This window comes from Diabrotica virgifera, chromosome 2 (assembly GCF_917563875.1).
Source record: "Diabrotica virgifera virgifera chromosome 2, PGI_DIABVI_V3a".
Classification (NCBI taxonomy): domain Eukaryota; kingdom Metazoa; phylum Arthropoda; class Insecta; order Coleoptera; family Chrysomelidae; genus Diabrotica; species Diabrotica virgifera.
The window spans coordinates 86,431,124-86,918,710 of record NC_065444.1 but is presented as its reverse complement, the minus strand read 5'-3'; the positions used below and the strand labels follow the sequence as shown (position 1 = coordinate 86,918,710).

The 487,587-nt window shown below is 32.8% G+C and overlaps 1 protein-coding gene and 3 long non-coding RNA genes across 10 annotated transcripts; 3 read left to right on the top strand and 1 right to left on the bottom strand.

Moving 5' to 3' along the window:
- The first annotated feature begins 6,144 nt into the window (after nt 1–6,144).
- Nucleotides 6,145–323,260, top strand: LOC114331819 (protein croquemort). Of its 7 annotated transcripts, none has more exons than XM_028281487.2 (7): nt 6,145–6,230; nt 253,759–254,185; nt 260,781–260,981; nt 282,621–282,912; nt 286,093–286,295; nt 300,499–300,572; nt 322,920–323,260. In XM_028281487.2, the coding sequence occupies exons 2-7, from the start codon at nt 253,769–253,771 to the stop codon at nt 323,215–323,217; spliced, it is 1,485 nt and encodes a 494-aa protein (XP_028137288.1). In that variant the 5' UTR covers nt 6,145–6,230; nt 253,759–253,768; the 3' UTR covers nt 323,218–323,260. The 7 variants fall into 7 exon arrangements, with proteins under 7 accessions (XP_028137288.1, XP_050499798.1, XP_050499797.1 ...); XM_050643841.1 differs by lacking the exon at nt 6,145–6,230 and adding an exon at nt 39,623–39,641; XM_050643840.1 differs by lacking the exon at nt 6,145–6,230 and adding an exon at nt 66,838–66,856.
- Nucleotides 262,608–263,434, top strand: LOC126880131 (uncharacterized). The gene is made up of 2 exons (XR_007696432.1): nt 262,608–263,069; nt 263,195–263,434. It is a non-coding gene; the product is annotated as an uncharacterized LOC126880131 (long non-coding RNA).
- A 4,857-nt stretch (nt 323,261–328,117) lies between the features above and the next one.
- LOC126880130 (uncharacterized) lies at nt 328,118–332,493 on the bottom strand. The gene is made up of 2 exons (XR_007696431.1): nt 330,365–332,493; nt 328,118–328,292 (listed from the first exon to the last, which is right to left on the bottom strand). It is a non-coding gene; the product is annotated as an uncharacterized LOC126880130 (long non-coding RNA).
- Nucleotides 332,494–359,352: 26,859 nt separating this feature from the next.
- LOC126880129 (uncharacterized) lies at nt 359,353–360,994 on the top strand. The gene is made up of 3 exons (XR_007696430.1): nt 359,353–359,639; nt 359,727–360,125; nt 360,837–360,994. It is a non-coding gene; the product is annotated as an uncharacterized LOC126880129 (long non-coding RNA).
- Nucleotides 360,995–487,587: the final 126,593 nt, after the last annotated feature.

Here is a 487,587-nt window from a genome sequence, read left to right as displayed (position 1 = left end):
TGTTAGTTAATTAACTTATAGTAGTCGTTTGAATCAAAATTTTTATAGGAGAAAGTTTGAAGACCCTCACGTTTTTTGATTTGGTCACTGGCAAACTTCTTTTGATGTTCAAGGGGTAGATCATTTGAATGTCGCAGACATACAAACCACTAAAGCGGTTTTTTAAGATGTTCTTCTAACAGCCGTATTACATTACCCTTAACGCCAGTATTTACGACTGTTTCGTCACATGCAATAGCTGTATTTGATACTTTCTGATGTACCAGACAGCGGATACCCATATCCGAAATATTTGCAGCCTGGCTCATGCACAAATGTTATGTGTTCTTCCACAATCGATTGACCATAAAACTTGGTACTTAACTGTTTTTTACTTGAGCTAAAGTTTTGTCTTTGCGTCGGTAACTTTCTTCTTGTACAGTTGTTCTCTCTGATTATATTTGTTTTTGTTTTCCTTATCAATCGAGCTTATCACCATTTTTCTGGGACCTCTTTGATTTAATAAAAATTCGCGCTCATCCAGAGGCACTTTTTGAGATTTGCTACAAAGACAATTAATCAGAGTGTCACATTTGCATGCTGCAAGATCGAAACGTGTAGTTTTACTTTTGTTCTTACAGCATTGAAATTTAATTTTGTAAAATTCACTGTTTTGTCTGTTCCTGAATGGTTTCATAAGTTTTATATATTTGTCATGATAGGCTTTTAAAAGCTGAATACTTCTATGTTAAATTATTGGAATTAAAGCCTTTTTCCATATTTCCTCCAATTTAATTGCAACCTGTTCGGTAATACCAGAAAATTCTGGCTTTTTCTTGCTGAGTTTTTTATCGTCTTGCAACCACAAAACTTCATCGCTTGTTTGTATTTCGGTAAAACATGGTGGTTGCCCAAAGATGGGGCGGTCCATAGCACATCTTGATTTTATTCCCCATGATCCTGGTTTATCTATTTTAAAAATCTTTAATTTACAAACAACAATAATAACAAAGTAAGGCATCGCACCAAACATAAGTGAAAATTACACTCACGGACTCACGAAGCGGGACATTTCAAAGGGGTTGGGGAGACTGAAAAGAACTAATAAAACTTTAAATTTCGTTTAAATTTGTAACTGACAACATTTTAAGTTTTCTTTAATTGATCTTAGATCGAGTTAGCACATATTTTATTCCAAATAATATAAATTGAAATTTTCATAAAAATCAGATGTTTAATAAAATTCAAGGTCGTTGGGGGGCAGAAAGTTCGCTTAGAAAAAAAATTAAAAATCCTAATATGCTGAAAAATAACACTAGCAACTTTTTCACGCTATCAGTTATAACATTTCCAACTTTTATTTTTTCGATGCACCCTAATGTACACGACAACACCGACATATCCCCGTATAGTTTGTTCATATTCCCTATAACGAGTATAAACCGCCTCCAGCTCTTGGACTATTAATTAATAGTCCAAGAATATAATTAATGTTAAAGATATTAGCAAAACTAAGTCGCAAATGAGAAAATTGAACAATTCCTTAGAATGTTATTGTGTCTAATTTTTAATATACACGAAAACTATAAATCTTTAAACTTGCTATTTACAGTTTAATTTGGTAATAATAATTTGTTTTAAAAACATTCTCTACGCAAATGAACATGGTAGGTATAACGCCATTTCAACCTTGAAATTAAAGTATTTTCTGAACAATAATATTTTTTATTGTCTACTGAACTCTTTGTATCACGGCACTTTGTATGACACTAATATGTGAACATTATTTAATAAATCATTGTTAATTTTTGTATTAATTTTTTTTAATTGTATCGGTAATGTCGGACGTCCTATTTTTTATTCCATTTTGTTTGCTTATTAAGCGCAATTTTATTATTAATACTTATCAATGAAATCATTCTTCATGTTCCAAAGGGATATAATTTATTTAATTATTATTTATAATCCAGATTTAGCCATACGGCTTACACTCCCTCTAAGGGAAAATATGACTCATCCCAGATACCTACGGCATCAAAAGGATTGAGCTCTGGTGGGATTCTTTCCGTGTTATCGAGCCCTCTAGGTGACTTGGTATGCAGGTGTAGCTCCCAAAAATTTTCGTACACATCTGGCCGTTGCGAGTAGTACAGCTTTCTGCATGGTCTTATAAAGATGTTCATTTAGACCCTGCTTTTTTTTGCTTTCGATGAGGTTCCTTATAATAATTGATATAACTATTATTTATAAAACTTTTAAAATTAAACAGGGAACAATAATTATTAATAAACTGTGAAGAGGTGTTCTGGATATTAAGACAAATTGACCGGTGGTATAGGAAGATACCATTGTAGCTGTAAAGAACTTAAAATCGGATCACAAGAAGACTCCAAATATATTAACTGAATTGTAAGAATAGTACACACAATTGAAGAGATCTACAAGCCAAGAAAACTATTTTTTTGCTGTGTTAATGGCAGTGGCATAGCCAAAAGGTCAGTCATGTTTACTGATAGATTTATTAACCAATGTTTACATTTATATGCGTGGTACATTGAGAAGAACTAAATGTGCTCAAAGAAGAAAGCTTTTATACCAAATACAGAAGTAGATTATTCAGAACGAAACCAAGTACCTAGAGCTGATAACAAAAAAAAATTAATAGTTTGACAATACTAAACTCAATACAAAATTCTAAAACTAGACAAAGCTAATAGCCAGATTAATACGAAGAAGTAAACTCTCAGGTTCACAACAAAAATTCGACAAGTCTACAGCATTTTCTGCAGTAGGGGGTAGACACATTTCTACGATCCCACTAGATAATCCCGGCAAACTTCAGCCTCTCAGCTTCTCAGCATCAAGCTTTGCTATCAATTCTTTACTGGAAGAAACCATGTACCATCCCTTTATACTTCCAAAATCTAGTTACCTATTTCTTACCACTCAAACCACAATCCACAATTTTCGGTATTAAAGTTACTGGAGAGATACACGTCATTTTTAAACAACTGCTGTTTGTAATGGGTAGTTTTTTTGACAACAGACTCAGTAACACACAGGTTCAAAATAATAAGTAACTATATTCTTGTTCTTTAGATATATATATATATATATATATATATATATATATATATATATATATATATATATATATATAGGGGAGGAAAGTATGCTAAATTTGCAGTTACAGTTTGCGTTATGGGGACCTATTGGGTTGTGAAGAGTAGGTCATCAAAACAAAAAAGTTAAGTTTTCCATAGAATGGGGGACATTCCATTTTCTAATTTAATTTTCCATTTCCAACAATCGTTTTTTCTGATTATAGCGCCATCTATCCATAATTCGAAAAAATGTCTCGAATAAAAGTTAGGTACTTATTTTACGTAAGGAATCAAAACCTGCATTAAAAAATGGGGGCTCATATTTAAGATTTTAAAGTACCCCACATCTGATAGATTTTTGAAAAATATTGAATACGTGTATTTTTCAGTTTTTCGATCTGATGTTAATTTTGCGAAATATCGCGGGGTTCGAATTTAAAATTTTAAATTTACCCTCCACCTCTCTCCGTGGGAGTCGTGTTTGGTATTATTCTATATATTTTTTAAAAATATTGAACACGCATTTTGTAATTTTTCGATAATGATGTTCATTTCGCGAAATATTCGCTTTTTTCTTACGCCCCACTCAAATCGTCAGATTTTTGGAATATACACTGTTTTGCATGTACTTCACTTACCTTATTATCTTAATCTGACGATTTCGGGTTTTTCTAAGGATATATTTTTTCTTTCGGGCCCCTTTAACGTACTCCCCTGTATTAAGAGCCAATATATGGTAAATGTACATTTAAAGCGTACAAGGTAACCTGACGCGCTAGATACCTGCAAAAATCTACCTTAATATTTGCTAAATTTGAAGTAAAACGCGCTTGATATAGATAACATTTTGAAGATCTTTTGTGGTGCGTTTTACTTCAAATTGAGCAAATATGGAAAAATATTTCAAAATTAAACTAGAATTTTATTTGCCATCAAAATGACAATACATTTTTATGCGACGTAATATTCATATCAGCTCTTTTGTAGCTGAAATATTGTGTGCGCCGCCACTCATTTTTGCGACGTTTAACGGTTTTTTATTATCGTGTCAGGAGTTTTTAAATTTTTTTCATAAATGAAATCCATGAACTTGAATGTAATGTTTGTCGATTATACTTTAAGCATTATAAATGGTCGCCTTTGTCGCATTATCGCCCAAATGATCTCGTGGTTACGAGACTAAATTTAGGATATGACAATCCGAGTCATCACAATACTTTTTTTTTTCATTCTGTGTTCGTCGTTCGTAACTAGATTTTTTCTCTTCGGAATAGATTTAAAAAATATATTGGGAGGGCTGGCAAATGAATCCGGATTGATCGACCAAATTTAGCGTCGTAACCACTAAAACTACATAGACTATAGACCATTTCTGCGATAATGGTTAAATGGATTATACATTTGAAGCTCGATAACTTCTAAACAGCCTAACCGATTTTGTCCACTAAACATGAGTTTGAAAGGTATGAACAAGTAGTATCTGACGCATACAGGGTCAGATAATATAACTGAAGATATTATAGGATTTAGTGAGCTTGCAAAAACGTTTTTTCCAATAGGAAATAGATTTGTCATACTTATGAGCCCTATAACTTAAAAATTTAAATTTTTTCAGGTAAGAGGTATTCAACGTTAGATGCGTCTAGAGTCCTTCTACAAACGCTCAGTTATTGGCGCAATTCGTAGGTTGAAGTTTTGGGTAACTGCCGAAAAACCAAAATTTTCAAAGTAAAATTTTTCCAGTTTTTCTGCTATACTGAGACGTGTGTATGTCTGATCCTGACCACTTAGGCAGCATTTGAAAGATAAACTTAACGCTATTGATTTGGTTTATTTGTGGTGTTCTTATCTCTCGTTGAACATATGATACATGCCCCCAAAAATAGGCCGTGTTGTACCTACGCAGTCCTATAAGCTGGCTTATGAGTGGTCAGAAGTCACAAACTATACCGGTTCTGAATCGGCCCTGACCCTCTTTTGCAACACTGAAAAAAAATTTAAATCGATGTAACTTTTCCACACACGTCGGCCTAAATTTTTAGAAATTTTTGGGAGTTTGGGGACGAGAACGAAAAACAGACCCAAAATGGGGATGTCCGTAAAACCCCTTAGACCCACACCCTTAGACCAAAATGGATGGTTGACATATCGATTGGCTGGTCTTTTCCTAAGACGTTAGAATGTGATTTGGACCATTTTTAAATTAAGCCAGGTTGACAGTATCGAAAATTTCGTGTATATATATAGTGTCGCAGGTAGGGGGATGTGCGCCATAACGAGACTTCAGCAGAAAATCTATGGTCTTCCAACTTTCCTAGATAATTTACTGTCTTGCTCTTTGATGTAAAAGATATAGTCGCTAAAGAGAAATAAATTCCAAGGCAATGCCACAATATCAGTAGAAATGCTGTAGTCACTTAGTGACAAAGGATTGCATAATACCATCCATTCTATATGTGTTGCTGTTTGGAGTTCGCAAAAAAGGAACCACTACCAGATGTGAAAATTACCGTACGTTGTCATCAAGAACACAAACCAGTAAAATATTGTTGCAAATAATCAACAACACTTACATTATCAAATACCACAGAAAGAAGCGGCGTTAAGAAAATTCTTTGTAAAACGAATTCTAAATGTCAAAAGACCGAAAAAAATATTTGTAATATTTCTCCTTTATTCTCAGAAAAAATATTTGACAAAAAGAGTATTACACAATAAAAAATCGATTTAAGAAACCCAAATTTGTGGAAAAGAGAAGTCATTAAATTTACCACATTCCTGATATAATATTATGGTGAGAAGTAGAAAAAACTTATAATATACGTTATTGTAACTTATTTGTATAAAAATATTTATGTCTAAAAATACAAAATATCCAATTACTTATTATATTTTTTAATTGCAGTTTTAAATTCATTTAATTTCCTCCATTCTTCGAGATCTGCGTCCTTTAAAAACCGGTAAGTGTTCATAAAAATGCAAATTTTGTTTATCTTGTGCGAATACACACCATCAATTAATAAGGTGGCCCGCTGGAGCTGGATGGCAGTCGCAAAAGGCGTTTCTTATTCATAACTCGTCAAGTGTTTTCCGGGATTAATTATTGTGATAGTGCTTCAAAAGGTTTATTACGTGTAATTTTCAAAAGTAAGTTTATATTATTTTATATCTCTTTGATTTATAAGATCTCGTATTAACTAAATTTCATGTAGATTTCATTGCAATTTGTCTACTTATTTTACAACTGTCCAAGATTCTGCAAGGAAAGGGTATTTAAAATGAATTATTATCAAAAAGAGTTGCTATCAAGAATTAAGTATATAATTTTTCAATCGCACCCGTAGGGTTGTTAGCAACATATTTATATTATTTTCACCCTTTTTACAACATTAAAATGTGAAAACGCTGATTTATCTAAATCTCTATTTGGTCTGGATCCCGCGTACCAAAAAAAGTTTATTAATACCAAGATGAAAATTTGTTAATACCTTAACGGTGTCTAGTTGGACAAACTTTGATGTATGGGAAAACTGAAACAGGGTAAGTTTTAACTGTGGAACGTTTCATCCTAACAAGGTTATGATTGTAAAAACTAGCAGGTTGTGTTAAAGTTTATTCGATATCAGACTTTATATTGTAAAAAAATGTTTGCCCGACAAATAAGTTGGGCATTTTAATTAGTCCGACAAGTAGAATATGTCAAATGACAGGAATTATGTTGGTGATAAATAGCAGTCTGATTTTTGCATGAGAGTTTAATGAAAGGGTAACAAATCAATTGGAAGTTCTGTCTGACAGAATACAGGGGGACGTTTTCGTAGTCTAACGTTCGAAACCTGTAACCTGTTCCACAACTAAAACTTCCCCTGTTTCAGTGTTCCCGTATATCAAAGCTTGTCCGACTAGACACCGTTAAGCTATTAAAGAATTTTCAGCTTGCTAATACTAAACTTTTTTTGGTACGCGGGATCCAGGCCTATATGTTCGTCGGTAAACACAACTCCTCCGTTATTAGGACAGACATTATAATGACAAATCAGTTGTCAAATGGGAGCTTATAACCCAAAGATGATATAATATTAAAAGTGAAGAATTTGACTTCAAGCTTCCGCTTTCAGAGTTGTAACGAAAGTAATGTTTTGAATACACCAAAATAATATACACGATATTTTATTTGACGCGCTTTAGCAAAAGAAAAACAAATAAAAATATACTTCCGGTTTTTATATCACTTCCGGTTTAAAAGTTGTACATGGAAGTGCCACATTATAGTCGTAGAAACAGTACATATTATTACCAATTGACGCGTATTGAAAAGTTGAGGTCGAATATTTAGTCCCGGTTTTGATGTCATTTCCGGTTAACAAGTTATGACCGGAAGTTTGACTCAAAAATGATTCAAAATTAGTGAGATCAATCGACGCAAAGTTACTTCTTCTTCTTCTTTTTGTATAGACATGACTCTGTCTGTTTTTTCAATGTGCCTCTAGTAAGTTGTCGTTCCATCGTTTTTGTGGTCTTCCCACTGATCGTCTTCCTATTGGGGAACCGACTCTCGCTGTCCTGACTACCCTATTTGTTGTCATTCGGCTTATGTGGTCATTCCCTTCTATTCTTCTATTTCTTACGCAGTGATTAATGTTATCCACCTTGCATCTCCGTCGTATATCTGTACTTCTAGCTCTGTCCCATATTACCTTCGATTTTTCGAATGGTTTTCATCTCCGCTGTTTCGAGCAATCTTTTTGTCCTCTCTGTGTTGGGTCGTGTTTCTGTCGCGTATGTCATTATTGGTCTGATGACTGTTTTGTAAATTCTGCCTTTCATTTCTTTTCTGATACTTTTATTTCTTCATATGGTGTAATTCAGGCAACCTGCGGCTCTGTTTGCTCTATTCACTTAATCTTCCACTTCTGTTTCGAGTCTTCCGTAGCTAGATAGTGTGATGCCTAGGTATTTAAACTCCATCACTTGTTCTATTATCTGACCTTCCAGCTCTAATTTACATCTTATGGGATCTGCTGTTATAACCATGCATTTTGTCTTTTTTGAGGAAATGTTAAATGTTAAATTTTCTGGCGATTATGTTGAATTGGTGCAGCATACGTTGTAAATCATCTTCACTTTGAGAGATTAGTATTGCATCGTCCGCATAGCAGATTATTTTAAGTTGTTTTTCTCCCATTTGGTATCCTTTTTTAGTTCTTACTTTTTTTATTATTTCGTCCATGATCAGTTTGAACAATAAAGGACTCAAGAAATCCCCCTGTCTTATCCCATTGCCGGCTTCAATTGGGTCAGTTAGTTCATCTTCCACTTTTACTTTTATTGTGTTTTTCTGGTAGATATTTTCTATCGTTTTAATTATTCCCAGAGGTACCTCTCTCGAGTATAACAAGTGAATAACGTCCTTTAATGTGACCCTTTCAAATTCTTTCTTAAGGTCCACGAAACATAAATATGCCGGTTTGTTGTATTCCCACGATTTCTCTTGAACTTGCCGCATTATAAATATAGCGTCAGTGTATGACCTTCCCGACCTAAAACCTTGTTAGTTGTTCTTCTGCTAATGTTATCATTCCATTCAATTTGTTTGTTATCACTTTTGTTGTTAATTTTAATGTTGTGTTTAATAAGTTAATCCCTCTGTGTAATTCTCCGGGTCTGATTTGTCTCTTTTTTTGAAGAGAGGTATCAGGATGCTTGATCTCCATTCTTGTGGTATTCTGTTTTGTTCCATTATTTTTTGTATTAGTTTTAATAGTTGTTTAGTTAGATCTTATCCTCCGTACTTTAGGACTTCGTTCGATATTCTGTCCTCTCCTGGAGATTTTCTATCTGGAGATTCAAAATTTGTGAGGTCAATTAACACAAAGTTATTTGAAGAGTTAAAATATCGACTTGCGGTTCTGTTTTCAGTCGTTGGGGTGAAAACCTAGGACATCAAAACGAAGTCCAGTTGTTTGTTGTAATAATAATTTATATTTATTTGGGGTGTCCCAAAAGTAGCGGAACGGTAGAATATTTCGCGAAATGAACATCGGATCGAAAAACTGAAAAATACGTGTTCAATAACTTTCAATATTCTATCGAAAGACACCAAATACGACCCACCCACTCCGACCCACTCCACCCCCTGGAGATGGGGTGAGTAGGTGGGTGTTTAGAGTTTAGAGTTTAGAGTTACCCTCCACCCCACCTCCAGGATGTGGACTGCGGGGATCGTATTTGGTGATATTCGAGACGTTTTTGAAAAGTATTAAACATGTGTTTTTTAGTTTTTCATTTGGAATTGTATTTCTTGAGATATTAGACCGCTTCTCTAATAAATTTAGCTATGGTATCAAGATCTTTTTTCCGATTATATCGCCATCTATCCACAATTCGAAAAAATGTCTCAAACAAAAGTTGCTTACTTTTACGAAGGAATCCAAATCTGTAATAAAAACTGGAGGTTTCCATTTAAGATTTTAAATTCACAAACCCTCACATCCAAGGAGCACATCCGACAAGGCACTGGCTTAGAGCGCCAAATTTGTTTGGGCGCGGAACGGGCGGATTTTGTTCGCATTGCCTAGCTCCGAGTACATACTGGCACAGATAACCCCACATTAAAAATGTAAAGAATATAATAGCGATGAGTTAACATACCACTTTTAAACATAACCGTGAGAATATGTACAGTGTGTCAATTTGAAAAGTTGCCAACCCCTATAATTTGGTCCCTATAGAAAATCTAAAAATATGCAAAAACACGTCAAATTCATTTGTGAGGGGGACATTTTGTAGACCAGTTTTCAACTAAATTACATCAACCCTATAGCGGGGGCGGACACAACCCCCAAAATCTTTAATGGAAAAGGGGGTTGTGATACCCCATTTTGAAGGTCATTAAATTACCTTTTCAAAAATACCACATGCCTTATATTTCTTTCAGTACTTTTGGAAAAATCTTGGACTCAATACTCTAAAAAATTTTGGAGTTCTGAACTCTATACTTATATCTTTACGGTTTTACTTGATTTTTCCAAAAATACTTCAAAAAAACACTCTAAATACTTCAACGCCCCAAAAAAAAATTCAATTTAGAGTTCAATACTCCAAAAAAATTTTTGGAGTTCTGAACTCGTTATTTAATTATTAAAATTAATTAAAAAAAAAATTAAAATTACTGAAAAGAAATATAATGTATGTGGTATTTTTGAAAAGGTAATCGAACGACCTTTAAAATGAGGTATCACTCAACCCCCCTTTCCATTAAAGATTTTGGAGGTTGTGTCCGCCCCCGCTAGAGGGTTAGTGTAATTTAGTTGAAAACTGGTCTATAAAATGTCCCCCTCACAAATAAATTTGACGTGTTTCTGTATATTTTTTGATTTTCTATAGAGACCAAATTATAGGGATGGCAACTTTTTAAATTGACACCCTATATATTATTTACTAATTCTATTACTTTCTTTACGTTGTACCTATAGACAGAGTCACAGCGCAGGTAAGATGAATCCCGATCGCTTTGCTATTTTTCGCCTATTATCTGTCCCATTATTCATCGCCCCCGCCAACCGCCCATCCAATCCCTCATTATTTTTTTGGTCTACTTCAAGAACTGTACAATTGTTTCGCAAGTTCAACACATCGATGGGAGCTTCATTTGAACCACAAATGCTCTGTGGTGCTTCAAAGCCTATCTAAAACACGTTGATCAGCGAGAAACGATGTTTGTAGAGCTCTGAATGAAAATTGACCGGCAATTACAGAAACTTTGAAACTAATAGAGAATGACAGGAAGGAAAAACCTTCATGACGAAGTGATGCATCTGCTCTAAGATTAAGCCTTGAATCACTAGAGACAGCATTTTTGTCCATATTTTGGTGTTCCGTTTGAGAACGATTCCAAAATCTCAGTACTAAGCTCCAGTATGAAACTACAACTTTAAGTAAAGTAAAAGGATATTACCAGTCGTTGGCTGGTTTTTTGTTAGAGCTAAGGAATGATTTTTGGCGATTAGAAACCTTGGCAAAAGAAAAGTCTGGTTTAAGGTAGCAATATATTTTATGTGTTTTTTAAGAAAACTGTAAGCACTCTATGTGTATTATTTTAAGTTATGTGATCACTATTAACTATTATTATTAAAACTTGGAAAAAATTTATTACTGTAATTTTGTATTTATTAATTTCAATTATTATCCTTCTCTTTTATAACCATAAAATATTGTTAATAGTGCAAAAGGAGTTTTTATAAGAAGTGCGGTATAAGTTTTTATTAAAATAATCAGCAGCGAAAGCCAAAAGTTGGTTGGTTATGAGGGGGTTGGGGGGGGAGAGAGATTAAGGCGTGAGGCGCCAGAAATATAAATGTCTAGTCGGGTTCAACATGTAAATCCGCCCCTGGTCATTCGATAGATTTTTGAAATTGATTGAAGACGTATTTTTCAATTTTTCGATCCGATGTTTATTTCGCGAAATATTTTATCGTTCCGCCACTTTCGAGACACCATGTACAAAAGTCAAGGTTTCTGTTCCTCTTTATTTCAGGGATTAAGGAAAAAATTTGTGGGTGAGTTAAAAATTTTCAATTGGTAGTATCGGTATGAGATACTAAAATGGAATCAGGAATTTGATTTGTAGGTACAGACATGTAGACAAGTCGGCAAAACTAAAAAAATGTTGACTCCTAATGGTGGTTACTTCTTCTTATTTTCCTATCTTCTTAATAAATAATTCTGTCTGTTTCTGTTTTCGTGAATTGTTTGTGCCTTTAAGTTATATCGTCATTACATTTCAGTGGTTGCTCACACTTCTTCCAACCAACAGCGATTTGTCTCTTGATATCTGGACTGTCCTATCATCTGTCTTCTTCTTAAAGTGCTCTCTTCACAATGGAGGTTTGCTACTACAACTGCAAATTATTTTCTGTCTTTAGCTGTTCTTATTAGCTGTTCAAAATTTATCCCTGTCTATTGTAAGATGTTGCTTAGCTACGATAGTCATTTCCTCCCTAGTCCTCTCTTTCCGTCGATTCCTATCAATATTAGTTAAGCATTTTGCCTGTCCGGAACAAGAATGACGTAACTGCAAATTTTGTCAATTCCTATTTTTTTTATGTAATTAAATTTTAAAATACTGTGTACAGATGATACAAAAGCGACAGAATTGTCACTATGTACTGAGCCACTACAGAGTAGTTGCGTCGTTATTGAAATACGCACCATTTTAGACCTTGTTTCATAAGAATAATGACGCAACTGTCAATAGGGTTGAAGATGGGGGGACTAAATTAAGGTAATGAGATTCGGACCAATAGAGATGAAAATAAAAGCGATCGCTGTAAGAATAAACGTCACACTTGTAACGGGTAGTTCTTTTAAGGACGACAGACTCAGTAAAACACAAGTTAAAAATAAAGCAAATATATTAAAGATAATTATATACAGTTTAAAACAAATAAAATAAAATATAATTCCATCCTCTGCAAAGGAAAAACAATATTAAACTTTATTACAGCCATCCGATGATATCAGAAACATTAAAATAATACGATAAACCACATATACAATAACAATATTGCTACGTTAAATCAACATAGCCTGGAGACCGCATTTCACTACAATGCAGTCACTCGCTCCTCGCTACTACCACCTACTGCGATAACGATCGTGGCAAGACTCCACGTCACTACGGTGGCGTCTACCTAGGCATAGTTCCACCTCACAAACGGTGCATCTTTGCCAAGCCAGCCAAAGCTCGCTCAATACGCGAGCATCAGCTGTTGAGCCATAGTTAGTTCAATACACTACCCATGACCACAGCACACCCCCACATAGCAATGCAAGTTCCGTGTTAACGAGTGAAACGACGATTGTCGCATAAGCCAGTGGTAGGGCGCGTAAGTATACGCCATATGGCGGTAAATTCAAAAGGGCTGTAAAATTAACTTGGATTTAGAACTCATTTTAATGTAAAGGAAAATCAATATAACCTTAAAATAACAAAATAAAACAAAATCCTTATCCTATACGATAATACTTATTATATCGTTGATTGATAAAAGTATATCTGTATGTATTTATCAATCAAAATTCGTATACTATTTGGATTTTCTTGTGTTATTTTGAGGTTGTATTTATTTTCCATTACATTAAAATGTCAAAGAGGTTAAAAAATTAAAGAATAAAACATAAAATACAATCTTTATTTATAAAAATGTTTATATGTATGTTTATAAAATATGTTTGATATCAATAATTATCAATGTAAAAACTTAAACACAACTACCTTATTACACATATAACCTATTTACACAATATTATTATTTATTCATCAGTTTAAACCACACCAAAATTGTATTCATTTGGAATAAAACACAACTGCTGTAATTCACTTTACACTTTTTGTTGCTGGATGCACTATTTTGTACTATTTATGAAAAAATAAAACAAATAAATATGACGTCGTATTTTTCTCAAGGAAATGAAAACTGACAAAGAAAGTGACATAATACAAAACGAACGACGTGCAGAAACCTGCAGAAATGAGACTAGTGGTGCCATCCCGTGCAAGGGCGCAAACTAGCAAACGTGCGTTGACCTTGAATATACCTGTTGCATTGCTATGTGGGGTCTGCTGTGCCCATGACTGATTTTCGTTTTCCTATTCTCCTAGCTCGCCTTAAATATGCTCTCGATGCCCTCTCCTTCGGTTTTCCCCAGCGGTGCTATGAAGAGGAATGCGCAAACACGGACACTCCATCGGTCGTCTCTGGTAATAGCAGCTCATCGCTTGCCGAGGTATCATATCGTTACACACTAAATATTTAAAAATCGTTTTTTGTACAGAAAAATTTGTACATAAAAATGAAGACTGACGCAACTGTAGACAGGGTTGAAAATAGGGGGATTAAATTAAGATAATGAAATTCGAACCAATAGGGATAAAACTAAAAACCATTATTGTAAGAATAAATGCCATATCGATGCTCCTGAACGGTTGCACTTTATTTAATCACCATTTTAAATATTTAAAAATTTTTAGATGAATAATGACGCAACTGTAGATAGGGTTGAAAATAAGGCGATTCAATTAAGATAATGAAATTCTGAACCAATAGGGATAAAAATACAAGCCATCATTGTAAGGACAAACGCCATACTGATGCTCTTGGACGATTACTCCTCAGTTTTAATCCCTATTTTAAATATTTAAAAATCGTTATTTTTTTGTTCTCCTGAGAAATTTGGCGTTTTTCAGTTACGTCATTCTTGTTCCGGACCGGCGAGATTAGTAATTATTTATTCTCAGTATAATGTGGCATAGGCATGATATTTTTCTAACCTTCACTGTGTTGAAAAGTTCTCGTTCCTTGTCTATTCTATGCAGCACTTCTTTGTTTGAGGTCCATGATATTTTGAGGATTCTCCGGAATCTGCTATTTTACTTATATGGTTGTTACATTCTCTCTTACTATTCAATATGTACTCGTGTATCTTTTTCACCTGGTGCGTATCTGCAGACTGCAGATGGTAATTTATTTATTTCCCATCTTATAATTTATACCCCTCTTCAAGGATTTCATTATTTTATCTATTAGGATAATAAAGAGTAGAGAGCGTAAGGAGTGTACCTGGCTTATACCTGTGCTGTAGAGATGTTAAAAAAGTATCTATTCTTTACAAAGTACTCGTTACTTTCGAATACCGAAAGTAACGATTAATATACTGTTATATTCCTATTTGACATAAGAAATAAAAGTCTATAGTTATGTTTAAAATTCAAATAAAAATAAAGGTTTTCGTTTTTCTCGACCGCGGGCATGTAAATTTGGAACACCCTCTATAAAACAAATTATGTATAGGTAGTTTTTAAGAAAGTGTTTCGGAGAAGTGTTTACGAACCCTAGGAACAATACGACTCAAGTAAACAATTAGAGTGATGTTTAAAAAGAAAGTGTTCGTGGAAAGGTGTGAATAACCACCGATAATTCATATTCTAGCAAATAAGATAATAAGTTATTAAATTTGTAAAGAGGGTTAATGTGGAAAGTAAAATTGAAATGGGGAATATTATTTTTTCTTGAAATCCATTAAGATATTTAGAAAAAGAAAAGTTTGTGTTGGTAAATACGGATAATTGAAAGTTGCTTTGGATTGTTTGATTTTTGAATGCTGGAAGGGGTATTTGGAAGGAGGAGAATGAATGAGCAATAAGGAGACAGTATGCTTTGAGCGATCGAGAGGCGAAGTCCAGAGTTTTCGAGAAGAATGTACAAAAAAGTGAAACGCCGGGTTGGTTAGTTTTGTCTTTAAAAAAATAAAAAGTAAGATATCGTGGAGCAAGTGATAGACCGAGTCGAGATAGTATATAACTCCTTGAGTCTAGAGTATCCCGGTTTTTGTTGAAGTATTTGAAAAAGGTAGAACACGGCATCAGGAGAAGGTAGGAACGAGGGCTGTACGAGGCTTAGTTTTCAAAGCACCAGAGGCATTACTGGGACTTGGACGAGTCTTTGGATCGCAACCCAAGCCAATAGGAAACGTTTTGTGTGAAGACATTGTCAAATCATCAGTAAAGGTCAGTCTATTTTGTTATGACATGAATGTATGGTTTGTGCATTAAATAACACATTGAAAATTGAGCTACACAATCACTATTAAAAAAAATTTTCATCAAACCCTAAATCAATTTGTTACTGATAAATCATAATAGTTCATTATAAATAAAATAAATTTCGAGACAAAAAGAAATAAGATTCCCATTTTTGTAACTGTTGTATTAAATAAAGATAGAAAGATAAGATATAAGAAATATTAAGCAGTTATTGCCATTTAGATAAAATAAACGATTTTTATAATTTCTAATTGAAATCCGTATATGTGTATTATTTTACTCTCTTTTATCTATCCCGATTAGTAATCCACTGCGAAATACTTTGAAGCCACGAAAGTAAGTAATTGATATTATAATTAAGCCCTGAGATTGACACTATATTGGTATTTGATCTGTTTGATTAATGAGATAATTATTGATTAATTAATTAAGATAAATTACATCTGAGAACATCATTAGATTTCAAAAATAAGATCACAACAATACAGAGAGGCAAATCGTTACTTTGATTACTCTGATTACTTCGTTACTTCGTACCAATCGTATCAGAGCGAGTAACGACTATTGTATCTACAACCAGTACACTTGATTACTTTCTACCAATCGTATCCCAGCGAGTAACGGACGGAACCAGTATTTTACGAGTGCTATCGAATATCGTTATTGGTATGAAGCGTTTTAAGGATGTGAGGGTGAGGAGAAGATAGAAGATGAAACAGGGAAAAAGGGAGGTATAATGGTATACGTAAAATATGTAATGTATCTCTTAACAAAGATCGAACGCGAGATCCCTATATTTTTATCTAGATCTATACCTATACAAATTACCTACCTACTGAGAAATACGATTCTCGATATAATTACCAGTACTCAAATACAAAAGTGACAAAAGTAATCATAGTAATCAAATCATTTTTATACCTTAAACAGATCGGTACTGACCCAATTGAAGCCGGCAATGGGATAAGACTGGGGGATTCCTTGAGTCCTTTATTGTTCAACCTGATCATGGACGAAATAATAAGAAAAGTAAAAAACTAAAAAAGGATACCAAATGGAAGAAAAACAACTTAAAATAATCTGCTATGCGGACGATGCAATACTAATCTCACAAAGTGAAGATGATTTACAACGTATGCTGCACCAGTTCAACATAATCACCAGAAAATTTAAAATGTCAATTTCCTCAAAAAAGACAAAATGCATGGTTATAACAGCAGATCCAATAAGATGTAAATAGAACAGGATGGAGTTTAAATACCTAGGAATCACACTATCTAGCTACGGAAGGCTCGAAACAGAAGTGGAAGATCAAGCGAATAGAGCAAACAGAGCCGCAGGTTGCCTGAATGACACAATATGGGGAAATAGAAATATCGGAAAAGAAATGAAAGGTAGAATTTACAAAACAGTCATCCGACCAATAATGACATACGCGGCAGAAACACGACCCGACACAGAGAGGAAAAAATGTGGCTCAAAACAGCGGAGATGAAAACCCTTCAAAAAATCGTTGGTAAGACTCTATGGGACAGAGCTAGAAGTACAGATATACGACGGAGATGCAAGGTGGATAACATTAAAAACTGGGTAAGAAACAGAAGAATAGAATGGAATGACCACCTAAGCCGAATGACAACAAATAGGGTAGTCAGGACAGCGAGAGACGGTTCCCCAATAGGAAGACGATCAGTGGGAAGACAACGAAAACGATGGAACGACAACTTACTAAAGGCACATTGAAAAAACATTCAGAGTCATGTCTATACAAAAAGAAGAAGAACAAGAAACAGATCGGTGAAAGTCGTTGTTATATCGGAATACCTATAAAAAAATACATATCTACTGAGAAATACGATTTTCGATATGATTACTGGTACTAAAATACAAAAATAACAAAAGTAATCATAGTAATCAAAGTATCGAATACTGTAAATGATTACTTTATACAGAAGTAACGATTTGTAACGAATACTCGAAAGTAACTATAATCAACATCGCTACTGTGCTGGTGTCTATTTCCTTTGTCAGCTATCCAGCTATTGTTGCCGGTATTTTTTTCCTCGTATATAGGGTGAGGCAGATAATTGGCCTATTAGAAATATTTAGAGAACTAAAGACAACAGAATCATGAAAATTGGAATGAAGGGGTTTTGAAGGGTGATCTATTTAATGAAAATATTTTCATCAATTTGCCACTTCCGGTTATACCGGAAGTTGCTTAAAACTTCGTTTTTGTAAATGGGACACCCTGTATATTTTTACATTTTTAGATTCTACTCGATGTCTTTTTTCTTAAAATATGCGGTTTTGTAATGTTATACAGGGTAGTTTAAAATCTGATTACGTTTATTTATTAATTTCGTAGCAACTTTCACACCCTGTAGAATTGTAGTAGTTGGATATCAAAAACCCTATTTATGTCAAAATGATTTTTAATGTAGTCTACTATTGTTAAAAATTATTAGTATAGCTAAATGTTAAATTTTAGTATACAGGGTTGGTCGAAACTCGGAATGAGGATTTTCTGAATGTTCTTAAACGGAACACCCTGTATTTTAGTATTGCAATGGAAAGACATTTTATGGTACTTTTTTATTTCTTAAGCATTCCCTATACCTAAATGCTTTAATTTGTGCTTAATTGTTAATCGCGCCAAGAATGTTAACTACGTAGGTATTTTGATAGCTCAACCACCATTGACAATTTTAAAGATCAGTCTAGATTAATAATTATTTATTTCCGAAAAATTATTTGCGATTGAATATTTTCACGGCCAACCTAATAAAATTTCACGTCCCTTTTGTTGAAATTAATGTTTGGTTTTAATCACCAATAACTCACAAATTAAAGCAGTCAGGTATAGGGAATGCTTAAGAAATAAAAAAGTAGCATAATAATAAAATATAGAGTGTTCCATTTAAGAAAACTCAGAAAATACTCTTTCCGAGTTTCGACCAACCCTGTATAGTACAATTCAACATTTAGCTATACTCACAATTTTTAACAATAGTAGACTATATTAAAAATCATTTAAACATAAATAGAGTTTTTGATGTCAAACTACTATAATTCTACAGGGTGTGAATTTTGCTAGGAAATTAAGAAAAAAACGTAATTATCTTTTAAACTACCCTGTATAACATTACAAAACCTCATATTTTAAGAAAGAAGACATCCAGGAGAATCCAAAAATGTAAAAATATACAGGATGTTCCATTTAAAAAAACGAAGTTATAAGCCACTTCCGATATAACCGGAAGTAGCAAATCGATGAAAATATTTTCACTAAAGAGATCACTCTTCAAAACCCCTTCGATCCAATTTTCATAATTCTGTTTCCTTTAGTTCTCGAGGTATTTATAGGACTTTTATCTGCCTCACCCTGTATACCTTTGTTGCTTTTAATGTTAATGATATATTTATGTTTGGAAAAGGTGAATAACATCCTGTCTTACTCTGTTAGCGCTATTTTAAGTAATGCCGGTGAAATAGTCTAAAAACCGGTAAGTGTTTATATAAAAATGTAAATTTTGTTTATCTTGTGAGAATACACACCATCAATTATTAATAAGTTGGCCCGCTGGAGTTGGATGGCAGTCGCTAAAGACGTTCCTGATTCATGAGCCGTCAAGTGTTTTCCGGGATTAGTTTATTGTGATAGTGCTTCAAAAGACATAGCTCATTATTAAGTTTAATTATTTTCAAAAGCAAGTTTATATTTTATCTTTTTTGATCTGTAAGATCTCGTATTAACCAAATGTCATGTAAATTTCATTGCAATTTGTACTTATTTTACAACTGGCCAACATTCTGTAGGAAAAGGATACCTATTTAAAATGAGTTATATAAAACAAGTTGCTATTAAAAATTCGTCTTCTTCTTCTTCTTCTTTATGTATAGACATGACTTTGCCTGTTTTTTTAATGTGCCTTTAGATTGTCGTTCCATCTTTTCGTGGTCTTCCCACTGATCGTCTTCCTATTGGGGAACCGTCTCTCGCTGTCCTTACTACTCTATTTGGTGTGATTCGGCTTATGTGGTCATTCCATTCTATTCTTCTGTTTCTTACTCAGTTAATGATAGAATCCTACCATCTTCCCATAGAATCTTACCATCGATTTTTCGAAGGGTTTTCATCTCCGCTATCAAGAATTAAGAATATATTTTGTTCAATTGAACCTCTAGGATTATCAGAATCATGTTGTTTTCGGCCATTTTACAACATTAAAATGTGAAAATATTGATTTATCCATATATCCATATATGTGTGTCCGTTCGTAAACATAAATCATTCGTTATTAGAATAAACATTATAATGACAAATGAGGTGTCAAATAAATAGGTGCTTATAACCCAAAGATAATATTAAAAGTGAAAAATTTGACCTCAGATTTTCGCTTTCAGAGTTGCAATCAAAACTAATGTTTTAAAGTCGCCAAAATAATACAAGCGATATTTTATTCGACGCGCCTTAGAAAGACGAGAAAAAATCTATACTTCCGGTTTTTATATCACTTCCGGTTAAAAAGGTGTAACTGGAAGTGCCACACTTGTAGAATTAGTATGTACATAGGTAGTGCAGGTTTAACCTAACTTCGGGCCCTGGGCGCCAGAGGTTTTTAGGGGCCCCCTTCATTGCTATTCGTTGATAGTTTTTTAACAGAAAACACATGCATTAACTATAAAGATCTATTGTAAAATCCATGAAATATTTTTTTAAATAAGCAAGAAGAATAGCAAACGTAAAAAATATTCACTAGTAATACCACTAGAGGTCAAATTATTTCCGGAAATTTTTTTGAGATCATGAATATTTTGAAAATTTCCCGAGTCGCAGACGAGGGAAATTTTCTAAAAATATTCATGATAAAAAAAAATTTCCGGATATTAATTTGACTTCGCGTGGTATTCGGTAAGAAAATTCCACACCAAATTTGCATTTGAAAATCCAAAGCTGCATGAACAGATTAATAGCGCGCCATAGCTTTGTCAGCAATTATTTAGGCTTTCAAATTCGTAATTTCTACTCATTGTAGTTGCATGGGAATACCATTTCAAGATAGAAAATAGTATATTCTTCAATTTTACATAAGTTTTGAGTAACTACAAGTGATAGAAAATTATTTTTTGGCGTTTTATTTTAAATTATGTAAACAAATAAAAACCAGTCTGTCAAAAATGTTCTGTTATTGTAAACGTCAAAAAATTTCCACTATAATTCGCTGTTGGGTACCCCACGAGCAAAAAATTTCCGATAAAATACCTCCGTTGCCATGATGATCTGTCAAAATAACGTATTTTGATTGGTTCAAAATTACAGGTGTGGAATTTTCCAAATAATACATTTAAAAACATAAATAATATAAAACAGAAAGTTCCACAAAACAACACATGACAAACAAAAAAACATATTCTAAAAAATACATAAAGCCAAAAATTAGATCACTTTTTTTTGACTTGGCATTCGCAAACTGCCATATAATATTATCACAATTCAGTTTCTCCAGCTCTTTATTCTCTATATACAATACTGCCCTACTAACCGCAAAGGGGGTAACTACATTAGACCTCAAACTGAGAAAACGACGTTTAAACTTCAAACCTCATTTATTTTGGTTTTTAATTAGATAACTCCTTCAAACTTTTTTTATTGTGTTTCTTATTTTTTCTTTAGCTGAATGTATTGTTTTAATAGTAAAATTTATTATTTTACATTAATTATACCAGATACTGCCAAAAGACATCGCACACATCTTATGGAAAATATAATGTCACTCAAATTCAATAAAATTTATATAAATATATTCGTTTCAATTTAACGATCAATTCTTATCATTGCGCCAACTCTTAATTTTCAATAATAAGAGCAGAAATTGATATAAATCAATCTGAAATCAAATGGGTAGGTACATAAGTTAGGGAGAGAAAAAATATTTTAAAATACCCAAATTATAGTTAGTTCATAGATCTTCTCGAGCTCTTAAGCATCTTATTATAATAGTTTCACTAATCCGCTTAGGCCCAGCGGGGTTTAAGCTGTTTTGAATAGCACCCACAGCAATAGTGATTATAACTGACACGTTTATAGACTCCAAAAATGTGATTTCGATAAACTTTAATTGCAATTTGCGCCGTAATTAATCATAATTAAGAGTTGGCGCAATGATAAGAATTGACAGTTAATTTAAAACGAATCTATTCGTATAAATTTTATTGAATTTAAGTGACATTATATTTTCCATAAGATGTGTGCGATGTCCTTTACAACGAAAAATACTAACAATGCTAAGTAAAGATGTTTTAGTTGTAACTGCAATGTACTACGCCAAATAAGTGGTATCTGCGTAGTTACGTCCAAAGTTCTTAAGTAAAAGCAGATACCACCAATAAAACTTAGTGTTTACACTGGATCAGAGGCGTGCGGTCCATGGAATCGGGGGAAGCGCCGCTTCCCTATTTATTCGTCGATATAAGAAAATATATTATTAATTAATATTTATTAATAAAATTTTTTCCCTAATCCAAATAATCTACACATTACCTAGCCAATAGGCATTGAAAAATATTAAAAATTAATCGCGTACGAACGAACTCAATATGCAAACAATTCAACTATTTGGTCCACTCCTGGCAGAAGCGCATCTCAACATCGCCGCTTGTGATGCAGTTGTCCCTTTTAAAATTGGTCAGGGTTCAATGACCGCACCCACTAGTCGCGCGAATTTTGGTATGCCATGGAAGCGCTCGTCGTATCGCCTTCCCGAAAGTGAGATGCTCCGACTGTTACTGCTGCTAAGGGGTGCTTAGGTATTACATACATTCGCTTAAAGAATATTTCGATTTAAATTTTTTGCAGAGATATTTCCTTTTACTGATCTTTTATTTGACATTTTACAGAAATCAAATGGTATTGCATTTTGTATAAGACAAATTGATGACTTTATTAATACGATAATTAAAAAAACGAGAGCAGTTTAAAAATATTTGGGATAAAACTGAACATATGGGGTTTGAACATGAAAGAAAAATAATGAAGATTGATAATTTCGAAGACAGAGAGACAGAGAAAACAGAGGAAACAAAAAGACCTTTTGATAATATTCTACAACAAATGAATTCTAGCTTTCAAAATTTTAACGGTTTAAAATTTGTAGAATTATATATAATCTTAATATTTCTAATTATAATTCATAAAAATTTCCCACAGAGGAATTTATGTCATTACGATTAAATAATGAAAATTTTTTGATATCCCAGCTTTGCATTCTCAGTTAAGTATCATTTATGAAACAACTGACATGAATGATAAAGAAATACCCAGAAATCTGGGATTTCTTTATAACTACTGGTTTAAACAAGTCGCTGTGTGAAGTGGTCAAGTTGTGTGAATTAGTACTACTAACTATCCCAGCCACAAGTGCATCAGTTGAACGAAGTTTTGCATTATTAAGATGCATTAAAAGTTTCAAATTAAGAGTTTAAAAGAAATTCAACAAGCGAAGACAGACTTTGAAAGTTAGCCCTATTATCCATTAAAAAAGACTGCATTCAACAATTATCAGAAGTTGATAGGAGAATAGACCTCGAGTATAAATAAGTATCATTTTAGTGAAAGTTGTGTGTTGTGGAAAATGCCTCGGAGTATATATATATATATATATATATATATATATATATTTAATATGATTCTTCTTTAGAAAATATATATAAATATATATATATATATATATATATATATATATATATATATATATATATATATATATATATATATATATATTTAATATGATTCTTCTTTAGAAAACCAAGCCCGGCGCGAGGACTTAAGGCCCGAGCTAGCAATACAGATCAATGATAGGTCACTAGTCACTAAAAATAGCGGGAATAGAGTGCCTCACGCATTCACGCGTCACGGATTTAGTGTGTGAGTCCTTGTACGCAGGACGTCTCACATAATTAAGTACTTTGCTGATAGAGAGCCCCTGCGCATCAGAGTGTTATCAGGTGGAAAGTTGCTCGACCCTCGACCCTTAAGAAAATATTTTTATATCCTTATTGAATCGCTTCCCCTTTCGAAAAAGTCACCGCACGCCACTGCACTGGATACTACCAATGATAAAATAATATAGGTAAATTAGAGATTACTAGGATATAAATTTATTAACTGAAACTTCCAATGATTAATAAAAGGTATTTTAAGTAGTTATGCTCAAATGAACAAGTAAAAGATACTTCTAAGACCATTAACACTTAGTAATCTATCTAATAATAGATATTTAAATTTGATCAGTTCAAAGTTCTGATGATTTTTTTTAATTTGGTTTATGTATTCCCAATATTGTTCTGAAGCTATTTCTGTGTGGCATTTATGTAATTTATTATTCTAAATGGGAACTAAGCCATAATTTATACTGAAAAAACTGATTCTATTGACGTTTCGAAGGCCACATCGGATGTCGTTTTCAAAACACAAAATATTACTAAATTAAACAAAAATGTTGTTGCTTAGTAAAAAAATTCTTTTAATAATTTAATTTAATCTGACTCATTCATATCGATAATTCAGGCATATAATATATAATATTATTATACATTTTAAAGTAGAAGACGTTAAAATGATATTACAAACATTTATGCGACGCGTTCCTGGGACGACTATATTGAAAGATAGTTCATTCGATTACATGAAATCAACTTTAACTCAAGAATATTCGTCACAAAAAATTCATAGCATGCGATTTGTCTTTAAAAAGACAACCACAGGCAATGGTGACAGTAAAATTCTCACGTTAGTGATTCCATAGTAGATCACGAGGAAAAACTGGGAAAAAACCTCATGATACTCTCCCGACATTGTAGTATTTGGTCTTACTTTCAGTTTACTCTCAAAACTAACACCAAAATTTTGATTTTGTATGTACCTATGTTATTTTAAATTACAAATATTATTAATAATACTAAAATATAAAATATGTACTATCCTCGATATGTTATTGACTTATAATGGTGGTATTTTCTTTCTATTGACTTCCTCTTTTATTATAGGTAACCTCATCCTACTGCATTCTATTGAGGAATTTGCGACACAGGTGGTTTCATTTAGCAAAATTAGAGTCGCTTCTTTGATTTTTCTCTTTTTACTATCTGATTCTTTCAGGACTATACTTAAATCTTTCCACTGAACTCTATGTTCACTGTCCCATGCGTGTTGACATATTTGAGATCTATCAATTCTCTATTTTTAATATAAGACTGATGTTCGCTTATTCTAACGTTTAAAGATCTTGATGTTTCACCTAAGTAAAATTTTTCGCATTCACAAGGTATTTTATAGATACAATTCGTTGTTCTTTCTTGTTCATAATTAGGTTAGTTTTGGTTTTTTTGGTTTTTGGAAAGCCAGGTTTTTTCCTTAAAAAACCAGTTGATTTAAACCATGGTTTAAACCAATGTTTTAAGCATGTTGGTTTAAACCTGCCAACCCTGGTTTTAGATAAAATAGATCTCAATGTGTTTGTTGTCTTGAATGTTTCTGACACTCCTCAAGAACAAAAATTGGAACAAAAAATAGGTAACATCTATTTACAATTTGTAGTTCCTACCAACGTACTAGAGGCAAAAGGTGGTAAACAGTACTTACCCTCCGGGCCCGAGCCCCTGGGCGCCCGCCCCAAGCACCCAGTGGATAAACCGGCACTGTACATAGGTATGATATATCAATTGACGCGTATTGAAAAGTTGAGCTTGAACATTTAGTTCCGGTTTTGATGTCATTTCCTGTTAAAAAGTTATGACCTGAAGTTTGACTCAAATTGAAAAAATTGAATCAAATTTGTAAAATTAATTGAAAAAAATTTACTTGGAGAGTTTAATGCCTGGTTGTACCAACAGATTTTAAGCTTAAGACGTGCCTTAAGCTCAGTTTACGAAACATACGCATTGCACCTTTGGGTCTTAGATCAATTTTCAGCTTGTCACAATGGATTTCCACGTGGATTGCATAGATAAGAATCGAAAAGTATGTTGCAACGTAAGTGAGACTTAAAGCGGCCTTATTAATAAGCTGACCTGGGCTAAGCTGGAGCTTAAGATTTGTTGGTGCAATCAGGTATGAATATAGACTTGTGGTTTGACAGTCACGTTGGATGAAAACCTAGGACAAACGAAGTCCAGTTGCCTGTCTGTTCCTATTTATTTAAGTAATTAAGAAAAAAGTTTGTGGGTGAGTTAAAAATTTTTAATTGATAGTATGGGTGTGACATACTACAATGGAATCAGGAATTTTATTTGCAGGTGCAGATATATGGAGAAGTCAGCAAAACTAAAAACATGTTGGTTCCTAATGATGGTCCCTTCTTCTTTTTCTATCTTCTTATTAAATAAATCTGCCTGTTTCTGTTTTCTTGGATTGTGCCTTCAAGTTATATTGTCATTCAATCTCGGAGATTGCTCACACTTCTTCTGTCGGGACGGACGGTTATTAGTCCGTTTGGTGAGGTCGTTCCCGTATGAAACATTTACTGAATCGGTTTCTTTGCGGATTCCTCTTCAAAAATGTCTGCTTTATACACACACGAAGGGTGCTGGGCCAAATTTTTGGGCAGAAATTGTTTTTTAAACAAATTCAAAAGATTACCCTTTTTGCCCCGGAAAATATTCCTTTGGTCATTATAAACAAAAAAGGTGTATTTTTATTTTTCTCAAATATTGATAGTTTTCGAGTTATAAGCGATTTAAAATCAAAAAATGTGAAAATACGCATTTTTGGGACTTGAAAACGCATATGTAAGTTATTATTTTTGAGGTGCCAAGTATACAAATTGACGTTAAAACATTTAATTTCTTCTTCTTCTTCTTTCTCATAATCCTCAGTGCCCTTCAGGGCGTCGGATGTCGGGTTCCGCCTTTTATCCATTTCTTCCAATCACTTCTATTGGTGGCCAGGTTCTTCATATCCGTCATACTCATGTGTCTCCTTTCACCTATATCCTGAATCTGGTCCATCCATGTCTTCCTCGGCCTTCCCTTTTTTCTTTTGTTTCCCATTTTGGCTTCATGTACCTTCTTTGTAAGTATTTTTTGCTCCATTCGTTGTATGTGTCCAAACCAGCTTAATTGTTTGTTTTCGATCTTGTTCATTATCGTGTCTTGTTCCAGCTCTCTTCTGATATCTTCATTTCTGAATCGATCAAACTTCGTAACTCCGGCTATTCTTCTCATGTATTTCATCTCGGTCGCGTTTATCATTGATTGCACAATCCAGGTTTCCGCCCCATATGTTATTATCGGATTTACTATGCTGTTATATACCCTGAGTTTAGTTTTGTTGTTTATTTCTGACTTTCCAAAAATTGTATCATTTAAAGAGTAATACACGTTACAACAAGAGTAATACAACATTTAATTTCAAAATTCTAAAGAGTAATTGGGGCTTATTTCAATTAAGACCGTTGTTTTTAAATTATTGTGAATTATGCGCGTACATTCTACTCTTAAGCCGCCACGCCGCGTAGCACTATATGTTGCGTCTATGTCGCACTATATGATTGGCGTATTTAATTAGTACACTGGCAATAAATAAATGAATAAATAAATAAATTATTAGAAAAATTATGTTAATAAATAATTATAAAATTTTCATCAATGTCAAGTATTTGTTGGGAATTTTCGCATAAGTATTTATAATAATATGTAAGTGAGACAGAGACCCACCAAATAGTGCGACATGCGCTTTAAATATAAGAAGCAACACTTTCTATTTTAATTCGTATCCGTAAGTTTTATTTCCATTTCAATCAGGTTTATATACCTATATATTTTCAAGGCCCTGATACCTGGTATGTAAGCATGTAAGGTTATCCATATTGAACACTTTCTTTTATAATTTTTTACTGAATACAGCATAATACTCGTATTATTTGGTCCAAATACGTTTTTTATCATCTTTAAGATTTCAGAAAGCTGTCATCTCGTCCTGTATTTTTTACATTATTCCCTTTGTGTCATACCTTTCGTACAAACAAGTTTTATATTTTTCTTATAACTTTCTATTTTGTCGCGTAAAATAGGTTAAAAACGTCTTCAGGGAAGTGCAGTTACCCACACACGTTTCTTCAAAAGTAAAACGTTAATATTTATATCTCAACAATTGCCTTGATTCCTTAATAGACTGAAGGTAGTCCTATTAAGAACTTCCTCAATTTATTAATTCGGCTTGCGACAGTATTTTTCGTTGGTATTTATGCAATTGCGAAACATTTTGATAAATTGTACTCTCATTACGTTTTATATGAAAGAAAGACGTAATGTTACAATTTAAGGAAGAATTATTTGTGATTTTTCTTTAAAAATGTATTTAAAAAAATGTTTGCAGAATATTTTCTTTATTTTATAGTATTTAAATAATACAATTTTTGGAAAGTCAGGAATAGACAACAAAACTAAAAAGGATTCGAAAAAAATTAATGCATTTAAGGCACATTGGCGTGAAATTTTGCGTCTATCTCTTAAAAAAGAAGACTAAGGAGATCAAACGTCGAACAAAATTTGCATGAACAGGCATTTAAAATGTTTAGTATACAACAGCATAGTGAATCTGATAATGACATATGGGGCGGAAACATGGATCGTGCAAAAGAAACATGAATCAATGATAAATGTTAACGAGATAAAATACATGAGAAGAATAAAATTTTATGTAATTGAATGAACTATCTTTTAGTAAAGTCGTCCCAGGAACGCAACTCATAAATACTGGCGATATCATTTTAAAGTCTTCTACTTTAAAATGTATAATATACGTCTAAATTGCCAATATAAATGAGTCAGATTAAATAAATTATTAGAAGAATTTTTTTACTTAGCAACAACATTTTTGTTTATTTTAGTAGTATTTTGTATTTTGACAACGAAACCCGATTTGGGCTTCGAAACGTTAATAAAATCATTTTTTTTGGTAAAATTGTGGCTTATTTCCTATTGAAAATAGTTGATTATAAAAATCTTCTTCTTCTTCTTCCTCTTTATAAGCAATTCTGCTTGTTCATTGGCGGATTGATACCTCTATGGAAGGTTGTCGCTCCATCTTTTGCGCGGTCGGCCGATACTTCTTCTGCCGATTGGTGATTTATCTCGTGCTATTTTGACCACACGTGTCTCCCCCATTCTGGTTATATGGTTGTTCCATTCTTTTTTTCTATTTAGTGTCCATTCGTTTATACACTGTACGTTACATTGTCTTCTAATATCTTCGTTCCTCTTTCGATCTCTCAGTGTATTTCCTGTAATTCTTCTCAGTACTCTCATCTCTGCCGTTTCCAGTAGTCTTTGTGTTGTGGCTGTATCGGGTCTTGTTTCTGATGCATATGTCATTATTGGTCTTACACTGGCTTTATAAATTCTTGACTTCATCTCAGGGTTAATATGTCGGTTTCGCCATATAGTGTTATTAAGGCATCCTGCCAATCTATTTGCTTTTTGTACTTGATTTCTCACTTCTTTGTCTAGGTCTCCGTAACTTGACAATGTAATTCCAAGGTATTTTACTTCCATTACTTGTTCAATACTGATACCATCAATTTCTATTTTGCATCTGATTGGTTCTTTACTGATTACTAAAGTTTTAGTTTTTTGAGATGAAATTGTCATATTGAATTCTTTTGCTCTTATGTTAAATCTGTGGACTAATCTTTGCAGACTATCTTCATCTTGGGCTATCAATATTGCGTCGTCTGCGTAGCAGAGTATTTTTACTTCTTTGTTTCCCATTCTATATCCTCTTCCTTTGTTGACGTTTTTGATGATTTCATCCATGATTAAATTGAAAAGCAGAGGACTCAATGAGTCTCCCTGTCTTATTCCGCTGCCTATATCTACAGGTTCTGTAAGTTGTCCATCTATTCTGACTTCCATCTTGTTATTTTGGTAGATGTTCTCAATAGTTTTTATGATATCTAGAGGGATTTCTCTATTATACAGAAGGTGGATTACATCCCTGAGTCTTACTCTGTCAAATGCTTTCTTTAAGTCAATCAGACATAGAAATGCTGGTCTATTATACTCTAGTGATTTCTCAGTAATTTGCTTTATTACGAATATTGCATCTGTACACGATCTTCCAGTACGAAAACCCTGTTGTTCATCTGCTAAACTTATCCTCTGATTCATTACGTCTTGTAAGATTTTAGTTGTAAGTTTTAGGGTAGTATTTAACAAGTTGATACCTCTGTAGTTCTCTGGCTGCTTTTTATCTCCTTTTTTGAATAGTAGGATTAGTTCGCTCGTTCTCCATTCTTCCGGTATTTTACCGTGTTTTATGATTTTGTTAATTAATGTTGTTAATTGTTCTGTCATTGCTGCTCCACAATATTTCACTAGTTCGTTTGGTATTCCATCCTTACCTGCAGCTTTTCTGTTCTTCAGCTTTTCGAGTGTTTTTCGTACTTCCTGTGCACTTATATTAACATCTTCATCTGTAGTAATTTCTGGTGTTTCCGGTTCTAGCATTATTTGTTCTTCTGCATAAAGCTTTTTTAGATAGTCAATCCATGTATCCTTTTCTATGTGTTTTGGTTCTATTAGTTCCTTTACCTCCATTCTTTGACCTCTTATAAAGCGCCATATTTCCTTTTGGAGACCATAGAAATCATGTTCCATTTCTTTCGAAAAACGTTCCCAGTGATCGTTTTTTATTCTTCTTACTACTGAATGTGTTTCGTTTCTTATGTTCTTATAATTATCGTATGCCTCTTGTGTTTTAGTTGACATGTATTTTAGGTAGGCTTTTTTCTTCTCTTTACATTTTTCCTTCACTTCTGTACAAAACCATGGAGTTCTTCGTCTTGGAAGCGATTTATTTTTATTAATGTTTCTTTCACCAAGAACTTCCTTGGCTGAGGCTAAGATATTAGACTTAATTTTTGCCCAGCTTTCTTCGACTCCGTCACTTTCTGTGATATACATGTTATAAAAATGCCACAAGGAAATAGCTTCAGAACAACAATGAGAATAATAGCTGGAGTTACGAAGTTTGATAGATTCGGAAATGAAGATATAAGGAGAGAGCTGGAACAAGAACCGATAATGGGGAAGATCGGAAACAAACTTCAGAAATAACATACCTTAGCAGTGGCCTTGGGTACCAGGTGGTCCGGAGATGGGTTTTGGTGGCGTATTTATATTCAGTTATCCCAAAAACTGCCTAGTAATCGATTTGAATGCATGCAAAGCCGAATTTAAAACTTCAGAAGATTACGTGCCTCAGCAGGACTGTGGGCATTAAGTGGTCCTGGGGTCAGTTCTGATGGCATATTTGTGTTCAGTGCCCCTAAAAAGTCTTCGTGTAATCTGCTTGTATCAAATTAGTGTAGAAATCCCTGGAAACTCCAGAAGATGACGTGACCCTAGACACCGGGTACTCCAGGTGTCTTATGGCGTATTCGTTTTCAGCAAACCCAAAAACCGCCCGAGATTGGCTATAATAATCTATTTGCAATCCCTGATTAATAATCTTGAAGCGCCTAGGCAACCCAAGCTATGAGGCCCCTTAAGAAACCTAGGCTTTTTCCGTTTTTAATAATTTTCACCATTTTTAACCATGTCATTTCGCCCTTAGACCATGAAGACTGATAGACACGCCTTGTACCGAATCGTTGAAGCAAAGACCTTCAGCGAAAGTGACGTCACAATACGGCAAGAACTCGTTTGGATTCTTAGCAAAGCACTAATAAAATTACCCAATTTTAGATTAATTTTAGTATAACTTCAATATTTTGTAAAAAATATTGAAGAAAAATCATTTAGCAAAGTAATTAATAAATATTTTTGACTTAAAGTAAATTATTTTGTAAAAATAAATGTTTTATTTGAAGGTATATCATTGGTACCTATATCTCTTCTTGTTTAATAATCAAAAATAAATTTAAAGGAGAGTAATTTTCTTTTGGGTGCAAGTTTCAGGTTAGGTGAAAAAATATATAGGGAATCTATTAATTAATGACCACAAAACAAAATAGCTTTTGTTAACTTGCTTCTAACTTTTATTACATTATTTGGTTTGTTTCAAAATCATGATCAAACATATTATGTTCTTTGTATTCGTTAAACACAGAACCATGCACGTTTAAGATCAATTTTGTCATTAATTTAGAATCGTTCAATTTTTTTGAATTGTACCTACATAATTCTAATTTCGCTTTCAGCAATTTTGCAAATATGAATGACGTCTTTAGAAGGTTGAATTAAAATTTTTTTGATAATATGCTATAATTTTTGTGTCTTATGAATGGACATTGTAAATTATCACATTCAATTGCACACAAACATAATATTATGTCACAATCTAATGTTTTATTAACTTTATTAACTACAATCCCAGCGATATAGCCAACAACATCACAAACATAAGATGGCTGTTTTTGAAAAACTTTAATTATTTACAGTATATGGTTACTAGTTATTATTTCCCTATTATTTTCATCAGTATGATCAACAGTTTCATTTTCACAGTATTTGTTGTGCTCATTACTAAAAATGTGGAAGGTGCCTGTTCTATACAATTAGCCTGGGTAGATGATGTAACACTTGTGTGCATTAAGAGTCTTTTATATGCATCTTTAAATTGTTTTGCCGTTGGGTTGTTGTTGTAACCTCCATGACTCCTATAATAGAACTAGAGAAAACTTCTAAGTGATCCTGAGAAAGTTTATAGGCCGAAAGACGAAAGATACTTCAGACCTCCATGCATATTATCCTTCACGTAATTTTTCCAAATTCGCATTAGTGACTTTAAATTAATGATCATACCAATAAAACCCGTTTTTCTTTGGCTTAGATGCAGTGGTTCACCAGTGTTGGAATATTTGAGTGAATTAAGATACTTTATAAATTCTTAAGTTTTTTGAAAAATCGCGTGTTTATTATGCTGCTGTAAACTGGATTTTAGGTGTTTTCCCCTTTTTTTTTGTCGTTGCGTACAATTAAATGCTCTGCAAGATCACACCATAATTAAAAAATTAGTGTATTGAAATTTTTTAAATTGGAACACTTCAAAAACTTTACAACGCCTATTATAAGCACTTCTAATCTCTAATACGGCAAACGTTTTCTGCCGTAAACTGACGTCACGCACAGCTGTGTGAATCGTTTTATGTTGGCTTCACTCTTCGAGACGAGAGAATAGCATTGCGGCGTGTCTATCAGTTTTTATGGTCTAAGATTTCGCCTGTTGCGAAATAACCCAGCATGACTCTGTAGCAGAAATAGTTTTCCCTACAAGTCTTGAACTGTGCTTTAAAACATTTGAACTGCTTTAGTTCATCTTTAAGTTCAGATTCAATGTCATAGGATAGTTTTCATGTACTTTTACCCAACACACTGAACAACACCCAAAATACAAAAGACCAAATACTGAGTTTACTGACCCGTACACTGTCAACCGACGACTTTGCTCAGTAATTAGCTTATCGAACATTGGTAGATACGTTTCAATTTTTAACTTTTGTCCACACTGTAAAAAAACTTTTATTGAAATTAGCATCATCGAAATGTATTTTTCTTACTGGTTTTCCTTTACTCGCGTCGGAATATTCAGAGTATTGTAGATCGCAGGTCTTCTGCTCGTAGTAAGCAAAACTATGTCTTTGGGATTAAGAACTCCAAAAGTGAATTTAGAAGTTGAACTGCAGTTTGAAGTTCAATCTCTTCTCTTCTCTCTGTAATGATTTACTGACAGCGTAGACGCGTTCTAAAATTGTTGCCCAAAACTCATTCATTATGAATGTTTCTTTTTTTACATTTCTTTCAACAAACACTTAGCCTCATGAACTGTTTTAACTTTCTGATTAGAGTCTTCAGCAAAAGTATGAACAGCAGATTCAAATCGTTGTAACCTTTAGACAAAGGCCTTGTTGCATGTGCCCTTGCAGACCATCTTGTCCTGCTTATTCTTTTGAGTACTAGATCGTGGCGAATGAGATCGCTTATAATCGCAGATATTTATAGTGGAGTTTCATTTAAGCATTTGATCATAACTTCCCAACGGTGACTAGAGGCTGAAAAAAGTTGTACCTACACGGTCTGAACAAACCCAAAATACGATATTCTGTTTGAGGGAGAATACGTTAGCCAATCTCTTTGAATTTTTGTTCCACTGATATATTTTCGAAAAACCATAGATTTTGAAAAAAATATTGTAATGCCTTCAAAATTTCTTTTTGATGCTGAAAAACTTTCATCATAATTTTTACATTCTGAAGACCTTTCCCGATACAAAATCTCCGTACTTCTTCAGTTATTGTATTCCGTAATCCCAGTGGCGGTTCTAGACCAAAAAACTGGGGGGCAAGTCACAATAGATTTTGAGTGACCGGTTTACTAAAGTGATCATAGTACAAAAGTCCTGTAAAAACTGGGGGGCACCTGCCCCCCATATCCCGGGCTAAAACCGCCACTTCGTAATCCTATGTCGTTTTCCGAATTTAGGACCCAATTATTTATCTTTAACTTCAATTTCTAAGTTAGTTTCGGTTGCTGGTTCTCTAACTTCTTGAACTGGAATAGAACTGTCGTTACATGTTTTTTTTTTCTTCTTCAGTTGCGGAAGCTACTGTATGTTTCACTCAGTTATTTCTGTTTCGTCATGTGCATTTTTATTGGTTGCAGCTTCACTAGCTGAATTTAAGTAAGTTTTGGTTCTGTTTTCGATCTTGCTTAAGGGTCTTTTCTTTCTCCTGCTTTCTCTTGCGTTTTTCTGCTCCACTCTCGAATCGTCTTTCTTATTTTCATCTGTAGTACTGTTCCTATTGGCATTAGCGATTTATTCTCACAATATGGACTTTATATGTGAACAAAAATATGCATTGTAATGTAGTTTTATACGTCCACCATCACTCTTATGGTCTTGCTCGATATTTGAATTTTTCAACATTTATAGTTTTTATTTAATTCTAATTATTATTTTTTCGTTTTGGGCCCTGCGAGGCCCCCTTTGGGACCGAGGTCCCTAGGCAACTGCCCACTTTGCCTGTTGGTTAATCTGGCACTGTCTGTTTGCATCAATTTAATGCTGAAAACCCTCGAAACTCTAGAAGATGACGTGTCGTCACAGTGACAAACGGGGTTCGGTTCTGATGGAGTAAGTAATCTATTTGCATCAATTTAGTGACCCTTCAACCTCCACATGACGTGCCTTAGCAGTGACACTGGGCACCAGGTGCTCCGGAGGTCGGTTCTGATGTCGTAGTCGTATTCAGCGACCCCAAAAGCTGTCGAGTATCAAATTCCGGCTCTTGATATGATTAATTTGACATGTTTATGTACTTTTGGATGCATTTTATGAACTTTAAAATGCAATTATGCATTTCCACCCATTTATCTATACCTAGTAGACTTTTTTCCTGACATCCTAAACACAATGCAAAAAGTTGTAAGTCTCTCGGGGCAGTATTTAAAAATCAATTTATTCTGGTGTTTGTAGTGCTAAATGCCCTGGTCTACTATTAGAATGAACAGCGGTACTAAATATTTCTTTATAAACATCATCAAGTGTTTTAATAATATACAAATTAGGTGGGTTGTGGGTTGCAATTTGAAGATTTAGTTTAAGCGAAAACCAGTTTATTCGTAAAATAATAAATTTTTTGTAATTACAAATTAGTGATTAAAAAGCCACATCTAAGCATCGAGTCAAATTTTGATAAAGAGTCTGATTATACTCCTGTAGTAGCAACTGTACATTCAGGAATTAAGGAAAGAGCCTCTGCCCAAGTTGCACAATTACAAAACCAACTGACAAGCCTTCAGACAAATGGTTGAAGCAAATATTGAACTAAACGTATCATTAAAATTACCAGAATAACTAGAAAAACGAATCCAAAACTTCATAACAACGATTCAAGAAGCTGCATGGAAAACAACTCCTCCACCAACACAAACAAAACAAAAAATTAATTGTCCAATAAATGTCATTGTAAAAAGAAAAATTCATTGAAAAAAGGCATCTGAGTAGAACTTGGAAGAAAACTAGACATCCAGATGATAAGTTAAGGCTCAATAGAGCAGCACGGCAATTGAAGGAACTACTAAAACAACTAAAAATCACAGCGTTCAAGAATACCTAGAAAATTTAACGCCGTCAGATGCCAGCGGTTATGCGCTATGGAAGGCTACTAAACAATTAAAACAACAACATCGTCACATCCCACCAATTAGAAAATTCAAAGGAACGTGGGCCAGAACAAGCAATGAAAAGGCAGAAACTTTCGGCGAAAACCTAGAAGAAGTTTTCTAGAGAAGACACACTACACGTATCACCCAAAGATGTATCACACGTAACACATAGTCAACAATAATCACAGGTGAGGTAACAAAAAAAAAGCACCTGGCTACAACTTAATCACAGATCACAGGTGAGATAATAATCGAAGCAATAAAGCACTGAACCTCGGGAAAAATAGGACAAGAGGGATCTTAATAATTATTTTTGCATTATATTTGTGAACAGGATAGGAAACTTTGTGACCCAGAGCTATGTGATATAATATTGAAAAACTGCATAAAAAAAGCATTTTTAAAGTGCATCTCAAACAGACAATAAAAAAATTCGGAACTCGTCAATATTATCGGCGTTCAATTTTGTTACTCGGGGGTTTTTGGGGTCGCTGAAATCGAATATGACGTCAAAACTTATCTCCGGAGTACCTGTTGCCCAGGGTACCTACTGTGTACCTCGTCTTGTGGAGTTTTCGGCAAGTTCATTAAAAAATTAGTCAAAAATCATTACATGGGAGTTTTTGGGGTCGCTAATGACGGATATGACATCGAAAGTAATTTCCGGAGTACCTGGTGCCCAGGGTACCTAGTGTTTACCTCGTCTTGTGGAGTTTTCGGCAAAAAAAATATTACAAAATTAGTCAAAAATAATTACTCGGGAGTTTTTGGGGTCGCTAACGACAAATATGACATCGGAAGCTATCTACGGAACACCTGGTGCCCAGGGTACCTACTTCTTATGGAGTTTTCGGCAAATTCATTAAAAAATTAGCCAAAAATCATTACTTGGGGGTTTCTGGGTCGCTGATGACGAATATGACATCGGAAGTGATCTACGGAGTACTTGGTACCCAGGGTACCTACTTTTTATCTCATTTTCTGGAGTTTTTGGCAAATTCATTAAAAAATTGGTCAAAATTCATTAATCAGGTGTTTTTGGGGTCTCTGACGACGAATGTGACATCGGAAGTGATCTACGGTGTACCTGGTGCCCAGGGTACCTTCTGTTTATCTCGTGACTAATGATTTTTGCATAATTTTTTAGTGAATTTGCCGAAAACTCCATAACACGAGGTAAACAGTAGGTGCCCTGGGTACCAGGTAGTCCGTAGATCACTTCCGATGTCATATTCGTCGTCAGCGACACAAAAACCCACCTAGTAATGATTTTTGGCTAATTTTTTATTGAATTTACCGAAAACTCCATAAGAAGTAGGTACCCTGGGCACCAGATATTCCGAAGACCGCTTCCGATGTCATATTCGTCGTTAGCGACCCCAAAAATCCCCGAGTAATTATTGTTGACTAATTTTTTAATAAATTTTTTGCCGAAAACTCCACAAGAGAGGTAAACAGTATGTACCCTGAGCACCAGGTACTCCAAAAATCACTTCCGATGCCATATTCTTCGTTAGCGGCCCCCAAAAACCCCCCGAGTAATGATTTTTGAATAATTTTTAATGAATTTGCCGAAAACTTCATAAGACGAGGTAAACAATAGGTACGCTGGGCACCAGGTACTCCGGAGATCACTTTTGACGTCATATTCGTTTTCAGAGACCCCAAAAACCCCTGAGTAACAAAACTGAAGTTATTTTCGCCGATAATTGACGAGTTCTGAATTTTATTTTGTCTTATAAAATCCTTTATAAAAGGTATATTTGTTAAAATGGTATTTGGTATTTTTTTCGTCTGTTTGAGATGCACTTTAAGAATGCATTTTTTGTATGCAATTTTTCAATATGATATCATGGCTCTGGGTCACAAAGTTTCCTGGAGCATTCACGAATCGAATGCAACAAGAATTATTAAGATCCGTCTTGTCCTTTTTTTCGGAGGTAAGGCCGACTTTAGCGCTTTATTGCTTCGTCTATAAATAAAAATCTACCTCCCAAAGCATTTAAAATGCTAACTCAAGTGTGTAATACGGTATTAATGCTAAAACACTTTCTAATCCAATGGAAAATTGCGGAAATTATCCTTATACAAAAACCAGGAAAACCTCCAAATGAATCCACTTCATATCGACCAACTAGTTTAATGCCAGTAATGTCTAAGATCATGGAAAAAATAATAGTATGGTATAACTGGACCCAAACCCAGACATCCAAAGTGAAAGTTATCCTTACAGAAGAGTAAAGAATGTTGTTACAATAGCTAAGTTAATATGTGTATACATATACATACAGTAATTTAATATTAACCCTATAGAGATGTGTGGTGCTGGTCACAATCTCTTCATGTCATTATTTCACAGCTGAAATATAAAATGTGCCAATTATACAGGGTGTCCCGAAAAGATTGGTCATAAATTATATCACATATTCTGGGGTCAAAAATAGTTCGATTGAACCTAACTTACCTTAGTACAAATGTGCTCATAAAAAAAGTTACAGCCCTTTAAAATTACAAAATGAAAATCGATTTTTTTAATATATATCGAAAACTATTAGAGATTTTTATTTAACAATGGACATGTATTATTCTTGTGGCAGGAAGATCTTAAAACAAAATTATAGTGAAGTTTGTCCACCCCATAAAAATTTTATGGGGGTTTTGTTCCCTTAAACCCCCCAAACTTTTGTGTATGTCACAATTAACTCATTTTTGTGATACCATTAGTTAAACAGAACGCTTTAAAACTTTTTTGCCTCGTAGTATTTTTTCGATAATCCAGTTTTATCGAGATGCGGCTTCTTTTTTAATATATTTACATAAAAATTTTATGGGGGTTTTGTTCTTTTAAAGCCCCCAAACGTTTGTGTACGTTCTAATTAAACTATTATTGTGGTACCATTAGTTAAACACAGTGTTTTTAAAACTTTTTTGCCTCTTAGTCTTTTTTTGGCAAGTCACCTTTTATCGAGACGTGGCTTCTTTTTCAAAATATACCTAAAAATGCAAATTATAAATAAATTTTCAGATTATTAACAGGTCTCTATAATCGTACTTAACCATATACAGATATGTGGTGGATTCGACAAATATTCAAAATATGTCGATAAACACTGGCTTATCGAAAAAGTAATAGGAGGCAAAAAAGTTTTAAAAACATTGTGTTTAACTAATGATGCCACAATAATAATTTAATTGGAACGTACACAAAAGTTTGGGGGGGATTAAAGGAACAAAACCCCCATAAAATTTTTATGGGGTGCACAAATTTCACTTTAATTTTTTTATAAGATCTCGCTGCCATAAGAATACCACATGTCCATTTTCAATAAAAAATCTCTAAGAGTTTTCGATAAACGAAAAAAAATCAATTTTTATTTTGTAACTTCAAGGGGCTGTAACTTTTTTTGTGTGTACTATTGTATATAGGTAAGTGAGGTTCAATCAACTTATTTTTGCCCCCAGAATCTGTGGTATAATTTAAGACCAATCTTTTCGGGACACCCTATATATTATAATATAACAGATTGCCTAATAAACATTAAATATAAAAAAGCCACATGCGTATTTGTTAACAAATAAATGTAAATAACTATCGATAATATGCGAATTTAATAAACTTTGTACAATTGCTTTTATAGGCTTTTAAGTATATTAGTTAAACAACTCTATTAATTAAAACTTTTTTGTTTCCCATTGCGTTAACTGCATACTCCGAGTCTAAAATTATCGCCTAATCGAAAGCAGGTCACCAGAGTTTGTTTTCGTTGTGATTGTTCGGGAAGCGGGTAAGTGATGCTCGTATCTTTATTTTCTAAATGGAATACGTTTCCTGGTGTACCTTACATTGTTATTGGAAGAATTTTTATGTTTGTAACACAGTGAAACTGTAGCTATGATGCAGCTTTTAGTAACTCACAGCACCATTATAAATTAAAAAGGTCTTATAGAGATTCTGAAACGAAATACACAAGATAATATTATTAATGAAATATTTAACAAATACAAATTTAACCCAATTTTATTCTCTCCTCAAATTAAAATCTCTGACTCGATAAAAACAATATCAATTTTTAGAATTCCAAGATTTTTTTCCTCAGCTCGGTATCTCGCGCAAAGTTTATATAATACAGCTAGGTACTCGTTCCAGACAGAAATTGGAATCTATTCGGACACAAGGAGTTTGTACTTCTCGACTTGATCTCGTTTTCGTCTCACACGAATCTGCTTCCACGGTCACCAATTTAACACACTTTACACAAAAATACTACTTTCAAACTGGACTGATTGCTTTGGATGGTAATTACACAATGAATTCCTTTTTCTCTCATCAATTTGAAACTCACCACTCTATTCTCCTTCCATCGGTATCCTAGCCAATCACAAGTATTCTCCACACATCATATTCCTACTCTTTTTCTTAAGAACAAATAATATTTTATACTCTTTCTTGTCAATTTCCAGGAGATATTAAAATTAATTTTATTTACAATCTAGAAAAACCCTCTATTCTGAACTAAACAGCAATGTTTACTATCCGTTTCTTTCTGGGAAACCATTTAGAAAACACTGTCAATGGAATACAATGTATACCGAGGTGTACATTAACTTTCTAAACAACCGTTTGTAGTCCGTTCTCTTGAAATGTATAAATTGTTCGTAGAAACTTTACCACTAAAATTTTTCTTTTCCGCGAAACACTTCTTACTACTAAATTATTTTATTTACAAAATTTGACCATGTACAGGGTCATGAAAATTTACGGTCTCGTGGTCTTTGACATAAATTAATTTTTTAAATTCTCCACATAAAAATTATTTAACAACATTTAGTCTTACTTTCATTGACTATGATCCCCGTCTTCTCTGAGTCCTTATCGAACCTGACAAAAGTCTTCTTCATCCTAACTAAAATAAGTTTGAATATATATAAACAAATTCATATCAATCATCTTTGAAAATAATTATACAGTGCATTTGTAAAGTGTGGAAACGGTCTATTATCTCATGACTTAATTATTTTCAAAGTTAAAGCTCTGACAGGTCGATTTTTATTTTTAAATTATGAATTTTTGACGTATAGTACATAATAGTAACGTCATCGATTTGGGCGTAATGACGTCATCGATGATTTTTTTAAATAGGAATAGGGGTCGTGTTGTAGCTCATTTGAAAGGCGATTCAATTATCTATTCAGTAATATAAACATTAACATCATTATTTATACGGGGTGGCCAAAAAATAATTTTTAAATTAAAATAATTGACGCAAAAAGAAGAATGTATGTAATTTATTTAACTCCAAATACATTTTACTGATGCCACATATAATAAAAAGTATGTTTATTTCATAAATAAACATTGCTTTTCGCTTAAATTAAATGTCAAACAGCCACACACCTGCCTCTTGACAGTTTGAACATTTAATTTAAGCGAAAAGCAATATTTATTTGTTAAATAAACATTTTTTTCTCTTTTCTGTCAGCAGTAAAATGTATTTTGAGTTAAATATTTTACATGTGATCTTTTTGTACCGCATATAATTTAATTAAAATATTATTTTCTTGGCCACCCGGTATAAATAATGATGTTAATGTTTATATTACTGAATAGATAATTGAATTCACCTTTTAAATGAGATACCACACGACCCCTATTCCCATTTAAAAAAATCATCTATGACGTCATCACGCCCAAATCGATGACGTCACTATTATGGGATATACGTCAAAAAATCATAATTTAAAAATAAAAATCGACCTGTCAGTACTCTGAAAATAATTTATCACGAGATAATAGAAGACCGTTTCCACGCTTTATGAATGCACTGTATATAAAATACCAACTAAATCCATATAATTTATAGAATTTGACGTTTCCATCTATAATTTACCAGAAATATACATTTATGCTCATGTGCCACAATGTTATCTACAAATTTATCTGTTCGGCTATTAGTTTTTATGAGGAAAAACCATTTAAATCTATCAATATAACAACTACGTTACATTCAGCATTAATAGAATACCACAAGAATTCGATATTCAATAAATTACTTACTATTATTCGTTGAAATTCTCTTCTATTATAGTAGAAAATTCCATTACGAAAATAAAATATTTTATAAATTCAGAAACCAGAAATAAAATTTGAAATGGTAAAAGTTTGTGCGACGATTTAAATTTAATATTAAAATAAAATAAATATTAATTCGATATTAAATTGTGAATAAAATTATCAGATATTACGGAAAAAAGAGGATTCCTCTTTGTTAGAGGATTCGATCGTAGGGTCGTTCAATAAATGTAATATGTTTGTATTCTTCTATGTATTTATGACTTATTAATACCAATCGATATAACACAAAGGTAAATAAATATATAAAATTAACATACATTTTAATAAAAATTCCTCATAATAGTAGGGGAGGAAAGTATGCTTAATTTGCAGTAAATCGAGCGTTATATGGAACTATTGGGTTGTGAAGATTAGGTCCTATAACCAAAAAAAGTTAAGTAAAGTTTTCCATTTAAGTAGGGACTTACCATTTTTTAATTTAATTTTCCATTTCTAGCAATCGCTTTTCCGATTATAGCGCCATCTTTCCATAATTCGAAAAAGTTTCTCAAATGAAAGTTACTTATTTCTACGAAAGGAATTCAAATCTGAAATAAAACATGGGGGCTTCTATTTAATATTTTAAAGTAACCCCCACTTTTTGGCGACATTTGCGAGATTTTTCAAAAATATTGAATACGTGTACTATGCTGTTTTTCAATCTCATATTTATTTCACGAAATATAGCGGGGTTTCTATTTCAAATTTAAAATTTACCCCCACCCTTCTCCGTAAATTGTATCAAGTGATGTAAAATGTACAAATTTTAAATATTTTTTTAAACTCTCTTATTTTAAAGAAGAATACATATTCTTGTTATAAATTAATAAATGAAATATTGAAAAAATTTAAAAGATTAATTAGTTTGCATTCTCTCCAGCATAATTTGACCCTTTCCTTTTTTCTTTGTCTCTTGTAATGCACACATGTGTATATTTTTTCTACAAGCTCTTTTGTGATTTCCTGCGCTTTTGTGTTTAGACACTTCACATTCCAAGTACCGATGTGAAGTATGTTCCTCATTTTCATAAATTCGTGCTCCTCTTTCTCGCGTTGGTCGTCGTAATAAAATCATTCCTGTTCCGAGTTTGTTTCTATGAGCTGTATGGTTTTAAAGTTTATCAGTAGGGTGCTAACCTGGCTGTAGACCCCATCCCCCTTATCCGGGCTTGGGACAGGCAACAGTTCTGTCGAGCTACTTGATCCACCAAAAAAACTGCAGGCGGAGACAAGAATTTATAAAGCCAGTGTAAGACCAATAATGACATATGCATCAGCAACAAGACCCGATACAGCCTCAACACAACGACTACTGGAAACGGCAGAGATGAGAGAACTGAGAAGAATCACGGGAAATACGCTGAGAGATCGAAAGAGAAGCGAAGATATTAGAAGACAATGTAACGTACAGTGTATAAACGAATGGACACTAAATAGAAAAAAAGAATGGAACAACCACATAACCAGAATGGGGGAGACACGTGTGGTCAAAATAGCACGAGATAAATCACCAATCGGCAGAAGAAGTATCGACCGACCGCGCAAAAGATGGAGTGACAACCTTCCATAGAGGTATCAATTCCCCAATGAATAAGAATTATATTGGATGGCCATACCTACTTATTCCTCTAAGTGCGATATCACATTATGCGTTTTTACCGGATGCGGTGGAAACGCATCCGTTTCCAACGCAACCGGATCGACCTGTCACACTATGCATTGTCTGATGCAGTTTGTAAGCGCGTAACGATGTCTTAAAACGCATCTGTTTCCAACGCAACCGGACCGACCTGTCCTATGCGTTTTGACTGGATGCGGTGGAAACGCATCCGGTCAAAACGCATAATGTGGCATCGCACAAAAGTCTCACACAATAGTTTGAACAGAGGGTACGCTTTGGCCACACGGGCGATTCTTTACGGCGCGATAATTTACGGCGCCCATTGGTTTGCCTACCTCCTCCACCAATTTTAGATGAAATCATTTCATATGTTTCATATGTAGACTACCTCCTCCACCTCATGGTGGAGGAGGTAGTCAAACCAAGGGGCGCCGTAAATTATCGCGCCGTAAAAAATCGCCCGTGTAACCGAAGCCTTATAGTTGTAAATTGAGATTAATCTGTGTATTTAAGCTAAAATCAGGGTTCAATTTCATTCCGAAATTTATTTTAAGATCTCCTAAAATGTTCATTTGTCCAAAGTTTTTAGTTGACTATACTGTTTAAATGATATACATTTTTAACTCTATATAAATACGCTTATCTTAGGAGGAACTTTGTAAATACTTTAACTAAGACATGCCATTTAATGAATAATAAGGACACAATTGACTAAATATTCCCAATTGTCATGCTATTGTAGTACAACTAGATAATTCTTTTCGCAACCTTCGGTTGAATTCATGGTTGAATTCTTTTTATTGGTATAAAATTGGTATATACTTTTCCGTAATTTTTTTCTTAAGAACTCAATATTTTGTAGTTTGCTACGTTGGAGGTATTCCAAAAAAAAGTTAGGTATAAAAAACTGATAATATCCTATAGTCGTATTAGTATGGTATAGTTAGACCCAAACCCAGACATCCAAAGTGAAAGTTATCTTCCAACACAAAATTGTTCTATATGGTCCACATAATGTTCAGAAAAAAGTCAGACCATTTTGAGCGTCGGGTTTGGGGGGAGAGGGGGGAGAAATCTGCAAATTCGTAGTTTTTTACGTTTTTCGTCAATATTTCTAAAACTAAGCGGTTTAGCATGAACAACCCTCTACACAAAATTATTCTACATTAAATTTGAAATAAAAAAGGCTCTATGCATAACCCTTCTAAAATGAACGGTTCCAAAGTTACGGAAGTAGTATAGTACAATTGGTTGGTCCAAAAAAAGGCCTAACCCAGACATTTAAAGTAAAAGTTTTCCTTCAACACCAAATTATTTTATATGGTCCACATATTGTTCAGTAAAAAGTTACACCATTTTGAGCGTCCGGTTTGGGAGGGAGATCGGGGAGAAGTCGGTAAATTAGTAGTTTTTTTAAGTTTTTCGTCAATATTTCTAAAACTATGCTTTAGCGTAAGGAATATTCTATAGAAAAATATTCAACATAAAATTTAAAACAAAAAAGGTTCTATACATAATTGTTATAGAATCGACGGTTCCAGAGTTACGGAGGGTGGAGGTTTTCGATACTTTTTATATTTACTAATTTCTCCCCCTCTCCCCCCCAAACCCGACGCTCAAAATGGTGTGACTTTTTTCTGAACATTATGTGGACCATATAGAACAATTTGGTGTTGGAGGATAACTTTCACTTTGGATGTCTGGGTTTTTGGTATAGTTATATCATAAATATTGCCCAAAAAATATAAAAAGTATCAAAAACCTCGACATTTCACCCTCCGTAACTCTGGAACCGTTGATTTTATAACAATTATGTATAGAACATTTTTTGTTTTAAATTTCATGTAGAACATTTTTGTATATAACATTGTTTACGCTAAAGCATACTTTTAGAAATATTGACGAAAAACGTAAAAAAACTACTAATATACCGGCTTCTCTCCCATCTCCCTCCCAAACCGGACGCTCAAAATGGTGTAACTTTTTACTGAACAATATGTGGACCATATAGAACATTTTGGTGTTGGAGGAAAACTTTTACTTTGGATGTTTGGGTTAGGCCTTTTTTTGGACCAGTTATACTATACTACCTCCGTAACTTTGGAACCATTCATTTTAGAAAGATTATGCATAGGGCCTTTTTTATTTCAAATTTAATGTAGAACAATTTTGTATAGAAGATTGTTCATGCTAAACTGCAAAGTTTTAGAAATATTGGCAAAAAACTTAAAAAACTACGAATTTACCGACTTCTTCCCCCTATCCCCCAAAACTCGACCCTCAAAATGGTGTGACTTTTTTCTGGACATTGTGTGGACCATATAGAACAATGTGGTGTTGAAGGATAACTTTCACTTTGGATGTCTGGGTTATGCCATCTTTTGGATCAACTATACTATACTATATATACGGAAATCCGTATCTGGTATATACAGAAAAACGAGGTTTTGGGACGAGGAAAAGAACAAATTGGTAGAGGCAGCAAATAAGAGCGATTACACAACAAACAATTGACAAATAAAGAATGCACTAATGAATTACACGGAGACAAATCATGATAACGAAAATGACAAAGAGTATTTATATTAGGAAAAAGATAAGGGGAATAGAAGCAAACATTTGAGGTTTGGAACATGGAACATACAAGGAATGAATGAAAAAGGTGCAATAAAAACACTGGAAATAGAGGCAAAGAAATACAAACTGGACGTTTTAGCACTTCAAAAGACCCATATAAAAGAAACTAGAAATACGAAGCTGACAGATTATATTGTTTACAAGTGGAGGAGAAACAAGGATATATTATGGAGTTGGCTTTCTCGTAAAAAAAGAATTGAAGGGAAATATCGTGAAGTTTGATCCTATATCTGATAAAACGTGCTGCCTAGGAATAAAGGATAAAAGTAACATCTCACTAAAAAGGGTACATGCACCAACAGAAGAGAAGACGGAAGACAAATCAAATCGATCATGTAGTTATACATGATAAAGCACATCATACAGCCATAAAAAATGTAAGATCCTGTAGAGGGGCCGATATGGACTTGGATCACTTTCTAGTCAGACTAGAAGTCAAGATAAAAGAAAGAGAAAAGAGAAAAAATAAAAAGAAAGGAACTAGAATTAAAAAATTTGATGTAGCAAAGCTGATGGGATCAATAGTGCAACAAAGTTCTGAGAAATAATTGCAACGGATATGCCAAGAAAGAGAAAATGATCAGGTAGAGGGTATAAACGACCAATGGAAACAATTAGAGGACACAATAAAAAAAGCTACTGAGCAAAGATTACCCAGAAAACCTAAACATGCTGGGATGAAGAATGCAGGGCAGAAACAAAAAAAAGAAATAAACTAAGAATGTTAGCATTACAAACAAAGCAACCTGATGCAAAAGTGGCATGTAAGGAGCAGCGAACAAAAGTGAAAAACACACAAAAGAAAAGAGTAAGTAATGAACAAAGAGTAAAAAAATAGAAGTCTACTATAAAAGAAAATAAATTAGAAACTTTTACAGAGAAGCTAAGGAAGGGAAAAAAGATATAATAACTATGTGTATATAAGGAAGGAAACTTATTAGGCGACGAAGAAAAAATGAAAGAGAGACGGAGAGAATATTTCTATAAATTGCTAAACGAAACCCCAGGGGAATAAGAATGGCAGACAATAGGAGAAGACGATATTGAAGTACAAGAACCGACAGAAGAAGAAGTAGAAACAATCTTAAGCAACCTGAAAACAATAAGAGCGCCGGACAGAATGGAATAGCAATTTAAAAGACTAAATATGCCGCCAGAGAGATCCAACGTAAATTGTATGAACTAATTGTGGACATATAGAGAGAGGAGCAGATGCCGAATTATTGGGAAAAAGCAACAATATTGCCGTTTTTAAAGGATGGCGATGAGGTAGAGTGTAAAAAACTATCGGGGAATATCACTGCTATAACATAGCGACAATCGTTAAAATCAGGCTGGAGATAGTAGTTAAACCAAAGATAGGGGAATGTCAAGCAGGGTTAAGGAAAGGCAGAGGAAGAACCGATCAGATATTCATAATGAAAGAGGTACTGACTAGCTGCTATGAATATAAAATCCCGGCAATACTATTATTCATAGATTTTAAAAAGGCGTACGACTCTGTCAAGATAGAAAAATTTTTTATTGAAGAATTTGAAATACCTACGAAGCTAAAGAAACTGGTGACGATGACATTGAAACATACGACCTGCAGCGTAAGAGTAAAACAAGAAAACTCAGACGATTTTGCAGTCAGATCAGGGCTTAGGCAAGGAGACCCACTATCAACGCTAATATTTAGGTAACATGATACTAGAAAAAATCATTAGGAATAGCAACTTAAAAGAAATGAGCACGTATTGTACAAGAGTCATTAATTAATGGGATATGCAGATGATGTAGCAATTGTAGCGACTAGTGAAAAGATACTGAAAGAGATAACAGAAAGATTAATAAATGAAGCATAAAAGCTGGGTCTACAAATAAATCAAAAGAAAAGCAAGGTTATGAAAGTAGGAACAGAAAGGGGGGATGGGATAAAGTTCAAGGTGAGCACACAATTAGGAGAGTTTGAGTTTGAGGAAATACGACGAATTTGTATATCTAGAATCAGGGATAACAAACAAGTGTAAAAAAATGAAAGAAATTGATGCCAGATTTAATAAAGCCAATCGATCTACGGGAGCCATGAATTATTTACTAAGATCAAAGCAACTGTCATGGAATACGAAATTCAGGATTTGTAAGACTATAATAAGACCAACAGCGATATATGGATGTGAGACATGGATACTCAACCAAACAACAAAAGAAACAGTAAGAAGATGGGAAAGGAAAATACTCAGAAGAATATTAGGAGGGAAGAGAACAGAGGAAGGGTATATATGAAGGACAAATAAGGAGATTTATAATATTTACAAAGAACCACAAATAGATAGTGTAATAAAATCAAGAAGTTTGCAGTGGCTGGGCCATATAGAAAAAATGAACGATGACAGAGTGGTCAAGAAAACAACATGGAAAGTACCAAATTATAAAATAAAGAAAGAAAGATCACGACAGCGATGGAGAGAGGGGGTAATAGAATACCTAAAAGAAAAAGGAATAAGAGACTGGAAGAAGTTGACAAGTAACAGAAAGCTATAGAAAAGAACAACAAAGCTCTGGGCCTAAAAGACCTGTAAAAAAGCTAAATACATAATATCCTATAGTCTATAGTTCAAATTCAATTGTCAAGGCAGACATTTTGTATTTCGCAGATACCTGATGGCAAGCGGCTATATAATATACCTATCAATTTGTTTATTAGCCCTTATTTTCCAATAATGTCAACGAAAACTTTTCGTTTATGAATTCGCAAAGTCTGTGTGTTATTGCGTCGCCGCTCCTGTAATACCTAGAGCCAATTTACCGATGGAGTCTTATGTAGTTTTGTCCTCTGAATTCAAATCTGAAAACAGCATTTCGATATATCTAACCATCCTCGAGATAACCAACCTCAAAATTTAAAATGTGACGTCACAATCCTTTTATTAAAAAAAAAGACTAAGTTTTCACTCTAATGGCATATAAAACAACATAATGTTACTCTATATCCCACCAGACTGAAAATAATGGGAACCTTCTCTGGTTACACCTTCGAGGCTTCTACAATTTACAAGCCATACGCATGCTGAGACTAAGGAAGATAAAGGGATTTTAAAATTTATAATTCACGTCCCATCTGCTCAGCGCGGTAAAGTTTCAACGAGAATGGTTTCCTTCGTACTCCCATCAGAGTAAATATGTAAATCAAAAATGAATAGTCATTTTCAATTTCGTTGCAAAACAAAAATACAGCCGCATCATATTCTAGTCTAATCAGAGAGTGCAGCAAGCACATCTACCGGTTTCGAAACTTATTAGTCTCGCATCAGGAGGCACATATGCTGCTCTCTCTGATCCAACAAAAACAAACCCCGGCGTGCAGTCACGGATTGTAACGAACGAAATGGCATAGATGCCCTAGCGGCAACTGCTAGCAAAAGACTAAGTTTTCACTATAATGGCATATAAAACAACATAATGTTACTCTATATCCCACCAGACTGAAAACAATGGGAACCTTCTCTGGTTACACCTCCGAGGCTTCTACAATTTTCAAGCCATACGGATGCTAAGACTAAGGAAAATGAGGGAATTTTACAATTTACAATTCACGTCCCATCTGCTCAGCGCGGTAAAGTTTCAACGAGAATGGTTTCCTTTGTACTCCAATCAGAGTAAACATATAAATCAAAAATGAATAGCCATTTTCAATTTTGTTGCAAAACGAAAATACAGCCGCATCATATTCTAGTCCAATCAGAGAGCGCAGCAAGCACCTCTACCGGTTTCGAAACTTATTAGTCTCTCGTCAGGACGCACATAAAAGAATTGTAAAATTACCTCATTTTCCTTAGTTTCAGCATCCGTATGGCTTGCAAATTGTAGAAGCCTCGGAGGTGTAACCAGCGAAGGTTCCCATTGTTTTCAGGCTGGTGGGATATAGAGTAACATTATGTTGTTTTGTATGCCATTAGAGTGAAAATTTAGTCTTTTGCTAGCAGTTGCCGCTAGGGCATCTATGCCATTTCGTTCGTTGCAATCCGTGACTACACGCCGGGGTTTGTTTTGGTTGGATCAGAGAGAGCAGCATATGTGCCTCCTGATGAAAGACTAATAAGTTTTGAAACCGGTATAGGTGCTTGCTGCAATCTCTGATTGGACTAGTATATGATGCGGCTGTATTTTTGTTTTGCAACGAAATTGAAAATGGCTATTCATTTTTGATTTACATGTTTACTCTGATTGGACTACTAAGGAGACCATTCTCGTTGGAACTTTACCGCGCTGAGCAGATGGGACGTGAATTATAAATTGTAAAATTTCCTCATCTTCCTTAGTCTCAGCATCCGTATGGCTTGCGCAAATTGTAGAAGCCTCGGAGGTGTCACCAGAGAAGGTTCCCACTGTTTTCAGTCTGGTGGGATATAGAATAACATTATGTTGTTTTATATGCCATTAGAGTGAAAACTTAGTCTTTTGCTAGCAGTTGCCGCTAGGGCATCTATGCCATTTCGTTCGTTGCAGTCCGTGACTGCACGCCGGGGTTTGTTTTGGTTGGATCAGAGAGAGCAGCATATGTGCCTCCTGATGGGAGACTAATAAGTTTCGAAACCGGTAGAGGTGCTTGCTACACTCTCTGATTGGACTAGAATATGATGCGGTTGTATTTTCGTTTTGCAAGGAAATTGAAAATGGCTATTCATTTTTGATTTACATGTTTACTCTGATTGAAGTACGAAGGAAACCATTCTCGTTAAAACTTTACCGCGCTGAGCAGATGGGACGTGAATTATAAATTGTAAAATTCCGTCATCTTCCTTAGTCTCAGCATCCGTATGGCTTGTAAATTGTAGAAGCCTCGGAGCTGTAACCAGAGAAGGTTCCCATGGTTTTCAGTCTGGTGGGATATAGAGTAACATTATGTTGTTTTATATGCCATTACAGTGAAAACTTAGTCTTTTGCTAGCAGTTGCCTCTAGGGCATCTATGCCATTTCGTTCGTTGCAATCCGTGACTGCACGCCGGGGTTTGTTTTGGTTGGATCAGAGAGAGCAGCATATGTGCCTCCTGATGAGAGACTAATAAGTTTCGAAACCGGTAGAGGTGCCTGCTGCACTCTCTGATTGGACTAGAATATGATGCGGCTGTATTTTCGTTTTGCAACGAAATTGAAAATGGCTATTCATTTTTGATTTACATGTTTACTCTGATTGGAGTACAAAGGAAACCATTTTCGTTGAAACTTTACCGCGCTGAGCAGATGGGACGTGAATTATAAATTGTAAAATTCCCTCATCTTTCTTAGTCTCAGCATCCGTATGGCTTGCGCAAATTGTAGAAGCCTCGGAGGTGTAACCAGAGAAGGTTCCCATTGTTTTCAGTCTGGTGGGATATAGAGTAACATTATGTTGTGTTATATGCCATTAGAGTGAAAACTTAGTCTTTTACTAGCAGTTGCCGCTAGGGCATCTATGCCATTTCGTTCGTTGCAATCCGTGACTGCACGCCAGGGTTTGTTTTGGTTGGATCAGAGAGAGCAGCATATGTGCATCCTGATGAGAGACTAATAGGTTTCGAAACAGGTAGAGGTGCTTGCTGCACTCTCTGATTGGACTAGAATATGATGGCTAGAAAATGGCTATTCACTTTTTCCTTTTATTTTCTTCCGACACACTAAACGTCATCTGAAATCGTTGCTATTAGTAAGTAGGCTAGTTTTAATCTGAATTTGTTAAGAAAAGCATAGGATATTTGGTATTTACATTTAAGTTTGACACTTCGTGAATGTCGAACTAAATTTTAAATTAGCTATTAATAAAATATAAATGACATTTTATAGTGAATTTAATTATTATATAAAATAAATAAGATGTTTAAAAATACAATTTGAGTATATTTTGAAAGCAATAATGTAGTAACAACAAAAGTTTGTACGAGGATACGGCCTCCCCTTTAATGATAAATAGACTGTTCCATTTTTAGGCGAGCGGTAGCAACTCCTAAAATTACGTTATACCGACCACGAAAATCAACTTTAAAATGAATGACCAATTTTGGTGTTTCTTTATATTTTCGATACCGCTGAATCAGAATATGAGGTTTATTTTTATCTAGACTTGGTGGTACCTACATGTTAAAAAATAAAAATTTTTGCAAACATGCGAAAAATCAATTTTAATGATTTTTCGACTTTACCTCGCTGTATCTGTGGTCACTGTAAATATTTTCCTTTAAAAATTTTACTGTGTCATCTTTGAAGTATTTAAATAACAATGTGCTTTCTTCAAACTGTTTAAACAGATTAAAAGAGGAGTTGTTAATTTTTAAACATTTTGTCGTCAGATTTCGTTCGTTTCATGTTTACTTAAAAAAGTTGAGTGACAAACTTTTTAGTTTAAAATTTTTACCAACACAGGAATAAAATATAATTCATGACGAAGTTTTTTGGAAAATATCAAGTCAAAGTAAGCAATAAAAAAAATTACGTGACTTTATAGACGAGTGGCACTCTTAAAATAACTCTTATTTCTCAAGATAGTGACCACAGTGTGGTGAATGACTAATTTTCTTCTAACCTAAGGTTTTGATGGTGCTGATAACGAAAATAAGGTTTATTTTAAATCAAAATTTTCATTTATAACTCTTGCATTTTTAATTTGACGAAAAAAAGTTATTCTTCATAAAAAGCTCTTCATGGTCTAAGATTTATGATGCAACCATCACATACAAAATTTTATTAATTTTATACGAGGTATATAAAAAATATGAATTTTGAGTAAAGTATCTTTATAGTTCACAACATTTAAATTAGAATGATATAATTGCAAATTAAAACATAATTTTTAATTCTAAACAGCTTTTCGTAATAGTAATTTTCCATATTATTAATTTAATACGTAAATAAACAAAGTTTTCGTTATTATAAAATCTCGCATTTTCAGCTTGTTTAAAAATGGACACGCCCTCATTGAACCACACTCCTCTCTCGTCTTGGGTCTCTCCAGAGTCTATCATTCTTATGCGATACCCTGAAAATCCTATTTACTTTCGTCTATTACTAAGTATAGGTAATGGATTTTAACAAGAGCTATGACCTTCAAAATTTCACGTAAACTTGTGTACTGAATGGGCATGACTCATAGTCTTTGACTCTTGTCAAAATCCAATACCATACAACTTGTATGGTACAGCAGCGTGGCAAAGCCAAATGGAATAAATTCATTATTTTTAGTCCAGGGCGCATCTGTTTTGAGATGGACGTTGAGAGGTGACTCAAATTTTTTTGCAGAAATTGCTTGAAAATAACTCAAATAATAATATTTAAGTTATCCTCCCACTCAAAATGGTCCGGAACATGGTTTAAATAATTAAAATGTCAAAATATGAAGGAAAAATTCGATTTTTTTATTGGTTTTTTGATTATAACTTTAAAACTATTCATTTCTGAGGAAAGTCGTACTGACATAAAAGTTGCGTAACTAAATTTTCTACAATATAAAATTGGTTAAAAATTTTAAAAATAGTCACCCTTGTTGCAAAATAGCAATAATTGCGAAAAAAACATACAAAACCAACTATTCGCATTTTACGTTTTTTAACCACTTGTGCTACATTTAGGCCTTCATATTTTACCCAGAAAAACTTTATTATATAGTAAAACAACACTGTAAATTTAATTAAGATCGGTTTGATAGATTCTGCAAAATAAATTTTGCAATCCAGGTTTCGCAAAAAAAATTCATTTTTTTAAATGTTGCAGGACTGAAAATAAAGCAGATAGCAAGTTGAATTTTTTTTGCTTATAGAAGTGTATTGTACGTACCTTTCATTTGCAATTTGAAAAATTAAAATCGATTAATTACCACGGCGTCAGGAAATTTTTTAAATAAACATTAATTTTTGGTGCTACGCGCAGGACAGCGGTGTTCGATTCACACAAGTTGATTTCCACCAAAATTTCTTCCAATCTATCTAATATATTATTTTCTTACTCTATATTTTGTTGTATTTTAATATTTTAACTCCACAAAAATCAAACTAATTTTATTATTGTTTATGAAATATTGTTTAAACAATTGCATATGTTTAAAAATAATAAACTTTTATTCTCTAAGTTAAAATATATGAACAAAGAAAGTTTTTGCTAAAAAAAAGTGTTATTCAAAGGATAGAATATGTGTTTTTATTTTGCAATAAACAAATTTATTTATTTATATCGAAATGTAATAAAAATTAAAATGTATCAATCATTATCAAAGGTCATTGGAAAGCCCAATCAGAGTAAACTATCCGCTGTCCTACGCGTAGCACCAATAATTAATGTTTATTTAAAAAAATTTCTGACGCCGTGGTAGTTAATCGATTTTAGTTTTGCAAATTGCAAATAAAAGGTACAGTACACTTCTATGAGCAAAAAAAATTTCAACTTGCTATCTGCTTTATCTTCAGTCCTGTAAAATTTAAAAAAAATAATTTTTTTTGCGAAAGCTGAATTTCAAAATTTATTTTGCAAAATCTATTGAACCGATCTTAATGAAATTTACAGTATTGTTTTATCGTCTCATAAAGTTTTTCTAGGTGAAATATGAAGGTCCTAAGTGTAGCATGAATGGTTGAAAAATGCGAATACTTGTTTTTGTATAGTTTTTTTTTTCGCAATTATTGCTATTTTGCAACAAGGGTAACTATTTTTTAAATTCATAACCAATTCTATATTGTAGGAAATTCAATTACGCAACTTTGATGTCGGTGCATCTTTTCTCGGAAATGGTTTTCTCCTTCTAAGGTTATAATCAAAAAATGAAGAAAAAAAATCGAATTTTTCCTTCATTTTTTGACATTTTGATTATTTAAACAATGTTCCGGACCTTTTTGAGAGGGAGGATAACTCAAATATTATTACTTGAGTTATTTTCAAGCAATTTTTGCAAAAAAATTTTGAGTCACCGCTCAACGTCCAAATGTACTAATATTTTTACAGATGCGCCCTGGTCTATTTCTGATTGAGCGATTTTGGAACGAAGTCCTCAAACAGGTCGACTTTTATTTTTTAATTATGACATATACTAGTGACTTCATCAAGGTCTTAGTCAAATGGAATTATTTCACAGTAGTCATAAAATATTTATTTGCAAAATTTTTAACTGTTACTCTGTTACCAATGGTAACAGTGGTTACATGGACTCTTCGCCAGTGATGTCAGTGTTTCTGCTCCCTAAGAGAGCACTGGAAGTACGCACTGGTTATAAATGCTTTTCTTTTTAGCTTTATTGGGATGTTTTCCTTCAACACGTCTCTTAGTTTGCCATACACTGCTCATCCTAAAGCTATTTTTCTAGATAATTCGCATGCTTGTTGTCTACCTATTTGTATTTCGTGGCCCAGATAGATGTATTTGTCACCTGTTATATTATTATGTCTAGACATCTAGAATATAAAAATGTAATTACTAAATTGGTCAACGGTATATTCCATCGAATATTTAACTGGCCATACATACCTACGTCGCAAAATAAACTAATTATTGGTGTGTCTAAAATAACAACATTGTAAATAATGCGAAAAATTAGGAAAAACTCATCTTTATACATGAGAAAAAAATCAATTTTGATATAATGTATTGGCTCATTGTGATACTTAATGGATTTTATTAATTCATACATATTGTTTTAGATAATAATAATTACAGCAATAAAATATGTTGACACACGCCGAAGGCTTAAAAAGCTAACAAGTATTTTAAATTATAATATTTACATTTTGTTTAATCATATAATTATATAGATTAGTTGGATAATGAATGGGGAGCCCTAGCAGGGATTTTTGCAGTTACTCGAGCGAGTCATAAAATCACATGGAGAGCAACCTTGTACCCTGTGTATGTACGTCTACCATATATCGTACCTCCTCTCAAACAGTGTCATAACTCAAAAAAGCAAAATATTGAAAAAATGACGTTTAAAATTTGTGCTAGAACTTTTCCGGGTTTAATTCAAAAACTGTTAAAATTAGAATAGTAACTGTTTTAGTGAGTTACAAAGATTTTAAAGCTCTACAAAATAGTGTATTAATTACGCTAAAAATATTAATTTTTTTTGAGTTGTGACACTATACAGATAAAATAACGAAAATTTTACGAAATATTATTTATCAAAAGTGACGTTTGCAGTACGGAATATAATATCATTTTTATTATCTGGTTAACATACTATTTTTAATTATGTTACTTTAAATACAAATATCAACATTAAACGAAAAATAATGCAAAAATAAACATAAATAAGTGATAAATGTGTCACTTTTCTTGAGCACATACGAAGATTGTTTTGAATAGAATAATCACATAAGCTGTCTTAACTCGACAAACGACGCTTTATACACATCTGAGATGGACAAATTATGTCTTGAACAAGTCAATATGTGACACTTTTTATGTTCGGTTCACAGTCGATTTTGGTTAATCATATAATGACTCTAGTGTCAACTAATGACAATTACTTGAACTATAAACGTAACGCTTTTTGAGATAAGATTTTGTACTTTTATTAAACTATTGGTGCAATAAAACAGATTTAATTTTTTTCAAGTTGTGACACTATTTGAGCGGAGATGCGATAATACAGGGGAGTTCGTTAACCCATTTACGGTCAAAAGTACGTAAACGTAACCTTTATTGTTAATTTTTTTTGCCCTGAGGAAATTTTTTTTAATGTTTTCTTTTTGTATAAATAACATCTCAATAGATTGGGGCATATAGTATCATTATTCTTTTAACAAAAATATTACTTTTTAAATATTTTAAGATTATTAAAATTTTACATAATTTAATGATTTATGCACATCTTCATACACATTTTTTTTTCCGAAACTAATTATAAACGTAATTTATATTTTCTATGCTGTATTTATAAATTATATGTTGAACTTTTTATTATTCTAAAACTTATTCACACATTCTTAAAAATAAAGCCTATAATTGCATATTTATACGATGGGTGCGTATAGGCACCTTTGGCCGAAACCATACTATATTTTTTTCGTTAGACGTCATTACGCTTCAATTACTATTTAAAGAATTTCTATGTGCTGTAAACGTTATATTTGTTTTCTTTTTGACTTGAATTAGTTTGACACTTTCCTTATGTTTATTGGTTTTACATTCCATGGCTCTGTTAGAAGACGACTCAGATTGTAAAAATGCTGACTCGCTTGATATGGTTTATGTGCCATGAGAAACAGATGAAGTTTCCGATGTAGAAGACATTGATGATAATATTGTTGGTGAAGGAGGAATGAAGACACATATTACAGGTACATATGAAATGCAAGTGAATGGGAATTCTGACGATTTAGTGGAGTCACTGAAGGTTTTCACCTCCGCTTTCGTTGAACCTTTATTGATTTTCATGAAAATTGGTGAGAAATTAGAAGATACTTCAAGGAACAAAGGTGATGTGATGCCAACTTGCGCTTTTACCCTGGGGGTGGATGCCACCCCTTCTCGGGGGTGAAATTTTTTTTATTAAAAATAATACCAGGAATCGATAGAGGGGCAACTTCTAAACAAAATTTGTTACATAAAGTTATTAACATAAATCAATACTTTTTGAGTTATTAAATATCAAAGATTTTATTTTTTCTTAAAAAAAATGCATGTTTTAAAGCTGTTTTTCACGTACTAATCATAAAGCATTAAATCATTAACTATAAGCTTTTGTAAAAAAGCTAGAATTACCCAAATTAGAGATAATAAAAAATTTAATTTACTCCTTACTTAAAGAACTAAACTTATGTTATTTCAAAGTAAGTTATGGGTAACTGAATGTATATTTTTTTCGACGAGTACTCAAATCTAAGTATTTAAGCTTACATAACGGAAAAACGATGCATTTGGTAGAATATACTTGTAAAACACTTCGAATTACCTATCAAATGAGCTCCAGTAGAAGTTAATAGCATCAAAATTAAGCAAGTTATGATGAAAATAAGAGAGCCCTTTCGACTTTTTTAGGAAAAAGTGAAAAATAAAACATATGCCATTTCCACAAAAATTAAAATTTGTACGAATCCTCACAAGAATTTTTTTAGGTTAACATAGTTAATGATTTCAACAATTTTGACCGGTTTATAATGCATATTTTTGAAAAAGAAGAAATAATTTAAAAAAATCAGAATTTTTAAAGATATCGTACTTTTCATTTTCTTTTGATAATAACTCCAAAAATACTCAATATACGTAAAAAATGACATAATAACTAAATTTTAGTTTTTTCAGTTCCAAATACTTTACCCATTATTTCCATGGAATAAAAAATAACCGAGATAGAAACGTTTAAAATTTCAATTTTGCTGAGAGAACCATGTAACCGGGGCCATTAAACCTTTTACTTTTAAAAAAGTAAGAGGTTTAAAAGACTAGCTTTGACGTTTCTTAATAGCTCTTAGAATCAGCTTTTAACTGGTTTTTAGGCGAACCTGATATCTTAAAAATTAACGGAGTTATTTACAAAAAAACACTAACATTTTTAGGAAAAATTTTTAAAAGATAGATTTTGAAACATTTTTGGGGCATAAATTTTAATGCTATCAACTTGTTCGAGGGCTTATAAAATCGAGGCGTCGTAGTGCTGTGTGTGTTGTATTTTTCTTTTAAAATGACCAGTTCGTTTATATTTTAAGTACTTTCAACTTATTTCATCCATACTAACTGTACTTCCACTTTTTACAACACACTACACCACTGTTTCGCTCTAAAACAAATGGCCGACCATTTTGGACATGAAAGAACAGAGGATGAGTTTAGTTTTATTGTTTTTTACAAGAAGCATAGTTTAGTCTGTACGATAACCAAATTGATTCACTTAAGAGCGTTTGGTTTTAATATAGCCTACTAATTGCTTTTAAGAAAGCAACTTCAAATAAAATTTAAAAAATAGTTTAAAGGAATATGTTTTACTGACATAATAGTCTTGAGATCAAGTAGTTTTAATAATAGGTTTTTTTGGTCATATTAGGAAAATCTTTAAAACTGCAATAAAACTGAAAGGTAACAAGCTAGAATCTAATAAAACCAAACAGTCCGGAAGTTCTTCATGTTTAAATCATTCAAAGACGAGATGCTAAAAATGTTAAAAGATCAAATTCCTGATGTCCCAAGACCTTCGTGCAGCTCGCCTGAATTGTCATTTGCGAAAGTAGTTCAGAAAGCTCCTATTGTGCTAATTACACCCAAAGATCCAAAACAATCTTCTTCTTCTACCAAATCCGAGTTAATCCGTAAAATTATTTATTTAGCGTATGGCTTAAGTATATCACAGAATATAGTTAGATTTATGCATTATACAATGCATCACAAACAGATGTCCAATTTTTTTATATATTCGATTGACCCTTCGGTTGCCATTACAAAGTCTATAGGGTCGCCTGTGTATGCTCTGCGTGGGCAGTCCTGAACAATGTGACTGATCGTCTGTCTTGCAGCGCCGCAGTCACAAGAAGGCGAGGGGAGTTTACCCCATCTGTGGAGGGAGTCGGCGCATCTTCCACAGTTTGTTCGAATTCGATTAAGGGCTGCCCAAATCTTACGGGGACGTTCAAATTCGCCAGGTTTCCCTATGATGTCCGGTAGACTATGGTAATGCGGATCTGTCCTACTTTCCCAATCTTCTCTCCATCGGGTATTTAAGTCAAAGTTGGATTGCTGCAGCGCTTGAGCAGATTGTAGAGGGGGTAACCTGGATCGGAGACGGTTTCCAAGAATATCGGGGATGTCGTTGTGGACTAGAAGCTGGCGACTGTCCATTATTTTGTTATATTCTTTAACCAATGCATGTTCGCGGCGTAGGTTGGGTGGTGCTATATTACTAAGGGTAGGTAGCCACATTGTAGGGGTGGGCTTAATTGTGCCTGTTATCATACGCATAGTACGGTTTAGTTGGGTGTCGACCAGGTGGGTATGCCTGCTATTTAGCCACACTGGAGCACAGTATTCTGCCACCGGATATATCAGGCCAAGAGCAGAGGATCTTAATGTTGATGCTGTGGACCCCCATGTAGTGCCGCAGAGTTTCTGTATTATATTGTTGCGTGTTTTCAATTTTGCTGCTGTTTTCGTCAGGTGTTCTCTGAATGTGAGCGTTCTGTCTAGAGTAACCCCAAGGTATTTCGGGTATTTATTGTGTTTTAACAGCTTGTTATTAAAATCCGTATTAAATCCGTAAAAATGATCCTATTAAAGAAAACATCCAGGTTACACAAGTAAAAGAAATCAACAAAGGCGGTATAGCGATCCGTTGTGGTAACGATTCGAAATTTCAAGATTTAATGAACTCTACAATGAACAATAAATATAATATTAAAGTAATTTCTCCTCTTAATCCTCGTGTACGTATTGTCGGTATTTCTGAAAATTTAGATAAAGTTATCCTGTTAAATATGCTTAAAGAGCAAAATCATAGCGTGCTATCAAGTGACTGCGTTTGTGATGTAATATCGGTCAGTCCCTTAAAGAAAAATCAAAGTGTATTTCAAGCTATACTTCAAGTAGATCTGGCTACCTATCATCGTCTTTTAAATTATGAGCATGTTGTTGTGGGTTATGATTATTGTAGAGTATATGATGCTGTGGAGGTTAGGCGATGTTTCAAATGCTGCGGTTTTCATCACTTCGCAAATAATTGTCAAGCAAATCAAGTAGTCTGTCCAAAATGTTCTTTAAGTCATCAAGTCTCTGAATGTAAGTCTACTGCTTTAAAATGTATAAACTGTGTTAATTATAACAAACGTGATGGAGTTCAGACGATTAATACTGACCATGCAACATGGGATAAATCCTCATGTCATGTATTCAAGCATACGCTGGACTCATTTAAGGCTAATATACTTGACATTAAATAGCAACCACAGAAACAATTTATTAAGCCCCAGGTGAAGAATAATGGAAGCCCAAAACTAAATATTGAAGTATATTACCAAAACTGTCGCAGTTTGCTAGGTCGGACTCAATTGGTTTACACTAACCACGGCTCCGTTCCTGGTACCCATAAAATTTGTGCGTTCACTGAAACTTGGTTAAATTCTAGTGTGTATGATTCGGAACTTTTTGATCCTGAATTGTTTACTGTGATTCGTTCATATCGGGACTTTTTAGCCACTGGGACAACTAGAGGTGGAGGTGTACTATTAGCAGTTAATAAAGCATTAAATGTTATTCCTATTGATGTCTACTCTATATGTGCTGCTATTGCTGAAGTCAAATTAATTGATGTAGTCATAAGCAAAGTTGTATCAAAGAAAATAATTTTTTATCTCGTGTTAGTATATATACCTCCGCAAACACCTCTAGCTGAACTAGAATTATTCCTAGAGTGTTTAGAAACAGTTGAATGCCTTTTTAACGAAACAGTATTAGTCTTGGGTGATTTTAATATACCGGAATATACTCAAGGCATTACTACCGGTAAATCAGTGGCCGTGCAGAATGTTGCAAATTTCTTTAATCTATCGCAATATAATCATGTAGTTAATCATAATGAACGAATCCTAGATTTGGTATTTTCTAATATATTTTGTAACGTATATCAGGCAATTGACTATGTTGTTCCCATGGATAACCATCATCCACCGCTCATCATTGATTTTAGTATTAAAAAAGAATTTAATGAAATCAAAATCGACAGTAAGCAGAATTTTAACTTTAAGAGAGCCAACTTTATAGAACTTTATAATAAACTCTATTTATCTGACTGGTCTTTTCTTTCCACTGATCTTGGTTAAAAGAAGCAAACTAAACGTTATCCGTTTTGGTTCAATGGTGATCTGATTAATCTTCTGAATACTAAAAATAGAGCTTGGAACGCGTACAAAAAATCTCGTAATATTCAAAATTACACTGAATTCAAGAGAATTCGTTCAGAATTCAAATACTTTAATCAAATAATATACAAGCGTTATGTGTCTCAACTAGAACTCAATCTTAAACAAGATCCTCGTAGCTTTTGGTCGTTCATAAACTCCAAGAAAACAAATTGTTCTATTCCTGAAACTATGTCGTATAATAATATAAAGCTAGAGACTTCACAGGATATTGCCTCATCATTTGCCGATTTCTTCTCAAAGTCATACACCGATATTTCTCCTCCCGACCATATCACTCCCAAATTAAATACATATATTGCCGAACAATTGCACATTCCCGCTTTTACAAAATCTGAAATTGAACAGGCCATAAGGAAGATTAAGCCGAACATGACGATGGGACCAGACAATATTCCTGCATTTCTCATAAAAGATTGTGCCCACGTATTTTCAACTCCTCTGTGTACTTTATTTAACTGCATATTATCCAGTTCGGTCTTTCCCACACAATGGAAAGTTTCTAAAATTGTCCCTGTGTTTAAGAAAGAAAATCGAACTTCTATCCAAAACTATAGGCCTATTGCTATCATATCCAACTTTAGTAAAATTTTCGAGATATGTATAAATAAACACCTTTACACCCACATTTCACCATTCATAGTTCCCCAACAGCACGGATTTATCAGTGGTAAATCTACTTTAACAAATCTTGTTAATATCACTCAATTCCTGTGTGAAGCATTAGACAGAAATGCTCAAGTCGACGTCATATACACTGACTTTTCCAAAGCTTTTGACCGCTTAAGTCATAAAATTCTACTGAATAAGCTCAGTTCTATTTCAATCACACCTACGCTGTTACAATTATTTAACTCTTATTTTACAGATCGATGGCAATATACACAAATTAGAGGTTTGAAATCAACCCCTTTTCCTCAGTTATCCGGAGTACCTCAAGGTTCAATTGTAGGGCCGCTACTGTTTGTGATATTCGTTAATGATATTGTTGATGACCTAGATGTTCATTCACTAATTTATGCGAACGATTTAAAATTATTTTTTGAAATTAAGTCACCCTCCGATTGCATTAGACTTCAAGAAAATTTAAATAAAATCAGTATATGGTGTGACACTAATTGTTTGCAGCTAAATAGTCTAAATGTAATGTTATGTCTTTTTCTAGAAGCCCTTCTCCAACACACTACGATTACCATATACATAATACTTCCATTTGTCGCCCCAGCTCTGTTAAGGACCTGGGGGTCATATTTGACTGCAGACTATCATTTGTTCCACACATCACTAATATCGTTGCGGGTGCGTTTAGTACTCTAGGTTTCATTTTACGAAATGCGAAAGAACTTACCGATATTGACACTTGCAAATTTTTATATTCATCTCTTGTTCTCCCCAAACTCGATTATGCATCGATAGTTTGGTCTCCAATTTATCAAAATCACACAACTGTTTTGGAGTCAGTACAGAGGCGGTTTTTAAAAAGTATGCACTTTAAATCCACTGGCATTTATCCTGCTAGGGGATTTTCTGAAGAGCTACTTCTCGATAAATTTAAGATGCAAAGTCTTCAGCGTCGTAGAATAACTCAATCTTTATGCTTTTTATTTAAAATTATTAACAATCAAGTAAATACTCCTGAGTTATTGCAACTTCTTAATCTCCACGTACCACGTGTTGCTTCTCGTACTTCACAAACGTTTTATGTTAACAGAGCCAGATCAAATATTTTGGTGCAGTCACCTCTAGTACAAATGCAAGCTCACTACAATGCGAACTCTGATCTCTTTGACATCTTCAATTCTAATTTACGCATTCATTAAGAATACTGCTAACGATATTAGGTTGCAACCAGTCACTTTTTAGCATCTTGCTGTTATATTATATATTTATTCTGTATTTTTGTATTTAATTGTTTTACATACTATGTATTTTCTGTTTTTCTTTAATTACTTTATAAGTTTTTGTTCGTCGTTGTTCGTATGTGAGTGTGTTTTTCTCATTTTGAGTTTTTTCACACACTTACATATAAACGGCGTTTATGTAGTCTATGTATTTTATACTGTTTTGTTGTTATGTTTATGATCTGTAAACGGTAAATTTACTAATACGCTTAATACACTAACCCAGATTGTAATTGGTCCAGTACTGTTATTTGGGTACTAAATAAATAAATAAATAAATAAATAAAACTGATTATGGTTTGTTTTTACACCAAGAGGAGTAATTCAAATTTACAGCGCCGTAATGCTTGTTTGTAATTGGTTCAACCTCAGGAAAGTTTACTCCACTGTTACGAAATGTTGACACTAATGACGTTTAGGAAATTTTGACATTGGCATTTCTTACGGTCAGTTAAGTTATATCAGCGATTATTTGTGCTTTGTGCGTTATTCCTTTAATTTTTAGATTTTTAGTGTGCTTTTTTATAAAAAACAGTTGTGTTTAGAACTTTTTGCGACGTATCAGTATATTATAATATTTTTATGGATTACCGTCGAATGCCGATATGATCAACCGAAAAAGAAGATGTATCTGCTGATATTTCTAGTGACTATCTTGGGTGCGAATCTGTCTTTTTAGTTTACTCATCTTGGTTTAAAAACAAACTATAGTTTTAAATTGAACTGAGAATTAACCATTTTAAACTACAATAAGACAAATTATCTATTAAGCCTAATTAGTTTTATTTGATACTTTTATTAGATACTTTGAAACTCGTGACAAATGCTTAACAGTTTTAAAGTTCCAGCAGTATATCTACAAGGTAACTTTAAAACCATTATCTTCTTATTTACCACAATAAAACCTTTACAAACCTTAAATAAAACTAAAATGTTTTTATTGTGCTACTTGGGTAGTTACGTTATGATCTACTTACTTCCAAATTTTGGATCACTATCTCAATCACGAACGTAACAAAAAATCCCTTATAATTTTTGTATTCACCCCTACCCCCACCCCTTTGTCGGCCATGCAGATTTCCGCCCCTAAAGATTTTACTTAGTTACGTCATGGTCTACTTTTTCCCAAATTTTGGTGCACTATTCGCCATCATTAAAGACACAAAAACCCCTTATAGTACCCTCGTCCCCCGCTCTGATTTCCACCCCTGGAGATTTTACTTAGTTATGTCATGGTCTACTTATTCCCAAATTTTGGTGCACTATTCTCCATCATTAAAGACACAAAAACCCCTTATAATTTATATATTTACCCCTGCCCCCACCCCTTTGTCGGCCACGCAGCGTTTCGCCCCTGGAGATTTTACTTAGTTAAATCATGACCTACTTATTCGCAAATTTTGGTGCACTATCTCGATCATGAGCGCCAGAAAGAAATAATAAAAACCGCGACTTTGACCCCTTATAACTACCCTCGTCCCCCACTCTGGTTTCCGCCCGTTGGGGAAGTCATGTACACAACTAATTCAACATATCCCCGTATAATTTTTCCATATTACTTATCACGCACAAAATCCGCTTCTACCTCTCCGACTACTAGGACATGTCAACTTTTAAATTCAAATAGGCACTGTTTAAACATAAATTTAAATATACAGACATACATTTTCTAATCTAAATATCAATATATTGGGTTTTTGTATTTAATGTTTTGACGTTTATAAATAATTTCAAAATTTCACCTTGTATTATTCATAATACATTTTTTATACATTATACATTTTTTAATATGGGGTTGTTAAGGAGCTTTTGAGAGTATAAAAATATCAGGGTGATTCATTAAAACTAAAGATCATGAACTACTCTATACGTGCGTCAATCACCCTGTATATTTAAATTTATGTTTATAAAGTGGCCATTTGAATTTAAAAGTTAACGTGTCCCAGTATTTTTATAATTTTCTAAAATAAAGACACAAACAAGTTTATTCCATACGTGGTTTCCATACTTTCCATACTAAACCATGATTGGAAACCATATGGAAACCATGGTTTCCATACTAAAATTTCAAAATTTCATCTTATGTTATTCAGAATACACTCTATATGATATATATTCTGTAGTTCGTTGTAATCAATTTGTTAAGCAGTTTTTAAAAATATAAAAATATACAGGGTGCTCCCTTAAAAGTAAAGCTTACGGAGTTTGCTAGAGTTGCATGAATCACCCTGTAATTTAAACTTATGTTTAAAAAATGCACATTTATAGAACTCAACGGGTCTCAGCGTTTTATATCTTTTTTTTAAGTGCCTATCCGTTCCGGATGTTGGCGATCATCATGGCTATCTTGACTTTGTTTACCGCAGCGCGGAGCAGTTCAGTGGTAGTCGTGTTATACCACTTTCGTAAATTTTGAAGCCAGGAAATGCGTCTTCTTCCCGGTCCTCTTTTACCATTTACCTTCCCTTGGAGAATCAGTTGGAAAAGGCCGTAACGTAGCGTTTTTTATAATTTTTTGAAACAATGACAGAAATAATTTGATTCCATAAGTGCATTTCACATTGTATAAAAAGCTGAACTAATAAAGTGTTTACCCAGTGCAAGTTTCACTTACACAAGGTATCTTAATAAAAATACATTTGGAAATGCTTTGTGGGTATTTCAGATATAAAACAAACGTGCCTCATGGCAGGATATTATTTTATTTTAATGGCCGAGAATTCATTATCAGTACGGACAAATTGATAATTATTCTATTAACATACTGGTATCGCATAAATTATTTTACTAATCTTAAAACACTTTTATGAATCCAATATCCATGTACTCGTTTAGGTTTTTCGTAAATAGGAATAATGTTTAACTCAAGACACTGCTATTCTGATCCAAGTAAGTAATTATCAATCAAATTTTCTTTCCCCACTGTATTTTAAGACCTCATTATTATAGGGATATGAGGTCCTGGAGCTTGTCTGTTTTTAATTTAAATAAGTTGTACATAGTTTATTTCTTTGATGACTTTCCAGCTTTTTATCATCATCAAAATGACCAATGTTCTGTTTCTATCTTGTTTAAATTTTTATATACAATAATGGGTTTTTAAATTTTACAAACTTTTTTTGCGTTCGATTTAGGTCGTATTCCTAGCCTTTAGTAAGTCATGTTCTACACTATTTTCTAATACTTCTTATTTAAGAATTACTTTCGTTGGCTTTGATAGTTTTGTTGCGTTCAGGTTAATTTTACTGGTCCTAGATGTTTTTTTACAGAATCTGTTATTAAATTGTATTGTCTCTATATTGTGTTTCTTGTGAATCTTCTGAGTATTTTCATTTCTACTGTTTCCACCACTCTCCGTGTTTTGGCTCTGTCGGGTCTTGTTCACGATGGGTACATCATTATTGGTTTTATACTGGCCTTATCGATTCTTCAGTTCATACCACAGTTAAGGTACCAGTTACACCATATATTGTTATTAAGGAATCCTGCTAATCTATTTGCTTTTTGTACTTGATCTTTTACTTACTATTGTGTCCCTCCAGCAACACTTGTTGTAGTTATTCCTCAGTTTCCTGACCTTCCAACGAAACGCAAACAAAAACACATAAATAAGATAAACCCAAACTACACTTTTCCTATAACTAGTGTGTTTATTTTGTTGGATTTGTCTGTTAGGGGAGTGCAATTAGAACGAAAACATGCATTGTTTCGGAAAAATTCAAACAAGCTCATATTTTCCTAAAGCTTTTTTTGTTAGTTTATATACTTGTTAAAGTAAAAAGTTCTACTTTCAGATTTGGCCCCTAATTGTTAATTAATTGTTTAAACAATAACAATTTTTTTTGTATAAATAATTTTAAAAATATCATTAAATTCATCATTTTACTTTGATCAAATATGTTTCTATTTTGTTTTTGATTATATTCTTCATAAAATTCTTTGGATAGTCAAAAATCTAAAACTCAACTATCATTTATATCAAATTTTATAAATTTTATACGAGTTATGTTAAAAATATGAATTTCGTTAAAGAGTAAAGTACCTTTATATTCCAGAATATCAAAAAATGATATTGTGAAAAGTTGTTTGAAATTAAAAACTATGTTTAAATATACAATTACATCATTCTAATTGAAAAAAAAAATTTCAATTTTTTCTCAATTTACGGATACCTACTTATCATCATTTTATTACAATTATGATAACTATTTTATTATCACTTTTACGAAAAAAAGTTTTTCCTCATAAAATGCTCTCCCTGGTCTAAAATCTAATATACAACCATCAGATATCCAATTTTTTAAATTTTGTAAGAGGTATGTAAAAAATATTAATTTTTCAAGAGTTAAGTGCCTTTATTATTCACAATATTTTAATTAGAAGGATGTAATTGAACACTAAAACATATTTTTTAATTCGAAATAACTTTTCTTAATAACAATTTTCGATAGTGTGAAATGTAAGGACACTTTACTCTTGAGTGAAATTCATATTTTTTGACATACCTCGTTTCAAATTAATTAAATTTAATATTTGATGATTGCATCTTAGATTATATACGATTCAGAGTATTTTATAAGGAATACCTTTTTTTCGTAAAACTGATAATAGAAAAGGTATCAAAAGGTTGCAACTTACGCAGACATACTGTATAAGAGCTAAAAAATTTTTTTTTGCTGGACATTTATTATTGTTAACGCTTATTATTAAATGAATTTTAGATAAGTTTTACAGAAAAAAGTTTTGATCACTTTGTATAAACATTTTTTTAGCTGGTAATTTTTGGTTTTTTTATTACATTTTTGTTATCTTTCTTAATTTTCTCAAAAAGAAATAGTTTATTTCATTTCTAAAGTAAAATAATTTAGTGAATTCTAAAGACTACATCCTAAACTTTAAAAAGCACTTATAAAAGTGTAATAGATATGTTCAAACTTGAGTAATACCGTCTTAAAGTAGTGGTAATTCTATAAAACTACGAAGATTTCAAAAATTACATTTTTTGAGACGTCATATCATTTGAATTAAATTTTTGAGATGTTTTTTGAATGAAACATCATTTAGTAAGAAGCTTGAAATGTAAGTTGTGCAAAATTGAGAGTTCTATAGGAAACGTTGTATTAGTTACACATTTTTAAATCATTTTTAAACAAAATTCATGTAAGGCTCATTTTCCGCCCACACCGTACTTATGTCCAGATATTTTATTTCTTTCTATTATAACCATCAGATAGCTTAATTATTTTTCTTTAGTCCAATTTCTAAAATTTCATTTGACCGATCAGTTAAAGAATTACATTAAAATAACTCAATCGTGCACTTCGCCGTACGCTAGTTTACAGTGTGCCAATGTTTGTGAGAAGGGTGACATTAGCGTTATAAATAAAAAATTATAGAAGATACAGATAATTTTAGAAAATTCTTTGTATAGATAAGGTTTTTTTTGTAAAATTTTCTTAATTTTTTCAGTGGTCTCGTCAGTTTTTTTCTAAAGTTTATATTTTCGGAGTTATTTAAAAAAAAATCGAATTTCACAGTTCATTTATTTAATAAAAATGAAGCACCTACTTCTCGAGTAGAACTTTTTGATATGTTGTTTATTAAACATTTCTTAATGAAATTACAAAAAGTTCTATCTTGTTTGATTTTTTCTGAAGTGAAAATCTATATTTTTTAACCACCGAAACCCGAATTTTTTAAGTCCTTAGAGATCTCAAAAATCGAAATTCCGATGTACTCTGAAAATATGCTACTTAGCACATGCATCCTTAAGAATTATACTGCTAGATACCCTAACCATATATGTACAAGTGTACACGGATGCTTCAAAACAAACACATGGAGTAGGCTGTGCTTTTAATATACCAGCACTTAATGTTGAAAAAAAATTCAAACTTAATCTCATGACATCAATATTTTCCGCTGAAATTATAGCTATTATAAAAGCATGCCAATACGCTGACAACCATGATATAAAAAAATAAACATACTGTCTGACTCTTTATCAGTCCTAAAAAGTTTCTCTAGCCAACTAGATGCAAATTCTGTAAGCAGTAATCCATTTATAGTAGACTTAAAAAATACTAATATCTGACCTAACGAGCAGACAATTCAATATAATTTTTACTTGGGTTAAAGCGCACATTGGTCTCCAAAATAACGAAAAAGTAGATGAGTTAGCGAAAGACGGTAGTCTAAACGGCGAGGAAATTTCAAATGATATTGGACTACAAGAATGCATTTCGATAAGTAAATATAATTTAATAAATAGCTGGAAATTAAGATGGAAACAATATTGCGTAAACCACTCGACAAGTTACACACTGTTGCATCCAGAGATGCCAACGCAGTACTGGCACAAAAATCAAGATTTGTCGAGATATGATATAGTTACCATAAGCCGTTTAAAATTTGGACATGCCTGTTTCCCGTCTCACTTGTTCAAGATTGGTCTGATAGAGTCTGATTTATGTGAAATATGTAATATACCAAGCAATTTAAATCACATTTTTTTCGCATGTAACAAGTTTCACATACACAGAAAAAAATTATAAATTCAGCTGATGCAAGAAAACCTTTTCCCTCCTTACAATCTTATAAATTTATTGGCTCTAAATAAAATTTCAATTTTTAATATTCTTTTAGGTTTTCTCAAGTCGTGTAAATTAAAACTTTAGATTAGGATTAGCTTTGAATAACCTTTGTTTTTCTCCTGGTTGTTATAATATCCCTTGCTTCCGTGGTCTACCTATTCTGTGGTTAGTCACCCTGATCGATCCCTGGGTGTGAAAAGTGTTTTTCCTTTTCCCATCCTTGCTCGTTTTGGTTTCGTAATAATCTCGCTGCTTGTTAGGATTAGATAGTTTTTAGTTTAGGATTTGGTGCTGGCTAAATGGGCATAGCCCCCAAGGGCCAAAAAAAAAATCTATATGCACTCCCCTATGTCTGTGGTTGAAGTTTGATGTGAGACAATAAATATATTTTATCTACTCTATGTCATATTATGTATAAGTTTTTAGTTTGTGAAAACTGTCATTATAGATAGCAGTGCGTGAAGGGTTTAAAGTGTGCTTGAAGTAACAATGTATTTTTAATGGGATTTACTTTTTCGCTCTGTTTTTTGGCACACCTTCATATAATCAAATATCCTTAACTGTCGCGTTGTCATGGTGATGACATAATGAACAATAAATTACAACAAAAGTTTTGACAGTTTTGTGGTTTGAAAGAAGTTTTAAATGTCAAAGTTCTAAAAACTGTAGAATAGAAATGAATTCCAGTGACGAAAAGTTACAGTTTTTTTATTTGTTTATCATAGATAAAATATTGTATGAAACTGTGCGTGAAGTACTTCTTGCGAACTTACGCGATGTATAGCACTCGCGCCGCTGTCGCTTGTGCTCTAAACATCGCGAGCCTTCGCAAAAAGCATACTTCACGAACTGTTTCATAAATAACTATTTTATGGTTCAAAAATGTTTTTCTTTAATTTTGGACCGTGTTGGAGTGTGATGTCCACTATCACCCCCGTAGATCCGCCACTGTTCAGTAATTTTCTGAAGAATCGTTGTAACTGCAGCTATCCTAGTATTGTATAAGTGTGAAGCATGCACAAAAAACATGATAATTATGTTGCTCTAACAGCATATTTTCTATCGTTCTTCTTCAGTTTTCTGAGGACTTTTCGGAAGGTTTCTGAAGACCAAAATACGATGCATCTATTTTTGACCACGGATTCATACACAGCACGCAAATATGCATGAAACAATTGAGTCTGTGTTCTTTCAATAATAAATATTTTTGTTCATTTTACTGTGAATTAGTGCACTTGACGTACACTGAACACCTGAATCCAGTAACTTCAGAAGGCTGCAACTTCAAAGTAACAGTTTTTCAGACATAGATCCTCTGAACTTTTTTTATCTGCACATTGAGATCTATCATTGAAAATTTGACTGAGGACACTTTCCCATAAGGAGTGTTGCGGGGTCCTTTGATGTGTTATATCTAATTTAAGTTAATTTACGCCTCCAATACAGTGGAACCTCGATAACTCGGATTAATCGGGACCGCGACCGATCCGGGTTAGCCGGAGAGCATTGTAAAAATTAATAAAATACGGTATACTTATATAAGTATAGTTAAATGTAGATAAAGTCCGTTATAATTAAAATAACATGAAATATATATGCACAGTACACATCTAACTTACCTATTATAGTTGTATATTGTATAGAGTATAGAGTATAGAGTATAGTATAGCCAGTATAGATAGAATATTGTTCATTTCTAGGTAAAAAAAAACTCAGTCAGTTTCGGTTGTGTCAATTTCGTCTGCCATCGGAACGATGTTATGTTATTTAAGAACAGTGGCTCTTTCATTGTTTAAAATTTAAAAGACCATTGTTCTAAAAATAATTTTTTAAAAAACAATTGAAAATAAATAAAGGAATAAAAGGTGGCTGTTGTTTGCGATAGCCCGATAATGGATAATGAACGTCGCTCTGCCGCCGCTGCCGCCGTGTGCCATGAGTCATTTTTACCGTATATTTACCGTATTACACAAATACCCATTATCTCTCAAATATTATATATGGTCGAAGCCAAGTTTTATCAATGAAACTCGATATTTTTAAGACATTCCAGAAGCGGCTACAGATAAAATGTCTTAACAAAATACATACATTTTTATTGTTGAAATGTTTGTCTGATGAAAATCGGTCCGGGTTAGCCGGACTTCCGGGTTATCGGGGGCCGACTTATCGAGGTTCCACTGTAATGTCGAAGTGTATGTTATTTGGACAAGTATTTTTATGACTCTTTTGTCTTATGCGCGCACCACACTCTCGGCGAATTTACTTCGCCAAAGTTGACCGAAGTCCGAAGTACCTCACTACACACTCGTTCTACTTCGCGAGGAACACATTCAAGCGATGCGATACCGACTTTGATCTCTTTGACTCGGACGCGCGAGACCGACAGAGAACGGAAGTAGAACGAAGCGAGGCAAAGTTGCACAAGGTGGCCGTCTTACTACACTCTCGTACTTGTTTAACCTCGATCGACTTCGGCAAGAGTGTAGACGGCGTTTAATAATTGCTGCTTCAAGTTCAAATCTGCTTTATTTTTTAAACGCCGTCTACAGTCTCGCCGAAATCGATCGAAGTTCTGCAAGTTCTACAAGACCGTACCCAACATATTTGGAAAGATTTAACTTAAAAGATGATGCATATTGTGAATGTGGAGAACTAGGTACACCAGAACATGTAGTGTTACATTGTGAAAATACTATAGAAAATGAAGAACATAGAGAAATGAGAAGAAGATTAGAAAGAATTGAAATAAGAGATATATTACAAAATGAAGAATATTTTGAAATATTAAACAATCTCACACAAATAATATCTAAAAAACAACAAGAAATCTATAATAATAGAAGAAGACAACCAATAATCCAACCCTGATGAAGTTGAGTAAGATAAAGTTAAAATAAATAAAATAAAATATAAATTCAAAAATAGATATTTACAATTATAATAATAATAATTCAGTATAAAATAAATAAATAAAAATAATAATTCAATACAGAATTCATAAAAAAAAAAAAAAAAAAAAAAAAAAAAAACTACCAACTCTCTTCTGAAAATAGAGGAACTGTCTTTATAACTTAGAAGGGAGTTGATAGTACCAAAAATATTTTCAATTGTTTATTTAAATTTGTTTGTTATACGTAATTAATAGATTATGGCAAATTGTTAATTGTAAAAATAGATTTAATAGTTGACTAAAAAATGTAAAAATATAAAAAAAAATATATCTGTAATCCCATCAGGAAAAAACGACCTGGATTAGTCACTAGAGGCCAGGTCATATGTATAAATAATAAATAAATAAATAAAAAAAAAGTACAAGAGTGTAGACGGCCACTTCTTGTAACTTTGCCCCGCTTCGTTCTACTTCCGTTCTCTGTCGGTCTGGCGCGTCCGAGTCAAAGTGATGTTTGTCGGTATCGTACCGCTTGAATGTATTCCTCGCGAAGTAGAACGAGTGTGTAGAGAGGTACTTAGGACTTCGGTAAACTTTGGCGAAGTAACTTTGCCGAGAGTGTGGAGCTCGCATAAACATGTCTCTGATCTCAGTTTTGGTTTTATGCACATCCATCTCCATGCATATTTTGTTTTAAGTGTTTGTTCTTATCCAGAGATTTTAATCCTTTTACAGAGTCGTTTGTTAGAGTTCAGCGCTTTACAGATCTCTTTATCATTGTTGTTTAGAACATTTCACCGGTTGGTAAATTGACTTAATGAATGTCTCGTGTTCTTCAGAAGACGGGAACCAGCTTCTGTAGTGGTTGATTATGAAGACACTGATTATCTTTGTCGAAATGAAACAAGGTGTAAATCGGCCTTGAAATGAATAATAAATGGAAATATGTAGATGTTTTATTTTATAACACAAACACTGCTTACAAACACTGTACAATAATAACGGTTACGAATTTTAATACACAGCTTTGCTATGTCTTAGCGAACCGTGAGTAAATGTAGACCTTTTTTTGAGTTTTGAGTGTCAACCTTGTACGTAATTATGGTAGATTGAGAAATATGGATTGTTTTCCAAAATGGACGAACCGAGAGTAGCAAGAGAATTGTAAATTGAGACTACATTAGTATGTACACTGAGAATAAGGTACACTGAGTTGTATTAAACGCGACCGAGTAACTCTGTGACTGGTTGGTAACTAACTAAACTGATTAACTGAGGAGCATATGAAATCGGCTTCTTTAGACTTTTACAGCAAGGGAGAAGTCAATAATTAACTGTTGTGCGTGTCTAATTTAAATTTTAGAGTAAATAAAAACTTTTATAGCCGTCTGGTACCAAAAAGAGCTTTTAGTATTTTGGGGAAGATAAAAATGCAATAGCGAACTGAACTTGAGCTTGTAATCCCAGCTACAGCACGGCCAGTTTCACTTTGTATTTGAGATTTGGATGCGCACTGTTGCTGACGTTCAGTTTTTCGATATGTTTTGAATTTTATTTTGGTACCGCGCCGGTATTTTACATGGCCATATGTTACCAAAATAAAATTTAAAAAATTTGGAAACACCGACCGTCAACACCAGTTTGCATCCAAATCTCAAATCCAAAGTGAAACTGGTCGTACTGTATGTTAGTCCACATTATGGTGAATTTAGGCTATAAATTGTTTTTATAAAGGCTAAACACGTGTGAGAAAGAAGAAATAACTCAGGATCGAGATTATGAATTTTTCAGAGCGTCTTTGACCAAGTCAAAATGTTTGCGACAGTCAACGGAAATACAGAGAACTCCAATGGATTAGTAATTTAACGACTTTTCTCACATTCGAGTTAATTGGAAGCTGCAAAAGGGCAAATGTCCGAATACGTGTATAAAGTAGTAGTAGATGCGATACATTATATTAAGATCGTATAAGTAGAAATATACTGCTCTTCAAAAGTTAGGGATATAGAAAATTATGCTCATCTTCATAGTTAAATTTTTCATGAACAGATTAAGGGATTTCGCTAATTTTTTTTTATTATTATTTTAGATTTTTCTTTAGTATTTACAATGTTAAGCAATGTCAAACTTCTTTTTTGTACTTATAGCGGGTGGAATAAAATAAATGTTTTTTATGTTAACATTGTGACACCCTGTAGGGAGGATGAGGTACAAATGTTATTATACATCGAAATCGTATTTTAGTCTTATGTTTCGTGAACAGTTTGTTTTTTGAATATCTCTGATATCTTTAGAAACAAAGAAAATAAGTGGTTTTATTCTTTAACATATTATGTGTTTCAACTGAAACAAAAATAAATAAACAGTAAAAATAACAGTTAACAAAACTATAAAAACAGTAAGGCACATTAGTAAACAGTTATTATCGCACTCTTCGAGAGTTATTTGTCGACCAGGTAAGCGGTATGCACACGCAACATAAGAGAGACGATATTGTTTAATGGAGGCTCTGTGATGTTGTGAGGTGGGAGTTCCTTGAGAATAAGTACGGTTTTGGTGTCTACGTGAAGGTTCTTTAAAGAGCGAGAGGAACATTACACATATTTTTTCTTTAAACACTCTGTTCCGTTCGCACTATATTTATGTAGGAAATAATTTCATCTTAGTGGTCTGATAAGAGATGGTCGGTCTCCTCACATATCGCGTGTCGCCAGTTAAAACACATATTAGAGAGTAAAATCGTCTAGTTTCTTTGTTATTAAAGATAGCCGGGAAATTTAAAAAATTAAAAATTTGCAAAATATGAGACTACAACATAATATCGATGTATACCCACCTTTGTGCCTTTTCCTCCTTACAAGGTGTCTCAAACTTGTGTTTCGGTTAAAACACCTGTTAAACTACAAAACCGTCTGTTTTCCTTGTTTCTAAAGATATCAGGGATATTCAGAGAACAAAATATTCACAAAACATAAAAAATATTCTGATGTACCTCGTCCTTCCTACACGGTGTCTCAAACTTAACATAAGACAACAATTTCTTTTTTTCCACCCGGTATATATATATAGTGACTGTACAGTCACTATATATAATGCGAAAGCTTTCTAGATCCTATTTCTTGGGAGGATCAGTCCCTTTTGCTTATGTTATCTTCTTAACGATTTCTCTCCATTTTTCCTGTCTCTAGTTTTTCTCCGCTATTCTCCGATTCCTGAGTTTTTTAAGTCTTCTTCAACTTCTTGCAACCATTTTGATCTTGGTCTTCCTCTCTTCATTCTTCCTCCTGGATTCTATTCTATCATAGCATACGTCACTTCTTCATCTCCTGCGTGCCAGATGTGACCTAACCATCTAACTCTGCATTGCTTTATTTTGGTCAAGATATCTTCTTTCAGTACTTTTTTAATCTCTGCATTGGTCGGCTTCTATATTCATTTTCCTCTGTTCTGATTGGTCCCAGTATGGTTCTCATCTCTCTCTCCACTATTCTTAAGTTTTCTGCATCTTTTTTAGTCATCGTCATTGTTTCTGCTGCGTATAATAAAATATTGGTCTAATTATGGTGTTATACATTCTCATCTTGATTTTAATATTGTTCTGAAGCTATTTCCTTGTGGCATTTTTATAATGAACTATTTTAAATGGGAAATAAGCCACAATTTTACTAAAAAAATGAATTTATTAACGTTTCGACGCACAAGTCGGGTGTCGTTGTCAAAATACAAAATAATACTAAATAAACAAAAATGTTGCTGCTTAGTAAAAAATTCTTCTAATAATTTATTTAATCTGATTCATTTATATCGGCAATTCAGGAATATATTATACATTTTAAAGTAGAAGACTTTAAAATGATATTGCCAATATTGATGAGTTTATTGGTTTATTAGTTAATATTGGTTTTAATAGTCAATATTTTACTTTTAAGTATTGTTTTATTTGCAAAATATGCTTTATTCGCTGCTAATATTTTTTCCTGTATTTCTGGTATTCTTTCACCGGTTTTGCTTTTTGTCACTCCCAGGTATTTGAAATTTTCTACATCTTCAAACTCTGAATTTCCTATTTTGGTTTTTCCTTTTATTGCTGTTTTCCCTAGTCTTAATATTTTTGTCTTTTCTTCATTTAATCTGAGTCCCATTGTCTCCCCTTTCTCTCTTATTTCTTCTAGAATTTCTTTCATTATGTTTCTATTCGTTGCAATAATAATCATGTCGTCTGCGTAGGCGATTATTTGTCCACCTCTTGTTCTTAAGTTCCCTTTGTTTATATTTCGTAGTACATATTCTAAAGCTAGATTGAACAGTGTCGTGGATAAGGCATCTCCTTGTTTCACTCCTTTATTTATAATTAATTCATCTGTCTCGCCTCTTTGCGTCTGTATGCTAATTTTGGTAGTTCTCATTGTCATATTTATTAATTTTCTGAGTTTACGTGGGATTTATAATTTTCCAGGGCAATCATTAGTTCTTTTCTCGTAATCGAATCAAATGCCACCCGGTATAAGTACAAAAAGAGCTTGAGTAAATCTTTGCACAACTTTGTAAATACTAAAGAAACATATTAGCGGAATCCATTAATCCTTTCAGTCATCGTGTCCACACCGATGGACATCGATTTTCAAAGCATTCTCTTAAAACATCGATGGTTATTATCGCCCAAATCATTTTGTCCATGTGTGGGTACATGCATAAGAAAAGCATTGAATACATTGATAGCCATCTGTTAGTCGATTTGTGAAGCTATATAAAACGCAAAACAGGTTGCATTTAGCACGCTGTCGTGGTGGTGAAAACACCTGTTTGTTATTGGAACGATTTCTATTGAATAAACTTGTTTTTTCGTACAAATACCTGCTGATTTGGGTAAGTAAAGAGCATTAGTATAGTGTGTTTATATTATGTATCAAACTGTTGACTGAAAATATCTTATAAAGTGGTGTATATTTATATGTCCATGTAGATGGACAAAATGACTTAGGTATACTTATGCATATAAAAATTAGCAAGGTCGTGTTGTTTTAGATATCCATAAAATGGAAAGTTTACCGTCAACTAGTAAAGAAAAGAGATGGTCACGACCCTTGACTGAGGATGAACTTCTGGATTTACTCATGAAAGACGATGACTCAGAAATATTACGTTTGTCAGATGCTGATGACGCCAACAGTATTGCGGATCTAAATGACGTTTCCTCAGAATTTGGCGATGATATCCAAGATATTGAGGAAACTATTTTTGAAGGATTGATCCAAGAACAGAAGTCAACAGAAAGAGGTGAGTTAGAAAATCTAGAATATCCCAATGAAGTGACTACAGAACAACCAATGTCTGAGGACATGAAAACCAAAGAAAATTCCAACCAAACCACTGAAAAACAAACAACTGCAAAGGAGAGACTGCTAGAGTTTTGTAAAGAGTTCAAACTCACAAATAAGAAAGATGTTTGTTGGAAAAAAAATATTACCTATCTTACCAGGCCAGTACAGTGGTTTGTTCCAGAAGAAGTACAAGTTGATGAATTACCTGCTCCTATTGAATATTTTATGAAATACATACCTGATGCTCTGTTTGAGAAGATTTCAGAAATGGCTAACTTATATGCCGTACAAAAAAATATTGCTCAGTTTTCTCCATCAGATAAAGAAGAAATAAAGCGATTTGTAGGCATTCACATTATTATGGGAAATCTAAAATTCCCAAGAGCAAGACTGTATTGGTCCTAGCTTACAGGTATTTCAATTGTAAAAGATAATATGACATTCAATCGCTTCTCTAAGTTGCGCAATACCATTCACTTAGTAGATGTAACAGCAAGAGGTGACGAAACAGATCGCATGTGGAAAGTCCGAGAAATATATAATTCCATTAGAAATCGTTGTAGGGAACTTCAAACCGAAACAAATTTGTGCATTGACGAGCAAATTGTTCCATTCAAGGGATAGATCAATGTCAAGCAGTACCTCCCAAATAAACCGAAAAAATGGGGGATCAAATTATGGATATTGGCTGGACAATCTGGTACCATTTACGATTTCATCCTATATCAAGGTGCTGAAACGGAAATAAAAGAAAATTATGCACAGTTTGGACAAGGAGCTGGAACTGTGATGCAGCTAGTTGAGAGAATTGAAGAAACTCATCACGGTTTGTACTTTGATAATTTCTTTAGTTCTTATCACCTCTTTCAATGGTTGAACAATAAATCTATTATGGCTGTCGGAACAATTAGAATAAACCGATTTTTTGGACCAGAACTAACATCTGATAAAGATCTAAAAAAAATGGTAGAGGTAGTTTTGATGTAGCGGTTAGTGAAGATGGAATTGTGATTACAAAATGGTTCGACAATAAACCAGTTTTAGTGGCTTCAAATTTTGTTGCAGTGGGAAAAATGGATTTGTGCCAGAGATGGGATAAGACGTAGAAAGAGTATATAAATGTATCTAGACCGGAAGCCATATCGCTTTACAATTCCAACATGGGTGGTGTTGATAAGTTAGATTTTTTATTGAGCGTTTACAGATCCTACAGACGATCCAGAAAATGGACTGTACGTATGATAACACATGCTATAGATATGGCGATAGTAAATTCGTGGTTGGAATATAGAAAACAAGCTGAACTGCTAGGCGTACAACACAATAAAATCCTGGATTTGTGGGACTTTAGAATGAGTATTGGGCAACACCTCATTTTACATAAGGTTCCACCAAAGAGAGGCAGATCATCTGGTCAAGAAAATACTGGTACAACAAATAATAAAAAAACCAAAACTGAAGCAAGGCCATATATTGAATTACGGTTCGACAGCTATGGACATTTTCCGAAAATGGATGAAAAAAAAAGATAGTACACTTTGCAAAATGGAGAACTGTAAGGGAAAATCACATACATTTTGCGTGAAATGTAATGTTCACTTATGTTTTGTAAGCGGTCGTAACTGTTCTTTTAAATTTCATGTAAAATGATTAATTCGTTATTTACAAAGAATATTGTTTATTTCGTCATTCTAATGATATTCAAATAAATTTCTAAAATCTTCAGGTTTATTTTATTTTGCTTCATGTCATAATGTCCATCAACATGGACATGTCATATGCCAAGTGACATATGACATATCAAAAAAAAAATGATGTTAAAATTATCAACAAAAATAGTTTATTTTATATACCAAATATGAGAATTTTCCCATAGCTCAAAAAAAGTTGTGACTGAAAGGGTTAATCTGTTCAGGAAAAAATCAAATATGAAATGATCATAATTTTCTATATCCGTAACTTTTGACGAGCAGTTTATATTATCGATATTTTATAAGGTTGTAAATATGGCGGTTGTAAATATTTTAACATTTGTCATTGTTCAGTCCTGTGGCTTTTTTATAAAAGTTTTTTATATAATTATTAACGAAACGTTAATAAAATAATTTTTTTGGTAAAATTGTGGCTTATTTCCCTTTAAAAATAGTTTATTATAATTATTAATAAAACAAGTTATTGTCACCCTGTAGTATAATCACAGACGTGTTTCACCATCGTCATATAAACTACTACAATCGAAAAAAAATATTTAAAAGCTATGACAAGGTGCATCTGTCCTATTCGACAATTAGATCACAAAATATCGAAACACATACGACTTTTCTGCATCCAAGGCCCGATGCGTGTACCACCTTTTACGGTTTGCTGCCACATGTGCGTTTGCTTATGCGTCGAATTTATTCTTTGTCCTCAACACACAAAACATTAATATTCATTTTGATACTTAGCACAACACTCGATAAATGCCTTCAAGCTCTTAGAAGGTATTTTGTAACGTAGTGGGAAGTGTTAGATCATTCGAAAACGCGGTTCCTCATCCAAAATTCAAATATCGCGTATTTTTTTACCAGTTTGTGTTTCGCGTTCAATAAAAAAAATCGAGTTTTAAAATTTAATATTGTCGGAATTAAGTGTATAGAGTCAAAGACCTTTTAACGATAGGAATAATATTGTGTATTAGTCCAAGAAGATATCAAGATGATATTGTTGTTGTTTGTGATATAATACAGGGGCTTCTTATCTACAATATTTAAACTTACACAGTAAAAGTTAAAGGTAGTTTATTTTTTTATAAGTATTATTTAAAAATTGTAATATCTTAATTTATGGTATTATTTTGTAAAAATCTAGTTCTTTTGTGTTTATTTCTCTTTGTATTTAGTTCTTTTATATCTTTTTTTTAAAAACTCCAACATCGAAGTTAAAAACTCCTTAGTAGTAGGTATAATTTAATTAAAAATCTTAAAAAGCCAAATGGATTACATAAATGTGTTCAGAACGAATGTTTTCGGACTTATCAGTCCATATCATCAGTAGCGTTACCAGGTGTCCCGATTTGCGCGGGATGTCCCGATTTTCAGGGGTCTAAGGACGCGTACCGATTTGTACCTGATCGGGACACTAAATGTCCCGATTTTTACCCACGAAACCCAATTTTAGGATGTATTAGATTAGATTTATAGATGTATAGGAGCCAAATTTTGGTGGATAGCTAGGGTATACCATAATAAATAAAGTTTTGCAAGTCCCCATCGATCCCATGTGTGCAACAAAAGTTATTCGGGGTCAAAGATCAAAATTTGAGATTTTTTGAATATTTTTCGAAAACGGTAAGCTTTATCAAAAAAGAACCTTAAACCGAAGTTGTAGATCTTAAAATTATCTACAAAAATAGTCCTTGCTATTTTTTTCCTAAGAGTTGCCATTCCTGAGATATCGCGATTCTAAGAGTCACATTATAAATCACGATATGCACACGTTTCCACACCACCTGTCAGGTAGTGTACTCGGCGCGTTTTTTTACCGTGGTTTCCCCTGTGGACCTACTGTTTTGACAATTTTAGGATAATTTAAGGAAACAATACCGGTAAAGTTCTAGATATTACCTTATTATTGATATTGATTATTGATATTGCTATTGATTATTAGGTTAACTATTGTTTTGATTTCTTTAGATATTTTAATCAGATTCATATTCTTGAAAGTCTACTTCAACAGTCAAGTCTTCTTCGATTTCATCTTCTTCCTCTTCCTCTTGCTGGATGTTCAAAAATTGTTCAAATGTGACTGAGTCATTGGTCTCTTCATTAAAATCACAGGACTCTTCCTCTGTTGTACTAAACTGGACATTTGAGCAAGACTGAACTTGGCAACTGGTACACGCTAGAGAACACAGCAACCCGACTTTTTTACATCCACATGTGGCACTACAACCTTTTTTGCAATTGCAAAAAATAGTGTTAAGGAGTTTTTCTGGAGCAGGTGGGAGTAAGGTTTTAATCGGTTCCAGAGTATTATCTATTAATTTCCAACCCCAGTCTTCTGGATTCAGTTCATTGCCTAGCCATGTTTGCACTTGATAATATAAATATACTCGATACAAATGTCGAAAAGCAGATGCTGATGTTGGAGGAAGACATGATAGTTGTACTTGTTTCTTGTTTCACGTATTTTTTACAAAAGTTAAGTATCGGTATTTATCAAGAAAACTAATTTTTTTTGGAGCTCCATAAACCGCAAGAAGAAAGCAAATTCCTTCCGTAATTATTGTTTGCGGTGTGGAATCAAGTTCTGTAAAAACTTTACAGCAGTCAGTCAAATCTTTTTTTTTTTTCGAATAATTTAAGTACTGACGTTTTGCCCCTTCTGTACATTGCTGACGTAGTGTCGCAGACGGTTATCGCATGTAAAAATAAAATGTACTTTTGCATTGGGAGAAGCCGATAAACTTTTCGAAGAATATATCTCTGTTCGCTGTTGAGCCCTACCAGGTTTCAAAAAATAAATAACTTTATCTACTGGAGCCCTTGCAGTAAGCAGTACTGACAAATCAACATCTTCACCAACTACAATTGTTGTTTGTTGCCTTAAATTTTTCAATTGCTGTATTGCTGTCTCAATTATAAGGACATCTGCGTCATTTTTAGCTTGTTTCACTTCAATATTCGCAGCTGTTAATTTGTCAGTTAACATGGAAATGAAACGAGATTTATTATTAATGTTAGCGAAAAATTATTGTTGATTCGCTGAAACTGTTATATTTTCATCAAAGATAATCTCGGAACCCGATGATGTTTTTGTAGTTCGACGACGTTGTTCTGCAGCTTTAAAATTCTTTATCGAGTCACTGTAGCCGTCAAATACCACTGTCACTGTAAGCCCGTAATGTCTGCTAAATGGTAGACGCTTGTAATAAGTACTTATATTCACTTGAACTGAACCTTTAGCACTAAAAGAAACAGATAATATGAACAAAACCTACGGACAATACTGTAGCCATTGTTTACACTAGACAATCTGTTTTTTTTACAATGGTACCTAGAGCCAAATGTTTTTCAAGGCCACGTGGATAGAGGAAATTCAGTTTGGGACTGATTATCTTTTGAAGAAATATTTTCAGAATAGTATAGTATATTATATAAAAGAGACACAAATAGGCATTTATACTTGTCTTAAGTGCCACATTATGTATATACGTGGCTTATAATATGTGCATAATAAAATGTATAAAGCAGGTAACTTTTAAAATCGCGATATCTCAGGAATGGTAACTCTTAAGAAAAAAATTGCAAGGACTATTTTTATAGAGAATGTTAAGATCTACAACTTTGGTTTGATGTTTTTTTTTTGATAAAACTTACCGTTTTCCAGAATAATCCAAAAAATCTCAAATTTTGACCTTTGACCCCTAATAACTTTTGTTGCACACATGGGATCGATGGGGACTTTTAAAACTTTATTTGTTATGCTAAACTCTAGCTCTCCACCAAAATTTGGCTCTCCGGCAATTTTTGTTATTTGCCAACTATTTTGATGTCTAAGTTGACCGGATTAATGACTTGCAGTGAATTTTATAACTATGTTATAAAAACAAGGCACTCCTAAAAGCGGAAAAATCGAATGAAAAATGTAATTTTAATAAAAAATAAATACCTAATTTACTTAATCTACGATTTTGTTTTGTAATTTCGTCTGATTATTATTATTATGTAGAATTAAATACAGATTAGAGAAAAACCTTGTATCCAGTAAATGAACGGGAAATACGGCGATACCGTGTAATTTTCAGGATCAACTCCGAATTGCATGAAGGTTCTACTTACCATCTACTTCAAAGATGAACTTGTGCCGTTGGTTGCTTTTACTCGGTGGGTAACAGTCACCCCCTAGTCAGGGGTGAAAAACCGCGCGTTTAAAATAAGTCCGGAAGTAGATAAATTGACTAATTCTAAGTAATTTTAGTTCTAACGAATTTTTTAATTTAGTTAATACTTTTCGAGTTATTTACGATTGAAAATGTTTATTTTTGACAAAAAAATCACGTTTTCAGTGTAATTTTCACAAATAACTCAAAAAGTAAGTATTTGATCAACAAAAATATTCTTAGCAAAAACGTATGTAGCATAATATAAAAAAATGAAAAAAATTGTGAACTCGTAAAGTCTATAGACCCATCAAAAGCAAAGTTATAGCTCATGAAAAATACGTTCTTATTCGTCAAATTCCAAATAAAATATTTCAACGTGAAATAACCAAGAAATGAAGCACTTTTCGGGAAAAACCAATTAAAACTTTTTTAAAGTATTTAATAAAGCTTTATTTTTATTAGTAAAAGACGTGAAAAAAATAAGAAAAATCGTGCAATGTTTTAGTGTCAAGTATGCATCATTCCAATGCAGTGGTTAATGGAAAACCAGACATTATAAGAGTAAAAGATGGTTTTTGCTGGCTTTCGATTCAGAGGGATGCACCCCTGGACAGTTGTTTCTGCCTTACAGGCTTGCTCAACTGAGCTAGCGTGCACACCTCTGAAGCGAAAACGAGCCACCCTATATAATTAAGTGAAATTTCAAAGATCATTTGAAATCCACATTGGGACGCAATTCAGCGAAATCTCTTAAATGAACTGGAAAGCCTCAGATACAGAATCCACCATCATAATAAAAATTAAAATGGTAAATAATTATTTAAATCTTGAATGGGTTGCATGTGAGAGTTCATTTTAAATGAAGTAAAAGTCAGACTTACTCTCAATCTTTATTATAACTTCCGACGACCGGTTTCGCTCTTTAAAATTTGTAGAGCATTTTCAGGTCAAAGGTAACAAGTTACAAAATGATTCGGATACAAGGTGCTACCAACTCAGTATTCATTATCATGATGTTTCTGTTAAAGTTATGTTAACGGGATATGGTGGAATAGACGGAGGATGCAGCAAAGGTAAACAAATTTATGGGATTTAGAAATTCTTGAGGGTGATGAGATAGTTAGTGTAAGTCAACCAACAAATCTGTGCCTGTTAAAATGTTTGTGTAGATCAAATTAGTGAATGACATATATACAATCTTAATGTGTGTTCATTTTTGATTTTAATGTGTATCCGAATCATTTTGTAACTTGTTACCTTTGACCTGAGGATGCTCTACAAATTTTAAAGAGCGAAACCGGTCGTCGGCAGTTATAATAAGATTGAGAGTAAGTCTGACTTTTACTTCATTCAATTATTTAAATCTGAATATTTTCTTGTTGGAAATTCTTTCTGGTATTTTTATGTTTTAAAAAAGTTTCTAGCATCAAAACAAAACGAGTTATGCTCAAAATCAAGTTGACTCTTCTTTTTTTTTGTAAAAAAAATCGTGAAAATATCCCTCTACCCCAAATGAAATTAATCGTTACCACTTTACAAACAATTTACTTTACTTATTCATTTTTTACATGATTGAAAGGGCCTGAACGAGTCACTAATCACGAGTGTATGCAAAATATGAACAGCCATATTTTAACCAATTTTTGTCTTACAGAAAAACAAAATGAATCTATCCTACTTTTTTATAACTTTATAATTATGCTATTTATAAAAGCAAAACCTACTTTTTACTCCTTGAGATTTTTAGTATCTCTAATAATTTTTTTAAGTTATTTTGAAAAAAGGGCATTTTCCAATATTTTAGGAAATTTTTTTAACATAAAACAATTTTTTTTTTAAACTAAGCACTTCCAACCGGTAAACCTTACAGATCGTATCAACCATACACACATAAAGTAAATGGTAAAGCGGTAACGATTAATTTTATTTACGGTGCTAAATAGGGGGAGATTTTCACGATTTTTTTTTAACAAAATAAGGGGCCAGCTTTATTTTTAGCGTAAATGGCTTAGTTTTAATGCTAGAGATTTTTATATAAAACAAAATTAAAGATTTTTTTAAACACTTTAAACAATTTTAATAGGTTTTGCCCGAAAATTGGTTAATATTTTGGTTATTTCAAGTAGAAAAATTTGATTTGGAATTTGACGAATAAGAAAGTATTTTTAATGATCTATAACTTTGCTTTTACTGGTTTTATAGACTTTCTGAACATACAATTTTTCGCTTTTCTAAAAGCTACATTTTTGCTAAGAATATTTTTTTGATAAAATTACTCGAAAAGTATTGACTTAGTTTAAAAACTATATAGAACAAAAGTTTTTTAGAGTTAGTCAGTTGATCTATTTTGGGACTTACTTTAAACGCGCGTTTTTTCACCCCCGATAAGGGGTAACTCTATATAACTGTCACCCCCAAGTAAGTAAAAGCAACCAACGGTACAAGTTAAACTTTAAAGTAGACAGTAAGTAGAACATAAAACCAGATTTTCATGCAATTCGTTTACTATGTATGAGTTTACTATGAAAATTACACTCCAAAACGGTCATTTACTGGGATATTTTTATTTATTTACCCTGGTCTACAACCCTAAATCCCGATTTGTTTTCCTTATAATATAGCGATTAAAAACAAATCGGACCTGGCAACACTTATCATCAGTGAACCTAAAATAGAATAAGTAATCCCACTAATGATAAATGGAATTACTTATTCTATTTTAGGTTCATTGATGATGGACTGATAAGCACGAAAACATTCGCTCTGAACATATTTATGTAATCCATTTGGGTTTTTAAGATTTTTAATTAAAATTATACCTAGGTATCTACTACTAAGAAGTTTTTTACTTCGATGTTAGAGTTATTTAACTACATGGTATGCAGTTAACCATGTAGTTACTGTGTTACAACAAGAAAGACTCCTTAATACTCAAACAAAAGAGTAAATGAATTAAAAATGTATAAACATTCTCAATTTCTTTGCAAAACGAAAATGCAGCAGCTGCAGAAGAGGATATGGGTTTACTGATGAGGGGAAAAAGATTTTCGAAACCGGTATAGACTCTTCCTGTACTCTCCGCTTTAACCAGAGTATTATGCAGCTGCTGCATTTTCGTTTTGCAAAGAAATTGAGAATGATTATACATTTTTAATTCATTTACTCTGTTGTTTGAGTATTAAGGAATCTTTCTTGTTGGAGCTTTACCACGCTGAGTAGATGAGTTGTGAATTATTTAAAATTATGTCATCTTAATTTCCTCGGCACCCTGTATGATTTATAAATTTTGAAAATCTCAGGAGGTGTAACCAGAGAAAGTATTCCACCTGTTGTCAATCTGGTGGTACGGAGGCGATATTTATTGTCGTTTTCTGCGCTACTTCGATTGATAACTTAGTTTGTTTTTCGGTAGATGGCCCTAGTTCATCGTTACAGTTCTTTCTTTGTAATTCGGGAAGGCCTAAGCTATCGTAAATGGTTAAAGTGGAGAGAAGAGGATATGGGTTTACTGATGAGGGGAAAAAGATCTCCGAAACCGGTATAGACTCTTCCTGCGCTCTCCGCTTTAACCAGAGTACCATGCAGCTGCTGCATTTTCGTTTTGCAAAGAAATTGAGAATGTTTATACATTTTTAATTCATTTACTCTTTTGTTTGAGTAATAAGGAATCTTTTCTTGTTGGAGCTTTACCACGCTGAATAGATGAGTTGTGAATTATTTAAAATTCTCTCATCTTAATTTCCTCGGCACCCTGTATGATTTATAAATTTTGAAAATTTTAGGAGGTGTAACCAAAGAAAGTATTCCACCTGTTGCCAATCTGGTGGTACGGAGGCGATATTTATTGTCGTTTTCTGCCCTACTTCGATTGATAACTTAGTTTGTTTTTCGGTAGATGGCCCTAGTTCATCCGTGACATTTCTTTCTTTGCAATTCGGGAAGGCCTAAGCTATGGTAAATGGTTAAAGTGGAGAGAAGAGGATATGGGTTTACTGATGAGGGGAAAAAGATCTCCGAAACCGGTATAGATTCTTCCTGCACTATCCGCTTTAACCAGAGTATTATGCAGCTGCTGCATTTTCGTTTTGCAAAGAAATTGAGAATGTTTATACATTTTTGATTTTTTATGATTTTATAAGATTTTATAACATTCAGATTGTGCAATCATCTATCTGTGTATAGGGTGGGCCAAGGATAAGAGTCCACCTCGATATTTGGCAGTAGTTATTAGATTTTAAGAAAATGCCGAGACAGGTCGATTTATAATTTGATATTGCAATTTTTGGCATATATTTTATACTAGTTACGTCATCCATCTGAGCGTGATGACGTAATCGATGATTTTTTAAATGGAAATAGTGGTCGTGTGGCAGCTCATTTGAAAGGGTGTGTAATTCTCTATTCAGTAATATAAACATTAATATCATTATTTGTACAGGGTGACCAAACACATAATTTTTGAATTAAATTAATTGTCGCAAAAAGAAGAATGTATGTAATTTATTTAACTCATACGTTGTACAGCTGTCAGAAAATAGAAAAATATGTTTATTTGACAAATAAACATTTCTTTTCGCTTAAATTAAATCACAAACAGCCTCCCACCTACCTTTTGAACATTTAATTTAAGCGAAAGACAATGTTTATTTGCTAAACAAACCTTTTTTATGTTTTCTGACAGCAATAGAATGTATTTTGAGTTAAATAAATTGCATGCATTCATCTTTTTCCGTCAATTAATTTAATTAAAAAAATATTTTTTGGCCACCCTGTATAAATAATGATAATAATGATTATATTACTAAATAGAGAATTGAACACCCTTTCAAATGAACGACACGACCTCTATTCCCATTTAAAAAATCATCGATTACGTCATCACGCCCAGATGGATGACGTCACTAGTATGAAATGTATATAAAAAATTGTAATTTAAAAATAAAAATCGACCTGTTTTGGCATCTGCTTAAAATCTAATAACTCCTGCCAAATATCGATGTGGACTCTTCAACAGAGTGGACTTTTCTTTAGCCCACCCTGTATAGGGTGGAAACCAGTTAAGGAATAAAATTATTTCTATCCTTGTTTTAAAAATTTGTAAGAAAACGCTGAGACCGGTCCAATTTTAAATATATAAATGTCTTCTTCTTCTTCTTCTTCTTCTTCTTCTTCTTCTTCTTCTTCTTCTTCTTCTTCTTCTTCTTCTTCTTCTTCTTCTTCTTCTTCTTCTTCTTCTTCTTCTTCTTCTCCTTTTGTGTATTCATGACTCTGTCTGTTTCTTCAATGTGCCTCTAGTAAGTTGTCGTTCCATCGTTTTCGTGGTCTTCCCACTGATCGTCTTCCTATTGGGGAACCGTCTCTCGCCGTCCTAACTACTCTATTTGTCGGCATTCGGCTTATGTGGTCATTCCATTCTATTCTTCTGTTTCTTACCCAGTTATTAATGTTGTCCACCTTGCATCTCCGTCATATACCTGTACTTCTAGTTCTGTTTCATAGAGTCTTGCCATCGATTTTTCGGAGGGTTTTCTTTTTGTCCTTCTTGTGGCGGGTCGTGTTTTTGCCGCATATGCCATTATTGGTCGGATGACTGTTTTTTAAATTATGCCTTTCATTTATTTTCTACATCTATTTTATTTATTATTTTTTATATTTTTATTTCTCCATATTGTGTCATTCCTGCAACCAGCGGCTCTGTTTGCTCTATTCACTTAATCTTCCACTATCTGTTAAACTCCATCACTTTTCTATTATTTCACCCTCCAGCTCCAATTTACATCTTATTAGATTTGATGTTATAACCATGCATTTTGTCTTTTTTTAGGAAACTAACATGTTAAATTTTCTGGCAGTTATAGGGTCTATCAGGTTGAACAATAAAGGACTCAAGGAATCCCCTGTGTTATCCCATTGCCAGCTTCAATTGGGTCAGTTAGTTCATCTTCTACTTTTACTTTTATTGTGTTGTTCTGGTAGATGTTTTCTATCGTTTTAATTATTCCTAGAGGCACCTCTCTTGAGTATAACAAATGGAAAACGTCCTTTGATTTGACCCTGTCAAATGCTTTCTTAAGGTCCACGAAACATAAAAATGCTTGTTTGTTGTATTCTAATGCTGGGGCCACAGTAACGTCTAATGCCGTTAATTAACGCGTTATTTGACTAACGCGTTAGGTGTAGTCATGACTTAGCGCGCTAATTTGTTAATGCCATTATTAATGTCGTTAAACGTTAGGCAATAGATCGGGTGTAGGTTTCTTTCGACACTACAAAGGAGTTACTCCGTTACTTATCGCGTTGTTGTGGCTACACTTGCACTGTTTCAACAAGTTGTAGCTTGCGGCGCAGCAGAGTAATTTGTTTTGTGAAATGGGTTACATAGATACTATTCTACGAAAATGGAGTGGAGTAACGAGAAAATAAATGAATTTTAGCAGTGTTTGAAACAGAACCTTGTTTATGGGATCACAGACAAAAATCACATAAAAATCGTGGTGTTCATGGTGACGCTGCACTTTTATCATCCACCATCTTCTTTTGAGTCTTGGTTTTTGCTTGATCCGTTTATAAAATAATAATTAGCACTCATAAAATATAACAGCCTAGAAACTTCGACTTCCATCTTGAAATTATTGATGTTGTTCTGAAGCTATTTTCTTGTGGCATTTTTACAATTTTATCTATTTATAATGGGAAATAAGCCACAATATTATTAAAAAATGATTTTTATTAACGTTTCGGCGCCCAAATCGGGTGCCGTTGTCAAAATACAAAATACTACTAACATAAACAAAAATGTTGTTGCTTAGTAAACAAATTCTTCTAATAATTTATTTAATTTGACTCATTTATATCGGCAATCCAGATACATAATATGATACATTTTAAAGTAGAAGACTTTAAAATGATATTGCCAATATTTATGAGTTACGTTCCTGGGACGACTTTACTGAAAGATAGTTCATTTGATTACATGAAATCAACCCCAACTAAAGAATATCCGTCACAAAAAAAAATCATAGCATGTGATCTGTCTTTAAAAAGACAACCACATGCAACGGTGACATTAAAATTCTCGCGTTAGAGATCTCATAGTAAATCACGAGGGAAAACCAGGAAAAACCTCATGATACTATCCCGACATCGTAAGTATTTGGTCTTACATTTAATTTACTCTCAAAATTTCTGACTTTACTATAATTTTGTTTAAATTATAAATAATATGAATAATACATGGATATATAAGTAATACTAAAATATAAAATATGTACTAACTTGATTATTGACTTACTAATTGTGGTATTTTCTTTCTATTGACTTCCTCTTTCAGTATGGGTATCCACATCCTACTGCATTCCACCGAGGAATTTGCAACACAATTGGTTTCGTTTAGCATAATTAGAGCCGCTTCTTTGATTTTTCTCTTTTTACTATCTGTTTCTTTCAGGACTATACTTGGATCTCTCCACTGAACTCTATGTTCATTATCCCATGCGTGTTGACATATTTGAGATCTATCAAATTCTCTATTTTTAATATAAGATTGATGTTCACTTATTCTAACGTTTAATGGTCTTGATGTTTCACCTATATAAAACTGTTCGCATTCACAAGGTATTTTATAAATACAATTCTTTGTCCTTTCTTGTTCATTGTTAGGTTTAGTTTTAGATAGAATAGATCTCAATGTGTTGGTTGTTTTGAATGTTGTTGAAATGTTGAATTTATTTCCTATTGTTTTAAGTTTCTCGGATAGTCCTTTTATGTATGGTATTGATATTTTCCTCGTATTATTTCTTGTGAATGTTGTAGGATCCCGTTCTATGTTGTTCTGTTCCATTCGATCCAATCTTGACAATTCCTTATTTATAAACGATAAAGGATAATCATTTTTTAATAAAACAGATTTAATAAAACGTCGAAACGTTAATAAAAATCATTTTTTAATAATATTGTGGTTTATTTCCAATTATAAATAGTTAAAATTGAAATTATTGGATTAAAAAACGCGTTTTCCGCTGACTACGCGCTAAAATAAGTGTGACCAGTCACTTTAACGCACAGTTTATTCCATCATTTTTGGTGTGTTAATTAATACGATAATGGACGTTAGACGTTAACGTTACTGTGGCCCCAACATCACGATTTCTCTTGAACTTGCCTCATTATAAACATAGCGTCAGTGTATGATTTTCCCGACCTAAAACCTTGTTGTTCTTCTGCTAATGTAATAATTTCATTCAGTTTGTTTGTTATCACTTTGGTTGTTAATTTTAATGTTGTGTTTAATAAGTTAATTCCTCTGTAATTCTCCGGGTCAAATTTGTCTCCTTTTTTGAAGAGAGGTATTAGGATGCTTGATCTCTATTTTTGTGGTATTCTGTTTTGTTCTATTATTTTTTGTCTTAGTTTTAATAGTTTAGTCAAATCTTGTCCTCCGTACTTTAGGAATTCGTTCTCCTAGAGATTTTTTTTTTAATTTTGTTGATGCTTCCTTTACCTCTCCTTTCTCGATGGTTTTGTCTTCGTTTGGTCGTAACTTCAGGTGTTGGTGGTTCATTTTCGTCGGCTTTAGCAAATAGAGATCGGAAGTAGTCTGCCCATGTTTCCTTCTGAATGTGTTTAAATAAAATAATGTGTGCATTTTAAATACAAATTTAAATGTACAGGGCGATACACGCAAACCCAGCATAGTCCACAAGCTTTATTTTTAATGGAACACCCTGTATATTTTTATTTTGTAAAAGCTGCTCACCAGCCTGATTGAATCGGATCGAATCTACATGAACTACAGCATGTAGGGTCATGTAGGAAAAATCATACAGGGTGAGAAGTGTTAGATCATTCGGAAAACGCGGTTCCTTATTTAAAAATCAAACATCGTGTAATTTTTTTCACCGGTTTGTGTAGTGCGTCCGATGAAAAATATCGAGGTTTAAAATATAATATTGCGATCGTCATATTTTGTAGAGTCAAAGACCTTTTAACAATTAGTATAAAACTGTGAATTTTCCCAAGCAGATATATCAATATGAGATTGTTGTTGTTTGTGATATCGGTATAATATGCGGGCTATCTACAATATTTAAACTTATACAGTAAAAAAGAAGGTAGTTATTTTTTTATACGTATTACTTAAACATTTTAATAATGTCTTAAAAACGTTGGTGCAAAATTTTGGACCAATGCTTGTTAAATGGATTCATTTTTTTTTCAAATTGTGAGAAAACTAATACATACGTAGATAGATTTTGAAAAATTTAAACGCAGAAGAAAAATTACATTATTACCGAGGACAGAAAGTCCTTTAGAATAAACAAAAAGTTTATTTTGAATGAAATATTTGGAATTAAAAATTACACTAAATTTTCTCTTTTTTCACTCTGTAACTTATTAAAATAGAGATTACAGAAATTTTCAGGGACTTTCGGCACTCGGTAATAATGTAATACTTCTCCAGAAATATCGAATTTCTCTTGCATTCTGACTATTTTTGACAATGTCATAACAAATTGCTAACCAACATAACTTTCCTAGCAACGGTACTAAATACCTGCTACGATACAATATTACTTCTAATTAATATAAAATAAAATTAAATCTTTAATTAATGCAATGACCCGCTATGACATAAAGTTTTGTATGCACTACGTGCATTATTAGATGATGTTTATACCCTCGGGCGAAATATTAACTCTTAAGGCAGAAGCCCTTGAGTTTATAAGCTTTATAAGTTTATACATTTTTTACCCGCTCAATGTTGTACTCTCCTATTGTTAGATTTTGAAAATGCCTTATTTCTAGATAGATAGACCAATTGAGTTAGAAAAGAAGAAAAGTAATTATGTATATGGAAATACAAAGAGAAGATTAGATACTATCACTGTTATATATATTTTTTGTAAATATTATCGTCTGGAATTATTTAGTAATCAACACAAATTGATTTAAAAATTCAAAATCCTACAAAGCCATTAGAATAATGAAATTTACTAGGTAAATAGTAATACTCATTAAAATTAAATTAACTTATATCCAATATCTGCATACCTTTTGTAAACCAAATTATGAAACAAATTATTTAGAAAAATAGGATTGTTTTTTTTACTCATAATGTTCGGAGATTATAAGGTACAAATTAACACAACACGCAAAACTAATTTGACAGAAAGCTGATAGGATATCTTAGTTCACAAAAAATATTCCATTTATATCATTGAATTTGATGGGGACATCTTACCAAAAAAAAACAAAGGTCAAATTATTGTCTCTCTCTTTTGTTATTTCATCTCTTACAATTTCCTAATCTCTGTCCATTTTTACTGCCATTATAAGACTTAGTCCAAGATGTGAATGTGTAAAATAAGTCTTCAGTAAGCATCAACGATAGAGCTGTAAGAGAAAAAATAGTAGGTACTAAATAGTAGGAAGAATAGAGCCAACTTGGTAACGAAGAAGAAACTAAGAAAATTCTGAATATTTCAAATATGTAGAGAACGGTCTTCAAACACATACAGAAAGAACAGACGTATCGAAAATATATAACCAATTATCAACAGCCTTAACTCTGATAATCTAAGACAAAAAGCAAGAGAACTTTTTAAACAACAAAGAAAAATGGAACAGAAAAACACAGCAAATTACACACAAACTAATAAAGAAATATCAAATGATATAAGGAAGGTGTACTATTTATAAGGTATAACGAAAAATTTATACGGTGGCCGAAAAGTCCCTTTACATTAATGAATTATTTTTTTATACAACAGAAAAAACTGATAAAACAATTTTGTTTGTAAGTTATTTATTAATTATTTATTTATCTAAAACATGGGTGTGAATACCTGCATTACCGCAACACAACTTGGTACGACGCCATGTTCGTATGCTCATCCATCTCAGCATGTCCATAGTTACTGACGTAAAAGCTGGGCGCACTCCGTTTCGCAAGTCCTCGTTCGAAACATATCTGCATTTCTAACGTTCTCTTTAATGAAATTCCACAGTGAACTGTCCGGCGCTGTCAAATATGGACGTCTTGGAGGCCGAGAAATTGGAAAACCACGTCCAATCCATCGGTTCGGGAAGATTTCATGCAGGCGTTTGTGAACAACGAGAGGAAAATGGGACGAGGCGCCATTGAGCTGTCAATTGCAATAATAACCTTTCTTTGATTATCTGCAGATAAATAAGTGTGATAAGTTATGGAGCCTTTAAAAAAATATGGCCCAAACAGATAAGTTGAAATAATTCCAGCCCATGCCATAACATGAGGCTGGGTTTTTCACTTCCTCAAAGAAATGAAGGTTGTCATTTGCCCAGAAATAAACATTTTGATTTCAAGAAATCGCAAACTTATCGGTGAACAGAACATTTTGTGTCTCACATGCTCTCGGAAATTGTTGAAGCAGCTTCAATTGTAGACTCTCTAGGTCAGAGATATGTAAAGAAAATAGATCAGGCTAGTCCTATGCCACTCAATGCATCGGGGTGTAACGCCGATATCAAGTACGGTGGTCTAGCTATCTTTGTCTGTCGTGCGAGTGTGAGCGTATCTACCAAGAGGTGGGAATAACGGAACGACAGTGACACACAGGTGGCGGCCATCATATGCTAGAGAGAGAAAGCTAAGCGCCGGTAGAGAGAGATAGATAGACCACCGACCCGAACTGTTCCGCGTTACGCTATTTTTCGAACTGGCCTAATCTATTCTGTTATATTTATGCTCTAGGTACGATTAATTACAGGGACACGATCCGTCAACTGTCAGTGTCAGTTAAATTCACACGTGGTATTTGTGACATTTGATAGACGTCAAGTTTTATTTTTGTTTGTAGAAATGGAATATTTATATTGCTTGTACGTTATTATTATTTAATTTCTATAAAATGGTAATGTGTTGGGTACCCGAATGGTTATCATTGATATTGTAAGTACTAAAATATCTAAAATTGTAAATTTAGGGTATAATGACACCATATTTTTAGGAAATCTGCTAAACGGACTAAAACTACTCATTTTATGTTAGTGCTACTTTTATAAAGAAGATAAAGAAAATCTTCTCACCATATTTTCAGATAGGACTGGTGAAGATGCTGAAGAAATGCAGTAGTACTATCTTGTGTGTAAATCCTTGATTTTGTGTAATTTATAAAATTGAAAGCAATATAATATGATATGACTAACAAATTGTGTCTTTATAAAAAAATATATCACAGGTACAATTATAATGTATTACAATTATAATGTCTTTTTTGATAACTAGAAATGCGGTTACAACGTTGTTCCAGCATAGCATTCTAGTATAGATTTCCATTTCAGCATATCAAGAAGGATCACAATTTAGTGAAAGTGTACATGGGAATAACAACTACTGTATATTGAAATATTGTTTAATATTTAATATGCTAAGTAATATTCAGTTAGAATATTATCATGGATCATGGATGGGTGAAATATCACAGTTTTAACAAAAAAAAAAAAAGAATGTGTTGTATTTTGTACGCACCTAAGAAGTTATACTTCTATTATATGATTTCAATGAAATAAACATATTTTAAGCAGTTTATTTGTATTTTATTTAAATATTAAACTAATTTTAATACTTATTTCCTACCAAATTTTTTTATTAAAATACCAAAAATTAGAAAAAAAGTAAGGCAAAACAACAACATAAGACGTTCCTAAGCAGTCACCAAAATAAGTTATCCAAAATATAACAGCGGCCAACATTGCTTGACTATAGTTATCAATCATGATCACCGTGTAAGTCAGTGTGTTATGGCTGTAAAATTAATAAAAAAATTAATTATTTTGACAGATTTTACAAATAATATTAAGATGGTTTTTAATTTTCTTTTCATCATATTTTAATACTTATTATCATATTCCTGAAGAAGACAAATCCAAAGACCAAAAATTATCAAGAAATATATTTACTAAAAACACTGATATGTCTTTTTCACACTTTATTGATATATACGTAACTTGAAAGATTTAGCAACTAACTTTATACTGTGCGTGAGTGCATGTACTTCATACTGTCGTTTTTATAAAAATTCATCATCAATATTTTCCCCAATCGTGCCTAAATAAGTATGTATAACTTTAAATAAGATCAATAAAATTATTCATGACATTGATGCAATTACTTTTAAATTTGTTGCAGACATACCTGGCTGCAGTAGAGGGACTATTGCAAATATTATGTATACATTGTTAATCGTTATGCATGAAACTTTGTTCATCCAGCTAATAAAAAATATACCATCACAACTTAAAAATAAATTATGTTCACCTATAGTTTACAGCACTTTTACATAATAGCTTTGTTCCAGCAGAATGTTGAACTGATTCAGGATCGTACTGAGCGTGTGTGTGCTTTACATAAAACCGTGTAAATTTCTCGTTGCTGGAAGGCGTTTTATGTAAAGCGCATGCTCAGTACAATCCTGAATCAGTTCAACATTCTGCTGGAACAAAGCTATTATTGTGGATTGTACAGAAGTGACATACCAAAAACCAACATTATTTTCATATCAAAAACCAACTTATACATTTATAAACACATAAATAGTCTCAAAGATTTGTTTGCTCCTAATTAGTGATTTTTACATCAGACAAAAAATGTCCAGGATGTTGGTATTGTGCATCAAATGAGACCTGGTGATTTAATTCTTGCAGTTAAAGGGTAGTACCACAGTTTACCAAAGAACCAGTAACTTCTTTTATTAGGGCAGTGACCAGAGGAAGAATTAAATGTTTTTCAATTCATGGTAATATTCTAACTTCGCTTTATTTTTCAAGTTTGTGCAGCACATTCAAATTTGCAGTACCTACCCTCTAATAGCAGAGGGGAATTAATGGTAGAAGAATGAAATATCCTGGTAGTTATATTAGTGAATAATCACAATACTTTTTTTAATTAGGGGTACCTATATAAATAAAATATCTTTGTAGTTAAATTTGTAAATAATCACAATACATATTTTAAATTTTTTATTAATAAACTACTATAGGTATTGTGATTTTTAAAGACATACAAACACATAACAATATCAAAGATTAAAGTACAATAATAACCCTTCGACTACAAGAGAAGATCCCCTTAAATGCACCTTAATTAATTAAAAATTTCAGTTGAAGTGTTGAACCACAGTATTAACACAGAATACATTGGGTGATGTATTCTGTTAAATTTGTTATCCCTTATCTATGATACTGTGGTTTGACCAGGGTTTGACACATTTAAACTCCGTCGCCTCGCACATGCGCAGTTTACGGACAGTTGACGGATCGGGTCCCTGTAATTAATCGTACCTAGACTCTCTTGTGGCCGCCATTATGTTTCAATCGCATCTATTGTTGTCTGTTTGTGTGACCAGAGAGGTGCCCTTGAATATGCGCATGCGCCGAAACGCAAGTAATTATTGGCTAGATGTTGAAACATTAATATTATTAGTGTAAAGGGACTTTCCGGCCACCGTATACTAAAATATATTATGACAGAAACGATATCGAAAGTAAATAAGCAGAATAAGTAAAGTTTAAAATGACTAAGGGTAAACTTAGAAACAGGATCAAAAGTACAAAAACATTTATAAACTCCTTAATTCCGAGGGTACATACAATCACATCAGATCAATAAAAATACTTCAAATAGTCGAAGTCTTCTACAGCGTCCTGTATATAAAACTTACAGCGTCCTGGCATTAATGTTCATCATCATCATTCCTCAACCTCTTGCATCCACTATGGAATATAGGATCTCCTCCATACTCTTCCATTGTTCTCTATCTGGTACCTTCTGTAGCCAATTTCCCACTGTTTTCTCACGTCATCCATCCATCATTTAAACGTGCTACATATCCGGGCACGTGAGCTTTCCCCAACACGACTCTACCTTATCGGCAGAGTCTACGAGAAGTGTACGATAAATTGAAGCTGTAATTACAAAAAAAAAAGAAATATGTATGTCTTTGTACACACTATATAACGCTCATAAAATTACGGGATCTTTATTTTAATGCATATTTTTTTTATAATTCTCGTATCAAAGTTACGCGTGAAGTTAGTCGTATTGATGACAGTTGGGGAAATGTCCGCGACCCCTACATGTCCAGCCCCTCTCGATTTGACTTTTGCAATTTTTTCTATGACCTCTGTCACTATAGTCCTCCCTCTCACTATCTTATTTGGTATCATATCTCTATTCATATCATATTCAACACATTTTTCAATTAGTATATAAAGTGCTTGTAGGTTGTCATTTGTTCCATATTATTTCATAAATCCAGCTGGCTTCTTAGGCTAATAGAAATCTAATTTTCGGCGTTGTGCGGAATGGGACGTTTCATCGCCGCTGGTTCATCCCTGCCGTTTCGACGTCGTCGATTCATCGCCAATCCATTTCATCGCCGTCCGTTCATCGCCAGTTAGTCAATTGATTTTGTATTATTAAGAGGAAACAGTAGCGATCAACAGGTAGCGAAAACGCGTTCCAAGATTGCGGCTGTAATTTTGAATATTTTTTCGAGATATTTGGCACACGTATTCGTAATATAATAAAGAATGGCGGTACAGAGCCCAATTTGAAAAATATATTAATATGTGGAAATTACTCTCTAATTAAATACAGTATTAAAAAAACGAGCCTGTACCGCCATTAAGAAGAACAAAAAAATACACTTTCTTCAAATAAAGTTTTTTATCCGATGCCTAGATTTTGTGTCATTTTGGAACTACTAAAATTTTTTATTATTAAATGGGAGATAACTCGACATGACGTTAAATTCAGTTCAAAACTTATGTCAATTAAACAGATAAAAAATATTATTATATTTACTGTTCTACTCTGACTTCCCCTAAATTTTATACTAAATTTGTAGTGTTAAATGGTCTTTGTAGAAATAACATGTTCAAATGTATGTAGTGTTAGGTTGGGTTAGGTTAGGTTAGGTCATTTCCTAGAATTCCTAATTATTATTAAAAATAAATAAGAAATGTAACTGTCGCAAATTGGTCGGAAATAAATCAGTTAGCGATTAACTGACTGGCCATGAATCGGCCGGCGATTAATCGGCCGGCGATGAATTGGAGGCGATGAAACGTCCTAGACCCGCGTTGTGTGATGATTTTGGCAAACTTTTTGTAGAAATGTGATAACAGACTTATCTGTCTTCTATCTATCTAATCAGCCCTAAACATCCATCCTTGGATATATGCATCCTCTTCCTTCTTCCATGCCTCTCTATCTTGGGCAATTTGCATCCATTTTGACCCAGTGTGTTTCTTCAGGTCATCTGACCATCGCATCTGTGGCCTTCCCCCTTTTCGTTTGTGGTTCCATGGTCTCCAATGTATTACCATCTTAGTCCATCTTTCATCCTTCTGCCGTAGCGTGTGTCCGGCGAACTTCCATTTAAGCTTTGCTACTTGGGTGGAGACGTCTTTCACTTTTGTTTTGTTACGGATCCATTCGTTTCTTTTCCTGTCTGATAATTTAATGTTCAGCATTTGTCTTTCCATGGCTCTTTCTGTCTTTGCTATTTTGTCCATATTCTCTTTTGTAAACGTCCATGTCTGAGAGCCATATATTAAAACGGAGTATACATTGACTGAAGACTTTTGTTTTTAGGTATTGCGGGTATTTTCTGTTCTTTAGAATATAAGACACTTTTCCGAATGATGCCCAGGCCAATCTTATTCTTCTCTTTATTTCTTCGGTCTGATTTTCTTTATTTAGTCTAGTGATTTGTCCTATATATTCTTTTACTTGTTCTATTCTTGTTTGTGCCACTGTAATTACTCGTTCTTCTTGTTGATTGGTCATGGTTTTTGTTTTACTGTAATTCATCTTCAGTCCTATCTTTGTCGATTCTCTATCTAGTTCTTCCATTATTCTTTGTAATTCTTCACTTCTTTCTGCTATTAATACAATATCATCAGCATATCGTAAGTGATTCAGATATTGCCCGTTTATGTTTATACCCAAACCATCCCAGTGCAGTTGTTTGAACACATCTTCTAGCGCTTGGTTGAATAGCTTGGGCGAGATGGTATCTCCTTGTCTTACTTACCGACTCTTACTTATCGGTCTTACCGACCGATAAGTCACTAATGTTCATGTTTATGTATTAAATATCCCAGAAGTTTGAAATCAGGGCTTAAAAGACATAGCAAAGATCACATTATCAGAAATTGAAATCGTACTAACAGAAATGAAAAACAACAAAGCGCTAGCAGAAAATGGCATTGTTGTAATTAAAAATATAAAATAGGAGTGGACAATTAAGAAACGCTCTCAAAATCCTATTTAAAGCATGTTTAGAAGCTGGACAAATGCCAACGTCATGGAATAATGTCATCTTGATACTCATGCATGAAAAGGGCTATTCAACAGGTAGACGAAGCAACGAAGCACTAAAAAGCCCAAAATCTAGGAATATTGTGCAGTAAGATAATCGTCATGCAACTTTTTGCATTCAATTTGAGAGAGTATCTGACAATTTTGTGAACTAAATTGATCTCCGGCAAAAAATTTTGTGCATTAGAAAATGCATTTTCAAAGTGCATCTCGAAGAGATGGAAAATGAAAAATTTAGAACTCAGGAAATATTGACGGAAATGAGTTCAATTTCTATATTTGGAGGTTTTGGAGGCCAGTGAACACAAATTTCCTGACGGCGATGGTCTCCGAGGTACCTGGTGCCCAGGGTGGACCTCGTCGCCTGGGACGATCGAATAATCCGCGAAATGAAGATTGGATCGAAAAACTAAAAAATACGCGTTTAATATTTTTCAAAAATCTATCGAATGACACTAAAGACGACCCCCCACTCCATACCCTGGAGGTGGGGTGGGGGTATCTTTAAAATCTTAAACGGAAACCCCTATTTGTTATTACAGATTTACATTGCTTACGTAAAAATAAGCAACTCTTATTCGAGAAATTTTTTCGAATTGTGGATAGATGGCGCTATAGTCAGAAAAAAAGATTTATCGTGATACTATAGGTAAATTATAGAAACGGTCTAATATCTCGAGAAATACACTTCCAACTAAAAGACCAAACAATACGTTTAACCCCCACCCCTGGACCACCCCTGGAGGTGGGGTGGGGGTTAACTTTAAAATCTTAAATAGGAATCCCCATGTTTTATTGCAGATTTGGATTCCTCATGAAAAAATGGCTAATATTGTAATATTTATTCGAAACATTTTTTAGAATTGTAATAGATGGCGCTAATAAATAGTGTTTTTCCGATTATAGCGCCATCCATCCATAATTCGAAAAAAAAAATATCTCGAATAAAAGTTACTTACTTTTACGCAAGGAATCCAAATATGTAATAAAAAATGGGGGCTCCTATTTAAGATTTTAAAGTTACACCCCACACCACCTCCAGGGGTTTGAGTGGAGGGTCGTGTTTTATGTTATTGGATAGGTTCTTAAAAAATATAAAAGACGTATTTTTTGGTTTTTTATTTGGAAGTGTATTTCTCGAGATATTACACCGTTTCTATAATTTACCTATGGTATCACGAAAAAATCGTTTTTTCCGATTATAGCTCCATCTATTCACAATTCTAAAAAATGTCTCGAATAAGATTTGCTTACTGTTACGTAAGCAATCCAAATCTGCAATAACAAATGGGGTTTCTATTTAATATTTTAAAGTTAGCCCTACCCCACGTCCAGGGGGTGGAGTGAGGTGGTTGTGTTTAGTGTCATTCGATCGATTTTTAAGGAATATTAAATATGTATTTTTCAATTTTTCGATCCATCTACATTTCGATCGTACCGCGAATTATTCGGTCGTCCCAGGCGACGAGTTCCACCCTGGGCACCAGGTACCTCGGATACTATCGCCGTCATGAAATTCGTGTTCAGTGACCTCCAAAACTCCCAAGTATAAAAATTTAACTCATTTCCTTCAATATTTCCTTAGTTAAAAATTTCCTAAATTTTTTATTTTCCTTCTTTTCGAGATGAACTTTAAAGATGCTTTTTCTCATGCACAAAAATGTTTGCCGGAGATCAGTTTAGTTCACACAATTGCCTGACACTCTCACGAATCGAATGCAAAAATTTGCACGACGATTCATCTTACTGCATAAAATTCCTAGGTTTAATGCTTCCTTGCCTCGTCTAACGCTTTAAAGGACAAGACGAATAACTCTAAACTTAGACTTTTGTCAATGTAAACCTTTTATCTGATCAGATAATTCAAGGAATATTTTTTTGTCTTTATCAAAGCATTATGTTATTTATTGTGAATTTTTACTTCTGTAAGTTCAATAGTTCAATCTGTTTTTCAAAATGTCAATATTTTTTTTTAATTTAAATTTGCCATCCTTCATAAAAGAGCTATTTGGATAGCTATTTGAATAGCCCTAGCTATTGAGATTGCGTGCCACAAATTTTGTTTTTTTATTTTTAATAATATAAATTAATATAATAGTGTAAGATACGTATAAGGTCGACATGTACCGATAATGTTTAAAATATTTGATAATATGTAATTTAGTATATTAAAAATTATAAAAAACAAGGGGTGCTCGATCTAATTTTGTTCTGAATGCAATTAATTAATAATTGAAAACTGATTTCTTTTACGAATTTAAAAAATTTAGCCCGGTCAGATATTATTTTAGATTTTTTGATAATTCAAAACAAAAAGGGTTTTGATCGTTTTCGAGTTCTAAACAATATAAAACTTAAAAATGTACCAAGGATGACGATTTTCAAGGCCCAAAATCATAGGTAAAAAATATCATTTTTGATATTACGATTACGAAAAACGTAAATTCAAGCTAAAACCTTATTATGTCAGTTCTTAATAAGTATTTTAAATTTATTTCATTTTAGAACATTATTTTTTAGTTTCTAATGCAGCCTGACCGCCCATCTTCTTGTAAGGTACCTTCCTCATTAACAATTAAAAAAATATATATTTTGAAGACAACATCGCCTAAATACTTATCGGCACCTGATAGAAGAAGGTACGTACTTGACGATTACAAAAATGAAATTAATGAAGACTCAATTCAGGTTCTCTGTTCACCCAAGATTCAAATTCTCTGATTAGAAAAATGATATCTTTTTACTTGTGATTTTAACCCTTAAAAATCGTCATCTTTGGTTTTTTTATTCAGCTTTAAATTGTTTATAGCTCGAAAACGATCAACTTAAGAGAAAACTTACAACAGATCTCTTACAACAGAAATAGTTATATTCCTAACTAGTGCGGAAAGTGATACTTTCACGCACGAGACCGCCGTTGACCCGAACGACGCGATAGCGGAGTTCTGGCTAGCAGTCGAGTGCGGGGAAGACACTTTCCGCATGAGTTAGGAACAATATTTTTTCTAAAGCCGTACATTTGGAAAAAAGCCTCAAAAAATAGAGTCATATTAATTTTTATTTAGGAGTGAAAATACACAAATTAATTCTTTGACAAGGTTGTCAAAACCAAACTTTCAATATAATGAGTTACCACGACGACGATATTGGTTTCCATGACGACGATTTAAAACCATTGTAATTAGGTTTGTTCTAGCAAACAGTCAAACTAGTCACAAACCGTCAGCAAACAGTTGGTCAGTGAGAGAACATAATACAGTCACCAGTGCTATCACCTCCACTCGCGCTGGTCCACTATGCGCTGATGGTTTCAAACCGTTTGAAACTGACGCTAGAACAAACCTAATGTCTACTGATTTGACTTTTAAATAGCATGTCAAAATAATTTTATTTCATTGAATTATTGCGTTAATTTCATTAAAACATGGACACAATAAGATACATTTGAAATAAATAATATCTAAATATTAGTTTATTGCATGTATTTATAGTATATTATAGTGCCATATTAGAAGGTATTCTACTTTCCTGCACGCCGTACGGGAAAATTTACTTTTACGCACTCCGTGCGGGAAAGTGCAACTTTCGGAAACGAAATGCGTGCTAGAAAGTGGCTGTTTAAACACGACCGTAGAAAAAAACTGTTTTTAATTTATAAAAAAATAAATTTTTTATGTAATTAATAATTTATTATAGTCAGAACGAAATTAGATCGGGGCCTCTTTGTTTTTATAATTTTTAACATACTAAATTTCATATCCAACAATTTTTATCCATTAAACAGATCGGTGCTGATCAACCTTATATCGGATAATCGGATCCTCTACTATGAGTAATCTTCATATTTTTATATACATAGTAACTGTTTACAAAGTCTACTGTTTACAAACACCAGCTGAACAATTAGAATATCCTAACCCCGCCAGATTCCACGACGGTTACGCCTTTATGTTTATGGGATGCGTACCTGTTTATCAACGGTATTATAAGGGGTTGATGCCCGCAAAGTACTGCGGCGTGAAGAGCTGGTACCATTAATTATATGGCGCATGTTGGTACCTACGAAAATATAATACGGGGCATTCACGCTCTGATTTGTAGTACCACTAGTGGTACGACAAGAGAGAGAGAGTGATACTACTACTTTGTGGTCCCTCTAGTCGTACTACAACACCATTCACCACCCAACATTTTATCTTTCTAGCCGTCAAAAAAGGTCTTACCTCTCAGCCAGTGGTGTCATGGCAAAATTAGCAGTGCGGGAACGCAGTGCCGGAACGCATTGCTAATTTTTGTTTACAAAACCTAAATTCTCTATTATTTTTTTTTTTCTTTTCTTAACCAGTGCGGGAACGGCGTTCCCACGCGTTCCCACACCATGACACCACTGCTCTCAGCCATCTGTTTTCACGGTGGTGTACACTAAAAAATGTATCCAGTAAAGTCTATGCAAAATGTAATTCGGAGGATTTTGGTACATAAGTTGAGATTTCATAATTATTAAGCATGCCATAAGTTTCGTTTCTCTATCATTTGTCTAGGGCTGATATGAACTAATTAATTTTTACGACTCTTGTAATTTTTACGACTTTTTAAGACGTAGGGTAGTTATATTCTATTTTAGTAAACTAAACTAAAGCTGGGATTTGCATTTAAAAATGAATAGTAAATTTGCATAAGATGCCAAAAGAAAATAGTTTTAGATTAATAAGAAACTGGTCTTTATTTACAGAAAGGAAAATTATTGGTCCCAACAAAAAGTAGATAATAAATAATCGTGTATTTTAATATGGGTAATTTTTGTGACAGTTTATTTTCTATTAAATATTTGCAAACTAGAATGTTTGCGTAAAGAAACTTGTAGACATCCCATACGTAATATACTGCGAGGTATAAGTTAGGGATATAGAAAATTTATGCTGATTTTCATAGTTGATTTTTTCGTGAACGGATTAACGGATTATAGTCCTGTCGCCAGGGGGGTACAACGGCCTCCTGTATTCAAATGGACTTACCCAAGTTTTTATTATGTATTTTGGCCCGTAGAACACGAATTTTTTGGGTAACAGTTGATCCGGATGTCAATAAGATTGTTATAAACAAAGAAGTTGAGGAATTACATAACAGCGATTTCTCGCAAAACAAAACCTATTTTTGTATTTTTTGGGCCATTCTAACCAAAAAATGTTTCTACAAGTTTTTTCGTAGGATGCATAGCTTTCGAGATAAACGAGGTTGAACTTTCAAAAAGTCGAAAAATTGCAATTTTTGAACCCGAATAACTTTTGATTAAAAAATAAAATAGCAATTCTGCTTACCGCATTTGAAAGTCAAATTCTATCGGTTTCGAATATATACATTGCTAAAAATTTATGTGTTTATTGTTAAAAAAAGCTATAAACACATAGTGTTTCCCGTGCCTAATATATGCGTTTACATGCATGCTACGTAGAAATAGCCTCGCTTGCACTTGTACCTAATCTACCTACTCGTTCGATTTTAAATGAGAAATCATTGAAAACATCACTCCAGCACTAGGTGTTTATACTTTTGTTTAACATTAAAATAATAAATTTTTAGCAATGCAAATAACTAAAACCGATATACTTTGACTTGAACTTTCAAATGCGGTAAGCAGAATTGCTATTTTATTTTTTAATCAAAAGTTATTCGGGTACAAAAATTGCAATTTTTCGATTTTTTTAAAGTTCCACCGCGTTTATCTCGAAAACTATGCATCCTACGAAAAAATTTGTAGGAACACATTTTGGTTAGAATGGCCCAAAAACTACAAAAACATGTTTTGTTTTGCGAGAAATCGCTGTTATGTAATTCCTCAACTTCTTTGTTTATAACAATCTTATCGACATCCGGATCAACTGTTACCCAAAAAATTCGTGTTCTACGGGTCAAAATACATAAAAAAAACTTGGGTAAGTCCATCTGAATACAGGAGGCCGTTGTACCCCCCCTGGCGACAGGACTATTATCCCGCTAATTTTTTTTACTATTTTAGATATTTCTTTAGTATTGTTTCGCTATAACTTTTCCCATGCGTCACGCTTCATTTTAAAACAAATTAAGTCAAAACGTAAAGTGAAACGTACGTCGATGTGTGTAGTATAATATACATAGTATACAGTATACAAAATGTATATACACATCGACGTTATGTTTTGACTTAATTTGTTTGAAAAAGAATCGTGACGCATGGGAAAAGTTATAGCGGACGAACAATATAGTCCTGTCGCCAGGGGGGGTACAACGGCCTCCTTAATTCAGATGGACTTACCCAAGTTTTTTTTATATAGTTTGACCCGTAGAATACGAATTTTTTTGGGTAACAGTTGATCCGGATGTCGATAAGATTGTTATAGACAAAGAACTTGAGGAATTACATAACAGCGATTTCTCGCAAAACAAAACATCTTTTTGTATTTTTTGGGTCATTTTAAGCAAAAAATATTCCTACAAGTTTTTTCGTAGAATGCATAGTTTTCGAGATAACCGCGGTTGAACTTTCAAAAAATCGAAAAATTGCAATTTTTGAACCCGAATAACTTTTGATTAAAAAATAAAGTAGCAATTCTGCTTACCGCATTTGAAAGTTTAAGTCAAATTATATCGGTTTTGATTATTTGCATTGCTAAAAATTAATTTTTTTATTTTTAAACTAATCTATAAACACATAGTGTTTCCCGTGCCTAATACATGCGTTTTAACGCATGCTACGTAGAAATTGCCTCGCTTGCACTCGTAGCTACTCTACCTACTCGTTCGATTTTAAATGAGAAATCATTGAAAACATCACTCACATACTAGGTGTTTATAGCTTTGTTTAACAATAAAATAATAAATTTCTAGCAATGCAAATAATCAAAACCGATATAATTTGACTTAAACTTTCAAATGCGGTAAGCAGAATTGCTACTTTATTTTTTAATCAAAAGTTATTCGGGTTCAAAAATTACAATTTTTCGATTTTTTGAAAGTTCAACCGCGGTTATCTCGAAAACTATGCATTCTACGAAAAAACTTGTAGGAATATTTTTTGCTTAAAATGACCCAAAAAATACAAAAAGATGTTTTGTTTTGCGAGAAATCGCTGTTATGTAATTCCTCAAGTTCTTTGTCTATAACAATCTTATCGACATCCGGATCAACTGTTACCCAAAAAATTCGTATTCTGCGGGTCAAAATATATAAAAAAAACTTGGGTAAGTCCATCTGAATTAAGGAGGCCGTTGTACCCCCCCTGGCGACAGGACTAATATTATCACAGTTGTGCAAAGATTTACTCAAACTACTTTTTTGTACTTATGTATACTGGGTGGAGGAAAAGAAATATTTTTCTTATGTTAAGTTTGAAACACCCTGTAGAGAGGACGAGGTACAATAATGCATCGGAATCGTATTATAGTCTTATGTTTGGTGAATTTTTTTTTTTTTGAATGTGCCTGATATCTTTAGAAACAAAGAAAATAGACGGTTTTGTATTTTAACTTGTGTTTTAACCGAAACTAAAGTTTGAGACACCCTTTAGGGAGGAAGAGGTAAAATGGTGGTTATACATCGATACTATGTTGTAGTCTCATCTTTTGTGAATCATTTATTTTTTAAATTTTTCTGATACCTTTAATAACAAAGAAACTAGACCGTTTTACTATTTAATATGTGTTTTAACTGACGACTGCGATAGGTGAGGAGGTCACGTCTTATCATACCACTAAGACGGCATTATTTCCTATATATAGTGCGAAAGAAAAAGAGTGTTCAAAGAAAAAGAATATGTGTAATGTAACTCTCGATATTTAAAGAGCCTCCAGGTAGACACCGAATCCGTATTACTTTCAGGGAAATTCCAACCCAAAACATCATAGAGCCTCTATTAAACAATCTCGTCTCTCTTAAGTTGTGCTGTGCATACCACTTACCTGATCGACAATCGTTTACGTTATGTGCCTTTCTGTTTTTAAAGTTTTGTTAACTGTTATTTGTTAGTGTTAATTTAGTTTTGTTTCAGTAAAAATACATGGTAAGGAGTAAAACCACCTATTTTCTTTGTTATTTTCTTTATCTTTAGAAAGCTAAAGATATCAGGGAGATTCAAAAAACAAAATGTTCACAAAACATAAGACTACAATACGATTCCGATCTATACACAGATTTGTACCTCGTTCTCTCTACCGGGTGTTTCAAACTTAACATAAGAAAACATTACTTTTCTTCCACCCGGTATAAGTACAAAAAAGAAGTTTAATTAAATTTTTGCACAACTGTGTAAATACTAAAGAAATATCTAAGATAATAAAAACAAAAATTAGCGAAATCCGTTAATCTGTTCACGAAAAAATAAACTAAAAAAATGAGCATACATTTTCTATATCCTTAATTTATGACTCTCCGTGTAGTGGAAATTTTTAATCCAATATCCAACATCGGCATTCACGCTCCAACTTTCTTTGTAATACCGCTAGTCGTACCACTAGTGGTATTACTAGTAGTACTACAACCCATTCACGGTCTGATTTTAGATCCGACATATCACTTTCTCTCTCTTGTCGTACCACTAGTAATACTACAAATCAGATCATGAATGAGCCCCTTTTGAAGTATTGTTGAGATCAGTGTTTTCAAAAGTACGCGTTTAAAGATGAATCAGTATATTTGTTTCTAGATTTAAAACGGGGTGAGTCATATTTTCTATAAATTTATTTAACATAAATTATGCTTTTATCCAAAGTTTGGTCTGTAGAAAATTCAATTACTAGGTTGTTTAATAAGTTTTGCGGTTCGATAAGAAAAACACAATTTTATTATTTAAAATACACTTTATTTTTTAATATAGTCCCCCTGAATATCAATACATTATTTGTTCCAACGAGATTCCAATTTATAAATTCCATCCCTGAAGTGACAGTATGGAAGGGCTGCAAAATAGCAAAATACCAGTGCCGGATTAACCAATAGGCAAAGTAGGCAGTTGCCTAAGGGCCTCGGCCTCAAGGGGGGCCTCGCAGGGCCCAAAATGAAAAAATAATAATTAGATTTAAATAAAAATTATAAATCATATGTTTATTAAATGATTTATGGTCGTATAAAACTACATTGCAATGCATCCTTTTGTTCACATAGAAAGCCTATGTTGTGAGAATAAGTCTCTAATGAATGCCGTTTGTCAGTCTGCACAGATTCTTAGAAAAGTAGCAAGAGTAAGAGCAACAAATGAGTCAGCGTCCCCTCGCTACCCTCTTCTTCTTTACCCATGCATTTCGCTACATTTTAGGCAAATACAATGGTCTCCAGACTTATTTATCTAAGATTAACAAACTTGCAATTTACATTTTTTGTGCCGCACACTCGCTTTAGTTGGAGTAAGTGCTGCTAAAAGTTGCGTTGGACCCGTTAGAGCAATATCGTATTTTGGATTTGTTTAGTCCATGTACAACTTTTTTTTCAGCCTCTACCCACCATTGGCTTCAGCTTCTAAAATCACTTTTGGAGTTCAAAATCCCAAGGAGATAATTTTGCTTACTATGAGCGAAAAGTCTGCGATCTACAATACTCTGAATATACCGACGAGAGTAAACAAACGCGAGCAAGAAAACTACATTTTGATAATGTTAATTCCAATGAAGTTTTTCTACAGGGTCGAGAAAAGTTAAAGGTTGAAACGAATCTACCAATTTTGGATAAGCTAGTAAGCAGTAACTCAGTATTTAATATTTTGTGTGTTTTGCCAAAACTGAGTGGTAGGTACTCAAATAAAGAAGTGTGCTTCAAAACTACATGAAAACTTTACTGATGATATTGAACCTGAAATTTAAGATGAACTAATGCAGTTCAAATATTTTATGGTCCATCTTCAGGACTTGTAGCGAAAACAATTTATTCCTGCTTCATAGTCTTTTTGGGCTATTTATGAGAACAAATAATTCGAATATAAGTTTCGAAATTTGTCAGTAGCTTGTAAGATTTATCTTACGCTAATGATTACAAATGCCACCGGCGAACAGTCATTTTAAAAAATGAAGATTATTAATAGTCCATTAAAATGTTACATTTTTTAGGCCGTACCTTGCATTTCTTAGAGCAGTCAATTTTATTTCTTTAATGTGTAGGGGGGATCAGTAGAAGCTTAAGTTCAAGTTTTTGGGGTCGTCATCCTTGTCTCCCGGTCCCCATCTTGGAAATGGGGTACACAGGGGTTTCGCGCTATATCTCGTAAACTACCAACCCTACGGAAAATCTAATTAAACATGAAATGTAGCAAATTAAATTTTCCACAATTTTGTTTCTATCACTTTTTTTCGTCAAGTGACCAACAAAAAAGATATAACCAAAAATATGTTAATTTTTTTAACAAGTTTCATTTTGGATGTTATAACTTTTTTTCAGTTCATTTTAAAATAAAATAACATTTTAGCAATTTTGTAGAGGGTTTTTCAGCGAACAATTCCCACTATAAAGTTGTTTAATTCTGTTTATTTACATAGGTTTTACAGCGCTCCAAACTTGACCAGATTCTCGAATGCTCATAGGGATACAATAAAAACAAAAGTTAAGCTTACTTTTCTATCTATATATATTTTTTATTCATACAATTTATTATGATTTTAACATTCCTATGCTATTATTAATCTGTTTTTGACCTTTCTTCCCACTATAAAACTTATAACTCTAAGCATATATAGAAAAGGCCCAAGAAGTTTTTTGAGGACAAATTTGCCGCTTCAGAAGAAGAATGACGCAACCGCAAAATGCAAAATTCTTAAACAGAGCAAAAACAGGATTTTTGATATTAAAATCATAAAGTATGATAAAAATTAGCCATTCACCACACCGTGGTCAGGATCTCGAGATATAAACGTTTTTTGGGGTGTGCCGTTTGTATATGAAGTAACATAACTTTTTCCTATTATATATTTTGACTTAAAATTTTCCAAAAAACTTCTTCATGAACTATACTTTATTGTTGTGTTAGTTAAAATTATAAAATAAAAAGTTTGTCACTCAACTTTTTTAAGTAAACATGAAATTAACGAAATATGATGACAAAATGTTAATAAATTAACAACTCCTTTTTTAATGTGTTTGAACATTTTGGACAAATTTCATTGTTACCTACATACTTCAAAGATGACACAGTAAAATTTTTAAAAGGAAATATTTACAGCGACCAAAGATACAGTGAGGTAAATTTGAAAAATCATCAAAATTGATTTTTGGCATTTTTGTATAAAATTTATTTTTTTAACATGTTCCACCAACTCTAGATAAAAATAAACTTCATATTCGAATTCAGCGACCTCGAAAACATAAAAATAGACCAAAATTGATCATTCACCTTAAATTTGATTTTCTTGGTTGGCATAACGGTTAATGCCGCTCGTTTAATATATACAGGGTGGGGCATTAGTGTGACAAAGTCCAATTACTCGTTTGTTGTAAGAGATGCGAAAAAAAGTTATTTAGGTAAAAGTTGGGGCACACATAGTGTCATATTTTAAAAATATTTTCAAATATACAGGGGCGTCCATATTGACAGGGTGACACCAACTTGTTTTTTTTTAAATGGAATACCCTGTATATTTTTACATTTTTGGATTCTCCTCGATGTTTCCTTTCCTAAAATATATGGTTTTGTAATATTATACGAGGTAGTTTAAAAGTTAATTACGTTTTTTGTTAATTTCGTAGCAAAATCTACACCCTGTAGAATTGTAGTGATTTGACATCAAATTTTCTATTTGCATTTAAACGATTTTTAGTATAGTCTACTACTGTTAATCATTAATAGTATAGCGAAATGTTTAATTTTAGTATACAGGGTGGGTCGAAACTCGGAATGAGTATTTTCTGAGTTTTCTTAAATGGAACACCCTGTATTTTAGTATTGTAATAAAATTATATTTTATGGTACTTTTTTATTTCTTAAGCATTCTCTATACCCAAGTGCTTTAATTTGTAAGTTATTCGTCATTCTTTAAGCAAATATTAATTGCAACAAAAATTACGTAAAATTTCATTAGGTAGCCGTAAAAATATCCAATCAAAAGTAATTTTTCGAAAAAAAATACATAATAATCTAGCCTGATCCTTAATTTATTAATATTGGATGAGATATCCAAATACATTCGTAGTTAAGGTTGTTGGTGCTTAAAACATGAATCAAACATACAAAATTCTGCCTAGTTGGCTATGACACAAAATTTGCTTAAACATTTGACATTACACTATTTATATAGTTCCAGTTGATTTGATACCATTACTAATATTAATTTTTCTAATGAGGAACGGATTAAAATGGCTTTGTGCTAGGAGAGGATAACAAAAATGAGCTACTTGCAATAAAAATGTATCATCAGCAATTACCTGATAGACGACAAGCAAAAAGAGAAACTTTTGAAAGGATACTAAAACGGTTTCAACAGACAAGATACTTAGATTGTAAGAACGATTTTACTAATATGCAGATCCTCAGTGACACTAAGGATTACATTTAATTGCTGTTTTCTTCACTTACAATAGTTTTTATTCGAGCAGATTTATCATAATCTAAGTGATCAGTCCGTTGAAACCGTTCTAGTATATTTTTAATCGTTTCTCTTCTTAGTTGTCTTCTATCAGGGAATTTCTGATGAAAAATTCTTATTGCTAGTAGCACATTTTTGTTATATTCCACTAGCACCAAAATCTTATTAGTCAGTTTCTCATAAGAAAAATACATATTAGTAATGGTAACGAAGCAACTGGATCTATAAAAATAGTATAATATCAAATTTTTAAGGAAATTTAGTGTCATAGCCGACTAGGTAGAATATTGTATGTTTTTATTAATATTTTGCGCACCAACAACCTTAACTACGAATTTATTTGGATATTTCATCCAATAGTAATAAATTAAGGATCAGACTAGATCATGATGTATTTTCTTTTCCAAAAATTATTTTTGATTAAATATTTTCACAGCCACCTAATAAAATTTCACGTAATTTTTCTTACAATTAATGTTTGGCTTAAAGAATCACGAATAACTTACAAATTAAAGCACTTAGGTATAGGGAATGCTTAAGAAATAAAAAAGTACCATAAAATATCATTTCCTTAAAATACTTAAATACAGGGTGTTCCATTTAAGAAAACTCAGAAAATACTCATTCCGAGTTTCGACCCACCCTGTATACTAAAATTAAACATTTCGCTATACTGTTAATGTTTAACAATAGTAGACTATATTAAAAATCGTTTGAACATAAAATAAAAATTTGATGTCAAATCACTAAAATTCTACAGGGTGTAGATTTTGCTACGAAATTAACAAAAAAACGTAATTATCTTTTAAACTACCTCGTATAATATTACAAAACCATATAATTTAAGAAAGGAAACATCGAGGAGAATCCAAAAATGTAAAAAAAATACAGGGTGTTCCATTCCAAAAAAAAACATAAGTTTGTGTCACCTTGTCAATATGGACGACCCTGTATATTTGAAAATATTTTATGGTACTATGTGTGCCCCAACTTTTACCTAAATAACTTTTTTTCGTATCTCTTACGAGAAACGAGTAATTGGACTTTGTCACACTAATGCCCCACCCTGTAGATAGAAAAGCATTATTTTTCTACGAAATTCGAGAATCTGGTCAAGTTTGGAGCGCTGTAAAACCTAGATAGTAAATAAAATTAAACAACTTTATAGTGAAAATTGTTTATTGAAGAATCCTCTACAAAATCGCTATGATGTTATTTTATTGTGAAATAAACGTAAAAAAAGTTATAACCTCCAAAAGGAAATTTCTCACAAAATTTTCTCTTATTTTTGTTAATAACTTTTTTGTTGGTTACTTTACGATAAAAAGTAATAAATATAAAATTGTATAAAATTTAATTTTCTTCATTTTATGTAAAATTAAATTTTCTGTAGGGTAGCTAGTTTACGAGATACAACGCGAAAGCCCTTTGCACCTCTTTTTCCAAGATGGCGGCCGGGGGACAAGGGCCTCAACCCCAAAAACTTGAACTTAAGCTTCTACTGAACCTCCCTACACATTAAAAAAATAAAATTGACTCCTCTAAGAAATGCACACTAAATGTAACATTTCAATGGACTATAAAAACTGTCACCGTTCGACAGTGGCACAAAATAGACTAGCATTTCCCTCAATTATGGCTATTGAGAATGATGTGCTCGAAAATTTGGAAGTTGAAGATATTTTAAGTACCTAGTTTTGTTTCTATGAAACTCAGAAAAGTTGCTTTATAATAATTATAAGGCTGTGAAAACTCAAACTAAATTTAATCCATAATTATTTATTATTACATAATTAAGTAATAAGCATAGTATAAGTATATTATTGAACGAGCATGTCATGATGGGTATTACTCACGATGATAAAGTTTGCGACACGAGCCGAAGGCGAGTGTTGTTAATAATTGGAGTGAGTAATAGATATTACCTGTGAGTAGAATACTATACTTTTTCTACGACCATATTTTTTTTCATTATTAGAAAAATTATTATACTTTAGAATGAATCGTTCGTTTATTGATAACTATAACACAAAAAAATAAAATAATTTTTTGTTGAAAAATTTAGTCAAAATTATATAAACAGTTTCTTGACTATTTCTTCAAGCAACACGTTTTACAAAATGAAACAAAAATTTAAGTTTAAATCTACAAAATGTCCAATAATATATCAAAGCAATATCGCTCGGAGATGGAGGAATTATCCGAGGTTTTAGAGGGAAAAGACAAAAGTTTCTTAAGGGGCCTCCTAGCATGGGTTGCCTAAGGGCCTCAAGATTCTTAATCCCGGACTGCAAAATACACTTTCTCAGCTGTTATGTACTCTGCTACGGTGCTATTTATCTTTTGATGAAAACCGCTGTCCACGTCTGAATTTTTAGGCATTGAAACAAATGCAAGTCACTAGGAGCCAAATCTGATTAATACGGTAGATGCTTCAACAATTTAAACTTTAAGTCAGGATTTTAGCCATTGGTAAAATACTCATATGACACGATGCATTGTCCTGATAAAAAAGGATTTTTTTCTTTTGCAAACTGGGTTTTTTTCTTAAGCTGGTCTAAACGGTTACACTAATATCCACAATGTATTGCTTTATCAGTTTGCAAATAATCAACAAAAAAGATTCCTCTCACATCCGAAAAACGGATGCTAAATCTTTCCTGGCCGATTACTGGGCACGAACTCGTCGTTGAACCACAAAACAGCTTCTAATACTCTGTATTCCCTTGTTTTGATTCAGGATCCAGTAAGTTAAAACCCAGAAGTTAAGGCCCAGAAAAACAATAAAGCACCGGGAGTTGACGAAATACCAGCAGAACTGTATAAGGTAGGTGGCGAACGCCTAGCAAGTCACATCCACGCGCTCATCAAAGACATATGGCAAGAAGGGAAAATACCCGACGACTGGAAGGAATGTATAGTATGCCCGATCTATAAAAAAGGAGACAAACTCCAGTGCAAAAACTACCGTGGAATCTCTCTACTATGTACAGCATATAAAGTCCTCACGTATATTATAAACCAGCGGCTCCAACCACTAGCAGAAAATATTATTGGAGAGTATCAGACGGGCTTCCGACTAGGAAGATCGACACTGGATAAAATATTTACAGTCAAATCTGATTGCAAATCTTGAGAACTTGAGCAAATCATGGGAACACCATATTGATGTTCACAACGTTTTTCTAGACTTCAAATAGGCATACGACTCAGTCAAAAGGAACAAACTATACTATATATTGGCTGAATTGGCAATACCACACTAGCTAATAAGACTCGTTAAAGTCACAATGGATGAAACTCAGCTATGTGTACAAAGACAAAACCACCGGATAGACTTTTTCAAAATTTCGCAGGGACTAAAGCAGGGAGATGAGCTGGCCCCAACATTGTTTAACCTGGCACTGGAGTATGCGGTTAGGCAAATGCAAACTGGACGAGGAAACCTACTCACCAACCGAACGGTTTAACAGGCCGCTCATGCCGATGATATTAATATTATGAGTAGAACATCAACAGGAACACAGGAAACATACGCAGAGTTAAAAACACGAACAAAAATGCTAGGTCTGGAAATTTACACAGAAAAACAAAAATAATGACTCAGACCAGAAAAAATGTAGTCCCACAAAACATTATAGATGATGATGACATTGAAACGGTTGGAAAGTTTACATACCTGGGAGTAGAAATATATGCCGACGGATCAGAAGACGGAGAAATACGGAAGAAAATAACGCAGGAAAACAGAGCTTATTTTACCTTCTCCCATATATTTCGGTCTAAAAGTGTCCACCGAAATACAAAGATGAGAATCTATAAAACTTTAATTCGACCAATAAATAACATGCTATGGCAGTGAATCCTGGGTCCTGAAAGAAACATCCAAAAACAAACTCGACACATTCGAAAGGAAAGTACTGAGGAGAATACTAGGACCTGTGAGGGAAAACGGAATCTTCAGAAGTCGATACAACAACGAACTTTATTAACTTTATAAGGAAGCACCCCTGTCAGGCTTCATTAGAATACAAAGACTGCAATGGGCCGGACATTTGATAAGAATAGGAGAGGATAGGCTACCAAAAAGAGCACTGAATGCTAGAATGCAGGGAAAGAGATCGGTTGTAAAGCTAAGAAAACGCTGGGAAGACACAGTAAACAGCGACTCACAAGCCCTTTTAGGAGTCTGTGTATGGAGAAGAGCAGCCACAGACAACAAGGGTGGAGGCAAAAAATAAAGGTGGGCAAGGCTCAATTCGGGCTGTAGTGCCGTAGAAGAAGAAGAAGTTAAAACCGTTATAGTAAACTTTGAAAAGTTTATCTTCTTGGTTTTATCTATCAGTGAATTGCTGATGATAAATTCTTATTGCTGTTATCATTTCTGTTATACCCTCCTAGAGCAAAAACCATACTAATCAATTCCTTATTACAAAAATTCATGTTACTAATAGTATCAAAGCAACTGGAACTATCAAAATAGTTTGAATGTTTATGCAAATTTACTGTCATAATCAACTAGGTAGAATATTTTATATTTTTATTAATATTTTATGTACCAACAATCTTACTACGTAGGAATTTTAATATATTATCCAATATTAATAAATTAAGGATCAGTCTAGATTCCAGATTGATATATTATGTATTTGTTTTCGAAAAATTATTTTTAATTTTATTTATTTATAAAAAAATTTCACGTAATTTTTCTTTCAATTAATGTTTGGCTTAAAGAATCACAATAACTTACAAATTAACCCTTAAACGCCCAAGGGTGGGTAACAAATGTCCACCTAATGCGTATTCCCTTGTAACATATTTATAACGTGTTTAAAAATTTTTCAAAAATTATTTATTGTTAAAAATACAGTCCTTTATCTAATGTTATTTTGGTTTAACCGATATTTTTGAAAATAAAAGTAATATATTGAGTTAAATATGGGTGAGCATAAAAAGTACACCCTTGATAAAACTTGTTATTAAAGGTTTCTCTATAATTTCTCGTTGGCAGGAACATAATCCATATAATTATCGACGTATAATTACATAATTGACATAATTATCCGCCAATGAGGAGGCTGAAAGGAAGAATGTGGAGAAAATCGACAAATCTGAATTAATGAGTTTTACTGGTATGTTAATTTTGATGTACATTGTGATTTTGTTGTAAGGTTTGTAAATTGTTTATATTAATATTTTAGAAGATGCTGTGTTTATTAAGCATAAGATTCTCAAGTTTAATCCATTTCCAACAACTCTCAATAAATATATTAGCTATTTTCGAGGTGGACATTTTTTACCCACCCTTGTGCGTACATGGAACCTAAAAAAGGTTGGGCGTTTAAGGGTTAAGGCAATTAGGTATAGGGAATTCTTAAGAAATAAAAAAGTACCATAAAATATCATTTCATTACAATACTAAAATACAGAAACTCGAGAAAATACTCATTCCTAGTTTCGACCAGCCCTGCATACTAAAGTTAAACATTTCGCTATATTAATATTTTGTAACAATAACAGAACATTAAAAATCATTTGAACATAAATAGAATTTTAGATGTCAAATCATTGGTATACCCTTTTATAGGGTATTAATCATCATTATCACCATGCAAATTCTTGTGTCCACTGCTGGACATAGGCCTCTCCCATTTTTCGCTACTCTATACGGTTCTGTGTGTCTTGTTGCCATTTCTTGGATACTTGTTTAATGTCGTCCATCTAGCGTGTTGGTGGTCGTCCTCTGCAGTGTTTGTCTTCTCTTGGGCGCCAGGGTATGAATATGGCTACAAAATTAATAAAAAAACGTAATTGTCTTTCACACTACTCTGTATAATATTTCAAAACCTCATATTTGAAGAAAGAAGACATCGAGGAGAATCTAAAAATGTAAATATATACAGGATAGCCCATTAAAAAACGACGTTATAAGCAACTTACGGTATAACCGGAAGTAGCAAATAGATGAAAATTTTTTCATGAAACAGTTTCACTCACTCAAAACCCCTTAATTAAAATTTTCAAGATTAAGTTACCTTTAGTTCTCGAGATATTTTTTATTTGCCCTTTATCTGCCTCACCTGTATTAAAGTCTTCATCTTAAGTGTTATATTGCATTTGTCCATTACAATAATTATGTTTAGATATTCACACTTTTAAATGTCTTCTTTGTGACACTTACGTAAATAAAGCCATAAAATATGAATGTCATGGTAATCACCAAAAGTCCCTGAAGTTTGTAGGCTATAATAATGTAAATTTTAACTTTCAACACTATATTTTATTAAACGTGTTTAATTTGATATCGTTTATTTCCAGAACTGATTTAATTTTTTTTTATTTACAAACTCGCATCAGCCTGTACGGCTATTAGCGAAAATGATAGTTTTATTAACAATGATAATAACTATAGAATAATACAATTAAATTTTATATAAACAGTTTATTGCTTTTAAGTATTGAAGGATCACTTTGGAACCGCACTTTGAGAAAAGTATTTTCAAATCGTCCGGGATTCCGAATTGAACTCTTTCCGCACTGTGTAACGGGCACTCCACTAGAAGGTGTTTTATTGTCAGAGGGGTCTCACAAGCATAACACTCCTGTTAAGGATCTCGTGTCACCAGATGACCATGCGTGAGGCGGCTATGACCAAGCCGCAATCGCGAGATGATTACTTGGGAAAGTTGATTTGTGGAATTATCAGACCATCGTTGAAATGTTGGTTTTATCTCAAATAACTGCTTCTGGTTTTCATGCCATCTGCTATTCCATATATCAACTATTTTGCTGTGGAAATATGATTTGAGATCTGACGCTGGAGTTGTTGGATAGATCTCTATAGTTGCGTCCTCTAAGGCTTCTCGAGCAAGTTTATCTGCCAGAACTGATTTTAATTTGAACCTCACTCTTGTCGACATTCACTTTATGTTTCAGTCTCTATGGTAATGCTAATTTTAGCGAGTAATTTAGATAAAGACAAACTTTAAAACTACACTTTTAAAGATTTATTCAGTATCGTGAATTATCTCTCTACGCGCCACTCACCCGCAATTTTAATTTAAGGCAGAGCGCATCATAGATGCGTACGCAGTTCGCCCCATCTGAGGGTTGAAAATTGAATAACACAGTATTCATCCGACTTCATAATAATCACAATAGTACATTTTTTGTCACTAGTGAATCGCAATAAAATACATAGCATTTACATACACATACAGTGTCTTTCAATTTCAAATCAGTACATACAGAACATGTCAAGCGTAAGCTACAATATCGTATTATATCAGATTTTATAGAATTCTTATCATTTACAATTACGTTTTTACTGCTTTTCACAAGATTGATTCTCTCTTCGTCAACATTTATCCATCTCTTTCTAAATGTAGGTTTTTTAACAATCTTAAGAGCATCGAGGAGAAAAGGGATCGATGAAATTTGTTGCAAGTGGATAGACCACATGCTACAACAGAGGCTCGTATATACGTCCATTCTAGGGGAGAGCATTATCGCCCAGGACCGACGAGGGTGTCCGCAGGGAGGTGTTCTGTCCCCGCTAATATGGAACCTTGTCATGGACGATTTGCTTGAGTCCCTGGAATTGAACGGCCATGAAACCCTGGGCTATGCAGACGACTTGGTAGTCCTTGTTCAGGGAAAATTCCAAAACATAGTAAGGGAACGCATGCAGCAGGCCCTTAATATTGTCACCAAATGGACTGAGGAAGAAGGGCTGAGAGTCAGTCCTTCCAAAACAGTCACAATTGCGTTCACCATAAGAAGGAAGCTGGAGGACTTAGGGCCTCTGATCCTTAATGGTGAACAATTGGAGCTGTCTAAAGAGGTAAAGTATCTAGGGGTTATACTGGACCCAGAACTTACCTGGAACCGACAGCTTGAAAGAGTAATTAAAAGAGCGGAGGCGACATTAATGCTGACCAGACGCACACATGGAAAAATATGGGGACTCTGTCCGAAAATGGCGTACTGGACATATACAACGATAGTGAGACCCATGATAACATATGCATCCTTGGTATGGTGGACAAAGATGCAGCAAAGAACCGCTATAAACAAGATAAGCAGGATACAAAGACTTGCATGCTTGAGAATAACGGGAGCAATAAAAACAACACCGACGGCGGCACTGGAAACCCTATTAGACCTACCCCCTCTTGATATATTTATCAAAGGGGAAGCGAGGATGAGAGCATACAGGCTGCAAGGAAAACCAAGGGATAAATACGAGAACCTTGGGCATAATCAGATTTGGAACCATGGTGGGGTAAGTATATCTGATACATACACTGACCACATGGTACCAAAATACACATTTAATAGGAACCTCGGAATAGAAATCAATGACCGAAGGGAATGGAACAGCATCAGTAGCAAAATCAGGGGAACGATCTGGTATACAGACGGATCAAAAACCGATGAAGGCACTGGAGCCGGTATTTTTAGTGAAACAGAGAATGTAGGACTCAGTTTCTCACTAGGAACATACACAACTGTGTTTCAAGCGGAAATGTACGCAATTCTGCAGTGTGTCGCAATGTACAACTTGAGGGCCTATGAAAATAGATGGATCAATATACTCACAGACAGCCAAGCATCACTGAAGGCACTAATGAGCCCGAAAGTGACGTCAAGGCTGGTATGGGAATGCTGGCAAGAACTGGAAGAACTGGCCGAAAGAAATAGTGTAACTCTATTCTGGGTGCCAGGACACACCGGGATAGACGGTAATGAGAAAGCAGATGAGCTGGCAAGGAACGGTTCATCAACTTTATATTTTGGCCCAGAACCTGCTCTAGGAGTACCTAAAACAATAATTAGGGGACAAGTCAGGGAATGGGTCAAAAACAAACACAAAGAATACTGGGGAACGTACCTGGTCAGCGACACGGGAGGCCCTTAATAAGGGAACCCTCAAAACGGAGAGCTGAGGAACTAATAAAATTACATAGGAGTCAGCTCCGCATAATTACAGGTCTTCTCACGGGTCACTGTGCCCTGAAAGGACACCTGAATAGAATTGGGCTGTACGAAGGGAACCTTAACTGCAGACTGTGCAATAGGGGAACTGAAACAGCATATCATGTACTGTACGAGTGTGAGGCTTTGGATCACAAAAGGCAGGCTATTTATGGACAACCAAAATTAAGTCCAGCAGAATATGCCACCCAACCCATGCTAGGGATGTACAATTTGGTACGTGGAACCAAGCTTGTGGATTGGGTGACATAAAAGATAGGATGGTTGGCACAATAAGCCCATGAGGCTGCAGTGCCATCGGAGACATATGTCAGACGACCTCAAAAAAAAAAATGTAGGTTTCTCCCAAATTTTTTGATCCTTCGCCAATCTAATCCATTTGCTCGCCACTGCTCTTTTGTCGACTACAGATCTCTTTTATGGTCTTTATTTATGCTTCCTTGTTTCTAAAATTATTTGTGTGTTTGCAGACTTTTTGAGTGTACTATATAATAAAATATAAATAAATGGCATAAACAAATAAACTGATTACTCTGTCACACAAAAATAGAAGAATAAAGGCAAAACAAAACCTATAAAAGACCATTAATCTTCGGATGACCAAGCGGGGGAAATTGTGACCCTAGCGTATGTTTTTCTTTAATAAATTCAAAAGTATTTTCAATTTTTAACTCACTATTTTTTTATTTAACTTTTATCATTCTAGATATCCTCATATTTTGAAATAAAAAAAATTCCCTATATTTTACGAATAAAAAAATATATTCTGAAGTTGATGTTTAGTAAAATACCGTCTATAATATGTAATTCCAAGTGCAGTTTTACGCTAATGACGTGGACTTTGCAAAGTAACAAGACACTTACTCAACATACACACTACACATGACACTAATACTCATGTTGTGACTGGCTGAATGACAAGTCCATGCCATAAAAAAAACTTCATTTTTTTGTTATTTGTCATTTTTGACATTTTTGACCTGGGGTCATTCCCGCCCCCCTTGGTCATCCGTGTAACAAAAAAAGATTGGTCATCGGAAGGTTAACAAACCAAGTGCTGCTTAATAAATCTATAGGAGTGATATACATATTAAACTAATATCAGAAAATTGCCTACAATATAATAAAATTACCGAATGCACAAAAACAGTAACAAATTTAAATAGACACAGTTGAAGGAAAAAAAAAGGTGCACTATAAACCACTAATTTAAAGAAAGCACAAAAAATATGTAGGTAACAGTTGAAATCATAATAATATCCCGAATTTCAGGGAACACAAAATTTTACGAAAACCTCCAAAAAATAAAGGAAGAATGAAAATTGGTGAATAGGTAGTTGAAATTGTCTATTATTATATAAGAAAAAGTTTACAATTCTACATCCCCTCCATTTTAGAAAAATTGGGAAATACGGGGTGAAAAATATTTTCTCGGGGGTGAAAAAAATACATTTAAAATAATTCCGAAATTGTAAATTGACTAATTCTAAGTAACTTGTGTTCTATAGAGTTTTCTCACTAAGTTAATACTTTTCGAGTTATTTGCGAGTGAAAATGTTCATTTTTAACAAAAAAAAACATGTCTTTGCACGTTTTTACGCAGATAACTCAAAAAGTAAGTATTTTATCGAGAAAACTATTCTTAGCAAAAATCTAGCTTATAAAAATTGAAAAACATGGTGTATGCATGAGTTCTGTAGACCCATAAGAAGCAGAGCTGCAGCTAATGAAAGGTAGGTTCTTCTTCATCAAATTCCAAATCGAATATTTCAATTTGAAATAACCGAAAAATGGAGCCCTTCGGGGAAAATTCATTACAACTTTTTTAAAGTGTTTAAAAAAAGGTTTATTTTTGTTAAAAAAAACTTCTAACATGAAAAGTAAGTAAGTTAAGCTCAAAATGTTGCTGGTCTTTTTATTTTTTGCCAAAAAAAAAATCGCGAAAATCACCCCCTAATTAGCTTCCCAAATAAAATTAATCGTTACCGCTTTACAAGTTACTTTACTTATGTATTGTTTATATTATAATATAAGTTTCATTGGTTCAAAGTGCTCATTTTTGAAAAAAAATTGGTTTAAAATAAACCATTTTTTTCTAATTTTGAAAAGAATGGAATTTTTATGGAATTAATTTAAAAATTATTAGTAATACCAAAAATCTCAAAGTGTAATAAAATGTTCGTTTTGCTTTTCTGAATATTTTTGATTTCTTATTTTCTTGTGAGACAAAAATTGGTTCAGCTATGGCCGTTCAAAATTTGTCTAAACTTGTGATTAGTTACTCGTTAAAGCCATTTTAACTACAGCTTTTTCAAAAATAAGCACTTTGAACCGATGAAACTTACAGATCATACACATAATTAATACATAAGCAAAGTAACTTGTCAAGTGCTAATGATAAAATTTATTTGTGATGCTAATTAGGGGGTGATTTTCGCGATTTTTTTTGCCAAAAAATAAAAGGGAACAACAATATTTTGAGCGTTACTCGCTTACTTTTAATGTTAAAAGTTTTTTTAAAAAACAAAAATAAACCTTTTTTACACACTTTAAAAAAAGTTGGAATGAATTTTCCCCGAAAAGTACTCCGTTTTTGGGTTATTTCGCATTGAAATATTCGATTCTTCACAATTTGACGAAGACGAACCTATTTTTCATTATTTAAAACTCTGCTTCTACTGAGTCTACAGACCTCGTGCATACACCATATGCATATTTTTTTCGATAAAATACTTACTTTTTGAGTTATCTCCGAAAGACCGTCCAAAAACATGTTTTTATTTGTTAAAAATGAACATATTCACTCGCAAATAGCTCGAAAAGTATTCTTAGTAAAAAAACTCTATAGAACAAAAGTTGTTTAGAATTAGTCATTTGATCCAATTCCTGTCTTATTTTAAATGTATGTTTTTCACCTTGGAGAGGGGGTATTCCCCTCCATTTTTGTAAAATGTTGGGGATGTAGAATTGTAAACTTTTTCTTATATAATAATAGACAATTTCAACTACCTATTACCAAATTTTCATCCTTAATTTATTTTTTTTTGAGGTCAGATTGTTCTTTGATCGGGCTATAATATTAGATTAAATTAACATAAAAGAACCAAAACAAATAATAATAAAGAGAAAATCAATGGCTTAAGATATAGTCTAGGCGCCAAATAGAGGTCACCGTGTCCTTTTTAATTCTGATGGACAAACTCAACGGTTTCTTATGGACTTTTGGCTGCTGATTACGAATTCGATCTAGAGGGTGGAATTCGATCCGAGTGGTCAAAAAATTGTTATAAACAATATAATTGTTTATAAATTGTTTATAAAGCTCTGGCTCATAAACTAAGAGAGATAGAAAAGAATATTTTTAATAAAATTTGTTCGTTAATAAAAAACTAAGAAAAAAACGTTTACTAAACTTAAATCCAACAATTAGAACTCAAGATATTGTAAAATTAGTGCACAATGCAAAGTTCAAATTTCAAAATAAGTATTTTTCGAAGCTTTATCGATCGTAACTCGGCTTCTACGCATACAAATGAGCCTTGGAAGATCTCATTTTAAAGTTTAATAAATATGCTTTTAAAAAAAGGTTGATAAATTACGTTGTCTTCATTTGTTTTAAAGTTATATCCGATTGAAATTAAAATTTTCTTAAAAAAATTGTACTTTAATTTGTTTATAAGGGTTTCAAGCAAATTTGAGCTATAAACACTTATACTTTAATTAATAATAATGATAGAAGAACTCAAAAGGAACATTTTGAGCTTAAGAAAATGTTCGTATGTTTATTTTTGGCCAAGATATCGATATTTTAATAGCGCACTCTGAGGAGCGAGATTGGCTCACCTCGTAAAGTTTCACGCGCTAACTTCTCGATGAAAATTATAATATCTATGTATATATACGTTATGTTCATTTTTCATTTTTGAAGATCCCAATAAAATTTTATCATATAGGGTGTCCCAAAAGTAGTGGAACGGTCGAATATTTCGCGAACTAAATATCGGATCGAAAAACTGAAAAATACGTGTTCAATCATTTTCAAAAATATATCCAATGACACCAAACACCCACCCCCACTACACCCCCTGGAGGTAGGGTGGGGGGTAACTTTAAAATCTCAAATGGAAACCCCTAGTTTTTCTTGCAGATTTGGATTCATTACGTAAAAGTAAGCAACTTTTATTCAAGATATTCTTTCGAACTGTGGATAGATGGCGCTATAATTGGGAAAAACGATTTATCCTGATACCATAGGTAAATTATAGAAACGGTCTAATACCTCGAGAAATACACTTCCAAATGAGAAACCAAAAAACAGGCTTTTAATATTTTTCGAAGACCTATCGATAAACACCAAAAATGACCCTCCAACCCTCCCCTTGGAGACGGGGTGGGGGGTAAATTTAAAATCTTAAATAGCAACCCCCACTTTTTATTGCAGATTCGAATTCGTCATGAAAAATTAAGCAACATTTATTCGAAACATTTTTTAAAATTGCTGATACATGGCGCTAATAAATCGTATTTTCCCAATTAAAGCGCCATCTATCAACAATTCTAAAAAATGTTTCAAATAAATGTTGCTTAATTTTTCATGACGAATCCGAATCTGTAATAAAAAGTGGGGGTTGCTATTTAAGATTTTAAAGTTACCCCCACCCCACCTCCAGGGGGTAGGTTGGAGGGTCACGTTTAATGTTATTCGATAGGTTCTCGAAAAGTATTAAAAACCTTTTTTTTGGTTTCTCAGTTGGAAGTGTATTTCTCGAGATATTAGATCGTTTCTATAATTTACCTATGGTATCAGGATAAATCGTTTTTCCCAATTATAGCGCCATCTATCCACAGTTCGAAAAAATGTCTTGAATAAAAGTTACTTACTTTTACGTAAAGAATCCAAATCTGCAAGAAAAACTAGGGGTTTCCATTTGTGATTTTAAAGTTACCTTCCACCCCACGTCCAGGGGGTGTAGTGGGGGTTGGTGTTTAGTGTCATTGGATAGATTTTTGAAAATGATTGAACACTTATTTTTCAGTGTTTCGATCCGATGTTTAGTTCGCGAAATATTCTACCGTTCCACTATTTTTGGGACACCCTGTATAATTCTTATAGTTAAATCATCATACTGTACCTCGTATCACCTTTCATTCTATTTACTTTGTCTTCTATTTTTTGTACTAAATGAGAAAAAAAAACATTAAAAACTAATATTTCAGAAATACAACTAAAAAGTAAGTTGATATTATTTAATAATACTATTTTTACAAACATTATCTTTCATGCATCTGCATCGAGATATACAGAGAATCTCAGCTTTTTTAATTCTGCATAAGTTCTTAGAGCAATTTTTACAGTTACATGGTGGTACTAAGTCTTTTCTTACAGGCAGTAAAACTTAAACTTTCTGGGGCCTCAGAGTCTAATTATCTATATGATATCCATATAAAGTGGATCTAGTTCTTTTGCAACATCATCAAGGCACGTCAATTGTGTGTACGCCGCCACAACATAAATGCTCGTCTTATATGCAATGATGATGCTGTAAAAGAACTCGATACATTTTTATATAGATATTATATATTGGATCATTTGTATGCGTAGAGGCTGAGTTACGATCGATAAAGCGTCGAAAAATACTTACATACTTGACTGTGAGCCGATTTTGCGCTTCATACCGCGCCATTAAAATATCGATATCGTGACCAAAAATAAACTTAGGAACATTTTAAAAAGCTCAAAATATTCCTTTTAAGTTTTTCTATCATTATTGTTAATTAAAGTATAAATGTTTACAGCTCAAATTTACTTGAAATCCTTATAAACAAATTAATGTACAATTTTTTTAAGAAAATTATAATTTCAAACTGGTATAACTTTAAAACAAATGAAGATAAAGTAATTTAACAAATTTTGTTTGGAAGCCTATTAACGAAGCTTTAAAATAAGACCTACTATTGCTCATTAGCATGCGTAGAAACTGAGCTACGATCGATAAAGCTTCGAAAAATACTTATTTTCCAATTTGCAATTTGCATTGTGCACTAATTTTACAATAACTTGAGTTCTAACTGTTGGATTTGAGTTTCGTAAAGGTTTTTTTCTTCGTTTTTTATTAACGAACAAATTTTATTTGAAACATTCTTTTTTATCTCTTTTAGTTTATGAGCCAGAGCCTTATAAACAATTTATAAACAATTAAATTGTTTATAACAATTTTTTGACCACTCGGGTCGAAATCCACCCTCGAAATTCATAATCAGTAGTCAAAAATCCATAAGAAACCGCTGAGTTTGTCCATCAGAATTGAAAAGGACACGGTGACCCCTCTGGCGCCTAGACTAATAGCTTCAATGCGTTATACTTATGAGTTATTGCGGTCTAATTTGCCCTCCATTTTTCTAGTATTTTATTGTGTCTTATAATGTTGTTATTTATGTTATCATAGCTTATTTTATTTTCAATAGCTAATTTTCTTCTTCTTTCTGTGAGTTTTCTTAATGCGGCTCTGGCCGCTGTATTCTGGACTGTCGCGTTAACACGTGGTGCGACTTTAGACCTCGGTCCATTTAGTGACTCCTAGGTATTTAGGTTCGTTTTGCCATTCGATAGGTCTGTGTTAAAATGTTAGCGGCTCTTCTGGGTTATCTCTTCTCTTTTTGAAGATAACGGTTTGGGTCTTTTCTGGATTTTGCTATTTCCATTAGATTTTCCATTATTCTATCGTATTCAGTACCGTCTGTAGATTTCCTATAGGATTTCTTCCGGCCGTAGATTTCTTCTGGAATATATTCAGATCCTGTGTTTTGCCGCGATTGCAGTGTTGTCTGCATCAAGGCTGATTGGTGTTCCAGGTGTTTTTGGAACGTCTGCTGTATATATGCAATAATACAGGACGGGCGATAATACTGCCCCTCCTGTATTGGAAGTACGTATGTGTGGTACTCCACAGGGGCAGATGAAAAGAGCTATGGAAAGATTAATGCTCGGGGTGGGGCTTATAGACAAAAAAAAAATAGGTAAATGGATAAGAAGCAAAACCAAAGTAAAAGACGCAGGAGAACATGCCGCCAAATTAAAATAGAGCTTCGCAGGATACAATGCCCGAATGAACGATAAAAGATGGAATAACAAAATGCAATAATGGAGAACATAGTTAGGAAGGAAATGCAGAGGAAGGCCAAAAATGAGATGGGCTGCTGACATTAAAAGCTTGGAAGACACAACTGGAAACAAGTGGCGAAAAATATAAAATATTGAATTGAGTTAGTGCAGGGGTGGCTCGTGATAGTAGAAGGTGGTGAGGCACACTACACCTAAGCAATTTTATTATTATGGTTACCTTCTCTTTAATGGCCGGAAAGTCGATTTTGTGACGTCATAATGCTAGGACGAAGCAAGGTCACAAATAATCCCCACAAATTATCCCTGGACAAGAAATCCAGAGACAAATAATCCCCGGACAAAAAATCCCCACAAAAAATCCCCGGACAAATAATCCCCGGACAAATAATTCCCGGACAAAAAATCTTCACAAAAAATCTCCACAAATTTTTTACACAAAATATCCCCACAAAAAATTTCGGACAAAAAATCCTCAAGAAATATTTGCTAACGATTAGTTCTCTAAAAGTTTTCCCGTGAATGTGATCGACTCAAATGCTTTCAGTCTCAGTGCATAGTTATTTTGAATTCCAATTCTATATCGAAAACTTCTTTTGCATAACAAAAGAGTGTGAGGTTTTAAAAATCGTGGAAGATATGGGGAATGAGCTAAGGCTGTGCGAATCATGTTGCAATATTATTCGCTTAATCTTTTGCTCACTCTGATTTGAATAACTATGTTCAAAAAAATTTTACAAAGAAAAACACAACCACAATATATAACATTTTTGAAATATTTAAAAACTACTTTTGTATATAAATGTAACAAATAAATAAAGAAAAATAATTTATTAGTTATATATTTTACAAAAAAAACACAAACACAAAATACAACATTTTTTTTATTTAAATTTATGTGCCTCGGCTGCAATGGCCATTGACACAAACAATATTGGTTATACCATAATTAATTACAATAAGGACTTAAAACTAATTATTATAACAGTTAATTTCCTAATCCTAAATAACATTAGGTAAAAAGTATGAAGAAAAAAAATTGGATATACAATCATGGGATACTATAGAGACGTACAACTAATTATTACAACAACTATTAATTATTAATTATAATGAATAATTACTAATTACTAAATTTTGAATAACAGGTAGAGATTATAAAGACAAAAGATCATATTGTGTTAAATAATTGAATGTCTTTCAAGAAACTAATTAGGTTACGAAGTTGATCGGACGAGTTTAAAATATCTTTAATATTTGACTTAAGTTTATGTTGATTTCTCTGCATCACACACTGAGGACACTCAGTAAGGATGTGTTTCACGCTTAAAACAATTAGGCTTCGGTTCAGACTTAATTAAGTATTCGTGTGTGTATCGGGTATGTCCAATTCTCAACCTTCTAATGACTGCTTTTTCTTTTCTAGTCATAGTTGGCAGTTCAAATATATTGACAGTCTGCCGGATCTCGTGTAATGTGTTTTTGATTGTGTTCCAGTGGATTTGCCAAGAGATATGTTGTTGCTGCTTAAACATCTGCTTCAAATCACTACGGATTTGAACATGTTCTTTTGAATGCTGACCATTTAGGGTAGAGGCTAGTTTGGCGACGTGATCTGCTTTTTCATTACCGGGGATACCGATATGGGATGGTATCCAGATGATAGTAACAACAACGCCTTGAGAAGCAAGTGAGAAGCAAGATAGATGTTATGGATTTCGTGAACTAAAGGATGTTAAACATATAAACTTTTTATGGATAAGAGTGATGATAAGGAATCTGTGCATATTGCTTGGTTTTTACTATCGATTTCTAAGGACTTAAAAGCTTCTAATATAGCGTATAATTCTCCAGTATATACGCTGCACACATCTGGTAATAAAAATGATTTTATAGTCTTATCAACTGTGGTAACAGCACATCCAGTTCCTATTTCACTTTTGGAAGCATCTGTGTATAAAATTTTTTGGAATTGGTTGTTCTCTATGATTTCTTCAAAGTATTGTCTTATCGCGATGCTCGGAGCTTCGTGTTTGTTGTAGGTCAACAAAGAAGTACGGGATTGATCTGCTCCAAGGAGGGGTAGCTGGAATTGGATATGGAAGTGTTTTGGTAAGATCGATGGGATTTCTTAAGGTTGATTTCTGGAATTCAATAATTGATTGGATCGTTTTCGGTAAATCCGAGGGAGGTTTCGAATTTATTAGAAGATAGACGGGGTTAGATGGATTTGCGGATACTGTAGCAAAGTAAGATTTTAGGAGACACTATCGTCGAATCCAGACGAGTGGCTCATTAGTGTCGCAATAAAGGCTCTCTACAGTACTGGATTTGAAGGCGCCTAAACAGAGACGAATGGAAGTATTATGCACAGAGTTCAGTAACTTTAATTCAGACTTTGACGCAGACATGTAAATGAAACTACCGTAGTCCAGTTTGGAGTGAATTAAGGCTCTGTAGACATTGAGTAAAATACTTTCTTCTGCACCCCAAGTATACTGTGACAATGCCTTGATTATATTAAGCCTCTTCATGGTATCTCCTTTTAGTTTACTAATATGCTCTTTCCAAGTTAGTCTACTATCAAAAATTAAACCAAGTATTTTATAGTTTGTTACAGTTTGCAATGGAATCTCGTTGAGATATACAATAGGATTTTGGCTACAAGGTCTTCTGCTAAATCGAATTAATTTTGATTTGGAAGGTGATAGTATTAATCCTGTCTTTTTAGCCCATTCGTTAAGTTGATTTACGGCGGTTTGCAGTACTTTACATGTGGCGGTTTTATTTTTTCCTATATAGAATAAGATCATCCGCATACATTACATATTGGACTGGTTGACAAACACTCGAACAGATGTCATTTATTACGAGTATAAACAAGGTTGTACTGAGTACGGAACCTTGTGGGACTTCTTTTTTTTTTGCGGGTATGTTGCAGATATTTCAATGTTTATTTTTACCTTGAAAGTTCGTTTTTTTTTAAAGTTTTTTATGAAGAAATAAATATTTCCTGTATTATTGTATTGAAGAAGCTTTTGAAGAATGGCTGGTCGTGAAATGTTATCGAAGGCTCCTTCTATATCAAAAGCGGTAGCGATAACATCTTGTTTATTCGAAAAGGCGGTAGCTATTTGTGTTTGCAGTAACACTAAATTATCAAGTGTACAACGGTGGCGTCTGAAGCCAGATTGGGCTTCGTTAACTATAGCATATTTTTCTAGAAGCCAGGTTAATCTTGAGTTAATCATTTTCTCGAGAAGTTTGCATGACGAGCAGGTCAGTGAAATTGGCCTATATGATTTTGGCAGATTGGAAGGTTGATCGGGTTTTTGAAGTTATACTTCTTTAGGCGCGATTGAGATTGAGGGTGAATTTATTGTTGATCTGCGCGCATGCGCACACCGACAGTATGGTATTGTATTAGTCGTTATACGGGCTCTGATTGGATGTTGAAATGATCTGTCAATAATAAATAATTGTTCAATATGGAGGTAAACAAATGTTGTATAATATATTAGTTTTATTGTTGTGAGGACAGAAACAAAAAAGTTGTATAACTGTAGTGACTTTTAAATAGTTTTTAAAAGCAACAGGTACGTAATAATTATTGTTAAATGTATCAGTATCCTAATAAAAAATTCCATAGGTAGGTACCTATACCTATTTGAACCTACCAAAATATATAGTATCTATGATTAGTATATAATACTTTTATTTACATAATTTGATTACCATAAAAATTCTATCAATATTCACCTAATATCTATATTGTTTTCTTACTCTATCTTTTGTTGTATTTTTTCAATTCTAAACCATTTCAATTCAAAATCAAAATAATAATTATTTGATTTAATTCAAAATGTCAAAAGTTTAATCCGTTTAGTTAGTCGATCTTCGCAAATAATGACGCATTGCCTCCGTGGCGATGCGTTCAAGGCGAATGAATCCCAATACCAACCGCGCTGATAAAAGCTGGTTCGAATCCCAATGAAAACTTTTATTTTTTTTTTATTTTTTTATACATTTTATGATTGTAAGTATATTTATTATATAATTTTATTTTCAGAAAATACGTATTTAGTTAAAAAAATTTCCGACAATTAATATTCAGAAATCATTTGTGGCATTTTTAATGTATTTCTGTGTGTTTTATTCTTGTATTCTTTTAATTTTTGGCACTGTTTTAATAAAAATGTTTGAGAAGTAGTAAGTATAAATTAGTTTAATATTTAAATAAAATACAAATAAAAAGTATATTAATTTCGTTTAAATCATAATAGAAGTATAACTTCTTACGTGCGTACAAAGTACACACACATTCTTTTTTTATTGGTATGATGATTGATTCGGACCATATACGAGGAAATTTCTTAGTAAGCCATATTTTATTGTACAGATTTGGAAGTTTTGCAAGGCTGGATTCAGATAAATTTTTTAAAAATATGTATGAAATATTATCTGGCCCGGCAGTGGAGTTTTTACAAGACGCTAGAGCTACTGTTAATTCTTCTAGTGTAAAAGGGAGGTTGATAGCGGCTATATCATGTCTACAATTTGAGGAGTGTGAGAAGTTAACGAATTTTGCTCATTTAGACTTTGGTTATGCTCGAGTCCATAACTAAATTTCAGTGCGAAACTTTCAGCCATAATATGCGAAATTGATTGGTTATCTGTAATTACTTTTCCTTCCAGTGTAATTGCTGGGATTTTTGGTGAAGATTTCTGTCCTTTCATTTGTCTTATTTTTGTCCACACTTGTGTTGGAGAAGTATCACTGGTAAGAGTCGAAACAAAATTTTGCCAAGAATCTTTCTTATTATTTTTAACAACATATTTAGCTTTAGCTTTTAGTCTTTTGAAGCAAATCAGGTTTTCTTGACTTCTCTTTCTTCGATATCTGTTAAGAGCAGTTTTACATTCTTGTACTATTTGTTCGCATTCTGGATTCCACCATGGTACAGCCTTTTTAAAGGGGCATATTGATATTTTCTGGACATGAGTTGCTGCAGCCATGATAATGCAATTGTTAAAAAGAGTTATTGTCAATATCTTCAGACTCTTGTACTAATGAGGGTAGGTTTTCGGCACTACTTTTGAAATGATTCCAGTCTGCTTTAGCAATATTCCACTTAGTGACGGTGCAATGTTTTTTATGACTATTTGTTACGACTATCGGGAAATGATTACTATCGTATAGGCTATCTAACGTATACCATGAGAGTGAATCAGCTAATTTGGGATCACATATACTTAAGTCAATAGACGAGTAACTTCCTGATGCGATATTAAAATATGTGTTAGCTCCACTGTTCATCAAACAAGCATTATTGCAATTAAATACGGTTTCTATGATCTTTCCTCTTCCGAATGTTTTCTTGGAGCCCCACATAGTATTATGGGCGTTGAAGTCTCCGACTAGTATAAATGGTCTAGGTAGTTGGCGGACTAAATCATCTAACTCGATTTCAGTGAGGTTATAGTTAGGTGGAATATAAATACTGCATATAGTTATTTTATCAGGACACCAGATAGTTACTGCTATAGCCTCCAAATTAGTGGTTAGAATATGATGTAAAGAAAATAAATCGTTAGACACGAAAATAGAGGTTCCTCCACTTGCTCTAGTAAATGTTGTTCGAAGAAAATGGTAACCTTCAAAGTTTTTAAGCTCTCGTTTGTGAGAGTCTTTAAAATGAGTCTCTTGAAAGCAAATTATATCGGCTTCTGTATTGTTGATTAGCTGTTGTATGCGTTCTAAGCGAGGGTAAAACCCATCGCAATTTCACTGAACTAGCGTGAAAATAATGGCTTTAGATAGTTAAGGAAGAGTCTGAGAGATAATCGTTATCATTATTGGTTGATTGAGATGCTGTACTTTCCGTTTCTGTGTTGTCTATATTTAACTGTTTTTTAATTTTCTTAGAGACTCTTGTGAATCTATTTTTCGTTGTTCTGTCTTCAATTGAGGGGTATATTTTTGACATATCGTCAAGGAGTGATTGGACATTTGGAGTGAACTCCTGTGCTTCGCGCAAGGGGTTATCACTGCCGAATGTATTTTCAAGGAAGGCTAGGAAATTTTCAACAGGAAGGGAAAATGAGTCTGGATTTTCTTGAAAAAGATTTTGGATAGTGTGATTTGTGGAATTAGTTAATTTAGACTTATCGGGGGAGTCTTCCTTAGATCTTTTGGCTTTATGCTTAGTGGGAACAATTACAACTGATGTGGGCATTTCATTGATTTTAGTGGGTGTATTTTTAGAAGTTTGTGTTTCTTATCTCTGATGTCAGAACGACTTCGTTTCTGACTGGTGGATGGGGGAAGAAAATCATTATTTGGGGTTATGGAAGTAATGGGAACATCGACTGTATTTATTTGTTGACTAAGATCTAGATTATTTGTTGGGTTTGAAAGTGTGTCATTATTTGATATTGGGGAAGTGAGATTGGGTTCAGTAGGGAACGATTGTTCATTTAGGGAAGGATTTCTAGGAGGATTTTGACAATTATTTGCCGTGTGACCTTGCAGCTTGCATAAAAACAAACCATTTTTTCCGTAGAGAGAAATATCCTGTGAGAGTTGTTGTCAAAAGGGATATTATTATTGAAGTTTGGAGCTCAAAGTTTTCTGTGGATGGAGTGACATATACGTGTCTTCTGAAACTCCTAATATGAGTAAATATATTACCGGGGATTCCAGCTTTTAGATATGAGACTGGTGACGCGAGTTGTAGACCTAGATCCTTGAGATATTTTTCTATGATGTCTTGTGGGATTGATGGACAAACGCTGGAAATTATAAGCCTTTTAGCTGGTGTTACTAGACTGCGTACTGGTAGTTCAATTGTATTTATTTTAATTGTAGGATGTTCAGTTATAATTTGATCGACGAGTTTAGAATTTGTAAGGTAGATACAGATTCTGTTATTGGAAATTCTTGAGGCGAAGCAGATGTTTTTCGGATTAACAATATTACCTATGGCCTTGACATAATCGAGTAGTACTAAATTTGGTTCTGCATGAATTAAAATTGCTTCGGTCTTCTTCGGATACTTCGGACGCGGTTTAGTCATAGTAGCAGTTGCATATGAACTAGTAAGATTACTGGAAGAATTGGGTCCAGGTATGGTGTTGCTAACAGTGGGGGAACATTGATTTAAATTGTTACTCATGTAGTCAAAAGTAACTTGAATTTGTTTATATTAACGCTTTGGATGTCTGGAAATAAGTGATAATATTGCAGTGATACAACACTTAAATACTGGTTCCCTAACCGTTGGCGTCCGTTGGGACGGGATAGTAACAGTGAAAAACTATTGACAGTTTGACACTGAATTTGTTTAAGTTGAAAGATTATTAAGTAAAAAATCTCTTACTGAACGAAGTTACGGCTTGTTCTTGATGATTTACACGTAACAAAATTCTTATTAGTCACTATTTGCGCGAAAACTAATTTTAATAACTAGTATTTACAGTAATAATTACAAATTTCGGCACCAATTTACAGATCGATACATACACGTTCTGACGTTAGTTTGACAGTCCGAGAAAATGATCTACAACATTTTTGAAACGGTTAAATACTACTTTTGTATGTAAACGTCCGATGTGGAAGTGGAAACGTTAGTAAAATCAATTTTTAAGTTAAATTGTGGCTTATTTCCCATTTAGAATAATAAATTACATAAATGCCACAAAGAAATAGCTTCAGAACAATATATTAGGTGATAATGAACAATGATTTAAAATAAACAATGTTTTAAATACATATCCATAAATTTCTAAAATATAATAATCCATTCGTATATACCGCGTATGCATCGAAAGCTGTGATCTACATTCGACTTTTGCTTGTAGTCGGTTCAGTTCGGCTATTCCTATTCCTATTCCGTTCCGCGGAAGCTTAAGTAAAAAAAACACGTGTTTGAGGCCGGCCTCAAGGATAGATGAATTTTGTACCCAGAATCGGTGGCACATTTTTCAAATTTTGCCGGTTTTACTGTTGTCGTTGTCCCATTTTAAGAAACGGTAGTATGCTAGACAATGATGGTGTGCGGCTAGCTTTAACTGTAATAATTTGACAAAGTTGGAATGAGATGCATGATGCATATACCCTATTCCACGAACATACGCCTGTTTTGGATTACTTCGACAACGAATATTTTACTGTGCAAAATAAGAAGAACCAAAGTAAATTGCAAATTACATTGTTGTTTATTGGAATAATTATTAACGCCATTTACTTTCGTACTTCTTATGTTGCACAGTAAAATATTCGTTGTCGAAGTAATCCAAAACAGGCGTATGTTCGTGGAATGGCCCATAGATGCATAATATAATACTGGCACGTGGAAGATGGATACAAAGATAAACAGTCAGGGCCATACCGATTTTAATTTTTTCATAAAATTAAATTTATTTAGGAAATTTCAAAAAGCTAAATTATATGTAAAAACTGATTATGAAACAACAAAATAACGTAAATAGTCGATTGATGTACTGGTGAGGTACTGCCTCACCTGCCGCATAGGACAAGTGGCCACTGAATTAGGGGGAGGCCTATGTCCAAAGTTGGACTACTTAAGGCTAAAGGAAATGAAGAAGAAGTGGTTCTTAAGCTTTCGGAATTCCAGGTTCAGATAGAAATGGTCCTATCTGGACTCCGAACCTCCTCCGGTCGCTTGGATACGAGGAGATGAGTTTCGTGATAAACTCGCTGTATCCTTAATCTCTCATGTTGTATGTCAGTACATCATGCCACACTCTGTCGAACGCTTTGCTTACATCCAGGAAGGCTGCTCTTGTACATTGCTTGTCGTTGACTCCAAATTGTATTCTGAAGCTCTAAGTACTTATGTCACTCGCTGAAATGTTGAGATCTAAATCCAAATTGTGCTTCTGGGATTAATTCTAGCCCGTATTGATTTCTAGCTCTCTTGCCTGTTTGGATGACTCGCTTTACTTTCAATCTTGAAAGGAGCCTGTATCCTAGTATTGCATTTGTTTTGTTTGTCAAATATACGGTTTCTTTCGCAGGAAGGTACTTCATAGTTTCTTTAGTGATTTCGTTTAGACTTTTTACTTATACGTTCTAATAGTACCTGTTTGACTTATCGATTCAGGTTTGCCCTATTTTTATCTTCCTGATTTCTTGTTATTCTCTCTCTCTTTTCAGCTTTGTTCTTTTCCCTTATTATTTCTGTTGTTTCCTGATTAAAATCTCTAAATCTGTCCATGTTTATTTTCTTAGTGCTGTTTCTTAGTGCTTCTTTGATAACGTTTTCGAGCTCTGGATTTTTTCCTCTATTTCTTACGAATTGTCGATTGTAGGAACATTTCCAATTCCTATGCTCACTCCTCTTTTGAAGTTAGACCACTTCGTTTTCTTTCTTTTCCTTGTTATTTTGTTAACTTCTTCTCATGTGACTATTTCTGAGAATATTGGGCTGTGGTCTCCTGATGCTTCGTTTAAGGATTGTCTGTTTATATTTATAGGTTTTTAGAGCCACTTCTACATCCAAATGGGTTGGTAGAGTATTTCCTGGAAAGTAGATTGGTTCTATGGGGGCAATTAGGTACCATAATGACTTTGAAACGAGTCTGATCGATCTAATGAGTCCGTATTATAAGGAATCATGTAACTAAAATATTTTTTGGGTATTATTCAAACGATATTCTAAAATGTTGTCTTGTCATAGTCTTTGTCTTTTTGGGATAATTCTGGAATATACTGTTTTACTTGTAGTTTCCCCCTCTGTGGCTCAGAGGTAATGGCACTTACCTTTGGACCTAAAGGGCGTGAGTTTGAATTTCACCTGGGTGGATATAAAGAAATTAATAAATTAAGATAGCTTCTATGCTTAGAGGATCGGTATTTACCGGATGGACAGCAGACGTTCGGATACAATTAGCGTCTCTTTGCAAAGATAATCACGTCGACTTTGCTAAGTAACAAGACATTTACTCAACACACACACTAGAGATTACAATAGGTACCTGATAAAAAAATACACTTTACCATGCCAATGGCGATTAGTTGTCGAGGTATTAAGCTAAATAAAAATTTTCGTTGGATCCAATAAGAAATTATTATTAAATTATTTTTTTTTACAATTTTTTGCCATATTTATTAAACTGTCAATCAAGCTGAAATCCTCTTTAGATTTTGTTAATGATTTGTACATTATTTGTACATGCTAAAAAAATTAAATGATTATTCTGGATAATTAGGTAATTTTTATTTGTTTATGTTTTAATAAAACTTCTTGAAGTGATATATTTACATAATCTATGACATAGATGATACAAATACGCGATATAAAAGTGAAATTTAAAAAAAAAATGAATTGGAATATCACTGATAAAAAAGTCAAAACATTAGAGATAATTCGTTGCTTTGAAAGAACACTGTTACAAGTCGAAAAGTTCTAATTTTCAGGAGCGACGTTTTAAAATTTTAATGTAGGTACTAGTTTTCATTATAGTTTTGGTTAGGTAAAAAATAAGAGGTAGAATCTTTTACAATATTAAAGAGCCCAATATTATCATTTAAATATAAATAGAAAGACCTTTCTTGTTCTGACCTTTCTACCTGTTATTAGCATTTGTAACAGTTTTTCCCAAAATTTGTTGAAATATTACTGTATTGCTCATAATAATTCTATATAAACGCACATATCCTGTAAGGAATACCTACCCAAGACGAAATGTAACTGTCTTGTATTAAATATTAAACACAAAATCCCAAAAAAAATACGTTCTTTTTTTAACTTGTTGTGTGAACACTGTTCTCCAAAAAACACGTAGTAACTTTCACAACAACTGAAACACAACTATATTGCGACGCTCTTCCATAAAATGTAATGCATGCGTTTGACAAAGTCAAACTGTTATGTGGCCATCTAGCAGTAATTACATGAGTGCAACTTCTGACAATTTTTCCCATAATAAAGTTAAACATTTAGAGTTGGGTAGAGGGTAAACCTCAAAAATGGCAATTTTTGAGTTGTGACGTTCTTCTTCCAAACCAACGAAATGTATGTATGTTTTAAAAAATAAACATTGCTAATAATCCAATTTTTGATTTTTAAATCAGTAAATGCAACAGTCGATGAATAGGTTTTTGCAATATATTCATTGCAGTTTTTATTAAATAATGGTCAACAGAAACCCATCTGAATCTGAATGGACCCTTTTGACACAAAGTTACATAATATATACACAACCATAACAGCTTGATCGCAGCTACAGACAATACTTTCACTTTGAAAAAAATGTCACAGCATTTTTTCTGTGAGAAATGTTTTTTGTTCTTACAAAAAACCTTTAGTAACCAATAGAATCCAACAATTTTCACGAGAAACTATACTACATTTACAATCAAGATGCAGTAGAAATAAACGAACGTCAAATGCTACTAGGAGTACTCCTCAGTCATAATTTACAACGTAAATACATTGTTAATCCCACATCATGATTTCAAAAGTTCTTGTAAATTATGATTCAGGAGTGCTCCTAGTAGCATTTAACGTGTCTTGGTTTGTTTATTTCTACTGCATCTTGATTGCAAATTAAGGATCATCATCATCACGTAGCGCTACAACCCTAAGTGGGTCGTGGCTGACTGTACAACTTTCTTCCAATTTGTTCGGTCTTCCATCAACCTAGGGTCAAATGGGATGTTCATTTTTCAGAGATCTGCTTGGATGTTATCTCTCCATCGCATTCTGTGACTTCCGAGTGGTCTTTTGCCTGTAGGAATCTCCTCCCATACCAGTCTTACAAGTATCTCGTTATGAAGTCTGTGCACGTGGCCTGCCCATCTTAGTCGCTGTGATTTAATTTCTTGGACAATATCGGTGTCATTGTAGAGTTTTTTTTAATTCGAAGTTGGTTCTGATTCTATATTGGTTTGTGTTAATGTCGTGGTGAGGTCCGAAAATTTTTTCTAAGTATTTTTCGTTCAAAACGTCTGAGCTTTTCTTTGTTTGATTTGGTCATGGTCCACGTTTCGCAACCATATGTTAGTACAGGTCTGATGATGGATTTATAGATTTTGATCTTGGAACTTCTTGTAAGATTTTTTGATTTTATTAGCTTATCCAATACGAATAGAGAAAATTAATAGCCTAATAAAATAAAAAAAAGTCAATATGTAAATTCGTACAGGTTAAAACAAATTTTATATCAAAGTTTAGGTGGGTACAAAAGATATTTTCAAGAAAGTATCCAAATCATACAAGGGGATCATTGTTTAAATAATTAAAAAGTGGTCATTTTTGCAAAAAAAAATAATTTTTTTAACTGCTGAGGTCATTTAATTACCAACGAAGGTCTATAAGATTTTTTCTGCAATGTTGAAGAGTAAATATTTCTCATAAGACTTACTAAATTAAATTTGACCTCCTATTTATTTAAATAATTACTAGCTGACCCGGCAGACTTCGTACTGCCTCAATAGATAAGAACAAACTTTTGTAAACAATAAACTTAAAATAAACAAAAGGAATTCGTAATTAATAAACAAAAAATGCTCGATGTGAATGAGTTTTTATTATTATTTTTAATGAATTACAGATAATGTTTGAAGTAATAAAGTTTAGTTAGAAAAAGTTTGCAGTGCAATAGTTGCAATCTTAAATTTGTTTTTCTTATAATGAATATAACAGCTTTATTTTATTTACATTCAAAACAACCCTGTATTTATAATTGGGTTCGGGGTTGTCCAACTATATAGGTGTTGAAAAATGAAATAAAATTAAAATTAAATATCATTAAATAAAATGAAACAAAATTTCATAAAATTGAATAAAAGTTAATAAAAATAAATAAAACTGAATAAACTTAAATAAAAATAATAAATAAATTTAAACAAATAGTAAAATTAAAAAAAAATTAATAGAATATAATAAAAATAATTAAAATTTAATAAAATGAAACAAAATTAATTAAAATTAAATAAAATTTTATAATTTGCTGCTTGTTCTTTTCGTGTGCTCAGAACTTTTCTTCTGCTTGCCGTTCGTCAGAAAAGTTCGGTAGAGATATTTTTTGAAAGTTTCGAAAAATTAAGAAATTCATATTTTGCCCAAATTAAGTTCAAAAGTTAAACAGTTGCACTTTTCTTCGATGAAATTTGTTGCTCGTTCTTCTTCTGTCTTCAGAATATTTCTAAGGCTTAAGATATTGTATTTTGGACACCGATTGAGCTAGAAAAAAAATTTAGTAAGGTTCTGTTCGAGCAAGGAGTACACCGAATTAATTTCGTATTTTTCACGTCATTATTGCGAGAGTTATGACGTCACACGCAACCCTCTTATGACGTAGAGGTATAAAATATAGACATAAACCTACTCCCGGTCCGGTCGAGTACACTTGCAAACTTTCATCAAAATCGGTCAAGTCGTTTCGGAGGAGTATGGCAACAAACACTGTAAAAAGAGCATTTTATACATATAGCTGTAAAAATTTTGGTGGCTACTAAAATGACAATATAAAACCGTATAAACCTTCCCTGAACTTCCACAAATAATTCAACATCAAAATTAGCCAAATCGGTCCACACATTCTCGAGTTTTAGCGAGACTAACGCACAGCAATAGATTTTTATATATAAGATGCAAAACTTTAGATGGCTATTAAAAAATAACGGTCGAAGATAGAAAAGTGAAAATTTAGGGTTGTATTTACCTTTGCCTTCCACATCACATAAAATTAAGAAAAAACAGTTTGATCAAAAAAATAAAAAAATATTTTAGGGGGGCAGCCCCCGTTACGACGTACGGATATGAAAAATACATAACAACCTATTCTCGGTCCGGTCAAATACACGTGGAAAATTTCATAAAAATCTATTCAGTCGTTCTCGAGTTATGTGTTGGTAACTGTCACGACTTTCTTTTGTTTATATAGATGTAAAATATTTAAATGGCCATTAAAAAATAACGGTTAGTGATAGAAAAGTGAAAATTTAGGGTTGTATGTATCTTTACGTTCCACATCATATGCAATTAAAAAAAAAAGAGTTTGACTGAAAAAATAGAAATAAATATAAGGGTGGCAAGCCCCCTTAAGACGCACGGGTATGAAATATAGATAACGACCTACTCCCGGTCCGGTCGAGTACACTTGCAAACTTTCATAAAAATCGGTCAAGTCGTTTCGGAGGAGTATGGCAACAAACACTGTAAAAAGAGCATTTTATACATATAGCTGTAAAAATTTTGGTGGCTACTAAAATGACAATATAAAACCGTATAAACCTTCCCTGAACTTCCACAAATAATTCAACATCAAAATTAGCCAAATCGGTCCACACATTCTCGAGTTTTAGCGAGACTAACGCACAGAAATAGATTTTTATATATAAGAAGATGCAAAACTTTAGATGGCTATTAAAAAATAACGGTCGAAGATAGAAAAGTGAAAATTTAGGGTTGTATTTACCTTTGCCTTCCACATCACATAAAATTAAGAAAAAACAGTTTGATCAAAAAAATAAAAAAATATTTTAGGGGGCAGCCCCCGTTACGACGTACGGATATGAAAAATACATAACAACCTATTCTCGGTCCGGTCAAATACACGTGGAAAATTTCATAAAAATCTATTCAGTCGTTCTCGAGTTATGTGTTGGTAACTGTCACGACTTTCTTTTGTTTATATAGATGTACAATATTTAAATGGCCATTAAAAAATAACGGTTAGTGATAGAAAAGTGAAAATTTAGGGTTGTATGTATCTTTACATTCCACATCATATGCAATTAAAAAAAAAGAGTTTGACTGAAAAAATAGAAATAAATATAAGGGTGGCAAGCCCCCTTAAGACGCACGGGTATGAAATATAGATAACGACCTACTCCCGGTCCGGTCGAGTACACTTGCAAACTTTCATAAAAATCGGTCAAGTCGTTTCGGAGGAGTATGGCAACAAACACTGTAAAAAGAGCATTTTATACATATAGCTGTAAAAATTTTGGTGGCTACTAAAATGACAATATAAAACCGTATAAACCTTCCCTGAACTTCCACAAATAATTCAACATCAAAATTAGCCAAATCGGTCCACACATTCTCGAGTTTTAGCGAGACTAACGCACAGCAATAGATTTTTATATATAAGATATATAAAACTTTAAAAAGAAATGTGCAAAAAATTATTTTTAGCGTTTTAAATAAGCACTATAAAATATCTTATTTTACAGACTAAGTTGCGCTATGTTACCAGTATCAAGCAAAAAAAAATTGTTCGAAAAATATTTAATATTTTTTGAGATATTGAATTTGTTTATTAAATGTTACTATATTTTCAATTGCAAAAACGCGGTTGTTTCCAAAGAAATATTCACCTGCTTAAGATCTCAATATTTTTATTTTTATGTATATTTTCGATAAATGTATTGATAAATTCAAATTTCAGTTAAACTCCCCCCTAAAATGGCATTTGAAAATTGTTCAAATTTGTTTATAATTTTTTTTTAATAACGTCGCGGGGATTAAGTATTTTGAAATGCCGTTTCAATCATTGGGTTCCTGGGATTTTTTTACTAATTAACAAAAAATTTTTGTCGTTTTTTCTTCTTCTTTTTCTTCTTGGAGTTATATTACTACGGGCCCTTTTAGGGTTAATTTTATTAAGAATGTCGAATCTCTGAGTTGTAGATTCTACACCTAAAAATATTAAGATTTAACTAAAATCTTTTAAATAAAATGTGGCTACTTACTGGGTTACAGGGTGTTTTATTTAAAAATTTAAAAATTATTGTTACCAAGTAGGTACTTTAAAACTATTTGACGTATCCTTATCATACTTGGCAGAAAGTGTGGCTATTATAGACCCTATTAAATTGTGATTAATAAACGTTTCTAGCTAGTGCCAGAGACGTACGACAGGGGATAGTGAATGATTGACCCTTCCCAAATTCTACGCCACTGAGTGAATTACTATTGTAGCGAAATTTTTCGATTCTCCAATACTTTGTATGTAAATAACTTTATTGGTATTGATAAAGTCATCAGTTTGAGAGATATTGGAAGTTTAAAATGAATGAATGAATGAATCAAAATAACTATGCCGTTTCAGTTTTAACGTCCAATATCTCGAAAACTAATGACTTAATCATTACCAGTAAGGAGTATATTATTTACACATAAAGTATTGGAGAATCGAAAAATTTCGCTAAAATAGTAATTCCCTCAGTGGCGTAGAATTTGGGCGTCAACCATTAACTGGCCCCTGTCGTACGCCTCTGGTGGTAGCTAGAAACTTTTATTTATCACAATTTAGTAGACTGTATAGTACCCACACTTTCTGTAAAGTATGATAAGGATACGTCAAATAGTTTGAAAGTACTTGGTGAAAATAATTTTTAAATTTTTAAATAAAACACCCTGTAACTCAGTAAGTAGCCACATTTTATTTAAGTGATTTTAGACCAATCTTGATATTTTTAGGTCTAGAATCTACAACTTATAGATTCGACATTCTTAATGAAACTTCCAAAAAGAGCCCGTAGTAATACAATGCCAAGAAAAAAAAAGAAGAGGAAAACAAGACAAAAAAATTTGTTAATTAGTGAAAAATTCCCAGGAACCCAATTATCGAAACGGCATTTTAAAATATTTAATCACCGCGACGTTATTAAAACAACAAATTATAAACAAATTTGAATTATTTTCAAATGCAATTTTAGGGGGCAGTTTAATTGAAATTTAAATTTATCAATACATTTATCGAAAATATACATTAAAATAAAAATAATAAGATTTAATACAGGTGAATATTTCTTTGGCAACAACCGCGTTTTTGCAATTGAAAATATAGTAACATTTAATAAACAAATTCAATATCTCAAAAAATATTAAATATTTTTCGACCAATTTTTTTTTGCTTAATACTGATAATATAGCACAACTTATCCTGTAAAACAAGATATCTTATAGTGCTTATTTAAAACGCTAAAAATAATTATTTGCAAATTTGTTTTTAAAGTTTTATGTATAATTATTTAAATAAATAGGGGGTCAAATTTAATTTAGTAAGACTTATGTGAAAGATTTACCCTTCAGCTTTACAGAAAACAATCCTATAGACCTTCATTAGTAATCGAATGATCTCAGCAGTTAAAAAAGTAATTTTTTTGCAAAAATGACCCCTTTCTAATTGTTTAAACAATGATCCCCTTGTGTATGATTTGGATACTTTCTTGAAAATATCTTTTGTACCCACCTAAACTTTGATATAAAATTTGTTTCAACCTGTACGAATTTACATTTTGATTTACATGTAGTGTAATTTTATTTTACTAGACTATAAGTATAGTGAGTTTAAAAAGCAGATTCATTATTTAAAGGAATACGAACGTGAAAATTAGCGATAGAAATCTTGTTTCGAGGATTTGATGAGCTCTGTGAAAAATCAAAGAATCTAATGAGTTTCGGCGTCCAAGAATATTCGCCGTCTCCACAACAGAAGATAGTTGGTGCACAATTCTTTATCACAAACATCTGTACTAATATTGACCTTAAGAGCGACACAATGAAGATATTACGAGCTGTTAAGAAGTCTGATGATAAGGTATGGCCTATAAGTTTGGTTGTTCAATTTATAGGGAAATCCCATTTTTAAAATTGGTAATCGATAGTCAGTGCTACATTCAACTCATTTCTTTACTTGTGTATCTTTAATTATAATAGTGCTACTTGTTAAATTTTTCATCTACGCAAAAAATAATCTAATATTTTTACTGTATTACTGTATTCTTAAGACAACACTGACTAGAAGTTAAGTAGTACCTAGTAACACCCCTAAAATTGTTTCATTACTATCCATTACACACAATTAGCTGAGACATTTTGTGAACTGCAAACTAACTTATCTACCTCTTGATGGTCACCCGCCGCTGGTGACAGTTCTCTTCACTGCTTTCTCCGCTGGAAATCAAAAGTTTATACCTCTCTTTTGTATTAACTTTCGAAGGCAAGACACCTCTCTCAGTACGCGAACCTTTCTCTAGGTTTAATTATCGCTAAAGAAACGATTTTTCCCTCTGTGTAATAGTAGAAGACGCTAATCCGATGTAGATAAACCGCTAAACCGCTGAAAACCTAATAATGTGTGTAAAGAAACAAATAATGTATTAATAGAAAGAAGAATTGAGAGCCTCCATAAAAAGGTCACTCGAAATTTCATGTTAGAGTATCAACAATGCCTTAACGATGGAATGAACACGAAAATTTTAAAATATACATAATATGTATATTGTATATCTAGAAAAGACTAAATGTGTATCAATCAAATAATAGTCTGGGCTGATATTATCGGAGAATAGGCCATTTTTGGGAAAAGTTATTTACCAGCAATTTTATTGTTGGAATCGAATTATAAGATCCTATATATTAATAATATAGGTATGCAAAGTCCTCAGATAGTGTGCTACTTTTTTTATAAACAAAATGGCTCACGAAAATCGTGTTTTTTTCAATTATTGCTCTATAACTCCGAAGATTTTAACTTTACAACTAAAACACCCAAATAAAATGAATTTTGCTAATTAGCCCAGAGTATAAATAATATAACAAACGGAACAGTGAAACCAAAATCAAGAAAATATAAATAATACCCTTAGTGTTAGTGGAAAAGCAAAAGAATATGGAAACCTACAGTTAAAAGGAAGAGGCGAAGTCAGTACTCATAACCACATAAATTAACTTATAAAGGAGATCGGCAGCTAGAAGAAAAAGAATAACGAACGAAAATGTGGAAGAAATTTTGGGAGTTAAATAACATATTATGAAGGATATCAAAATTAAGGAACTGGTTTGGGATGCTACACCATATCCCAAAACAAATCTTGCAATGGAGACTAGAAGTAAAGAGAAGACCTGGAAGATTTAGAACGAGATATAGTAAAGAATTTGTTAGTAAATGAGAAAGAGAGAGAGGGTTGGGAGGGGGAGATGAGAACGTTTTGAATAGATACAATTTTTTGAGAATCCCCTCCTAAAACTAGTTGTAAAGATTCAATGAAACTTATATTTTATCCTAAAAAGGGGTAGTTCCCTGAGTTGGCGGTATACCTTATAGTTAAACAAACTCTAACATGAAGTATAACCACTTCTATGTAATAGGTATAATTTTACTAAAATCTTAAAAATCTTCAATCTTATATTCTTATGTTTATGACACTTACTTATATTAATTTCATTTTCAATAATATTTTAATATGCACTTTTAAAGAATTTTTTCCAAATAAAAAAAAACAAAAAAAATTATACGGGAAAGTGATTTACACATCTATTGTTGTAACTATTTATTATGCGAAACGCATAGCAGTAGGTACTCACTCGTAGTTACCACAATATCTGCACCAAATTGTTTTGATGTTACTGTCCTCGACGAAAAAATCGACGGTCAAGGTAACCAAAATTGCATATCTTTAGGTATATAGTCTAGAAATAACATTAATTGTTTAAAAATAAATTCGGTATTGTTAAAAAAATTAATAGGCGAGGAAATAAAGCAATAAACTACTAAATTTTTGCAGTTGGATGAATCTTACTAAAACTTTTTGCATTCGATTAGTTAGTGCCTTAGAAAACTTTGTGAACAAAGATAATGATGTCGAAAAGAAAATTGCATTATTGAACAAGAAAAATGCATTTCTAAAGGCATTTCGATGTAATAAAAGGTGATAAATTTGTAATTCGGAAATATTTGAAGGAATTTCGTTCAATATTATTACTCGGGAGTTTTTGGGCTCGATCGTTGATTGATCTATCGGGATCTATTTCAATCAACGGCTCGATGAAAGTGAAAATTTGATAAAAGATATAGGCTGTTGATTATGTATTTTATAGACGAACTACAACGTTAACGGGGTTTTATTGTTTCATATAGTCAATGGACCTCTAAATATAAAAACACCGCGGAGTGCTACCATCTAAAGGGTTGCGCTTTTGAAAAAGGGGTGAATAAGTCCCTAGGCACAGGGCGAATTAGAGTGAGTTCTATGCACTTTTGGTGCAAACACGTCTACAGGAAAATTGTTCCAGGTTAAATGTACTATCAAATATCACATTTAAAGGTCAAAAATACTTTTTTTTACAAAAATATATTCAAAAGAAAAGCAAGAAAAAACACGAAAGATAGCAATTTTGTTTTTTGCCCCATAACTTTTTTCCACGGCTATATAGGTATAGGCACTGCTCTACAGAAAAAAAACTTTCATCCTTCCTCTTTAAAATACCGTTTGGTAGAAGTCCCAATAATTTATAGTTTCCAAAATATGATTTTTCAAATTTTGCTACTCACAGCGATTTTGGGACATCTTCCTTATTACTTCGCAAACATTGTTCTGTAACTTTTTTCTACGATTCTCTAGGTATATGTAATGGTACATTTAGTAGAAAAAAAGTCACTTACCTTTAAAATGGTCGATTGTATAAGCTTTTATTACTATTTTTAAGCAAGATATAATTTCTCAAAATTTTATATTTACCATTATATATATCATTATAACATTTTTTATTATACGTTTATGTATGTATATATATTGTGCCATAAAGAGAAAGCTTATTTTCTTTACTTTAAAATGGTGTATTGTAAAAAATTCTAGGACTATTTTTAAACAAGATATTTTTTTCCAAAATGTGACATATTTTTGAAACTGTATGGAAAACTTTTTTTAGTATTAACTTTATGAAAAAAGGTATTGTTCATAAAATGCTCTGCACAGTCTAAAACCTAATATGCAATCATCATCTTACGGATATCTTGTAAAATAATAGTCCCAGATTTTTTTGCAAATCACAATTTTAAAGTAAAGAAAATATGCTTTTTTTGTTTTACAATGTATATCTAAATACACAAGAAAAAAAGTCATAATGAGAAATTTAAGAAACAATCATAAAAAATATCAAAAATCGTTTAAAAGTATAAAACCTTGAAAAAGCATAAATTGCTTAAAAATAGTCGAACAACTTTATTCAATAGACCATTTTAAAGGTAATTGACTCTTTCTATTACATGTACCATTATATATACCTAGAAATACGTAGAAAACAGTTACAGAACACTGTTTGCGAAATAATGGTGAAAATGCCCCAAAAATGCTTTGAGAGGCAAACTTTGAAAAATTTTCTTTTGGAAACTATAAATCGTAGAGACTTCTACTAGACGTCATTTTAAAGAGCGATGATTGAAGTTATTTTTCGCTAAAGTAATACCTATACTTATATCCCTGTAGAAAAAAGTTATGGGGCATAGAACAAAATTGCTTTCTTTCGAGTTTTTTCCCTGCTTTTCTTTTGGATATATTTTTGTAAAAAAAATAATTTTGACTTTAAAATCTGATATTTCTATAGTAAATTTAATCTGGAACAATTTTCTTGTGGACGTCTTTGTACCAAAAGTGCATAGAACTCACCCTAATGCACCCTCTGTCTAGGAACTTATTCACCCCTTTCTCAAAAACGCACCCATTTAAATGGTAGCACTCCGCGGTTTTTTTAAATTTAGAGGTTCATTGACCATATGACACAATAAAATCGCGTTACCGTTGTAGTTCCTTTTAGCTCACTTATTTTGAATATAATCAATACACTAATAGTACAAACTCAAAGATCGGCGGTTTTGCCAACGCCCATCACGAATATCAGAACGGCGTTCTCCCGCCAACCTAGTAACAAGGACGGGCGTCGTCTTCTGGAGTATTCTGAAAATTAGATAAAAAATCAGTCTGAAAAGTCGTTAATTTGGGGGTATTGAGGTACTTGATCACGAATATCATGACGGCGATGGTCTCTGTTGCATTTGGTGACCAAAACAGTCCTAGTTTCCTGCAGTTTTGTAGAAATTCGATACAAAATCAGTGTAAACTCGTTATTCGAAGGATATGGGATATCCGAATGCGAATGTAATGTCGTTAATGGTGGCCGAGACAACTGCTACACTCGTATTGTGAGTTGGTTCTGCTCATCAGGTGTCTGTAGTCTCCGAGTCGGAGACCATCACCGACACGATATTCGTGTTTAGCGATCCCAAAACAATGAGACCCATCATGGGCACAAAATGTCTTAGATTATCTTTGACATGGTATTAGCACAGTATAAAGAGGGACAGTAAAACCTCTTCCATGTCGGCACTTTGATCTCAAGAAGTAATACCGGCAGTACATAATTGGTAATTTACCAGTAGGGTGGGCCGAAAAAATTTTTTATTTTTTTTTAAGTTGTAATACCGCGGAAAACTTGCGAATTATAATTAGAAACAAAATAAAAAAAAAAAATCAAAATCGGTTAATATCTTCCGGTCCCGCATTAGCCTCAAAGTTTGACTATTTTTTAAAAAAACTTCATTTTTCTTATTTTGTGAAAAAATTTTTTTATATTTATTTTTTAACGTAATAGTTATTTATGCGTTGAGATAGACCCTAAGAACATTGTGTTTTAATTTGATTGTGATTACTGGATACCTTCCGGTCCCGCATAAGCTCCAAAATATGCCAAAATATTGGAAATTTACAGTTTTTACGAATTTTTTTTTATGTTTAATTAGTTTTAAATCGTTCCAGTTACGATATTTTTTTACAAAAAAAATTTCTCTTTGCTAAATAAGCCTAATTATAAAAGCAGAATTTTTTTAGTTATGACTGAGTGACATAATAGGGATTATAAATAACAACGAGCATAGCCTTTCAACTTATATCTGTATTATTATAAAAAAAGTACAATATACAATTATTAGTTAATTGTCTGCATTATTGCCTCTATTTTGTAGCTGAAGAAGGTACTTTGAAATCTGATTTACTGGCGAAGTCTGGCATGGCTGATCGCGACAATAGAGTACTTCTGATGAATCCGTCTCTAGCTTCAGCGCCACAAACTCTGCCCGAAGCTTCCGTCACTAGTTTCACACAACGCTCAACTGCCTGTGTGTGAACTGGGAATTTCTTGTAATTAATGTTCCAGTTAAGGATGGAGTCACTGTTGATGTACGATTTTATCTCTTCATCGCTGACCTTGGCCAACAGTGGGGGAGAAGATAAGTCGCAGTTCATCCAGTTGACAATATCTGAGTACTCTTGAGCATCAAAGTTGATTTTCGGCGGTGTGAATGTCCTTACTTTCTTCCTTTTTGAATCTATTTGCCTTGCCTTTAGAATTCGACGAAGTCCGAGCTGTCTTATCAGTTTATTGTCGTCCTCAATAATTGCCAACATCAAATTTTCGGGGTGGGAAAAATAACCATTTCGCTCAATCACTCGGTTTATAACAGCAAGCAAAGGCTCGGGCAAATATCTCGTTGATTCAATTGCTTGGTAAACAAGCTTTGGACCATCTGTAAAGTTTTTGCTTTTTGGATAGCAAACCACATTGTCATATACGATTTCAAGATAAACAAAACTAGCTCTTGAAGTTCACTTGAGGGGTTTCTTCACTTATGTAAAGTCGCAAAGTTCTATTTGCTTTGGTCAACCGCCTCGAGTGTGATAAGTGTCCGGGATCTCGTACAGATAAATCCCCTTTACATGTCTCAGATTTTATCGCAGTGGAGATATCAAGTAGGTACTGTTGATCCTTGCTGCGAACCTTTCTGTCTACCTCCGGTATCTGACAATCTGCCTATAGACTGGAAGTTAATTACCGGCAGTTTTTGACAGGCAACAAGTTTTTCACCGATTGGTCCTCTTGAAGTACTAGGCCCGGTTGTTTTGCCATCTAGATGTTCAAAGAGGTACTGGAACGGCAGCTCATTAAAGTGGAGCAGGCAAATTGCCCATTGGACGGGCCTCCTTAAATATAATTCAATTCTTCGAATTATCCCAGTTTTCAACCCCTAAATTCCCTACAATAGGTTTGTGTGAATATAAACGATTACTATTACTTTTAAAAAACAATTAATTATCAAATTCCAAAAATACGAAAAAATGTTGAAATTTCAATATTTCGGCATATTTTAAAGCTTATGCGGGACCGGAAGATATCCAGTAATCACAATCAAATTAAAACACAATGTTCTTAGGGTCTATCTCAACGCAAAAATAACTATTACGTTAAAAAATAAATATAAAAAATTTTTTTCCACAAAATAAGAAAAATTAAGTTTTTTTAAAAAATAGTCAAACTTTAAGGCTAATGCCGGACCGGAAGGTATTAACCGATTTTGAAAATTTTTTTTTATTTTGTTTCTAATTATAATTCGCAAGTTTTCCGCGGTATTACAACTTAAAAAAAAAATTAAAAATTTTTTCGGCCCACCCTATTTACCAGTGGTGGATTCGGGTTTCCCCTGTTAAAACCCGTACGTTTCTATGCGACTAGCAATGCGAGTGTGGGGCAAAAGCGACTGGGACCTTTGCGCGGTCGCCATGCGCGACTAAAGATTTAACTTCCAATTTTTCGGAGAGTAGTCCTACTTTCCCTCTTCATACTGTGGTATTAGTGTCTCAAGTCCAAAAACTACCGATTAACGAGTTTACATTGATCTTGTGTAAAATTTCCGTAAAACCACAGGGGACGAGGTATTTCTTGGGCGCCAGGTCTCTCGGAGACCATGGCCGACCTGATATTAGTGTTCAATGACTCCAAAAACCCTGAGTAGCAAGTTTGTATAAAATTTTCAGTTTCCATAAAACTTCAGGAGACGAGGCCCATCCTTGGCACCAGGTACCTCGGATACCATCGTCGTCATGATATTCGCGTGCAGCGAGCAAAAAATACCCCGGGTAACAAAATTAAACTTATGTCCGCCAATTATTTCCGAATTACAACTAGTATTTTTCATCATTTCGAAATGCATTTTTGAAAACGCAAATCAAATGGTCATGATCATTTTTGCTCTACAATTTAGTAGGTTTTGGGATTTTTACTGCTTTATTGCCTAGCCTATAAGTCAAACAGATAATTACCAAAACAATGGATTTAAATTAGGTATTGTTCGTCCGCTAGAACTTTTCCCATGCGTCACGATTAATTTTCAAACAAATTAAGTCAAAACGTAAACGTACGCCGATGTGTGTAGTATATAGTAGGTATTAGTGTGTGGTAGAATATAGAAGCATATAATTTGGACCACATATACTACACATATAAAGGTTCAAAATTAGATAGGAGGCCATCTCAGATTTTGCCTTCTACAAAAAAGGCAGGCATTCAAATTGGTGACGATACATATGTGACTAATAGCACGATAACTTTTAAACGAAAAGTTCGATTTCAATCAAATTTGGTACATGGGTTCTTTTCTTGATGTATAAGATCAAGCTCCTGAACCGGAAGAATCGGTTTAGCAGAAGTTGTGTTTTTCCTGATTTTTTATGTAAAAACATGTTGTTTTTTTTTAATTCTTTCACCCTGTATGTATTAATTTTTTAAAACGGTAATACCGGCATTGCAGACCGTAAAAATATTTTTTAGGAAATATTTTAAACTTTTTAGTTATGTTAATTACCATGTAATAAATGCATAACTTACCTTCACATGTACCTATGTGCGGCAGATTCGTGCAAATATTATAAGAATTATTGTGAATTTAGTGGTAGAAGCATATAATTTGGACCAATTAAACTACACATAAAAAGGTTCAAACTTAGATATGAGGCCATCTCAGATTTTGCCTTTTACAAAAAGGCGGGCATTCAAAATGGCGACTATACCTATGTGATTCATGGCACGATAACTTTTGAAGGAAAAGTCAGATTTCAACCAAATTTGTTATATAGATTCTTTTTTTGATGTATAAGATCGAACTCTTGAACCGGAAGAATCGGTTTACAACAACTTGTGTTTTTCCGGATTTTTTAAAAATATGTGGTTTATTTTTTCAATTCTTTCACCTTGTATATATTAATTTTTGAAAAAGGTATTACCGGCGTTGAAAAGAGCGTAAAAATATTCTTTAGGAAATATTTTGAACTCTTTAGTTATATTAATTACCATTTAATAAATGCATAACGGATCTTCACATGTAGGTACCTATGTGCGACAGATTCGTGCAAATAATAGTATAAGAATTATTGTGCATTTAATGCTAGAAGCATATAATTTGGACCGCACATCTCAGAGGCCATCTCAGATTTAGTCTTTTACAAAAACGGCTGGCATTTAAAATGAATCTGCCGCCCATAGGTACATGTGAATATACGTTATGCATTTATTAAATGGTAATTAACACAACAGAAAAGTTCAAAATATTTCCTTAATTTTACAATCTTTTGAATGACGTTATTACCTTTTTGAAAAATTTATATATACAGGGCGAAAGAATCGAAAAAGAAACAACATATTTTTACATAAAAAAAAACAGTAAAAACACAAATTCTGGTAAACCGATTCTTCCGGTTCAAGACCTCGATATTATTCATCGAAAAAAGAACTTATATACCAAATCTGGTTGAAATCTGACGTCTCGTTCAAAAGTTATCGTGCTATAAGTCACACTTGTATAGTCGCCATTTTGAATGCCCGCCATTTTTGTAAAACGAACAAAATCTGAGATGGCCTCGTATCTAAATTTGAACCTTTATATATGTAGTATGTGTGGTCCAAATTATATGCTTCTAACACTAAATGCACAATAAGTCTTATAATATTTGCACGAATATGCCGCACATATGTAGGTACATGTCGTGACGATACGTTTTGCATTTATTAAATGATAATTAACATAACTCAAAAGTTAAAAATATTTTTTACACCATATTTTACGCTCTTTTTAATCGCGGTATTAACTTTTTAAAAAATTAATACATACAGGGTGAAAGAACTGAAAAAAAAAACAACATATTTTTACATAAAAACCAGGAAAAACTCAACTTCTGGTCAACCGATCCTTTCGGTTCCAGACCTCGATCTTATAAATCAAGAAAAGAACCTATTTGCCAAGTTTGGTTGAAATCTGACGTCTCGGTCAAAAGTTATCGTGCTATTAGTCACATGTATAGTCGCCATTTTGAATCCCCGTCATTTTTGTAAGAAGCAAAATCTGAGATGGCCTCATATCTAAATTTGAACCTTATATGTGTAGTATATGTGGTCCAAATTATATACTTTTATCATTAAATGCACAATTGTTTCACATATCGGCTGCACTATACAGGGTGTTTTATTAATAATTGTCCATATAGTAACTGGAGAAACCTTAGTACAAAATATGAAGATTTAATCTAAAACATTTAAATAAAATGTGGTTTTTTACTGAGCTACAGGGTGTTTTATCTAAAAATTTAAAAACTCTTTTTGCTCATCATTTTAAAACTATTGGTAGGAAGTATAGGTACTGTACAAATTATTAAATTATGTTAAACAAACGTTTCTGTCTATTACCAGAGGCGTACGACGGGGGAAAGTGAATGATTGACCCTTTCCAAATTCTACGCCACTGGCGGAATTGCTATTTTAGTTCAATTTTTGGATTCTCGAATACTTTCTATGAAAATAATATACTCTTCATTCGTAACGATAAAGTCATTAGTTTTCGAGATCTTTGAAGTTAAAAATGAAACGACAAATATCTCGAAAACTAATCACTTTATCGGAAGAATTTGGGAAGGATCAACCAGCCACTATCGTACGCCTCTGGTAGTAGTTAGAAACGTTTATTTATCTTAATTTAGTAGGGTGTACAGTACCTACACTTTCTGCCAAGTATGAGGAGGATACGCCAAACAGTTTTAAAGTACTGGGTACAAATAATTTTTAAATTTTAACCATATGAATCATATCATAAATTAATCAAAATAACTGTGCCGTTTCATATTTAACTTCAAATATATCGAAAACTAATGACTTTATCGTTACCAATGAAGAGTTTATTATTTACGTAGAAAGTACTGCACAATCTAAAAATGGCACTAAAATAGTAATTCCTCCAGTGGCGTAGAATTTGAGAAGGGTCAACCATTCACTATCCCCTGTCGTACGCCTCTGGTAGTAGCCAGAAACGTTTGTTTAACATAATTTAGTAGGATGTATAGCAGTCGCACTTTCTGCTAAGTATGAAATTTTTAGATAAAACACCCTGTAACTCAGTAAGGAACCACATTTTATTTAAGTGTTTTCGGTTAAATCTTCGTATTTTGTGATAAGTTTACCCCCTGTATACAGAAAGACCTTGTTTACCTAAGAAACTTTACCTAAGAAACACCCTGTATACAGATACAGTATACAAAATGTACACACACCGGCAAAATTAGACGAACACTTTAAAAATAGGACATGTTTGATGGCTCGAATTTCCTAAACCTGTTGTCCGATTTGAGTGATTCTTTAAGTATGTTATAGCCTTATGATTTAAGAATATCGGTTTAATAATATTGTTGCTAGACAGGTAAATGTCATTTTATACCGGGTGTAACATTCATACTGTGTTTTTGTCTTAAAGTTCAGAACACCCTGTGGAATATTCTAGCATATATAAAATATTGAAATTAAAACTTAGTTATAGCCTTAGACTTTCTTAACATTTTATTTTTTGATATATTTGCTTATGTTGGAAAATAAAAAAGTTATGGGCTTTAACAACTAGCCATGGTTTTCATCAATAAATCCTCATAGTAGGGGAGGAAAGTATGCTAAATTTGCAGTTACTCGAGCGTTATGGGGACCTATTGGATTGTGTAGAGTGGGTGCTAAAACCAAAAAAAGTTAAGATAAGTTTTCCATAAAGTGTGGGACTCTCCATTTTTTAATTTAATTTTCCATTTCTACCAATCGTGTTTTCCGATTATAGCGCCATCTATCCATAATTGGAAAAAATGTTGCGAATAAAATTTGCTTATTTTTACGTCAAGAATCCAAATCTGCAATAAAAATTGGGGGCTCCTATTTAAGATTTAAAGTAACCCCCACCCCACCTCCGTGGGGAGTCGTGTTTGGTGCCATTCGATAGATTTTTGAAAAATATTAAATACGTGTATTTTGCAGTTTTACGATCTGACGTTCATTTCGCGAAATATCGTATTTAAAATTTTTAATTTACCGCCCACTCCTCTCTGTGGGGTGACGTGTTTAGTATTATTCGATAGATTTTTGAAAAATATTGAACACGTATTTTTGAGTTTTTCAATCTGACGTATATTTCGCCAAATATTCGCTTTTTTTTGTGAAACTTTGTGACTCATCCATTTTCTTACGCCCCGCGCAAATCGTCAGATTTTTGAAATATACACTATTTTGCATGTACTTAACCCTGGAAGATCACACCTATTTTTTTTACATAAACCGCACACATGGGTATCAGATACCCATGTCAATATATACAAATATCAATGATTTTTTGTGAAGAAATGAAAAAAAAAGTTAATATTTTATGATTTCCAGAGACTCTCTAATCACTATTGAATACATAAGAATAATTAAATCAATAATTTTATTTTCTCTCTTTTAATTGTAGTAACACAAAAGAAAAAAATATTAAAAATACCTAAAAATAATTAAAAAACATTTTCTGAAAAACCAGAAACATAATTCAAAATATTTTAATTTAATTTAACAACAAAATGGTCTTTCTAACTAAAATATAACACCTTTTGATTATAGAACTCATATTCATTCTTAGCCAGGTATTTCAGTTTCACTCATTTTAGTTATTACATACATAATACAGTGTGGCTCTATGCTCCATGCATTATGCTTTATAGCAAGCCGAGCATGCACGCTTTGCTTTTCCATCTTTGCCTTTGCAGAAATAACACCTAGTTTGCTTTACTAAATTTGTGGGATGTTGTGTTGTTAGGTCATTAACTTGAACGCACACTTGATCGCAAACCTCACACATGGGTGCTACATACCCTAGCCTGTATTCAATAAATTCTCGTGATTGAAAATATTGCTCAAATGAGACCGCAACTACACACCCGTCCTTGGTAGACTAGAGACTGAATTTACATAAAGCAGCATTACCATTGAAATGCAGCTGCGCAAGCTACATGCAGTTAAGTGTCACAGTGGGTATCTCACACCCAAGTGTGAGCTTCCAGGGTCAACTTACCTTATCTTAATCTGACGATTTCGAGTTTTTCGGTCCCCCCTTAAAGAATTCCCCGGTGTGAAGAACCAATATATGGTATAGGTATATTTACAGGGTACAAGGTTTCTCCTCATGTGATAATCTGACGCGCTCGAGTAACTGCAAAAATCCCCGCTTGGGCTCCCCTACCATCATTATCTGCCTAGTTTAATAAACAAGCCTAAAGTAATTCAATAGATGTATTAAATAAATAAATTACTAAGCGATACCACAATGACGACCTCCAGTGGATTTCAGCTGAACTAGCTTCGAGGGGGGTTTTAATGTCAAACGCTGAGCGCACATGCATTTGAATCAAGTATGTAATATTCAGTATTTAGTTTTGCATGGTTTTTTACAAATTTTATATACAACATCGACGAAAAACGAACATCACTTCGAAAAACTGCAAAATACACGTATTCAATATTTTTGAAAAATCTATCGAATGGCACCAAACACGAGCCCCCGCGGAGGTGGGGGTGGGGGATTTAATTTAAAATCTTAATAGGAGCCCCAATTTTTATTGCAGGTTTGGATTCTTTACTTAAAAATAATAGCAACTTTTATTCGACCCATTTTTTCGAATTATGGATAGATAGCGCTATAATCGGAAAAAACCGATTGTTTCAAATGGAAAATTAAATTAAAAAATGAAAAGTCGCCCGCTTCATGGAAAACTTAACTTAACCTTTTTTGGTTTTTGCACATACTCTTCACAATCCAATAGGTCCCCATAACCCTCGAGTAACTGCAAATTTAGCATATTTTCCTCCCCTACTATGAGGATTTATTGATGGAAAACATGGATATATGTTAACGCACATAACTTGTTTATTATTAATAATAATATAATAATAATAGATCAATATTTGATATTTATATTCAATATTTGAATAATAATAGAGTTTATTTGTTGCAACTAATACATAAAAAATAAATCCAATTTCTCACTGAAGTTGTTAGTCAAATAGACTAGGTGTGCGACAAATTGTGCGTGAGGGTTAAATTTTGATTAAGCATATTAAATGACATTAATTTATCTTATAGGTTAACAAAAAGGAATCAAATAGTCTTTTTTGATCATCTGACTTCAATTTTGGGCTCCTCATCTCACCTAATTCAGTTACTGTAAAATTTTGTTTATGGGACCTCCGAAAATCTCTCATAATGTTCAAGAAAGTATTGCAAACAATTTTCGATGGGATTCTTCTGACGATCTTCGTTTTCTGTGAGAGTTATAATTACTTTTTGAAGGTGTTTTATCCATTTTTACCATAATTTTCACAATTTAAACATTTGTAAGTGACATTTGTTATCCCACATAATTAAATGAATCGAAAAGTAAAATGTTAAGAGAGCCTAACTCTAGAATATTCCATAGGGTGTTCCAAACTTTAAGAAAAAATCACAGTATGATTGGTACACCCAGTATAAAATGATGTTTACCTGTCTAGCAACAATATTATCAAAACGATATTCTTAAATAATAAGGCTATAACATACTAAAAGAATCACTCAAATCGGACCACTGGTTTAGAAAATTCGAGACATCAAACATGTCCCATTTTTAAGGTGTTCGGCTAATTTTACCGGTGTGTGTACACTGTATATAGGGTGAGGCAGATAACTGGCCTATTAGAAATATCTCAAGGACTAAAGGCAACAGAATCATGATATAATGAATAAAGGGGTTTTGAAGGATGATTTATTAAATGAAAATATTTTCATCTCTTTGGAACTTCCAGTTATACCGGAAGTTGCTTATAACTTCGTTTTTTTTTAAATGGGACACCCTGTAAATTTTTACATTTTTGGATTCTTCTCAATATCTTCTTTTTTAAAACGTTAGGTTTTGTAATTTTATACACAGTATTTAAAGCGATATTTACGTTGTTTTTATTAATTTCGCAGCAACATTCACACCCTGTAGAATTGTAATAGTTTGACATTAAAAGCTCTGCTTACGTTCAAGTGATTTTCAATATAGTCTATTATTGTTAATAATCATTAGTATAGCTAATTTTGACATTTTAGTATACAGGGTTGGTCGAAACTCGGAATGAATCTTTTCTGAGTTTTCTTAAATGAAACACCCTGTATTTTAGTATTGTAATGAAATGATATATCATAGTACTTTTTTATTTTATAAGTATTCCCTATACCTAACTGCTTTAATTTGTTAGTTATTGGTGATTCAAGCTAAACATTCATTGCAACAAAAAATACGTAAAATTTTATTACGTTGGCCGTGAAAATATTCAATCACAAATAATGGGGCTTTTCATTCACAGTCATTTGTTTCGAGCTTCTGTCATATGTCGTATAATCCGTCTATATTAAAATTATACACCGATTGTACAACATGTGACAGGAGCTCGAAACAAATGACAATCGATGAAAAGCCCTATTTTTCAGAAATAAATACATGTTAATCCACACTGATCCTTAAAATTACCCATAATGGTTTAGCTATCAAAATAACAGAGATTAACAATTAAACACAAATTAAAGCAGTTAGGTATAGTGAATGCTTAAAAAATAAAAAAGTACCATAAAATATCGGAATGGGACGTTTCATCGCCGCCGTTTCGATGCCGCCGGTTCATCGCCAGTCCATTTCATCGCCGACCGTTTCATCGCCGGCCGTTTCATCGCCAGTTAGTCAGTTGATCTTGTATTATGGGAGATGACACGACACGACGTTAAATTCAGTTCAAAACTTATGACAAATAAATAGATAAAAATTATTATTATATTAATTTACTGTTCTATTTCTACTTCCCCTAAATTTGATACTAAACAGTATTAAATTTGTAGTGTTAAATTATATTTTATATTATAAAAGTTTAAAAGGCTATTAAAAGATTAAGTATGGCAACGGGAATGGTCATATCTCGCATTTCCTAGAATTCCTAATTAATACTAAAAATAAATAATAAATGTAACTGTCGAAAATTGGTCGAAAATTCGGAAATATATCAGTTAGCGATTAACTGATTGATGAACTGGCGGCATCGAAAAGGCGGCGATGAACTGGCGGCGATGAAACGTCCTAGACCCATAAAATATCATTTCATTACAATACTAAAATAAAGGGTGTTCCATTTAAGAAAACTCAGAAAATACTCATTCCGAGTTTCGACCAACCCTGTATACTAAAATTAAAAATTTATCTATACTAATGATTCTAAACAATAGTAGACTATATTAAAAATCATTTGAACGTAAGCATAGTTTTAGATATCAAACTACTACAATTCTACAGGGTGTGAATGTTACTACGAAATTAATAAAAAACGTAATTATCTTTTAAAATACCCTGTATAACATTACAAAACCCCATATTTTAAGAAAGAAGACATCGAAGAGAATCCAAAAATTGAAAAATATATAGGGTGTCCCATTTAAAAAACGAAGTTATAGCAACTTCCGGTATAACTGGAAGTAGCAAATAGATGAAAATATTTTCATTAAACAGATGACTCTTAAAATCTCGTTAATTCAAATTTTCATGATTCTGTTGCCTTTAGTTCTCGAGATATTTCTAATAGGCCCTTTGTTTTCCTCACCCTGTATACACATCGACGTTCGTTTTACTTTATGTTTTGACTTAATTTGTTTGATAATGAATCGTGACGCATAAGAAAGTTATAGCGGACGAACATATATATTCTATACACAGATTTGTAATGAAAAACGACAAAAAGTAAGTTTTTTTGTAAATTATTTTTAAAACTTATGCACGTAACTGGATATATTTAAATTAAATGTACACAGGAACTACAGATATATTTTATAAACAGGTTTGAAATAAGAAACAGATTGTGCTGATAACCTTGCGATTATCAGCATAATAAAAATCTTTATTATTATTAGTCTTGTCTTCATTTTATCTTAGACCTTAGGCTTGTTTTTATTAGTCTTAATTGCGGCCATGAGAGCCAGTATGGCCTAACTGATTTTAATATTACTTTACATAATCAAAGAAAATGATCAGAAGCTATCAATATCCCATTGTTTTAGTAATTGTATGTTGACCAATAATGATTCTTGGTCAACATAAAACTACAAAACAATCGGACATTGTTATATTCTGATCATTTTCTTTGACTATGTAAAGTATTGTTAAAATCAGTTGGGCCACTCTGGCTCTCATGCCCTCAATTTATCTTAAGGCTGTAATTATATTTGTAACATTGAAGGTCGCCTCATATTATAATGCACGTCGCGTTTTCGTCACGTAGCGTTTCGTTTGCGAAAAATATAATTTAATGGTTTTTAAATTGAACCATTCATATTGTGCGTATAAGACACGTAACGTAGCGTATAAGACACGTTACGTCTGCGTTCGGTTCATTCGAAAACAATATTTTTCGGATGTTGACAGATACGGGTCGTTTTCCCCTTGTTGTTTATGTAGGTATTTCTTTGAATTTGATACCGAGTATTTAGACCGGTCAGTATCGTCGCCCTCGCTAGCGAAATTATTCCGATTCGATTTTTTGCACAAATTTACTCAAAGAGAGGTTCTTATAACATATCCACAGGGTGCCAGGCGGTGCTGTGGTCGAAAAATTGTTTAAACAATCTTTTTTAAACAAATTCACAAAAATATTTTTTCATTCGAGCAATATTTTTTTAGATAATTTGGGTAATTCTGAGCAAAAAAGGTTTCTTGTCATTTTTCTCTAAAATTGCGAAAAATCAAGGCTTAATAACTCGATTAAAAATTATTATTATGAATTTCAATAAGTGACCAAATCAAGTTTCAAACAACTTCTTCAAGGTCCTGAAGAGATTTTTGTCATTATTTTATTACAAAGCTGTTATTTTTAACTACTATTAACAATTACCGCTATAGTCCAACTGTATCGTCGCCCCCGTTAGCGAAATTAGATTTTTTTGCACAAACTTACTCAAAAAGAGGTCCTTATAACACATCAACAGGGTTCCGGGCGGTGCCGTGGTCTAAAAATTGTTTAAACAATTTTTGTTAAACAAATTCACAAAAAGAATTTTTTATTAATAATTTAATTAAACCCAAATTAATAATAATTTGAGTTATTGTGGGCAAAAAAGGCCTCTTGTGATTTTTCTCTAAAATTGATTGTTGTCGAGTTATATGGCCATTTCCGCATTTTTGCAAGATATGTTTTTTGCTAAGAATAACCCAAATTATCTAAAAAAAATCGTTCGTAATGAAAAAATTATTTTTGTGAATTTGTTTAATAAGAATTTTTAAAACAATTTTTGACAACGGCACCGCCCGGCACCCTGTGGATGTGTTTGTTATAAGGACTCTTTTTGATTAAGTTTGTGCAAAAACATCTAATCGAAATAGTTTCGCTAACGGGGGCGACGATACAGTTGGACTATAGCGCTAATTGTTAATAACTAAAAATAACAGCTTTGTAGTAAAATAATGACAAAAATCTCTTTGGGACCTTGAAGAAGGGGTTTGAAACTTGATTTGGTCACTTATTGAAATTCATAATAATACTTTCAATTGAGTTATTAAGCCTTGAAAATGGCCTTTTCGCATTTTTCAAATTTTTAATCGCATGTAACTCGACAACAATCAATTTTAGAGAAAAATGACAAGAGACCTTTTTTGCCCAGAATGACTCAGTTTATCTAAAAAAATATTGCTCGAAATGAAAAAAATATTTTTGTGAACTTGTTTAAAAAAAATGTTTAAACAATTTTTCGACCACGGTACCGCCCGGCACCCTGTGGATATGTTATAAGGACTTCTTTTTGAGCAAGTTTTTTTAAAAATATCGAATCGGAATAATTTCGCTAGCCGGGACGACGATACTGCACGGTCTAATTTAAAAAGTAGTTTTCGAGGCAATTTGTCATGTAACCATGTGTTGTGACAATAAACACATCTGCACCGCACCAAACTGAAACCAACGTAAACGTTCTATGTATGATAATGTGAATAGGCAGTCCGATTGCCGGTCTGCAAACGCTACGTGCCGAAAACGCGACGTGCATTATAATATGACGCGACCTTGACTGATCATTGTCTCGGCATCTTTTAAACGGTCTTTCTAGTGGTCTGGTGCCTGTAGTGTAGACCAGGCGTCACCAATTATATTTCCTGAGGGTCCGTTTCGAAAACCTATGACACTTCCGGGGTCCGGAATTAACACTACCTGTCTGGTTGTTCCAATTCGGAAGGGTGCAGTGCGAAATTTTTAGGTAGAAATTGTTTTTAACAGTTTTTTAATAAATCCAAAACATCACCTTTTTTGCTCCCGAAAATATATTTTTAGCAATTTTGGGTCATTTTAAACAAAAAAGATTTTCTGTCATTTTTCTCAAAACTTTATAGATTTCAAGTTTTAAGCGATTTATAAACTGAAAAATGAGAAAATAAGCATTTTCGAAGCTTGAAAATTCAAGTGTACATTATTTTTTTGCGGTTGTCAAGTGCCTTACTTGAAGTTTAAACATTCAATTTCAAGATTCTGATAAGTTATCGGGGTTTATTTCAATTTCGACCGTTTGTTTTTATCGGCATATTTAATTAACACATTGGCAATAATTAATTGAATAAATAAATAAATCATTAAGAAAAAAACTATGTTAATAATAAATTATAAAATTTTAATAAATGTGAAGTATTTGTTGGGCATTTTTTGCATAAGTACGTATAATATTATGTATAATAAATGTGACAGAGACGCACCATAAATTGCGATATGCGGCGACTTAAAAGTGGAGTGGACTCGCATAATTAACAATTAAAAAACAACGGTCTATATTGAAGTAAATCCCGATTACTCGTTAGAATCTTGAAATTGAATTTATAAACTTCAATTTAGGCACTTGGCAACCTGAAAACTAATAATTTACATATTAATTTTCAAACCTCGAAAATGCATAGGTATTTTCACATTTTTCAGATTTTAAATCGCTTATAACTCGAAAACCATCAACTTTTGAAAAAAAAAATGACAAGAGACCTTTTTTTAAATACAATTTTCGGGGCTAAAAGGTAATTTTGAACTTGAATAAAAATGTTGTTTTGCCCGACATCCCGGGCCCCTTCTGATTTGTTTAAGGGGACATTTTTGAACAGGAATCCATAAAAAAAACGAATCAGAAAATTTGTCATTCTTTACAAAATTAAATTATCAGTGAGAAAAATGACATCTTTTATTACGTACAACCTGTCTGAAGTTTGGAGTGAATTTGGTGCAAATGATTCTCATTGAGGAGTTGAGATATTCATCTGTTAGCTGAGATCTGTACCGATTTTTAATAAAGTGCATTCTTGATAAAGCGGCTTCGCACACATAAGTTGAGTCAAACATAATATACAATTTCATGGTCAAACATTTTCAAAATTGCCAAACGCTATATTCTGAATTTAATGACGGTCCGCACAAAAGTAGCTCACGGTCCGGATGCGGACCGCGGTCCGCTAATTGGTGACCCCTGGTGTAGACTATACTACAATCACAACAAAGATGCACTAGAAATAAACAAAGCAAGACACGATACGTTGAATATAACGAGGAGCACTTGCAAATCATAATTTACAATGTATACCTATACATTTTAAATAACAAATCATGGTTTACAAAATTTATACAGGGTGAGTCATGAGGAACTGTACATACTCCTACCTCGTATAGAGGCTCCTATGGGGAATAACAAATGACCATTAAAAAGTGTCTGCTCCCATTGTTTAATAATATACAGGGCGAGTTTCGTGTTTTGACAGAAATTTATATTCGTCATAATTTTTGAACGGTCAGATCGATGTGTCTCTTATTTTGGTCAATCGTTACACTACTACCACCTAATCAACTGATTTATTCAAACTAGAAAAAAATCAGGTCCGTCTTTAAAAAATTAGTTCGTTTGGGTCTTAGAAAAAATTTCACACTGTATACGGTTTTTGAAAACTCTAATATAAATTTTACAAATTAGACAAATAGGCAATTAAAATGACATATTTATTTTTTTCCCCACACGATTACTTATTTTTTATAAAAAAATAAAATTTGACTATGAATTAAAAGTTTGACAAAGTAAACCATAGATTTAAAAAATTAACTTTTATTACAAAAATTAATTTTTTAACAAATATTTGATTTATGTTACCACCAAATCAACTGATTTATTCAAACTAGAAAAAAATCAGGTCCGGCTTCAAAAAATTAATTCGTTTGGGTCTTAGAAAAAATTTCAACCTGTATACGCTTTTTGAAAACTCTAATATGAATTGTACAAATTAGACAAATAGGCAATTAAAATGGGATATTTATTTTTTTCCCCACGTGATTACTTAATTTTTTATAAAAAATCAAATTTGGCTATGAATAATAATTAAAAGTTAGGTGAAATGAACCATAGATTTAAAAAAAATTTACTTTTATTACAAAAATTAATTTTTTTAACAAATATTTAATTTATGTTACCACTCAATCAACTAATTTATTCAAACTAGAAAAAGATCAGGCCCGGATTTAAAAAATTATTTCGTTTTGGTCTTAGAAAAAATTTCACCCTGTATAAGCTTTTTGAAAACTCTAATATGAATTTTACAGATAAGACAAATAGGCAATTAAAATGGCGTATTAATTTTTTCCCCACACGATTACTTAATTTTTTATTAAAAAATCAAATTTGTCAAAATCGGAATTTTAACCTAAAAATGAAAAAAAAGATGAAATCAGGGTTTAACTCGCTACAACGTTCCATTTAAAATTTTTTTTTCTGAAATTTTTACAGCACATATCTCTCACCATTGTGAAGAGAGTGAAGACTATGACAATTGTTGTAGATTTTCAGTCTTCTTCTCGTAAAAGTTATGAATTTTTAAAAATAAAAGGTGTAGCTTCGTGAATTGCAAAGTTAAATCGCCAAAATTAAGTGAAAAAATTTAAAATTTATCTATTTGCTCACGTTTATGTTAAACTATAGAGTCCAAAGAGAAGTGTTATGGGGAGTTTTAGATCTAGACGTGTTATAGAAAAAAAAAAAATGGTGAAACTTTTAATTTTAAGAAAAACGTTGTTTAATTTTTTTTATTTTTATGGTAAAATTGCGGTTTTAACAAATGTGATTTTTTTAATAAAGAATAATGAATCGTGTGGGGGAAAATAGATATGTCATTTTATTTGCCTATTTGTCTAATTTGTAAAATTCATATTAGAATTTTCAAAAAGCGTATACAGGGTGAAATTTTTTCTAAGGCCCAAACGAACTAATTTTTTAAAGCCGGACCTGATTTTTTTCTAGTTTGAATAAATCAGTTGATTGGGTGGTAACATAAATCAAATATCTGTTTAAAAAAATTAATTTTTGTAATAAAAGTTAATTTTTTTTAAATCTATGGTTCACTTTACCAAATTTTTAATTCATAGTCAAATTTGATTTTTTTATAAAAAATAAGTAATCGTGTGGGGAAAAAATAAATATGTCATTTTAATTGCCCATTTGTCTAATTTGTAAAATTAATATTGAGAGTTTTCAAAAAGCGTATACAGGGTGAAATTTTTTCTAAGACCCAAACGAACTAATTTTTTAAGGCCGGACCTGATTTTTTTCTAGTTTGAATAAATCAGTTGATTAGGTGGTAACAGTGTAACGATTGATCAATATAAGAGACACATCGATCTGACGGTTAAAAAATTATGACGAATAAAAATTTCTGTCAAAATGCGAAAGTCGCCCTGTATATTATTAAACAATGGGAGCAGACACTTTTTAATGGCCATTTGTTATTCCCCATAGGGGCCTCTATACGAGGTAGGAGTATGTACAGTTCCTCATGACTCACCCTTTATATTGTAAATCTTGATTCGGGAATGCTCCTCGTAACCGTCACCGTGTCCTGGTTTGTTTATTTCTGGTGCATATTTGCTAGTGTAATTTTAGTATAAACAAATATAAGGTAAAGAAAAGTATATGTTGGTGACTTTGACCTGGTCAGACATCTGACAAGTTTTTTGAGTTTTATGGACTTCGATGACAAAACCTGTATGTCTCCTTTAGTAGGTTCGGTGAAGATTTTAAATTGTAAACAATTTTATATTTATTTTTGCCAAAAATGCATCACTTTGTAACCAGTCAAAGTAAAGCATTTTACATATTGTTTAACCCGCGAGTAGTCGCGCCGTTAGATAGTATCTTACATTTTACCCTTTTTCGCGATAACTTGATGAAAAATTTTGCAATTTTGAAAAAATTTCGTAAGTACCTCCAGGAAGGGTGCAGTAATGCGTAGGTATTTTTTTTCTTTTTTTCTTCGTTTTCTTCTTCTTTTTTTTCTTCTCCTTTTTGTGGAATTTATGGCTTTGGGGAGAGCTAATTAGCTTTAATAATTATTGTTAGAAATGATTTTCTAACATAGCAAGTAAGTAAAAATACTGTAAAATAAAAATTTGTTGTAAATTCATATTGTGAGATGAAATCTAACACGCGACTGTTCACGTTACAGAAGTGAGCGCGACTACTCCCGGGTTAAAGCTTTAAAATGGCGATTTACAAATTTTTATTTACTAACTTGTTCCTTAGAAAATTGCGGTCCTTACTAGTAATCCTTAACTTAATAAATCTTAATAACGGTTGCCAACATGAACATATAACCGTGATATTACGTGGAAATTTAGGCTTATAATGTTAAAAATGTAGCTAAAAGTTCGGAGTGATTCTGCAATTATTTTAAAAACTAACCAATTTTTTATTTCAAACAACTTCTTTTTAAAATATCATAAGTCAGAAAAAAATGAACATACAGTAATTCTAAGGTAGCATAAGAAAAAGAGTTTTATTCTATCAAAGGAATTCTAAAAAAGTCTAAAAAAGAAAAAAACATTTACACTATTACAACATTTGATTGCAAAACATTGCAGTTTATTGGTTATAGAAGGGGAACCCAAGCGAGGATTTTTCGTGTTACTCGAGTGCGTCCGAAAATGACATGGGGAGAAACCTTGTACGTCAGATTAAGACAAGGTAAGTCAAGTACATGAAGAACAGCGTATATTTCAAAAATCTGACGATTTGAGCGGGGCGAAAGGAAATGGGTGAGTCACAAAGTTTCACAAAAAAAGCGAATATTTCAATATGTGTTTAATATTTGTCAAAAATCTATCGAATGATACCAAACACAACCCCCACGGAGGGAGGGTCGGAGTTAATAACTCTAAATAGGAACCTCGCGATATTTCGCGAAATGAACATCAGATCTAAAACCTGAAAAATACGCTTTCAATCAAAAACCCATCGAATGACACCCAACACGACCCCCTAAGGTGGTGCGGTGGGGGGTTTAAAATCTTAAATAGGAACCCCTTATTTTTTATTGCAGATTTTTATTAGAGACATTTTTTCGAATTATGGATAGGGTGCTATAATAGGAAGAAAATGGTTTTTGGAAATTGATAATTATTTTAAAAAGTAAAGTGAGAAGTCTCCGCTAAAATGGAAAACTTAACTTAAATTTTTTTGGTGTTAGGACCCAATCTTCATAATAGTTCCCCATGACGGCTTAGTAACTGCAAATTTAGCATCCAAGGCTCCCCTACTACCGGGTGACCACTTATATTGTATTTTCTCCCATTTTAACTGCCTATAACTTCTAAACGGCTCAAGATAGAAATATGCGGTTTTCGCTGAAATGTTTTGTTTTAGCAAAAGTTTTGTCTAAATAGATTGAATTTCTTATATCGCTTTCAATTACGAAATAAAATGGCGGATTTTTTAAAAAAGCGTTGTTGACTTTTTTTTAATGGGAGACCGAGTATATTTTTTTTGTAAATTGAAAGAACGGTTATTCGCGTATCCATCGATATAAAGTTTTTTAAAATCAGTTTTCAAATCACTGAGTAATTAATTTTTAAAATGAGAGGTACAACGTGGATATCACATACATAACTAAATAACATAATTAGCAAATTGATATTATATTATGTGATTTCCACATTGCCTCTCTCATTTTAAAAATTAATTGCTCAGTCATTTAACAACCGCTTTATATCGCTGGATAGCTAAATTACCGTTCTTTCATTTTACAAAAAAAATATACTGGGTGTTTCAATAAAAAAAGTAAACAACGATTTTTTCCAAAAATCCGCCATTTTTTTTAAAGTGATATAAAAAATTCGATACATTCAAATAAAACTTTTACTGAAATAAAACATTTCAGCGAAAACCGCATATTTCTATCTTGAGACGTTTGAAATAATTTAAATAACTTTTTTAATATTGCTTGGGAAAAATTATTTTATCTAGGTACTCTATGTCATAATATGTATAAGTTTTTAGTTTGTGAAAACTGTCATTATAGATAGCAGTGCCTGCAGTGTTTAAACTGTGCGTGAAGTAACAATGTATTTTAAATGGGATTTACTTTTTCGCACTGTTTTTTGGCACACTTTCATATAATCAAATATCCTTAACTTTTGCGTTGTCATGGTGATCACATAATGAGCAATAAACTACAACAAAATTTTGACAGTTTTGTGGTTTTAAAAAGTTAGAATTTTTAAATGTCAAAGTTCTAAAAATTGTAAAATAGAAATGAATTCCAGTGACGAAGAGTTACAGATTTTTGTTTGTTTATCGTAGATAAAATATTGTATGAAACTGTGCGTGAAGTAATTTTTGGCGAACTTAAGCGATGTATAGCACTCGCTCCACTGTCGCTCGTGCTCTAAACATCGCGTGCGTTTGCAAAAAGCATACTTCACGAACTGTTTCATAAATAACTATTATCTACTCTATGTCATATTATGTATAAGTTTTTAGTTTGTGAAAACTGTCAGTATAGATAGCAGTGCGTGAAGGGTTTAAAGTGTGCGTAAAGTAGCAATGTATTTTAAGTGGGATTAACTTTTTCGCACGGTTTTTTGGCACACTTTCATATAATCAAATATCCTTAACTTTCGTGTTGTCAGTGTGATGACAAATGAGCAATAAATTACAACAAAAGTTTTGATAGTTTTGTGGTTTGAAATAAGTTAGAATTTTTAAATGTCAAAGTTCTGAAAATTGTAAAATAGAAATGAATTCCAGTGACGAAGAGTTACAGTTTTTTTATTAGTTTATCGTAGATAAAATATTGTGTAAAATTGTGCGTGAAGTACTTTTTGCGAACTTACGCGATGTTTAGCACTCGCCCCGCTGTCGCTCGTTCTCTAAACATCTCGTGCGTTCGCAAAAAGCATACTTCATGAACTGTTTCATAAATAACTATTACATATTCGAGAGAAAAATTATTATTTTTAATATAAATAAAAATTGTTATAACCGTTGACGTTTATATCGCAAATATCTTTTAAAATTACGTGATTAAATAAAATATTTTGTCAAAAATGTAGATGAGTGCCTACGTAAAAATCAAAGTAACGACTTAACTACTATAAAGATAATAATTATTACTGGTTTTATAGAGTTTATCTGAAGTGGATTAATATAGTTATTTTATTAATTCGCATAAAGAGATTAGATATATAATGAAAAAATTACATTTGAATGGAAATAATCTATTTCATTTCAATCAAGTGAAAGAGGACTTGACTTTTTGTAACCCAAATTAAGATATCAAAAATAAATTTTGGTTTTTCAAAAAACAGTTATTTCAAAATGGAGAAAATTTCACGGTGAAACAACTGGGTCACACCTGGTGGTAAAAAATGTCCTACATTGCAGGTGAAATACTGCAAATACTACAAATTTTTGATATTTTTAGAAAACATAAAACACATTCAAAACATAAAGACCACCAATCCATAGGGGCAACAATACACACTAAAAACACCAATAAAAACACACTAAAAACACCCTTACAACACATTTAAAAAGTTTAAAAACAAACCCATTTAAGTATAAGGTTTTAGTACAATATGTCTATGTTATATTCATTATGCTCTTTTTTTATTTCCTGGCTGTTGTTAATAAATATAATACTCCAGATTGTTGTTCCACAACCACTTCCACTGGAAAAGATCTTTTAACAAATTCGCCCATTCAAGTGGGCAACCACTTCCAACTGGAGAAAACCTGTTAACAAATCCGCCCAAGAATAAGTTTTACTGCGTAGGCCATGATGTAGTATGACACCATACTGATTTTGAAAAATGAAAAGATATGAAAATTTAGTTCAGATTCTAAAAACAAAAAAAACATAGACAAAAGGGACCTGCGAATAATGACAAACCTTTACTGGAATCAAAGAGAACAAATTGTAATAGATAACGAATCCAGCCTAGAAATTGAAATCAGGAGAAGAGTTAGGCATAGATGCTTTATGTCTTCATTATTATTTAATGTATAAAGTGAAGCTATTTTTGTAGAGAAATTACTATCTCAAAGTGAAGGAATAATAATTAAGGGAAGATCTATTAACACCATGAGATATGCAGATGACACCGTGATTATGACAAGCTTTGCTGAATAACTCCAATTACTATTAAACAAAAAAAAACAGTTTCTGTGAAAACTATGTACTAAATATAAATACAAAAAAGACCAAAACATGATAATTACTAAGAAAATAAATATACAACATACATATATTTGGAAAATGTACCGATAGAAGTGGTTGATAAATACAAATACCTAGAAAGTTGCCTAGAAAGGTTCCTAACAAAAATTAAAACCATTATCTGCAACAAACAAACTGTATATTAACAAGAAAGAAGCGGTGAAAAGAGGCTTAACAATAAATGAAGGGAAAACTAAATACATGAAAATAGAGAGAGAAAACAGAGATACACAGGAAAGAAATTTAAAAATCGAGAATTATAATTTTGAAATAGTAATTTTCACTACCTAGGAGTCACAATTAGCAATAAAAATGAAAGAAATATAGAAATTACCAACAGAATACAACCGGGTCATAGAGCGTATTATAAATAAAAAAGTATTGAAAAAAAATCAGCAGTGTTACGAAAATCCGAGTATACAGAACAGCAAAAGTAGAATAATTTTATGCGGGGACTTTAACATTGATTATGCTGCTGCTAGTGCTACACAAATATCCTTGGTCAACATATTTGAATCGTATGGTCTAACAATGCACGTTGATTCTCCTACAAGGATTACAAAAACTTCATCTACCATAATTGATTATACTGTCTCAGATTTTTCACCCCTTGATGTCCACTCTACAATTATTAATGCTGGACTATCTGATCATGAAGCAGTTTATACGAAGTTTAATATCTTGAGCAAACCCTCCTCGAAAACCCGACGTTTAGGCAGGATTTTTTCCACCCGGAACTTTCGTAATTTCCAAAATTTATGCTTAACCTCTGAGTGGCGCTTTCCTGCTATGGACGTGGATAATAATTTCAGTGCTTTTTTGGATAAGCTTGTCTGTATCTTCAATAAAGCATTGCCTTTAATTGCAATTAAGCCAAAACATCGCAAACCCTGGACTACTAAAGGTATCCGAATATCTTCCAAGAATATGCGTTCTCTTCTCTATATCAGAAAATTTACTACCAACGTTTCTATCACTGAATATATCACCAAGTACAGGGCAACCTATCTTAAACTTATAAAATCAGCTAAAAAAGACTACTACCATAACCGTTTGGGAAGCTCAAAAAGTGTTGCAAAAGAAACTTGGTCCATAATAAACGATCTTCGAAATAAAACCCACACTGCTAAAACAATTTCCCTTCCAGACCCTGAAAATTTAAATGAATACTTTGTTAATGTGAGTAAAAATATTACATCAACTAATTTGCCACAACAAGATCCCATTGCTTATCTCCCTAATTCAAGAAAGGTCTCGAATTCATTCTTTATAAAACCAGTCGATAAATCTGAACTGGTCCAAACAATCAATAGTATCAAAAGCAAAGCCTCCTGTAGTACTGATGGTCTAGCGATAAAAATTTTTTCTAATCTCCCAGAAAATGTGTTAGAAGTCCTCATCTCACTAATTAATGATTCCTTTGAGAAAGGTAAATTTCCAGAGTGCCTGAAGACAGCCATCATTATTCCTCTTCATAAGGGTGGTGAAATATCTAATACCTGCAATTATAGACCTATTGCACTACTACCGGTACTCTCCAAAATTATTGAGAGACTCATAAAAGCCCGACTTATGTCCTTTCTAGTTGAAAACAACATTTTATCACAAAATCAGTTCGGCTTTTTAAATAATAAATGCACCACTGATGCCATCTTTTCTGTACTACATGAGGTTTATCAAGCACTGAACAATAATCTTCACACTGCCACCGTTTTTTGTGACTACGCCAAAGCTTTTGATTGTGTAAATCGTAACATTTTGATAATAAAACTAAATTTCTACGGAATTCGAGGTATTTCTTTAGACTGGTTCTAATCTTACTTGGATGGTAGGAAACAACTGGTTAGAGCAAATGATACAGACTCTAGTCTCAAAAACATTGTATGTGGGGTACCTCAAGGTTCAGTATTGGGTCCTCTACTTTTTCTTATCTTTATTAATGACATCACTAGCTTAAAAATCGATGGAAAAATCTTTCTTTTTGCTGATGATACCAGTATCACTTGGAGCAACTCAAATATTGCAACTCTTCATGCTACTATAACTTCTGATCTACTTACAATAAAAACCTGGTCTGACTCTAATTTATTCTTGTTCAACGTAGATAAAACAGTAGCATTGTCTTATAAAGAAGTCCTTCAACCCTTACCTCTTAATAACAGCCAGATCAGTACCGTTGATTCTGTGAAATTTCTTGGTATTTTTTTAGACAGCAACCTTAAATGGTCCCACTATATCGATTTGTTAAAGAAGAAACTATCCTCAGCTTGCTATGCTATAAGATTTGTTTCGAATGAACTCAATTTAGCATCTTCCAAAATAACATATTTTTCTTTGTTCGAGTCACATCTTCGTTATGGTCTTCCTTTTTGGGGTTCTGGCACAGCTGCCCAATTCGATGTTATTTTCAAATTACAAAAAAGAGCAATTAGATATCTGTTTGGCCTCAGAAGAACAACACATTGCAGAAGTTACTTCAAAGATCACAGAATTTTAACCCTTCCATCTTTGTATATTTTAGAAACTGTTTGCTTAATTCGTAAACATCTACATGTCTTTCCACCAAGACCTAATCATGACTACTTCACGAGAAATTCTACGTTTGACGTCTATATACCGACCCCGTCCTCTGAGTTAGTACAGAAATCTATATTATATTCCGCAAAAAAACTTTACAACCATCTCCCTCTACAACTTAAATCTGCAGCATCTTTCCCCAAATTCCGTAAACTGACAAAAGCCTACCTATCTGAAAGACCATATTATTCAGTAGAAGATTTTCTTAATCAATAACTAAGAAATTACAGTACCCTTTGCACAAGTAGTATTTTTATTATCATTTTTTTTTTGTCTATATTTGGGTGTCATATGCAGCAGCTTAACTTTTAAACTTATTAATTACTAGGTAGACTATGCATTTGCAATTTACTTAAATTTTGCAATTGATTACTTCTGTTTAACCTCATTATTATTGTTATTATTGTAAATATATTGACGATTTATGTAATTTTACTAAATTGGATTGTTATTGTTTTGTTTTCTTGACTTTTTATAAGCTTTGTCGATAAAATTGTACAATTTTTCATGACAAAAAAGCATATTTCTATTCTAGCAATTCGATCACTGGTGAAAAATGGGGCAGAAACCATGAGCCTAACAGAGAGGGAAGAAGAAATGTTAAAAATATTTGAAAGAACAATGGTAAGAAGAATTTATGGACTAAAGAAAACAGTGCACGGAGATTATGAAAGGCTCTTGAATTTGGAAATAAGAGACATACTAGGAGGCGAGGATATAGTGAAAGCTATAAAAACCCAGCGATTACGTTGGTTTGGACACTTAAGAAGAATGGGAGAAGAGAAAGATGTTAGGAAAGTTACAATGTTGAACCCAAATGTAACAAGGGCGAAAGGAAGACCAAAAAGTAGGTGGGAAGACCAGGTACTGGAGGACATAAAAAGATTGAAAGTGCCAAGATGGAGACAAATAATACAGGACTGGGATATATGGAGGAAAATAACAGAGGACGCTAAGAGGAACCCTAAATTAGACTAGTTAACTGGAGGGTAGAAAGAATGTGGAGTGACTCACCACAATAAATGAGTCAATGAGCTCAATAAGAGTGGCTCTAACTCCGCACGGAGTGTATAGCCTGTATATATACATATCTGAAACAAAGACCTTCGATTAGAATTCAGAGCAAGAGCTCTGAGATGTTGAGATGCTACGTGTTTTGGGCAAAGAATACGAAATAATAAACTAAATGAAAATAAGAAAGTAAAAATACCTGGGACACGTAATGAGGGGTCAACAATATTAACCCTTAACTACAGATATCCCATTATTACCACGTAACAACAGATATCCGGCATTTTTACCGGTCATTCTAAAATAGGGTCGAAAAATAAAGTTAATAATAAAAAACAAAAAAATATGCATTATGTGTTTTTCTGGAGTCTCTAGATATAGTCCGTTCTTTAACGGTAAAATATTGCAAAACCTCTAAATTTTAAAGAACCGCTTGGATTGACATAAAATTTGGAATACATATAGCTAATAAGTCAAAGAAAAAAAGTGATATTGTGCCGATATGTGCTTTTGCCCTGGGTGTGGTTTTCATCCCCTCTTGGGGGTGAAAAAATATTCGTCCAAAGAAAGTCAGGAAATGGATAAACTGGCTAATTTTAAATAACTTTTGTTCTATAGAGTTTTTTCACTAAGTCAATACTTTTAGAGTTATTTGGCAGTGAATATGTTCATTTTTTCAACAAAATAACCACGCTTTTAGACGGTTTTTCGAAAATAACTCAAATAGTAAGTATTTTGTCGAAAAAAAATTCTTAGCAAAAATATAGCCTGTAAAAAATTTTAAAAAATGGTGTATATATTACGTCTCTACACCTAGTAGAAGCAGAGTTATAGCTACTGAAAAATAGGTTGATATTCGTCAAATTCCAAATGGAATATTTTAACGTGAAATAACCCAAAAATGAAACACATTTCGGAGAAAACTCATTACAACTTATTTAAAGTGTTTAAAAAAAGCTTCATTTTTGTTTTATAAAAAAAATTCTAGCCTCAAAATTAAACAAGTTACGCTCAAAATAAAGTTAGTCCCTTTTGGTTTTGGTAAAAAAATCGAGAAAATCACCCCCTAATTAGTATCTTAAATGAACTTTAATCGTTACGACTTCACAAGTTTATTGACTCGTGTATATATTGTTTATATGATCTGTAGGTTTCATCGGTTCAAAGTCTTTATTATTGAAAGGGCTGTAGCTAAAAGGGGTTGAACGAGTCACTGATCACGAATGTATGCAAATTTAGAAACACCAAATCTCAATCAATTTTTGTCTAACAGAAAAACAAAAAAATACGTGATATTCAGAAAAGCAAATCTGACTTTTTTTGTTTTTCGAGATTTTTGGTGTCTCTAACAATTTTCAAGTTATTTTGAAAAAAAGCATATTTTTCAAAATTTAAATTTTTAAAAATTTTACTTTGAAACCAAATTTTTTCAAAATTAAGCACTTTGAATCGATGAAACTTACAGATCATATAAACACAACATAAGTAAAATAATTTGTGGAGCGGTAACGATTAATTTCATTTAAGTTGCTAATTAGGGGGTGGTCTTCCCGATTTTTTTTTTGCAAAAACAAAATGGACCAACATTTTTTTGAGCGTAACTTGTTTAAATTTAATGCTAGAAACTTTTTGTAAAAACAGAAATAAAACTTTTTTAAATACTTTAAAAAAGTTATAATGGGTTTTTCCCAAAAAATGCTTAATTTTTTGGAGATTTCACGTCGAATTATTCTATTTGAAATTTGGTGAATATGAATCTATTTTTCATTGGCTATAACTGTGGTTCTACGAGATCCAGAGACCTAAACCTAACGTGTACACCATTTTTTTTTTACTTTTTTATAGGCTATATTTTTGCTAAGAACGTTTTTTTCGACAAAATACTTACTTTTTGAGTTATTTGCAAAAAACCGTCTAAAAATGTGGTTATTTTGTTGGAAAATGAACATATTCACTCGCAAATAACTCAAAAAGTGTTGACTTAGCGAAAAAGCTCTATCGAACAAAAGTTACTTAAAATTAGTCAGTTTACCCATTTCCGGACTTATTTTGGACATATATTTTTTCACCCCCAAAAGGGGGTGAAAGTCACCCCCAGGGTAAAAGCGCACATCGGCACAATATCATTTTTTTTCTTTGACATGTAAGCTATACGTTTGCCAAATTTCATGTTAATCAAAGGGGTTCTTTAAAATTTAGAGCAAAAACCGTGAAAAAATGGACTAATATGAGAAAAACGGTAAAATGAGTGATTTTACTAATATAATACAAGAATTTTAAAGCATAATCTATTAAAGCAGAAATTTTGGTAACATTTTTGGTCTATTGAAACAAACGGCCATAAATGCTATGAACAAAAATTTAGACTTTTTTTAACAAATAAACGTAAGATAGAATCACAAAGGAAACATAAAATAGCATTTTCGAAAATTTTAGATCCATGAGAAAAAATCTGCAAGAGGTAAAATTGTCATAGGCTTATATGGCAATTCCATTTTTGCAAAGTTGCCTCAAAATTTTTATCTTCAAATTTAACCTTCATTGAAAGTCCAGGATGACTACCACAGTCCATTTCTTTACTTTTTCCCTAAAAACACAAAAAAATAATATAAACATTCCACATTTACAAATATAGTACCCACATAAAAATACTTACTTAAAACAGACATCCGGTAATTTTTACCGGTTAAGATTTTTGATGTGTGCTACAAAAGAAAATATTGATAATACCCGCTACACGCTTTGACTATCACTGTTATACAAACTGCCCGAGAGGTACACATGAACTTGTAAGTGGTGAGGTTACCACGAAATCCGCCTTTTGGGAATGCCCACCGGTAAAAAATACCGGATCTCTGTAGTTAAGGGTTAAATGCTGAGACTGACAATAATGAGAAGATAAGAGGAAGAAGGAGTAAAAAAAATAGAGTGCCATGGTTCAAAAATTTAAGGGACTGGTTTAATTGCAGTTCTACAAGAGGTAGATAGGGTAAAGATAGTGATGATGATATCCAAATAGTGATTGGGAAATGGCACTTAAAGAAAAAGAAGCCTAGGCAATACTGAAAAACTGAGAGTAGTAGTCAAAGGCTGTTTTGATAAGACAATTATAGAACAAACACAAATTGCTCTGAGAAAGGTGGATAAATGGTGTAAAGTTGAACAGCAAGTTGAGCTGGTACAGCAGTTGTTACATTTACCAGAAAAAGGGTACTACAGGATTACATCCACTGGCGCTCAGTGGAGTGAGGTATCCATTTTAAAGACAAGTCAAGTACTTAGGTGTAATATTTGACCAGAAGCTGATTTGAAATCCACATATATTAAAAATGTCTTAATAAGTCTAACAATGCCCACTGGCAGATGTCGACGATTGCCTAGGAAGAAAAATGACTGTCTAAAAATGAACCTTTGGTTTTACATAATTGTTATAAGGCCCATTTTAAACAAAAGTACAGCTTTAATTTTGGAAATGTCGAAGGATATATGGGAAAACATGGAGTATGAAACCGAAAGAGGTGTTCTAGCTATGTTTGACTTTAGTCCAACATACAAGAGTTTTTCTCCTCATTCTCACAAATAATCATTTATGGTCTCTGTTGCTTAGTTAATATTATTTATTTTAGCCTTATTTTAATAATTACTCGATCACAATTTTGATAACATATATTAAAATATAATATATTTTGTATACATGCATGTGCTTGCAAAATCTGAAGTATCAACATGTGCTACAATATGTATATACCTATATTGTAAAAATATGCAATCTAAAGTTTATCAAATCAAATTAAAATTTTTTTATAAACAAAGATCTACTGTTTGTATCAGTGGCGTATCTGAAGATTGGGGGCCATCCCGCGGCAATTTTTGTGGGGCCCCGTATTATAAACATAACGACAACTAACAGTATAATTACTATAATATATGCAAATGGCACAATTTGGACTTTATTTTTAATTAGTCTACATCAGTTAGTGTTAATAGATTTTTTGGGAATAGATATGAAAACCTATTATACATGTCTCTTAATCCGACAAACCTATTAGTAGGTTGTTGCAACATTTTATTTAAATTTACATTGAAAACATTAACTTCAAAACTTTTTTTGTAAATTATTTTTTCGTCGCAATTGAGCTCATCGTAAAATTTTTTATACGTTTTATCCGTTTATTATTTTTAAATTTCGATAATATGTAATACCCCACTATTCTGCTATTCCTGCTGCTTCTGCTAAAGTTTCCAAAGACGAATTTCTCATTTCTCGAAGATTATCACGAGTTTATCCAAAAAGTTGAAGGGGGACCGGTAACTCCGCCGTTTCAGATTGCAAAAGTTTTGATGTTAGATTAACGAAGTTAAGTATTTCAGATTGAATAGTAATGTTAACGGCAAATTCAAAATTATTCATATGCTCTAATATTGCCTTAACTTCTAATTTTTCATCGTTTTTTAGATACCAAGAAAAGCTCGGCGCAAAGCCATAACAGCATTAAGTCTGGATGATCACCGGGTTTTACATAACCTTCTAAGTGTTGGCAAACGCGATGAATACAAAGATATTATAATAGTACATAGTGCATCTCATCTTCTAATACTGGCACTAAAATAACATATAATTTCTTAATTCTATCGTAAAAAAACCAACTCCTGTACACCAGGAACGGCATCATTCAACACTAGGTTCAGATTTAATTATGGGATGTAATACAATAAACATAGGAAGCTGTTTTTTTTTCTGCAGTTGTCTATGGAAAGGTGCTTTGATTGTATAAATTTTAAAATTTCATTTACAAGACTTTCTGCACTTTGGTCTAATATGCGAATAAATCCCAAAAAACTTTCAACAACATCTTTGGAAGGTGAATTATTTTTATCGCAAGTTATTTTTACATAACGGAAAATAAAACTAAGCTGATCGTGTTTTGAAACATCTTGAGTGGTATCAAGAATTATTGAATAAAAACTACTTTTTTTAATTAAATTAATCAATTTTTTTTTTCAGTTTCTTGAGCCAGCAATTTTATAACTTCGTTCTGAATTTGGGTGCTCAAGTCATTTGTTTTTAAGTTACTGTTCTTATCGACTAATTTAGCTAAAACAGGATCATATTTAGCTTATAAATGAACCACCTACAAAAAAGAATGTGTGTGTAGTTTGTACGCACGTAAGAAGTTATACTTCTATTATTATGATTTCACCGAAATTAATATACTTACAGGTTATTTGTATTTTATTTAAATATTAAACTAACTTTCTTTACCTACCACTTTTAAAAATTATTTTTAAAACGATACCAAAACTATAAAAAAAAGAATATGAATCGTCCCGGGATTTGAACCGGGGACCTCTTGATCGCCGGTCACACGCTCTACCACTGAGCTATATACTTTTTGCTTTGACAGGTTACAAGGTTTCTCATACATACTGACAAATTTAATAGACCAAGGGAAGTGTACAAAAATACTTTAAATATACTTACTATTATTATTATAAAATATCTTATTCCCGAGGAAGTCAAATCCAAAGACACAAAAATTATAATAAATAATACATTTATTAAGAACACTAATATCTCCTTTTATATGATATTATAATATTACTTATTTGCGCTGGCAGCGCTGATACACACATATAGTCCGTCCGCTATAACTTTTCCCATGCGGTACGATTCATTTTCAATCAAATTAAGTCAAAACAGAAAGTGAAACGTACGCCGATGTGTGTAGTATATAGTATAGAGCAGCGATACTCAACCTTTTTCTTTCCTGGGCCACATAGTAGCTATTGCCACAGCTTGCGGGCCGCAATCAACATAAAGTAGTATACAGGGTGTTTCATTGGGAAACGGAAATACTTGAATGGTGAATAGTGGTAAATGAGGCGGTTCTAGACATACTAAATTTATTGCTCCACCGACTTTATAACCGAGTTACCGGGTGTTTTATCAATTTTTCCCATTTCTTTCTGAACCCATAACTTTAGGACCACCTTGTATACTTTTTGATATTTGGTACACATATGTCATATTTAGCCACCCAACAACTAATCACAAGGAAAATCCAGGTCCGGATGAAACAAAATTATAAATCCATTGTGACCTTGAAACAACACCCTGTAGGTATTGATGTGATCTTGATTTTTGATATGAGATAATATTCTTATATGTCACTTAATTTAATCAATGTATTAATACTAATCTAATTAATTAACCAGATCACATATCAATATGTTTTCAATCTCAGGGCGAATTATAAATTAATTACTTACTTTCGTGGCTTCTAAATATTTCTTAATGGTTCCTAATCGGGATAGAAAAGAAAAGAGTAAAAAAAATACACATATGGGTTACAATTATAATCAAAATATTTTTTATTTTATTTAAAAGGCAATCAATGCTTAATATTTGCTATTTCTTATTATTCTTAAACATAACATTTACAAATGGGAATCTTATTTCCTTTTGGTTTTCAATTGAAAGTTTTTATTAACATTTAACTATTAGGACTTATTAGGAACAACTCTATTTAAGTTTGATGAAGCTTTTCTGATATAATTGATTATGTTATTCAATTTTTTATGTGGAATTTAATACGAAAAAACCCATACATTCATGTCCAAACAAATGAGACTGACCTTTTCCTGGTGAACTGAAAATGTCCTCACACAAAACCCGTTTCCTGCTATCCTTGGCTGCGATCAAACCTCGTCCTGGCTTCCAGTAATGTTCTCCTTTGAAAAACTAGCTCGAATAGATCTCGTTCATGCTTCTGTCGTGATGCTGTGTTCTACCTTTTTCGAAACTGCTATCAGCTACCGGGACACTCTTGGCTCAAGGAGGTTCTTTTACTCTCGACCTGGCCTACTTCTCGTTCCACGATAGATACTCCACACTCACGGAACTACACCGGCTTTCTCACTCTCCGTACACTACCGTCTACTACTCGACTTCACTTCTCGACAGCTCAAAACATTCTGCTCTCACTTTGTCATTCATTCCCCTACTTTCTAAATATCCCTTCCAAATTCACAAATCAATCTTCCACCACCAACTCTCATTCGTAATATTCCTCAAAACCAATTTTTAATCTTTCTAAATATGCTTAATGGATTTCAAAAGAAAATATTTAATTCCCATTCTAAAATACTTTCTAACTATTTACAAATTTTAATGACCTATTCTCTCTTTCAAATGAGTCTTATTTAGCATAGGCTAATGATCGAAACCTTCCGCGAAAAACGATAATGAACTATCATCTATTTCACTGAGTTTTATTTAGCATAGGCTAATGATCGACCTTCCGCGAAGAAACGATAATGGTACGCGTCATTCACTTTGTTTATTCTAAGCACATTGTTCCGAGTTTCGTACGCTTATTCTAATCACTTCTTAAAATTACATATAACAATTTGTTGTATACAGGTTGTTTTAAATTTATATGCCCGTGGTTGAGAAAATTGAAAATATTTTATATTAAATTGAATTCTGTTTATAATTATCAAAATTTAATTTTCATATCAAATAGAAATATAACAGTATATTGAAATTTTCAAAACCCGTTTGCATATTTGAAAAGAGCTTTAATAGAGCCATTTTTTGCGCAGACAATTCAATGACTTTAATTTTGAAATTATGTCGAAATTTTTAAGAACACGTACTTTCAAAACAAAAATTTCGATATAATTAGTTCAAAATTAATGTCATTAAATTGTCTGCGCAAAAAATTGAAGCGAGTAATTAAATTTAGTTTTTATGCTCTTTTTAAATGTGCAGACGAATTTTGAAAATTTTAATATACAGGGTGTTGTTTCAAGGTCACAATTATTTTAAATCTTTTTTTGTTAATCCGGACCTGAATTTCTCTTGTTATTATTAAATGGGTCGTTGCAATGTAGTAAATTAGTTTGATTATTTTTAAAATGAGTATTTGCTCATTAACTTCAATAATTTATTATTAAAAGTTAATATGTAATACCTTGCTTTTTAATCAGATTTCTTAAAAATTTCAATATAATTTAAAATTAAAGTCAAAATTGTCTGCCTCACTCCCAAACACGCCTCAAACACATCGGCACACTATCAAATAATTAGAGAAAACACGTGAAAATTGACAAATAATTTGATCACAGGGCCCTTTAGTTAGACTTCGGGCCGCATAAAAAGCGCTAGGGGGCCACATGCGGCCCGCGGGCCGCAGGTTGAGTATCACTGGTATAGAGTATACAAAATGTATATACAGATCGACGTTCGTTTCAATTTATGTTTCGACTTAATTTGATTGAAAATGAATCGTACCGCATGGGAAAAGTTATAGCGGACGGACTGTATCTTGAAAGATCAGCAACGAAATACATACTGTTACTGTCTGTGTGCGCATGCGCCTGGCATTATAAAATTTCACTCTCGATTGTAATACCGGATTTATACTCAGCCCTGTTCGGCAGGGAATTGGACAGGGAAGTGGGCAGCGTGAATGTGTAAATAGCTCACTCGGGCTGCTGCTCGTCATGCTATTGCTATTGCACCTACATACCCCAAGAGTCGGTTTTCTGTGGCGGAAGTCAAAGGGAGGCAGCGCGAGGACGAGTGGGTATTCACATTCAACTACTGTCTCACTTGCCGCCGGCAAAGCGTCAAGTGAGTAAGGGAGCAAGACGATGCTATCATCACATTCCTTTCTTGTGAGTCATTCGGTAATGAGTTGTGAGGACATTGACGAGGAACTGATGTAAACACCTCACTCGCATCGATATCGTATTTCGGGCAAAATTTCCGTCAACGACGGCAGCAGTGGCAATAGCTGAGTATAAATCCGGCATAAAGAAGTATAACTTCAAAAATTACCTTTTTGGGATTCACTTTCATCTAAACTACCAGCATGTCCACGAAACGCTAAATTGCAACCGGAAAGAGTAAGAGTTAGGTCTATTGCCCGCTTCATTACTTCCTTCCAAATTCCCTATTTTGATGCTTATTAGGAAAATATGTTTTGGTCCCCAATTTAAAAAACGTAGAAATATTGAGCATGAAAGCTTTAAGGGGCCCCTCCCAACGTCGCCCCCCCCCCGGCCTTGCGGGCCTGTCAGCTACGCCACTGGTTTGTATATGTACGTAAGCATCGTTACCCAAAATTTGACGTCAAATATTATCAGCAGATCATCAAGATAATTCCCAAAACTTTTTTCCCAGCAAAAATACTAAGTTGCATTAAGATGCCACGAGAAAATATTTTGTTTTTGTTGTTATACTATTATTGATAATTGTAAACCGTAAAATACATAGATGAAACCCATGGGTGACCGTTTCCCAATATGTATATTTATATCTTTCTGATTATGCGTATTATTTAAAGAGCTGATAAATGACTCATTCTTATATTACATTGTAACGTATCGCCAGAGTGTAAGATACTCCTATTGTGTCGTCGGCCTGATGGTGTGTGTGCTTCATAGATAATAAATCATATTGATGGCCGTGATTTTTTACAATATTCCAAAAAATATAACATGTGCGTTAGAACTAATATATTTGTGAAAAATTAACAGTGAAAGGGAATATGAAAAACAGTGATGTGAGCAGGTATATTCTTTGTCCTTTATTTTGTTACTCTCAGAATGAAAATAATTATGAATTAAAAAAATGAAGCTTATTTACAGCTGGTAATATCCAACGTAATATCATATTTTTTTCTTCTTAAATCAGGCTAATCTCTTCATAAGGCCTTTGTACCATACCATGTCTTTTCTTCCTTAAACTCTAATAAGTTTTGTGGCCTCAGCTAAGGCCAACAGTTTTCTTATTTGTAGTTTTAGGATCTCTTCTGGTTCAAACCTCATTAACCAGTCAATTCCTGCCTTGTATCATTTAGCACATTGCAATGGCATAGTAATTATGTGTTTGCAAGTATCTTTTTCTATTTCGCACTTTCTGCACCATGGTTGATTCACCTTACGTAGTTTATATAGAGGTGGTTTCTTAAACGGTCCAGTCACTATTTGAGTGACCGTTTTGATCTCTCGTTTATTGAGGTTCATCAAATTCAATATTCCTGAATATTTTTTTAGTCCGGATTTTACCATTTAAACAATTGAAAGAAATAAATAAAAAACTTACACACAATCAATTTGTTGTACCTTAGACTTATTGGGGCAGTCAATGAGAGCAAGGACACGTTATTACCTCCGAATTCTATCCTACTGCATGGAGTTTAATGAAATTTTAGGAATTGCCTTAAAATATCTCCTTATTCATAGTCTACCCTATGCTGATGTGTGTTTTTGCCTTGGGGGCGGTTCCCACCCCTTCTCGGAGGTAGAAAATTTTTTGGTTAAACAACTACGGAAGTTGCTAGAGAACCTAATTCTAAGGAAAAACTGTTCTATAATTTTTTTTTCGAAAACTCAATACTTTTTGAGTTATTCGTGGTTGAAAATTGGCCATTTTCATTGTAATATAAACACCTTTTCAAACGGTTTTTTGCGAATACTTTAAAAACAATGCATCTAACTAAAAAAATTATATAAAACATTTTTGTAGCTCATAAAAATCAAAGAGATTTGTTCCTTCTTCAATCTTCTAGTTATAACATAAAAAGAGCTTTGGTAGGTAAAAGAGTTTTTTTTTTCATGCTCAAATCAGTGTATTCAACTTGAAATAACAGAGAAACGGTCGATTTTAGGTGTATAATGCTACCAATACCTTTTATTGTGCTTGAAAAGACCTTTCAAATGTGCAATATAAAATGTCGATTACATTCAAACTGAGCGAGATATGCTGCAAAAAATTGATGACTAACGAATTTTAAGAAAACAATTGAGAAGTATATTTAATCGCTCATCCACAAGAATTTATATGCATCGTTTCCCTTCTACAATACATTTTAATACAGTGTTATTTTTATGTTCAAAAAGTTGAGCGGGTTAAAATGAATGGTTTTTGAAAAAAATAAGATCAAATTATAGAGCGCATATTTAAATTTTCTTAAAAATCTTTCTTTTTCTCCATGTAACTTGAAAATGATAAGAGATATTGTTACAAAAAACAAAAACACAATGTTTATCTAGAGGAAACCTACATTTTTGTATTGCATCTTTTTTTGGCATCTTTTATCATTTTCGAGTTACATGGAGACATAAGAAGACTTTTAAGAAAATTTTAAAATGCGCTCAATAATTTGATCTTATTTTTTTCAAAAACCATTTACTTTAAACCCGCCCAACTTTTTGAACATAAAAAGAACACTACAGTAAAATGTATTGCAGAAGGAAAACGATGCATTTAAATTCTTGTGGATGAGGGGTTAAATAGACTTCTCATTTTTTTCTTAAAATACGTTAGTCATCAAATTTTTTACAGTTTATCTCAGATAGTTTGAATGTAATCGGCATTTAATATTGCTTAATTTATAGGTATTTTTAAGCACAACAAAAGTTATTGGTAGCATTATACACCTAAAATCGACCGTTTCTCTGTTATTTCAAGTTAAATACACTAATTTGAGCATGCACAAAGAAATCAAGATTTTCACTTACCATATCTCTTTTTGTGTCATAACTAGAAGATTCATAAAGGAAAGAATCTCTTTATTATTTTATAAGCTACAAAAATGTTTTATATAGGTAGTTTTTTGAAAACTAAAATTTAAATTTTTTTTTTAAAACCGTTTGAAAAGGTGTTATGTTTCAATGAAAATGGTCAGTTTTTAACCAGGAATAATTCAAAAAGTATCGAGTTTTCGAAAAAAAAATTATAGAACAGTTTTTGCTTAATATTAGGTTCTCTAGCAACTTCCGTAGTTATTTAAGCAAAAAATTTTCCACTCCCGAGAAGGGGTGGGAACCGCCCCCAAGACAAAAGCACACATCGGCATAGGGTAGACTTTGTTTCTTGGGCTATTCCCTACTTACTGTGAAAATATCACGTAAATCGATATAGCAGGATGGAATTCGGAGCCACATACCCTCATTGACTGCCCTATAATGTGACAAGTGTCAAAATAAATAGGTCTAAAGTACAATAAATTGTTTTTCTACGAGCGTGCAAAAATGTCTACTTTCGCGCACGCATTTTTGTTTAGAAAGTCTCACTTTTCCGCACGCGTGTTACTTTTCCGCACGCGGTTTTTACTTTTCCGCACGCGTGTTAATTTAGATATGTTAATATGGCCTTAAAGTAATTATAATACATGCAATAAAGTAATATTTAGGTATTATTTATTCATTTATTTCAAATATATCTTATTGTGTCCCTGTTTTAATGAAATTAACGCGACAATTCGATGAAATAAAATTATTTTGACATAATATTCGAAAGTCAAATCGGTAGACGATAACAGTCGTTTGGAATCATTGTCATGGAAACCATGATAGTCGTCATGCCAACTAATTATATTGAAAGTTTGGTTTTGACAACCTTGTCAAAGAATTAATTTTTGTATGTATTTTCATATTGATTAAATTAATTGATTAAGATTTGGTAATTTTTTAAAGACTCTTAGAAAAAATATTGTTCCTAACTCTTGCAGAAAATCTGTTTTCCGCACTCGACTGCTTGCCGAACTCCCGCTTCGCGTCGTTCGGCAAACTGCAGTCGCGTGCGGAAAAGAAAGACTTTCTGCACTTGTTAGGAAAATAACTATTGTAAGTATTTTATTTATTTCTTTAACTTTTATTTTAAAATCATTTGAAATTTTCCTATTTCAAAGGCTGCATTAACATTAATACAATACTAATAAAACCAATAGAATGGGTAAAATTCCTACGTAATCTATATTGTTAATAAACAACTACGTTTCTTAGAAGGAATAACGTTTCTAATGAGCATAAAACTTCTTATTATCAATAATTATTTTGACTAATATTTACATTTCTGTCTAAAAGAATATAAAATTATCAAAATAAAATACAGTACAGCAAGGTCTCGTTTTATGCGATGGATACATTCTTCAGAAAACCGCATATAAAAAAATCGCATAAAAAAAGACCTTACTTGCATTGAAAAGTAGGCAGTCGTTCCGTGATTTTCTAAAATCACATAAAATGGTGGACGTTTGTCCACCAAAAATTGTGTCTGATGTATTTTTTTCTTCATTGGGCCAAATAAAATCTTAAAAAAGAAATTAAAAACGCAGCCTAACGATATTGACATTGCAAAAACCTCTTTTATGGAACATAAAACTTTACGACACTTAATTAAATGTTTCAATCCAGAAATCAAAATGTGCTGTTTATCATACAGCAACTTGAAATCAGCAACATTTAAATTTAATTTCAAAACAATTGCAGGTTATATAGGTCTGGATCCCGCGTATGAAAAAAAAATTGATTAATAGCAAGCTGAAAATTTGTTAATAGCTTAAGGGTGTCTAATCGGACAAACTTTGATATATGGGAACACTGAAACAGGGGAAGTTTTAATTGTGGAACAGGTTAAAAATTTGGAACGGTCAGACCACGAAAACGTCACATGTATTTTGTCCGACAGAACCTCCAATTGATTTGTTACCCTTTCATTAAACTCTCATGCAAAAATCAGAGTGCTATTTATCAATTGTCATAATTCCTGTTATTTGACATGTTCTACGTGTTCCACCCATTAAAATGCCGATTTGGCGATAAATAGCAGTCTGATTTTTGCATTAGAATTTAGTGAAAGGTCAACAAATCAATTGGAAGTTCTGTCGCACACAATACATGTGACGTTTTCGTGGTATGACCGTTTCAAATTTTTAACCTGTTCCACAATTAAAACTTCCCCTGTTCCAGTGTTTCCGTATATCAAAGTTTGTCCGACTAGACACCCTTAAGCTTCTAACAAATTTTCAGCTTGATATTAATCAACTTTGTTTTATACGCGGGATCCACACCTAATACCTTTCAATGCGAAATTCAGATTGATATAATAGCTGCATGGTACATCATGTAACAAGGGGAATACCCGACTTGCAAACTCTTAGACTACTGGATGGGAATAGTTAATATTAACTATATTAATTGTTAATAATAGACATTTTTGAATGAAATACCAACCGCATAACTTCAAAATCGCATAAAAATAATCTGCATAAAAAGAGACCTTACTGTATTTGCCAAAATACTTCTTCATCTCCAAACTTCTTCTATCTATCTATCTAATCAGCCCTAAACATCCATCCTTGGATATAGGCCTCCTCTTCCTTCTTCCATGCCTCTCTATCTTGGGCAATTTGCATCCATTTTGACCCAGTGTGTTTCTTCAGGTCATCTGACCATCGCATCTGTGGCCTTCCCCTTTTTCGTTTGTGGTTCCATGGTCTCCAATGTATTACCATCTTAGTCCATCTTTCATCCTTCTGCCGTAGGGTGTGTCCGGCGAACTTCCATTTAAGCTTTGCTACTTGGGTAGAGACGTCTTTCACTTTTGTTTTGTTACGGATCCATTCGTTTCTTTTCCTGTCTGATAATTTAATGTTCAGCATTTGTCTTTCCATGGCTCTTTCTGTCTTTGCTATTTTTTCCATATTCTCTTTTGTAAACGTCCATGTCTGAGAGCCATATATTAAAACAGGGAGTATACATTGATTGAAGACTTTTGCTTTTAGGTATTGCGGGTATTTTCTGTTCTTTAGAATATAAGACAGTTTTCCGAATGATGCCCAGGCCAACCTTATTCTTCTCTTTATTTCTTCGGTCTGATTTTCTCTATTTAATCTAGTGATATGTCCTAGATATATATATATATATATATATATATATATATATATATATATATATATATAATATATATATATATTCTTTTATTTGTTCTATTCTTGTTTGTGCCACTGTAATTACTAGTTCTTCTTGTTGATTGGTCATGGTTTTTGTTTTACTGTAATTCATCTTCAGTCCTATCTTTGTCGATTCTCTATCTAGTTCTTCCATCATTCTTTGTAATTCTTCACTTCTTTCTGCTATTAATACAATATCATCAGCATATCGTTAGTGATTCAGATATTGCCCGTTTATGTTTATACCCAAACCATCCCAGTGCAGTTGTTTGAACACATCTTCTAGCGCTTGGTTGAATAGCTTGGGCGAGATGGTATCTCCTTGTCTTACTCCTCGGTTTATTTTAATAGGCTCCGTTTGTTTCATTAGCTTGATAGTTGTTGTTGCCTTATCATATATATTTGTAATTAAGTCGGTATATCTGAAGTCTATTCTGCTGTTTTGTAGGGAATTCTTTACTGCCCAGTGTTCCACACTATCAAATGCTTTTTCGAAGTCAATAAATGCCATATATAGCGGGATATGATATTCGTTAGCTTTTTCGATTAATATCTTCATCGTTAAAAGGTGGTCACTTGTACTGAAGCTTTTTCTAAATCCGGCTTGTTCTCTTGCCTGGTATCCATCTAATTTAGTTGTTAATCTGTTTGTTAATATCTTGGTTAATAGTTTGTACATCACATTAATAAAGTTATGGGTCTGTAATTCCTTAGATCCTTTTTATCTCCTTTCTTAAATAGTAACAATGTTACTGCTTCGTTCCAAGTGTTGGGTATTTGTTTTGTCATTAATATTTTATTCATAAGTGTGTACAAAACTTCTCTAGTTGTTTTCCCACCATTTTTTAGCATTTCTACAGTTATCCCATCTTTTCCTGGCGATTTATTATTCTTCATCTCCTTGAGTGCTCTTTTTATCTCATTCTTACTGATTTCTGGTTGTAAGTCGGAATTGACATTTTTTATTTTTATTTGTAATTGCTTAAGGATTTCTTATGTAGGTTTCTGTTTTGTATTGTAGAGGTTTTTATAATATTCTTGTGTTATTTGTATAATTTCTTCTATATTATTGGTCTCTATGCCTTCTTTGTTCTTTATACTATTAATCTGTATGCTTCCAAGCTGTGGTTTTAAGCACTTCATATTTTTATTTTGTTCAATGGTTCTTTCTGTTTTTTTCTTCCTGTACTCTCCTTTGACTTTCCTTGATGTTCCTTCTGATAGCTTTGTTTACCTCTTTGTAATCTACTGTGTTTCTCTTATCTTGTTCTATTAATGTTTTTCTTTGGCTCATGAGGTTTTTTGTTTCCTGGGATATATAGTTTTCCTTTTTTATTCTTGTTTGTGCTACCTATTTTCCCGCCTTTGCTAATGTATCGGTTAATAGCTGATTTATTTCATCGATATTTTTGTTTTCCAAATCTCTACTGGCCGGTATACTTTCCCTTATTTTTTGTTTATATTCCTCTTTTGCTTTCTTAAGTTTTCCCATATCTAGTTTCGATCTATTTTCCATTTTCTTTTTTGTTTCGAATTGGCTATTAATGCTGAGTTTGGCTCTGACAAGTCTATGATCACTACCGGTTGAGAAACGATTCAGCACTGTAACATCTTTGATGATGGCTTTTTCTGTTGTAAGGATGTAATGTATTTCGTTTTTAGTATTGCCGTTGGGACTTATCCATGTCCATTTTCTTTGCGGTTTTTTGTTAGAAAACGAGTTCATAGCAAAAAGTTGTCTTTCCTCCAAGTAGTTCATTAATGTATGTCCTCTATTATTTCTTTCGCCGTATCCATATTGTCCTATTCTGTGTTCGTCTTCGTCTATTCTTACCCCTAATTTGGCATTGAAGTCTCCAATTATTAGCGTCAATTTAGTTTTCTTTTCTTCCACAGCGAGTGTTATTTCTTCGTAGAAGTTTTCAATATCTTCATCTTTATATTGTGCTTGTTGGTGCGTATACCTGTATAATTTTCAACGACGTTCTTTTTAATTTAAGCATAATGTAGGCTACTCTGTCTGATATACCCTTGGTGGATTGTATGTATCTAACGATTCTCTTGTTTATTATAAAACCAACTCCGTTGTTGGTGTTATCTTCATTACCTTTGTAGTAAAGCATGTTTCCCGAGTTTAATAGTATTTTTTGTTCTCCTTTTCTTCTTATCTCTGACAGACCGATGACATCCCATTGTATATGAGTTAGTTCTTCTTCTAAGTCGTGGAGTTTAGTGTCTTCATTCATGGATCTGATGTTATATGTACCTACGTTTAGTTTAGTTGAATGTTTGCCTCCCCCAGAATCCTTGAGGCGGACCGGTTTGTCGGTGTGGGACTGTGAGTTGTTATCTCTACCCACCTGGGGTAATATTCCGTTTGTTTTGTGATTCGACATGTTTTTCTTTGAAGAGGGTTTTTTGACATTAAAACGCCACGCTTGTCAGGCGGGTTGGCGAGTTTTCATTCAGCCGCCCATTCTGGGTCAGACGCTGTTGTCAGCCGCTCATTCTGAGTCAGACGCTGCGCTGTTTTGATTCCATACAAACCCTAAAATCAAGGGGTTGCCACGTCCGCCATCCGTACCGTACCGAAGGTGTTCTTCTCCGCCATGGCTGCCGTTGTGGACTTCATCCGTAACCCTGGACAAGGGACCCTAAACAGGTACTAGTTTCCCGGGTCAGGAAACCCCTGGAATCTACGGAGGGCAGGGATTGATTCATTTCCCTGGTAGGACTATCCAAAGGAGTTCCTATCCGCTACCCGATCCAAACTTCTTACTATCAATAATTTATTATTTCAGCTAATATTTACATTTCTCTCTATAGCCAAGTAAATGACCGTTTTGGAGTATAATTATCAGGAATTAACCAGTTTTGATAGGAAATAAGCCACAATTTTACTAAAAAAATTATTTTATTAACATTTCGACACCCAAATCGGATGTCGTTGTCAAAATACAAAAAATCTTAATGAATTAAACAAAAATGTTGTTGCTTTGTAAAAAAATTCTTCTAATAATTTATTTAATCTGACTAATTTATATCGGCAATTTAGACATATATTATACATTTTGAAGTAGAAGACTTGATATTGCCAATATTTATGAGTTGCGTTCCTGGGACGACTTTATTAAAAGATAGTTCATTCGATTACATGAAATCAACCCCAACTCAAGAATATCCGTCACAAAAAAATCATAACATGTGATCTGTCTTTAAAAAGACTACCACATGCAATGGTGACAGTAAAATTCTCGCGCTAGAGATTCCATAGTAAATCACGAGGGAAAACCAGGAAAAAACCTCGTGATACTATCCCGACATCGTAAGTATTAGGTCTTACTGTGTTTACTCCCAAAACTAATACCAAAGTCTGACCTTAATATGTACATATGTTAAAAAAATCATTAATCATAGCGTCGAAACGTTAATAAAATCGATTTTTTAGTAAAATTGTGACTTTTTCCCATCAAAACTAGTTAATTGCAAAAATGCCACAAGAAAATAGCTTCAGAACAACAATAATTTTCAGGGTCAACTTCGAATTGCATGAAAATTTGGATTTACCCACTCCACTTCAAAGTTGTACTTGTGCCGTCGGTTGCTTTTACGTGGGGGTGGCAGGTGGCAGTCACCCCTTCTCGGGGGTGAAAAACGCGCTTTTAAAATAAGGATAAATTGACTAATTCTAAGCAACTTTCGTTCTAAAGAGTTTTTTACGTAAGTCAATACTGTTCGAGTTATTTGCGATTGAAAATGTTTAGTTTTCGACAAAAAAATACCACGTTTTTAGGTAGTTTTTCGCAAATAACCCAAAAAGTAAACATTTTATCGAAAAAAATATTCGCAGCAAAAATGTAGCTTATAAGGAAACGAAAAAAATCGTGTATTAATTGTCTATAAACCCAGTAGGTAAAAGCAAAGTTGTAGCTCATGCAAAATACGATATTATTCGTCAAATTTCAAATCGAATATTTCAACGTGAAATAATCATAATATAAAGTAATTTCCGGGAAAGTAAAAGTGATTAAAAAAAGCTTTATTTTATTTCTCATAAAAGATTCTAGCAACAAAATTAAACGAGTTACGCTCAAAATAAAGTTGGCCCCTTTTTATTTGGTAAAGAAAATCGTGAAACTCAACCCCTATTTAGCATCCCAAATAAAATTAATCGTTACCTCTTAACCATTTACGTAATATGTATTAGTTATACAATCTGTAATTTTGACCGGTTCGAAGTGCTTATTTTTAAAACAATTTGGTTTATAGTAAAAAAAAATTTTGGAAAAATGCTTCTTTTTCAAAATAACTCAAAAAATGTTAGTGACATGAAAAATCTCAAGGTGTAAACATAGGTAGATTTTGCTTTTATAAATATGATAGTTTCATTTTGTTTTTCTGTAAGACAAAATTGGTTAAGATATGGCTGTTCAAAGTTTCCATACACTCATATAAGCCCTTTTAACTATAACTTTTTCAAAAATAAGCACCATAAACCGGTGAAACTTACAGATCGTATAAAAAATATACCTATAAAATAATGTATATTGTTTGTAAAGCGGTAACGATTAATTTCATTTAGGGTGCTACACAGGGGGAGACTTTCACGATTTTTTTGCCAAGAAAAAGAGATAAAATTTTCGGTAATATGACAATTTGGTTAAATGACAGTTAATGACAAATAATCACAATTAAATTAATAGGTGGATATTGCGTGTACAATTTCACAGCCATGTAAACTGTAATTTATATTTTGGCGAATCTCGTATATTCATAGTTGTCTATGAAATAGAGCTGGATACCGCATACCAAAAAAAAAGTCGGACAAATTTTGATGTACGGAAACACTGGAACAGGGGAAGTATTAATTGTGGAACAGGTTAGAGGTTTCGAACGTCAGACTACGAAAACGTCCCATGTATTTTGTCGGACAGACCTTCCAATTGATTTGTTACCCTTTCATTAAACTCTAGTGTCAGACTATATATTATATAAAGTTTGTTATTAATTTAATAAACTTGAAAACAACCTGCTAGATTTCACAATCATAAACTTGTCAGGATGACACATTCCACAATAATTAAAATCACGTTCCATAATTAAAACTTCCCCTGTTCCAGTGTTTCCATACATCAAAGTTCGTCCGACTATTTAGAAACCGTTAAGCTATTAACAAATTTTATTTTCAGCTTGCCATTAATCAACTTTTTTTATTACGCGGGATCCAGGCCTAAAAAGTTTTCGCATCTAGTTTGGAGCATAAAATAAGCATAATTTTCAAATCGCAAAATCATTTTGTGTAATAATTATTATGTCTGTTAAATATTAAGTTAGTTTTATATTTTGGTCAATTTTGGCTATAGTTTTTTTTTTTTTTTTCGATTTCATTGGTTATAACCACTAATTTGCGATCCTGAGTAAACATCAAATCTTTATTATTGTACAAGCAAATATCTTCATCTCAAAATTATTGTGTGTTTAAGATAAATTGTTATCTTGAACATCAGATGTTACCTTTACCACCTAAGCACCTGAATCATTAATTTTGACTATCAAAATCTAGGTCAGTTATAAGTACAAATAATTTCAGAAAACAAATATTATGTAAGGGGAGAGGAACAAAATGCAAAATTTTGACGCTTGTCAAAATTTTTAATGTATTTTAAATTTAATTATTTTTTTCGAATCCTGAGAGAACTAATAAGTATTTTTGAAAAATTTAAACGCAGAATGAAAGATTACTTTATTAACGACGGCCGAAAGTCCCTTAGAATGAATAAAATGTTTCTTTTTAATGAGATATTTGAAATTAAAAATCACACTAAATCTTCTCTTAGCTTTTCACCCATGTAACTTATTAAAATAAACATTCTAGAAGTTTTCAGGAACTTTCGGCCTTCGGTAACAACGTAATCTTTCATTCTGCGTTTAAATTTTTCAAAAATACTTATTATTTTTCTCAGGAGTCGAAAAAAAAAATGAATCCCATTTAAATCGCATTGAAGCCGAAAGTTCGTACCTATCCCCTTTTAGAAGTAGGTATTTAAACATTATTTCTTTTATCTTGCAAGAAGTACGTGTAAAAGATCATCACCAAACACGCTTAAATTAATATCTGAAACAACAATGTGCCAGATCAGTTATAAATCATACATTGAAGAATTTCGGAGCATACAGTGAGCACGTAACGGTTGGAATAAATTAATTTTTTCATGAATGCGAGATTTTAAAAATAAATCTCGAAACAAATCGATTTTTATTTTTAATGTTGTCTGAAGCTATTTTCTTGTGGCATTTTTACAATTTTAACTATTTATAATGGGAAATAAGCCACAATATTATTAAAAAATGATTTTTATTAACGTTTCGACGCCCAAATCGGGTGCCGTTGTCAAAATACAAAATACTACTGTATTATTAGTAGTATTTTGTATTTTGACAACGGCACCCGATTTGGGCGTCGAAACGTTAATACAAATCATTTTTTAATAATATTGTGGCTTATTTCCCATTATAAATAGTTAAAATTTTATTTTTTAATTACAATTTTTTTCATATATATCGTACTAGTGATGTAATCCATCTGGGCGTGATGCCGTAATCGATGATTTTTTTTAAATGAGAATGGAGGTCACATGATAGTTCACTTGAAAGATTATTCAATTCTCTATTCAGTAATATAAACATTAACATAATTATTTAAACAAGGTCACCAAAAAAATTTGAGTTAAATTAATTGACACAAAAAGAAAAATGTATGTAATTTATTTAATTAGAATACATTTTACTGCTGTCACAAAACAAAAGAATGTTTATTTGAATGTAAGCGAAAAACAATATCTACTTGTCAAATAAACATTTTTTTCTGTTTTCTGACACCAGTAAAATGTATTTCAAATTAAATAAATTACATACACTGTTCGTTTTGTCTCAATTAATTTAATTAAAAAAAATTGGACACCCTGTATAAATAATTATGTCAGTGTTTATATTACTGAATAAATTTAATAACCTTTTAAAGGAGCTATCACACGACCTGTATTATTATTTAATAAAACATCGATTCCGTCATCACTACTAGATGGCTGATGTCACTAGTATCGTTGATTGAAATATTACACTGGTGTAATATTTCAATCAACGCTAGTATGCATATATGCCAAAAAAATCATAATTTAAAAATCGACATGTTTTAGAATTTACTTTCAAAACCGCCCATTTACGAACAAATGAATTTATTCCATCCTTTACGCGCTCACTGTACATTGAAACACAACTAATAAGATCTTATGACGTCAACAAAAAATGAAATTAGTGAAAACTGCAGTATTCAAAAAAACAAGCATATCGCAAATACTTGCAAAATAAAAACAGAGGAAAACAAAAAAATCTCTGCATAATCAATTGGAACAAGTTTTATCGCTCTCCACGTATAATGTGTCCGAGATATTCCAATTGTCTTGTTTTGATTATAATTAAGATTTCCGTCTCTTTCTGTCCACGATATTTTCAGAATTATTATGTACTCGAATAGCTCGAATGATTCCAGATTTTTTATACAGTTCACCAAACATAGCTGAAAGTGTGAAAATAATCACGCTCATGATGCGAACTCTCACTCGCACTGACCGTCTGTATGTGCGTGTGCGTTCTCCCTTCACTGTTCGCGCAGGCAATGGAAATTTCACACTTTCAACTATATTTGGCAAACTGTAGATGTCGTATTTAAGGTCCAAGCTTTCACTCCATAAAACACATAAGTGTAGAACATACAATGAGCACGTAAATGTTGGAAAAAATTCATTTTTTTATTAAAACAAATCGATGTTTATTTTCCAATTACGATTTTTTGGCATATATATCATACTAGTGACGTCATCCACCTGGGCGTGATGACGTAATCGATATGTATGTTTAAATGAGAATAGGGGACGTGTGATAGCTCATTATTTGAAAGGTTATTCAATTCTCTATTCAGTAATATAAACAATAACATAATTATGTTTATACAGGGTGTGCAAAAAATTATTTTCTGATTAAATTAATTGACACAAAAAGAAGCATGTACGTAATTTATTTAATTCAGAATACATTTTACTGCTATCATAAGACAAAAAAAGGTTTATTTGGAAAATAAACATTGCTGTTCGCTTAAATAAAATATTGTAACTACCAAAAGGCAGGTCGGTGGCAGTTTTAACATCTAATTTAAGAAAAAAACAATATCTATTAGTCAAATAAACATTTTTTCCTGCTCTCTGACAGAAGTAAAATGTGTTTTGAATTAAATAAATTACTCAAATGTTGAATGGGTTGCATATATGAGTTCATTTCAAATGAAGTAAAGAAAAACAGACTTACTCACAATCATTTAATTTACTTCGACGACCGGTTTCGATCTCTACAATATACAGATCATCTTCATGTCAGCGTTACAAGTGATCAAGTGATGCCGTTACAAGGGATGCTCTGTAAGTTCATCGATGACATGTTCATCGATGACATCTGGACGTTTAAACATGTCATCGATGAACTTACAAAGCATCCCTTGTAACGGCATCATTTAATCACTTGTAACGCCGACCTGAAGATGATCTGTATATTGTAGAGATCGAAACCGGTCGTCGAAGTAAATTAAATGATTGTGATTAAGTCTGTGTTTCGTTACTTTATTTAAATAAATTACATACATTCTCCTTTTTGCTTCAATAAAGGACCAGGCAACACTCCTTACGGAAAAGTGGTCCCGGTCAAATTTGATAAAAGTTTGGTCAATGATACTTCTTAATGTGTAGATTAAAAAAGTCCATGGCACCTGGGTCTGAATAACTACTATTCTCGAGTTACAGCCTTCTGAAGTTATTGGATTCGAGTACACGGTTTACTTTATGTGCACTCATTTACGGTCAAGTGAACGAAAATATTTATTATTAGAAGAAGAGAAACTCATGTTCTTCATACATACTTGCGTGTTGTATATTATTTCGTGGTCAAAAATAGTTGGATCGTATTTTAGTCTTCAGAAAACCTCCGAAAAATCTTCAGAAAACTAAAGAAGTGCGGTATAAAATGTGCTGCTCGATCGATATAAGCATTATCATGTTTTCGTGAATGCTTCTCAGTTATGCAATAGCAGCAAAACTGCAGTTCAGCTTTATCTTTTGAAAACTACTGAACAGTGGCGGATCTAGGGGTAGATAGGGGTAATTCCACCGGTAACATGGTCCACAATTAACGAAATAACTTTATTTAACGAAAATGAACGAGATGCAGCCATAAAAACACATTTATAACCAAAGAGCGGATAGTGTGACGAAAAGACGTAAGCCCAGAGCACTGGCGCTCATATATAAAATTTTAGGGGGGCAAACATGAAGATGTTGCACATTATATTTTGTATACTTTGAATAACCATATATAATTCAAAGCACGCGAAAAGTCAGGGGGGTCACGGCCCCCCCTGCATATAGGTATGGGCACCCATGGCCTAGAGTACGATTTAAGGATCAGATAAGATGAGTTACGGGTGTTAAGAGTACGAAATTGGAAAACCAAGGCGAAGGATAGAAAGAAATGGAAGCTGATTCTCGAGCAGGCCGAGGTCTACCGGGGGTTCTACAGCCAATGATGATGAGCTTTTTAATACAAAATGTTATGAAGAATAATGTTGTAGGGTTACTTTGATAACAACTATAATATTCACACTTAGGTATAATCATAATAAACTTTTCTCTCTGTATTTTTTTAAGCAAACAAATGAAATATGATTTGTCATTTCGTCTCTTTACTTAAATGGTTAGATATAATCCTGATACTTATATCTTACGCATATGCAATAGGCAAAGACTAAGTCACATCTTCAAAAGCTACTACGCAGATTTGTCACTAGATGGCACATAACTTTCAGCACTTGAGTTGTCTCAATGACAGTTTAAAGGTTTGTTGATACTATGAGTTTGATGTAACGGCTTACTCTAATATTTTGTACAATCCGAATCCGAATGAACCAAAGGTGATTGCATTAGTAGATACAACATATGCCTACTTACATAAAAGCAACTGTTTTCAAGTACTTCTACAATCCTATTCAATGCACAAAATAGACATGTTTTAAAACCAACATTAGTTGTAGCACCTGATGGCTATATTTTATCGATTTTTGGACCATACTTTTCTGATTCGTAAAATATTGATGCCAACTTTCTTCAACATGAATTTAACAGAGATGGAAATTATTTAAGAGATTGGTTCCAAAATGGAGACATACTCCTGGTATACAGAGGATATCAAGATTGTATACCATTTTTATAATTACTAGGTATCGAACATAAGATGCCAGCCCTTTTGTCACGTGGACAAAAGCAACTTTCAACTGAAGATGCTAATAACTCACGCATTATTACGAAAAATCGATGGATTGTAGAAGGAACAAATGGTCATTTACGCTCTGTCTTTAAATTCTTTGCCAATCCTATAAACATGCACCATGCAAAAAACTAAATGATTTTTACCGTATTGCTGGTGCACTATTAAATAAGTATTACCCACCGATCCACATACAAGGTGCTACAGCTTATGGTGGCTCCTGTCTTCTGAGCCACCCTGGATACTTAGGGGTGGTTACCCCGACTATGAAGGTTGATGTAGTAAATATCGTTCGTTGTTAATACATTTATTTACACGTTAAATATATCACAGAAAGTAACTGGTGGTATAGTATTTACTTGAAATCGATGTTACCCCCTGGAATCTCAACTGCTAATTCATTTATCTGTTCTCGTAAAAATATAATTAAAGTCGATTATTGTTTATTTACTGTTTTGGTAAGCCAAGGTGAACGTATTCAAAAGTGCTGACTGTTAATAAACACCCACTGAATATTATTGCAACTCGACCTTGTATCAAATACTAGCATGCATCGATGCAAAAACTAGGTTAATCGTATTTATTAAAACAAACATTACCACGGGCATTTAATTATTAAAAGGTTTATTTTTAATATGATGTTTACTGAGATGCTGTGTATCCCAATTCATCTTCCCCTTTCCCCGAAAATTTTCTGACTACGGAAAAGGAAGAATTTTTTTCTAATAGTACCACTAATTACTTGCTGCGTTTTACGAAGTACAATATACAGAGAGAGTCTGTAAATTGGAATAAATTCAATATCTCAAATACTAATTGTTTTTTTGGAAAATGCTCAGACCCGTCGATTAGTATTTCAAATTGTCCTTTTTGACATTCAATAATAATGTATACAGGGTGTCCCAATTTAGAGATATGACGTCATCGTCGATTTTCTTAAATGGCAACACTGTCATTTTGATAGCTAATTTGATAGGGTTTGTAAAGTTATACATAACTGCAAAATATCAAATTTTTATTCTCTACCATTTACAAGATAAGAGAAAATAACAAAGTTATATCTGTAATTTGGAATATATTCAATAATTAAAATACTAACTATTTTTTTGAAAAATGCTCAGACCCGTCGATTAGTATATCAAATTGTCATTTTTGACATATAATAATAATGTATACAGGGTGTCCCAATTTAGAGATATGACGTCATCGTTGATTTTCTTAAATGGCAACACTGTCATTTTGACAGCTATTTTGATAGCGTGTGTAAAGTTATACACATCTGAAAAATTTCAAATTTTTATTCCCTACCATTTACAAGATAATAAAAAATAACAAAGTTATGAAGAACAAAAAGTAATCAAATAATAATTGAATTTAACTATTTCAATAAATTAAGCAAAAACTCATAATGTTGCCCTCAATTATTGTCAAATTGTCAATGGGCAACGTTATGAGCATTTTCTTAATTGAAATAAATAAATTCAATTATTATTTGATTACTTTTTGTTCTTCATAACTTTGTTATTTTTTATTATCTTGTAAATGGTAGGGAATAAAAATTTGAAATTTTTCAGATGTGTATAACCTTACACACGCTATCAAAATAGCTATCAAAATGACAGTGTTGCCATTTAAGAAAATCAACGATGACGTCATATCTCTAAATTGGGACACCCTGTATACATTATTATTATATGTCAAAAATGACAATTTGATATACTAATCGACGGATCTGAGCATTTTTCAAAAAAACAGTTAGTATTTTAATTATTGAATATATTCCAAATTACAGATATAACTTTGTTATTTTCTCTTATCTTGTAAATGGTAGAGAATAAAAATTTGATATTTTGCAGTTATGTATAACTTTACAAACCCTATCAAATTAGCTATCAAAATGACAGTGTTGCCATTTAAGAAAATCGACGATGACGTCATATCTCTAAATTGGGACACCCTGTATACATTATTATTGAATGCCAAAAAGGACAATTTGAAATACTAATCGACGGGTCTGAGCATTTTCGAAAAAAACAATTAGTATTTGAGATATTGAATTTATTCCACTTTACAGACTCTCTCTGTATACATTTTTCCTATAAATACTAATTAAATACAAAAAAAATAAAAGTGAAAATGTTCGTTATCTACGCTGTTCCCGTTTCACTTGTCACTCACGGTGTTCTCGGATTGTAAGCATATAATCTATTCTTATGTATTTCCTTGATTTTATTGTTTTCCGATCTGATCTTACAATTAACATTATTTACCTCTGTTATTGTGAAAGGGCCTACATAAAGACTATCAAACTTACCATTCTCTTCCCTTTTTACCAGGACTAGGTCTCCTATTTTAAAGTGTTGTGGTGTTGCTTTGAGCTTATTCTTTTCTTGTCGCTCTTTTTTGTGCTTTAGTAAGAAGGTTCTAGCTCTCTCGTGTGCGCTTTGTAGTTTGTAACGTAACTCATTGTAGTAAGCATCTATATTGTAACATGGTTGAACCTCCTGTGTAAGGTCTTCTGGTAGGTTAACCTTCCTGCCATATAATAGTTCAAACGGTGTGTAACCATGATACGCGTTAGGGGTTGTATTGTAGCAGTATGTGAACATCCTGCAACACACATCCCAATTTTCTCTGTCTTCATCTATGAATGCTCTTACGTACTCGTTTAATGTTCTGTGTAGTTTTTCGCAACTTCCAATGGACTGTGGATGGTATGCCTTTGAGAAGCTGTGATCTATTTTTAATAGCTTTTTTAATTCCTGCATTACTTCATTTTTATATTCTGTGCCTTGGTCTGTTCTTATTTGCTTCATGAGTCCGTATGTTGGTATGAAATGATCAAAAATTCCTCGGGCTATTGTATCTGCTTCTTTATTGCACACGGGTATGCTGACCGCGTATTTAGTAAGTTCACATAACATTGTTATTACCTTCGTTACTTTTAGTGAATGGACCTATCGTATCTATGTATACTATGTCCCATGGTTTGGAAGAAGTGTCCGATATCACGAATTCTTCGACATGTGTTTTTTTCGGTTTATTAATTTGACATTTATGACATTGTTTAACGTATTTTCTTACGTCTTTTTCCAAATTTTTCCATCTAAATCTTGCTTTTAGCTTCTTTATTAGTCTGTTATTTCCTACGTGTCCTCCAAACATCGGATGATTGTGATATTCTTTTATTAGCCTGTGTTTTTCTTTGTCTTCTTCTATTGTTTCTGGTACTTCACATATGTATATTTCAACATTCTTTAATATTTTGTTTCCTTGTTTAATAAATTCCTTAATTGTGCACACTTTAAAAATAATATCGTTTACGTATATTTTTACTTTACGTACTGCATTCTCTACCGCCAGCTTATCAAGCTGTGCCAACGTTTGGTTTAAATCGAACTGATTGAATCCTGTGGCTATGCTCTTGCTGCACTTTATTTTGTTTTTGACCCTAATGCTCAGTCTTGGTGAGATTAGTTCTGCTCCAAAAGACAAAATTGGTAGTCTATGCGCCTCTAAATTGTTTAGTACCTTTCTTACTGTTTGTTTGTGGGCTTCTGGCTGTAGTGCGAGTTTACTTTCTGCCTTCGTTTGCATTGCTTCCTTCTTTTTTTCTCTTGCTTGAGCTCGTGTTATAGCTAATATATGGGTATTGTCTATGTATAGGTTCTTTAGTTGATGTAATGTTATTCTTGAAAGACTATCTGCATAGTTATTTTTCCCTGTTATGTATTCTATTTCGAAATCGTATTCCTCTAAATCTAATCTGATTCTTGTAAGTTTCGAAGTTGGTTCTTTCATTGCAAATAAATGTGTTAGTGGTTTATGATTCGTTTTGACTAAAAATATTGGTGCTCCTTATAAATAACATTTGAAATGATTAATTCCCCAATGAATCGCTAGTAATTCCTTAACGATTATAGGTTTATTACATTCTCCTTTATTGAAACTTCTTGATGCGTATGCTATTGGTAGGTCTATTCCGTTATAATCTTGACTTAAAATTGCTGAACAACTCTCGTTGGATGCGTCTGTTGTTAGGATGAATCGTTTATTGAAATCTGGATATTTTAGGATCGGTGGCTTCATCAGAGATGATTTAAGCTTATTGAATGCCTTTTCACATTCTTCTGACCAAAAAAATTCTACTCCTTTTCTTGATAATCTGTTGAGTGGTCTGCATATTTCAGCAAAATTTTGAATAAAACGTCTATAATAGTTACAAAATGCTACGAATCTTTTTGTTTCTTCCGCTGTCTTAGGTGTCGGATATTGTTCAATCGTTGCATATTTCGCTTTGTCTGGTGATACTCCTTCCTGAGAAAGATCATGTCCTAAATATGTTACTTCTCTTCTAAAAAATTGACATTTTCCTGGGTTAAGTTTCAAATTGAATTTTCGACATGTCTCGAATGTCTTTTTAAGGTTGTCTAGGTGATGTTTTTCGGATATTCCTATTACTACTATATCGTCCATGTAAAGAAATGCTTTGTCCGGTGTTAATCCCGAAAATGCTATTGACATCATCCTTGAAAAACTATTTGGGCTTACATTTAATCCAAAAGGTAATCTGGTAAATTGAAATGCTCCATTTTTGTGTGCTAAACGATGTGTATTTTCTCGATGATTTTTCTAATGGTATCTATGAAAACCTGACATTAAGTCTATAACTGAAAACCATTTTGCTCTTCCTAGTTGATCTAATATCGAGTCTATTCTTGGTAAAGGAAATTTGTCTGTGACTATTTTCTTGTTCAGTTGTCTAAAATCTATGCATAATCTCCATGCTTTATTTCCATCTATCGCCTTTTTCGGTACCAGTACTACTGGGCTGTTGTATTCTGATGTAGACCGTTCTATTATCCCTTGGTCTCTCAGCTTTTGTACTTGCCGGTTTAATTCCTCTGTTTGTGCATGAGGTGTCCTATAGTTTTTAATGTATACCGGAGTTTGGTCTTTAACTCTCAGTTTCTGCTCGTAGAAGTTGTTACATGTTAGCATGTCATGCCTTAGGGCGAATATATCTGAATAATCTTCACATAAAGATACTAACTTATCGCGTATGTATTCTGGAATGTCTACCTTCGATGATTCCGGTAATTCCTTTTTCCTATCCTTGCTGTCGTTGATCAGTCTATATATGTTGAATAATTTAATGTCTAATGTTTTGATTTCGTTTGTCTCTACTTTTACTGTTTCGTAGGTTGTGTTCAAAATTTTGATGTACGGATTATTACTTGAAATAATTGCTCTCGCTATGGATATTCCTGGTTGTATTTCTTGTTGTTCCACTATCCTGTCGTTCTTCAGCGTTTGAAAATTTTTTACAACTCTGTAAATTTCACATCTAGGCGGTATTATTATCGTGTCATTATCTATATTATCCAAAATGTTTGTACTAATGTAACAATCGTTGTCCTCTTTAATGTGCATTTTAAGGTTAGCGTAGTCTAGTATGCATTGAAAATTTGAAATAAAGTCTCTCCCAATGATTCCGTCGGTTGGAATAGGAAAGCTAGGTTCCACTAACTGAAAGATATGCTCAAATCGAGATCCTCTTACTTCTAGCGTTGTTTCAACTTCTCCCATTGTTTGTAATTCTCCTTTAGTTACTCCTTTTATTTTCGCTTTTGTGTTTGGTTTCACATGTTCCTTCATAAAATCTTGTGAACACTTCAGTATTGAAATATCAGCTCCTGTGTCTATGATAAAGGTATTTGTGTTTTCTAGGATTCCTGTTTTCATTTTTACAAAATTCGTTAGGTTTAAGTCGAAGTTGTAAATATTATATTCCACTCCTGACTGTGTACTTTCCTTGTTTCGTTCATTCAAAACCCCAACTGCTGGTTTTCTCTTTCCTCTTGTCTGTCTTCTAACTCAAGTAGCCTTACGTTTCTGTTTCGTCCTCCTCTCTGGTTTCCTCTGTATGTTTGGTTGTTGAATTGTCTATATCCTCTGTTGGAATAATTCCGTTGGTTTCCTGTTTCTTCTCCTTCGTTCCGTTGTCCGAAGTTATTTCTTCTTCCTCTGTCGTATTTGTTATGGTATCCTCTTCGGTATTGCTGTTGTCCTCTCCTATTTTCATAATTCGTCCCATAATTGAACACTCTTCCTTGTGTGTTCTCCTCTGTCGTATCAATCGATAAAAATTTAGATACTACTTCCTGCGGTGTTGTGAAATTACCTACCTCCAGTATTAACTTTGCTCTATCCGTATTAACGTTTCGCTTCATTGTTGCTACAACTGTTTCCGTTGTGTATTTTTTCGCTAGCTCCAATGGCATTCCTTCCGCTATGTATGCTACCTTCAACTGTTCCGCTAATTCCTCTACTTCGGATGCGTACACTGCTGCATCTTTGTTTCCTTGCCTTTTCTTTGCTAACTTGTCTATTATCGTTTTCGGATTGGCGCCTCTTAATTCCTTCTTCAGTGCCGCTGCTATAAGTGGGATCGTATCCTCTGTGGTTATCAGGTTTCTAGCCTTATTAGTCAATCTTGTTTTTATGAATGTTATTGCTGTTTCTTCATGTCCTTCTGCTATTTTTCCAAGTAACTCTAATGCGTCTAAAAATGGTTGTAGTTTCCCTGCGCTTCCATCAAACTCGTTGGGCAATACCTTGCTTGCAATATTCAAAAATTCGTTGATTGTCAGAGCCATGTTTAATATTTTTATATCTTGTTTTATGTCGCTTTTTCCCTCTTTTATTTCCTCGTCAATTTTTTCCTCTATCTCCTCGTCACTTTTTTCCTCGTCTACTTCTTCGTCGCTTTGTTCTTCCTCTATTTGCTACTCATTTATTAATAATTTTCTTATTCCTGTACCCGTAACGAACGCATAAATTTGACAGTCTTACGAGGTATAGTAAATGTATATATGAAAAATATTATGTAAAAATAGTAAAAAATATAGTAAATTGCCATAAAAATCAGTATATCACTCAATATAAATCACCATTAAAAAGCAGTAGCCCAATAAAAATGTAATAAAAATCAGTAGTCCAATAATAAATGGATAAGAATCAGCAAAGATAAAATATGTTGGTAAATATATAAAAAAAAATCATATAAAAATCAGTATCAAATAAAAATGTATCATTACGTCCTATAATAACTAATATTAGGGTTAAAAAAAATTCTGTATATTTTGGTACATACTGGTATCATAAGGAAATTAAAATAGAATAATTAAGTAAAAATAGGTAAAACTTAAAAGGTAATGTGCGTCTTAAATTATAATTACGTTAATATTACTTTATACGAATCAGGAAATACCATAAAAATAGCTAATATGGACTTACCACTTTAAACGTCTGTGTTCGTATCACCCAAAAAGTCCTCGCTGCACGTCCCATACCATTGTCCACACGAAGTTCCATCTCCATACCATTCCATTCAGCTCCATGTCAGGCCTGATGTCTCCATACTTTTCTGCATACCACACTGTTCTAGGGTGGTCGAGGTGCAAGAACATTGACGTGTTTCTCCATTTCTATACTCGTCTACCAGTCCTGTGACGTCTTTCCAGTCTTTCTTCCCTGGTCTTGGATCGCCATATGGTGGCTCCTGTCTTCTGAGCCACCCTGGATACTTAGGGGTGGTTACCCCGACTATGAGGGTTGATGTAGTAAATATAGTTCGTTGTTAATACATTTATTTACACGTTAAATATATCACAGAAAGTAACTGGTGGTATAGTATTTACTTGAAATCGATGTTACCCCCTGGAATCTTAACTGCTAATGAATTTATCTGTTCTCGTAAAAATATAATTAAAGTCGATTATTGTTTATTTACTGTTTTGGTAAGCCAAGGTGAACGTGATTCAAAAGTGCTGACTGTTAATAAACACCCACTGAATATTATTGCAACTCGACCTTGTATCAAATACTAGCATGCATCGATGCAAAAACTAGGTTAATCGTATTTATTAAAACAAACATTATCACGGGCATTTAATTATTAAAAGGTTTATTTTTAATATGATGTTTACTGAGATGCTGTGTATCCCAATTCAAGCTGAAGCAGCTGAACAGTTATTACAGAGGTTACTAATTCCCAATGTTGTACAAGCTAGAGTTGAGACTGATAATCTGATTAGAAGAAATGGTCAATGGAGAACGCTTCATAATCATGATTTTGCTAACTTTTCTGTTTTCGACTTAGACTACCTAAAAGACCTTACGATTGGGATATATCAAATTAAACTGGCACCATCTTACATACAAGATAAAATAATAAGAGAAAATGACGAAGAGTTTCAAATTGATGAGAATATGGATGAACCGGGATTCATAAGAGTTCGAGTATTTTCTAGGTTTCGGCAAGATACAAAATACCAAGTATTCATTTCCTATACGGTTGATGAAGATAATGATGGAGATGAGCCTGTAGAAGAACCGATTAACGGGTACTACTGTACCTGTCAATCTGGTGCGAGAACTGTAGGTACTTGTGCTCATGCCACCAGTGTGTTATGGTTTTTAGGCTTTGCAAGACATCAACCTAATGTTATGTATCCTGACTGGTCATTAGTTAACACGACGTATGATGCATCTAACCGAAATCAGCAAAATGTTAATGTACGAATAGTCGAAGATGATTTAAACCCGATTTTTCCATAGACAATTGTACTTAATATTTAGCATTTACAAACTACCAGGTACTTTGTTTTTTTTGTATTGAAATCAAGTCCATGTTCTCTACCTGTCTTATATCTGATATGCGGGACAAGTTTCATGTCAAGTAATTTATTTTTTTATGTTTTAACAATGTTTTCTTTAATTATTCTTGAACATATTACGAGTGAAATTACCCCCATCCCCCTAGATCCGCCACTGTTCAGTATTTTTCTAAAGATAAGGCGGAACTGCAGTTTTACTGGTATTCCATAACTGAGAAGCATTCATGAAAACATGATAATGCTTATATCGATCTAGCAGCACATTTTATACCGCACTTTTTTAGTTTTCTGAAGACTTTCGGAGGTTTTCTGAAGACTAAAATACGATCCAACTATTTTTGACCACGAGTTCATATACAACACGCAAGTATGTATGAAGAACATGAGTTTCTCTTCTTCTAATAATAAATATCTTCGTTCACTTGACCGTAAATTAGTGCACTTAACGTAAACCGAGCAATCGAATCCAATAACTTCAGAAGGCTGTAACTCGAGAATAGTAGTTATTCAGACCCAGGTGCCATGGACTTTTTTAATCTACACATCAAGAGGTATCATTGACCAAACTTTCATCAAATTTGACCGGGACCACTTTTGCATAAGGAGTGTTGCCTGGTCCTTTAATTCAAAGTTTTTGTTTTGGAATACCTGTATAAATATTTATATCCATGATTATATAACTGAATAGAGTATTGAATACCCTTTTAAGTGAGCTATCACATGGCCCCTACTTGCTTTTAAAAAAATACAGCGATTACGACATCAAGCCCAGATGGATGACGTCATTAGCATGACATATATGCCAAAAAACCATAATTTAAAAATAAAAATTTACTTGTTTCAGGATTTATTTTCAAAATCGCCCACTTACGAACAAATGAATTTATTCCAACCTTTACGTAATCAACTATTCTAAATGGGAAATAAGCCACAATTCAACTAAAAAATTTAATTAACAAAATTTTTTAATCAGTCGTTAATAAAATCATTTTTTTAGTTAAATTGAGGCTTGTTTCCCATTTAGAATTAATAGTTGATTACAAAAATGCCACAATAGACCAGTAAGGATCTGTGAAAAAACGTCTATTTTTAGATGTGAGAGGTGGTATTCGGATTTTTGCAGGTAAAGTTAGGTGACACCTTCAGTAATAATAATTGACTTATACTCCTTCTCAAATATGCCCGGAACATTAATAAAAAAATTAAAATATTTGAAAATTTCGAAAAATGTCGTCATTTTTCTGCTTTCCTTGCTTATAACTTTAAAAATATTAGTTTTGGAACAAAGTCGTAGAGAAATAAAATAAAGATAATTGAATTTTGTATGATATAATACTGGTGCAACTGGTAACGTATTACCTTTTCTGCAATATAGCAATAAATACAAAATAAGGGGGCAAAATACGCCTGTGGTTATTCAATGTTTTTAACCACTTTGGTGGCACTTAGAACCTTAATAATTCGCTTAGGAAATTATTTGTAATACACTTAAACCGTGCACCAAATTTCATTAAAATCGACCCAATAGATTTTTCATAATAAATTTGCAATCTAAATGTTTTTAAAAAAGTTCAAATTTTTTAAAATCTTTCTGAACAAAAAGTAGACCATTTAGAAGTTGGCTAATTTTTTTACATATAAAGAGGTGCTCTACCTATCTAATACACTTTACAGAATTAAAATCGGATTATTTAAGGGGCCTCAGCAATGTTTTAAACTTATAAACAATTTTTTGGCTTATAAACAAATAGCTTTGTTTAATAATAAAAAAATTAGTTTTTAGCAATAGTCCAGGAACTGAAGCTTTTCACCTCGCAATTTTTACAGAATGGATCGATTTGCTTGAAAATTTGAGAACAAGTAGTGGATAGTGCAAGGATTAAAATCTATATGATGCCGAAAGGCGCTTTTACCATGGGGGTGGTTGCCACCCCATCCCGTGGGTGGAAATTTTTTATTATAATTTGACCGCAAAAGTTAATAAAAACATTCATTGTAAGCAAAAAATGTTCTATACATTTTTTTGATAAAATGAATAGTTTTCGATTTATTCGCTATCGAAAGTGTTACTTTTATCTCGAAAAAATAAGTGTTTTTCAATAATATACTAATTTACGATTCACTCAATTTTTGCAGTAGAAAAAATTTTCTCAAACCATTTTTTTGGGAATTAAATAACCTACAATTTCATATTTAAACATTTTTTCGTATCTGTGATGCTAATCTTTCTATTTTGAAGAAATCGACATTTTTACCAAACTACAAAAATTCGTCATTCGCTTTTAACTCCAGTTTTTTAAAAACTAATCTTTCTAAGCCAGTCAAACTTCTACAATCTATTAATAATACATAAATAAAGAAGAATGAATAAGACCAATGACTAACAACATCGCTAACTTACACTATTATGCTTCCAATTGGATTTCTCCTTTTTTTTTTCAAAAATATTTATTGATTTTTTAACCGTAACTTTTCTATTTTTTATCTTAGAAAGTTTGTTAAAATAGAATTTTGTAGATATTTATAAGTTATATAAGCCTGTTAATATTAATTCTTTTTAAAATCATCAGTCGCAAAAAGAGATGACTTTGAAAGGGTTGGTAAAGGTGGTTTTTGCATGTTATTACAAGTTTTAATTATCAATAGCTCACTCAATTTTTACTGTAGTAAAAATTTTTGCAAACCGGTTTTTTGAGAATTAGATACGCTACAATTTCGTATTTAAAGATTTTTTCGTTTCTCTGATGCTAATCTTTCTATTCTGAAGAAAAAGCCATTTTTTTTAAACTACAAAAAATCGTTATTCGCTTCTAACTCCATTTTTTTTAAAAACTAATCATTCTAAGCCAGTGAAACTTCTAGAACCTATTAATAATATAAAAATAAAGAAGACCAAATAAGGTTAATGACTAATTTTAATTAGGGTGGTGATTAGGAGGTTGCTTCGGATCACTTTTTCTCTGAAAAAAGTAGGGACTAACATTCTTTTCAATATACGTCACTTAATTTTTGAGCTAAAGACTTTGTTTTTATTTCTGTTGATAGATATTTTAAAATGCTTTAAATTAGTTCAAACAAGTTATTCTCGAAAAATGCATAGTTTTCCCGTCTTTTGACTTTGTAACTACAGTATTTAGCATTTGACGAAGAAGAGCTAACATTTAATAATGTATAGCTTGATTACTATTGGTCTTAAAAAAACTAAAGGAAACTTTTTTGTTTATTGTTTCAAAAGGTACATTTTTGTTAAGTAAAGTTGTTTTGATAAAACGAAAACTTTTGGAGTTATTAGCCGAAAACTTATTAACAACATTGATTTTTTTGATATAAAACGTAACATTTTCGATAGCGAATAAATCGAAAACTATTAATTTTATCAAAAAAATATATAGGACGTTTTTTTGCTTAGAATTAATGTTTTTACTAACTCTTGAGGTCAAAATATAATAAAAAATTTCCACCCCCGAGATGGGGTGACAACCAACCCCATGGTAAAAGCGCCTTTCAGCATCATATAGATTTTGATCCTTGGACTATTCACTACTTATTCTTAAATTTTTAAGCAAATCGATCCATTGTGTAAAAATTGCGAGGTTTTGTCCTATTTTAAGCTTCATTACTTGGACTACAATGCAAATAATTAAAACCGGTATAATTTGACTTACGCCCGGTTCCACCAACGTGATCTAAGTAAAATCTTAGGTAAGTTTTGCTTAGTCAAAAAAATTTCTTAGTAAAAATTTGCGTTCCACCATACAAGTTTTTACTTAACTTAGCCAAGAAAAAACTTAAATTATCAGAGATACCAACTTTGCCAAATTGTCAAAAGTTCTTAACCTTTTGACTCGTTTTTAATGAAAAAACACCAAAAAAGAAGAAAATTTGTGCAATTTTTGACATTAATGTCATTAGACATTAGAAAATGTCATTTCAATATTTATTGTAAATTGTTATTAGGTATATGATTCTTGTCATGTTCTTGTGTATTTTTCGAAATTATTTGCCCATTTAAAATTAATCTAGTTGAGAATTACTAATTAGTTTAGCATTAATTTAGTTGCTAGTTTTAAAATATAATTGATGTATGTAATATTTTTGATTTGTCAGAGTATGGAAATGGTTTATAAGAATATGAAAAAATTAAAAAAAGAATAAACTTTTCTGATCAAAAAACGGGGAATTGGTTTCCTTGGTGTCCAAATACAAGGACATCATTGAAAATAAAAAAACCAATGGTGTGTATACCAAAGATAAAGAGACTACACTACACTATATTATATACTATAAACTATGATATACTACTTTATACCATGATACTCTTTATATTATATATTAGGGTGGAATTTACAAAAAATAGGAGTATATAAATCAAAATAGATCGCAAAAATGCGAGTTATCCTAACGTAATATCAACAGAAGAAATTTAACCTCACTTATTTGTCAATATATGACAGAAGATGAATTTCAATGCATGCGTGAAGTTAAAATTTTTACTTAAGTCGTCATAATAGGTGACTTAAGCTTAAGCAAAAATATTTGTTCTTAAGTAATTATTTTTCGTTGGTGGAAAGAAACTCAACGGGACTTAAGTAAAAATTGTTTCTTAAGATCAAATTTTCACTTAAGTCACGTTGGTGGAACTGGGCGTTAAACTTTCAAATGCTGTCAGCAGAATGGCAATTTTATTTTTTAATCAAAAGTTATTCGCGTTCAAAAATTGCAATTTTTCGATTTTTTTAAAGTTCCACTGCGTTTATCTCGAAAACTATGCATCCTACGAAAAAACTTGTAAGAACATTTTTTGCTTAGAATTACCAAGAAATACAAAAAAATGTTTTATTTTGCGAAAAATCGATGTTATGTAATTCCTCAAGTTCTTTGTTTATAACAATCTTATCGACATCCGGATCAACTGTTACCCAAAAAATCGTGTTCTACGGGTCAAAAATACATAAAAATCTTGGGTAAGTCCATCTAAATAAAGGAGCCCGTAGCACCCCCTCCTGGTCACAGCACTAATTTGTTTATAAGCCAAAAAATTGTTTATAACTTGAAACCATTGCTGAGGCTGCTTAAATAATCCGATTTCAATTATGTAAAGTGCATTAGATAGGTGGAGTGCTTCTTTAGATGCAAAAAAAATTGACAAATCTTTGTATGTTCTAGTTTTTGTTGTGCAAGATTTTAAAAATTTTTAATTTCTTAAATAAGTTTAGATTCCAAAATTATTATTCAAAATCTAGTAAGTCAATTTTAATGAAATTTGGTGTACGGTTTTAGCACATTACAAAAATTTTCTAAGCGAACTAGGAAGGTTCGAAGTGTAACCTAAGTGATGGAAAATCATTGAATAAATACAGGCTTGTTTTGCCCCCTTATTTTATATTTATTGCTATTTTCCAGTAAGGGTGATACATTAAGACATTTTTCACCAATCGCATCTGATAGAAAATTTAATTATCTTTGTTTTATTCCTATCCGACTTTGTCCCAAAATGAATCGTTTTAAAGTTATAAGCAAAAAAATAGAAAGAAAAAAACGAAATTTTTTGAACTTTTAAATATTTAATTTTTTTTATTAATGTTCCGGGCATATCTGAGAAGGAGCATAAATCAATTAAACGAAGTTTTCACCTAACTTTATCCACAAAAATATCAATGCCACCTCTCACATCCACCTAAAAACAGATTCTTACTGGTCTACAAGGAAATAGCTTCAAAACAACATTAAAAAACCTTTACGTGCTCACTGCGTGTATTCAAACACAACTAATAGGTTTGTTCGTAGTACGATCCAAACGATCAGCAACCGTTGCCAACCATCAGACGCATGCGCAGTTAACCGTTAGCGCTGCGCAGTTAACAGTTAGAGTTTGTAGATTAGGAACGCGCATGCCTCTGATGGTTGGCAACGGTTGCTGATCGTTCTACGAACAAACCTAATAAGACCTTATGACGTTAACAAAAAATGAGATTATTGAAAAGTGCAGTACTACGAAAATGGGCATATTGCAAGTAATTGCAAAATAGAAACAGAGGAAAACAAAACAGATCTCATGTTAATAATCATCTCTAAGTGCCATTTCCACGGCGGAGGTCGGCGATCATCATAGCTATTTGGAATTTAGAGACGGCTGATCTGAAAAGTTCATTTGATGTACATCTGTACTTCAGGTTGCACAGCCACAATATTCTGCATCTCCCTATGCCTCTTTTTTCTTGAATCTTTCCCTGAATAATCAACTGGAGCAAGTTGTATCTCTCTTTAATCTCTGCATTGTGTAATATGTCCGAGATATTCCAATTTTCTTGTTTTGATGGTATGTAAGATTTCTATTTCTTTATTCATATTTCTCAGAACCTCTTTGTTTGTGACGTGTTCTGTCCACAATATTTTCAGAATTCTTCTGTACACTCACAGCTCAAATGATTTCAGTTTTTAATTGATGCCGCATTCAAGGTCCAAGTTTCTATTCCATAAAATAAAGTCGAGAAAACGTAGCACCTAGCCAACCTAACTCTTAGCTCCAAATTCAAATCTCTTGTGCAGAGAATCTTTGTTAAAGTTTGCTATAGCCGTTTTAGTGCAGTCACTGAAGGTGGATATGAGGTATTACCTCCGATTTCGTTCAACCTCCATCGATTTGCATGAAAATTGGTGGGGGGTTAGAGGATATCTCAAAGAACAAAGGTGACATGGTGCCAACCTGTTCTTCAACACCCCTTCTGGGGGGGGGGGGGGTGAAAATTATTTTAATAAATATAACCCCACAGATAGATAGGGGGACAAATGCTAAGCAAAATTTGTTATATAAAGTTATTAAAATAAATCAAAACTTTTTGAGTTATTTAAGATCAAAGATTTTAATTTGTCGTCAGAAAAATGCATGTTTTTAAACGATTTTTCATAAATAACTCAAAAACTAAGTTTTTACAAAAAGGTATTAACACCAAAATTGAAGCTACTAGAAAATGAAATAAACTCCTTATTAAAAGAACCTTTTAATGTTAACTAAAAGTGAGTTATAGGTAATTGAATGTATATTTTTTTCGGCGAGTACCTAAATCTAGGTATTCAAGCTTAAATTACGGGAAAATGATGCATTTTATAACATAAACTTATTAAACATTTGTGAAAGTACTTAGAAATATATATCAAATGAGATCCCGAACAAGTTTATAACATTAAGAATTATGCTCCAAAAATTTTTCAAACTTTATCTTTTAAAAATTGTTCAAAAAAATGGTATCGTTTTTTTTAATAACTCCGTTAATTTTTAAGATATCAGGTTCATCTAAAAGCAATTTAAAACATAATTCCAAGGGCTATTAAAATGCATTGAACTTAGTCTTTTAGACCTATTAATTTTTTTAAAAATCAAAGGTTAAATGGCCACGGTTGAATGGTTCACGCAGCAAAATTTAAGCTTTAAACGTTTCTCTCTCGGATATTTTTCACCCTACAGAAATAGTAAAAAGTTAGAATATTTCATATAGACAAAAATTAAAATTTTGGGTATACCTATATCATTTTTTGCATATTGAGTATTTTTGGAGTTATTACTGAAAGAAAATTAGAATGACGATAATTTTAAAAATTCTGATTTTTTAAATTATATCTTTTTTTAAAAAATATGCATTATAAACTCTTCTAAACTCTTGTAAGGATTACTATAAATTTTAATTTTTGTGGAAATGACGTTGTTTTATTTTTCACTTTTTCCTAAAAAATTCGAAAGGGTTCTCTTATTTTCATCATAACTTGCTTAATTTTGATGCTATTAACTTCTTCTGGAGCTCATTTGATAGGTATTCCGAAGTACTTTGACATTAGTAGGTATATTTTATAAAATGCATCGTTTTCCCGTTATTTGAGCTTGAATACATAGATTTGAGTACTCGTCGAAAAATATATACATTCAATTGACCATAACTGACTTTGAATTAACATTAGTTTAGTTTTTTACGTAAAGACCGTATTCAATTTTTTAATATCTTCAATTTAGGTAATAATGACTTTTTTGTGAGAGCTCATAGTTTTTACGTTATACGTGAAAAACAGCCTTAAAACATGCATTTTTTTACGAAAAAATAAAATCTTTAATCTTTAATAACTCAAAATGTATTGATTTATGTTAATAACTTTATATAACAAATTTTGATTATAATTTGTCTCTCTATCGATTTATGGTATTATTTTTAATTAAATAATTTTCACCCCCGAAAAGGGGTGGCATCCACCCCCAGGGTGAAAGCGCAAGTTAGAATCATGTCATCTTTGTTCCTTGAGGTATCCTCTAACTGCTCATCAATTTTCATGAAAATCGAACGAGGTTAAACGAAATCAGAGGTGAAAACATTCAGTGACTGCACTATTTCTATACTGATTTTGATTTCCTGGTAGTTGGTAGTACCCATTTGTGGAGTTGATCAGTGTTCCAAGATTGGTCTACTCGTTCTACATTGGTTTCGTTTATGAAATTATTCTCGTTATTTCTTCGAGTTTTCGATATTCTCATAAATTTTTGTCTTCTTGGTGTTCATTTTTAGAGCGTATTCTTGGCCAAACTCCTCTATTCTGGTCATCAGCCTCTGCAGATCCCCAATATTTCCAGCTATTTCGACCGCAAACAATTTGCTGATCATTAAAATCTTTAGGTAAACGGAAAGTGATACCGTTGGAAGAACAATTATTTTTGTTTACGTTCCTAAAAATATGTGGTTCATCAGGTTCACACATGAAAAAGAAGTTTATTACTAAACTGTACCTAAAATTAATCCAGTGATTTAAATTTAGACAGTAGCAATGCATAAAATGCTCCAAAACATTATTCAAACACTTGTAAAATTGAGCAAATCTTCACGGAAAATTGTTTTTGCAATAGTGAACATAAACGTCAAAATAAATCCCATAATAAACATTTGTTTTCACTCCTGTCTCAAAACCTAATTATTAACATAATTCGTTTAAGGTTTTTGACGATAAACGTTGCCCCGTGTCATGCCCCATGTCATTTAGATTGTATATTTTTTCACATATTATATATTTTTTCATTTAAAACAGATAGTGGTAATGAAAACATTATTATTTTATATTGATGCGATAGTGATAAATAGGGTCAGTCAGTGATGGGTCGTTGTTCATATCGTATGCATAACCTTCTTTTATCAGTGTTTTCTGTATAAACCATTGGGTAGTGTATTAAGTTCTTCAGTTCGAATGCACTCAAAATTTGGTAAGTTTAAAGTATTGTGTGCTTTGATTGGGTGCTTTATAGTATAAAGTTAGGTTTAGGCCAAATATTAAACAGACAAATTTGTTCTAACGATCTAATTGTTTAAATAGGCAGTTCAACAACTAATTATATAACTGACAATATAATGGCAGTTCGAATCTAATATTCCTTACAAACAATATTACCAGACAACGGCAGTTCCCGCCAGTGGCGCACATCCACACTCCCCTACACGCGACACTATATATACACGAAATTTTCGATTTTATAAATCTGACTGTATTGAAAATTGTGCCAACTCCCATCTTAATGTTCAGGAAAAGACTCACCCATTCATATATCAACCATCCATTTTGGTCCAAGGGTGTGGATTTTACAGCCCTTCCTATTTAGGGTCTGTTTTTCGTTCTCGTCCCCAAAACTCCCAAAAAGTTCGAAAATTTAACTCCGATCTTTACGTCTTCTGATAGTACTGATCATTACCTTTCTAATGCATGTCTAATTTTGAAAATCGGTTATACCATTCAAAAGTTCCCGAGCTCAGAAATATGACTCAATTTTTATTTAAAAAGGGGGAAATGTTTGTCGATATGTATGTATGTATGTATGTATGTGGAAAAGTTAAACCGATCTGAATTTTTTTTCTGTGTTTGAAGAGGGGGTCAGGGTCGATTCAGAACCAATGTAGTTTGTGACTTTTGACCACCCATAAGCCAGCTATAGGACTTGGTAGGTACAAAACGGCATATTTTTTGGGGGTATATATCTTTGGTTCAAGAAGAGACAGAAGAACACCGAATACACCAGATCAATAGTATTGAGTTAAGCTTTCAAATGCTGTCTAAGCCGCCATGATCAGACATACACACGGCTCAGTATAGCCGAAAAACTGAAAAACTAAACTTTGAATATTTTGGTTTTTCGACAATTACTCAAAATTTCAAACTACGAATTGCGCCAATAACTGAGCGTTTGTAGAAGGACTCCAGGCAAATCTAACGGTGTATACCTCATATCTGGGAAAATTCGAATATTTAAGTTATAGGCTTCATAAATATGAACAAATCTATTTCTTAAGGGAAAAACGGTTTTTGAAGCTCAATAATTCCTGTAATAGCTTTAGTTATCATACTTGGCCTTAGATTCATCAGATACTACATGTTAGTACGTTTCAAACTCATGTTTAGTGATCAAAATCGGTTAAGCCGTTTAGAAGTTATTAAGCTACAAAAGTATAATACAATTAACGATTACTCTCTAAATGGTTTATGTAGTTGTAGTGGCTACGACGCTAAATTTGATCTGGCAACGGGCAATTCGAGTTCATTTACCGGCCATTTCAATATTTTTTTTCAATCTATTTCGAATAGAAAAAAATCTAGTGTACATTCGATAAACACTAGATCCATTTGGGAGATAATGCGACAAAGGCGACTATTTATAAAGCTTAACGTGTAATTAAGAAACATTGCATTTAACTTCATACATTTAATTTATAAATAACTTTGAAAAACTCCTGATACAAGAATAAAAAACCGCTAAACGCCGTAAAAATGAGTGGCGCATACAATATTCCCGCTACAAAAGATCTGATATGAATATTAGGTACGTGGCGCGAAAATGTATTTTCATTTTGATGCAAAACAAAATTCTAGTTTTATTTTAAAAGATTTTTCCATAATATTTACCAAATTTGAAGTAAAACGCGCCACAAAAGAGTAACTTTGATACTGTTTGAATTTTGAAACTCTTTTGTGGCGCGTTTACTTCAAATTTAGCAAACATTATGGAAAAACCTTTTAAAATAAAACTAGGATTTTGTTTTGCATCAAAATAAAAATACATTTTCGCGCCACGTAATATTCATATCAGATCTTTTGTAGCTGGAATATTGTATGCGCCACTCATTTTTACGGCGTTTAGCGGATTTTTATTCTGTTTTACAATACAACAACTGAAAAATACAACTATAAATAGAAATAGTTTTGTCTAAAATCTGAATCCAATATTTTTGTATATACTTCTTCTTCTTAAGGTGCCGTCTTCTTTGAAGGTAGGCGTTCATCACGACTATTTGTATTCTGTTTACAGCTGCTCTAAAAAGCTGAATATACAAGCAATTAAACCACTCCCTGCAATGACATTCGTCGCCTTGAACTGCTAGGTATTTTGTTTCTCTTATCACGTGCCCAAGGTATTGCAGTTTTCTTCATTTTTTTGTACCTTCCAAATTTAGCCATCATCATTATCATCGGCTCTACAACCCATGGTGGGTCTTGGCCTCCCATGGGTTGACACATCTTATTTTAAATTAAAAACAATTCTCAGGAACTGAGACCTTAGATTAGAACTGAGAGTATGAGCTCTGAGATGCTACGTGTTTTCGATACTGCAATTTGGGCTTGAAAGCTCGACATTGAAGCAAGAGCATATTAATAAGCTACAGCCCCGTGAAATGTAGTGTTACAGGAGAATGCTTAAAATAGCATGGACAAAGAAGAAAACTTACACGAAATTAGTTCAAAAAATGGGCAAAGAATACCAAATAATAAACACGATAAAAATAAGAAAGTTACAATATAGTCCAGAGAAATAAGATTTTTCTCGTGACACATCCCCCTCCAGGCCGAAACCAAATTTTTTGAGTAGTATGGACATCTATATTAATAACCTATATCGACCCATGCAACGAAGACTTAAAACGTTACATTTGACTTACTATTATGGTATTATTTTTCTTTTTAAGCTTTATTTGGCAGAAAAGTATGGTAAATCAAGTATGAATTTTAAGGCAACCAGTAAAGCATTTGTATGTATATAGTAAGTTTACTGACCCACACGCCTGCAGGCGAAAACCATAGTAAGTTGAGTTACTGTAGTCTTCGTTGCAAGAAAGAGCGGAAGGTATTGCAGATTTTAGGTAAAAACTGTTTGACTTACTATAGTTTTCTCTAGTAAGACTCTAATTTTAGTTATTCCGATTAACTATAGAAATGTGTTTTATTATAATTTTTTAAGTAGTACTGCTTTGCTTCAATAAATGTGTTACTAGTAAGTCTAGTCTAAAATAAGTATTTTTTCGTTAACTGTTTCGACGAAAACTATAGTAAGTCTACAAAATTTAGCAAAAACCTATTTTTTGTTGTGTTTGATCTGTGAAATCCCTTAAAACCATTTAATATATAATATAACAGAAATTTAAATTTGTAAGACGTATTTCTTCCAAAGATATATTTACTGTTACTAAGTATAGAGTAAGTATGTTTTTTTCCTTAACTGCTTCGACGAAAACTATAGTAAGTCTACAAAATTTAGCAAAAAAAATGTGTTTTTTGTTACGTTTGAACTGTGAAACCCTTTAAAACCCTTTACATACAATATACCAGAAATTTCAATTTGTAAGGCGTATTTGTTCAAAAGATATCGTCATTTCTTAGAGCGATCTCTTTGCGAAAAATTTTCAACCGCGATTATCTCAGTTCAACCAAAAGTGAGTTACAATATTCTTCGTTGCATGGGTCGATATGTTTCCTGCAGCCGATTTTAATGAAATACATAGTTATAAACAAATTAATATCAAAAAACGGTCAATTTTCGCTTTTTTCGTCTATTACTAAAAAGTGAAGCATTCTAAACAAATTTGAGAGTAAGAAACTCATAAATCATTTACGAAAACTTCAATATGGCGTTCGCTTATTATGTCTATCCTTATTTGTTGCTTAGAAAATTGCAAAATAAGTCATACATTTTGAGATTATATAAATGTTCATAACTTATGTAAAAATTAAGTTAGAACCTTCTTATTACACGGAATGCTGAGACTTCTTATGCTTAAATTATATTTTAAATTTTAAAGCAATTGGTCAAATAGTTGAAAAGTTATTTAATTTGTTTATCCCAAATTCATTTTTTTTGCAACACAATAAGTCAGAAAATTGTGAGGTTACAGTAATACTTCGGACAGTTTATAAAAGAAGAACATTTTATACTATTAACTTAATAAAAAAAAATGACAAAACGTAATTTTAAACAGTGTAAAATTATTTTGCAATACTTGTCGATTTTTTGCTTATTTATAAACAATTTGAATAACTTTTTAACCGTTACCCGTAGAAAAATTATTTTTTCATATTTAGAAAGACTGAATTTTTATACACATCTAGAAATAAAACAATTGTCTTTTGACAATTAGGGACGGAGTTAGCCCCCCCTATTTTTAATTCACATTTTCTTCCAAAATAATTTTGCCATATTTAGAATTATTTTTTGTCATTTTTTTTTAATTAAACTAAGAGTGTAAATCTTCTTCTTTCATAAACTGTCCAAAGTATTATTGTAACTACATCATTTTCTGACTTATAGTGTTGCAAAAAAATTAATTTGGGATAAACAATTTAAATAACTTTTAAACTGTTTACCCAATTGCTTTGAAATATAGGGTATAATTTAAGAACCAAAAGTCTCAGCATTCCGTGTAATAAGAAGGTTCTAAGTTAATTTTTACATAAGTTATGAATATTTATAAAAACTCAAAATTTATTATTTATTTTGCAATTTTCTAAGTAACCAATAAGGATAGACATATTCAGCGAACGTCATATTGAAGTTTTTTATACGATTTATGAGTTGCTTACTCTCAAATTTATTTAAAATGCTTAACTTTTAGGTAATAGACGAAGAAAGCGAAAATTTACCGTTTTTGATCTTCATTTGTTTATACCTACATATGTATATCATCAAAATTGGATGCAGGAAACATATTATAGGTTATTATTATAGATGTCCATACTACTCAAGAAATTCGTTTTCGTCCTGGAGGGGGTTGTGATACCAACAGGATATTTTTTTCCTTATTCCTCTGAACTAATATCTGGGATTTTAGTATAAAAGGCCCGGTTTCAGGTAAAATTTAAATATGTTTTCTGGTAAAATTTCTTTTGCTTTATTATGGGAGTACCGTCTAGTCAGTGTTAATTGTCAAAATACCAACTCTGTCTACCTCGATTGCTTATCGCTCCGGGTGGGTCTTAACAATGGGCCAGGTCAGATAAATTTAATAATATTTACGACCGCACTAATTGCTCTCAACCATTTACTGTTGAACAAACCATACCTACTTGGACAAGATTTACTAAATAACTATGCTCTATATATGTCTGTTATTTGTAAAATTATAATAATATTGTTTAGATCCCTCGTTTATGTATGTGTAGAACGCTTCACCAGTTGGTAAATGGACCTGGTGAATAACTCTTGTTCTCCACACAAGACCGGAACCAACTTCTTTAGTGGTTGATAACGTAGACTGTGATTATCTTTGTCGAATCGAAACAAGGTGTAAATCGGAGTTTAAATGAATAATAAAACTTTGATGTTATTATTTTGTTTTGTGATACTAATACTATTTACAATTACTGTATATAGTGCGCATACAATATTCGAGCTACAAAAGATCTGATATGAATATTACGTGGCGCAAAAATGTATTTTCATTTTAATGCAAAACAAAATTATAGTTTTATTTTAAAAGATTTTTCCATAATATTTGTTCAATTTCAAGTGAAACGAGCCAAAAAAGAGTTTCAAAATTCAAACTGTATCAAAGTTACTCTTTTGTGGCTCGTTTCACTTGAAATTGAGCAAATATTATGGAAAAATCTTATAAAATAAAACTAGAACTTTGTTTTGCATCAAAATGAAATAGTTATTTTCCTAACTAGTGCGGAAAGTGATACTTTCACGCACAAGACTGCCGTTGACCTGAACGACGTGATAGCGGAGTTCGGGCAAGCAGTCGAATGCGGGGAAGACACTTTCCGCATGAGTTAGGAACAATATTTTTTCTAGGGCCGTAAGTTTGGATAAAAGCCACAAAAAATATAGTTATATCAATTTTTTTTAGAAGTGAAAATACACAAATTAATTCTTTGACAAGGTTGTCAAAACCAAACTTTCAATATAATGGGTTACCACGACGACGATATTGGTTTCCATGACGACGATTCAAAACCGTTGTAATTGTCTACTGATCTGACTTTTAAATATTATGTCAAAATAATTTTATTTCTTCGAATTATCAGTAGTAATTGCACAAGAGCTCTGAAATTATTGCATTTTTCCCGAGTGACACTTTGATAGTTTTAATTTCACGAGCCGAAGGCGAGTGAAATTATGTCAAAGTGTCACGAGAGCAAAAATTCTATATTAATTTCAGAGTTCGAGTGCAATTTGTTGCGATTATTTCATGAATAAAACTGTTCAAAACCAAAATTTTATTGCAATTTATTTATGTAAGTACAATTTAGTACCATTAAACACAGAGTTTTTATAAATACTTGACGATTGAAAGTCATCACTGTTATAATTTTTAAAATATTAATTGTCATTAATGTCACTGAATGTATTTTTTCGTAGCAACGAAGGGTATCTGACGTAATATACTTAACGACGGGAGATTATCAGAAATTATCGATTTAATTCAGATTTCTGTAGCTTTCTATTGGTCAGAATCTCCTATGAATGAAATAATCAGTAGTAATTGCACAAGAGCTCTAAAATTATTGAATTTTTCCCGAGTGACACTTTGACAGTTTTAATTTCACGAGCCAAAGGCGAGTGAAATTATGTCAAAGTGTCACGCGGGCAAAAATTCTATATTAATTTTAGAGTTCGAGTGCAATTTGTTGCGATTATTTCATGAATAAAACTGTTCAAAACCAAAATTTTATTGTAATTTATTTATGTAAGTACAAATTAGTACAATTAAACACAAAGATTTTATAAATATTTGACGATTGAAAATCATCACTTTTATAATTTTTAAAACATTAATTGTCATTAATGTCACTGAATGTATTTTTTCGTAGCAACGAAGGGCATCTGACGTAATATACTTAACGACGGGCAATTATCAAAAATTATCGATTTAATTCAGATTTCTGTAGCTTTCTATTGGTCAGAATCTCCTATGAATGAAATAATCGCGCTAATTTTATTAAAACATGAACACAATAAGATTGAAATAAATTAGTAAATAATATCTAAATATTAGTTTATTGCATGTATTATAATATATTATAATACCATATTACAAGGTATTTTACTTTCCCGCACGCCGTGCGGGAAAATTTACTATCACGCACCCCGTGCGGGAAAGTGCAACTTTCGGAGACGGAATGCGTGCGTGAAAGTGGCTCTTTTAGCACGACCGTAGAAAAATACATTTTCGCACCATGTAATATTCATATCAGATCTTTTGTAGCTGGAATATTGTATGCGTCACTCATTTTTACGGCGTTTAGCGGTTTTTTATTCTTGTATCAGGAGTCTTTCAAAGTTTTTTTTGTCACCTAAAAAGAGTTGTCACCTAAACTTTGCCATGTAAGGTTCTACCTACAATTTCCCAACCAATATAGTTGATGTCATCTGATGCCAGGCGTTCATCTGGAAATATTTTTAACATCCTTTAAAATCAGATAATATAATGTAACCCCAACTGTTTAATATCAGACGAAGTAGTTTTCAATTTTAATACTAAATTATTAATATTGAAAATATTAAAAATATTTCTAAAAGATTTTTAAATTGAAAACTTATTGGTACACTTTCCTGGTGACACCTCCAAGACTTCTACAATTTGCAAGTCAAATGGATGCTGCAGTGAAGACGAGAAGGAAGGAATTCTACACTATGCAATTCACATCCCCCGTCTGCAGCTGGTAAAGTTCCAACAGAAAAATGCACCTAGTTACTCTACGGAGTAATACGACTATAAAATAAAAATGTATACCATTTTTATTCAGTTGCAATGCGAAGGCAAAACAATCTTACTTTTCAATTAGAATACGGAGTGCAGTCCAGTCCCTTGAATCGCGATTTTCGGCTCTTATTGGAGCCTTCATCGGAAAGAACGTAGCCACTGTTCTCCATATTTTAACCGATTCGCATCGAGAGGTTTTCCCTCCCATTGCAACTGAAGTGATGATAGTAGGTGGCTAGCGCCATCTGGCATTGAAAGACGAAGTAGTTTTCAATCCTAATAGTAAATTATTAATATTGAAAATATTAAAAATATTTCTAAAAGATTTTTAAATTGAAAACTTATTGGTACACTTTCCTGGTGACACCTCCAAGACTTCTACAATTTGCAAGTCAAATGGATGCTGCAGTGAAGACGAGAGGGAAGGAATTCTACACTATGCAATTCACATCCCCCGTCTGCAGCTGGTAAATTTCCAACGGAAAAATGAACCTAGTTACTCTACGGAGTAATACGACTATAAAATAAAAATGTATACCATTTTTATTCAGTTGCAATGCGAAGGCAAAACAATCTTATTTTTCAATTAGAATATCGAGTGCAGTCCAGTCCCTTGAATCGCGATTTTCGGCTCTTATTGGAGCCTTCATCGGAAAGAACGTAGGCACTGTTCTCCATATTTTAACTGATTCGCATCGAGAGGTTTTCCCACCCATTGCAACCGAAGTGATCATAGTAGGTGGCTAGCGCCATCTGGCATTGAAAGACGAAGTAGTTTTCAATCCTAATAGTAAATTATTAATATTGAAAATATTAAAAATATTTCTAAAAGATTTTTAAATTGAAAACTTATTGGTACACTTTCCTGGTGACACCTTCAAGACTTCTACAATTTGCAAGTCAAATGGATGCTGCAGTGACTCCTTCCCACTCGTCTTCACTGCAGCATCCATTTGACTTGCCAATTGTAGAAGTCTTGGAGGTGTCACCAGGAAAGTGTAAAAATAAGTTTTCAATTTAAAAATCTTTTAGAAATATTTTTAATATTTTCAATATTAATAATTTACTATTAGGATTGAAAACTACTTCGTCTTTCAATGCCAGATTTCGCTAGCCACCTATTATGTTTACGCATATTACATACAATGTTGTATACATGCAACGGTTAAAAATAGTGTAGCGACCGCTTGACTAGCAATTAAAAACAAAAGGGTTTTCGATATTGTATTGCAAAAATCTCTTCGGGACTTCATCAATCGATATTCTTAGAATATTTACGTACCTTGGTATAATTGAAATTTTCGGTGTTTTACATAGTTTTTGAGGTAATTAACTATTTCAATGTGAAATAAGCCACAATTTTACCAAAAAAAAAAATGATTTTATTAACGTTTCAACGCCCAAGTCGGGTGTCGTTGTCAAAATACAAAATAATACTAAATTAAACAAAAATGTGGTTGCTTAGTATTAAAAATAGTTGATTATAAAAATGCCACAAGGAAATAGCTTCAGAACAACATTAGTTTTTGAGGGTTAAAAATGGCCGATTTTACAATTTCTAAATTTTCAATCGCTTATATCTCGAAAACTATCACATTTACAGAAAAGTCACTTAAGGTATTTTCTATTCGGAACGATCCAAAAAACCTAAAAAAAATTGTCTGATCCAAAAAAATTAATTTTAGGAAAAAGAAACAAACGTTTAAAAATTTTTTTGACTTTTTGATCCTGGCAACATACAAATTTGTTAAGAGGGGAGATTTTCAAGCAAGATGGTAAAAAAAATTGAATCGAAATATTTTTCCGCACATATATTTACGAATGTTACATATACATGCAACGGTTGCCAATCAAGCGCCGCGCCCGCTTGATTGGCAATTAAAAAACAAAGGGGTTTTCGATATTGTATTGCAAAAAACTCTTCGGGATTTCATCAATCGATGTTCAAAGAATATCTCCTTACCTTGGCAACATCGAAATTTTCAATTTTTCACATAGTTTCTGAGGGTTAAAAATGGCCAATTTCGCAATTTTTAAGTTTTTAATCGCTTATATATCAAAAACTATCAACTTTAGAGAAAAGTCACTAAAGATCTTTTCTGTTTGAAATGATCCAAAAAACCTAAAAAAAGCTTTGTTCGATAAAAAAAATAATTTTAGGAAAAAAAACAAAAAAAAAACATTTAAAAAAATTTTTACCCACTTTTGGCCCTGGCAACATGCAAATTTGTTAAAAGGAGTCCTTTTTGAGTAAGATTGTGCAAAAAATCCGAATCGGAATATTTTTCCTAGCGGATGCGCAGCGGCTTTCTGAACTATTAGTAGTTCTGTTATTGTTAACACAGGACAAAAAAATGTTTAGTAATTAAATTGTGGCTGCTCTTAAATTGTTGAATATTTTTATTGTGTGTGTACGTTTACTCCAATACTTTGTTTCTGTAGCAGAAAAAATGTACGAGTTTCAGTTAAGTCACATCCTGAGATAAATCGATAGTGTACTTAGTTATCACTAATTATTCACTATTTTGATGAATAATAGCAAATACTAATTTATTCAATCTTTGTTCTAAACAATGGTGTACAGTAAACAAAATGTAAACAATACATCATTACTAATGCAAACTATGTCCATCTTCGAGTTTCTGTCTGGATATACACCGTGCGTTAACTTTAATTTTAGTACAGGCATCTTATTGCAGAAGCTTTAATCGGAGAGTGTTTGAGTTTCGCAATTTTACACAGGGTGTCCCCGAAAATAGTGCGTTCCTTAAAGTTATAGGTAGAAGGTACAATGTAGAACAAAAAAGTCTTATAACATTTTTTTTTAAATTGATCCGTTTGACCAAAAAACGAAAATACATTTTGATATACAAATTGACGTCTTGCAATAAAACTCAACTCAAAAATCTAAAGATTAAAAAGTAGGTTTGTAGGTCAGTTGCATCTGGTAGGTAAAATAATGTAAATATCAACTAAATCCACATCCATTATTTTGCAGGTAGGTACCTACCATGTCAACAACCCCAAAAATCACACCTCAAAGTAAATAAACAAGGGGATATTACTTTAATTTTCCACAGTCACAGCAAGTTCTTTTAGGGCAACGTTGCCATGTCATTCAAATTTATGGAAATAAAAATTCACTTATATGGAGAACAATGTAATTTTTTTCTTGGAAACGGTTTACTTTAGAAACAAATGTTATAGGACTTTTTTGTTCTAAATTGTGTATTATATCCATACCTTAAAGGACCGCACTATTTTCGGGGACACCCTGTATAAAAGTTCATTAAATATTAAAAGGAAATTATTTCTACGTCGCGCGTCGTACCGACGCGACAACTCCATCTAATTGTCGAAAATTACAAGAACTCACAAACCCATGACTTAAGGATTAAGGAATTTTGGCACTTATAGTCGTTCTCCTTAAATGAGTAGCTACACATTTCCCTAATGTAACGCTACCCGTTCGATGTTCCTATAGGTACTAAAAGCAGAAATAAAACATGAAACAAAACATGAAAAGAATAGAAAATCTCAAGGCCCTGATAATATTTATTTTAGTCCAGAAATCCACTGAGTATCCGCTAGGAAAAATATTCTGATTCGGATTTTTTGCACAATCTTACTCAAAAAGGACTTCTTTTAACAAATTTGCATGTTGCCAGGACCAAAAGGTGGGCAAACATTTTTTAACGTTTTTTTTTGTTTTTTCCTAAAATTATTTTTTTTGCATGGAAAAAAGTTTTTTTAGGGTTTTTGGATCATTCCAAACAGAAAAGGTCTTTAGTAACTTTTCTCTAAAAATGATAGTTTTTGACATATAAGCGATTAAAAATTGAAAAATTGCGAAATCGGCCATTTTTAACCCTGAAAAACTATGTGAAAAACTGAAAATTTGAATGTTACCAAGGTAGGTAGATATTCTTTAAACATCGATTGATGAAATCACGAAGAGTTTTTTGCAATAAAATATTCAAAACTCCTTTGTTTTTAATTGCTAATCAAGCGTGAGCGACACTATTTTCCACCGACAATGTGGTGCAAATGAAAGGAATAAATTCGTTATTTCGTAAGCCGGCGACTTTAAGAAAAAATCCCGAAACAAGTCGATTTTTATTTTTAAGTTATGATATTGTGGCATATATGGTATACTAGTGACGTCATCCATCTGGACGTGATGACGTAATCGATGATTTTTTAAATGAGGATAGGGGTCGTGTGCTAGCTCATTTGAGAGGTTCTTCAATTCTCTATTCAGTAATATAAACATTTACATAATTATTTATTCAGGGTGTACAAAAAATTTTTATTAAATTAAATTATTTGACAAAAAAAGAAGTAAAAGGACACCCTGTATAAATAATTATGTAAATGTTTACATTACTGAATAAAGAATTGAAGAACCTTTCAAATGAGCTACGACACGACACCTATTCTCGTTGAAAAAAATCATCGATTACGTCATCACGCCCAGACGGATGACGTCACTAGTATACCATATATGCCACAATATCATAACTTAAAAATAAAAATCGACCTGTTTCGGAATTTTTCCTTAAAGTCGCCGGTTTACGAAATAACGAATTTATTAGCAATTAAAAAACAAAGGGGTTTTGAATATTGTATTGCAAAAAACTCTTCGGGATCTCATCAATCGATGTTTAAAGAATATCTACCTACCTTGGCAACATTCCAATTTTTAGTTTTTCACATAGTTTTTGAGTGTTAAAAATGGCCGAATTCGCAATTTTTCAATTTTTAATCGCTTATATGTCAAAAACTATCATTTTTAGAGAAAATTAACTAAAGACCTTTTCTGTTTGGAATGATCTAAAAAACCTAAAAACACTTTTTTCCGTGCAAAAAAAAATTTTGAAAAAAAAACAAAAAAAAGACGTTTAAAAAATGTTTGACCACCTTTTGGTCTTGGCAACATGCAAATTTGTTAAAAGGAGTCCTTTTTAAGCAAGATTGTGCAAAAAATCCGAATCAGAATATTTTTCCTAGCGAATGCGCAGTGGCTTTCTCGACTATTTATAGAGATTATAAAACTTATTCTAATGTAAAAGTTAGAAGATTTAGAAAAAAAATAGTGATATCAGATTCATAAGCGTCGCGTGGTGTCATATGTTCTTAAGATACTTTCAAAAATATACACCATCGAATATATAGGAAATTCGAGGAAGAAATTGGTCCAGAGTAACAGCACAACATCTTTTACATTTTTGTAGATTACGAGAAACCTTTCGATACAATAAAACACGAAAGACTTATTGAGTACTTAGAAACGAAAGATATGGATCCAAATGTCATCAGAATGATACAAATCCTATTGGAATTAATATGCCTTCGTTAGAACAGACAGGGTTGCGTTGTATCCTCTCTGTTGTTTAACTAATATTCCGAGAAAATCTTTACAAATACCTTATATGGCGTATACGAAGGTATAAAAGTAATTGTAAAAATTATCAAGAATATTCGATATGCCGATGATACGGTACTAATTGCCGACAGCGATCAAGATCTCCAAACTCGACTAGATAGAATCGTGCAGGAAGGAGAAACCATAGTATTAAAGCCAAAGAAACGAAAACAAAAATAGTGATAATTGCCAAAAGTAACCCACTCACAATCAACATATCGATTAACCAGTATCGTATGAAGCAGGTAGAAAAATTCATATAAATATAAAAAGATAAAGGCAGTTTTTGTTTTTATTTGATTCATAGTTGGACCACTATCTCCATATAGCTATTTCAGCATCTATGCATCCTCAGTGAAGCTATGTAGTCACAAGTCTGAAGCGAATACCAACAATCATGCCTATTTAAGGGAAAACATCGCGATGCAATAAATTCACCTTTTGAGACGCAAAACAGCGACATCTCTCGTAATACGAGGAAGACAAAAAAGTACTTATACAATAATCTTGCCTACATAATCAACATCACACTTGATCTAGATCAAGAGAGAGAAAAAAAAGAATAGAAATGGCCTATCCTAAGAATGTAACACTTCATGGTTAAATGTTACGTAATATAGCATTCTACTATATGGCATGGAAGCATAGACATTGGAAGTCAGTATAATGTGAAAACTACAAAGCTTTGAGATGTTTGTAAATCACGGCATTTTAAGAGATCTGAATTTTTTTTGTAAATGTTGTGTTGTGTACTAGAGGCAATTGGACAGTAACTAGCTCTAAGCAGACCCGATGTTGTCGTAAACTGAGGGGTACATTTTCTTTGTGTATTTTTGGGACTCCTGATTTTGATCAGGTTCTCTATTGATTTCAACTGTCTTTTGCATAAATTAACAACTGTTGTGCTGCTTGCTTTATAATAATTATTTTTGACAGCCGTGTCCTGCCGTTTTCAAATACGTAATTTAAAATTTTCAAAAATTCCAAATAAATAATATATTTACAATCCAAATAAATAAATAGTAAATAGTATATTGTCAAGCTTTTTATGATATCAGCTGAGTGTGTAGATGTCATATTTTATACAGATAACTGACTACGATAAGTTTGGGGGACTCCATTCATTAAATGTTTATCGCTGAACATACGGAAATCAATTACCTTAACAATTGTAGTGGAATTTTAAGGATTCAAAACATTTTATATACTCTTTTTTAATATAGAAAATAACGTATTCATTATTAACAATAGTTTAAACATAGTGCCTTTTTGATCGTTTTTCAAATGTCATACTTTGGACTTTGGTCAAGTGTTGAAAATCAAAAACATAGTTTGAACATTATACACTTCATTTTCCAAAGAGAGAAATTTTACTTTTGACAAAAATACAAAGGTATTAAAAGAAAAACGAAGCGAAAATGAAGATACAAAGCAGGTAAGTGATGGGAAACACAGTTAAATGTGATGGAAAATCATATGGCTAACAACGATATCAAAAATTTTTACCATGAAGTTAGGAGCAATAAAAAACCGAAGCGAGATATATACCCTTTTTCAGAATGAAGGAAGGGGCACTAATAAGTGATAAAGCAAAAAAATAGAAAGACAGATAAGGCACTTTAAAGAGCAGTGATAACAGCGTATATGGCATCTTAAACAGAAATGTTCAAAGTGGGCTGCATGACCGGCTCAGTAGAAAAGCAAGTGTAGCGTACGTATGAATAATCATTGATTATAGTCGTATACACTTGGATAGTACACTCGTTATGGAACAGCGTATAAAGCTAATCTACGTAAACTGGATATTATACAAAACAGAGCACTAATAAATATATGTGTACAACGAAATCCACACCTCTCGAACTCCTAAGAGTAGAAGCCGATTAACCCCCCTTAAACAGGAGAACATTCTTAACAGAAAAAAGATAATTAAATGAAACAGGAAAGGATCACCTATCATTAGGAAAATATTCCTCTAAACGAATACAATAATTTAACTAACCCTTTCTATTGTATTGCAAAAAACTCTTCGGGATCTCATCAATCGATGTTTAAAGAATATCTACCTACCTTGGCAACATTCCAATTTTTAGTTTTTCACATAGTTTTTGAGTGTTAAAAATGGCCGAATTCGCAATTTTTCAATTTTTAATCGCTTATATGTCAAAAACTATCATTTTTAGAGAAAATTAACTAAAGACCTTTTCTGTTTGGAATGATCTAAAAAACCTAAAAACACTTTTTTCCGTGCAAAAAAAAATTTTGAAAAAAAAACAAAAAAAAGACGTTTAAAAAATGTTTGACCACCTTTTGGTCTTGGCAACATGCAAATTTGTTAAAAGGAGTCCTTTTTAAGCAAGATTGTGCAAAAAATCCGAATCAGAATATTTTTCCTAGCGAATGCGCAGTGGCTTTCTCGACTATTTATAGAGATTATAAAACTTATTCTAATGTAAAAGTTAGAAGATTTAGAAAAAAAATAGTGATATCAGATTCATAAGCGTCGCGTGGTGTCATATGTTCTTAAGATACTTTCAAAAATATACACCATCGAATATATAGGAAATTCGAGGAAGAAATTGGTCCAGAGTAACAGCACAACATCTTTTACATTTTTGTAGATTACGAGAAACCTTTCGATACAATAAAACACGAAAGACTTATTGAGTACTTAGAAACGAAAGATATGGATCCAAATGTCATCAGAATGATACAAATCCTATTGGAATTAATATGCCTTCGTTAGAACAGACAGGGTTGCGTTGTATCCTCTCTGTTGTTTAACTAATATTCCGAGAAAATCTTTACAAATACCTTATATGGCGTATACGAAGGTATAAAAGTAATTGTAAAAATTATCAAGAATATTCGATATGCCGATGATACGGTACTAATTGCCGACAGCGATCAAGATCTCCAAACTCGACTAGATAGAATCGTGCAGGAAGGAGAAACCATAGTATTAAAGCCAAAGAAACGAAAACAAAAATAGTGATAATTGCCAAAAGTAACCCACTCACAATCAACATATCGATTAACCAGTATCGTATGAAGCAGGTAGAAAAATTCATATAAATATAAAAAGATAAAGGCAGTTTTTGTTTTTATTTGATTCATAGTTGGACCACTATCTCCATATAGCTATTTCAGCATCTATGCATCCTCAGTGAAGCTATGTAGTCACAAGTCTGAAGCGAATACCAACAATCATGCCTATTTAAGGGAAAACATCGCGATGCAATAAATTCACCTTTTGAGACGCAAAACAGCGACATCTCTCGTAATACGAGGAAGACAAAAAAGTACTTATACAATAATCTTGCCTACATAATCAACATCACACTTGATCTAGATCAAGAGAGAGAAAAAAAAGAATAGAAATGGCCTATCCTAAGAATGTAACACTTCATGGTTAAATGTTACGTAATATAGCATTCTACTATATGGCATGGAAGCATAGACATTGGAAGTCAGTATAATGTGAAAACTACAAAGCTTTGAGATGTTTGTAAATCACGGCATTTTAAGAGATCTGAATTTTTTTTGTAAATGTTGTGTTGTGTACTAGAGGCAATTGGACAGTAACTAGCTCTAAGCAGACCCGATGTTGTCGTAAACTGAGGGGTACATTTTCTTTGTGTATTTTTGGGACTCCTGATTTTGATCAGGTTCTCTATTGATTTCAACTGTCTTTTGCATAAATTAACAACTGTTGTGCTGCTTGCTTTATAATAATTATTTTTGACAGCCGTGTCCTGCCGTTTTCAAATACGTAATTTAAAATTTTCAAAAATTCCAAATAAATAATATATTTACAATCCAAATAAATAAATAGTAAATAGTATATTGTCAAGCTTTTTATGATATCAGCTGAGTGTGTAGATGTCATATTTTATACAGATAACTGACTACGATAAGTTTGGGGGACTCCATTCATTAAATGTTTATCGCTGAACATACGGAAATCAATTACCTTAACAATTGTAGTGGAATTTTAAGGATTCAAAACATTTTATATACTCTTTTTTAATATAGAAAATAACGTATTCATTATTAACAATAGTTTAAACATAGTGCCTTTTTGATCGTTTTTCAAATGTCATACTTTGGACTTTGGTCAAGTGTTGAAAATCAAAAACATAGTTTGAACATTATACACTTCATTTTCCAAAGAGAGAAATTTTACTTTTGACAAAAATACAAAGGTATTAAAAGAAAAACGAAGCGAAAATGAAGATACAAAGCAGGTAAGTGATGGGAAACACAGTTAAATGTGATGGAAAATCATATGGCTAACAACGATATCAAAAATTTTTACCATGAAGTTAGGAGCAATAAAAAACCGAAGCGAGATATATACCCTTTTTCAGAATGAAGGAAGGGGCACTAATAAGTGATAAAGCAAAAAAATAGAAAGACAGATAAGGCACTTTAAAGAGCAGTGATAACAGCGTATATGGCATCTTAAACAGAAATGTTCAAAGTGGGCTGCATGACCGGCTCAGTAGAAAAGCAAGTGTAGCGTACGTATGAATAATCATTGATTATAGTCGTATACACTTGGATAGTACACTCGTTATGGAACAGCGTATAAAGCTAATCTACGTAAACTGGATATTATACAAAACAGAGCACTAATAAATATATGTGTACAACGAAATCCACACCTCTCGAACTCCTAAGAGTAGAAGCCGATTAACCCCCCTTAAACAGGAGAACATTCTTAACAGAAAAAAGATAATTAAATGAAACAGGAAAGGATCACCTATCATTAGGAAAATATTCCTCTAAACGAATACAATAATTTAACTAACCCTTTCTAGAGGATAAAAAACTCTCCTAATTGTGAATTACTAATAAATATGGCTCAACAATAAACAACAAGAACAGAAACATATTACTTGACCCACTTTGCTCTGTATGAAGTAAATGAAAATTATCTAAAAAAAATGGTTGTAATCCCTATTCTCAAAAATGGGAGTAAGAGTTCATGTCACTTCAGGAATATAGTCTTAGAGACTTCTTGATATAAGATTTTGTCCCTATTGATAAAATTTTTAACTACCATCCCAAATGCAAGAGAGATAGAAAAATTACGAAAAGGGTGCCTCATTCTTATTAACTACTTTCTCGTACGATTTCTTATACCTGCGGTAATCTATGATTCAGTTGAACCTGGATCACCGGTGATCTTCGGATTTGTTTGGAATGCATTTCTCATTGCACGTTCATGTCAGCACTCGTTCTACAGCTTTCGAGAAATGCCAATAGATGGCCAAAGATAAGACACTGTCCCCATTTTGAACTACCTTTTTTATGCTGTTTTTGAATAAAGTTAAATTTAAGTATTTATAGTCAAATACTCATTTTAATAATTATAAATAAATATTATAAAAACAAAAATAATGTTATCGTTTATCGTTAGGCGTAATATAATAAAATAGGATATATTTATATTATGACAGCGTTTCGTGTTAATAACAACGCATGCGTAGTCCATGAAATCATCTGAACTGAGTTCTGAACTGAAATCTTTGAACGGCCGAATTCCACCGTTCAAGCATCGTTCAAGTTTAAACTGCCATCGGTTGAACGTGCGAATTGAGAAAGACGATTTTGACTTTAAACTGACGTTTAATAGAAGTTCAGGTTAAACTGGAGTTGAACTCGATATGAGAAATTGGCCCTAAGTTGCTATATTCTTCTTCCGAAGACTTATGGTAACTCGTCTATCTAAATAAATGGATAGCTTGTACGATGCGACAAAATAAACAGTACTGAAATTAATGTTTTAGTTTAGAAAGTTTTACTTTTCCGCACGCGTGTTACTTTTCCGCACGCGTTTTACTTTTCCGCACGCGTTTTACTTTTCCACACGCGTGTTAATTTAGATATGTTGATATGGCCTTAAAGTTATTATAATACATGCAATAAACTAATATTTAGATATTATTTACTAACTTATTTCAAATATATCTTATTGTGTTCATGTTTTATTGAAATTAACGCGAGAATTCGACGAAATAAAATAATTTTGACATAATATTCGAAAGCCAAGTCAGTAGACAATAACAATGGTTTTAAATCGTCGTCATGGAAACCAAGACCTTCGTCATGCTAACCAATTATGCTGAAAGTTTGGTTCTGACAACCTTGTCAAAGAATTAATTTGTGCATGTATTTTCATATTAATTAAATTAATTGATTAAAATTTGGTCATTTTTTAAAGACTCGTAGAAAAAATTTTGTTCCTAACGCTTGCAGAAAGTCTCTTCTCCGCATTCGACTGGTTGCCGAACTCCTGCTTCGCGTCATTCGGCAAACTGCAGTCGCGTGCTGAAAAGTATGACTTTCTGCACTTGTTAGGAAAATAACTATTATCTACTCTATGTCATAATATTATATATTTAAGTTTTTAGTTTGTGAAAACTGTCATTATAGATATAGTCTGGGCTGATTATCGGAGAATAGGCCATTTTTGGGAAAAGTTATTTACCAGCAATTTTATTGCTGAAATCGAAACTTATGATTGTATATTTTATAATATAGATATGCAAAGTCCGCAGATAGTGTGCTACTTTTTTTATAAACAAAATGGCGCCCGAAAATCGTGTTTTTTTTTCAATTTTTGCTCTATAACTCCAAAGATTTTAACTTAAGACCAAAAACACTCAAATAAAAATTCACCGCAATTAAATTCTGCATAGAGACGTGTTTTTTCCGATTTACTTCGACGAAAACTTTTCCCGGAAAGAGCGGGTTTTTCCAACGAAATCTTTAATTTTCAACTAAACTTTAAGATAAGTAGTTGTTAATCAATAATTAAATAACTTGGTAACGTAAAAGCCCTTTCCGAATATATTATAATTCCAGAAGCCGATGGAAATTTAATGAACAGTTTAGCAACAATTGAAATGTTAATTAAAAATTTACGGTCACTATAATAACGACAATAATTATGATGCATAAGAATAACTATGATTTTTTCATAAAAAGACACTATACCTATCTCATGTACTTTACGGAATTGAAATTGGACTATCAAATCGGAAAAACACGTCTCTATACAGAATTCAATTGCGGTGAATTTTTATTTGAGTGTTTTTGGTCTAAAGTTAAAATCTTTGGAGTTATAGAGCAAAAATTGAAAAAAACACGATTTTCGGGCGCCATTTTGTTTATAAAAAAAAGTAGCACACTATCTGCGGACTTTGCATATCTATATCAACGCATGAAAGGCAATCCTTCCTAACCGACATCTATACAAATGTGCAGGAGAGCTGATCAAAAAATTTTTTTATTGAAAAATTCCTATAAAATATTTACTTTTCATCATAGATAAATACTTGTTAGAGTTTATGCATTATAATATTGTGGACTTTTATCTAATAAGTAATATTTTTACTTAACACTTCAAGTTTACCATTTAGAGTTGGTTAGTAAAAGATTACCCCAAAAAAATAACAGGTACAACTATCTATGCGCCTGAGCCTACAAAAAAACTTTCAAGTATATTCAGTTACATACTTAAGCTATTGTATATGCAAATAGGTAAAAATGTATTAATAACGAAAAAATATCTTTGAAAAATAGGAAAAAAAAACTAAATAATTAAATTTTAGTCAGGTCTTTCAAGAAAAATAATCTAATTACTTATTATAAAGTAATATTTTCAACTCTATCCGACATTTTTGAAGGGAGTGAGTTTAACAAATAAAACAATTTTTGTTTTTAATCAATATTTTTATTGTATTGCAGTATTTTTTTGAATTAAAAATGAAGAACTTAAACAAAATTTGGATTTTATAATAAACACTGGGTACGAATAAAAAAAATCTTCTAAATAATTGTTAAATAACATAAGTAAGTAACATCAAGAATTTGCTTAAACAACAAAGAGATCTCAACATATTATTATTAATTATTATTACTCCAAATAAGGCACAGTGCACAGTTTAACAGCACAAGACTCATCAGAGTTAAAAAAGTTTCTTTAAAATCTCATACATAATATTATGTTCGTGTGTACTCTTTCATTAACACTTAACTATGGTTAAGATGCAAAACTCTAACTATTGGAAAAATAATTGGTAAAGAACACATTAAATGCAAAATTAACCAAGTGTACTTAGAGTAATATCCTATGTAAGACAATTTGTAAGGAATTCTATAATTCAATCTCAAACATATAACAAATGATAGCAAACAAACAAAACAAATAATAGTTAAAAAATCAACTTTAAATCGTATTTGGTCAAGACTGTAATACTGGAACCTCAAATAATTAAACTTATAAAAAAATATGCTATTTAGGGGGGCTTGCGTAACGCTTCCTAAATCAATTTATGCCTAAACGCATTTAATAATGTCATTGCATCTTTTTGTAATCCAAACAGATGACGGAGAAACAATAATTGCATTTTAATGCATTTACCCATAAATTTATTTAGGAAATGTTACACAAGCCGACCGTATACTTGTTATTAACCAGCCTTATTAACACTTTGACTTCTTATACCTTATAACATCAAAATGAAAGCAACCACAAATTATAATATACTCGTAATACTAATATTAATAACATAATATCAAAACAAAACTGCAGCAAAAATAAATGAAAAATCGTAATCAGGATCTTCTACGTCTGATTCTGGTAACACACCTTTCATATTCGCATCCCGTGGAATGTTCAAATATTCATGATGAAAAGAAGCTGGAATGACTTGGTGAGCACAAAATTTCTGAAGATCGTGATATTTCTTTTTGGAAATGGGCAGTAGTGATCTATAGCAGGACATAAGTGGGACCCTAGTCTTAGGCTGGACTTCAACATCGAATAATTTGACAACAGAATTCATAGATGTTTTTATAGAAACAATAAGTGCGTTCGCGGGTACCAATTAGCAGCAAAACGCATGCGCACTTTAAAATGATATAAATAAAATCGTTAATAGATAAATATACAAGTATAAATATACGAAGTATAATTTTATAATTAGTTATTAATATTAATTAAATGTAAGTATACCTCGTATATTTACCTATTAACGGTATTATTTATATTACGTGAGGTTTGTCACCTAATGTGTTTGTCTTTCTTAAAAGTTGGAATCCGAACTTTACTTATTTTGCCAGTAAGATTTCCTTTAAAATATTTGTGTCCAATGTTATCCCATTTTTTAAATTGATCATAAGATATTCGGTCAACATTAAATGGCGATGGATTCTTTCTAGCAGTTGAGAAAATGGTGAGCCATTGGGAAGGTGCATAAACAGTTGTATGTTTAAGGTTATTTTCAATGATGGTGTGAGACGTATCTACTGGCATATAAGTGTGCCCAGTTAGTAGGAAATTCAACTGAATTGTTTCAAGATTATTACATTCCTGCAAAGTTTGGTGAATCATACCCATAACAGTGCGGTTCCGGTTTTGCCCTGGACAACAATCGCAGTATAACAGCAATCGTTTAACATTTCCTCTGGCATCAACAGATTTAATGTATTTATGCAAAATTGTTGCTACTTCATTTGCACCTCGTTTACCATTAGATTCGTCCCAATAATAACAGAATACTTTACGAGTGCCGTTCTCGTAGAAACATAGGTTATAAACAGCCAGTTTTCTACTATAGCATAATAGAATTAAAGGTGAATATGGCGTATTCAAGACCTTTTGAAGATCAAAGCTGACGCATAATGTAAAAGAATCATCTTTGTGGATCTTTTTGTGACTTTTGAAACGGGCGTAACTTTCTTCTTTTTCTTTCTCATGCTGTTCTTTTTCTTTCAGTTTGTCAGGATCAGTGGTTTTTTCAAACACAAGGCATTTCTTGCACTTATCTTTCTTTGGTACATGAAAGCCGACGTTAAACTGCTCATGAAATATTTTGCGAAAAATTCTCTCACTCACAATATCCATACCTTGATTAATTACATTATTTTTATAAATTCCGTAAAGAGTTGGTATGGTCTTGAATTCTTCTGGTAAATAAACTTTACTGGAATCTTGGCGGCCATAGTGCGATGGTAAAGCAGGCAAACTTTTTATAAAGTTTATAACGGCATCCAGAGTAGTTTGTTTGGTTTTATTTGACGGCTCCATCTTTCCTCTCATGTTTTCCTTGGCATATCCCCACTCTGCATTTTTAACAATACTATAAATAGTTTTATCTGAAACATTCAGAGTGGTTGCTAAGAACTGTAAGCATACATTTCTCTTACCTTCTCCTTCATTTATAAAATATTTTATAGTACAGTTGCGTTTTTCAGACTCACTGCGCTTGCGCTTCACACCTACTCTTTGCGCCAATGATACCAACCAATTTCGTCGTCGAGTTGTATCCAGTTTCCAGAAATGGTTAAATATGCTTTCTCTTCTTTCTTCTGGGATAGATCCACAGTTATTGCCACATTTTTTTCCTTTACATGGATTCGGGAGAAATTTCTTGGCTGGTACTGTCACTCTCTTCTTAATTGTATATTCTTCCCCAGCTCTCTTCTTCTTAGATCTTTCTTTTCTTTCATTATTTTTTCTTTCCGTGAATCCAGCGTCACCTATAGTTTCTTCTTCTATGCCCGATCCATTCGTTGTTGGTTTTATTCTTCTGAAATTCTTTTTCTTTTTTCTTGTTTTACCCGTTGACTCTGCATCATTTGTTTCCTCGTCGCTTGCACTTTGTACTGGCAACCAGTCGTATGAATCCTCATTGTCGCCGTAAAAAGTTGAAAAATCTTCTTGATCAGACATGTAATCGATGTATTTCATGTCTCTTTTGCATTTACGAACAGTTTTTTTCTTTTCAACAATATTTGTATTATTTGATTGTTCTTTATTCATCTCAGTTACTTTTAGGACTATATCAATGTGTGGTGTATTTAAATCCATGCTATTTGAGGGCTGTGCCAAATTTTCACCTTCATCAGGACTGTTTCTCGATATAAGTTTATGATTGTGAGTTAGTCCTCTTACTAGTATAATACGAAAGCAGTATGCAGTATGTTATGCATAACCGACATTCAAAACATGGTTGCGCCTCCTAAGCGCCTATTATTCGTTTTGAAATTCAAATAAAATTATCTAAGCGACACGTTTGGCACAACACTAAGGCAAGTAAAACTATCTAAGCGACATTCGGTTCCAAACTAATTAGTCAGGTAAAATTATCTAAGCGACATCAAGTCGGTATCGTTTTTTTATGTAAAATTATCTAAGCTCTTTTTTATACCTATTTCGCAACAAGGAAAAATGTCTAAGCACAAATGATGTCAAATACATTTTTAGGAACAAATGTATAAGGACACGTTTGGATGATATTTCTGTTTGTATAAAAATCGGTAAGCGACTATGATAGCAAAATCTAGAACAGGAAAAAATACCGTACTGCTTGGTGCATATGATTTTACTTTCAGTAAATTTATCTAAGTTAACGGTTAATATAATTTTAAGACAGGAACAAATTACTATTCGTTTTTTCTTATAACTCAAACTGTCCAACCAACCGATATATAGAAAATTAGTACTTTTTTGTTGCTTAGTCAGTTGAAAACGTGAGAATACTTAAGATTCACGTACTTCCTAAGCGACAACAAATCTCAACGCAGCGTTACGAGACCCAGACCAATCGACGCGGATTTTTATGGCGAGTCGAATGATATATATATGTCGTTTTACCAAATCTTGTCGGTTAGGAAGGATTGCCTTTCATGCGTTGATATTATTAATACATACAATAATAAGATTCGATTTCAGCAATAAAATTGCTGGTAAGTAACTTTTCCTTGTATTTTGTTAATTAGCCCAGAGTAATAGCAGTGCGTGAAGTGTTTAAAGTGTGCGTGAAGTAACAATATATTTTAAATGGGACTTACTTTTTCGCACTGTTTTTGACACACTTTCATATAATCAAATATCCTTAACTTTCGCGTTGTCATGATGATGACATAATGAGCAATAAATTACGACAAAGTATTGACAGTTTTGTGGTTTGATAGAAGTTTGAATTTTAAAATGTCAAAGTTCTAAAAATTGTAGAATAGAAATAAATTTCAGTGACGAAGAGTTACAGTTCTTTTATTTGTTCATCATACATAACATTTTGTATGAAACTGTGCGTGAAGTACTTTTTGCGAACTTACGACATGTATAGCACTCCTTCAGAACGGTTCACAGTTTTGCAGAAAAAAATTTTATGGCGGAGTACTATTTTCGGTCATACGAAAAAGGTTACAAAACGGTTTAAGCTTAAAATCAGCAATGGTTTCAGTAGTACGGGACGACCTGTCACATTGCCAGGGAGTCCCTTTGAATACTGCCCGATCATTTTAGGAGTTGCCATTCACCAGAACTAACGCCACCAGATATGGGGAATGCTGTAGGAGTCAGACAGACCCACCGTCCGCCTTTTCGGAATTGCGGACTATAATTAAAGATTTCTTCGAGCCAGAGACCTTCCCTCCCCGTTGATCCTCCACCGGCGAGTGGGCATCTTTAACATCTGTTTTATCGTGGGGGTGCGTCGCCGTGAAGAATGATTGCAAGGCTAAATCATGTACCTATACTAGATATATAAATAATCATAAACATTTAAATAGTTTTTTACGAAACAGTTCGTGAAGTGAAGGCATACGAATTTTAGTACTGTTTATTTTGCCGCATACCGTATATTCAAAAATATTAGATATAATTTTTGGACAAACTCTTTTTATTTGTAGAACTTTTTCGCATATTAACATTATTTGTGGTTCATAAACACTACTTAACATCTATCATACGCTTAAATTAACTTTAGCACCGATAAAAATAAAAATTAATTATATATTATTTGCATACGAGTTTAATTAAAACAATTTGTTTATTAAGGAATTATTAAGTAAAGTGGGCTCCTTAAACCTAAGATCAGCATTAGACGTTGAGTAATAACTATTGTTACTATCGCGTTGAAAGAAGATAAGTTTAGTAAAAGTATGTATACTTGTTTTATTTGTAAAAGCTTGTCTATTTGTAGATTTTAAAATTTCTTTTTGATGAAACAGTGAACAAGTAAAAACTTCAAACGAAGTTTTTACTTGTTCTGTATGGTTGTTATTTCTTGATATATATTTCCAGATCTTCTGCAATATTTCAAATTACTATGTATTTCGTTCTATCATAATTCATTTTATCATACACCTGGATCCCGCGTACCAAAAAAGTTGATTAATACCAAAGCTGAAAACTTGTTAATAGCTTAACGGTGTCTAGTCGGACAAACTTTCATGTATGGGAACACTGGAACATGGGAAGTTTTAATTGTGGAACAGGTTAAAAATTTGGAACGTCAGACTACGAAAACGTTCCATATATTTTGTCGGACAGAACTTCCAAATGATTTGTTACCATTTTATAAAACTCTCATGCAAAAATCAGACTGGTGTTTATCACCAACTGGGCATTTTAATGAGTGGAACACGAAGAACATGTCAAATGTCAGGAATCGTGTTGGTTAGTAATAGGAGTCTGATTTTTTCATGAGAGTTTAATGAAAGGGTAACAAATCAATTGGATGTTTTGTCCGATAAAATACATGGAATGTTTTCGTAGCCTGACTTTTAACCTGTTCCACAATTAAAACTTGTGACTTACACAATTTGTGTTCCACAAACAAATTGTTGGTTGACTTACACCAACTATCTCATCACCCTCAAGAATTCCTAAATCCCATAAATTTGTTTACCTTTGCTGCATCCTCCGTCTATTCCACCATATCCCGTTAACATAACTTTAACAGAAACATCATGATAATGAATACTGAGTTGGTAGCACCTTGTATCCGAATGTAAGTACGACACGTTATAATTGCATGATTATATATAGCATACTTCTGCAGATGTTTGTGCGCTTGGGGGAATTTTACCCCCCCCCCCCCATGATTGCAGGCATGTGCATTGGTATGCTATTTCGCTACTTTTATGTATGTTATTCAACATTGGCTTGATCTTATGGATCTTTAGCATCTTTTACAACCAGACAATGTCCTAACTCTGGTTTTTGTTTATTTGTAGCATTTTGTAACTTGTTACCTTTGACCTGAAGATGCTCTACAAATTTTAAAGAGCGAAACCGGTCGTCGGAAGTTATAATAAAGATTGAGAGTAAGTCTGACTTTTACTTCATTCAATTTTATTAATTTTTTTACGTTCTATGCAACTAAAAGATGATATAACGCGGATTTTTAGCTCGCCACCCCCTTACCCCTTCCCCCACAGCCAAAAACGTAGATTTTTAGATTTAATTTTTTTTTTAGTTGTGTTGTAATTGATATAAAAATTTCAAAAAATTCACACGTGTAGCTGAGGCTTTTAAAAAACACGTCTATTTTTTATGGACCCATAGGTCGAGTGTAAATGTCCTCAATTTTTTTTTAACTTTTTTAAAAGCTATAACTTTTTGGAGGGGGCTGCAGGTCCAATTTTTTTGCATTTTGTGTATTTTAGCAAAAGCTATCTCTCTGATTTTTTTCAGATTTTTCCGTCAGGTGCGCCATCTTGAAAAATCAAGAAAACTAAAATCAAACAAATGAAATAGAGAATGTGGAAAAATCCCCTTACGAATAACTCACACATCCACTATTTCTGGCTGGGAAAAATTTTTCGAATAGAATCAAAGATCCAAACACCAGTTCTTAGAAATGTGTTTCGCCCTCTTCAACCTCCGTGGGCTCATCGGTAAAGATGAGAGGTTGAATATCTCTAGACACATTCCATCAAAAAACAACATCCGAGACATAGACATAACAGGAGCGTAAATCTACGCCCAACCTGAAAATGACAGTCTCAAGTTTTAATTCCCTAATTACTTTAGAGTAAGTAAGATAATGTATTTTTTGATGGAATGTGTCTAGAGATATTCAACCTCTCATCTTTACCGATGAGCCCACGGAGGTTGAAGAGGGCGAAACACATTTCTAAGAACTGGTGTTTGGATCTTTGATTCTATTCGAAAAATTTTTCCCAGCCAGAAATAGTGGATGTGTGAGTTATTCGTAAGGGGATTTTTCCACATTCTCTATTTCATTTGTTTGATTTCGTACGAGTGGTCGTTAAACCAGTACCTGTGGATCTTTTGATCACTGAGTGTGTTTCAAAGATCTACATCTTTTGTTTTTTTTTATCAAGAAAACTGTTTTTTAGGGGGTTTTTGGGGATTTTCTCCATTTTATAGACTGCAACATAGATCAACTCAAGGTTTTATTAATAGATTATGTATAATTTAAAATAACTGAGTATATTAGGATATTCAAAAATTGGGCGAAACACTTTTAAACCCCCCAAAAACCATGATTTTTTAAAGTTTTGTAAGGATTTTTGCGGGTCTAATTATATTTTTTGTCGTCGATACAGCATGAATATTTTTTTAAATTTTTTTACGTTCTATATGATTTTAAAAAATTATGACTCACCGCAATTTTAGCCCACTTCCCCTATTCCCCCGCCCCCACAGCCAAAATTGTCAATTTTTCGATTTTATTTTTTTTTAAAGTTGGTTTGCAATTACAAATGTTATTCTGAATCTATTTCTTTGTGGCATTTTTGTAATTAACTATTCTAAATGGTCATTTTCTAGTTAAATTGTGGCTTATTCCCCATTTAGAATAATTAATAATTATTAAATTATAAATTACAAAAAATTCACACGCACAAGCTGAGGCTTTTACAGATCATCTATTTTTATGGACCCGAAGGTCGAGTGTACATATTATAACCCCTTTTTTGTTTTTTAATAGGTACGTATATTTTTTTTTGTTATGGCTGCATGTCTATTTTTTGTGTTTTGTGTATTTTATCAAAAACTATATTTCTGACTTTTTTCAGATTTTTCCGTAAGGTGCGCCATCTTCAAAAATCCGCAAAACTGATTTGTTCGGTGGTTTTTAGGGATTTTCTCCATTTTATATACTTCAAAATAGATTAACTCAAGGTTTTTCTTATAGGTTATGTAGGTATAATTTGAAATAACTGAGTTTTTAGGGATATTTTATATAATTTGCTATTGAATAAACTTAAAAAGAACCTGCTAGTTTTCACAATCATAAACTTGCTAGGATGACACGTTCCACAATTAAAATTAAGTTTCACAATTAAAACTTCCATACCTATATCAAAGTTTGTCCGACTAGACACCGTTAAACTATTAACATATTTTCAGCTTACTATTAATCAACTTTTTTGGTACGCGGGATCCAGGCCTAATATTTTTTGAGATCAATACAGCCTGAATATTTTTTTTCGTTTCTTTACGTTTGATGTGTTTAAAAATAAGCCTTAGCTCAATTTTAGCCCTCCTCCCTCTCAACCTGCCCAATAAATCATCATTTTTTCGTTTTCATTTTTTTCTCAGTATATCTGTTGCTCAGTTTGTCCTCAAGTAAACTACCATTTAACAAAATAATTTCAAATTTTGCAATATTTTTGTATAAAGTAAAGATGTCATTGTGATATCTTTTAGGTAGGATACAAAAAAGAAAAATAAATAATAAATTTAAGAAAAATACATTATTTTAATATATCATACTTCTTGTCGTTTTGTGAATCAAAACATTTTTTCTTTGTTCATTAGGTTGTATTTAGTAGGTACCCTAATATTACCTTACATTATATATATTCTAATTATTCAAACATGTGCTTGTACCATCTACGTAACCTATATCTCTGCTCTGCCTATTAAAATGTCATTTTGCTTCACGTTTACTGCTACGTAAAACACCATAAAAAGAATAAAGAAAGTATTACCAAAGAATATATAGCTCCGTATATACTCTTAGAGTATTCGGAGAGTATATTCGTTGGTATTACACTTTACAGTTCTAAAGTCTTCAACGCTGTCTTCGTCTATTACAGGTATAACATCTGTATTGTCAAAGAGTTTTGTAAGATATTCTGCTGGCTTGATGATTTTTGTAAAATATCTTTCATGCGATAAATATTATATTATGGCAGCTACATGCGAACAACAGCCTATGGTTATGTAGTCGTTTCTGCAACACATCTACAACAGTATCTATCGTTTAATGTTTTCCAAACCACCTTCTTTTGGCTCATAATGCAAATAGTCCATGCTGTATGCTTGTCCCCATTAGGTAAATTATTCCGATTAATTTTTTTTGCACAAACTTACTCAAAAACAGGTCCTTATAACAAATCCACAAGGTGCCAGGCAGTAACGCGGTCGTAAAATTGTTTAAACAATTTTTTAAACGAATTCAAAAAATAAATTTTTTCACTTAGGACAAATTTGTTTTAGATTCTCTGGATCAACCTGAGCAAAAAAGGTCTCTTGTGATTTTTCTATAAAATTGACTGTTGTCGAGTTATATGTAATTTAAAATTTGAAAAACGCGAAAATAGCTATTTTCAAGGCTTAATAACTCGATTAAAAATTATTATTATGAAAGTCATAAAGTGACCAACTCAAAGTTTATAATATGTATTGGTTATAAAAGGCTATATGTATTGTATACTCGACCTACGGGTCTATAAAAAATAGATATATTTTGTAGAAGCCTCATAAAATTTTTAAATTAATTGCAACTTAACTAAAAAAAAATAGAAAAATTGACGTTTTTGTGGGGGCAGGGGAGGGGGTGGTGGGCTAAAAATGCGATTAGTCTTATTTTTTAATCACATATAACGTAAAAAAATGAAAAAAAAATATTCAGGCTGTATCGATCTCAAAAAATATCATTAAGCCCGCAAAAACCCTTACATAACTTAAAAAAACATGGCTTTTGGGGGGTTTAAAGGTGTTTTGCCCAATTTTTGATAATCCTAAAATACTCAGTTATTTCAAATTATACATAATCTATTAAAAAAACCTTCAGTTGATCTATGTTGCAGTCTATAAAATGGAGAACATCCCTAAAAACCCCCTAAAAATACAGTTTTCCTGATTTTTCAAGATGGCCTACCTGACGAAAAAATCTGAAAAAAATCAGAGAGATAGCTTTTGATAAAATACACAAAATGCAAAAAAACTGGACCTGCAGCCCCCTCCAAAAAAAGTTATAGGTTTTAAAAAAGTTAGAAAAAAATTTGAGGTTATGTACACTCGACCTACGGGTCCATAAAAATAGACATGTTTTGTAAAAGCCTCAGCTATACGTGTGAATTTTTTGAAATTTTTAAATCCATTGCAACCCAACTAAAAAAAAATAAATCTAAAAATCTACGTTTTTGGCTGTGGGGGGAGGGGTAAGGGGGGTGGCGAGCTAAAAATCCGCCTTGTCTCATTTTTTAGTTGCATAGAACGTAAAAAAATAATAAAATTGAATTCAGGGAGTGAGGGCATTTTGCCTATCTTAACGGGGGGTACCCTTTCATACATAGACAAATATTTATAGCATGGATTGCCTATATCAAAATCGTGTCATAGCTATCCTTAAGGGGGAGGGCGAAGGGGTTGAAATCAATATTCCAAACACATTTTTTTTAAAGTATTGTAGAATTATTTTATTTTTAAATTAAATAGGCATATTCAGTACAATTCATAGATTACTCAAGAAAAAAATCAAGGCAAAATACCATATTAGCTAAAAGTGCTTTATATTATGTTAAGTTGTCATGTTTTGGAGGTTATTACCTTTTCTCCCGCCATACTATGCTTTGTTTGAGTATAGTACCGTCTCTAAATGAAATGGTGATTACATGGCCTTGATGTTCTGGTTAAAAATACTATTATTTATTATAATATGTTGTAAGTGTAAGTTTTTACCATTCTAATGATATTGTTTTTATTTCAGAACGCCAGTGATGCATCAAACTAAACAATGTGGACGAGTGTGCCTGCTGTTTACGGGAATTTTCCTAATCTGCTTCGGCAGCTGCATTTTCATTTTCTTCGAATCTATCTACGATCTCCTCTTAAACTACAACCTCAGATTTGAGCCAGGCTCTTTGGCATACCAAGGATGGGAGAGGAGTCCGCCAGTTGAGACCAACATTTATTTGTTCAACTGGACCAATCCTGAGGATATTAAGAATCATTCGGTGAAGCCGGAGTTTGAGGAGCTTGGACCTTATAGGTTCTACGAGGTTAAGGGGAAGAGTAATATTTCTTTCGTTGATGAACATGTAAATTATAAGACATATACGTCGTCGTTTTTCGACGAGAAGAAGGAGGGTAGAAATTTAAGTGATGTGATAAATTCCATTAATACTGTTGCTGTGGTGAGTACTTTTTAGTTATACAGGGTGAAAATGAAAATTATATATGTAGGTAGAATATTTGAATATATTGTCCACTATTAACATCTTTAATTGCATAAATATAATCATAAATATAAATAGTAATAGTTAGTGAGAGGTAATAGTTAGTGAGACAGTAAGCCAACAATATAAGCTGCTTGTTCTGGACATCGAAGTAAAAAAGCGAAACTAAACAAAAATATCGGAGAGGATCACAAAAAATTAAGTGGTGGATGCTAAAAGATGAAAAGGAAGGTCTATGCAGAGAAAGAATAGTAGAAAAAATATGTTGAAACATGAAAGGAAGCCCTGACACAATTTGGAGAAAAATGGCCAATATTATTAGAGAGACGGCTATTGAAATACTTGGGAAAACGTCAGGAAAGAAGTTTGAGGATAAAGAGACTTGGTGGTGGTCAAATAAAGTACAAGGAAAAATAAAAGAGAAGGGAAAATTATATAAAAAGTGGCAAGAAACCAGATCGGACATAGATCTTCAAAACTATATGGTCGCCAAAAAGGAAGCAAAAGTAACAGTAGCAAAAGCTAAAGCAGAAGCGTATTCAAACCTACACGATGAACTTGATACCAGGGAAGGTGAAGCAAAGATATATAAAATAGCCAAACAGAGAGCAAAAAAAGCAAGAGATTTTAATCAGATTAGATGTAACCGAGATGAAAATAATAAAATACTAATTCACGAAAAGGATGTCAAAAAGAGATGGAGAAAGTATTTTGACAGTTTATTAAATGAAAAATTTGACAGACAGCCTGTGGAGTTAACGGAGACAGTAACAGCAATGGTTACCAGAATAACAAACGAGGAAGTGGCTCAAGCGCTTCAAAAAATAAAGAAAGGAAAAGCAGTCGGACCAGATGATATTCCTGGAGAAGTATGGAGAGCATTGGGAGAGACAGGAATAACTTGGCTAGCAGGTCTATTTAATAGAATTATGGAAGTTGGACAGATGCCAGACGAATGGAGATGCAGTATATTAGTACCTGTCTACAAAAACCAGGGAAACATACAACAATGCACAAACTACAGGGCTATAAAACTACTTAGCCACACCATGAAAATATGGGAGAGAGTAATTGATAGACGGATACGTGAAGAAACCGAAATATCCGATAATCAATTTGGCTTTATGCAGGGCAGATCAACAACAGATGCAATTTTCATTGTAAGGCAACTGATGGAAAAATACAGGAATAAAGAGACCAACGCTCATATGGTATTCATTGATCTTGAGAAAGCATATGATAGAGTTCCTCGAGAGATTCTGTGGTGGGCACTCAATAAGAAAGGAGTCCCTGGCGAATATGTAAAGATTGTGAGATATGTTTGAGGAAGTAACGACTAGTGTTAGAACAGGTGTGGGAGAGACAGATAAATTTCAGGTGAAAGTAGGATTGCACCAAGGCTCGGTGCTTATTCCTTATTTATTTTCATTAGTTTTGGACCAGATAACAGCGAAACTACAGGGTAGTATTCCATGGTGCCTAATGTATGCTGATGATGTAGTGTGAATAGGAAATAGTGAAAGAGACTTAGAAAAAAACTGGAACAGTGGAGACAAGCTTTGGAGGAAAAAGGTTTAAAACATAGTAGGACAAAAACGGAGTATTTGGAATGTCCATTTAAAGATGGAGTTACTACAAATAAAATGGTATCTTTGGATGGTGAAATTATTGTGAAAAGCAATAGTTTTAAGTACCTAGGATCGGTATTACAGAGTAATGGAGAAATAGATGGAGATGCATGCAGTAGAATTAGGGCTTGATGGATGAAGCGGAAAGAAGCGAGTGCTGTGTTGTGTGACAGAAAAATTCCAATGGAGCTGAAGGGAAAATTCTATAAAACAGCCATAAGGCCGGCTGTGATGCACGGAACTGAATGTTGGGCAGTGAAAAAGAAAGAGGGACAACGAATGCATGTGGCGGAAAGGAGAATGCTTAGATGGATGAGTGGAGTGATAAAGAAGGATACAATTAGAAATGAGTATATTAGGGGAAGTCTAGGTGTGGCACCAATTGATGCCAAAATGAGAGAGCATAGGTTAAGATGGCTTGGTCATGTTCAACGTCGAGACGTTAATCACCCAATACGAAGAATAGCTGAAGTGCAGATTCCTGGAAGGAGTAGGAGAGGAAGACCAAAGAAGACTTGGGGGGAGACCATAAGGCAGGACATGTTGGTAAAGGGGATTAACATTGATATGACCCAAGATAGAATTGTGTGGAGAAAAGCAATTAGTGAAGCCGTCCCCGCATAGGGATAAGGCAAAGAGAATGATGATGATAATCATAAATATAAACATAACGAAAAATCGGAAAATACACACATCAAAAATATCTAAAGAACACAAAAATGTTTTCTCATATTCTCATTCATCAATTTTGACATACCGTTACAATGCCCGATTAGTCAGCAATGAGTTCTTCTTAAATTAAGGTGATTGTAATATAATTTTTATATGATGAAATAATAAAAAAAAAGTTTAGAAGTGCCCTATATAATTTAATGGAAATTTTTAACATAAAAGCCTAATATAAAACATAAAAGTCTAACAACAAATGTGTTTAATGATCTTTGTTACCTTCAGCAGCACTAATTACAGCTTGACACCACTTTGGCATGGTTAAAATTAAATGGCCAACTTGGGTTTGAAGCAACAGGATCCATTCTGCTGTATAATCTTATGTTTACAGGGCACAGAAATTAAGGCGAGAATATAACGAGCTAGAGCAGCATTTAACAATATGAAAAAGCTCCTCATAAGATAAGCAAAGACTTATCTCTTATCCTAAGAGTCTAGTTAAATGCTACATTTTCCCGATCTTATTATATTATGTGGAGGCCTGGACGCTGACAGAGACGCTTACGAAAAAACTAGAAGAACAGAGTTGTAGCGAGGTAAACGCAAAAAATCGTGATTTTTTTTATTTTTAGGGTAAAATTGCGATTTTGACCATGTTTCCCCACATAAAATTCAAGATAAACCTCATTTTCCTTTTCAGCACCATCAAAAACATACAGTATGACTAAAATTGGTCATTCACCTCTCCGTGGTCAGTATCTCGAGAAATAAGCGTTTTTTTGGGGTTGTGCCGCTCGTCTAATGAATAACATATCCCATCAGCCAAAAAAGTTGAATTTGGGATATTTTTTTTTTCTTTCTATGTCTTTCTTTCTTGAAATTAATTGTAATTTTTAAAATAAGCCTGAAGACAAGATAATATTGTTTTTTAATATAATGGAGAAAAAAAAAATTTTCACTTTTTATAAATTTCGCGTCCTTAGGTAAGTACGCGAAAATAAAAAGAAACAAAAACATGAACTTAGCTATTTATCTACTATACAGGGTGTAACGAAAATACAGGTCATAAATTTAATCATATATTCTGGGACCAAAAATAGTTTGATTTAACCTAACTTACCTTAGTACAAATGTGCATATAAAAAAAGTTACAACCCTTTGAAGTTACAAAATGAAAATCGATTTTTTCCAATATGTCGAAAACTATTAAAGATTTTTTATTGAAAATAGACACATGGCATTCTTATGACAGCAGCATCTTTAGAAAAAATTATAGTGAAATTTGGACACCCTATAAAAATTTTATGGGGTTTTAGTTCCTTTAAACCCCCCTAAACTTTTGTGTACGTTCTAATTAAATTATTATTGTAGCACCATTACTTAAACACAATATTTTTAAAACTTTTTTCGCTCTCAGTACTTTTTCGAAAAGTCAGTTTTTATCGAGATATTTTGAATATTTGTCATATCTACCACATATTTGTATATGGTTAAGTACCATTATGGAGACTTGGTAATACATAATATGAAAATTTATGTATGATTTACATTTTTAGGTATATTTTGAACCGTATTAAAAAAGAAGCCATATCTCGATAAAAGGTGCCTTCTCGAAAAAATACAAAGAGGCAAACAAGTTTTAAAAACACTGTGTTTAACTAATGGTGCCGCAGAAATATTTTAATTGGAACGTACACAAACATTTGGGGGGTTTAAAAGAACAAAACCCCCATAAAATTTTTATGTAAACATATTAAAAAATAAGCCTCAACTCGATAAAAACTGCCTTATTGAAAAAATACTAAGAGGCAAAAAAGTTTTAGGAATATTAAATTTAACTAATGGTATCACAATAATAATTTAATTGAGACGTACACAAAAGTTTGGGGGGGTTTAAGGGAACAAAACCCTCATAAAATTTTTATGGGGTGTACAAATTTCACTATAATTTTTCTTTAAGATTCTCCTGCCATAAGAATGCCACATATCCATTTTCAATAAAAAATCTCTAATAGTTTTCGATATATTCGAAAAAATCGATTTTCATTTTGTAACTTCAAAGGGCTATAACTTTTTTTGTGTGCATATTTGTACTAAGGTAAGTTAGGTTCAATCGAACTATTCTTGGTCCCAGAATATGTGATTTAATTTATGACCTGTATTTTTGTTACACCCTGTATTTATTAATACAAAATGGGTTTTAGGTTATTTCATTCATAGGAGATTCTGACCACTAGAAAGCTACAGAAATAAAAATTAAAGTGATTATTTTTTGATGATTTTAACTTCCAATCGTATAGTAAGATATTTGATCACGTGTTTAATTCTGTCCAATCAGATTAAAATTATACTGAGAATTATCTACTGTAGAAAATTACCGATAGATTTTTTTTACGTAGATTGTTTCTGTTTAATGGCAACCACTTTTCCTGGTTTTGACAACGGTCACATTTAAGAAAATATCCATAATATACGTATTAAAAAATAATCTTACGAATATCACACGACAGTAAGAATAAATAAGAAAATAATGCTTCATTTTTACTCAAATTTGTTGTCATTGAGCAATAGCCACTCGAGCCCTGCGGGCTCTCGTGTCTATTGCCAGACAACAAATTTTCGAAAAACTGTCGCATTATTTTCAATTTATTCTCACTCTCCTGCGATATTATACCCGATTATTTTTTTAATGATTTTAACTCCCAATCCTATAGTAACACTTTTGATCACATGTTTAATTCTGTCCAATCAGATTATTATTTCATCGGTAATTTTCTACTGTAGAAAATTACAGTGAGAATTTTTTTAAGTAGACTGTTTCTGTTTATTTGCAATCAGTTTCCTAGTTTTGACAACTGCCACATTTAAGAAAATATCCATAATATACTTTTAGTTCTGCATCCAATGTCAAATTGTCACGAGGAGAACACAAATAGGCAAATTTAAGCGCTCCATTTACTTCGGTAAGAATATTTCATGAATAAAACTCTATTTATAAATAAATTAACTAATATTTTATTAATATCTTTATCTAAATATTTGCTAAACTGTGCTTTTCACTTTGACAAGTTGAAAAATGTGTGTCACATTAATTGAGATCAATGTCACTGACTGTTTTTATATAAACATAAAGACTTGAATTTTATAATGTAAGTATTAAATAATAATCTTACGAATATCACACGACAGTAAGAATAAATAAGAAAATAATGCTTCATTTTTGTCTCAAATTTGTTGTCATTGGGCAATAGCCACACGAGCCCTGCAGGCATTTCGAAAAACTGTCGCATTATTGTCAATTTATTCTCACTCTCTTGTAATATTATACACGATAGTTTCTGATAACATCCCGTCCGTCGTAAAGCATTACCTCAAATGCCCTTCGTAACTATGCAAAAATGAACATTCAGTGACATTAATGACAATTAATGTTTTACAACTTGTCACAGAGAACACCAAGAAACACGTTTAGCAAATATTCAGGGAAAGATACCAATAAAATATTAGTTAAAATAATTTAAAAAGACAGTTTTATTCATGAAATAATCTCAGCGAATTACCCTCGATCTCTAAAATTATTATCGATTTGTTCTCCTCGTGCAACTTTGACATAATTGCACTCCCCTTCGGGTCGTGAAATTAAAACTGACAAAGTGTCACTCGGGAAACAAATCGATAATTTTAGAGCTCCTTGCAATTACTACTGATAATTACAATCATAAAAAAGACACAATCCATGACAATAGGAAGCAGAGGAGAAAATCTAGAAACAGTATGAATACCTAGGAGTTGTAATAAATGAAGACAGGAAATTCAATTAAGATGTATTAAAGAAAATAGGAAAAGAATAAATATAATAAACGTATTAAATCCAATGTTATGGACTAAAAACTTAACAAAAAGAAATCAGGCTAAGCCAAGACTGATGACTGGGTCAGAAATTTAGTTTTATTGACAAAAATAACTCATAAAAACCGGCATGCCTGCGATTTAATCTGAAATAAACACTGATGATGCAATTGTAATTCCGAAAACGTTTTGTTTTGAGATAGCCCTTTTTAGGGATTTTGTAAATATACCTTTTACTAATAAATATTATTTTTTTTACTTTTTTAAGTTTTTTGTCACAGAGCATACGGCTTTATTTAACACGTTCACGGGCATGAATAAAACATATTGACTAGTAAAATTTGCTAACTAGCAACTAGCCAATTATCCACCTTTATTCCACTTAAGTAATTTTTACAATTTTTCAGAGTATAGGATACCAAGCCAGGTTCCAAAGTTACTGGACTAAGAAAATGATCTCGTTTGGAATCGGTTCTAGAAGTGCTCATCTCTACGTTACCAAAACAGTTCGTGAGTTGCTTTTCGACGGTTACGATGATCCTATATTAGGAATCATCTCCAAAATACCGTTCGTAGGAGCACCCGAAAAAGGAGGATTATTTTTTGGGGTAAGTTTTATACTTATAGACATCAAAGAACTTAAAACTGTGTATATTACATATATTTTTAATATACGAAAATATAGATAAAGGGTGGCTCAAATTAAACAGTGTGCTGTTTAATTTGAGTGTGTGAAGATGATTTTTGAGAACCTCCAAAATATAAATTAAATATAAAATTCCTACACTGATAGAAAATATACTTTTTATTAAAAACAAAACAAAATTCGCAGAGCGGGAGATCTAAAGATTTCTTACGTTAGAAAACAATTTCTGGTCACAGCTTAAATCGGAACATTCTATACTTAACATAGAAAATAGACGATAAATGAATAGAAGTGAGGAATCTACAATTTGCATTCCACAACACATCAATTTATCTGAGCAAAACTCCAAAGAATTTGATTCGCAGTAGGGGAGACCGGGGCTAGTTGTCACAGTGGTAAGTTGTCACAATGCCGATTTCTACCTTATTTGTGAAGTTAACCCGCTGTATCATCTACATGCGAAAGCTATTATTCATCACCAACTCCACACAAAATAGAGAGTTATCGAAACCCTATTTAACATCGTCCTTTAATAGGTGCGTTCGCGGGTACAGTTGACAAATTGTCGCCGACAATTTCTAACCTCATTTAATATAAATAATATCGTTAATAGATAAATAAACAAGGTATATTTACTTTTAATTAATATTAATAACTAATTATTAAATTATTCTAGGTAAATATACCTTGTATATTTATCTATTAACGATATTATTTATATCATTTTAAAGTGCGCATGCGTTTGGCTGCTAATTTGTCGCCGACTAGTCCCCGACAGACATCCTTTATTTTGACATATACGCAAGCGCAGTATCACGTCCTTTATTTTTGTCCTGTAATAAAATACAGGCCGCCCGTATTTAAGGAAAAATAGAGGACACAAATATTTTAATAAAGGATCTTTTATTTTGCCGTAACGTGTCAAAAATGGGACAAATTTGTCAAATTATGTGAAGAAACAAGAAAAGAAACGCGTTTAACTTCACTTATATTTATGTTTTTATCAACAAATAGAATTTTATAAGTTATTTTTATATTTACAAAAATATTTAATGTGTCATTTGTCAAAATAAGAGATTCTTTAAAACTGCGTTTCCGATAACTCTCATTAGACTTATCCTGTATTTGTCCTTTATTAAAAGATCCTTTAATAAAGTAACTTTTAACTTAGGGTTTCGATATTTCTCTAATATTACAGAGATCGACCAGTAATTATTTCTCTTATTTGTGTAAATGCGTTTTGAGGCTTCTCATGTAAAAATTTTAATCTTCAAACATCTCGTGCTGTGAGTGAATTTGTTAAACCAAGGTAATAAAAATATATTTTAAAGGGTACTGTCGATCTTATAGAATACATACGTAGGGATATTTTGATATATTTACTCATTGGAATATTTTTGATTTGACATTCAGTTACGGAAGGTCATGTGGGGCTAGATGTCACAAATTACACGGGGCAAGCTGTCACTGTGACAACTTACCCCGCAGCATTTAAATCTGTTAAAATGATTTTAGACCATATTAAAATCATTTTAAATTGCTAAAGAATAGAGGGTATATCATTTATATATTTTTCAAAGGTAAACTTTTTGTGAAAAAGTGATTTAATATCTACAGGATTAAAATTTAATTTCTAATCTAAATGCTGTTGTTCTGCTTGCATAGCATGGATGAAGACAAACCCCTGGAAAAACTATTACTATCTATTATATAGTTGGTATTGTGACAACATCTCGGCCTATGATACTTACTCCAAATAATATAATGGCGAGATTTAGGATCACTGGTATTTATTCCTTTAACAGGGATATATTCTCAGAACAAGACTTCCTCCCCCAGTTACGTTACCAATCGAAAGAACCCAAATGAAACGGAAGTGGGCACACCTGACACCCTAGGAGGGAAAATTAACTAATATGTACAGGAAACGAAGATCGTGGGTTAGGTAATTTAGAAAACCTACAGACAAGCAGTGAGAACATTCAAAAGACACCAAATAAACAATTTGTCAACATCCAAGATAATTAAGATCCGAATGAAAACCTTGCAGGTAAGAATCCTTTAAGAGCCCTTCAAACTAATAATTTCCTTTTCTTAAAACAGGTAGGTATATCCTCCCTGTTTTGAACTTGAACAAATCAATAGTTGAAGAATTTTACACGTTTCAATTTTTAGGTCCCTCGGATTTACTATAGGTAAAAAAATGTGAGTCCGGAAATGACACCACTCGGAGGATTTAAAGCAGGGCTGTCTGTGGAAACGGTTCGTCCTTTCCCAAAGGCTGCGAACAGGACCAACCGCATTCAACGTAAAAAAACGCAAATCATCAATACTAACAGATACTCCAGTCAAGGATGAAATTGTGCAGGACGAAAATTCTAGACAGAACAAATAGATATATACAAAAAAAGAAAAGCGTTAAAATGAATCTGCCTTCTTCCCAAAAAAAAGTAAGGCCAAAAGAAAAGAAGGCATTTCATCAAACAAATAAGACTGTATATAGCTTGTTTGCGGAGAACTTTATTGGGCTTCCATAGAAAGTTCGACCAACGTAATCGTCCTCTGAATCACAATTGTGGCACACATAAAATGGATTTCCATTGGTGCAGCCTGTGTGTCCATTGTTCGCATAATTTACGTTGGTCCAACTTTCTATAGAAGCCCAATAAAGTTCTCCGCAAACAAGCTATATACAGTCTTATTTGTTTGATTATGAATGGATGTAGTTATTTTTAAAATTGTAATTTGTTCTTTGAATAAAAACGTTTAGTTTATTTTTGTAATACTGTGACAATTTGTCCCAGGTACAGTGACAACATGCCCCATTTAGTAGTATGCTGTCACACAAATCCTGTCGAAGGTTAAACCATCGTATCATTTTAACCACTCGTATCTACAATTTTAGAAAAATATGAATGGGTAGCCTACATTTGAACTAATTATGTGGAGAAAGTTTGGTTAAAAAAAAATAAAAAGTGTTTGAGTTTGAACCAAAAACTGTGACAACTAGCCCCGGTCTCCCCTACTCAATTTGTGAGTAAATAAAGGTAAAAAAAGACAGTTTAAGATTTAGTTTCGATACAAAAACCACCACCATTTGCTTATGCACATTTCGTCCTCTTGGTCTCCTCAGAACAACTCGTGGTGTACTCTCTAGAGAGCACACCACCAACATACTGCGAATACGGATGCAATGTAGATGTATATGTATCATATGATTATATGTAACAAGGTGCTAAAATTGCGCGCCGTGTAACGTCACAAGTACACTTCATATGAGGCGCGTGACGGACCTATGGATAATCCTCATCCAAACAAGAGGTCTTGCGTGGAAGGAACTTGCAATAGGTCTTTCGAGGACGTAAAACAAAAAACAGACCATCCTAAGGCAATTTGTAGCATGGTTTTGCACGCTGGTTATTCGCATGGAATGTTGTAGGGATGTAAACATTTTAAAATTATAAAAAGCTGCTAAATAAATATGTTATACCATCAGTTTCAAAAGGTAATTGCCCGATATCGTAAGTTAATATTAATAAAAGTGCTTATTAATTTTATTGATCAGACCGTTAGTATGGTAAAATATCCTGGAATGATAAAAACACTAATAACACATTCGCTATGGCTTTTCGCGATATATTTCGTCTTACTGTCCTCGATCGGAGTCGCATGCGCATCTAGTAAAATATCACTTTGACTCCGATCGGAGTCATGCGCAGCGAATGTGTTAAATGACGGTGTCCGGTTTATTAAACATTTATTTTGAGAATAAAGAATATAACTAAAAAAATATATTATAAATTTAGATTCTAGTGATGTAACCGAGAGGCTAAGGATTTCAGTCTAATTATTATACTTCAACAACCTAACAATAGGTACTTATGGAAGTGTAATTTTTCACCTATTAACAATAATTTGTTAACAAATTAAAGTCAAATAGATCTAAAAATAGATATACATATTCATTTTACATATTTTTTTGAATTATTTCAAATAATTAAACTATTAAATTAAAATGAAAAAAACATATTCGTGTTTTAAAATTGTTGGCACTACTAAATTAATTACTAGAGAATATAAATGGATAAATACATATTAAAATAAATAAGTAATATACTAGACCAGGGCGTATCTGTAAAAATATTAGTACATTTGGATGTTGAGAGGTGACTCATATTTTTTTGCAGAAATTGCTTGGAATTTACTCATATAATAATAATTGAGTTATCCTTCCACTCAAACAGGTCCGGAACATTGTTTAAATAATCAAAATGTCAAAAAATGAAGGAAAAATTCGATTTTTTTCTTCGTTTTTTGATTATAACTTTAAAAGTATTCACTCCGAGAAAAGTTGCGCTGACATAAAAGTTGCGTAATTAAATTTCCTATAATATAAGATTGGTTAAATATTTAAAAAATTGTCACCCTTGTTGCAAAACAGCAATAATTGCGAAAAAACAATAAAAAACAAGTATTCGCATTTTTCGTTTTCAAACATTTATGCTACACTTAGGACATTCATATTTTACCCAGAAATACTTTGTGATACAATAAAACAATACTGTAAATTTCAATAAGATCGGTTTAATAGATTTTGCAAAATAAATTTTGCAATCCAGCTTTCGCAACAAAATTCATTTTTTCAAAATGTTGCAGGACTGAAAATAAAGCAGATAGCAAGTTGATTTTTTTTATAGATAGGAGGACACTGTATCTTTCATTATACAATTTGCAAAATTAAAATCGGTTTGCTATCACTGCGTTAGGATTTTTTTTAAATTAACATTAATTTTTGGTGCTACGCGCAGGACAGCGGATACGTTTGCTCTGATTGGGCATTCTAATGACCTTTGATATTTATTGATAAATTTTAATTTTCAGTACATTTCGATACAAAGAAATAAATTTGTTTATTGCAAAATAGTTATAATCTTTTTAGCAAAAACTTTCTTTGTTCATATATTTTAACTTAGAGAATAAAAGCTTATTATTTTTAAACATATACAATTGTTTAAACAATATATCACAGAGAATAATCAAATTAGTTTGATATTTGTGGAATTAAAATATTAAAATATGTATAACAAAATATAGAGTAAGAGTATTACTCTCTTAATATATTAAGCTCTTAAGAGTAAGTAATATATTACATATAATAAAAATTGGAAGAAATTTTGGTGGAAATCAACTTGTTCGAATCGAACACCGCTGTCCTGCGCGTAGCACCAAAAATTAATGTTTATTTAAAAAAATTCCTGACGCCGTGGTAGTTAACTGATTTTAATTTTGCAAATTGTATATGAAAGATACAGTGTTCTCCTATATATAAAAAAAATTCAACTTGCTATCTGTTTTATTTTCAGTCCTGCAACATTTTGAAAAAATGAATTTTTTTTGCGAAAGCTGGATTGCAAAATTTATTTTGCAAAATCTATCAAACCGCTCTTAATGAAATTTACAATGTTGTTTTAATGTATCAAAAAGTTTTTCTGGGTAAAATATGAAGTTCCTATGTGTAGCATAATGGTTGAAAAACGTAAAATGCGAATACTTGTTTTTTTATTTTTTTTTTCGCAATTTCTGCCATTTTGCAACAAAGGTGACAATTTTTTAAATAATTAACCAATCCTATATTGTACGAAATTTAATTACGCAACTTTTTTGTCAGTGCAACTTTTCTCAGAAGTAAATACTTTTAAAGTTATAATCAAACACGAAGAAAAATATCGAATTCTTCCTTCATTTTTTGACATTTTGATTATTTAAACCATGTTCCGGAGCTTTTTGAGTGGAAGAATAACTCAATTATTATTATATGAGTTAATTCCAAGCAATTTCTGCAAAAAAATATGAGTCACCTCTCAACGTCCATCTCAAAGCAGATGCGCCCTGGACTATACCTACCTAAACCTAAATGCGTTGTAATGAAATAGAGGGTCTTGACTTCAACGTTACAAAGAATGTACTTCACTGATCCGTGAGACCTAAGGACTACTACAATCGAACCCGCTTATTAGAATACCTGTTAAAGGAATATTCCGCTTTAAAGAATAGAAATTTGAGGTCCCGAAACGTTTCTACTAGCCACCAAGGATCGTTTATTAGAATATCCTGGTTATAGGAATACTTTTTCTTGGCACGAAGGCTATTACAATAAGCGGGTTCGACTGTACTAGTCAAAAATAGCTTGAGACTCATCAATTTTGCCATCTGCGTAGAAAACTATGTGAGAGCGCATTCGAAAAAAAATGTATGGATGCTTAATACGTTACCTTTCATCACCTCGTTGGTACATTCTGTGCAACAGGTTTAAAGAATGTAAACCTAATTTGCAAATGAATTCTAGAATGAATTATTATTCTATTACGAAAGAGATAATTTAATTTTTATCATACCATAAAAGACGAGATTAAAGTTAAAATTTAAAAGATTTGTCTTCCGTCTCGGAATAGTTATTTTCCTGAGAGACCGCGTTACCATCGTACCATATTAAAGAGCCTCTGTATCTGCCTCCTTGATTACAGCAAGGAATTTGACAAAGTTCGACATAATCTCCTCCTAAAAGTACTTCGACATAAAAATCTCGAATAATATCGAGTCTGTATTTTAAAAAGTTGCTGTTCTAAACGTTTGTAAAAAAACTGATGAAATAGAGATAGGTAAAACAAGAAGTAAGGAAGATGTACCGGGTGTCCCAATAAGAATGGCGCTTGGCCATATCTCAGGAACCGTTTATAGTACAGCTTTGGGAAAAAGTATTTTATAACAAAATTTGCCTCGAGAAAAGCCTGGAAATTATTTTCATAATTGTAGGTCCACCGCTAGAGGGCGTAATTAAATATCAAAAATTAAAAAATCGAAATTTTACAAAATTTGCCCAATGAAAGGACACTGGAAATCACATTATCGCATTCTTCATAAAATTCTGCGCATATTTTATTTCACAAGTTTAAGTCTACCTGTGCAAATAAGAGGTGGGGGTGAGTGGGAACATTGTTATGAGAAAATCGCTGTAAGTCCGGTTCTGCTTAATCGATTTTTTCAAACTTGGTCTTGTTGAAAACAGCTCTTTTTCGTCAATGTAACAGTTATAATTTGGAAACAGCCTATTACGTAATATGCCGGTTAGGAGGCGCTATTCATTTTCTTTTTAGAAATCTAGTTCTCTTTGGAAAATATTAAATACAAGTATGTATTTTTTTCCTGTATTACAAAATTAGATCAAATTAGCAACAGAATGCCGAAAACCTCATGTCTATACCTCTTTTCTATCTCGAGATATCTTAAGAAACGTGTAAATTTTAAACATAACTTTGGCTGTCATATAAGTGGAAATATATAGAAGCAAGTAGTGTGCTTTGGAAAAAAACAAAGAAACATTTTCCAGATGTCACCGTATATAATAAATCAAAACAAAATATGAAAAACTCTACTACTGGGGTGACGTCTTTGGGGATATTTCATTGCATATATTCTAGCCGCAACAGTTGCATTTCTTATGCATTCAAAGAATGTGGCTATCATGTCAAATGCTTCTTAGTTTGTAAGAATCATCTTGAATTTCACTCTGTATAAATTTTATATAAATTTTAATAGAAACAAACCGCAACAAACCATCAATGAACAAATTTTTATGTTTTACTGATTTGACACATAATTTGACACATGATGAATTTTTGAAGTTAATACTTCTAAGAGTTCTATTTTTTCCATAGCACACTACTTGTTTCCACTTTGACTTCCTTAACTTAGTTTACAGGTGACAATAACAGTTATGTATTTATCTTAGTTGGGAATAGGATAATTGATATTAAAATATAATGAAATAAAAATTAAAAATTTGTGTAGAAAATCTGAAGTTTCTATATTTTCTACGATTCATCGAGAGAAAAGCAAATGCGCGGAGGCAACAATTCATAAATATTTACATATTAACGCTATTTTTTTGGTATTATTTTAAGTATTAAAATTAGTGTAATATTTAAACAAAAATAAAATTAAACTGTTTAAAATATATTTATTTCGTTAAAATCATAATAGTAGAAGTATAACTTCTTACTCGCGTGCAAAGTACACACACTATTTTTTTGTTATATTTTATAGTGTTATTTGTCTTATTGTTGTTTCTATTCATTATATACGGTGACATCTGGACAATGTTCCTTTTTTTTCATAGCACACTACGTGCTTCTATATATTTCCACTTATATGACAGCAACAGTTATTTTTAAAATTTACACGTTGCTTAAGATATCTCGAGATAGAAAAAAGGTATCGACATGCGGTTTTCGGTATTCTGTTGCTAATTTAGTCTAATTTTGTAATACAGGGAAAAACATACATACTTGTATTTAATATTTTCCAAAGAAAACTAGATTTCTAAAAAACAATAAATAGCGCCTTCTAGCCGGCATATTACGTAATAGGCTGTTTCCAAATTATAACTATTACGTTGATGAAAAAGAGTTGTTTTCAACAAGACCAAGTTTATAAAAATCGATTAAGCAGAACCGGACTTACAGCGATTTTTTCATAACAAGGTTCCCACTCACCCCCCACCTCTTATTTGCACAGGTAGACTTAAACTTGTGAAATAAAATATGCACAGAATTGTATGAAGAATACGATGATTGGATTTCCAGTGCCCATTCATTAGGCAAATTTTGTAAAATTTCGATTTTTTAATTTTTGTTATTCAATTACGCCCTCTAGCGGTGGACTTACAATTACGAAAATAATTTCCAGGATTTTCTCGGGGCAACTTTTGTTATAAAATTTTTTTCCCAAAGCTGTAGTATAAACGGTTTCTGAGATATGGCCGAGAGCCATTCTTATTGGGACACCCGGTACATACTTTCTTCGCTTCTCTTTAAACTGCACCCAGAAGAGATAGTTCAGGTAACGCTAATAGAAACGTCTAGTAGATGTAAAGTTAACTTAGAATTCATATTTATCATACGTTTATATGATTCGTTAATTATCGCAAACTGCGTTGAAGAATTGCAGGTTCTGACAGATCAGATTTTAGATATTAGCAAACAGTGAGGTCTTTGTGAGTGAGGAACTTTAAATGTCGAAAAGACAAAATTATTCACTATTTCAAAGGCCCAACAACAAGCGAGGTTATGAATAAGGGGGGAAATCGTTCAAAGGGTGGGCATATAATTATATACACACTTGGGAACAGTCGTAATCGATACCAACAATTAAACGCCATAATTCAAATTAGGAGTAGGAAAGTTCCGCTCAATATTTAATAATAATGAGAGAACAGTACTTTACTGCAACTCAAAGTATGATTACTGAGGTGCTATCTATTATCGATGTTATTATATGGAATGGAAGCATGGACCATAAAATGGACATTAGCAATGGAACAGATGCGTTTGAGACGGCAGACAGAATGAGTCTCAACTCCATCCAGATGGTTGGGTGCTTTCACCCGTACAATGAACCGTTTTGTTCATGGTACCCATACCATTAACAAAACTTTTTAATGTATTTTTTGTTAAGTCTCTAATGTGCTCTTTGTTAGATGTTTTTTTCAAAATTATCAATTTTTTTAACTTCTGTCCCTCTTACGTAGTGGTATTTTTAAATTTTGTCCATGAAGATGGCTTTGTAAGCCGAAAGCGCTCTAGGAATTAAATATTTTCCTCACTTTTAAAACACTTTTCTTTCCCATTCATTCATTTATCATGAGTGTGTACAAAACACATCAATCTTTTTCAATTATCAATTAAAGAAAATTCCTAATTTAAAAATGAATCAAATATTCTTTAATGCCATTTGGTATCAAAAATTGATCGTCAGCAAATAATGAAACCGCTTTAGAAATCTATATTATATCTCTCTCAGTGGGGTGCATATAATTTCCATTGCTTTTATTTCAAATCTACATATACAAAAGACAACGAAGAATTTTGCAAATATATTATTCAGCCGCGGATTTTTTGTTTACAATGCAAGTCGTTTTTTCTTTTCATATATGTTTCAATTTAAAGGCAAAAAGGCATTCTAAAAAACATGGCAGATTTCTTTCTTGGTTTAGATATGAGATGTATACAACTGTAGATGTATAGGTACAATCACATATAGTACATATTATGTATATGTGGTTGTATTATGTTTAAAACGAGATAATGGAATATATTTTTCTTTCTTGTATTTCTGATTAATTTTTATTGATTGAAATACAGCTACTGTTGAATTAAAAATAACTATATCGCCTAACAAGCACAATTTAGCATTTTTGGTAAAAAATATGTCTTTTTGTATTTTTTTCTTATAATTTAGCGTCAGTATTATAGTATTAGCATTGTTTATATAGTAATAGTTGGTCAACTTAACGAGTAAATTATTTGTTTGATCCTAATTGAGACAGTCACCAGATGTCACCACCATTTCTGTTAGGGTTGCAATCAGGCCCGGCCCCAGGGGTGGGCGAACTGGGCGGCCGCCCAGGAGCGGCAAATTTTAGAGGAAAGCCAATTTTTGAAATTGAAGAAATAATAACTTGTTTTTAACATTTTAAAAAATCAATATTATAAACAATAGCGGCAAATAGTCCAAGTAATGAAGCTTAAAATACGACAAAACCTCGCAAGTTTTACAGAATGGATCGATTTGCTTGAAAATTTGAGAATAAGTAGTGGATAGTCCAAGGATCAAAATCTATATGAGGCCTAAAGGCGCTTTTACCATGGGGGTGGTTGCCACCCCATCTCGGGGGTGGAAATTTTTTATTTTAGTTTGACCACAAAAGTTGGTAAACACATTCATTCTAAGCAAAAAACGTTCTATACATTTTTTTGATAAAGGTAATAGTTTTAGATTTATTCGCTATCGAAAGTGTTGGTTTAAATCGAAAAAATCATTGTTTTTAATCAGTTTTCTGCTAATAACTCAAAAATTTTTCGTTCTATCAAACAAGTTTGCTTAACAAAAATGTACCTTTTGAAAAAATAAACAAAACCGTTTTTTATAATTTGCTTTAAGACCAGTAGTAATCGAGCTATACTTTATTATATGTTAGCTCTTCTTCGTAAAATGCTAAATATTGTTGTTTCAAAAGTCAAAAGACTTTGCAGGAAAACTATGCATTTTTCGAGGATAACTTGTTCAAGCTAATTTAAAGTATTTAAAAATATCTATCTCCAGAAAAAAAAATAGTCCCTAGCTCAAAAATTAAGTGACTTATAGTAAAAAGATTGTCAGTCCCTATTTTTTTCAGCGAAAAAATGATCGGAAACTTCCCCCTACACTCCACCCTAATTAAAATTGGTCATTAACCTTATTTGGTCTTCTTAATTTATGTCTTATTAATAGGTTCTAGAGGTTTGACCGGCTTATAATGATTAGTTTTTAAAAAGAATTGAGTTAAAAGCGAATAACGAATTTTTGTAATTTGGTAAAAAATACCCTTTTCTTCTGAATAGAAAGATTAGCATCAGAGTTACGAAAAATATTTAAATACAAGATTGTAGCTTATATAATTCCCAAGAACTTGGATTGCAAAAATTTTTTCTACGGCAAAAATTGAGTGAGCTATTGAAAATTAAAACTTGTAGTAATAACATGCAAAAACCACCTTTATCAACCCCTTCAAAGTCACCTCTTTTTGCGAATGAGGATTTTAAAAGGATTTAATATTGATAGCATTATAGGTCCTGTAAAATCCTACAAAATTTTTGTTTAACAAACTTTCTAGGAGAAAAAATAAAAAAGTTACTGTTAAAAGTTAATATATTTTTTTGAAAAAAAATGAGATATTCAATTGGAAGCATAATAATGTAAGTTAGCGGTGTTCTTAGTCATCGGCCTTATTCATTCTTCTTTATTTATGTATTAATAATATATTCCAGAAGTTTGACTGGCTTAGAATGATTATTTAAAAAAAATGGAGTTAAAAACGAATAACGAATTTTTGTAGTTTGGTAAAAAATGCCCTTTTCTTCAGAATAGAAAGATTAGCATCAGAGATACGAAAAAATATTTAAATATAAAATTGTAGCTTATTTAATTCCCAAGAACTTGGATTGGAAAACTTTTTTCTACGGCAAAAATTGAGTGAATAGTAAATGAGTATAATACCGAAAAACATTGATTTTTCGATATAAAACTAACACTTTCGATAGCGAATAAATCGAAAACTATTATTTTCATCAAAAAAATGTATAGAACATTTTTTGCTTAGTATGAATGTTTTTATCAACTTTTGCAGTCAAAATATAATAAAAAATTTCCAGCTCCGAGATGGGGTGGAAACCACCCCCATGGTAAAATCGCCTTTCGGCATCATATAGATTTTGATCCTTGGACTATCCACTACTTATTCTCAAATTTTCAAGCAAATCGATCCATTCTGTAAAAATTGCGAGGTGAAAAGCTTCGGTTCCTGGACTAAAAACTGCAACTGTAAAAACGAGAATTAAGTAAGTGAAACAATAACAATTGCAAGGTTCATTCGACGGAAAATCGACAACACCGCCTTCTTCTTCATCGCATAAGAACAGTAGGATTAGAACTAAACTAAATTTACTGAAATTCACTTAAAATTAACTTTACTGAAAATGGATGTACTTAATAATTATTATTAGAAGCATATGGCTGAAGCTTTGTCCAGCCACGCTAAGTCTCCAGCTCATCTACAGTTACAGTGACAGTGGGTAGAACTAACTATTAGACTAGAATCGGGCAAAATCATAGATGAAGAAACACAAAAAGTTCTAAATTCAGAAACAGGTCATTGGAAAAATGTAATAAGTACAACGACTTATAAGGGTATAAGAACTATATTAATAATACAGTTGTTATTAGCACAACAGTGTCTTTCATTGAGGGGCGATTCTCATAAACATTTTCATCAAAACAATGGTTATTTTTTAAGGTTTGTGAGCTCTTTAAAATTGTTGATTCTGTTTTACAAGAGCACATTAGGAGAAAAACTAATGGGAGTAACAAGCAGCATCACTATTTGGGAAAACGTATTCAAAACGAAATTATTCAGCTCCTCCATGACCAAATCAAAAATAAAATTTTAAACTTTTTGAAATCAGCAAAGTATTATAGCATAATTTTAAATTGTATATCTGATATTGTTGGGTGGAACAGATATAGTCGGTTCGCTAAACTCGGACAAAACTGGCTAGTGATTTTAGTTGGTAATTTTTTTGTTTTTGGCCAATTTTACCAAAATTGACAAAGTTACTAACTATTTGATAATTATTAATTATTTAGTAATTATTTTTTTACCAATTTTACCAAATTTGCAAAATTACTAAAATCACTAGTCAGTTGTGTCTGAGTTTAGCGAACCGACTATAACTATTGTTGTACATTTTGTCGATTTAGGTTCTTGTTCACAAAGTGTTAAAATTGAAGACCATTTTCTTGGATTTGTGCCTGTAGTGGGAACCACTGGCTTGGGAGTTACAGAGTCCCAGAATGAACCGGGAATACCTTTGGAAGATATGAGAGGACACGGGTATGATAATGGGGCAAACATGGAAGAGAAGAACTTGGGAGTTCAAAACAGAATTTTGAACATGAATCCTAGAGCGTTTTTTGTCCCATGTTCTAGCCATTCACTTAACTTAGTTGTGAACGATGCTGCAAAAGCCTCACAGTTTGCAGATTCTTTGTTTTCCTTAGGGACAAAAACTTATAACTTTTTCTCAGCATCTATTCATCGTTGGAATTTGCTGAAAAATCATATTTCTAGCCTAACATTGAAACCTTTGTCCGAAACTAGATGGGAAACTAGAATAATTGACGCAATTACTCCCATTAAATACCAAATTGAAGAAATTTACGATGCTGTTGTAGAAATCACTGTGAATAAAAACAACGATATTGGTTACTTATGAGGCAAGCTGTTTGGCAAATCAAATCCGTGATTTTACTTTTCTTTGATCTGCGGTAATATGGCATGACATTTTACTTCACATCAACGTAGTCGCGTACGCGCAGAGGATTTATATGGGAGCGTATCAAGCTCATCAAGCTTTATCAGTTTATAAGAAAATCGTAAATCCATTAAGTCTCTCAGAAGTGATTTAACATTCCAGGGCTATTTGACAGACGCAAAAGAGCTCATCAAATTTATAAATTGAGAACCCGAAAAGGATGCACAGTAATGGCCAGAAAGAGAAAAGTGAAAAGACAATTTGGCCATGAGGCTGAAGATGAAAGTGTGGACTCAGATCCAGAGACACGATATAAAGTTGACTTCTATTTAAAATTTATAACATAACCGTTAATGCATTAAGTGATAGATTTCAGCAAATTAAGAGCCATGGTGAAATTTTTGAGTTTTTGGGTATACCAATAGGTCGGGGGGAGGGGCGGCGGTTGCCGATCTTGCCCAGCGCGGCAAAATCTCTAGGGCCGGGCCTGGTTGCAATGTCAGGGGTAACTTTTTTTTTTGAAACGTTTATTCAGCAATCTGTTAGTTACAAAGCGTAAACTTCAGCGTATTCATGCGTAACTACGATAAATACAAAATGCATAGACACCAAGTTGGATACAATCCTATTCATAACACACCAACTCGCATACATTATATCATTGATTATAGACACGGATAATATTAAGAAAAATAAATATATGGAAGAATATAATTTAGAAATTGAATTAATCATGTCATACTATACAGGGTAGCGAGAAAGTATGGAAACACGGTAATTTCTCGGAAACTGCTACAACGATTTTTATAGATTTTGGTGGGTAAGGGTATTCGAATACGGCCGATATTCCAGTGGTAATTACATTGTTGTCAAATCTTCCGTTTTTTTGGAAATCTAATGAACTTTCTTATTTTAAATGAAACACCCTATATATTTTTTACGTTTTGAAGTCCTTAAGAAATACTGATTATTTTTATGTTATATTCCCTATACCTAAATTCCATAATTTCGGAGTAATTGCTACATTTATTTTAAAAATTTTTTTACAAATTATACAAATTTATTTTTTTGAACTGGGTAGATATTATTTTAGGTTCTTTGAGCTATTGGGAACAAAAAAGGTTTTTTGTAATTCCGAGTTATAAACAATTTAAAACTGAAAAAAATCGAAAAATGACGATTTTCTGGGTTTAAAAACATAAGTAAAAAATACTATTTTTGAAACTATGAATTGCCTAAATTTAGCCAATTTTGTCAAACCTTATTTTATCAGTTGCCGATAAGTGATTTGGTCTTATTTCATTCTAAAACATTATTTTTTAGTTGTTAATGATGTGCGATAGCCCGTTTTCTCATATGAGCTTTATTAACAATTAAAAAAAAACAATATTTTAGAATAAAATATGCCAAAAATTCTTATAGGGATCTGATAGAATAAGGTTTGAGCTTGAATTTAGGTACTTCGTAATTTTAAAAATGATTTTTTTAATTGTGTTTTTGAACCTTGAATATCGTCATTTTTCCATTTTTTTTTTCAGTTTTAAATTGTTTATAACTCGGAAACGATTAACTTTTGAGGAAAATTACAAAAGATCTTTTTTGTTCCCAATGATCCAAAGAACCTAAAATAATGTCTAATTGGGCCGAAAAAATTGATTTTTATAAATTGTTTATTATTTTTTTTTCATAAATGTAGCTATAACTCAGAAATTATGGCATTTAGGTATAGGGAACATAACATGAAAAATAATCAGTGTTTCTTAAGGACTTTAAAACACAAAAAATATACAGGTGTTTTATTTAAAATAAGAAAGTTCATTAGATTTCCAGAAAAACGGAAGATTTGACAACAATGTAATTACCACTATAATATCGGCCGCATTAGGACACCCTTACCCACCAAAATTTATAAAAATCGTTCTAGCGGTTTCCGAGAAATCACCGTGTTTCCATACTTTCTCGCTACCCTGTATAAACAATGGTATAAGTTGTATAAACAAATGTTTATGCTACAAAAAAAATAAGCATAAAGAGACAAGTAATACTGAATATAGACTAATGAGTGTTACTATCGAAAAAAATATGATAATGCAGTTAGTAGAAAGTAACAAAGTATATAAGAGAACGTGGTAGGACTACAAAGGTAGGATTCTATTGGAAAATAATCATCGAAGGATGGCGAAATAAAGACTAAGAGGTGATAGAAGAATTTATGAGGATAAACTGTAAGAATTTGATAACCACTAAAACTAAAAAAAGAGCAATGATACACCATGGTACACAAGAGAAAACTGATTCACGAAAATATACCTAATTCTGGCAGGCAAATAGTGATATTGGGAGTAAACGATCCTACTCAGTCCTAGTGATAAGAGTTCGTTAGTAGATAAGGACCATTTTATCAATCAACAAAAGAAATAACAATAGCGGATAACCTTAATGGAAAGGAAAATGAGAGCATAATAGGACATAAGGACATAAAATACACGTATATGTACAAACAATGTAGCACTATCGAAGTTAGAGATTAAATTAAGATGCACGAGTAAAGAGAGCAGCCAAATGTAACGCCGACCAGTGATTAACAATTTTAGAACGGGGGTTTCCCTACAGCTTGAACACCAAGCTAGAAGGAAGAAGGAGTGCCAAGTAGAAATGGCGGGAATGAAGAAGAAATAAGGTTCAACAAACATTAGCTGCAAGGATCTATAAAGGATTTTTACCAGAGGAAACTTGACCAATAATTATTACGAGAATACGAATTAACGTGTCTAGACATCTTTGGTCATTGACACGGGAACAAAGGTTTACAATAATACATAGTTATGAGTATTTACGTTACGGACACTTAAGTATAAAGAAAAAAAATTAAAGAATAACAATCTTATGTGAATTAAATTTTGTTAAACAATAGGGAACTTGCATAAAATTTTTAATTCGAAAAAGATGCTATAAATCGCAACAGAATATAATTTAAAATATATAACAAAAAACAAGTTGTTTTTGTCTTTCGTTTGGCACCTAAAGACGATTAAAATCGAGAGAAAATTCAAATTATAGCGGCCAACCCAAAATGCGCCCTCATTGGTCGTGACGTCATATCATTGTAATGTTTAAACTCAGCGCCATAAATTCATTACGTTTTATATTCATTTGCTTGTTGTAATCATTTTGTGGTGTATTTCAGTTTTATAAATCTTTAGATAGTTACTGTGAACTATATATTTCATAATATTTGAGTGTTTTGTTTAAAGCAATTTTTAAATGACCGAAGAGGTTTTTTTAAAGGGCAGTCTGATAACTTACCCATGGACAGTAGAACCACTCTCCGAAAAATTGGAAGTAAAATCTGTAGTCGCTCATGGCGACCGCGCAATGTTCTTAGTTGCTTTTGCCCCACTCTCGCATTGCTAGTCGCATAGAAACGTACGAGTTTTAACAGGGAAAACCCGCATCCACGACTGGTGAATTATCAATTGCGTACTGCCGGTATTACTTCTTGAGATCAAAGTGCCGACAGAGAAGTGGTTTTACTGTCCCTCTTTATAATGTGCCATGGTCACATATTTTCAAAAGGATAAAAAATTTTCACAGAATTGATATTATATATTAAATTGTTATTTTTATTTTTTACATCAATATACCGGGTGGACCAAAAGTCAGTTAACGCTATCAAAAAAAGTCACGCGCAAGTTTGCGTCGTCTCCAAGCAAATATATCAAGGGCCTTGCAAATAATTCACAGTTACTAGGTATGTGATATTTTCAGCAAGACGGTGCACCGTCTCATTACGGATTGGAAGTTCGTGAGATTCTAAATGACCGGTCTAGTGATTGGATAGGGATTAGAGACACAATTGAATGGCCCGCGCGCTCGCCAGGTTTGACGCCCTGTGATTTTGCCTTGTGAAGAGTACTTAAAGATAAAGTTTTTGCCAATTTGAAGTTCTCCGTACCAACTTAGAAGTCTGTAAAAAGACTTGTTTCACTGTTTATAAGCGTTGCCAAAAATGTATTGATGAAGGTGGTTTACATTTTGAACCTAAAATATAAAGCATGCACTTCTTTGTACCTACTTATTTACAATAAAAAATAAACAATAAACGTTTTTTTACTTCAGCTATTTTTGCTTTTGTTAATATACAAAACTGTTAACTGACTTTTGGTCCACCCGGTACATGCATTCTTTATTCAAAAGTTCTATGTTCTTTTTGTTCAAAATACACTTGATTTATTAAAAAACAAAAACTATTAAGGAGACAACAGATATTACATTAAAACAACATATACCTACTTCGAATTAGCTTCGTATCCATGAAGACTTTGAGAATGAACTAAAATGCTTGAATGTCCTTTGTAACCACTTTATTAAGCTCCGTTTCTTTTCGACTGGTAATATAATAAATATTTTATTGGGGTTTCAATGGTCTTAGAAACAGAATGGTAATAACCCTTTCATAGTACATATGAGGCGCTCAGAGCAACAGTTTCTTAAACCACAAATTCATTTTTAGATTAATATATCAATAAAAGCAGCAACATTAAATCTTCGGATTAACAAGGGTCTACACAACCTACCTCTATGTTTGGCTTAATGGCGCTACATAATTCGTAGCGCCATCCCATAAGCATAATGGAAATACGAATGCAAAGATTGCATTTCCCTCGAAACTTCGTTTCTGGGTTTAGGCCACTGTTGCCCTGAGCGCCTCATATTTACTTTTATTTTCCATAGTAAAAACACACACGCTGTGTGTTAATATTTCTTCAAAAGCTGTGTTAGACCAAAAGTAAACAAAATTGTATGTAATTTTAAATGCGACGTTAGAAATGTCATACAAAATATGATCATATGACGTGACAAGGGTTCGCGCGCTTTTTAGATTATTTGAAATTATTTAAATACATAAAAAATTTTAAATTTGTACTTCCAAGTTATTATTAGGTTTTGAGGTGTGAAATTTTGAAAATCTTATTTTTATACGAAACTGAACATTATTATGTAATAAAATAAAAATGTGCAAGTTCCCTATTGTGTAGTCTTTAGGAAGTCTATTAAGCTCTTGAGTCGACTTGAACAGTTTACAAGTTCTTTCAAATTCGCCGGTCCGGAATAAGAATGACGTAACTGCAAATTTTGCCAATTCCTGTTTATTGCGTAATTAACTTTTAAAATACTGTATACAGATAATACAAAAACGGCAGAACTGTAACTATGTGCTGAGCCACTATAGGGTAGTTGCGTCGTTATTGAAATACGCACCATTTTATACCTTGTTTCAGATGAATATTGAAGCAACTGTAAAAAGGGTTGAAAATGGCGGGACTAGATTAAGAAAATTAAATTCGGACCAATAGGGATGAAAATAAAAGCCGTCGCTGTAAGAATAAACGGCATAATAAATATTTAAAAATATTTTTTTGTACAGAAAAATTTTAAGATCAATAATGACGCAACTGTAGGTAAAGTTTAAAATGTGGGGAATAAATTAAGATAATGAAATTCGAACCAATAGGGATGAAACTAGGAGCCATAATTATTGTAAGAATAAAGGCCATACCAATGCTCCGGACGGTTACGCATTGAATGCAAAGAACGCATTGAAAGCAAAAATGACGCAACGGTAAAAAGGGTTTAAAATGGGGGGATTATATTCTTCTTCTTCTTGTAGTGCCTATTCGTTTCGGATGTTGGCGCTCATCATAGTAATCTGTACTTTGCTAACTGCTGCTATAAAAGGACTTGTGGTAATAGTGTTGAACCATGTTCGTAGATTCTTCAGCCAGAAAATCCTTCGCCTTCCTGGTCCTCGTTTTCCCTCCACTTTTCCTTGCAAGATTAGTTGCAGTAGTCCATATCTTTCGCTGTTTCTCATTACGTGACCGAGGTATTCGATTTTGGCTGCTTTTATTGTGGTTAACAGCCCTTTTCCTTTTTGCGTTCTCAGCAAAACAGCCTCATTAGTAACGTGGTCGGTATAAGATACCTTCAGGATTCGACGATAAAACCACATCTCAAAAGCCTCAATTTTCTTGCAGGTGGCGTCTGTGAGAGTCCACTACTCAACTCCGTACAACAGTATAGGAAAGATATAACATCGCAGTAACGTGACTTTTATGGGCAATCATAAATCATGACATTTGAATAACTTTTTGAAATGCAGATCTTGCTTTCTCTATCCTACATTTAATTTCTATGGAATGGTCCCAGTTTTCATTGACGTTCGTACCAAAGTAGGTGTATCTTGTTACTCTTTCTATTTGTTGACCGTTCACACTGATTCGCCCAAATTGCTGTTCCTTCTTAGAGATCATCATACATTTTGTTTTCTCAGTGTTTAGTGAAAGTCCGTATCTGTGGCTGACTTCTGCTATTCCGTTCATTAACTCCTGGAGGGCTTTAGAACTGTCAGCGAATACCATCGTGTCGTCTGCGTATCCTATGTTATTGATACATTCTCCGTTAATTCTAATTACGGCTCCAACATCATCCACGGCTTCTTGAAAGATTTGCTCAGAGTAGATGTTAAACAGCAATGGTGATAATATACATCCCTGACGGACCCCACGTTTGATTTTGATATCGTCTGATTCTCCTGCTTCTGTCCGGATAGTTGATGTTTGATTCCAGTACAGATTGCTAATAATTCTTAAATCACAGGTGTTTATTCCAATATTGGTTAGTATTTCCATCAGCTTGTCGTGCTTTACTGTATCGAACGCTTTATGATAATCAATGAAGCATGCATAAATATCGCAATTTACGTCTCTACATCGTTGAAATGGCACCTGTACGAGCCTCTCTCGTACCCAATGCATTCCGAAAACCAAACTCTGTACGGCTGATTTTCTCTTCGCACAGTCTATAATATATCTTTTGATGTATAATTTTTAGAAATAATTTTAAAATATTATGGCTCATTAAGTTGATGGTTCTGAAATCACTGCAGGGTACGAAATTTTTTTTGTCTGGTAAAGCAATAAACGTCGACTTCAGCCATGTATGACTTTTACTTGGTATTACTATGTACTTGGTATTACTCCGCTCAAATATATGTCATTAAATATTTTTGTTAGGCATTGAGTACCGTCGGTATTAAATAGTTTTATGAGTTCAACATATGCATTGTCAGGTCCAGGAGCTTTGCCATCTTTTAGTTGTGATATTGCTTTTTCAACTTCATCTGATGTGATTGGTAAGTGATCATCACATATGTAGGATGGGATTAAATTAAGATAATGAAATTCAAATCAATATGGATAAAAATAAAAGCCATCATTGTAAGAATAATCGCCACCCCGATGCTCATGGGCGATTACTCCTCATTTAATCCCTATTTTAAATATTTAAAAATCGTTTTTTGCTCTCCTGAGAAATTTGACTTTTTGCAGTTACGTCGTTGTTATTCCGGACCGGGGAATTGTCGTTTATATTTTTGACAATGCGATTGGTTTAGTAGTGTTAACATTCTGTAAGAATGTGCTTGACGGTGATAGGACTATTCTTGCAGGGGGAGTATAACTGTTGGTCTGTTGAGGACATAAGATGACCGTGCTTCAAAGATGTGTATCCTGTATCCTGTCCTCAAAAAAAATTAAAAAGCTTGAATGTCTTCCTTTAAATGATTAACAAAATCCAATATTTCATTGTATATGTAAATTATTATTTATCTATTTTAAATTTTTGGTTTTTAGAGAAACGGCACCGTAGGTTTGGACGGTACATACTCATTAAACTACAAAAACGATGAACATTTCGGGGAAGTATTGCTCTGGGATGGAAAAAATGAAACCAATTTTTTTAGTGGAGAATGTAATGCTGTAAAAGGATCAGGTGGCGAGTTCTTTCCACTTAACCGAAAAAGGGACCAAATAGTTATGTTCTCATCAGATCTTTGTAAATCTTTGGTGTTACGGTACGTGGAAGATGTTACCATTAAAGGAGTGCATGGATATAAGTACTCAGCCGAATACGGTTTTGATAATGGTAAGTTTTTAACCTTCTTTACCTTTTCCAAAGCGAAAAAATCAAAAATCACAAATAATGATATAGTCTATCTAGATTCTTACGACCTTATCATTTGTACACCGCGACTTCCAGGTACATAATCTTCTTGGTGGAAGCTTGTAGAACGTGTTAGTTGTTACTGCAGACCATCCCGCTTATTAGAATACCGGTTATAGGAATATCCCGGTTTAAGGAATACAAATTTGAGGTCCAGAAACGTTTCTACTAGTCACCAATGATCGGTTATTAGAAAATCCCCGTTATAAGAATACTTTTGCTTGGCACGAAGGCTATTCCAATAAGTGGGTTCGACTGTATTTCTTTTTCTTGGAAAAATTCCACCAATCTTTCTCCTCTTTCATTGCGCTCGTCAAGTCCCATTTTCTCCAGTAAAATCTTGTCAGTACCCTTTGCCTTCTTTGGCATTGAAATCACTCATTATAATAAGTATTTTATGTTTTTAACATGTTTTAAAACACTCAATAAGACCATACGTAACATTTTTCGATATCCTTGTCTTCACCCTGAACTGTAGGTGCATAGACTGGTACTACATTCATTTTAACTTTTGGGATATGAAGTGGTAACATCATTGCTATTTCTGATGGAGAATAAAGCCAAGGATTGATCTATTGGCAATTTTATCCACCGTTTTCTAAGCATGCTGATTGTCGCTTCCAGAATAGTATCCCATGGCGTGTGGGGCAATTACGCTTAACCGGCCATCTGACCTTATTAATTCAAACAATATCAGTTTTCGGTCTGGCCATTTCTTTTTATAAATTATGTAGTTTACCAGCTTGAAATATACTTCTTAGGTTCCAAGTTCCATTTTTTAAATTCCTTCCGGAAATTTTTAGCATCCACTAACTATTAAAGTTTGCCTGAGACTAAAAGCCCTATCTTGTTTTTCAATTGTCATTATGAGTACGTCTATTAGGGGAGAGTAAGGGAGTAGTTTCCCATTACTTTCTTTATCGCAGTTAAAAAGCAATAAAATGTTCTATTATCCAATAATAAACTTATCTAGGATCATTTCTCTTACACTATATCTTCGTACTTATGTTGCTGCTGCCCAACATGAGAGTAGGATACGGGAAGGGAAGCTTTGGTAATTCGGTGGGAGAACGGGTCTAGGACATAATTTCTCTCAGATATCAGGAGACTGAAAGATAATTATGCATCAAGAGGGTAGAGTCGCATCACTGAATTAAATCTATTCTCTACTGCAAACGTAAAAGAGTATGTACCCTCTATGCGAAACTTAGGTGCCTCCTAAATTGAGGAGGAGTATCTTAAATGATTGAAACGTAAAATTTTAATAAACTTTTTAAGAGGCATAAAGAGCAAAAAAAAGATGGGGAACAAGCGCCATCTACAAAATTAATAAACATCATACAAGGTGCCTAAAATTACGAGACATATGAAGACCCAAAGAATGAGTTGCTACTAAAATTTAAGTGCTGAGGCAATCAAAGAATTCCAAATATATGGTCCATTGGTACATAGGAAGTCCATGACAAGTAGAAGAAGGTGAATACCGAGGAGAAGCAAAACACAAAAGAAAATGGGAAAGTATGTCTCTATTAAATCAAAAATTATTGACGATTGCAAGTGTTCTCGACCTCAATATCAAGAGATACTACATATTATATACACCGGTATTTAGGCGTCAACGCCCTTCCGGTATGGATCTATGGGGGAGTAACACTGAGACGCAAGCCTTTTTCCCTTGCCGTAATGCTCCCTCATAGGCCGATCAGACGCCCGCATATTTCAGTCTCAGCTTCAGATTCATATTAAAATTTTATACTGACACGTTAGCATTTTTGTTTTCCATTGAACTGGCTGGGGATTTAACTCTCACTCATCACGGTGAAGTGAAGTGCGGCCAACCGCTCGTCCCACTGAGCTTTCCGATTGACTACTAGATAATAAATTATTCAAAATGTCGAAACCCAAAGGACTCCATTTTCAAACAAATTAATGTTTAAAAATAATAAGATCTTTGGATTTATTAGTTCGGAAACAGATTCTCTCTTATACCTATTCCCATCCTTCTAAAAATTGCAAGGAAATGGGTGATGAATGTATAGACATGGGGAGTCTACATAGTTGCACTACACAACATATCAATTCACCGAGGTAAAGATTAACAAATCTGCTTCCTAGTACTCGATACGTGAGTAAAACCGTGGGTAGATAAAAGGAGAGCATCATTGTAGTTGCTTTCCTGATGAGAACAAAAGAGTTCGAAATGGTCCATAGAAAGATGGTAATGATCTCTGAATCGAAATTAAATATAATGCCTTTTATATAATAAATTACTCCTTTATTTTTGGACCAGGATAGCTTCCAGCCAAAAACTATTTTAGTTAGTTAACACCGTGAAGACTCGAAGAACAAACATTTTAGGCCTCATCATCATCAACCGTAGCTACTGCGGCCCCAATGAAATTTACTTATCAAAAATACAATAATCTCTTCTATGTTCTGTAAGTCCACTTTACTTTCGCCTATACATTCCAATTTCAATTACAGTCGGAAAAATGAAAGAACACCCATGAACGAACATATAAAACACGCTGTATTTTTCTGTCACCGTGTCACAAAGAAAATTGTTCAGTGCAAGTACATGTAACAATCATTATTACATGTACTTGCGCTGGCCAATTTCTTGTGTGACACGATGACAGGAAAATACAGCGTGTTTTATATGTTCGTTCATGGGTATTCTTTCATTTTTCCTACGGTAAGTAACATCAACTCAAACGGCAAGTGTTTAAGTGATAACAAACTCAATACATGTCAGAATTAGGGGCTGTTGTCCAGAGCAGAAAAATGTCGAGGATGGAATAGTGAACTAACTTTTCTCATTTATTTCCTAAAAAATGTTTTGGTACCCAGAAATTTGTGACTCTAATCGTTGTGCTCTCTAATCACATTAGACACGAAGCACATATTTGGAAATCCTATATGCAGTAATAAAAGAATTATCTACATATAAGTTTCTGTTACAAATTTCTTCACTGAAACGTGTTTCTAAAATGACACAACTTAAAAAAAAAACTCGTCCCTTTAATTTTCGAAAAGTATATTATTATTAAAACACTTTTTCGAGAAGTATATTATTTTTAATAAACTACGACCAATTTGTAGGAACCGTCCATCCAGAGAACGCGTGTTTCTGCAACGGTGAATGCATCCCGACAGGAGTGTTTAACATATCCAGCTGCCGGCAAGGTTCACCGAGCTTCCTGTCGTTCCCTCATTTCTACAACGCTGATCCCATTTACCAGAACGCCGTGAAGGGGATGAAGCCCAATAAAACTCAGCATGAATTTTACATGATTCTTGAGCCGGTAAGTGGATTAAATGGTCTTAAATGGTTTTTAAGTAGCCCGACAGTTAGGAGGAACGTGTTTTAAAAACGAATGAAGTTGCCTTATAAGTACCATATATCGCCAGATTTTTGGAGAAAACCGTAAAAAAATCCAGTTTGGAAAAGCATTTCAACATGTCTCTTCAATAATAGAGGGAAATTAAAACTAGCTAGAAAATAGTAATTTAAGATTATAATATCACTTATCTATTTATACAGGGTGTTTGGTAACAAATGGGCCATAGCTTAAACTTAGATTCCTGAGGCTAAATTATGTCGATTTAAGCTAACTTACAACTTACCTTAGTATGAAAGTTGATAATAACCGAAATACGGGGTAATATAATGAATACCTTTAGCGAGATGAGTGTAGTATATCTTTTTTAAGTAAAAGTAATAGTGAAATAAAAGTTTTGGTCTCAAAGTTAAACTTTTATTTTATTTATTTATGAATATTTCCTGACAGGCATGGGATAACAACAGGAAACTTGGTAATTGGAGATTTTTGGGGACCAGAAATCTAATTTCCCCACCAAAAATTATATATTATCCAGAGGGCGCCGCATACATCTTTCAGCAGTCATTTAATACGTTCAATTTTTTATATCCCCCACTTTACATAATTTTTAAATCAAAAGTTTTGTTCTTCTATTATTTTTACTTAAAAAGGTATACTACATTCATCTTACCAAACTCAACCGTTTTCGAGATAAATGCATTTTAAATCTATGTACGATGCAAATTCCAATTTTTTGCATTTGATTGTAGCTACTAAAAACCATTTGACATATCCTGGTCATACTTAGCAGAAAGTGTAGGTACTGTACACTAAGGTGGGTCAAAAAACAATAATGTTTCATGTTTTAATCGCTGTATCGCGGAAAACTTGCCTTTGGGGTATATAAGTAAAAGGCAAACTAAAATAAAGTTATATATTGAACCCCCAGCTTGCGCATCATACTAAATATTTAGTTTTTTTCAGAAATCAAGACATTTTTCAATTATTTTTACAATCTTTAGCCAATAATATTTGAACGTGCTATAGTGAAAACTGTTTAGTTAATAGTTTAAAAAATAGGAAATAAATTTGAAACAGACAATATCTTTTAATTTGCGGTAGTGCAAAATACTAAAAAATTGTTAAAATTCACATATTAGCACCTTAAAAGAAGGTGTGGTCTAGTATGTTGTGTTGGGTGTTAATAGCACAATCCATTTTTTGTTCTTTTACTTTACACCCCATTTAATTGGAATATAATTATTATAGTGTGTTTAACAACTTATAATTTTAATAACATGTTTAATTGAAACAAAAAAGAAACCAAATTGTAGAAAAACAATGTCAACAAATTAAATGAAATTTTGACTTTAGTAAGAGTCCTTTACTCATTATTTCAGAGTGGGTACGTTGAAGCTGCGCTTGCTGTCAAACTTTGGCACCGAATCTCTGGATGCTACAGCAGATCTTATGAAACCATCTCGTTCCTAACCACTAGGAGGACTAATTAATCGCAATCTTTTGAGTAAAGATGAATGGTGTCTTTTAGACATAAGTTGTGCAATAAAGTCAGGCAACTGCCCTGTGGACTTATCTGTTCGAGAACCGGGTCCACTTTTCCACTATCGATGGTTGACTACAGCTATCATAGTTTTGAGACTGTATGTAAGTGTGGAAATGTCTTCAGTTAAACATAAATTGTTAGTATCCTTTATTTTTAAATCATACATGCCTGTATGGTTCAAAATAAAGTACAGCAAATACATAACATATATCTGAACACTGTAACATAACTGAACACGTTTTTGCGGCTATCAAATCAACTAGATTTCTACCAGAGAATTTGATTAAAGTAGTTGATCCTGTAATCGAAAATAATGCATTTTTCCCACCCAGAAAATTTGCTACTGATGATCGTGGATGAAAGGAAACACATAAGAGAATTAGGATTCCGAAGAATAATCAAAGGAAAGATGTTAGCTACATAAACAGAAACAATTAGGGTTTTTCGACCTCCAAAAATCACCTTTCATGCGACTGACTCTACTGAATTATTTGATTGGAACACCACTGAAATTACACCACCATCACTGTTACGGAGAGTCTCTGATGATGAAGTTTGGGCTAAAATCACTGCTGGTGAAACACCCGAGGATTGGAACTTTGGAAAATTTCCATGTCAAGTTAGTGACTGAAGCATCTAAAAAAGTCGTCAGTGCTAAGTAATGAGATTGTTTCATAAGATCTGCCGTAGCATCCAGAGCTTTGATGCCAAAGTTTGACAGCAAGCGCAGCTTCAACGTACCCACTCAGAAATAGTGAGTTAAAGACACTTTCTAAAGTCAAAATGTCATTTAATTTGTTGACATTGTTTGGCTATAATTTTGTTTCTTTTTTGTTTCAATTAAACATGTTATTAAAATTATAAGTTGTTTTATTTATATCCTTTATAACTTTAAACACACTATAATAATTATATTCCAATTAAATGGAGTGTAAAGTAAAAGAACAAAAAATGGATTGTGCTAATAACACCCAACACAACATACTAGACCACACCTTCTTTTAAGGTGCTAATATGTGAATTTTAACAATTTTTGAGTATTTTACGCTACCACAAATTAAAAGATATTGTCTGTTTCAAATTTATTTCCTATTTTTTAAACTATTAACTAAACAGTTTTCCCTATAGAACGTTCAAATATTATTGGCTAAAGATTGTAAAAATAATTGAAAAGTGTCTCGATTTCTGAAGAAAACTAAATTTTAAGTGTGATGTGCTAGCTGGGGGTTCAATATATAACTTTATTTTACTTTGCATTTTACTTATATGTGAATGGTTGGCCCTTCCCAAATTCTACGCCACTGGCGGAATAGCTATTTTAGTATTGTAGTACCATTTTTCGATTCTCCAATATTTTCTATGTAAATAATTATGCTGTTTATTCGTAACGATAAAGTCATTAGTTTTCGAGATATTTGAAGTTAAAAACGAAGCATAATACAGTAGACTCGCGATTATCCGAGGTATCTGGGACCGTGACTACCTCGGATATGGAAAAACTCGGTTAACACTGAGATTGGTTATGTTGATAGAAAAACACGTAAATAACCATAACTGTGGATATTTTAATCACAAAACTAATAACTTTTACTGTCTATAAAAGATAAAAACATTTACCTTATCAATATTACTGTTTAAAAAAATATTTGATTGATTTTTGCGTAAGCTTCATTCCTGTTTTTGAGGCGGCGATGTTGCGCCAAGGTTGAAAGTTGTATTAAAAACTCACCAGTTATGACTTTTGCCTCGGTTAACCGAGGGGCTCGGATAACCTAGACTCGGATAATCGCAAGTCTACTGTACATTAATCAAAATATCTGTGCCGTTTCATTTTTAACTTATATAACTTATTTAACTTTTAACAGATATCTCTAAAACTAATGACTTTATCGTTACAAATGAAGAGTAGATTATTTACATACAAAGTATAGGAGAATCTAATGGTAGGGGAGCCCAAGCGGGGATTTTTGCAGTTACTCGAGCGCGTCAGATTATCATATGGGGAGAAACGTGGTACCCTGCAGATGTACCTCTGCCATATATTGGCTCTTAACACAGGGGAGTTCGTTTAGGGGGGCCCGAAAAAAAAAATCTATCCTTAAAAATACTCGAAATTGTCAGATTAAGATAAGGTAGGTTAAGTACATGCAAATCAGTGTATATTTAAAAAATCTGACGATTTGAGCGGGACGTAAGGGAATTGGTGAGTCACAAAGTTTGACAAGAAAAAGGCGAATATTTCGCGAAATGAAAGTCAGATCGAAAAACTAAAAACTACACGTTCAATATTTTTCAAAAATCTATCGATAGATACCAAACACGACCCCTCGCAGAGAGGGGTGGGGGGTAAATTTTAAATTTTAAATACAAATCCCGCGATATTTAGTAAAATAAACATCAGATCGAAAAACTGCAAAATACACTTATTTAATATTTTTGAAAAATATATCGAATGGTACCAAACGCGACCCCCCACGGAGGTGGGGTGGGGGGTTACTTTAAAATCTTAAATGGGAGCCCCCATTTTTTATTGCAGATTTGAATTCTCTGCATAAAAATAAGCAACTTTTATTCGAAACATATTTTCGAATTATGGATAGATGGCGCTATATTCGGAAAAAACAATTAATGGAAATGGAAAATTAAATTAAAAAATGGCAAGCGCCCGCTAAAATGGAAAATTTTACTTAACTTTTTTTGGTTTTAGGACCTAATAATCACAACCCAATAGGTCCCCAAAGCGCTCGAGTGACTGCACATTTAGCATACTTTGCTCCCCTACCATAAAAAGTATGCTAAAATAGCAGTTCCGTTAGTGGTATGTAGAATTTGGGAAGGGTCATCCGTTCACTTTCCCCTGTCGTATGCCTCTGGTAGTAGCCCGAAACGATTATTTAACATAATTTATTAGTAGGGTCTACCTACAGTACCTACACTTTCTGCCCTGTTATGACACGGATATGTCAAATGGTCCTTAGTAACTACAATAAAACGCAAAACATTGCATTTTGCATCGTTGTTTTAAAATTCGTTTATCTCGAAAACGGTTGAGTTTAGCGAGATGAGTATAGTATATCTTTTTTAAGTAAAAGTAATACATAGTGGAATAAAAGTTTTGGTCTCAAAATTATGTAGTATGGGGGATAAAAAAAAATTGAACGTAATAAATGAGCGCTGAAAGACATATGGCGCCCTCTGGGTAATAAATATTTTTTTTGGTGGGGAATTTAGGATTCTCGTCCCAAAAACCCCCACTTATTAAATTTCGTGTTGTTATCCCATGCATGTCAGGAAATATTCAAAAATGAATAAAATAAAAGTTTAATTTTGACACCCATTATTTTGGTTATTATCAATTTTCGTACTAAGGTAAATTTGCTTAAATTGACCTATTTTAACCTCAGGAATCTACGGTTAAGCTATGACCCATTCATTACCAAACACCCTGTGTACCTTGTTACTAGTGTAGTTTAATACATTCAAGGTAAAGTGTCGGTAAAAATGGACCTACGATTATTACCAAAGGGAACGTATTCATACGTCTAGTTGACTAAGAAAGCCTTTGACAAAGTTCAACACAGAAGGCTTGCAAACATATTACGGAACACAGAAATAGATTAGAATGTGAGAATCATTACGAGTACAAATTTATAACTATATCAAAAAGCCTTAATTCAAGTAAAGCAACAAAAATCTAAAGAAATTCCATTAATAAGAGGAGTACGACAGGAATATGTACTACCCTCTACTTTTTAATATGTGCTCAGAAGAGATGTTTAAAGAGGTACTAAAAGACATCAATGAAGGCATATCAGTTATTGGAACACTAGTGAATAATCTCAAAAATACAGACGATACAATACTCCCTGCGGGCAGTTCAGAAGGGTTGCAAATTTTGGTTGATCGCACTACGCACTACTGCGAGAAGTACGGACTGGACTGACTTTGAACACAAGAAAAAACAAAAATCATGATTGTCAGTAAGAACAAAATTAAAGACGAAACAATCTATGTTAAAGAAAAAGCTTTAGAAAAATTACCCAGATACAATTACTTGGGATGTGAACTAAATGAACAATGGGACCGCAGCCTGGAAATAAAACGATGCATTGAGATAGCCAGAGGCGCTTTCAATAAGATGAAAACAGTATTATATAACGGAAAACTAGGAATAGAAATTAGAACTAGAGTATTGAGATGTTACGTATTCTCTAACCTTTTATACGTAGTTGAAGCCTGGACAATTATGGACGTAAAGATTTAAAAAGGAAAGAAAAATGAGCTGCTTTAAACATCTACCAAGAAATAAAAAATATGAGTGGATGCGATTGGTAATACAACCGAAAGTGCAATGTAAAACAATCAAGCCTATTCTGTAACTCGTTTCGATGATAGAAGTCAGTAAAATCGAATAGAACTGGCTAAGTCGAATAGAAATAGTCCAAATCCGCATTCCATAACTACTTCGGAATCTCTACAATGTAATAGTGAATAGAAATAGAAATCACTTCGACAGCATTTACCCTGTCGAGATGAGATTTCGATTATCGAAATTGTGGTTGACGCAAGCGCATTTTGTTTTGTTTTGACGTTTATATTTTATATATAAAATAATTGATTACTACTTATTTATAGTATTACTTATTATTATTATTTATAGTATTTCTACCTTTTTTTAGCTGCTTCATTTTTAGTCTGTGGTTTTATTTGTTTAGATAATTATATATTTAATTTAGACATGTTGTAGGAGTTGTAGGACCTAACCTTATTTATTTGCTATGCTATGTGACATCTGAATGTTTGCCGCTCGCAGTGTTGCCATACTGTTTTCGCTTTTATTTCTTGTACAATTTCAATCAATGGTATAATGTACGAGAATAGCATACAATAGACTTCTTATGCGTTGATTGATAAATATATAATATATATTTGTATATGAGGGGTCTAAAAGCAAAACCAGCAATCTCCACTTTGACAAATTTTTCAGGAAATAAAATTTTTTAATAAAATTTTAGCGTTTTATTGAAGTTTGATTTTGTTTTGTTATTTATATTTATTTGTACATTGGCTTTAGTTATGCAAAAAGAAAACTTAATTATTTACATTAAATTTGAAGTAATTAACAATTTAAGTTTGGAGATTTCTGGTTTTGCTTCAAACACTTGGAGATTGCCGATTTTGCAACAGAGAAAACAATATATGAATTCAAAAAACACACATCTTCCTTGAAACTAAATTTTTATTGAAAAAATTTTAAAACAAATATTTATGGAACAAAAAATTTTTAAACAATCAAATCTGAAATTTCATCACAAGCATCAGGTTCTCCTTCAATATGTTCAATAGCTCCTTCATTTTCTTCGGAATCAATAATGTTTTCTAACATATCATTATTCCTATTTAAAGCGTTATGGTAAAACCAGTGATGTGGGTAGTGGGTAAACCAGTGATGGGATCCCACATCACTGGGCAAAACTCAAGATTTTCTAAGTTTTTCATCCACTCTTCTCCAAAATGTTTTGTTAGAAGTTTATTAACGTCTCGAAGTTTTAAAAGGTTAACCTTAATAGCCCCCAATTCAATAATACCAGGATTAATCATCCTGATATTTTTCCAGCCTTACAAACACTTTTTGGTTGTCCAATATCGCTTCAATAGTGCGGCTCACCCCGTACCAAAACGTTTAATCCATTCGTCAAAGACTGAAGCATATTACAGGCTGTGCGCTGTGATTGGTGAAAACGGAGATTGCTGGTGTTGCTACTCACGCACCGATGGAGATTGCTGTTTTTGCTACTAACCCGATTTTTTGACGTTAAATATTTACAAGATATTGGGGGTTTTGCTACATCATATTTTGTGAAGTTGTAGAAATGAACACAAAAATATAGATGGCAGTAATAACTCAATTTAATGAAAATGTGGAGATTGCTGGTTTTGCTTCTATACCCCTCATATTATACCAGTATACCTACTTGAATATTTATCAGTCAACGCTCATAGTCTGAACAAATTATGGAAAAGATGCCATTTTTGGGAAAAGTTGTTTAGCAGTTATTTCAGCTGGAGTCGTATCTTAAAGATTGCATATTATTATTTAGTAATATCAATTTTAAATAATTTATTAATAATTATGAATTAATAACATCAACTTAAATATCTTTGATTTAAAACGCCCGGTTTCATAATCAACTTAAAGTGAACATTAACTAAAGTTCACTTTAAAGTTGACATTTACCCGTATGAATTGCATTGATAAAGGTACCAACTTAAAATTTAAAGTTCACTTTAACTGATTATAAAACCAAGCGTTAAAAGCATTTATACTTCTTATATTCACTTTCACTTACTTATCTTTTTATTTATCAGTTTATCTTTTTTTTATATCAATTTTAATTAACTCTAATTTAAAACCATTTATCCTCTTTTGAGCTTTTTGCATCCAGTATTTACACTAATACTTTATTTACTTTTCAAAACTTGAGGATAGTATGAAGAAAGTATGAAAACATTGAGGAGATGGCAACGGTGTCATATTTCGAGTAACAACCAGGTCACAGAACACTGGTTAATGCGCGGTTGCCGCCTCCTCAGAACCGCGTGAAATAGAAGTCAGAGATTTCGATTACGATATGAGTTACAGAATACCAATCCAAACACAAAAATGACGCGATAGATATCAAACATTCCGATTTTGGGTAATTACGATTCGACTTGGTCATTTCTATACGATTTGTTAAAAGTTACAGAATAGGGCTGAATAATAGAATTCTCCAGAACTGCTGCAGACAGAATAAAATGAGCCATGATTATCGCTATTGTCCTTAGGATAGGACACATGAAGAAGAAGGAGAAAGTTTTTTCGGTCCAAGTTTTTAACAAATATGTTGGTAAAATTAAATTAAAATGTTATTAAACACAGCAATGATTAACGACTATTGAAAGAACAAATAAATTAAAATAAAATATTTGAAGAAAAGAATTTGTGATGTAGAGATGAACAGCAGTTCATCTTGATTTGCCCGATCTAACAATAACTCACATTCTTTCGTCAGAATCTTCACGGACCCTGAATCTAAGGGCCGGTATTTCAACAGCTACTTAAGCTTGTGCTTAGCTAAGCCTGTGTCAAAATTTAAGCAGAAGCTTAAGCTAGGTGCCGTATTTCCATCATTTCCTTAACTAAACTGGTCCTCAACTGTCAAGTTAATTGGTTTGGTACCTCTGAATACGTCAAAATGCCAGAACTAACTGTTCTGAGGTAAAAACTACTACTGTTTACATTTAATTTTATCTTGTAATCTGTGACTGTCTCATTTTTAATTCACTTAATTTTGTGTACATGGTACATTTTTGCGCGAGCTTAAAATTATTTGGTTTAGGCCTATGCTTAAGCCTCAAATTAAAGTGGAAATACAGGGATCTAAGCTTAAGCTCAGGCTTAAAGTAAGCTTTGGCTTAAGTGCGGTTGGAAATACTGGCCCTAAGTTTACAACACACAGTCGAGGAGTACACACAGCGAAGTTAGATTTTTCAGATAGATAGAAGATATTACAAGATTTGATAGAGAAATGAAGATATAAGTAGTGCTGCAATAGGCAACTACCAATAACTAAACTCTGATAGTTTTTCTATCCCTAGCAATCGCCCTATATATCAGCTTGCTTCTCTAGATCACAAAAATAAAAAAAAAACAATTATTTTTAGCCCCAAAAATCAAGTGTAGCGGACAAAGTCGAGCTGGAGTCTCCCAAATGGGAGACTGTAATGGGCCGGCTACACACAACGTCTTACCTGTGAAGTCCAAAACTGTGCAGGCATGACGGAAAAAAAAGACGGTACACCGTACGTTGTCCACACGTGCAGACTACGTAAAAACTGGACTGCGCAAACTTCAGTCTTTCGAGAACGCAACACGATGAGCAGCACGGAAGAGGTTTTTTTAATGGAAGCGTTATTGTATTGTTTATTAATAAAAAAGCAACAAAAAAACAAGCAACCACGCTGCAGAAGTAAGTGGAGTAAAAAGTGGCTCGTGCGGAGAATTTCTTAATTAACTACTGTTTGACGTGTCTATTTACACTCTGGAAATCGTCCGCAGAAAAAATTAAAAGAAAATTAGGTTTGAAAATTCTAGGAAAATTTCTCATATTTAATTTTCTATTAATTTTTTCTGAGGACGATTTCCAGAGTGGAAATCGAAACGTCAAACACTAGTTAATTAAGAAATGTAATTTTAATTACACCTACAATTATTATGGCTCAATCCCATACAAACATAATACCATTGTATATCTAGACGGTTAAACAATGATAATACTACATTAAACATGCCACAAGAAAACAGTTTCAGTATATTATATAAAGTATATAAACTTTTTTTCAACGGTAGTATTCCAATAATGGAAAAAATAATAGTTAGTCTTTAAAAAACGGTAAAAAAATTATATATTATGCTTTTAAAGAATTCTCTATTTTAGAATCAATTAAAAATAAAAAAAATAAAATATTACGTATTAAATAAAAGTGTATGCTTCATTTTTCTTATTCCTGTCGGAATATTCTCTACTTTTCACCTTCCATAATGCCGGCAAGTCTATAAATTCGGTTAAGAATTGTTTTGAAACACTTCTTATGCCACTCATTTCGCCTGGTCTTGATCTATCCACCTCGAAAACTTTTGCGGAACTCAAGAAGGACTGAGACTGAACTGCCGGCCACACGTTCAAGTAAAACTGTAGAACCTAAAACTGCATAGGTAAAATCTTCAGCATGTCGACGAGAGCACAGTCCGCGCTTGGAGACCTGCGCGCGATACAGTCTTGCCGTCCATACACACGCTCTTACCTGCACAAACGAGTCTCTACAGGCATGCTCCCAGGCAAGACGTTGTGTGTAGCCGGCCTATAAGTCAGATTGTTAAGGTCTGCGACTACAAGCAAGCAAGCAATTTGATTCAACCCGACCTGTGGGAGATGTCCACCATATCGAAAAAGTACATTCGGGTGTAACAATTCATTGGGGCGAGGTGTTTTGACCCGAGTAAAAACAGGGATCACCCCACCTCGCTCCAATACCCCAGGCCATCCCTTTCCCCCCATAGCACGCTGATGCGCGATGAGGGCACAACTATCGTAGCCAAATGCTCTTCACAATGGAATCCTGGGTAATAAAATTCCATGTGGTATCCTAATCGATTGCAAAAAATAAGGCCCAGCGTGAAGCGCTCTATGCCTTTATCTTCTTAATTATTTATCCGCGGAACTAAAATTGCTTGCTTGGGCCCCAAGTCATTGTACCAAGCCCCATTGAGCTCATTCCAATGGCTTGGAACTCAAGATTTTTATAATTTTTTTGTTTTTGTGATTTTTTTGGTGGCTTACGCCTTTTTTTAAAAAATTTTTTTATATCTGACTTCCCTTAAAGGTGATCGTGGTATTGGACCTACGTGTGTTACGTTTTCTTCGGCACTTGTTGTTTTCGAGCTACGAACCGTTCACTGTTTACAGTATTTTATTTATTTATCCCTCTTTACAATATTTATTGTTTTGGACGTCTGTGCTTCCACCGGTGGAAAACGTCGTACCTTAGCATCTCTCGCAGTATTGGGCTTGGATGGTGCTCCAGTTCTGCAAATTTTACTCTGGCCTTGTCTGTCATCATTTCTGGGACTCTTACTTGCTGTAGTTCTCTGAAGAGGAATCGTTCGGCTACGTATTTTGGGACTTTGGCTGCTTCTCTTAGGCTGTTGTTGTGGACCGCCTGTATTATCTTTTTTGTTGTGTTACACACGTGTCCCCATGCGAGAGATGCGTACGTTAGTATCGGTAGTATTATGCTGTTTATGAGCCTTATTTTAGTCTTCAGTCTCAGTTTACTTCTTTTTCCTGTTAATCCTCTTAGTGTTGCTCTTGCCATGTTGGTTTTTTGGACTGTGGCTTCTACATGTTTCTTGAAGGTTAATCCTTTGTCCATGATGACTCCTAGATATTTGGCTTCGTCTTTCCACTCGATGGGGGTGTTCTGCACCGTCAGTTGTTCTTCTGGCTGTTGTCTACCTTTCTTGTATAGTACCGCTTGCGTTTTTTCGGAGTTGATGGCTATCTTCCACTTTATACACCATTCCTCTATATCTTCTAACGCTGTTTGCAGGTTGGTCACTGCTATGTCTACGTTTCTATGTTTGGCCGCTATCGCTGTGTCGTCTGCGTAGAGGCTCATAATGGTACCCGGAGTTCTTGGTACGTCTGCGGTATATATTGTGTACAGTAGGGGTGACAGGACTGCTCCCTGCGGCACCCCAGCTTCCGGGCTCCCGAGCTCGGACAGGACTTGTCCTAGCCGAACCCTGAAGCTCCGGTCGCCCAAGTACGAAGAGATCAGCCTCGTCATCGCCCCGCTGTACCCATACCCTCGCATTTTATATATGAGTCCCTTATGCCATACTCTGTCGAAAGCTTTGCTTACGTCCAGGAATGCTGCTTCAGTGTACTGCATATCGTTGAAACCAGCTGCTATGTACTCAGTTAGTCTGAGTACTTGTAGCTCACTGGAGTGCTCTGCTCTGAATCCAAATTGAGCTTCTGGGATTATCTCTAGTCTGTTTGTTTCCGCTTGCAGTCTTCTGAGGATGATTCTTTCCACTATTTTGCTGATCGCTGGGAGTAAGCTGATTGGCCTGTAGTTCTGCGGGAACGTGTGGTTTTTGCCAGGTTTTGGGATCATGATGACATGGGCCTCTTTCCATCGGTTTGGGAATCTTTTGTATCTTAATATCGCATTCACTATGTTTGTAAAATACACTATGGCTCTTCTGGGAAGGTATTTTAGGGCGGATTCCTCACCTTAGGGAGGATGAGGTATTTTAGGGCTCTATTTGATATTTCGTCTAGACCAGGCGCTTTTCTCGGTGAACTGTTTCTTATATGTTCGTTTATTTCTTCCGGTGATGTTGGGGGGATGATGTCTTCTGGATCCTCTGGTCTTTCTTCTTGCTCTTCGACTTCTTCTAAGAAGTCGTTGTCCTCGTCTTCATGGAAGTTAAGCCAGCATTCACTTTCGAGTGTGGACCTCATCGCCTCAGCTTTTTCTTCTATGGAGTATACCATGCCGTTTGCTCCATGTAATGGGGGATGGGTTTTCTGTCGCTTCTTAGCATTTTCTGGAACTTCCAGACGTTTTTCATGTTTGGGTCTGATTCTTCTATCTCTTGTAAGAAGTTGTCCCATTTTTCGCTGCGGTGTAGTCGAAGAGCCGTCTTCACCTCTCTGTTTAGTGTATTTGCCCAGGTTTTATCTACTCTGTTTCTCGTTCTTCTGGCTATTTGCTTCGCTCTGTTCTTTTTCCTTATAAGATCTTTTACTTCTTGTGGTATGTCTTTGAACCTTCCCGTATGGATCTCGACTTCTTCTACCGTTGTGCTGTTTCTAATCGCTTCTTGTATGATGTTTTATAGATCTAAGACTTTTTCTTCTATTTGTTCTGGATCGTTTATAGTTGGCACTATGTTTATTCTTTCACTAACTAATCTTTTATAATTTGTCCACTTTATTTTCTTTTTAGTTCTGTTCGATTGATTTGTTTCTTCCCATGTTCCTAGTTCTAGTAGAATGGGGTTGTGGTCTGTGTTCCCTTCGTCTAGTGTGGTTAGTTCTGCTTGAAGTCCTAGGTTCTTTGCAACAACGATGTCTATATGTGTGGGTAGTCCATTTCCTGAGAAGTGTGTTGGATCTTCTCGGCCCATTGCCATTGTATCTTCGTTATTTTCTATGTATCTGTTTAATATTCTTCCGTTTCGGTTCGTAGCTCTATCATTCCAGTTGGGGGATCTCGCATTTACGTCTCTCATTATTAGTGTTGATTCGGTGATATTTAGGAACGCGTTGAGGTCTTCATCCATTAATGGGTCTTGCGGTCTTACGTAGGCTGATATTATTCTGACTGCGCCTTGCCTCATTTTCACTTCTATTGTTGTTGCCTCCATGTTTACTAGTGGTGGAGTCGCGAAACTCGTGTGTTTGATTCCCTTCTTGACTAGGATGGCTGTTCCTCCTGATCTTCTTGTGTGGTCGTTCCTATATACATCGTATCCAGGAAACTTTAGATTAAAATAGGTCTGCGACTACTGAGAGCAACACTCGTATTTATACATAGGGTAACAGACCCGTTTGTGAGGATATACAGTTTTCACCGCGTGTGTGAAGATACTTTTAATAGGAGAACTTTGAGATCAGGCCACTCCATCCGCTTTGTTATTAATCATTGACTGAAAGCACGCCATGACGGTAACACTATCTACAGTGCCTGGGCTGGAAAAATTGCGGCCAAAGTAATTAGTTGCTTGTGAGTAAAAGAAAAATATCTAAAAATCATCTACATGCCATACAATAAAAATCAACTGAAAGCAATCGGCGTAGCATACAAGAGTTAGTTGTGAGGAAGGTCAATCAAAAAATAATGTGACGGATATCGTTCTGGTTTGACGTACTAAATTTTTTCCAGCTTATTGTTTTCCTTTTGTAGTTCTCCTATAGCCACTGTGTGCATTGTTTAATATTGCTTAAATTTGCAAATTAACTTAAAGAAATATTTTTGTAAATGATGAATTTTTGTATGTTTTAGAAATCTGGTATTGTGATGGAAGTGCAAGCGGGAATGCAATTGAATATGCTTATACAGCGTGTCTCTAGTATAAGGTAATTACCAATTTTTTATATCCGTTTCTACAATCACTAAGGACTTTTACTAAACGTCACTTTAATAGCGGATTAAAGATGGAAAATCACCAAGACCTGATGAACTGCAAAATTTTTAAGCCATTAGGGGCACACCAAATTACAGTTCTTACTTACTCTTACAGTACTGCCGTGCTTTGCTTAAAATGGTATCTGCCAGAATTATGAAACTGAGAAAAAGGGGTTTAAAGTTGTAAGCACATTCCGACCCCATGTAAATTTATATTGTGTGATACTATGATGCATTTTATTTAGTAATAGGTAGATTTAAACTTACTGAATAAAAAAAAGTAGTTATCTTTGGTTTTTATTTAAAAAATGGTAGATACCACTCTCAAGTCAAGAATTACGTATATTATTAACCGTGGTAACGTACTCCCAGTGAAGATACCACTTTTAAGTTAAGAAAAATCATAATTGTTATATTTATAGATATAAAGCAGGAGGAGAAAAAAATGTAAACGACTACATATAAATTGTTTATTCATGTTCATTAAAGAAAAAAACATGTAGGTAACGTTAGTAGGTAAACTAAATAAATAAATTTGAAAATAAAATTGAATACTTAAGTAAAAGGGCAACAAGAGTTCTAGATATTTTCCCATGTAAAATCCCATAAGAAATCGCTAAGGTCCATTCTGCTCGTTTTTGACGCTTTTTGTGGTGGAGGCGCGACGGCTCGTCCGATCGTGACGTAAGACGGCTGGTTGGAAAGGGGAGGGGGTAACGAATATGTTAACACAAAAAACACAAAGAGAATTACTGAATACAGATGGCATTGTGAGCTGCATACTATATTTTATCTACGGCAATTCAGGTGATATTATGTTTTTTTTACGTTGGTATTGTACTTAGGGTCTCTGATAATAGGAATATATTTATAGTATTAGAAAAATCGTTTAACAATTTAGCATAACACAAACAACTATTTGATATGCTGATATGATGTATATATTGACATAGAAAAGGTATTTAACATAGTGTAATAAGCAGTATTATTGAAGCCATAAATTAATTTAGAGTGTATAGCTACATAGACTGTCGGAAAAAACGTTAGCAAGGACAGTCAAGTAGTAAGTAATGGTTAAATGTACTAAGTATCTGTAAATGTTAATAAAGTGATGTTAGTAAGGTTGATAGTTAGTATGAATGAATTATTTGAGATTGATGATGTAAGCATGCAATGAATGAAAGGTAGTCAATTCGGTCGAACATAAATTTGTTGAAAAATATGTTCTTAACAGCAGTCACCAACGTGAAGGTACGACTACATCGACCGACATGTTAGTAGGGATGATGGTTAGTAGAAATGAATTATTTTACATTATATGATAATTTATTTAATAATAGCACTATACTTAACTTACGTACTAAGATCAGCTCACGATTATCTAACTTGGTTTAGTAGACATCTTTTTATTGATCTGTTGGACATCTTTTGATGTTATTAATGTTAAAACATCGATACTTTTGGTGTTAATTCATTCGTTACTGTAGTATTCAAAATGAATTATTGGGGGTAAATGCGATAACTCTAGGTTATCTAATCCTTAAAACTAAGGATTTTTCCGACTCCTGTTTTGTGACAGGCTATCGAAGACTTAAAACTAAATCGGGGGAAAGAAGACCATTAAGTTATCGATTGTCTTAACTTGGAAGCTACATGAGCAACGGCTCTAGAGTTAACCAGAACGTCTCATTAATTTGCCTGTTATGTGGTCCATATCAGATATCTTTTTAGTGATCTTAACTAAACATCTTTTTTTATATGGGCTAATCTTAATAATTATAGCTAATTTAGAGATAATATATACAAAACTAAGATCTATTGGAATTATTTGAGAAAAGGAATGTAGTAAAAAGGGTCTGCTCCAAATCTATTTAGCACTATGTTAGCTGTAATACATAAATAATTTTTTAAAAAATGAGTATATTCAATCAACTAGATATACTAATCTTAATGACATAAAAATGGTGAGTAATATTAAAAGGTAAAAAGAGGAATATAATAAAAAATTGTATGATTCAGATGTATTTATCAATATTGTAGTTGTAATAAATTAAGTTTTAAAATATAATTATATTCAATCAGCATACATCTTAAAGTTAATCAAATCATCAAGGATAAATGTAAAAATATGGCTGGCTTGGTTATGGTTAAAATATGGGACAAATCCAAAAGAACAAGAAGAAAAAGAATTGACAGCAACATGACAAACGAAAAGAAGAAGTGACAAACGAAAAGAAGAAGTGACAAATCGAGAAGAGAAGAAGAATTGACAGAAACATGACAAACGAAAAGAAGAAGAATTAACAAACGAAAATAAGAAATGACAATAGCTCAACACAATGAAGAATAATTGACAAATCGAAAAGAAGAAGTGGACGTGACAAACGAAAAGAAGAAGAATTGACAGCAGCATGACAAACGAAAAGAAGAAGTGACAATAGCTCAACACAATGATGAATAATTGACAAATCGAAAAGAAGAATTGACAGCAGCATGACAAGCGAAAAGAAGAAGTGACAATAGCTCAAAACAATGAAGAATAATTGTCAAATCGAAAAGAAGAAGAAGAATTGACAAACAACAAGAAGAAGAAGAATTGACAAACGAAAAGAAGAAGTGAAATGGCTCAACACAATGAAGAAGTGGCAAATCGAAAAGAAGAAGAAGAAGGCTTAACACAATGAAAAATAATTAACAAATCAAAAAGAAGAAGAAAAAAATTGTCAGCAACATGACAAACGAAAAGAAGAAGAATTAACAAACGAAAAGAAGAAGAAGAGTTGACAGCAGCATGACAAACGAAAAGAAGAAGTGACAATAGCTCAAAAACAATGAAGAATAATTGTCAAATCGAAAAAGAAGAAGAAGAAGAAGAATTGACAACATGACAAACGAAAAGAAGAAGAAGAAGAATTGACAGCAGCATGACAAACGAAAAGAAGAAGTGACAATAGCTCAAAACAATGAAGAATAATTGTCAAATCGAAAAGAAGAAGAAGAATTGACAACATGACAAAACGAAAAGAAGAAGAAGAAGAATTGACAAACGAAAAGAAGAAGTGAAAATGGCTCAACACAATGAAGAAGTGGCAAATCGAAAAGAAGAAGAAGAATTGACAACATGACAAAGAAGAAGAAGTGACGATGGCTTGACACAAAGAAGAAGAAGAAATTAAATATGATTTCATTATTCTAGCTACATTCCACATCTAATACTAAGTATTAAATAGAATTTCATTAGTCACACAAAACGAATGTGTCAGAGGAAGCAATATCATGTTACACCTGTAACATGCATGATATTGCAGTAGTAAGAATGTAGGGCAATGACCGCAAAAAGCAACGATTATATTTTTTTGCAACATCGCCAGAAACACCTTGCAAATTTCAATAACGGAAATTAAAACTGCAACTTTTAGAAATAATATTCACATGTCGTCTAATATTGCATTTTAACCTGACGGTGCAAAATTAGTAACAATGTAGGGTAATGACCGCAAAAAAAGCATCGATTTTATTTTTTTTAGTATACGATTTCATTATTATGACACAGCACATTCCACAATACGTGTTAAAAACGGAAATTAAAACCACAAATTGTAGAAATAATATGCAAATGCCGTTTCAAATAATCCTGCAAGTACATTTAAATTATAATGCATCGGCAAAGTAACCTACTATATAAATAGAAATCGGAGGATAGTCAGTTCATTGAGTTTCTGACAAGTATAAAGTAATAATTGTGTATAAGCAATTGTGTCCGAACCACAGTTTCTGAACGTTTCGCTAGTAAGTTCGCAGTGCAGTGATAAATATTGAATAAAGGTAAGCGATTTTTGTTGTTCATTTGTTAAACATTTTTATGTGTGTTTACTGTGTACTTGTGTTTCATATTTTAAATATTTTTTAAATAAGTTCTTGTATTTATTGTGTTAGTATTATGTACTTGTGGTTGTTTTAAGCATTTTTAACATAATTACGTGCAAAAAAAAAATTCACGTATACTCTGCTTTAATAATTTTGACTTCTCTTTCTCTCTCCTCATTTTTGTGTGCATTCCTTCTATGTACTTGTGTTTCTTTTATCTATGTAGTTTTAAAATAATTACGTCCAAAGAATTTCCCGTCTGCTCTGCTTTAATAATTGTGGATTACTGTTTTCTATTTCTCTCTGTTTATGTATGAATAGTTTTCTACCAATTGGCAATCTTAATGCTGCATTGGTTTAGTATATAAAAACACTATCGGCTTCGATGATGTGGTTGTTCATTTTTAAAGAAAGGTTTGATAATTTTATTAAATTTATCCTGGAATGCTTGATGTCTCAAATATCCTCGGGAATCTCTATGAATACCTGTGACTTCTAATATTTTTCATAATTGATGCTGTTAAAGCCAGTTAGGATAGGTGATGTCATAGCTCCTTTTAAAGGTAGTGACGTGTGCAACCGATGAACTGGTATGTATATAATAAAAAGTACGCTAAATAAATTCTGTAATATTTTATTTGTTAAAAATTAATACGTATAAAACACAGAACTTTTAGTATATTCATTCTTGAAGGTCGGATATGTTATCTGTTATTAAGATGAACTTAAATTCTGAAGTTTTACTTGGTTGTTCTAAAATTTCTTGTTTTCTTGAAGTATGTGTCTGTTATTAGTCAATAATATCTAGGTACCTCAGTTCTTCTATAATTTCAGCTGCTTCTTTTCCGGTTAAAGCGTCGGCTTTTGAAAGAATTTCAAGGCCTTTCACAAGCATGTTCGGGTCGCCATGTTCGCTATACAGACACCATATCTCTTCCAGTTCGTCAAGTATCTGCTTCTTTGCTATATCACAAACCCTTCTTTCAGCAGTTCTTGTGGGAACATCAACACGGTTTTTCTTTGAACCTTGCATCTGCATATCTTTTGTATCTTGACCCTTCTGTGATATATGTCTTCTTTTACACTGTTGTTGTATGCCTGATGTATCTTCTTCTTGTGTTTCGGCATTTCTTGAGGTACCATGTAAGGCCTTTGTTCTTCTTCTTCTTTTTCCTAGATACATTGGCTTAATAATTTTTTCGTATTTTGCTGTGTGAGATTGGTGGCGTAGACGCCCTCGTCCATCCTTATGTACTCCTGATACGTCTAGAAGAGTTTTGTAAATTTTTTGATCGGCTAGAGTATATTGTGTAGGTTCCTTCGAGAAAATCAGGTCGTACAGGCCAGGTGTAGCTTTAAAAATGTGTGAATCCATTTGAATGCTATCTTTACCGAACTCAATGGTGTGATTTCCAAACTCCCATTCACCCGTCTCCCAGTTATACTTGGGGCCAAATATCTGGTCAGTATTCCCTAAATTTTGCGTATATGTTTCTAAATAAGGGTTGTACGATGTTTGTATATGTAGAGGTTCGTCGTCACTGATCTGTGATGGTTGATTAATGTGTGACTCATCTTCGTTGAGATCTGGTTTAGGAACATTTTCATTCACATAATTGGTTATTTCTTTAAGAGGCGTAGTTATTGGCTTAAACGTTGTCTGTAGAACCTCTTTCTCATCAGCTTGCATTCTTCTAAGAGCTTTGTACTTTTCTCTCACTATTGCCGCAAGTTTGTTTACTTGAACCGCTCTATTTGAAGACATGTTAACAAATGACTTCTCGACTTTAAAATGCTTGTATTTATACCTCTGTGACCTTCTGGTAGCGTGTCTCTGTAGACGCCTGTACGTCTCAGGTAACCCTCTGTGATCGCCTGTATCTTCTGTTAGCGTGTCTCTGATGACGTCTGTATGTCTCTGATACCCCTCTGTGGTCGTTTATGCCTTCTGTTAGCATGGCTCTGATGACGTCTGTACGTCTGAGGTACCCCCTCTGTACTTCTGAAGTACTGCAGTTAGTAATGAAAGTGGTGGGGAATAATCAAGATTTTTAGGTGTTTACTTTATTATGTTGGTAGTAGTGATACATTCATGTATATCTCATAGCGTGAGTGGGGAAATATGTAACCAAGTTCAATAAATGTGTTAAATGTAGCACTTTTACATTGATTCTTATGGAAGAACAGGCACAAATCTACACATTTCAGGGGCCTTTTGAGCGTTACATAATACCATTCAATTTTCCGTCCGACTAAAAGTATATTTAATACCCAACATTATGGTATTTTCTTCATTCTGTTTCAGATATTCCTAGCGTTCAGACGTGTGCTCTGGTGAGTGTCAAATCGTTCAGACGTGTTTTGGTGAGTGATATATTTCAGATTTTTTTTTTAAATTTTTGATAATTTTTTATTCAGATTTTTTTATGATTTTTTGTTGTTTCGAAAATTTTTAATTTTGTGAAAATTTGTTATTTGTAATCTATTTTTTAATATTTGCTTAAACATGTTGGCAAAACTTATTCAGTTAATTGCAACCATCTTAGGCTTAATCAAAAATGATTATAATGCTGAAAAGTTAAGACAAGGGTTGATAGAGTGTAATAAGGCATCCAAAAAATTAAGGGACTCTATGAGATATGCCAAGACGATTGGCGAAAAGCAGCACCTCGAAGCCCAGATGCGGCAGGTGAAAACATTAAGAAACCAACTAAAAGCCGAACAGAAGAAGGGGGCGGGACTTAACTCTCGACCGGAGACTGCGTACAAGAGGGTACAATGGGATGACTCTATATCTGCATTCAATTCAAGAATTCGGACTGGTGTCATCTCAAACCTTAAACACAAGGACCCGAGTAGTTTCCTGGTAGATTGCAAAGCTTTGTTTAAGCGACGAATTCAGAACGCTCTTAAGACTGATGAGGCAGTAAAGGTGAATATGGCATTTGGTGGGGAATTTGAAGTAGCCAGCGGAGATATGATCCTAAATGAAACCAAGTATTTCACTACTTCAAACTCTCCCATATACAAAGACACAAACTTGGATGAGTGGTTTGAAAAGAAAGTAGTGGAGCCCATCTCCAGAGATTTGGAAGAATTCCAAGAACGCGATTCTGGATGGGCTCTAAAGGCAGTTGTTAACCTAGGGGTCAACATTAACAAATTTACGCCGCAACTTGGATCCTCCTACATTGAACTTCCCCCTCAGATAAAGCAAAAGAAGGCATGTATCAATGTTAAGAACGATGACGAGGCATGCTTTGCATGGGCTGTCATATCGGCATTATATCCATGTCAAACTAACTCCGCTTTAATGTCATCTTACCCGCACTACTCGAGCATATTAAAACTTAAAGGTATTCAGTGGCCTATGACCATCAAACAAATTCCGAATTTTGAAAAGCAGAATAATATTTCAATCAACGTTTACATTTTGAAAAAGGAGAAGAACAGTACGATCCTCCCAACCTTCCTAACAAAGAACAAGAAGGATAAACATGTGAATCTTCTTCTTGTTCAAGATAAATATGATGAGCAAGGTCCGATTAGATATCATTACGTTTGGATAAAAAATCTATCCCGGCTCCTTTCCAAACAATTGAGCAATGAAAATGGAACAAAATATTTCTGTGATGCCTGCCTACATTATTTTCGATCACAAGAAAAGTTAAATTTTCATAAGACATGCTGTAAAGGGCGATCAGATGTGATCTGTGATAGGTGTTTACAACCATTTTCATCATCTGCACATCTAGAAGCCCATACCGACGATTGTGAAAGAATGAATGAAACAGCCATCAAAATGCCAGAAGAAAGTCGTAAAATGTTAAGATTTAAGAATTTCAGGAATAAGATTAAAGCCCCCTTCGCCGTATACGCAGATCTCGAAAGTGCTTTGAAGCGTACAGGAGATCCTAAGAAACATCAAGAACATATTCCTGTAGCAGTTGGGTATTTCTTCAAATGTTCATATGATGATACCCTATCATTTTATAGCTCATATCGAGGAAAGGATTGCATGAAATGGTTCGCAGATGAACTTAATCAGCTTGCTGAGAAAGTTTCTACAGTGTTCATGTGCCCATATGATATAAATATGACATCTCAGCAAGAGAGTGATTTTCATGCAGCCACGCATTGTCATATCTGCGAGCAACGCTTCTCCCTCGACGATAAGAAAGTGCGGGACCACGACCACCTCACTCCAGATAATAACTACAGAGGGGCTGCCCATGAAGGGTGTAACATTAATTACAAAGATGCTCACACTATCCCAGTGATATTTCATAACCTTAGCGGATATGACGCCCATTTCATTGTTAATGATATTGCTACACACATCAAAGGCCCCGTAGATCTTCTTCCTATTACTAAGGAAAAATATATCTCTTTTACGAAACACATTGATGATGCTCGAATTAGATTCCGTTTTGTCGATAGTTTTCGATTCATGGCTTCTTCTCTCGATAAGCTCTCTTCATATTTGACCGAATATCCTAATCTCCGATCCCAATATACTTCACTTCCTGAGGAGAATTTTCACCTTCTAACTAAGAAAGGTATCATGCCATATGATTATATTGATTCATTTACAAAATTTAGTGAAACGTCTCTACCTCCTATCGAGTCTTTTTACAATAAACTTGAGGATAGACCATGTCCTCGTCGACATTATCGTAGAGCCCAAGATGTATGGTCTTCATTCTCATGTTCCACTCTCGGGGATTATATTGATTTATACATGAAAACAGACATTCTTCTTCTTGCCGACGTCTTTGAGCAATTTCGATCCAGTTGTCTCAAAACATATAATCTTGACCCAGCTCATTACTTTACTCTTCCCGGCTTCACGTGGGATGCAATGCTTAAACATACAAAACAGGAACTGGAGCTTCTAACAGATCCAGATATGTTTTTGTTTGTGGAGCGTGGTATTCGCGGTGGTTTGAGTCAAGTATGCTCGAAACGCCGCGTTCACGCCAATAACAAGTATATGGCATCTTACGATCCTTCGAAGCCTGACTCCTATCTGATGTATTTCGATGTCAATAATCAATATGGATGGGCGATGTCGCAATTCCTTCCGTATGGAGGGTTCGAGTGGGTCGATGTCAACATTGATGTCCTGTCCATACATGACGATGCTTCTGAAGGGTACTTTCTCGAGGTTGATCTGGTGTACCCCCAACATATCCACGATCGTCATAAAGATCTTCCGTTTTGCCCTCAATCATTGAACCCTAAAACTATGCTTCCTCCTAAACGACCGCGAGAGCAAACCAAATTGATGGCTACCCTTCATGATAAAGAAAGATACGTAATTCATTACAGGGCCTTGAAGCAAGCGCTAGCTCACGGATTGCTGCTAAAAAAGATTCATCGCGTCCTGAAATTTAAGCAGTCTCCTTGGCTAAAGAGCTACATCGACTTGAATACAAATCTCCGGAAGGCAGCGAAAAATGAATTTGAGAAAAATCTTTTTAAGCTCATGAACAACGCGGTGTTCGGCAAGACCATGGAGAATGTGCGCAAGCGCGTTGATATTAAATTGCTTACTGAATGGGAGGGTCGTTACGGAGCTGAAGCTAGAATAAGCAGTCCATTGTTTAAAAATGCTACTATTTTTAATGAAAATTTGGTAGCTGTCGAGATGCATAGAGCGGAAATATGGTTAGATAAACCAATATATGTGGGCATGAGTATATTGGATTTGGCTAAAACTACGATATATGATTTTCACTATGGGTATTTAGATAGAAGGTTTGGTGAGAACTTTACGACCTGCTATACAGATACCGATAGTGTGATCGTGGAAATAAGGGAAAAAGATCCTTATGAGGCAATGAAAACAGACTGCCATCAGCACTTTGACACTTCTGACTATCCTAAAGACAATATTTATGGCATTCCCCAGGTTAACAAGAAGGTGTTGGGTATGATGAAGGATGAGAATAATGGCTGCATTATGACTGACTACATAGGGCTACGATCTAAATTATATACAACAAAAGTAGCTATCACAGATAATGACATCAAAAAACTGAGGGGGAATTTGATAGATCAGGAGTATGAGGACGATGAGATTGAAATACTTATTAAAAATTATGGTGTGACAAAGAAGGCGAAGGGGGTTAAGAAATCTGTTGTAAACACTAAAATTACTTTCGAAGACTACGTCGAGTGTTTAGATACCTTTACAACAAAGGCAGCCTCACAGAATCTAATACGCTCAGATAAGCACCATGTTTATACCATAACACAAAGCAAGATTGCGCTCAGCCCCAATGATGATAAAAGATATCACCTTCCGGAGTCTTATGATACGCTTCCGTGGGGGCACTATTTAATTGATAATCTTGAGATGTATGCTGATTAAATTTAATAGTGAAAATGTGAAAAGCCAGTATTTTTACATTTATCCTTGATGATTTGATTAACTTTAAGATGTATGCTGATTGAATATAATTATATTTTAAAACTTAATTTATTACAACTACAATATTGATAAATACATCTGAATCATACAATTTTTTATTATATTCCTCTTTTTACCTTTTAATATCACTCACCATTTTTATGTCATTAAGATTAGTATATCTAGTTGATTGAATATACTCATTTTTTAAAACATTATTTATGTATTACAGCTAACATAGTGCTAAATAGATTTGGAGCAGACCCTTTTTACTACATTCCTTTTCTCAACCTTTCCCTCACGCATCGTTTTTATATAATATGATAATTTCAATATATCTTAGTTTTGTATATATATATATATATATATATATATATATATATATATATATATTATCTCTTAATTAAGTATAATTATTAAGATTAGCCTATATAAAAAAATATGTTTAGTTATGACCACTAAAAAGATGTCTGATATGGACCACATAACAGGCAAATTAATGAGACGTTCTGGTTAACTCTAGAGCCGTTGCTCATGTCGCCTCCAAGTTAAGACAATCGATAACTTAATGGTCTTCTTTCCCCCGATTTAGTTTTAAGTCTTCGATAGCCTGTCACAAAACAGAAGTCGGAAAAATCCTTAGTTTTAAGGATTAGATAACCTAGAGTTATCGCATTTACCCCCAATAATTCATTTTGAATACTACAGTAACGAGTGAATTAACACCAGAAGTATCGATGTTTTAACATTAATAACATCAAAAGATGTCCAACAGATCAATAAAAAGATGTCTACTAAACCAAGTTAGATAATCGTGAGCTGATCTTAGTACGTAAGTTAAGTATAGTGCTATTATTAAATAAATTATCATATAATGTAAAATAATTCCTTTCTACTAACCATCATGCCTACTAACATGGCGGTCGATGTAGTCGTACCTTCACGTTGGTGACTGCTGTTAAGAACATATTTTTCAACAAATTTATGTTCGACCGAATTGACTACCTTTCATTCATTGCATGCTTACATCATCAATCTCAAATAATTCATTCATACTAACTATCAACCTTACTAACATCACTTTATTAACATTTACAGATACTTAGTACATTTAACCATTACTTACTACTTGACTGTCCTTGCTAACGTTTTTTCCGACAGTCTATGTAGCTATACACTCTCAATTAATTTATGGCTTCAATAATACTGCTTATTACACTATGTTAAATACCTTTTCTATGTCAATATATACATCATATCAGCATATCAAATAGTTGTTTGTGTTATGCTAAATTGTTAAACGATTTTTCTAATACTATAAATATATTCCTATTATCAGAGACCCTAAGTACAATACCAACGTAAAAAAACATAATATCACCTGAATTGCCGTAGATAAAATATAGTATGCAGCTCACAATGCCATCTGTATTCAGTAATTCTCTTTGTGTTTTTTGTGTTAACATATTCGTTACCCCCTCCCCTTTCCAACCAGCCGTCTTACGTCACGATCGGACGAGCCGTCGCGCCTCCACCACAAAAAGCGTCAAAAACGAGCAGAATGGACCTTAGCGATTTCTTATGGGATTTTACATGGGAAAATATCTAGAACTCTTGATGCCCTTTTACTTACTTATTTTGCAAATATCCACAATGGATATTTTTAAGCTTTTACGTTGCTTAGCAAATCAGTGACTTTGTTGTTAACTTGCAAATGGTCCCAAAATGTAAGCATTAAGGAAGATAAGGTTTTAATAATATTGGCCTTTCTTTCTTCAGTGATACCTCTTATTGGTTTATTCATTTTGGTAAAAAGCCCTCCATTTTTTAAGTTCTTATTTTTCAAAAAAAAAATTTAGCTCAAGTTCTTCAACTTGAGTTTTTTTCCTGTTATTGCTCGAATTTGCGCGGTTGTTGTTTCTCTAATTTATAAATTGAAGAATGATCATCTCACTCATAAAAATTTTCAGGTGTAATAGATAACTTTTACTTTGCTGAAAATAGCTTTTTGGACAGCATCAACAAAATCTTTAAAATCATATATCTTTGGATTTTTTTTATAGAAGCTTCTACTTGATGATACAAATTGTCCGCAGACATAAGCGTATGTATTCATAGGCGTAGGTTCAAAGTATTTAATAACAATCTCGTTAATAGAGACCTCTGGTGAGTTAACAATGTAAGTTAAGAAAATAAATAACCTCCAATTTTTATTTTGTGACGAACAGTTTTGTCTACCCATAACACAACATGTTCATAATCTCTCATTTCTAAATCATTTCTAAAAAGAAATTGTAATACATGGTCACCAAGTCTCCTTTTTGCCTTCCTGTGAGGCCTTCATGCCAAAGTAGGGCAATTGGTATAACTTTTTCCTGTTTTGTGTCAATCGGAACAAAACTCTGATTGAATACTATGATTCTTGGACAAAATATCGCCTTTTTAAACATATCCAATCTGGGGAGCATGATAACTTTTTGAAGATCTCCCGAAGACTAGGTACTCAGTTTTATCATTTAAATACTCTTTGTCTAGCTGGTAGGCTAAACGAGCTTCATTTGCCTTGAAGATATGGTTTTGCCACAATAAAAAAACTTCGCAGTCTACACAAGGATTTTCTTTTATATGTTCCTAATTATGTAGCAAAAACGTTTCACAGGCTTCACAATCTTCATGGCCGAGTTTTGTAAATGCAATATTCATTTATTTACTTACTACCGTTCGATATATTTCGTAAGAACAAAGAAAATTGGGGTGTTTTTCTTAGATATCTGAATACAAAAGCTGGATAGTTAAATCACTCGGTAGGTATCGTTTATTTGGGGAGTGTTCGCGGCGATAATGAGATACAGCAGGAATAAACTTTTCAACATGAGCTCTTATCACATTTCTATCAATTTTGGGAGTCTTGGCATGCTTACCTTGTTTACTAATACTGTGAGAGATAATTTTTTCTGAGTTTCTAGAAAAGCAGTCTTGTAGTATTCTATCATTATTTTTATTGTATCCCAATGTCGATATAAAAAATTGTTTGCAAACTTGTACTTTTTCCCCAGAACTACACTTACCTAAACTGTGCCCACTTCTAGGTAAAAACAAAATTATAATAAGCAAATTTACTAGGTAGAATGAAACACTAACACATTTGTTGCTTTGATTTAAATCAAATGAAAACAAACATTTCATTTTTAGGCGCTCATTCATAAGCCGGTAAATTACTTGTCTTAAAAGCGGTATGTACAGAATTTTGAGAACATACCACTTACTAGCTAAGGAATAGTAGATACCGCCTTTAAGACTATTACTGAGCTGTTTTGTTGTACATACCACAATTTTTTTAACAATATATTTTTATTTTTATCAGCTTTTACAACTTTTAAGTTAAGAAAAATGGTGTAGAATGTAAATGTTTATATGTATAAAATCATAACTCCATTTGGCACAAAATTGGAGATACCACTTTTAAGCTAAGCACGGCAGAGTACTGAAGATGCCAGAAGTTTTTTTTAACAGCCTTTTCTAACTCAATAACTAACTTATCTATCATATAAGTATCAATATCAATATATTATACAGTTGAGTCCGTGAATATTTACCCGCGAGTCATCATTTGAAGCATACGAAATAAGTCGATAATAAGTCGGAAATTGACATTTACTAAACGCAACAGCAAGTGACAGTAGTGACTTGCTGTTGCCTTTAGTAAATTTCAGTTTCCTATTTATCATCGAAAAAATAAAAAACCTTATTTTGTAAAAGGTATATTTAAAATTCCTAAAGAGGGCTGTATCACAACAAATCGTTTTCGAAATCAATATTCCATCATCAGTGTTATCACAGGTTTACATGCTTTAAGCCACCAAAATGTACGGGTAAAAACCCTTAAATTGATTTTAAACAGTTGGGGTTACATTATATAATCTGATTTTAGAGGACTGTTGTCAACAGTTGTCACCTAAACTTTGCTGTGTAAAGTTCTACCTACAACTTCCCAACCAAAATGGTTGATATCTTGTGATGCCAGGGGTTAATCTGGAAATATTTTTAGTATCCTCTAAAATCAGATTATATAATGTAACCCCAACTGTTTAAAATCAATTTAAAGGTTTTTACCCGTACATTTTGGTGGCTTAAAGCATGTAAACCTGTGATAACACTGATGATGGAATATTGTTTTCGAAAACGTTTTGTTGTGATACAGCCCTTTTTAGGGATTTTAAATATACCTTTTACAAAATAATGTTCTTATTTTTTGTGATTTATGGTATAGAGCCAGTACAGGAATTTTTCCTTGTGATATACTTATCATCGACTTATTTCGTATGCTTTAAATGATGACGCACGGGTAAAGATTCAGGGACTCAACTGTACATAAGTATATCAATATCAGTAATATCATAATTAATATATGCATAAGAATTTTTTATGTTACGTCTTTTGTGTCCTCCTCTACGGAGTAGAAAGCTGGAATCTTATAGAAGATGCCATACAACGATTACAGGTATTTTAAATGTGGTGCTACAGACGTATGTTAAGAATCTCATATACATCAGACAACACATAACACATAACTGTTCTCCGAAGTCTAAGAAAAGATAAAGAAATTATTAACACCGTAAAGAATAGAAAATTGCTTACTTCGGCCATATTATGCATAATAGGAAATACCGGCTTCTGCAGTTGATTCTGCACCCTAAGATTGAGGGCAAGAGAGGTCCAGGACGTAGATGTATATCCTGGCTGGCTAATATTAGGAAGTAAACGACAACGAAGTGGACGTAACGTCAACTGATCTATTTCGAGCTGTGAATAGAATAAGATGGGTCAGTATGCTCTCCTACACACTAAAAGATGACACACCTTTAGATGAAGAACGTGTATTCAGGGTGACACGATGGCCGAACTGGATGACCGAGTAGGAGGCAGAGAACCTGTATTCATGTACCTATAGAATCCTATAGAATTTCCTCTATTGAACCTAATACAGGGATATATATCGTAAACCCTAAAACCAGTAGCCACCTTTTAACTATCACCAAACAATTATGTTTGAGTTAAAGATGGTTCTTGCTTGTTTTCGATTCAGAGGGATGCACAATCCCTGGACAACTGTTTCTGCCTTAAAAGCTTCCTCAGCAGAGCAGCGTGCACACCTCTGAAGCGAAAACTAGTTAGCCCATCTATTTTAGGGAAATTTCAAAGATCATTGAAATCCCCATTGGGACGCAATTCAGCGACATTTCTTAAACAAACTGAAAAGTCTCAGATGCACAGTTCACCATTATAATAAAAATTAAATGGTAAATAGTCATTTAAAACTGAAACTTTGCTTGTTGGAAATTCTTTCTGGTTCATCCTTAATTTGCGACTTTTACAATTTATAAGACAGCAGACGATGAATATAGAAATCAAAAAAGGCTCTACTATATGAAGTCACATGCCGTTTTCATTCATCTAGGAAATGGACAGAAAGAAACTTCCTAGTACTCAAATCTGAGTCATCATCATTCTCTTTGCCTTATCCCTATGCGGGGTCGGCTTCCCTAATTGCATTTCTCCACCCAATTCTATCTTGTGTCATATCAATGTCAATCCCCTTTACCAACATGTCCTGCCTTATCGTCTCCCCCAGGTCTTCTTTGGTCTTCCTCTCCTACTCCTTCCAGGAATCTGCACTTCAGCTATTCTTCGTATTGGGTAATTCACGTCTCGACGTTGAACATGACCAAACCATCTTAACCTATGCTCTCTCATTTTGGCATCAATTGGTGCCACACCTAGACTCTCCCTAATATACTCATTTCTAATTTTATCTTTCTTTGTCACTCCACTCATCCATCTAAGCATTCTCATTTCCGCCACATGCATTCGTTGTTCCTCTTTCTTCTTCACTGCCCAACATTCAGTTCCGTACATCGTAGCCGACCTTATGGCTGTTTTATTGAATTTTCCCTTCAGCTTTATTGGAATTTTTCTGTCACACAACACACCCCTCGCTTCTTTCCACTTCATCCGTCCAGCCCTAATTTTACTGCATGCATCTCCATCTCTTTCTCCATTACTCTGTAATACCGATCCCAGGTACTTAAAACTATTGCTTTTTACAATCAGTTCACCATCCAAAGGTACCATTTTATTTGTAGTAACTCCATCTTTAAATGAACATTCCAAATACTTTGTTCTTGTCCCACTAAGTTTTAAACCTTTTTCCTCCCGAGCTTGCCTCCACTGTTCCAGTTTTTGTTTTAAGTCTCTTTCACTATTTCCTACTAACACGACATCATCAGCATACATTAAGCACCATGGAATGTTACCCTGTAGTTTCGCTGTTATCTGGTCCAAAACTAATGAGAATAAATACGGAATAAGCACAGAGCCTTGGTGCAATCCTACTTTTACATGAAATTTATCAGTTTCTCCCACACCTGTCCTAACACTAGTCGTTACTCCCTCGTACATATCCCTCAAAATCTTTACATATTCACCAGGGACTCCTTTCTTATTGAGTGCCCACCACAGAATCTCTCGAGGAACTCTATCATATGCTGTCTCAAGATCAATGAATACCATATGAACTTCTTCTTCTTCATGTGCCGTGCTCGATTATCGAACGTTGGCTATCAAATTGGCTATAGTAATTTTGTTAACGGCAGCTCGGAAAAGGGATGCAGAGGATCTGTTATACCATTCTCTCAGGTTTTTAAGCCATGACGTTCTTCTTCGACCTGGCCCTCTTCTTCCGTCTACCTTGCCTTGTATTATTAAATGGAGTATATTATATCTCTCTGGGTGTCGCATAACATGGCCAAAATATTCAAGTTTTCGATTTTTAACTGTTCTGACGACTTCTGTGACTTTTCCCATCCGGTGCAAAACAACTTCGTTACGAGCTCTATCCACCCAACTTATTCGTAGGATTCTTCGGTATACCCAAATTTCAAAGGCTTCCAATTTCTTGAGAAGAGTATCTGTTAAAGTCCAACCTTCGACACCGTACAAAAGAGTAGAGAACACATAACATCTCACTAATCTAATTTTAAGATTCAAAGTAATGTTGTTTCCACATAAAAGTTTCTTTATCTTAAAGAATGCAGCTCTGGCCTTCTCTATACGTATTCTAATTTCTTTGCTCATGTCCCAGTTCTCATTTAGATTACAACCAAGGTAGGTGATACTGTTAGTTCTTTCTAATTGTTCACCATAAGCTGTTACTACTTCCGGTTGTATTGGCGTCTTACTGACAACCATCACCTTGGTCTTTGCGGTGTTTAGCTTGAGTCCATATTCATCACACGTTGTGGTAATCCTATTAATCAGATGTTGAAGTTCTTCATAATTGCTCGCAATTAACACCGTGTCATCCGCATATCTCAAATTATTAATATTGACGCCATTCATTTTGATACCACATTGAGCATTATCCACTGCTTTATTGAAAACAAACTCAGAATAAATGTTAAATATTAGTGGGGACAAAATGCAGCCCTGCCTTACTCCTCTTCGTATTTGAAGTTCTTCAGACGTGTCCCAGCCAATCCTGATGTTTGCACGTTGATGCCAGTAAAGATTTTTGATAATGCGTAGGTCTTTATCATCAATACCCACTTTCTGAAGAATAGCAATCATTTCCGTATGTTTTACCCGATCAAAGGCCTTCTCAAAGTCAATGAAACACATATAAACCGGATGTTTGACATCTCTGCATCTCTGTACCATAACCTGAATACTAAACAGTGCTTCTCTGGTCCCAAGGTTATTGCGGAATCCAAACTGTGTATCACCAAGCTGTTCTTCTATTTTTTGGTACATCCTAGAGTGCAAAATTCGTAGAAATATCTTTAAAACATGACTCATCAAGCTAATGGTTCGGTAGTCACTACATCTTTTCGCGTTTGCTTTTTTAGGTATCGTCACAAAAGTCGACAGCAATCCGTTGGTATATAGCCAGTTTGATAAACTTTATTAAAAAGATGAAGGAGAGATCTTTTACCTGAATTTTCGAAGAGCTTTATTATTTCATTCGGTATTTCGTCTGGTCCCGTCGCTTTTCTGGTCTTTGCTAATCTTATTGCTTGTTCAATTTCGTCCATAGTTATGTCAGGTCCTGTAACTACTTCGTTAATTTCAAGCTCGGGCCTTTCATCATTAAACAGTTCCTCAATGTATTCTTTCCATCTGTCTATTTTATCCAAATCAGTGATAATCAGTTTTCCGTCTCTATCAACGATGTTATTAGCATGTTTTTTGTTCTGACCGGTAAGTTCTTTTATTTTTTTATACATATTAAATGAATCATGTTTTCTCTGCAACTCTTCAATTTCTAAACATTTTTTTTTCAAAGTATGTTTCTTTTGCCGCTCGTATTTTAGTCCTTATCTCTTTATTAATGCGTTTATACATTTCGATGTTTTGATTCTTAAATTTGCGTCTTTTTTCCATCAAATTCAAAATCTCATCGTTCATCCACTGTTGCTTCTTTTGATTTTTCTTGACCATATGAACGTTTGTTTCTTTACTCCTGTATTTTTCCATCAACTGACTTATAATGAAAATGGCATCTGTTGTTGATCTGCCCTGCATAAAGCCAAATTGATTCTCGGATATTTCGGTCTCTTCACGTATCCGTCTATTAACTAATTTTTTCCATATTTTCATGGTGAAGCTAAGCAGTTTTATAGCCCTGTAGTTTGTACATTGTTGTATATCTCCCTTGTTTTTGTAAATAGGTACCAGTATACTGCTTCTTCATTCGTCTGGCATTTGTCCAACTTCCATAATTCTATTAAATAGACCTGCTAGCCACTTTGTTCCTGTCTTTCTCAATGCTCTCCATACTTCCCCAGGAATATCGTCTGGTCCTACCGCTTTTCCTTTCTTTATTTTTTGAAGCGCTGGAGTCACTTCCTCGTTTGTTATTTTGGTGACCATTGCTGCTACTGTCTTCGTTGACTCTACAGGCTGTCTGTCAAATTCTTCATTTAATAAGCTGTCAAAGTACTTTCTCCATCTCTTTTTGACATCCCTTTCGTGCACTAGTATTTTATTATTTTCATCTCGGATACATCCAATCTCATTAAAATCTTTTGCTTTTTTGCTCTCTGTTTGGCTATTTTATATATCTTCGTTTCGCCTTCCCTGGTATCAAGTTGATCGCATAGGTTTAAATACGCTTCTGCTTTGGCTTTTGCTACTGCTACTTTCGCTTCCTTTTTCGCCACAATATAGTTTTGAAGATCTGTGTCGGATCTGGTTTCTTGCCACCTTTTATATAATTTTCTCTTCTCTTTTATTTTTCCTTGTACTTCGTTTGACCACCACCAAGTCTCTTTATCCTCAAACTTTTTTCCTGAGTAAATATAGAAATCTTTACTCAGACTCAGATAGAAATCTTTACTAATCAGCTATCCTCAAACTTTTTCAAATCTGAGTAAAGATAGAAAAGTAAAAGATTGGTTTTTTATTGTTTCTATATTCGTCGCCTGCTGTCTTATAAATTGTAAAAGTCTCAGATTACGGATGTATCAGAAAGAACTTCCAACAAGAAAAGTTTCAGATTTAAATTATTATTTACCATTTTAATTTTTATTATAATGGTGAATACTGCATCTGAGACTTCTTAGTTTGTTTAAGAGATGTCGCTGAATTACGTCCCAATGGGGATTTCAATGATCTTTAAAATTTCCCTTAAATAGATGGGCTAGCTGGTTTTCGCTTCAGAGGTGTGCACGCAACTCTGCTGAGGAAGCTTATAAGGCAGAAACGGCTGTCCAGGGATTGTGCATCCCTCTGAATCGAAAACAAGCAAAAATCATCTTTTACTTTTCTATCTTTACTCAGATTTGAGTACTAGGAAGTTTCTTTCTGTAATTTTCCTAGACGAATGAAAACGGAATGTGACTGAATATAGTAGAGTCCTTTTTGATTTCTATATTCGTCGTCTGCTGTCTTATAAATTGTAAAAGTCGCAGAATAAGGATGTACCAGAAAGAACTTTCAACAAGAAAAGTTTCAGATTTAAATAACTATTTACCATTTTAATTTTTATTATAATAGCCCAGTCGGGATAGCATTTGATCTTGCATTAGGAACTGCCCCAAATTTTATTTTTCTAGTCTTTAGGGAGGGTCAGTATTAGTATAAATTTAAAATCTCGACTGAATTCCACTGTTGCGTTAGCCGCCATCTTGATTTTAAACGAGAACCGTTTTTGCTCAATATCTCCGCCATTTTCAATTTTTTGACAACAAGTGTACAAACTGAAATTGTTGAAAATGCGATTTTCTATAATTTCATTTATTATAATTTTTTTCGTGCGGTCGATATTTTCCGAGTTATGAGGGGCAGTTGTAGCATAATTATTGAATTATTGAATTATCTCGTTTATTATTAGTTTTAAAACAAATATTTACCTATACAAAAATGAAGAGAACTAAATTTTGTACAATTTTGATGCCGTTCATTTTTTTGATAAAATCAGTATTTAAGGTAGTACGTATGTGGTAAATGTGCGAGCGTAAGACCTGATTGATTTTGTAGCAATTGTTTTTGTTCAATATCTCCGCCATTTTCAACTTTTCGACAAAAAGTGTAAGAACTGAAATTGTTGCAATTACGATTTACTACAATTTTTCGAGAGAACCAGTGGCGGGTCTACAAGGGGGAAATGGAAAAACTCCCCCCAAGAGGGTCCAAAATAAAAAAAAAATTGTTGAAATATCACGATATATTAGCTGACATAAAACTTAAAATATCGACAGACAAATTCAACCAATAAAACCCGCTAGTTAATAAAATTAAGTGAACTTAATGTATATAATGTCTTTTTATGTCTTTTATATACTTAGTTTGGTTGATGTTTCATTGGAAGTTTCAAAAATTGTATAAAATATAATTCTCTTTATTTTTGTTTATGTACAATTGTCGTAAAGTTAATAAAAAATGAGACAATTCAATAATTATGCTTCCCCTCCGCTTCCATTATTTTCCCCCTCAACTCGGAGAATATTGATCGTATAAAAAAATTGTGCCAAAGAAATTGTAGGAAATTGCATTTCCAATAATTTTCTTTCCCACTATTTATGTCGAAAAGTTGAAAATGGCGGAGATATTAAGCAACAACAGTTCTCAATTAAAATCAATATGGCGGCTAATGCAACCGCGGAATTGAGTCGAGATTTTAAATTAACACTACTATTGATCTCTCCTAAAGGATATAATTATAAAATTTGGGGCAGCTCGGATACAAAATTCAATTCAATAATTATGCTTTCCCCCACCACTTTTTATTATTTTGCCATGTAACTCGGAAAATATCAACCGCTTGAAAAAGAAATTGTAGGAAATTATATTTTGAACAATTTTAGTTAAAAATGGCGTAGATATTGAACAAAAACAATTGCTATAAAATCAATCCGGTCTTACGCTCGCGCCATTACCGCATACGTACTACCTTAAATATTAATTTTAGCAAAAAAATTAAAGAGATCAAAATTATGTAGAATTTAATTCTCTTCATTTTTCTACAGGTACATATTTGTTGTAAAACTAATAATAAACGAGATAATTCAATAATTCAATAATTATGCTCCAACTGTCACTATTTTCTCCTCATAACTCGGAAAATATCGACCGCACGAAAAAAATTATAATAAATGAAATTTTAGAAAATCGTATTTTCAACAATTTCAGTTTCTACACTTTTTGTCAAAAAATTGAAAATGGCGGAGATATTTAGCAAAAACAGTTCCCGTTTAAAATCAAGATGGCGGCTAACGCAACGGTGGAATTCAGTCGAAATTTTAAATTTGTACTAATATTGACCCTCCCTAAAGATAAGAAAAATAAAATTTGGGGCAGCTCCTAATGCAAGGTTAGGCCTGTTATTCGTCTAACCCGACTGGACTATAATGATGAAATCTGCATCTGAGACTTTTCAGTTTGTTTAATTATATTTGAACTGTCAGTATTTGTTTATACACTTGTCAATAATAATTAACTCTTGAACTTTTTTTTTCAGCTTGTACGACAAATTACCCAAAATCTTTATGCCCGTCTTCCACATCACGCACAAAGCGGAACTAACGGACGAAATAGCGTCTGGATTAAGAATGCTGCAAAGTCTTCCCGAATATTGTAACTACTTCTTCTATGCAACTCTATTGCTGGGATGTTTCTGTATTTCGTTTGCTCTCTTCTCTTTATTTTGTTGTAATAAAGATAAAGAAAAAAACAAGTATGACATTCACCCAGTGAAAACCAGTTTGTACGAACAAGTTCCCATGAATGAGAAAAAGGCTGATATTGTATGGACATAGGTTTTGTTATTAATTAGTTTATTATTATATTTTTTATTAAACAGATTTGTGTTTTTTTCTATACCTTATTAGACAAGGCGAAAACGGCGGGTTCGTTGGAAAAAATATTAACATCAGATTTTTTTGCATAATCACATTCGCGAGATATCCTAGAATAGGGTTCAAGAAGTCGCCCACGCGAAAAGTGGTTAATATTTTTTTAATCAAATTGCAAAAATCAATATTTCGGCCCAGATAAATTTTTTTAAGTTTTCTGGACCATTCTGGACAAAAAAGTCTGTTATAAATTTTCTCTAGTTGTTTTTAGTCCGTTCTTTAACGGTAAAATATTGCAAAACCTCTAAATTTTAAAGAACCGCTTGGATTGACATGAAATTTGGCATACCCATAGCTAACAAGTCAAAGAAAAAAAGTGATATTGTGCCGATATGTGCTTTTGCCCTGGGGTGGTTTTCACCCCTTCTTGGGGGTGAAAAAATATTCGTCCAAAGAAAGTCAGGAAATGCATAAACTGGCTAATTTTAAGTAACTTTTGTTCTATAGAGTTTTTTCACTAAGTCAATACTTTTCGAGTTATTTGGTAGTGAATATGTTCATTTTTTCAACAAAATAACCACGCTTTTAGACGGTTTTTCGCAAATAACTCAAATAGTAAGTATTTTGTCGAAAAAACATTCTTAGCAAAAATATAGCCTGTAAAAAATTTAAAAAAATGGTGTATTTATCACACCTCTACACTTAGTATACCTAAGCAGAGTTATAGCTAATGCTAAATAGGTTCATATTCGTCAAATTCCAAATGGAAAATTTTAACGTGAAATAACCAAAAATGAACCCAATTTCGGGGAAAACTCATTACAAATTATTTAGTGTTTTAAAAAAGCTTCATTTTTGTTTAAAAAAAAAATCTAGCATCAAAATTAAACAAGTTACGCTCAAAATAAAGTTAGTCCCTTTTGGTTTTGGTAAAAAATCGAGAAAATCACCCCCTAATTAGTATCTTAAATGAACTTAATCGTTACGACTTTACAAGTTTCTGAACTCGTGTATATATTGTTTATATGATATGTAAGTTTCATGGGTTCAAAGTGCTTATTATTGAAAGGGCTCTAGTTAAAATGGGTTCAACGAGTTACTGATCACGAATGTATGCAAATTTAGAAACACTAAATCTTAGTCAATTTTTGTCTAACAGAAAAACAAAAAAATACATGATATTCAAAAAAGCAAATCTGACTTTTTTGTTTTTCGAAATTTTTGGTATCTCTAACAATTTTTAAGTTATTTTGAAAAAAATCATATTTTTCAAAATTTAAATTTTTTAAAAATCTTACTTTGAAACCAAATTTTTTCAAAAATAAGCACTTTGAATCGATGATACTTACAGATCATTAAACACAACATAAGTAAAATAATTCATGGAGCGGAAACGGTTAATTTCATTTAAGTTGCTAATTAGGGGGTGGTCGTCCCGATTTTTTTTTGCAAAAACAAAAGGGACCAACTTTATTTTAAGCGTAACTGGCTTAAATTTAATGCTAGAAACTGTTTGTAAAAACAGAAATAAAGCTTTTTTTAAACACTTTAAAAAAGTTATAATAGGTTTTCCCCAGAAAGTGCTTAATTTTTTGGATATTTCAAGTCGAAATATTCTATTTCAAATTTGGTGAATTTGAATCTATTTTTCATTGGCTATAACTCTGGTTCTACGAATTCAAGAGACCTAAAGAGTACACCATTATTTTTACTTTTTTATAGGCTATATTTTTCCTAAGAACGTTTTTTTCGACAAAATACTTACTTTTTGAGTTATTTGCGAAAAACCGTCTAAAAATGTGGTTATTTTGTTGAAAAATGAACATATTCACTCGCAAATAACTCGAAAAGTGTTGACTTGGCGAAAAAGCTCTATAGAACAAAAGTTACTTAAAATTAGTCAGTTTACCCATTTCCGGACTTATTTTGGACATATATTTTTTCACCCCCAAGATGAGGTGAAAGTCACCCCCAGGGCAAAAGCACACATCGGCACAATATCACTTTTTTTATTTGACATGTAAGGTATACGTATGCCAAATTTCATGTCAATCCAAGCGGTTCTTTAAAATTTAGAGCAAAAACCGTGAAAGAATGGACTATTTCGAGTTATAAGCAATTTAAAATTGAAAAAAACGAACAAGGGCGATTTTCAAGGCTTAATAATCCGGTTAGACGTTATTATTATGAAAGTCAGAAAGTGACTAAATCAAAGTTTAAACCCCCCCCCCCCTTACAAGATCCTGAAGAATTTTTTGTCATTTTGTCATTACTTTATAATTATCCTAAATTTACAATCAAGATTCAGTAGAAATAAAAAACCAAGACACGTTAAATGCTACTATACCTCGTTTTTTAAATAGGAGGAGTAATTCAAATTTACCACGCCGTAATGCTTGTTTGTAATTGGTCCAACCACAGTTTACCACAAGTTTACTCCACTAAATTATAAATATTTTTGAAAGATTTAAACGTAGAATGAAAGACTACGTTATTACTGAGGCCGAAAGTCCCTGAAAACTTCTATAATATTTATTTTAATAAGTTACAGGTGTGAAAATAAAAGAAAAAATTTAGTGTGATTTTTAACCTGGGAGCAGTCGCGCCGTTAGAAAAAATCTAACATTTTTTCCTTTTTCGTGATATTTCAATGAAAAATTTTGCCACATAACTTTCCACTCGTCAGTGCTTCGAGAAAGGTGTAGTAATGCGTGGGTTTTTTTCTTTTTTTTTTTTCATCTTCTTCTTCTCTTTTTGGAATTTATCGCTTTGGTGAGAATCAATTAGCTTTAATAATTGTTAGAAATAATATTTCTAACATAAGTAAATAAAAATACTGCAAACTTAAAATTTGTTGTAAATTCGTATTTAAATTCGTTTTGTTAGATAAAATCTAACGCGCGACCGATTCAGTGACAGAAAAGGGCGCGACTGTTCCCGGGTTAATAGTCTAAGAGCTAGTGAACCCTCCGACTAACGGTCGTCCTGTAAGGCTAGAAATTTTTCTAGTGATAATTCATAGCACACCAAGGCTAAAAACCATGACCTGGTAGGCATCAGCGGTGCACGCGTATCTACCAGGTGAATCGAAAAGTGCAAGTTTAGGGGGTAAAATAAACTTTCTCCTGCAAGGTTTAAATTTAAGTATGTGTTTGAGTGAGTCATTTAGAAGAAATGTGTACAATGACAGGCGATTCTGAAGATCATAAGACCTTGCCAGGCGAGGGGAAAGATTAGGGGTTTTTCCTAAAATTATTCTTTTTGCATCGAACAAATTTTTTTTAGGTTTTTTGAATCATTCCAAACAGAAAAGGTCTTTATTGATTTTTCTCTTAAGTTAATAGTTTTTGTTATATAAGCGATTGAAAATTTTGAAAATTGCGAAATCGGCCATTTTTAACCCTAAATCGGACATTTATCTAAAAATTTCAATATTGCCAAGGTACGTAAATATTCTTTAAACATTGATTGATGAAATCCGGAAGAGTTTTTTGCAATAAAATATCGAAATCCCCTTTGTTTTTTTAATTGCTAATCAAGCGGGCGCGACACTGTAGGATTTAGTGAGGACGTTTGAGTTAGCATAAATTCATTATCTCGAGAATGGGCAAATTTCAAGAGAAATCCTCAGACAGGTCGATTTTTATTTTTCAATTAGGACTTTTTAGCATATATATAATACTAGTGACGTCATCCATCTGGGCGTGATGACGTAATCGATGATTTTTTTAAATAAGAGTAGGTGTTGTGCGATAGCTCATTTGAAAGGTTATTTAATTCTCTATTCAGTAATATAAACATTAACATAATTATTTGTACAGGGTGCACAAAAAAAATTTTTCTTCTATTTGTCAAATTTAATCAAAGTTAAGGCTATCGGTACATAATTCACAAATATTTTACGGCTATCCCTACTTTTTCTGTCTTTACACGGCAAATTACGTGTAGTAAAATTCACACTGGTATGAATATGTAAACCTAGAATGTCATTCTACTTGAAAATGTTATCATTAACTTAAAGAGATGGCTTTTGAATGTTCTTGGATAACTGTTATGTGTAAAATTGCAAATTATTAATTCAGTTAATAAATGTGATAATTTTTCACTAAATATGTATTCAGTGATTGTAATAATTTATATATACAATACCCCTAATAACACAAAACATTCCAGGAATGTTCCTAGAAGGTACTCACAGGACATTGAAAACATTCCTGGAATGTCCACAAATGCACACGAATGTCCCTGGAAAGTCCCAGGAAAGTGCTGTGTCAGCATTTTAAATATTCTTAGAATGTTCTGTTGGAACATTCCATGAATGTCTACGAATGTTCTTTGGACATTCACAGTATATGTCTTAGACTGAATGTCTTGTTGGAACATTCCATGAATGTATACGAATGTTCTTTGGACATTCACAGTATATTTTTTAGACTGAATGTCTTGTTGGGACATTCCATGAATGTTCTTTGGACATTCACAGTATATTTTTTAGACTAAATGTCTTGTTGGAACATTCCATGAATGTCTACGAACGTTCTTTGAACATTCACAGTATATTTTTTAGACATTCTCTGAAATATATCGTCAGTAATGTGACAATACCTCCTATATCTTTTTTCATGAGGTTTGCAGGAGACGAAAAACATTTTTAATGTCACCTCCTGTTTTCATACGTAAGTTCTGACTTGTTTTGTAGTAAATAGATAGTTAAATTTACTGCAAAACAAGTCAAAAAATATATGAAAACAGGAGGTGGCCCAAACAAGTTTTTAGTCTATCTTACAAATCTCATGAAAAAACAGATAGGAGGTATTGTCACATCACTGACGATATGTGGCCATACCAAATAATACATCCTTGATAAATATAAACATTTTTATTGCAAAAAATTTTTTCATACATTTTTTTAATGTAATTTACTGATATTCCTATAAAAAAATGTGTCACATTTGCTTTGTAAACCTTTCTTTTGCCTTTCATAGCCACATATTCCATTTCCTTCCTGGTTTTTTGTAGACCACTTCTCTCAGCTGATTCTAAAAGAAAATAAAATAAATGGTAATTTTTCTATCCTTTACAATTAACAATTAGAAGAAATATTTACAGGTAATAATATGCATAAATAATAATAATAATAAATTAAATAATATTTAATAAAGAAAATAATAAAACATTTTGTATTTTGACAACGACGTCCGATGTGGAAGTAGAAACCATAATAAAGTTATTTTTTCAAGTAAATTGTGGCTTATTTCCCCATTAAAATAGTTACAATAATTACAAAAATGCCACAAAGAAATAGTTTTTTCACAAACAAATAAGTATTTTGTTTTATTATATTTATTGTTTTTATTATTTACTTTAACTTAAGATTATAACTTAATTCTTGTTTTCTATTTCTGATGTTTTTATTTATTTACATTCAATATTAATCTGTTTTCTTGTATAATCTACTTCGCAATAATTATGTGATATATTGGACTTAAAATGAATTCAAAAATTTTTTGTAATTGGGCAACAATGTCAACTTAGATCTCTGATGTAGATAATGAAGAGCAACGGTATCTACAGTTGGAAAAATGAAAGAATAGGGCTTTTCATCGATTGTCATTTGTTTCGAGCTTCTGTCATGTGTCACATAATATTAATATATCTACTTCATATGTCTTTGGTTTGTATTATTGTATATACCAATAACGTATGTCGTAGATATATTAATATTATGTGACACATGACAAAAGCTCGAAACAAATGACTGTGAATGAAAAGCCCTATACGCTGTGAGCTCGTACGTAGAAGGGATATTTACAAATTCTCGAGCGCCAGTAGTGACAAGTCTGTAAACGATTACTGGAAATTTGACATAAATGTCAAAGTGATTAATTTAAAATTAAAATTAAAAACATTAATTATAAAAAGTATTAGTTTGTCAAAGCTGTGTTATATATTTTTACCTTAAATATACAATACGTTTTAAATACTGAATTTAAGTTTTTTTAATGTTCCGTAATATCTAATTATAAATTAATATATTAATCTTACCGCCATCTATACGATAATTGTGAAAGTATCCGAAGTAAGAAATTCATATTTTATCAATAGAACGTCAAAATGATTAGAAAAATCTTAAAAAAATCGATTACAATTTAATTACTTTTTTGCGTTGTAAATATTAAGCGATAACAATTAAATAATAAATTTAAAAATAACCAGTGAAAGTTGATTAGTAATCCGCCAGGAGCGACACCAGCGAAGCTCACAGCGTATACCCATGAACGATCACATCAATCACTTATTTTGTATTTGCTATCTTTTTCTATTTTAGAACAAATAGAAAATGATATAAAAACCTTAAAAATAAAAAACTGGAGAAAAAAAGCACGAAACAGATCATAGTGGAGAAGAATCCTGGAACAGGCCAAGACCCAGAAAGGGCTGTCGAGCCAATGATGATGATGATGATTTTTCTATAACAAACGTTTGTGATTTATAGAAAAAGACAGCAAATAGGGCTTTTCATCGATTGTCATTTGTTTCAAGCTTCCGTCATGTGTCACATAATATTAATATATCTACGCCATACGTCTTGGATTTGTATTATTGTAAATACCAATAACGTATGACGTAGATATATTAATATTAAGTGACACATGACAGAAGCTCGAAACAAATGACTGTGAATGAAAAGCCCTATACAAAATAAGTGATTGATGTGATCGTTCATGGTTATAGGGCTTTTCATTCACAGTCATTTGTTTCGAGCTTCTGTCATGTGTCACATAATCTTAATATATCTACGTCATACGTTATTGATATAACCAATGATACAAACCAAAAACGTATGACATAGATATATTAATATATGTGACACATGACAGAAGCTCGAAACAAATGACAATGAACAAAGCCCTATAGGGCTTTTCATCGATTGTCATTTGTTTCGAGCTTCTGTCATATGTTATATAATCTGTGTATAATATTAATACAACACGGATTATACGACATATGACAGAAGCTCGAAACAAATGACTGTAAATGAAAAGCCCTATTCTTTAATTTTTCCAACTGTATATTGTAATTGTATTATTAATTGGGTTAAGCATATTACCTGTGTGATATAAGCTATTGGAACAGCACGGTCTCTCAAACGAACAGTTGAAAGTGAAGTTCTGTCAATATCTTTTTCTAAAAAATGTTTTGAACATACTGCTCTATTAACAAATCTGATCAATACTTCATGCCTTCTTCGCAGGATCTTCTGGAAAGCTAAAAATACAAAATATATGCATTACTGAGCATTATTAACAAATTTTAGTTTTAAATAAAAAATATGATTAATGAACTCACAAAATATTATAAAAAGCAGCTTAGAAATTGTTTATTAGTATAGTCGTTTCCCTAGACACAACTGGCTAGTGATTTAAGTAGGTAATTTTTTTGTTTTTGGCCAATTTTGCCAAAATTACTAATATTTAGTTATTATTCTTTTGCCAATTTTACCAAATTGTCAAAATTATTTACTAAAATCACTAGCCAGTTGTGTCTGAGACTAAAGACTTGTTTACACGGGTAGAGTAATGATGCAAGTACTTGATAGAGTAGAGTAAGGCCGATGCCACATTATGCGTTTTGACCGGATGCGGTGAAAACGCATCCGTTTCCAACGCAACCGGACCGACCTGTCACACTATGCGTTTAGTCTATTGCAGTTTGTAAGCGCGTACCGATGACTCAAAATGCATCCGTTTCCAACGCAACCGGACCGATCTGTCACACTATGCGTTTTCAACGGATGCGGCGGAAACGCATCCGGTCAAAACGCATAATGTGGCATCGGCCTAACTCTATTCGTAGAAACCCTCGGCACAGAGGAGTAGCAAGTAGAGTGTATAGTAGGTGGTAAAGTAGAGTTACTAGCAACATGTGGCAAAGTAACTCTACTCTACTACCACCACCACCGCCAAAATGTCCACTCGCCTGCGCACTCTACCCATGGAACGCGCTCAATTCTGGTAGAGTAGAGTAGGTAGGAGAGCATGATATAATAAATACAGTGTTTATTGCACCATGGTAGGGGAGTTTATTGTACCATGGTAGGAGAGTACATAGAGTCACTGTCATTCCGGCTGGAATTGTGTTTTGTGTAACTAGTGAAAATTAAGTTCACCGAAGATGAATTTTTAGAACTTGTAGAGCTGTATGGCGAATACCACTGTTTATGGAATTTAGTTAGTGTACAATACAGAAATAAAAGTATGAGGCAAGCTGCGGAGGATGAAATCGTCGAAAGAATGGCAAAGGGGGCTTTGGAGTAAACGAGCTCAAGCAAAAAATTAAGAATTTAAGGTGCACTTATAATCAAGAGTGTTTAAAAATACAAAAATACTAGCATCAGCACTATACTTGTACTCCCCTCGTTTGAATGGGATCAAGCCATTTTTGGTAGAGTAGTGAGTAGAGTCTACTCTCCTCGCTACTCTACTCTCCTCAAAACTCTACCCGTGTAAACAAGCCTTAAGTTTAGCGAACCGACTATACTATTCATACTGTGTATTCATTAGTTGGTACTATTATAGTGTGTGGTCTACCATCCTGTTTATAAAGGCATACATTAGCAAAAACGCAAAAAAAAATTAATGTTACAAATAATCCGTTTGTTATTATCTCTATTTACTATTTTAGTTAGGAATAAGCAAGTTTGTGGCTTATTCGCAATTATTAAAATAATAAATGGATATTTTCTGAAATAGGGGCATGCCTTTGTTTACATATTTGCATACTAACCTTTGAAACGGTATCCTGCAGATTTTTTATCTACATTGCTTCTGCTACTCCAACTGATTTTATGCACTATGTTAATAATACTATTAAAGTTGTTATTATAAAAGTATCCGAATTAAAAAAATATTCTTAAAAAGCACAAATAAAAACAAACAACGATCACGCACGGCAAGGTGGCCAAGGCCAAGATGCATGCCAAGATGGCCGAAGCGCCGAAGTGAGGTCATTGGTCGTTTTTAGTCACGTGATGCCCTCTCTAAGCACCATGCACAAATACATGCGCCGTGAATTTGAAAATGAACATATAGGAACATTGGTAGTATGTTCACAGAATGTCTTATGGTAACATTCCAGGAATAATTTAATCAGATGTTCACCGAATGTTCCCTAAATGTCCAGGACATTCAAATATTGATAGAACTTTGGTAGTACATTCCTGGAATGTTGTGTGTTGTTAGGGACTCAATTGACAAAAGAGGAAAAGCGTTAAAGTGATTTTTTAATAATATATTATAACTATGGAATGCTTATAATTTTGAACATCTTTAACAACAAAATACTTGGATCACAGAATATATTATCCTGATGTATTCTCTGCTTGGATCTTCCACAAATAATACACAATAAATACCTTTTTATTAAGTTCACGTCTTAAATCAATTTATTTATCAAATACACTATATTTCAATATTACTTAATCAACAACGCAAAATATTCCCGATACCATGTCAAATAATATTTAAAATTGTCACTGATTGTCACTGTTTGACTGACAATTATGCTGACAATATTCTATTCGACTGAGTGCGTTGTAAGACAAAGATAGATTTGGAAAATATTACCACGGACATTGTGTTTATTTTTTTCGAATCCTGAAAAAAAATAAATATTTTTGAGAAATTTAAGCGCAGAATGAAAGACTAAATTATTACCGAGGACCGAAAGTCCCCTAGAATAAATAAAAAGTTTATTTTGAATGAGATATTTGAAATTAAAAATCACACTAAATTTTCTCTTAGATTTTCACCCCTGTAACTTATTAAAATAAACATTATAAAATATTTCAGGGACTTTCGGCCCTCGCTAATAATGCAATCTTTCATTCTGCGTTGAAATTTTTCAAAAATACTTATTAGTTTTCTCAGGATTCGAAAAAAATGAATCCCCATTTGAATAGCAGTACAGCCGAAAATACGTACCCATCCTCTTAATTTAATAAAAAAAATTTTTTGTACACCCTGTATAAATAATTATGTTAATGCTTATATTAGTGAATAGAGAATTAAATAGCCTTTCAAATGAGCTATCACACAACCCCTATTCTCATTTAAAAAATCATCGATTGCGTCATCACGTGCAGATGGATGACGTCACTAGTATTATATATATGCCAAAAAGTATGCTAATTTAAAAATAAAAATCGACCTGTCTCAGGATTTCTCTTGAAATTTGCCCATTCTCGAGATAATGAATTTATGCCAACTCAAACGTCCTCACTTATACTACAGTGTCGCGCCCGCTTGATAAGCAATTAAAAAACAAAGGCGTTTCCGATATTGTATTGCAAAAAACTCTTTGGGATTTCATCAATGTTTACAGAATATATACCTACCTTGGCAACTTTGAAATTTTTAGATAAATGTCCGATTTAGGGTTAAAATGGCCGATTTCGCAATTTTCAAAATTTTCAATCGCCTATATAACAAAAACTATTAACTTAAGAGAAAAATCAATAAAGACCTTTTCTGTTTGGAATGATTCAAAAAACCTAAAAAAAATTTGTTCGATGCACAAAGAATAATTTTAGGAAAAACCCCTAATCTTTCCCCTCGCGTGGCAAGGTCTTATGCTCTTCAGAATCGCCTGTCATTGTATACATTTCTTCTAAATAACTCACTCAAACACATACTTAAATTTAAACCTTGCAGGAGAAAGTTTATTTTACCCCCTAAATTTGCACTTCTCGATTCACCTGGTAGATACACGTGCACCGCTGATGCTTGCCAGGTCATGGTTTTTAGCCTTGGTGTGCTATGAATTATCACTAGAAAAATTTCTAGCCTTACAGGACGACCGTTATTCGGAGGGTTCACTAGCTCTTAGACTATAATTGCAAATAGTTAATTCAAAAGAAACTTTTTATTTATTCTAAGTGACTGTCGGCCCCCTCGGCAATAACTTTATAAAAAAATAAAACACATTGAAATTTTTGACAGGCGACATTTTGCGCCTTTCCCCTTAAATATTTTTTTGTTTGAAGCACCCTGTACCTATATTAAATTAAAATTATACATTTAAGTAAATAAACAATAATATTTTGTCATTACAAAGTTTTCAAACAAATTTTATATAGAGTGTCTGCATAACTAGGAACCATATGGGAAACTGTTTTAGTGTTAATTTTACGAGAAAAAGTTATTCTTCATAAAAAGATCTGCAGTGTCTAGAACTCAGAATACAACCATCAAATATCAAATTTTAGTAATCTTATACGAGGTATGTCAAAAAATTTGAGTTTCGGTCAAGAACAAAGTACGTTTAGTTTTCACAATATTGAAAAGTTATTATGAAAAGTTGTTCAGCGTTAAAAACTATGTGTCTACATTATGCAATTACGTCCTTCTAATTACTCCTTCAATTATAATATTGTGATCTATAAAGGCACTTTACTCTTGATCGAAACTCATATTTTTTTACACATATCTCATGTAATATTAAATTGATAAAATTTGGCATCTCTTTTATAAAGCTTTTTATAAAGAACTTTTTATCGTACAATAATAATTGCACTTTTCAACAACGCCCTTTTCGGTTATTAGAAATATTGTGATAAGTCTTTTATTATTAATAATTATCAATTTTCATTTATTACAAATAATGTGATAACTCTTTTATTATCTGTAGTTTCGATTTAGTATCTGTAGATAGGATTGTATATTCTTTATTGCAACTATTCAAAAAAAATTTAATATAAAATAAAATTTTAAACCTTTCACTGCAAGAAACCACACGTTCACCAGTAACAGTAAATAATGTTTGTGCCTAATAGACGAGAAGAGAAAAGGTATTATCAGTAGTAATTGCACAAGAGCTCTGAAATTATTGAATTTTTCCCGAGTGACACTTTGACAGTTTTAATTTCATGAGGCGAAGGCGAGTGAAATTTTGTCAAAGTGTCACGAGAGCAAAAATTCTATATTAATTTCAGAGGTCGAGTGCAATTTGTTGCGATTATTTCATGAATAAAACTGTTCAAAACCAAAATTTTATTGTAATTTATTTATGTAAGTAACATTAAACACACAGTTTTTATAAATATTTGACGATTGAAAGGCATCACTTTTATAATTTTTAAAACAATAATTGTCATTAATGTCACTGAATGTATTTTTTCGTAGCAACGAAGGGCATCTGAAGTAATATACTTAACGACGGGAGATTATCAAAAATGATCGATTTAATTCAGATTTCTGTAGCTTTCTATTGGTCAGAATCTCCTATGAATGAAATAATCAAATACATAATCATAATTCATAGAGTATTTGTTTACTTAAAGATAATAATTATCATAAATTCGAGTAAAAGATTCACTTTATACGAGTAAAACTGCTTGATCCAGCAAGTTGTGTTTTTGTACGAGTAAACTGCTAAGTTGCGTTTTATGGGTGTTAATGATTTATGTTTCTACTCGTCAAGGAGTGTGATTTGATGTTTATTTGACTATTGTGAGTGTCACTTTAGTTTACAACATAAAATCAATTGGATGGTATGTATATATACACCGTTCTTAGGCGTCAACGCCCTTCGGTAGTGATCTATGGAGGAGTATCACCAAGCCGCAAGCCCTTATCCTTTGCTGTACCGCTCCTCCATAGGCCGATCAGACGCCAGTTTATTCCAGACGAAGCCGTAGACTCTATTGAGTTTTATACTACGGCGTTGGCCTTTTATTAATTTCATGACCTAGCTGAGACTCGAACCAGCGATCGCAAATCGCAAATCCACTAAACTTGTCGATCGACTGCGCCTCAGCTAACTGGACCGTCTAGATCGACCAACTGGATGGTATGCCAAGCGTATGCAATCTACTTCAAAGAAAAAAATTAGGAAGGAACAACAAAATATATTTTTGACGGAGTAAGTTCAACATTTCAGGAAGGGAATAACTATTTTTTCAGTAATAATACAATATTTGATTTTTGAGATTTCTCTAGCTGTTCATGAAATAATTAAAATTGTATATAAAAAATGATTATCTCATTTAAAATAAATAATTCTTATTTACCAAACCTTCGGTTTGACGCTCCTTTGGGGTTACGCCCGCGTGCGCCGCACGAGTTGCGCGCCCGGTTAAAGGGCTCTGTATCAACTGTCACTTTATAACGCGACGTTAAACCTCAAGTTATGAGATAACTCTGTAGTTATGTTAAGGACTGTAAGGCTAGGTTTATGTTTTGATTTGTTTTTAGATAGATGCTTCAGGTTGTCCCAGAACCTTGTGCGGCATTTTATTTTTAATAAATCAAATGTAATATCAAATATAAAGCAGCACAAAATTATCAAAAACATAGACCTAAGATAACAATTAAAAACACCTAGGTAATAAAATTAAAACAATAATAAAAATGAGAAAGAAATCTAATAATTTAAAAATAGAAGAGTAATGCAATTTTAAAAATTATACAAAAATCAAATTGAGAGGTACAAATTGAAATTTCTATTTATAAACATCCAAATCCAAGCATTTTATACTAAATTTACAATCAAGATGCAGTAGAAATAAACAAACTAAGACACGTTACTAGGAACACTTGCGAATGGTAATTTACAATGTACCTATATATATATATATATATATTGTAAATCCCAAATCATGATTTCCAAAGTTTATACATTGTAAATTATGATTCGGGAGTGCTCCTAGTAGCATTTAACGTGTCTTGGTTTGTTTATTTCTACTGCATCTTGAATGTAAATTTAGTATAAGTACTTCTTTATTTCTACTTTTACGATTCACCACCGAACCACACCGAACAGCGATCAGCTGTTCGGTCATCGGTAGCCGGTAGGTAGGTATACCAACTTCTCGTGATTCTCTTTCTCGCTCTACCTTGTAGTGATTCTACATAATGTTTTTTTTTTGACAACTTAATATTTTCTTCCGTCTATAACGTCTAAGAAATAACTCATCTCATAACGGTGGATGATCCATCACACCGAATTTACGTTTTATAGTTATGGAGATAGTTATATGTTATAGTTATGTTAACTTTAACGCAAACGTTAAAAATAACTTCGGTAATTTATCACACGGCTGAATATTTATTTATGGATTACCATTGAAGACCGACATGATCAACCAAAAAGAAGATGGATCTGACTATTTCTTTCTTCTTCTTCTTAAAGTTCCCTCTCCTATCGAAGGTTGGATATCATAATGGCTATGGTCACTTTGTTGGCTGCTTTGTTGGCCGATTATTTCTTTAGTAACATTATTGGGTGTGAATCTGTCTCCTGGTATTTAAAAAATAAACCATAGGAGCACTACTGAATCATAATTTACAATGTAAGTATATACATTGTAAATCCCAGATCATGATTTCCAAAGTTTATACATTGTAAATTATGATTCGGGAGTGCTCCTAGTAGCATTTAACGTGTCTTGGTTTGTTTATTTCTACTGTATCTTGATTTTAGATTTAATATAAGCTGTTACATATTTTTAAGTAATAATAATGAGCGCCATGCACGTATTAGGCGGCCGTCGATGGTGAGTGCAAAAGAGATGCCATTCCGTCAGTCCAATCGTGCATCTTACTCGCACTCACATTTACAGCCGCGTCAATACGATCTTTACCGCTCACTGTTATTAATTAAAAATAACAGCTTAGTAATAAATTAATGACACAAATTTGTTCAGGATCGTTTACGGGGGCCTTTAAACTTTCATTTAGTCACTTTCTGACTTCATCATAATAATAATTTTTAATCGAGTTATTAAGTTTAAAAATGGCCATTTTTGCTTTTTTCAAATTTTAAATTGGTTATAACTCGAAAACGATTAACTTTAGAGAAAAATTACACAAGAACTTTTTTGTCCAGAATGGTTCAAAAACGCTAAAAAAAATTCATCAAGCCGAAAATAGCGATTTTTGAATTTTGTTTTAAAAAAATTGTTTAAAAAAATTTGGATCATTTTTCGCGTGAGCGACTTCTTGAACCTTATTCTGGGGTGTCTCACGAATGAGATTATGCAAAAAAATATCATGGGAATATTTTTTCCAACGAACCCGCCGTTATCGCCTTGTCTATATTATGTCTTATAAAATAGTTAACAATACAAAGTTCTATAAAGCTGTTGACTTGTGGTAAGTTAAATATTAGATATGTTTATATGGTATTAGCCACAGTTAGGTTGTAATGGCAATTACCTATTTTACCTAAAAATACTTAACGTTTCGATTTCGATAAAGGAATTTGTTGATAGGTACCCAAGAAGCAATTGGACGTAATATTACGACGTCTTAACGTTGGATTAAATGCCCCAACGTTAATACGCGACGTTGCGGCGACGGTCAGAAAACCGCTATTTGCACCTAAGTGGGGAATAGAAATACGGGTTGCCTCGACGTCTCCCTCTCGACTTCTCAGCTCGAGATATTTTATCGTCAAATTACGTTAGTTTTTAGGACCTTGGTCTTGTAAGGTAATAGTATAAAATTCTCTACCACAAAAGTACGGCCGACACATTTCATTTTTACCAAATAGGTTAATAATCTTGGAGGATATTAAATCATCAGAAACTAAGATGCATGACGGCCTGTTGATACTTATTAAGTAGGTTCCTACTCTATTCAGAATATAACCTAAGTGAATTGTATAATTATTTTATTATTTAATCTGCCTCATTGCATAATGCGGTCGAAAATTTACAAACGCAAGGAAATGTACTGTTAAACTAGGTATAAAAATTGCTAAAAACTGAAAGCGCCTCAAAAATTTACAGGTTAAATCGAACAAAACGGTAAAAATAGAAATAACCATCGTAATTAAAAAAAAAAACATATTATTATGTCTAGACCCATACAAAATTATCCTTGATTAATATATAAACAAAATTCGTTAATTAAAATCAAATATTCATTAAAATCTAGCAAAAAAATTGCCAAACATTATGTTTCAAAAAATGGCTGGACCATGGCGATCTTTCATTAATGGCGGATTTGACTCGCGACCTAAATTGCAGTACATTTGAACTGATTTGGACAAGGACACCCCCTGCCGACCTTTAGTATAACCTATTTTTACTTTGCACACCTCGAATTTTCCTATTGGTATACCTAATACGTCCTAAAGTAAGCGCAAACAACCTGGTCTTGACGACAGACTCCCGTCGACCGGTCGTCGTCGTGAACACGCCTTAATCTGGTGGACGTTTTTTGAGATTGACATTTGACTGTTGACGGGTGACTTGCATTTTCTTTTGTGATTTAATTATAAACAAAAATAAACTAATTTTCCAGTTTTTAATAACAACAGTAAATTTAATAAAAATTATGTTTATTTACAATTTAATTTCCTTAATATGATTTGGCAATTCAATATTTTTCAGGCAGTTTTCGATACCGTTATACCAGAACTCACCCCCATTGCTCATTTTTGTGGTCTTTATTAATTTGGGTGTTGCAACTAGTGTCCTCGCATCTTTTGGTAATCCGGAGATTCCAAAAGATAACAAAATATCTAAAAGCTCATTAAGATGAGTATGAGCTATTCCATTTTTGACTGCCCAATGCCTCAGCTTCTCCCGCCTCAAATACTTTGATTCTATTTCAAATTCCAAATTAGTCAAATCATCATCATCATCTGTAAGCTCAAACTCGTTAGCGATTAGATCACGTTCATGCCCTTTTGGTGTAGTATCAGGTCTGTTGGTGTTGGCAGAAGTCAGAATGACATCGTCCTGTTTGACCTCATTATCTGTTAAGGTTAATCTGCTTGTAGATCCTTGTGTATGTACATCAGGCAGCTTAAACCAAAGGGTTTTATGAATACATTTATTAATCTACTTATAGTTGGTTATTTTTATTTGTTGCATATATTATGTTTACCTCATGAAAATCTTTAGTCCCATTTTGAGTAATTAGCTCTTCAGGTTCTGTATGTGCCATTTTCAAAAGTTTAACTTTTTGTCTGTAAAAAGATGTTGAATGTCTAAAAGCTTTTGATTTCTTTTTTCCATGCATTTCCCCTTCATTTTGAGACATTGTTTTTCTCAAAGAACAACTATGTATTTTTTAAACTATATAGGTTTTTCATTCAATAAATTGTTATTGTTAATATACCGTTTATAAAAAAACTAGAAAAACCAAGTGTAAAAAAGTAAGGTTAAGGTTAAGATGAGTCAAGTCAGATAGACCCTAATCAGCAAATTTTTACGTCGTTTTGTAGTTGGAAACTAAACAACCAATTGTCGAAAATTTACTTTACGACGTTGGATAGTCGTCGACGTTTTTTAGTAAATTACAGGTACCTTATAAAAAAAACTTTGACGTCAGGTTAACGTATACAACTTTACTTAAGTACTACATTGTTACTACCTACGTTGTATTGTCGTTCTCACCTTTCCGCAAGTACACGCAGCAATCTACCATATACCTACTGAGAAAACACCCGACGTCTCCTGAACGTTGGGTTCGATACTAATAAATACTCTGTAATCCCCGACGTTGAGCAGTCGTTAAATGTCTTCCAGTAAATTACATTGTAGTATAGAGGTTATATCCGACGCGACGTCAGCTTAACGTTAAACCTTAACCTAATAATTAACGTTGGTATTCTCAACGTTGGATTGTCGTTGTCGTCTTCCCGAAAAATACGTCTACCATACTCGATAAAACACCAACGTCCTCTGAACGTTGGCATCTATCCTAAAAAATACGTTGTAAATCCCGACGTTGAGTAGTCGTTGATGTATGCCACTTAATTGCACTTATACTACAGATAGGTTAAGACCGACGTCAGCTTAACGTCAAACCTTATCCTAATAATTGACGTCGTTATTCCCGATGTCGGTTGGTCATCAGATTATATTACTTATTAGCAGCAACGTTGGTCCATAGGAAAAGCAGACGTTGTCCTTGGTTAAGGCTTATTGTGAACCAATTTTGTCCTTAAATTTAACGTCCCATTAGGACAAAATTGGTTGCAGGTCGTAAAATTGCTACTTGGGTATGTTCAACCGCCAATTGCTGTTTGATATTATTGTATTATTTGTTATTATTGTGGTAATGTCATATTATTTCAGTCATCAAATATTTTACTTCACCATGATGGTTGTAGGCAACAGCCAGCTTTGGCTGGATGTTTTTGTGCTCAATGATATATGAGATTCTGATTATTCTGTGTATTTGTGCAATAATTATATGTTATATATTATGATTCTGTGTTTGGAAATTGGAAGTGTTCGTAATAATGAGTTTTTTGGGGTAGAAACGTAGTAAGTTAAGTTTTTATGTATTGTGTGTTGCATGTGTGTAATGTACGATAGCGATATGTGCTTCATATTTTTTACCCACTATTGTTGGTATGTTTTGGTTGTTTACTTCTTCTTTTAGTATTGGCAACCAAAGTCTGTTGAATTCTGCTGACAGATTTGCTACATATTTTTCTTCATTTAGTAGGATGAGGGTGGCTTCTTTGATTTTTCTCTTTTGCATGTCTGTTTCCTTCATGATTATTGATGCATGTTTCCACTGTGGTCTGTATTCATTGTCCCAGGCATGTTTGCATATCTGTGATTTATCGAAATCCCTGTTTTTGATGTATGATTCATGTTCGTTAATCCTGACGCTTATTGGTCTTGCAGTTTCTCCCACGTAGAAATTGTTTCATTCTCAGAATATTTTGTAGAAGCAGTTCTTTGACTCTCCTGTGTGTTGTTCGGTTTATTTTTCGACAGGGTATATCTAAGTGTGTTGGTTATTTTCAATGTTGTTGATATGTTGTATTTATTCCATATCCTTTATGTTTTTTTTTGATAAGCCCTTTTTACATCTAGTATTGTTTTCAACCTTGAGTGAGTCTCATTTTTTGTGTGTAGCTGAATTGCTTGTATTGTTTTTTTTGTTTCATTTCTTCTATCTTGTGGAATTTCTTGTTTATAAATGACAACAGGTAGTCATTTTTTGTTAAAACTTTTCTTATCTCATCGTATCTTATCTTTTGTATCGTATAAACCTTTCTTATCTTATCAGATTTTTCTCTTCTTGAAATGCCTTATCGTTGGAACATGCATTTTGAGCTCTGTCGTCTAATGGTTTAAATTATTCCTATTTTGATGTTTCCATTGTGATTTGAGTGGAAACTTTCATACCTGTTGGTGTAGGTTGGCTTTCTGTAAACTTTGGTTGCATATCCTGTAATCTCATAGATGATCAGCACATCCAGGAAAGGAAGTGAATTGTTTTGAAGAGAAAACACCTCCTCTTTAGCACAACTTTAAATGGCCATGTCCAAAGAATGGATGATAGAAGACTATCTAAGGAAATAATAAAATGGGTACCAATTGAAAATAGAAAAAAAACCAAAATAGACATGGTTAGTAGGCGATTAAAGAGCAATATCGAAGAAGAATCTTCAGGCTGGAAATTGAATTGACACTTGAAAATAAAAATTAGAAACTGGAAGGCGTAAGCCAGCGTTTCTCAACCTTTTACCCTTTGCGACCCAATCTTCCATAATTATTTTCACCGCGCCCCCCCTCGTTCAATAATTTTGACAAAAAACAGTAAAATCTTACTTTTTAGTATTGAGTGCTCTTTATTATTATAACTCCTATTCAGTGTTCATGTGTATTTTATTTTTTATTTTGTCAGAATTTTGTTTTGCTTTGATTTTACTAAATTAGTTAATGATGTTGGTGTGTTTTTCTATATGCTTACGCCCCCCCCCATTACTAAATGCGCGCCCCACTAGGGGGCACGCCCCACAGGTTGAGAATCGCTGGAGTAAGCCGATACGAAAACCGAACGAAAAAAAAATTCTAATATATCTAGGGAAAATTCATTTGGTAATAGTATATTGTAGAAGTAAAAGACGCAGGAGAACATGCTGCCAAATTAAAATGGAATTTCGCAGGACACAGTACCCGACTGAAGGATAAAAGATGGAATTACGAAATACAACAATGGAGACCGTGGTTAGGAAGAAGAAGTAGAGCAAGGCCACAAATGAGATGGGCTGATGGGATAAAGAAGTTTGGAGGACACGGATACAACTGAAAACAGGTGGTGCAAAATAGACAACACTGGATTAAATTGGGGGAGACCTATGCCCGAAATTGGATTACTGAAGGCAGAAGAAGAAGAAGATGTTGTAGAATTATGCCACTAGATGGAGCTTTTCCTCTCTGTTAGTTTTTAAAATATTATCTCTGATAATAAAATCTCTGTTATATTCTAGTTGAAATAATTATATGCAAACTTTGGAGTGGCAGCTTTTCTTATTTTTGTGGTATAGATCACAATTTTCATACAAAAATGTAAAAAACTCTTACAAATTTCTTCTTGTTCTTTGTATTTTTCCTATTCGTCCTCCACAGCACTCTACTCTCTCAGTCACCTTCTCTGGGGTCTCTATCTATTATAGCATTTCCTATTTAAGTTTTCGTACAGGTCTTCCTTTCCGTATTCTTCCCGTTGGTTACCAGTCCAATATTCTTTTCGGCCACCTATGCTCTGGCACCCTTTATACATACCAGAACCATTGCAGCGCAATGATTTTCAACTTTTTTGTAATTGAGTATTCTACTTCCATTCTGATCCATATTTCCTCTCTTTTTATTTTGTTCTCTCTGGTGATTTGTAGATATTTTCTCATAAAGTCTAATTCAATTATTCGTAATTTATTATTCTTTTATTATTTTTTGTATTATTTTTGTCATTGGGCATACTTTTGCTCCATGTATGGTAATATTTAGCACTATGCTCTAAAATACCCTTTTTTGTTTTCTTTGGTTAGAGTGTTCTTCCATATCACTTCATAAAGTGCTTTCGTGGCTTGTTTTCCTCGTGCTATTTTCGTTTCTATATCTTTCACACAAGTACCATCTTAGCTTATCATTGACCCTAAATACTTAAAAGTCTTACAACTTTTAAGTCCCTTCTAAACTTGAGCTCTTTTTTCTCAAAAGTCTCTTCTAAACTTTTAATAAACAATTAATTCTATTCAGTTCAAATTCAATTCAATTCAAACACAAATAAAAAATTCATCAATACTAAAGAATTTACGGATCTACTAAAAAATTATTCCACAAATTATAGATCTCTATTACTTTTCTCATCGTTAAACTTTAATGGTTAATACAGAATAAAATCAAACAAATTCCATCCTCATAAAGCGACAAAAAAAGAAAGAACGCCTATTAAAATGTTTATTACCCCTGAACTTTAATATAATCAAAATCTGTCGCATAAAAGTCCGGGAGATGGATTAATCTAGACCACTAACGTGAAGGAAAAAGGATAAAACTTTTGACATAGGAGGACTACTTTCATTTTTATGGATCGTAAATTAGTTGACTGGATACACATCGTATTAATTTTTATACAAAGTACGTTTTCCTGATAATTTGTGATACTTTTAAATGAGACTACGTCTCAAAATCACATAAGAGTGAAAGAGTGATGTAAAAGATATATGTACAATAAAATAAAACCTCAGTAGAATTTTCTACTTTCCCCTTTTATATTACGCGGTTTTCAGGGAAACCAGTACATGAGGTTTTTCATATAGACCGATATCTCTGCTCTCTGTAATCGAAGCTCTTTGAGAAACTTCGCCTCAAGTGAATAGACTCAGGGCTCCCGCTACCATATGTGCAAAGTTTGCAAGGCACACGGGCGCCAACCTGTAGGGGCGCCAAAACCCTGGGTCAAAAATTGAAAAAAAATGCAAAAAAAAAACAAAAATTAAGTTTAAAACAAAAGTTGCGAAATTAAATAGGATTAGGTATAAATACACACTAAACATATTTAAATTAAGTGACAGCAATCTTTTACACAGTTTTTTTGTTCTTGAAGAACGACTGACAGATCAGGATATAGACTCCAAGTATTTGTTTAATGAAATTAAAACGTTAAAATTATTTTCATTATTTGATAATACTGACCTTTAAGTATTTTACAATATATATTTGAAGGAATTTAATCCCCACCCTTCCAAACGTAAGCATTTCACTAATAATTCTTTTGTATGCTTTTGGCGAGCAATCTTTTTCAAAGTTAAATATCATTTAAGGACAATGATTCAATAAAGATAGGTTGGGCTAGCAATATTAGCAATTAGACAAGACATTTTTGATGGTATAAATTTTAGTGATGTAAATAATGAATTTGCAATAGCAAAGTCTCTGAAATATCGCTACTAAATAGCTATTTTTTATTGTATCTATAGCCCAGTAAATGAACGTAAAAGACGGTCACCATACCACCATACTGGTAATTTTCAGGGTCACCACCGAATTGCATAAAACTTAGGGTTTAGGTTCTACTCAAACACGTTTAATCGCTTAAAAACACGTTTTAGGCGATTTGTCGCAAATAACTCAAAACTAAGTATTTTATCGATTATTTTTTAATGATTTTAACTTCCAGTCGTATAGTAAGATTTTTTATCACATGTTTAATTCTGTGCAATCAGATTATTATTTTATCGGTAATTTTCTACTGTAGAAAATTACACTGAGAATTTTTTAAGTAGATTGTTTCTGTTTAATTGCAACCAGTTTCCTAGTTTTGACAACTGTCACATATAAGAAAATATCCATATACTTTTAGTTCTGAATCTAATGTCAAATTGTCACGAGGAGTACACAAATAGGCAAATTTAAGCGCTGGTTTTACTTCGGTAAGATTATTTCATGAATTAAACTGTATTTATAAATAAATTAACTAATATTTTTTTAATATCTTCATCTAAATATTTGCTAAACTGTGCTTTTCACTTTGACAAGTGGAAAAATGTGTGTCACATTAATTGGGATTAATGTCACTGACTGTTTTATATAAAGATTTGAATTTTATATGTAAGTATTAAAAACTAATCTTACGAATATCACACAGGACAGTAAGAATAAATAAGAAAATAATGCTTAATTTATTCTCAAATTTGTTGTCTATTGTCAGACAACAAATTTTAGAAAAACTGTCGTATTATTTTCAATTTATTCTCACTCTCTTGTGATATTATACCCGAAAAAATATTTGTATAAAAAATGTAGCTTAAAAAAAAACGAAAAAAAATGGTGTATTGATGAAGTCCATAGATCTAGTAAAAGCAAAATTTAAGCTCATTAAAAATACGTTCCTACTCGTCAAATTTCCGATCAAATACTTCAACGTGAAATAACCAAAAATTGTTACGTAAAATAACCATTAAAACTTGTTATGACTTCTAAAGTTCAGTTTTTTGTTTTATTTCAAGCACCTTCCTACCTACAGACCTTAGAAAAATAAATAAACATGAAATAAAATAACTTAAGGGGCGCCAAAATCCTTTTTTGCACACAGACGCCAGCAGCCCTTACGGGGGTCCTGAATAGACCAATTATTGAAACGAAAAAGACTGATTCCGACACATCAATTCGGGTTTAGGATCGAATAAGCACTCAACAATCGACAAGGTGCACAGAATCAGACATATTATCGAAAGATGTGTTACTTTCTCCCTTGATACTGCACAGGCTTTCGATAAAGTTTGGTATGAAGGTATACAGTCTTATATAAATTAACGGCATTTTTCAGGAGTGCAGGACGACTGTTTTTCAGACTTAAAAGGAATTAGAGCAAGTGTTCCGCAAGGCAGTGTGATGGGTCCAGTCCTAAACCTACTATGAACATGGGATGTACCTGTACTGGAAGACAACATAGTTGCCACCTTTGATCAAGTGGGGATGACTATTAGAGAGGCGACCAACAAGGTCCAAATAGCTGTTAGTCAAATCCATGAATTGACACAAAAATGGGGAATTAGACTTAATGATACTAAATCTGTTGATTTTAAAAGGTAAGAACTTTACCAAGCTACTAAGGTGGAACTTTACCAAGCTGCAGACGAGGGTTGTGAATTGCATAGTGTAGCATTCCTTTCCTTTTGTTTTCACTGCAGCATCCATCTGGCTTGCATATTGTAGAAGCCTTGGAGGTGTCACCAGTGAAATGGAACAATAAGTTTTCAATTTAAAAATATTTTAGTAATAACTTTAATATTTTTTAATATTATTAAGGTTGCTATTAGGATTGAAAACTTTACCTTTCAATTGCCAGATGACGCTAGTCACCTAATCCATACACGTCAGTTGCAATGTGGAGATAAGCTTTCATGGTTGGTCACTTCGAGTATGGAGCAGCAGGCCTACGCCTCTCCGATGATGACTCCAACACGAGTCGAAAATCGCCGATTCAGAGTGCTGGATTGCGCTCCGTATTCTAAGTGAAAAATAAGATTGTTTCGCCTTCGCATTGCAACTGAATAAAAATGGTATACATTTTTATTTATTCCAGTTGATTTTAATTTTACCAACAAAACAATACAATATACATATACCAGTAATAATCAACAATATCTAAGTATTATACATAAATACAGATACTGCTAAGTATTTAGATATAACGTTAGATTCCTGGAAGGCTCACGTCAAGAAAAAAAGAGAAGAACTAAATATACCTAAGGTGTAAAACAATGTATTGGCTAGTTAAAAGAAATTCCAATCTGTCGATCAATAATAAGTTACTACATACTTTACAAAACAAATATTGAGACCTGTATGGACTTACGGATGCCCACTATGAAGGTGTGCCAGGTCAAGCAATAATATAAATATAATACAAGGAGTTATAGTAATAAAATTCAGACTTACTCACACCCTATTTTATTGAATCAAAAGGATGACCAGACCGGTTTCGAACAGTGCAAGTGTCCATCTTCAGATCTTCGGTAAAGATCCACTCAAAAGGATGCCATTTTAAGAAAAATGGTAAAATAGACGAACGGAAAATAGTAAAATATATTTTGTGGGGACCTAAACCTGAAGATGGGTAGTAAATTGTAGTATCCGAGACTACAGGTTTTGCTCCGGTCCGGTCGTTCATTTGACTCATTAAACCTAATAACACTAAACATTTCATGTATGTTCCGAAAATGTACACACTTTTTTTCATATCTCTTGTTTTCATATGATATTTTTTGACATGTTTTGTAGTAAATTCAACTATCTATTTACTACAAACCATGTCAAAATTTACATGTAAAAGCAGCAGATGACCCTAAAAATGGTTTTTCGTCTCCTACAAAAATTCATAAAAAAGCAGATAGGAGGTATTGTCACATCACCGACGATATTATACCAGAAGTATATGTGGCCATACCAAACAATACATCCCTGATAAATATAAACATTTTTATTGCACAAAATCTTGTCATATATTTTTTTCCATAATCACCACTACGATGATGATTCATTGTATTGAATTGTACATTACAATTACAATCTGGTCATAACTGACCAATGAGCAATTTTAATTTAACCTAAATTAGTACTGTTCCTTAAAATGAAGAGCTTACCCCATAGAGTCTCTTATCTAATCTAACAAGATCGTGCACTATTCTAAGGGTGCGTTTACTACGGAGACCAAAGGATGGTATCCTAGCCTAGAGCATGCTATCGTACTCTTCATATTCGTGAATTCTCGCATTTAAAATAATGTATTTATTTTACATAGCGATCCATAATATAGTTTCGATCGCCAGGTAAAATAAATACATTGTTTTAAATGCGAGAATTCACGAATATGAAGAGTAAGATACCATGCTCTAGGCTAGGATACCATCCTTTGGTCTCCGTAGTGAACGCACCCTAACATACACAGGCACAAAAGCACTATGCTCTGCTTTTTACTATCACCTATCACTCAAACTAGTTTAAAAGGCTTTGTCCTCTTCAATGTTCTAGTTTGATCAGTACTATCGAGGAGCTAGATTTCCTCAATATTCTTGTACTTATGAAGTTGTTGCTCGTGACTTCCTGCCATATTCTTGATGATTATATCCAGGTTCTATTTCTAGGTCCTTATGAAAATCACTGTATATGTCACATAGCAAGGAGTGGAAAGTTTTGTTCTGGAATCTTTGTATAATTTTTATATTATTTGGTCTATTACACCCCCCCATAGTGGACTAGTGGGCATCCATAAGTCCATACAGGTCTTAATATTTGTTTATAAAGTAATAACTTATTATGCATCCACAATGTGGAGTTTGTTCCAACACTAGCCAATACACTTTTTATATCCTTTTTTTGCCTTTCATAGCCACAAGGCTATACGTTTCCTTCCTGGTTCTTTTGTAGAACACTTTCAGCTGATTCTAAAAAAAAATAAAATAAATGGTAATTTTTCTATTTTTTACAATTAAAAATAAAAATATAGGTACTATTTACAGGTAATAATATGCATAAATAATTCGTTTCATCAAGAATAAAGAAAAATTAAAACGGATTTTATAATACTTACACATAATTGTTTAAACGAAAGAGAACAGCCAGAGCAAAGGCAAAACTAACAGACAGAACAACAAAAAAAGCCACTAATTTCCATTTTCCATCAAAATCAAATCAGAAATTTTTAGGTTATGAAATGTGATGACCACGCGACCCTACATAGGTACACGCCCGGCAAATTTTAAAATGAACGCAAATTGAATAGTAAATGGCCTCTCTTAAAATATAGGACATTGGTAGTATGTTCATAGAATGTCTTGTGGTAACATTCCACCAATAATTTAATCAGATGTTCACCGAATATTCCTTGAATGTCCAGGACATTCAAACATTAATAGAACTTTGATAGTACATTCCTGGAATGTTTTGTGTTGTTAGGGAAATCATTTAAAACCCATGCAACCCAACGAACTCACAAATGCAACCTATTTATTATTTGAATAATACAAAGATTTAAGAGTAAACTACCGAGAAACATTGTATAAATATATATTCCTTGGTACGTGGCAAACAGTCATGTCCCTAAGGACCTAGAAATGGAAACTGTGGATATAATAATCAAGAACATGGCAGGAAGTCACGAGTAACGGTTTTAGAGAATAGTCGCAGTGACATAAATATGAGAGTAGAACTAAAAAAAATGGATCGCTTGGCTCCTATAAGGAATATTTTCAAAGAAGTCTCTAACTAATTGCCAAAAATGCTACTCGCTTGGGCCAAAAATTTTACAATTGTCGAGAAACTAGAATCATTTCGTGGAAGATGCTCTTTTATCCAATACGTCCCCATCCCCAAAAACCCAATAAGTATGGGATCCAATTTATTGGGGTTGTATTTTATGCCATGGTTGATGCTCGCATCTTTTCCACTGATAACATGGAAATTTACGCAGGTACTCAAGCAGATGGCCCATTCTCCATGAGTAATAAATCACGAGACGTGGTAAAAAGGTTGGCAACACCTATATTTATTAATACGGGGAGATCACTAACCACTGACAACTGCTTTTCCGATTTAAATTCGATAAAAGACTTTGATAAGAAAAAAAATGCCTTTGTAGGAAGGATAAAAAAGCCCAAATTCCCAATGAATTTAAATTTACAAAAAAACGTGAGCCTAATACCAGTATTTTTAGTCTTCGGATGGACATGACTCTTGTTTCGGCTAATCACGAATTCCTTCCCAATCCCAATTTTGAGTCCAGGTAGCTCTAGAATTCTATCTAGCGGATTAAAGTATTAACCCTTTGTGTATTTATAAAATCAATTACCTGTGGTCAATAAGAGTGAAATTTGTTTGTTTACCAAATTTTGTTGTGTATTTCTAAAATTCGTCTTACTTTGAAATTTCGTCTTGTGCCTTTGGTTAATTTGTTCATAATAGGAAAGAAGGGTAACAATGTATGGATACAATGGATACAAAGAACACCGCACACATCTTATGGAAAATATAATGTCACTCAAATGAAATAAAATTTACATGAACAGATGCGTCCTGAAATTTCAATAATTTGATACGATTGCGCCAACTCTAAATTTTGCTTAATTAGTGCCTTAAATGTATTTAAAGTTTATCAAAATCGCATTTTGAAGTCCATAAAACTGGCATTCAAAAATAATATTAGTCTAGCGGCTATTGAATACAGTCTATTCACCACTAGCTTAAGCCGATTAGAGGCGGTACAACTAACCAAATTATACCTACTTTATTATCAATAATAATAGGAAAATATAAGAGTAAGCCTCTGCCTTAATCCCTCAAGAAAGATTTATGGAGTTAGCAAATCACAAGATCTTTTTTCTCTCTTTGACACACGTACATTCCTATTTAATTTTAGATTTTCTTTGATCGATTTACGCTCTTGTTAATCAAAATACAGAGTTGGCGCAATGGTATCGAATTATTGAAATTACAAAACGAATGTATTCATGTAAATTTTATTGCATTTGAGTGACATTACATTTTCCATAAGATATGTGCGGTGTCCTTTCGTTTTTACAAAAATCTTAAAAATAATATTCAACGGTGGATATGGCTAGTGATGTGAGTCGAGAATATTTCCAAACGAATATTCGCGAACATTGGAAAGTTTCCGAGAATATTCGCCTATACAAAATGGAAATATTCTCCTGGCCGCGAATATTCCCGGAAACCTTCAATTGAAAATTCTCGAGAATATTTCCGAGAACTTTCAAGAATGTTTCCGAGAACTTTCCATAATATTTCCGAGAACTTTCCATAAAATTTCCGAGAACTTTTGAGAATATTTCCTAGCGCTATTTAATTCACACGGCCGGCGATCCTATACCGCTGCCAAGTACAAAAGGAACATTGTTTTGAAATATTTTAAAATTACCTTCATTATTTTTATAGTAAAAATGCCTAAAGCTATACTAAAATCACAATAAAGATGCACTAGAAATAAACAACCCAATAGACATTGAATGTTACGAGGAGTACTCCCGAACCATGATTTACAATGTATACATTTTTCAAATCATAATTTGGGATTAACAATGTATACCTATACATTGTAAATCATGATTTGGGAGTCATTTTGAGAGTGAAGAGCATATATTAGCTATGCAGTGTATAGACAGAAAATTAACCAATCATCCCAAGTTTATTGACAAAAAAGAAAACATTTTTACAGAAAGTTCTGTGCAAAAGCAGATGGAAATAATGTGGTCAATGGATATTATTTGGCTTTCAGCACATCAGTAGATTGTATAAACTGGTGACAAGGAATGTGCACCAAAACTTCTTTAAAAGATTTGGCAATTACAATACTGGGGTTACCAGCTTCCTACGCTGAAACAGATCATAGATTATAGCACATACTCTTTCATACATAATAATAGGAGAAATAGACTATAGATAGAGCAGGGAAGTTACTGTATAATAGCTCATAATGAAAAACCCCTAAAAGATCATAAACATGGAAAATGGTATGTGATGAGAGTCTTTCTATAACTCATTTGTTGGAACTAGGGCAAGACTCTAAATCCATATCAGAAAATGAAAGATTAAGCGAGACAGAGAGAGACTCTTCATTACATTCTCTTCATAATACAGAGTTCAGCTTGTGTGAAGAAAATTTATCTGGCTCATAAGAATAGACTCTTACTTATTTATATCTTTTGTAATTCCTAAGAATTTTGTAGTGTTTTTTGTTATTATTAGTTAAGAAAAAAGTAAGTTCCTATATAATCAATATTGGGTTGTTTATATTGTATGTTACCATTTTTATTTTAATATTTTTTTAAATAAAATAACTTTTTTAGTTTTAATTATAATGACTAATATCAAATATTTGGAGTATTTTTTTAAATTAGGTTAAATAAAATTTAAAAGTATTTTTGGACATTTAATTGTTAACAGATTTTTCTGTAGCCGTAATACCACTACAATAAGTAAAGCTAACTACTGATTTGTATAATTTATTATAATAATTTTAATAAAAACGCAATATTTCCATAAGTTTCCGAAAGTTTCCAATATTCCCGGAAAGTTTCCGGAAACTTTCCGGCGTTCGAATCTTCCCGGAAATTTTACATCACTAGATATGGCATTCAAAATCTTGTAAATATTTTTTCAAAGTAAATGACAGAAATGTAATCGTGGATAGGCAAATTTCCCATGAGCTTGATCGAATCGAACAGAATGTTCTAAATAGGCAGAAAACAGCAATAAGTTAAAAAGAAAGGCAGTTGATGATATTTCTTTCAGGCCGTCCAAAATTTTACGTTCAGACAAGGAAAGGTGGTATTGATATTTAACCACTTCCGATGTTATTTTAATTCGTAATATTATTAGTTACGCAAGAAGATAAAATTTTTTAAAATTGCCGAAAAGTCTCTCTGAAATTCACAACGTGCTGGATAATATGATCTAGAATATTTTCATATAGCCGAGTTTTTACGATTCTTGAACTGTCAAATAATATTTACATTCGTTTGGTGTTCTTTTTGCTTCCAGGGAAATCTTTTAATGTACTTATTCCTTAGAGTAGGGAGAATTTTGTGGGAGGTGTAAAATTCTCCCTACTCTAAGACTTATTCCAACGCTTCCAGCCTTTTACAGTCAGAATGTTAAACTTAGTTTCTTATTTTCATCCAAAATTATGTTCGTTGATTTCGAAATTGCAATAAATTCAGCAATTAAAGGCAAGCGTCCACAGACCCGCATCGTACGCATCGGACGCATCGTACTCAACGGATTTTAGTTTGCCTTGTACAAAAACTTATGTACCTGCGTCCACTGACCCGCATCGTACGGATCGCATCATCGGTAATGCCGAAGAGTTCTTTCGAGAGGCAACTTTTGCAATGCGTGCCGATGAATCATTCGGAATGCCGATCAGTGGACGCACCCCACGGAATTTCGCTTGGGCCAGTGGGAGCTATTAAGTCAAGCGTCCACAGACCCGCATCGTACGCAACGGATTTTAGTTTGACAATCGATAATGCGATCCGTACGATGCGGATCAGTGGACGCGGTTACATAAGTTTCTGTACAAGGCAAACTAAAATCCGTTGCGTACGATGCGTCCGATGCGTACGATGCGGGTCTGTGGACGCTTGCCTTTATACGGCTATTTGCATTTTGACGATCGTCTTGTCCGTAATGAAACAAGTAAACTCAGTTTTAACTGTTATTTTATAAATAGGTATATTCAGAAAAAAATATTACAGGCCATGATAAGTTGATTATGGGGATTAAAATATCATAAATTACTCACTTTTCATGTTTATTAGTCTTTTTCAAGATATCTTGAGTATCTAACTATGAGAATTATTCTCGTTAAAAAGAAACAAACACATTTTTCTATCACAGCAATGAATTTTTTAAAAATATTAGACTTGCTAATGGTGTTTCTGAGAGAAGTATAAAATTGATGAAAGACATTTTATTATCCCTCACAAAAGATGAAAAAGCAACCAAAGTGTGTTACAAGTAGTTGAAAACCAAAAAAAGTATTTAAGAGTACACAGTAGCGATCAACAGGTAGCAACAAACGCGGTCCAAGATTGCGAACTTTCAAAAGTGAGGCAACAGTGCGTAGGTAATTCGACACTAACAGTGACGTTTATACTATCAAAAACAATAATTTTTATACATATAGGCGCGAAATATTGCCAAGTCAGTGACGTTCGATTTCTTGTTATAAAAAATTAATTTTTAGTAGTTCCAATGTGACCCAAAATCTACGCACGGGATAAAAAAGTATATTTGAAGAAAGTGTATTTTTTGTCTTTCTTATTAGCGGTACAGGATCCTTTTTTCAATATTCTATTTAGTTATAGAGTAATTTCCACATACTAACATATTTCTGAAATTGTGCTCTGTACCGCCATTTTTTATTATATTACGAATATGTGTGCCAAATATCTCGACAAAATATTACAAAATTAGAGCCGCAATCTTGGAACGCGTTTGTTGCTACCTGTTGATGCTACTGTTTGCTCTTAACCGATTTCAGAAAGGCAACTTTAATTAATCTTTAAAGAAACTTTTACTGGTATAGTTACTATTTTCATTTAAATCAAATTGTAACAGCTTTGTGTATTCCTTTATATTCAAATGTATATTTACTTAGAAAATGGGTGCTATTGTGCGGTCTACCATCGTGTGTCTGCTATAGCTTGCGGTCTACCGAGAGAATTGGTGTGTAAGCTGTAATATTACTATGCCGATAAAAAAATGATTACAAATAATTTTTGAATCTATTTTTTAAAAACATGTAGAGTTTGTGTAAGGTTTTATAGGTCCAAAGTTAATAATTTTCGAAATATTTAAAATGACATATTAGAGTTTTATCAGTAAGTATAGTGTCATTTTTAAATAATTTAATATCTTTGACAAATTTATATGGTATATCAATATAAAATACAATGTGATCACTGTTTGCAAATACATTTTTTTTCATTTTTTTAAGTGGTACACCCTGTATATTGTATATTAGTATTGCATTTTGTAATAAATATTACAGGCTTTCTTTTAATAGCAGTTTGTGTGTACCTAGCATGTTTCGTTTTGTAGATATTTAAAAAAGAACTATACATTTTACGTTTTTGTGGATTTTTTATTACTAAACAGATACATTAAAATATCATACTAATAAATGTAGTTAATATGCATAAATTAATTATTAAATTAAATAAACAACCAATTAATAAATAACCAATAAATAAATAAACAACCAATTTTAAAGTCTACCTTAGTAATTTTTCTACCCTAGCAGGTAGTGGCATCGACAATCCGATCGCTGCCGATACAGTGGACGCAGTATGAAAAATTAATCCGATGCGTACGATGCGTCCGATGCGTACGATGCGGACTTGTGGACGCTTGAAAGAGTATTTGGGAGGTTAGGATTGGACAACGTTCTTTACCTGCACCTTCCTTGACTACCTAGCTGACCGTGACACTGCCGCGGGAGGGACTAGGGATTAACTTAGGTAGGCGGGAAGGAACTCGAGTGTTTTTTTGACAACGGGAAGGAATTCGAGTACACCGCTTGTTTCAAGCCTACATGGTAACGCAGCAATCGACGCAGATACAGATGACCAAAAAAACCCGAGATTATAACATTTTACGGGGTGGAATTCACTTATGGAATAAAATTATGTTTGTCCTTGTTTTAGAGATTTTAAATAATATACAGGGTGATTCACGCAAGCCTAGCATAATCCATAAGCTTTATTTTTAATGGAACACCCTGTATATTTTTATATTGTAAAAAATACCTAACAACCTGATTTCAATTAACTATATCATGTTGGGTTGATAATTATGAATACAGGGTAAAATTGTAAAAAACGCTGTGACACGTCAACTTTTAAAGTCAAAGGTGCGCTTTTTAAACATAAATTTAAATGTACAGGATGATTCACGCAAGTATAGCATAGCATCTCAAAAAAGTATATTATGCTGGGTCTGTTATGAATAATACCCTTTATTATTCGTTACATGTACCTACATGATATAGTTCGTTGAAATAATGTTGCTTTTAAAAATATAAAAATATACAGGAGGTTGCATTAAAAATAAAGCTTATTAAAAATACAGCTGTACATTTAAATTTATGCTCAAAAAACACACATTTATATATTATAAAAGTCGACGTGTCTCAGCGTTTTTTATAATTTTTTAAATCGTAAATGCAGAAACAATAGATTCCGTAAGTGATTTCCACCCTATAAAGAAGCAAATATATTTATGGCTTGTTTCAAATTTATTTCTCAAGTTAAAATGTATGAATAAAAAAACCAATAAGAAGAACCAGTCTGTCACAGTTGCATGCAATTTGGTTGGGAGACTGATTTGTTAATGTTTTTTTTTGTCAAAGTTAAAAAATTGTGACCAGAACAGAAAATTCTTTTTTATTTAGCCCTTGATAACACCGTTAAGGGGGTAGACACAAAATCTTGGTCCAATGTTATTTAAATGCATTCATTTTTTTCGAATCCTGAGAAAACTATTTTTGAAAAGATTAAACGCAGAATGAAAGTTTACGTTATTACCGATGGCCGAAAGTCCCTGAAAACTTCTATAATGTTTATTTTAATAAGCTACAGGGGTGGAAAAAAGAAAAAATTTAGTGTGATTTTTAATTTCAAATATTTCATTGAAAAGAAACTTTTGGTTTATTCTAAGGGACTTTCGGCCCTCGGAATAATGTAGTCTTTAATTCTGCGTTTAAATTTCTCAAAAATATTTATTTTTCTCGGGATTAGAAAAAAATGAATGTATTTAAATAGCATTTGACCCATATTTTGCGCCTACCCCCATAAAGCTTCAATTAAAAGTACAAAATCGACCAATAAAATACTACAAAAATATCTGCTTACTTAATAATTTTTTTAAAAGCTTTTTATTTCGTGGTCCCAGGAAAAATGTCTTACTTCCAATTTAGTATACTGCGTAGTTGTTTGACTTACTAGTCCACAAACTTTTTAAGATAAATTCGTGACAACACAACATAGCTCTTTTGTATGATGAAACTTTGTACTTTGCTACTTTGTTCTTTTCTATCACAAAGACATCGGTCTCTAGAACGAAATCAGTTCTCCATAGTGACCTTTTTTGTCAATCTTCATTTCACAATACCCTATTTTTTACCAGGCTTTGTAAATGCAACAGAAAAACCATTTTTGATTAAAGATAACAACCAAACAGGATGATGAAATTTTGTTAGAATTTGGATCAGCCTGAAAATTTGATGTATTGAAAAAACCTTGGATTTTCTAAAGTCCCAAACATATTTATCATTAGCACTTTTTTAATATCTTGCATAATTTTTGTAGAGATAAGTAATCTTCTAGGAAATAATATTTCGTTATCCCAAACTATTTCAATGTAGGATTTGAAAAAATGCACAAAGTAAGTCAGCATATCTTAAAATATTTAACATCTATTAGACAAATAAAAATTATCAAGAAAGGTGTTTGCGTAAACTAAAAATTGTTGTTAAAATCTGCAAAATTGCAAATTCTAATTGCTGACTATACTAAATTTACAATCAAGATACACTAGAAATAAACAAACCAAGACACGTTAAATGCTACTAGGAGCACCCCCGCATCGTAATTTACAATGCATATACATTGTAAATCCCAAATGATGATTTCCAAAGTTTATACATTGTAAATTATGATTCGGTAGTGCTCCTAGTAGGATTTAACGTGTCTTGGTTTGTTTATTTCTACTGTATCTTGATTGTAAATTTAGTATATATAGTCTGATAAGTAACCTCCTTTGAAATAGAAAACATTTTTTACACTAAATTCTCCAGATTTTCCAACTTCTTTATTCCACCTGAATAATACTATTTTGGAAGCCTGGAATATAGGCATTTGTTTTGTTAATGATCTCTTCGTTCAGGCTGATTTTTTTTATTTACTTGTCATTTCTTCAGATGTGGAACACTTAATAATCCGAGGGCGCAAAATCAGGAAAATAAGCTGGATAAAAAAGCAAATCGAACGCCAACTCATGAATTTTTGTTATTGCCATAACGCCTTTATGAGTCAATATATTGTACAATACTTTTTTCTTGTGCATATAGGGTTTCTCCCTGAGTTCCTACTTATTTCGTCTAAGTCTATATAATATTTGGCCAGTATTTTATTAATTCATATTATCCATTGCCAACAGTTGCCAGTTTTTGCACCTATTTTGCTGGCATCATCATCTACACCAGGGATGGGCAAAAGTCGGCCCGCGCGCCTTTTTGCTTGCTTTATACGGCCCGTTGAAAAATCCCACAACAAATTATTTTAATCTCTGATACGATTTTGCTGAAATCAACAGTACTGGTGTGCGTAGTGTTCACATAAATAATGAATATTTTTATCTTTTGCTTTTCTTAAAAACGTCTGTGTGTCTTAAAAGGACTCCTTTTCCTTCGACTTTACCCTTCATAGTCAGCTGCAACAACTCATACTTATATTTATAACCCACATAACAATTTTATGTTCTTAGTAGATTCATAGAACATACTTTTCAGAAAAAGTATATGCTGAGAATATGCGTAATTACCATTGCGAATGTGCAGAGCAGATACTGATTACATACTACATTACGGTAATTAAACGTTCTATGTATTATTATATATTTTTATATGTTAATTTATTTTATTTATTTATTTATTTATTTTATTATTAATTATTTTATTTAATTTAATTATATTTTTATTATAGAATTATTTTTATTTATTTTTATTTATTATATTTTTTTTTATTTTTTATTTAATTATATTTTTTAAAATATACTGATTTAATAATTGATTTTAATATTGATCTTGCCCGGCGCCATCTATTAATCACTTACCTTACTAGCTCAGTTATAATGTGAAACCTGCATGAAATCTCCTATCTGTGGAGGTGTGAGAAAAAGATTTCTGAAATATCAACTAAACAAACGACACAAAAATAAAGCTATGAAATGGTGGATAAATAACAAAAGACTGTCGAATATTGTACAGAAATTTGGAAATATATTGAAAAATAAAGGCTTTGTTATGCAACATCAAAAATACAAGGTAATTATACAATAGTATAGATCAGATCAATATGATATCAACTTGAAATATTTGCTGATCTATCTAACGCTAAATTATTTATTTTAGGTTATCTAGTCGAAAGTCTGAATAAAGAAATACGATGCAATGAATTTAACTATAAAAAAAAATAAGAGTATTTGACAAAAAATTAAGTCGAAGATAACCCAAAATTATCTTGAATATTCAAAATTTGTTATACTAAAGCTAGAAAATGAAAAACATTGACTTTCGATCATGATCAATTAAAAATATAAACTGTTCAGTACAACCTTTCACGATGTAATATGAAGATAAACCAAACTGCTATGAAGTCTCTTCGGATCCAAGAAGAAACCAACTCCTCCTTCACTGGAACAATGTTCTAAATATGGTAGATACCCGCATCAGAATACTTTTTCACTTTTCTTATAAAGTTGAGGGTCATTTTTGAAAATTTTTTCTTCACCATGAAGATTATTTATACAGGTTAGTAGAATAAAAGTTTTTTAATTTAAAATTTTTTACGATTTACCGCATTTTTCTCAAAAATTTGCGGAGCTACTTATAACAAGGTGTTGCCTGTTCAAAAGCCTGCAAAAGTCTCCTCAAAATGGATTCCTTTTGGCTTGGCGTCCCTTCACAGCCAATGGAAATTAATTATTAATAACAATCCTTGCTATGAAAATTTGAATTCACCAATCAAAAATTCCAATAAATTTGACATTTCATCAAAATAATAATTTTGATGAAAATTTTGGAAATATGAACCCAAATTGTGATTCTATCCTAATCTTTGGGTATAATCTAATCTGGGATTTTAATAGATTAAACTTTCTAGTTCATTTTGATATAATTTCCTTCTTGCTAGGTGCCCTTATTAAAGTTCTATTAGGGTTCACTTCAACGTCCGACACTTCATTTTTAGTTTCTTTATCACTTACACTCACATATTAAAATTCAAATATTTACACAATTACTACATACAAAGGATTGAAATAACTTTCAATTTACACAAAATAAATCAGCAATTGAATATGCATAAGCCATTTCCTCAAAATATCATTCTTATACGTTAATTTGACCTATAGTTTCGACACTTGTCAAAGCTATGATTCTATTGAACTATTTTCCACATTTTTCTTTAAAATTTATACTAATACTATTAATATTGAACTAACTATTGTTCTCAAATTTTAGATTGATGTCTATTTCAACATAATTTCACAAATCTACACATGCAGCTAAGTGATGCAAGACGTATCACCTTAACGAAGTTCCTTTCGAAGTGACTTTTGGAAACATGGAACCTTTTGATGATTCTTACGAACAAATAAGGCTATTGTATGATACAAATAGAAGTAGTTCTCTGGTAAAACTCAAAATTCAAATTATTATATGTTCTAGTTACTAATTTCTAATTTATATGTCATTGAAATAATAATATCATCTTTGATATAGGATTACCTATTTTGATTTCTTATGTAATTCTACCTTTATACACTTAAATAAAACCATCTTATAACTATTTAATTATTACTAAGTGCTCTCCTAACTTTAGTTCTTTTTATAATTCTCATTCTTCTCAACCTTCCAATCAACGATACCCCTCAAAAGTGGCAATAATAAAAAAAATTATCCATATACTTTGGGCTTTATTATAATTACTAAATTATCTATTATTTTAACTATTCTATGGTTTGAGTATCTTAAAAAATCATAATAACTATTTAAAATCATGACAATTGCCCTAAATGAAAAATTGATAATTTTTCTTAAGTAAAATTTAAATTTTTCATTTAAAATTTTAACTATTATATAAATTATATTTATTTAAAAAAAAATTACTTATCCTATAAACTTTAATCTATCCTTGGTAATATTTATACAAATCATTTATATTAAGAAAATATTTTCAAACGCAAATTAAAATAATGAAAAATACCATTTCACTCCCTTCTTGAGTAAATGATTTAAAGGAACTATCTTTTGGCTCAAATCAGGCACAAGCCTTTTAAAATAGTTGATCAAACCAAGAAAACCACCCAAATTTTTAATATTTTTAGGAGTAGGGTACTCCTTTATTCTTTCTACTCTCTCCTCATCCATTGAAACTCCCAAATTATCTATTTTATATCCCAAAAATGTAACACTATCTTGAAAAAATTGGCATTTCTTTATATTTATTTTAAGACCCGCTAAATCTAATTCTCTTAATAATATTTCAATATGTTTTAGGTGTGAAAATTCGTCTTTTGAAAGTATAAGGATATCGTCTATATAATGAAGAATAAAATCATCATATTTATCTAAAATATTATGAAGAGCACGAACTAAAGCACTACATGAACTTTGCAAACCATAAGGCACAACACAAAATCTGTACAGAACACCATCTATCATGAAAGCTGTATAACCTCTGGATTCATGGGCTAAAGGAATTAACCAAAAACTATGTCTCAAATCTACTTTGCTATAATATTTTGCCCCCGTTATTCTCCCGAAAATAGTTTCCGTTGTAGCAGGTGCTTCGTATTGCGGTATGGTGTGATTATTTAAATTTCTTGCATCTAGACAAAGTCTTAATTCTCCACTGCTCTTTTTGACTACAACAATTGGATTTATTATTCTTGAATTACATTTTTCTATTATTCCATTTTCTAACATCTTTTCTACTTCTCTATTTACCTCACTTCGGTATCTATATGGTATCGGATATGTTTTCGGTCTAAAATCTTGGATATTTCTAACTTCTATTTTGTGAACATAATCACTAGCAAATCTATTTTCCTCATTTATGAGTCCTTCATATTATAATAATATTTTCTTCACTTCTCCTATCCACTCTTTCTTACATATTACTTCCTCCTCCATTATATCCATACTACTTTTACACACCTCATCATCAACATCTTCATATAATACATTATTAATATCTATATAATCATTATTTATCAATTCATTGCCCTTTTCTGGACTTAATTCATTAAATATTTCATTATCCTCCATATACATTCTCCTCATATTCATCAATTCCTTGCCCTCTTCTGGACATAATTCTTCCTCAAATTTCACATACTCCTCCTCTACTTGTACCAAACCTTTCTCATAATTGATTACCATACCCATTTTGTCTAACATATCCGATCCAATCATAATATCATATTTCATCTTATCAATGACAATCAGTTGTAGAATATAATCTTTTTTAATTAATTTAATATGACCAACAATACTTTTATTAACATGTGTAATCGTTTTATTATTTGCACCTACTAAACTTAACTTAGGAATTTTAAAACATGAATCTTCTAAATTCAAATTTTTAATGACATCTTCACTAATTAAGGAAATCTCTGACCCTGTATCCAATAAAACTTTAAAATATTTACCACAAAATTGAACTTTAATAAAAATTAATCCCCTGAACTTTTTCGATACAACATTAGCTCCCATGTCCAAAAATTCCCTATGATGCTCGTACAGTTTGGTTGCTATATTGCCTAGCAGGTGCTATCTACAAAATTCTGTTCAAATGACTCCATTTGAACACCTGATGACGTTGATGGTTGATCAGAAATTTCACCATCCATGACTATATTATTTACACTAAATTGTGCCCTATTATCACTATTTCTACTATTTTGGTTGGAAGGCTGATTCGAACTCGAATTACCCATATCTCGTCTTGGTGATCGTCTGCTATCACCATTATTATCATTATTATTGTAAAAATTATTATTACCATTAGAGTTATTTCTATCACCATTATTTCTATAATTATTATCTCTGTAATTATTATATCCCCTATTATTATTATTATTTTGGTTATAATTATTATAACCTCCACGTCCATTGTTATTTCTATTATTATTATAATTATAATTTGATCTATTATTTTGACTTCTGTTTTGATTGTTATAGTTATTGTTATTATTATTGTTATTTTTATTATTCCAAGTTTGATTATTGTTATTATTATTATCATATCTGTTGTCATTGTAATTATTACTATCAATAAAATTTTGAAAATTGCCATTATTATTATTTCTGCTTCTATAACTTTGAAAAGCTTTTTCCTTTTCAATAAGAAAATTGCAGAGCATGTTGAAGTCGGTAAAATGGAAATTTAGTCGGATATTCTCTATCTGACTTTCAAAATGGACTATTATGTGGTTCACCAGTTCCTTCTCTGTGAGTTTTCCATCCAGATACTGGGCAGCACTATATAATCTCATAGCATACAGATGCATGCTTGTTCTAGAGTTGGAGTTATATCTTCCTCCAAACAATTCTGCTCTCACAACTTGTTGTCTGGACTGTCCCCAGAAAAATTCCAAAAACTTCACTTTAAAACCATCAAAATCTTGAATCTCATTCTCCACATTCGTATACCAAATCAACGCTCCACCCTTCAGCTGATTTCTAATGACTTCACGAAATTCGTCGAAGTCATTGTATTGCAAATATTTGGTTGTGAGTATACGAATAAATGGTACTGGATGTTGAGATTTATAGTCCCCATTAAAATAAATTCTGTTCTCCGATGTTTCTATAGTATGGACTATTGTTCCTTTTGTTGTATTCCTAATCTTCTTCTCCATCTTTTCTATCTCTTGTTTAACTTCTTTTACTTCAAACTTAAATTTATTCTCCAATTGATCCTCCTTTTCCTTGGATGTTTTCTGATCTTTCTTGATTTGATTTATGTTTTCATCTACCATGATGAATCTTCTGTTCGTCCACTCTGCTTCCTTTTCTATATCTTCTTCTACTATATTTATTCTTTCTTTATGCTGTTGTATTTGTGTTTTAATCTCTTGATTTTCAACAGTTAATTTAGTTTCTAATTTTTCATGTTTATTCATGATCTCTCCGTACAACATTTTCACTTCTCCAATACTCTTATTTATTCTCTGTTCCATTTGTTCTTCTATTCTTTTAATGTTCTCTTCAAGTTTCTTTTCCAACCTCTGACTATTTTCTTCTGCTTTTCTGTTATTTTCTTCTAACTTGTCTTCCATCTTTTGACTATTTTCTTCTAATTTTTGTTCTACTTTTTGACTATTTTCTACTAATTTTTCTTCTACCCTTTGACTATTTTCTACTAATTTTTGTTCTATTGATTTACTATTTCCCTCTAATTTAGTTCCCATTTTCTTGTTGTTTTCATCTAAGTGAATTAATTTTCTTTCTATTTTATTATTATTTTCTTCTATCTTTGTCAATATTAATTCCATGAATCTTTCAAGCTCGGATTTTTCTTCTTTCTGTTCCTCTCCTTCCTGTGTCGTCTTCGAAACAGATCTACGTCAATCTGCCATTTTGTAGAATATATCAGACTCAAAATTTTAATATTGATTATTTAATATGTGACTATTTTGCCCTATATTTATCTTATCGTCCCACGTTGGTTGAGCCAATTATTATATATTTTTATATGTTAATTTATTTTATTTATTTATTTATTTATTTTATTATTAATTATTTTATTTAATTTAATTATATTTTTATTATAGAATTATTTTTATTTATTTTTATTTATTATATTTTTTTTTTATTTTTTATTTAATTATATTTTTTAAAATATACTGATTTAATAATTGATTTTAATATTGATCTTGCCCGGCGCCATCTATTAATCACTTACCTTACTAGCTCAGTTATAATGTGAAACCTGCATGAAATCTCCTATCTGTGGAGGTGTGAGAAAAAGATTTCTGAAATATCAACTAAACAAACGACACAAAAATAAAGCTATGAAATGGTGGATAAATAACAAAAGACTGTCGAATATTGTACAGAAATTTGGAAATATATTGAAAAATGAAGGCTTTGTTATGCAACAACAAAAATACAAGGTAATTATACAATAGTATAGATCAGATCAATATGATATCAACTTGAAATATTTGCTGATCTATCTAACGCTAAATTATTTATTTTAGGTTATCTAGTCGAAAGTCTGAATAAAGAAATACGATGCAATGAATTTACCTATAAAAAAAAATAAGAGTATTTGACAAAAAATTAAGTCGAAGATAACCCAAAATTATCTTGAATATTCAAAATTTGTTATACTAAAGCTAGAAAATGAAAAACATTGACTTTCGATCATGATCAATTAAAAATATAAACTGTTCAGTACAACCTTTCACGATGTAATATGAAGATAAACCAAACTGCTATGAAGTCTCTTCGGATCCAAGGAGAAACCAACTCCTTCTCCTTCACTGGAACAATGTTCTAAATATGGTAGATACCCGCATCAGAATACTTTTTCACTTTTCTTATAAAGTTGAGGGTCATTTTTGAAAATTTTTTCTTCACCATGAAGATTATTTATACAGGTTAGTAGAATAAAAGTTTTTTAATTTAAAATTTTTTTACGATTTACCGCATTTTTCTCAAAAATTTGCGGAGCTACTTATAACAAGGTGTTGCCTGTTCAAAAGCCTGCAAAAGTCTCCTCAAAATGGATTCCTTTTGGCTTGGCGTCCCTTCACAGCCAATGGAAATTAATTATTAATAACAATCCTTGCTATGAAAATTTGAATTCACCAATCAAAAATTCCAATAAATTTGACATTTCATCAAAATAATAATTTTGATGACAATTTTGGAAATATGAACCCAAATTGTGATTCTATCCTAATCTTTGGGTATAATCTAATCTGGGATTTTAATAGATTAAACTTTCTAGTTCATTTTGATATAATTTCCTTCTTGCTAGGTGCCCTTATTAAAGTTCTATTAGGGTTCACTTCAACGTCCGACACTTCATTTTTAGTTTCTTTATCACTTACACTCACATATTAAAATTCAAATATTTACACAATTACTACATACAAAGGATTGAAATAACTTTCAATTTACACAAAATAAATCAGCAATTGAATATGCATAAGCCATTTCCTCAAAATATCATTCTTATACGTTAATTTGACCTATAGTTTCGACACTTGTCAAAGCTATGATTCTATTGAACTATTTTCCACATTTTTCTTTAAAATTTATACTAATACTATTAATATTGAACTAACTATTGTTCTCAAATTTTAGATTGATGTCTATTTCAACATAATTTCACAAATCTACACATGCAGCTAAGTGATGCAAGACGTATCACCTTAACGAAGTTCCTTTCGAAGTGACTTTTGGAAACATGGAACCTTTTGATGATTCTTACGAACAAATAAGGCTATTGTATGATACAAATAGAAGTAATTCTCTGGTAAAACTCAAAATTCAAATTATTATATGTTCTAGTTACTAATTTCTAATTTATATGTCATTGAAATAATAATATCATCTTTGATATAGGATTACCTATTTTGATTTCTTATGTAATTCTACCTTTATACACTTAAATAAAACCATCTTATAACTATTTAATTATTACTAAGTGCTCTCCTAACTTTAGTTCTTTTTATAATTCTCATTCTTCTCAACCTTCCAATCAACGATACCCCTCAAAAGTGGCAATAATAAAAAAAATTATCCATATACTTTGGGCTTTATTATAATTACTAAATTATCTATTATTTTAACTATTCTATGGTTTGAGTATCTTAAAAAATCATAATAACTATTTAAAATCATGACAGTATATACTTAGAATGTACTACTGGACTTCTTTTCAGTATAAACCAAGAATATACTTTTTAGAATATTCCAAGGAGGTGCTACGAACCTTCTATTTATATACTTAGAACGTACTACTGCACATTTTTTTAGTATCTGGGAAGAATATACATTTAAGAATGTTCTAAGGCAGTGCTATATTACTCAGAAGTATGTTTTCAGCATCACCTAATCTGATCTTAGGTTCTACTGGTTCTAGCAAGTATCTAATTGCATATTCTAAATGCATATAAAAATGTAGTTAGTATATTCTACAATATTACTTAAAAAGTAAGTACCTATATATAAATTTTAGTTATTTATATCAATATTATATTATTTAGTTACTTATATAATATTTATCTTAACTAACCTATAAGTAACAAAAATTTATATACAGTATATGTACTTACCTACTATTTAAGTAATATTGAGTTACCAAAATGAATCATATTTTGTAGCACCGCAAACAAAATAAAGAGATTATGTATGTTCCTAGTCCTAGTCCTTTTAGTACTTTATCGTTCGCCTTCATCCTTAACACTTCATAATTAGACACAAATAAATGTTTCTTTTCGTTTTCATATTTGACCGTTGATTCCTTAATCCCTATCCAGGTAGGAAATGGTCAGAATGAGACTGGCTGTTTGTAGTTTGGTTGGTTGTGGGTTTTGGCACGTTTTGATGTTGGAATGGCCCATATCACATCGATATAATTCCGATCCGATCTTTTAAATACTTGCTTTTACGATCTGGTAATAAAAATGGTGGATGATGTATTCTTTCAGTTCTTTGTAACTGAATGTACCTAATCCAACGATGTAAAAATACTCATGGTAAACTCGAAATGGTATAAATTCCAAGCGCGGATCTAGGGAGGGGACGATGGGGGACATGGCCCCCTCGAAGAAGAAAAAAATATACATTTAAACGAGAGATGTCGCTGATTTGCGTCTCAAAAGGTGGGTTCATTGCATCGCGATGTTTTGCCTTAAAAGAGGCAGAATGTTTGTATTCCCTTCAGAGTTGTGACTGCATAATCTTCACTGATGATGCATAAGGATGCTGAAATAGTTGCTATATGGAGATGGTAGTCCAACTCTGAATCGAATATAAACAAAACCTGCCTTGAACCCTTTTTAATCTTTTTCATTTTACTCAGTTTTTGAGTATTTAGAAACTGTCTTTCGGTCCTTTTCCTAGACGAAGAGAAGGTAAATGCGTGGCCTAAGTGTCCTCTATTTGCTTTCTCCTATTTTCTTCGTCTCTACGTGATTATATATTGTAAAATCCGGAGATATGGGATGCAGCCAGAAAGCAGTTTATTAACGAAAAGTCTTAGATTTAAAATATTGTTTATTATATTTTTATTTCAATTATTCTAATTGTTTAAAAAGTAGTAAACTTTGTATCTGGGGCTTTTCGTTGTTTTCCTCGTAATACGAGAGATGTCGCTGATTTGCGTCTCAAAAGGTGGGTTCATTGCATCGCGATGTTTTGCCTTAAAAGAGGCAGAATGTTTGTATTCCCTTCAGAGTTGTGACTGCATAATCTTCACTGATGATGCATAAGGATGCTGAAATAGTTGCTATATGGAGATGGTAGTCCAACTCTGAATCGAATATAAACAAAACCTGCCTTGAACCCTTTTTAATCTTTTTCATTTTACTCAGTTTTTGAGTATTTAGAAACTGTCTTTCGGTCCTTTTCCTCGACGAAGAGAAGGTAAATGCGTGGCCTAAGTGTCCTCTATTTGCTTTCTCCTATTTTCGTCGTCTCTACGTGATTATATATTGTAAAATCCGGAGATATGGGATGCAGCCAGAAAGCAGTTTATTAACGAAAAGTCTTAGATTTAAAATATTGTTTATTATATTTTTATTTCAATTATTCTAATTGTTTAAAAAGTAGTAAACTTTGTATCTGGGGCTTTTCGTTGTTTTCCTCGTAATACGAGATATGTCGCTGATTTGCGTCTCAAAAGGTGGGTTCATTGCATCGCAATGTTTTGCCTTAAAAGAGGCAGAATGTTTGTATTCCCTTCAGAGTTGTGACTGCATAATCTTCATTGATGATGCATAAGGATGCTGAAATAGTTGCTATATGGAGATTGTAATCCAACTCTGAATCGAATATAAACAAAACCTGCCTTGAATCCTTTTTAATAAATTTAAACATTTGCAGTTCAAATGTTTTTAGTTTAAAACACATATGTATGCACAAAACAGGGGATAAATATATCTTCTGAACTAGAATTGAACAGTAGCAGTAAAGAAAGTTCCAAGAATGACATAGGATATTGTGTACATCAAAATGTTGATAATTTTACAAGGTATCAATGGTTAGAACGACCGTGGCAGCCATCAAAATCGTATCAATTTCTATACTCTGTACACACAAAGAATAAAAAAGAAGTGAAGTGTTACTTAGGTCACCAGGTTTCTTCATCAGGTTTTTGGGGTCACCCGATTTTTTTCAGGTCATCAAAGGATTTTTCTAATGAAAAGTATGGTCATAATAAAGATGATGACAGCCAAATGCCTTGTCACGAAACCTTTAACATCTTTCGCCAAATTATTGGGCAACGACGGAGCCATACAATCCCACGAAAAAATATCAGATTTCAAGGAGTGCATTCAGGTTGAGCTAAATTTTATACAAAGTTATCGCAACCCGCAAAAGTCACTGATTAACCAGATAGACTCTCAGAGGTCTTAAACAGATACAAGAAAATAGACAAAGACTAAATACTACGACCAATAGTAGAGTCTATTTATATTGTTCTTGGGTTGACAAAATATTGCTCTAAGAGGCCATCGTGTAGATGGCCTTCTCCTTCTGGACTAAGCTGCTGTATCTAGCAATGAGGGGAATTGTGAAGGTTTAAAATCGCATCAGGAGATAAGACTATTAAACAACACCTATCCACAGCATCTTCCCGAGCAACATACATTAGTAGCACCAGTCAAAATCAATTGATAACATGTGGTGAAAAAATAATTAAACAAATAATGAATCAGGTTCAAAATGCTTATTACTCTGTCATATTTGACGAAACGACCGAGTATCTCACGTGAAACAGCTTTATCTAAGTTTGAGATACATACACAATAATAACATTCGTGAGGAGTTTTTAAGTCCATGGACGCTTATGAGAACGTAAACATAATTAGTGAAAATCAGGAAAGAGGGAAAGAACAAGGCCTGATAGGAGAAGCATTGGGAAAAATAGTATTGAACTTATTGAAAGAACTGCTCTTGGATCTGAAGAAATGTGTAGGAATCGGTACTGACTTTAATAATACTTTAATATCGATAAGTTTTGAATCACTTTATGGCAATCAAAAGTGTGTGAAAAGAGCCTTAAAACTCACCATTGTAACCCTAATTTTTAAAAATTACCCCCAGACTCTCCGGTACTCACAAAAAGTTCATGGCCCCTCCCGAAAATCGGTCCTGGATCCGCCCTTGATAAATTCATTTCAATTATGAAAACGAACATTTGTGTTTCGTTAATATGTACAATTAATGTTTAAACTTTTTTACCACACAATTAAAAGAATTTTAAGAAATTAATTCGTTCAATATAATTACATACATAAATTTTATCAATTATTCCAAAAATAACGAAGTTAATAATCTATAAAGCTATCATAATTATATAATATTTTTAAGATATTTTAAAAGTACTTATAAGTATGTGCTAGGAATATCCTCAAATATACTTTTAACCCGCCGTTACACGCGTCTTCTATTGTGACGTGGTTGCACGCGTATGAGCGTCGCCCTCACCTACATAAATTCGACTTATTTCGAGAAAGAATGAATGTCAACATGTATAAATATAAAATGGATTGTACTCACATATTATAGAAAGTCTCGTAAACCAATTTTTTTATTAATTTAACTAAACAAAAGTAAAAATAATATTGATCAAAAGCAAGTTTTCTTAATTTTCAATTTCAGCAAGCCACTGAAGGAATTAACGTTCTTTACGCGAATTCATTTTACTAAAAATACAAATTAAAATTAACAACTGTTCTGAAGCTATTTCTTTGTGGCATTTATGTAATTAACTATTAATATTTTGTATTTTGATAACGACGTCCGAGGTGGAATTCGAAACGTCAATAAAATCAATTTTTCAAGTTAAATTGTGGCTTATTTCCCAATTAGAACAGGTAAATTTAAAAATGGGTTCTTAACCAGTGGCGCACCTAGAATTTTCCTCTGGGTGGAGAGGGGTTTGCTTGGGCACCGAAAGTTTTTTGTATTATTTGTGGAAGACAAGTTACATTTTCCTACCTTTTTTTATATATATTTCTTTATGCTCTGGGTGGGATTTTAACCCCCAAACCCCCCCTCGGTGTGCCACTGGTCCTAACCTAATCCAAACAATAATATTTTAATTAAACCTACCTAAATATTAAATAAAAACCTAAAACTTTCTTTGAGATAACAGAAACGTTATTTCACCGTGACTGCACGCGCAGTGAGGAATTCCCTCACTTGAAGAGGGATGTCTCTTCTTTCAACTATCACACAGCACACTGACCGCCTGAAATATTCTATAACTTTTTCATACCCTCTCATGAACCATGCTAAAGGCATTCCTGAGTGCTTAAGGTTATCGTATTAGTTTACACAATTTCATTGCTTATAAACAAATATGGTGAGGGATTCCCTCATAGCGCGTGTAATGGCGGGTTAAAGAATATTCGATAAAGGTATATTCTAAGAATAAACTTTTACGAATATTCCGAGATACTACTTACACGAATATGCTCATAGACAAAGTGTGTTGGGATACACAGCATCTCAGTAAACATCTTCTTAAGACAAACTCTTTAATAATTAAATGCCCGTGGTAAAAACAAATATGTTTGTTTTTAATAAATACGACTAACCTAGATTACCACATCGATACATGCTAGTATTTGATACAAGGTCAAGTTGCAATAATAATCAATGTATGTTTGTTAGCAGTCAGCAGTTTTGAATCACTCTCACTTTTGCTTACCAAAACATAAAACAAAACAATCGACCTTTAATTATACTTTCACGTGGAACAGATAAATCAATTAGTAGTTGAGATTCCAGCGAGTAACATCACATTAAGCAAATAATATACCACCAGCTACTTACCGTTAAATACTCCACGTATAAATAAATGTATTAACTGTGAGAGTTATTTACTACATTAAGCCTTATGGTCGGGAGTAACCAACCCCTAATTATCCAAGGTGGCTCAGAAGCCAGGAGCCACCATATGGCGATCCAAGACCAGGGACGAGCACGGGAACTAGCAGTCTAGAACGAGAAATGGGAAAACACGTCAATGTTCTTGCACCTCGACCACCCTAGATAGCAGCAGGGTGCCCACATAAAAAAGATGGAGATATAAGGACCGAGACGGAGATGATTATGGTATGGAGATGGAACTTCGTGTGGACAATGGACAATGGACAATGCTATGGGACGTGCAGCGAGGACTCTTGGTGATACGAACACAAACGTGTAAAAGTGGTAAAACCATATTAGCTATTTTTATGGTATTTCCTGATTCGTATAATAATTAAGCATTTTACGATATTATTCCTGATTCGTATAATATAAAGTATAAAGTATAAAGTAATATTAACGTAATTGTAATTTAAGATGCACATAACCTTTTAAGTTTTACCTATTTTTATTTAACTATTCTATTTTTAATTACCTTATTGGTATTATAAGGAATTTTTTAACCCTGATATTAGTTATTATAGGACGCAATGATACAATTTTTATATGATTTTTATATATTTACCAACATATATTTTATCTTTATTGACTTTTATCCATTTACACGATTAATTCCCACGAGGTCAGGAAATTTTTTAAATAAACAATAATTTTTGGTGCTACGCGCAGGACAGCGGTGTTCGATTCACACAAGTTGATTTCCACCAAAATGTCTTCCAATCTTTATCTAATATATTATTTTCTTACTCTATATTTTGTTGTATTTTAATATTTTAATTCCACAAAAATCAAACAAATTTTATTATTGCTTATTGTTTAAACAATTGCATATGTTTAAAATAATAAACTTTTATTCTCCAAGATAAAATATATGAACAAAGAAAATTTTTGCTAAAAAAAGTGTTATTTCAAAGGATGTATGTGTTTTTATTTTGCAATAAATAAATTTATTTATTTATATCGGAATTTAATAAAAATTAAAATGTATCAATCGTTATCAAAGGTCATTGGAATGCCCAATCAGAGCAAACTATCCGCTGTCCTGCGCGTAGCACCAATAATTAATGTTTATTTAAAAAAATTCCTGACGCCGTGGTGTTAATCGATTTTAATTTTGCAGAATTGAAAATGAAAGGTACAGTACACTTCTATATGCAAAAAAAATTTCAACTTGCTATCTGCTTTATTTTCAGTCCTGTAACATTTTGAAAAAATGAATTTTTTTTACGAAAGCTGGATTGCAAAATTTATTTTGCAAAATCTATTAAACCGATCTTAATGAAATTTACAATATTATTTTAATGTATCATAAAGTTTTTCTGGGTGCAATATGAAGGTCCTAAGTGTAGCATAAATGGTTGAAAAACGTAAAATGCGAATACTTGTTTTTGTATGGTTTTTTCGCAATTATTGCTATTTTTCAACAAGGGTGACTATTTTTTAAATTTCTAACCAATTTTATATTGTAGGAAATTTAATTACGCAACTTTTATGTTAGTACAATTTTTCTCGGAAATGAATACTTTTAAAGTTATAATCAAAAAACGATGAAAAAAATCGAATTTTTCCTTAATTTTTTGACATTTTGATTATTTAAACAATGTTCCGGACCTTTTTGAGAGGGAGGATAACTCAAATATTATTATTTGATTTATTTTCAAGCAATTTCTGCAAAAAAATTTGAGTCACCTTTCAACGTCCAAATGTACTAATATTTTTACAGATGCGCCCTGGTCTATAGACTGATCAACGACAGCAAGGATAGGAAAAAGGAATTACGGGAATCATTGAAGTTAGACATTCCAGAATACATACGCGATAAGTTAGTATCTTTATGTGAAGATTATTCAGACATATTCGCCCTAAGGCATGACATGCTAACATGTAACAACTTCTACGAGCAGAAACTGAGAGTTAAAGACCAAACTCCGGTATATATTAAAAACTATAGGACACCTCATGCACAAACAGAGGAATTAAACCGGCAAGTACAAAAACTGAGAGACCAAGGAATAATAGAACCGTCTACATCAGAATACAACAGCCCAGTAGTGCTGGTACCGAAAAAAGCGATATATGGAAATAAAGCATGGAGATTATGCATATATTTTAGACAACTGAACAAGAAAATAGTCACAGACAAATTTCCTTTATCAAGGATAGACTCGATACTAGATCAACTAGGAAGAGCAAAATGGTTTTCAGTTATAGACTTAATGTCATGTTTTCACCAGATACCATTCGAAAAATCATCGAGAAAATACACATCGTTTAGCACAGAAAATGGAGCATTTCAATTTACCAGATTACCTTTTGGATTAAATGTAAGCCCAAATAGCTTTTCAAGGATGATGTCAATAGCATTTTCGGGATTAACACCCGACAAAGCATTTCTTTGCATGAACGATATAGTAGTGATAGGAATATCTGAAAAACATCACCTAGACAACCTGAAAAAGACATTCGAGACATGTCGAAAATTCAATTTGAAACTTAAACCAGGAAAATGTCAATTTTTTAGAAGAGAAGTAACATATTTAGGACATGATCTTTCTCAGGAAGGAGTATCACCAGACAAAGCGAAATATGCAACGATTGAACAATACCCGACACCTAAGACAGCGGAAGAAACAAAAAGATTCGTAGCATTTTGTAACTATTATAGACGTTTTATTCAAAATTTTGCTGAAATATGCAGACCGCTCAACAGATTATCAAGAAAAGGAGTAGAATTTTTTTGGTCAGAAGAATGTGAAAAAGCATTCAATAAGCTTAAGTCATCTCGGATGAAGCCACCGATCCTGAAATATCCAGATTTCAATAAACAATTCATCCTAACAACAGACGCATCCAACGAGAGTTGTTCAGCAATTTTAAGTCAAGATTATAACGGAATAGACCTACCAATAGCATACGCATCAAGAAGTTTCAATAAAGGAGAATGTAATAAACATAATCGTTAAGGAATTACTAGCGATTCATTGGGGAATTAATCATTTCAAATGTTATTTATATGGAGCACCAACATTTTTAGTAAAAACGGATCATAAACCACTAACACATTTATTCGCAATGAAAGAACCAACTTCGAAACTTACAAGAATCAGATTAGATTTAGAGGAATACGATTTCGAAATAGAGTATATAACAGGGAAAAATAACTACGCAGACAGCCTTTCAAGAATTACATCATTTCAGAACATTACATCAACTAAAGAACCTATACATAGACAATACCCATATACAATTAGCTATAACACGAGCTCAAGCAAGAGAAAAGAAGAAGGAAGCAAGGCAAACGAAGGCAGAAAGTGAACTCGCACTACAGCTAGAAGCCCACAAACAGACAGTAAGAAAGGTACTAAATAATTTAGAGGCGCATAGACTACCAATTTTGTCTTTTGGAGCAGAACTAAACTCACCAAGACTGAGCATTAGGGTCAAAAACAAAATAAAGTGCAGCAAGAGCATAGCCACAGGATTCAATCATTTTGATTTAAACCAAATGTTGGCACAGCTTGATAAGCTGGCGGTAGAGAATGCAGTACGTAAAGTAAAAATATACGTAAACGATATTATTTTTAAAGTGTGCACAATGGAGAAATTTATTAAACAAGGTATCGAAATATTGAAGAATGTAGAAATATACATATGTGAAGTACCAGAAACAATAGAAGATGACAAAGAAAAACACAGGTTAATAGAAGAATATCATAATCATCCGACGTTTGGAGGACACATAGAAAATAACAGACTCATAAAGAAGCTAAAAGCAAGATTTAGATGGAAAAATTTGGAAAAAGACGTAAGAAAATACGTTAAACAATGTCATAAATGAAAAAAGAACACATGTCGAGGAATTCGTGATATCGGACACTTCTTCCAAACCATGGGACATAGTATACATAGATACGATAGGTCCATTCACTAAAAGTAACGAAGGTAATAGATACTGTATAACAATGTCATGTGAGCTTACGAAATACGCGGTCAGTATACCCGTGTGCAATAAAGAAGAAGAGACAATAGCCCGAGGAATTTTTGATCATTTCATACCAACATACGGACTCATGAAGCAAATAAGAACAGACCAAGGCACAGAATATAAAAATTAAATAATGCAGGAACTAACAAAGCTACTAAAAATAGAGCACAATTTCTCAACGGCATACCATCCAAAGTCCATTGGAAGTTGCGAAAAACTACACAGAACATTAAACGAGCACGTAAAAGCATTCATAGACGAAGACAGAAAATTGGGATGGGTGTTGCAGGATGTTCACATACTGCTACAATACAACCCCTAACGCGTATCATGGTTACACACCGTTTGAACTGTTATATGGCAGGAAGGTTAACCTACCAGAAGACCTTACACAGGAGATTCAACCATGTTACAATATAGATGCTTACTACAATGAGTTACGCTACAAACTACAAAGCGCACACGAGAGAGCTAGAACCTTCTTACTAAAACACAAAAAAGAGCGAGAAGAAAATAACAAGCGCAAAGCAACACCACAACACTTTAAAATAGGAGACCTAGTCCTGGTAAAAAGGGAAGAGAATGGTAAGTTTGATAGTCTTTATGTAGGCCCCTTCACAATAACAGAGGTAAATAATGTTAATTGTAAGATCAGATTGGAAAACCATAAAATCAGGGAAATACATAAGAATAGATTATATGCTTACAATCCGAGAACACAGTGAGTGACAAGTGAAACGGGAACAATATTGATAACGAACATTTTCACTTTTATTTTTTTTGTATTTAAATATTATTTATAGAAATAAAAAATGTATATATTGTATTTATTAAAACGCAGTAAGCAGGTGGTAGTACTAATAGAAAAATTTTCTTCCTTTTCCGTAGTCAGAAAATTTTCGGAAGGAAAGGAAGATGTGTTGGGATACACAGCATCTCAGTAAACATCTTCTTAAGACAAACTCTTTAATAATTAAATGCCCGTGGTAAAAACAAATATGTTTGTTTTTAATAAATACGATTAACCTAGATTACCACATCGATACATGCTAGTATTTGATACAAGGTCAAGTTGCAATAATAATCAATGTATGTTTGTTAGCAGTCAGCAGTTTTGAATCACTCTCACTTTTGCTTACCAAAACATAAAACAAAACAATCGACCTTTAATTATACTTTCACGGGGAACAGATAAATCAATTAGTAGTTGAGATTCCAGCGAGTAACATCACATTAAGCAAATAATATACCACCAGCTACTTACCGTTAAATACTCCACGTATAAATAAATGTATTAACTGTGAGAGTTATTTACTACATCAACCCTTATGGTCGGGGGAAACCAACCCCTAATTATCTAAGGTGGCTCAGAAGCCAGGAGCCACCATAAAAGCGAAAACGGCGGGTTCGTTGGAAAAAATATTTCCATGAGATTTTTTTACATAATCACATTTATAATACACCCCAGAATAAGGTTCAAGAAGTCGCCCACGAGAAAGGTGGTCGAAATTTTTTTAACAATATTTTTTAATCAAGTTGCAAAAATTATTATTTTTAGTCTGAACAATTTTTTTAAGATTTTTTAGACCAATCTGGACAAAAAATGTCTCTTGTAATTTTTCTCTAACGTTGATGGTTTTCGAGTTATAAGCCATTTAAAATTTGAAAAACGCAAAAATGGCCATTTTTAAGACTTAATAACTTGGTTAGAAATTATTATTAGTAATGTCGGAAAGTGACCAAATCAAAAGTTTAAAGCCCCCCCTAAGATTCCCCATTGGACTGCCGGAATGGCATCTCTGTCGCACTCACCATAGACGGTCGCCTAATACGTGCTGGCTCTCATTATTATTACTTAAAAATAACAGCTTAGTAATAAAATTGTGACAAAAATTTTTCCCGGATCTTGTAGGGGGGCTTTAAACTTTGATTTATTTACTTTCCGACTTTTATAATAATAACTTTTAACTAATTTATTAAGCCTTGAAAATCGCCATTTTTCGTTTTTTTTTTCAATTTCAAATTGTTTATGACTCGAAAACGGTCAACTTTGGAGAAAAATTACAAGAAAAATTTGTACAAAAATTCGTTTGTCCCGTACAAAAATTTGTACGAAACAAGATTTTTGCAATTTGATTAAAAAACATTGTTAAAAAAATTGGACCACTATTCACGTGGGCGACTTCTTGAACCTTATTCTGGGATGTCTCACGAATGTGATTATGCAAAAAAATCTTAGGGGAGTATTTTTTCTAACGAACCCGCCGTTTTCGCCTCTTCTATCAGTATATTCGGTACGAGAATATTCTTTGAATTATATGCAAAGAACATGAAATTTCGAAAGTTTTTTAAGGTACATGCTATGTGGGACTAAGTACCTGTGTGCCCCAAATATGCCATATTTCTCCTTAATGGTGGTCAAAAGTTCTCTGTCTCTTCCTATATTCTGTGCAACATCATTTCGTTCTTAATATGATCGGTCCATGGTATTTTCAAAATTCTCCTAAAAATTCACATCTCAAAAGCTTCCCGTTTTCTTATTAAATTAGCATTAACATTAACAATCCAATAAAGAAGAATAGAGTGGACATAACATTGTACCATCCGATATCGGAATTGTATGCTGAGTATTTCCTCAAAAATTTCCTCATCTTCAAAAAGGCTGCTCAGACTCCTAAGTATTTCATTTTGTCCACTTATTCAATATCTTCATTTTTTATCCGGATCCTTGTTAAGACTTAATATAATGAACCATAGTTCTTTAAAAATTACTTGACATATTTTACTGGGCACAAATTGTTCGCATGTATACCCAAGTAAGACAATTTATTATTTCTATTATCTATTATTAACCGTCAAATTTCTTTGTCCAAATACTTTAAAATTATACTTATTATTATCTGTGTCAAAAAAATTTGTTAAGCAGGGAAAAACTCCACTAAAAACATTCGCATATGCACAGCGTACCTACGCGGTATAGTCCTCCGGCCCGGGAAACATTTTCAAAATTGCATTTTGACCCGCGTTTAAAAGTATTTGCCCACCCCTGATCTACACCATCCTTCCATCTAAGTTTTTGTCTAGTACGCCAGGGAAATAAGGCAAAAATATACTATGTTCGAGACACTTAAGCAGCCAGGTTGCAAGAGGGTTTTTTGGATACTATATAGGGTGAGGCAGATAAAGGGCCTATTAGAAATATCTCGAGAACTAAAGGCAACAGAATTATGAAAATTGGAGTGAAGGGGTTTTGAAGAGTGATCTATTTAATGAAAATATTTTCATCAATTTTCTACTTCCGGTTATACCGGAAGTTACTTATAACTTCGTTTTTTTAAATGGAACACCCTGTATATTTTGACATTTTTGGATTTTACTCGATGTCTCCTTTCTTAATATATGGGGTTTTATATTATTATACAGGGTAGTTTAAAAGATAATTACGTGTTTTTATTAATTTTGTAGCAACTTTCACACCCTGTAGAATTATAGTACTTTGACATCAAAAATTCGACTTACGTTCAGATGATTTTCATTATAGTCTACTATTGTTAAACAATATTACCATATATTGAATTTTAGTATACCGGATTGGTCAAAACACGGAATGAATATTTTCTGAGTTTTCTTAAATAGAACACCCTGTATTTTAGTATTGTAATGAAATGATATTTTATGGTACTTTTTTATTTTATAAGCATTCCCTATACCTAACTGCTTTAATTTGTGAGTTATTGGTAATTCAAACCAAACATTAATTGCAACAAAAATACGTGAAATTTTATTAGGTTGGCCTTGAAAATATTCAGTCACAAATAATTTTTCGGAAATAAATACATATTAATCTAGACTGATCGTTAAAATTCCCAATATTGGTTGAGCTATCAAAATACTTGCGTAGTTAAGGTTGTTGGTGCGATTAACAATTAAGCACAAATTAAAGCAGTTAGGTATAGGGAATGCCTTAGAAATAAAAAAAGTAACATAAATATCATTTCATTACAATACTAAAATACAGGGTGTTCCATTTAAGAAAACTCAGAAAATACTCATTCTGAGTTTCGACCAACCCTGATGCGTTTTACTTGTCTGCTCATTATGGGGACAAGGAAAGACTATCTATAGAGATACTGGGGGGTAAGAATGGGGCTAAAGAAGAAGAAGCAGACACATAAAGCCTCGTTGCGGGACGGCAGCTCATTTGTTGTGCGGGAGCTAGGTCGTAGATTCGTTAGGGAGGGTGAAGGGGTGTTAAGATGACTAAACTACCATAACCAAATACAAAGGGTACTTACTCAGACTAGAGGATCTTTCTACTATTTAAAAATCAGGACGCCGTTCGAAACAAATCCTCTGATTCATATACGAGTACTTACTGGACATTTCTCTCACTTACGGGTACCAATGGGGGGACATTCCTCTCAGATTCCTCGTTGGGGTTATACTGGGCAGCATCTGTTGGCTTCTATGCCATTTCTTTCTTTATTCTAAAACTTACACACAGTTGCATTAGAATTTAGTTAAAATTTTTCCAAAAAAAGGTTACAAAAATAAAATGGTAGATACACTTACAAAACGTTTATTCAAAACTTTAAACTCTTACCAGGTTTATTCAAAATTTTACTACAAAAACAATGATTACAAACAAAACAATTACAATTAAACTTGTTGGGCAGTATATGTCAAATAAAATTTGACCTATTTATTTCAACACAAGATTTGACGTAGCTGTCAAATGTCATAAGTCACTGCCACTTTTTACCATTATGAAAGCAAATTTCTTTATACAATTATTTACCAGCAATTTATCCACTTGAAATTTAGTAAAATTAAAAAAAACGTATCATACCTTAAAAACAAAAAAAAACTCTTCGTCACAGTCACAAACTACAGGGGAGGGGTTCATCAACAAACAGGGTCATCGAACTGAGGTAGGGGGCAGGGGGAGGACATGGCTTCTTTCTTCAATTTCAGGGCAAATGGGGACTTGGAGACTTCATTTCTGGGAACTGGAAACAAAACATCACGGAACAGGAACGACATTTCTTCGATGAAATCAGGGCGTGCCCATCATACATAACACAGGAAAAAATGGGCAACAATGCCGGTTTGTAGAACTGCGTGTTTGACTCTCAAGAGGCTTCGATTTTCCATTAAATCCGTCACTATATGTGGAAAAAAATCCTCTCAGAGCACTCACCACACATTCAGATCTTCACAGCGACCATTCTACATTTTACCGGCGGGGAACAAAAGGACTACGCCCTAATTCGAGCGAGTACCAGCCGAGGAGATGCTATCACCTTGGGACGTAAAGCTGGACTAATTTGCGCTTCGCTCTGAAGCTACTACAGGGGAAAAATACGACGGAAGTACCGAGCGATTTTGATCCTTAGGGATGCTTAGTTGACAAGAACTCAACTTTCAGTTCAAGATTTTTTCTAGAAAGTTCATCTACGCATCTCACTTCTTACAAATTGTAACAAATTGAAATGTTATGCAATACTTCATGGCTGTGTACAGGGACGGCTTGGGATCTTATAATGATATTGAACTTCACAAAATAAATTTAAAAAAATGGACATTCTTTTTGGGAATTGGGATATTAAATTAATGTTGGAGTTTTTTCAAACGTTACAACCCTGTATACTAAAATTTAACAATTAGCTATGCTAATAATTTCTGACGATAGTAGACTATATTAAAAATCATTTGAACATAAATAAAGTTTTTGATGTCAAACTACTCCAATTCTACAGGGTGTGAAAGTTGCTAGGAAATTAATAAAAAAAACGTAATTATCTTTTAAACTACCCTGTATAACAATACAAAACCTCATATTTTAAGAAATAAGACTTCGAGTAAAATCCAAAAATGTAAAAATATACAGGGTGTCCCATTTAAAAAAACGAAGTTATAAGCAACTTCCGGTATAACCGGAAGTAGCAAATAGATGAAAATATTTTCATTAAATAGATCACTCTTCAAAACCCCTTCATGCCAATTTTCATGGGTCTGTTGCCTTTATTTCTCGAGATATTTCTAATAGGCCCTTCATCTGCCTCACAAAAATGCCCGTCACAGTTCGGACGAGAATTTTGGTCATTAACATAAGGGTCATGTTAATACGTTAATATGTTAATAACGTTAAAATAAGGGTCAAAAAGGCAGTCTTTTCGTTTAAATCGGTACAGGTAAAAATAGGGTAATTAAATATCTTATTTTATAGTATCCTTCTTTTAGTAGATGAGCAAAGGTTTAAAATGGCTGTTTTTGAATTTTGGTGCGATCATTTGTTCCTTCGGAAATTGCAAAATAAGACTAAAACTTCGAAAATAAAAAATTTGCTATAACTTTTGCGAAAATGATCTTAACATTTTCATATTGCATAAAAAGTTGAGTCAAACAGTCCATATAATTCACAAAAAATTTTAAGACGATTTGTCAATTATTAGTTTAAATTTTATTCTATTTGTTTATTCCAAAAAGTATTATTATTAAAAAGTATTATTCCAAAGTTTTGCAATGTTGTTCAGAAAATAATACTAATATAGCAATTCTGTAAAAACCTGATGAAAGGAGAATAGTTATATTTTCAACGTATTTAAAAAAAATCATTAAAAAGTCATTTCTATCATTCCGAAAACATTTTACTAATGTAGAGTAATTTTTAGCTTTTGAATAACTTTGGCAATAATGACTAGACTAAAACGACTTTGGGATTTGAAAAATTGGTATTTGTACACGAATTTAAAAAAAAAATTCGCCTAGGTTAATTACGACAGCTACTTTGTTTATAACAACCAAGCAACCTAACTAGCGCCATTTTGAAGGTGAAGGTATATAGTTTATGTATAAAAGTTTGTAGTGCAGTCACTGAAGGTAGATATGAGCTATTACCTCCGATTTCGTTGAACCTCCATAGATTTGCATGAAAATTGGTGATTGGTTAGAGGATATCTCAAGAAATAAAGGTGATATGGTGCCAACTTGCGCTTTTACTCTGGGGGTGGATGCCACCCCTTCTCGGAGGTGAAAATTATTTTATTGAATATAACCCCATAATCCGATAGAGGGACAAATTCTAAGAAAAATTTGTTATATAGTTATTAAAATAAATCAAAACTTTTTGGGTTATTGAAGATCAAAGATTTTAATTTTTCGTGAGAAAAATGCATGTTTTTAACCGATTTTTCAAAGTTTCTAAGTTTTAACAAAAAAGTTATTATTACCAAAATTGAAGCTTATAAAAAAATAAATAAACCCTTTACTATAAAAACCTTTTAATGTCAACTAAAAGTGAGTTATAGGTAACTCATTTTATAACATAAACTTATTAAACATTTGTCAAAGTACTTAAAAATATCTATCAAACGAGCCCCCAAATATGTTGATAGCATTAAAATTTATGCACCAAAATTTTTTCAAAATTTATTTTTTAAAAATGTTTCCAAAAAATGTTATCCTTTTTTTAATATCTCCATCAATTTTTAAGATAGCAGGTTTATCTAAAAACCGTTCGAAAGTTAATTCCAAAGGCTATTTAACCACGTTGAATTTAATCTTTTAGACCCCTTATTCTTTACAAAATAAAAGGTTAAATGGTTTTCACAGCAAAATTTAAGATTTTAACGTTTCTATCTCGGGTATTTTTCACCCTATGGAAATAGTAAAACAGGAAGAATATTTCACACAGAAAAAAACTAAAATTTGGGTATATATCATTTTTTACGTATATTGAGTATTTTTGGAGTTATCATCAAAATAATATGAAAATTACAATAATTTTAAAAATTATGATTTTTTTAAATTACATCTTTTTTTTCAAAAATATGCATTATAAACTGGTCAAAATTATTGAAATCACTACTTGTGCTAATATAAAGAAGTTCTTGTAAGGATTACTATAAATTTTAATTTTCGTGGGAATGGCGTATGTTTAATTTTTCACTTTTTCCTAAAAAATTCGAAAGGGTTATTTTATTTTCATCATAACTTGCTTAATTTTGACGCCATTAACTTTTTCTGAAGCTCATTTAATAGCTATTCTGAAGTACGTTGACAAATGATTAGCAGCTATATTTTACACATTGCATCGTTTTCGCATTATTTAAAATTGAATACTTAGATTTGGGTACTCGTCGAAAAAAATACACATTCAATTGCCAATAACTCACTTTGAACTGACATTAGTTTAGTTCTTTACGTGAGAAATGTATTCAGTTTTTTATTTTCCTCAATTTCAGTAGGTAATAATAACTATTTTGTAAAAGCTTACAGTTTTTGAGTTATACGTGAAAAACCGATTTAAAATATGCATTTTTTACTAAAACATAAAATCTTTGTTTTTTAATAACTCAAAAAGTGTTGATTTATATTAATTACTTGATATAACAAATTTTGCTTATAATTTGTCCCTCTATCGACTTATGGTATTATTTGTAATAAAATAATTTTCACCCACGAGAAGGGGTGGAATCCACCCCCAGGGTAAAAGCGCAAGTTGGTATCATGTCACCTTTATTTCTTGAGGTATCTTCTAATTACTCACCAATTTTCATGAAAATCGATGAAGGTTCAACGAAATCGGAGGTGAAAACCTTCAGTGACTCCACTATTGAGTAAACTTTGATCGTCAACAAAGTGGTTAATAAATCTTTAAAAATGACGTCCTAATGAAATCGATTCGTGGTCGGTGGAGGGAAATATTAAAATCCGTGCACTCAAAAAAATGATATTGATTATTTAAACATAATATGTTAATCACGAATCGATTTCATTAGGATGTCACTTTTAAAGATTTATTAACCACTCTGTTGAAGATCAAAGTTTACTTAAACTTTTACACATAAACTATATACCTTCAACTTCAAAATGGCGCCAGTTAGGTTGCTTAGTTGTTATAAATAAAGTAGCTGTGAATTAAAAAAAAGTGGCTAACTTTGACCGTAATTAACCTATATAGGCGAAAAGTTTTTTTTTCAGTATTCGTGTAAAAATACCAGGTTTTCAAATCCCAAAGTCGTTTTAGTCTACAGTCATTATTGCCAAAGTTATTCAAATTGTTTATAAGCTAAAAATGACTTTACATTATGCTGCGATTAATATCTCCGGAGCCTGTTGATGGATTTTGATCATATTTTTTTATTTGTATGTACTCTAAGGCCCGTATTCATAGTAGAGACTCAAGTCAGAGTCGATGCTCAAGGTCGACCTTGAAAAAATTTGTATACAAATTTGTATAAGAATTTGTTCAAGGTAGGACTTGAGCATCGACGCTGACTTGAGTCTCGACTATGAATACGGGCACTAGTCTTGTAGAGTACGTTATGTACACATATCCCCACCTAACATTACAAAATGTTAGGGTGAACCCCCCTTATAACTCAGGGATATAAAAAATAGATTACGACTGATTCTAAAACCTACCGGATATACGTATATAATTTCATAAAAATCGGTCAAACCGTTTCGGAGCAGTATGGTAGCTAATATTGTTACAGGAGAATTTTATGTATATAGAAGTAATTGTAAATTAAATAATAAAAGTGTCTAACTTTGACCGTAATTAACCTAAGCGAAAAGTTTTTTTGAAAATTCGTGTAAAAATACCAGCTTTTGAAATCAAGATGAAACAGTAGCGATCAACAGGTAGCAACAAACGCGTTCCAAGATTGCGGCTCTAATTTTGAATATTTTGTCGAGATATTTGGCACGCATATTCGTAATATAATAAAGAATGGCGGTACAGAGCCCAATTTCAGAAATATGTTAGTACGTGGAAATTACTCTACAACGAAATAAAATATTTAAAAAAAGAGCCTGTACCGCCATTAAGAAAGACAAAAAAATACAATTTCTTCAAATAAACTTTTTTATCCCATGCCTAGATTTTGTGTAATCTTGGAACTACTAAAAATCGATTTTTTTATAACAAGAAATCGAACGTCACTGACTTGGCAACATTTCGCGCCTATGTGTATAAAAATTATTGTTTTTGATAGCATAAACGTCACTGTCACTGTCGAATTACCGACGCAGTGTTGCCTCACTTTTGAAAGTTCGCAGAACTTTCGCAATATTGGACCGCGTTTGCTGCCACCTGTTGATCGCTACTGTATCACCTTAACAAAGCTATTCAAATTGTTTATGAGCCAAAAATGACTCTACTTTAGTAACATGTTTTCGGAATGAAAAAATGACTTTTTATTGATTTTTTAAACACATTGACAGTATAACTATTCTTCTTTCATGTGGTTTCCACAGAAATGCACTACCATGATTATTTTCTAGACAATAACATTGCAAAAAAGCTGTTTGGGATAAACAAATTGGATAAAATTTAAACTGACAAATCGTCCTGAAATTTTTTGAGCATGATATATACTGGTTGACTCATTTTTTCATGCAATATCAAAGCCTTAAATTCATTTTCGCAAAAGTCATAGCAAATTTTTTAATTTCGAAATTTTAGTCTTATTTTGCAATTAAGGAAGCAATAAATGATCGGACCAAAATCCAAAAACTTCCATTTTAAACCTTTGCTGAAAGATGAATACGATAAATAAGATATTTAAGTACCTTGTTTTTATCTGTAGCGATTTAAACGAAAAAGCTGCCATTTTTGACCCTTGTTTATTAATAAATAAAATTCTCGTCCGAACTGTGACGGGAATTTTTGTATTTATAATGTATTAGGTATATATTAGACAAAAAATCCATTTGCAACCTGCAAGTGTCCCGACAAAAACCTTATTTCTCTGGAATCTGGACTATAGCTCTTCATCAACTTCTCATTGGCTGTTACATAGGAATACGTCTAGGGGGGGTTGTTCTACTGTGATCTTACTGGATGTCATGCTTATCTTACTCTTCCTATTTTTATGGCAGATATAAAGAGATATCTGTCTTTACCACGAGATATCTGTTTGTGTTTTTGGTGTATCTCATAGTTGTACCGCAATACCGTTGTCCTGCAAAACCGTTTTCACAGACGCCATCGAATGTTCCTCCCAGGATTCTTTGTTCAAATGTGAGTAAGATGTTTTCGTATGTCTTATGGATGGTCCATGTTTTCGATATACAGTGATGAGCGCACTAATAACCGGCAAAATAACGCAAAAGATGGAAAACACATTAAGTTGTGCGATAAAAGGAGATGAACTTAGTGGAGGTGTTAAATTTAGCGATAGTAACTTATAGATTGACATTATATTGATTATTTCCCCACCTTTAGATATATCCGACGAATTTGAGAAATGCCACTGTCACAGTGACAGTTTTAGTTGACATACTCCTCTGATACGTATAAAGGTGGGAAACAATCAATATAATGTCAATGTATTGATGTGATCTTTATTATTGATATGAGATAATATTCTTATATGTCATTTAATTTAATCAATGCATTTATAATAATCTAATTAATTTACCAGATCACATATCAATATGTTTTTAATCTCAGGGCTTTTTATAAAATTAATTACTTACTTACGAGGCTTCTAAGTATTTCTCAATGGTTCCTAATCTGGATAGGAAAGAAAAGAGTAAAATAATACACACATATGGGTTACAATTATAATCAAAATATTGTTTATTTTATTTAAATGGCAATCACTGCTTAATATGTGATAGATCTTATTATTCTTAAACGTAACATTTACAAATGGGAATATTATTTCCTTTTGGTTTCCAATTGAAAGTTTTTATTAACCTTTAACTATTAGGATTTATTAGCAACAATTCTATTTAAGTTTGATGAAGCTTTTCTGATATTATTGATTATGTTCTTCAATTTATAATGTGGTATTTAATACGAAAAACCCATACATTCATGTCCAAACAAATGAGACTGACCTTTTTCTGGTGAACTGAGAATGTCTTCACACAAGACCCGTTTCCTGCTATCCTTGGCTGCGATCAAAACCTCGTCCTGGCTTTCAGTAATGTTCCCCTTTGAAGATTAGCTCGTATAGCTCTCGTTCCTGCTTCTGTCATGATGCTGTGTTCTACCTTTTTCGAAACTGCAATCAGCTACCGGGACACTCTTGGCTCAAGGAGGTTCTTTTACTCTCAACCTGGCCTACCTCCCGTTCCACGATAGATACTCCACACTCACGGAACTACACCGGCTTTCTCACTCTCCGTACACTACCGTCTACTACTGGACTTCACTTCTCGACAGCTCAAAACATTCTGATCTCTATTTGTCATTCATTCCCCTACTTTCTAAATATCCCTTCCAGATTCACAAATCAACCTTCCACCACCAACTCTCATTCGCAGTCTTCCTCAAAACCAATTTTTAATCTTTCTAAATATGCTTAATGGATTTCAAAGAAAATAGTTAATTCCCATTCTAAAATTACTTTCTACTATTTACAAAATTTAATGACCTATTCTCTATTTCCACTAAGTCTTATTTAGCATCGGCTAATGATCGAACCTTCCGCGAACAACGATAATGACCTATTATCGATTTCACTTGAGTTTTATTTAGCATAGGCTAATGATCGAACCTTCCGCGAACAACGATAATGGTACGCGCCATTCACTTTGTTTTTTTCTAAGCGCATTGTCCCGAGTTCCGTAAGCTTTTTCTAATCACTTCTTAAAATTAAATATAACAATTTGTTGTATACAGGTTGTTCTAAATTTATATGCCCGTGGTTGAGAAAATTGAAAATATTTTATATTAAATTGAATTCTGTTTATAATTATCAAAATTTAATTTTCATATCAAATAGAAATATAACAAATCCCCGCCTTGTATTCGATAAAATTTATCTGCATTTTTAAATAAATTTTCTCGAGGCAAAACCAACTCCCTGTATATTTCCTTACTTTAATCTACGTCTTATATCCTAACTTACTATCTACTTCATGTAATTCTGTCTTTTATTCGTGATATTTGTATACATCGTGAATATTATAAATTCCTCGGATCTTTTCCGAGTTCCTGTGCCTCAACTCATAACTATTTATCCCATTTTCATTATTCACGATGTACGGGCCTTCGAAAACAGGCATCAACTTTGCGCAAATGCCCCCAGGAAGATTTGATACTCGTAATGCCCTCACGAGTACTTTTTCACCCTTTTGGAAAGTCACTGGTCTTCTTTTTCTATTTTGTTCCTGTCTTTGGATATATTTTTCGTTGCTTCGCCGTAATCTTCTCTGTACGGTTTCAATCACCTGTTGATATTCTTTTGGCTCTTGGTCTTCCCATGGCCTTATCGGCATTACACCCTTCATGATGTATTCTGGGGTCTCTTTTGTTACTGTGCTCGGAATTGTAGTTAGATACCTTTCTATTTCCGCCATTTTCCTGTCCCAGTGGCGATGTTGACCATCTCTTGCAATGCGAAGAAATTTCGTCACTTCCTGTATGAATCGTTCCGAAGGATTACTCTGTGGATGCCTAATGCTGACAAAATTTGTCTCTGTTCCTCGTTCTCGAAGTTGTCCCTTGAAACGATCATTTCGGAAATACGTTGCATTGTCCAGTAGAATCTTTTTTGGTGTTCCTACTATGGCTATAAAATTGTCGATTTTTCTTAATATTTCTTCCCCCTTTGTGGTGCGGCAACTATATAATTTTACGTATTTTGAAAACACATCCACCATTACCAGAATATGTTTGTTCCTTTTAGTGGTCATAATTAGATCGCTTAACATATCTATTGCTACAATGTCTAGTTTGTTTCGGGCTTCAATATTTTTGGCAACATTTTCGTTTTTGAAATTCCGACTCTTATATTTTTGACATACATCGCACTTCTGGGTAATTTCCTTTGCAATGCGGTAATCCTGTCGGCTGATGTAATTTTCCCTAAAAACGAGCCAAACTTTTCTGCTACCGATATGCCCATTGTCCTCATGTAATTTCTTTATTATCTTTTCGGCCAATGTCTGTGTCACTAAATATAGTTCCTTTCCGTCTATTCTCTTAAAATATATGTTATTTTCTACTTCCGCTCTTCTTTTTTCTCTTTCCTCTAGGTCTTCCTGGTTTGTCCTTATCTCATTTAACGAATATATCCCTTCTTCTTGTATTAATCTATTTAGTCCCACCTGTAGAGTAATTGTTTCCTTTTTTCCGGTGTCCTCATCCCGTGTTAGAGCGTCGGCTATTATGTTGTCTTTCCCTTTTATATATCGGAACTCAAAATCATACTCCTGTAATAATCGAATGCCTCTATGTATTCTATTATTTACTAATCTATTCTTCATGATATGTACTAAAGCTGCATGGTCTGTTTCGATTGTGAATTTTGCTCCCAATAAGTAAAACCTCAATTTGTTTACGCAATATAGTACACTGGCAAACTCCAATTCTGTAACACTATATTTTCTCTCATGTGTTTTAGTCACTCGAGATATAAAACATATCGGCACTTCTTGGTCGTTTTGTATTTGAGACAGAACTCCTGCAAATTTTTGTATGGACGCATCAGTTCGGAGTATAAAAGGTAAATTGTAAATGGGGTGGTATATTTTCGTTCCTTTTGCGAATTCTCGTTTTAATGTTTCGAAAGCTTCCTCCTGTTCTTCTTTCCAATTCCATTTTATTCCTTTTTTAAGCAATTTTATCAGAGGGATTTCCTTTTGGCTCAAATCGGGAATCAGCTTTTTAAAATAATTTATCGTGCCAAGAAAACCTCTCAATGTTTTCAAATTCGTTGGTCTTGGGTATTCATCTATGAGCTTGACTCTGTCTTCGGCTAATCTTACTGTTTTGGTGTCCAATTGAAAACCCAAATAAATGACTTCTTTTTGAAAAAATTGACATTTTTCAATGTTTAATTTCAATCCCGCTGTGTCCAATTCTTTCAGAATTATTTCTATGTGTTCCAGATGACTCTGAGTATCTTGTGAAAAAATTAATAAATCATCGATATAATGAACTATGAAATCTTCATGGCGATTCAAAATGGTATGTAGAGCTCGGACGAGTGCAGCACAAGCACTCTGCAATCCAAATGGCACTACCTTAAACCGGTAGACAATACCATCAATAGAAAAAGCGGTGTAGTTTCTACACTTTTCAGCTAACGGTATCAACCAAAAACTGTGTTTTAAGTCAATTTTCGAAAATATGTGTGACCCGGTGATTCTTCCAAAAATGGCCTCGATGTTTAGAGGTGATTCATATTGTGATACAGTGTGCTGGTTGATATTCCTGGCATCTAAACATAATCTCAATTCTCCATTGCTTTTCTTTACTATCACAATCGGGTTAACATACGGTGAATCACATCTTTCGATGATTTGATCTTCCAACATTTTATTTATTTCTTCTTTCACCTCTTGTCGATACTTGTATGGAATCGGGTAAGTCTTTGATCGAAAATTTCCCAAGTTTTTCACCTCAAATGAATGTTCGTACTTTTTAGCCACTCTGTTTTCCTCATTGATCAAATTTTCGTAGTTTCTTAACATCAACCGCAATTCTTTTTCTTTCCCTTCTCCACATATCAATTTTCTGTCTTTTTTCTCAGATTCTTCACACATGTTTACCGTGCATTCTGCATCCTCGTTTGCATATACCTCCTCTTCAAATACCACTGTTTCAATCATATTCTTTTCACTTTCATTTTTTAGCTTTATTTCTTCTTCTCCTGAGCTCGTCTCTTCTTTTGAGGAATCCCAGGTTTCCTTTGTTTCTGATACTCTCAAATTTTCTTCTTCTGGGCTCAACTCTTCTTTTGAGGAGCCACAGGTTTCATTTTCTTTTATCTTTTTCTGACCTTTTCTCCTTTTTTTTCTTTGTCCTTGCTTCGCTGCCAAATTCATTTCCACTGTTTGTTCTTTACCTGATTCGTCCGTATTTTGTTTCTCATGTTCCTTGTCCTGTTCTTTTTCTTTTTCTTCTGTTAGTTTCATCGTATTATTTTTAAAATCTATCACTACATGTTTTTCTGCCAATTCGTCAACTCCTACTATCATGTCATGTGACATGTTTGGCATTATTACACATTGTAGTGCATACATATTCTTACCCAATCGTACCATTAATCGTATGCCTTCATTTATAGTTGCCAATGTCCGTTTGTTTGCGCCCACTAAATTTACCCTAGGTATTTTGTAAATTAAATTTGTTAAGTTAACTTCTTCTATTAGTTTTCTGTTGACCAATGTTATTTCAGATCCAGTGTCTATCATGATTTTAATTGGTTTCTCGTTGATAAATCCATCCACAAATTTTAAATTAACTCCATTTTTCTTTTCGTTGTTTCCTGCCAATTTAATAAACTCCTTGGGGTGACAAAAGATTCCTGTTTGATTTTTGGTTTTTAGTGAGCGCCGTCGTGAAAAGACGCCGGTTGCTCATCGTTGTTTATATTTTCGTCATAATGTCTCTCTCCGTCATATTCATCTGTCTGGGTATTATTTACTTCTCTTCTATTTTCTCTTGGTCTGTCGGATCTGTTTCGGTTTTCTCGATATCCCTGTTCATTTTGTCTACCATTATTTCTGTTTTCTTGATTTGAGCGTGTGGTGTTTCTATTCTGGTATTCTCGATTTCTGTCCTCATTCCATTGCCTATTTCTTTGTTCATAATTTCCTCTTCCGTTGTCTCTATTTTCGTTTTCTCTTCTGGGATTAAAATCTCGTCTTGTATAGTCCCTCCTATTTTGATTTCTATCTCTGTAATCTTGTGTTTCTCGGGGCCTGTAATCTTCTCGCGACCTTCTTGATTTTCTTTCTCTTAGACGTGATTCTCTTATTTGTAGGAATTGGCATAAACTATCTATGTCTTTGTAATTTTGCAATGTGATATGGTCTTCCAGCGTTTCCTCGAAATGTCTTGCAATCAGTTCGACTAATTGTTCCGATGAGTAATTATATTGTAAATGTTTTGCATTATTGTAAATTTGCAAAGCATATGTCCTTTCTGATACACCCTTCCTATCATTGTATTTCCCATTTTGCAATTCCTTGTTAATTTCCAATTGTTGGACCTTTCCCCAGAAATAATTCAAAAATTTTTGTTCAAATTGTTGCCAATTGCCGAATTCTTCTTCTTTACTATCGAACCATAGGCTTGCTTCATATTTGAGATGGTTTCTGATAGTTTCTTTTGCTGTTTCGAAATTTCCGATGTGTTGTATTTTCTTTTTCAGGCTATTTATGAACGGCACTGGGTGTAATCTTCTTACATCCCCGCCAAACCTTATCTTCACGTCATCTGTGCTATGTATAACCATTTCTCTTCTTTCTCCTACATTTTGTTGCGTCCGGTTTTCGGTGACTTGTTTTTCTATTTCTGTGATTCTTTTTTCCACTTCTTCTCTGTCTACTTGAATAGCATTTTCCAACTTATTTTCCAAATTTTCTAGTTCCTTTTTCTGGCCATTCGTTAACTCCTTTATTTTATCTTGAATTTTCATTTCATACTTTTCTATGCGTTCCTCCATTTTCTTGTTGTTCTCTTCTATGGCTTGTTTTGTTTCCTTCTGATTTTCTTGCATTATTCTTTTTGTTTCATCCATTTTTTGATCCAATTTTTGTTGTGTTTCATCCATTTTTTGTTGTGTTTCATCCATTTTTTGATCCACTTTATCCATTTTCTTTGATGTTTCTTCTTGATTTTTATCCATTGTCCTTTTTGCTTCATCCATTTTTTGTGACTGGAGTTGCATCAGTTGTAATATTTTATCTATTCCTGATAATTCTTGCTGTTCTGATGCCATGATTGTCGTGTCTAAAATATCTTCTTGGTCTGAATGTTCTTTTTGTTTTTTGTTGTCTTTGCTTTGGCTTCTTGTCACAGACATTTGTTTTCAAGAAGTACTGTCCCTGCCAAATATGAAATTTTACTAGTATGTTACCAAGACGACTTTTTCTCACCCAAATATTATAAATTGTCAATAAATATATCAAATGTAAATATCGTAAAAATAAAATATTAAATCAGTTATGTAAAATTTGTACCTACAGAGATCTAAAATTTTATGTTATCAAATGTAAGTATCTCACTTTTTACCACAGGCATATAAATTTTCAAATACCGGCTTTACTCTTTCTATCGTTCAAATTTGCCACTAGAAATACTTTTCAATGCCCTCCACGTTGGACGACAGTTGATGTGATCTTTATTATTGATATGAGATAATATTCTTATATGTCATTTAATTTAATCAATGCATTTATAATAATCTAATTAATTTACCAGATCACATATCAATATGTTTTCAATCTCAGGGCTTTTTATAAAATTAATTACTTACTTACGAGGCTTCTAAGTATTTCTCAATGGTTCCTAATCGGGATAGGAAAGAAAAGAGTAAAATAATACACACATATGGGTTACAATTATAATCAAAATATTGTTTATTTTATTTAAATGGCAATCACTGCTTAATATGTGCTAGATCTTATTATTCTTAAACGTAACATTTACAAATGGGAATCTTATTTCCTTTTGGTTTCCAATTGAAAGTTTTTATTAACCTTTAACTATTAGGATTTATTAGCAACAATTCTATTTAAGTTTGATGAAGCTTTTCTGATATTATTGATTATGTTCTTCAATTTATAATGTGGTATTTAATACGAAAAACCCATACATTCATGTCCAAACAAATGAGACTGACCTTTTTCTGGTGAACTGAGAATGTCTTCACACAAGACCCGTTTCCTGCTATCCTTGGCTGCGATCAAAACCTCGTCCTGGCTTTCAGTAATGTTCCCCTTTGAAGATTAGCTCGTATAGCTCTCGTTCCTGCTTCTGTCATGATGCTGTGTTCTACCTTTTTCGAAACTGCAATCAGCTACCGGGACACTCTTGGCTCAAGGAGGTTCTTTTACTCTCAACCTGGCCTACCTCTCGTTCCACGATAGATACTCCACACTCACGGAACTACACCGGCTTTCTCACTCTCCGTACACTACCGTCTACTACTGGACTTCACTTCTCGACAGCTCAAAACATTCTGATCTCTATTTGTCATTCATTCCCCTACTTTCTAAATATCCCTTCCAGATTCACAAATCAACCTTCCACCACCAACTCTCATTCGCAGTCTTCCTCAAAACCAATTTTTAATCTTTCTAAATATGCTTAATGGATTTCAAAGAAAATAGTTAATTCCCATTCTAAAATTACTTTCTACTATTTACAAAATTTAATGACCTATTCTCTATTTCCACTAAGTCTTATTTAGCATCGGCTAATGATCGAACCTTCCGCGAACAACGATAATGACCTATTATCGATTTCACTTGAGTTTTATTTAGCATAGGCTAATGATCGAACCTTCCGCGAACAACGATAATGGTACGCGCCATTCACTTTGTTTTTTTCTAAGCGCATTGTCCCGAGTTCCGTAAGCTTTTTCTAATCACTTCTTAAAATTAAATATAACAATTTGTTGTATACAGGTTGTTCTAAATTTATATGCCCGTGGTTGAGAAAATTGAAAATATTTTATATTAAATTGAATTCTGTTTATAATTATCAAAATTTAATTTTCATATCAAATAGAAATATAACAGTATATGTTACTATCGCTAAATTGAACAACTCTACTAGTTTTATTCCTTTTTATATCACAATTTAATATGTTTTCCATCTTTTGCGCTATTTTGCCGGTTATTAGCACGTTCATCACTGTATATGTCAGCACTGACAGCATAAGGGCTTAGTATATTGTTTTTGTTTTTTGGCTCTAGTTTCCACTTTTCATATGTTTACGCAGCCCAAATAATACCTGTTTGCCAGAATAATTCTCCGTTTGATTTCTTCCGCTACCGCTACGGAGTTGTAATTGGGACCGTGCAAGTTCGGCAAAGCGACCTCTATTTCTACGCTCTGTACTTTTATTCGCACTTTTAATTATATTGGCCAATTATATTAGTCCTGGTTGCTGGATAATTGTCAAGACCATAGTCCAAAAAAATAATAAGAAGAAAAAATAAGATGCAGGTTATGTTTAGCAAACGTAAACAATTGTATGTAGTAAATAAAATCAGGTATTAAAATGCAGTACTGCAAGCAAAATACAATTAATTAAATTTACCTTTATATAATAATTGCATATCATATCAATATTGTGGAGCAATATATAATTTTTCTGCGTCAATGACAGAAGGTATGAAATATACCTCAATTTGACAATTTCAATTGACAATATGAATTATTTAAGATAGATGCAATATTTCTCCGCGACTCGCGCACGGTCGTTTCTCGTTTCCCTTTCCAAGTACTTGCACACCGCGAATAGTGGATAATCAAGGATCCTAAGTAACTACAGTCCGTCCAATATACTTACCGTTGCACGTCATCCGCGTCATAGCTGGTGACGTCACATGATACCAACACGAAATATTTAGGCAATAGGTATGTTCCTTTTTAGAATCATTTAGCCGAGTTTATGGGAATTATAGCCACTAAACATATTTTATTATATACGCTTAGAAATAATATTGGAAGATTTCTATTAATGTACATTCAAAGAAACATAAGTATAAGTATAAGTCGAATATAAAGCGTTTTTATAATGCACACTTGTTCGCATTACACTCTAACTGCGATCGAACAAAGGTGATACTTTGGCATAAATTGGTAACATTTATTTGACAGTTGCGGTGATGACATTTCATATTTGTTTTTATTTTCCTATAAGTATTTGTTTTATTATATTCACTGCTATTATTTACTTCAACGTTGGATTATAATTTATTTGTTGTTTTCTATTTCTAAAGTTTTTTTTATGTATTTACATTGAATATTAATTTGTTTTGTTGTATAATGCACTTACGCAAAAATTATGTGATATATTTGATTTAAAATGAGTTCAAGAATTTTTTGTAATTTGGCAACAACGTCATCTTAGATCTCTGACGTAGATTGACGTGCAACGGTAAGTATATTGGACGGACTGTATGTGAATTGATCCACCACTTAAAGCTGAACTTATTAACTGTGCATTGGGATATTTTTGGCTCTGTTGTTGGGCGTTGAAAACCATTTTGGTTTTTTCTTTATTTATTTGTAGACTCATATTTCTTGAGGCATTTGAGAAAGCGCTTTATATTTCTTCAAGCTTGCATGCTATTTTTCACATTTTTTTCGTTTCATCTTTTTAAAGATAGTCAACAAAAATTATGCTTCTACAATCCCAAAATACAGTAGCTATTGACTTTTCGATCCATTAGACACCCCTCAGCCGCTTCGGAGTACTTTTGCCGGTTTCAGTCCACTGCCGTGCGTTTATTCTGTTCTTTGGTCTGTAGTATTGGATCTAAATTTCATCAACGGCTACCAATGGATGCTAAAAGCCCGACGGATTGTGCTTCATAAAGGCCAAACACTGTAGTGCAGTCACTGAAGGTGGATATGAGCTATTACCTCCGATTTCGTTGAACCTTCATCGATTTGCATGAAAATTGGTGAATGGTTAGAGGATATCTCAAGGAACAAAGATGACAAGGTGCCAACCTGCGCTTTAATCCTGGGGGTGAATGCTACCCCTTCTCGGGGGTCAAATTATTTTTTTGCTAAAAATAACCCCAAAATTGGATAGAGGGACTAACTCTAAACAAAATTCGTTATATAAAGTTATTAAAATAAATTGAAACTTTTTGAGTTATTAAAGATTAATTTAATTTTTCGTCAGAAAAATGCATTTTTTTAACCGATTTTTTATAAATAACTCAAAAACTATAAGTTTTTACAAAAAAGTTATTAACCAAAATTGAAGCTAATAAAAAATAAATAAAATCCTTACCATAAAAACACCCTTTACTGTTAACTAAACGTAAATTATAGGTAATTGAATTTATATTTGTTTCGGCGATTACCCAAATCTAAGTATTCAAGATTTTTTTTTTATTTAGCTAATGCCTCGACAACTAATGGCCATTGGCATGGTAGGTACGGTAATTTTGAATAGTTAGGTACCTAGTGTCATGTGTAGTGTGTGTGTTGAGTAAGTGTCTTGTTACTTTGCAAAGTCGACGTCATTGTCTTTGCAAAGAGACGCTAATTGTATCCGAACGTCTGCGGTCCCTCCGGTGAGTACCGATCCCACAAGGACAGAAACTATATTCAATTATTAATTTATAATAAATGAAAAATTTCTGACCCTGGTGAGATTCGAACCCACAACCTTTCGGATTTTTTAGATCCAAAGGCAGGCGCTCTTACCACTGAGCCACGAAGGGGGTGTATTCAAGATTAAATAACGGGAAAATGATACATTTTATAACATAAACTTATCAAATATTTGTCAAAGTATTTAAAAATATCTATCAAATGAGGCCCCCAACAAGTTGATAGCATTAAAATTTATGCTCCAAAACTTTTTCAAAAATTATCTTTTAAAAATATTATTGTTTTTTTTAATAACTCCGTTAATTATGAGATATCAGATTCACCTAAAAACCATTTGAAAGAAAAAACTAAGGGCTTTTAAACCACACGTTAAATTTAATCTTTTAAACCCCTTACTTTTTTAACAATAAAAGGAATGGCCCCGGTTACATGGTTCTCGCAGCAAAATTTAAGCTTTAAACCTTTCTATCTCGGTTATTTTGTACCCTAGAGAAATGGTAACAAAGTTAAAATATTTGATACAAAAAAAACTGAAATTTAGTTATATGTAATTATTTTCTTATATTGAGTATTTTGGAGTTATTATTAAAAGAAAATAAAAATTACGATAATTTAAAAAATTCTGATTTTTTTAAATTATATATTTTTTCAAAAATATGCGTTCTAAACCGGTCAAAATTGTTGAAATTATTAGTAATGGTAATATAAAGAAATTCTTGTAAGGATTTCTATAAATTTTAATATTTGTGGAAATGGCGTATTATGTTTTATTTTTCACTTTTTCCAAAAAAATTCGAAAGGGTTCTCTTATTTTTGTTATAACTTGCTTAATTTTGATGCTATTAACTTTTTCTGGAGTTCATTTGATAGGTATTCCGAAATGCATTGACAAGTGCTTAGTAGGTATATTTTATAAACTGCATCGTTTTCCCGTTATTTAAGCTTGAATACTTAGATTTGCGTACTCGTCGAAAAAAATATACCTTCAATTGCCCATAACTCATTTTGAATTAACATTAGTGTAGTTCTTGAAATAGGAATTGTATTAAATTTTTTATTGTCTTTAATTTTGGTAATAATAACTTTTTTGCAAAAGCTTATAGTTTTTGAGTTATACGTGAATAACAGCTTTAAAACATGCATTTTTTGACGAAAAAATAAAATTTTTGATCTTTAATAACTCAAAAAGTATTAATTTATATTAATAACTTTATATAACAAATTTTACGTAGAATTTGTCCCTCTATCGATATGTGGTATTATTTTCAATGAACTAATTTTCACCCCCGAAAAGGAGTGGCATCCACCCCCAGAGTAATAGCGCAAGTTGGCATCATGTCACCTTTGTTCCTTGAGGTATCCTCTAACTACTCACCAATTTTCATGAACATCGATGGAGGTTCAACGAAATCGTAGGTGAAAACCTTCAGTGACTGCACTACTGATGAGAAGTGGTCACACAATCATGTTGTTGGTCAATGGTCAGAAAACATTGTAATCTTGGTCAGAATATTTTTTTCATATCCATAAATTCGTTCAAAATATGACTAGTGGTCTGTTTACTTATTTTTGTAGCCTTTGCCACTTCACTCACGTTCACTTATGATCAGCTAAAACCATTTCATAGACTTTTTTCACATTTCCGGTGTAACTGCAATGGAGAGACGTATAGTATCCAATGTAGTTCAGCCACTACGAAATTTACCGAACCAAAAATTTGACAGTCTACTCTGATTGGTCTCAAACAATCTTTGTTCTGCTTTTCTTTTGTTTCCTTTGCCGTTTTATTTATCAAATAAAAATATTTAATGATAGATCGCAAATCGTTTTTCTCCATATGCATACTTTTTGGCAACAGTCAAGGACGGCAGAAAATAAGAAAAAACTCAACAAAGCAACAAAGGAATTAAAGGAATTAATCAGTTAAGAAGAAAACCATGGAATACAAGAATATTTAGAAAATTTAACACCAACTAAAGCTCCAGATTATTTACACAATAGACAAACAAAAATAGATGAAATCAACATCAAAAAAGCCCCTGGATTTGACCTAATCCCTGGCAAGATTCTAATAGAAGTCTCGCATAAGTGAATAAAACTAATCACCTTTATATTTAATGCAATTCTGCGCCTAAATTACTTTTTAGTTCATGGAAAGTGGCACAAATCCTAATGATCCTTAAACCCGGAAAAAGACCGGAAAATGCATCTTCATACCGGCCTATAAGCCTTTTGCCTATGATTAGCAAAGTCTTTAAAAAAATGTACGTAAAAAGGTTGAAAACGATAATAGACGAACATAAAATAATTCCAGAACATCAATGCTGTTTCCGAGACAAACACGGAACCATAGAACAAGTGCGTATGCTAGTACAACCAAATAAACAAGGATTTTAACGCCAAAAGATACTGTTCTCCTGCTTTCCTTGACATATCTAGGGCTACAAATAAAATTAAAGAAGCTCCTACCCTATCCTCACTTCCAGCTCTTAAAATCCTACATAGAAAATAGACACTTCCTTGTGAAGCACGGTACCGAACACACTAAGATATATCCTATTCACTCAGGCATCCCACAAGGCAGCGTTTTCGGCCCAATTCTATATCTTTTATACACAGCGGACATTCCAACATCTAGTACAACTACAGTTGCAACGTATGCAGATGACACTGCGATCCTGGCATTCCACACAGATCCAACAACAGCATCAAGGAATCTTCAATCAAACCTAAATTGTAGAATTCAGCAAGGGATGAAAGTATGGCGCATCAAATCTAATGGAACTAAATCACTACATGTAACATTCACTCTATGTAGAAAAACATGCGTCCCTGTATATATTGATAATTGTTTAATTCCTCAATCCAAGGACGCTAAATAAATATCTTGGCATGCACTTGGACCGCCGCCTAACTTGGAAAAAACATATTTTCACCAAACGAAAACAGCTTGGACTTAAATTGACAAATATGTATTGGCTCATTGTACGCAATTCCAAACTATCTTTGGATAACAAAATTTTACTCTACAAGTCCATCCTCATGCCCATATGAACTTATGGGATTCAGCTATGGGGCACTGCTAGCGTCTCAAATACAAACATCTTACAGATATTTCAAAACAAGGTGCTGCGTGCCATAGTCAATGCGCCATACTATGTATCTACGAGGTGATTCAACACGACATGACATCCCCCTAGAATCCGTGAAAGAAGCCATACAACGTTTTAGTGCTAAATACTGTGAACGAGTGCTAGTGCATCCTAATGCGTTTGCCAGACAATTAAATGTGCGGGACGTCTTTGAAGTGCGTAGAACGGCAACTGCCGTCCAACTTGACCAACTGAATGTATTCAAGTGTATTCAGACTGATAAAATTTTAGTTTTAGAATTGTAAAGAGGTTACTTACTGGAGTAACTCTCTACATGTCTGTATTTTTTTACCATAACATAGGCTTAATGCCCAATGGGCAGATTGCTGTACTCAATGGAGTTAGTAAAAAATAAATAAAAATATGCATAATTTTTCATGCAGCTGTCAAAAATTTACTAATCGCTTCACGGCGCCAAAATTTGACATGTATGCCTAAAAAAGATTATACTTTGTCCAACTAATGTTTTTCTGATATCACAACGCCCTAATCAACAAAGGGTGTTACTAATCAGACCACCAGGTACATCCTCATCTATGTAATTCATAAAAAAGCACATTTTGGCAGATCAGCAATTTTTTAAAGCAAAAATACACATTAATAATTATTGAAAACGAACAATAGATCGTTTAAGTTCAAATAACGAAACGGAATACATACTATTAATTCCGATGTTGAGGTAATATAACTTTATATAACAATGATACTATACAATTTTCCCCTTAATTGTAGCTTTAGTTGGAATTTCTTTGCTCCATTTTTCACATTAAAAAAATAGCATGACCAATTTTATCTCTAATATAGATATAGTTTAAGGGTTAATCTGGAATTTTATCTATAAAACTTTATAGTCGACAATGAAAGGCTTCCCATTTCAGAAGGAAGTTTAATGATCTGTAAAATAAAGGGGAGATAATGTGTCCCATATCAATAAATGAGTTTTATCGAGCATTTGCAAGTTCTGATGAACTTCAGAAAATTATAAGGCAAAATAAATTTAAAATCTAGTTTGAGTATAAAAGTTGGAATAGTGTACGAGTTTGTACGAGTATATCAGCAATCTTGGTTCTTGCACTGAATATTATGACTTCTGGGATTAGTTTATAACCAAGATTGATGTTACATACTAATAAAACTGCCTTTCGTGAACGGCAAACAGGGTGTTTCACTGATACTTGAGAATGGTAAATAAAGGTTAATGAGGCGGTTGTAGATATAGTCAAGCCGCAGCAACCCCCAAAATATCGTTATACCGACCACGAAAATCAACTTTTGAGATTAATGACCAATTTTAGTCATTTTTTATGTTTAAGAGGTCGCTGGATCCGAGTATGAAGTTTATTTTTATCTATAGTTGGCGGAACATCAATTTTTTTGCAAAAATGTGAAAAATCAATTTTGATGATTTTTCAACTTTACCTCGCTGTATCTTTGGTAGCTGTAAATATTTCCCTTTGAAAATTTCGCTGTGTCATCTTTGAATTATTTAGATAAAAATGCGATTTTTCCAAATGATTACACGAATCAAAAGAGGAGTTGTTAATTTTTAAAAATGTTGTCGTCAGCTTTCGTTAGTTTCATGTTTACTTAAAAAAGTTGAGTGACAAGCTTTTTAGTATATAAGTTTAACCGCACAGCAATAAAATACAGTTCATAAAAAAGTTTTCTGAAAATTTTTAAGTCAAAATATGTAATAGGAAAAAAGTTATGTGACTTCCTAGACGACCGGCACACCCCAGAAGACGCTTATTTCTCGAGATACTGACCACGGTACGGTTAATGGCTAATTTTGGTTATACTTTATGTTTTTTATGGTGCTGAAAACTTAAATTAGGTGTATTTTTAATTTTAAGTGGGGGAGCGTTATCAAAATCGCAATATTATCCTAAAATTAAAAAAAAATTAAATCGCGCTTTTTTGCTTTTAACTCGCTACAACTCTGTTCCATTTTAATATTTTTCTCTGAAATTTTTATAGTACCTAATTTGTTACCTTTCTGAAGACAATGGTACTTGCTTTAATATTTCTGTGTTATTATAATAAAAGTTATGAACTGTTTAAAGTAAAAGGTGCAGATTCCTGAATTGCAAAATTTAATCGGACAAGTTAAGTGACAAAATTTGAAATATAGCTTTTTAATCAAGTTTATTTGAAAATGCAGAGTAAAGGAACAAAATTTTTTGTAGAAAAAAAAATGGTGCCACTTTTACTTTTAAGAAAAACGTTATTTTATTTTTTTAGGGTAAAATTGCGATTTTGGTAATGTTCCCCCATCTAAAATTCTAAATAAACTTCATTTAAGTTTTCAGCACCATCAAAAACGTAAAGTAAGATAAAATTAGCCATTCACCACACCGTGGTCAGTATCTCTAGAAATAAGCGTTTTTTTGGGAAGTGTCACTCGTCTATAAATTCACATAACTTTTTTCCTATTGCATAATTTGACTTAAAATTTTTCCAAAAACTTACTTATGACTTATGTTTTAATGCTGTGTTGATTAAAATTATAAACTAAAAAGTTTGTCACCCCACTTTTTTAAGTAAACATGAAACTGACGAAATCTGACGACAACATGTTTAAAAATTAACAACTTCTCTTTTAATTTGTTTAAACATCTCGGACAAATCTCATTATTATCTAAATTCTTCGAGAATGACTCAGTAAAATTTTGAAAAGGAAATATTTACAGCGACCAAAGATATAGCAACCAAAGATATAGCGAGGTAAACATTAAAAAATCATCAATATTGGTTTTTCCCGTTTTTGCATAAAATTTGATTTTTGAACATGTTTTACCAATCCTAGATAAAACTAAACTTCATATTAGGATTCAGCGTCTTCGAAAACATAAAGAATGACAAAAATTTGCCATTCACCTATCATGGTCGCTTTTTCGATTTCTAAGCCTCAAATTAGTCCCGCTCGCCTAATATGCTACATTTATTGCCTTACCGATTTTTACAACCGAGTTACAGTATTTTATCGATTTTGCTTACCTATTTCTTTCTGAATCGATAACTTTAGAACCACCAAAAGTATATTTTTTGATATTTCGTACACCTTTGTCTCGTTTAGAACCCAAACCACCCAACTACTAATCACAAGAGAAATGCAAGTCCGGACTAAAAAATTAGAAAGTCATTGTGACCTTGAAACAACACGATGTATATTGAAATTTGCAAAATCCGTTTACATATTTGAAAAGAGCACAAAAAACTAAGTTTACTGGTTCGCTTAAATTTTTTTCCCAGACAATTTACAGACTTTAATTTTGAAATTATATGGAAATTTTTAAAAACTTAAAAAGTAGGTATTGTTAAATTTTAATAAATTATTAAAGTTAATGAACAAATACTCATTTTAACAATAATCCATACTTATCTACCATATTGGGACGACCCATTTAGTAATCACAGGAAAAATCCAGGTGCGGATTAACAGAACAAAAACATTAAGCAATTGTGACCTTGAAATAACACCTTGTATATTGAAATTTTCAAAATTTGCTTGCACATTAATTTGAAAAGAGCACAGGAGCACAAAATACTGAGTTTATAGATCCGCTTTAATTTTTTGGAAAAAATTAATGACTTTAATTTTGAAATTATATATATTGAAATTTTGAAGAACTCTGAAATTAAACAACAGGTTTTTAAAGCATTATTAATAATTAATAAATTATTTAAGTTAATGAATACTCATTTTAAAAATAATTAATAGTTATTTACTACATTTAAACGACCCACTTACTAATCACAAGAAAAATCTGGGTCGGGATTAACAAGAAAATATAAAGAAATTGTGACCTTCAATCAAAACCCTGTATATTGAAATTTTCCAAATCCGTTTGGACATTTGAAAAGAGTACACATAACTAAGCTTAGTCTAATAGTCTAAGAGCTAGAGCCGAAAAATCATCTTCATAAGTAATATGGAGTTTGGCATGTGAAATGTGTCTATTGTATATTGATAATTATGACCCCTTTCAGGCTGACACCTCAGTGGATACAGGAAGTAGCAATAAGGGATGAAAGGGGAAAGTTAGTGTAGTCTTTAAAGGTTTTCACCTCCTATTTAGTTAACCCTCCATCGATTTCCACGAAAATTGGTGACTAGTTAGAACATACATCAGGAAATAAAAATAATTTGGTGCCAACTTGCACTTTTACTCTGGGGGTGGATACAACCCCTTCTCGAGGGTGAAAACGATTTAATTAAAAATAACCTCACAAATCGATAGAGGGAAAAATTATAAGTAAAATTTGCTATATCATGTTATTAAAATAAATCAATACTTTTTGAGTCATTTAAGATCAAAGATTTGTCTGTTTAAGAGCACATCGTTACGGATGATAAAAAGAACATATTAATTAATTGTATGTTACTAAAATATTATTTTTATATTATTTCGATATTATAAATTTAGCAAAAGTGTATTCGAATATGTCAAATGTACCCATTATTGGACACCCCCAGTTTCTGGACATATTCAGTTTATAATGAAAAAAAATTCAATTAAATATCTTCTGAAATAATATAAAAATAATATTTTACTAACATACAATTAATTAACATGTTCTTTTTATCATCCGTAACTTCACGCATATGCTCTTAAATAGACAAATATTTGATCTTTAATAACTCAAAAAGTATTTATTAATAATTATATAATGATATTATAAATGAATTATATGTGAATATATATTAATAACATGATATAACAAATTTTACTTAAAATTTGTCCCTCTATCGATTTGAGGGGTTATTTTTAATAAAATAGTTTTCACCCGCGTGAAGGGGTGGTATTCACCACCAGGGTAAAAGTGCAAGTGGCACCAAACCAGTTTTGTTTCTTGAGGTATGCTCTAACTAGTCACCAATTTTCATGCAAATCGATGGAGGTTTAACAAAATAGGAAGTGAAAACCTTTAATGACTGCACTAACTTTCCCATTTCATCCCTTATTGCTACTTCCTGTATCCACTGAGGTGTCAGCCTGAAAGGGGTCATAATTATCGATATACTATGGACACATTTCACAGGAAAAACTCCATATTACTTATGACGATGATTTTTCGGCTCTAGCTCTCCGTCTATAATGGTTCGCTTCCATTTTTTGCGCACACAATTTAATGACTTTAATAATTTATGTCGAAATTTTTAAGAACTATGAGAACTCATAACAAAAATTTCAATTCAATTTGAAAAGTAATGTCATTAAATTTTCTGCGCAAAAAATTGAAGCGAGCTATTAAACTTAGTTTTTTGTGTTCTTTTCAAATGTGCAATCGGATTTTGAAAATGACAATATACAGGGTGTTGTTTCAAGATCACAACGAATTTATAATTTTTTTTAGTCTGAACCTGGTTTTCTTGTGATTAGTAGTTGGGTAGTAAATACCAAAAAAATACAAGGTGGTTTTAAAGATATTGATCCAAAAAGACGTGGGCAAAATCGATCAAATAAACTTTAACTCGGTTATAAAAATCGGTGGGGTAATAAATGCAGTATATCTAGAATCGCCTCAGTGATCTCTACTCACCATACAAGTATTTCCGTTTCTCAACTAAACACCCTGTATAATTCGACTCATACGCTCTGTCATCTTTTTTATATAAGAATATTCTTAAAAACGTCATAAAACAAAGAGAAATAAATAAATTATGACTTTTCTATCGGTGCCTATCATTCCCTATTATTTTTTTTGTGCGCTGTGTAAGCAAAGATGAATAAAGGCAGAAATACAAATAGAATAAACAGCAAAATTGAAACATACATAAATAAAGCAAAACCTAAATATTATGTCACAGATATGGATATAATATATAAGTAATCATATGATTCCAGTTTGACTCTGGAGCGAAGAGACAAATACTTGTTCCAATAATAATTATCCCATATACAGGGTGTAACAAAAATACAGGTCATAAATTAAGTCACATATTTTGGGACCAAAATAGTTCGATTGAACCTAACTTACCTTAGTACAAATATGCACATAAAAAAAGTTACAGCCCTTTGAAGTTACAAAATGAATATCGATTTTTTCCGATATATCGAAAACTATTAGATATTTTTTAATGAAAATGGACATGTGGCATTCTTATGGCATGAATATCCTAAAAACAAATTATATTGAAATTTGTGCAGTCCATAAAAATTTTATGGGAGTTTTGTTCCTTTAAACCCCCCCAATCTTTTATGTGCGTCCCAATTAAATTATTTTTGTAGCACCATTAGTTAAACACAATGTTTTTAAAACTTTTTTACCTCTTAGTACTTTTTCAATAAACCAGTTTTAATCGAGATGCGGCTTCTTTTTTAATATGTTTACACTAAAATTTTATGGGGGTTTTGTGCCTTTAAACCCTCCAAATGTTTGTGTACGTTCCAATTAAACTATTATTGCTATACCATTAGTTAAACACAGTGGTTCTAAAACTTTTTTGTCTCTTAGTATTTTTCAGATAAGGCACCTTTTATCGAGATGTGGCTTCTTTTTTAATATGGTTCAAAGTATACCTCAAACTGTAATTTATAAATAAATTTCCATATTATTACCAATAGGGGAGTGCATATAGATTTTCACTTCGGAAAAAAATCAAACAAGATAGAACTTTTTGTAATTTCCTTAAGAAATTTTTAATAAACAACATATCAAAATGTTCTACTCGAGAACTGGGTGCTTCATTTTTTATTAAACAAATGAACTACGAAGTTTGATGTTTTTTTTTAAATACCTCCGAAAATATAAATTTTAGAACAAAACTGAATTGACCATTGAAAAATTCAGAAAATTTTACAAAAAAACCTTATATAAAGAATTTTCTAAAATTAAATATGTATCTTCTATAATTTTGTATTTATAACGCTAAAGACACCCTTCTCACAAACATTGGCGCACTGTAAACTAGCGTACGGCGAAGTGCACGGTTGAATTATTTTAATGTAATTCTTTGACTAATGGATCAAATGAAATTTTACAAATTGAACCTAAAAGAAGAATAATTAAGCTATCTTATGATTATAATAGAAAGAAGTAAAATGTATGGGCATAAGTACGGTGGGGGCGGAAAATGAGCCTTACATGAATTTTGTTTAAAAATTTTAAAAAAGGCACTTACCTCTTAAGAAAAATTTATATTTTTTAGACACCTCGTATAAAATTAAAAAAGTTTAATATCTGATGGTTGTATCTCAGATTTTAGACCAGGGAGAGCATTTGATGAAGAATAACTTTTTGTCGTAAAAGTGATAATAAAATAGTTATTATAAATGTACACAAATGATGATGAATATCCGTAATTTGAGAAAAAATTGAAAAATTTTTTTCGATTAGAATAATGTAATTGTATATTTAAACATAGTTTTTAATTTCAAACAACTTTTCGTAATAGCATTTTTTGATATTCTTTTTCTCATGATCATCTTTCAGTGCGTCACAGTTTTTCGATCCCTTTCTAACGCATTAAATTGTATGTGACAGAAAAAAAGGCACGTCCGTGATTACAGACATTTACAACATTTATTCTAGTTATTCTAGTTGTCGATAGATGGCGCCATAATATAAAAAAATAATTTTTTTAATTAGATAATAATATTACAAATATAATCTGTATAATTTATAAGACTATACAAATCAAAGAAAATACCATTTTATAAATTCAAGAAACACATTTGATTTGTTTTTATTCCAAATTGAAAATAAAATGTGACAACTGTCAGATTTAACTAAAATGTCATGTTAGAATAAATGTCATAAATGTGTATTATCACGGACTTACCCGTTTTCCTATCATTTGTTACGCACTGAAAAATGCTCATGAAAAGGACAATATTCTGAAATATAAAGGTATGTATTTTACTCTTTAACGAAATTCATATTTTTGACATAACTCGCATAAAATTGATAAAATATGATATTTGATGGTTGAATTTTAGATTTTTGACTATCCAGAGCATTATAAATAATAACTTTTTTTTCGTAAAATTGATAATAAAAAAGTTTTCAATGTGGTTCCTAGCTACGCACTGTATAAGACATACTGTATAAGAGCTTCTGTATAAGAATTTTCAAATTGCAATGTCATATTCGGATTCAGTATAATCAAAAACAAAATAGAAACATATTTGATCAACGTAAAATGATAAATTTAACGATCTTTTTAAAATATTAATACAAAACAACTGTTATCGTTTAAACAATTAATAAACAATTAGCGGCCAAATCCGCGAGTAGAACTTTTTACTTTAACATGTATATAAACTAACAAAAAAGTTTTAGAAAAATATAAGCTTGTTTGAATTTTTCCGAAACAATGCATGTTTCGTTCTAATTGCACTTCCCTACAAGTCTCTAAAATCGTACTTAACAGTACACAAATATGTGGTGGATTTGAAAAATATTCAAAATATCTCAAAAAAAACTAACTTTTCGCAAAAGTACTAGGAGGCAAAGAAGTTTTAAAAACATTGTGTTTAACTAATTGTGCCACAATGATAATTTAAGTGGAACGTACACAAAAGTTTGGGGGGTTTAAGGGAACAAAACCCCATAAAATTTGTATGGGGTACACAAATTTCACTATAATTTTTTTTCAGATGTTCCTATCATAATAATATCACATGTCCGTTTTCAATAAGGAACCTCAAACAGTGTTCGATGTATTGAAAAAAATCGATTTTAATTTTGTAACTTCAAAGGGCTGTAACTTTTTTAGGTGCACATTTGTACTAAGGTAAGTTAGGTTCAATCGAACTATTTTTGGTCCCAGAATATGTGATTTAATTTATGACCTGTATTTTTGTTACACCCTGTATAACAGTTCCAAACAATGATCAATAATTAATTTATACTGCGTTTTAAATGTTTTTTTTAATATCTTTAACAATTTAATAAACAAATATTTATCAAATGCTTATTTGATAGAAAGATACCAAGGTAATGGAAAATGGGTAGTTTAAGCTACGTTCATGAAAAGGCCGGTGCCGGTTTATCCACTGGACGCATGGGGCGGGCGCCCAAGGGCCCGTGCCCCGGAGGGGCCCGAAATGGCCCGTTTCTTGTAATTTTAAAAAAAGAGTCGCCAAATAATCTACATATTTTCCGAAAATAATATCATACGCAGATACGCCAATACAGTGCAAACGCCTATGTTCTATTGTTACATCTCTTCACGCCTATACACAGTGACGTAGCCTAGCCCCACAGGGGCCCCGTGTCAATGTTTGTGGCGGGACCCTTTACCAAAAACTACAGGAAGTTGTCAGAAAGATTTCTCGAATTGTAGTGAGTTTTGCATGAGAATCTAGCTTGGAAGCAACTAGTTATTTCAGAACTGTTCAAAGTATCTAAGTACATGTTTTTTTAGGCTTCTCCTCAAAGGTGGAATTCACTGAAAGAAAGCGGCAAATGTGTAAAAAGATTAATTGAAACTAGATGGTCCGCCCGATTTGACGATGTAAATGCATTATTTAAAAACTACTGATCCATCAAACATATTTTTTCCAGTTAAGCAATAATAGAGATGAAAAATCAGCAGATAGAAGTGAAGCCAAGGCACTGTACAATAAAATGGATATCTTTGAGACATCTCTATTGACACTGATTTGGGCAAGAATTTTGGAACGAGTGAATGCAATGCAATAAGCAAAACGTTAGAAACTGTGGACTTAAACGTAGAACGTGTCAATTGGGGTAGAACTATTGGCATCTCTTTTGAGCTTTGGTGGAGACGTAAGAAATAAGTTTAGCGAAATTGAACAAGAAGTGAAGTTTCAGATATCCTAGCCAAGGCTAGGATATCTCAAACATCTATACAACTGACTTTCAAAGAATAAAGAAAATAAAAACATTTTTCGAAGAAGCAGGTGAAAGTCAAATTGTTTTAAAGGGACAAGAGATATTCCGAATTGAAGTAGTTAATGTTATAATATGCAACAGTATTACACAAGATCTTTTAAAGAGAATTGAATGCTATACAAGGATGTAACATCAGCTTTTAGATGTTCTTTTACGCTAGATGAAGAAGAAGTCAAAACGTCAATTAATACTTTATGCGAGAAATATAAAAAAGATGTTGATGAAACCAAAGAGAACTTGCATAATGAAATTACCCATTTTGTAACGTTATGCCAAAATTTAAATAAACATACATTTTATGAAAAATTTGATGTCATCCAGGATGTAAAGGCAACTTTTCCCAATATTTTAACTGCAAATTTATTTGACGATACTAATTTCTAATGCGTCAGGCGAGCGGTCTTTTTGGGCTTTAAAATGAATAAAAACATATTTAAGGTCAATTTGGGTCAAGAAAACCTAGACGCATTATCAGAGAATCAAGAACTGAAGAAACTGAATTTTTATAATATTATATGGCAGTTTGCGAATGCCAAATCAAAAAAAGTAATCTAATTTTTGTCTGTATGAATTTTTTAGAACATGTTTTTTGTTTGTCATGTGTTGGTATTTTGTGAAACTTTCTGTTTTTGATTTATGTTTTTAAATGTATTTTTTGGATTATTTTTTATAATAATAGTCTCCCGTTTTATACCGCTTACGCGGCTTTGGGATTACAGCAGGGTATTCTGCTACATCTAGGGTCTACGGTATACAAGGAGGGTAACAGGGCCAGTGCTACGCTTCAACCGCCTATTATTACCCCTGGTTTTACCCAAGGTACTCATTATATTCAGGCTGAGTCGACCTAGGGCCTATAGACATTTTAAAAATGTCTAGTTGTTCTTACCGACACTAAGATTTGAATCCCGGCCTACCAGCACGCGAGTCATGCATACTACCTCCTGAGCTACGCCGCGCCGGCCCGGGATAATTTTTTAAGTTTGCTATTTTTCTTGCTTGTTTAAAAAAATATTTTATGGGTTTTACAATATTTAGTTAATGCATGTGTTTTCTTGTTAAAAAACTGACAAAGAATAGCAATGAATGGGGCCCCTAAACCGGCACTGTGAAAAGGGAAACAAAAAAGAGATCGTTTAAAATGATATTTATGAAAAAACTGACTGGTTATGTGGGCTTGCTACTAGCAATACCCTTTACTGTTTTGCATGTTTCTTACCTATTTGGAGATGAGGAATTAAAATGGTCAAAATTCGGCGTTAAAGACTAAATTGGAAATTGGACTTTCCGGGGCAGTCCACTTACGTAGGCTGCCAAAAACTTTCAATCAAGAACGTATCATTGACTGAAAATAATTTGCAATAAGATTTCTATGAAATAATTTGAATTTTTTAAGTACTTGTTACGATGCCAATGACAACGGCAAAAGCAGAACGATGTTTCTATTCATTGAAACATATCAAAACCTTCCTTAGAAGTACTATGGGTCAGGATGGTTAGTTGATCACTAATTATTGTCAATTGAAAAAAAAAAATTATTCAAGAAATTCAAAATTTTGATGAATTGGATATTAAAGAATTTATCTAAAAAAACAGGCCACTTGGACTTTCAATACAAAACTTGCATGTAACATTTAAAAACTAAGTTATAATTTTAAGTTAATAAAATATTTTATTTATAGTAATTTCTGAATAAGGTCCCTTGATTTTTACAATTTGATGACACTCAAATGCGTAGGGAAATAGGGCTTAAACGGTGGTCCACGGTATTATCTAGTTTATATGATTTATATCTTAGTGTGCACCCCCAATACTTTACACTAGGCGCCGCTACTGAAAAGTATGAAACGCTGTGAAAAACGAATTACCACAGTTTACCCAAGTAGCACCGAACGGGTTTATTAAGTCTTTTAAGGATGGTTTAAAACTGTAGAATAAAACTAAAATTAATACCGACTGGTTTTTAAGTAAACCTTAAGGTTGCAATAAAACCGCTTTCAGCATAAAAGGGCCCACTCTGAAAGAGGTCAATAAAACCAAAATAAAAACCTTCTTAAAATTTTGTTTTCTTAAACAACTGGTTTTAAAGCTGCTGTGAAAGTGTTTAAAACCATGTTAAAAGACACTTTAAGTGCAGATAGTTTTATAGCAAACTTAAAAAGGTTTCTTAAATGGAGACTTTTAAAGGCAATTTACCATATTAAATGATTCTTTAAACCCATATACTCCATATAGGCCAACAAATTTTCGCATGTGTTATGATAGGTACATACGCATTTGTAATCATAAAATAATAAAAAGTACTTGGTTATTTCGGACTGTCAAGGTAAAAAAACACTTGCGCACCCAACTTTATTGACAATGTTAACAAAAAAAGGTATAAATAATTCACGCGCCCTAAAATCTCTGACTTTTGGCGATTAAAAAATAAAAATATGTAATAAAAAATTTAAATCCGAAAAATACTAATTTGAAAGAAAAATAAATTTATCTACAATTTTAATGTTTTAATATTAAAATAAATCGTATTTATGTCTTTAAGTCGCTTATTTATAATTTTTATTTAAGCCTTATATTGTAATATATTGGACAAAATATATATATATATATATATATATATATATATATATATATATATATATATATATATATATATATATATATATATATATATATATATATATATATATATTGTAAAAATTGGACATCTGTTTGTGATGCATTGTATAATGCATAAATCTAAATATATTCTGTGATATACTTAAGCCATACGCTAAATAAATAAAATTGTAATATATCATGGCTTTCAGCATTTCCAGAAAGCAATATGGCCGAAATCCAAATAAAACTATTTGGTCTATCGACAGAGAATTGTTAAGATCAAATGGTGTTATTTTATACCTTGCCAGGAGCATATATCCTACATAAAAGCAAGGTTGCTGTGGAATTAAAACCGTTTAGTTTTAATGCTGCTGTCAATATGGCCACTCGGTTTTAATGTGAATCTAACCTAAAATCGATGCATTTTAGTGCTGTGTGTATTGTATTTTTCTTTTAAAATTACCAATTCGTTTATATTTTAAGTACTTGCGACATATTTCTTCCATACTAACTGTACTTCCACTTTTTACAACACACCACATCAATGTTTCGCTCTAAAACAAATGGCCGACCATTTTGGACATGAAAGAAGAGGGGATGTGTTTAGTTTTATTGTTTCTAATAAGAAGCATAGTTTAGTCTATACTATAACCAAATTAATTCAGTTAAGAGCATTTGGTTTTAATATAGCCTACTAATTGCTTTTAAGAAAGCAACTTTAAAGACAGCTAAAAAATTAGTTTTGACATCTGTTTTACTGACATAATAGTCTTGAGATCAAGTAGTTTTAATAATAGGTTTTATTAGACCTATTAGGAAAATCTTTAAGACTGCAATAAAACTAAAAGGTAACAAACAAGAATCTAATAAAACCAAACAGTCCGGAAGTTCTTTATAAAACTAATATTTTTAAAGTGAACTAAGAATAAACCATTTTAAAACCACAATAGGACAAATTATCTATTAAGATTAATAACCTTTATAAACCTTAAATAAAAATAAAATGTTTTTATTGTGCTACTTGGGTAATTCTTGCATATGAAATGTCACCTTGTAAAAATCCTTTTCGAGAATTCCATTTTGTTTAATATCCCATAAAAATAAATTTTATATAACTAAAATATTGCACTAAAACATAAAAACCCCTCAAGTCCTTTTTCATGTTTTATCTCGTCGATATAAAAAAGCGCTTTAAAAGGAATATCCCATTAAAGATTTCTCCTTATGTGAAACAAGGGATCTGTAATAAAACTCTAATCTAAATAAAATAGATTTTTTATATTTAAAATTATTTTGCAATTGTAAAATTAAAGTATTTACAATTATTATAAAGTTTTATAGGAAATAGGTAGGTAATTATATCAGGTATACATACATGTTATAACTACTAACTAATTAGTTTACAAGTTTACTCTAAATGGTAAATCCAGTGGTTTGAATCTATTTAACCTACGTTATTCTTGGGAATTGTCTAGTAGATTAAGTGCAAACTGGTTTTCATGATCTTCTAGCTTGGTAGTGTATGCAGTGGTACATTTTTTGATGACTTTCTGTGCCATATCTATTTTAAGGGCACGATGAATAATTCTGTTGTTGATGTACAACGGTGCATTGGTGATAGTTCGGGCGATTTTTGATTGGAGGCTTTGAATGCTTTCGATGTTGGAGTGACTAGCTGTTCCCCGTAGTTCCAGCCCATATGTCCAGATTTGCGTAACTATTGCCTAATAGAGCAGCAATTTGTTATCCAGGGATATCCTTGATGAATGAACGACCCATTAACCAATAAATATTTCTGAATTGGAGACTTACATACTTGCTTTCTCTTGATCCAAATATGTTTCCTCCGTGTGAGACTTCTGTCCAAATGAATACTAAGATATTTTACCTCGTTGGCTGAAAGTAATTTATGATTATTTTAAGTTACGGAGGGACAGACTCCTCTTCGTAACAGTTGTAAATGTAACATGAATAGATTCTCTTTCGTTGACTTTAATTTTCCATTCCAAAAGTAGTCTTGTATTCTGTTTAGAGACTCTTGAAGGATATGTGAGGCATAGGTAAATATTCTCAGCATGTGAAGCTAGAATTGCAGTATTGTCGGCAAATGTTTTTATCATCATTTCTTCTGTAGATGGTGTCCTTTCTAGTGGTTCCTGAAGAGTTCTATGTGCATCTCCGGTAAACAAGAGATACAAGGAAGGTCCCAGCACGCTACCCTGTGGTACGTCAGTTTTGATAGAATAGAGTTTGAAAGTTGCATCTTGATATTTAATGAAGTAACACCTACCTGACAAATATAACTCAAGAAAAATGTAAAAGCTGTGCGGTAATATCCTTCTTAGCTTGTACAGGAGGCCAAGAAGCTTTGGTAAACGAGACAATCGGAATAAAAGTGAATAGAAATTTAATTTAACAGTAGGTATGCCAACGATACAGTCATAATAGCCGACAACTTGGAAGACTTGAACGAATAATGAAGAAAATATTAAGATATAGTGGAGAATACCAACTCTCTCTTAACATAAAAAAAAACAAATTTATGAAAATTAGCAAGATCAACAATACAAACGAAATATAGTAGGCGTCCAGCAGATTGAGAGAGTAAAAAATATACTTACTTAAAAACTATAATCACAGAAAATAACAAATATACTGCAGAAATAAGAGTGAGAATTGAAAAAGCACATGCCAACTTCGTGAAAATGAAAATAGTTTATGCAGCAAAGATTTGACATTGGCCCTCAAAATAAGACTGATATTAAATGTTATATACACAGTGTGCTTTACTATGGAGCATTCAATGGACATTCAATCGAATTGCAATAAATCGACTTAACGTGTTTGAAATGTGGACATTTAGAAGAGTGTTAAGTCTTTAATCGGTAGATAGAGTCACGAATATAGAAGTGTTAGGGAGAATAGGCAGAGAGGAGGAAATTTAAAACACAATAAAAGAAAGGAAATTGCAATGTCTCGGACATGTGATGAGAGGCGAAAGATATAACATCTTGAGACCCATAATTCAAGGAAAAATAGAGGGTCGAAGAGGCCTAGGAAGGAGACGCGTTTCCTGATTGAGGAACCTGAGAGAATGGTTTGGCTACAGCTCAAGGCAACTGTTCACAGCAGCTGCCTCGAAGGTCAAAATAGCCATGATGATTGCCAACCTTCGTCGCAAAGATGGCACTTAAAGAAGAAGAAGCATCATTTCTTATGTAGGTGATCTCTTCTCTAGTGGTTCCTGAAGAGTTATAGGTATATCTGCTGTAAACAACAGATACAATGTAGGTCACAGCACGCTACCCTGTGGTACGACAGTTTTGATAAAATAGAGTTTGGATATTATGTACATCTTGATATTTAATAAAGTAACACCTACCTTACAAATATGACTCAAGAAGAATGTAAAAACTGTGGGGTAATGTTCTTTTAGTTGGTCTAGAAGGCTTTAATATCACACCTTGTCAAATGCCTGGCTAACTTCCAGAAACATCGCTGAACAGTACCTTTTGGTCACAAAATTGGAATGTATATCTTTTACTACCCTGTAAACTTGTTGAATTGTTTAGTGATGAGATCGCAATCCAAACTGGTGGTCTGGAACTAGATTTTCTGATCTACAGTTCGAGACTTTTGACTAATTTTTCGAAAACTTTAGACCTGATTTTCAAGGGGCAAAGAACTATTTAACACTATCAAAAGACTAAGTTTTCACTCTAATGGCATATAAAACCACGTAATGTTAATCTATATCCCACCAGACTGAAAACAATGGGAAACTTCTCTGCTTACACCTCCGAGGCTTCTACAATTTGCATGCAATACGGATGCTGAGACTAAGGAAAATGAGGGAATTTTACAATTTATCATTCACGTCCCATCTGCTCAGCGCGGTAAAGTTCCAACGAGAATGGTTCCCTTCGTACTCCAATCAGAGTAAACATGTAAATAAAAAATGAATAACCATTTTCAATTTCGTTGCAAAACGAAAATACAGCTGCATTATATTCTAGTCCAATCAGAGAGCGCAGCAAGCACCTCTACCGGTTTCGAAACTTATTAGTCTCTCATCAGGAGGCACATATGCTGCTGTCTCTGATCCAACCAAAACAAACCCCAGCGTGCAGTCACGTATTGCAACGAACGAAATGGCATAGATGCCCTAGCGGCAACTGCTAGCAAAAGTCTAAGTTTTCACTCTAATGGCATATAAAACCACGTAATGTTACTCTATATCCCACCAGACTGAAACTTCTCTGGTTACACCTCCGAGGCTTCTACAAATTGCAAGCCATATGGATGCTGAGACTAAGGAAGATGAGGGAATTTTACAATTTATAATTCACGTCCCATCTGCTCAGCGCGGTAAAGTTCCAATGAGAATGGTTCCCTTCGTACTCCATGAGAGACTAATAAGTTTCGAAACCTGTATAGGTGCTTGCTGCACTCTCTGATTGGACTAGAATATGATGCGGCTGTATTTTTGTTTTGCAACGAAATTGAAAATGGTTATTCATTTTTTATTTACATGTTTACTCTGATTGGAGTACGAAGGGAACCATTCTCGTTGGAACTTTACCGCGCTGAGCAGATGGGAGGTAAATTATAAATTGTAAAATTCCCTCATCTTCCTTAGTCTCAGCATCCGTATGGCTTGCAAATTGTAGAAGCCTCGGAGGTGTAACAAGAGAAGTTTCAGTCTGGTGGGATATAGAGTAACATTACGTGGTTTTATATGCCATTAGAGTGAAAACTTAGTCTTTTGCTAGCAATTGCCGCTAGGGCATCTATGCCATTTCGTTCGTTGCAATCCGTGACTGCACGCCGGGGTTTGTTTTGGTTGGATCAGAGAGAGCAGCATATGTGCCTTCTGATGAGAGACTAAAAAGTTTCGAAACCGGTAGAGGTGCTTGCAGCGCTCTCTGATTGGACTAGAATATGATGCGGCTGTATTTTCGTTTTGCAACGAAATTGAAAGTGGTGAGAGACATTTTTTATTTTAACTATCAAAAGAATTTAAAATGCAGTATTTATTATGATGTGCAAAACACAAGCCACTTTGATTCATAATAGAGGGTAAAAGATAAGTTTAGATACAGTAAAGAGAAAGACAGAATATGAAGAAGAAAAATTTCCAGAGTCTAATTTTTGCATATTATGAAACGTCACATTTTACAAATCCCTATATTGACAATTTCATTTCGTTTATTATCACATAAAAATAAATTTTTTAACTAAAATATTGCACTACAGCAGAAAAACCACTTATGTCTTTGTCATGTTATATCTAGTGGACTTAAAAATCCGCTTTGAAATAAATATCCCATTATAGATTTCTTTTTATAAATCCACAAGAAAAAAGCTTTTCCTGTAGCTGGCTGTATATCATATATCACAAAAAATTTAAGCAAAATGCATTATTAAAGGTATATTTATTAAAATTCCCTAAAAAGGGCTACATCACAAAAGCAGAACTAGTTTTCGATCTGATTACAGATCACCATCAGCGCTGACACCATGCTAATAACATGCTAAGCCATCAAAATAGAAAATACTTAGGTAATAAACATTTAAAATTATACAGTCATGGAGACATTGACTAGAAATATTACAATATACATGGATATATTAATTATCACACGATTAGGACCCGGGTACAATTTGACCCTCACTTGAGTTGAATTCGTTCTTCACATTTTGAACAGTCGTTGGCAACTCTTTTCTTTTTATGTGAAACTGATAATCTGTACTAAAAGTCATGGATTTTTTTATTTAAAAGTATCTGCAGTGTGTCGCAATCTATTGGGTATCAACAATAAAGAAAAGTAGTGACAAAAGACTAAGTTTTCAATCTAAGAGCACATAAAATAATACCAAAAATATTACTCTACATCTCAGCAGATTGAAAACAATGGGAACCTTCTCTGGTTACACCTCCGAGGCTTCTAAAATTTGCATAAAGGATGCTGAGACTAAAGAAGATGAGGGAATTTTACAATTTATAATTCACGTCCCATATGCTCAGGGCGGTAAAGTTCCAACGAGAATGGTTCCCTTCGTACTTCAATCAGAGTAAACATGTAAATCAAAATGAATAACCATTTTCAATTTAATAGTTTTTCAATAAACTTTTTATAACATTGTAAAAACGAAGCTTTTACTTCGGTATGATTTTCAATTTCGTTGCAACACGAAACTACAGCCGCATCATATTCTAGTTCAATCAGAGAGTGCAGCAAGAACCTCTACCGGTTTCGAAACTTATTTGTCTCTCATCAGGAGGCACATATGCTGCTCTCTCTGACCCAACCAGGACAAACCCCGGTGTACAGTTACGGATTGCAACGAACGAAATGTCAGGGATGCCCTAGCGGCAACTGCTAGCAAAAGACTAAGTTTTCAATCTAATAGCATATAAAATAATACCAAAAATATTACTCCACATCCCACCAGATTGAAAACAATGGGAATCTTCTCTGGTTACACCTCCAAGACTTCTAAAATTTGCAAGCCATAACGGATGCTGAGAGTAAAGAAGATGAGGGAATTTTACAATGTATAATTCACGTCCCATCTGCTCAGCGCGATGGTTAAAAGTAGTGACATTGATTAAAGGCAGGGACTGGCACTGGTAAAATTATAGCACATTTATTATGAAGTTATATAGGAAATAGAAATATACGATATACATGTTATAACTACTAACCAATTAGTTTACAAGTTTACTCTAAATGGTAAGTCCAGTGGTTTGAATCTCTTTAGCCTAGGGTTCGGAGAATTTTTGATTGGAAGCGTTGAATGATTTAGATGTTCGAGTGACTGGATGCTCCCAATATTTCCAACCCATATGTCCAGAGGGGCGTAAGTATTACCTAATAGAGCTGTAATTTGTTATCCAGGGATATCCTTGATGAGTTACCATTAACCAGTAAATATTTCTGAATTGGAAATATAGTTGCTTTCTCTTGGTCCAAATATGTTTGGTCCATGTGAGATTTCGGTCCAAATGAATACCAAGATATATAATTTACCTCGTTGGCTGAAGGTAATTGATGATTATTTTAATTTAAAAAGGGACAGGCTCTTCATCGTGTTGTAAATGTAACACGAATAAATTTCTTTTCGTTAACTTTAATTTTCCATTCCAAAATCAATCTTGTATTCTGTTTACATACGCTTGATGGAGATGTGAGGCATAATAATTAGGCTCAGCATGTGAGGCTAGGATTGCAGTATCGTCGGCAAATGTTCCTATCTTTTTCTTCTGTAGATGGTCTCCCCTCTAGTGGTTCCTGAAGATTTGTAGGTATATCTGCGGTAAAAAAGATATACAAGGTAAGTCCCAGCAGGCTATCCTGTGGTATGTCAGCTTTGATAGAATAGAGTTTGGAAGTTACATATTTTTTAATGAAGTAACACCTAACTGACAAATATGACTCAAGAATAATGTAAAAGATGTGAGGTGATATCCTTTTTAGCTTGTATCTTCTTCTTCTTCAGGTGCCGTCCTCGTTCCGAAGTTTGGCTATCATCAAGGCTATGCGTATTTTTGATACCGTAGATCTAAATAATTGGCAGCTGCTGCACTTGTACCAATCTCTTAAATTCTTCAACCATGAATGTTTTCTTCTGCCAATGGATCGTTTACCTATTATTTTTCCCTGAATAATTAATTGTAGTAGCTGGTACTTTTGTCCCCTCATTATATGTCCCAAGTATTGCAGTTTGCGCTTTTTAATAGTAAGCGCAAGTTCTTTTTCTTTCTGCATCCTTCGCAACACTTCCATGTTTGTCACTCTATCTGTCCACGATATTCTCAGTATCCTGCGGTACATCCACATCTCGAATGCTTCTATTTTCCTTGTATCGATCTTTTTCAGTGTCCAAGCTTCCATTCCATAGAAAAGAACTGACAGCACGTAACATCTCATCAGGCGAATTTTAAGATTTAAACTTAGCTCTCTTCCGCATAAAACTGTTTTCATTTTGGTAAAAGTAGCTCTAGCTTTTTCTATTCTGATCTTGATTTCTTCAGAGTTGTCGTTGTTTTCATTAATCACAGTTCCCAGGTAATTATATTTTCTAACACGCTCAATTCTTTGATCATGTACGGTTATGTCAGAAAAATTTTGTGGAGATTTCGACACCATCATTATTTTTGTTTTTTTGATGTTAAGTGATAAACCGAACTTTTCGCTGCACTCTACTATTCTGTTTATCAGTGTTTGGAGATCTTCCGGGGTTTCTGCTATTAATACTGTGTCATCAGCGTATCTCAAATTGTTTATTAAAGTGCCATTTTAGCTTGTATAGCAAGCCTTAATGCCACACATTGTCAAATGCCTACTTAACGTGCAGAAAAGCCGCCTTAACAGTACCTCTTGTTGTCAATATCGGCATTTATATTATGTTATACCACTCTGTGAATTTGTTGGATGGTTGAGTGATGAGATCGAAATCCAAACTAATGGTCTGGAATTAGATTTTTGATCCAGGGTTCGTGACTTTTGGCGAATAGTTTCTCGAACACCTTAGATGTGATTTGCAAGAGGCAGAGAACTTTTCTAACACTATCTAAAGAAATAAAAAATTCAGTAGTAGTATTTATTAAGCTATGCAAAATACAAGCCACTTTAACAAATAATAGAGAGTAAAACACAAGTTACAATAATAAAGAGAAGGACAACATAAACAAGAAAAATTTTCCAGAGTCTAATTTTTGCATAAATGAAGAGTCACCTTGTAAAATCTCTATTGACAATTCCATTTTGTTTAATATCCAATAAAAATAAATTTTATGTAACTAAAATATTGCACTAAAACATAAAAACCCCTCATGTCCTTTGTCATGTTTTATCTCGTGGATATAAAAAACCGCTTTGAAAGGAATATCCCATTAAAGATTTCTTTTTATGTGGAACAAGGGACCTGTACTAAAACTCATAGATATTTGAATGGAATAAAATATTGACCCTTCAGAATCCGCTTTCCATCCAAATGTTTCCTTTCGAAGAAAATCCTATTCAGGCATTTATCTGTGAAAAACAGAAGGGTATCGGCCCATTAATAATATAATTAGGAATTAGGCCAAACAAATTTGTCTGTATTTGAAGTTTATTATTTTTTTTCTTTTTGCTATAGGTATACAGTCGATTTCAGACTTGCTGACTTCGGTATTTTCGATTTTTTTCTGGTGTGGGTTGAGAAAGCCGTCGCGTACAAAGGTTCACTGATTCACTGGTCTGCAAATTGTTTTTTCTCCTCAACGTTTTCACGCATGATAGTTATTTTCGTTCTCATGCATGATAACGTTATTTTTGGTGCTCGAAACGTAAAAGTTGCCCTGGAAATAAATATACTTTAATAAAGCAGTCCGATGTTCACGTTCACAATATGCGAAACTGTCACTACTTACGAAAAAATCGCTGTAGATTGCGTCTTTTAAATAAAAATAATTGTCTTTGTAACAAAATGAGGAGAGAAAAATGAGAGAAGACAGCAATAAAGAGAAAAGGGTAGGGACAATCGAATAGACGAAATTAATATCAAAGATATTAATAAAGGATTGGCAAGAATAAAGATTGAAAAAGCGGGAGGTGCCAATAACATAGATCCGGAGGTGATGAAGTACGTGGGAGAAAAATGCAAACTTTGGCTACTGGAAATAATGAGGGAAGCATGGAGAACCTAAACGATTCCGAAAGACTGAAAAGAAAATTTATTGATACCAATACACAAGAAAAGAGATGAAGCGGAATGTGATAACTATAGGGCTATACTCTTATCATCAGTGGCATATAAAGTCTACACCGGGATAAGAGAAAGGAAGCTACGAAAAGAACTGGAAGGAAAACTAGAAGAAGAACAAGCGGCTTTTTGGAAGGAAAGAGAAACAACAGATAATATATACATACTGAGAAATATAATTGAAAGGAAAAACGAAATAGGATAATACTTATACAGCGTGTTTAATTGGGAAAGTAACATACGTTAAGTATGTTCAATTTGCAATTTATATAAATTTTGCAATAAATTGTTTTTGTCTTTGTTGTTATAGCTTATATATACTGTATATTGACGATTTATCTAATTTTAGTAAATTGTAGTTGTTATTTTGTTATTGATATTATTTTTCTTTTTACTGTATGTAAGGTTTGTCCATAAAATTTTAAAAATTTTCAGTGATAATAAAGCATATTTCTATTCTATTCTAACTGTGAAAAGAGGACACTTAGGCGGTCTCAAAATACCATACTTAAGGGGTCTTACTTCAATATTAACAAAGATACTGGGTGCTTTATCTATTTTGACATTTTGTTATTTGGTTCATAACTTTTTAACCACACTGTGTATTTATTTGATATTTGGCACGCAAATATTGTTTAAGGTGTACAATCAACTAATTTATTTACAATTGTAAAAAATCCAGATCCGGATTAAAAAATATTGGAAAAATATTCCGACCCAAAAACAACACCATGTACATTAATTTTTTTTTAAATAAATTTTGCATTCGAGAAGAGGATAAAAAACTAAATTTTGTGGTTTACTTTGAATTTTCGGCAAAATTATTTTTCTGGTAAAATTTTGAATTTGAATTCAGAAATTATGCGAATTGCGAGAGCTCGAAGTAGAAAAAAAAATGAAATACGACTTTCAACTTGTTAAATACACTGTATATTTATTTTATATTTAACACCGAATATTCTCTAAAGTGTCCAATCAATTAATTTATTTACAATTATGAAAAACCTAGGGCTGCATTAAAAAATATTGGAAAAATGTTCTGACCCAAAAAAAACACCCTGTACATTATTTTTTTAATGGATTGTGCGTTTGAAGATAGGATGAAAGACTAAATGTTTTAATTTACACTTTTAATTTTCGGCAAAATGATTTTTCTGGTAAAATTTTGAATTTGAATTCTGAAATTGTGTGAACTGCAAGAGCTCCAAGTAAAAAAAAATTAAAATGTGAATTTTAATTAATACCATTATTTAATCTAAATTGGTAAAATGTTAGCCTTTCAGTGTTTTTTATTATGCCAACAAATACTTCATAATTAATTGATTGGTTGACTTACCTGTTAAGGAAGGACAATCATAATTGTCCTATCTTACATTTCGAACATTTGTACTACTGGTAGTGGCATTTTCTGGCCGCTGATCACAGTTTAAAGAAGAAGAATAAGAAAAAAGAAGATATTAGGCTTCTTGACACGTGACGTGCGCACATCACTGTTTTTTTTTTATACTTTGATCGCACAAAAACGGGTGGGTTCGAAAGAATCAAAGGGAGGGAGCGTACAAATGTTCGAAATGTAAGATAGGACAATTATGATTGTCCTTCCTTAACAGGTAAGTCAACCAATCAATTAATTGTCCTTCACATTACATTTCGAACATTTGTACTAATGGTAGGCTGTTGAAAGATTAAGCAATATTGTGCGATAATTAAACAAAACTACATTGCAATTCAAAAATCGATACTTTACATTTTTTTTTATTAGGAACTTTACAAAAAAGAGGAAGAATATATTAGAACAATTAAAAGTAATGTTTGTAAATAATAAGAAAATTAATGATAGCATACATGGACTAAACAGACAATATAGTTTTTGCAAAGAGTCCGTAATCTCTTGCTAGAGGTTTATTATAAAAAAAATATTAAATACTTGAGAATTTTCTGTCCATCCCGCCCGCCGTCTCTCTAATAGTTTCTATATTTAATCCAGCCCTAGCTCCTGCTGACGTAGATGCTTGTCTAACACTATACCCTTTAAAAATATTGGTGTCTATGTTACATAATTTTAAAACATCTTTTAGCCATCTACTCAAAGTCTGCGTAGATGCTGCTTTATATGGTTTTTTATTGTTATAAACAACTTGTCCTCTGATTGAGGACGAATGTTTTTAGAAATCTCTAAATAATGACATAAAGTCGATGCTACACACAACTGTGGTTTTTCTTTAAAATAGAGAAATCTTAAAATAGGTTGATTTTTATTTTTCGAAGAAGTCTTTATCCTATCTGGTATCAAAATCGCAATTTTATCTTGATCCATGAAAATATTTTGAATTTTTATTAGGGATAGGGTTTTCAACCTGTGAGCTGTAGTCAGAGCAATCAACATTACAAGTTTGTAAGTAAGTTCTTTCAAGGAAAGACCTGTGAGAGGAAATAATGTTTCTAAATAAAATAATACTGGTTGAAGGTCCCAAGTAAATTGATATTTGGGCAATGAAGGTTTGAGATTATATATACCTTTGTAAAAATTTTTAAACATGTTTTTATGATTTTCTGGTATATCTATTGAATGTTTATAGAGCTATATATAGAATCCTGATCTACGATATATTTAATAAAATTAATAATATTTGATAATTCATAAGCAAAAGGGTTCATATTTTTTCTATACTATACCTCCACCATCTCTTGAAAACTGTATCATATAAATTTAGTGTTTTTGTTGTAATAGATGCAATCATAATTGCGATGGAATGCTCAGGAATACCTTTTCTTAAAAAAGATTGCCTGACAAAGATGCGATAGTCAGGGTAAGATGTTGGTGTCCCGGATATGGAAGCCTAAAAGGGTTCAAAATTAAATTTTTATCAGGTCCTAAAATTATCTTTTTGCCTGATATCAGTTTATTAAAGGTTGGTTACCAAGGCTGATTTGGCCATTCTGCTACTGCCACAATTCCTACTGCTTTGTCACATATGATTTTTTCTAAAACTCTTGGAATAATAGCAAAACGTGGAGTGGAAAAGCATAAAATTTTAATCCATGTCAATTTAGAGTGAAGGCATCAACTTTCTCCGATTCGGGGTCAGGTTTCCAAGATACATACCTTGCACATTTTTTGTTAAGATATGTGGCAAACAAATCAATTTCTGGAATATGAAGCTGCTTAAAAATTATATTAACACAATTATCACTTCAAGAATACTCTGTTCCTATTTTCAAAGATCTTGACTCTGAATCAGCAATAATATTTTCTTTTGTACTGATATAAGATGCAAATATTTTTAAATTTCTATTTTTACAGTATTGTCAAATTTCTCTGCAAATGATGTTAAGATTAGAGTATTGCACACTCCCCATCTTGTTAATACAAGATACAGCTGTTGTGTTATCTATTCTTAGCAAAATATTACAATTCCTATATTCCTTGGAAAAGTATTTCAAGTCATTATATGCTGCCAATAACTCAAGTACATTTATATGTAGTTCTCGCTGTTCATAACTCCAAAAACCATGAGCTTTATTATCATTAGAGCATGCTCCCCATGCTAAAAGAGATGCATCACAAAATATTTCAAGTACATAATTAGATTCTTTTATATTTTGTTCACTAAATGGTATGTTATGTAACCACCAATTGAAATCGTTTTACAAGTATTTAGGTATGGTCATTTTTTTTTTTTTTGTTAAAACTATTGGTTTTAGAAAGAGCAAGCCACTTTTCTTTTTCTAATTTTTTTAAGTATAATTTTCCATATTTAACTGAAGGACAAACTGCTACCAACTGACCGATTAAAGCTGCAAATGATCTTATCATATATGTACTTTTATTTTTGATGGTCTGAATACTATTAATTACTTTTTCTTTTTTGTCAGCAGGTGCAAAATATATCATTTTATTAGAATCAAACGTAAAACCAAGAAAAGTTATAATTTGTGTGGGTGAAAGTATACTTTTTTCTTTATTTATAGTAAATCCCAGGCGGAAAAACATAGAACACGTTTCAACAATATTTTCTTTAAATTCTAAATATGATTTTGAAATAAGTAAAGTGTCATCTAAAAAAATGACACAAGTAAAGCCTCTTGTTCTTAGATTGTTTAAGGCTGGTTTTAAGGTTTTCGTAAATATAAAAGGCGAGATATTCAAACCAAATGGTAAGCTGTTGAAATGATATAGAATATTTTTGCACTCAAATTTTAAATATTTTTTTTTTTAATTTTCATGAAGAGGAATAGCAAAATAGGCATCTTGTAAATCTACTTTTGCCATAACACAACCCTTGAAAATGAGCTTGAGAACTGACTTATAGTCTTCCAACTTAAAATGTGGGGCTTCTATAAAGCAATTTAACTGTTTTAAATTTAAAACAAATCTATGACTTCCGTTCTTTTTGGGCACTAGAAAATATGAAGAAAGGAATTGCTCTCTTGTATGTGAAGAAGGAGAAATAGCTCCCTTATCAAGTAATTGCTTTATAGCTAAATCATACAACTCATTTGGGTCTATGAAAAACTTTTGGTGCTCTCTTGAGACGGTGTTGTTTTAAATCAAATATTAAAACCTTGGACCCAACTTAAAACTTTGTTGTCTGAGGTAATCTTTTTCAGTTTTTAAAATAATTAGCCACATTTCCTGCTGATTTTTTATTTACCTTTAGTATGACCTCCTGGTTGTTCTGGTTGGGTTTTGGTGCTGTTGTCTGCTCGACTGTTTGTATCTCGATGTTGGTTGAGGATGATTTGGGTACTGGCTTTGTCGAAATCTTGGTCTGTTCGAGGCTGGATTGAAGTTTAAACTCTGCTGATTGAAGTTGTTAGATTCTGGAAGAACTCTTGTTGGATGTTGAATGGAAAAAACAGCTTGGCGTTGTGGCGCGGTCTTCGGATAAAAAGTGGCTTTTTGGGGCTTCATTATAGAGCTGACTTGAAAAGGTGCTGATCTTGTATCTTTGCTTTCTTTCAACATTTCAATCAAATTCTCCCCAAATAAATATTTTTCTATAGGTTGCTTGTCTAATAATTTTTTAAATTTTAAATTTGATGAAGAACTGAGCAAAAATCTTCTGTGCAAGGACATCTTATAAAACACTTCTATATTGAAGTTTATGGAATTGGCAATTGTTTCGATATTCCTTTTTTTGTTTAATCCTAATGCGACCTCTATATAAAGGGACATAATACTTGCAGCTAAAATTGTTTGCATAGTTTGCAAGTATTTATCTTCCCTAATTTTATTTTTATCTTTTATGGCAGATAAAATCTCAGAATTCAACTGAGGTGGGCAAAGTCTTTCGCAGTTTGAAACAGGTAAGAATTTTTCTGTAAGTTTACCCACAATACTTTTGTCTAAGCCTTTGGAAAGAGAATAGTTTAGCCTTTTTGCTACATCTGGCAACATTTCAGAAGCATTAAGGTTAGTTTTTAATGGGTCTTCCCCAAAGTTAATCATATTTAGAGAAATAGATTCTTTTTGTGTAGGTACCTCTCCAATGAAAAAATTTTCTGTCTGCTGTTGCGACTCCTCAATACTGCTGGTTGTAGCAGGTTGCTGGTAGCTGGTTGTTGCAAAATCTTCAATTATGCTCAAATTGCATTGGATCTCATTTTCTGTATTATTGAATGAAACTGACAGGCTATGCACCTCCACAATTTTTTCTGTAATATTATTTTTAATATTTTGACAAAACCAAACAAAAATTTAGTGTAAGTAAACTTGCTACTCTTGAAAAGTGAAATCAAGGTAAAATGTACAAAAAAATATTTAAATAAATATTATGTATTCTATTTTAAATTTCTGGGCTATTATAAAATACCTCTGAGAAATAGGAGCATCTCAAATAAATCATAAAGATTTTCTGGGCTATTAAAAAATACCCGCTCCCTAGTATTATTGTTTGAAGACAAGCCAAACACAAATTTTGTGTAAGTAACTTGCTATTCTTGTGATGTAAATTCGAAGTAAAATGTGTAAAATTAGTTAAATAAAAATATATTCCATTCTATACTTCTCGGCTACTATAAAGTGCCTCTGAGAAATAATAGAAGCAGGTCAAATAATCATAAAGATTTTCTGGGCAACTTAAAAGTACCCTCTGATTTATTGCTATATCCTTAATTATTTAGTCTGTATTACTTTGGACTACCTTAAGGCACCCTTATTGAGACAAACAATATAATTTTTCTTTGCAAAATGTGACGTTTTTGCATGTCATTTATGTTAACCCATTTTCTACGAAATAAACATTAATAGGAAAACCAGTGCAGTCCGGCAACATAGTGCCTGTTTTATATTCGAACCGGAAGATGGCGAAAAAACAGGTACTATAGCAACAGAAAAATATATTGATAACAACAAAATAAAAGACTCCATGTTTGAATTTGATTAAAAATGTCACTTTGTAAATAATTAATAAATATAGCTCTATTTATTCACGCTAAATTTAATTTAACCACCATAAGAAAATAAAAAAAAAATATCATATAAATACCTGAGTCCTTTTCATCCATTTCCTCTCTCAACTTTACCAATTTCTGTTGCAACTCTTCATATTCCCGCCGCTTTCGGGATAAACAATCACTCTTTGATGACCTTTTTGGCATTTTAAACGCTTTTTTAACAATTTTCATAAAATTATTTCGAACACGCGTGTGATCAGCCGCGCACAGAAAAAAACAGTGATGTGCGCACGTCACGTGTCAAGAAGCCTAATATCTTCTTTTTTCTTATCCTTCTTCTTTAAACTGTGATCAGCGGCCAGAAAATGCCACTACCATTAGTACAAATGTTCGAAATGTAATGTGAAGGGCAATAAATATTTACTTTTAAATAAAGAATAATAAATAAAGAGTCCACAAAAAATACATCACTTTAATTAACGGAATATCTTAAAAATTAAAAAAAAACAGAAAAATTTTTCTGAAAAATAACTTTTGGATATCTAAAATCCAAAGTTTATAACGCGCAAATAAATAGTAGGGAAGAACTTCTTGACCGGATTCCAGACGCCTTCCAAGAAATGAAAAATAACCCTGACGAGATTAGGAAAACAGTCAGAGAAATAACAAAAAGAGCAGGACTTTGCCTTTAACAAGGTGGTAGCCGTTTTGAACAATTACTATAGCTTTGATTTTTAAAATTATTTTTTAATTTTTAAAATAGTTCGTTGAATACATAAAGTTGTGTATTTTTTGTGGACTCGTTATTATTTATTCATTTAGTATAGTATAGTTGATCCAAAAGATGGCATAACCCAGACATCCAAAGTGAAAGTTATCCTTCAACACCAAATTGTTCTATATGGTCCACACAATGTCCAGAAAAAAGTCACACCATTTTGAGCGTCGGGTTTGGGGGGGCGAGGGGGGAGAAATCGGTAAATTCGTAGTTTTTTAAGTTTTTCGCCAATATTTCTAAAGCTATGCGGTTTAGCACGAACAACCCTCTATACAAAACCCTTCTAAAATGAACGGTTCCAAAGTTACGGAGGTAGTATAGTATAACTGGTCCAAAAAAAAGGCCTAACCCAAACATCCAAAGTAGAAGTTTTCCTCCAACACCAAAATGTTCTATATGGTCCACATATTGTTCAGTAAAAAGTTACACCATTTTGAGCGTTAGGTTTGGGAGGGAGATAGGAGAGAAGCCGGTAAATTAGTAGTTTTTTTTTAAGTTTTTCGTCAATATTTCTAAAACTACGCTTTAGTGTAAACAATGTTATATACAAAAATGTTCTACATGAAATTTAAAATGAAAAATGTTCTATACATAATTGTTATAAAATCAACGGCTCCAGAGTTACGGAGGGTGAAATGTCGAGGTTTTTGATACTTTTTATATTTTTTGGGCAATATTTATGATATAACTATACCAAAAACCCAGACATCCAAAGTGAAAGTTATCCTTCAACACCACATTTTTCTATATGGTCCACATAATGTTCAGAAAAAAGTCACACCATTTTGAGCGTCGGGTTTGGGGGGGAGAGGGGGGAGAAGTCGGTGAATATAAAAAGTATCGAAAACCTCCAATTTTCACCCTCCGTAACTCTGGAACCGTTGATTTTATGACAATTATGTATCGAACCTTTTTTGTTTTAAATTTTATGTAGAACATTTTTCTACAGAACATTCCTTACGCTAAAGCATAGTTTTAGAAATATTGACGAAAAACTTAAAAAAACTACTAATTTACCGAATTCTCCCCCATCTCCCCCCCCCCCCACCAAACCGGACGCTCAAAATGGTGTAACTTTTTACTGAACAATATGTGGACCATATAGAACAATTTGGTGTTGAAGGAAAACTTTTACTTTGGATGTCTGGGTTAGGCCTTTTTTTGGACCAATTATACTATACTACGTCCGTAACTTTGGAACCATTCATTTTAGAAGGGTTATGCAAAGAGCCTTTTTTATTTAAAATTTAATGTAGAACAATTTGTGTAGAAGGTTGTTTATGCTAAACCGCTTAGTTTTAGAAATATTGACGAAAAACCTAAAAAACTACGAATTTTCAGATTTCTCCCCCCTCTCCCCCCAAACCCGACGCTCAAAATGGTGTGACTTTTTTCTGAACATTATGTGGACCATATAGAACAATTTGGTGTTTTAGGATAACTTTCACTTTGGATGTCTGGGTTTGGTTCTAACTATACCATACTAATTAATTAAAGGTAAATATTTGTTATGAATGATTTGTCGCCATAATAAAAAAACTGCAATGTTAACATTTTACCAATTTAGATTAAATAATGGTATTAATTAAAATTAAGTCACATTTTAATTTTTTTTTACTTCGAGCTCTCGCAATTCACATAATTTCAGAATTCAAATTTAAAACTTTACCAGAAAAATCATTTTGCCGAAAATTAAAAGTATACCATTAAATTTAGTTTTCATCCTCTTTTCAAATGCAAAATCCGTTTTTAAAAAATTTAATGTACAATGTGTAATAAAATTAAAAGTATACCACTAAATTTAGTTTCTTATCCCCTTTTCAAATGCAAAATATATTTTAAAAAAATTTGGGTGGGAATATTTATCCAATATTTTTTAATCCGGACCTGGATTTTTTACAATTGTAAATAAATTAATTGATTGTACACCTTAAAGAATGTTTGCGTTCCAAATATCAAATAAATATACAGTGTGGTTAAAAAGTTATGAACCAAATAATAAAATGACAAAATAGATAAAACACCCAGTATCTTTGTTATTAATAAAGTAAGACCCATTAAGTATGGTATTTTTGAGACCGCCTAAGTGTCCTCTTTCTACAGTTAACGTATGTTACTTTCCCAATGAAACACCCTGTACATATATTACATTTATAGATATTAAAGCTGCTATTGATTCTATAAATAGAGAAATAGTAATGGAAGACCTGCAAATCCCGCAAAACATAATAAGCCAAATAAGCGTGGCAAAAAGTATATAGTACAGTAGAACTTATATATTACGGCCTCCGTAGTTACATCACCTCGGTTGTAACGTCAATTTTTAATAGGTCCGTCCAAAAACTATTGGATAACATTATTAATAACCCGGTTTTAGCGGTAAAAATAAAGTAACCCTCGTTTATAGCTTCATAAAATTTTAGAGTAGGTTGTTTTTTTTTTTCATTTTATGAAGAATAAAGTGCAATGCGTTTCCAGCTTTGCGACATTGCTCCTTCCAAGAATGTGAGAAATTCCGATTATCCCTTTGTGTACAGTTATGTGACCTTGGCAGTTTATGATTTCTTATTTGTCAGTGCCATCATAAAGAGTCCAATTTTCTGCTGTAATAAAATTTTGACTGGTTAAAATTTAATTTTTTTCTACCTCTTTTATAACGGCACTCTGATATAACGTCATTTTTTTACTGGGCCCTTCAATGACGCTATAGTCAAGTTCCACTGTATAGACAGGTACTCGCGAAAGTAAAAATAAACGCAAACAGATCGTCAATTACATAATAATAAACCTAACGAGAGGAATAAAACTGTATATGACATAATATACAGTGTTTGCATATTCAGGATTAATGAAGTTCATAGTGTGCTTGCCACTGGTTAAATTCAGAGAGTGTCTAAAATAGTTTGTGATGCCTTCTAGGAATTGTTAACTGATGTGGTCTAATGCTTCACCAACGGGCCTCACAGAAAACTCACTAAAGGTGAACATAATAGTTATTTATGAAACAGTTCGTGAAGTACGCAATTTGCGAACGCACGCAATGTTTAGAACACGATCGACAGAGGAGTGAGTCGCGTAAGTTCGCAAAAAGTACTTCACGCACAGTTTCATACAATATTTTATCTACGATAAACAAATAAAAAAACTGTAACTCTTTGTCACTGGAATTCATTTCTATTCTACAATTTTTAGAACTTTGACATTTAAAAATTCTAACTTCTTTCAAACCACAACTGTCAAAACTTTTGTTGTAATTTATTGCTCACATGTCATCACCATGACAACGCGAAAGTTAAGGATATTTGATTATATGAATGTGTGCCAAAAAAGAGTGCGAAACACTGCTATCTATAATGACAGTTGTCACAACAAAATAAAAACTTATACATAATAATATATGAGATAGAGTAGATAAAATAGTTATTTTCCTAACAAGTGCAGAAAGTCATACTTTTCCGCACGCGACTGCAGTTTGCCGAACGACACGAAGCGGATGTTCGGCAAGCAGTCGAGTGCGGAAAAGAGACTTTCTGCAAGAGTTAGGAACAATATTTTTTCTATAAGTCTTTAAAAAATGACCAAATCTTAATCAATTAATTTAATTAATATGATTATTTCATTCATAGGAGATTCTGACCAATAGAAAGCTACAGAAATCTGAATTAAATCGATAATTTTTGATAATCTCCCGTCGTTAAGTATATTACGTCAGATGCCCTTCGTTGCTACGAAAAAATACATTCAGTGACATTAATAACAATTAATGTTTTAAAAATTATAAAAGTGATGACTTTCAATCGTCAAATATTTATAAAAACTGTGTGTTTAATGGTACTTACATAAATAAATTACAATAAAATTTTGATTTTGAACAGTTTTATTCATGAAATAATCGCAACAAATTGCACTCGACCTCTGAAATTAATATAGAATTTTTGCTCTCGTGACACTTTGACATAATTTCACTCGCCTTCGGCTCGTGAAATTAAAACTGTCAAAGTGTCACTCGGGAAAAATTCAATAATTTCAGAGCTCTTGTGCAATTAATACTGAAAATACATACACAAATGAATTCTTTGACAAGGTTGTCAAAGCCAAACTTTCAATATAATTAGTTAGCATTAGCATGACGACGATCTTGGTTTCCATGACGATGATTCAAAACGACTGTTATTGTCTACCGATTTGACTTTCGAATATTATGTCAAAATAATTTTATTTCATCGAATTGTCGCGTTAATTTCATTAAAACCTCTCATTAGGCTCATTTCACCCTCTAGTTCATTTTCTATATTGAGCCGTTGTACGCTTTTGGTTTTTTAAGGGTGAAAACTACCCCTAATTGTAAAAAATTATAAAATAACATTTTAAACTTTAATATTGTCAACATTTGGTTCTTATTAGTTACATAATGATTGTTTTATGCTTAAAGATATACTAACATAATATTTCAACCCTTAAAACCACCATTGTTGGAGCTATATCTAAAAAATTTACTTATCCTAAAAGAATAATTTCGGCTTGCATCGATTTACACAAAAATTTGGGATTAGGATCATCTCACCCTGTACTTTATATTCTATATCATGCTTAAGGGCGTTGAATATTTTTAGGGGTGTAAACTACCCTTTATTGTCAAAAACTATATAAAAACATTGTAAACTTTAATATGGGTAAAATTTGGTTGTGATTGGTTAAATAATGATTGTTTTATACTTTAGGATATAATATCATAATATTTTAAACCTTAAAAACCACCCTTAATAACATTACAGTTTTTATAAATAGATATTTTAATAGATCTATACAATAAAAGTAGAATTAAATAATTACAAAAACATTTATTTACACAAAAATACGAATTTACAAATATGTACAAATACAAATACAACTAGTTTTTAGTCATATTCCAGTATACGAACCGGTTCTGTGGTATTATACACACATTTAAAATTATCCATAAGCGGACTATCCGAATTTTTCGAAAAAAAAATTCGTTTTATAAACATAGCTCCTTCATTTTTGGCGATAAAAAGTTTTTTGAAAAATGACATTGTAGGATCTTTGAAGAGTTATAAGACTGTGTGAACTAAATTCCGTAAGATCCCTTAGTTTTCAATTAGGGTGGGTTTAAAGGGTTCGGATAAGTGGGTGTTTGCTCGTAAATAGAGGTTTTAAACAGCTATATCTCGCTAACTGTTCACTGTAATGAAAATATATGCACAAAGGAATTTGAGTTATTAAAAAAGTTACAATTTAGTAGTCGATCATTTTTTTCGTATCTCCAGTATTTTCGGAGATATTTTGAAGTCAAAGGTAAAAAATGGGAAATTCCAAAAAATTAATTTTTCTTTAAACTCAAATTTTTCTAAAATTAGGCCTTTTAAATAGGTCAAGCTTCTTGGGTGTATTGAATATACAAATACAAAAGGAATTAGAGAAAGGTGGAAATCAATTTTTACTTAGGAGGGTAGTTAGGGGGTTGTTTTCACTGATTTTTTCATAGAGAAAAGCAGATACCGATTTTTTTATCATAAGTCGCTTAATTTTCAGGCTAGAAACTTTTTATTACTATTTTTTAAAAGGCCTTACTGTATACTTGAAAAAATATTAGTTAAGTTTTCCTCGAAAAATGCAAATTTTTCCCATTATTTGGCTTTGAACATTTCAAATTATGCATTTGCCGAAAAAAGCTAACTTTCAACATGCCGTATCTCGGTTTGTATTGACCTTAAAGATACTACAAAAAAAAAAATTTGATTTGTGTTACTAAAAGATACAAATTTGATATCTGGAGTTTTTTTGATTAACTGCATATTTTTCGAGATATTCTCAAAAAACCGTCTAAAAAAGTCGATTTTTTCATCGAAAAACTGTTACTTTCAAGCGCGAATAACTCAAAAAATATTAGTTTTACGAAGAAAATGTAAAAAATATTTTTTTCTTAGAATTACTTTTTACATCGATTTACATGGTTAAAATGTAATAAAAAATTCCCGCCCCCGAAAAGGGGTGGCAACCACCCCCAAGGTTTTAGCGTACAGCGGCATGATATAGAAAATGATCCTTGGACTATTCCCTGCCTTCTGTGAAAATTTCAAGTAAATCCATGCTGGACGAAAAAATTGCGAGCCAAAATGCTTCATTTCCTCGACTATAATATAAGGTAATAAATTAAGGTATCGTTTCTGGCGAGTTCCTTCCTGTAGGAGCTTTTTATCGAAAGAATCATGCTTGTCAACGTTTTCAGTTCATCTCAGGACTATCTAGAAAGTACGAAATAAACGATGAAAAATGTTCTTGTCGATTTTGTGGAAATATACCAAGATAAGTAGAAATTCTGTAAAATATTACCTCGTTTATGGTCAAGGCCGCGAGATATACTTACTAAAGTAATGATTATTATTTATGGAATTAAAGAAACGGAGACTTATAAACGTTCAATGTAAAACCACTCAAATTTTGAATCGTTAAGGAGGAAGAAAGCAAGGAAAAGTTTAAAATACACTTCTCCAAGAAAGTAACCCACCACTTTAAAAATTGGTCATTTTTAATGTCTCGAATTTCCTAAACCTGTTGTCCTATTTAAGTGATTTTTATAACATGTTTTAGCCTTATTCTGGCAATATCAATGTAGTAATATTGTTGCTAGACAGCTAGACCCTATGAAATATTCCAGCATTTATAAAATATTGAAATTAAAACCCAACTATAGCCTCATGTTTTAGAATAGAATAGAATAGAATAGAAATATGCTTTATTGTCACTGAAAATTATACAAATTTTATGGACAAAGCTTAATATAAAGTCAGAAAAAATAAATATCTAAATAATATCTAATAATAACAATAACAAATACAATTTTCTGAAATTTGATAAATAACTCAGACGACGGGATGCATATTTACAGATGCTTGCGTGTGTAGACACCAGGGTGTTGAAATCAGTTAGGGTTTGGAAAAACAGTACATTTACACATGCTAGCGCGTGTAGACACCAGGGTGTTGAAATCAGTTAGGGTTTGGAAAAACAGTACGTTTACAGACGCTAGCGTGTGTTGACACTAGGGTGTTGAAATCAGTTAGGGAATCAGTTTGGAAAAAAAGTACAGTTACAAATACTAGCAGATTTGGACACCAAAGTGTTGAATCCAGCTAGCTTTTTTAGTAATTAATATACATGCATAAATGCTAACGGCTATTGACTTTAATTTTATATACCTACTGCTGTGGAAAAATATTGAAGTGATTTAGGTATTACTAAATAATTAAACGTTGTTGGGATATAAACAATAATATATTAACACAAAAGAACAACATAAAAAATAATGTTGCTCTGAAGCTATTTGCTTGTGGAATTTGTATAATTAACTATTTAGATCGGAAATAAGCCACAATTAAATTGAAAAAAAAAAAAATTTATTAACGTTTCGATGCCCAAATCGGGTGTCTTTGTCAAAATAAAAAATACTACTGCAGGGTGTTTGGTAAAGAATGGGCCATAGCTTAACCTCAGGTTCCTGAGGTTAAAATAGGCCGATTTAAGCTAACTTACCTTAGTACAAAGTTTATAATAACCGAGATACAGGGTGTCAAAGTTAAACTTTTTTTTATTTATTATTGAATATTTCCTGACAGGCATGAGACATCAACACGAAATTTGGTATGTGGGGGTTTTTCGGGACGAGAAAACTAAATTCCCTACCAAAAGTTATGTGTTGCCCAGAGGGCGCCACATACGCCTTTCAGCACTCATTTAATACGTTCAATTTTTTTTATCCGTCACTCCGCATAATTTTGACATTAAAATTTGTATTCCCCTATTAGTTTTACTTAAAAAAGGTAAACTCCCTAAACTCAACCGTTTACGAGATAAACACATTTTAAATCTGCGGTGCAACATAATTTTTAGCATAATATCATTGTAGTTACACCAGAAAAATAACTTAAAACCATAAAATTATCCAAAAATGTATCGCAAATTTCTTCAAATGAAATTTACGATGCAATGCCATAAATTTGAGAACTGGCACAATTATTATGGTTTTAAGTTATTTTTCGGGTGTAACTACAATGATATTATGCTAAAAATGATGGTGTATCGCAGATTTAAAATGCGCTTATCTCGAAAACCGTTGAGTTTAGAGAGATGAAAGAAGTATAGCTTTTTTAAGTAAAACTAATAGGAGAATAAAAATTTTAATGTCAAAACTATACAGAGTGAGGGATAAAAAAAATTTAACGTAATAAATAAGTTCTGAAAGGCGTATGTGGCGCCCTCTGGGCAATATATAATTTTTGGTAGGGAATTTAGTTTTCTTGACCCAAAAAAACCTCACATACCAAATTTCATGTTGTTATCTCATATCTGTCAGGAAATATTCAATAATAAATAAAAAAAAAGTTTAACTTTGACACCCTGTATCTCGGTTATTATAAACTTTGTACTAAGATAAGTTAGCTTAAATCGGCCTATTTTAACCTCGGGAACCTGAGGTTAAGCTATGGCCCATTCTTTACCAAACACCCTGTATATTAAACAAAAATTCTAGTAATAATTTTTTTAATCTGACTCATTTATATTGGCAATTCATACATATATTATACATTTTAAAGTATTTTTTACTAAACAACACCATTTTTGTTTAATTTAGTAGTACGTATTTTGTATTTTGACAACGACACCCGATTTGGGCGTCGAACCGTTAATAAAATTATTTTTTTTAATTTAATTGTGGCTTATTTCCCATCTAAATAGTTAATTATAAAAATGCCACAAGCACATAGCTTCACAACAACATTATTTTTTATGTTGTTTTTTGTGTTAATATATTATTGTTGTTGTTATATATATTGATTGTATAAATCACTTAAATATTTTTCCACAACAGTAGGTATATAAAATCAAAGTCAATAGCCGTTAGCATCTATGCATGTATAACCACTAAAAAAGCTAGCTGGTTTCAACACTCTTGTGTCCAAATCTGTTAGTATTTGTAAATGTACTGTTTTTACAAACCCTAACTGATTTCAACACCCTAGTGTCAACACACGCTAGCGTCTGTAAACGTACTGTTTTTCCAAACCCTAACTGGTTTCAACACCGTGGTGTCATCACACGCTAGCATCTGTAAATTTACCGTTTCTCCAAACCCTAACTGATTTCAACACCCTGGTGTCTACACACGCAAGCATCTGTAAATATGCCGACGGGATCGGTAAATAGACATCAAAATTTGAATTTCTGGCGGAGTAGTCAGGATGAGGCCTTGCTGGAAAGACATGCATGTGTACGAATTAATCAAACAGTCTCCAAAATATATAAAGATGTAAGGGTTAAAATTCCGTGATCTTTGAAGCAATTTCTGCAATGTGTTGTTCTTCTGAGGCCAAACAGATACCTTATTGCTCTTTTTTGTAATTTAAAAATAACATCTAATTGGGCAGCTGTACTAGAACACTAAAAAGAAGACTATATCGAAGATGAGACTCGAACAAGGAAAAATATGTTAGTTTAGAAGATGCTAAATTGAGTTCTTTCAAAACAGATCTTATAGCATAGCAGGCTGAGGCGAGTTTCTTACTTAACAAATCCATATGAAGGGACCATTTGAGGTTGCTGTCTAAAAAAATACCAAGAAATTTTACAGAATCAACGGTAGAGATCTGGCTGTTATTAACAAGAAGGGGTTAAAGAGCACTTTTATAGGATAATGCTACTGTCTTATCCACGTTAAAAAAAAGTAAGTTAAAGTCAGACCAGGTTTTTATCGTAAGCAAATCAGAAGTTATAGTTGCATGAAGAGATGCAATAGTTGAGAGTTGCTCCAAGTAATACTGGTATCATCAGCAGAAAGAAAAATTTTTTCATCGATTTTTAAGTTAGTGATATCATTCATAAAGATAAGTAACAGTAGAGGACCCAATACTCAACCTTGTGGTACTCCACATACAATGTTTTTGAGACTAGAGTCAGTATCATTTGCTCTAACTAGTTGTTTCCTATTATTCAAGTAAGATTGGAAACAATTCAAAGAAATACCTCGAATCCCATAGAAATTTAGTTTTTTAATCAAAATGTTGTGATTTACACAATCAAAAGCTTTATCATAGTCACAGAAAACAGTGGCAGTATAAAGATTATTGTTTAGTGCTTGGTAAACCTCATGAAGCACAGAAAACATGGCATCAGTGGTACATTTATGGTTTTTATCAATGAGAAAGGACATAAGACGGGTTTTTATGAGTCTCTCAATAATTTTTGAAAGTACCGGTAGTAAGGCAATAGGTCTATAAGTGCAAGCATTAGATTTTTCACCACCCTTATGAAGGGGAATAATAATGGCTATCTTTAGGCACTCTGGGAATTTGTCTCTTTCAAAGGAATCATTAATTAGTGAGATGAGGATTTCCAACACATTTTCTGTGAGATTTGAGAAGATTTTTATGGATAGTCCATCAGTACTACAGGATGATTTGCTTTTGATACTATTGATCGTTTGGATCAGTTCAGATTTATCGATTGGTCTTATAAAGAATGAAGTCGAGAACACTCCTGAATTAGGGAGAGAGGAAATGGGATCTTTTTGTAGCAAAATAGTAGAAGTTATATTTTTACTCACACTAACGAAGTATCCGTTCAGATTTTCCGGGTCTGGAAGGGCAAATGTTTGAACTGCGTGAGTTCTATTTCGAAGATCGTTTGGACCAAGTTTTCTTAACATTCTGCTTTTGGATTCATTCGCATATGTTGAATAATAAAAAAGTTAGGTACTTTAACAACTAGCCTTGTTTTTCATTTGGCTGTACAAAAGTACAAACGTATATGCGTAAATTCTTCGTTTACGAGATATGTGTGTTTAAATTTTTCTTACAAACTGACCATTTAATTATTTCTCTAAAACTGGTTGAGATATGCAAATGATATTTGGTGGGTTTTAAAATGTTGTTATTGTGCATTTTTGACATAGAATCAAGAATTTTATGTTTACCATTGACGCACATGAGGGTGATGTTACCCTCTTAACATATATTTTAATTTTGGGATATAAGAAGTGTCACAAATCACTAGTACCTCAAAATTATTTATCTTCAAACGTATATCATAAATTTAGGTTTATTGTTATTAAATAAAATATGACGCAATAAAAACAATAAGTATCGTTCACTGAAAATTGTATTTCCCATTTTACTACAAATTTCATAGAAAACGAATTTTTATTTATAGACCAGTAAGGATCTGTTTTTAGGTGGATGTGAGAGGTGGCATTCAGATTTTTGCGGATAAAGTTAGGTGATAACTTCGTTAATAATAATTGATTTATGCTCCTTCTGAAATATGCCCGGAACATTAATAAAAAAAAATAAAATATTTAAAAATTTCAAACAATTTCGTTTTTTTTTTCTACTTTTTTTGCTTATAAGTTAAAAACTATTCATTTTAGAACAAAGTCCTATAAGAATAAAACAAAGATAATTAAATTTTATATCAGATGCGATTGGCTAAAAATGTCTTAATTTATCACCCTTGCTTCAAAATAGCAATAAATATAAAATAAGGGGGAAAAACAAGCCTGTCCTTATTAATTGATTTTCCATCATTTAGGTTACACTTGGAACCTTCCTAATTCGCTTAGAAAATTTTTTAATGTGCTAAAACCGTACACCAAATAATATCATTAAAATTGACTTACTAGATTTTGCATAATAATTTTGCAATCTAAACTTTTTTTTTAAATTAAAATTTTTTAAATCTTGCCCAACAAAAACTAGAACATACAAAGATTTGTCAATTTTTTTACATATAAATAAGTACTCCACCTATCCAATGCACTTAAAAAAATTAAAATCTGATTATTTAAGCAGCCTCAACAATGTTTTAAAGTTATAAACAATTTTTTGGCGTATAAACAAATTATTGCTGTGGTCAGGAGGGGGTGCTACGGGCTCCTTTATTTAGATGGACCTACCCAAGTTTTTTCATGTATTTTGACCCGTAGAACACGAATTTTTTGGGTAACAGTTGATCCGGACGTCGATAAGATTGTTATAAACAAAGAACTTGAGGAATTACATAAAATCAATTTTTCGCAAAATAAATCATTTTTTTGTATTTCTTGGGTAATTCTAAGCAGAAAATGTTCTTACAAGTTTTTTTGTAGGATGCATAGTTTTCGAGATAAACGCGGTGGAACTTTAAAAAAATCGAGAAATTGCAATTTTTGAACGCGAATAACGTTTGATTTAAAAATAAAATAGCAATTCTGCTGACAGCATTTGAAAGCTTAAGTCAAATTATACCGGTTTTAATTATTTGCATTGCTAAAAATTAATTTTTTTATTATTAAACAAAGCTATTTGTTTATAAACCAAAAAAATGTTTATAAATTTAAAACATTGCTGGGGCCCCTTAAATAATCCGATTTTAATTCTGTAAAGTGTATTAGATAGGTAGAGCACCTCTTTATATGTAAAAAAATAGCCAACTTCTAAATGGTCTACTTTTTGTTCAGAAAGATTTTTTTTTGAATTGAACTTTTTTAAAAACATTTAGATTGCAGATTATGCAAAATTTATTAGGTCGATTTTAATGAAATTTGGTACACGATTTAAGTATATTACAAGGAAATTCCCAAGCGAATTACTAAGGTTCTAAGTGCCACCAAAGTGGTTAAAAAATATTGGATAACAACAGACTTATTTTGCCCCCTTATTTTGTATTTATTGCTATATTGCAGAAAAGGCAATACCTTAAGACATTTTTTACCAGTCGTATATCATATAAAATTCAATTAGGTATCTTTATTTTATTTCTCTACGACTTTGTTCCAAAAACGAATCGTTTTAAAGTTATAAGCAAAGAAAGCAAAAAAAAAATCGATGTTTTTCGAAATTTTTAAATATTTTAATTTTTTTATTAATGTTCCGGGCATATTTGAGAAGGAGCATAAGTCACTTATTATTACTGAAGGTGTCACCTAACTTTATCTGCAAAAATCCGAATGCCACCTCTCACATCCAAAAATAGACGTTTTTTCGCAGATCCTTACTGGTCTATTAGCAAAAAAAGGGATTTCCAGCTTGTCGTTTGCTCGTGACGATAACTACTCCATCGACAACAAATTGTGTGAACTTCACATATCTATATCTGAGTAAGGTCAGAGGTGATAAAAAACATCAATTTTAAGTGATCTCATTTCGAATTTACTATAAATTCACCCTACAATCAGCGTCTGGTTGAGATATCAAGTCAAACCGTCTAGCAGCAGTAGCAGATCCGTACCACCACAATGGTTTTCAGAATTAGCTTCCTTTGCATCATTCTATGTATTACCGTTGCCTTAGCCAGGACTCTGGATAAGAGACACTACTATGATGTGCCTATGAACGAAGACAAGTTAGGGGGTCAGATGATTCCAATGGAGTACGATATTGTAATGTCGAACGGTGATATCCAGGAGGAGATTCTTATAAAAGAACATCTTGATCGAGTGCAGATGGAGCCTCAGAACGACCAGGTCATTGTGGAGAAAGTTACTCCGAAAGCAGTGAAAACTCGATGTTTCGGTTCAGTGACATTAATGGCAGTGTGTTATTAAGAATACTTTATTATAATTTAGTGTAAGTGGTCCTGTGGTACCCAAGAAGTATTATGTATTTATATTTAGACGAGTGGTAAAGGTTTTTTACTTATTTATGAAAAAGAGTCACTATACTATAACAATATTGCTACTAGGTGTATATTTTGAGATCTGATTTAAAATTTATTTTAATGATTTTTTTCTACTTATCTTTTTATAACTTGAAGATATTGTTAGATAAAGGCAAAATGCAACCATAAGTTTTTATCTTATTATATTGCATATTATAGCACTTTTTATGATATTTCTTTACTTTGTTTAAATAGTTCACACTGTATAAATTGACATATTTGTTATTAGTTTAGTTATTGTATCAGCTTACCTAAACTTTGATTTGTAATATATACCAGGTAGTAAATAAATTAATATATTCTGTTTATCTATTTTTTTATTTTTAAACCTTTTTTTAATTTTGTCTGTTTATTTAATATTTTCTTATACTTGTACTTATGGATTATTACATCTTCTTCGTGTTCTTCCTTCTTCTTATATTTAGGCTCACAGGGCCTGTTTCTTCTTTGATGTTAGCCTTCTGAACTGTTTAATTCATCCCACCATCTCTTTCTTAGGCATCCAACAATTTTTCGACCATTTGGTAATTTGTCTCATGCTACTCTTACTATTCTAGCTTCTACTATTCTAGCTTCTACTATTCCGCTAATATGGTAGTTCCCCTCCTGTTTTCGTTTTGTTACCTAAGATTTTAGGTCTTCTGCATTATATGTAATGGATTTCTACGGCTGTCGCCGTCTCTCCATACCCAGCTTCCAATTTTTTCTATCGTAACACATATCTTCATCTAATTGCCTCGAATCCATTGCCTCCTGAATATTGTCCCTCCAGCTTCTCCGTGGTCGTCATTTTTTTCTTCTCTTCGGTGGGACTCATTCTAATATTTTTGTCGGCCAGCGAGTTTCATTCATTCTTTTAACGTGACCGAACCATGTCAGCTGTCTCTTTTCAATATAGTCTATTATAGTTTTTTCCACCTTCATATGTTCTCTAATTGTTTCATTTCTTACATCTTCTTATCTCGAAACTTGACAACCTCTCCTCAAAAAGTCTATTTCTGTACTAAGCAGCTTCTTTTTATTTCTTGCACTTATGTCCCAAACTTCTGCAGCGTAGATTGTAGCGCTCTTCATTATGCTTTCCTTTATTCTTCTCTTTGTTTCCTTCCTGATATCTTTGTCCCATAAAATTGAATTGAGGGATCTAGTGATGCTTCTACTTTTATTGATCCTATGTTGTATTTCATCTTCACTATTTAATCGTTTGTTAAATATAGCTCCCAAATATTTGCATTGTTTCACACCAACAATATGTCCTTGTTCCAATGGTAGGTTTTCAATGTCTTCGTTCCCCACTATGACGTATTCTGACTTGTCCCTATTTATTACTAATCCTGCTTGTTGGTAATGTTCATTTAGCTTCCGTATCATATAGCTTAAGTCATCTTTATCTTGGACTATAACAACTTGGTTTTCCGCAAAGTATAATGTAAATAGGAAGTGGTCTCCCACTTTCAGTCCCATCGGTTTTACTGCTATTGTCCACCTCTGTAAGGATTGGTCAAGGTATATTTTAAAGAGAGTGGGAGATAGACAACATCCTTATCGGAGGCCTTTTGAAGTATTAAATGCCTCAGTGAAATTTTTGCCGTTTTTGATTCTGGTGTTAGTGGTCTCATATAACATTTTAGTTGCTTGTATGAGTTTTCCATCGATACCGATGCCTTTCATTGACTTCTATAGTTCTATTATGGGGACACTATCCTAGGCTTTTTCTAGGTCGATAAGAGCGAAGTAAGTTTCCTGATTTCTCTGTATTTTTTTTTCTAGTGCTATTTTTAAAGTAAAGAGATTGCTTTTAAAGTGAAGAGAACAGCTTGATAGTTCATATCTTTCCCCTCTCAACACATGGCCCAAGTATTGCATTTTTCTTTCTTGGATTATTCTTAGTAATTCTTTTTGTTTGTTCATGCGCCGAAGTACCTCATTGTTAGAAACCTTTTGTACCCATGGAATTCTCAGTATCCGTCTGTATGCATACATCTCAAAGACATCTACCTCTTTTCTGTTTCAGACTCCATTGTCCAACTTTCACAGCCATATAGCAAGACAGAAAACACATAACATCTGATCATTCGAATTCTGAGCTTCCAGACTAAGGTCTGATCTTGTAAAAAATGTTTTCATGTTCATGAGTGTTTTTCTCGCTTGTTTGATTCTTGATAGAATTTATTTTCTTTTCTACATTACATACCCTTCTCATGTTCTTACTTCATTTTATCCAGTAGGTTGTTCATTTTTTTATGTGAAAAAATATTTTTCGGATAATTCTCATCTTTGCTGTTTTTAGCAGTTTCCACCATAATCTATTAGTTTTGTGTCTTAGGTGCTTGTTCATCCAGACGTTATCGTTAAGACTACCTGAGAAAACTCTTCTGCTTCTTGTTCTTCTTCTTCTTCTTCTTTTTCAGCTTTTCCTTTTTCATGAGTCGTTGTCCCTAACTCTTCTTCGCCACTCATCTCTATCCATCATGTCTTCTCTACATAAAGATTTCTCTCTTAAATCTTCTCATCGATTTTACTCTTTCTCTCTTTCCCTCAACTGCTAACAGCTCTATCCTTAGTCTCACAATAGTTTTCATTTCTACATCTTATGTGACCAAACTAGTAAACTGTAGTTACCCCAGCTCTTTCCCTAGTCAAGTCCCTGCTGATTCTGTCTCTTCTTGGCTTACCCAACATACATCGTAACATGTTCATCTTAGCTACCTCCAACTTCTTTTCGTGAATCTTCTTTACCGGTCACGCTTCACCGCCGTATGCCAATGCAGGTCTCATCAAATTCTTGTGTATCTTCCCTTTCAACCTTTCCAGATTTCTCCATTGCAGTTAAAACAAGTTAATATAGTTAAACCAACCTGTATTCTATGGGCAATTTATATATCTTTTGTGCCATTTTCTATTATGTAGGAGCCAAGGTATTTAAATCTTCCTACTCTTCCTAGTTATTTTCCAAGCAATTCGATGTGCTCAACTATTTTTGTTCTCTCCATTTGACCAGAAGCCTTAATAAAGATATACGTTTGAAAATTCCGGAAAACACAACTACTCTCTGATTGTCCTTCTAGTCACTAACAACATTTAACATGCACCAAAAATTACAAAACCGTGGAATGAGAATAATTCTTAAAACAAATCGTCGTACTCCAATTAGGACGATGTTAAATACCCTAAACTAGTTCTCTGTTGAAAATAGATTGTTTTATTTCACCATGATTTTGGTCTTCAAAATAGTAAATGGCTTATCACCTGAATATTTTCAAGAATTCATTTCTTTTAACAAAGATATTCATTCTTATAATACCAGAGGTTTAGATGACATATATATATACCTAGAACTATTTATAAAAGTACGATGAATTCGCTCTTTTTTTTAAAGCTTTCTTAAGTTTAATCAGTTACCTGCAGCTGTAAAAAAATGTACTAGTCTCAATAATTTCAAAATATTGCTTAAACAACATATCAAAAATTTATAGTGTACTTTCTTTTCTTTATATTTCTTTATATTGTATGTATATTAGGTTTTCTATTTAAATAAAGATCTATCTATCTATCTATCTATCTACAAGAAAATGCACGTTTAGCCAAAGGTGTCTAAAGGAGGTTTGAAAAATCGTAATTATTATGTTTTCAAAAAAGAAAAATAGAAAAAAAAATAAACCGCAAACTGAGGGGAAAATCTATCTCTAATCATAAAAGAATCAATTTGGTTCGTTACTATCATTCCTTCTGTGTCTTGAAGTGCTATCTGGGTATGTAATATCCCCTTTGATTACTTTGGTATTAAAACATCTCATTGTAATACATTTATTTTTCTTACTTCCCTAAATATTTGATCACTTTGATAGTAGATAGGTTTGATCAGTTTGACCACCTGGTCAATAGACCAGGTCTGAATGTGTCTGATGACATTTACTTCACATGTCTTTTTTAGCTAATCGTTTACCATTACTTAGCCAGCTGATATCGCGGTCTCGTTATAGTGGTTAAGTTGTCAAGTTTACTAGTCAGAAAAAAGACTTTTTTATGGTGTCCTGATCCAATTTTTATCTACCTATAGGGGATTTTTAGAACCCTATGGTCATCTAAAATATGTCAGGAACTGAGGAACTACCTGCATACCATATTGATATCTTACTAGGAAGCGTTAATGAATTAAGTTCGTTTTGCTGTCTCAATTGCCTTTCTGTGTGTCTGTGTCTCATTCTCATTTACACTTCAATACAATTATTAGAGAAACTTTGCTTGGTAGTCGAAGCAATAAATCACGGAACCTCCGAAAAAAAAAGGACAAGACTGATCTTAATAATTCTTTTTGAATTCGATTCGTGAATGCGCCAGGAAACTTTGTGAATCGGAGCTATGCTACAATATTGAAAAACTGCATACACAAAAAGCATTCTTAAAGTGCATCTCAAACAGACAATAAAAAAAATTCAGTTCAATGTTGTTACTTGGGGGGTTTTTGGGGTCGCTGAAAACGAATAGGACGTCAAAAGTGATCTCCGGAGTACCTGGTGCCCAGGGTACCTACTGTTTACCTCATCTTGTGGAGTTTTCGGCAAATTCATTAAAAATTTTAATTAAAAATCATTACTCGGGGGTTTTTGGGGCCGCTAATGACGAATATGACATCGGAAGTAATTTCCTGAGTACCTGGTGCACAGGGTACCTACTGTTTACCTGGTCTTGTGGAGTTTTCGGCAAAAAATTTATTAAAAATTAGTCAAAAATAATTACTCGGGTGTTTTTGGGGTCGCTAACGACGAATATGACATCGAAAGCGATCTCCGGAATACCTGGTGCCCAGGGTACCTACTTCTTACGGAGTTTTCGGCAAATTCATTAAAAAATTAGCCAAAAATCATTACTCGGGGTTTTTTTGGGTCGCTGACGACGAATATAACATTGAAAGTGCTCTACGGAGTACTTGGTACCCAGGGTACCTACTGTTTACCTCGTTTTCTGGAGTTTTTGGCAAATTAATTAAAAAGTTAGTTAAAATTCATTGCTTAGGGGTTTTTGGGGTCTCTGACGACGAATATGACATCGGAAGTGATCTTCGGTGTACCTGGTGCCCAGGGTACCTACTGTTTATCTCGTAACTAATGATGTTTGACTAATTTTTTGATGAATTTGCCAAAAACTCCAGAAAACGAGTTAAACTGTAGGTATCCTGGGTACCAGTTACTCCGTAGATCACTTCCGATGTCATATTCGTCGTCAGCGACCCAAAAACCCCCCGAGTAATGATTTTTGGCTAATTTTTTAATGAATTTGCCGAAAGCTCCATAAGAAGTAGGTACCCTGGGCACCAGGTATTCCGGAGATCGCTTCCGATGTCATATTTGTCGTTAGCGACCCTACAAATTTCCAAGTAATTATTTTTGACTAATTTTTTAATAAATTTTGTGCCGAAAACTCCACAATAGAGCTAAACAGTAGGTACCCTGGGCACCAAGTACTCCGAAAATCACTTCCGATGTCATATTCGTCGTTAGCGGCCCCAAAAACCCCCCGAGTAATGCTTTTTGACTAATTTTTTAATGAATTTTAATGATGAGGTAAACAGTAGGTACCCTTGGCAACAGGTACTCCGGAGATCACATTTGACGTCATAGTCGTTTTCAGAGACCCCAAAAACCCCCGAGTAACAAAATTGAACTCATTTCCGCCGAGAATTGACGAGTTCTGAATTTTTTTATTGTCTGTTTGAGATGCATTTCAAGAATGCCTTTTTTATGCAGTTTTTCAATATTATATCATGGCTCCGGTTCACAAAGTTTTCTGGCGCATTCACGAATCGCATGCAAAAAGAAATATTAAGATCCGTCTTGTCCTTTTTTTTTCGGGGGTAAGGCCGATTGTAGTGCTTTATTGCTTCGTCTATGTGGTCAGTTCAAAGTTCAAACCGCAATCTAAAAAAGAACGAATGGAGCATGAAAAAAGTAATAAGATAGAATTTATTTATTTAACCTGCTCTACAGGCCTTGAAGGCCTAGGGCTGTACAACTTAACAATAACAATTTTACATAACACAAATGACAATATGTACTAATGTCTTATATTTGTTATATAATTTGATTTAATGTATATGTAAAAATTGTTGCACTATGTTTCTCCACTGTATCCTGTTTTTCGCTTTCTCTTTCCAGTCTGTAATTTCCATCGATCCTATATCTTCTTGAAACTTTTCGTGCCATCTTTTTCTTGGTCTACCTCTTCTCCTTGTCCCAACTGGTCTTCTTAGCAGTATCTTCTTTGGCATTCTTGACCTATTCATCTTCTTGACATGACCTGCCCATCTGATTCTTTGTGCCTTTGTGTATCTTGTTATAGTTGGTTCCTTGTAAAGCATCCTCAATTCTTGATTAGTTCTTCTTTGCCAACCATCTGCCGTATTTTTCCCCCGAAAATAGTCCTCAGTACCTTGCGTTCCCATCTCTCTATCATTTCTTTTTCTGTTTTGTTTAGTACCCATGTTTCACATCCGTAGGTGACTGTTGCTCTTAATACAGTTTGGTATATTCTAATTTTCGTCTTTCTTGATACGTAATTTGACTTTAATATTTTTTTTAAACTGCCGACCTTTCGGTTACCTTTAGCTATCCTGTGCTTTAGTTCGTTTTGCTCGTGTCCTTTTTCATCTATAATGGCACCTAGATATGTAAAGTGATTTACTCGTTTAAATTTATATTCTTTTCCATTGAACGCTGTTAACTTTAGCATATCTACAGGTTCTCTTTCTGTGTTGCCTAGCACCATATACTTCGTCTTTTCTTCATTTATTTCTAGGCCGAATTTTTTTGCCTCTCTGACTAATCTTCTCATGATTTTCTTTAATTCGGTATTAGTTTTTGCTAGCAGTGCAAGGTCGTCGGCGTAGGCCATGCATTGATGTTCGTTACGGTAGATCGTTTCTTGTGTTTCGATTCTGCTGTTCCTTACAATTGTTTCCAAAACTAGGTTAAATAACACAGTTGATAGAGTGTCTGTCACCTTGTCTAAGTCCTTTTTTGACTATAAACTCTTCCGATTTGTGACTGTTCCACACTATTTCGTTAGATGTCATATTTAAGGTAATTCTTATTAACTTGATTAGTTTTTCTGGTATTTCCGTTTGCCGTAGGGCTTCATACATTTTTTTTTCTATTAATTTTGTCATAGGTCTGCTTAAAACCTATGAATAGTGCATATAAAACCATTTTATGTTCGTAGCAGCTTGTTTGGATTTCTTTTATGTTAAATATTTGCGCTGTCGTCGATCTATTGTTTCTAAATACTGCTTGGTATTCTCCTATTAGTTTCTCTGCGTATACCTCTAATCTTTCTCTTACAATCCTAGCAAATATTTTATAGCACACGTCCAGCAAAGCAATACCCCTGTAATTTTGCACCATCGTTGCATCCCCTTTTTTATGTAATGGGATTATCCAGGCTCTGGCTCACTCTTCAGGCATCTTTTCTTCTTTCCATGTAAGTTTTATCAGTTCATACACCTTTTCTAGTAGTTTTCTTCCCCCTGCGTAGATAGAAAGGACTCCCTTAAATACTCTTAAAAGAATTTTTAATATATTAAATTTGAGATTATTAACAGAATTTTTTTTTATATCAAACATATCCAAGTAAACACGGCATATAATATCTTAAACGAATGTGTTGACAATTACGTTAAATCATATATTTTTATAAAATTTAAGATTAAATATACGGGTCATATCACCAGAAAAAAATTTCGACAAATAAACATACCGATATGCTATCACCTATCTTCAATTAAATTGAAAATATGTTTTGCTTCGGAAGAGTTTTTTATCAATTAGCATGCACATCTAATGTTGCTATATGACTTTTACCCCTATTTTTACTTGTTTTGCTGACCAAGGAAATTAAAACAGCGAATGGAAATTCCTTCATAAAAGAATCCGAAGTTTTCAGAATTAGCTTCCTCTGTATCGTCCAGTTACCGGTGCCTTAGCCAGAACCCTGGATAAAAGACACTACTATGATGTGCCTGTGGACGAAGACAAGTTGATGATTCCAATGGATTAAGATATTGTAATGTCTAACGGTGATATCCAGGAGGAGATTCTTATAAAAGAACATCTTAATCGAGCGCAGATGGAGCCTTAGAACGATCAGATCATTATGGAGAAAGTTACTCCGAAAGCAGTGAAAACTGCGAAAATAATGGCAGTGTGTTATTAGTAACGTTTTATTATAATTTAGTGTAAGTGGTCCTGTGGTACCCAAGAAGTATTGTGTATTTATGTTTAGATGACTGGTAAAGGTTTTTACTTATTTATGAAAGAAAAGAGTCACTATACTATATTAATACTAGGTGTATATTTTGAGATCCGGTTTAAAATTTATTTATATTTTTTTACTTAAGAGGATCGGTACGTATTTTCGGCTGCAATGCTATTCTAATGGGGATTATTTTTTTTCGAATCCTGAGAAAACTAATAAGTATTTTTGAAAAATTTAAACGCAGAATGATAGATTACGTTATTAGCGAGGACCGAAAGTCCCTGAGAACTTCTATAATGTTTATTTTAATAAGTTACATGGGTGAAAAACTAAGAGAAAATTTAGTGTGATTTTTAATTTCAAATATCTCATTCGAAAGAAACTTCTTATACAGGGTGTCCCGGAAAATAGTGCGTTCCTTAAAGGTATAGGTAGAAGGCACCATGTAGAACAAAAAACTCTTATAACATTTTTTTCTAAATGCAACCGTTTGACCAAAAAATTAAAATGTATTTTGGTATCCAAATTTAAATCTGACAACTATGTGCGGTACGCAAATTTAAGCATAGACAGTCCCATGTAAATAGATAGAAGATGATAGTAAACAGATAGTTTTAATGAATCCTGTTTAGTGTCAATGCCGAAAATGTTTTCGAATAGTGAGTGTATTATCTATTATGTTATTACCTATGAATGGTGTTCGTGTTTGTGAAAGGTTACTTGAAACATCTATTCGGTATATTAATTATTTTCAAGTAAGTACAACTTAGTTATTTCAGTTCACAAGTAAACAAATTACTGAGACATTATCTGGTGTATTTAAGTTCCACTGTAAACTATTAAAACTATGTAATTCAGTTAAAGCCCTCAGCAATACTCAGCATTCAACCCATTTAAACCTTACTAAATACATAATACTAGTTTAGTTAAAAGATGTGTTTTTATGTTAAAAGATGTGTAATTCGTTTAAAATTATGCAATATGTATTTCAATACATTTCAAAAGAAAATAATTTTAGTAAACAAATAGTAAATACATAAGTAGTATTACCTACTATTAGGTTGGATTATTTTAAATACTGTTAATCACAATCACAAACGAGTTCTTATTATGTTATTATGCCGTAGTGCGTACGATGTTGCCAGTTTATTAAAATTTCCAAACATTAAAATACAGGTATATGGAAAACAATGTTAACTTTTTTTTGGAAACGCTTAACTTTAGAAAAAAATGGTATAGGACTTTTTTGTTCCAAATTGTGTATTCTCTCCATACCTTAAAGGAACGCACTATTTTCCGGGACACCCTGTATATTCTAAGGGACTTTCGGCTTCCGATAATAATTTCGTCTTTCATTTTGTGTTTAAATTTTTTAAAAATATTTTTTAGTTTTTTCAGGACTCGAAAAAAATGGACACCATGTCCGTGAAAATCGAACATTCGCTATCTTTGTCATACAACGCACTCATTCGAATATAATGTTATGAAAAGACTCAAGACAGTGACAAGTAGAGATGTGTCCGACCCGCTATTTTGATATAGCAGTTCATTCTGCTACTGCTTTTTAACGCTTTTACGATGATATTAAAATCAATCAAAGAGTTGTTTATTAAATAGTATTGATAGTGTATTTGAAAAATAATAATTGATTTAAGGCGTACAATTAATAAAAATTATTTATTGTTTATATATTATTTATGTAAAATCCAAGTATTTCAAGTCATTAAAGTTCAAATAAAAGTATTATTTTATAAGAGTTTGTTCCGATAACCGTAAATAGGTACGAGTTTAGCTATAAAGTAAAGTGCCCATGGTGGCATAAATAGTCAATGCTAATGCTTCAAGTACGTACTACATTTTTGAAGATTTTACTACACTTAAAAAGCATGTTTGCTTTTCTCCGTAGTATTTGCTACTATTTACCAGCCTACATAGAAGAATGTACTACGCTTTTGAAATATGTGCCTGTTTAGTAGTATTTTGCTTCAGTTTACAATTTTTACGTTACACTTTTTTGTTACAATACGGCAGCATTTATAAATGTGTGTCATAGAAAAATTTACCAACTAAGAAGAAGATTCTTAATTTTTGGGGTCATTCTTTTATCAAATAAAATTTAATAATTGTGAAGAAGATTAACAAATAACAATTGTTCATTTTTATCCTCGCGTAACTCTTTTGTCGCTTCGGATCTGAGTCACTCATTTTTACTCATGTACAATTTTAATAATTTGGTACGTAAAAATGTGAATCCACAAATCACAAGCACATGGAAAACTAATTCCATCACGATTGGTGTAATGCAGACACGGCTGGCGCTAGGCTTTGTAGTGATCGTAGTAATAAATCATTTGATGTGATCATTTGATATTACCACAAACATATCTACAATCGGCAAAAACGTCCAACAATCCAACATATAGTTTACTCCTTTAAACGAGAATAAAATTTAATAATTTAATGCGAAAATTATTGGTTTGCCGATAGATTTTATAGATCATATTTTCACTATAAATTTAAAATTAATTTGAAAAATACAAAAGTAATTAATTTGATTTATGTAAAAAAGTACTTATTTCAATTAAGCAAACCGTCTATTTCTTCGCTTTTCAGTAACACATTTCTTATAACAATGTCTCATATTTTAATTTGCGCAAATAATGGAATAAATAAAGTCTTTATAAATTAATTGAGTAATACTACATTTATACAACGCAGTTCTTCACATGTTCAAACCTTATCTAAGCTTTCCATGGTAACAGGACATTATTAAAATAATTTTACAATTTTTTTTCCTTTTCGACTATTTGTATAGTATATAAATAATGGTAACCACTGAATTCATAATTGGTGAAAAAATAATCCTATCAATTATACAAGTAAAGGTTATCCAAGAACATTCAAAAACTGAACGAAACCGAAATAGCCATCTCTACCTTTCTAATGACAATATCACTGTCAACCTAATGTTTACATCTGCAGTTTCCATACCAGTGAGAATTTTACTACACGTAGTTTGCCGTGTAAAGACAGAAAAAGTAGGAATAGCCGTAAAATATTTGGGAATTATGTATCCATAGCCTTAACTTTTTATTATTTGAAGATATTCTTTGGGATCGGTACTCACCGGAGGGACCGCAGACGTTCGGATACAATTAGCGTCTCTTTGCGAAGATAATGACGTCGACTTTGCAAAGTAACAAGACACTTACTCAACACACACACTACACATTACACCTGACTTAGTGATAAGTTCTACAATTACGTGGCTAAAGGTTCTAGTTAACCAAGGCCAGAATCAGAAAAAAAAAAAAAAAAAAAAAAAAAAAAAAAAAAAAAAAAGATATTCTTAGATCAAGGCAAAATGCAACCATATAATGAGTTTTTTATCTTGTTACATTGCATATAGTTTTTACTCTTTATTATATTACTTTATTTTGTTCAAAAGGTTCATACTTTTAAAAATTTTTATTATTTTTAGTTATTGTATAAACTAACCTACACCTTGATTTGTAATATACAGGGTGTTCCGAAAAGATTGGTCTTAAATTATACCACAGATTCTGGGGTCAAAAATAGGTTGATTGAACCTCACTTACCTATATACAATAGTGCACACAAAAAAAGTTACAGCCCTTTGAAGTTACAAAATGAAAATCGATTTTTTTTCATATATCGAAAATTCTCAGAGATTTTTTATTGAAAATTGACATGTGGCATTTTTACGACAGCAATATCTTAAAAAAAAATTAAGTAAAATTTGTGCACCCCATACAAATTTTATGGGGGTTTTGTTCCCTTAAACCCCCCCAACCTTTTGTGTACGTTCCAATTAAATTATTATTGTGGCACTATTAGTTAAAAACATTATTTTTAAAACTTTTTTGCCTCTTAGTACTTTTTCGATAAGCCAGTGTTTATCGAGATATTTTGAATATTTGTCGAATCCACCACATATTTGTATATGGTTAAGTACGGTTATAGAGACCTGTTAATAATCTGAAAATTTATTTATAATATATTTTGAAAAAGAAGCTACATCTCGATAAAAGGTGACTTATGAACATGAACAAAAGACTAAGAGACAAAAGTTTTAAAAATACTGTGTTTAACTAATGGTACCACAATAATAGTTTAATTGGAACGTACACAAACATTAGGGGGGTTTAAAGGAACAAAACCCCCATAAAATTTTTACGTAAATATATTGAAAAAGAAGCCGCATCTCAATAAAAACTGGCTTATCAAAAAAATACCAAGAGGCAAAAAAGTTTTAAAAACGTTGTGTTTAACTAATGGTACCACAAGAATGAATTAATTGGAACATACACAAAAGTTTGGGGGGGTTTAAGGGAACAAAATCCTCATAAATTTTTTATGGGGTGGACAAATTTCACTATAATTTTGTTTTAAGATGTTCCTGACATAAGAATTATACATGTCTATTTTCAATAAAAAATCTCTAATAGTTTTCGATATATTGAAAAAAATCTATTTTCATTTTGTAACTTCAAAGGGCTGTAACTTTTTTTGTGAGCACATTTGTACTAAGGTAAGTTAGGTTCAATCGAACTATTTTTGATCCCAGAATGTGTGGTATAATTTATGACCATTCTTTTCGGGACACCCTGTATATCAGGTAGTTAATAAATATTTTTTTGATTATCTATTTTTTATGTTTAAACCTTTGTTAACTTTGTCTCTTAATTTTTTCTTGTACCTGTTCTTATGTATTATTGAACCTTCTTCTTGCTCTTCTTCCTTCTTATATATAGGCTCATAAGACAAGTTTCTTATTCGATGTAGCCTCCTGCATTGTTCAAATTATATCTCCATCCCTTCCTTAGTCGTCCAATGCTTCTTCCACCATTTGATGATTTGTCTCGTGCTATTCTTACTATTGTATCTTCTGACGCCATATTGCTAAGGTTTTCGTTTTGTTACCCTTTTCTTCTTCTTCTTGTAGTGCCTATTCGTTTCGGATGTTGGCGGCCATCATGGCAATCTGTACTTTGCACACTGCTGCTCTAAAAAGATTTGTGGTTGTTGTGTTGAACCACGTACGTAGATTCTTCAGCCAGGAAATCCTTCGTCTTCTTGGTCCTCGTTTTCCTTCCACTTTTCCTTGCAAGATTAGTTGCAGCAGTCAATATCTTTCGCTGCTCCTCATGATGTAACCGAGGTATTAGATTTTGGCTGCTTTTATTGTGGTTAACAGCTCTTTTTCAATTTACATTATCAGCAGAACACCCTGATTTGTAACGTAGTCGGCATAAGATACCTTTTAGTCCATTCTTTCACGGTTTTTGCTCTAAATTTTAAAGAACCGCTTGGATTGACATGAAATTTTACATACGTATAGCTTACATGTCAAAGAAAAAAAGTGATATTGTGCCGATGTGTGCTTTTGCCTTGGGGGTGACTTTCACCCCCCCTTGGGGGTGAAAAAATATATGTCCAAACTAAGTCCGGATATGGGTAAACTGACTAATTTTAAGTAACTTTTGTTCTATAGAGCTTTTTCGCCAAGTCAACACTTTTCGAGTTATTTGCAAGTGAATATGTTCATTTTTCAACAAAATGACCACATTTTTAGACGGTTTTTCGCAAATAACTCAAAAAGTAAGTATTTTGTCGAAAAAAACGTTGTTAGCAAAAATATAGCCTATAAAAAGTAAAAAAAAATGGTGTACGCGTTAGGTCACTGGATCTCGTAGAACCAGAGTTATAGCCAATGAAAAATAGATTTAGTCCATTCTTTCGCGGTTTTTGCTCTAAATTTTAAAGAACCGCTTGGATTGACATGAAATTTGGCATGCGTATAGCTTACATGTCAAAGAAAAAAAGTGATATTGTGCCGATGTCTGCTTTTGCCCTGGGGGTGACTTTCACCCCCTTTTGGGGGTGAAAAAATATATGTCCAAAATAAGTCCGGAAATGGGTAAACTGACTAATTTTAAGTAACTTTTGTTCTATAGAGCTTTTTCGCCAAGTCAACACTTTTCGAGTTATTTGCGAGTGAATATGTTCATTTTTCAACAAAATAACCACATTTTTATACGATTTTTCGCAAATAACTCAAAAAGTAAGTATTTTGTCGAAAAAAACGTTCCTAGCAAAAATATAGCTTATAAAAAAGTAAACAAATGGTGTACGCGTTAGGTCTCTGGATTTCGTAGAACCAGAGTTATAGCCAATGAAAAATAGATTCATATTCATCAAATTTCAAATAGAATATTTCGACGTAAAATATCCAAAAAATTAAGCACTTTTTGGGGAAAACCCATTATAACTATTTTAAAGTGTTTAAAAAAAGCTTTATTTCTGTTTTTACAAAAAGTTTCTAGCATTAAATTTAAGCAAGTTACGCTCAAAATAATGTTGGTCCCTTTTGTTTTTGCAAAAAAAAAATCGGGAAGACCACCCCCTAATTAGCAACTTAAATTAAATTAATGGTTACCGCTCCACAAATTATTTTACTTATGTTGTGTTTATATGATCTGTAAGTTTCATCGATTCAAAGTGCTTCTTTTTGAAAATATTTGGTTTTAAATTAAAATTTTAAAAAATTTTAATTTTGAAAAATATGCTTTTTTTCAAAATAACTTAAAAATTGTTAGAGATACCAAATATCTCGAAAAACAAAAAAAGTCAGATTTGCTTTTCTGAATATCATGTATTTTTTTGTTTTTCTCTTAGACAAAAATTGATTAAGATTTGGTGTTTCTAAATTTGCCTACATTTGTGATCAGTGATTCGTTCAACCCCTTTTAACTACAGCCCTTTCAATAATAAGGACTTTGAATCGATGAAACTTACAGATCATATAAACAATATATACACGAGTCATGAAATTTGTGAAGTCGTAACGATTAAGTTCATTTAAGATAATAATTAGGGGGCGATGTTCTCGAGTTTTTTACCAAAACCAAAAGGGACTAAGTTTATTTTGAGCGTAACTTGTTTAATTTTGATCCTAGAACTTTTTTTTGTGAAACAAAAATGAAGTTTTTTTTAACCCGCGAGTAGTCGCGCGGTGAGATAGAATCTCAATTTTTATCCTTTTTCGCGATAACTTGATAAAAAATTTTGCAATTTTGAAAAAATTTCGTAAGTGCCTTGAGGAGGGGTGTAGTAATGCGTAGGAATTTTTTTCTTCTTCTTCTTCTTTTTGTGGAATTTGTGGCTTTGGGGAGAGCCAATGAGCTTTAACCCGCGAGTAGTCGCACCGTTAGATAGAATTTCACATTTCATTCTTTTTCGTAATACAGTAAAACCTGTCAGTAACGGCCACTAAAAATGAAAGAACTATTGGCCGATATAGAAAGGTGGCCGCTCAGTTTTTGTAGTCTACATATAATTGGTTTGGGAAATTTTTAAACTGGCCGTTAGGACAGGTGTCCGATGTTGGCAGGTCGCCGTTAACACAGGTTTTACTGTACAGTAAAATTTGTCAGTAACGGCCACTAAAAATGAAAGAACTATTGGCCAATATAGAAAGGTGTTGTGAAAGGTATTGCCAGTTTTTGTAGTCTACCTAATATAATTGATGTGGGAAATTTATAAACTGGCCGTTAGGACAGGTGGCCGATGTTGGCAGGTAGCCGTTAACACAGGTTTTTTTAATAAAATTGTTAGAAATATATATTTTCAATATAAAAAGTAGATAAAAATAGTACAAAATAAAAATTTGTTTTAAATTCGTATTTTGAGATAAAATCTCACACGCGACTATCGACGTTACAGAAGTGAGCGCGACTACTCCCGGGTTAAACACTTTAAATAAGTTGTAATGAGTTTTCCCCGAAATGTGCTTTATTTTTGGTTATTTCACGTTAAAGTATTCCATTTGGAATTTGACGAATATGAGCCTATTTTCCATTAGCTATAACTCTGCTTCTACTAGGTGTAGAGACGTGATATATACACCATTTTTTAAAAATTATTACAGGCTATATTTTTGCTAAGAATGTTTTTTCGACAAAATACTTACTATTTGAGTTATTCGCGAGAAACCGTCTAAAAGCGTGGTTATTTTGTTGAAAAAAATGAACATATTCACTGCCAAATAAATCGAAAAGTATTGACTTAGTGAAAAAACTCTATAGACCAAAAGTTACTTAAAATTAGCCAGTTTATCCATTTCCTGACTTTCTTTGGACGAATATTTTTTTACCCCCAAGAGGAGGTGAAAACCACCCCCAGGGCAAAAGCACATATCGGCACAATATCACTTTTTTTCTTTGACTTGTTAGCTATGTGTATGCCAAATTTCATGTCAATCCAAGCGGTTCTTTAAAATTTAGAGGTTTTGCAATATTTTACCGTTAAAGAACGGACTATTTAGGATTCGACGATAATGACTGCGTTCACCAGATGCAAACACATTCACAAATGTTTGCGCTTTGATTCTAAACTTGTTGACAGCGAACTGAACGGTTGGTTGTTTAGGTTAAAATTTGACATTTTGCTTGCTTGGTTTGAACGTAACCTAAAATAAACGTTCTCAATAAATACGTTTTTGAATTTATTTTTTTTATTAAAGGAAAAACGAAAATTTATTTAATAGATAATAACGTAGCAGAATGTCTTCAGTAGCCCTTATTTTATATATAAAACCCTTATCAATATATTTTACAATATATACAATTTAAATTCCCGCCATATTTCAACACGTTTGCAAAGTTCAACTTAAATATCTTATGTTTGCAAAAATGGCGACCGCTTTCCAAACATGTTTGACGTTAGCAAGTCGTTCAGAACCATAAAGCGCAAACTGATTGCCAACGTTTGCATCTGGTGAACGCGCCCATTGACACATTTCAAAAGCGTCAATTGCTTCTTGCAGGTGGTATCTGTGAGAGTCTACTACTCAACTCCGTACAACAGTATAGGAAATATGTAACATCGTAGTAACATGACTTTTATAGGTATTGATAAATCATGGCATTTGAATAACTTGGCCATTTTTTGAAATGCAGATCTTGCTTTCTCTATTCTATATATAATTTCGATGGGATGGTCTTAATTTTCATTGACGTTCGTACCAAGGTAGGTGTATGTTTTACTCTTTCTATTTGTTGACAGTTCACACTGATTCGTCCAAATTGCTGTTCATTCTTAGACATCATCATACATTTGGTTTTCTTAGTGTTTAGTGAAAGTCCGTATCTCTGACTGACTTCTGCGATTCTGTTCGTTAACTCCTGGAGGGCTTTAGAACTGTTAGCGAATACCGCCGTGTTGTCTGCGTATCTCACGTTATTGATACAATATCCGTTAATTCTAATTTCGGCTTCAACATCATCCACTGCTTCTTGAAAAATTTGCTCAGAGTAAATGTTAAACAGCAGTGGTGATAGCATACATCCCTGATGGACCCCACGTTTGATTTTGATATCGTCGGTTACCCTTTTAGTTTTCTATAGTTTTCTTAGTTTACATACTCTTCTTATATTCTCGCTTCTCTTCATCGATTTTCACTGATATTCTTCGGAATATTTTCATATCTGCTATTTCTGTTAGTCCCTAACAGTTTTGTGCCTTAGGTGCTTGTTCTTTCAGACTCTATCGTTAAGATGAACTGAAAACGAACAATATTTTTACACAATTCTTTTACATCTTCTTTTACTTCTTTATCTTCAGCTTTTTCCTTTTCAGAAGTCGCTCTTCCTTACTCTTCTTCGTCACTCCCATCTTATCTTTTCCACCTAAACATTTTTCTCTCTTGAGTTCTCTGCCGCACGGTCTCTCCTTCTCCTCGGCTTTCATCTATCTCTCCTTCCCTCAACATCTAACAGCTCTATCCTTCGTCACACACAGGTTTTCATTTCTACATCTGACGTGACCAAACCATTGCAGTGTTTGTTCTTAAATCTTTTTGGAGATTGTAGTACTTCAAGTCCTTTGCCGTACAGTCCTTCTGCAAGTTCTTTCCAGCAACTTCTAACCACTCTGTCCTTCTTCCCACATAGTATTCATATCCATTGCAGTCTTTGTTCTTGATTATTTTTGGAGACCATAGTCTCTTTCTCTAATCAAATTGCTCCTGGTGCTGTGCTTTCTAGTCTTACCCAACATTCACAATAACATTTTTATTTCTCCACACTCCAGTTTAATTTTCAATCACCATCTTCTTTTCCTGAAACTTCTTTACCGGCCACACTTCACCACCATACACCAACGCAGGTCTTCAACCCTTTCCCGATTTTTCGATCACAGAGTAGGAGAGACCGGGGCTGGTTGACGCACCGGGTTGGTTGACGCAGTGCTATTTTCTTAAAACTAAGAAACTTGACGATCATGCGTTTACACAAGATCCAAGGCTCCCCACTCCCCACACAGCGTACTCTCGGAAGGTAGTTTCAGTTTGGCGCGATAACTAATAGGGTGTACAGAGCATTTTGTAATTTTTTTACAGTGATGAGTAAATTTTTATTATCATATATTTTTTGTTCTAGAAATCCCATTTTTTAAAGATAATAATTAGTTCTTTGTCTTTTATTGAAGCTTGGAACTACTACTATAAGATACAATCATTATATTTTTCAAAAATTAATAAATATAGAGTCGATTACCATAATACAGTAGAACCCCGCAAAAGTGAACAAAATTAAAAAATTCACGACAAAAACTTAAAAACATGTTGATTATACAGAGTAAAACCAGAAATTGAATAATGTAGGATTAATAGGGCTTTGACATTTAAAATTTCTTAAAAATGAATACGTACCTTATACGTAGTGCTTATAAAAGTTTAGATATAAACTTACTTCAATTCTCTTGCAGTCAAAGTCCAAAAATATTGGCCACACTCTTGCGAGAACGTTTTGCGACTCAAAATCAAGGACAACGAAAGCTTTGAATTATTAGTTAGGCTAACTTTCGGATAATCCGAACAGGCTGTCCGCTCAATTAGTTCGGATTTGTGGGGTTCTACTGTATTCCAAACATGTGCTCTGTGGCTGATTGACGCATTCGATGAGGGGATGGTAGACGCATGCGTCAACCTTCCGCGAGCATAAATATAATTTTACTGGTTTGACATTTTACTTTAGGAAATGCGTTCTTTTAAAAAGAAATTCAAAAAAGGTAAAACTACACGATATTATGTTAAGAGCAGTTGGTGAGATAAAAATATATGGAAATTCCATAACAGGGACTGCCAAAGAGAGAACCTGTAAGTTTTGAAAATCCCACAAAACTGTCAAACCAATGCAATCCAACGAACAGCTGCAACCAGAGTGTTTGAAGGCACTTAATGCTCACAAAAATATTGAAAGATCTTTGACGAAGTTGTGCTCAAAGAAACTTAACCCTTCTAAAAGTAATCTTACAACAAAAATCAATGCAAAATCAAAACAAGAACTCTCCTCCGCTTAGTCCGTTCCTTTTGAAACCACTACCAAAAGCAGCGGCTAGAAATCAGGATACAAAATATAAAAGAAGGAAGCGAGAGTCAGTAATTTCAACCGACACTCCAAAAAAAAGCTCTTTTTTTTTGGACGCTCTAAAGAGAAGTATTTGCCCAGATAAGAAAGCAGAATCAAAGGAACGAAAAAAAAAGTTGTTAAAAACATCGACTCGGAGGGTGAAGAATGCTTCTGTCTCTTTTGTTTAGACGTATCAAAATAGCGCTTCATAAGCACAATGTACTAGTAGCAAAAAGTGGTCACACGAAGCTTGTGCTGATGATCCTGGATTTTTTTTTATTTTCATAAATTGTAAAAACTACTAACTATCTGAAATTAAGAGTACTCAGGGCCGGCGATAACGGGCCTGCAAGGGATGCATTGTAGGCGGGCGCCCCTGTTTGGGGGGCGCCAGAATGAGTTTTTTGCTGGTATTATGTAAACTACTAAAATAAAAAATTCAATAGGTACTCTAATCTGTGTTTGTTAGTTTTGCATATCACATAATATACAAAAATATGGAATGCCGCATAGAATTCTTACCATGTAGTAATATAATTTGTTGGTCAAAGATATCATATTTCAACCAAACAACTTTGCTCTTAATGAGAATGCTTTGTTTATGTTCTTCAAATTTCTTGCAAGTTGTTAGTTTTGTGATACTGTTTTCTTGCCGCCCGAGCCTGTCTAATTTAAGTATTATGTACGTGTCGAAGCGAAGATCGGTGGGATATGTGCATTTTATCAATGAAATTCGATATTTTTAAGATTAGTGGAGTCAATGAAGGTTTTCACCTCCGATTTCGTTGAACCTCCATCGATTTTCATGAAAATTGGTAAGTATGTAGAGGATACCTCAAGAAACAAAGGTGACATGGTGCCAACTTGCGCTTTTACCCTGGGGGGGATGCCACCCCTTCTCGGGGGTGGAAATTATTTTATTAAAAATAATACCACTAATCGATAGAGGGACAAATTATAAGTAAAATTTGTTATATAAAGTTATTTCAATAAATCAATAAATAGTTTTTGAGTTATTAAAGATCAAAAGTTTTTATTTTTCCTGAAAAAAATCCATGTTTTAAAGCAGTTTTTCATAAATAACTCAAAAACCATAAGTTTCTTCAAAAAAGTTGTTATTACCAAAATCGAAGATAATATAAAAATAAATAGGCTCCTTATTCGAAAAATCCTTTATTGCATATACAAAGTGAGTTATATCAAAGAATACTCCATCCAACAAGAAGCGAAAGCACCTGTCGGCTCCTTTGATGTTCAGGGGACAGAAATATCGGCCGGAGAATGGTAGTGGTAATACTTCACACTACACTAAGAAAAGTAATGAGGAATTCGTTCAAAACAGTAGGAAATTTGACTTACGCTGAGAAACAAAGTAATAATTAAAACTAGTGTTTTTAAGTTGATCTATTTAATATTAATTGTATTTTTCTCTGTAAAATTTAATATAACCCATATATCAATTTTGTACTTATAAGTAAAAAGGTTTTAAGTTAAAAAAATATATATTTTGACTAAGTTTTTTAAACTATGTAAACGTCATGGATTTTTAATGCTTAGTTGAATTTAATCAGTTAATTTCAAAACAGATGAAAATTTCTATCGATTTCTATTACTTTTTTTTCGTATTAAAAAACTTGTCAAAACAGATATTTTTGGCCCAAGACCTTTTTACTTAGTACAGAATTATACTTTCAAATTTTCTATTAACTTTGTCTTAGGTTCATGACTTTTTTTGTTTTCTTTTGAGAAATGTCTTTGAATGTCTATTGACCTCCAACACCACCATATTCTCGCTGCATGAGGAAACTCTGCGGCTGAGGCTAGAATGACTTTATTCACCTTCGATTTCTTTCTGTGCATCTGAGGTTTCTGGAAACTCTGGTTGTACTGTACCAAATTCAATTCGCCTGGATATATAACAATTATCCTATCACATCTAGCATCTAATACCTGGGAATTAATCTATCAGCTGACAACAATATCAAAGAAGAGGTAAAAGAACAAATAATTAAAGCCAATAGAAGGGCCGGATGCCTAAACGACACAATTTGGAAAAACAAACACGTAAGAGTGCAAACTAAGGCCGGAATATATAAGTCAGTTATTAGGCCAGTTATGACTTATACGGCCGAAACAAGACCAGATACAAGCAAAACACAAAAACATCTGGAGACCAACGAAATGAAGATCTTAAGAAAGATTGCTGACAAAAGACTACAGGACCATACAGGACTACTTTACCCATACCTGGGTAAAGAACGGAAAAGAATAGTGGAATCAACATATAAGCAGGATGTTTCAAGAATAGTAAGAATAGCCAGGGACAAGTCACTGTTAGGCAGAATAAGTATAGGACACACAAGGAAAAACTGGAATGACAATTTAGGGACAGAATGAAATGCATCGTTGAAGAAAAACAGGCAGTACTGCCTATATAAAAGAAAGAAGACATCAGATCTAGCATCTAGCCACCTTAACCTGTTTCTTATTTTGTTTCCAATAGGATCCACACCCAATTTTTTCTTATATACTCATTTCTAACATTATCTTTTTTAGTTATTCGCTAGTTCTAGTTATTAGTAACTACTAACTATGGGTTTAATACGGAACTTAACCTAACCCTAATGAAACTCTGCTTTCACACAAAATTTTCCAGTTTCAGCTGCATTCGCTCTCTCTAATTGTTACCGTCTGATACATCTCTTATACCACTCTCACATATTCAGCCGGCACTCCTTTCCTACTTAGTACCAATAGGTTTCTGGTAACTTTGCTATATACCTTCTCAAGATTAATAAACACTATGTGCAAGTATTTTTCTTTCACTCATAAGTTTTTCCCTCAGCTGTCATAAAATAAAAATTGATGTTGTGGACCTGCCTTGCATAAATTCAAAATGACTTTTATTTCTAGAACCGTACACTAAATTTTGTTAGATTTCAAATGTACGATAACGAAAACATATTTTGAATAGGGTGCTGCATAAATGCTTAATGACCTGAACAAAATTAAGCAAATGTTTGTTTACTGGAAATAAAATAATACTATTCCAAATTAAATAAAACACTAAATACTGTAGCTATGTTTAAATTGTTTTTATTCTTTATTAAAAATCTGGGAATAAATCATTTTAATAGATAGGTACGTATATGGAATCACATAAATGTTTGAAAATGAATCACATAAATGTTTAAAAGGAACTTCTCTCATTGCCCAACGATCGTTTACCTGCTACGATTTCTTATTAAGAGGCTATTAGATCTTCCTAAATTTAGTGTCCGATATTTAGAACGTTCTGAATTCAGGATAGTGTAATCGCATTTAGTCAGTTAGCATCCTAATTAGGAAGGTTTTTCGACTTCCTAAGTGGCTAAATCGTAGAGATGGAACACAATAGTATTTTTCGGTAATATTTTTTTGTTATTGGCATACACATTAGTGATTCAGCCAGTTACAAGTTAATGTTTTAGCCCTATGCATCACATTCAAACGATCAACCTAGTTGGTAGGTACAAATAATTTTGTATTTTTAATCTAGAGCAGAGGTTCTCAACCAGTTGTACGCGTACCACTGGTGGAACGTGGGACGATTTCAGGTGGTACGCGTCGCGTGGGTGAAACAAGCTGTCACGCTGGGCCTCTGTCTGCGGATGTGGCAGAATACAGTAATCCTTGACATAATTCATAATTCTTCACTTGGAATCTCTTCAAGAAAGTTTTAATAAATATTTCTCTGAAATATCTCAAATACCAGATGTAGTGGTTGACATAATTCATAATTCTTCACTTGGAATCTCTTCAAGAAAGTTTTAATAAATATTTCTCTGAAGATTATTCCAAACTTGACTGGATCCGAAATCCTTTTGCAGGAATCTCACCAAATGAGTTGTAATTGCAGGAAACATTCATCGATCTAATAGAAAATAGTTCTGTGAAACACAGCTTTAAAGAGAAATCCTTAGTTGACTTCTGGATTGAGTTAAAATCCGAGTATCCAATGCTCTTCTGACAAGCTATGCTGTTTTTGATGCAATTTGTCACTAATTACTCGTGTAAGACTGGTTTTAAGTACTGGACTATGGTATATATTTTAAAATTAAAATTAGACACCACAATTGTGTCTATAAAACAAGCCAATGGACATGTTCCTGATAGTAAACATGTTTCTAAAAACAATATGATCGGGGGGCATTCTTCCATTCCATGACCCCCTACCCCCAAATGTTTGGTGGTCCGCCAAAATCTTCAAAATATTTCAGGTGGTACGCAGTTACTAAAAGGTTGGGAACCCGTGATCTAGAGGATGACATGTATTTAATTTGGTTTTTAAATATATTTATATTTATATTTCTTACCATGTTTTTCCTCCAATTCGTAAATCTATATCACAACTAAACAAATTTTTCTTACATGTAATTATTATGGGTTTTTAAATTACCTAAAGTCGAGACAAATGGAAAATGAAGACACTAAGTTATTATAGAAGATAGGATCGATTAGATTATAGTCATATAAATAAAAACAAAATGCGAAAGAGGCAAAATTTTAACAGTTTTAAATGACAACTATATCTGCCATAAATTAGAAATCTGTTACAGCCGTATCGACCTGAAATTCTTTTGAACCCATCACATTAAACAGATGTGAGATGTTGGAATCGAAACAGACGCCGCCGATGCGTTTCTCTATGGTACCTATTCCGTACCTATTTCATTTCAAATCTCTTGCCCGGTCGTTCCGAGAAGTGTACGACCGGCGCTGGAATCGAAACCGATGCCGTCAAAGTTTTGTCACGTGTAATACGTGGAATAGTCGATTGAAACATATTCCGACGTACCCGCTCCAGTTGCAGCGTGCCATCCCTAATCGAAACTAACGTCGCCGATGTGTTCCCTACTAACCCTATGGTGGCGCTTTCGACGTGGCTGTGCTAAAACCTATTCCGAGCGAGAATCCAGTTCCGAGTTTATTGTAAATTGCGGATTGCGGTCGATGCGGCGCCGTTGAAATCGAAACCGATACCGTCGACTTTTTGGTCACTGGTGTGTGGAATAGACGATTGGGACCTATTCCGAGGTACCTGCTCCAGTTCCATCATGCCATCTCTAGACCGTTTCATTCTTCTTTGGGGCACTCAAGTTTGGTTGTTGTGGTCTGGGTTAACGATAATGTTTTGGCGCCGAAGTCATGTTTGGAAGCGCACATTAGTCGGACGTCTTCTTTTTCAGATAATTGGCATGTTCCTCTTGAAGATGTCTGATAGAGCTCCGTATGCGACCCATGCTGAGGTGATCCTTCTTTGTAGCTCGGCAGTTTGGTTGTCTGGCAATTTGGAGTTCATCCCTAAATATTTATATTTATGGACCACATGCTATTTCATTGAAGTCGGCTTTTAGATTTTCGCTTGGTATTACCAGGTTTGTCATGTTTTGTGTCTTTCCAAAATTTATGTTTAAACAGACTTTCTTACAGGCGGCATCTAACGCAGTAAGCATACATAGTTCTAATCTCTCCAAAGTTGTGTGTTATAAGAGGTACCTGTTCCAGTTCCACCATGCCATCTCTAGTAAATCGGATGGATGTACATGTGTACAATCCTGTACCATTTTCTATGCACCCAAAATAATAAAAATGTCACTGGATGTACCCAAAACGATAAACATGTCACGATGCTGACTGAAAGGTAATCAATCATAATTACCTTTCGAGCCCTTCGAAGAGCGTACCTGTTTTACCTGCTTTTAAAAGTTTAACCTGGTTAAATTAGGGCAGTCAATGAGGGTATGGGACTCCGAATTTTATCCTACTATATCGATTTACTTGATATTTTCACAATAAGTAGGGAACAGCTCAAGAAACAAAGTCTACCCTATGCCGATGTGTGCTTTTGTCTTGGGGGCGGTTCCCACCCCTTCTCGGGGGTGGAAAATTTTTTGGTTAAATAACTACGGAAGTTGCTAGAGAACCCAATTCTAAGCAAAAATTGTTCTATATTTTTTTTTCGAAAACTCAATAGTTTTTCAGTTATTCGTGGTTGAAAATTGGTTATTTTCATTGAAACATAACACCTTTTCAAACGGTTTTTTTGCGAATACCTTAAAAACTATGCATCTAACTAAGAAAACTATATAAAATATTTTTGTAGCTTATAAAATAACAGAGATTGTTTCCTTTCTGAATCTTCTAGTTATAACACAAAAAGATATATAGTAAGTGAAAAGAGTTTGTTTTCTTAGTGCATGCTCAAATCAGTGTATTCAACTAGAAATAACAGAGAAACGGTCGATTTTAGGTGTAGACCAATAATTTTTCTTGTGCTTGAAAAGACCTTTAAAATAAGCAATATTAAATGTCGATTACATTCAAACTAAACGAGATAAACTGCAAAAAATTTGATGACTTACGTATTTTAAGAAAAAAAAAGGGAAGAATATTTAACCCCTCATCCACAAGAAGTTAAATGCATCGTTTTCCTTCTACAATACATTTTACTATAGTGTTATTTTTATGTTCAAATAGTTGGGCGGGTTTAACATGAGTGGTTTTTGAAAAAAATAAGATTAAATTATTGAGCGCATTTTTAAATTTTCTTAAAAATCTTCCTGTTCCTCCATGTAACATGTAACTTAAATGCCATACAAAAATGTAGGTTTCTTTTAGATAAACATTTTAATTTTATTTTTCATAACCGTATCTCTTATCATTTTCAAGTTACATGGAGAAAAAGGAAGATTTTTAAGAAAATTTAAATATGCGCTCTATAATTTGATTTTATTTTTTTCAAAAACCATTCATTTTAAAGCCGCTCAACTTTTTTAATATATAAATAATACTATAATAACATGTATTGTAGAAGGAAAACGATGCATTTAAATTCTTGTGGATGAGGGGTTAAATATACTTCTCATTTTTTTCTTAAAATTCGTTAGTCATCAATTTTTTGCAGCATATCTCGCTTAGTTTGAATGTAATCGACATTTAATATTGCTTATTTGAAAGAACGTTTCAATCACAAAAAAAAGTATTGGTAGCACTATACACCTAAAATCGACCGTTTCTTTGTTATTTCAAGTTGAATACACTGATTTGAGATTGCACCAAAAAACAAATTCTCCTACGTATCATATCTCTTTTTGTGTTATAACTAGAAGATTTATGAAGAAACGAATCTCTTTGTTTTTTTATAGGCTACAAAAAAGTTTTATATAGTTTTTTTAGTTAGATGCATTGTTTTTAAGGTATTCGCAAAAAACCGTTTGAAAAGGTGTTATGTTTCAATGAAAATGGCCAATTTTCAACCACGAATAACTCAAAAAGTATCGAGTATTCGAAAAAAAATTATAGAGCAGTTTTTGCTTAGAATTAGGTTCTCTAGCAACTTCCGTAGTTATTTAAGCAAAAGTTTCCCACCCCCGAGAAGGGGTGGGAACCGCCCCCAAGACAAAAGCACACATCGGCATAGGGTAGACTTTGAAAAAGGAGATAAGTTGAGCCTATTCCTAAAATTTGATTAAAATCCATGCAGTAGGATAGAATTCGGAGATAATAAAATAGTCTTGCTCTCAATGACTGTCCTAAACCGAACCCCTGTGGTTTTAACACTTCTTGGTTTTCAGACCCTGTCTTTGTGCTATTTAGCATCCTAAATTTAGGATGGTGTAATAGCGAGCTACAGTGACTGAATTTAGTGTCCTAAATCGTATCCTGAATATCGGTCCTGAATTTAGGAAGATGTAATAGCCCTATTTTGTACTGAAAAGAGAATTATTTGTTTACGATCTAGTGGGGCATCCCAGTACGAACCACACAAGAAAATCCACCTTTGCGTGGAGCCATCACAATGAGAGTTTATTTTAACAATACATAGATATGTTTAATAGTATTATCCTTTTTTCTACAATTAGAAAAGACTAAACAACACAATAATTTTACAAATACATTCACATTATTTGTTAGGTTCAACAAACTGTTGTTAGGGGTTAGGTTGAGAAAAAAGAAATAATACATGAAACATGGCGGATCGTACATGCGCAAAGAAATTTGGATCGTGAAATAGTCGATGCTTTCGCTTCTTGTTGGATGGAGTATTCTTTGGTTATATGCAATTCAAGCTTAAATAACAGGAAAACGATGCACTTTGTTAAATATAGATATTAAACATTTTAATAAAGTACTTAAAGGCAACTATCAAAAAGCTCTATAAGAAGTCGGTAGCATCAAAATTAAGCAAGTTATGTTGGAAATAAGAGGACCCTTTCAGATTTTTTAGGGAAGAATGAAAAATGAAACATACGTCATTTCCACAAAAATTAAAATTTATAGTAACCCATTTAAAACTTTATTTATTTTAACATGAGTAATAACTTCAACAATTTTGACCGGTTTAGAATGCATATTTTTGAAAAAAAAATACGATTAAAAAAATTAGAATTTTTCAAATTTTCGTGAATTTCGTTTTCTTTTGATAATAACTCCAAAAATACTCGATATACTTAAAAAATGGTAGAGAGCAAAATTTTAGTTTTAACTTTATTTAAGCTTTTTCTTTTTTTAATATTTTTTTACGACAAAAAATAACCGAGATAGAAACATTTAAACCTAAATTTTACTGCGAGAACCATGTAACCGGGGCCTTTTCACCTTGTATTTAAAAAAAATAAAGGATTTACAAAATTATGTTTAATACAGTGTTATAGAACTTTTACTTAGCTTTGTAATGGTTTTTGGAAAAATCTCATATTTCAAAATTTAACGGAGTTATTTTAAAAAAACCAATAACATTTTCTTTGAAAAAATTTTATAGCGGAAATTTTGTATGTATACAGGTTGTGGGAAGTCCAATTAGTCGTTTATTGAAGGAGATACGAAAAAAGTTTATTAAGGTGAGATTGGGGCATAGATAATATCAGAATTTAAATACATTTCCAAATATACAGGGCCACCCATATTGACAGGGTGAAACAAAATTATCTTTTGTTTAATGGAACACCCTGTATATTTTTACATTTTTGGATTCTCCTCTATGTTTTATGTCTTAAAATATCAGGTTTTGTGATGTTATACGAAGTAGTTTAAAAGATAATTACGTTTTTATTTTCAAATTTTATAGCAATATTCACCCCCTGTATAATTGTAGTGATTTGACATCAGAAAATCAATTTATATTCAAGTGATCTTTAATATAATCTATTATTGTTAAAAATTATTAATCTAGCAAAACGTTTAATTTTAGCTAATACAGGGTTGGTCGAAACTGAATGAGTGTTTTCTCAAAGTTTGAGAGTATGAGTTTTCTCAAACGGAGCAGCCTGTAATGCCTGTAATGAGTATTGTAATGAAATGCTATTGTATGGCACTTTATTATTTCCCACCCTGCCAGTGAGAACTGAATTTATTTTTGAAATCCCTAACTTTATGTCTTTAATAATTTTAAATATTTTAAACGATTAAAAAACAATCAAATTAAATTGAAATGAATAACCCGTGTATATCTTCCACATTTACTTCATATTTAACGTAGCCTGTACCATAACATTGCACAGAATATTATCCCTGTATAGCAACGATATACCATGAATGTGAATTCATACTTGAGAAATGTCCTATATCCAGTCTCACAAAAAAAGGGATTCCTCAAACATAATATATATGCAGACAAAATCAGCCAAAGTGATTTGCGATATCTAATTAAAGGCCCTACTAAGTTGGTTTTGTTGAATATAGCATGAAAGCACGACGATACTTTAGTGATAAGCGTATTTTTCGTAGTAGCTATAGTATGTTGTTTTATATTATGTATTACCTATATTAAATTAGTTTTAGTATGTTTCGTTTATCTAAAAAAATGTAAAACAAACAAAAATTCTGTTTTTCTTGTAGTTGTTTTTTCGTATAGATATTGTTTTATACTGTAGTAAATCGAGTTTAGTTTTAGTATGTTCCGTTTGTTTGTAGAATTATATTTAATTAGATTTGCTTTAATTACTAAAATAAATAAATTTTCAATTATATTTTATGTATTTGTGGAAAAGGAAACCTAGCATTGCGGCCACATTTCTATAACGGCCAATTGTTTTCTATTTTTAGTGGCCGTTATTGTCAGGTTTTACTGTACCAATAATATTTTATTAAATTATGAAATATTATTTAAATAAAAAATTTATAAACTTGATAAAAGAAAGTTTGCTTAGAATTTACTCCTCTATGTAATTATGGGGTTATTTTTAATAAAATAGTGTTCACCCATGAGAAGGGGTAACATCCACCCCCAGGATAAAAGCGCAAGTTGGTACCACATCATTTTTGTTTCTTGAGGTATCCTCTAACTACTTACCAATTTTCATGAAAATTGATGGAGGTTCAACGAAATCAGGGGTGAAAACCTTCAGTGACTGCCTTTTTGGAAATATAAAAGATTAATTTTTTTCGTGATTGTCGATTTGCTAATTTTCTGATTTTTGGATGCTATAAGGTTTAAAAAATTAATAAAAATTATAAATCATGCACATAAATGTAAAAAAATATTTATTTTACTTAATTAAACGAGATTTCTTGAGCCAGAATGCTGAAATCTGCATTTTTATCATTAAAAAAAAAGGTGGATTTCACCCCTAAAATGCAGAAACCGCAACTTGGTGCCATATCACTTTTGTTTTTTGAAGTATCCTCTAACTAATCAACAATTTTCATGAAAATCGATGAAGGTTCAAAGAAATCGTGGGTGAAAACATTCAGTGACTACACTTTCAGAAATATAGAAGAATAAGGTTTTCGTGATTTTCGACTTGTTAATTTTCGGATTTTTGGTTGCTATAAGGTTTGAAAAATTAAAAAAAATGTAATTCATGCACATAAATAAAAAAAAATATATTTATTTTTCTTAATTAAACGAGATTACTTGCGCCATAATGCGGAAATCTACAATTTTTACAATTTAAAAAGTAGGGGTGTATTACACCCCTAAAATGCAAAAGCGCAAGTTGATGCTATATATCTTTTATTGCTTGAGGTATCCTCTAACTACTTACCGATTTTCATGAAAATCGATGAAGGTTCAACAAAATAGGAAGTGAAAACTTACAGTGACTGCACTTTCAGAAATCTAAAAAATAATTTTTAAAAAGGGGTGTATTTCACCCCTAAAATGTAAAAAGCGCAGGTTGGCACTATGTCACCTTTGTTCCTTGAGGTATCCTTTAACCACTTACCAATTTTTATGAAAATCGATGGAGGTTCAACGAAATCTGAGGTAATAACTCATATCCACCTTCATTGACTCCACTAGATATTCGAGAAGCCGCTACAGATAAAATGTTTTAACAACCTATTAATCATTCAGAATTACTCGACGGATATTAGTACAGTTAAAATAATTAAGACGATAACCGGACAATAATGATTTATTGAGTGAAATTTAGTTTTTTTTTTACTTTAGAATAGAATAGAATAGAATAGAATAGAATAGAAATATGCTTTATTGTCACTGAAAATTATACAATTTTATGGACAAAGCTTAACATAGAGTCACAAATAAATATAACAATAACAAAGACAATTTTTTGAAATTAGATAAATCGTCAATAAAAAAAATATAAACAAGTTAAAAAAGTGAAGCAAAAAACAAAACCAATATATTGCAAAATTACTATAAATTACTATAAAAATACTTTAATGACAACAAAAAGCAAGCCAATTAGCAGAACCCAATTAAAAATTATTTTGCACATCATATTTGAAACATTATTTGGTTGAAAAATCTCATTTTTGTTGGCAAAAAAAATATATTAATTTGTTTGGACTAAATTACAGTTGTGCTTATCTTAAAAAGGATATGTTACTGTAAACTTTCATACAGTGTTGCCAAACTGAATTTTGTTATTTTGGGTGTAAATTTTTTCCACGGATCTCCGAGGGTACACCTATTAATAGGTATCAAGTTAAGTATTAATCCCATAAAAACATAATATTTAAAATAAACATTTTACTTAAAAATTTTAGTTTAGAGCTCTTTAGGTTTAGTACTATTTCATGTGATTATAATACAGAATAGTTTGTAGGTTGTACTCTGTAGTTAAAGAATCTAGCATTCAGTTAATATAAAATTATATTTATTAGTACTATTATTAATATACAGTTAAGTTATTATTTTTATTTAGTTAAATAAAAATGGACTCAAAAAAAATTATCTGGGGCACAAATCGAAAAAGAAAAAGCCGAAAAAGAAATGGGTCCAATAAAACTGTAACCGAACTTTATTTACCGGAGACATTTGCGGATAGCGGGACACCGACTTAAGTCGCTGCCCGGAACAGACATTTTTAGGACACAAGTCCAAAATCAAGTCATCAATAGGGAGAAAAGCTCTTCTAGCTACCCGTGGTTTAACCACCGTGGTTTAACTACATAAAGTAATACAGAGGATGTTCCATTACTCAGGGCATCTAAGGTAACGTTCAGTACAAAGCCTCCTTATTCGTTATGTACTGCGATGGGGAGGGGTGTCAGATAGATACGGGTTCCATTTGAACACACATAATGTTCCCGAGGCTCAAGTTGTACGAGTATCTGTGTGTGTGTGTGTGTGTGGGGGGGGGGGGGGCGCCTGTGCTAGTTTTGCAGGCGGGCACCTTATACCCTAGCGCCGGCACTGAGAGTACTTACAGAATATTATGTAATTGGTCATATAGTTTTTATTTAAACCTCACCTTTTTATTATGAGGGAAAACCTCACCATATTTGTTTATAACCAATGAAATTATCTTAACTAATACGATAACCTTGAGCACCCAGGAATGCCTTTAGCATCGTCTATGAGAGGGTATGACAAAGTTATAGAATATTTCAGGCGGTCAGTCTGCTGCTGTGATACTTAAAAGAAGTGACATGTGACATCCCTCTTCAATTGAGACAATTCCTCACTGCGCGTGCAATCACGGTGAAATCACATTTCTGTTATTTCAAAGAAACTTTCAGCTTTTTGTTTAATATTTGGGTAAGTTTAATTAAAATATTATTGTTTAGGTTACGTTAGGGACAGTGGCGCATCGAGGGGGGCTTGGGGGTTAAAATCCCACCCAGAGCATATAGAAATATATTTAAGAGAAAGTAGGAAAATGTAACTTGTCTTTCACAAATAATACAAAAAACTTCCCCAGAGGAAACGCCCCCAGAGGAAAATTCTAGGTGCGCCACTGATTAAGCACCCATTTTTAATTTTACCTATTCTAATTATTGGGAAATAAGCCACATAGTCCAAGTAATGAAGCTTAAAATAGGACAAAACCTCGCAATTTTTACAGAATGGATCGATTAGCTTGAAAATTTGACAATAAGTAGTGGATGGTCCAGGGATCAAAATCTATATGATGCCGAAAGGCGCTTTTACCATGGGGGTGGTTGCCACCCCATCTGGGGGTGGAAATTTTTTTATATATTTTGACCACAAAAGTTGGTAAGAACATTTATTCTAAGCAAAAAACATTTTATATATTTTTGTGATAAAATTAATAGTTTTCGATTTATTCGCTATCGAAAGTGTTAGTTATATATCGAAAAAATCGATGTTTTTAATCAGTTTTCTGCTAATAACTCAAAAAGTTTTCGTTTTATCAAAACAACTTTACTTAACAAAAATGTACCTTTTGAAAATATAAACAAAACCGTTTTCTTAAATTTTCTTTAAGACCAATAGTAATCGGGCTATACTTTATTATATGTTAGCTCTTCTTCGTCAAATGCTAAATATTGTAGTTTCAAAGTCAAAAGACGGGAAAACTATGCATTTTTGGAGGATAACTTGTTAACACAAATTTAAAGTATTTAAAAATATCTATCTTTAGAAATAGAAAAAATGTCACTAGCTCAAAAATTAAGTGACTTATAATGAAAGGAATGTCAGTCCCTATTTTTTTCAGCGAAAAAGTGATCTGAAGCAACCGCCCTAATCACGATCCTTATTAAAATTAGTCATTGACCTTATTTGGTCTTCTTTATTTATGTATTATTAATAGGTTCTAGAAGTTTGACTGACCTAGAATCATTGGTTTTTAAAAAAAATGGAGTTAAAAGCGAATAACGAATTTTTGTAATTTGGAAAAAATGGAATTTTCTTCAGAATAGAAAGATTAGCATCAGAGATACAAAAAAATGTTTAATAACGAAATTGTAGCTTAGTTAATTCCAAAGAGCCTGGTTTGCAAAAATTTTTTCTACGGCAACAATTCAGTGAACTATGGACAATTAAAACTTGTAATAACATGCAAAAACCATCTTTACCGACCCTTTCAAAGTCACCTCTTTTTGAGACCGAGGATTTTTAAAAGATTTAATAATAATACACTTATAGATCTTATAAAAACCTACAAAATTATTTTTTACCAAACTTTCTAAGATAAAAAATAGAAAAGTTAAAGTTAAAAAATCAATATATTTTTTTGAAAAAAAAAGGAGAAATCCAATTGGAAGCATAATAATTTAAGTTAGCAGTGTTTTTAGGCATTGGCCTTATTCATTCTTCTTTATTTATGTATTATTAACAGATTCTAGAAGTTTGAGTGGCTTAAAATGATTAGTTTTTAAAAAACTAGAGTTAAAAGCGAAAAACGAATTTTTGTAGTTTGGTAAAAAATGCAATTTTCTTCAGAATAGAAAGATTAGCGTCAGAGATACGAAAACATGTTTTAAGATGAAATTGTAGGTTATGTAATTCCCAAGAACTTGGTTTGAAAAAATTTTTTCTACGGCAAAAATTGAGTGAATCGTAAATGAGTACAATTGGTAAAACATTGATTTTTTCGATATAAAACTAAGACTTTCGATAGCGAATAAATCGAAAACTATTAATTTTATCAAAAAAATGTATAGAACATTTTTTGCTTATAATAAACGTTTTTATCAAGGTTTGCGGCAAAAATATAATAAAAAATTTCCACCCCCGAGATGGGGTGGCAACCACCCCCATTGTAAAAGCGCCTTTCGGCATCATATAGATTTTGATTCTTGGACTATCCACTACTTATTCTCAAATTTTCAAGCAAATCGATTCATTCTGTAAAAATTGCGAGGTGAAAAGCTTCGGTTCCTGGACTAACAATTTAACTTGAAACATTGATTTTATTGACGTTTTGAATTCCACCTCGGACGTTGTTATCAAAATACAAAATATTAATAGTTAATTAGATAAATACCACAAAGAAACAGCTTCAGAGCAATTATTAATTTTAATTTGTTTTTTAGTAAAATGGATTCGCGTAAAGAACGTCAATTACTTCAGTGGCTTGCTGAAATTGAAAATGAAGAAAACAGCGAAGGTTATGAAAATATTGATATTATGAAAATATTAATATTGAATTGCCGCGAATATAAGAACTATCCCTGTATTGTTACGAATGCAAACAAGGGACCATTTGGGAATTCGAGATGAAGCAGAGCCTGTAGAAATGAAACAAGTATCTAATAAATGTGCATACTGTCCTAAGAAGAAGAACAGAAAAACTCAGACAAAATGCTGCAAGCCAAATTGTAGAAGACCAATTTGTAAGGAACACACAAAAACTTAATGTCATGTAATTACTAGTGTAATTCCTGTTGGGAAATAGAGGAGGAAGAATCTGAGTAGACTTATTTATTATCTTTAGATGTGTGCACTATTTTTAAAACTTTACATTTGCGTATTGATTATCTCTTTTGTCTATTATCATATTATTTTTGCTTTTTGTATCTGACATTTTTATAATCTTAATCTATATTATTTCTACTTTTGTTTTGTTAAAATAATAAAATAAACTTCTTTACGAGACTTTATATGATATGCGAGTACAACCCATTTTAATTTATACATGTTGACATTCATTCTTCCTCGAAATAAGTCGAATTGATGTAGGTAAGGGGGATGCGACGCTCATACGCGTACAACAACCACCTCACAATAGAAGACGCGTGTGCGGCGGGTTAAAAGTAAAAAAAGAAAAGATTTTATGCTGTTGGTTTTATACCTAATTTATTATTTGAGTTAAATTTAGATTCTAGAACTTTAAATACACCAGTGTTTTTCATGTTTAATAAGGTGTTTGTTTATTATTTTGTTGTTTTGTTACTTTTTTAATATGGGCGTGCGCCAACCAACCCCGTGCAGTGACATACATATTTCTTCCTCAAATTGAACATGAGGTACCGTCTGTAAGATGTTTATTTTTACAATATATCTTTCGCAAAAGATTAAATTTTCATACATTGAGCAAAAAGTTGTACTAAATCTTTTAATTTAGCATCTAGGTACAAAAATGTAAAAAATGCGTCAACTAGCCCCGGTCTCCCATACTCCACTCGTTCGCTTTCAGTTAAACCTAGTTAATCAAGTTAAAACTATCCTATGGGCAATTTCTTGATCTGGTGTCCCATTTTCCCTTTTAAAGGAGCCAAGATATTTAAATTCTCCCAGCCTTTCTAGTTCTTCTCTAAGCACTTCGATGTGTTTAACCATTTCTGTTCTTTCCATTTGACCATAAGCCTCAATAAAATTTTAGGTTTGAAAATTCCAGGGGACACAACTCTACGATTGTTTTTCTAGTAACTAACAAGGAAACCCACCTTCAACCAAAGGTGGCTAAAGGAGGTTTTGAAAAACATGATTCATATGTCCTGAAAAAACAAAAATAGGAAATAAAAACCAGAAACAGCAAACTGAGTGGAAATAGTTATTTTCCTAACTAGTGTGGAAAGTGATACTTTCACGCACGAGACTGCCAGCAGTCGAGTGCGGGGAAGACACTTTCCGCATGAGTTAGGAACAATATTTTTTCTAGGGCCGTACGTTTGGAAAAAAGCCACAACAAATAGCCTGCACGCCGTGCGGGAAAATTTACTTTCCCGCACGCCTGCGGAAAAGTACAACTTTTAGAAACAAAATGCTTGCTCAAAAGTGACTGTTTTAGCACGGCCGTAGAAAAAATCTGTTGCAAATCATAAAAGAATCAAGTTGGTTCATTATTATCATTCCTTCTGTGTTTTGAAGTGTTATACAGGTATGTATGTATTACTTCGGCATTGAAGCGTCTCATGATATTCTTCTTCACGTGCCATCTCCGCGACGGAGGTTGGCAATCATCATGGCTATTCTGATCTTGATAGTGCTCTGAATTGGCGTTAGCAGAGTATGGGCCGGTTGGGCGTGGGAAAATTTTGACAGCGTGGGAAAATTTTGACAGCGTGGGAAAATTTTTATCTGCCACGCCCAAGCCACGCCCACGCCACGCCCACCACAAAGCCACGCCCACCACAAAGCCACGCCCACCACAAAGCCACGCCCACCGCAAGCCACGCCCACCGCAAGCCACGCCCATCGACCAAAGCCACGCCCGCCGGGCCAATGAGCAATTAGCCCCGCCCACCGACCAATGAGAAGGAAGCCTCGCCCACCCCCAGCAGCGCCCATGGACCAATGAGACCAAAGTCCATCCCAGCGCCCAATGAGAACGTAGCCCCAACCACCGACCAATGATCAGGCACCGACCAATGAGAACGAAGCCTCGCCCACCCACAGCAGCGGCCATGGACCAATGAGACCAAAGTCCATCCCAGCGCCCAACGAGAACTTAGCCCCAACCACCGACCAATGATCAGGCACCGACCAATGAGAACGAAGCCTCGCCCACCCACAGCAGCGGCCATGGACCAATGAGACCAAAGTCCATCCCAGCGCCCAACGAGAACTTAGCCCCAACCACCGACCAATGAGAAATAACACGGATGTAGTCAGAAAGCCAAATAAAGTGTCCGCTTATCCATGTAGCACCTATCTGCTATCTGCGCTGTTATTGGTTCGTTTATTACATGTAAGACATTAGCAAAAGAGCAGCAATCACAAAGACATTAGCAAAAGAGCATTATAGCCTATGCCCAAGCCGTCTAGAAGAACGTATACCATTTTTTTTACAGTACGACCATCAAACATCCTCGATCTCCCTCCAATCATACATTCCTACAATGAACATATACCATTCTTACGCTGTGGCCAAACCTGCAAACATCTCACGTACAAGTCTTTTCAGAAAAATGCGTATTATTTTTATGTAATTGACTGAATAGTTGCATACAATATTTTATCTACGGCAAGCCGGGTAATATGAATTATAAATATGTTGAGGCTTTTGTGCGGGTGGAAGGGAATGGTTGTACGATAAGAGTCGTGTATATAGTGTTGTGGTTACGGTGATAAGACATGAAAGGACTAATGATAAAAAATATCCATTATTATATGAAAAGCATCATGAGTAAGTTGACACTGTATTTGAAAAAATAAAAGTACATAACAAAAATATGTTTTGCAGATCGACGCCAATTAAAAATTGCAAGGTGTGCAAAGGATCGTCGAATGAAGCAACGAAGGGAAAGGGTAATAGAAAATAGTCAATATTCAAACAAGAGTCTAAAAAATATGTTACAGGTTATATGGTTCTACGTAGACGCCCTCCCGGAAGGTAGCCATTGGCTAATAGATTTGGCGGGCCTTCGAATAGCCTATTGCGAAGGCCGCCTAGGTATTCTGGTATTCTGCGCTCCTTTATAAACGGTATTTGATAACAGAGGTCGATGTTTGTTATAATCGGCTTCTAACAAATGTACTGTTTTAGAGCAAAACCCTAGATAGGGGGACAAAATCCACAAAAATAAAACTAAATAGAGTGTAAAAGTATATTACTGTATAAAAAAATAACAACTGATATTAAGTAGTTGTTATAGGATCCTGGACGCCCATATAAAAAGCATGGAAAACGGAAAGTCTACCTTGGACAGAGGAGTCCTGTGATGGACATTTAAGTCAACCTTGGACAAAAATTCAGTACATATTAAATGGGTCAATTCTCTATTAGACATGATACAGTCTAGCATGGACTGAACAATTCTAAATAAAATTCCAAGAGTTATCGCATTCGAAAAGTGTTTTTTTGTATTACGAAATAAAATACCAAGATGTTACATATTATTTATTAACAAATTATAATAATTCTAATAATTTTAAAATTGTTTCTCTTTGCAGTTCTGCCTTTTTATTTAAACCTAAATTCATTAGTTAACTAATAATTTTTCGTTTTTGATGCATTTTTTCCTTGTATGATTTTCGTATCGCCATCCCACGTTCACTTTTGTAAAATGTTCTTCTCTTTTCATTTGCTTGATTTTTCCTTCTAATACCTTCCTCACCTCTTTCACACTTGCAGGTTGATTTGACATGTAGTTCATGCTCTGATGTATATTTTTCTAAATTGCTAACGCCTCTGCTCGCTAGGGTAGAAATTTCTTTGCGTATACCTGCACAGAACTTTCCTCTCGAATGTAACCATTCTGATTTAAATACTCTTCTCTCGTAATGGGAGTGAGGTTTACCTAAAAGTCCATCTCCATCTCGACGAAGGGGTTTTTGACCATCAGCACAGGAAATGTATCTCAAAACACCAACACAATGATCCAAACAAATAATTTTCCTAAATGTAGTTTTTGGATGTAGTCTTTTCCCTGCACGTTGTAGTTTCTTCTTGTAAGCCAACACTGTAGATCCATTCGTAAAATGAATTAGTGAATGGAGATGTTCGTGTGCAGTACTTCCGTCGTCTGCTACTAAATGACAACGGCAAATGGAATACCATTTTACATTAGGAGCACATGCTAGAAGAGAAAAGTCACTCTCATTTAAGAGTAAATGATACCATTCTCTCGGTGACTCTTCGTAGTCCTTTGCCATATCCGCTGGCGAAAGAGCTTTGATGTCATTGACACTCAAAAGAGCCAGATAATCACTTTTTGATAATTTAGACATATTTTAACTGGATACTTAATAACGAAGAACTGAACTCTCAAAGCAGTCTCACTAGACTAAAAGAGTCCTTACGAACTCGTTAAGATTATATGCCAGTACAGCTTCCCCCACCCTAATTGTTTATTTCACGCATGCGCCATTAACACGGTCAAAGTTCAAAATATTGTTGTCTAGACTTGCAACTAACCAAGTTATCCAAAAATTTTGGCTTGCTGTTCTGTCACCGCAACTAAATCTCAACCCTACGTTAGGTTAGGCAGTGCAACAGAGGTTAGCAGAGCGTCTCACGTCACGCCATTCACGTCACGTAAATGACACGTCATTTACGTCACGCCATTCACGTCACGTTCTGACGCTCTGCTAACGCTGTTGCACTGCCTAACCTAACGTAGGGTTGAGATTGGAAAATCAACCAGTCTTTCTGTAAACCACTCAATTATGGTTGCCCACTCGTTTGTGCGTAAACTGATTTTGTTACAAGTACCATGACGATACAGCATGATGGATGGTGAAAAATCTCGAGCTGGAGATAATCGAATTTTGATGTTGAAAGAGCTCATTGGATAGGTAGATTCTAATAAATAATATGGTTCATTTGTGGCGGCTTCTTCAAATTTTGCCAATACTCGATCTAATTCAGCATCAGGACTGGGGGGTTGACTGTCATCATCAACATATTCTACACTAAATGATTGACTATCGTAGCCGCTATCTTGAGAACACATGGTGCTGTAACTGAATATGCCGCTGTCAGGAGAACTCATCAGGTCTGTTGGAACTACGTATACAGGTTCGTTGTTGAGAGAATTTATACTGTTCTCTTCCCCCACTCTTGCGGTTAATCCTTTCCAAAAATGTATTGCTACGCGGTGTATCGAAATATAGATCCTTAAACTACATCTGAACTATTGATCCAACTGTTGTGTTTGCTATCCAGTCCTAGCCATTTAACATACATCTTGGTGCCTTTTCGTCTAAGTACTTTTTCAGCCAAGTAAATGTCGGGATTTTTCGTTTTCTGCAATTCTTCTTCGTAAAACCCACCGCTAATCGGCGCACCTTGCATGTCTTCTAGCAAATACGTTATAGGATTTGTTATCTTCACTTGTACAATTTTAAATAATTCTGTAGTCCAATTGGGTGTGTAGGCCTTTTCAAAGAAATGTTTTGCCTTTGATACACGTACAATATCACCAACTTTAAATTTTCGCGGGCCGGCAATCTTTAAGTAACTATAACTTTTGTGTAAAATAGCTTTTTCGTTGGATTTGTTGACCTGAGATGGTTTGAATCCCGTTTTACTGTGCTTCGTATTGTTGTATTCCTCGGTGATTATCGGTAGGACATCCAGCCATTTGTATGATCCATGTAAACTAAAATATTTGTACAACTTTGCTTTCAACGTTCTAATAACTCTTTCACAAATGGCAGCCTTTTTAATCGTGTAGGTGCTGTAATGATTAATTTCGTGTTTTTTCATTAAATTTTGAAATTTTTTGTTGTAAAATTCGGTTCCCTGATCGGATTGTAGGTTCTTCGGCACTCGTCGAGTATGGGCGAGAATATCCGAAAATGTCCGAGTAATTTCCTCACCGGTTTTAGTCTTTAGAGGGCGTGTCCAAACAAACTTTGAAAAACAATCAATGACAACTAGTATTAGTTTGTAATTTTTATTCTGGTGCGCATAAGGACGCATTTCAGCCAAATCCATCTGCCACAAGTCATCGAGTCCTTTGATTATTGTTCGGCGACGAGGATAGTTTTTGCGTGCATGTTTATGCAATTCGTTCACCACCTGTTCTTTAGACATTCTTATATACGACTTTCAATTGCTTTTAGGCGAGTATCTATATTCATCGAATGAAGATTGTCTACTACACCCTGTAATGCCGCGTTCATTTCTTTTATCGTCTTCTCCATCCGGTCTACTTTCAACGAATTTTTTGCAACTTTATGTGCAGCCATGCTAACGTTTTTATCTATATCATCCGAATTGTTGATGATGTCTTGTTTAATTGTAGCAAGAGTACCATTAATTTCGTTTATTTTAATTTGCATCGAAGCGTCATGTGTCTGTAGAATGGGAATTGTAGTTTTATGAAGCTCTTTTCTTACTTCATTAAGGCCGATGGTTAAATCCTGTATATCATTAGTTTTTTGCTGCAACAACTTATTTACATTATTCTCCGTATCCTTTTTTACTGTATTCAAATCATCTTTGATTATTTTTTGCAACTTTTGCTCGAGAAGTGGGACTGTGGTTTTATGAAGCTCTTTTCTTACTTCATTAAGGCCGATGGATAAATTATGTATATCATCAGTTTTTTGCTCCAATATCACACCATGTGCTTGAATTAATGGCAGGTGTACGTTACGCAACTCCATTATTTGAGCATCAACGTATTTTTTCGTTGCAGCATCACCATTTTCCGATGGGTCCTTAACATTACAAATTTTTACATGTTCGGCATTAATATTACCGTCAGAAGTATGTGGAAATGTAACTCGCATCACCTTTTAAGCGCTACCACCACCACCACGAGAATGATGACCGAATTTGTCGACGCTCATAATGGAAATGATGTTGCCATTCCCAGTTACTCTATTATATTAGCTTCTTTTAGTTCATTGATGATAGCCACGATTTCGTTGTCGTGAGATGTGTTGCCGGCGTCTTTTGAAGCCACCAAGAGTTTCAGCCGATCAACTAACTCATTGACGTCATCCCAATAAATATACTCTAAGGGTGCAGCGTTGTATGTTAAACGAGAGTCATCCAACCCCGTTCCTGTGACCGTAGATGAAGATGCTGACCGAGCTGTTTTCGTTCTGGGTTCAAGTTCTTTTTGTGATCGAGTTGCATGCTTTTTCATTATTGTCTCAGATGGTTTGAATAGAGGTTTAATAATTGCATGGTATTTTTCTCCGCTGGAACCTTTAAGACGTCCTAAGGCATCCAGATGAATTTCTGTGTTAATCAACAGTGTTTTATACTTTTGTAAATCGTCTTCATTATACTGTTCTGGGCTGGCATAAAATAACAGGTGGTATAGGCCTTGCGTACCACCTAACCTACGTTCTTCAAAATCACGTTCTCCAATTATTACTATGTCTCCATTGGTTTTGTCAAAGTTTATTCGACGTTTTCCCAATATCCATCCACTAATAGCATCATAAAATGGACCATAGTTTCTATCGATTTTGTCATCTTTTCTCAAATATTCTTTTATGTACTTGTGACTTAGTGGAGGATAGCGGCCGATAAATTCTTCTGTAGCATCCATCGGAATCTC

Coding starts and splice junctions, on each gene's coding strand:
- LOC114331819 (XM_028281484.2), top strand. CDS start 188,331: ATGAAAAACAGTGATGTGAGCAG. Junction 260,982..282,620: donor AAGGAGGATTATTTTTTGGG/GTAAGTTTTATA, acceptor TTTGGTTTTTAG/AGAAACGGCACCGTAGGTTT. Junction 282,913..286,092: donor CGAATACGGTTTTGATAATG/GTAAGTTTTTAA, acceptor ACCAATTTGTAG/GAACCGTCCATCCAGAGAAC.